The sequence below is a fragment of the Temnothorax longispinosus genome, chromosome 2 (genome assembly GCF_030848805.1).
Source record: "Temnothorax longispinosus isolate EJ_2023e chromosome 2, Tlon_JGU_v1, whole genome shotgun sequence".
Classification (NCBI taxonomy): domain Eukaryota; kingdom Metazoa; phylum Arthropoda; class Insecta; order Hymenoptera; family Formicidae; genus Temnothorax; species Temnothorax longispinosus.
In genome coordinates, this window is record NC_092359.1 from 18,001,677 (window position 1) to 18,489,263 (window position 487,587).

The 487,587-nt window shown below is 41.1% G+C and overlaps 37 protein-coding genes, 2 long non-coding RNA genes and 1 pseudogene across 79 annotated transcripts in view; 16 read left to right on the plus strand and 24 right to left on the minus strand.

Moving 5' to 3' along the window:
- The window catches only part of Sema5c (Semaphorin 5c), a 94,506-nt gene extending 86,689 nt beyond the window's left edge, over nt 1-7,817 (minus strand). Inside the window, exons 1-2 of the mRNA XM_071797991.1 lie at nt 7,679-7,817; nt 7,283-7,362 (exon numbers count right to left, since the gene is read on the minus strand). The gene's annotated coding sequence lies outside the window, so the exon portion shown is untranslated. The remainder of the gene's footprint in view (nt 1-7,282; nt 7,363-7,678) is intronic.
- A 1,544-nt stretch (nt 7,818-9,361) lies between these two features.
- LOC139825339 (uncharacterized) lies at nt 9,362-14,160 on the minus strand. Of its 2 annotated transcripts, XR_011735510.1 has the most exons (3): nt 14,000-14,160; nt 9,847-12,342; nt 9,362-9,708 (listed from the first exon to the last, which is right to left on the minus strand). It is a non-coding gene; the product is annotated as an uncharacterized lncRNA (long non-coding RNA). The 2 variants fall into 2 exon arrangements; XR_011735509.1 differs by lacking the exon at nt 14,000-14,160 and having other exon boundaries at nt 9,847-12,427.
- Nucleotides 12,904-16,915, plus strand: LOC139825337 (uncharacterized). The gene is made up of 3 exons (XM_071797992.1): nt 12,904-13,173; nt 13,695-13,876; nt 15,313-16,915. The coding sequence occupies exons 1-3, from the start codon at nt 13,124-13,126 to the stop codon at nt 15,591-15,593; spliced, it is 513 nt and encodes a 170-aa protein (XP_071654093.1). The 5' UTR covers nt 12,904-13,123; the 3' UTR covers nt 15,594-16,915.
- Nucleotides 16,916-25,384: 8,469 nt separating this feature from the next.
- LOC139808005 (trypsin-1) lies at nt 25,385-30,314 on the plus strand. The gene is made up of 8 exons (XM_071769581.1): nt 25,385-25,587; nt 26,282-26,418; nt 26,507-26,646; nt 26,712-26,803; nt 27,166-27,487; nt 28,148-28,392; nt 28,691-28,851; nt 29,072-30,314. The coding sequence occupies exons 1-8, from the start codon at nt 25,479-25,481 to the stop codon at nt 29,231-29,233; spliced, it is 1,368 nt and encodes a 455-aa protein (XP_071625682.1). The 5' UTR covers nt 25,385-25,478; the 3' UTR covers nt 29,234-30,314.
- Nucleotides 29,429-123,130, minus strand: LOC139808004 (atrial natriuretic peptide receptor 1). 3 transcript variants are annotated; one of them, XM_071769580.1, is made up of 23 exons: nt 122,532-123,130; nt 122,204-122,374; nt 121,606-121,780; nt 121,171-121,379; nt 83,884-83,998; nt 79,652-79,986; nt 78,404-78,495; nt 78,115-78,253; nt 77,651-77,732; nt 72,664-72,802; nt 71,654-71,731; nt 70,790-70,867; nt 70,474-70,578; nt 69,359-69,605; nt 68,764-68,922; nt 59,524-59,600; nt 59,184-59,275; nt 48,243-48,392; nt 45,751-45,943; nt 43,709-43,883; nt 42,330-42,428; nt 33,899-33,990; nt 29,429-32,088 (listed from the first exon to the last, which is right to left on the minus strand). In XM_071769580.1, exons 1-23 carry the CDS (start codon nt 122,746-122,748, stop codon nt 31,429-31,431), a joined length of 3,879 nt encoding a protein of 1,292 aa, XP_071625681.1. In that variant the 5' UTR covers nt 122,749-123,130; the 3' UTR covers nt 29,429-31,428. The 3 variants fall into 3 exon arrangements, with proteins under 3 accessions (XP_071625681.1, XP_071625678.1, XP_071625679.1); XM_071769577.1 differs by lacking the exons at nt 121,171-121,379; nt 121,606-121,780; nt 122,204-122,374; nt 122,532-123,130 and adding exons at nt 90,615-91,010; nt 104,675-106,080; nt 115,844-116,275; XM_071769578.1 differs by lacking the exons at nt 121,171-121,379; nt 121,606-121,780; nt 122,204-122,374; nt 122,532-123,130 and adding exons at nt 90,615-91,010; nt 104,675-106,217.
- A 2,082-nt stretch (nt 123,131-125,212) lies between these two features.
- Nucleotides 125,213-126,434, plus strand: LOC139808554 (nucleolar protein 16). Its single transcript, XM_071770663.1, has 3 exons — nt 125,213-125,415; nt 125,532-125,853; nt 125,928-126,434. The coding sequence occupies exons 1-3, from the start codon at nt 125,309-125,311 to the stop codon at nt 126,060-126,062; spliced, it is 564 nt and encodes a 187-aa protein (XP_071626764.1). The 5' UTR covers nt 125,213-125,308; the 3' UTR covers nt 126,063-126,434.
- Nucleotides 126,435-126,661: 227 nt separating this feature from the next.
- Nucleotides 126,662-133,521, minus strand: LOC139808552 (oxaloacetate tautomerase fahd2, mitochondrial). 2 transcript variants are annotated; one of them, XM_071770660.1, is made up of 7 exons: nt 133,227-133,521; nt 131,683-131,844; nt 131,021-131,056; nt 128,093-128,309; nt 127,328-127,662; nt 127,163-127,250; nt 126,662-127,072 (listed from the first exon to the last, which is right to left on the minus strand). In XM_071770660.1, exons 1-7 carry the CDS (start codon nt 133,373-133,375, stop codon nt 127,010-127,012), a joined length of 1,050 nt encoding a protein of 349 aa, XP_071626761.1. In that variant the 5' UTR covers nt 133,376-133,521; the 3' UTR covers nt 126,662-127,009. The 2 variants fall into 2 exon arrangements, with proteins under 2 accessions (XP_071626761.1, XP_071626762.1); XM_071770661.1 differs by lacking the exon at nt 131,021-131,056.
- A 646-nt stretch (nt 133,522-134,167) lies between these two features.
- Nucleotides 134,168-136,486, minus strand: LOC139808551 (F-box only protein 22-like). The gene is made up of 5 exons (XM_071770659.1): nt 136,210-136,486; nt 135,757-135,923; nt 135,190-135,526; nt 134,654-135,057; nt 134,168-134,574 (listed from the first exon to the last, which is right to left on the minus strand). Exons 1-5 carry the CDS (start codon nt 136,392-136,394, stop codon nt 134,483-134,485), a joined length of 1,185 nt encoding a protein of 394 aa, XP_071626760.1. The 5' UTR covers nt 136,395-136,486; the 3' UTR covers nt 134,168-134,482.
- A 2,083-nt stretch (nt 136,487-138,569) lies between these two features.
- Nucleotides 138,570-140,282, minus strand: Mrpl35 (mitochondrial ribosomal protein L35). Its single transcript, XM_071770665.1, has 4 exons — nt 140,135-140,282; nt 139,269-139,431; nt 139,006-139,149; nt 138,570-138,900 (listed from the first exon to the last, which is right to left on the minus strand). Exons 1-4 carry the CDS (start codon nt 140,163-140,165, stop codon nt 138,669-138,671), a joined length of 570 nt encoding a protein of 189 aa, XP_071626766.1. The 5' UTR covers nt 140,166-140,282; the 3' UTR covers nt 138,570-138,668.
- Nucleotides 140,222-173,092, plus strand: Mitofilin (inner membrane mitochondrial protein mitofilin). Of its 4 annotated transcripts, none has more exons than XM_071770656.1 (15): nt 140,222-140,354; nt 140,752-140,834; nt 141,246-141,314; nt 141,479-141,691; nt 141,771-141,814; nt 142,033-142,140; nt 142,219-142,426; nt 142,507-142,918; nt 143,076-143,210; nt 149,523-149,751; nt 163,653-163,811; nt 165,985-166,088; nt 166,466-166,653; nt 171,255-171,450; nt 171,919-173,092. In XM_071770656.1, the coding sequence occupies exons 1-15, from the start codon at nt 140,310-140,312 to the stop codon at nt 171,919-171,921; spliced, it is 2,196 nt and encodes a 731-aa protein (XP_071626757.1). In that variant the 5' UTR covers nt 140,222-140,309; the 3' UTR covers nt 171,922-173,092. The 4 variants fall into 4 exon arrangements, with proteins under 4 accessions (XP_071626757.1, XP_071626756.1, XP_071626759.1 ...); XM_071770655.1 differs by having other exon boundaries at nt 171,986-173,092; XM_071770657.1 differs by lacking the exon at nt 140,222-140,354 and adding an exon at nt 140,451-140,685 and having other exon boundaries at nt 171,986-173,092.
- An 8,130-nt stretch (nt 173,093-181,222) lies between these two features.
- LOC139808555 (uncharacterized) lies at nt 181,223-251,441 on the minus strand. The gene is made up of 4 exons (XM_071770664.1): nt 250,752-251,441; nt 214,240-214,367; nt 188,565-188,622; nt 181,223-187,425 (listed from the first exon to the last, which is right to left on the minus strand). Exons 1-4 carry the CDS (start codon nt 250,810-250,812, stop codon nt 187,286-187,288), a joined length of 387 nt encoding a protein of 128 aa, XP_071626765.1. The 5' UTR covers nt 250,813-251,441; the 3' UTR covers nt 181,223-187,285.
- Nucleotides 251,442-255,493: 4,052 nt separating this feature from the next.
- On the plus strand, nt 255,494-266,748 carry Snx27 (sorting nexin 27). Of its 2 annotated transcripts, none has more exons than XM_071769567.1 (7): nt 255,494-255,969; nt 260,966-261,103; nt 261,589-261,813; nt 262,030-262,340; nt 262,432-262,670; nt 262,750-263,031; nt 263,137-266,748. In XM_071769567.1, the coding sequence occupies exons 1-7, from the start codon at nt 255,590-255,592 to the stop codon at nt 263,203-263,205; spliced, it is 1,644 nt and encodes a 547-aa protein (XP_071625668.1). In that variant the 5' UTR covers nt 255,494-255,589; the 3' UTR covers nt 263,206-266,748. The 2 variants fall into 2 exon arrangements, with proteins under 2 accessions (XP_071625668.1, XP_071625669.1); XM_071769568.1 differs by lacking the exon at nt 255,494-255,969 and adding an exon at nt 260,267-260,876.
- A 19-nt stretch (nt 266,749-266,767) lies between these two features.
- On the minus strand, nt 266,768-267,601 carry LOC139808150 (uncharacterized; annotated as a pseudogene).
- On the plus strand, nt 267,553-281,229 carry LOC139807995 (myogenesis-regulating glycosidase). 5 transcript variants are annotated; one of them, XM_071769558.1, is made up of 10 exons: nt 267,553-267,709; nt 270,349-270,617; nt 270,995-271,510; nt 271,827-271,918; nt 273,820-274,025; nt 276,007-276,143; nt 277,538-277,756; nt 277,909-278,019; nt 278,480-279,475; nt 279,592-281,229. In XM_071769558.1, the coding sequence occupies exons 1-10, from the start codon at nt 267,665-267,667 to the stop codon at nt 280,496-280,498; spliced, it is 3,498 nt and encodes a 1,165-aa protein (XP_071625659.1). In that variant the 5' UTR covers nt 267,553-267,664; the 3' UTR covers nt 280,499-281,229. The 5 variants fall into 5 exon arrangements, with proteins under 5 accessions (XP_071625659.1, XP_071625660.1, XP_071625662.1 ...); XM_071769559.1 differs by having other exon boundaries at nt 271,833-271,918; XM_071769561.1 differs by lacking the exons at nt 267,553-267,709; nt 270,349-270,617 and having other exon boundaries at nt 271,370-271,510; nt 271,833-271,914.
- LOC139808001 (nucleoside diphosphate kinase homolog 5) lies at nt 271,538-276,929 on the minus strand. Its single transcript, XM_071769574.1, has 6 exons — nt 276,524-276,929; nt 273,061-273,320; nt 272,591-272,977; nt 272,375-272,513; nt 272,182-272,270; nt 271,538-272,095 (listed from the first exon to the last, which is right to left on the minus strand). Exons 1-6 carry the CDS (start codon nt 276,684-276,686, stop codon nt 271,985-271,987), a joined length of 1,149 nt encoding a protein of 382 aa, XP_071625675.1. The 5' UTR covers nt 276,687-276,929; the 3' UTR covers nt 271,538-271,984.
- Nucleotides 281,230-281,736: 507 nt separating the features above from the next.
- LOC139807994 (uncharacterized) lies at nt 281,737-328,805 on the minus strand. The gene is made up of 8 exons (XM_071769556.1): nt 328,664-328,805; nt 325,937-326,206; nt 302,758-302,856; nt 302,474-302,646; nt 302,199-302,356; nt 301,673-302,084; nt 287,893-301,525; nt 281,737-287,521 (listed from the first exon to the last, which is right to left on the minus strand). Exons 2-8 carry the CDS (start codon nt 326,202-326,204, stop codon nt 287,352-287,354), a joined length of 14,913 nt encoding a protein of 4,970 aa, XP_071625657.1. The 5' UTR covers nt 326,205-326,206; nt 328,664-328,805; the 3' UTR covers nt 281,737-287,351.
- Nucleotides 312,815-378,399, plus strand: LOC139807996 (atrial natriuretic peptide receptor 1). Of its 4 annotated transcripts, none has more exons than XM_071769563.1 (20): nt 312,815-313,780; nt 314,081-314,128; nt 368,733-368,901; nt 371,738-371,903; nt 372,264-372,338; nt 372,796-373,075; nt 373,289-373,398; nt 373,519-373,707; nt 373,867-374,087; nt 374,410-374,649; nt 374,857-374,983; nt 375,068-375,276; nt 375,456-375,612; nt 375,801-375,960; nt 376,038-376,198; nt 376,279-376,445; nt 376,652-376,798; nt 376,877-377,069; nt 377,225-377,498; nt 377,658-378,399. In XM_071769563.1, exons 1-20 carry the CDS (start codon nt 313,711-313,713, stop codon nt 377,939-377,941), a joined length of 3,447 nt encoding a protein of 1,148 aa, XP_071625664.1. In that variant the 5' UTR covers nt 312,815-313,710; the 3' UTR covers nt 377,942-378,399. The 4 variants fall into 4 exon arrangements, with proteins under 4 accessions (XP_071625664.1, XP_071625665.1, XP_071625666.1 ...); XM_071769564.1 differs by having other exon boundaries at nt 312,830-313,780; nt 375,456-375,606; XM_071769565.1 differs by lacking the exons at nt 312,815-313,780; nt 314,081-314,128 and adding an exon at nt 367,018-367,250.
- Ho (heme oxygenase) lies at nt 349,650-351,281 on the plus strand. Its single transcript, XM_071797978.1, has 3 exons — nt 349,650-349,969; nt 350,377-350,575; nt 350,755-351,281. Exons 1-3 carry the CDS (start codon nt 349,870-349,872, stop codon nt 351,212-351,214), a joined length of 759 nt encoding a protein of 252 aa, XP_071654079.1. The 5' UTR covers nt 349,650-349,869; the 3' UTR covers nt 351,215-351,281.
- On the minus strand, nt 352,326-355,200 carry Dcp2 (decapping protein 2). Its single transcript, XM_071797977.1, has 7 exons — nt 355,060-355,200; nt 354,875-354,981; nt 354,610-354,757; nt 353,827-354,474; nt 353,563-353,725; nt 353,200-353,470; nt 352,326-352,986 (listed from the first exon to the last, which is right to left on the minus strand). Exons 3-7 carry the CDS (start codon nt 354,651-354,653, stop codon nt 352,745-352,747), a joined length of 1,368 nt encoding a protein of 455 aa, XP_071654078.1. The 5' UTR covers nt 354,654-354,757; nt 354,875-354,981; nt 355,060-355,200; the 3' UTR covers nt 352,326-352,744.
- Nucleotides 355,250-356,614, minus strand: Pmvk (Phosphomevalonate kinase). Its single transcript, XM_071797979.1, has 4 exons — nt 356,280-356,614; nt 355,822-356,027; nt 355,587-355,736; nt 355,250-355,512 (listed from the first exon to the last, which is right to left on the minus strand). Exons 1-4 carry the CDS (start codon nt 356,414-356,416, stop codon nt 355,388-355,390), a joined length of 618 nt encoding a protein of 205 aa, XP_071654080.1. The 5' UTR covers nt 356,417-356,614; the 3' UTR covers nt 355,250-355,387.
- Nucleotides 356,610-357,710, minus strand: Rpl29 (ribosomal protein L29). Of its 2 annotated transcripts, none has more exons than XM_071797981.1 (4): nt 357,609-357,706; nt 357,315-357,370; nt 357,035-357,099; nt 356,610-356,796 (listed from the first exon to the last, which is right to left on the minus strand). In XM_071797981.1, the coding sequence occupies exons 2-4, from the start codon at nt 357,349-357,351 to the stop codon at nt 356,677-356,679; spliced, it is 222 nt and encodes a 73-aa protein (XP_071654082.1). In that variant the 5' UTR covers nt 357,352-357,370; nt 357,609-357,706; the 3' UTR covers nt 356,610-356,676. The 2 variants fall into 2 exon arrangements, with proteins under 2 accessions (XP_071654082.1, XP_071654081.1); XM_071797980.1 differs by having other exon boundaries at nt 356,611-356,796; nt 357,315-357,374; nt 357,614-357,710.
- Nucleotides 357,983-363,441, minus strand: LOC139825326 (calcium-independent phospholipase A2-gamma). Of its 4 annotated transcripts, none has more exons than XM_071797973.1 (9): nt 363,114-363,441; nt 361,010-361,430; nt 360,561-360,930; nt 360,254-360,466; nt 360,049-360,072; nt 359,723-359,931; nt 359,408-359,606; nt 358,973-359,173; nt 357,983-358,845 (listed from the first exon to the last, which is right to left on the minus strand). In XM_071797973.1, exons 1-9 carry the CDS (start codon nt 363,164-363,166, stop codon nt 358,592-358,594), a joined length of 1,944 nt encoding a protein of 647 aa, XP_071654074.1. In that variant the 5' UTR covers nt 363,167-363,441; the 3' UTR covers nt 357,983-358,591. The 4 variants fall into 4 exon arrangements, with proteins under 4 accessions (XP_071654074.1, XP_071654076.1, XP_071654077.1 ...); XM_071797975.1 differs by lacking the exon at nt 363,114-363,441 and adding an exon at nt 361,790-362,030; XM_071797976.1 differs by lacking the exon at nt 363,114-363,441 and adding an exon at nt 361,571-361,761.
- On the minus strand, nt 378,166-386,266 carry LOC139808000 (zinc finger TRAF-type-containing protein 1 homolog). Of its 3 annotated transcripts, none has more exons than XM_071769572.1 (7): nt 386,070-386,266; nt 383,476-383,759; nt 380,234-380,472; nt 379,714-379,925; nt 379,287-379,447; nt 378,910-379,112; nt 378,166-378,789 (listed from the first exon to the last, which is right to left on the minus strand). In XM_071769572.1, exons 2-7 carry the CDS (start codon nt 383,734-383,736, stop codon nt 378,762-378,764), a joined length of 1,104 nt encoding a protein of 367 aa, XP_071625673.1. In that variant the 5' UTR covers nt 383,737-383,759; nt 386,070-386,266; the 3' UTR covers nt 378,166-378,761. The 3 variants fall into 3 exon arrangements, with proteins under 3 accessions (XP_071625673.1, XP_071625672.1, XP_071625674.1); XM_071769571.1 differs by lacking the exon at nt 386,070-386,266 and adding an exon at nt 384,215-384,398; XM_071769573.1 differs by lacking the exon at nt 386,070-386,266 and adding an exon at nt 383,979-384,148.
- Nucleotides 384,291-386,832, plus strand: LOC139808151 (uncharacterized). The gene is made up of 3 exons (XM_071769811.1): nt 384,291-384,362; nt 384,637-384,755; nt 385,055-386,832. Exons 1-3 carry the CDS (start codon nt 384,291-384,293, stop codon nt 385,332-385,334), a joined length of 471 nt encoding a protein of 156 aa, XP_071625912.1. The 3' UTR covers nt 385,335-386,832.
- A 515-nt stretch (nt 386,833-387,347) lies between these two features.
- On the minus strand, nt 387,348-390,548 carry LOC139807999 (uncharacterized). Its single transcript, XM_071769569.1, has 8 exons — nt 390,414-390,548; nt 389,720-389,942; nt 389,275-389,411; nt 388,964-389,185; nt 388,559-388,741; nt 388,340-388,468; nt 388,070-388,271; nt 387,348-387,983 (listed from the first exon to the last, which is right to left on the minus strand). Exons 1-8 carry the CDS (start codon nt 390,540-390,542, stop codon nt 387,910-387,912), a joined length of 1,299 nt encoding a protein of 432 aa, XP_071625670.1. The 5' UTR covers nt 390,543-390,548; the 3' UTR covers nt 387,348-387,909.
- Nucleotides 390,413-396,865, minus strand: LOC139808002 (uncharacterized). 2 transcript variants are annotated; one of them, XM_071769575.1, is made up of 3 exons: nt 396,307-396,860; nt 395,991-396,178; nt 390,413-390,881 (listed from the first exon to the last, which is right to left on the minus strand). In XM_071769575.1, the coding sequence occupies exons 1-3, from the start codon at nt 396,417-396,419 to the stop codon at nt 390,832-390,834; spliced, it is 351 nt and encodes a 116-aa protein (XP_071625676.1). In that variant the 5' UTR covers nt 396,420-396,860; the 3' UTR covers nt 390,413-390,831. The 2 variants fall into 2 exon arrangements, with proteins under 2 accessions (XP_071625676.1, XP_071625677.1); XM_071769576.1 differs by lacking the exon at nt 390,413-390,881 and adding an exon at nt 395,121-395,806 and having other exon boundaries at nt 396,307-396,865.
- A 784-nt stretch (nt 396,866-397,649) lies between these two features.
- On the plus strand, nt 397,650-405,153 carry LOC139808003 (uncharacterized). The gene is made up of 3 exons (XR_011730771.1): nt 397,650-398,285; nt 398,423-400,511; nt 401,123-405,153. It is a non-coding gene; the product is annotated as an uncharacterized lncRNA (long non-coding RNA).
- A 734-nt stretch (nt 405,154-405,887) lies between these two features.
- LOC139807973 (endoplasmic reticulum metallopeptidase 1) lies at nt 405,888-413,674 on the minus strand. 2 transcript variants are annotated; one of them, XM_071769509.1, is made up of 14 exons: nt 413,293-413,674; nt 412,552-413,104; nt 412,341-412,468; nt 412,101-412,232; nt 411,897-412,017; nt 411,497-411,802; nt 411,147-411,380; nt 410,853-411,029; nt 410,536-410,720; nt 410,274-410,429; nt 409,974-410,179; nt 409,791-409,903; nt 409,369-409,544; nt 405,888-409,289 (listed from the first exon to the last, which is right to left on the minus strand). In XM_071769509.1, exons 1-14 carry the CDS (start codon nt 413,293-413,295, stop codon nt 409,125-409,127), a joined length of 2,655 nt encoding a protein of 884 aa, XP_071625610.1. In that variant the 5' UTR covers nt 413,296-413,674; the 3' UTR covers nt 405,888-409,124. The 2 variants fall into 2 exon arrangements, with proteins under 2 accessions (XP_071625610.1, XP_071625609.1); XM_071769508.1 differs by having other exon boundaries at nt 410,853-411,033; nt 411,151-411,380; nt 413,293-413,671.
- A 2,846-nt stretch (nt 413,675-416,520) lies between these two features.
- On the minus strand, nt 416,521-421,104 carry LOC139808454 (replication protein A 70 kDa DNA-binding subunit-like). Its single transcript, XM_071770467.1, has 13 exons — nt 420,636-421,104; nt 420,515-420,562; nt 419,828-420,027; nt 419,599-419,753; nt 419,398-419,488; nt 419,152-419,314; nt 418,854-419,058; nt 418,421-418,533; nt 418,187-418,353; nt 417,674-417,908; nt 417,498-417,581; nt 417,213-417,407; nt 416,521-417,005 (listed from the first exon to the last, which is right to left on the minus strand). The coding sequence occupies exons 1-13, from the start codon at nt 420,663-420,665 to the stop codon at nt 416,883-416,885; spliced, it is 1,809 nt and encodes a 602-aa protein (XP_071626568.1). The 5' UTR covers nt 420,666-421,104; the 3' UTR covers nt 416,521-416,882.
- Nucleotides 421,105-422,043: 939 nt separating this feature from the next.
- On the plus strand, nt 422,044-423,992 carry Ttc1 (Tetratricopeptide repeat domain 1). 2 transcript variants are annotated; one of them, XM_071770479.1, is made up of 5 exons: nt 422,044-422,070; nt 422,155-422,577; nt 422,754-422,930; nt 423,007-423,192; nt 423,718-423,992. In XM_071770479.1, exons 2-5 carry the CDS (start codon nt 422,278-422,280, stop codon nt 423,895-423,897), a joined length of 843 nt encoding a protein of 280 aa, XP_071626580.1. In that variant the 5' UTR covers nt 422,044-422,070; nt 422,155-422,277; the 3' UTR covers nt 423,898-423,992. The 2 variants fall into 2 exon arrangements, with proteins under 2 accessions (XP_071626580.1, XP_071626579.1); XM_071770478.1 differs by lacking the exon at nt 422,044-422,070 and having other exon boundaries at nt 422,081-422,577.
- A 1,335-nt stretch (nt 423,993-425,327) lies between these two features.
- LOC139808451 (probable sodium/potassium/calcium exchanger CG1090) lies at nt 425,328-438,796 on the plus strand. 2 transcript variants are annotated; one of them, XM_071770459.1, is made up of 9 exons: nt 425,345-426,049; nt 430,614-431,018; nt 431,722-431,953; nt 432,330-432,442; nt 432,707-432,882; nt 432,969-433,195; nt 433,274-433,594; nt 433,673-433,906; nt 433,994-438,796. In XM_071770459.1, exons 1-9 carry the CDS (start codon nt 426,029-426,031, stop codon nt 434,191-434,193), a joined length of 1,929 nt encoding a protein of 642 aa, XP_071626560.1. In that variant the 5' UTR covers nt 425,345-426,028; the 3' UTR covers nt 434,194-438,796. The 2 variants fall into 2 exon arrangements, with proteins under 2 accessions (XP_071626559.1, XP_071626560.1); XM_071770458.1 differs by having other exon boundaries at nt 425,328-426,049; nt 432,969-433,594.
- Nucleotides 438,797-438,948: 152 nt separating this feature from the next.
- Nucleotides 438,949-442,359, minus strand: LOC139808456 (uncharacterized). The gene is made up of 5 exons (XM_071770473.1): nt 441,656-442,359; nt 441,387-441,586; nt 440,594-440,933; nt 439,931-440,446; nt 438,949-439,488 (listed from the first exon to the last, which is right to left on the minus strand). The coding sequence occupies exons 1-5, from the start codon at nt 441,677-441,679 to the stop codon at nt 439,168-439,170; spliced, it is 1,401 nt and encodes a 466-aa protein (XP_071626574.1). The 5' UTR covers nt 441,680-442,359; the 3' UTR covers nt 438,949-439,167.
- Nucleotides 442,360-442,489: 130 nt separating this feature from the next.
- Nucleotides 442,490-452,914, minus strand: Htt (huntingtin). Of its 3 annotated transcripts, none has more exons than XM_071770457.1 (15): nt 452,506-452,914; nt 452,239-452,422; nt 451,802-452,080; nt 451,585-451,726; nt 450,938-451,513; nt 450,267-450,865; nt 449,874-450,187; nt 448,485-449,792; nt 444,373-448,408; nt 444,086-444,291; nt 443,800-443,974; nt 443,307-443,720; nt 443,052-443,212; nt 442,880-442,967; nt 442,490-442,812 (listed from the first exon to the last, which is right to left on the minus strand). In XM_071770457.1, the coding sequence occupies exons 1-15, from the start codon at nt 452,589-452,591 to the stop codon at nt 442,714-442,716; spliced, it is 8,667 nt and encodes a 2,888-aa protein (XP_071626558.1). In that variant the 5' UTR covers nt 452,592-452,914; the 3' UTR covers nt 442,490-442,713. The 3 variants fall into 3 exon arrangements, with proteins under 3 accessions (XP_071626558.1, XP_071626557.1, XP_071626556.1); XM_071770456.1 differs by having other exon boundaries at nt 452,239-452,419; nt 452,497-452,914; XM_071770455.1 differs by having other exon boundaries at nt 452,497-452,914.
- Nucleotides 452,915-453,077: 163 nt separating this feature from the next.
- LOC139808463 (U3 small nucleolar ribonucleoprotein protein IMP3) lies at nt 453,078-454,253 on the plus strand. Its single transcript, XM_071770485.1, has 4 exons — nt 453,078-453,363; nt 453,549-453,863; nt 453,945-454,017; nt 454,105-454,253. The coding sequence occupies exons 1-4, from the start codon at nt 453,227-453,229 to the stop codon at nt 454,126-454,128; spliced, it is 549 nt and encodes a 182-aa protein (XP_071626586.1). The 5' UTR covers nt 453,078-453,226; the 3' UTR covers nt 454,129-454,253.
- Nucleotides 454,254-454,485: 232 nt separating this feature from the next.
- Pgm1 (phosphoglucose mutase 1) lies at nt 454,486-469,334 on the minus strand. 4 transcript variants are annotated; one of them, XM_071770469.1, is made up of 8 exons: nt 469,025-469,334; nt 461,002-461,282; nt 460,124-460,562; nt 459,841-460,043; nt 459,568-459,769; nt 459,301-459,493; nt 459,021-459,204; nt 454,486-458,949 (listed from the first exon to the last, which is right to left on the minus strand). In XM_071770469.1, the coding sequence occupies exons 2-8, from the start codon at nt 461,251-461,253 to the stop codon at nt 458,725-458,727; spliced, it is 1,698 nt and encodes a 565-aa protein (XP_071626570.1). In that variant the 5' UTR covers nt 461,254-461,282; nt 469,025-469,334; the 3' UTR covers nt 454,486-458,724. The 4 variants fall into 4 exon arrangements, with proteins under 4 accessions (XP_071626570.1, XP_071626573.1, XP_071626571.1 ...); XM_071770472.1 differs by lacking the exon at nt 469,025-469,334 and adding an exon at nt 464,420-464,501; XM_071770470.1 differs by lacking the exon at nt 469,025-469,334 and adding an exon at nt 463,056-463,254.
- On the plus strand, nt 461,588-473,874 carry LOC139808452 (neutral amino acid transporter 9). 7 transcript variants are annotated; one of them, XM_071770460.1, is made up of 12 exons: nt 461,588-461,781; nt 465,180-465,362; nt 465,610-465,775; nt 466,261-466,391; nt 471,442-471,599; nt 471,677-471,841; nt 471,920-471,976; nt 472,075-472,125; nt 472,212-472,388; nt 472,521-472,723; nt 472,806-472,910; nt 473,014-473,874. In XM_071770460.1, the coding sequence occupies exons 1-12, from the start codon at nt 461,747-461,749 to the stop codon at nt 473,422-473,424; spliced, it is 1,842 nt and encodes a 613-aa protein (XP_071626561.1). In that variant the 5' UTR covers nt 461,588-461,746; the 3' UTR covers nt 473,425-473,874. The 7 variants fall into 7 exon arrangements, with proteins under 7 accessions (XP_071626561.1, XP_071626564.1, XP_071626566.1 ...); XM_071770465.1 differs by having other exon boundaries at nt 461,598-461,781; nt 465,218-465,362; XM_071770461.1 differs by lacking the exon at nt 461,588-461,781 and adding an exon at nt 464,428-465,043.
- Nucleotides 473,875-473,883: 9 nt separating this feature from the next.
- LOC139808462 (ATP synthase subunit C lysine N-methyltransferase) lies at nt 473,884-475,034 on the minus strand. The gene is made up of 4 exons (XM_071770484.1): nt 474,752-475,034; nt 474,483-474,655; nt 474,141-474,329; nt 473,884-474,080 (listed from the first exon to the last, which is right to left on the minus strand). The coding sequence occupies exons 1-4, from the start codon at nt 474,813-474,815 to the stop codon at nt 473,931-473,933; spliced, it is 576 nt and encodes a 191-aa protein (XP_071626585.1). The 5' UTR covers nt 474,816-475,034; the 3' UTR covers nt 473,884-473,930.
- Nucleotides 475,035-475,066: 32 nt separating this feature from the next.
- Rpe (ribulose-phosphate 3-epimerase) lies at nt 475,067-476,463 on the plus strand. 3 transcript variants are annotated; one of them, XM_071770480.1, is made up of 5 exons: nt 475,067-475,201; nt 475,295-475,581; nt 475,674-475,781; nt 475,851-476,072; nt 476,178-476,463. In XM_071770480.1, exons 2-5 carry the CDS (start codon nt 475,345-475,347, stop codon nt 476,295-476,297), a joined length of 687 nt encoding a protein of 228 aa, XP_071626581.1. In that variant the 5' UTR covers nt 475,067-475,201; nt 475,295-475,344; the 3' UTR covers nt 476,298-476,463. The 3 variants fall into 3 exon arrangements, with proteins under 3 accessions (XP_071626581.1, XP_071626583.1, XP_071626584.1); XM_071770482.1 differs by having other exon boundaries at nt 475,068-475,201; nt 475,298-475,581; XM_071770483.1 differs by having other exon boundaries at nt 475,072-475,201; nt 475,279-475,581.
- Nucleotides 476,338-477,952, minus strand: LOC139808458 (putative methyltransferase C9orf114). Its single transcript, XM_071770477.1, has one exon. The coding sequence runs from the start codon at nt 477,811-477,813 to the stop codon at nt 476,503-476,505; it is 1,311 nt and encodes a 436-aa protein (XP_071626578.1). The 5' UTR covers nt 477,814-477,952; the 3' UTR covers nt 476,338-476,502.
- LOC139808457 (uncharacterized) lies at nt 477,631-486,174 on the plus strand. 3 transcript variants are annotated; one of them, XM_071770475.1, is made up of 9 exons: nt 477,631-477,776; nt 481,007-481,170; nt 481,494-483,502; nt 483,802-484,090; nt 484,429-484,555; nt 484,786-484,916; nt 485,239-485,385; nt 485,457-485,633; nt 485,840-486,174. In XM_071770475.1, exons 3-9 carry the CDS (start codon nt 483,487-483,489, stop codon nt 485,952-485,954), a joined length of 1,002 nt encoding a protein of 333 aa, XP_071626576.1. In that variant the 5' UTR covers nt 477,631-477,776; nt 481,007-481,170; nt 481,494-483,486; the 3' UTR covers nt 485,955-486,174. The 3 variants fall into 3 exon arrangements, with proteins under 3 accessions (XP_071626576.1, XP_071626577.1, XP_071626575.1); XM_071770476.1 differs by lacking the exon at nt 477,631-477,776 and adding an exon at nt 479,132-480,307 and having other exon boundaries at nt 480,494-481,170; XM_071770474.1 differs by lacking the exon at nt 477,631-477,776 and having other exon boundaries at nt 479,132-481,170.
- Nucleotides 486,175-487,587: the final 1,413 nt, after the last annotated feature.

A 487,587-nucleotide genomic window follows, 5' to 3' on the forward strand; every position in this document is an offset into this window, starting at 1 on the left:
GAAGAACAAGAAGAAAAAAAGATAGGGAGCCGAGATAATTAAAGAATAAAAAAAATTGTTGTTATTTGCGTTAGAATGAATCTGTAGGGAAACAATGGGACAACGTATCATATCTCTTATTTCCGCTGTCTAAGGATGATAGAAGCTACAGAATATATAAAAATAAAAAAATGTAAGGGCCACTTCGACCAAGCTCCGATTAACTTAATCGTTGATTAGTTCATTGGAAATGACCAATCGCATTTGCTCATTAAGCAGATTGACAAATGCGATTGATCAATTCCAATGGACTAATCAACGATTAAGTTAATCGGAGTTTGGTCAAAGTGGCCCTAAAAAAATTAAATATATAATTTTAACATAAGAAGAAAAGAAGGAAATTATTGATGTTCGCGAATAAATCACTACGAAAATAAACTTCTCGCATTGTAGGCTAACAGCTTTCTTCGAGTTTTCTTCATTAAAAATTTATATGACATTTCACACATATATTTATAAATCTAATCTATATTATACATTTATATGGAAATATATTAACGAGCTGTGACATGAGTCGGACACTGGGATGCTATCGACATGCGATTTCTAGAGATCGAGGAAGCGACGCAAGTCGCACGTCCTTCATTAGTTTAAAAATCCTCATCGCTCGAAGTTACATTTGCACCGCGGGAGATCCCCGCGCGTAATAATCGTAAACAATTTCTAATATGTACATACGTGGGACACCGTTAGAAACTCGCCGCGGGTACGGACGTGTACCTGAAGTGCGTATACGCGCCGCAGAAGTAGCGTCGTCGTCGTCGTCGAGCAACAGAACGAAAGACCCCTTGAAGCGCGATTCAAGAGTACCGGCTAAAGAACCCAGCTCTCCTCGTCCTCTATGCGTGCTCTCGTAGTCGCGTCCCGTAGCCCGTATTAAGAGAGCCTCGCTTTATTAACGACGCTGGGAATTGACATCTGCTCGTTACGCAGAAGTCCGCGGCTTTGCTTCAATCGCCGCACACTAGAATCATGATTATGCGATTTTCTCGCGCGATTATACAAGACATTCTTGCATGTGCAAGATTCAGTTATCCCAATATACTTGATATTCAAACATCGAAGATAATGAAAATAGCGATATGCAATGGAACTGCGGTAGAAAGTAACGCTCGATATTTTTTATTCCGCCGAGAAATATCGCGCTCCTTACGAAATGGACTGTTATTAAATACTTGGTATTGTTTGGGCTACTGAAAGCACGTTCAGAAGTGTCTCGTGAGAAATGTCGAAATACTCTGAGTGGATTTTAGAAAGCGACACCTGCAGCGAATATCGATTGGAGTCACGGATTGCATATTCCAAATGAAATGAAATGAAATGCGTCTCTCATGCACTATATGCTTATGCGACAAATGCCGGATAATTAATTAAATGTGAGTGCCTCTCGGCGCACGAATTCATACATATTTCATACATAATGCAGCTGTATGTAAAGAGCTCTTAGAATAATAATATACATGCTAAACAATATATACGGAATAAAATTATGTAAAATTCTTAATTTATTTAAAAAAATATTTTTGTCTAAAAATAAAAAATAAAAAAAGAATACTTAGATAAGGAATAAAAATACAATAGTTACATTAATGAGAAGAAGCTGCCTCCCTCTTGCAGTTGTAAATGATTGAGTTCGAAATATTGAAATTAAGGACCGCAAAAATTCTCGAAAAACATAAAATGTTATTATAGCTTTTTTATTTCTGCATTCGTATATCCGTTACGCGGAAAATTATGTTTCTTAGTTAGACTCCGCGCTCAAGAAATCGTCGCCCTAGCTTCTTGCCGTCGGTAAACAGGAGCAAGATAAGCAACTAAGGGATAAGGGACCTGTCATCCGTGACGGAGTACGTCCCGTCCCAAGGCTCGCCTCAAGGACGATAACCCTCCGCGAACTTGAGTCGTCGGTTCAAACTGGACTCGATCGCGAGAGTAGGGAGGAGGAGGAGAAGAGAGAGAACTTCTCTCTTCCACCTTACATCTTTCTTCGTCCTCTTCTCGGATCTTGCCCTTATGCGTCTTATTTCGAGAACAGGATGATTACGCGTTTACGATCTAGGTTCCCCGCTACCTGCTCCCGCTCCGGTGAAGTCGAAGGTGAATATATATTATCGAGAGAGGCTCTCTCTCTCTCTCTCTGTCTCTCTCTCTGCGGAGGCACTTCAACGTAGCCGCTCTCGCGTGAGCTACCTCGAGAGGGGGAGGAGGGGGCACCGACGGGAGAGGAGGTTTCAAGGACGAAGAAGGAGAATCGAAGCCGGAGGAACGCTTTTACTATACGATTGCGTGGGGGGTCGATGCGCGCACGCACACATCTCGGCGCGGCTTGTACGGGGAACGTTCATAAAGAGAACGGCCGTGTTGTGCGAAGGAGCGGTTTCGGGTCGGCATAATCCGAATTCGAAACCTGTTTCTGCCCCATGGGTCAACAACAACATCCTCCTACATCCTGCTCTTCCCCCGTGAGATCCCTCCCCCCGAACCGCCCGCCCCTCGATCCGGCCTCGACCAGATGCACGAGGCACTTCCACCAGGAGTAATGCGTATAAACCCCGGTGTCAAGTGCTTGGTCGGTGGTTACGTTATTTTTTCCCCGGTTTTACGGCTCTATCCCGCTGGTCGGAAGCGACTCCAGCCTTTAGCGCGAGAAACGTTGCCACGAAGGTGTGAATGTACCGCGTGACTTGCAGATACATTTGCACTGGCTAAGAGCGTTCACCATGCTGTAATTCGGATGGGATGAGCTCCTCCCACGTTAAGAAAAAAAAATAAAAATAACTTTTCAAAATATTTTTTCTTTTTTTTTCTACCCTTCGAAGTAACGTGTACGCGATGGAAAGTGTTTTTTTTTATGAAAGTCACTCAGCTTTTAATGGCTAACAAAAAATATGAGGAAAAGCGCGCTTTATAGCTTACTTTAATCCGAAGGGAAAACGCGCGTACACATACGACTTTGCGGTTAAAATCCCGCGAGATTGAAAAGTGCAACGTTGAGCGCTATTGGTCTACTTTCTCTCCAGGCGTAAATTGCAATCACGTCCCGTGGGATGCGCCTGATACGCCTTCTTCGTGCCGCAGCTTGTTCCGCGACGAATCAATTAGGAGCTTCCAGGCGCGTAATTATTCGAATCCAAAGGAAACTCTGCGCGCAGAACGGCATTCGACAACCTTGTCTATATAGCGCTTCACGGGAGGCAGCGTAATTTCCGCGGCGGATACATTCAATTTGATATAGAGCACTAAACTGGGTTACATTAGACCGCTTTATTGCGGCTCTATAATGGCACGACGCGTTTTTTGCATCTGCATAATACTACGCGTTGATTGCTGACTGCCCGCGATCGATTGGGGAATATCGTTTTTATGCATTTCCTTTTCTCCCCAACTCGCTCGTTCGACTTCCTTGTAATCCAATTCTTGGCGTCTGAGAACGCGAGCTTTGGGAGGTTCTTGACGGAAAATTGCGCTTTGACAATCAAAGATAAGAGGATCAGATAGCTTCGATTTTGTTTACAATGCGTACAATTAGCGCCGCGAAATTATAAAAAGCTGATGTGAGGGACAAAGCGGTTTAAATGTCTCATCGAGTGTCATTCAAATAATGCGGGTCATTGTTCGCGTTGATCGTGCTTGCAATTTGCAAGTGGTAATAGTCGTGAGAAACGCTTTATCGCGTGAGTTTCTATAGTGTCAAAATTAATAAAATTGCCAACTATCTCAATTGCAAACAATATTATTGCCCAAATAAATTTAATAATTAATTTCTTTCAAATAAATAATTAATAACTAACGCCTCATAGAAATTCGCGAAAAATCAACAGAAAATAAAAGATGACATAAAAGAACGTCACTTAAAAAATTTCTTAATACAGAAAGGAAAGTAACGTGGTGTGTAATATATGTTTTTTATTTTAAAATTTTAAAACGTATTAATATATCATACGTGTAACGTGTAAAATATTTTACAGAAACGTCACAATGACGAGCAAAAGTACATATGACGGAAGATTATAGCGTGTAAATGTGCTATGCTCTTAAGAGTTGATACCTCTTATTTAATTACACTCGCTTAATGTACATAGATCCCGTTACGTAACTGTGACGTGAATAAAGACCTGGGACCGAATGGACAATTAGTACGTGAAATGGAGCACGTTGCAAGTGCGATTATCTCCAAGTCCTCTTTCGTGCCACTGCGTGCCAGTACATCTTGAAAAGCCGGCGGTTATTATTGCGCTTCCCGTATTAAGCGTCTCGCTTGTGAGAGATGACCTTACGGCCTCTTATCGGTAAACCGTACTCCGTCCTGACACGGGCACGTAACGAACGTCGACGAGCGTATAGCACGAAATCACGCTGCCGACGGTCCAACGTATAGATAAACTTTGCTGATGACTTTTGACAACAAACCACGATTTCACCTCATAATCTTGACGGCGATGATTTCACTGAGATTCTAATCCCTAACTCTGCCAGCTCCGGTAATAATTCCAAGTCCAATAATAGCCTACCGCACATAGGAGCAAAGCGGCGTGGCGATGCGGAAAATCGGAAAACGAGAAGTCCCGGATGAAGATAGCATACTAGTCACCGTATGAGATATCGCTTTAATAAACGATCGGCGCGCGATTCTTAAATAATTCTGGGAAGCCGACGTAATTGAATACAGACAGAGAGCGGTGTCATATTAATGTACAACAGTGCAGTCAAATTTGATTGAAAGTAATAGCTAGGCAGTACTGCAAAGTGATTAGATTAATCGCGAGGCCGATTCAGGAATATCGCGCATGTCGGAGACAGCTCTGTATAATGAAGATTAATATCCGCTAAGAGCCACGGCGCGAGATATTCCTCGAATCTATTAGCCTCCGCGAGACGCGGGTAGTGTCCGTTCGAGGGTTCGTGCCGGGGAAACGATGAAAAAAAAGAGAGAAACAACGAGGGGAGGAGAGGGAAATAATTACAGGGAAGGCCGCGTCCGCAAGGACGAAGACGGTGGAAAAAAGGAAGCCGATATAACAACGTTTTCGGTACCGCGGCGAAAGTAGCCCGAACGTGAAATCGAATCAGCACTGTTGAGGCGCCGACTCGTAATCCCCGAACAAAGGTCCGTCTGAGCCTCGCCAGCTCGACAAAATTTCGAAAACGCCCAACATACTTACGTTGAATTTATTTTAAAAGATAAGAGCGGGAAGGAGAAAGTTTTTTTTATCATTGTTACGATTTTCTCTAATTTTAGATCTCGATTTGAGGTCGAAAATCATAAAAAAGAAGATTTATAGACAATTTGATAAAAATTACACTCTGGACACTTATCTCTCTCTCATTTCACAATTTCTATTTTATATCACCAATAATCAGATATATCAAACGAAAAATACATATGTTTTAAGTGTATTTGTAGTTTTTGGTGTATCTTTTCACGAATAAATATTTCCATATTAACCAATTAATTCAACGTTACGAATCAAATACTCATAAAGTTTGTTAAAAGTTCTTTTTCTCAACAAATATGTAATGCAAATAGCATGAAATGAGAATGCGCACGTGTTGGCAAGATGATGCAGCTCGCAAGTCATGCGGGCCGCACACAACGAGGCTGCGAAGTAAAAATATCGATAGTGATGGATAGGTAAGTGATTAGAGTCCCCGTCATGGAAAGCAATTTTCTTAAAAATTTGTTTTACACGTCGAGCGAGGGTGAAAACGAATTTCGTTGCAGATTGATCGAACCGCAATTTTGCGAGTCATCATCTCGCGGCATTATTTGCGTGCATGCAGTAAAAGAGTAATAATTGTACGTGCAAAAAGTATATTGAAAGAATACATCAAGCGCAACACTCTTCAAGAGTGATTATTTAAATGTGCTCATCGAAGACTTTTACAAATTCAATGAATCGATGACGGAACTTCCTTTATATGCGCGTTACCATAGATTATCTCTTATGTCATTAATCACGATTTATCTCTGACTGTATCTCACCTTCATTTTTGTTAGCTATTTTTACAGAGTGAAATTATCGCACTTATTTATCGGACAATTACCACTTAGCGTTATCACAGCTACCACTTGATCGCGAATAAACGCGCAAACAATATAATTATAGCAAACACATAAAATTGGATGGAATTCAATTATCTGACACGTTAACTCTTTAAAGAAGACGGACCTACAAGCAATCTGGAGCATCCAGTATATTGCAACTTTACAACTCGAAGGAAGAAATAAGGTGGAAAAAAAGAAATAAACGCACGCGCGGCGAACGAAAAAGCTGACGTCCGTCCGAAATAAATCGCTCGTGCTTTTTCTTCTCCGTCAGATCCTCTTACGCTCAATCTTAATCGGCTTCGAGACGTGCAGCTCGTTACCCCGTGCGACCCATGACGTTTAGGGACGATTAGGGCGCAGCGAGCGTGCGACACGATTAAAAAAAGAGACACGTCTCGCGTAGCGATCCTGCCACGCAAGCTGGAGGATTGAAACCGGTATAATCTCGGTGATTGCAGATTCCGACGGTGCAGATGCGCAGGACTGATCTCTTATTCCCATCGATCGGAACATGACAACTGGGTCGTGGCAAAGTTGCGATTCCGAACGACGTAATCATATATAAACTATATAGATAGTGCGTTCAATCACCGTGTAATATTTTAACATCGTGCTATGAGGATTAATCGGAGAAAATCTCTTAATACGAAAATGTCGGGATCGCAACGGTTTTCAAGTTAAGAGCGATAAAAGTTGGCCATTCGTATCGAATTTCACGTTCACCGATCTATTATGCATTGATCTTTGCAGTTTAGGTGAAACCTTCGTTGTTGATTTTGCCTCTTAGTCTTTTATGTGCGACGTATGTTATATATTAATTAGCTGACGCTGACAAGTTGATTACTAATAGAAAAGTTACTCTTACACGCTTTTATTTAATCATATCGAGAATCATATGCATTAAAATTGCAGAGAGACTTTCTCCCTCGCATTCCAATTCCATATCATTTTAAATAAATTTTTAACATAAGCATGTTACATAATTATTTTCATCGCTGTTTTAATTACCGATAGTGAACCTCGAATCATAAACGACGTAATTGAAAACAGTATTCGCGCACCCGTTTTCTTAATATTCCTCTCTAATTCTTATGTAAATTCTCCGAATACGAAAACGCGTGCGATCCAAATAAAACGAGAATAAACAGTTAATTTCCCAAATGGCATAAAACGTATAAATGATGAATCACTCACCCATCGTTGTTCCGCCGATGCCGGAGAGATAATTTGACGCTCACTGTAGTACGGATACGCAGTAACTCATCCACGTTGATCTGTAAAATACAAATAGACCCAAATTATAACAGAGTCCGGAATAATTAATATTCCAAAAAATAATCTTGAGCGTATTAAACTTTTTATTTGTTTTTTTTTCATGAGATATTTAATACAAAATTTAATTTCTAAAAAAATTCTTTTTTTTTTAGTATTAACTTTAGATTTCGTAATATAGAAAAGTTTTCTTCTTTATTTTTTACATGTATCATTCAGATGTAAATGATTTAAATATTTAATTAAGAACCGATCAATTCTGTACAAAAAATATAAAAATATATAAATGTATATATGTATAGGTAACAAATTACTCACTCTTTGACTGCTCTGTCGATGCGGGATGCCACCCAGGCCTCCGCTTCCCCTTTTTTGTCCCGTTGTCGTTTCCTTGTAGCATTCACTCGCGGGAGCACGATTAATTACGCTCGAACTAATTTTATACGATCGTCGCGCGATATTTTGTGTGGCACTCCCACGTCTTATAAGTTAGCGGAACAAAATGAGCAGAATCGATTCTAATTAATATATTTATTTGTTGTTCATTTGTTGCTAAAAAGTTGCCAAAGAAAAAAATTTGTTGCTCTGTAAGTTTTCTTAAAAAACGATGTTCCGCTAGAAGAAGATTAAGTTAGCGTGACAATATACATATAATAACAAAATTACACATAACAATAACGTAAGAATTTGTTGCTAATTTGTTGCTCGCAAAATAAGTATAAATAACAGCGAAAAACTTCAGCGTGCGGACAGTTATAAGAGTAAAGTATCAGAAAAAAATTTGTTGCTTGTTTAAAGGTACTGGCGTATTGTCAGAATTTGTTGCTCTCGAAATATCCGAGTTCCGAATTTGTTGCTTGCAAAATAAGTATAAACAATCGCGGAAAACCTCAGCGTGCAGCTAGTTACAAGAGTAAAGTATTAAAAAAAAATTTGTTGCTCGTTTAAATTTGGTACTGGCGTATTGTCTGCATTTGTTGCTCTCGAAATATCCGAGTTCCGAATTTGTTGCTTGCAAAATAAGTACAAACAATAGCGAAAAATCTCAGCGTGCGGACAGTTATAAGAGTAAAGCAGTAAAGTATCAGAAAAAAATTTGTTGCTTGTTTAGGTACTGGCGTATTGTCTGAATTTGTTGCTCTCGAAATATCCGAGTTCCGAATTTGTTGCTTGCAAAATAAGTACAAACAATAGCAACAAATTCAGACAATACGCTAGTACCAAATTTAAACGAGCAATAAATTTTTTTCTAATACTTTACTCTTGTAACTAGCTGCACGCTGAGGTTTTCCGCTATTGTTATACTTATTTTGCAAGCAACAAATTTGGAACTTGGATATTTCAAGAGCAACAAATGCAGACAATACGCCAGTACCAAATTTAAACGAGCAACAAATTTTACAAAATTTACTCTTGTAACTAGCTGCACGCTGAGGTTTTTCGCTATTGTTCATATTTATTTTGCAAGCAACAAATTTGGAACTCGGAGATTTCAAGAGCAACAAATTCAGACAATACGCCAGTACCAAATTTAAACAAGCAACAAATTTTTTTCTAATACTTTACTCTTGTAACTAGTTGGACGCTGAGGTTTTCCGCTATTGTTTATATTTATTTTGCAAGCGACAAATTTGGAACTCGGATATTTCGAGAGCAACAAATTCAGACAATACGCCAGCACCAAATTTAAACAAGCAACAAATTTTTTTCTGATACTTTACTCTTATAACTGTCCGCACGCTGAAGTTTTTCGCTGTTATTTACACTTATTTTGCGAGCAACAAATTAGCAACAAATTCTTACGTTATTGTTATGTGTAATTCCGTTATTATATGTATATTGTCACGCTAACTTAATCTTCTTCTAGCGGAACATCGTTTTTTAAGAAAACTTACAGAGCAACAAATTTTTTTCTTTGGCAACTTTTTAGCAACAAATGAGCAACAAATAAATATATTAATTAGAATCGATTCTGCTCACTTTGTTCCGCTAACTTATAAGGTGGCACTCCCGTTAGTCGCAACGTGAATTTTATGAGACGAATGAATAATATGTTTCAGGATTACATATCCATTAGTACTAATCTGTTTTTAGCTCATCTATTTCAAGACACTAGTGACTAGATCTATCAAACGTTGTATTAATACACAAGTCGACACAAACGTCGTTTTATCAGTCTTGGCATTCAAGGAGTAACAAAGAGAGAACGAGACTTGTGTCGACTTATGTCGGTAAATGGAAAGCACCTAATGTGTATTCTTTCAGTTCTATTTATCTCAAATTAAAGTAAGGCACGATTCGACTGACCAACCCGATGCGCAGCAGCGGAGTTGTAAAAAACCGTTAACCTGTAAAATACAAATACGTGTAAATTAATTTGAATTTTTCATACATCTTTTCTCACACGGAAGCATCTAATAACGATGCAATTCCCAGAAAACGACCAATCCCATAACAAATAATAAATAAATAAGTAAGGTACTCACCCAAAGTGCGTTGCTCCGCCGTTGCACGATGCCCCCCAGGCCTCCTCCTCCTCTAAGGTTTCTTCGTTGCACACACGTATGTAGACACACGTATAATACACGGCACAACGCTCGCGACACTTTGTGCACGGCACTCCCGACCCGGTAATCGAACGCGTACTTACTTCATTTTTACGTCGCGATGATAACGTACGATCGTACCAAACTGTGATCTGTTCAACACTCACGACATCCCGCAAATTAATGCGACGCACGAAATGGACGGAGAGGATTTGAAAATCACGCGACCAACTTCACGCGCCAACCGCCGCGGCCCGACGCGACGCTGAGATCAGGCGACATACAGAGGCACGGTCAGGTTAGAAACTTAGGACGGCGTATATACGGACTATTTTGTGACGCAACAGATTAACGCTATACCCATACAAAGCAGAGAGAATCAAGGAAGAGCGAAGCGGATTTACCGGAAATCCGCCCTTTTCCGGCACTGTCGAGCGTACACAGACGTGGTCTCTGCTTTGGTGTGCGTTACCAGTACATTCCCTCCACCTCCACGTAAAACGGGGAGCACACACTTCTGCATAACGCATAATACGTAAGCATAAGAAAACTGATTGGTCTATTTCCTTATGCACATGTGTATATGGACCAATCAACTTTCTTATGCTTACGCATTATGCTTTGTGCAAAAGTGTATGCTCCCCGTTAAGGTCAATCCAGACAAACTTGCATAGCGCATAAACATAAGCATAAGAGATTTGATTGGTCCATATGCATGTGCATAAGGAAATAGACCAATCCGTTTCTTTATGTATATGGTTATGCATCTATGCAAGTTTGTCTGGATAGACCTTTAACGTACTAAACAGCGCGCTGTCCTTGTCATTCTTATGAAGTTTGTCGGAAAATGGCGGAACCAATCAGAGTAGGGAACACTATATATCCGCTGCATTATTCCTTGATTCTCTCTGGTATGTATATATACATACAGACATGCCCTTAGATTTGCCGATAGCGACAGATCTCGAAGGAATAACGCAAAAAGAGTAGAAATGCATGAAGCTACGATCCGCTCGGGAATCGTGACTCGCGACATTTCGCAATACAGAGTCATGGACGAACTCGAAAATCGCAATCACCACTAATTAACGCGTCATCCCCAGTGGCAATGTTACATCCGCTTCAGCGTATGCTTACGCGAACTGAATAACAAATCGCACACGTTCGCCATGCATTTCAAACATTTCAAATTCCGCGAAACTCATCGCGTGTTATTTACGGCTCGTGTATTATATTCTTATGCCCTCGATCCGAAAATAATTGCGTTTAAAATCGGCGAAATAATTATTCCATTCGTCAAACGGCGCGATGGAATAAATAATTTATAATTCCTCTCCCGTTCTGAATTCTATCTCAAATGATTGAATTGTGCGAGACACGCGCGTTGATAAACAGCCCGTCGCTTCGATGCGTTTACGAGACGCTAATTGCGGTAATTAATCAAGCGCGCGCGTTAAGAATTGTTAATTGTACGTGGGTGAGTGTCCACGGTTTCTCCTAGTACCCGTCGCGGCCGTGTTTCGGAGAGGTAATAACACTACGACCCACGGAGTGACCGTTGTCTACCGAGTACCGATACTACCGATTCGAGTCTCATTGTGCGGATGATAACACGCGGCGAGCTTGCGTAAACAAAACGCACCCCGCCCCGAAATAATTAGTCGAATCGAAGTCGATTTGACGTCGATGCGTCGGTTAACTTTTCAAAATATTCAACGTATTATAAAATACACATACACGATAACACGACTAATTTCCTTTCTTTACTTTTTATTTTTCAAATTGATTTCATCGAGTGTGCTATTATTCCTTTTGACGATAAATTAATTCTTTTTGACGATAAAAGTTTGAATAGTTGTTTAATTATTTCATTTAAAACAGAATTATACAATTAAATGTTTATGATTTATTTTCGTTTCCAAAAAAATATATAGAAAGAAAAAACGTTTACTTAATAAAAAAAGCTTTTTTTCCCACAATTTAATAATTCCCGCAAATTTTTATTACACACATTTTTCACTTTGTACCTTTTTTAATATTTAATTCAAGCTCACAGAAACAATGACATATTGGACGGCCAGATAATCGTGCAATACCTACGCATGAGATACGTGCTCGCGCGTGATTCGTTGACTGCCATCGTGGAAAAGTTATTCCTCGTGTGGCGAGAAGTGTAACGAGAGCTCGATATATCAAGCGGTCAAGTTACGCCGTCGTCTCGAGAAATTACAGTTGTCCAAAAGGGCATCGTGATAAATCTCACCGACGCATCTCTGTTTTCCGCACCGCGGTCGCCGAAGGCCGCGAAATTCGGGAGAAATTTGATACACACGATTTATCTCGACTCGACACCTCGCGTTATCCTTTTAGCATCCGTGTCTGATCGGAGCGATGATCGATGCGGCGGATCGGGAATCGGGACGATTAAAGAATTCTCTAAAAAAAATAAACGTCACACGTTGTGCCCTAATGGAAGAATGATGTCGCTTAACTTGAAAATAGTGATACGCACTTATTATATACGATGTAATATTAATATGCAAAATATATATTATGAGATATTTCATGTTAATAAAGCATCTATTAATACTCTTATTAGTAATCCATCACATAAAAGAAAACTGCACGTTGTATGATTATATTATATTAATAAAATATAATGTTAATAATGTATATAATATTAAAATGTAACGTTAAGAACTTGACAAAAATCAAAGGAATATAACAAAATTTTACAAATTATAAAGCACAATTTTTAAATTTCTTTTGACTTCCTAATAACGAAACTTTTTATCTCTTAATTTCCTCCGTCTTTTGTTATCAGCAACATATCGCTTATGACGTTATCCAATGATTCCACGGGGATTTTCTCCTTCCTTTAAAAACTTCACGTTTCCTTGGTCCCCGACTATCGAACGACCTATGAAAACGCGTACATGGCCACGGCATAGCGATAACATCGTTACCAGAGAATGTCTGTCTGTATATATAAGTGTAGAGGAACGGCGGGGCGCGACAGAACGTTAGCAGCGCTAGGTGCAATATAGCCGATCGTTGATCGCCGGTGCACGGACATTTGTGCGATATCCGCTTGTGTACGACGTGATCTAACCGGATTTTCCTTACGCGCTTACGGTTGCGGAGAAAAGCGCGACTCTACTTTCTCGCCTGACGTTTGTCTAACGGTCGGCGAAGATCCGGAGAATCTCGGACGAAAATGGCCACGAAAGTCTGCTACTTCGCGATGTTCGTTGCATTGTTGGCCAGGTCAGTTCTTCTCAGTGGAAATAGCTTATTATTTCTTTTCCTGGATATACAGTGAACATAAATTAAATACCGATTATGTAATCGCTGGTGCGATAATCGAGTCAGGTGCCTGTATCGAGATCTCGCCGCGAATCCAGACCGATTGAATAAGCGCGCACAAACATATACGAACAACTTAATTGCCGCGAGTATTCGCGACACACATTTGTCGAAGCAAATTGTGCGTTTGTTTGCTTGGTCTGCATTCAGCTTTAGCCATTAAAATTTTATTATGAATCGACAAAGTATTTTTAAGTTAAATGCGCTGCGACACTGTTTAGTGTCGCGACAGGACACATTTATAACTGATATCGTCATGTCGTCATGTGCGCATTTAGGTATTCACGGTCGGCGCGTATGAATCATCGTGTTGCATAGATGCGAACATATAGTTTACCATAATTGCGTATACGTGACCGAGCAAACAAATGAAGTGTATAATTATTGATCCCCGATAGTTCTCATGATTTTTTATGTTGCAGTGCTCATCCGGGGGCGAGTGCTCCGGATTGGATGAGAGAATTGAACGAACAAATCAGTGCTATGACTCGCAATATTGAACGGCAGACGCAAGAATTAACCCAACATGTGAATTCGCAAATAGAGAATTCATTGCGACCGGCGCTCGCAGAAGTCGACAAAGCAATTGCGAACCTACCGAAAGGTAATCGATCGTAAAATATTTTATAATGTTGACTGGCTGTTTATTTAATATAGGGATCATGTCTAGAGCATTAATATGTAATAAAAATTAAATCGCATTTAAAATAGCGTGACGCACACTTACCTGTATTTGATATCAATAGATAATCCAAAAGTTGAAAGAATTTTAAAAAGTAATTTTTGCATTGTTTATGCAACTAAAAAATATAATAGAAATCACAGCGATGTATCCGTGTGCACTGAAGCGCATCACGAAATTAAATAGATAACTTTGCACTATTTTATCTAATATATTTTTAAACGTCTGAGTCAAGATTTCCAATTGCAGTTATTTTTCTGTCGTTTCCTGTTTGGAAAATGCCGGAGCATCAATATCTTAATGTAATATGTAAAAATGCAGTCTCTTTCCTATCGCACGCGGAAGAGAGAGGTCGACACGTTTGCATAATAACGATATTCTTTATCGTTGCGAAAGATAGAGAGACGGAGATTCCAAAATCGCATCTCGTTCGCGACGCAGTCGACGTTCCTTTCACTATCGGCCGTGATACGAGAAGCAGACACTCAGCATTCTCTGCTAAGTCTCAAAACGGCCGATTATCCCTTTTGCATTCAATCGGTCCGTTAATTCGTTATCGACGTTTAATTCCGCGCGGAACGTTTACCTATGCAATTAGCACGTAGCTATATCCACGAGCGTATCGAATCGAATAGTGTTATTGGCGATTAGTATCGATAAAAATTTAATCGCCGTAATACCCGCTTGGAATCAAACATCTATGACATTGTAATTTAAAAGCAATTAATCAAGAATTTAATAGGATGTCATAGAGCTGCACTTGCTGGATCGAACAAAATTCTATTGTGATATTACATTATCATTGACGATTAACTAGATTATAGTTTGTTTAAAATAATGTCTGCTTGTAAATAAAATATCAAGTTTCTTCCAAATTTGATCACATTAAAGTAATTTCCGAAATTAAAAGATTAAAAAATGATGTTCTATTTTGCGTGACGATGACAATTCAACATCAGTTTTAAGAGTTTTGAGCTTCCTGAACGTGTAAACATATTTTACATCACACGTGCGTGGAAAGTGGCACATTACGCGCGTGACACGCGCGTAATGGGCCACTTTCCACGCACTTGTAATATAAAATAGGGTGTGTAACACGTGTGTTAAGTTGAAAATTGGACATGCGGGTGACTCGCCTCCGGCTCGTGCGTCCACTCCGCAAGTCCAATTTCCATCTTACAGCACTTGTTACACAAATAACTATTGATGACACGTATTGATAACAGTTATTGCAGTCTTATTTGATCTATCATTAATTATTTATTACGTAAACATTGCGTGACAAGCATCAGGTTATCGCATAATTAATGTTACATAAATAGTAAGAAAAATTAGCTCACAATAAAATTTGTTCGCAGATGCACAAGGACGTATAATAACAAGTGGAAGTGTAATAACAAATGGCGGCAAAATCACAAGATACAGCTATGTAAATGGTATGTCACAAACGATCGAGTCCGGTCATACGCCAGATGGAGAACCGTACGTGCGTCGGATTGAGGAAGAAAACGATGGGAAATATCTTTATCACAACGAGGTTTCTTTCAATCCAAGAACTAATGCCACCGATAAGATTCGCTGGAAGCTGAACCTCACCACTCCAGGTGCCATACCCGAAATCATCACAGACGAAAAGTAAAAACGATACATTCTCGTTTTTATGTTCTATATTATAGTATATAATTTGCATTGCTTAAACCTTATATAAAGGAATTAAGATAAGTTCATAATTGATTAGAAAAAAAGAAGATGAAGCTACAACTGTAAAGCTTTCGACAACAAAATAAATAACGAGAGAAATTATGAATCACGATAATCGCAGAATATTATTGAATTTTTGTTCGTTAGAATTTGATGGCAATGTCAGAAAAATGTGTTTTTCTCATCTATTCTCTTAAGAAGATACGTCGAAAAACGTTGATAAGCGTGTAGTTTGTACGCTTCGCGGAATATCGTTATCTGTCATGCAGAGAGGACGTAAACTGATCGTAAAATGCGACGGTAAAATCGTGAGTTATGCGGTGGGGAAAGTCACACCATTATCGAGTTACGCAAATCGACGAAACGCGAATACGGCTAATTTTTTATTATAATTCTGTAAGAGGAAATTTGAAATAACAAATTTCAATTAAAATATGCACTGGCATTATCGACTTTGCGGTATCAATATCGATATCCGTTCATTGTGGTTTCCTACTATGTATGTTCAGCTGAATAAGCACTCGTTGTGACAAAGAATTCTCCCACTTGTGTACTTTGGCTACATTGCGAATAAAGCCCTTCTCGATTAAAACGCTCGATAAAAACTCTTACCAATGTTTTTATGTACTATTCATTGTTGGTAAAACTGATTATTTGCTACTTAATAAAACTGATTTTAGCACATTAGTTTTTTTTTACTTTTCTTTCAAATAAACGCAATATTAATATTGTTTAAAAGTTATAATTACCATGTAAAACAACGACATAAATTTATGTTCTTTTTAATATCTACTCAACGTTTTATGCTGAAAAAGAATGTTTACTAAGGCTATTAACGACAGTTAACGTAAATGACTGAATATTTTATCACGCATTTTTATGAAAGAGTTGCAAGTGTTAAAGGACGGAATCGCGTCATGTATGTTTTTTAATATACAGACAGAAAACCTATCATTTAATCATAATAAAAACACGAAGTACCGAGAAGGGCGATCGTTTCAATTGAGCAAAGCAAAGAAAAGCGATGAATAAAAAAATGGGAATAAATTTGCACGCGAAAGAGGTTTGACCAATAAAGAATCATTTGTTACGATATACGACTACGAAATTTTCAGGGGAGGATATGGGTGGAGTACCGTTCGCGTTTCGACGCACATACAGAATATTTACACGTATGCGAAACAAACGCGACATACATATATATATTTTTCGCGCAATGGCGTCGAAGTTGTATCCAACAATAAAAATGTCGTTACCAAACGCGTAATTATATTTATAAATGCCATTATCAGTGAAAATGTGTAAAATTGTATACTTATATTATATTTATGTTTTTGATATTTTTACAGTCACCTGGCGAGAAATGCTTTCGGCATATAACTACAGCACTCATTAACATATTTATAGAATTTTATAATGTGCTCGTAAACGTCACTAAAGGCTGGAAAAACGCCGAATTATTCCCCTTCATGTTTCTCTATAAAGTAACACCATAAAGTAAGTTACGACGCAATTTTCACGACTTTGTTTTCATGTAAATGGATTTAGCGCTGAATTCATTTTCTTATAGGTAAACAAAAAAATATATATATACTTATATTATGAATTGCGAAGAATTAAAAGCAGGAAATTGTAAAAATTAAAAACAGAATTATGAAGAATAGCGAGCAGAAATGTATACTCTGAAGAGACGTTTTCTTCGTAAACATTGGATTATTTGAACACATGAATAAAAACGAAAGTAGCAGCGTTTTATCGTGCGTCGAATGCGAACTTTCGAGGCGATACGTACTTTCTTCCCTTTCATCATTCGTCTCTACGCCGTTGCCGATAGATTTACATACGCATACAAAAGGATACGTAATACGAGACTCCCTACGCGCTTCGGAAAAAGATACTCCCACGTGAGTTTCGGTGCGTGCGAGATCGGTCGGTTTTCGGTCTTTCTTTTTTAATGGATGTGGGATCATTGTCTACGCGTAACCACGACCACGAAACACGTGGGCGTAAAATGGTAAGGACTGTAGGGCTATCAGTTTTAGCCCTTGAAATTTTATTATTCTATAGTACTATAAAAACTTGAGTGAAACCGTAAATGTGCATTAATAGAGATGTACATATTTAATCGACCTCTTTGTGGCATTTTCTTTAAAGCAAACCGAAAAAGATAGCCGTGACAAAATAGACTGATAAATAAATTAGAATAAAAACTTGCAGATTTAAAAATGAAATTATTATATAATAATATGCAGATATAAAGTAGAAATTTTGAAGTGACGCAACTGTTTCTATTTTTACATTTTTTTCTTTAGAGGAATATAAAGCTATTTTATGTTATACATTTCTGAAATAAGAGATCTTCTGGCATATACAATCTTGTAAAAATTTATTTACTTTCTATAAAAAATTTAAATGCTATTTCAAAATATCAATTCAATTTTTCTTCTATTTTTAATGATTAACATGCAGTCTCTAGATAGAGATCTAAATAAATGATAAATTGTGCAATCAGAGCATTGTACCCAATCAATGGTGCGTTCAAATAATTTTCTCCCGAACGATTGGACGATTCGGACGCGTATCCTCGAGCGATGCACAATAATTATTCTTTTGCCTTGCACATCGGCGATACGTGTGCTTGCTGCGAGCGAGACGCGCGTTTTCCAAAGCGGAGCATCTATTTTCTCAATCGAACTGAATGCTCTCGAATAGCCGGCGAGCGAATAAAATGGGAATCGCGAGGCGCAGAAGACCATTCCTCGAATATAGTGAAGCTCGCGAAATACAAGCGGCGTGACTTCGTACTGCCTTTTTTATAACTCATTCGTAAAGTTGAGATTTTTCGCGGCAAGTCATTAAAATGCATGACTCTTGCGGAACGGGAAGCTCGGCGAGATGAGATCTCTACGACGGGAATGTCTCGTTAGAGACGCTAATTTGTCAGGACCGCTGACACGGGGATCCCGAAATGCGTCGTTACAGATGGTAATCGTCGGAAGGATGCAGGAGAGGTCCACCCGATGCGCGGTAGCGGAAGCGTCGAGACGGGAGAATGAGCAAGCATCGGAATTCTGAACAGGTATGCAATTCAAGGGAGAATATCTTTTTCTCTCGCATAGGAAAAGAGTTTCCTGGAACAGTGGCGTTTGAAATATGGATTCCATTGTCGATATATGGACGCCGTAAAAATTGCCGTCCCTTTGTTTATGTCTTTTTGAAATGCAATAAAATATACACGCTACTTTGTGTAATGGATTCAATAAAAACTTTTTCATTCTAATATCCACCCAGAAATATGATACAAGAAAATATTTTTAGCTTAATACCTATACGTATAATTTCTATTTTTATCTCAATATTTAACGCGTAATTGCAGATATATATAATTTGATAAAATAGCATCACTTGAATACAATCTTATAAATTGCGTTGCATGACGGAGTCACGCAGGAACTCAATATAGCAAAGTGATCTATTTTACTGACAGAATAACTTTCTACTTGCATTGACTTGAACATCACCTCTTCCTACGATTACGCGATAATAACCCGGTCGACGTCTTTATTCCACGAGACTTTTTACGTCGAAGTGCCGCGATAGCGGCGCTAATTACTACGGAGATACGGTAAGGATATTTATGTGTGTCTCCTCCTTTTCTCACTCGTACGCACACACGCGCCGTATTTGCCGTTACGAGTGCAAGGTGATCCGGCCTAAGAGGTAATAACAACGCGCGCGATCGCCCCCCCCTTTCTTCGTATCTTCGGTCCGGATGCGAATTCTTTTAGAAAATTTCACCGTCATCATATTAATTTCTACTTTATATGCCGATTGCAACGAGCTACGAACCGCGGTATGGGCGCGTGCCTCGTAACTCATCAGAAATTATGCAGCGCGGTGCCACTTCGACGTTTCGTTACTTTACGAGGGTGCAACCTCGGCGCTCCTCTTCGTCTCTCTCTTCCCCTTCTTTCTCTCCCTTTCGTTTCCTTTCATCCGCATTGAGCTTTTCGGATCACGCGCGAGTGGATTTCGAGGAGAACTGAGAAGATTGGATGAACTCGGGGAGATTGAAAGAAGACAGAATTTCGAGCGAATTTCGATTTCCAGTGCTGCAGATATGATATGTCGTATCAAATAATAAACGCGAATATCACATTTTTATGATTCCAACTTTCATATCTCGATGAGATGTCAAAATATTTATTTATCGGAATCATATCGCCTTCTTGGATAATGCTTAAAAGATGAAAAATTTAACGAAATCTTACACTCGTTTGTCCATAAAAGATAGAACGATTTCTCGTACAAGTGTTGTTTATTGTGAATCTGCTCGGGTTTATCGGCCGCGACATACGTTTGATAATGTCGCCACCGATATTTCTCCCGGCGCTTATTAGCGCCGTCGCTATTATCGGACACGCTCGGTCATATTTTTTGCGATTTTATCACCGTGCGCTCCTTTAAAGTAATTTAAACACCGTCCACGGAAAACACATGCGTGCACCGACAAAAATACGAGGTAATAACCGAATGCGGTTGCCGCCAGTCGAACGAAGTCTCTCGAACGATTCTCTCGCGGGTCCATGGAGTTTCACTCACATCGAGGGGCTACCAACTTAATTTCTACTTTATATACCAATTATGCCATCTCGAAGCGCACGACTACGCGACACGACGCGGCCGTTCGTAACTCGTCGCGAATTATGGTTGGCATTATCGCTTCGACGTCTCGTTAGTTTACGAGGCAGCGGTTCCTCTGCCCTCCCTGGTCAACTCCGATCACACTTTCCCGATTCGCCCGCGGCCGCTTGTGTGCGGCCGTTTCGTTTACCGTTCCAAAGCGTGACTAAGATGGTTTTGGTCATTAAGTAGCAATAAACGTGCTGCCACGGGCGTACGAGCTTGATCTTTAACTTAGAAAGCAATAAAAAGATTTATTCAGCTTATATAGCTTTAATATATAAAAAACTTCAAAATTAAAATTAATTAAAGCTCCATTATATATTTATAATTGTTATCTACAATTTTTATAGTTCAAGATTGTCGTCGGTTATCAGAAAAAGAGGTAATATTATGTGGATTAGTCGACCGCGCTTTGCTGCTAATCGCGTAGTAAAATAACTTCAGATTATAGAGAAAGATCCTTTCTACAATTTTTCTTGCAGCAGGAGAATTAAATCTAGTATTATACATTTCAAGCCGTGCATTCTGGCACATTTAATTCCGGGGTGAATGTAAAATATAGAACTTTCTAAAGCGTAAAAAGATCTTAAAATGGTAAACCACGGCATATCCGAGCATCGGAAGGCGAAAATAACGTAGGAGAAATTCGTGCAATATCCTACGCGGAAATGGATGGATCTGTGCGGGAAGGCACATTATTTTCTTTTTTCTGGCGAGCGATAATCTCTCTCGAGGGCGTCGTCACTTTCTACTAGATATTTCCTTATCTACGATGGCACAATGAAGCTATAAACTTCCAAGGTAGTAGAACATTCGCCGGGCGATTTTATGGCTTATGACTTTATTTCTTTATGACCTCTCATTTTCGGGGGACATTCTATATTTAAGCGACATTTCTTAGTTGCAGTGTATTCACCTCGCACCGTTCTTTTTATAAACTACCGCAGGTGAAGTCTATGGACGAAAATAATCCACGGCTATAAACGAGTTTGCCGAAAGTCATTTACGATTCGAGTCTTCGATTCGAAGGCGTAAGATTAGGATAAAGAAGAGCAATCATTTTCTTGCATAATTAATTTTTCTTGGGTTTATTGTGTACGAAATATATTCACCCTCTGCCGCCCTCTGGTACGTAGTCCTAATTGCATTTTTTATTATCCGTAATAACAGATCTCCTTAAAGCTAGTGTAAAAGTATTATAAAAATTAATTTTCTTTGAATAAATTTTCTGCTTTATACTATTTAATTAAAATATCACGGTAAACTGTTTATCTTTCTGTATTAAATTTTTTTGCAGCAATTTTTGTTGCAACGCAGGACGTTTTTTAATTAAAGTTAGGCAGCAATCATAGGCAACAATCATAATCGCAAACGATTATCGTTTCAGAACGCGTGACAGCGTTTCTTTTAGACAACTTAGAATGATCTCACGCCTTGTTAGCCGCCGCTTTTAGTTCAGCTTTAGTTACCATTAAAATTGAAAGAACGTGACAGGTAGAAACCCAAATCTCGTTAGCGCGTGCTTTCCTTTCTCGTTTATTATTCCATCTTTTATTCTGCCCTTTAATCTCCGAATGCGTGCGGCGATTCCTAGGAAGACTCCCTGCTATCTTTCGTGTTAACGAAGATATAGACCATTTCTGATTTCTCGTAAATTTAGGATGTATGCTCTTTATTCATGAACTGTATTTCATTTCATGATCGTCAGTAATTTGGTCCCTAAATACAAAATAACGTGTGATATGATTACGCGTACATATAAAAGTAGCAATTATCAAGTAATATGATATCTACACTTTATATAAATTGTAATTATTTCTCGACAGTCTGACAAATAATCACAAGTTTATTTATATGTAAGACATGTAAGTATAACATTTTTAAAATACTATAATAATACTATAATACTGTAATAATGTCGTATTATGTTATATTAATTGAATAATCGGTGCATAATGAAACGATAAAGTTATGCAAAGTCTTATATGTTTATCAGTCCCCGTCGAAAATATATCGCATAAAAAAGACAATTTTTAGTGGATAGATAGCGTGCAAAATATCTCGTGATTATGCGTGCCAGAGACGCGCGGAGCAGAAAAGGGATATGTACGGGGTACCTTAAATGGTAATGCCCCGGGCTTTTGCCCCCAAATCGCGATCTCTCCGGATTTCATTCTGTCTCTCTTTCCCTCTCGTTTTTCTTCCGTCACTCTCTGTCATTCTAGAAACACGCGCACACTTTGCGTCTCTTGTTTCTTCTTACGACGGTTATCAAGCAACGTATCTCACGATCGAATATCTTTGAAGAAAGGTCGTAAAGTTGATACGTGACGCCGAGGAATTAGATTGTCATCGCGCTAAGTTCCCTGTGTGTTATTTTAAACACATGTCCATTGGCACCTGTCTTAATTTGAGCGATCACAGTTGACTTAGTCATTTCTTGCTCGTAAATCATTGTCTCAATCTTTTCATTACCACTGTTTTTCTTCATCGGAGAATAACAACAGCACGTGCGATAGGTAATACGAGCAAGACAGATCCTAAAACTTCTTGACAAATCATATTACAAGCATTACTTTATATGCAAATACATCCATCTTCTTCCAAAATTGTGAGCACGAAGGCTTGCCGATACAACGTCAAATTAATCTTACTCACAAGCAGATTTAGGACGGAGATGTTGCGCCCTCAATCTTGTACGAAAGATCTCGAGGTGAAACGCGTCGGATGATGATAATTTCTTATCGACGCGTAAATTCAACGTTCGTGTAAATTCTCGTTTTCTTCTTTTTTTTTCAATCCTTTATAATTTCGCAAACGCACATTCCTCTAAAAACGTATTCAGTTTCGTGTACGTTCGCATAAGGAACGTTCTGAAAAACTCGCGCTGTTCTCCTTTCCATCGTAAAGTCATTTTGTGGCGAGTCAATTTTGCTTGCACGCGAACCTTACGTGATATCTCGTGAAACCCGGTATTTTATTTCTCTCACAAAGGATCATATTCGAGCAACAACGTCCTTTTTGGTGCAGCGCCCAAAGACGAATTCTGGGACGCAAATGATGGATTTACTGTTAAACGCACACAATGCGTTAAGCACCCGGAAAGACTTGGAGACTTGAGGACTCGATGTGTATACTTATTCTTTTGTACGGCTGAACATACAATGAACACGGAGAACGCACAAACGTTAAAGAACTGTATTATTAGACGCTTTATCATTCAACTGCGAAATGCGGACATTTCTCTGAGAGAATTACGAATTTAATTACATTTTTTCCCTCATTCGCGGACGAAATGCCTCGTCCGAGTTTTATGTCGTTAATTTGTCGCTGGCTATAATGCAGATAAATCTAATTCTACTTTTTCTTTAGAGTAGAGAGAATAATTAAATTTTACACAGACTACAGTAATTAAATTTTTCAACGTCTAATTCTGACTCTAGCTTGGCTCTCAAATTACTTTTTATATCCGTTTTATTTCGTTGAGTAAGAGATTCGCGGATCTTAATCCGAAAAAAGAAAAAGGAAAGAACGAGCATGACCCGTTATTGGCACAGTCGACTTCGAGTTACGTTTCATTCGGAGCGATCAATGACGCGTGCATAAATAGATAGCCGACATGCGTAAAATGCTGAGAAGCGCGTTTCTCTCACTCGCAACTGAATCGTGTCCCCTTCGGCGAAATGTTATGGATATCGGTTAAGAATCTTTAAAGTGCTCCGTATCTACCTTTAGAATGCTCCATTAAACAGAGGACACATCTAAATTTTATTTATATCTAAATAATACAATGCCGTAGATGTGCGTGGTAGAAGCACAATACAAGTAGATAAGAATCAGAACTACATTTACCGCTGAATTCGTGACACGAAAATAATTTTATCTAAATGTTAAATAGTGTCGATATGCGTCTAACTGTTCGCCTAATACTCCAAGGTACACAAATCGTTCGCTTCTCACGCGACTTTTATGTGTGTACTACACTCTCGTATGTCGATACGTACGTGCGTGCGTGCGTGCGTGCGTACGCCGCGTGGCACGGCGATGCCAATGGCCTGGACAGGTATGTGGGTGATGTCCGTTTTCTCGAGTATCGCATTTAGAGACGGAGACCGCGGGATTTGTCTGTCGGGTAAAGAGAGAGCCTCGTTCCTTTCATTCTCGCCCGCGACTCCCCTCGTCCATCCTCGGCCACGTTTCCGCTCCTCTCCGCTCTTCTCACGGGATGGACTCTCGCGTGGTCCCGCTATCCTTCACCAGCTCCCGGACCAGCAGCGGCGAGATTCCGTCGCGTCGCGGAGTCTGCGGCGTCAAGCGGTTTAATGAAACGTCGAACGGAATCGAATATTTCTCAAGTTATCGGCCGTCCATTACTTCTCGCTTTGACAAGCGTATGCGCCGCCGAGTATTCGCATGAATTAACCTTTGTCCGGACAGGTCGCGCGTAATTCTCCCGCCACGCTTCTCCACTTCCACGAAGTGACTCCTGATTCGCGGCCTTAGCCTTTGCGTCAATTATGCGGCGTTAATAGGTTCATTGAATGATCGGAGACTGGAGAAGCGATGTCGAATTGCCGCGTTGAATTGGCACAATGCAGCATGCATGAAGTACTTTTGTACTACAATAATCTGACGCGGCAAAAGTTCAATTAGACGTGAGATATCGCTTAACAATAGCAAACAAATTTAAAGAAATATGCATTGTTCAAGTTACAGCAAGCATTTTTTATTGAAACTTGCAAATTATTTAAAATATTTTTCTTGTATATATATGTTCTATTTTATTTCTCAAACATGAAATTATTTTTCCGTATATATTAATGCAGTACAAAATACTTAACTATAGCTACTCAAGTGGTAGCAGTAAAAATATAATAATAATTAATGTATCAACATTTTTCATTAAATTGTTCTTATACTTATGCACGTAAGAAACTTGCGCGTCACGCGAGCGCCTAATGGTAGATATCCAGCTTGAAAGAGCGTTTGCGTGGTTCCGTACAGTACAGGCGTGTATGTGTATATAAGTGACGGTTTTCCATATTTCGGAGTCATTGTCTGTTCCCTGGTTGTCGACTAAAAAGCCGCCGTTACGTTGCCGTGACTTGTCACATAACGAGAGTCGGTGCGCCGATATATGTTAATTAAAATGACGCGCATTAGTATCTATCGAATTGTGTTATTCTTTTTATTGTGCATCCTTCAATGCTGCCGATGTCTCCCCGTTGATTTTCAAAACACCACGGGTAAGCATTGTTTTATATTAAATAATCTTAGATTTTTACGTTATAAATATGCACTGCGAAAAAAAAATTACTTAGACTTTATTATAATAAAATTTAACTTGTTACTTTCAAATTTAAATTTGAACTTTGAACTAACTTGATTGTGTTTCCTACGAAATAAGTAATAACAGTGCAAGTCGATAAAAAAAATATTTGTTTTTATGTTTGGTTTAATTCAGGATAAACTATTACATTTTGGATAAAATATAGGAAAATATATTTTTATATGATGATTTAGATTATACGTCCGACATGTCCACGCGATCTGTTTTATAAACTATGACACAATCAGACTACTTTTGATAGATATTCATAGAGTTTGTGTCATATTACATGAGAATGCGCGCTTTTCTTGACCGCAATATTTTTCAACGTATACATTAAATGCAAACGCATCGAGCGTAATAAATCAAGAGTTGTAAAAGCAGATTGAAACGTATTTTTATGTTTCGCAAGTCTTCGAAAAGGCGTATTCTTTCAACGGAAATAGTCAAATCATATTACGATAATGTATCATCCAGACGTTCTATCTTTCAATGGTCCTCTCTAAATTTCGATACACGTTATACATGTGTTCACGCACACGCACACGCACACGGAAACGCGCACATGCATCGTGTTCACCGATGCATGTGGGACGTCCCATATTTCTTAGATTCGTCGATGGTTGGGAATCAGGAATGGCAGGCACGTCTTCATGCGGAACTGCTTCGATTTCCGGAAGACATTTCCCATTCGTACCTTCGCTACAAACGGCTTGTCGATCAAAAACTTACGATTTTATCCCCGAAGGTGCGTTATCGTAAACTTATCACATTCTCTATAGATTCGGACGGTATACTTAAAATAAGAATGCTATAATAGGATTTTTTTTTTCTAGAAAGCATATCAATCTTGCATCGCGCCGGGAAATCGAAGCGGCCATTGCAAGTTTTTCACTGGATGCCCTTTGGCGGTTTTTGATCAATCCCGCTCGTACTTTCCGCAATTTATGGGTTATATATGCATAATTGAGGAGAAGTAAGCTCACACATTATGTTTTCATGCATCAATTGTTTCTATTATTAATGTTTTCTTTGTCGCAGGTACGTCGGTGTGTGCTGTCCGGATAGCATGACAGCTCGATCGAAAAGGACATTCCACGATGATTTAGCCAGCAAGTTACCGGCGATAGCGAGTTTGTATAAATCTTAATTATTTATTTGAGATTAATATAATTTTGTTTAATTATATTATTTAGTTAAATTATTTACACATCACAAGATTATTTTCACATAATAGTAACGATCAAACAATAATTCTTTTTAATTAAATAAACCGTCATGATTGTAAGATATATATTTTTATATATTTATGCAAAATTTGTATTAAATATGCGCATAAACGTTTTTATCAGCTAACTTGACGCATCTTGATGAAAGTGCTATACACGTGCGCTTTCATGACAAGTACCGATGTTTCTCGCGGTACTCGCAGTATCAAGTGTCCGCTTAGCGAACGAGAGTGCCACGTGTATGTGTTCCAATTCTTCTCTCGCAGGTCTCGACAACGACGAGGAAGAATGGGACGAAACCCGCGGGAACGAGGACGAGAACGAACCATCTGCCAACGAGACAGTGCACGGCGATACGAATTTGGGGAAGGATGCGATGTCGGCCAAGCAAGAGACGAGGGAATCACGAAGACCCAGAGGGTGCGGTACAACCGGGAAAACGAAGACCAGAGTCGCGGGTGGCCAACCGGCTGACCCTAAAGAATGGCCGTGGATGGCGGCTCTTCTCAGACAAGGCGCGATTCAGTATTGCGGAGGTGTATTGATCACTGATAGACACGTGCTCACCGCCGCACATTGCGTTTACAGGTAAACCATCAAGTAACTATCTATCAGCTCTATTCTTCTGTGATATTCATTAAAGTTTTTAGTTTCTTCCTCATTAAAGTTTCATGAATATTTAAGTATGAAGAATGACCCTTGTAAAGACAAAAGTTCTTAATACCTTCGTATTAAGCTTATAATAGTTTCAAACTATTTTGTTACTATACAAGATATTAAATAAAAATTCTTTATTATCTCCATGTAATTTTTCCATATATGTAGATCAACAGAACTTCACGTTATCGTACCTTGTTTCAATGTAAAGTTTAAAATAGTTCAAAAAATCGCGGCTGCATTAAAAAAGAAGAATTGCGACAAGTGGTTACACAATAAAGAAAGAAACATATGCATATGATATTCACTTCGGAACACATGTGTACGTGCTCATACTTCAAAGTTTACGAGCAAAGGTTACGATGATGTGAACGGCATTTCAGACGCAATACATTCATATTCTTGCGGTCGTGGTTGAATTTATAATGTTTTCGGCGCGCCGGCACACATTTCTTCGTATCTTCGTTCAGAGGCTCTAACGCGCGATATACACGCTCGCTTTGTCCGTTTGTTGTAACCACGAAATGAACAGTTAGACTATGGGAATGAGTTACAGTTATCCCGCGCGTTTCCGCCGTCGTATTTTTACAGGTACAAACCACGCGACATTACGGTGAGACTCGGCGAATACGATTTTACCACGTCCGAGGAGACGCGGGCATTGGATTTCATGGTGTCGGAGATACGGATACACAGGGACTTTAAATTGAACACCTACGAGCACGACATCGCTATTATTAAAATTCATCGGCCTACAGTGTTTAACACCTACATCTGGCCCATTTGCCTTCCACCCGTTCAACAATCGTTCGAAAATAAAATTGCCATCGTTACCGGTTAGTACAAATAAATCTCAGCATATATATATCTATCATATTTTAAATACATCCCTAAAAATTAATAGCAAATGTTAACTTTTCCATTCAAGCTTGTCATTTATACACAAATAGTATGATAGATTATTTTTTTAACTGCCATAAAAATGACTACCGCTAAAAAAATGTTTTTAAATAGTAAGTGTAAACTTAATCACGAAAAAATTAATTTCTTTGACTTATCTGCTAAACGGCGAGATACGCGAAGTAAGTAAAAAGATGCAAGCTGTTCTATAAAAGTCGTGAACATTTTTATTAGGTTGGGGCACGCAATACTATGGAGGACCTACTAGTACAGTGCTGTTGGAAGCCACGGTGCCGGTGTGGCCTCAAGAAAGATGCGTTCGCAGCTTCACGCAACTGATCCCGAATACTACTCTGTGCGCCGGCGCTTATCAAGGGGGCCGCGACGCCTGTCAGGTGAGACAATAATTTATTCATTCCGAGCTCGATGTGACGTCGCGACGATGTGATGAAATGTTAAGTGCGCGTGGACTAGCCAGGAAGACTTCATCTTTAATGAACGCCGTCTTCCTAGTTGAAACTGTTAATAATTTAAGACAGCCTGAGGAACTGTCGAGAGAAGGACGGACCTAATTTAATTGCATTACCTGGTCGAACGAGCCGTTTCTTCTTTCAGGGTGACTCGGGCGGTCCGTTGCTGCATCAACTCGCCAACGGCAGGTGGGTCAACATCGGGATAGTATCTTGGGGGATTCGCTGCGGTGACCCTGGATATCCGGGGATATATACTCGTGTGAACTCTTACCTCGATTGGATATTCGCGAATGCCGTGTTTTGAGAGTCACGTAGCATCAGCCGCTCTCACGTGCCAAAGATTTTTTTCTACTTTTATACATTTGCAATTTTTTTCACTTACGTAAGGCGTGCATCCGGCTGATAAGGCGATCCTTCCGGCTCTGATTAGCGAGGCGACACACGTACAAAAACGAATTTATTAAATGGCCGCTCGACGCCAAGGCTAACTTAGACGATCTTGAAAACGATTAAACTTTATTTTCGGAATATTCATTGGTACATCGTTGAAAGAGAGATTGACACAGATAGAATTTCGCTCTTTACGATGCGCCACACCCCTCGTACCACCATACCACGCTTACAACAGGGCGACCGCAGAGTATCATCAGCTACCTGTACCGTTCGCCCATACATTAAACACGGGTATGCAATCGCGACCGCATATGCACATACCTGTCTCGTGTACATGTGTATGTGTGTATGAATACGCGCATGTGTGTGTGTTTTCGTGTGTGCATTCGCAGATATATGCACTTGCAATCGTTATTATTTCTCAGACACGTCACAGACTCGTTTTGCGAGAGGCCCAGCCCCCGTTTGCCACGAGTGACCCTAAACATCGACGTTACTACGGTAACTTTTGCTTTTGCAGCCATACATATATATATAATCTAATCTCATAAACATATACATGTACTTGCGTATACATATATATATATATATCTTTTTCTCTTTTGTATATTTATATATATATAACATCCTTACACGTGTACGAAATTTTGTGTTGCATGGGTCTCGCGACGCGTTGCGAACGGTCATATTTGTCATATCGAGCATGTAACGATAAACACTGTAGCCGAGCTATGTTTTCCATGATGCTTTCTCGTGATCCGTGATTTCGTAGTCGGAAGGGTACGAAAAATATTATTTTGCAATAAATAAAAACGTTATATTGGAAGAAGCTTACGCAAATATTTCTACAGAATATGTAACACGTTTTGGTCGGAGAAAATTTACCGTTCTATCTGTTACGATGAATCTCACGTCAACCTGTCAATCTCGATAAACTATTTCTCTCTTCCATTCTCAATAATCGCGATAATAAAGTAGACATGAGAAAAAGACGATTCAGTCAATCGCGATTCTTTTTTTGGTAAAATGGACCCTACGATCCTCACAAAGAGAGAGAGAGAGAGAGAGAGAGAGAGAGAGAGAGAGAGAGAGAATTTAAATTCGCTTGCGTTCGCGATCGGATTTTAATTAATTCGGCGTGTAAGGCTCGGCGGGAGTCAGGTATCGGCTGCGGCCAACTTCGAAAAACTTGCCGCTAATTGTAAGCTATAAATTGTAAGCCCGTTGCATTTTTACCTGCTTTTGCAAATGAATCGCATGAGGACGTACGCGCGTAAACGGGAAATGCGAGTGTTCTCGCTTTGGTATGAATAAATAAAATGCACACACACACGACCGGTATAATACTGCAGTGTCCATATACAGAAGGCTGTAAGTACCTTCGGCAAAAGTACATCGCGGCGTCGCCCCGGTCGTGTACCTCTCTATAATTAATTGCTCCTTCCTTTTTAGTTCTGGATTCGGATCATCCAATCAGACGATCCTCATTGTCTATCCTTATCGCGCGATTAACTCATACGCGATACTCGTATTTATTCTAAATTGCGTTAATCGGTAAACATTGGTTCCATAATACCTTGTAGGAAGAGATCACTTTCAGCGAACTTGGAGTCGGTCCCTTGTCAGCTATATCTATCGCAAATGCAAATAACAGTCAGGATTTATGGTACCAAAAGCAAACCTTTCACTAGTTAATTATCTAGAATCCTAATTTAACAGACACTTTCTAGAAATCAAGAAACGTCATCGTTGAAACTAACGTTAATTAATTCAAGAGAAGCACCTTTATCGTAAATCTGATAGAAGACAATTGTTGCCACGATATGTTCACAAATCACTTTGATTACTCCCGAAACGAAGAATCTAAATTTTAAAAGCTTTGGTAGATCAGGATGATGGATGAATCCTTCGCTTCCGTCGTCCTCACGTCCAAGTCCGTTCGTCCGGTTATCCAATTTTTTCTCGCATCAGTTTCGATCAGTTTCGACCAAAATCATGTTTCGTATCAGTGAATCCGAGCATTGATCGGCTTGGTTGCTCCACGATGTCCTTCGGAGGCTCGATAATTGGCAAGGCGGACGTCGCCGGGAGGACACCTTAGAAGAGCTAGACTCTGGGGACCGCGCCGGCGGGTAGCAGGAGCGGCGCATTGGGACCACTCTCGGTATGATTGGGCATACTCTCGGCTGTCGGGTATACCTGGTGCACGGAGTTGTTCGCACTCGGCGGTCCGCTCGCGCGGTTGCGGGACGGCGAGGAGTTGCCGATCGGCGTCGCGACGATGGTACGTGACGCGACCACCGATTTCGGCGCGCCGTTTCCAGTCACGCCGGCGAGACCGCAGGCAGGATTAATTGTCGTGGATCTCTGACCCTGAATCTGGTTCGTGGTCGACGATGGATTGGTCGGGACCGTTTGGCACCGCGATTGGGCGGTCATTAAACCCTGGTGCTGCGATTCCTGCGGTCTCTGTTGACCCGGATGTCCCTGCTGCCGCGCTGGCTCCTGACTCCTCGACTGAATCGATTGCTGGGTCGGATACGGCTGGTCCGACTGACCCTGAAACTTGTGCTGCTGCTGGCTGACGGAGGAGAGCGCCCGTTGCTCCTGTTGCTTTGGTTGCGTCATCTGAATTTGCGTGGTGACGGGAGATTGATCTATAGGAATCGATACTTGGCCGATCGTCGTCGTGGGATTTGCCTGTTGAATGTTGTTGTTCGTTGGTTTCTCGCCCATCAACCAATAAGTTGTCATCGGACCTTTACCCTGTGAATATTAGCGAAAACGAGAGATTATTTCAAGTTAAAACGATCTGATATTTTTCACTACGGCGTGTGATAAAATCTGCATAAGTATTTTATAAAATTATTCCGCACACAAAAGATATATTTTTCTAATATATATTCCTAGATTATTCATTGCGCGTAGTTAATAGTTAAAAAATAACTCGTTAATGTACAATAGCTCTCAAGTATCTGTTACAAACAAAATACGCGATAATTTATTCATAGAGATGAAAAACAATTAGCTATGGCAACGAAATTATCTTGTTCGTAGTTAGCCACGATGGATGGGGATTAAGAATCACAACAAGCGCGCAGTTCCAGAGATTTAATTAAGGTCGTTCTGCAGTGGAATTCAATAACAAAGGTGAAACTATTGTATCGCTTTGTTACACGATAATGATCAGCGAATGCGTTTAACTCAGGCACACTCGCGGAATATTCAAATAAGCGGCGGCATGCATTACAATGGCCCAGCCATATATATACGAAACACCTGAATTTTAATCCCGGTCGGTAGCCCCGGTACTACATATACGCGCGAATTGCCAAGCGTGTTTCACCGGCGTTATCTTACTAATTAACTGCAGCATACCGCCCGCCGAGTTTCGCGAGTGCGCGCGCGCCCGCTCGAGCTCGCTCGCGACCGCTGAACTTTGACCCGAATTGTACGGTAAACGTTCCAATCACTTCGCGGACGCCTTCGTCCGTCATTCGAGCAGATGTACTTAATCGACCGACGATTCGACGTTTACGATCGTGCGTTCGCGGGTAATGAAAACCGATCGGGTCGCAAATAATCGCAGATCTGTAATAGAAGTCGGTTGTTACGTTCACGTGGGGGATATTGACGATCCCCGCGATACTGTTGTGGTCCCGGGATTACGATGCGTCCCTGTCGCGTTATCTGTCGCGTCTTCTTTGTCACGCGAGCGACGGTGACGCACGGGACAAACTACTGTAATTTCAGCGACACCCAAAATCGACTGACCAGCGGGAATTGCTCTCTTCCGGGAAAACGGAGACAGATCGCACCTGCGGACAACGGGCGGCAGAAGCGATGCATGATGCGGTGGATGTGTATCACGCGAGAGAGCATAACGCGCTCGGTTATGGTAGAGCACCCCTGAATATGTAACGAGCGAAATGCGCATATGGAACCTAACCGCCGGACACGACTGCAATTTGCGACTCATGGCTCTCCGAAGTTGCAAATGCGATTCGTCGAAGTTAGGAAAGCCGAGTGTATCCCTTGTCGAAAGACCGTTGCTTACGCGTTGCACGTCGAAGTGAAATTGGTACCGATAACGTCAGAATTAAATTGGAAAGAAAGATCTCATCCCCTGACGTATTGCCAGCGAAAGTTGCGACGTTAATATAAAGAGATAATGCGAGATAAATTTATACTAAATACATTTAACAATAAATTAAAGAGATAATTTAAATAACCAGCAGACAAATAACTTCGAGTCACTTTGTCGTTGCAATGGGACGTTTTACTTATATCAGAATTCTTTGTTAAATTGCGAATGAGGATTGACTCGCAAAAGACTGTAATACAAGAATACATGGGGGCAAAATGATTTTCGCATTATATGTCGATCATTCTCTAATATCTCCGTCACGTAAGAGATCACTTGACAGTCTCATTCGATACGACTTACGAGGGTTCTTTCTTTTCGTTCTTCGAGAAAAGACAGTTGAGTTCGCGAGATAAAAGGCAAGGGAAGGTAGACAGGAGTGCGTCTCGATCACCGCGAAATTGAGGAAAAACCGCATATCAAGGGTCTTACCTTTAATACGACTTCTCCTCTGCAGACGAGTTCGAATGTACCAAAGGTATCCAGGATTTCCTTCGTCTTCGGGCTGACATGGATCTTCAAAGCTGTCGTAGAAAAAGAAAAACGAATTCTTTTACGTACGTCCTATAATCTTCCCGCAGCACTAATTTAGAACGGCGCTCCTTTAATATTAGTTATTATACGCAAAATGACCGGTTAAAGAATGCTGTGAGACAACGACTGCCTCGCTAAACGTTACCTTTGTGTCATGCATTAACTTTTACATAATTATCAAGACAGATTTGAACGTCTTTGAACGACGTTTATCCTACGCAAAGTGCATAGAAAATGTAAAATGATATCTCGCGAGTGACTGTCCTTAAAAATTAGTCGAATCAATCGTTTCAAATGTACTACATGTATTATTTTCAGTTGAATATATTTTATTTTTAGATATTTCATACTTTAAAGATAATATTGTACCTGATGTTATTTCGAGCCCATAAAATCAATTCCGGCGAGAGAACGCGGCGAGAGAACGCCCTTTTCCGTAAACCGCTTCAAATATTGAAATGTAACATTTAACGTCCGGCGGACATGACAACAAAATTTTTTAAAAATTGTTAAATTGAAATTCACGCAGAAGAGCGTTTCAAAGTAAGTGCACTTCATACGAATAAGCTCATCGCTTTGAACCAATCGCTTCCGGTGGTGGTGCACTATATGGACTAAATGTGGTTTTAACACGTTGTGTATGTGCCGCGATGTACCTTGATGTATCCGCGAATTCTATGTACCTTTGTTATTCGCGCAATTGCTCCCTTGTTATTTTCCATGCCATTAAATTACACCTACAGGGCATTAAAAAAATATATAACTATCTAATGCCAGATATTTTAAAGGATCGTTTTTCTTTATATTCAAAATGTTAATTGAGGAAGATTGATGATCGAGTTGTAAAAAATTGAGAAGAAAAATTTTTCCGAGAATAAAAATTTTTAAAAATAATTATAAATATAAAGTTTCTTTTTAATTCTTGCTTTTATTACTATTCGTTGCTATTCTCTATTTGAACGCAAATCAGATTTTAGCACGTACTTGCACGTGGACGAAACAACATATTTATTTTACCTGTCTACTAAAAATAACATTCGTCAAACTTTCAACTGACAAAAATACAATTTTACAACGCGCGATAAATGATTCGTTCGATAGATAGAAATATTTTTTATTTCGTTACGCGAGAGAAGCATAATGAATTATTCGCTCGGAAAAACCGCGTTGATAATTATGCAACGAAAATCGCGAAACGTCACTTTGAGAAAATGAGCTGTTGTCTTATGGCTCCCATTATTTTCGCAAACTGACGTGACCTTTACAAAAGTGCTCGATTTGTTTTAACGGTTCGACGAGCAGCGTCAAGGCGACGCGTAAGAAGGACCGGAGAATTTAAAGCCCTTTGACACGTAAACTCCGTATCTTGACTACCAATTAATTTCTTAGTGTCACCGGAGCTGCGGACGTTTGACATGGACTCGATGAAATTCGCAAGTTGTTCGGTGAACCGCCCGCGACCCTTTTTATGTCGGATGAGATGGATTGGAGACCTTGAAGTAGCTCGACATTGTCAATTTCCTCTTCGACATTCGTCGGGAGACACGAAGTATATTCGTGAGTTATTTAGAAAAATATAGAAGCTAAACTCGTCGTATTTATTTACAATTTATTATCTCTAATAATTATATAGTTTAAAGATAAAAGGTTGGAACGTTTAAAAAAAAAGTTTTGTATAAATTTTTATACAAATACGTAATAAGTGTACTAAAAAGTGATTTAATATGACAGCTGAAGGAAGACAGTAAGTTGCTTGAAAACAAACTGTTCATTCTTTCTCAGAAGTTTAGATTAAATGACTTGTGTAATTTTTCGAATAACTGTTTCAATTGTAACAAAACAAGAAACACGTGTAAGAAAGATGATAAAACTTGTTCAAACGCTTGAAAATTATGAAATGCCGTTGAAATAAGATGTAATGAGAAACGTGGGGAACAAAATCGACTTACGGCTCCGAGAGAATTTACGTGATCTAAACTAAACATGAACAAATCGGCGGTATCACATCTTCTCGAACCGGTATCGGTAGTACGGGAGAACTTTTAATGGAATTTAAACCGATAATAAAGTTACCGCACCGATCGGAACTTCCGTCGTCGTCGACTGGATGTGCAAGTTCGATTACAGCACGGCGGCCGCCGCGCCGGCCGCTCTGGAACGATCGCAAATATGCTAATCCGATATGCGCAATTTTCGTATGATCTACCCTATTTCTACGGCGCGGCAACTTGATTGCATTTTCTACGGGAAAAGAGAGTACGGGCGAGGCTATACGTGAGGATCAATAGCGAGCTAGTTTTTCATTTTAAATCAGTTACACAATATCATCGTAAACAATTAATTACGTTATACAATGTGTTTATTATTTCGTATACTAAATATTCTCTATCGCGTTAATGAGAGGGACGTTAATTGAGTATGCGTATTCAACGATATTCTGCGGCGATATATTACTCCTGAATAATAGATGTGTTGGTCTATAATCAATCAATTTAACGTCCGCTAAAATCTGATTAAAGCCGAAGATTTGACGCATGCATAAAATGCTGCAAGCGTTGAGAATCTAAATCTTGCGGGAATCCGATTGACGTTTCGTTTAATTAGAGAAGCTACAGAAAAAAATGCTTTTAATTAAATAAATGTTTTAACTTTTTTATATTTTTTGATTGAAATAAAATTAAATCTTATTTTTCAAATAAACATTTAATTTAATAATTCTCTTTAAATAGAATAATTAATCAATTATTCAATCTTTTATTATGAAAAAGGATTGAATAGCTTATGTGTCACAGTTATAATTTATTATTAGTAGTATATTATTTATGCATATATTTACGTTAATCAAAACAAAAATAAATTTCTAGTCAAATTTTGTAGTTATTCATAGAAATTTTTCCGCCAGGGTGGCAGGCGTTTTCAACACAATATGCATTGAAGAAGAAGAAGAAGAAGAAGAAATATAGTTGTTCATCAAGGTGGCACGAAGGCTTTGTGTAAGACACATCAAAAAGAAATTGACACGATGAGGCCAACGTGTCACTTAACCCTTTGGACCAACGGCTTAACGTCTCTGTCCGAAAGACGGAGCCCAGTTTGCTCCGCACAAGGGCCCTAATCTTGCACGGAGGGCGCAGCTTTCGGAAAAAACTTTCCATGACTCTGGTGAACTCAAACCTGGTTCCTCAGCTAAATTACGAGTCTGGCGCTCTACCACTAGACCACACTGCCGCCATATTTACGTTAATCAAATTACGATATATGTATAATCAAATTGAAATATAAATATACAACAATATAAATTCAAATAATAATATATTTGTATTTATATTTTATATGAAGCTCTCAATCCACAATGGAATTAATCTAACAATAAGCGAGGTTATCAACGAGAGAAAGATAAAGAACAAATGTGATAATAATCTCAATAAAATTAATTATGAAATATAAAGATTATAAAGAATAGAGAAGATCTAAACTAAATAACGCTCGGCATTGCGTTTACGCGAGATCGCCGCGTGTTATCATCCGCTCGGCGATATTCGAATCGTAACCGTCGCGCGTGCCGCGTCGCAGGCAACGCCGCGGTCGCGGGTCGCGGGTCGCTCTGTGCGTCTGACGTCATATATTTGATATGCGGGGGTGCCTAAGCTGCTTCGTCAGCCTACCCCCACTCCCCACCACTCATCGCCGAGATGCCGCGACGCTCGCGGCCCGCGACCAAATTAATGTTGGCATCCCTGCTTATCGAAGCGCGAACGCGGCAGGCGGCAGGTACCGGGGAGAAAGCACGAGCATTTCCTCAATTCCTCCCACGGACAGGTAACAGGTTTCAGCGTGCGCAATTAATCAATGATCGCGATTAAAGTCTCGTGAACGTATCGAGGCGGTAGCTATTTATCAAAGCGCTTGTTCAATCATATATATCATTCGAGATGGAATTCGGAGCGATGGAAAACAAGAGTAAATCCGTTTCGTCCGCGATGTTCGCGGAGAAAGGGAGGGAGGGAGGGAGAGAGGGTAATGATTATTTCATCGATTCCGATTGTAATTGTTTTCGATTCGAGGGTGTAAGAATAATGCACGAGCGTGTGTGTGTGTATGTGTATGTACGATCGTGGTGTGTGGGGCGTAATTCGGATAATGGAAAGCCGCGATATATCTCTCGCTCATATAAATGATACGCGTATCTCGCGAAATTTGAAGTGCTTGAATGAATCGAGAACGTGTACAATTTGTTATTCAAAGCGCGAAAGATACGTGCAAGTACACGTCGAAGCATAAACGAATGTGACGTTGCCGTAGAATGCGTAGAAGTTGACAACGGTCGGCGATTGTCGCGAAGTATGCGTCGCGTCGCGTCGCGTGCGACTAACGTCAAGACTGTCGGGAGTGCCGCGCCAAGTGTCGCGCGATTGCCGTATTTTGAAAATTAGTTCCGCGGGTAATTAATCGTGCTTCCGCGAGTGAACGCGTGTGAGTGCCACGAGGGAACGACGGGGAAGGAGCAGGAGCAGGAGGAGAGGAAAAGGAGGAGGCCTGAGTGGCATCCGGCATCGGCGGAGCAACCAAGGAGTAAGTAATTTGTTACCTATACATAAATATTTCTATACCTATTACTTGCACACAGTTAATCGGTTGTTAATTAAATATTTAAATCGTTTATATCTGAGTGATTTGTGTAAGAAATAAAGAACGAAACTTTGTTATAGTATGAAATTTTACGAAAGTTAATAGATACAAAAAAAGAATGTTTTTTAGAAATTATATTTATTCAATTTTATTATATATATTCAATAAATATTTTCTAGAAAAACGAATAAAAAGTTTAATACGCGCAAGAATTATTTTTTGAAATATTGGTTATTTCGTGCGTTGATATAATTTGGATTTATTTGTTTTTTTGCAGATCAACGTAGAGTTACAACTCCGCTGCTGCGCATCGTATCGGTGAGTGTTAAATTATCGTTTATTTTATGGCGAGAAAATAGAATTGCAAAAATTTTAGATAATATAATATCTTTCTCATATGTGGATACATTGCCTTGAAATGAATGGGTTTTGATAGATTAACACATCTATTTGGTATTTAATCCTGAAATATATATAACCGTATCAAAATCTATTACATTTGCAAGGCTGGATATGCAAAGCTCGTAAAATAGAGCACTACACTATTAACGGTGTATTATTGATCATTTTGATCTTATTAACACATTTTGGTACTCTATTATACTATGGAATATTAATTGCATGCATGATTTAAATTACTTGAAATTTATGAGAAATTTAATTTCGCTTTCATACAGATGAAGGGACGTTTCACTGTTAGAGTCCTTGATAAAGAGTATAGTGAACAGAGTAACAGGGTAAGAGAAAAATTGTTTCTGGCTTTAATAAAGATATCATTATCCCTTTTATATACTTTTTGCCAAGTAATCCATACGCAGGCAAGATTTTTAAAAGACACAATGGAGAACATAATGAGGATATCATATTTTAATTTTAGTATAAAGTACGTTTTAAAAGAAAATAAATTTTCAAGTGTATTGCTTATAGACAAGTAGAGTTAAAAAATAAGGAAGAGGAAAAAAGTTAGATAAAACTGTAACAAAGAAAAAGCTGACATTTTTGAAAATATAAAGTTTTTATTTAATTTTGTTTCTTTTATGGTATTCATATTTTACGACGATAATAAAGATTAGACGAACAAGATTATTTTTATTGCACATATTTTTGATATAAATTAATTTCTGCAAAATTCAGTAGGGAAGTATATAAAACTAATTTCTCCTCCTTTTCCTCTTTTCCTCTTAAATATTTTTTAAGATAAAATTTGAGGCTTGCGTTTATAGCCTCTTTTCAGGATTAAATACACAAATTGTGCAATAAAGTAATACAGCAGCAGAGAATCTTTTCAAAACGTATACGTCTAAGCATAAGGAAAAAATGAGATATTTTATGGTTATATTTTTTAACTAATTTGTTAAAGAGAAACGCGCAAATAATTATTAATCGTTTCATATAACGCGCCAATATTATTTCAATTTTTCATGGCCTATCTATTTCATTGATTGATATGTAAACTTGAAATATTTGAATCAAAGTAAAATGATATTTGATAAATATTTTATTGCGAAAATCTTTATATAAATTATTTTAAAATTGACTAATTATATCTCTCAGTTGTATTAAAATATTTGATGTTGGGAATAGTATGTTATAAATAATGTATCATATTAAAAATAAAATTTTAACAGCGTAGTTGATGAGATACTTATATCAACATAAAAATTTACTAAGACATACCTATACCGGAGACATAAAAAATTCATATTGATAGAAGTGATCGGCGCCGATGGCCCATTATTCTTTTCGGATCTGACGTCATTTCTTCTCATTGACAATTTCTACATTCTTCTATTTTTATAACAATATAATATGAAAGTGCACGGTATTATTTTGAAATAAAAATGTAGATATAGATTTGGTACGTGATTGTAGTTATAAAGAATTAACGATTAAAAATAATTTATTACGGATTAAAGGGCTTTATATAAATGTCAGGCTTTATATAAATATTGTGTCAAATTTTTCGTTTCTCAGTTAAATAATGCCAGTGAATCTCTAATTAAAGTGAAATCATTAAACTGTGTGATCTTAAAATGTGAAACTTTATCCTCATTTGATTCGCTTAATATTTCATCTGATACGCTTTTAATATAAGATTCAAATAACGATTATAAACACGAGTCATAAAGATGTTTCGAAAATAACTTTCTATAAACGTGACATTTGCAGTTTTATACGTCAACTCTCGGTGTACATACAAAATGCAGTGAAAACCATTTTACGATCTTGCTTTTAAATTTTTATTTAAACTGAAATTTGTGCGTGAAAATAATATGGTCCAGTAGTTATTCGTTGCAATTTTTAAACATTTAATATGTTAAATATCTTAATAATTAAACACATTATTAAAAATCTAAAATGTTAAGATTTTTTAAATTAAAATTGAAAGAGAGAGAGAGAGAGAAAGAGAGAGAGAGAGAGAGAGAGAGAGAGAGAGAGAGATTAAAATAAATTAAAAATTAAATATTATTTAGAATTGCTTTAGAAACGTTAATCTTTAGAAAGCTCTTTATTTTCTCCCTACAGTGAGGTTAACAATAGGATTACGAGTAAAGCATTATTTAATTGCTTTCCAAAACCACAGTCTTTAAAAAGTCTTCATCTTTTCTCTTCATTCTTTTATACCTTGAAAGTTTTTTTTATACCTTGAAAGCCTCTTAATATTTCGATTACGATAAAATTGATCGATCGATAGCATCAAAATAAAAATCTGAGTTTCCGAGATGTTTGTAATTGTAATTTAACAGCCCGTTACGATAATACAATTCGCGAGTAGTCGTTAAGGTATCACAATTTCGCTCTCAAACGTTCTCGTATCCAACATATCGACGTGTTAAAAGAACAAGAAGAGAAAAGAAAATTCGTGTAAAACCCCTTTCAGCGTAATCTATCACCCGGAAACTTTAACGTGCGTGATATAATTTTCGCGCGACGCACAAAACGAGCTACGAAGAAACTCGATAAACAGCCGCGTGGCGCCTTGCGGTGCGTCCTTGCCTCGCGCGAGCGACGCCCGGCACCTAAGTCCTTGCGAGGGAAAAACCACCCACGCAACATTAAACGATACACCGCATACTCGTGCGTGCCTCGTAAGCGTGTCACAGTAAACGAGATCCAGCGCGCAATCAATTCGTCGTTACGTGTCGTTCCGTCAAGCTGCGATCGAGATCGTTGTCAGCCATCAGTAAAAAAAAACTCTCGAAAATGATCGCGGTATACTCGGTAGTTATAAAGGAGATATTAAAAATGAAATGATTTTCATATGTCGAGGTCTCGTTAGACCTGTTGACATGTTAATGAAACTCCTGGGAATTATGAATAATTGAATTCAAAATCGATCCTTCTAGCGCTGTGTAGTCATTCCGTGATGTTTGATATCAAATAAGTTAATAACCCGTAAACACGCATCACGTTGTTAATCGCGGGAAATCGTTGCCGGAAAAGTTAACATGGTGTGATTAAGGGTAATCAATAGTTATGATTACGCTTGGTTGAAAACGAGTTAACCATAACGGTCTCTATGGAGACACTTGAAGCAGGGTCGATTTTCTCTTAAGCGGTGACCTTGCTCTCGTCGCCATACCTTTACTCCGGCCCCTTTAATTACCGCTCGTGTCTAACTTTCTACCTCCACATTTTCTCTGTTACATCCCCAACGTAAAACGTTTCTTTCTCCGAGAATGACTGAGCTGTTAATTACCTTCTCCGTTACTCTCCATCCTGGATGCTGTGTTGACCGTATCGCCGAACAGGCAGTATCTAGGCATCTTGAGACCTACCACGCCGGCCACGCATGGTCCTGCAAGCAAATGGTCCAGCACTATATACGCCGATGATTTTTTTAATCACCGTTTCTTTCTGAGAAAGATAATAGAAATAAATGACTTAATAATTGTAAAAATGTCTGAAACAATTCTTTTTTATTTTTAACAGAACCTAATTTTTCATACTCTCTTCTATTTTTCAAGAAGATTTTCTCTATATAAAAGAGATACTTTTTAGATGTCATTGAAATGTTTTATATCATTAAAATAATTTCATAAAAACATTTTCTCTTTTTTCTTCAACGTCGTTTTTAGTCTTTTTGATATTTAAAGGGTTAATTATTCACTTTTAATGATTATAAAAAAAATTTGACAAGCAATTATTTTCGCGAATTTGTTAATCATTCTTGTCAAGCGGTGCAGAAGCAACGTTGTATTCCGAGTCCATTTAAAAAGTAATTAACTTAACTAATTATAGCTAACCGCTCGACGTATATATCACGCTGAGCCATTTCTTTCTCGCGGAACTGGTGTAATCCAAGTTCTATGCGATCTTTTGAACGATGTCACTTCGGAGATACACGTGACACTTGTCACCGAGAAAAATTTTAGTGAGATAGAAGTGGGACGAGTTAGTGTCCGAGAAATGGAGATTCTCGTCACGTAATAGCCTAAAGACCGTCGTGTCATGAATTTAAAACTTAATTGAATCAGAACCGAAAACGATAACGACTTCAATCGAGAAATACAATCATTCATTCTCTCGTAACGGCAGACGGCTGCTGATTTTCCAACACTACCATTTCAAAATTGGTTCCGCTCGCATCGAATATCGTTTCGAATGGACGACATATTCTGTGAAAGTAAACTCGAGGAAAAATTCCCACTTGGAATTATTTTGAAATATTGTGCCGCGTTTTTTATTTAATTCGTGTTATTCGCGATATCAATTGAGTTGTTTGCGCATTCGACCTTTTGCTATAGGTATGCAATCGATTTGTAACACGAAAGGTAAACCCGATTTATAACGTCATTTTTTAACGCGTTGAACGCGCTATTCTCTTTAATCAGACGTTGAAAAGTTCACAAAGCAAAATATAAAAAATTTTTCTTTAGCGAAGTACAAGTAACATACGTAATAATAGGTTGCAATAAAAAAATGACACAATGTATGGAACTTGAAATTGGAAATTCTGAGACACATTGTAGGCCATACGCAATACGATCCTGGCATTAAGCCCGGAATCAAGTTGGGACTAATCTTATTTCGCTTTACGCGAGCGGGAAAAAAGCACAATATATAGTGTTGACTCACCAGAATGCATGCCAATACGAAGTTTTAATTGCTCGTGTGGTCTATGGCGAATACTGAATGTCAATACCGTATCCCTGAGGGCTAAACTCATCCTCGCAATTTCTCTAGCGTGATTCATGCCATTTCTCTCTGGTAATCCCGAGACGACCATGTAAGCATCCCCTATCGTTTCCACCTGAAAGAATTGAGAGAAATTCTGCTGAATGCATTGTTGATAAAAAGTAAATATCGTAAAAGACGGTATAAAAACATATTCGTGATGTAAAATTTATTTCTTTTACATATCTTTTGCATTCATTTAAAAAGTACAAGACCATTTTTACGTTAATTTTTCGTGTAAAAAATTGTCATGTTAAATTTATTCATTTCTATCCGTTATATTATATTACATCTTCTGTTTGAATTAAATAGAGTTAATTGCGAGAGAAAGGTGTCAGGCAAAAAAGAAAGTCTGCGGAAATAACGCCATTATATTTAACAAGGACACTAGGATCTTAAAAAGTTCGTAACACCGGAGTGAAGTAAGCGGAGTAAAAGTAAAATATATTTAATGTATAGAAGTATCACGAAACACGAATAAAGCTGCGGATGTGACGAACGAGAAAAAAACCATTTTATTTCCCGGAGTGCTAATTTGAAAAGCTCCGATAATTGCTCGATAAGATATTAATGGAAAATTAATTATAGTTTCCAACAAGGTTTATTTTTCAATGAACTGATAAACTCATTTAAATAAATCGCGGTAGCGATTGCTTTGAAACATATGAGAGAGTATGAATAGTAAGCGGAGGATTATATTTAATATTGATATTCAATATTCTAAAAAGCGACTAGCGAGAAAGAGAGAGAGAGAGAGAGAGAGAGAGAGAGAGAGAGAGAGAGAGAGAGAGAGAGAGAGTGAGTGTGTGTGTGTGTGAGAGAGTGAGAGAGAGAGAGAGAGAGAGAGAGAGAGAGAGAGAGAGAGAGAGAGAGAGAGAGAGAGAGAGAGAGAGAGAGAGAGAGAGAGAGAAGAGAACGTTCGAGGGAGAAAGGGAAAGTTTAATCTGTAATTAGAGTAAAGTAATGGAGTTCAGCGACTGTTGCGGGGGATAGATATATATAGTCAGAATAATCTATGCCTATGTATATACATATATATATATATATATATATAGGCTGCACCGAGCGGTGTTTTTTAGACTATAAAATTATAAAGACTTCTGAAACTAAAATACTGGCGTTTTATCGGTTGAACATTCCGTGCGGTTTCGAGTTCGCTTAATACAATTTTTATTCCTATTATATTAATTAAATAATCTAGTAAAAGTGTTCCTTTTGGTTCGGCAAGATGATTGTATTATCGCGAATTTGTCTCACGCGTGTGACAATTCGTGTCACATCCAACGCTTATATATATATACACACACATATATATACACCACTTTTATATAAGTCCACGCGCGGTAATCGTGTTATTTTCCTGGAAAATCGCTCTTCTAAGAAATCAAGGGCGATTTGTTCTCCGGAATTGCTATGTTTCTCTCATCCTCTTCTTGTTGTCGTTTCTTTCTCACGTTGGCATTAACGGGTCGAACAATTCGCGATAGGCTCCAAATAACGGCACGTGGAACATTTTGTAAATACAAAATCGAGGGGCTCGAACTTGATTCAATTGTGCTGGCTGTGCAATATGTTATCTCGAATGATCGTTTAACCCGAAGGCGGAACTTTTGGAAAAATGTGAGGAAGAGACAGGCAGAGAGAGTGATGAAGGCGAAGTTTCTTAATAGAAAAAGTCAGGTTCTCGCAAACAGAAAAACTTGTCGAAATGATGAACGCTTTGCTCGTCCAGCTTCGATAAAACTGCGCCGGAAGAAGAAAACTGCTTGGATATTGCGAGTGTGACGCCATCGGACGCGGATTGCGAGCGAAAGTATATCGCTATTTCGTGAGCCAACATCGTGACTGTCTCTCTCGTTAAAATATTCACCCCTTTCAGTCGAGGCTTTAAATCATCTTCATATTACGTCCCCGAGATGCACTTAAAACAGGTCGATGCTTACCTTGTAAACGTCGAAGTTCTCGATAATGGAGTCGAAACACGTGTAAAGGTCGTTCAGCAGATCGACCACCTGCAGAGGCGTGCTCTCGGCGGACAGACTCGTGAAGCCCACGATGTCGCTGAAGTAAATTGTCACTTGGTCGTACGTCTCGGCGATTACGCTTTGCCCGAGAATCAATTGCGACGCCACTGATCTGCTCGCAGGAACAAACAAACACGTGTCTTTTATAGATAGCGGAAAAAAGTTCAAGGAATACTAGTCTGGCAGAGACGATTCACACAATTATTTGAGCTTAGCGAATCCACAGTGCCGAGCTTGATATACATTACAGTCATTTACATTTATTCATTCATACGTTTTAGCGCAATAAATATTTGTGAATGAATAAAAAGTAAGATACAACTTAATTTACAAGTAATGAAGGATATAAGATGTGTTCCATATACGTGTTTTAATATAAATGGAGCAGAGACTCTACTTTATTTTTTATTTACATTTCTTAATTAAAAATGAAATAGACGATTTCAAGAGGAACGCAATGTAGCAAAATTTAACAAAATTTCTACATGTACAGGGAATTTGTATGCTCATGAATTTTCGACGTTTACTTCTTTGATGAACTTATGTAACCTTTTCATTAAAGGAAAAATATGGAGGCAATATTTTCCTTGGCAAACTTTTTTTGAACAGAATTATTTTCAACTTTTTTATCAGAAAATATTCGGCAAATTTTAAAATTGAATTTCTAGAAGTTAAAAACTATGCGCGATTATCTCATCGTTTAATCTCTAAATAGCAGTGAAGCATAGTGAAAAGAAACAGCTAAAAAAAAGTTTTATATGTGCTCTTGTACAAATATATAATTATATAAAATGTTGCGCTGAAAAAAACTAAATTTTCACGTAAAATTATGTACGGAAGTAAAAATTATTGCAGGGGTCAACAATAAAGTATTGTTTTATCGCGCATAGAAATGGTAATTATTTTGCAAAGATCATATGTGTCGGATATGAATTTAACATCATCGTCACGTATCGAGATATGATATCGATTAAACGTGACGCGATAGCGCACTAACTACATCACTGACGCTCGACAAAAGAGTTATCACTCGCGAGGGACGAACCGTGATAAAGTTTTCAAAGCTCTCAACAAATTTCCCTCGTATCTCGCGCTCCCTTTTATCTTCGTAAAGTTCATTAAGGTTCGCCTTACTTACTTGCTTGCTCGAAGTTACACGAGATATGTTAACCGCGCACGCTGTAATGAAGTAGTTTCGTTCAAATGAGCATTTTTGGTATACAATATACACTCTCTATGTATACAATCTTCTTTTTTTTTACCGAGATCTTATTCAAGTGTAATGGTTTCGATATTATCAAAACCATTTTCAATTGATTCTGTCACGAGCATATGTAATATTTTCAAGTAAACGTGGAAAATTTTGGAAATTACATCAATGAGCTACATGTGATGAATTTGCTCAGGTCTACAAATCATTTTGAAACTTCTTACGTTTTGCATTGCTCTAGTTGTCATATGCGATCTTAAATTAAGACAACTCAGTTTCTGTTAGATAATTAGATTGTAATTCTACAAATTATGCTTTCCAATGGCGCTCTTGTTCCGTTCCAATTTCTTATCGTTTCGTTGCTGTATGCGTTGAGCGTTTTCACTTTTTTCAGATCAATTTTAACTTTAAGGTTGACCAACTTTCGATATCTAATCTTCCGGTTTGTTGCGTGAACAAATCATTCGATTCGACTGATTTTCTATTTTTGTGTCACACCGTTCAATTTCACACCGTCTGTCGTACAAGATGATTCTTTCAACCGTTAATTTACGTCATGGTGAATTGTTGCATTTTGATATAAAAGCTATTTGATATATTTTGATCATTAGTACTTGCATTTGCATTAATTACAGATTAATGTTTATACATTCGGCAGGAAGAATTCTCGCGTACATTTATACATGCCCGACTAATTTATATTCGGTTAAATTAGCAATAAAGGCTATATTAATGATTTCGATAACAAGTCAGATGGGAAAATGGTACTGGTACGAAAGCAAACAAAAAGTTCATTAGAGCTGCAGTGAGGCAAATTCAAATTTTGTATGCGATTTAATTATTAAAATGAGTAAAAACTCATTCAAAAGCATTCCTTTAAACAAACAGTATCACAAAATCATTAATAATTATAGTAAAAACTTCTGAAAAAACTTAAACATATTATAAATCTATACTGTAATATATAAAACAGAATATATATGTAATGTATTTCAAATTTCATGTTACTTCGAGTTATGAATTGTATATCTGTCCAGATTTATCCGCGTCTAAGTAACTCAAGTATTTAAATATTTATAGCCCTTTGCGAAAGGCGAAAGATACTTCGAACGAATTCTCCGCAGCAGCTCGCGGCAAATGTAATGGCAATCTCGTTCTTTCTAAGAAAAGTCTGTTTTATTCGCGTACCGTGAAAACTTACTTTGGTAGTAACTGGTAGAGAAGTTCCTCGCATTTACGTTTCTCCTCGAGATAGTCGGCCGTGCGTTCCTCCACCAGGGTTTCTAAATTCGTGGCATACTGCTCCATACGGGATAGTAAATTGTCCAGGATATTGCTGCTCTCATAGTCTCTGAAACACAGAAAAAATATAATTCTTACCTAATTTTATATTTAACTTCGATATACAAAGCGAAGGAGGAAAATGGATCACAAAAAGTACTCGGGACCAGGGCGGAATAATAAGATATTAAATTGGCCGTGTCGCGCAATCGGATACCAATAGCCGGATATCAGTCGCAAACAATGAGAAGGAATTCTTCAATTTAATCCGCGTCGCGGGCTACATCAATATTGTTCGATCAGACGAGAAGCTACGAGAAGCTACGAGAAGCGTCTATAGGATACGTCGGATACGTAGAGGATAGGGTAAACCACAATCGAGACAGCGAGCCTTCGCAAAGGACAATTAATCCAATCTCCGCGATTGTGGTCAGTCAAACGTAATATCCACATCATGTAGGTATGAGGGACCGATATCCGAGAATTGTTTGATATCGTGATAATCGACTCTCGTGAAAGCCATAACCAAGATTAACCACTTCGTTGAAGATGTTATTGAAAATCAAGTTTTTCATCGATTATAAGTGATCTTTCGACGATGCTATTCATAAAAGAATAAACGGGTTGTGCACGCGCATGAAATGTTAGAATTATTTCATTTCCTTTAAGTAATAGACAAAAATATAATAGAAAATTATATTTTGTTTAAATTGAGAAAAATCTTCTGTTTAAATCTTGATTACGTATCACAATCGGTAGTCGTTTTGTATTTTTTCTATGTAATATTCCTATTTATTTCGATATACTTAACTTGCAATGCGACAAAAAATCCGTCTTATTCAAGGAAACTCTACGTTCCTTAGCGAAATGAAAATTACGCGGGAAAAGAAATATCTGTGTGGCCGCCTGCATTTTTTTTTTTTGTAGAAATAACATCTCAACTGAGGTGTATGCAGCTTCGCGCGGAATTAATGTTGCTTTTAAGTTCAGTATTCTCTTTGACGCAAAAGTACATCGCCCAGTACTCAGGAAATCAAACAAACAAAGTCCTTGCTTCACCTGAAGAGAAAATCGTAAGATATACAATAAAGGAATTTAGATTACACGACAAAAGTAGAAAATTCTGAAACAAGTTTAAAAATTATTCTTTAAAAAATGTACTAAATAAATGACAGTAGATAATAATAAAATAATTATAGTAATAGCAGATGTGACTTATGAGAAGTTATTGTTTTAGAAAAAGCCATGCGGTAATGGTGACAAAAATAACAATAATAGTTTCTATAATTTTCTTCATAAAATGTAACGAGGAGATTTCCACAATGTAAAATTGCTTAATGATGTGGAGATATGGTTCACTATATGGCTTTATTAACAAAAATACTGATTATTAGAGACCCGTGTCAGTCTGACATGTCAAGATTTCCTCACTTACTTTCCTCCCCTTAGAAGAATGAACGGAATGGCTTCCGATGACGAGGGTCTACTTCTTGGGTGATCAGGAAAGACTGACATAACACAACATGCATTCCAAGGATAATAGAAAGAGACGCGAAAAATATCGATATTCGGTTAGAGCACTACTTAGTTAGTCGACGTCAAACGTGAGCTATCGACATTTTGACCAAATTTCGCCAGAAAATATAACGGCATATCTTTTTGATACAAATTCGCGATAAGTTTACATACGTGAATACATTTCTTTCTGTGCTAAGAATTATATTATATGGAATAATCTGAAAATACTGAATTGACGAACTGCACGTTTGTTTTTCGAAGTGAATATGTATTTCCAAATAATGTGAAAACTAAAACGTGATTGTTCACTATTTAGCCAATTTTTGCAGTAATGAATATTATATTACATGTGTGAGCCATTCAGTTTCAAAGAATAAACACTATTTTGAGGAATTTATCTAAAATAATATGTCACATTACTTTATATTCATGGCTCACTGAAATTCATGATATTTTAAATCGTTTTAGAGATAAGAAGCTTATCGCGGAACTAAAAGTGAAGATACGCCGCGGAAAAGATCATGTCCGTTTTATAGCTTTTATCTTCGTTGTGAAAACTTTTGAAGGGGTGTATAAATCGGCTTTCTATCTGCCTAATAACGTGCGCTCCATTTACTGGAAATTAGCAGTTCGTCCAATATCGGAAGGTCGAAGAATACACATGAAAAGAACAGAAATCGATAAAGGATACCTTCGCGGTTTTATTCAATCTCGACAATTTCAGCAAAATATGATATTTTCACGGACAATGTAAATTAATTAGTAATGTAATTCGATTATAATTCTAGACAATTATTTTCCCAAACCAGATTGATTGATCTTGAATAATGAATTCGTAAAGTAATTGTTAGACACATATTATATTATTATTATATACATTTATATATTAAAAAAAGCCAAAATTTTTAGTTTGTAGATATGGTGAATTCTTTATTACTAATGACAAGGAAATTATATCTCTGCCGTTAAGATATAATTTATTTAGGGCAGACCGGGGCTATTCGTAACACTGCTGAAATTTTGTCGCGGGCCTAACTTTAAAATGCTTGTTGCTAGAAACCTGTAATATCAATCACAGATGTTTCTTAGTGTCCTCTAGGTACCAACGGAATGGCATTTGCGTGTCAACCATTTTTCTCTTTCAGTGACAGAAAGTTTGATTTTAAGTGATCAAAGTAAATTTTTTCAAATCCCAAAAATTTGTTTTCTCGCCGAATAAAATAATAAGAGATCCGAAACGGTAATAAGTTGTATTCAGTCACTCGACTTCACTAAGCATAATGCATGAGCAGATTTTATGGTATTCTTTCTTATCTATAAGTCACGGATCATGAATAAGGAAAAATCACGCCGGGGCATTTCGTGACATGAGCAATCGGGGCAACCCAAAACGCCACGAATAAGCGTTCAAAGAAAAAACCAATTCGCAGGGGCCGCGGACGCCTTCGAGAAGTGGTTTCCCGTAATCGAATGTGAGCAATGAAGGCAATTAATGGAACAGGCGTTACATACTTCCTCATAATTTTTTATACATATAATATGTAAATTCTGACAAATAATGGCTTTTTCAAAGTATAAAGTAGATAAAAATTGCAAAAACAAAAGAAATCTATATAGTTTGTTCAATCAGAGAAAATGTTACGCATTATCCCGTGGTTTGTCACGAATTACCCAGGCTTCGGGGCAATTCGTGACACATGACACAGCGATATATTTCTTGATATATTTCAAGACTCGTGAGAGAAAAACCTATATATTTTTTTTCTTTTAAACTAGAGAGATGGACGATTACATCGCACTAATAAAAATTTTTTAAACATTTATACGAAGCGAGAAAAAAATTCGAAACAAAAATGTGTCACGAATAGCCCCGGTCTCCCCTATATCTTATTTGAACGTATAAAAGTAAGCTCATGTTTATTCAGTGCAGTATAAAATTTATGGTACATAACGTGCATATACTTTATTAATAATTGCGGAACTAGAGGATTTAAACGTCGACGGGTTAATTTGTTGAACACGTTAATTATTCATATTGCTGAGCGCGCCGCTAATAAGCTTTTTGCTCGACTTCACACAAGCGGCGAAATTCGGCCTTGCACACAGAACTTTTCTGAGATTCTGAATAAATTCGCGAAATTTATGCAAGCACTTAATTTGTTAATATCTCCAGAATAATTGCGTATGCAAGATCTTTCTTTTTTCGTCTGACTTTTTTACCTTTCCTTTATTTTTGAAATTAAACTGAATTTAATTGTTTAACATTTACAACGATTTAACATTTGTCATTCAAAACAATCAACCTCTTACGAAAATATATATTTACAACGATGTATTGGAGAAACTGAAATAAACAATTGAATAGTATAATCTCATAAGATGACAGATGAAATGCATCTGAGCTATGATTAAATTTATTTTAAGATTTAAGAAGATTAGAATTTACGGTATAAGAGTATCATTTTGCTTTGCGAATTAATAAAAAAATTTAATGTGACTGTCACTGTGGATGGATAAAAAACAGAGAAAACCTTTAGCTTGCTTCGCTCGCAATTCGTGACAAAAATGATAAGCAAATTGTTTCACCGCGGTATAGTCGCGTAATTTATGAAGCGGAAAATTTTGCGAGGAATATTTACGAAGTGATATCTGGGCTTTGCATAAAATTTTTCTAACTAACTACATTACTGTAGACAAATATTTTGAATTGCGAACTAATAGCAATTAGGCTGAAATGTAAAAAATTCGAGGAGTAAGAGTTTTACAAGCGACTGCAAATTTGAACGCAATATTGTATTTTAAATGGTTAAAATAACATTTTATAATTTTTAAAACGGCAACAAAGAGAGAAATTTCTTTCTTTCTCAATGATTTTATTATATAACTATTCGGAGAACTTGCGTTTCACGTTGCCTCAACATCGAACTGGAAGCTTTTGCGGGCCTGTTTATGTAATTCTCTTACGAAATATCGAACGTAATTATCTCGTTCGATCTAATTCTCGACTTGCAGCGCGTAGCGCACGTGCGCGCTAACGTCAACGCCGGGCGTTGAAGCACATAGCAGAATACACGTGTACGTAGTTGTGAAGAGAGTCACGCCACATAATCGTCTTTCAAAGAGATGCTGTAACCGTGTTACGTTGGAGAGACGTTGACGCGCCGTGCTTCAAAATGAAATGGGATGTCATTATTCTAAAATAATTTTATGATAATGATACTCTCCATCAGTGGCATTCGGCAAAACTCTCTGTCGATATTAAAATACTTGTTAAAATATCAAAAACTAACTCCTAATGAATAAAACATTCTGTGAACAAAAAAAAAATAAATAAAACTTTGAACATTCAATCGACGGAGAGAAGATAAGATTTAGACAGAATATATATACTTATTAATATTAATAACATTTTTTCTTTACGAAAAAGATCGAAAGGATTAACGACGCTGTTAAAAATGAGCCAAATAAACTACGGAGAAATGTGTACCGTTGAAAATGTGCATTTCTGTTCACGAAAGTGAGTTCGATCGTCAACCGTGACGCTTTTGAAGTTATAACTTGTCGATAAAGTCGGCGCGAACAACGTGTGTTGCGCGACATATGGAAGGAACAAAGTGATGTTTAGCATTGTACAATAGCGAATAAAGTGTAGGCGCAGCGTGCATACGCGCTAATGAATTAAGATCTGTATCTAACCCAACTAGCTAGTTCAAACCACGAAATTGCATTAGCAGCATCATAATTGTCACGAAAGATAAATTGCGAAAAGCGAAGTCTACGAATTTACCGAAACATAATCGTGACTCATTTTATTCGGCCTCTAGACGTACAAATTACATTTCAATTAGTGAAAGATCTAATAAACACACAAAGATCTGCTAAGTAATCAGTCGTCTTTAAGCTTTAAGTAGTTTTTATAACGAAGTCAATGGACACTCGTTTTCGAGATGGCCTAATATTATTCCATTAGCAAAACGTTCGTATTGCGTATAGAGAAAATATTTTAGACTGATTCAAGAATATTTTGAGAATGAATTAAAAAAAAATTATCGAAAGAAGGTTTTGGTATTTTTTGATTCTCGCATTTTAAGCTTCGACTAAAACTTCTATTAACAAGTACTCGATTTTTTATTAATTAAGGAATAAAATTTTATTATTATTTGTATTCCGAAATTAATAATTCGTAAAAAATTTTTTCGGAGAAAATATGACAATGCAGAATTTAAAAAAAAATCTTGTTTGAGAAACTCAATTTTATGTTTGTCGGATGCATAATTTATCTGTAAAGTATTTTTATTTGGTCGAGAAAGAAATTCATATTACCTGGCATACCTGCGTAGCACGTACGCAATGAAATAAGAAAAATTAATTTCTGACTAATCGCGTACGGCTCAATATTCCATGTTATGAAATATCTTGGAAATCGATTTTATAGCTCGGGAAATAATAGAGGAGACGAGTTTATAGCGGGCCTTCTTTGTGAAAAGATATTAGATATTCCTCGCGCGCGAGCGCATTGCCTTCATAGAATATGATGTGATTTATAATGTAATATTGGCACGAGTCATGCATAAAAGCCCAAGACTTCTCACGCGGGAGTAAATCTTCGTCTTAGAGGATTAAAAGAAGTTATTAAAAACGCACGTGGCTTTACTCTAAAACAACGATATCAAGTGGCTCTTTGTAACCGTACTGTAATAGTGTCTTTATGACTATATACGTATATACGTACAAACTTAGCTAAATTACTTTGTATAATTTAATATACTTTATGTAATCTTTATGATGACAAGTATATGTGTGTGTGAAAGAAATTCCATTCAAATGCATAATAAATGACACCGCCTTTTTGCGTATTTCTTTCTACTTTTGCCACAAACACTATTTTCTCTTTACCCTGTGCAACCACTCTTCTAATTTTTTTTCATCTTCATTTATCTTTTAATATTGCTCTTTTCTCTCTCTGTTTTTCATCCATCCTTATCACTGTTAAGCTTTAAAATTAATTTCATTTTTTCACGAGAACCTTTTTCGTCTCTGTTTCCGTCTCTTCCATCTTTCGAGCCTTTGGGCCTTTCTGTCGCACTAGTAATTTAATAACTCGTGCAAATGAAAGCAAAGAGACACGAACATATTCCGCACCGAGCACAAAAAATATAATAATAAAAGCATATAGAGTACGCACACATACAGGGTCATCGCTGTCGCGAGATTCTTTGGCTTTGATAATAATTTTCGATGTACCAATCAAAGAAAACGTTTCGTCGCTAGATTTCTTATTTAATAGAATTTTTTTGGCTTTAATCTTCTAGCCGGACGGAAAAGGTACATAATGATTTCACAGAGCAACGACGGTCTCGAGAGAACTGTCCAATAGTAAAAATTCCGATAATCGACGATATATTATCTTCGCAAATTCAGCATCCGGCTGATGAACGTGCGAATCTCGACGACACTATCGTCCGCTTTAATCTGCCGCTGCCAATCGCACTATATTCGTTGCAGCATTGAGCACCAAAGCTGCTCAATGCTTCCCACGTGCTCCATGCACGTCCGATCGCCTTTATATCGGTATTCATTCGCGGTGCACAATGTCATACTTCAATCGAATACGTAGGGTTCGTTTTCGCGTTTCAAAAGCGAAACCATCGCGAAACAGAAATTCTCGTATAATATCACGCAAGCGTGATTCCACGTGGTGGAAAACTTTCCTGGAAAAGGCGCGCGTATAGAAATTCATAAAACGTTCTTGTTAAAAATACGAGTATTAAAAAATATTCTACGTTGAAAATTAAAAGGTATTCAAAATACATTCCGCAATTATTAATCCCAAAAAATGCACTCTATTTTCGAGCAGGCTCCACTTGGAATTAGTTTGCGCAACGTGTTTAGGTGTTGAAAATAGTTCTATATTGTTATTTAATATTCTGCTCGTGTATTGTGTGCGAAACAATGCGTTTACCGGCAGCGTAAATAAGATTTTATCACACATTGAAACATTTTGTGATATTATCCTTAACGTTTTCATTCGTTGGCATTAATTCGCGAAATTGAAGAATACAAAGTGTCGTGATCACTATAAGTCCTTATCATCATAACGTCTTATTTGCTGAAACCGCTTAACTTTGCAACAATCAACACGCTGAATATATGGTAATAATATGCATAATGCATAACAATGTGCATTTATTTATAGATCGTATAACACGTATATCTGCGTATATGTAATATTTTTCTGCAAATAGCTCTGACGTTAGTTAACAAAAAATGCAGGCGTGTCTTTGTGAAGTTGTATCTAGTTCGAAATATAGAGACATATACATGTGACGCAATGTAAAACTTTTGTCAGATATAGCCATTAAGTTTCTTATTTATAAATACGTCAATGACGGATTTAAAAATAGTCAGGATTAATAATGGAAAGACATCTTTTAAATAAAGATTGATAAAAATTGTCTTTAAGTTCGATAAAAACTTCAGATTGAAAATGTTCTTAGATTTTGAAACTTTTTTGCTTTAACGTCCTGTACATAGTCTCTTAGTAAATAGGCTTTAGGAAGTTTAAAGGGATTGTCAGTGTAGTGCGGTGTCAGTTGTATCTACGTATTTCTGAGAGTCCGTGATGTTGTTACAGCTTTAAAACTTTGATGAACAATACATATATCAAACGTAAGCCCGAATAGGACATGTTTAGATGTAATCCTAGCTGAATGACTCGACATTTCAAGTTACAGTTTAATTATAAAATTATAAATATAAAGTATTAAACAGTAAGTATGAGATTATACGACCGTGTAAGATATACAATCAAAGGGAGAAAACGCCGTAATCGGTCAGGACTGGATCTTGCTTGTCCGAATAATATATTAATTCTTGAGTGACTTTTTACGTACAATTTTTATGCCCTGGCAGACCACGCGCCGTTACTTTCGGACATAACGCAGTCTCAACCAAAGCCAGAACGATACAATTACACAATTAAATTGATATCAATTTAATTATATTAAATATACACAAGAAATTTGGAATAAACAAATATGCGAAAATTTGCTCTAGTGCGAAATTGCACTAATATATGCATCCCGTAATTTTCGCATATTTGTTTATTCCGGATTTCTTGTGTATATTTAATATAATTAAATTGATATCAATTTAATTGTGTGATTGTATCGTTCTGGCTTTGGTTGAGACTGCGTTATGTCCGAAAGTAACGGCGCGTGGTCTGCCAAAGCATAAGAATTGTATACGTAAAAAGTCACTCAAGAATTAATATATTATTCGGACAAGCAAGATCCAGACCTGATCGATTACGGCGTTTTCTCCATTTGATTAAAATAATAAATATATATAAAATAATAAATATATGTAAAATAATAAATTATGAATATTGTATATTAACTTTAATATTAAATATGTCACGTACATTAAAAGAATTAGATGTAAAATGTAAATGTGCTTGATGTGAATTATAGATCGCGTTCAATCGCGTTAAAAGTAAAATTGTTCGTAATTATTTTCCTAAAAAATACGAATAAAAATAGTACATTGTATACAATATTTACATGCATAGTACGTTTTATCTATATTAAAAATCAACAGTTTTAATAACGATGTTTGCGAATATGGCTCTCGAGTCCGCAAAATTCTCGCGAAAGTCAATAACCGGCCGCCACGTTCGGTCCAATTCACGATTCATATGGACGTTATCGTCGAAAATGAAAATAAAAATTGTCGAGTACTTCGATAAAACTACGTCAAAGTTAAATGAGATCGGAAGCTCTCGATCAAACGCGGCGACGAGCTGTCAATCGAAACAGCCGCGTCCGTCGAAGATATTGAACGAATGTCGATTGAATCGCTTTTCCTGTGAGATTGGAGAATTCTTATTTGACGTAGATTCCAGCGCGCAGCATGGAAGCGCGATGAGAGAAATTATGCCTATAGAAATTATGCAAAGCAGCGATCTCATTTTCTTGTGTCAAGCTCCCTAGCTCTCTCTTTTTCTTTCTTTCTCCTTCTCACTATTTTTAATTCACATTTTCTCGCAAGATCACCGTTGACTTTCACTAGACGATCGAAAATGTAAATCTCACCATCCCTTCTAGGTGATACGCTCGTTTTTAGAGTTTGTACCTCCTCCAGAAGAGATAATCTCGTGGATGATTCAGTCGCAAATTTGTATTTCCGAGAAAAGCCAGAGGCGCCTCTTTCAAGCGTAATTTTCCTTGAAGAAAAGGGCGAATGATTGCTTCGATGATCGATTGCCGGTGACACGGTTCTTTCAACTTTTTTTTCCGGCTTATTTCGCCCTCTCATCATCATCTTTTCAGCTTATTTCTCGATTTTCTGTTCCTCAACGGAACACGCTCAATCGCGTCCAGAAGCCGTTTTTTTCACGTGCAGTTATTGACCTACTGAATTACCGTGTGCCTGGATTCGACGATGTATTCTTTCTCGGGTGTGAGATGATGCACGATACCCGGAAGGTCGACAACTATGCCAATATCTAACCGGAGAGAGAAAGAGAGAAGGAGAGGAAAAGAGAGAGAGAAAAAAGGAGGTGACTGCCCGCCTTTACGATAGAAGAAAAAGAAATGCTCGTCGAGATATCGCGAGTTTTGCTCTCGGCGACGCTTTATGTCGGCTTTTACAATGGCCCGTACAATTTGCCGTACTGAATACGAACGACGCTGTTCCGCACCATATACCGGGGATCGCAGTCAGCCATTTCTCAATTCGTTTCGACCTGAATCTCACGTCTTTCTTCCGAGCCGAAGACGCGACCGCGTTAATGCCCCTGCAATTATATACGATCGTCATCGTTGATTCCGTCGACGTCGCGCGTCGTAGGAAATCGTCGTCGTTATATCGACATTTCCGACACCGACATCCTCGATATAAACGTAACGGCGAATCCGATGGAAAGTCCGACGAGACGGAAATAACGTTAGACGGGGACAATACCTCGATGACGCAGTTAATGCATTCTCCTGATAGTTCGCACGTTACCCCGAGTTTTACAGCTCCGCGCTCGCATTACATCCCGGCTCGAGCTTTATCGGTATTCTAGAGGACGAAATACGCAGGTTTTTTTCCCATCACAATCTCGATATCCGCGCTACGCGCTCACGCCTCAATGCGGGCTTTTAGCTTAATGAGAGAATGAGAATGGGTCATTAAAATTTGCTCGAGGTCCCGTTTTAAGTCCGCTGTCAAACTACATAACGTTTTCGACATCGACGTGGGCTTAATTCGTAATTAGAAACGCGCGACCCGTAGATTGCGATCCGTAAGTCGCATAATTACGTTAATAGCATAAAATTCTTAAAGATAAATTACTCACTTATTAATTTTACGAATCGTCTGCTTCAGCGCAGGAAAATCCGGTCGGTCCGCGGAATCTTGCGCCCAGCATCGTCTCATTAAAGTAGCTACCTATAAAACGAGATTTATCTTTTAAATTTATGCTCTTTCTCTCTGTAAAAATTCATTTTAAAAGAACGGGCTACTAATAACATATATGTTAATAATACATCAAGTAACATGAATATTTTATGGTGATATGCTGTTGATAATGCTATAATGAACGACGCATTGATTATCATGAGCAGATAAATCTCGCATAAATTAATATAAACGTAAATACGCGAGGGCATTTAAAATATTTGCCAGATGATATTTACCTCTTCTTCAACGGAAGCTTCGTCGATTACAGGCCTTAAGGGTGAACTGCCACCTCTTCTGACACCTTCTACTATTTCTGCAACAGAGACGAAGCGTGTTGCGTGGTATCAAAGTTCACAGGGCAATGTAAAAAAATCTTTTCATGAAAAGGAAATAAATAAAAAGAAAGAAAGTGCGCGGAAAATAATCCGCTTGTTGGGCGTAAAAATATCGATTGGGACGCGTGACTGTTATAGGACGTGATAACGTGTTAAAAGAATCAGTCGACGTAATACCGCGAGGTATTCCGCGATGTGGCAATTACTCAGAATTGGAGCGTCCGCATGCAATCGCGCGAAACTACGTTTATTCATGGCTCAGTGGAGTAGTCCGCGCTTACGTCAGACAGCGATGTCCGCTTAGCGCGAGGAACTTTCTCCTTCGTCTCCACCTACCATCGTGCTTCACTACTGTCCACGTATCATTTCAAAGAGCAGCCAGCTACAAATTTTCCGTTAACCGTTTGATCTTCACGAGTATAATGTCGTTCGTATCGATTTTGTAGCGCATCTAACCCGTATAAAAATTTTCCAATAAGATAGTATATTTACAGATTGACGTGGACATCTCGGGGCATCAACGAACCGTGAAATTGTAATACGTCTGTCTTATTGAGAATAATTTTTATTTCTGTCGAGAGAAAGAGAGAAAAACGAGTCGGCTCTGTGACTGTATTTAAACGTTATTCTCTTTGCTTATATAAGGCACAATTTATTTCTATCTTGCGACATAGGTTTCGTTTTACGAGGATTATACAATGTTTGAATGAGTGTAAGTTATAGAATATAACCTCGGGACACCTGACAGAATTGTCGACTAGATAAAATTTCAAAAATGGCATTTGCAGGCGTTTACATTTTACGTATATGGCATACGCCAAATTCACAGGTAAAAATCATGTCGGAACGGGATGGAGGTCAACTTACATAACACCTTACGTTCATGCCGGAAATCTGTCCCGGCTAACGCTGATATATTCGTTCTACAAAATCACGGAATTAATTAAATGGTTTTCTGGTGTAAACGTCATGAGCAACGTCACGAGAAACAAATTGAGGTAAAATGACAAAGGGATGTAAATGTATCAATAATAACCGAATTTAGTTTTCTGTTATAACTTGTACGTATAAAGAAGCGAAAATAGAGTTTTATCGTAACCATCGTAGTTACTTCTTTTTAAATAAAATCAGTCTTATTTAATCGTCGTGCTGTGAAATGAAATGCAAGCCAGTTTTCGCAATTAAAATACGATTGAAGCGATACGTTTATTGATAATAACGTTCAATTTACATCTTTGCTTTTTCTGTTTTAATTAATAAACTTCTCTTCAATCTTATTCTTTTTCTCATTCAGAATTTTATTTGAAATATTGATACGTGATGAGCAAAACTGAAATGATAGATATAACAAACAATAGACCTAAATGGAAATTACATGGAAAGATTCCAGTTTGGATGATGTTTCATAGCCCACGTGGCAAAGGAAATATTTGCCAGCACTTCACATGTAGGATCTTCAAATAGATTCTATAGTTTGATTCCTGTATTGTATATCATCATATATCATCGTGCGTTATGCTCCTTGAATTCTCGAAATGAAAAATTCCGCTAAATTAATGATATACAATTTCATGAAAAAGAAAGGAATAAACAAGAAAATTTAAAAAGAATAAAACTATTGTAATAAAAAATATTTTTTATAAACCAATAATTATATACGTAGTGTAAAAAATACATGAAAAGTACAAATAACATATATATAATTAACAACGAAAGAGCATCGAGTCGTAACTTGGTGTTAATGTTAATATATTTACATATAATTTAAATTAACAAACATTTCGGTCAACATATTGGACCATCCTCAGTGTCATACAATAAATGTCGCATTTTGTTAATGTTTGACATATCATTGTAAGAGAACACATATCCGATAATGCTGACTCGACAAATGATCGCACGACAAACCAAGCGAACCTCATGTATGTATAACAATTACTGTCTGGTTAGTTGGTTACACACCGATCTAATTTCATATAATCGTAATTTGCAGCATGACGCACACCGAAAACAACAAACCTTTGCGCTTAGTTTTTAATTTTAATTTTTTGAACGTGTAATTTCCGTTTTCTATGTTACTCTGATTTTAACAAAATGCGACATTTATTGTACGACACTGAGGATGGTCCAATATGTTGACCGAAATGTTTGTTAATTTAAATTATACGTGAATATATTAACACCTAGTTACGGCTCAATGCTCTTTCGTTGTTAATTGAAAAATCAATTAACAACGAAAGAGCATTGAGCCGTAACTAGGTGTTAATGTATATACATATATATATATAATTAATTATAATAGTAATAATGATAATGCATATCTCAAGTATTAAAAATCTTATAATGTGTGCGTGTGTGTATGTACGGGCGTATGTATGTCGAAAAGTACTAACAAATTAAATAAACAAGTAAACAATTAAATAAAACAAGTAAAATATATTGTTGTTTATTAGAAATAATGTAAAAGTTCCATGGAATTCAGTAAAAAAAAATTGCAAAAATGTGAGGCATTTTTTGGACTATTCTATATTCCAGTTACCTAGCGAGGCGTTGCATATTTTATAAAATTCCTCTCCGGCAACACGAAATCAACATCAATTTATAACATGTATTGTCTAAAATGTCTATCTCTTCTAATGAAATTCTGCGCACTCCGAAACGCGCAAATATGTCACAAAGTGCAACTAATTTTGTTCGAGGTTAATACCGGGTGTTATATTCCGACGGATCTCTATCCTCAGGAGCCGGATGATACGGCCGTATAAATGCGCTTATATGGGATAATTGATTGCGTATCGAATTCGACCGCGACTACAGAAAACCGAATCCGCTGTCGTGCGTCAAGGACAACGGACACGTACTGTGTCTGTAGATGTCTTCGAGGAACAGGCTGCAGGACTCGCAGTTGAGGGTGCAGTGAGGCCTGCGGACCTCGAGGAGAGGGCTGACGGCCCTTCTGGGACTGGTCCCGCCGTCGGGACTCGGCCCCGGCACCTGTGGCAGGGTCAGGCTGCTTGTGCTCGAAGCGTTACTTCTTTCCGCCATTTCGTCTTCGTCCTCGAAGAGCCTGGCCGTCGATCAAGGGAAAGCCAAACTGCCTCGCCGGACAGCCCTTGAAAATTTACCGTCGCGATATCGGATTTTTCTTCTTCGTCCTCTCTTCCTTTCCTTACTTCGTGTACGTACACTGCATGCATGTGTGCATGTAGTATACGTACGATGCTTCCGCCGAGTCGGCATACTCGATAAAAATTTTATTCATTCGATAAAAAGTATTTTATAATCCGCAAACATTTCCAAATTCAAGATAATCCTCCGCGCGAAATTTCGCGGTTGAATAGTCGGATGCGGTATATCATGCGGAAAGTTTGTTCGTGAATGCGTCTTGACAAATAAAAATTGTTGGAAAGTGTTCCCCGATCATTGTGACGTGTGATGAAAAGGGAAAATTTAAATAAAGATTAGAGGTCAGATAAAGAAAAAATTATTATGCTCTCCGGAGCACGTTACCGAGAGCAGATATAGAAAATGCAGGTAGATTTAAGTCATACATTTTCGTGATTTATGTATCATGATTTCAAACGGTAATTCTACTGAAAATTTGCATAAATAATATCTAGACCGCATAATTCTATATATATATTTTTAAAGATATTTAAGTTTAAGATATAAAATCTAACGCTGGAGTTTAAATTGTCGAAATACTGATACATAAATTTATGTCACGCTTCTCTGCATATAATTATGTTATGTTAACATGCATAGTAATATGTATTTTATTGTGTTTATCTTGAATCTAATAACAAGTATTTTATACCGAATTAATTTTCATTTGCCGTTTAGCATGCAAGAGAAAGTGTATGTACATGCAAGAGAAGTGTACTCGATGCATTGCGTAAACAGTATCTCTGCAAGCTGTTAAAACATTTATCTTTTAACCATTCTTCTTTCAAGTGTGTATTTACCTTATTTCGTTTAAAAACACGCGCGCGTATTTTGCAATGAGCTAAAATAATATTTATTAGGTATCAAACCGCTTTATTTGTTCAATTGCATTAAAACTTTAAATACTCAGTTATTATTATTATAATTGCTTATAGTTACACATTGGTATTTCCACGACTAGTTTCTGCAAATAATAATTGTTATAACAGTCAAATTAATCGATTAATTAAACAAAATTAAGTAAACGAAATTTTTATTTAAAAATTTTTATTAAAGTCACGTTTTTATAGAAAAGTATAGTTTTATTAAAATATGTATCTAACAATAATATCTAATGACGAACAAAAACTATCACAGCACTTGTATTTCTGAATAGAATCTCAATTTTGTGCTAAATCGATTTATATAGAAATTATATTACAGACCTAATGAATGAAGCTATTATCCGAAAGCTTTCCTCAGAGCGCTCGACATTGAAACGCGATGAGCGTTTTAAAGTTTAATTCGCGTGTAACGATATTATGGTCGATTTATTCGACGGAATTTCGTTGAAAAGTTACGTCTTGGTGGCCTTGGAATCTCGCGCTTGACTTCTTTCCTCTTCAACCTCTTTCCGTCATCTTTATCTGATCGTTTTACGTCCAACGACCCTGTTTTTGTTCGAGAGTTCACGAGTTCGTTTCGAATTTTCGCCGAGAGACGCAATTTCCGTGAATAGTATAGCCATTAGATCGAATTACACGTAATCTCCGTTTAATGACTTCCTGGTATTCATAGTTGGTTCTTATTTTAAGATCGTCTTAAGTAATGTCTTAAGATGCTATAATACAGCTTTGTGATTGGTTAATGGCATCTTAAGATCGTACTTAAGACGGACTTAAATATAAGATTCAACTATGAATACCGGCCTTATATATATTCAAGACTAAAAAAAAAAAACAACGTTAAATTGCCATCTTCACTTAAATGGAGCAGTAAGATAGAGAGCTACCGAAGGTTACCGTAGTAACTGAAAATCAATAAGAAACAACTGGTTTCCGGGAAGAAACTCAAAAAGTAACAAGCCACTTCATTAAAACACCAAGCGCAAATACCTATCTCCGCTACACGTAAAGCAAAAAACTTTCCGGGAATTACTCGGACGGACTATCCAATTCGCTTTAAGGTTTAAGTGATAATCCGCAGATCCTCTTTTGCCTCAGAGGAATTTCGCATTAGGGAAACACTCGCGCTTATATCGCCCTTTCCGGCCGGGTCCACCTTGGATCTTTGCTCCAATTCCACTGACCATTAGACTTTATCCTAATACATATGCCGGCTTTAACTTTACAACACCACTATCATTATACAACACGCCGTATTTTTTCATGGGACGCGCGAACCGCAAAATGTTCATGAAACGAGGGAATTGCTTCGTTCGTGTCGCCGTTTCGCCGGCCGCCGAAAAATGCCTTGCAAAATTAATGATCACAAGCCGCGAGCTCGTAACCTCGATCCCACCGTCGAGTAAATTAGCACAAATGCATTTCACCGTTATTCTCCAGGAAATAAAGTCGGGACGTTTCGCGAGTGAAATATTCATGGTGCAAGGAACTCGACATTAACGTGGATATCGATATTGGATGTGATCGTTATATAATGCACATTTATCTCTCGGTTTACCTCCCTCTGGGTTTATGCAACAGAAAATCTGAATATTAATATAGAACTCTATTGTATTAAAAATTAGTGTAAGTAGTGTAAAATTCAAAATAAAATTCTTATTGTTAGATATCTTCAATCAAATATTTTTTCTTGTGGAAATTGTTGTGATCCGTTTATTTCTAAGCCTGAAGCTAATGTCTCTCTTTAAAAATAAAAGTTGTATTTTCCTCTGGGAAATCCTAGGAAATACGTTCCCAGGACGTTCCCAGGATTTCCATCACGGCCGCATGCACGAGAAATGCGAAAGGAAAACTTCGGAAGTAAGAAGAAAAGCAAGAACAACATACAGAAACTGAACTACATTGTAATTTCGCACTGTTGCAAGCATGCAGCAACAGGACAATAAAACGACACGTCTGTCGCGACAAAAAAGCACTCGAGAGCGAGGTGTAAAAAATAAAAGTTTCGTTCGCGCGACGCTAAGAAATCGAGGTGGAAATAAAAGGTTGTATAGTAGAGCGAACGGCCGGTGAACTCGCGCAGGAAATGCAGCAGAAACGAGTCGTTTACGACGCTGTCTGATCGATTATGCGATCTATCACTTGTCGGATTACCATGCGCGCTACCTCTCGTCGAGTTTCTCGTAGAGTTTCTCTCGTCGGGCTGTCAGCAAATCGTACTCACTTTCACAGATCAAACCGCATCGTACGTATAGATGTGAAGTTAAATCCACTAGTGATTCAAGTAAACGAACGATCCGACTCGGGCTAATACTCGTAACTGATGCTGAACACACTTAATAAACCTTTGATCTGCGAGTTTACACTATCAGCGGTTTACTTTGCGTAACAGAGAGGACTACATTATCAAAAATTTGCTTTCAATGTCCGCGTCGTCAATTAAGAAATTATAATAAGACTATAAAAGGTTGAAAGCTTTTTAAAGAAAAATTAAGAATTTCCTTCAATAAGTTTTTTTCTAACTCCTTTGGAAATTTACTTTCTTTAGCAAGAGAGCTTTAATACAGACGGACTACATTCCGTCTATCGGGGGACCTCTATGGTTAGTGGCCTCTTTTCCTTTAACACGGTCACCGGGATTTATTTCCGCGCGCTGCTTTTCTCACGTTCCATGATGCAACAGTAATTGCTTCCGCTCGGCTGTAACGCGGATATTACGAAGGTGCGTCGACCCGGTGCGGCGGTCTTTTCGCCGCTCAGAATCGATACTGGCGCCGGTTAACCGGCGATTAAATAACGGCGGGTAAATCACGCGACGAGATCAAAAATTTTGCAAACAATCCAATAAATTTCGATGACACGTTCGTGCGATTGCACGTAACTTCCGAGAGAAAGAGTGGAAGAACACAGTGCATTGTGCACGCACGTTGTCGGGTATGCCGCTCGCCGAAAGATTTCTCTCTTCCGTTTTAGAACAACACCTACTTATTAGACCGTGGACACGGGCATACTTAAATGATGCCCGATGATTTCACGTGTCGCAGTCGAGAATATTTTTTCGCCGAAGAGACAAATGGATATATGGAGAGAAAGAGAGCGACGACGAGAAGAATCTCGGTGGAACGCGCGCGAGAGCCGTGTGCGTTCCAGGACGCGTGAGAGCTTCGACTGAGCTTTCGGACCTTGCTTCAGCATGCTCCTACGGAACTCGCGACACGTTCCATTCCGCGATCGATCCTCGCGGCCGGTCGTCGTGAGCTTGCGAGCTTGTGCGAAAACTCCGTTACCGATCGCGCGGGATATCGATTTTCCCGGAAATGTGGTGAGCTTCGGCGGTAAAGCTCGAGTCATTTTACTCCGACCAGGCGACCAGTATTACCGGGCGATCAGCATCTACTAATACTCGATACGGGTATACATGTCGGATACCCCTCGCATTTCCCTCCCTTCGAAGCCAGCAGTCGGATCAAGATGTCCTTGCAAGCTGCGTTATCAATCTTCGCTGATCATCAATATTTGATAAGATATCAATAAGATATTAATAAAAATATGTATTGAAGTCTTTTGATTAGATGTTTTATGAATTATTTAATTATTTATTTTATTGCACATATTAAAATTTTTGCGAGCGTAATAATAGATTTTCCAATTTTAGTAGTCAAATTCAATTTCAAGAAATAAACTTGCTCGAATAATAATCTATAATTTTATATTTAAAAAATTTAATATGTATATATATATATGAGACAATTGATATTTAAGTTTTGTTTTAACATGATTTAAACAATACGTACAACTTGCTCTGCAGCGACTGTTGGTAACAGATTAGCTAAACTCCAATAGGAGCTTGCAAGCTCGCTAGAATCCAAGGAGATTCCTTGAAAAGCTTTAGCAAGTAATGATATCCGGCGGCCGATAAAACGATGAGCGGAATTTCACTTATCAGCAGGCAAAAAGCCCCTTTAAAAAATTAATCGTAAAACTAATGATAATATAAAACGTACAAATAATTTAGTATTGCATTTTTGTTCTCATAAAAATTGTATTAGAATAGATTAAATGCCATTAAATTAAGAGCTTTTTAACAATGAATTTTCTCATATAATTGAAATATATTTGGAAAGAGGTATGCATTATTTTGATGTCCTTTTAACAAAATTGCAAAAATAGCAAGTAACTGAAATAGCTTCGCAATATAAAATACAATATCTGTAATTTCGCATTGAAAGATAATTTCTGCATATTTTTTGCGCATATCGAGTAAATTATGAATCGAGATCACGCTTTTCGTTAAAATCTATAAATTACCGTCAGCTAAATCGTAACATGTGAACCATCACAAATCGCGTCACGCGACGGTATGTTCGTGATCATATTCCAGAACGTGCATGCTCCGCCTTCAGAAACAAGGGCACAAAAAGTCAATATGCGGTGAAATGAGTCAGTGTGCAGTGAAATGAACGTAGTTATATAATACACGTGAGATACACGTGAGATTCAAGTTTCCGTTGGTCACTCTTTAAAATGCTAAACCAAAGCGCTCGCAGAAAGGACCGTACGATCATGTATCAGACAAAATGATCTGCAGTTTATTCTGTACCTATACAGTCATTCTATACGTCGTCTGATCTTCCGCGTTCATGATTAGCAAAATGCATTTAACGTTGTTTATCGATGGCGTTTTCTGCACTGTCATTGGAAAACAAAGTTCACGAAGAATAAAGAGTTTTAGCATTATTTTTCTCTTTATCATTATTTCGCTGGCATAGAAAAATGGACACCATTTTTATGAATTAAAACATTTACATACATTTTTCTATATACAATATTCTATATACATAAAATATTTTATATATTTTTCTTATATCTATATTACTAAAAATTTGCTTATCAAAATTATTTTGATCTTAGTTACAAATAACAGCCAACTGATCTTGTTGCTTCCGGTTAAATTAGCTACAATGCAAGTCATGCATATCGAAAAGAAATTATGCGCGTAACTAGAGGATCGTATTTATTCGCGCAATATGAAACACGATGAGAAGCAATTGCTTGGTATCCGCGATTATCTCAAGTGACGTTAAAGACTCACCCTTTGGAGAGAGTTCGTTATTGTCTCCCAAGTAGAATGGCCCTTGGCGCATCACGATCTCGTGAACGATTATAGCGAAGCTGTACACGTCGCCTTTCTGAGTGCCCTCGGGCAGTCGTATCTCCATCCTCAGCAGCTCCGGAGCTGTCCACAGCTGTTCTGCAAACACCAAATTTCCTGCTCTAAAAAAATCAAAGCGGGTCGAGCGGTTTAACGCGGCCTCTCTTTCTTTTTCCACGCGTTTGATCGTTATTGCAAACATAAATGACAAATATTTGAGAAGTAAAAACATCGTATGTAAAAAAAAATTTGTCGCATTTTATAAACTTCTGTTTGATAAAAATTATTGATTAAATAAACATTTTTCCCACGCGTTACTATTGATATACGTATATGTGCGCCGAAGAACTTGTCCAAATAGTTAAATCGCCAAACAGAAGTTTCGTACATTTACTCTGACTATCATCTCTATTTCTGTCCGCGTTTTTCCTTTCCAAGCGCTTGGAAAATATTTGGCATTGCAACTACGATCGTTGGAAAAATATCGCCGCGCGAGAACGCTTCACGGACGCATAATCGGTTTGCAGATACGTACTCCTCCAATAAGCGTAGCTGTTTTGGTCGCTGTCTTCATCCCCATCCGCGCTCCTTCTCAGCTCGTGTAAGCCGAAGTCGGCGATTTTCAGGACGAATCGTGAGTCGACGACGCAGTTCGAAGACTTGAGATTACCGTGACTCTTCACTTCCGACGCATGGAGATACGCCATGCCGCGCACGATATCGTGTATCAGGGATCCTCTGAACACGCGATCGAGCTTTAGCTGCTCGTTCTCTAGTATATCCTGTTCAACAACAAAGGTTTAAAGAATAGCACGCAGGGTCGATCCTTATGCAACTTTACATCTCGGTCAAACGTTCAAACACATTGTATGCTTTGCTTCAGTATATATTACTATTTACTATATATGCGTATGTCTCTCGATACTCAATATGTGTATACAGAATATTTTACATTTCACGCGGCTCCTTTGACATACTATCTCTTTGATCTACTGTATAAATTTCACTCGTGTTTAAAACTGCAATTCGTGCAAGGCAAACTAATAATTCAATCGAGTACTTAAAATTGCATTATGAGGCGGGACAGGTATCCAATAAAATAGAGCATCTTTTGTTTCGTATATAGGACGCCTGCAACGTTTATAGACAAATGCAATTAGCAGTCCACTACGTACACTTGCTCGTAGCGCACATTTGCTTCTCGAGTATTAACCCAGTCACATGTACACGTATGTTGCATCATTTCCAATATTATATATATGTACAATATACGATATTGTAGAGAGACATGTCTACATATGCAGAATGTTTCATATCTTATGTTTTAATCACAAATGTTGTGACCAAACTGATTGATTTTCTTTCAAGGAAATGTCAAAGAAGGCATTATTCTTTATCGTAATTTATCTATTTTTAATATTACATATGCTCTCTTTGAAACTAAGCTTTAAAATATCCTATTAAAATTAACTTGAGATTAACTGAATCAATCGGTTACACAATTATACAAGAAAAAGATTGCCATTAAAATTAAAATCATAAATTGTAGCAATATACAACTATCTCGCTTTAATTTGATGACACGCGGGACATAATTATTTCCTCGGTTGTTCATCAAAACTTTAAATCGGGACACGGAATGCAATTCACCTGGAGAGATCCTTTGGGGCAGTATTCGGTTAGGAGACAACAATGCGGCGGCTCGAGACAGGCACCGTAAAATCGTACAAGATGATCGTGCTGGAGGTCCTTCATCTGCGAAAGTCACCAACATCACCACTCATATTAAAGCCTGTTACATGCAATACCGGTCACTGAAGGAGAAATTACGCGAAGACAACTTATTGGGAATCGTTATTGAGAGAATTGCGTTTCTCGAAGTGTGTGCTCAGGAGTTGTATTTAATAAATTAAAATTGACAAGAAATAATTCATGAAGCTCGACATACGTTTGCGAAGTCACTCACCCGCTTTAGCTCCAGCAATAAAGGTCTTGAGATCTCCACTTTGTTCCTCGGTATCAGTTTTATAGCGACTTTTGAGTTCTGAAACGAATTGCGATTTCACGGTTGGAAACGGAAATATTGACTGACAATTCTTTGATTGTTGCCTCGTGAAAACCATATGCCTATGAAAAAGTGTATATATATACATACACACACCCACACCATTCTCTATCTTATAAAACGCGACGTGCAAAAATATAAATTGGATCAATGTTGAATACCGATGAGTTTCAATGGCCTTTTTGTTGTTCAGCAACAAATAAGCTTCACAAGAAATAATTCAAGCTATCAAAAGGACGATCGTAAGGATGCAAATCTTATATGAAATTTCCTAGAATCGCGCTCTTGCGATGAAATCATTAATAAATCAGTTCTCGCGCTACGTTTTCTATTCGGACGTACTTGTCGAGCGATTGTTTGACGTTTTATTGAAGCAATATCTCTATAAAAAAAAAAATAGAATGAATATTGATTGGCAGACGCAAACAACACAAGCCGTATTTCAACGTTCATAGAACATATATGTATATTTCGATTGTAGATAATACATATTGGCATTTAATCCTATTAATACCGAAGATTGCAACTCGGAAATAACTCGGAAATAAGTCAGAAATAGTATATTGTACAACTAGTGGGAAGACCACTTTTCCCACTAGTTGTACAATATACTATTTTCGCGATACCTACGCAAATGCACCATGATTTTTTTTTTTTTAGATTTTATTTAATATATTAGTATTATTAAAGTTATACTTTGTATGATTGACAACGTTATATACGTGTAATTTAAAAGTAAAGTAAAAACGAAACGTAGTCTCTAACCTTGTAAAATCCTGTCGGGACATTGTCGTTTCTATCAACTCCGTCTGGCAGACTTGCGTTATCCTCAGAATACATCGTCTGGAACAGAGATCGTCTCTTAAATAATAATGAATTAGAAGTGAGTTACGTAAGGCAGGGTATCTTAGGTTACTAAGAAATATTTCAGTAATAGATTCTTCGGCAAATTCAAAGTTGACCTTCCTGAAAACTTCAAATATTAAATGCCTTACAGTAATGAAACTTTTAACTAAAAGCAAACGCGAGTTTAAATATAGTTAAATAGAGTAAATTGTCATTATAGTGTTGAAACTTCATTTGGAAAAAGCTCTTCACTCACAATTGTTTAAAATCCGGAAAGTAGCTATTGATACCTCGACATTTCAATTATATACAGTTTAGCACAAATTGGTCAAAGACTCTGTCGTTAAATCCGATTTGTATTATCGTGCAAACAAATGTAAAATCAAGGCTAAGTGGCACTTATTTTTCTTCCGTTCTTTCTTCCATTTGTATTAAGAAATATAAGAAAAGAAGTACAGAGAACGAAATTTAAAAACGGCTTTCTCTTTTGCTTTTGCACCATAACGCTATACGTAAAGAAATGATAAGGAACGCGTCAACAGAATAACGTACAATGGAATAAAGTCTTCTTTATGGTTACTACTTCCGACGCTCCGGAAGTGGGTAAGCACTACTCGCGAAGTAGTACTTTCCACTATTATTCTCTTTCCTTTCTTCAGAGAGATCCTGCCTAAGGTACGAACACCATTCTCTCAGGAATAAAATTATTGGAATAAATAAACGTTATCGGAATGAGCACTCGAATGAAAATTCGATCGCCACCGCGACGTTTATTTTATCCACTGTAGCTCTTGTCACGACTAACGTTTATTACGTCCCTAATCCGCTTAAATTATATCCGCTTTTCGAAATAATCGAATTGCCGTTTCCGTAAACGAAGCGCGATGTATCTTATGCAACGCGAGAATCGTGTTTTCCGTCATATTTACCATTTGACTACCGCGAAACCCTTTCGCGATTAGGGAGTACATGGAGCCCCTTATTGTCTTCGCGCTAGGTATCACGATTACGTCGTCCCAATGCACCTTCCACGTCATGGAGGCAATTTCCGCTTCTAGTTTGAAGCGCCTGCAAAACAAACGACAATATTATCGGCGATCGACTCTCGCGGAGGAAAGTCACAGCCGAGGCGCGTTAAAAAAAGAAAAAATTTACGCAATATTATACGGCCGCGTGATAAACCACGCGCTTAAGCGTATGCGTCGTGGATTAATTCCGGACAATCGCATTATCTTTCTTTTCGACGACAAAGAGTATTGCGCGTTTTTCCTTCGTTGATTAACGAGATGCTTTTTATCAACGGCAATTATCATGCCGCGTATATAACGGAAATATTTTCGCGATGTCTCCATGCGCTACAAAGATGCAATTTGTCAACTCGGTAGACGTGCGCGTGCGTGTATCTGTACTGCTTGTACGTACATGTATGCTACCCGTTCGCCCGATAACTGCGAGGATGCATACGCGAACGTGTGCGAACATACGACTTAACAAGTTTGCAACCGGCGCCGCATCGGTGTGCGTACACGTTGAACAGCGCAAGAGGTAATTACGTGCTGGCGTATCTCATAACGCCTATCTGTTTCAGGCGGGATATTATTCCGCGCATAAAGGCTCCGTGCTTTCGAAATTTCCCGAACTAAATGAGTTCGATATATTCATCGAAAGTTCATCGTCAAACGTTCGTGGGGTGAATTGCGAACGACCAAAGCGCAATCCTGCAATCCTAGATATTTGTTGGGATTTACCGATACGTGTAGTTTAACCGAACTCGGTAGCATTGTAAACTCACTGCAAATTCTCGCGAATGGACGCATGGATTATTTTTGTATATCCGGTATTTTTGTGTAGCGTCGAATTGCGTATCCGGTAGCATTGAAATTCGATATTTTGCGTGCTGCCGGTGCGCAAGCATGTATCTGTGTATCAGTTTTTAGTACCCGGCAGTTATCTAATAATATGCGATACGCCGCTAAAAAATGTTATCGACAGTTTCCTTTTTCTCTATGGCTTTTATTAAAATTCCCTCAGATATTTAATTCTAAATTAGCGAATTATCAAGCCAACATACTCGTTGTTTAAACGACGATGAGTATGTTGGCTTTTTGTACGAAGTAATTTCGTCTGTGTGATTTCACAAATGTGTAATATTACAGATGTGTTTGACTTTCGAGGTGAGTTCTCGAGGTGAAACGCGTTTGCGGCGTTTGCGGCTCATCAAAAAGGTATCTTCCACGCAAAATAGAAGACAAGCACAAACTGCATAATTTGACTGATGACGCTTTGTACTTCGCCCGTTACCACCGTGTTACCGACATCTCGTAAATTATAAAATTATTTCAACACTTTCCCGTAAAATATGCGTAAATTAAACTGCTTTCAATAAAAAATGTGAATAATTTCACTCATGATTTTAATCCTTTAAGAAATAACTTTCGTTCAACAGACTTCGATAAAGATTTTATAAGATACCGGTAAATTTAATGTTCGACGATTGAAGCGATAAATATCTTGTTCGCGATAATAGTACACTCTATTAAGCAGAGAGATCGTAATGCGCGTTAAAGTAAGTTGTAAAACTGTGCAATTGCGCTATCGCATCCCTGATTAAAATCATGCGGAAATATACGACGTGTGCCAAGTTATAATGGCAAGACGATACGCAATAAACTCTGAAGAAGAGCCGGAGAGGTAGGACGGTGATAATAATTACCGAAAGCAGATCACCGTCAAATATACCAAGCTTAACGTTAAGCCAAGTATAGTACTTCTGTCTAAAACCGTTATTATCTCTTATAATTTTACGTTTACGATTGCATCGTAATATTGCACAAAACTTTTAAATTAAATTAAATCTGTTAAGCATTCGCATAAATACTTTTATATCAAGGTATTAAATTTCCTTTTCCAAGTATAAACGCTAAATCTAATCGGCATCGATGATCTATTGAAATTAATTGGGAATGTAATATATTTCAAAGAACAGAATATTTGTGTGGAAATAACTCCATTATATATAAAATGTTAAACGTTTCGTACTGTCAATATGTCGATTGTAAAGGCCTTGGCCTTGGTATTTGTTTTTTTGTAACGTATATAACGAGCCGTTATGGATACAAGGTCGCCGCGCTACCATTTGCCTGACGATATTCGAGCGAGCAGGTAACAGCGAATGGTCGCTCCATATATTGTCGCGTTAATTTCAGGAGACAATCGCGACAAGTACCAAAAGATACTGAATGCATTCTTTATGATGCATTCTTTATAATTATTATAATACAGATAAGGAATTACATGTTATTTTATGATATTTACAACGTTGTTGCGTGCCAATAATAAATAGTGCGTCTAATGCACTGTGTCCGTTTTTATCAACAAATCGCTGTCGATCGAGTAAGTGAACCCTGGACGTTCTTTGCGTTATGTCGCAAACGTTCGGCAGAGTCGTGTTAACAGTCGGATTAAAACTCCTTTTAAGAAAGAAAGACTTGTGTTAATAATTAATCCGCATGCGATCGTAATTTTACTCCATTTTCTTTAAATTTTAACTTTGGAAGTGCCGTGCAAACGCGTGATTATGATTATGCGCGTGTTTATCGCAAGTGTAGCATCGAGGAAATAAGGAGCTGACAACGACAAGAGAGGAGGAGGAGGAAATAGCAACATTAAGGTATAATTGATTTATATATCGCAAATATCATATATTCTCCTTTAGGATTGTTAATTATTATTATTTATTCTCATTATGCGCCGATTTTAGCCTCAACTTGTACAGTGTATCTATTTATTGATTGCTTCAACACCAGATAATATAGTACGGTAATAAGGCAGGCTTATAATTTTGCACACATATGTGGAATCGCACGTAATTAGAGGAGAGATGCCCGCCTTATATTAAATTTCAGTTGTTTGTATAATAATAAGTCCCAATTAAGATTCCTTCAGATGATCGCGACTAGCTATGGATAGATAGGAATGTCACGTGTCAGAGTAGGTAGGTAAAAATACGGATAGATAGAAATATGGATAAGTATATACGTAGAAATACGAATGGGTAGAAATGGGGAGGAAATAGTGATAAGAATATGGGTAGATAGAATACGAGGGATTATTATATAATTTAAAAATATGACATTAAATACACAATAAATTAAAAATATGTAATGTTAAAATTATAATAAAACTTTATAATATTTAATTATAACATTAAAATTATTTAATACTAATGCCATATATATTACACGAAAACGGCAGGACAAGTACGATAAGATAAAATTCATTAAATTAACTTAATAAATATCAACTTTAAAGATTTTTAGATAAGATTTAATAGCTTTTACTCTTAATTCAAAATTCCACGTTCTAAAATAATCGCTGATTGTTATTAATACAAATTTTATTAAGTGTGAAAAATCTGAATGCTGAACCAACAATGAAATATAAGCTTCTCACTTGTGAAGTTTAATTATTATTGATATTACAGACTCACAAATATATTTTATACAATTTTTGCGAAATTCAGTATTTGAAATATCGTCGTTTGTTATTAGTCAAAATATTTTAAATAATAAATCTGGTATCGTTCCTAATAAATTTCACAAATTTTATATCGCATTTCGCATATCGTATAATTAATCGTCATTGTTTGATATATTTACAGTTGCCAAAAAGAATCGTGAATTTTATTATACTTATTTCTTATATTAATTATTATACGTATTTTTGACGTCTTCGTGTAATCTGGTTTTAATAAAATGTCTCGAACGTGTAATTTATTTGTGTACTATATAATTCTGTGTATTGCATATTTTATAATAATGAAATGGATAAAATACAGAATTGTGGGTATACTTGTCTAAATTTACTTTGGGACTTAGGGTTATCGCAGCTGGATAGAAGGAAACAATTCGTTTAAGCTCTTGAAAATGTTCTCATGGCTGACAAACCGAAGAGACAAAGGCACTTGGCGAGCCGAGTGGTAGCGTAAAGTTGGACAGATGGTATTAAATCGATTAACTCGTAGCATCTGAGAAATTTCAGCACGGATAAGTGTCTCGTCTCGCTTCACTCGTTTCTTCTTTCTCCCCTTGTCTTACTCTTCTTCAACCGTACCGTACTTCAAAGAAGCCGAGAAGCTTCTCAGCTATACGTTCTCGATATGTATATGTGCACTTAGCGTGTGCTACTTGGGGTTATCGAGATTACCTCATCGTGGTGAAGCAAGCGAGGCAACGAGGTCTTTTAAATTTCTAATAGCGAATCTATGCCAATTAATGCGTGTCGGCGCGAATGTCGGCGAATATCTCTGAATATTTAAATGTGTACATTTCAAAAGCGTAAATTATTTGCAGTAGCTATTTTAGCGTCAGTTTCACTTATTGATTTAATTTGCCGATTAAACAAAGTGACGTCATCGGAAAAATTTAATTCATTGTTCTGGAATATTTCGGTGGGTTGATGCATTGTTGTAGATTGATACGCTACTCAATACGAAGCTTCGCGGCAAACGTAATAGGAAATAATATTCCCAGTAGAAAACAATTTTGTTAATCTTATCCATTTTAAATGGAAGAGAAAAAGAAAGAAAGAAAAAGAGAGCAGTTTCTAAACCATTATGTAATTTAAATCGAGAACGCGCAATTATCGGTGATAATTGAAGTTGAAACACACTGGTTTTTATTACATGAACATATACATCCATTTTATAAATATTTTTTCCCTTCGCAAAGTATGTTTATTTGGTTTAAATATTCCATCTCACTTTATCGTATTCGTCCTGTTTCTCAATATCCAAATCTTAATTTATCATAAGTAATACTTATTAGTATCTATATATATCGTCGTTAATACCGATAAATTTTCTCGCATAAAAGAAATATAATGTAAAGTGTTGCAGTAAAAACAATCTTGACTTACCGATAAATAAATACTGAACCGACGACGAGAACGACCACGATGGAGCTCAATACCATGGAGAGAATAGCGTATCCCGGAAGAGCTGTGTTGAACATTAGTAATTTAAATAAGAAAAAATATTGCACTTTGAGAGAGAGAGAGAGAGAGAGAGAGAGAGAGAGAGAGAAAGAGAGAGAGGTGGGGGGAGGGGAGAGAGTCAGATAATTTGATGCACTAGAAAAAACTACACAGAATTATGCCAACACAATTGCGAGAAGGAAAAATTTTATTTTAATGTTTTATTTCGTCCAGTTAAATATTAAACGTTTTTAGTAACCAAACATAATTAAAATTTATACAAATGTAGAAGTCTTTTTATTTCTCGTTGCGATTGCATATTTCTACCGTATATTGTATACCCAACTTTATATCGTATATTATTTATTTGTTATTATATTTAAATTAAAAAAGCATTACCCACTCACAATTATCGGGACATAACGACCCGTCGAATCCGCAAGTAGGCGTATCCGGGGGTGGTTCTAAACGGCCACCGGCCCAGTGAATTTGCTTCCCAGGGATATATTCCAATGTTTTATTCGCACCATAGTAATTGGCCACAATCTGCGAGAAATTATTTCACAAATAAGATGATAAGCGGATCACCATGCATGCAACGTCGCAAATTAAATTATTTTAATTGCGAGACTATATAGGTAAAATTGTATTTTACAATTAGGCATAGATAGTTATTAATCCTCGGAGATGTCTTACTTCGAATCTGGATGTTTCCGGGTCCATGTCCAGCAAAGAGTAATCCGCAATTCTGTCCCCATTCTCGTCGATGTTTACATCGCCGGTTATTCCTGGAATTGGTCATAATTATGCGAAAATAAAACGAGACATTGCATATTTATGATTACTCGGTGAGGTTTTAATCAAAGTTGAATATTACGGTCGCGGCAGGCGGTTGCGGAATTGTTAATTCTCGAAAAGCTTCATTTCAAACGCGGTGGTAAAATTTCACGTGGGCGATTGGTGCAATTCGAGATAACCGATATAGAAATCCAACGCGGGAATGCATGTAGGAGGGTACAGCGAGACAAGAACATATTGAAACACAAAGCAAACTGGCAATCTTGCATTCCGTTCGACGTTAGCTACGCCAGCTATAAAACTCTCTCAGAAAGCTCGAGAAACGAAGGTCGAGGTGAAAGAACGTACATAAAGGAATAAAAGATAGTCATACTTCAAAGATCCTCGCATGCAGATGAGACGTAAAGCCAGAGTAAAAAGCAATTGTTTGCATTCTTATAGGTATTGCAAGAGAAAATAACATAGACGCAGATTGACAGATATTTCAGATATGAATTTATTTACGTGCAAGCGCAAACATTTCCTTAGAGGATCGAAACTTGAAACGTATGCGTGACAAAAGTGAAAATATCATAAGCATTCGAATAATTTCAACAATTCGGAAAATTCGAGGAAACTAGAAAAAAAAGAATAAAAATGTAGCGTAAAATCGATAATGTGCAAATTGATTCCATTAGTTATAAAAGTTGGAAAATCGTGGCGGGTCAATAACAGATTTTTGCGAGTGATGATTAATTATCCGATTCACCGGATAATTAATTTAACTGCTCTGGCTACAAAGAATTTTTAATTAACAATGGCTGTAATTTGGCTGTCTGACGAAATCATTATTCATTCATTCTTTTCCACATTGCTGACCAATTTTTATTCTATAGATTTCAGTTCTATAGATCTGTTCTGTAGTTTTGTCGATTACGATTACAATGTTGATCCATAGGCTTAACACTGATGCAACAGATAAGGCATAACACATCACAATTTTCCATCAGGAGAAAATGCCTATAAAACCTTAAAGATTACGCGCGAGAAATCCCCCCATCGACTTATACCCGGCGTCGTTTTCGCTGAAGTCGCGCTAGATTGACCGACGCGAATGACTTTCGCTATAAATGTAAGCAACGATAAATGAGAGAAGCTGAAACTTACCCTTGAAACTCTTTCCCCACATTCTCCGGGTCAGATTACCGCCGTCTAGGTTGACCTCACCCGGCTTCTCCGGCAGACTCTCCTTAAGAGCAAGGGCGTAAAGCAGCACGGCGTCGTAAAACGCCGTCACGAAGGTGGAGACCGAGCTATTACCGAAGGTGAAGTCGTATTTGCTCTGAGCCAAGGATTTAACTTCGCGCGAAAAATTCAGGTACTCTAGGTTGTCCGGGGTGCGCGCTGTTACCGTTAACAAGGCCTGATAAGCCTTCCGAGCTTTCTCGTTCCTCTCGTCGGTATCGCCCTCGACTCTCCATGGCTCTTTGGAATCATTGTCGCTAAAATACATTCGTTCATTTGATATTTTGTAATAATATGTTTCTCGCAAATATATGTGTTGTTATGAGACAAAAAGATTCATCGAATCGTTGGATGATCAGATTTCAAAAACTTTAATTTTATGAAAACTTTAATGATATAAAAACTGTGCTGTTACATAGTAAGCATCTTTTGCTAATAAAGTATTACATTTAGTATTAAAGTATTACATTTAAAACTTTTAGAAAAGAATATAATTATCTTACAGAATTATTAGAATATTTAACGTTTCTATAATATATATTGAAGCCAATATGACGCACAAGTAAAAGCAGCTCGTAGTATAAATTCTGCTAAAAAAGGTTATATTGTAAAAAATATACAGTAGACCTTCATGACACGGATTTATATAACACCGATTTGTATAACATGATGGAAAAATTTTAGTATTTGTTTGTTTTAAAGTAAAATAAAAATATTTTACTATTACATCTTTAATATTTATTTTACATTTTTTATAATAAATCCTTATATCTTTTATAAATATGTTATATCGTTTATAAATTGTTTTTTATTTTTGAAACTTTTTTGCTTTAAAACTTTTTCATTAATTCAATTAAAATAAATTTATAAAAATAGTCTTTATATTGAGAATTATTTTAAAAAACATTAATTTTTACAATTACGTATATTTCATTTTCTCGAATATTACCTGAAATCGTTGATATTAAAGCGACGCATTATAAGCGACCCAATTAATTTATGTTTCGGTGAAACATCATTTAACTACACCGTGACCGAGCAGCTTTTCGCCTTCACACATACCAGAGATCATAACTTTCATTTTATGATGCTCGATCGTTACATTATAATTGGAACATATAAAAGCCACAAACACCTACCGTACGATAATGCGTGTAACACTCGAATTACAAGGCGCGAAAATTCTCGTGTAGAAAAATTCGTGATGCCCTGCGGCGAAACAACTGCAGGACACGTGATTAAATAAAGTGACGTTGGAATAACACGGCATCACCGTGAGCGTTTGCACCGACAACTCGCTTGTTCTTTTTTTATTTTTACATCTTGCACGTCTCTTTCAAGATTAAAGTAAGCGAATAAATCGGCACAGTTCGAAAGCAATCTCAAGTCTCGCCGGGAAGTTTTCTCCATTTGACATTCTGAAAATTCCTTAACTCTCGATTATCCAAGAAAGAATTGCCGAATACGTTCTCTAACAAACATGAATTTAGAAAATTTGATATTTTTTTGTCATCTGCGACGGACTATTGTAGGAAAACTTCATTCAAGCTTCAAGACTTCATCAGATTAATTCTAACTGGAATAACTGATGAATAAAAATTTCAATTACCGTTAAAGTCAACGCCAATAGTGCTGCTCAAACCACGAGATGGTCAGACTGCTTTTCATCTCGTGCACTTTTTAAATCTCACATGAAAATCTCGTTAAATCAGATTTTCATCGTTTTTTCGTTCCGGAAAAATTCACGAGATCGTGATTTCGTTAAATTCGAGCGAAAATTTTCGCTTATTGTATTTTTCCTTCCGAATTCTGTTTTCCCTTGTTTACTGGCACAATGGCGAAATTTATACATTCAATAGTTTTATACGGTTTACAACAGATTAACGATTGTGTCTATTCTGACTCGACTATAATCTAAACGAAGGGCTGCGGTTTGAGGTTTCCGATACGACGGATTGAATTCCACTCGACCCGAAATCGCATGATATCCTTTATTAACAAGAGCCATAGGAAAACAGAGAAGCGGAAATGCAACGAGATATCCAGTACAATAGTTTTGTTTTCCCAGAGAGTTCTCTGGGATAATATAGCCGGACGATCATAACCCTGCGATCTGTATCACTGGTATCGCTGAAATTCAAGATAATTCCGTTTTGATTTCGTCTGCAGATACACGACCATCGCCCGAATAAAATCATCAAGAAAACAAAATAACGTCCGAGAATGTGATCGTAAGGAACTTACGATCGCGAAGAATCACGTACTACGTTACGTTTACGACGTTCCCGGATTAGCAATTTCCCGGGACGAGGCTTTTCAAGGCCTCGTTAAACGGCGCGATTGTACGATATATGTACCTGTACTTTGTACAAACGGGAGATTTAATACCGTCCGACACGCTCACACTCGTCGGTCGAATTTCTCTCTAACGGGAGCGTCTTTTCGAAGTTAACGGTATAATATACAGCTGGATTGCTTTATTCTACGAAAGGATGAGTCGGATCGGTGAGTCGCATGTCAGGCAGTGAGGCAGTCTCTTTATGAATGCACTGGGCGATATTAATGCTCTCAATCGTATATATAGTAGGGACGTAAACGCAAGTTTATCTAAGCGAGCAAACTGCTTCGCGAGCCCACGCGAAACGACTGCGTCGACGATATGGCAAGGGATAAATTAGATTGAATTAGAACTTCAAAACTTGACCCCTGATAGTATAAAATAACTTCTTGCAAGCGAAACGGACAAAGTAAATGCAATTGTCTCGTCCTAACCATATTATGTTAGGTAACTAAGTTAATATTAGCGTATCCAGGTTCCAGATAACCGTACAAATTGCTTCTAGTTATTTAGATAGAGATAATTACTGATGAATATACTGACATTAATATAGTAAATCATATCTCATTAACAACGGAAAATATTTACATGAATTTATACAGAGAAGTTATATTTTCAAATTCTTAGTTTGCGCGGTGAATGAAAAAAGATTTTTTTCCTCTACGTAGGCGTAGAACGAACGTATATATGTACATATATTTTTCGTTTTATGGAAACATGTTCAATGTCGTCAGATCCCATTTTAATCTCTTTTTTACTTGCTTCTCGTCCTCCGTGACACTGAAGACCGACGAGACGTATTTCATGCCAATTTTCCTTTTATATGGAGCCAAGCCGTCCCGGGTACCGGGTACGACTCCACATTCATTCGTTTCAATTATAAACCGACTTTAGTGTCCGAGACACGTGCTATTGTACAAGCACCCCTGTTTATGCCCTAGTTTTTTGACATGCGACCCGTGTTCCCGCAGATTTCATGCGTTATTAGCTGATTTATGGGACAAGATATATCAAATGATATTTCACAACTGCGACAATAAATAGCGTAATATACAAAATTCTAATCAGTTTAGATTAGAAGAAAATGCCATTTGGCTTGAGCTGGATTTTGGTAGCCTAATAATACCTGTCACGGATTAAAGGAGGTTCTAGGTTCGAACTGTGGGGGGCTGAGGTGATATTTTTTACAATAAATTCTTTACAGTAATTTAAATAAGATGCTTATAAGCATCAAAAGTTAAATTGATTATTGATTTAAGTAGGGGGAGGGGGTTTACTGTTCCAACGAAAGCTGTGTTTTAAAGCCAACAAACAATCGACGCGTAGTTTACTATAGGAAATTTGTATACTTGGAAAAACAGATAAATGTTATTAGACTACCAAGATCCAGCTCGGACTGTAAATGGCATTTTCTTCTAAATTGATTGTATATCATGACGGTCGTGTTTCTCTCTCAACAAAATTTTAATTTTTAAACAGAATATTTCAGATGAGATATCTCGCATATCGAAAAGAGAAAGATTAAAAACGTGTTAGACGCAAAGATAAGTCCTGTTAATTCTTTCAAATAAGACAATTTTTCCTCGAAATTATCTTTCTCTACTTTGTGCTCTCTTTCAAAACGTACAAGGATTATCTTATGTTCTATCTTCTATCTCATTAAAATGTTCATGGTTATACGTTACATTTATATGGCCGTGCGTATACTTTTTATTCCGTACGAAATTTCCGTAATAGCGCTCTATTCAAGATACGCGACGACGAATAACACACGCAATTACTCTTAGTGGTAAAATTGCGAGTTTACTCCGCTTACCTGGAGGAGAGCTCTATGGAGAAGAACACGTACTCCCCTGAGTCCACCATCCCGAGCTCCTCGGCAGCCAGCAATATTTCCCGGATGGTCGTTGAATTAGCGCACATCACCACGACTGAAACATAAAGAAAAAACGATTTCTTGGGAGACATGTTGAGATCTATATAAATATTATCGCGGTCGAACCACTTTCCGATATGCACTCGATCCAATCGCATTTGCAGTTTGCTGCATGCGAATGTGGCACAAGTATATCCACTTAATTTTACATGAAGGTAGGCCCACGTATGTTAACGTATGCGCGAGAGATAGAATTTAAAAAAAAAATGAATAATCTATAGATGCATCGGTATAGATGACTGATCAAGATATATTCTTGCATCAACCGTTTTGCTAGCGAAGTTTTTATTGTATTCTTATCTCTTATTTTTATCGCATCTTGTCTCTTATTTTATTTAAAAATACATTCTGGGGCTTACACACATACACACATTTTCAAATATTTCCAAGGTTTAACTCACAGTCTTAAAAAATAGAGATTTTGTATCTGTGACGGTTCTTTTTTTCAAATTTTTTTTAAATACATAATCTCTATTTCTTAAATACGGATTTAAGATGGTTTATATATATGGAGAAATAAGTTCTTTAATTAATATAACTTTATATAATTGCAAAAATTAATATACATAGATTAAATGATTATTATTTGCCGATAAACTTGCGGGTGATTATCCATTGATGCACTTACATTTCATACAAATTCCAAAATTGCAAAACACTATCAGATCACAGCAGCAAGGTGAATAATACCGTCTGTAAAGTTCAACTTCAACGATGTTATAGAATCGTTGTCGTATATTGTGCTTCGACATCTTTATCCTAGTTCAATCCAGCTTAAACTCAGCGGATTTAACGCGAAATTCAGGGAGATGTATGTACATAGATAGACGGGGAAGACAAGGAAGTTTCGATTACCGTTTCTCTTTAAAGTAGAATACCATATACGTCGACACGTTTCACAGTCGCTTCTACATTGCTGTTTGACGTGCGAACGCTCTTGCACGTGAGTCTTCCCAAAGCGCGCGTCATCTTGTCAAATCTCGCACGCGCTTAAGATATTACGGAGAGATGAATATTCTTCGTGTTACGACGAGAGATATAAAATTTGACGTGAAAATCTTCTGTACATCACCGACGTTCGTCAGGCATTTTACCTGTACGTCGACAACGAACATGTAAAACTGCTCGAATTTCATAAAACGGGAAAATTGCGCACGCAAAAGAAACTTGTATTAAAAACGTATGAATTTCGTTAAACATTAGATAATTTAGCGCGAGCATGTTTGAAGTTAATAATTTCTTTTTTGCCATTATGAAATAAAAATATTACAGAAATTGCATTGTAGCTATATGAATTAAAAATAATTGCAATGTTTTTTCGCTTTGTCATTTCAGAGAACACTTTCACGCAACACAAAAATCTAAATAAAATCTGCGCTGAGCTTTATCCTCGGTTTTATTATACCGTTTGAATTTTTCGAAGAGAGGAAACGATTTCAGTTATGGCGCTTTCAGAAATTGACTTGCTCACATAAACGTCTAATATTATAGAAAACTGTTGTTCGTGAAATTGTTACAACGCTATAAAGTTATATATGTGTGTGTGTGTGTGTGTGTGTTGTATGTATAATGTATATACATTTTAATATATCTTGAAAAAGATTGCCTTTTACATTCGTTAGTAAAAACTATATAATTAATTATATGTTATATAATGTTATTATACGTATTATGCAAATAATGATAATGTTTATTTTATTCATATGATTTTAAGCACTTAAAAGAACGTATTTTTTATTTCACTGATTATTCCAAACAATTTTAACAGAAAATTAGTAATAATTTTATGTACTTCAGGTATTTACAATGAGTAACACATTTAAAAATCAGACGTGTTATTAAAAGAACTGGTCCTACGAAATCGTTTCGCAGATGTCTTGAGCCTCACGAGACATGTTTAAGCAAAATGCGCTTTCACAAAATAATCCGGGGCTGCTCGTATCGTTGCACCGCAACGCGCCAAGCCAGATATAAACGTTTATCCAAGCAAAGTCATAATCCCGCTTTTACGACAAGTCAAACACGCGCCATTAATCGGTGCAACTCTCGCATACGCCTCTAACTAACTTTGGATCAAGACACAATTCGGGACATTAACATTTTGAGAGTCTGTTCATTTTGTACTAATTAATGATAAAATGTTCTCTTAATCTGATTTTGTTAAATACAACTTCGTACATGTTATTTATTCGCGTACCTCGTACAAACCGACGTTGTAGAACATCGCGCTCTACTGTATTTACATGTTATTTTCGAAATAAAGCGAGCGAATGAGACGTATTGTCTCGTAATCGTAACGTCAGTAAGATGGGAAGCGTTGTCGTAGTTGCATTATTATGAGTCGATCCCACTCAGTTTCTCATTAGAGATTGCTCTTCATTTAACGCCACCGTAGCTACCACCGATGACGACGATTAACTAGAGTCATACGATACAAAGGGGTAAAGTTCGTTCCATTATATCATGAGCACAGACATCCCGCCGACGTAATGACATTGATATCGGTTAAAGTTTACGCGCCGCGCCGTTCCAACCGTATTTCTTCACCCCGCGACGCTTAAGGCGTTTCGATTAAATGCAGTTATGGAAAACTGCACTAGAATGGGGATATATACACGTAATTATGATTGTAGTAAGATGCGACGAATGATTTTAATATATTTCTAATATCTCTCGATAATGTATATATAAAATTATATGCTAAAATATCGTAACAGATGTCGATCGAAATTTTGTGACGCATTCTTTTGTACGTTTTCAAATTACGCTTATTCAGATTTTTAGGCATATTAATTCCGGAAAATTTTATTTCCTTGTCACACTCTCTTTTGTAATATAAAATAAAAGTTGCATGAGAAAAGAATTGACTGAATGAGTTACCAAAGAGAACTTAACTAGTTTATTATTAGAACTTGACCAGTTAGTTTTAATTAATTTCACAAATTATATCTTGCTGTCGAATAAAAATACGAGATCTCTTGTAGAAAAGAGAATCCTTGCATTCAAACTGATTATCAGCATCGCTGATATTTTTTCGAGCTTGGAAAATTTTCCTAAAATTTCCTTCCCTATTGGTAAATCGAGATACGCAAGTCTTGTTCAGTTTTTGTGAAAAAAATTACAACTACAAAGCATTTCGAGAGCATACTCGCAAAAGATTAAAGCGTGAAGTATTTTCATCTTCTTTCAAATCTTCGAGATCCGAATATTGATAAGTAGATCTAGATAGGTAAAGGCGAGGGTAAAGGACACCGTCTTTAATACAAGGCGAGGAAATTTGATTAAACAATCGCTGAGTCAGTCGCGATGAAAATCGACTTCAAAGTCATGTACAGAGGGCACAGAGAATATCGCGATAAACGATCGGTTCGACTCATCGAGAGCGTAACACCCTACATCGATTGAAAATTTGAACGCCGGTAAAAAGTAGTCGAGGCGTAAAACGAAAAGACGAGCCGAGCTCGGATCAGCCGCCGATGTGGGTAAAATGGATAGATCGATGTTATACGTCTGTATACCGGGAATAGCCTCATTATCACATAGATCGAATCTTCTTTTACTTCTCTTTTATATCTCGTCTTGCGCTCCCGTTACTTCGTAGACACACGTACCTGAGACAGCCGTTCGAATAGAGTTAAATGTAAACTCGTTGTGTAATTTCGTTTCCCGGCACGGTAATGTGATAATACTGACAACAGACACTTGCTTTGCAACACCTCTTTCGAGGAAATTTGATAAGAATTACAGTCAGAAACTTTCAAATAACGCTTTAGAAATTCGATCGTAAGTAAAACTTTATACATCTTGTATAAATTTAAAATATAACTGTAAGTAATTTATTAATTATAATAAAAGATAAAAGATATATTATTAGAGATAAAATAAGACCGAATAAACAAAGAGGATATTTTATGCGCTAATATAATGTTAGAAAAAATATAACTATTGTTGAATATTTTTTGGTATTTTTACATATAATAAACAATATATTATTAATACTCACGTCTATTTAGTAATATTAATTTATGTATTAAATATAAAATAATTTATCATAAAAAACTTTGAAAATATGCATAAATAGATCAAACATGCATTCAGAAAAACTGTGTGCATATGATTGCCAACACAAAATGTTTGATAAGTGTTCCATCTTGATATGAAATTGATAACACACATACACATTATATAAAATAAATATTTTTACTCCGCAATAAGCCGTAGCAGAAATGTATCTTGGATATCAATAACGCCAAGATTAAACGTTTTGCACAATATATCGAGATTAATATCCAACCCACATTAAGCATGAAGCAGATATCCCGTTATCAGCTTGCCTTATTGTTTCGGATATTATTTATAGCATAGACGTGAGAACTCGGCGAGACAGCGCGGGGTACTGAATCATCGTTCCTTTCGCGCGAGGCGGAGAATGAAAAATTCGATAAGAATCCGTTCTTCGACATACACACAGCGGAACTTTGAGAATTCCAATCAATCGACGATTTATGGCATTCGCTAGTAATTTAACGTAGATCGCGAGATCGGTGACGACACGGTGCGCCACGTCCTGTTAATGTCGACTTCTCGGAAATCGGATCGTGTCGGCGTCTCGATCGACTACGAATTCCTCGCGGCGTTGTTCTAAAAGTTCGTTTTTGCAATCAGACACGCGCGCGATTAAAATTCACGAGAACCATCAAGTAACTTGATGGCGTTACATATCTAACGACGGTGGATCTGGTGGACGGTGGATCTAAAAATCGATTAAGCAATAATTAATTTTTGGCAATAGCAAATTTATTTGAAAATTTAAGATCTGTAGAAAACATAATACGATTTAATTAGTTTTTTTATTTTACCTTCAACAAATTATTTTTTATATGCCCGTGTTTCAAAAAGTTTTATTTAAAATAGATTAAGAGATTAAGAGATTTCAATCTCTTAATTTATCTCACTTGAAATGTCATTGTTCCTTTTATGCGCTCTTCGTTATAGAATAATTTAAAAAAGCATCTTGAAAAAGTAAGAGGATACAATCTCTTTTATTCTTTATATTATGATTCAAAGTGTTATCCGGTATTTGGGTCAAAAATATTTGTGCTTTCCTGGAAGTGCCGCGCAGATAGCATCAAATCGAAGAGACATATTCCGCAGCTTGTTTCACTCCTATTGAGAATAAGTCTACCGTGAACTCTTTGTAATGCGATTTGAAGATTCGAGCATGTGGGGAGCGATGAGGAACAAGCGTGGAGACATTTTCAAGATGAAGCTCCGCTCGTACGAATCACCTGTGCGATATCGTGAGAGAGAATTGCTCGTCGCGAAATGTGACGTTCCGATAAAGTGCTCTGAAATTTATGACATAACTCGATCATTGCGGTATCACGCCCCGGGTACATCAAATTAATTAATTGCACGCGGAGACGTGCTCTCCGCTTCGTTACCCCGTGCGACGTATTCAATTTTCGCAATGCCTGTAAGATGATTAATTACATCGTAATCATGAGAAACGCGCGCAATGCGAATGCGTCGTTTTACTAAATACCGATGAAAGCTCCTCGGCCTTCCGAGGAGAGCTGATTGTGCGTTACCCACAGGGATGGAGTTGTTAATGGAAATTTATTTAACGTTCGGATAACGCATGTAAACCTAGTTGACGAGTTTGAAGTGTTAAACACGATCAACGAGTAAAAGGCAAGGGGCGCACTTGTAGAGGCAAACTTCGTAAACGATATCAATTAAATGATGGTGTCGAAGTTCACCGTCCGTAGACTATCAAGCCCGCGTTTCACAACGCGACGTCCTTTAGCAGTGTTAAACGTTAAACGCTAAACGTTACACGCCACGTCGGCTCTGATAAAAGCTGATTGATTTATGTAAAGTCTGAAAGCACAACACAAAATTATTTAGCGTGCGCAATTACGTTATGCGCTGAGTTAAATGAACGAACATATATTACGGAGAACTCGGAAATGCAGGTTTCTCTATATAAATTATAAAATAGGCAATGTAAAAGAGGAAAAAAGAGTTCGTCTGAAATATAATAAATCTTCTTTGCAAAAAGAAATCTTAAAAATCCTATTACAGTCTATTAATTTTTTAATTTTTTAGCAGGATTTATTCCATTAAAACTTTACATAAACTTTTTTTCTCTTCTACTTTCTATTCCGTAAATTGCAAAAAAAAACCACATCTATATTAATATTCCGAATATTTTCTAATAAACATGTGTTTTGTATGAGCATATGTGATGACTCTGAATATATTTTTAGAACATATGCACATTTTAATCATTTACACATTTTGTAGGAGAAGTTCCACACACATATTTTTATTTTTATTTTATAAATAAAATATATCACATGAACTTTTTGCCCAGTTCAAAATAGATTAGTTTGTCATAACTTTGTCACGCGTGCATGTTTGAATTAATCTACACAATAAAAAACGTTTTCATTTTTGCGAGCAAAAATACGTCACAAATGTCGAATTTCCGACACTTTCGTTGATATTTTGTATATACCGTTCTTCTGATGAATCAGAAGACTCCCGCGATTAGGAGGGCGAATGAATTAATGAGGGAACAATCATCGTGAATCGAGCGGACTTACTCCGTGCGGATTTCGAGACGAAGCTGAGCAGGTTTCTGTAATCCTCGGCGGTGGTGGTCTCCTGGTTGAAGCTCTTGTGCACCGGCGTTTGATTGAGCGCCGTGAATACGGCGCTCAGCGTGAAATGGCACTCGGAATTGCCTCTGCTGCTGGCCATCTCGTGATTGTGAAACAGCAGACCGCAGATTTTCCATCCGAAACGCCGTAGGATATGTCTGAACGCGTCGCCCACCAAACGATGGGAGCCCATCATCCTGGTTAACGTCGGGTAATGCTCGCCCTTGTGACGAAACGCCTCCGCCTGCGCGCCCGCCGTCAGCACGGGTATGCCCCATACCCCCGCGTATCTGGCCACGGGCGCGATCACGTAATCGCATACGGGACCCAGAAAAGCGTCTGTTGCGATCCGGAAAGAAGATTCGGGTAATAATAGATTTATCAAATTTTGCGCCGGTTTTGCTTAATCGGGAGGCCCATTGCGAGTGTGAAACATCACGAAAAGTTCGACGCTTTATTTAAAGCCGAGATTACCGTAAAATTCAATCTTTTATGTTTATTTAGCGTTAAACACCTTTCACGAATAAGCGCAGAAGAATCTGTCTTCTTCTGTCACAGAAGAAATAAACCACCCAAAAAATTATCAAAAATTCGATGCTTCGATTGAGACAAGTATTATAGTAATCATAATCGTAAAAATTCAGCTCTACAAGCTATTTATTCGTGATTTATTGTCGGCACACGCGAACCTGTTATTTTTCTGTGTCATACATAGTTTTAAGTAGTATAGAATTGAATCCATGCACTCTTGGCGCCAGGGATGATAGAAAACAAGGTAGAGCCACGTGCGCGAAATAGATAACACGAATCTGAATTTATGAATCCGAATATATTGGCTCCGCGTTATAATCCTATCACCGCCGCCTATATGATCTGATATACGTCGATAACAAGTATATTGTTTGTCGAAGGGACTTCGCTTGCAAGATGTACACTCCGCGTATGAGTATACACGGTTGATTAACGTATCGATTGATGGGCGCAATTAAATTAAGCCGGTACATTTCGTGTTCGCTCACATGGCTTATATACTCTCGAGGGGTACACTTATAGATCAGACCGCAACTGATTACGGAAACGTCGATGTACATCTTCCTCCGGGAGTATGCTTTTAACGATTATTAATATCGAATGTCTTCGTCACGACTGACACGTGACAGATGTATATGAAATGTTCCCGGCGGGATAAACGTCCGGAAAAATATTTCTTACTGCGTCAGCCGCATCGCACGCGAAGCCGGTAATTCCCCACGACGCTAAAGCTCGTTCGCCGCGTGTTCACGCATTCACATCGGCACACATGCATTTGTACACGCGTACAATATGTTTTTTAAATGCACGTGCAATTAAAATCTTGCTGACTGAGGCGATATCGCGAGTTGGCGAAGGGAGAACTTGACAAAACGTGATGCAACGTGAACGTGAGGATAATAGAACGACCAGCAGCTAATTAAATAGATTGTTACTCTCCCGCTGTGCAAAGAAACGCTTATTGTTCACGAGTTTTCGAACCAAAATTCCATTATTTTCTGCACAATGCTCTTGGCAATTATAGCAAGGGACATTCGCTTCGTACGAAACGTCGCGCGGGCAGGGAAATGGAGACAAAGAAATCTTTTTCAAATGATTACGAAAGTTTGCCCTTATTTGCGAAATAAATGCCACGAGAATAAATACGTATATGTCAGTGCATTTCGTTCACCGTTGTAATTAAAGTGTATCAGCTTTTACAAGCAACAGGCTTCCAATTGCGTTCGTTTCATTCACAGATTTACACGAACGCGCTAAGCCGCGCGACCTGAAATGCTTCTCGAAATCCTCGATTCTCGATTCCCGCGCGTTTACCCGCAAGCAATGCGCTTCCATGGAGCCGCAGTTCTAATTAGCAATCACGAGTGATATTGCGTCGATATCCAATTCCACATAAAGGCAAACATTACCGTGGAATAATCGTTCCGAACGACACGCGGTCCGCGTTTAAAACTCATTAATTCGCGCTAACGGCGACCGAATTCCCCCGCGGTGCGCCCAATTTAGGGCTTTCAATCTTCATCGATCGAAGCTACGTAATATGATAATAACTGCGTCAGGTTACCTAGCGTCATTGTGGCTGCAAATTCCAGCGTAAAGCGGTTACGTCCGATTAACGCCGCATGCATCCCCAATGTCGCTGCGGCACTGCATGTGGTCGCTTTTATCCGGCGAAACTGCCAAAGTTGCTGGAGTTTATGGATATATGCTACGAAGATTCCCGTGGGAAACTTATAAGCTCCATCATATCGTCAACGGATGGTGCATTAAGTCCCGCGTACCTTTTTTAATATCTATCCCCGCTTTCAGTAATATCTCGCCTAAGTTTAATTCACTTCCTTACACAATTTTTTTCACGATTAATTTCAATTTATTATCTTAACTCTAATTGGATTTTATGTAATTTAATTAAAGGCTTAATTTGAAAGATTTAATTAAAGGCTTAATTGAAGAGAATTAGCGTAAGTATGAAATTAGCGTAAAGTATGAAATTACATGATATCCAATGACAGAATTTTTCGTGAATTAAATTTCAAAATTACATGTCGACAAAATTATGCCAAAAATTTACGATAAATAATTGTTAAAGCCAAGTTGACTTATTATGTACTATTTTTATCAGAGTTATACTTTGTATATTTCTCGTCGACACGTTGCGTCCGTTGTAATATAAAGAAGTATACAAAAAGTGAAATATATATTTCTGTGTAAATCGTTGTTCAATATAGAACGCACTTTTTAGAAGCATATTTCGTTAAAACTTTTCTTTCGTCGGATGAATAAAAACTCGGCCCGCGCGAGGCTCTAAAATGTGAGAGCGTGAAAACGTGACTCGTAAATTCGGCCGAAAATTAAGCCGCAGATGACGAAGTGCATTCCCGATGGCGATGAGTTATTGCAGTCGCATGCCATATTTCGGTGTCCCGCAATATTTCGCGTGTAGAGATTATACAGACGCATAGTTTTGCACAAATAGACGAAGATCCTCGTGGATTTTATGACGCAAACGCGCGCTTGTTACAGCTCGTTCAACGAGTAAAAAGTGAATTTTACGGATATGATTTATTTATGCCGATTTGGAGAGGTCAGATAAAATCATGAATAATTCTAAATTGATCTTTGATAAAAACGGGCTGTTTACAGCAAGGGATTAAGCGGTGTAACGATACAAATCAGTAATAATAGAAATATTTACGTGAAATAATTTATAAAAGTGTATAATATGACATAAAATCATATACATGTTCGTGCCAAATTAATTTATTGTATCTAATATAAAATTATTAGTGCTTTTAGCAACCGTGAAAAAGTGTAGGTAATGGAATATATATAGGACTTTATTTAGATTGGGAATTTTCGCGAGTTCTTATTTCTTGAGATAAAAGAAATATGACTCATAGCACTCTCCAGACTTGACTCAGATATTCCGAGCTTCGCATAGACTATCTATTATAGGCAGATTTATCTCTCTTGGCAGGTTTTTTTTCGCCCTTTAGACTCGTCGAAAGGAGCAACAAGTGCTATGTTATATGAGGGTTTCTTATATATACCCCCATAAGTACGTGAATACGCGCCGTCAGCTTGATACACCCTTTACGCCAGGGATAACCGAAGACCCGTTTCGTCTACGAAAGTTAGCTTTCGGGGTAGAAGCTATTCTTATCACGTACTGCTGGCTTAGCGCGAAAAGTCAATTTCATTATTACTTGCTCGACGTCTACGTGGATTTTTGTCGAGTAAGAAATAATATCACGGATTATCACTTCGTAGTTATCGCCGGCTACTGCAATATACGCGGCCGCGTAATATAAAAAAATGTAGCTGCAGGGCTTATCTGGTGACATTTGCGCAATTTTGGATTAGCGTGCTGACAAACAATCTTCATTGTTTACGTACGAAATATTTCAACGGAAATGAAATTTTATTTAACTCGTAACATCTGTATCGTTTTATATACTGTAACTAGATGGAGAAATATCGCATATATACGCTTTGCCATAGTTATATTTCTATCATTCATTCGTATTTATATGATGTGTATACATATATAAATCGATATATAGGATATAACATAAGAACTTAATTTTTACGGACAAAACGCGAAGAAAAAGGAATTATATTTAAAGAAATTGCACTTGTTTTTCACCTTTTTAAACGAAATTGAAGAGATTTTGAGAATTATTATCGCGATTTGGTGTTATTGTCGCGATATCTCGGATTAAATTTACCGTCATGACTAATGAAAGATCGTTTCTATAATTCCAGTTAATAATTATGCACTCGCGCGATATTTTATTTTTAACTGCCTTCAAACGACATGAATTTGCGTTTCTTGCAATCTATACTGCGAATAATATCGTGAAAACGCAAGTCACCTTTATTAAGAAGGTATCTGCAATCATAAGGGGAAACTAGTTATCACTGACTTATCACCTTATGCCACGACAATTGCGAGTGAAAATAACAAGATAGTCATGAATTTCATCTCGTGTTAATACATAAACAAGACTAAAAAGTATTTGTAATTCATGAATCAAGAAAATTTCTTTGCCTAGCTATTTTTCTCTATAGAAGAAGCAACAAATAGCATACTAATAATATTTTATAGAATTTATTATGCATCTTGAGAAAAGTATACAGTAGACTTGAGTGGACTAAAAAAGAAATAACAAGCAGCTCTCACTTTTTTAGAAGAAAACAGTCAAAGAGATAAAATACACGAAGTTGTTGCGGTGAATAGTAAACGCCGAGAGAAACGTGCAATGAGAGACTGCGTCTCATTAAAAACTGAACTGCGTCTCCCGCAGTTGTCTCGTTTCAATACGCGATGTTTCTTCGCTCTCGATGAGCTCTCGGTAGCAAAAAAAATACACCTGTGACGCCACATGCCATTCAGATATTATACACGATCGCCCACAATCGCGGCAGAATAAGATCACAAACGTGTTTACCTTCAGAATTGGGATAAAAAGTTAGATAGAAAGTATGTTAGATTTTTGCGATATTCTGTTTTCCTTCATAACATACTTTTTGGTTTTCTATTTAATATTCGAGCGAGATAAAACGAGATATAAGAACCACGCGTATCCGAAATCACATTTGAAACGAAATTAGCATGAAAGTTTTCGCAATCTTATGTAACACGGAAAACTTCGACAGATGTGGGAAGAAGTTGCGATGCATCTAGTTAGAGTCTTGAGAGATTTGAATGGGTCAGAAAAGAGAGAACTTTTTTTTTCTTCTATTCTTCGCGACGCGGCGACGTCGAAACTACAAACTGATCCAGTCATCTCGCGAATACTGTGAAAAAAATTGCGATTCTGCTTAAAACAACAGAAACTGCAGTTAGATTGTTTTATTATTTGGACGGGTCCTGTTTTAAGGAAAGAGAGAAAATATTTCACAAATTTTAGTAACGAAAGATTTGAAAAGAAATAAAAATTAATATGTTGAGTGAATAAAAACGTATTCCAGTAAACCAACCAATGTCTATACTTATCACCTGTCTTCCATAATTTCATCGAAAACAAAAGTGCAGAGAATAATTTTCAAAGGTGCTTTTCCATCTGTATTAACAGGATTTTCATAGTCGATGGAGATGAGCGTGCATATAACGTATATGAATGGCTTGTTCACCGCAAGAGAGATTATGGACATCTACATAATATACAAGATATTCAGTAATACGTCTAGTACTCCCGACCAAAAGTATACAATAGCACCCTATTTTTGAGGTATATTCAAAACAGAGTATCACGTAGAGCACCCTTTTTTTTAGGTATGTTCAGAATAGAGTATCATGTATCTTCCAAACCAATAAAAATATTTTCCCTTCTATACGCTTCGCATAGATGGACGCAAACAAGGAAGGAAACCTCGCTTCGATCAACTTTAGTCTGCACCCGTTAGCAACGTAAACTTGTCACCTTTAAGATGTCGCGAAAACAGCGGTTATTATTTTTGCATAATAATAAACGTGTATATATTATTCGTAATAAAAACATATGTTAAATGTCTTCGCTCTTCGAGAAACAAAATCTCCGGAGCGTACGTAACGTCTCATGAATGCAGTCAAACTCGATGTTATAGTGTACGTGTAAGGTCAAGTACATAACGTAAAGCACGCGATTCTACCGTTATTTTGATGTATTTTTAAAAGATTTATGAGAATGATATATAATATTCATCATCTCTTATCATTCAACCTCTCTTGGGTACAATTAAATTTTATTTTAAATTCAAGAAAGATAAATCAGATGTTTAATGAGAAAACGTTCTTTAAATGATAGTTTATATAAAATTAAAAAACGCTTGGGAAACATTAAAGTACCAGAGTGTACAAATAAAATAAAACAGCAAAAAGTTTCCACCAACATTATTTTCGATATAACTGCATTAATCATATTTGAAATAAAAGTGTTTCCAACCTTGCAGAGAAATAAAAAACAAATGTTGATTGCATGAAATTAAACAGAGTAACGTACTTTAGTTAAGCGCGAAATATAAAAGTTTATATCACGGTTTTTCGAAATTCATACGATCATGTTGATCTCGAATAATAACGAAAATGTAGAAATGTAGAACGTGGCTCATCGAGAAAAATTTCCGGTACAAAAGAATCCTCGAGTACGCTTGTCATATGCATCGCGACGTCAAGATTATTATACTTGCGTAACGCAGAAATAAAATAGACATATCTCGGCTACGAAACATGCATACATAGCCAGATACTTTTATTCAGTTACGATTCAATTGCTTGCTTTAAATTCATCTACTTTCATCGATGCGACCTACATACGTATACTCGAACTTGCATTATGGAGGGAACCGCTCATCTTTAAATTCAATGAAAAATGAGATGTACTTTACAAATAGAAAATAATCATATTCAACATGAAATGGAAAAATTTCTCCCGTGAATTATTATCGCTGTCATTCTTGTTCGATTACCAACTACAAATGTGTTTACATCCTCCCTTTTTTCTTCCCGCGCTTGATCTCTGCACAAATTATACCGACGAATACCACACACGACTAGAATAAATCTATGCTTTATAAAATTTTAGCATATCTTTCACAGACAATTGATATTTTGTTGATATATTAAATATCTTATCTTACTTATCTTGCTTTTATTGTCAAAATTAATAAAAAAGATAATTATTCATCATTTTTAACATTATTAATATAAGAATTTACATTAAAAAAACATGAATATAAACTGTAAGCGTTTCGATTAATAGAAAGTCCAGCATTCTGTAACAGAATGCTTGATTAACAATCAAGGAGGAAAGGCTATCAGTTTCATTAAATTGAATTTTAATCGAATCGTTTGTAAGTCATGTTTATGTTTAAAATTCTTATATCGTGGCTTTAGAACCTCGTTGTAATGCTGTAAAAAGTAGGCCACCTCTGAGACTGGGTCTATCATCAGGTGGACATCAATCCGAAGCGTCGAGAACGCTAATGACTTCCGCCTGTTTCGATTAGATTGGATTTATTACTGCGCGGCGCATAAACACAGTAGTGCATCGCGACTACAGACGCAACAAACGCCTGGAATAACTTCGATGAAATGACACGAATTCACCTATCATGTAGGAAAATTATTTTCAGCGATGCAGTAAATTATATCGGGACGTATAATAAACCCGGAGGAATTTATTGCAGCGTAAAATTTTTGTTACGGTCAAAAAGAAAGTATAGTGTTATACGAGCAATCTCGCGAGAGAAACGTAAACAACCCGCAAAAATCGCAAGCGGTGACGTTTAGCAGAGTTGATCTTAATGACTGATCTCGCCAATTAATTATTATGACGTTCAAAATATAAAATTTTATGTTTTATATTGCAGAAGAGTATAACATAAATTTTTTGTTAATAATAAAATAAAAAAATAGTGTTTTTTTACCATGTGTCCCGTATTGTTTGCATTTGCGAGAGGGAAACGTTTGTTCAATTCTATTTAAATAAGCAACAACAATTCCATTATATAGAAAACCCGTTTATTCGGTGTTAAGACGATTTAAAAGCGGAAATTTTATGGAGCGGGCCTTCAGCCGAATAAACGTCGAACATTCCCTAGGGGAATATATATTTCCTCGCGTAAAACGAGGTATAAATAGAAGCAATAAAATATCGTGATTCAACAATGATGAACGGTCGGTTCAAAATTTTCGGATCGGTCAAAAACGATTTAAAACGTGCGTGAATATCGATGTATATTCAAGTTGCGCAGGTAGCTAAAGCCACACATTTTCCTTGCATACACGCGCGTTTAACGCCTCGCCGCGTAAAAAGAGAGATATATAACGCGACTGTAGATACGGAAATCGGAGTCACTCCGCCAGCAGTTCAAAAATAAGGCAAATAACGTTAATAAACCGCGCGGTACACGTGTACCAGATCTGTGCGGGAACGCTCGACGACAGAGAGCGCGTCCGCGTGGAATAAAACGCCAAGGAAGTAATTTCATCGGGAAATGCATACACGTCGTCGCCCATTGAGTTTGCCTATTAAACCATTCCTACTTCATCCTTTTTTTTCTCTTCTTCCCTCTCGTTCCTCGATTTTACCTCGACCCACTTGCTACCGTGCCGATTGAAATCGTTCGTTTTTCCCATTTAAACCGGCAATCGCGTTGATTAAAAGAGGAAGTACACGGGATAACCCTTACGCGAGATAGTGCCGACAGCCTCCGTTGCAAGAGTTTTCCCGCGTGGAAAAAGAGGCGATCAAAGTACTGAAACTTGTAATCCGATAGCCATGTACTATACAGTTTCGTATTAACTAACATTAACAAGCACACCGCTTGTGTCAATATAGCGTAATACGGCGAATATTATGAAAGTTCTAAGAGCGTGAAACATCAGCGTCACTGATGGACCCTTATCTACTCTCCATTTTCATAAAAATAAAGATAAAGTAACGGTAAAGTAATAATAAAATTGAATAAGCGCGTCTCGTTTTTATAGACGCCGATATTAACCGACGGCTGGTGATACCGTCAAATCGCACGACATGAATATTTATAAAGGAACGACATATTCGCGCGTCAGCAGTGGGTCGTGCTAATTCGCAGAAAGGAAAAACGAATAAAATACGCGCCTCGATTTATTCAGCGGGAGATTTCTTTCTCGCCAATTTGACGGAGCGATGCGAAATCTCGTTATTTTCGCGATAATCGCGCAATCTCTACGACCTCTACCGTGGCTCCGTCCATAAGAGGAATAGATAGGTAAGGGTGGGGAAAAAAGAGGGAAAAAAGAATGCATTTCCGAGAGCAATTTATGATGAGGCGGCGCCATTTTTGCGGCCGTTACAGCCCGGCGAAGTAAACTCCGGCGAGCGTCGTAAGAAAGTGAAGATGCGCTTACCGCACCTTCACGCGCGACCTTTTATCGCATACTTTATGCAGAACCTATCTGCACGCGTTACCCTTCTGTACGACACAAGCAAATTTTCTCGTCGAGAAACTCGGCGCGGATTGTTCCGACAGAGGTATCATAAATAATCATCATGAATTCATCATAAAGGTGAATTGCTCGCGAGCTGCGAACGCGACGCTTCGGAATGAGAGAGATCTTTGAGAACGAAGCTTCAAACGGAATATAGGACTGCCGGCAAAGCGCATTAAGCGCGAAACCGGTCGTTCCCGATGACCGAGACTGACATGATCAACAGGTGAATGACTAATTTAGTCTTTTATCGGTATCGCCGTATTATCGTCGCCGCCGCGACGCAAATAACGCGTTTTATAACATTTGTGGTTTAATTTGCATTATTTTACAACCGTGCGTTACAACGTGATGTTCTGAATTCCGCTGACGTCGCATTTTCGCGATTTTATTCGCGACAGCAATAAGCGAATTATAATATGAACATAATATGTTCTAAGTCGACTGGCAAATGCATTTAAGGGAGTTCCACTCTGTTGCATCTTCCCTATCGTTGAAATATCGTCGTGAGAAGAAAATAAATTCGCACTTGCACGTGCGTTTTTACGACCGAGATTACGACTCGACCGCGCGACGAAATAAGTAACTATACAAAAAGAGATGGAAGGGCTAAAAGATTAAATTCTCGTACCGCAATTGAAAAGTTCACAAATTAACGCTCGACGCAAAATCAACCTTTTTTCTTTATTAATGGATGAATCGTAATCAGCCTCCGTCGTTTCACGCTCCGGGAGATTTGAAATGCCAAATCAACGATAAGTTTCATTTAGCAATGTTTGTTAATAACTGTGCGTATTTTATTTAAGCAAATTTGTTCAAGAAAGTAAAGACGAGTTTAAAGTGCAAATTACAATGCATAATCTATGTGTATATTAAAGTATATACTGAAGTTTAAACGGTATTTAATCATATTAGGTTTCAAAGTATCCTATTTATTATTGCGTAAAGTGTCGCAAAGATCCTTCACTTTTAATGTTAATGGCGGAAGTTTTGATAAGTTGGAGTCAATTTCTCGTTGGGGGAACTTCTAGAAAGACCATTATTCACCACTATTTTATATTTACACTTAATTATTTCAGTAATTATACGTTAATTAAAATAGAAGAGTAAACGCATTCAGAATGCTTTGCATGCTTAATAACCCACTTCTCAATTTATTCAACTTAAGAAAAGCGATAGGATTAGGAAAGGCAAATGCTCTTTTCTGCGTATCATAGTTTTCGAATTTTTTAGCGATTTCTACGAACGCGAAAAAACTTACGACCGAGTTGATTTAACCGGGATGAATTGATAAGAATATATTTACACTCCAGTTTAGCTTCTGTCGGTGGATTGAGAATTAATCCGCTCGAATCTATTTCCCCATAATAATAAGATTCGTAATTGAAATCGAAGAAAGAATAGTAGATAACGTGCAAAATTTAAAATGAGTTTTCTAGCCAATTTCGCAAATCGATAGGAATGTCAATTACAATTAGTATTTTCATTAATTTCGTGCTGAAGGAGTGGGGAATCGTATTAAGGTCTTCCATAAGTATCCGTGTCGATGCAATTAAAACTGTAATGGACTATCAATCGAATATCGAACAGAAACGGCAGAAAATGTGCTCTCTTTCGTAAACATTCATAATGAATTCTCATTACCGGTGAACAAGTAATTATAGAGTTCTCCCATCGAAAGCATCGTTTGCGAAGACGATTCTTCTGACCAAGCTGTTCTCTTTTGATAAGTGGCAACGAATTATCTCGCTCTTGCTCGGCTCTCGATCTCTCACGGGAAAGATCGGCGCAGTTTTCTCGCCGGTCGCGGGCACGATTTCACCCATTAACGCGTAAACTCGTCCCGCGAACAGAGATAGGATATTTTTCATCGGCGATCCGCACGCACTCCTGAGAAAGTAAATGATTCGCTTACGAGCGAGGGCGTAAGGTCAATTCATCCGAAGAGAAGAGCGAGCCACCGGCACAACGGCACTAATTAAGCCGAATTAAAGCGATATTTAACGGAGTCTGGATGCGCGCGAACCGGAGGGTCGACGAAAAAAGACGCGGCTTTGGTTGACTGACCGGCGAGAGCCGTTTTGTCATCGTCATCGTCATCGTTGTTGTTTCCATCGTGTCGTCGCGGCTGGCAGCTCGTTTGCAGCTGCAAATTGACACGGACTGACGTCATCCCCTCATAAAAATAGGCGCGTTTCTGCCGAGGCGGTTTGCCGCGGCATTATGGCACGGCTCTAACTACGGGGCCCAATTAAAACATACGGCATCGGGCCCTCAGAGGAATATTGTCTCTGGTTAATCTAATTGGTACAATGACGCGAGCTCTAAGACACGATCCTCGGAATCCGCGGCGGCGATGCACCGCGAGGTCGATGCGCCTTTTCCACGACACGATCACTCCTACGTCTAATTAACACGTCGTTTAATTGCATTCGATCCTCTGCCCGTCGAGTTTACAACAAATTTATAACGAACGCGTCTCACGCGATGTCGATTGGATCTTCTCACAAAAACGCCAAGACTGCTTGACTCGTAGGAAGAAAATATTTACAGACGCAATTTCCTTTTTAAAACATATTTTTGCAATTTCAACGCTATACATTTATTTTCCAGTCACCAGAGGTTTCCTATCGTCTGTCTCGTATATCGTCGATATAATATTCGCAGCAAAATATTTTGAAATAGTCAAAAGCTTTATGGGAATATACAGGTAGATAGCAATATATTAAATAGCAATGTATTAAAAAATTTTTCAAAGTTTTTATTGAAGCTACATAAAGAGATTTTATCGAGATTCCCGTAGGTTATTGAGAAGAGATACAATTTAACCCATTTCTTTGGATGAAAATACTGTTCCTTCACATGCATATTATTCGTTATAAATGATGCAGAAATCATCTTTGCGTACACATATTACATCACGTTACATATGTTTATCCTACGTGATCCCCCTGCATTCGTTTCCGTTTAAATGTGAAATCGGCTTAAGCGCGATAAGGATGAAATCCGCTTGTTACACAAATCCGCGAGAACGCTTTTGGCGTAAAAGGAATATTCTTGACGTCACGTTGGCGGCCAACAGGTAGATTAATTATACTGCCGTACACGTCGATTTAATCCGCTTTTTGAAGTCGAAGAAAGAGGAAAAATGGCCCTAGAAGAGCGCGCAAATAGAAACGGAAGTCTAGGCGAGCGATTTATCGACATTTCCATTGAAAATTAATCCGTGCTGCGCACTCGAGGGTGCTTTATCTACATTTTCATCTCTCTTTCTCTCTGTCTCTTTCGCACTTTCTATCTCCACAATCGAGTATCGAATGTACCTCGTAACGAGTAAAGTACTCGAAACAAATATCCGACTGTGAAGAAGCGGCTTTATTGGGAATTAAAATTGTTAGCGATATATACGCCGACACAAACTTCTTAACGTATTCGCATTACGGAAGTCCGACGCTGCGAGAAATAATATAAAATTACGGTATACGGGTTACAGTAGCCATCTGGGCTTTAATAGCTGTTTCTACTATGTTTCGTGACCAGCTATACGTAAGGCGAGAGTACAAACAACTTTACGAATCACTTTTCTTGATGTATGGGCCTCCCGACTTTGCGCGTTTATCATACATGTAGCGCGCTACACTTCTTTTACCAACCGTCAGGCTTTTCATAAATTCTTAAATTCCAATTTATCTTCAAATTTTTTATTCTAGTTCTTAAGGAGTTAAACATGGCCATTTTTCAAATACTGGCTCTGAAAAGTTTTCTGATAATCAAAGGAAGTCGAAAAATATCAAGTGAGTAAAATGTACTTGTTAATTTACTAAATTTTCTATTCTAATTGCAATATTGAATATAACAATCACTGTAATGGGAAAACACATATAAACTTTCAAAAAATGTAAAAAAGGACTGGATTTTTTAACCTTTTTATGATGTATAAATATAATTAATTAAAAATATCTACTGTGAAAATAAAAGCGCGTAATTATAACGCAAGAAATGATAAGTATTGCACAAATATTTACAAAATTTTGCATTCAGTACTATATTAAATTAATTAGAGGTAGCAAACAAAGTTAATGAAATCCGATGTTTAAAGCTTAACAAATTTGACATTAAGTACTTGCTGAACGTAATCGAGAATCCCAGCGTGTTTAAAATGCTATCATTTGTAACATTCACCTCTTCAAATATTCCAATGCATGAATTGTCATTAATTTTTATACATCTCTGTGTTGGGTCAATTACATGCAAATACCATGTGCATCTATGAAACCTTTTAAATAATTGCCAAAGCAGTTGAAAGAATATCTAGCTTTACGTGCAAAAGAGTTTCCCGAGTTTTCTTCAATATAAAATTTCAAACTCGTATAGTCTGTCGGAACGCCGCGTCTCTCGATTACGTCGGAAAGAGATGAGGAGTGATGAAAAATAAAATAAAATAAAAGCAAAGACAAAGAGAATAGAGAAAAGGATGAAAGGAAAGGAGATGCGGAATATAAACGTATTGTGCGACCTGCTGTCTGATTGATGTAAAACTCGAATGCGGCCAGGGGCCCGTAAGTGCTGGAGCAGTGCGAGTCACGATGGTCCACCTTGATGTTCCATCCGTATAGAGGTCCCCTGGGTGAGCTGACGTATTTCACAGCCAGCAATACTGCCGGTAACACCCTCTTCAGGCTCTGCTCGTGGTGAGGATCGCCCGGCGCGATCACCGCCAGCTTTACCTCGTTTCTGGACTGCACCATTCGCATACCCCCGCCGATACATTCCCTGGAGCCACCAGCCGGCGTCGTCGTCGTCATTATCGTCCCCGTCGTCCCCGTCGTCCCCGTCGTTCCCGTCGTTCCCGTCGTCATTCCCGTCGTCATTCCCGTCCCCGTTGTCGTCGTCGCCGATGCTCTCGTCGGCGTCGTCATCAGGCCGATATCCGCGCAATGACCCGCGCACAAACTCGACAGGGTCAGCGTTAATCGCACTAAAACACCATTCGCGCACCACCGCTTTCTCGTCCGCGACGCCATCGCGTCCCCCTGGCGCACGTTACACTTTTATTTCGACGGGGCTATCTATCTAATTATTGCGCGTCGCGATGCATTTTCCGGATTACGGCCAGTTACGCGAGAGGAAGAATGAGTCACTCGCAACTGCTCGCGGGATTCAGATAACCGACCCCTCCGCATTTTAGTGTTACATCAAGTCTCACTTGGAATATCCCAACCGCAACGTATCTCACGGCAAAGTGGTTCCAGCGTTCGTCGCATTCAACGCGCTTGCCGTGATCCGCATTTTGTTGAATTTCTGACGCGATATGAAGACGTGAGAAGAATAAAAAGATCAGCGACGCGTATTTTTGAAGTTTTCGCTATGTTTTATTAAACACGTTTCCATATAGTGATATGCATCTCATTATTCTTCGTGATTTTGATGGACGTGTATTGTATTCTTGTTAGTCTTCATTTTTCGCCATTCTCATAATGTACACATATAAACACGTGTCTCTACGCACGGAAGAGCTTCTGAAGCTCTACGTGCATTAATGTCCTTATAAGAGAAGTGGCGTAGATAATCTCACTTCTCCTTTAAAGTGTTAGATATCGCCCCTCGCTTGGGAGGTTTCACTGCAGTTCCTCGTACAGTCCAATTTAACTTCGATGCAACGATAATCATTAGAAATCCCGAACATCATGACTCCGCACTAATTACGAAATACACACGTGCTCTTTAGGAGCCCGGCTGCGAAACGAGTCCAAAATTAAAAAGTGTGAGATGTCTTGATTAATCTCGTTACACCGCACGCATAATCGTTCTGCGCGTTAAGTGACATCACGCGCATTTACCTCTACGTTTTAAGTTCACAAAGAATTGTAAGATATCACCAATTTTGTTTAATCGTGTAAATTCTCAATTCTCGTTCTTTATCTGGAATAAACGACGTAATGCAAAGAGGATTTAGTAATATTAGCCTCAAAGATGCCCTTGGAGAACATGTAAATAAGTTTCCTTCCTCTCATGATAATATAACCGCCACGTGTTATCGCTACGTACACCGAAAAGCAAAAATGAGTATCTTTTTCGGTGTAGATAAGCGCACCATTTCTACCTTCCAGCCAATTGCGCGCCTAGAAATGCGCTCATCTACGCCTATTTACACCGAAAAGGAACTCGTTTTTGCTCCCCAGTGTACAATATCTTTTTAGTATTTTTCAGAATACATAAAAGAGATCGTAGCTGCAATTTCTCATAAAGAAGTTACGTTCCAATGATCTTAAACTCACTTTTCATCTATAATTCGTGTCAGAATTTGGGATGAAATTCTATTCACAATTTTATGTGACATGTAATACGAAAAATATTTTTAAAAGTCAGAATATACACCTATTGTTGCGTTTGCGCCAATCAGCTGCGTAGAATTGAGTCAGCTGAATTAAAAAATCAATATTAAAATTTTGAGCTTTTTCAAGTTTAAAATGAGATTGAATTAACGTGTCTTGATCAGTGATTTATTTATCCAATAACGAATAATTCTCGAGCGTGTGATAATATATTAAATATGTATTAAAATATATATACGTTAAAATATACCGCATGTGAAATTATAAATAGAATTCTATCCTGAAAGCTGACACAAATTTTAGATGATGTATGAGCTTTAATAAGAGTAGCTTTCAAAGTTGTTGGCACATACATTTATATTATATTATATTTCCTAATTAAATTAATTAACTTAAAATGTATACTTGTATCGCAGGATATTATTTCATCTTTAACCCGTCGTATTAATATTATAATTTCTAGTATTTAATTATGTGATGGATGAAACAAACGAAGAAATACATGTCGATATTCTTTCCGGATAAAAATAATATCAGAACAAAATCAAAGACTCTATATATTCTTCCGAAAAAACCAATATATCTAATTTAAAATTTCCATATAAACTCGCATCGTGTTATGCAGGACATCTATAAAATGAAACAGAGCTCGTAATATCTTATAAGAATTATTTCGCGTCCGTATCTGACCTCATCAAATTAACCCTCAAATTATTTAGTAAATTAATCCTTTCAGCTAATCCTTAATAGCTTCAACATGGCTACAAAGGAACCCGACATTGTACAAGTAGCTAAATAATATGGCACGTGAAGCGGGCCGCTTCATCAAAGTCTAAAACAGCAATTCATTCCGATGCTTCAAGTATTCGGGTGACTTTCTTATTTCAGAGCTGGAACATGCTGAAAGCCGTCGACAGACCTTTTACTACGCGGAAAAGTAATAGGGATAGGTATAGGTAGCGCGTCTTTTCTTCGCTCTGTCTGCATCTCTTGGTTTTTCGCGCCGGGCTTTCGGCATGCGCGCGCGAAAGAGAAGGAAAATGCGACATGGAACGCACCTTCTGAATTAGGGATGGAAGAATGATGTTATTACGCGAGGCAGACAGAGTCGGGCAAACGGGACGTACGTGACCGTGCACGTCAAAAGTTATCCGTGTCGCGATAGACGGCGCGTCATGTAACTTTTAACTCGCAACGGCGAGATGTAATCTAACTTTAACACGGGTGCTTTATAAAACAAACAACATGCGATTCACTCTTAGATTATTATTCTTTTATCTTGGATGACTTTGCAATTTTATACATAATTATGCTCTTTTAAAAGTTGCTCCCCCGTAGATTAATGGATATTGTTTATCATCAGCACTTATTTATCATCAAGTCCAAGTTACATCATCTTGCCGCAACAGTTAATTAAGGCTTGCAAGCAGTTAATTTACGAAATATGTGCGTTAAACATGAGTGCGAAATAAATCACAAGATCACGCCGTTAGTTTAATCGTATAACGCAAGGCGACAGTAAGGAAACGGATTTGCACCCTGCATAATTTAGTGGAGTTCTCGTATCCGTGTGGATGTGCGAGAATTAATGCTTGATTCGTTGCTACCAGGCACGTATTCGATCAATGTATACGTATATATTTTATGCATAGAGTCCGCGCGATAAAAATATACGAGCGTTCGCTAGATACGCTCTACGGGTGTGCCCGGGAGACATCCCGGATGACGCGGATTACGCGATTACGTACCAATAAGTCGCGAGAAAAATTCTCGTAATTATCCGTAACACTGTCGTTACAGTTTACACGCGAGCAACGTTCCGCAGTATCGACAACGCAATTTAGTCCGGATAACGCGTTACAATTTGCGCTACTGAAATTTTACATCGCGATAAAACAATCGTACAGTGCTTTCAATGTTCGTAACGAGCTTGCGCAATCACGCATTTTGTTGCAAATTTTGTCGGCATTGATCGATCTCGCGGAGATGGCATAGAGCGACTTTTGCTCGATTCATATTCACACTCTGTGATCAACGATAGGACGCGGAATCGTGTTGCTAGATGAAACTCACGAAGTTCCTGATATAGTCGATAATGGCTTCATTATGTAACCGGCGTCTTTGAAAATGAAAATTAATCACAGCAAACAAAAACCCGGATTCGACCCGGAATCCCCAAACTCAACTTCGTTCGAACTTAATTGTAAGGATAGCGTTCCAATGAAGGGAGCGTCAAACCTGATTCGTAAATTGAGGAACTTTGTAACGATAAGGGGAGATCTTAAAGCGATATGCAAAACACTGCTGTTTGTATATTTCACGGAGAAAATATTATTGAAAAAAGAAAACGTAAAAAGGACACAAGACCTGTCTTTGATAAAATATTGATCATTTTATATATTTTATCTGTCTCTATATACACTGAGACTTTTTTTTTACTAAAAATTTACTTGACCAATAAGCGGTTAAATAGGAAATATCCCGAAGGATAAAAGAATCTGATGGATTTAGGTCTTCAACGGAAATTAAATAAATTCGTTGAAACGAACCCTTTGTTCCGTATAATTTAGTACCTTATATTGAGAAAATCGTCAAAGTGAAAGGAGCATGTGCCTCACTTCGCAATAATTAAAATTCATATTAATATTCATAAACTTATGCAAAAGGATGATGTTGCAACAAGTGGTACTCTCAACGAGTTTTATCAAATCCTGTTCTTTGACGTTTCATCGATTTATAAAATATTACCGTTCTACCGAAGAACTTCCACAATTAAGGAGACTTATAATTAACTCTCGAAATATCTTTTACTGCGAGTAGTTTTAAAGAAAAAAGATAGAAACGTCCTAAAGAGGGAATATAAACCAAGGAGCGGCAAGAGAGATAAGTGAGTCGAATCCGCGAGGCAAAAGAGATAAGCTTCTGAAGGAAACGAAGACCAAAATTGTGGGCAGGAATAGGATATTCCAAAAGAATACCTTATTGTTGGGCAAAGAACAAAAGCTTCAAACTACGCAATTAACAAAATACGCAATTTTCGTTGCAAGAAGAAAACGCTATTGGTATTTCGAAGCAATTTTTATCTTCCGATTCGATAAAATTTCAGCTGTCGGAATTTGAAACTCATTAACAGAGTGAATTCGATATATATAAAGAATATATATAGATTTTTGATATGGTTAATGCGCGATTGCGTGCATCAATTATAATAAATATTACAAATATACTATACTAGCCTACGCTATCAATAATTCCCTTACGCATTTATCAGTAAATTAATGTGCAACGAACGAGCAATGTGTAATTAATATAAATAGCTTTGTATAATTTACATCATTCTACGAGCAATTCGGATTGGGCATCGTACAATTTACAAAACATCGCGATAAATATAATAATCACGTTACTGCATACGATAGCATAGCATATCAAAAACGAAAATGATCTACACGGTAATTGCATGTGATTTCGCAGACTGTAGTTATCCCCGTTATTACAGCGCCACGTTGTGCCATTAGTGAATTTGATTTTGTACCCCGAGACCAAATTTTCAGGTCACGACTTTACTTTGGGAGTAATTCCAGTTTTCAAATGGCACACTACTTGCGACTTTCGTGGAGCATCATTCTCGCATTCCGAGGGGCAAACTGCCGGAGCTGGCTTTGTCGAAGTTCAAACGGAGAGAAACGGTGGATTAACGATCACCCGGGAAATCGCATACGGGCGAGTTAATTAGCAGCCGCCGAGCAATGCGTCGTTTAATTAAATCACGGTTGATCTATTAAAGACCGTCGCCAGAACTCTCTCAGGTACCACCTTTCCCTCCGGGACGGCCGAATAAATATTACGATCATCATCGAGAAATTGTAATGACGATCGCGTCCGATGAAAACGCCCGCCCGGTATTTACCGTTGATGAATTTAATCGAAACCGCCGTCGCCCGCAAAGAAACGCGATCCGTCAAACGCGCTTAAACGAAATGCAATCGAGGTGCATCGCGTCGATGTCAATGTGACATTAATTACGAACCGCATAACGAAACGCGAGCCGCGATGCCGCGCGCGAAGACTACCCTATTGTATTGTACTTGTGACGCTACCTTGCTTTATACATTCGCTCGCGTGAACTTTATCCGCGCGATGTGAATATCAAATGTGCAAATCGTCAAAAGCTTTGTACGTTTCCTGAATGGCGTGCTCTACGCATTTGGAATGTGCATAGCACGGCGCAAAAAGAGCGACATATGTAATACACGCAGCTTTCGAAGAGCTTATCGCTCTCCATTCTATTTTATAGGGCTCTCCTTCACCGTTAATTACCGCCCGTCAATATTTATAGCCTCAAGTTCGATAAAAACTCACTCAGGAATTTAAAGCGTTTCAGTTATTATTTATATCCGAATCATGTAAGAAATTCATTACATCTCAATTTACTGCATTTATTTTTAATTACGAGATGAACGAGATTAATTAATTGGCACAAATATATCGCAAATAAAATTTAAAAAATGTCTTTCGCGCGTAAGTGATATGATCACTTTTTTTTAAGTACTCGTACAAGCACACGTCAATATTACTCGCGCGATATAGCCGAGCCATTAACCGTGACGCAATTTAGCGCAACTTAATGCACAGACGAAACGTATAACTGCGAAATATGCTCAAAAGCTGCTTTTAGCGCAGGCCGCATCGGCCGTATCATAAAGCACACTGAAAAATTTCCCGAAAAGTGCTTGGCGCTCGAGTTACGATGTCATAAAAAAAATTTCACGCGCGTCGACGACTTTATCCTCGTATTCCTCAACTTTGTGGCTCGTATCTATCGCGCTTGGATCTCGGCAACGAACGGGCTGACGGGACACCCCGCGAACGTACCATCATCTTTCATCGCGCGCTCGACGCGTTGTTACGCGAGGCAGACATTCAATGTCATACGAGCAAACTCCAGAAACTTTCGTAAATACGCGTTTCCGTCGCTACAACCCAAAGAGAAAAGTTCGGGGGATATGTGCATCCGTGAATTCTCCTGTTTCCGTGGATTTTCCTAACAGAAACTGATAACCAAATGTTCAATCGTATGCATACATGTCTGTTACGATGTCCTCGCACATCTTCTGGTTTACTACTTACAATAAAGTACTTACTTGTAAATATTTTGATGGAATTATAGATCGCTTTTATTTTTTATTTTATTTGCGTACTACTAGCTCTATATAATATTTTGATAAAAAGTTTCTAGAGTATAATAAAAATGTATATTTTTGTTAAAATTTAAATATTATATCTATGTAAATATGTTGACTGGGATAGAATAAGCTTTCTCTCTGACAAAAAGAGTATAACCTCGATATATAATATAGTATACATTCTGCAAAATCAAATTGGATAGGAAATGATTTTAGAGAAAAGAAAATATGCAAAATTCGAACTCTAGCGCCGGGTATATAACAGGATTAGCTAATAAACGTTATAATATAGGGAAAGAATAATAAGAAATTAGAGTGTGTGTATATATACATATGTATGTATTAAAATAACTAAATTCGCGTAAATTTAATTCAACATTCCGCAAAATGTCATGAATATGGAAATCGCGAGTAGTGCAGAAGAGAAATACATAGAATGATGAAGCTTGATATCAAAATAAATAACCAGGAAATGAAAACGCGTTTTTCAGTTTTTATCTCTTTCATTTAGTTTATATTAAAACAAATGTTGCAATTGATTTTTTTATTCACGATTACATTGCTAAAATAAAAGTTACAATTGATTTTTATTCAAAACAAGAATGTTAAAAATTGTTTCTCTTTTTATCTATTATTTCATTACTTTCGTTAGTGATGATTTATGAATGAAAAAGTTTTGTAAATAAGACAAATATAGTTGGTGATATTGAGTTGCAAATAAAAATTGCGCGAAGAATTTTGAATGTATTCTAATATTTTATGTGCTCCACGTCGTTTAAAACACGGAAGCAAAGACAAGAACTTGGTAAATGTAAAAAGTTAAATGACTTTCCCGCAGATACTAAATCATTTTTTATAGGCTTTTCGAGATAGGCTTGATCCTATCGCCGTGTCTCCAACTGGTTGTTGGTCTTCAGTTTTTTTGACACAAAACTTCTGATTCCCCCTTAAGAGATCCTGAATCAAATAAAACGAGGGTTATAAGAAATATGTGTATACACAGGCGAGAGAGAGAAATTCTCTCGGAATTCTTCTGAAAGACAAACGAATATTCGGCAGCCGCGAATAAACTCCACGCACTAAAAGAGAGCTACACTAATTAAAATATTAAGTTTAAGTAAAAGTATAAGATATTTTTTACACTCTATTTTTCTCTGAAAATGCAAGGAGACTAGAGAGATGGCTGAATTTTTTCTTATTTTTCTATCTCTCATTTTTCTTATTCAGCGATCGCAGTTATTTTTACCCGTGTCCCTCGTTTTCCAAGTTTGTCAAGTGCACAAAGTGTATAACAGCCTGCCATCGCGCCTTTTTCATATCCCGCGCGTGTACATGTGGACGTGTGCATTTTCATTCGGCACACGTACCTACTTCCGAACGAGAAATCGCACCGACGTTTACACATGTCCGCGCTCACTATATGATACGCAACGAATGCAATTCGGGATTTCTTCAATAACTATATACTCGGCGGCTGCTCGCAACGAGATGGAATACATATAACGAGATGGGTGTCACCGTAATACTGACATTTCGTTATTCTCGTTTTCGTAGCGTTTCGCGCAAGATAGACACAAAAACGAAAGACGTGACCATATACCCTGCAATGCAAAAAGCGACACTCTTGATTAAAGAAATGTTTTTGCATTTTCCTGCTTTTACCGTTCAGGTACCATTGACGTCACACAGTACCTCGAGGCCCGCATGAACCGGAATTCAACCAGAATATCGAATTGCTTACACGAACTGGCGACATCGCGATATATCAACTTTGTAGATACGCAACCTATGAAAAATTCCCTTAAGACGCGTTTAATAAGATTTATTGTGTAATCGATAACAAGAGAATTCTTAGAGTTTTCGGATTAGCGCGAGTAAGATCTGATTTGTTTAAGATTTAATGAGGAAGGTCGGAAAGTACGGCGTATCGCGCGAAGTTTAATCGTGTTTTCTCCTCAAGAATGACAAAGTTGGTAATTAATTGGATCACTGACAATCACATTTTGTGTACACATCCGAAAGTACAACAAGCTGTACTCAAAGCGCGGTCAAAATGGAAGTTCCAAATTACGTAATCATGCTTAATTTTCGAAAAGTACATTCCCTAATCTCTCCGCAAGGTAAAGCTAAACTACTGTATAGTCTTTACGGCGCCCCGTTGCATCGTAAATTCGTGAATTCATGTGAGACAGCATCTCGGTATCATCCATTCGCGATTCGTCGCGACTATAAAAAATGTATCTCGTCCAAAATATAAACAACATGCATGGAAATATATGCGAGAATCAGATTCAAAAACAAATTAATAAAATAGGTATAGATAAATCAGTGAAACTGTTTAATTCATTTAATTTCTATTATTTAAAGTGATGTATATGTAATAAGATTATCTATTTCTAATTATTATGTAATTATGTAAGCTAAAACAAGATGACTTGCTATTTGTTACAGTTGATCATTGTTAACTTTTCCTCAAACATTCCGCTTTTCTTACTAATTTTAAATAACACAATTTAAAAGTTTAAACCTTGGCTGCTAAATAAAGAAGTAAATTACTCAAGAATACTTATTTTAACACTTGTCTGCTCGACGAGTCATTTATATCTTACTGTACATATCACGAAAAAATTTACATTTTTATCTTAACACATATAATATGATAAAATATTATATAATATGATTAAATAAAACTGTGCTCTTATGGGTAATGTATTTAATAGCGCACTTTATGTTATATTATTATATGTGGTTATTTATATTCATAACTTTATATTAGACAGCAATTATCTTTCACAAGTGTTTTGCAAAATTACGATAACCGGTCATGGATGATCACTAATCAACGTGTTAATTGATTCTTCATCGATTGATATTTGCATTCGCTCTCATATTTGATACCCTGCATGTGGAGCCTTGGCGTTCAGTATCAATTTTGAATTAGGTATGCAATCTCGTTTTACTTATGAAAGTCACGAACTAACCCATCGCAAGGGCGAGATCAAACTGTTCTAAAGTTCTCTTTTTGCAACGAAGGGAGATCGCATAAAATTCGCATAACAAACGACCTCGACGGATCCGCATTGAAGAGATCGTTCGCGCTCCATCGCGACGGCGAAAAAAAGGTATTTCGGAGCGAAGTAAAGACTAGATCGGCCGTGTGTGTTGTGTACACGAATATATTTGCTTCCGTCGCCGATATATGTCAACGTCGAAAAAGCGAAATGCAAAAGACTCGAAATTTATTACCGTAGCAGCTGTTCTCCAGTCAATTTGCGCGGAGGGAACATTAGCACGACTCTTTATGACTCGCATCGCGCGCGATTGTCTCGCTCGTTCTCGCGTCGACGATTGATGTTCCAGAAAGAAAAAACAGGACAATTTGTATCGAACATCGTCACGATTTCTTGCCGAACATCAGTAGCCAAGGACGGTAGCAGCTAGTGTGCCGGTCGAAGTCGAAATCATGGACTGTTATTCTTTTCCGGGATGCGATAAAAGAGCTCGGAATTGATTGCAATAATTATATGTATCGCACGCGTATTTTTTTCTAATCTTATTATTTAATGACGTTTTCCACACATGTTATGTGTGGAAATAGAACTTGAAATTTTTCATAAATTTTTAATTAAGTGATACGAGACGCACCGAAAATAAAACTCTCTAATTTATAATTTCAATTTTGCGCGGATATAAAAACCACGCCAACTATTTAAAACGGATCTTACAATTTGTAGAATTTGGTCCATTCTTTCCGTCGTAACGCGTAATTTAAACCTTCAATTATCACGCACACAGAAAAGACTTGAATTTTCTGTTGTATAGGTGTATGTAATAATACCAAATGTACCTTTTCCACGAAATTCGAAATTAAATAGCGAAAAATACGTAGGTATTTTATTAGAATTAACACCAAGTTTCCTGGGAATTTCGCGAAATGCGCCAATCGTAAACGTGATTAGACTGATCAATTCGCACAAGGATCAAGTTCAGATCCTTTCCTATATAAACGGAAAAGAGTGTCTCGAATATCCAGTGGAGTAATGTCACGTGCTTTCCGGTCGAGAGAGCCGGCAGCAGAGAGACAGCTACACGCACGAACGAACAATTTCGAACTCGAGATGTCTCGGAGATCGCTCTTTACCGTAGACAGAGAAAAGACCTTACACGTCTTGCCGATGTTCTTTTTAATGGTGAGAGACACGCGCGTACCGGATATATCGCTAAGGAACGCTCGGCCGCGATACGACGTTGTCTAATCGTTCTTTCACTGACAGATCAACTTCCTCACTGTATCCAACTGTATTCGCGAGCAAGATCAATTGGATTCACCATTTCGCGGATTTTTCATTTGATTGCGTCACGGAGCACGTTGTCGCACGAGTGTGACATCTCTCGAAGATAGCCGGTTTCTGGCCTCGCGACCGAAATCGATCGACGCGCGATCAGGCTGATTTCCCGATCCCTCGTTACTCATACTTCAAAGTGGCTCATTGTTTCGCGGACCACCGCGAACTTAGGTATCGGCTCTGTTTCCCGCCGATCGCCGATCTCTCCGGCTCCTCAGTTCGCGCTCTTCTGGAGCAAGCTCGGAACGCGCGATTGAAACTGAGAGCGAACCGAAGGAAAGCACGGTGCTCCGGATCGCCCACCGAAGTCGACGATCGCTCCTCCTCCTCTCCGTTCTCATCTCCCCTCGCTCTCTGCCGCACTCTTCCTGCCTCCAGCTCTCTCTCTTTCTCTCTCTCTCTCCCTCTCTCTCTCTCTCTCTCCCTTCCACCCTTCGATCCCTCCGCCGCCCTCTCGTGCCTTTTCTCTCCTTATCCACCTCCCGATCTGTCTATCGGTCTATCTTCGCCGCCGGTCCTCCCTCTTTATCGCACCCCCACATCGCGCGGCCAGTTCGCTCCAGGCGAGCACGCCACTCCGAGATCGTGTAGGTGGATATTGCTGTGCGCCTCCACGAAGGAAGCACAACGAGGAAGTGGAACGCATGCGTCAATCCTTTCGAATACCCTCCGTGCACACCACACCTTTCATTTCGCATCGAATCGCCATGGAGTGCGTCCGGAGTGTTTAAAGGGCTTCAGGTCAAAAGTGATAATCGCAACTTTGGTTTTCGTCCTTTTAAAAAACGTTATGCAATTATCATACGCCTTCAATTTGTGAAACACTGTAGAGAGATCCGCAAATCCGCCAGAAGATATCTCGGGGAGAGATACCCCTTGACGAATTTAGTGTTATATTTCTCAACAGAATTGAATATTGTAAGCATTATGCGTGACGCAATATAAAATATTTTTAGTAGACCTGAAATACGAAATAGTGGCAAATAATATTTTATAAAATTTTACTATAAATTCTTTCAGATTTTTATTACGTTTTTCTCCTATAAAGTTAGCAAAAAGTGTCATGCTAAAAATTTATTTTTGCGTCAAGAATGTCATGGTCACTAAAAGAATGCAAATTTTATCTTGTAAACAGAAATCTAGCACTATAAGAAGCAGAGAAATTTGTTGAGTGCAAATATCTCCGACAAAAATCTATAATGGGACATCTTTCTATCGCATACTTTTGTATATAGATAACGTCACCCTACCTGCATGCCCGCAAATATTGGCGGAGAAATAGATTTCACAGTATCAAAAATCACATACGTGCCAATACCGAGTGGAATTTATCGATAAATCGAAGATTGCAATCATCAACTATATATGTTTCTTTTGATTATATATAAATCTCTATTATTCATCAATTTTCAAACGTATATGTAATATTATTAAAAAAATTAAGAGATAAAACACAAAGAGAGAAAGAGAGAGAGGTTATTTTTTAATATTTATTTTATTAAATCAAAAAGATTTTCTACTGATATTAGATGCAATAATCATACTTTTGAACTTTTCAAAAATATATAATAGTAGTGTGCTATGCAACTTTAAATACATGTATCATTAACATCTGATTATTAAGTCCATAATTATTTTCGGTTCTATTCTAGGCTCTTTCGTAATCGTCGTTTTGAGCGCGTGTTCTTGCTATATATCATAAGTCTCCTGTCAAGGTCAGCTTTCTGATCTTCGAAGTGAAAGAACTGTCGATCGTGTCATTTACGCAAGAGTTGCCTACGTAGTCCTTTTATCATTAAAAATAGATTTCCAACCGTGTGAAAGAAAGAGAGAGAGAAAGCGAGAAAAAGAGAAAGGAATTCGTCTGTCACACGATTTTAGGATACATTTATATAGATAACGGCAAATCAATACAGCAGTAATATTAAAAAATATTTAGTGTTATGGGGATGTGATGTAGATTTTTAAAAATATATTATTTTAAGCACAAGACATGTTAAAAATATTATTTATAGAATTTAACTATAGCATTATCTTGCTCGTGGTTGGATAATTTATGATTTTATTTGGATATTTGTATGCGCTTTCACTTTAACGCTTTAATTTAAGATCATATCATAAAAATGTTTCAAAAAATGTAGAAAAGATATAAAAAAATGTCTAAATAATTTCTGTTAAGAAAAAGTGATCTCCATTTTGATCGAGAAAATCATGAGTAATGAAAAGTAAGTAGGAAACTCAAAGTAATCCAAAGTAATCTTCTCGAATAAAAAATTCGCATTCGTTAATCGATAATCGATTCGTTAAAGATTTTTCTTAAGATTCCGTACCATTTCTTCTGACGAAAAAATGGTACGGAGTCGAAGAAAAACTTAAAAGCATTCGCTAATGGGCGGCTAATGTCTTTATTATGAGAGACGTCGCTCCCAACGATGGTTGCTTCCGAGCTTAATGCTCTCATGTCATCAACCTTGTTGCATATACCATAAAAAAGTACAATATTTATGTAACACGCGGAAAAGTGTCGTAAGTGCCTATTTGCATATTCTTTCAGGGCATATGTGTTACCACACGACACGTACACGTGAGCATATGCAAATAGGCACTTATGACCAATGCGTTTTATGCATAATGTATCGATGACATTCGCAAATATCACTCTGCTCTGCGTTTTGAGGATGACACGAGAGTGACATATCCAGAAAGTTCTTCAATTTTCAAACTCATTTTTATATACTCTTGTCAAGCAATTTGTACAAACAATTTTCTATATATTCTTGCACAAATTTTTTCATGATACAATAAAATTACGGATTGCAAAATTATGTTGTGATTTACTCAACTAGCACGCTTCTCGCGTAACAGTAATAAATTATTTGCTTTGCAAAAAAGTAAGAATGTTATAAAATGTGTGTAATAACTTTAGATTTAAAAGATTTTAAATGTGCATAATTGCCGTACGACATGCTCCTATAACATGTACTTCTTGAATGCACGGTTTGGAATTTTCCAAAGTTTTGCAAAATCGCATAAGTTATTGCCAACAATTTTTACCGATGTAAAAACGCTCTGATGAATTTTGTGTGATGAGACGACACATTCGACAGTTGATAAAACACTCGAGACTCATCGATTAATATTCATCAATACTGCAAACTTTGATCTTTTTCCTCGACACTTTGTTTACAGAACGTATCTTAATAAAATATATTTTATCCATTACCCATACAACGTGTGTGAAGTATTATTTATTGCAAGCTATTTTTATATTATTTTTTATATAAACTTATTTTTACATTATTTATTTTATTACGTGGTGTCACGTTGACGCACAAATAGGTCTAGTTATCATCGAAGGGATAATTCCGAGCGAAAATCCTTGTAACACTTTAAATAGCGATAATCTTGTAAGTTCATTAAGGAAATGTTTAAATATAGACGTTGTGACGTGTAAAGCCGTGTGAGAAGATATCAATAATAGAAATGTCCAAGCATGATAAGTTACGCGATAACGTACGAAATGAGATATGATAAGGCACGATTCGCCTAATGATTAAAAAGAGTTAAACAAAAAATTACGCAAATACTTTCTTATCCGTTAAAGATATTATAAACGAGCAATATTTCAACTGAAAGCTCCACTTATATTAATAGATTACATTTTCCGCATCTGATAATTGGATTTTCTTCCTAGTGCTTTCACATTGAATTTAGCTAGAATTTAGAATTGATAAAATCTATGTAATATAACAACGTTGTTCAACAGCAACGTAATTTTAAAAAACATAATTAATTTTATTTATATTGTACATACATTATTATACCATAGTATATATTATAGTAAATAGACTTAATACATATTTCAACTTTATAAATAGTAATTATATTTTTAAAATATATTTATTTTAATATATATACATATCATTCAAAAGCGTTTTATATCATCATGATATTTAACATTAAAAGAAGCGAATGAAATGAGAGAATCATAACTGTGGTGAAACCACTCGAAATGATTAATGCGCGGAATGTATCATCTTTCTCTCACGTCACTCGAAATATATTGATTATAATTAAATTTATTGCGAACGCTTAAAGCCTCCGCTAACATTATGGGACAATTCAAGAATATATACAGAAGCAATATATTTTTATCAAATTATTCAGTGTTGATTAGTAATTACTATACACTGTTTAAAAAATGCAATAAAATTCCTATAATATAGTACACATTTAGAAAGTTCCGACGATTAAAAGCAATCTTTTTTTGTCGCCAATGTAAGATACTGATAAGATCCATACATATTAATTTCAGATGTATTTGATCAAAGTACACTCGCAACAAAATTGACTGTTGAATTATAATCTTATAATTGTTAATTTTTTATTTATTGATTGCATATTAAACTTTATGCAACCATATGCTTTTTGAAAAGGATCGTAGGAAGATATTCTTATCATAGATTCGACATTTCAAGACAACGACGTTTATAATTAAATACTTGTTTACAGCACTTGAAGCGTCATTGTCTACGACTTGATCACTTAAACCCGTGGTATGCGATAAATATGGATAAATATGATGATTAATATCTTTTTAATCTGATTTTGATAGTGTGGTATTTCGTATGAGGAAGAATGACAGTGGAATATAATTATATCGTTAGATAAATAAATATATATATATATCGGTAATTAACCCTTTAGATATCTTGACGAAGTAATTTCTCGGAAAGCTCCTTATACTTTTTTATAACAATTTTATTCATAAATGATCTGAATGTTAAATCCAGCTATTTGTTAATTGACGTCTAAAGACGCAAAAGAAGCAACTTTTCCGCTTGTTACTTTTACTGATTAGTGATAATACCCTTGCATTTTTCATAAAATTTAATTTAACTTTTTTTTTTTAATTGTTTCGTACACTTTTCTTACTGTATAAAAGGAGATTTTATGTAGAATTTATTTTCCATTATTTATCTTAAAATATTTGTGCACGCAGACGTATAACTTAATTGGGTAAATATCGAACTTATTTTGAAATGGTTTTTTTCGACGTCTCAATGAATCATCTTTCCGATATAATATTTTCAAAAACTTGATTTAAGTGTTATATAATAATTAATGTAAAAAAAAGTCACTCACCACCGTACGAATTGCTAACGTGATCTCTCAAGGCCTCCGGATAATCATTGGGAGTCGTAGCTTCGACGTCGAAAGTGCCATAAGTAATATCATGCTCCTTCTTGATGAATTCAACCATTGACTTCATCATAAGCTGACACGTATGTCTACCACCGACTTGATTTTGCCCGTTTGTTGCATAAACGAGATGCACTTTTCGCCACTTGTAACTAATTCATAGGAAGGAAAAAGTAAAAGAAAATTTTGTTATAATCCTTCAACTTTTAGTTTTCTTATAATCGTCAAATAATCACATTTGTAATATAATTGTCTGTTTGTAATATAATTTGTTTAATATATCAACCTCTTTTTGAAGAAACACATAAAGACAAAATATTTATTACATCAATTTTTAATCGATAGATATTGCATAAACTTTGACTCATAAATACATACCGATTCATTATAGCGACAAAAAAATTGGCGATGTCCCTGAAGGCCAAACTTCCGATTCTTGTGGTCATGAAGTATTCATCTTTACATTCGACTTTTTTCTCGGTGAAATCGAAAGTAAAGCCTCCTGTGGTAATTAAAGGTGCTCCAAGAAATTTGACCACTCTGCCGACGACCGCTGAAAGAAAACTCTTAAATAATACCACAATAATGGAAACAGTATAAAAAATAAAAGAAGAACAGCTCAGAAGAAATATGCCATATGTTAAAAATATTTTATATTTTAAAAATATAAAAAAAATAAAAAAGGAGAATATAAAACATAAAAATTATTATAAAATCCGCTCTTGTAGTGCGGTTACAATTAAATCATTTTGACACAGAAATCTTTATGCGGAAGATTACGAAAATTTAATGTAATATATTAAAACAAATCTTATATATAATGAAACAGCTTACTCAGTTTTAACGGATGTAATTTATATGTGGATTAAAGCATAAACCGAGATGGTTTTAGAATCATTTATTTTCAGACTGCAGGCAATTGATATTTTACGAGGGGATTCGGTAGAATTCATTAAAATAATTTCAAGCGACGTACCGACGCAATAATCGCATGCCGGCCCAAGAAACAGGTGCACGCAATGCGAGTAGCTGTCGATCGCGCCGATTTGCGCGTACATCGCGTCGCAATGATCGTCTTGCGGCACGAACTTCAGCTTCAGCCAGTACGGTAACAGATTCCGCGATCTCGCTTCGTACTCCGCTAAATCTGTAAATGAGAAAGCCGATATGCTCTTCTGCACAGTGCACAGATTCGAACAAAGCTAAACTTGTGAGGGGTGGCGCGTGGCAAAATTTGATTTTATTCAACTCCTCGCGTTTGCCGGTCCCAGTTCGTCTGATGAGATGCTCGCAGTAGCTCTTACCGAGGACCGGGAGGACCTTAGGCAGAGAGATATCGTATCTTGGATCCGCCGGCAGGAGAACGGCGACCCTCAGCTCGCAAGAAACGACGCCGTCGCGGTTCGTGCTGCACAACGCCTCGCAGTCGCGATGCAATTGCACCTCGCGGCACGTGATTTTGCCCTCCGCCCGATGTATCAGCCATAGGATCGTCAGCATGACGATCCTGCGGGAACCCATGGGTGCGAACCAGAAGGCGATCTCGGTGTATCAGATCGAGTCCTTTGTCACGCCGGATCGGGAATCGCGTCGAAGCATCGTCGTCCCGATGTCACCGGCGATCACGACGATAAACGTCTTTATCATCGCGAGACGAGCTCACCATGTGCGAGATCCTGATTCATGAGAACACTATTTCGCCGTCTCGCGATCGCGCCGCGGTCCTTGCGATTCATTCGCGCCGACACGTTCACGTTACACTCTCGAGTTCCTGCCGGTTTGTCCGACCGCATCGGCAGCTGTTTCACTTGCCGCTTCTTCTGGTTCAGCGGAGAGTATCGCCAAGCGGATTATCCTCTAACGAATTACGCGAATGCATTACACGGCTGTGTTACTTTGTCTCGTACGTTCGGCTTTATTACAATGGAACTACGAACAATGCAGATTGGAGCAAGTGAGCGCGGAGCTCGATAGGATATTACTGAGAATAGATGTTTTGTAAAATGATCACTTTTCCCTTACGGAAAAATACAGTAGAAAGACTACGATAGTTGCGAAAAAAAGTATACGAAACTATAGTAAATATTGCAGTAATTGCTTTAGTTTCGTGTGCTTTTTTTCGCAACTATGCAACTTTTTCCATAAAGGTTCTCATTTTTAAAACCAGGAATAAATTTCAAAGTAAAAGTGAAAACTTTAAATTGGATTTAAATAAAAGGAAGAAATCCTTCTCGAATTTTTTGAGATTCCTTAAAAATTAAACTTCACCGAACGGACGTCAATTGTTTCTGATTTACTTACTTGTTGCACATTTCGTAAATAACGTATTTATGTAATGTCAACTGTAATCTACCGTTATCTATTATTTCGAGAACGCGTAGAACATCATCGAAGATTACAATAATTGTAATCGAGCCGCGTTTATCGGAGACGTGACGTATTAGTTTTAAAACTATTTAGATTCCATATCGCGGATATTTTTAAAGCGGTTATCGTACGCGACACCTCTCTCTCGCCGATCACTCCGGGAAATCTATCAGCGAACCTATACGCGCAATACGTGACCGCCGCGGCCGGGGAAAATATTTACGTGATGCGAGCTGCCACAATGAACACTACGCCGAATCTAGGTCCGACCAAACGAAGAAGATCCTTGCGTGACCCGTTCGCATTCGCGCCGGACGCGCATCGTCCCACGTTCCTTTGTTCGATCTCTCCCCCGAGCTTCGTCGAGCTTGATAAGCGGGGAGAAAGAAAGAAGAGCCCGCGGACGCTGCTCGACCGCGATCAACGAAAGAACACAATCAGAGGCGTACTATCAGACTAAATCGACTTAAAAAATGCGTGGAGGAGCAGATTCCGATTCCGATTTCGGGAGTATCTGGACGCGCGAGGGAAGGGGAGGGGGATGAGCGACAGGAAGAGAGGCAGACATCGCGATTCACATCGGGATCGCCGGAAATACACTGACACCTCACGATCACGCGGCTGCCTTGTTCCCGGTGACAAGCGGAGCACTTACATACACACGCGTCTTTATCACGGATATCACGCGTCGATTGATAGTAGTTATCGAAAACTCCGACGTGCACGGCTCGCTCGGCTCTGCCCCCTCCCACGCGAATCATTCAGGGGGGTTGTCGGGGTCTATATTCCATCTCGAGAGGATCGAGTTTCCGTCGAGGGTTCCGCCCCTCAATCGCGTCAAGCGCTGCCTCGCTCGGAGAATCGTCTCCGGTGGTTGGTCTTCTCCTCATATTGTGCTAGCTCTGCCATTTTCCCGTTTGACGTTTCTTCCCCTCGATAGATATTTCCCCGTTTCTTCATCCGGTTCTCGGGATTGAACTGTCAATTCGGTTCGTAATGATTTTCTGCTCGTGTTTGTCTGGGATTCATGATTATATGTATATAGATTGAAATTTACGATTGTCTGTTTCGGCTGTTTGATTTTTTTTCTTAAGCGTATAATAAAAGGGTAAAGTACGCTCTCTGTGTGTGTCTTTTTAAAGTTATTACTATAAAGAAAGAGAAAGAGTTTAATATTTTTTAACATAAAATGCGTTTATTACAATAGAGGGCGCCTATATCTTTTTCTAGTTTTTTGTATAATGAACTTATTCAATTTAGCGAGCAGAAAATACCGAAACATCGTCATATGTAAAAAAAAAAACGTTTCAAAAGACGCCTCGCTTATCGATCGCTATATACAAAAACACGACGCGAGTTCTTCATTCGAATTTTAACTCCATTTTAATTTAAACGCGCTAAACATTCGAACGCGCGTCACGGTTATTGATTGAAACAATTTAAAACTGTTTTGATCAACTATATTTTTTATTTTATTTTACCTTTAATTGCATACGAACACCAAAATGTCAGGTGCAATTTTGATTCACGACACGCTACCATTGCGAATGCGCGGTGTAGCGTCGTTTTCCGGAACTAGACGAATCACGTGCCCGATTTCTCTCTTTACACCACTTTACACGCCGCGGATCGGCAGATGTTTTTAGGAACGCGTTGTTGAGTTTAAATCGGCGGCTAGTATACACACGTGCGTTGAGAAAATATCTCAAATAAAATGAAAATAAAAAAAATCAGGAAGCTAAAGCGCAAGAAGAAGTTCAATCCAAATGTGAATCGAAAGAGGATGCGAGATAAGCTACGGAAACTACCGGAGATCCCATGGTAAATTTCCTAACCTAGAATTTGTGTAACTGATACCCAACATACTGCAAAAGCTTATTGTAACATACCATAATCGCTATTTAGTATTTATTTACTCTATTACGTTTGACTTTTAGTGATCAAATAAAGAAAGCATGGGAGAACAAGATGTCTACTCGTGTCAATTTGAAAAAGATGGGTTTGGCGTATGACCCAAACGAGGCAGTGCGAATTCCTAATGTAAAGCACGAGATGCTGGAGGAGGCCAAGAGGAAAGTTGCGGGAAACGAGGATTCGGAACACAAGAGCGAAAAGATGAAGGTGACCGCGGCAAAGAGTTACGTGGCGGAGAAGCTGGAAGCCGAGGCAAAAGCTCCTAGAGAGCGATTTCTCAAATTACCGAAGGGACAAGCGCAGTTTCTTACTTATTTAATAACGAAGTACGGCGAAGATTACAAGGTGAGATTTTCTGCAAGTAAAGTCATCATTATCCCCACAAGAAGTAGATGATTATCTGCGTGTTCTCTGTACAGACAATGTCGAGGGACAAGAAGAACCATGATCAATTAACTTGGAAGCAAATACGAGCTAAGGTGAAAATGTTTAAAGGAATTCCAGAACAGTATAACAAATTTGTTCAAAATAGCGATGTACAGGTAGAGTCCTAACGTGCATAAATGTATATTAGGATTTTGTTTGTATTTTAAAATTGAGATTAACGTATATATGAGTCAATGACTTAATATGTACTTTTATAATTCATGCTAATTTGGCATAAAAATGGGTCACATCATGATGGAAATCAAGCAAAGTTTGTTACATTTGACAAAATGTATTGGCAAATAACAAATAATAATTCCGAATATATATATTTGTTATTTCATCACTTTATATAAATATATGCTGATGCATTTCCTGTGATAGAACGTGTATTTGTAAACGGATTATATCACAAATACATGTTTTGCTGTATTTTGCATAATTGGATATGCGTATTAATGTTCGTGCCAATAAAATGTTATTTTATTTTACACTGACAATTTAGTAGTTTACATAAATTAAAGCTTACTGCACGCGAATAAATATTGCGATCGAAATATAATATTTCTCCCTTCGCGCGTTTTATTCAAATATTTTAAATTATCTTTTATATGATTTTATGAAAGATTTATTCGACAAAATAGAAAATCTAAGACATTCTATATAATTTGATATAAATTTTTTGCTATTAAACTTATGTAGGATGGTACGAGATAAAAACATGTGGTAGAAACAACTTGCTTTAATTATACAAGTACGTAAAATACGTGACACATAAAAAATTAGCGTTATCGATGTTGTTAGGCACCCTGTTTCCTGTTTGTGCCCTGAATGAAGAGGGGCGATGTTACCTCTGGCATAAACATTCGCAATCGCGCTGAAATTATTGGCATTATTCGAGAGTACCTATTCTTACATACGTATCCGAAATCCCTACAAATACAAATCAAAATACAAATCCTAGTTTGATTCAACGTCATCGCGGATGTCGATCCCTGAAGGAACGTAAGTCCAGTCTTATGAAAATCACGAAGTTCTGTTAACGCTTTCCGAAGGTATGCTCCGTCTTTTGGTCTCAGATCACTTTGTTTCTTAGACGTCCCAGACTCTCGATTTCGGTTTCAAGTACATCGCCACGCTGAAACACGCGATCGAGTGTAAAATACGCAGATTATACACACATGATGAAGAATATAATTTAATTTATTTATTAAATATAAGAACATACCTGCAAATATTCAGGTGGATTGCGTGTGAATCCTACACCAGCCGGCGTGCCGGTAAGAATCACGTCGCCTGGTAACAATGTCATAAATCTGAAATTTTTAATTAGCATCGTTATTGCGCGTATTCTCAATTACATCGTCGGCGTATCGTCGTGAAAAATACGAACTGCGAAAGATAGACGACTATTTCGTGAGGTTTGAAGATGAGCTCGCTGGTATTGCCGTCCTGTTTCAAATTGCCATTCACCCATGTCCTCACGGACAGATTGTTGATGTCGCATATCGCTTCCTTGGTGACCACGGCCGGGCCAAGAGGACAGAACGTGTCCATCGCTTTGCCAAGCAGGTATTGACCGCCGTTCCGCTTCGATTTCTGCCAGTCGCGCGCCGATATATCCTGCGCTACCGTATAACCGAAGATACAGTCCTCGACGTCGTCATTACTGAGGCCTTTGCATCTCTTGCCGATCACTATCGCCAGCTCGGCCTCCCAATCGACTTTCTGCAAATTTGAAAATCAATCATACTTTAATCCGGCTATACGACCGAGCGTGCGCGATTTCCGGAACGTACAAACATCACGTGCTGCATCCTAATTATTCAGAGTGTCAAGGACAAGCTACATAATGAATCAATGACGGTGTGTCGAACAATCGGACACGCGACCGCAATCCGGTATTCAAGCTACGGACCTCGCAAGAAACCGCTTGTAAAAAAAAAGCTGCCGCAATAAAGCGCAATGTTCACGGCCTGAAATGGATATAACGAAAACGAAAGCGGGGGGTCGTGACGTAAGACGTAATCCCGGCGAACTAAAAATACACAGTTCCAGATACAACACGGAATCGACGCGATCAGAGGACACCCCGCGCTTCGACCCGGCCGCAGCGTTTCCCTTCTCCTCCTCCTCCTCTCGTTCGCCGTCGACTTACGTCCGAGATCTTCGGCAGCAGGATGTTGTCGCGCGGCCCGATGATGTTGCTGGGAAATTTGCTAAAGACTACCGGACTCTCCGGAGTCGGTATACCTTGCTCCAGACAATGTCCGCTGTAGTTGAGGCCGATGCAGGCGAGCTTATCCATCCGCGTGACCGGCGCCAGAAAGTTCACGTCGACCTCGGGCGTGATGCTCCGTCCCTCGGCGACTATTCTGTAATCAATCGTGCTCCAGTCAGCGTCATTTGGATTAGGCTTCGGAATCATCCGTTCAAAGTTAATCAACTTGCACGCGAGGCCTGGTTAAGCACGTTTTTTTTCTTCCTACGGTGTGAGTGTCTATAAGCTTCGCGGTATTAAAGGAGGCAGAAGGAAGCAGACGGCGAAGAACAGGAAAAGAGGAAATTCGGCCTATATTCGCATGCAGAAATGCGTCCCGCATTTCCTGTTCCATGCGCAATCTTGTTAATTGATAATCACTGTAATCGCTGTCGATGAGTGACATGCGATTCCAGCGGTTCTGTGTACGCAACAAACGGGCTTTCATAGGAGATCCGACCTACGGTAATAAGCGTGTAATAACGCTATTAATTACTCCTATGTCTAAATCTCATCAATTACTGCTGGCGTTCGATATCTCGCCGATAATTCCGTGCTGCTAAATTGATGCGGGTGCACCGAGCATGATTTACATTTCTATTGTGTTCCGCCGTGCCGCCGTTTCCGGTTAATTGCACCACAACGTACACGCCCGTAGTTTTTACAAATGTTTTCCTCATTGATTTACGCTTCGCAAAGATAAGATTACGTAACAGAAAAACGTAACAGAGTTGCAGGCAAAGTCTTAAGTTGTCACGAAAGACGTGTAATATAAATTATCATTTAACTTGAATCTTTAAATTGGTGCGTCCTTTGTGCGTCAAAATTACCTTCACGACTTCTTTAAAGAGACATTCAATATTAATAAAGTATAACATGCTCATTCAAATAACTTTTATTATATATGGTATCACATTCTAAAAGAAGAAGAATGCTATTCTAATAAGTTCTGTTGATATAATTGCTTCTTCTCTTTTCTCAAAGGAATACCGCTCTTCTTCTTAAAATTGCAGAGGAAGGAACTAATTAATAATATAGAGGAACATGTGAAAACTGAATAATTTACAAATATAATTTACACTACTATTCTTATGATTTATTAGTAAATATCATACACAACTATCATACGATTATAACATACTGCAAGCAGTAATTTTTTATATAGCTTATTACATTATAACATGAAAAGTGTGCGAAACATTCGACCTTAACAGAAAAAAAAAATGTTATCTCTTCTACAAATAAAATAATGTTGCGTGGAGAAATGTTCATGCCTGTTTTTATGACCTGTGCCGAATTAACAGTAAACGAAAGCAACATTGCGTAAATGAATGTTCCGAAACTGGAAGCCTCAAAGGAATATAATTAAACGAATATTGTATTAGCGAATCAATTATCGTCGTTTTTACCACTTGTCCCAGTTTGCGGGGAATTGATAGAGTCAAACACGTCGTCTGACATGATTTATAAATTAAATTTGAAAGTAAAAATGAAAGTACATTTTGTATTTCCATTTACATTTTATATTTCCATTTACTTTTAAATTAATTGATCAATCGTGTCAGACGACGAACTGATAAATAAGGGCTCCTCCATTCACCGGAGCGTGCTGCTTTCACTTAAAAAATTTTAGTTGTCCCAAAGAAGCTTGAGAGTCCGCCAATTGGCAGCGGTACAAGGCGCCGTCTCAAGTTAGTATTAACAGTTGCGTCTGATCGAGAGTTAGTTGCAATGATAAGACTCAATTGTTGAATGTCGCGCGATGCGTGATGCAAAAATCCGATGTAAAAACGCGCTATACGAAAGCTTAAAAGTTCCCTCAATGACACGTATTTATTAGTATTTAAGCGGGACTGCAATCGATAGAGGTGGTGTTTGCCGAGACTTAGCCGAGATCGATAAAAGTCGAACAACAGAAAACATGCAATATATGTATGTGATGATTTATAAATGTCACGTGATGACGTGACGCATAGCAATCTTCCATTAATGATCGAAAATAATTCACGAGGCACTTATGTGTGATTACAAGTTCGTCACGCGACATGTCCGGCTTTTTTTGTCAATCGTTATGTTCAGAGACGAATGTACAGATCGGTAATGAGATATAATGTGTATCTTGAGTATATATATTTATAAATGACTGTTTCTCGTGTTTGGAAGGCCGTTTGTCCCGGAAATTCCAATTAATAATTTGGATCGCGAGCAGGATGTCCATCGCCAAGCCAAATTTTTGATAAGGCGATAATCTTGTTTGTACGATTAAAATTCCGTTACGCAATCATCATATGATTGATTACATCATAGCATGTATACTGCTCCTCTCTCGTGTTTCAAATAAGTCACTTTCACGTCTCTTCCGCCGAACATGAAATATCGCGCAGAGGATTGTAACATGAATTTATCTTTTTTTTTCGTTCGTCGAAAGAAGAAATTACTTTGCACGATTGCAAAGAATTGATTGAGTGCTTTGTATGTACCTACTTCATTTTTAACAACTTTCTGCAACTTTATTGGAAATATGCAACAATTCGGAATTTAGTAAAATACCCGTTAATAGCACGAATGGGAAATTCTAGACTGTTGGATAAACGTAATGTTGGATACAAAATCAATAAACTTGATAAGATATTGATAACAGTTGGAAAAAAGGAATTCGATTAACGAAGGTGCGGCTTCATATATCCTGGCGAAATGAGGATCAACGGCATCGTATATTATGTGCGTGGGCGAAGAACAAGTACAGATAACTAGCCGAAAGGGAAGAAAAAAGGGGGAATAACTACTTTATCACACGAATCGAATGCCGAAAGTGAAAGCACCAACCTCTCTACTGCCTTCCTTAGGTCGAAATCGTCGTCCCTGGCGAAACAAATTCACGTTGAGATCGGACACTTTCTTTTCTCGTATTACCCGTTAATATATATAATAGTAGATATTTCAAAAATGTATATCCCAAAATCAAAAAAGAAATAACTTGTAAAACAATACCAAGGTTAAACTTTTAATCATATATCACTCCAATCAAGAGACGAATTTAATTCCCAAGGTTCTTACAGTAGCATTACTATAATTGTGTTCTTTCTTTCTCGCACAACCTGTTATCATAATACTATATGTATATATCGGAATATATATTCCAGATAGGAAAAAAATAACTTGTAAAGTAATTCCGAGATCAAACTTCCAATCATATCAGTCCAATTTGACGTATTTAATTATCAAGTTTTCTGGTCACTATGATAAAAAAAACCGTAATAGAGAGTAATTACAAAATTGAAGAGTAGCATTACTGTTATGTTGTTGTTTATCTACTCCAAATTATTTCCAGTCATAATTTGTCCACATTTTAGTGACAAGAAGTAACTACGTCATCACGTTAGACGATATTGTAATGTACAATTGTAATCTCTCGCGCGAAAATATAACAGACTCCTCACTCCTCCGAGACTGTTTGAAGTCTCCGGCTGTTTAAGTCGCTCTCCTACCTCTTGGCCTTCTTGACAAGATCATCGCCGCCCTCCAGAAACTTTTTCAGCGTGTTCGGTATCCGCGAGTCGACCGCGGACACGGCGATGATATCACCCCCCTGCTTCAGCTGGACCCCGAGATGCTGCGGGCCTCCGCTTTTGCTTGTGAACTGTACGAACCTGGAAAAAATATATGCCGCGTTAATCGATTAGGATAAGTCAAGTCGCGAGAGCCGGTCGGGATAATTATCGTGCCACGTTACGTCACGTGTGACCAGACTTTCTAAATGTGGCGCGTCTTTGATCATTTCGCGCTCGCCGCGGAAGCGGAACCGCGACAAGCGGTGAAACGTAACGAAACAGGTATGAGAGAACGATGAATTAAATCACACGTTATCGAGAACTCAATAGGTAATTGTACATGACAGTCGAGAAATCAAAATAAGTTGAAATATATAGTTTTGCTCTCTAAGAAATAATTCTCGCAATATTCGTTTTTTTTTCCTTCCTTTTTTCCCTTAAATTTATTTCTTGTAAAATGGCAGGAAGAAATAGATAATGTACGTCTAAATGTCAATTTCGTAATACACGTGCGTCCATTAAGATAAAAACGACATGTTTTATTAGTGTTTTCCACGTTGCGTCTGTGTGTACGTGTGTGTGTGTTTTATTTTTACCAACGTAGATGAACTTTTAATTTCAATTTAACTTTTACTTTTAATCTTTTCTTAGTTCTGAAAATTAGACGAAAATAAAAAGTGAGTTAAATCGAAATTAAAGTTAATCTGTGCATTGATAGAAATGAACATTATATAGTCTTTCAAAATATAGCAATGAGTGACATTTCGAGATGCATTGCGTTGTGACTTGTAGTTCTCACGTTTCCGAGTCCTCTAAGAACCGTAATTATTGCTATCGCAAACTTACGACTTTGGAAAAAAAAAACGCAATTGATAAGGTAATTTTTTCCACGTGAAACTGCAGTTTTCATACCGCCAGACGTCTCTAATTATTTAGGAATAATTCCTGCGACGTTACCGATTTTCGTCCTTATTTATTCCCTTCTATACCCTTTCATTTAAGAATCAACCAATTATCATCCCGCGATCTTTATACGGGAGAAAGAAGATTTTCCGGTAGATCCCGGAGACGTAGCTTCAGATACGTTCTCTTTTAATAGAGACAGACGACGATGTGCGCGTGACTCCGGCAGACGTGGACGAACGGCCGAACCGTGAAATAGGACGAGCGTAGAGTATAATATTCACCATCTAATTTTCGTCTTTTAGAGAATCTAGAAATGTATCCAGTCAACAAAACGACTGAATAGCATTTCGAGATCCCTACGACGATCTCAAATGGAATCGGATTAGGAATTAGGAATACCGTTTTGAAATCGGAACAACGGTTTCTGGAGCATTGGGAATGTCGGGAGCGACAGCGACGAAATCGGGGGACGCTCGAAGGCTCGCCGATCACTCGAGGCCCGAAACATACCTTCCGCACGCCCGCCGCCGCCGTCTGGTTACGGCCCTGGATTCCACACTACTCACAGTACTCACCTCATATCGAGCGCGCGGCTGACGGAGAAGTTTCGGCTGCCGGCAATGCTGGCGACGGCGAAACACGCATTGCCCTCGCTCTTCCCGCACGCGTTACCGAACGCGACACACGCTCTACCGAGCAGTCGTAATTTTCCACGATAGGGCATTTTTCGACGAACGTTATCGCCGATAGAGGTAAGAGGGCGAGCGGGGAGCGAAACAGAGAGAAACCGACGCGATTCGAGGGGCACAAACGTCGTGAGAGACGAGACGCAACTGAGATCACCGAGAGGCCACGGCCACGCTCTTTCGAGTGTCGTGCGGCACGTAGGGGGTACGACCACGTGACCCCTTGATAAAAAGGCGAAAAGGCTGATCGATGTGACTTTGGACAGGTCGACGCGGAAAAGGGAGAAAAGAGGAAACTACGAGGAAATTGTTGAATTTAATGAGATACTCGCGAGATGTACGATAAGATATTACACAATATTATCTTATCTTGAAGCGATATCGATCATGCCAATAAATAACATCTGCGACAGGAAACGTGAATCGCACGTATTTGTTAGGCACACAAATTTTGTCAATTACCAGCATTCTTACTGCAATGCATGGGGGAGAAGGAAATTTGCGTGAAGAGATGTTTTATATGTTCGATGGTAATTAATGTTTTGTTGTTTATATATACCCAATAAGTAGCAGGATGACGTCCAAACACGTCTTGATAACGTATTGTTGACATTAAGACGTTATTTATACATCATTGTTGACGTCACTCTGTTTTACATGAATTGTAAAACAACTCAGTATCATGGATTATTTGCATTGCGTTTATTCTGATAGATGTATTTTACAATGCAGATCACACTGAATCGACGATTGGTCAATGCAATTCGCATTTAAAACAACCGCTTCAGAAAAGTAATAAACGCGGAAGAATAAAAAATGAAAAACACATGTGTAGTACGAACATAATATATTTGTCGTAAGTTATAACTTGTTTTCTTATTCGTCGGTAACATCACTTTTGGACTCGTACAAAACGCGCGTTCGCAGATTACATTTAAGAATAAGGTACAATGTAAAATTTGTGTATCCGGATTTATTGCTACGTTCGCTGTATGTTTTTTGTTCTGTGAATGTCGAGGCAATTGCTTTCAGGTCTTAACAAAGAAAAAGATGAGTGAATACAAGACCTAAAACTAGCAATGCACGAATGATAAAATATATTCGTAGCACACAGCACTCATATACATATATCTTCTCTCAAAACGTCAACCATACGTAATTATCAAAAACACAGTAGAGAATTCATTATACCAAGATTTAGATTTTTTACGTTTTTTACGTTCCTCTTTGCCATTTTCTATAACAAAAAAAGAATTATATATCGACCTATCGGGAGACGGTATTTTCACTAAGAAGGAAAGAAAAAGATTACTCACTTTCTTCGTTTACTTCATCAACGATAGTATTTTTTCCAAATTCGCCATAGCCAAAGCAACCTGCTAAGGGTACCTTGGGGAATAATCTTTTGAATATCGTTGATTCCACATTAGGTTCATGGTACATTGTAGTTCCGCGAGCTTTGCACGCAAACATAAATCCTATGGAATGTTTCTTTAACTTCACTTCATCCCTAAATAACTTTAATTTTGCTTCAGCTTGCTCCTTTGTGTTGCATTTCATGTCCAAAATCGTGGACCACGTCTGTATAGGACCAGTAATCAGGACAGCAACACAATATGCATCTATTTTATGCAACAATTTCTTTTTCGTTTTACATGTATGTCGCATGTAAATATCTTGCACCACACCACCCCATACAGAAACAATTTTATCTTCTTTCCTGGACATATGTGAAGAAAAATAAACATGTGTTATCAAATATTAGCAATTATTGTACAACAGTTGGACATACTTGATTACTGAACAGTAAATTTGAATATGTATTATTGCTTGGATTAAATATAAATTTTACCTTTTTTGCACGGCTGAGGCCCAATGTTTTGCTATTTTGTGACCATTGTAATTACAGAATAACATAAAACATGTAGATGTCTCGTGATTTGAAATAGATGTTTCATGTTCATCAATTGTACTTATTATCTCTTGATATAAATTAGCTGGTTTTTGTATACCACAATTCCCCACTTCAAACGATTTTATTCTCACGTTCGGGATTTGTGGTAAAAATGCACACACCATACTTGGAAATAGATTCATACGCTCCATTTCGTCATTATCCATAATAATACCTTCACTATATAACATTATAACCTCGCAATGATCAGGTAGCCAATCCTCTCTATAAAAAACTTAAAAAGAAATAAAAGATTGATTTCAACGATTCCATATTATTCTGACTTAAATGGGAATATAAATAAAAGAATTAGTATCAAAATAGTATTAATACATTCATATTTATTTCATACTTTTGTACATTACCTACTTTTTTACGTCAATAAATTAATTTACTTTTATAAAACTCCAAAATTTGTATCTGTACTTACTAAAGAAAATACAGTAAAAAAAAAAAAATATATACCTCCTGTATCACGTGACGCTTCATCAGGAATAAAAAAGAATCCTGTCGATGGTTTAATTCTTATATTATAAAGTTTATTAAAATAACTGTGCAGTGTGTTGTCATACTGTATGAAACAACAAGGACCTCTTGTACATTTCTCATTATTTGCAGCTTCTGACCAGGATCTGAAAAGAATAATTGATCCTCAAATTTATGCTTCGTTCAGCTTACAATGTCATGTACTTTTCGTAATACAGCAGATGGAATGATGTTAAATGTTACCATTAATAGTTCTATTATTAAACTTTTAAAGACAACAACATAAAACGCCACAAAGAGATCAATTGTAAGTCAAATCTTGTTCATGTCCATTCACATACACATGATATAGAAACGATACTATTCTGCTCGTATTAAATAAATGTTTAAGATTAAATCGAGCGCGGATCATTAATATTAGGCACGTTGTACCTGCAAACCATCGCGGCACTTCCTAAGTCCTTGGCCTTTAAATATTGAAAGATAATTCTCAGAATGTCGTAGGTTAGATAGATATTCGAATCCAATGTATTTCTATCATAGCTTTGTGTTGCGCCATCGTCTTTGGACACACCAGGTTTTTCCTTCCGAGTTTTCTTTCGCGCCGTGCCTTCCATCGCTTCTTTTCAATCGGTGAACCTACTTGTAAAATATCACAATACGTATCATAACACGATACATCACCGAACAGCCGAACTGAGCCGAACGAAAGTGGCGAAAGTGCAACGCCAACGCGGCCAACGCACATTGGGCGCGTTCAGCAGAACAAACCGCTCAGTAGCAATCGAACGTGATTGGCTCTTACTTTTAGAACCAACCAATCAACGCAGATTGTTGATAAGACGAGACCCAACAGTTGTGTCTGCTGAACGCGCCCATTGTAAACACAGCGCAGCGATTAACCAACAATTATTGTGACTGTTTATGATTATTGAAAAAAATCGAGACTATCTCAAAGCAATTGAAGTGACATGTCATAAATGTTCGACATATATCAAACACATACTCAAATTTTATCATCTAGATTTTATCTCTTTTCTTCTAGGAAATGAATATAAATAGCGTCATACATGCATATACATGTAATGTGATACACATGTAGGTATATGATAACACTGTTTTGTCATCCCTATACATGTAGGCAGTGTTTATTTTGATCAATTCTTTCGTTTTTTATCAAGAGATTACATACCGTTAGTAAGGTCAGAAAAATCGACGTTTCAATTTCTTTTTTATTTTTGATGGTGGATATTTGAAGAGTATTCTCTCAAATTTTCATTGAAAAATTAACAAAAATAACGAAGTTATAGCCAGGCACTAGAATGCGGTCGAATTGTCGAGTAGAAACTAGAAACTGGCGCGCAGGTATACGCTGCTAAGGAAAGGGTCGGCATTGTTTTGTTTTTGAAAGGGCCGGATTTTGCCTCTAACTTTTCCCGAGGGTTTACTACAGGGTATTTCAGAAGGTAAAAAACAAATTTTAGGGGATGGGGTTCACCTAGTTTTAAGCCTGTCAAAAGTAACTCCTTAAAATTGAAGAAGCATTACACACATCTTTTATAAGTATATAAAAGTTTATTAAGATAGCAAAAAAAATTCGGATTTTACAGGATAATCTTTGACATATATTTTACGTTTACGCGAGCGTTACTTCTGTAGTAACTTACGATAATTCACTCGTTTACGCGGAGTAAATTATCGTAAGTTACAAAATTCCGTTTAAGCGAAAAAAAAATCCGTTTACGCGAAGGAATTATCGTAAGTTACTACAGAAGTAACGCTCGCGTAAACGTAGTAATAGACACCTCGCTTGCTCCAAAATAATTCCAACCAATTAAGTGTACTCGAACAAAAAGTTAAACTATGTTTGGCATCGTTATAATACCCGGCTGAATGTACGATATTGACATTGACACATATGCTAATACTATCTGGGAACCTTTCGCATCCTGTTCCAGGCGATTCAACTCGACAGGTTGGATAATCGAGTCTTCCTTCCTGCAATTTAATTGGAAATTACCAAATGTTGACATATATAACTATGCGTTTCATAGAAATATTCTTCGTCTTCTCGTCGTGAGAGACGAGACGCAACTGAGATGAACTGAGATCACCAAGAGGCCACGGCCACGCTCTTTCGAGTGTCGTGCGGCACGTAGGGGGTACGACCACGTGACCCCTTGATAAAAAGGCGAAAAGGTTGATCGATGTGACTTTGGACAGGTCGACGCGGAAAAGGGAGAAAAGAGGAAACTACGAGGAAATTGTTGAATTTAATGAGATACTCGCGAGATGTACGATAAGATATTGCACAATATTATCTTATCTTGAAGCGATATATCGATCATGCCAATAAATAACACCTGCGACAGGAAACGTGAATCGCACGTATTGTTAGGCACACAAATTTTGTCAATTATCAGCATTCTTACTGCAATGCATGGGGGAGAAGGAAATTTGCGTGAAGAGATGTTTTATATGTTCGATGGTAATTAATGTTTTGTTGTTTATATATACCCAAGTAGCAGGATGACGTCCAAACACGTCTTGATAACGTATTGTTGACATTAAGACGTTATTTATACATCATTGACATCACTCTGTTATTTAGGATAATACTAATAATACTATATAATATTATCGACATACACTAATAAATACTAATTTTTATTTGACTGTTTAGAGAAGCCTCGATAATAAATCTGAAATGTGTATCTATATGTACAGAGATTATAAAGCATTTGATTGAGTAGTAAGTAATTAATACTTTAGTGAGAGAGAACACGGTCCACTTTAACAGCATCATCTTTAATACCCCTTAAATCAAAAAGCTTACAATTTAACAATTGTAACTTGAAAGCTTAGTCTAGCAATTAATAATTAGGTAAGAATTAAGGTAATGGGTTTTTCCGAGTGATCATAAACTCTTCGCGGTCGTGATACGGCTCGTACGGATCGTCGATGTAATAATGCCGTCTGCGCCAATACTTGGACGTCATCTTGTCCAGTAGCGTCGACTGCGTGGCATTGCAGAACACGTGTCGGCGCAGTCTCTTCTTCCTGGCGGTCGTCTTCGTCCACAACTTGTTATGTCGACCCGACCTCGTTCTGATCCAGATACCCCTGCAACATTTCGTTTGTCGCTCGAGAATCTTGGCTTCTACGATACAAGATCTTTCAAGATTATTATAATGCGCTTGATGTATCCTTGATGTATCCAGATATTACCAGTGCAAACGGTAGAAACGGTCTATAACCGTCTTCACAGTCTTCCGCTTTCCCGACGTTAGAGAGAACTTGATTAACGTTCTCACTGGCACGTTAGTAACAGGTTCGGCTGGCAAAGCCAGACGATTTTCCGTCGCTGCATGGCTGAAAGAATAACATTTACATTACTTTTACACAACAATTTGCATCTTATTATTTATCTCACTCACATAGAAATCAATATGTTCTACAAAATTACTTCTGCAATATTCTACTTTAATTACTTTAGTAATGTTTTATGTTGCACAGGTCCGACAGCTGCCCATTTCTGAACAGCGATTGATAGCGCTCCGAACTCTCTATGCTGTACAGACTTCAAAACGGGATTGCATCTTGAAGCAACGCAATTTACTACACTTTTACTGCTCGTCGCTCTCGCTGCAACTCCTGAAAGAACACGTACAGTACGTATACTTGCCAGATAAAAAATAACAAACAAGTAATAAGTAAAACTGAGTCGTTATGTAATCAATTACAGAGAAACACCTAAACATTTACGGTCCGGACTGGTATTTTATATACTTTTTCCAAACTTAGTGAACTGTGTGCCGATTTTGTGGGTCTTTAAAAATTACAAACTCGGGGAAGAATGTTTTACATCCGAAATATATGCGATCACGTATTATTTATTTATGTGAGTATCTCGAGCACGTACAACCGCGTAGAACGTTGGACTTTAGGGATTGCTCTTTACACTCGATTTCTTCGAATTAAAACATACAGAGTATTCAGGAGTCTCATCTACACCGGATTTAATTAGGAAAAAATGAACCGAACATGATCTCGCGGATAGAAAATTCACAATCGAGAAAATTTCACGAGACGGAGAACTCCAAGTGCACGTTCAAGCGCGCGCGCGCGCTCGCCCACGTTCTAATTCCGTGGCGTTCCCTCCGCCAGCGGCGTGTCATGGCGCTCGCGGAACAGCGAACCTAACCTCCCGACGTCGCGCGGCACTCCGTCGTTCGCGACGCGACGTGACGCGAGATCGGCCTGGTGTATCATGGTGCGACGCGGAGCTGACGCGTGACGGGACCTCGCAACGCGGTCGCCGATCGTGGGATCGGCCGTGGGGCACGCGTACACCCACCTCGCAGCGCCGCGCTCACGGCACGTAGCATTCTTCTTTTCGCGCAGTTCCACCCGATTCCGGTGTGTCGTGTGTCGCCCAGCCAGCTGTTTTCCTCCCCCTTCCGTGCCGCAGTTTCGTTTTTCGTTCCCCTTTTCCCGCAGTCCCGCTGGCTGCCCGACCGGCCGCTCGAAGGATGTTCCGAATTGGATTAAAATTTCCGTGCAACGGTCTGAATCGGGTACGTAGCCGCGTGCGAGAAGTTCGCGGGTGGGCGCCGTGCGATCGTCCGGGAAAGATCGCTCGCGTCGAAATACCGCGTGGAGCGACCGCGCGATGACATGATCGCGTACCGTGACGTCGTGTCCTCGCGACAGTGTCGCGCGACGATACCGCGCCGACCGACTCCACGCGCCGTCGGCGCGTCACCGGCGATCAACGACGAGCGTCGTGGGGTCGGACGAGCCGTGAATGCCGTGATGACGGTGACGGAGGATCCCGCGGGGTCTCCGACGTGAACGTCCGTCCGTCGCGGGCGACGTTTCCCGGCCCGCGCGCGCGTGACAAAGATGGCATGTTTTCAAGAGGGCTTACATAACTCCAGAAGTTCTGATCTCAACGTGGTTTAATCCTTTCAGGTAAAAAAACACGGCTCCAGACTACATCTGACTGCCAGGTACTACGAGTCGCGGGCGCGCATCAAGTACGAGCCAGATGGAAGGTGAGTCCTTCGGCCAAAATCCATCCGGGTCTCGACAGGTCTTATTGCTTGTCAGACGCTTGTCGTTATCCTGCGGAGATCGTCCTCGCGCCTCGTCAATTCCGGAACACGGTTGACATTGTGTTTTCAAACTGTTCATGTGTGATTTCGTGCGGTGAAATCGTAACGCGGTGAGGTTATGTCCGATCATGTGTTTTCCTAAGTCCTAAAATAAGAATGAGTAATTTTATGAATGACATCTGCTACATTCATGATTTTACCACTACTGTATCTGAATTCTGTTGAGTAATCATTGATCATGAGAGTTGTTAAGCGTTCGACAAGTAATATAACTTTACTTAATCTTTTGATATTATGTGCGTCTTGTATCTGTATGCGTAAAGAAATATAGTCTTGTATTTTTTTTTTCAGGCTATGCAGGGATGTCAGACTTATCTCCAGGTTTACTGGACTTAAGTATTCGACCGCACCGTCAAAAAGGTACAGAACATGAATCTTAAGAATATTTGGCACGTTGTTTATTAATGCATGCTCTTAATTTTTTTTGTGATTTTGTACACGCTGTATTGTATCACGAGAGAAGGAAAAAGAAAGTCAATTGTTTTATATAGATTTATTTTAATTGCTTGCGTTTTTTATAACAGCGAGAAAAGTCGGGGATCGGGGGCGCTGTTAACTCTAGGAGCTGTAACGATAGGTACCTTAGGAATACTAACGTATGCGAAACGAGATCCAGAGTTTCGAGCTACTATCGAAGGATGGATTCCTGGCACAGACAAAGCTATCCGAATTATCTTTCAAGAAGACTCCAGCTACTTTGACTTTGTGCTTACGTTCTTCGAAACGTTGAAGCAGACGTAAGAAAATAAGAATTATGTATAAAATTAATAGTTAATTATTGATGTCACTGAAATATGAATGTTTTTTTTTCTACAGGATATTAGGCCTGTTCATCAAGGAGGCATCAATACCAGAACCAGGTCAGACAAGAATACAGTGCGCAAAAGTTGTAGAATATATACGTGAGTCCCTCCATGCCTAATTCCTTAATTCCTTACTCATGCCTTCTTTCTCATACCTTTTCCTTTGTGATCTTGTTCCTTTCTTCGACACTTTTTAGAATTACATAGATTACATATTACATACTTAATTAGTAATGCTCCCACTAACATTTAACAATTGCATGTGTGTACTGTAGCGCCCAAGCCAGCTTTTAAACCATTGGTCGAGCAGAAAGAAGCGCCTATTAACAAGAGTCATACCGAAATTCGTGTTAGTAAAGACAAGGGTGAAAAAGTAGATGTTGGTACGTTTACATTATTTCTTGGAATCATTTTACACGAAATCTATGTGGAAGATAATTAAATAGTTCATATTTTTATAGTTGAAAAGCCAAAGTTGCCACCTAAAACTATACGCGATGAATTGATGCCGCAAAATCTTGTCGAGTTAGAAACATACTGTGGCGAAGCTGCCGCTAAAGCTATTGCGGCCTACCACAAGGCAGTGTGCGCGCTTCAGGAATACAATCAGGATGTTGTCAAAGTAGTTGAAAGTGCTGGCACTACGATAAGCGGAGTCGTTTGGCAAAGGTGATTGTCGTTATGCTTACGTAATCATTTCACACTTCACTTGTATATCGATTATGTAATCAGATTTGTCACGTTCGCAGGTTAAAGGATGCGACGGAAAAGAGAAAACAGACCATACAGCAGGCAGAGGAGCACGCAAAAGATGCGTTAGATTCTCTTAAACGCATGTACAATCTAATTGATGAACCTGTGCTTGAAGCGGCCGCTCACATTAAAACGGCCGCAAGGCGGAATATTAGAAAAATTATGGACGACGTGGATGAAGCCAAGAAAAAATATACCGAGGAGCTACAGAGTGGTAGCGTTGCGGAGCGTTACTGGAAGCAGGTTCAGACAGCGCGAGAGAACTTTAACGAAGAATTGCAAATACTGTTTCCCAATATAAATATTCATGATAAGAAGTTGTCTGTGAGCGAAGAAGCCTTCGATTTATTCGTTCTGCATATGTATCACAAAGTCAACAATTTGCAAAAGGAGCTGGAGAAATTAAGAGTGAGTTGTTAGCATTATTTATTTTAACGTCAACCTCGTAGCCTCGAAATTTATATTTCTGTAACGCTTTCGTGCTAAAACAACGTGATTTTCGCATAAAATAATATTGCGTCGATAATATCGTCACTATCTTCAGAGAAAAATTGTTCAATTACAGACAGTCAATGAAGCTAAAGTGAAAGCGGCATTGAGAACGACGGGTGAAGATGCAACTCAAGAAAAGCTGGACGCGCTAATAAGCCTCGCGGTTAACCAAGAAAGGCTTGAGCTTGAAGATAATCACGCGAAAAAGGTAGGAAGTATTTTCATTATATTTTCAATTTAAAACATGGATCGCGAGCACAGACCTTTATTTACAGAAAAATTAATTCTGAGAATAATAGAATTTTAAATTTATTAATCGTCATTTGCGAACGTAACGTGACGTGTTATCTCGTTGTATGCTGTCGAGCTTATGCCTCTTCGTTCGTACATTCTGCTGTGGAGAAACTAATTCTATAATTCTATGGTGTGCATACATATGTGACAAGAGAATATATTCAAGTATGATTCAGATGGCTTCAAAGCGCCTTGTTTGGCGTGCGAATAGCGCACCGGCCGATGTTGCATGCTTTTACACGCGCCATCCCTGTTCTCTTAGTGTACAAATACAGATAAATGCGAGCTTTAGCGCCGTTATTAATGTTGCCGTAGCGTTCAGAGACTTTGTACAGCCACGCGTTCACGTATAAAATCTAGCTCTGTTGCGGATATAGCCGCGCGAATTAAAGAGGGATGGTTATAAAATGATTTTCTCATTAAATCGTTCCGCGATAACAATCGTGTGAAACGCGAAAAATTTCTGAGATTTCTAAGGAAATGTTTTTCACGGTGAAAGGAAAAAATGATGGGGGAAGATGGAGGGAGGTAGTTAAAAACCGAGCGGTGGAAATGATGGTGCTTAATAATGCTTGTAAGACGAACGAATAGAGAGATAGAGCGGTGATAAAGCGGGCCTTCATTAAAGAGTGTCGGAAAATAACGGAATAAGAAAGTAACAACGGGTCACTTGAATCATAGCCGCTTAACATCACGTTTTACTACTTTTCAAGATTTCTCAAGTTGAATGGCTTCGCGCATAAGGTAATATCCGAACGTTGTTTCGTAAAGTTACATTTTAGAAGATTCTACCAGTGATGCGTTTTTTTTCGGCTTTAATAATTCTTTATCAAATGTCTTTCCTCCCGCGTTTAGTAAGAACGTGCCAACTTTGTGAGTCAAATCGAGACCGGATCGCTTTCCACGCGGTTGTATTCAGATCGGGGCACAGGTGCATCGGTATTTTGTTCGAATATGACGAATTTAAATCGGTGCAGGCATCGATGTGTAACGCCACATACGCGATATGTCCGAGCGTGTCGCGTCAGAGGATTGCTCGCAGCAACGCCAGTCCTCCTTGGTTCTTTTATTTATTTTCATTTGGCCGGGCGCCAATATTTCGACAGCAACGGGCGATATTATTCCCTTGGAGTATATACGACGTTTGTGTGCCATAGCCATACGTATGCTACCGGAGAGGTATCTGCTGAGGAACCATTGTGACTCACTGTCCTCATAGTTGTCCGACAGCTCTTTTCCGGGGACTCTCTTCTTTTATATCCCCGGTCTCTGTCTCCCGGAGCCGCACCGCCGAATATAAATCTTGTCGAATCGATCGGCGCGGCGGACTCGCACGACCTTTTGTTCTCGTTTTGAACGGGAACAGCGGTGTCCTCTAATTGCTATTTGTCTACGAGCTTCCGGTACTGCTCGTTAACGTCCGGTCGAATATTTTACCGTTAATGCGTCACGGACGGGCCGGGCGTATCGCTGACCGATATCCCTGCGTCATCCAATAAATTACATATATATGAGAAAGACAGCGGAATTAATTAAACGGTAATCATTGCATAAGTTGCCGCTAACAAACGATCGTTCGTCCCGCGACAGTTGATGCGAGCTGTCGGGGCAAATGCGACGAAAGTGTGTCATGTTATCGTCGTCGTCGCGAACTTTACGGTGCGTTTGCGTTGCTGCTCGTCGCGCAAAGAAGGATCTTCTCTCGCGTCATTTAATTAACACGTAGTTTCGCCTCGGAAAAACAACTCGTCGTCGTCTTCGTCAACGCGAGCGACTCCGAATGTTTTTGTCCTAATGCGTTGCAACGTTGCGAAAGCAGAGGTAAAGTCACGCTACAAATTGGCCAAACGAAACGGTCATCGGAAAAGCCATGGGTCAAATTTTTTTGAACGAGTTAGAGGAATTAGTTTTTTTTTTTTTTTTTCATGTATATATCCGATGCACGTGTTTATATATACATATCGTACATGAATGTAAAATATAAATCAGCCGAAACGACCACCGTTTATCAAATGTTTTATTTTTGTTTATACTCACAACAAATAAGTAAAGTTTTCCGTGAAGCCGTAGGGATACGTCCCAAGATCGTAGGGAGAGCTTGAAAAATTCATAGTTCCTTATCTGCTTTCACGGTTTGGGATTTCAGTCCAAGGCCCGGTCACGGAATATCTTGATGGCGGTACACCTAAAAGTTATTTACCGCGACGGACGTGAATTATCGATGAAACTTTTTGTCACGATTTGTTTTGTCTCGCGCACGGGCGAAGCTTACCATCGTCTGGAAACAAAATGCGAGCAGTGAAACTCGTTCGAACCATTTTCCGTACAGTTTTCGAAGCGCATCGCCGCGCGATACTCGTCAAAGTATCACCGATAATTTTAGCGCTTTTGCGCGAACAAATTAAAATTTACGATATTTAATAGAAATTCTTACAGAAGCTAATAAATTCCACAATAATAAGCGACAGTCCGTGAAAATCCCACGCTCTTTTCCGCATTGAGCTTATATTTTAATTTCTAGAAAAAAAAATATATATATTAATTTAAACTACAGAGAAGTCTGTTTTAGCAATGTTAATTAGTTCCTTTCATTTTAATTCGAATATTCTCTTTCTGTCTTTAATGTGCATGCACACGTTTATATCTGCGGGTAAGTCGTTTAGCCGCACTTTTCGGGCGCAAAGTGATGCACTCGTTCTTCGGAAACGATCTTTAGCGCACGTGCGCGACGTGGCGCCGATCGTATATCCGCTTTTACGACGGAAGCGCTCGCCGGTAGGAAAAATATTGCTAGACGTGTATAGGACGACTAACCAACCGCGCGAAAGAGCGAGCGTTTAAGCGTTCTTTCCTGTCTTTGTAAGTCGAAAAATTCCCACATTAACGCCATTGCGGTCGTACGTGCCGTACGATCACGGCATCTTCCCTGAATGTTTTTCTTCCCGATCCGGAGATCAATTTCCTGCTTTTTCGCTCGCGTCTTTTCCCATGAATCTCAGATACCTGTCTTATTCTGCAGACCAAGATTCTGGAATAATTTAAAGACGACGTTATCGGTATTCTGAATTTTCATTGAGTCTTCAATTGAATAATATGTATAGTGTCTAGAGACGTTCATTCTTTACGTCAATGACGAATTCTTCGAGAATTTTTACTTAAGGAAGATGTTGCCGTAAGGATTCATCTGTTGGAAATTTTCAATTCAGCGTAAAATCATGGTTATCAAATCACGAATTGAAATGAAGAAGAAGTAAAGTTCGATTGAATATGAACAATAAGATTATTCTTTCTTCGTTTAATTGCAGCTCAGAAGTTTAACGAAAAGCCTTTCATTTCCGACAGGAAACTATCGATTGGGAAACTATTTCACTTTTAAAATTGTTGGTTGACATTTGACATTTTATTTGAAGTCGAATGGGGAGACTAACTCACGTTGCAAAACAGGAAGAATATTTTCATTGGAGTCGGAAAGGCTGACAGAATCATTGTCGTAAAGTCTAATGTATTTCGTAACTGGGGAATACGCGTGAGATAATAAATACATTTCGCGCGAGCCTTTTCTCGTATGTATTACTTGCCATCAACGCAAAACAAAGATATGGAAGATATGTGATGAGGATGAACTATTCTCCGGTTTAGAGGATTTTTATAGACAAATAAAATTCTTTTGCTTCACCAGAGTTACATTGATTTACGATACGCGTAACTCTTGAAAATTCTTTATTACGGTCGTTTTACTCTTAAGAACGAAGAAGAGGAAATCAATCTCGATTTCATATTAAATAAGGGAAAAAAGGAGCGTTGCTGGTTTTTTTTTCCAATCATCAAGTGGGACGCCATCGCACGCGGGCGCGAATTGCGAGGCTCTCTGTCCGCGATATCTAGAAAGAGTTTTTTCCATCCGCAAACTTTCGATCGGTCGGCAAAGTCGGCGAGGCGCGACTCGCGCGAGTTAATAGCCCCAAATCCGTTTTCCTTTCTTTCGGGGAGGATCTCGCCCGTCGCATCCGTCGCCCGATCCCCAGGTAGATTGCCGTACAAATCGTCGTCATTAAATTAGTTACGCGCCCAGGAAAAACCGCCGCGATTTCGTTCGCTCGAATCCGTCTTCGTGAGAGATAAACGCGAGAACCGAGCGGAATTCGTTATCGTCAGCATTCGAGAACGAGGGGGGAAAAAAAGAGAAAGATAAACGTAATACACAGAGGGGTACGAGATATATAACTGCATTGTCCAACCGTAATGAAAACCTCTTTGCAATTTAAATCACAAGAGAAATGTGCGAATATTGTTATCATTTTCCCTTGACGGGACACTCGATTAAGTAGTACATGTATTAATAACAACACCTATAACAATCTTTCCGTTCTTTCCGATTCTTAATCTGAACAGAGAAAAATGTCAGAATAATTAGTAGAACGATAATTGCGACAAAGTAAATACTGTAATCCCATAATCGACGATAGACGGAGCAGAAACATCTGTCGCAGTATTTTGCAAGCGGAACAATTTTCGCGTGACTTCGCGTGAATATAAACGGCTCGTGTTTTTCCTCTACCGTATTTAATTAATCCGGCTTGGCGCAATTGCGGCATGCGACCGGTGTTAGTGAAGTGTTTTAGATTTGCCGAAACGGATTATAGAGCGTTGCGCTGGAGCCAGCTTAGCTCAGCCGAATGGAAAAGCCTCGTTGAAAAAAAATTTTTATTATCTATAAAATGTCAATTTTATGTCGATTAATTTCAGATAATTTACGTGAAAAAATAAATTTATAGTTAAGGGATATTCTATAATTAGGAAATAGTAATAAAAAAAGATTGTATAATTTCCTACTTTTATAAAATTTAAGATTTGTTGTCAAGGAACGAGTGTAACTTCTTTTAGCATTTAGATCGTTGCAGCATCGACGACAGCAACGTGAAAAATAGCCAGCCTTATAAGATTGCGGCTCATTTCCATTTGTCCTCGATTTCACCGCATTTTGCGCTTTTTGCGCAAAGACAACTGCAGTTATTCGTACATTACCGACATTGACTATCTCTAGAACTTCATCGATTTATCCTCGTAGGTCGCGAAACCTAAGATGCGGGTGAATAACGATCGAGAAGGCTCGCGTTCTATGGTATCGATAGAAATCCCTCTCGCACCCTTGAAACTCCCTCAAACGGGTCGGCAAAGTTGTCGGGTCAGCCGGGCGTTAATTATTGACACGGGTTCTCGGTACATAGAGATGCCAGATGGTGGCGGATGCCGGTGCATGTCCGCGGACCGTCCCAGAAACACGGGTCCGTAGACGTTGTATACGAAACACAACGTTGGCCAGGGAGTAAAAGGGTGAACCAAGTGAGGCGAAACGACGTCGGCAGACAGGAGATAGAGGATGTATCAGACTTTCGAAGCTTGGGTCGCTGCCCAATGAGGACGGTCCGGCTGATGCCTTAAGTGCGAATAATTCATCAAAGTCTCATTAGGCTAATGCCTTGAGGCTTGTATCTTGAACGGCATTATCGCGCCGAGGGTGGTGATTGCAGGAGACACAAGCTTCTCAGGGATTCTGATTTTTTTTTTTTTTTTTTTAAATACAAAAAAGACATTCTCAATGGTTACGAAGGAAAAATAACGAAGCAAGTTTTCGCTAAATTCTATCCCTTCCGATTAGAATTTTCTTTCTTAGCGTATTTTACGTATTTTGTACACCTTCAGTCCATTTCCAAATAAAAGGCGTTAAGTGGCGCAAATTATTTTTTTTTCACCGTGTTGTTCTCGTCTCTCTGTACCTTGCAACAATATCGCCGAGCTGTCGAGAGACACTGTTTGTTCTAGACTTTAAGGCACCGGCATGCAACGTCTTATCTAGTTTCCTGAAACTTTGGCTTATCTCTCACGTGACGTTCATTTTCTCTTATCTCGCGTGGATAGGAGATTGGAAAGGGCTGAGGAACGTGACGTTACGATTCCGCGATGCACTTATATTTAATAGAATGTAAAGAGTTTATATTAAAATATAACCAACATTAATATTAGGGAAGGCAAAAGAATATAAAAAAAATAACACGTAACATTTCTTATAAAAAATTTTTTATAGGTATATTATTTTATTTTTGCAACATAAAATACTTCTTTCTTTAATTATTTATCCAATATGGTAGAGATTATAAAACGAACGAATAAAGTATGCATATTGTCCATTATACTGTATTCACGAGTATCCGTCTTCGTGTTTCAGCTGCTGACGGAGCAGAAGAAGCTCGACGACGAGATGCGGCGGCAGCTGAAATTGCAGTCGGAGATACACGCCGATCATCTTCGAGAGGCACTTTCGGTCAAAGAGCAGGAAACGCAGAGGATGCTGCAACGCGCGCTTAGCGAACAAGCCGACACCAGCGCCATAAAGCACAAGACACAGCTCGCAGAGGTAGTTGGAAGGTCACGTGCTGTTACAGCGGCTCTCAAAGGTGAGTACGTATCCCTGTATACATCTTCTTGCTTCGAACCAGGAAGAAATCGTTTCCTCAACGTTTTCTCTTGTGCGAAGAAAGTGCAATCGCGTGATCGCGACTTATATCGACTTATAACGCGTAAAAAAATTCAATACCGATTTAAAATTGTGCGAAATGATTCAAAGTATAATTTAATTTAGTAAGATCAATCTCGCCAATAGTTTTGCGTATAAACTATACCTCGATAAGTCTCGTAAAAATTATCGCAGCCGACGTTTAGTACGTATCCATCTGTTTAGTAAGTAATAATGTTTAATGTCTATTGTGTCGTTCAGGGGACAAATCATCTTTCGGGGAGATGTTTTCGCCTTTTTCGTCTTCACCATTGTGCGTTACCGTGTCCGGGCGTTTAATTACACGGGCAAAAAACACGGGCCTGGTCTCTATAAAAGACTTCGCGCGCTCGCGTCTGCGTCGAGAGTGTCGGCGGACATTTTGAGACGCTTGTTCTCCTCCACTGTTTGTCTTTTCCCAATCTCTTTGTCCTTTCGACGGTAATGGACCTCTCATGGTCTCGAGTTGGACTGAGTCGGGTCGAGTTTCACCATCGAATGTGTAGCGTTTGCGCGATCAGTATTGTTTGCGACTTGCAATTCCCTGTCTTTCACCGAACCGGACATGTAACTTAGCCACGGATGTTTACAAAGGGGGGAAAGATACGATCCTGTAATTGTTCGCGAATGAAGGGTAATACTTAATAGGGTGGTCTCAAAATCGATGATACCACGTCTGACAAGAAGAAAAGTATAATAAGAATATATAAAAACTTAAAAATTCCAGCGAAAAAGATTTGAAAGAGGAGATCTGCATTTCTTCTAAAATACTGTTGGAAGTTTTCTGAAAATTACTTGTAAAGGCGCCGTTGAAAGTTATGCCGGTGATGTTTACCGAATGTCGAACGTTTGCCGGACGAAGTTTTCGGCGAATGGACGGAGTTTTATTATTTCGCGGCAAACTTTGTAATCCGCGTACAAGGCGCACAACACTCTGAGACGCGCCTGGCCGAAGATATCGCAGGATGTATTCGCCCTTTCTAGTTTTACTGGTAGCAGAGGGGCTACCGGAGTTTAATCCGGATTAACCCTGTTCGAGTTTAACACAGCGATGGCACCTCCAACGGTCCCCCTTATCGTCGCTGCCCGTACTCTCCTGTGTCCGACCAGTTGAGATTAATTCTCGATTAACAAATCTCGTATACACGACATGCACTCATCGCGCAACGCGCCGGCCGATAACTATCTTTAATTAGTTTCCATTCGAGTCATTTTCCGGTCACTGAATGGATTACGAACGCAACACGTTATCGATACGTCGCGCTCGCGCCCTCGATACGACTCGCTTGCGTTACATTATTGAAAATCGTTGCCACTCGTGGAGATGTACTTTTTTTGTCCGTTTTCAATGATCCCTTCTCCCCAAGAAAACCTACGTGTTTACTATCTGAACATTATTATCGATTATTCATAAAGAGTCCGTATTTAATCCCGCACATTTCTCGCCCATAAAGTGGGCGATATTTATTTTATCCCGCGCGTTACGTACATTAATTGTCGCGACACAAAGAGAGAACGAGAGAGCGGGGCTTTTAAATGAGGAAGGATTTTTTTTAATAGCATTTATTTCTCGTATTCGACAAACGGCGAGCATCGCATTCGTTCCGCGCGGAACGAATTTCGTTGGAATTCATTGCGGTTTCCGACAAACAGTTTACTCTCCAATGCGAAAATAACGGTAGCTTCCCCGCAAACTATTGTGATATTTTCATTGGACCGTTTCTCATCGAGTTTCTCGATTAAAACGTCCTAATTTCCCGGTGGTCTACCGATGCTTATAATTATTGTCCTAATTGCGAATTGTCTCTCGAAGTAGTGTCACCGAATTTGACCGACCGGGATATTTCTGGCTGGCGAAAGAGAGAGAGAGGGAGAGAGAGCACGGCTGTTCTCGCGGAGACGCTTTTCGCTCGTTAATTAACTTTGCCCAACAAGCGGACGGAAGTGTAGGTGGAGGTTTCCGGGAGGGAGAAGGGCGGAGAAAGAAACGCGTGGAATACGGTGCTCACCGCTGCATAATATCCATTATCCGGCGTGGAGTTCTGCGTTTAATTTGGTGAATTACGTCGTTTTACCGACGCGCTTTGCTACCGGAGACTACTCGGAGGCGGGCCGCGCGAGAACAGGAGCTACCAAAAGTTAATAAAATGCAAGTCCCTCGAAAGGTCGTAAGGTAAAGACGAGAATCTCGAGGGAAAAAAAGCGCGAGGTCCCGTGATTTATAAATCCGCATTGCGAGGGCGCGATGAAAATAAAGACATTATTGGTCTTTCGTAAGGATCTCGAGAGAAAAAAACGTGGCAAGGACGACGAGAGAGAAAAAAAGACACAGCTTTTCTCTTTTTCCTCTTTCACTGATCGCTCCCGCAATGGCGGTGGCACAGAAACGTATTTCATGAATAGAAATTAACAATAAAAAGATGGCATGAAAAGAGATGAGGAGGCGTCGAGGTGTAAACTTCTAGATTTCAACGTGGGCAATGTTGCAATGGGCAATGTTCGGTATCTCGCCGAGACGTAAAAGAGGCGGAAAAAGAGATTCCGTAGCTTCATAAAGTGACGATTTTCGTTCTGCAGGAAGTTTGAGAAATAACAATTTCATCATAAGTAAAATGGTAGCTTATATAATAGATAACTTATTTGCATAGATCTGGATTTTGTCCCGTGTCTACGTTTCCGGCTGCGGCAAATCTTGATCACCTATTTTATGATTATTTATTTATGCAAAGGTCAAAAGTTTTTTACATATGTAAAATAACGAGAAATTAGCGAGATGAGCGTATATTTTTTTAAGCAGCCTGGTCCTCCGGACGTAAAATTATCGCGAGTAATTAAATAACTTAAATAATTATATAATAAAAGTGCAAATTTAATATAGCTGTGCTTTTTTATCGTAGAATTTAAATACGGGAGAAAGACAGTCACGCAGGGTAGCTGGAAGGGCAATAAAGCTGATGGATGAGAGTAGAAAGCGAGGGAGATCGTAGGTCGCGGTTTTATCAGCTCGACAAACCGACTAACATATGCGACGTATGGCGTGTGTCCCAATTATAACTTCTGCCATACGTCTCTCGCGGGCGCTATTAAGGGTCAGTACACGGCTACCACGTCGAATGCCGGGTGGCGAGGAGAAAAAGCGCTACAGCCGCGCGGTCGGCTGTTCGCGTATCGAAAAACACGGCTGCATCTCGCACCTCCGTGGGCGTTTATTGTCTTTCGCGCTCGTGACGAGCTCGGCAATGAAGAAGATAATAACGTCGTAATTTACGGTAACGAGCGCGGAGGGAGAATGAAGCGCGAATTGCTCTCGCCCGAAGGGAGAAGTTGCGAGAAGTGCCTAATTTTCAGAATTTCTTTTTCGGATAAGATGCAGGAGGATCTCGCGAATGTGAGAGTGCAGCGTCTAATCTCGTTTGTCGTCGTGACAAAATAGGACTCGCGAAGCGAGTGCCGCGATACGCGGTGCATATTCATACTTAACTAATGCTACGTCGAGCTACTCGACGCGTGCGCGAGACACCGCCGCTCGCTCGCATCGGACGCGAATCCTTCAGGGAGATAGAGATACCGACGTTATCCCGACGTCGATGCGGTTTATGTTCTTCCTACCTTGGCAAGTTTCCACCCCCGCAAAATACGGGATAGATCACCGCTATCGTCGAATATTTCCGCCGCAATTACGTCGCGTTAAATTCATCCGCGTCGCCGGCTACGGGAGAAGAAGCCTGCGTGTGACGGTTACCATCCCGATCCGCCTCTCATCCGTCCTGAAGACAACTCCTCGGCGAAATCTCGCGAATAACAACGACGACGACGGATTCGTCCTTTACGATCCAGAGCGCGAGGACATTTTCAAATTCGAGGTATACACTTAACACGATTACGCAAGCTGCATTACGACAAGATTTACAATTCACGCGATGGAATCTCTTTCTTCGTGTCCTTTTTCTGTTACGATATCCCTCGCATTAGATTGAACCGGCGTTGCAGGAATTAAAATACTGTCTTGAAAAAGAACATCGACTGCTATTATAACATTGAATATTATGTAATAGCACGTATTTATTTTCCCCTGATGAATAAATTATTTTCGTGCTGCTGAGGAGATAGACGGGAGAACAAAAGAAGCATCGACTTTTCTCATTTAAATCAATTGATTCAAGAGTCGCTCATTATATCGTTTGCGCGGAAAAATTTAAAGGGAGGATAATAAATCTCTTAATTGACTATGAGAATCGTATTCCGTCGGAATTTACGGTGCCATGCTTTTATTGCTGAATCACTCGCGATTGTTTGCGCGGGGAATTAACTCTTTTCGCATGTATGGTATTTCGGATATAACTTTTCTTCGCGCTTGTAACAGATTCATGTTGTTCATAAATGTGAATTTAAGAATATCGAATCGTGAATATTGTGTCCATATATCGGGCTTCGCGGAGAAACGTGGCTCGCGAATCTGCAAAAAGGTATCCAATATCCGCGAGAGTCGACTTTTTTTTATACCGGCGGGGGTTGCGGACGTAGAATCGAACGTTTAATCACAAGCGCACGAGCATTTACGATTTAATATTTTCTCGGTCGCGCGTGAATGGCGCGACGAGAGTTGCAATTCCCTCGTAAATCAGACAGTACGTGCTCCTCGGTGTCGAACGTCTCAAAATTAATAGCGTGACAGCTGCGGGAGCGGGACGCATAAACGTGGAAACGCGTAAAAGTTTGGGACACGACGCAGGGTAGATATGAAAGTGGAATACTGATGGGAACGAACGTGTATATATACTATATATGTTTAGAAGAAAAAAGTATGTGGATGTGTGACCCAAAAACCGCCGATACATAATTTCGTGAGTCTTTATATATACCTTATATACCTAATATCAAAACTAATGACATCAAATATTTCACAAATATTCCTTCAAAGGTAAACCGGTAAATAATAGATAAATTTGCCTCTTTGGCCTTTATTTTTTTATATTTTGCTATAAATATTGATTTTCCTCTTATAAAGTTGAAGCCGGTCGTAAATATGTATTTGATCGAGATACATACTGATCGCGTCCGCGCGCGTTTTAATTAAATTCGCGTTTAAAATGCGTTCTCTTTTGTATATACGACGTCGCATGCTTTATCCCGCGCGATTTTCGCCCCGACGAAAATAGTTGAGCGAAATCGGGAGGGAACGAGGGAAGGGAGGAAATGGGAAAAAAATAAGAAAATAGATCGTCGAGCTGGTGGGTTCCCACGTCGACCCTTTCTTCTTGCCCTTCGTTCATGGCTGCAACGTCTACAACCCTCGCGCGGAAACACTTCGCGAGAAGAAAGGCACTCGTTTACGCGAGGCTCGAAGAACTAATATGGGTAATATTGAAGAAAAATTGCCCGCGGTCGAGAAGAAATATTACCGCCAGGCATTGATAAAGAGTCGCTCGTCAAATCGCAAAGTAATCATCATCGTTTCGAATCATCCAATTTACGACGCTGCAACATGTACGTAGCATGTTAAGCTGATATCAATTTCGTCGAAAAAAAAGCGTTTAAAAAATTAATTAAATAGAAGAATCCCTTGAAAATGTTTTACACAAATTAAACGTTCTATATCTTCCAAGGGTCGACTTTAATACTTCCGACAAACTGCACCGAATATATTTTGCTGCGAATTTCCTTCCTGCGTCAGCACCACGATGAAATTTGCAAATACCAAAAGGGTAGATCTGAAAGGCGCTCGTTTCCTCGACGTGATCTTTCGGTGCACAATGATCGCGGGATCCTCGCTTTTCCTGGCTTCCAACCCTGTGCTTTTTCTGCGCATTACTGTCGAGATACCGTGCCCGTCGGAATGCGGCTTAACCGTGTTCTTACGTCGCCGTTCGAAATGCAACGGGCAACTTTCCCCTGAGAGAGAAGCGCTCCTCCCTTATTTCTCTCTCGCGCCGTGTGGTTTCAGCGTCAGAAGACAAGGGCAAAAAGAAAAGCCAGCGGCGTTCTCTCCCAGCCGGGCACTCGAGTACCAGGGCTGTCGGCTCGTATTTCAACGAACCGCGCGGTGCTCCACTGGTGCCGGCTCGTGCCAGGAAACTGCACGACAGTAGAAATAAAGTCCTGGTGGAGTTTCTCGGTAACGACCACAAATAACGTCGACCGGTGGCGCGCGTCACCGGACTAGCGATACCGACATTTCTTTTCCCGCGATGGAAAAAACAACGCTGTAAATGAGAAAAGTCTTGGGGTAGGTAACGATTAGGTGGACGCTTGTATTGACTGTCGCGCTTTATCGAGTCGCCGAGTTGCTTAAACTCGCTTCGCGAATTTTGTAGAACGTCGATACAAAAAGGATGAACGCTTCTACTGCGCTAGCATCACGGCAATTAAAAGTTTTCTCGATTGTCCTAATTGATATAGTTACCCTTGTGGCGGACCAGTAAAAAGCTGAGAAGACGACAACGGGTAATTTATGGCGAAATTAAAAATAGAGAATTCCATCTATATTCAGTAAACTCGGGGGAGGGGGGATAGTCGGAAATAATTATGCATTATTTTCATCCATTAATTGAAAGTTAATTATGCGGTGCTCACGGAAACTGTATTTCGTAAATAGTTCTTTTATTAAGAATTTATCATCGTTTTGTAAGTACAATACGTAACGTATTATAATACTATTATATTCCAGATAGATATATGTGATAGTATATCGATTTTTAAATCCAAATGTTAATCACGCGACAAGATTTAATCCTAATTTAACGCCGGGTAAAGATAATTACCGTTTAAAATCGGAATTGTGAAATGGAAATTCGCGTGATGAGCTGTCATTGCTTTTTCGTCCACCGGAATTTTTACGGACGCTTAAATAATTTAGCCAGTCGACGGGCAGCCGGTCGACGAAACGAAATCAAAAACCATCTGCAGTACTGCAGTGCCAAATTGATCGTTCTCTATCGGCAGAGCTTGTTTCGTTCTTTTGACGGGCGCGAGTGTTCGGAATGACGTTTCTCATATGTGAGTGTTTTTCGGAGGATCGGTATTACAAAGTTGTACCCTTAGAATTTCGCAAAAGGGGAAACTGCACCGAAATAAAGGATATAATCGAGAAATATTAACGATATTGATTAATTTTGATTAGAATTTCGATTAAGGAAACAAGACAAGGTGATCGGAATCACGCTTTTGAAGTTTCGGGATTATGCGGATATATATATTTTTAGATTTTTTTTCATGCATGTGTCGTGTGTCAGTTCTCTCTCGATTTGTTTACGATTTAGTTACGATGCCACCGTCATCGCAATCCCCATATTACGCGTTTTGTCAAAGTACAAACGGACATGACGTTTGATTTCGTGACGTTGACGTAACGCGCTGTAACAGCTCGAATTGTGTTTCATCGCAATAAACACTAGTGCGCACGTATCTAACTATTTCCAAAACGAGCATGTCCGGATTGAGATACATCGACAGTCTGAGATAGTTAATTGCAATCGTATGCGAAAGTATATAAAAAAATATACTAAAAATCTACAGTAAGTAAAAGACAAACTTTTAACAGTTTTAGTTTAGAATTTAATTTTTCGCAATCTCTCTTCTTTCTAAATTTTTATTATTTCGTTGAAATATCTCCATGTGATTGAGCTTGCAAATTAAAATACTAATATATATTCAAACGCAAAATTGAGTGAAGCAGTGACTCTATTTTAATGCGACTAATAAAAGAGGCTCGTCAATCGTTGGCTCTCACGCAATAGATTTATTAATATTGTTTTTTTGTCGGGCGGTTGCTATATTCGCTCTCTAACCACGACTAATTTACGAACGGAACAATAAACCGTGCTGGCGGCATTTGCAGCGGCGATTAATTATCCTCGTAGCCGATGCGCGAATTTTTCTACCTGTTAGAGCTCTCGATTGCCCGATCCTCGAGCTATAGATTTTTTGTTCGTTTTTATAGAGCTTTGAACGAAAAGCAATCAATTATCCCGAGCGTGAGACCGTCGATGACGGGATTTTCGCGTTTTCACGTCAACGTCTGCACCATTCCAATCTATTCTTTTTGCAGAATTTTTTGTTCTACAACCTATTTTCTGGAAAATCCCCACATCTTAGGATTGAATTCCAAAATAATAAACTCGAGATACGATAAAATTATTTTATGTGTAAACTGGTTAAATAACATGGAAGTTAGATTTACGCGTTAAAAAATTAGCCCTTGACGTTAGGATACACATTGGGTCAATTTCAATCAGCTAGCATCGTAAACGTATAAAAGATTCTCAATTGAACGTACATCTCAATCGAACAAATCGAATTTGTGTGCATGTAAAATGCCATGAATAAGAGAAAGGAATAGACAACTTGATAAACGCAAGAACACTACATGGAATTAATGCACGACGAATTCGCTGTATCCTATAGACTCTAATAGGCCAATTAAATAGGCCTGGGAATTTAATTTCGGCAGAGTTTGCGGATGCTTGTTACCGATATGTTTTATCATTTTTATCTTGGTGGTGTCCAGAGTAGCGGCTGGATACGTCTTCTGACCGAAAAAACCGCTTAAAATAATTTGCTTAACTAATGAAATTTCCGGGGGTCACGCGCCGAGATAAGAGAGCGCGGCCACATATCGTAAATGCTTTAAACCGATGTCACCATATGCATATCACGCCCGGAGCAATCGGGTCGCCCTCGTTAGAAAGTTGCTTACTGCGGACGATCTTATTTTACGATTAATCTCGAGCCACAGCTCTCCACCGCTTGTCCGAGGGCCGGTATCTCTCGTGGGAGGAAAAGTTAGCCGCGCGTTTTACGCGATGTTTAGTCGGTGGGCCGATTTGCGGAGGCGCAGCCTTCGCAGCGTGACGCAATGTGTGTCGGCGGACAGGGGAAAAGCCTTTGGCGTGTCGGCACGACATTGGGGTTGTGCAATCCACCCTTTTGTCGTGCGTCGACCGCATCGTTACGCTCTCGTCAATCCGAGAGCGTTCGGAAAACAGGGTCACAGAAAGGATGAAGAGCAACAGAGGAGAAGAGGGAGAAGAGTGTGGGACGGGGAGGGCTCGCGCTATGAAAGCAGGGCATATAGAGCAGCCCTCGAAATTCGCGCAGCTTTCGGAGCGTAAAGTGTCACGTGGCCTGGCGCCGCTTAATTCCCTCCGAAACTGATTTAACCAGCGCTTCGCCTCGTGAAAGACGAGCCCGATGGGCCGGAAACGACAGAGAGCGCGGAGAGAAAAGGTCGCTCGTTCCAAATTCGCCCGAATGAACCGATAAGTACTGTCCGGCCACAAATTCTCGCAACAATAATGCCAGCATTTGAGTTTGCTCTTTATCGATTAACTGGAATTTAATCCTATGAAAGAGATAGAGGGGGAGAACATAAAAGAGAGAAACAGGCGGCGGCGGCAGTGTGTGACCTGGCGCGGTGCCATCAGATAACATACGAAATTTTTTGCGATAAACGGCGGCAGGCGTAGAAATAATTATTGGAAAATATACGAAACAAAGCGCGTAACTTGAGCGCTTTCTACTTGCCCTTGATTGGTAAGGGCAAGTAGAGTAGATGCATATCACGGGAAGGAAAGGCTAAATATATGTGTCGTTGCGTTATAACTAAATTTAATTTAATTCGTGTACATCAACATTCTCAGGATTAACATCCGTTTTATGCCATTCTTATTAATTATTAATGAATCACAAACAAAACTGGAAGTACGAAAATTGACACACGTACCGAAGTTACAAGATAAATAAACAGTTTACTCTGAAATCTCTATATACCAGTAACCAATATTTAGCGTGGTAATTAAAATTTAGAACGTCGATGGATTGAATCCCATCACTTGTAAGAGCAATTTATAAAATAAATGGTTCGAAAAGACACATTTTTAGACGTTTTTGGCTTAAGGCCTTCACACATAAAATCGCGTAAGGACGTAAAACGTAAGCGTAAGAAAATCGACCAATCCCAATCAAGTATTGTGCTGATCGTAACCCCAGTAGGGGAAAATACTTGATTGGGATTGATCGCTTACGTTTAACGTCCTTACGGCATTTTATGTGTGAAGGCCTTTACTATCATTATTTATTAATTTTTTCACTTTCTCACGCGATGCGCCCATCGATAAACGCGAAAAAAATTGTCCGCGGTCCGGTAATTACGATCTTCGCGAGTATCAGTGGAGACAATTAATTCTGACAGGCCGCAGAGCGGAACTTCGTCCGTCCGAGTGACGATACATCGCCGCCGGGGGGTACGCTTGGACAAACTAGTAATTATCCGGAATAATTGGACGCGTTCATTCGGGAGTCTGATAATTCCCGCGGATATATGGTGGATTTAACTTGGGCTCGGGAACTTTTCGCAACGACATTCGGTTCAGCCGCGGACGGCTTCGCTCCCACGTAAGTAATAACGCGATTTCGTCTGGCAAGGAAGGAACGGGCAGAAGGACCGACACGCGAGATGGAGTGGATCCGGCTTGAAACAGCCCTCCCGAGCCCTTCGACCTTCTCCGTTTTCCGCGTCGATGCTCACCGACCAGTTCGAGCGTGAGAATCGTTCGCTGAAAGTCCATGGCGCGGCAATATAAGCACGGAGGGAAAACGGAAGAAAAAGAGAGAGAGCTAGAAGGAAAGCAGATTCTGGGATATATGTCGCACGTCGCGCAATCGGTCTGTCATTTTGGCTTTACGGTCGCTTTAACTTACCATTAAAGTCGATGCGTTCCACCAATACAACTGGAGATTCGATATTGCGTGAGAGGAAAGGAAAGAGCGCCTTGTAGACATTAATTTATGATCAGTCGTTTATATGCGGGAAAATGTAAGTAGTGCTGTGCGAGAAAACGATGGTCTCTGAAATAATTTATCTTTACCATTTATGATCAAGCACTTTGCATTTTAGTAGCGATAAAGTTGATGAAACTCGACCGATGTATACAATGTGATGGTGGGCGTTGCGAGTTAAGCAGGATTTAAGTATTATATCAAATATTGAAAACGCGTAACTCATTTTATTATATATATACGTTTGCGTATTTACCTGTACGAAGATTATATTCCGCGAATAGGAAGATTCAAAAGTTAAATTGTTTTTTTTTGCTCAGATACATGTATTCATATTTTGACAGGCAACCGTGTAAAGATAGGATGGATGGGTCAATGTGGCATTATAGTGGATCCAACGGTATTGCCAATAAAACCGATGACTGACAAGCGGATATAAAACCGCGGACTTAATAACTGCCTGGATGTTACTGAATAATTAGTTTCCAGGGCACGGCGGGTGTATACCGTCCCGCGGACGGAATTTCGCCGTGGCCGAAACGTCGATACGACTTCTATTCGATTTTTGGCGAGAATTACCTATCGCGCTATCGACCCACTCGTAAAAGGAAATAGCGGCAGACGGTCGCGCGGTCTGTGTGTAATGCCACCGCCAATAAAGCGGCGGAGCCGGGCGGGCAATAAAGCAGAAATTGCACGACGGATTCGGTAATTCGTCCCGTATGCGAACCGGGGACTGGTCTGCGGTTGCGAATTTGCGAGGTTGCTTGCTTATGCGGCGAAATTGATAATACGGTCCATCCCTGGCGACCTCTCCGAGGCGTCGCGCGATAAAAATGCGCCCCGCGTAGGATTAGCTTAAAGAGCACCGGAATTTTATTGCCGTTGCGAGAAATGATATTGCCGCGGCCACGCGAATTGCGGATTCGGTTATTCGAGCCCGAGTAATTTAAAACGGGGGATAACCGGCGCGGCTTGCTGACTAAGCCTTCGCAAGGATTCCCCCTTTTTTCTCTTTTGCTGAACGTATTATGGATATTTTATGAAAAAGCACGATAATGATATTTGGGCGACAAAAGTGCGCCCCGTAACTCGCCGTGACGATAAAATTGCTGGGGAGGGTGGGACCCCTCTATCGCGGGAGATTAATCACGCGCGCGTCTGTGTCCTCGAAACGTTCGTGCTTTTAGAGCGATTGTCGTTATAAAGAATGATATTGCACTTATTACAGACCGTAATTTGCTTTCGCGCTTCTCTCTGAAACCCGAGAGCGTGAACCGACTGTAATTGCTTTGTTAATTTTGAGAGACGACGATAATGTTGGATTTTTTAAATCAAACGTTTGCAGTGAAATATAATAAAAATTATTTTATAAGTACAAGAATTGAAGCTTATCAAGTTTCGTCTAAATTAACGTTAATTCACATAATGCGGATGTTCGTACATGGCATACAAGTAAATAGAAATGTGATTTTCCCAGACCAGACCCTGAAATCTGGGAAAACGGGCTGAGAGAAACGGGAGAGAGCTGCACGGAAAATCTCTAATCGAGCAGGAGTAATTTTCTCTAGACAAGAGATCGCTCTGTAAACCCTATCCGGATTGATACACGTAATAAATCACGAGCTAGAAGCACCGAGATTCAGCTGAATCCTGTTCCTCTCGCCCGCCTTGACGGTGTTAACGGCCATGCCGAACATCTTTCCGATTTACAGTTCATCAATCGCCGGTCGACAGGTGGGATGCTCGTCATGCCGTCGATTAAATGCCGATTATGCCAGCACGATAATTTAACGATGATTCAATTTGTCGCGGTGAAATTAACAAATACAAAATCGCAAATATCGCGATTATATTACCATTTAATTGACCCGCGCCGAGTACGTATATTTTGAAACAATATTTTCACGCTCACGCAACGCGGCTCATGAAAATATTTACCACCGATGTAAACGATGTTTGAATACATTTTCAATTCGACCGTATTGATGGCAAAGTCCGTTTATCGCTCCGACTAGGCTGTTTATTTCTCCGTCATCGCCAGTTGGTTCCCGCGAATCTGTGCCGAACGGATGCGTCTGTAAAACGCGTTATCATCCTGCACAAGGTAATAAATAAATCGCTGAGTTGTATTCGTATGTGTACTACATTTTAATATTTTAACAAATGACATTAATTATACGTTATTTTGACGTCCAAGTTTTATCTTTGTTTACGAACGGGATTATGCATAACGCTGATCTCGCGCGGCCTTTTAGGACCCGAGCACGTGTCGGGAGAGCACGGTTCGACGAGCTTTCATAATTCACGTACATATCGGGATTTTCCCACGGCGAGCGCTGTTATTGAAAAATGTCGCCACGTCACGGAAGCGCGCGAAATGTTTGTCACTGTAACACGACACGAGATCCCCCGAGGATTTTCGAATGATCGGGGAACTTGGACGGATACGTATGGGTACAAATTAAATTACAATTGAATTTTACCGCTGGTCTCCCTTTCTTTAACAATTTCGCAGTAGATACTGACGAATCGCAATTTAATATTGGACTAATTAACGATATACGTATTGAGTTTTATTACGTATATTTCGCGGTAGATACTGACGAATCGCAATTTAATATTGGACTAATAACGATATACGTATTAAGTTTTTATTACGTATATTAACATAATACATATATCAAATAAATTGCTAAATCCCACTTTCATTTGGTATTTTTGCAATATTTAAATCTCTAGCGTATAATATTTTGTGTATACATCTCGGTAGCTATCTCTTTTAATAATTTACGATCATAAAAATGCAAAATTACGTTAGTGAAGAAAAACGAGCGCGATTTTCTTCATTAGCGCGAAGTTTTATCAGCATCATATAAACTTTCATCTCGGGTTATTAACAGGACTATTTAAATTTTTAATCGTCGAGAACGTAGTGTAAGTTCTCGATGTTTCTCTCGACTGCAACGAATTTTTATCAAGACGTTGAATTCAGTGCAGAAATTCAGTGAAATATTTTTGTTTCAGCTCGTATGGAGGAGGAGAAGGGTGCGTCGAATGTACAGATCCTTTGGGCAGCCTGTCAAGCCTTGGCTAGGACAGTGAAAGCCGCGCCGCCGGGTGCACCAAAGGATAAAGCAATTAAACCGCTGGAACCCGAAATTAAGGCCGTCTCCAAGGCAGCACGTATGTATTTTGATTAAATTTAACATTAGCCAAGCATTAAAAAAACAATTAATTAATTAATTACGAAATTAAAGATTTAAAGAAATTAAAGAAGACCATGCACCGAAATTTTAATTTATAAATTTTAACACATAAGTAACATAAATTTATTATGTAGAAATATGCGCCCTTCTGTTCCACGCGGATGATAATTTATTCGAAATTTTAGCATGTACATATATGCTAACTTAAGTACGTGCATTTGAGTGCACTTGCCTCCCAAACGAAGAAATAACGCGATGGGCTCCTAAAGTAATTCCGTATTACGGTGGGCTGCGGTTTGCGCCTGATACAAAATACGGCGAATAACTTCTAAAGTAGCGCAAGAAACTTAGAAATGCGGAACGGACTTTGCAGCTGTGGAGCGTCGCCGCATTTCTCGTGTACTGCAGTCGCCCATAATAATTATTATTTGCATTAATTGTGTACATTGTTATTATTATTACTGCGCGTTTTTCGCAAATGAATTTTGTTGATCTAACGCCGGGCTGAGTTAATTAACTTGACAGTGTAGAATCTCATGTTACGTTATTATTAACCTTGAAACATTAAATACACACGTGCATATTTGCAGAGTATGCGGCTAGTTGAATTAAATTAAAACTCAACGCACTTTTTCTTTTCTCAATGTAGCCTCTCTTTTTTTACTTTTTTTAAGCGAGCAATTTATCTAAATTCTAGTTTAATGTTTATTTATACATTTCCATTTATGTTATTCTACGCTCTGATATCGAAAAATATTATTTTTGTACGAGATAGTTATATTGTTTCATCCTTCACATTTTTTTCGGCGTGACATAGCGCTATTTCCAACGCGTTGGGACACGCTTTCAACAGCACTTTGCTGCACAACAATAGCATTCGAGCGTATATAAAAGCCGTGATTCACATATTTCATACCTCTTCTCTATACACGATACTTTTTCCATAAATATAATTTGTCATATATATTTATTATCTCTCTCTTACTCTTGTCTCTTTCCCCTATATACATGTATATATGCATATAGATCTTTGTATCTTGCTACTCACAAATCTCTCGATACTTGCAATCGTCAATTTGAAATACGAATATACCAAGATTCGTGATGTTGATTTTTACTGGCATTGATATGCCCTGCGTCAATCAAGCTTAATTTAAAGCTGCGAACACGAGGAAAGAGTATTATTCCAGCTTTTAGAGTATTATAGCAGCTTTTCCTCCATTCGGGAACGAGTTCCGCACGCGCTTTTAATCGGTCGCCCGCCGCCGCCGCCGCCGCGTTCCAGCAATTCGCGTTTCCCAGGGACCGCGTTCGTTTCGAACCGAGTATGAAAAGCTGGAACAATAGAGACGACGACGACGGGGTCTCTCCCTCAAATCGTGGTGCGTGTGTACGTGGGCCACACTACCGAGCGGATAAGAACGGAGCAAGAGCAAAACGCGGCGCGGAAGAGAGCACCGAAGATTTACGGGTTAATCGGAAGCGAGCGGGACCTTCATAAAGGCTGTACGGTGGGGCATTTCAAAAGAGTCTGTGTCGGCCTGATGGAGCGCCGCGCACATGTTCATTAATTATGCCCCTACCGGGCGAACATTCGCCCTTAATTGCGTCAAACGTCCATAAATTTTTTCCCAAGCGCTTTCACCGTTTTAATCTCCCACCGCGAAGTCACCTTCGTAATTTCAATTTTCGCTGAAACTCGCGGCCGACAATTGCACAACGAGAGGCGCCGTCCTGGTTACCGGCGTAAATATGCGATTATCCGATGCATAAAAACAACGTATACAATAAACTTATTATCGTATGTGCACCGTTATTCACAATAACTAAATGCCAACCGCAACTTGAAACATATATCCGTAGCGTGTTATAGGAATGTAAGCAATACATTCAACGACGGAAAAACGTAGCCAGATTGTTGTGGGTATGGTGGCCACAAAGCAAATTGGACTACAACGGATATTTAGTTATTGCGAATAACATACGTACGCTGATTAATTTTGCTTGTCGGAATTCTCGTAATGTCGACCGGACGAACAAATGAACGAACCAAAAATCAACGTCAATTGGTACTTCAATTAATTAAACAGGCGGCTGAAGAGCCGTCGTACATTCGCATCGATTCAATTTTCCATTTCCTTTGATTCTAGCGAAAGAGGATCCCCTAGTGCGCGCCGCTATCCAGAGCATTCCCGAGGAAGCGGCCAAGAGAGGCGTGTTCCCGGAGGATACCCTCCGCGAGAGGTTCCTCAAGGTAATTACCGTGCTTCTCACATTCCTTAAAATCAGGTTGCTCTTGCTCTTACGTGTTCTACTTTCGCGAGACGATCTTTGAGATCACTAGTACGCGATTTGAACCGACAAGCGAACGAACGTTGCGATTTTACGTTGCGTCTTATAATATAATAAACTATACTTTGTGCAATTTATTTTACTATACATTAGTTTATTTGTAGGTATATATCAAGTTCAATTAAATTTATTACGTTAGATAGATGTAATAAATTTTACACAGCCACATTATCATTTTCTAAAGTTTCCTTTTTCACTTACACATTTTTCATCAGCTCGCGGAATCTCTTTATGTAAATATCAATTTTTGAAAATGGCTCGCTCGTTGTGCATTACCAGGTAGAGAGCGTGGCGAGAAGATTAGCTATGGTGCCTGAAGGCGGCGCAGCCCTGCCTATATATCTTCTTAGTTATCTTCAAAGTTTCTTGATCATCAAAACGGCCAATTCAATTCCGAAAAGGGAGCTTGAAGACGAGCCAATCGACGTAGACTCGCTGAATACGTACGACATACTCCAGCGTGCCAGGTAAGAATTCTCGTAAATTGTTACAGATTCCCTCATATCTTTGTAAACGAAGCGGTCGAATGAATTTATTGCACGTAGAAACTCGCCGTAAACGAGGCGAAATACCTTCCCCAATGTCTGTTTTATGGCAAATTGATTATGTACATTCCCTGTTGCAAATTTCTCGAATTCCGTGAAAGTTTACGATACGAAAACGGTACGGGTTACGAAAGTAAACAACGACGGCGCAAAATTGTCGATGCTGGACACCGATAGAATTTATCGCGTCGCCGATTAAATGCACTTTTATTGTACTCGTAACTCGAGCAGCAATTTCCGCGTCACGCAAGGCCCTCCGTCTCCCTTTCTCTTGTTCGCTCGCTCACGTTTTGACCCTATAAATTATCCTTACGAGACCCTAAGGACTGGGTAGAGTGCAATATATCCAGCCGGCCATCAACGAGGCGGGAAAGACGAAAACACCTGCCGTAATACCCGCCACGTACACTTTGACAAAGAACACCGCCATTTACTACTCGTCAGGTTATCCCCGGCGAAATCCGCTGGCGAGCCGTTTTACCGACTTATCCCTTCGTTTTTCTCATGTCAGCGGCCCTTCGGTTTCCCTTATAGAAGACACCCTCGATTTATCCTGGGTAGCGCTAAATAAAGATAAGCATATGTGTATGCCCCGCAAAATATGTGTTGCAGCTCGCTTTAATTTATTTTTTCGAGGGAAAATATTACGTATCCCATAAAAGCATTATAATCGCGTTTTCATTAAAATCCACAGCGTTAAATATTTGTGCGAAAAAATGTAGCGTGCGAGAGCGCTGTAAATTTGTGAGAGAATTCGTCGTTAAAGTTTCATTCTGACGATAGAATTCCTTGTGCAACTGTGCAAAAACGGTTTTGGCACGTAATGACGGTATCCGATATTCGAACGGTCTCACGTACAAAAATCTGCGAGAATAGCGGCGCGTGTTTTCGTTCGTACAAAAAATTCATCACTCGATCGTGTCGCAGCTGAAGCGAAAGAATCGCAGGTGTTTGGGAAACACCACGTGCGGATGAGATTTTTAAAACGGCCGCCGCGATGCTACGTCACGGGATGCTGGAGAAGCAATCGGCCAGCATGTCTCACGTGCCACGAAAGGATAGTTTTACATACTTATTGTTAATAGTACTTGCTGGTACTCGTTGTGGCTCGCGAAATGTCGAGTGTCGACCGCGAAGAAAAATACACCCTGCGCGCCGATTTTCCCGGCGATTTATACTTCCCTTCTTCCCTTATCTATACGCGTCGTTACTCCTCGTGCCTGTTCCTACGAATTAAAAATACATTATTCAGCGTATCTCGCGAATGGATTGCGAAAGAGAGAGGGAAAATGTCAAGGTTCATCATTGATTCGAAAATTATGCGGGGCATAATTTTTGCGAAGTACGCCGCGCGAGGCGTGTGAGAGAAAAAAAATCGCAGTTTTTTGAATAGATCGTGCACGATCGTACTCTGCGAAATTAAATGTAACTCATTGAGTTAATTTGTTGGTTGAACACAACCAAAATTTGTCTTTGAAGTCTTTGAATGACTCGTAGCATTTTAGCATACGTAATTTCGTAATTTCACAGAGCGGAGCGCTTGCAGCGTGCTCTTTTAATCAAAGCTGTTCCGCAATGCAATTCGTGTTGTACTTTTCCCTCGCCGCTCGTAGAAGGCGTGAGCGGTGTCCTGATGAATACTTAATTATTCTATCAAGAATACTTTTTCTTCCAACTTGTGGGATTTCGCACAAAACAAGCCGGACAAGCATAACGCGTGCTTGCCTGCACCTGCACACGTTATACGAATGACACTCAGCGGCGTGAATAAATAATACGTTGCTGATGCGAGTGGCACACTTTATCAGCGGACTAAGTCTCAGGTCGATCTCTATGGTAGGTCCAAATATGTTACGCCGATATAAGTTGGCTTTTAGAATCGCCGATATTTGTGTTAGGTAACTCGCGCGACACGTTTGTCGTCCACGAACGAACCACGGGCGGACCGAAGCCCGGACGTGAGCCTCTTGAATTTTTAATTTCGGAGCGCACTGCAGTATGCACACGCTCTTTCAACGCCCATGGATAAAACTCCCGGGTTGTCGGGGGGAGAGGGGGTACGGTCGATATATCACGAGAATACATCCATAAAAGATTTCGCGGGTTTGAAAGGGGCACCATTGTCTTAGCTTTGCAGCAATAAATGAATATTTGATGATGCGTTCTAAAATTTAATTCCCAAACTTTCGTTCGATTAGTTGAGAACACGCGCGACTGTAGTTGCGTTATGAACGTAAGTAGGTCCGCATTCATTATTTTACAGTTAGCCCAGTTAGCCGCATTTTATTTCGAGCAACAAAAGTTGATCCTCTTTCTTAAATCGACGAATCAGGACGAGGGTAGAGATTTCTAAATGGATACAAGCAATGAACTTTGTTTGTCGAAAGATCTGACACAAATTGTTGATTATCTGTTAATTAAAATTAAAGGTGAAACTAAAAGGTTTCTCTTTTTACTTTGAAATAGATGGACAAGATTTTCTTAAATTGATAAAAGCTTTTAGTTCTCACATAAAAGATTTTTTATAAAAAAAATAGATATTAACGTTAAATAAACCGAAAAATTTGTAGATAAAATAAAGTACAGGTGGATTCTTCGTCTTGATGATTCTGTGATTTAATTATCACGAGAAGTCTATATTGCGCACCACAGTCAGAACGATCGATCGGCGTAAAGAAAACTGAGCTTATCCGCGATCTACAGCAAAGGAACACATAAAAACGAGGGATTTTCTTAATAGATCCGGAGGATCGCTCGCTCGTCTCACAATCAGTAAAGGCCAAGCAGAAAAGTTCCCGCGAAGCGATATCGCCGAATATGAAATCCGAAAGCAGCAAGAAACTTCAGTATCCGCGATCATTGCGCGTCCGTGCCCCGAATTAGGCCACATGGACTACGTAGTCCATGAGAGTCGATCTCAAGATACCGAAGGGACGAATAAACGTTCCACATCGCACCGTGCTACGCCGCGTCCTATTTCACGTAGTCGTTCTGTAGGATCTGTTGTAATGAGAAGATAGGCAGTGTAGTTTCCGACGTACGTTGGGTTTTCCGTGACGTTAGTTAATTCTTGGGTTTTTTTTTAAGCTGTGATCTTAACAGTAGACCGGTGTAGGATCGAGCATGATCCGATAATGGCCAATTAATTCTTAAATTAATAATGTGATGCTTATTAGCATCACTAATATTAAATTGATTATCAATTTAATAATGTAATATATTTTCAGCTTTTATAGTATTAAAAACTTCGTTTGAAGAATAATCGGCGCGTGGGTTTAAAGACATAAAGATGCGGAATATATAAAATTTATAGAAATTATTATTAAGCATAAAATGCCGATGGCCGACAATGTCAGTATTCATTTATTCATTTATTATGCATATTATACATAGGTCAATATTTGCTTAAAATTAGCAAATTGAAAAATATTGAAACGCGCATGTTTGGAACTAAGAACATAACGAGATTTAGATAATTTGTTTCAATTCGAGGATTAGTTAATTTAATATTTTTGGTCTTTTATAAATGGTCACTGCTCTTCAAGTCATTTTTATTGTTTTGCTCTAAATTTTATCAACAGAATATATAGTTATATTACGATTTAAGGAACGGCGATATTTTAATGCAACAAAAGAAAAAATGATTTTTAGTTGTATTGTCCGTTTATATAGAAATCCTTTCGCGCCATTTTGGGAACATTGGGTATTTTTTTCTTTCTGCCTTCCTAATCTACCGGGTAAGCCGGGATGCAACGTTAATCTCACTTTCCTTATCGGAAACGACTCGGTGTACTCTGTGCAAAGTTCTCAGCATATGTTCTATCCTGCATGCGGTTTTCTCTGGGAGACTCAGCGTTTCTACGCCGAGAGAAAAGCGACATCCGCTGGATATCACCAACTTAATTCTAAGCCGGTGAATAAACGTTTCGTCCCCCGAACAAACGAACGAACAAAGCTCGTAGGGAATGCCAGTTTAAATGTTCGGCCAGAGACGAAGTTTTTATAGCCGCAGCTTCTCTCTTTCTCCTAATCGGCGTTTCCTTTTGGAAGATCGCGTGATGGTCTGATAGTCTAGCTTTCGGTTGCCGGATGTCGCCAACTATTCCAACGTGAGTAGCAAACCATCGCGCAGCCCCTCCGGTGTTTCTCCGAAAACGAGAGAGGAAGAGAAGGAAGGGGGTGGAGGAGAAGAAGGAGAAGCGGGGTACGTTCCCGTCTGTTTCGAAACTCCGGAATGAAGTGGCCAGCAACCGGTTGTACTCGTGAATAACCATAGAGAAATCGGCCAACAAATCTTCCGCGCTGATTGCTTCCCACAAATTGCAGACCGTGGCCGCTCGCTGTTTGCGAGGCATTCGATTATATCAAATTAACAAATCGATATGAATTTATATCCAGAGGTATCATTACAATTTTTTAAACTGCGTCGCGCAAATAAAAATGCAAATGGAATTGTCTGACGACGAGAACCAACGTCATTTTGCTCCGGCTTTGAACATATCGCCCCTAACTGCTTGTTTCAGATATTGGTGCGATCGCGGCGACTTCAAAATGACCCTGAGGTACATGAATCTACTCAAAGGTGCGCCCAGAAGCATCGCCAGCGACTGGATGAACGAGGCTAGGATCCTGCTGGAGACGCAGCAGGCGATCGACACCCTGTTGGCGTACGCAGGTGCGACCGGCCTCCTGTATCTCGGCGCCGGTGATGCCGCCAAGGTCAGTGCACTAACAGTTACAACCTCTTAAACAAACAGTACGATTAGTGCGCTCTCACGATGGTCCAGCTGCGTTGAGAAATGCGTGTTTCCAGTAATTAATAGCTACAAGCCGCGGGATCTCTCTCAGTACCGGAAAACGATAGTTCGCTTATTAAACAATATATTTCCATGTAATACAGGTATTGCTTAATTTTTCTGTGATAGCAGTCGCAGCATGTACAAGATTAACTTATATATTTATTTGTCACTGAGAAATTTATTTATTGCATTATGTATCGCAATGAGCAGAGTATCTTTTTTTCAGCTAAATATTTTGTGATTCTCCAGAATGCATTTTTTGTTTTATATATATATATAGATTAATGTATATGGATTAATTCAGTTGACGCTATCGCTTCTTTTGATATGAAAAAGCATTCTCGATTATCAATGTAGAACTGTTCGATGTACATAAGAGCGTTTACAGTAATTGGAGGTGGATCCGTGACCGTCCCTTCACTTTCCTTTCGGTGTTGTCCGAATTGTTCCAGCAGAAGTAAAGCGGGGGCAGAGCGTAGGAAACTGTCCCGAACTACGAGACGGGGGCGTCCATAAAAGAACGGGGCGGGGGTGACGGAGGGGAACAGGGAGAGACGGAGTTAACCGACGGCAATGAAGAAAACGAAGGAATGAAGAACACAGAGATCGCTGCCAGCCTTGTATAGTCAACAATATCTTTTCTAGCAATTAAAAAATAGAAATACCGTGTGCCGGGAGAGGCGAATACACAGAGAGACGCTTTCCTTTTCCATCCTCACGATCGTTGCACGTAAAATGCACTTCTGCGCGCGTTAATATACCGCCTTCTAGACTCAATTTAAATTTTTCCGTGGGTTATCAAGTACACACGAAGGGAATTTTAAATATCTCGGATAGATCTTACCGCACGGAACAGTGATATGAAGTTGCGAAATATTTTATTCAATAATATTTTATTCAAATAAATATTTTATCCGATAAATTCGCTTTTCTCATCACGCCGAGTTTTCTATCCAGGAAAGAGTCCAAGATTTAACATTCCGCCGGAGCAACGGGATGTATGTTAAACATTTATTTTTACTCGCCGCTATTTCGTTCAACGACTCAAGTAACGACTCGAGACGGAGTAGAAGGTTACCGGACGCTGTGTAAATACCGGAGGCAATTTTGTTTTAAGGACGGCGGTATAAAAAGGCGTTTAAGTGCATCCTACGTTTATCGCAGCGCGTACACACGGATATTTAAATTATTATTTGTGATCGACACGTGCGACACGCGGTCAGGCACGTCTTGCACGCGTGTCGCACGAATCGGGATCGCCCGTTTTGTCGTGCTTGCATTTTCGACGATCACCCGCGCGTGTATTTGGCGAGCTCTCCTCGTCCTGATCCATCCATCCATCCAACCATCCATCCTGAGTTGAGTACCTTTTACTTTATAACCGGATATTACTCTCTCCCGCGCGCCGTACTCGTCGCTCGTATCGCATCGATCGCCGCGCGTGTCGCGTGTCGTTACCTCGTCTTTCGCCTCTCACTCGAAACCTCTTCGCGATTTCAGACGGGACGGGGAAGCGTGCTAGATATCATTGTAAAAATTGGAAATAAAGTTGTTTTTCGTGATGTAATGTGATATATTGATTGATCTAACGAGAACTCAATGTTCTCGAATTATGAGATGTTTTATTGTTTTGACCCTTCCAGACGACTAATTATCGTATTTTTAGAAAAGTGTGTAGAGTGTCTCAAACATTTTTAAAAACATTTTATTTATTTTAGAAACGTTTTAGTTTATTGAACAAATTCTTTGAATTTTTTTCTTTTTTTAAGAAAAGCAGCGATATTATTCTTCTGAAATAGCGAACGTAAATAAGAATAAAAGATGAGTATGTTCAACGTTTGATCGTAGACAATGGAGATTTCGCGGAAACCCCATGAATGGCCTTGAAATAATGACGGCGCCGTTTGCCAATGCGGCAACGTCGTTGGCCGGTATTAATTAGTCGTCTGGCGTTTTAAATAGATCATCATGTACTTACGACAATCCGGAGAAATATCTTCTTGGAATCAGAAATGAAATCCAAAGACAATGGACAATTTACTGTCTACAATCAGCCAATTTTCGTTGAGTAATGATGTTGAAAGTTGAAAGTGAATAATAAAATTTATTTCCTTTAAGTACTTTTTCAGCCGCGTTACAAATTATGCATCGAGTTAAAATTTGAAGTGCTTAATTTTGTATTTTTCAATTGTCATAATATGTCAGACTATAATGTGATAATTTATTTTAATTGCAAATTTGGCTCGAGTGTCAGAGTATTGTCAACGATGATTATTTACAAGTAAGTATATATATTTAATTTTCTTTAACAATACATTCAACAATTAGCTCTTAAACAGGAGAACAGCATTAATTAACAACAATAATAAATATTCCGACATGACCGAATTTCTGCGTTGCGTAAAACTTCTTGTCGCGAGGAATGCCAAGGATTTCGTTAGCCACGAACCACCGTGTGTTCTTATCGCGAAATATTCTGCATCTCTGCAGTAAGGTTGTCTTGCGCGTTAAATAATTCTGGGGAGAAATTGGCGAATGAGCACGGTTAATTGCGTTAACTAACGACATTAATGGCACACGTGGAAGAACACTCGGAGCTTGGTTACAATGTGCCGGGGTGAAACAAGGCAGAAACTGTGATACGGGGTCAGGTATGTGCGCTGAATACAGAGTGAGCGTAAAAAAACGTGGTAATCAATGGAACTAATTTGTATCCAGCATTTATTGAGAATTGTTTTTAATATAAATTTATATTTATATTATAATAAAAATTGTTACCAATAAAAATTATAAATATAAAGGGAAAAACGCGTGTTAATAAAATCGTACGTGTCTCTTCTGTGCATCATATGATACAAATTTTACCACGTTCTTTTTCTCTTTTTTGCGGATGCATAAAAATCTGCGGCTCGCAAACGCGATTTACTCGTGGGAGTATTATACGCGAATTTAGGATGCCCGGTGTGCCTCTGGGTCGTCGTGTCTACTCCTACTTAATGGAGCCACCGCGAGCGACGTATTTCCGTGTAAAACATAGCTTTGCGTTGTTTTGCCGCGGCAAATAAAGATCCCGAGGGGTCGGATAAAATACTACGGCGCGCGCAAAGACGGCGTGCATGGGGCCGCGCTAATTGGCGACGTTAATGACACTCGCGGCCGGTGCTCCGCTTTAATCTAATAACGGCAGTCCGCTCTGTAAAGGATAATCATCCCAGTTGTCCCTCGGGCAACGCCAATCTGTCGCGGCCGCGGAAAAAGTTTATGCCCGCAAAGCGGCGCGGCCGAATGCGGACATTTCACCGCGTGACCAAGCGGCTCAATTAAAGACGCTGCGCTGCTTTTTATACTGTAAAAAATTCATTCGGTATACGGAAATCGTGATTTGCATAGGTCCACATATCGCGCGCGCGGGCTTTGTTCAATAAAACGCCTCTCTACGGTCCGAAATCAATGACAATTTGTGGAAGAGAGATGAATAAATTAGCTATAGAAGCGAATATATAGGTTCTTTATATTTATATTACGACAGAGATGTGAATGATGAATTATTTCTACATGATTACAGATGTCGCAGAATCTTTTTTCTCGTTTTGTTTTCTGTTTTGCATTCTAGAAATTGGCTCTCGAGTTGCAGCGTCCGGGCGACGCTGTTTCCCGCTTTATCTCTGAAATCAAGCTGAACATTATACCGTCGTTGACGCGTTGACAGTTTAAAATCAATTTGCCATTCGCGTGCTTACGATAACGGCCACGCTCGTAATGCTCGAGTTCGACGTGAGTTTAAACCGCATCCGGATGCTGCCGACGCTCCGAACCACGTAACGTACCATCATCGACAACAATTGCGTTAACATTCATAACTGGTCGACGTCGATCCAGTCCGAATTAGGGATTCGCCCGGTGACCCGTGATGCCAGACTACAACGATGATTGTTTCGAACCGCTAGCATGCTTCGTCATGGCCGGAGAAATGCCGTAACGTGTATCACTATTTCGTGCGAAACTGTCGAAAGTGTATACCCTTCAGTATTCATCACACGTGACCTAATCGGCAGTGATCATTAATGATTCCGCACCTCTTGAATATAAAAAGTATATCAAATTGAAAAAAATATTTTTTATTGATCTTTATCTTTTTAGATTTGTTTCTAGAAACCTGTGCTTTTTTAAATATAAAGGGCCGGTATCACAGTCTCCGATTAACGTGATCCTCCGATTAAACTCACTCTTCGTCTCTTTCTAGGGGGACAGTTAGAAAGAGATGCAGAGTGAGTTTAATCGGAGGATCACGTTAATCGGAGACTGTGATACCGGCCCAAAATGTATCAACTTGCGCGTTTATTTTTCTCTCGAATAATAACGTCGCTTTTGATCGTAACGTTACAGTATCCGGTCCCTAAAACTATTAAACCGAGAAACATTCTCCGTGGCAGCCGATATTCCCGTCGGACGTAGGAATGCAACTACGACAAATCGAAATAACAACGGCGCAATTTCACGGTGGGTCGGCCGTTGTCGAGGCGCCGCGTCATATATCGTTCGTGGAATAATTACTATAGCGGAAGGACCGACGTCTCTCTCGCTGTCGAACGGACCGTCTGGAATTCCCGGATCGAACTCGCCGAGGCGAAGCGTCCATTCTGCGGATGCCAAGGTGAATGTACACACGACCGGGAGTACATCGGGGTGAGTACATGAACGCGCGCGCACGAGATCGCACCCCCTCTCGACGACCCCCGGGGGAGGTGCAGTTGCGGCGTGCGGGTCGGATGCAAGCGGCACCGGTCCGTAAAGTAATAAAGGAGTCGCGATATGCTGCGGAAATGCACACGCGCCACTGGGGCACGATCTCAGTGTATAATAGCACCGCAACGCGACAGCATGAAGGCGTGAAATACGCGTGGGAGAGGGTGTGTGGACATGTGGGTCGAAAATATCAGAGCTTTCCGACTCTAATAAAACCGAAAAATGGTCAAGTTTATACATAATTTTTCTTTATAATGATTAACATCATTACTAATCTTTAATTGATCTGGCAATGAGATATATATTATTATAAATGGAGATTAGCTCCGAATATAGCGTATCACGCTATTTCATCGTTAAAATCGAAAGATAGTCATTCTAAAGATAGTCGTTATCAACATTTAAACAAGGCTAGATATATCGTGCCATTAGTGAAAACTATTTTAATTATCGCATCTTTTTATCGTTTTTATCACAACTGGTCCAAAGTTCCCACGGCCGTCATTACCTTTAGCGTGAGATGTCCTCTTAATGGTCGATAGAATCTGAAACTTACATGAGTCGTTCTGCCGGCGTCGATGTGATTACGTTTCTATGTATAACCAACGCGATCGAAAGATCGGAGCCAAACGAATATCCGATAGTTTTATCGCGCGACGCATTTTCGCGAGGTGCATCCCTCCGCATCGAGAATTTCAAACGAACGGAAATGGCCCCTCCGACGAAATCTGCTTTCAGCAAAACTCACGGCTTTCGACAAATCGCGAAATCGTTTTCCGCTCCTTCCTGCACGCGTAAAACATTGAATCCGAACGATCGGCGTCCAATCGTAACCGACATTTGTCATTCAGCCGGAAGCCGTCATTAATTAGCCGTCGAGAGGTAGCGAAGCCGCGGCGCGCTAAACTAATTTGAATGTCGGTGTCGCGTTGAATATGAATGCCATGAATTATTCGACATTCTTCGCGATTATTAATCGACGGCACAAGTTTTTCGAACGCCGCGAGATTAATTAATCCCTTTTTGTTTCTGATAGCGCGCGGGGGAGGGAAAAGGCCGCGGGCAAAAAGGTTTCCGTGTCAAGCTGCTCCCGGCGTGAAAAAAAATAACGCTTACGATGCTGGTAGGTCGCCCGTTATACAAAGACACGCCATTTTTACCTTGCCGTCAGCATTTTGACATTTTACCGGTGATGCGCGCGGCGCAGCGACGGGCCCGCGATGTATGTGCACAAATTTTTATTTGTTTTACGCTGAAAAGTCAAAGGTGATTCTCGCACCTTGTCCCGGAGCGTTTACGAGACTTTTCAAGTGTCTGTGTTTTTTGCGCGAGCAGTTTTCCGCCAACGTGGTCGCGTTATTCGCTTCGAAAAGGGAGGCCTCGGAACGACACGCGTAAGATAATTGCAACGCTGACTTGAAATAACATTGTTTTACAACACGATGACGTATACATTCCCGGGATAGCGTGTCGGAGGCTCCTCGTATCCTCGTTGTTTCCCCCAATGTCTTCGCAATTCTCCTTTGTTACACCGCGGCTATAACGAAGTACAGCGAGGTACATAGTGCGATACCACAGATATGGTGCCACAGTTATTTTAGCTAACGACCTCGTAACGGCTTTGCGCCGTCACGATTCGTACACGAGCGAACGAGGAGCGCAGAGACATGCGAAATAAGTGTCCCAAATAAATTATCCCAATAACAGTAGACGTGTACGATTAGACGGCAAGGTAAATATTCTCAGGTTTTTTCGAGATTCACCGAGAACAATAAATTATGATTAAGAAGACGCGAAATCTCGACTCTGCCCATACGACAGACTGACCGTAGGATTCTCCGTCGCAATAAATTTCCGCGGCTTAAGATCAACGATCGCTTTACTCGGATTGGGCAGGGTGCTATCGTAATTTCCGCCGGTAGAGCGGAAATATTAGCATATTTATTGAACGTCAGTCGTCATCCTCGGTCGGATTTCGGTCTTCGACGTTAACGTCCCTGTCACGCGAAGATTTTCCTTCGACAAAATGGACACACTTTGCAAGGAACGTAATTGCTCTAGCGGTTCTGAAGGAAAATCTCGACCTCTCCGTATTGAAAGGCGATCCGTCACTTTGCACCGCCTGGCCCTCCCGCCTAATGGTTTTTTTTTTTTGTTTTTTTGGAAAGAAATGTCCTTCGAGCCGACATTTTGGCTACTGCGAAAAATGGTTATCTTCGCAGCCGCTACTTATTTTCACGATTTTTAACTCTACTATCCCGTTTGATCGAAAATTGGAAATTACAGAAATTAATTCCATCGACTGGCAATTTATTAATCTTTTTTTTTTTCTTATATCTTGCAGCTTTCAGTTTTATATTGATGATATGTATTTTATACAGAGAAAGAACAAAAAGGAAATTGGCTCGTAAATGATTATTAATTTCTATGGAGGGACTGGATGGTTTATCTCTTGAAACCTGCTCTTGCTCGATATTCGCGTATTTCCATCGCTATATATAACCCTCGGCTGTGAAATGCCTTTGATCTGTAAACGTTATGTGTGTGTGCTACATTTTTAATGTATCTTTTCATCAGTAGATTTTACTGAAATTTCACAATCTCAATGTACAAAGCTTTATCAAATCGCTTTAGCGACCTTATATAGCCGCAAAAAGGAGCGCGAACACTGCGACGTTGTGCTACATCATTAATATGAGCCGCTTATTTCTAAAGTGATATAAGTTTAGTTTTGAAACTGTGTGTAAACATCGAAGGGAGAGGGAAATGCTAATATATACAATATAGTGCATTGGTTTTGGCGAGAATTCTGAAACTTTAAAATTGAGTTTCTCCAACAGATAGTATGTAAATTTTCAATTTTGTTGACTTTAGGTTTTAGCGTCGAAAAATCTTTGAACGTTTTATTGCATTTGACTCGTTAACAGCGCATTACGAAATTGAAAAATTCGGCGCCGATTCGTAGCGTACACACTTAAATTGCCTTAAATATTCGTCAGCAAACATTTTCAATTTAAATGTAATTTTTAGAATTGCTTGTTAGTATGCATGTCGACTGAGGGGGAAAATGCTTACTTCAAGTACATTTTCACGAGCGCCACTGATAAGAAATGAAAAGAGGGAGCAGGAGAGGGACACAGAATGATAAATAATCAAAAATGATATTTTTTTCTATCTCTCGGCGAAGTTTTTAATTAACAAATTTACATTTGATCTACGATGGAAGCAAGTTTTTAATGAATATGCAGCACGAAAGGTTGGATCGAAGATTCACCTCATCGTACTCTTTTAGTATACGAAAACAATTTTTAATGTGCTTCGCGGGGACTGTTTAATGACGATAATGTTGCAATGAAAAAGATAAATCTTAGGACACTCATGGAATTGATTTTTTATTAACCGTAACTCATTAATTAATTAATTGTTCAAAATGAAGGAAACGGTGACAAATACTTAACCGCGTCATGTATTGCCGCAATATTTACGATCTTTATTTTCTGATCCCAGAAATCAGGCCGAAAAGCTTCCACAAGCTGCACCCTTCGAGAAAATGATTAATTCGTGGAGGAAACCGAAGGGGTCGAGATCGGCGTAATACGACGAATGGTTTATCCCTCGAATAATTCTTAGTGTCAGAGTTAAGTGTATTTGACTAGGACATCGATTAATCTCGGTTAAGTTGTTACTGCGTAGTGGAGAGATATGTGGTGAGCATAGACCACTTTATGAGGGTGACGATGACAAATCCAATTCAAAGGAGATTGCGGAATAGATGTATTCCATCACGTGAGTAGGATCATAATGAAGAAGATGGAAGTTAATTTGTGGAAGTTAACTTTGTCAAGTGATTAATCATAAATTTTGCATCCGGTAGCTGAATTAGGGCAAAAATTCTAAAAACGTTTATTTACCTTTAATAGGAATGATTAAGATTTTATTTATTAGAACGTCAGATTTCGCCGCGTTTGAGGACTTACCAAGATAGACGGCGTGTTTCGTTGTCAATTGTTAACGACACTTATTAAAGAATCGGTACGCTCTGTGAAATCGTTCATGACAACAGAGCGTACAAATTCTAAAATAAATAACGTAACACTGCTCTTGAGTCAGTGAAAGTTACCGTCGTGTATTCCACTTGGTCTCCGCTGAAAAAGACATTTTACAGTCACAGATCGGCTAGAAAAAGCCAAAGAGACGAGTTGTAACAATCAAATAATGACTTTTTTAAAATTCCTACCTTGGATTTATATATTCACATAATGGTTTTTTAATTCAAATAATTTTTTATGATAGGCTGCTCAAGAAAACGGTTAAAAATGTCTTACAAAGATAGGAAGTGATAATTTATAGATTACACATACGCACACACGCAGGAAGCGTGGAAGCACCGTCATGCACGTTACATCTTTTGTTGCGGGGAAAGCGTAACTTTCTCGCTACTTGATTCCCGGCGTGCGTAACTCTCACGCGCTAGGAAAGCCTTCCCCATAATTGTTCAAAAGCCTCGTCCTCACCCAGATGAATCGCGTCAGCCGGTTTCCACGAGTGGACGATCAATCATGTCCGAGGGACGTCGTGCTTTCGACGAGCACTTTGCCGCGCTTGAAAAATGTAACACGACGTCGATCGTAAATAATCGTCGCCCCCGATGGAATGGGGAAATACGTACGGCAATCCGTGTTAACCGTGGCACACGGGGGTGTTGGTGTCGAGAAAGGGAAGTCAAATGGAAATTGCATTAAGGCATCGTCTCTCGATCGCGACGTAGCGGGAATCGATGGCGGCCGGTATACCCTATATATATTCACTAAACGAGTTAAATTGATTGCCCCAACTATCGCAATATATACAATAAATTTATGCTTGCCGTATTTACTGCCTTCTCCAATTAAACGAGTGTTGTGCATTATAATAGGCTAATAAAAGAGCATTGGGACACGCGCATATTCGGAGTATAGTTTTTATTATTGCTGTGTGTGTCTAATATAAATGTACAACTCGTCATACATATGATTCTGCTTACGTAACTAAATAATATAATGTAATATAATATATATAATGTAATGCAATATGTGTGACGTAGTTTTATATAATATATCATATAATATATAACATATGTATGTATATATATATATGCATATATATATATGTATATGTATATATATATATATATATGTATATATATGTTTATATAACTCTAATAATTATCGCGCAAATCACTCGGCTTAACAATTATTATTAATTGTAATTTTATATTATGTAGTGCGCGCATTTGTATCCATTTTATGGTATTCCCTTCTCGATATCGTTGTGATCAAATTGATATATAATTGATGTGTCGTTCCACTTATACTGAATTATATTGTATAAATAATGATTGCAGCAATACTTTTTTATTAACTTGATATCGATTTAAACTAGCGGAAATGTTCGGCAATGTGAACGCAATTCACTGTAAAATGTATTTTATCTCTCATGAAAAGCCGAGTGATCCGACAGCGATATTTTCTCACGATCTTGTTGCCGACAGAAGCTGATGGAACTCGCAACGATTGAAGAGTTATTATCGAGCGTTCCCTTCGCGATATAGTAAAATCTTAAACGCTAAGAAATCATCTATGAATCGTTACAGTGTGAACGTCCAAGAGGTTCTGTGTTTTTCGACAGCGCGCGTCTGTGTGGCTTTTTTTCAATGATACGTTTTTCTATCTCTACAACATTTTTGGCGGGGAACGAGACTCGAAACGTTCGAAATACGAGAGCTCATTTCGAAAGATAATCTGGCAATTACCAGCCAATTTCGAATAACCCGGTATAATTACTGGCACTTGTCAAGATGTCTTTCCTGTGAGACGGGTTCTCGCCTCGGGACTCCGATTAATTTATAAACGGTAATTAAAGAATCACGTTTCTGTGTAGTGATTAAACTTGAATGCAGGTACAATGGAATAATGTATCGCTCGTTGCAAAGTATTTTCGAATGAAGCCCTAGTGAAAATTTAATTCGTAGCTGTAAGAATATAATATCGCGGGAATAATTGAGTTGAGAGACGGTCAGCGCGGGTGATGGTGATCGATCCTGGTGCTACCTTTATAAAAATATATAGACGAGGCTTAAGCAAGATGTATCGGCGTTAAATAGATTCTCGATCAGCGCGGCTAATGAGTTGAATTTGAGAACGACTTAAAGTCTCCCGATGTAATCCAGCGACGCGTAATCTGGCGTAATCCTCCCCGCCGAGACGTCTAATCGCACGTGGTTCGCGCAATTTCGCGATCGGAGCATTAATCGTCGTTGAGAAGGGCGATTATCGATCCCTATACGCTAATTAAACTAAGTCGATGCGGGCCGGCGCTCCGTCAACGATTAATCTCGAACCGCAGCCGCCGACGGCTACCTCCGGTACTGCTACACCTCCAACAATAACAATCGACGTTTAGATCGGCCGACGTTCGAGACGAGAAATAGATTAGCTTTAACGGTTATCCTAGAGACTCTTGTGTGATCTAACTTTAAAGATAAATCGTCTGCCCCTAAATTGCGAGAATAGATAGTTCGTCCCCGTTTGTAACGCGAATGTCCAAAAGACATCTTGAGGGATGAGAACTGAGAGACGTAGTCCCGTTATTCCGAATACCGAAACGGATTACTCATTATTCGTTATATATACGCGAATAAAAATATTTAATATTCGTTTGCGCGACGAACAATGACTATTCGTTACTCGCTACTCGCCTCGTTACGCGGATTGTATTTTACACATTCTGCGCCCGTCTCTGTCCGTTAATCCTTAATATATGACGTCTTTTGGATGTTCGCGTTGCCGGGATGCGATCGCTAAACCCTTCCTCCCTGCGAACAGACAACAGATTATACGCTACTCGTGATCGCCCTCGCTGCTTATCCGCTAAGATGAATATCTCGCTACTTTTTAGGAATTTTTTTTTTATTTTCTTGCCTACCTGCTCGTGATCCATTATGTTGATGTATGTACCGAGTGACACAAGAGGAACAGAATGAGGTTCCCTTCTTCGTTGCCGAGACGGAAGGACTGATTCTCGTAAAAGAAACTTTGAATATCGTCAATTTCAATGGCGGGAGGGGGGATACAAATCGAGAAGAACGGAACGATTCGATGCTCGGTCAAAAATCACAAGTGATTCTCTGACAGTGGATTAATTAAATAAAACGGACTTTCGCCCAATATGAAAATCGGGATACGATAAGCCGTCGTGTCCGCGTCACTCGGTGTATAGACGGTAGATTATCCGCGCGTTAATTACAATTTATAAGGCTACTTAAAGCGGTTACATAATAATCGACAACTCCGCTTGCTCGCATTCGCCTAATCGTTCGTAACTACTATATGTATAGTCGGTGTGATGCACAGTAGTTCATAATAGTAATGATAATTAGTAGCAATAGTAGTAATAATAATAATAGTAATAGTAGTAATAACATCATTATTGTTATCCTCACTGTTCCTCTGTTAAACGTTATCTGTATGTAGGTTATTCACGTTATTTATTTGTTCAATCCTCTTCTTTCTCTTTTTTTCTCTTTCCTTCTGTGTGTTGTCTTACGGCTTAGGAAGTGTCTTGCCGAGCGGCAGAAGCAACATTTCTGTTCGCGTTGTCGCTGCCGTCGACTCCGTTGCTCCATCAGCTCCCTTAACTCGGTCTTTAGTAACGTCGATGTCGTTGACAACGATTATGGTCCAATGTATCGATACCGGTTTTCGCGCGGAGAACGTCGCCACGTCGTTTTTTTTCCTTCCGCTCGAACTGTCGATGCTCTCGCGAATCGCTAAGCGGTTAAACGTTCGTCTCGAGTCGTCCCAAACAGACAGGATATGTCACCGTGTCTTTTTATGAAAATTGACTCAATCAGGTTGAAATTTTGATTAAGGTATCTCAATTGTGCATGCGATATTCTGTCGTATCGGTCTCGTCGAAACGACAAAACTGACTTATAGCTCTTGAAGAAAGATGTGTGATGTCCGTTTGGTATGCAAAAAAAACCATCTAATTCTTTGAAAATATCACAAACGTACAAGAATGTACAAGGAAAAGGAATTAATTTCTGATATGTGATCGTTTTATTGGAACAGCTTAATGCGTTTTCTCTGTAAGTAATCCAATTTCTGATTTATCAGTACTGATAAATTATTATTTATGTCCCCAGACACACAAGCGTCTCTTCCTTGTGCCTTCTGGAAAATATCGTTTATGTGCTTGAAATGGTAAAATATCTGCATGGACGATGCAAACGAGCTTGAATTTCTTATTGCGTGCTCTCTCTCTTTCTGATGTAATAAAGTTCATTATTCAAACGATAATCGGCTTTGCAGGAATAAAGGGCTAAAAATGGGATTGTGAAAGGTCGAGCTCTTTTTATCATCGTAGCGAATTTTTCTTCATAATAGAAGAGCTTTATATTGATACGATCGCAATACAATCCATAACACCGCTACAGCGTCAAAAAAAGATCATGAGGGTTTAACTGTTTTAAAAAGATGCCCATGAAAAAGCAATGTACCCGAACGATATTGGCATCCTGACACCTTCGGGCATCAATAACTCATTAAAGCGCACCGGGCAACATTAGTTGTCCCGGCTCTTTTCGCTACGCTACTTTTAGCTTCATTCTTTAAACATTCAAGACATTTTAAAAAATGTACCATAAATCAGACGAGTTGTGAACTACGCTTTTCAGAGATTTTTCAATATAAGTATGATTAATCATTCTTTATGGGATTACTTTTTGCCTATTCGGAAGTGTTTCAAGCATTTGAAATTTTTCAAATCTTTTTTTTGTGGACCGACTGTATTTTCGTCGACAATTTTATGTAAAATCTCAAGAAGTCGCGCTTTAATGGGTTAATAACAATTGCGAGACGGGCATTCTCGCGCGGTGTAGCTTAGAAAAGTGTAGTATTATGAAAAGCGCATGACACGCCGAAATATTTATGAAACTCGAACACATCACGTGACGTTCGTACGAAATATTGATACTATATCGGCTCCTGCACTCTTCGGTCGTCGCTTTTTCGGTCCGCCAGCCCGCCGGTCGTCCCGATACTCCCGATGTTATTAAACTCGCATGTACAAGGCCGGAGCAACGGCGGGTGAACGGAAGAAGCGACGGAAGAAGCGTCGATAAAACGCCCAACGAAAAATGGAACGCCGAAACTTTTTGAGTAAATTCAATTCGCCGTTGAAGGCTGACAGAACCGTCCCTCGATAGAGAGATGACCGACGAGAGCTCGGAGAAAAAAAACATGATACAAGGGTGCCTTGCATCTTTCCTTTTTTTGTTTATATTTTTTTTCATTAGAGAGAGTAGATTTTTCCACGAAAAAAATATTTTAAAAATCTTACTTTCTTCTTAGTACATTTTTTAAATTAAAAATCATGAAATTCTCGAAAATAAACCGGTTAATTTGTGGTAGCTGCGGAAAACCTCTGCCGCAAAAAAAACGCAGTCTGGTGAAGCAGCGGGGAAAAAGCTGATCACGCATCACGCGAGGGAAATCTCGCGCAAACGTGCGTCTGCAAAGTCGCATTGCATGAAAGCTACCGTGAAAGCGGATAAACGCGGCACGATGATGATGGGGGCAACTATTTTCAGTCTCTTTGTCGTCTTCGAATCGCGTGTTGCACGAGTGTTAAATATCATCGTTCAGATTATTTCCTTGTCGAGAAATCGCGTGCGAAATATCTCTAGAGTTTTCTTAGGCATTGAGCCAGATATTTTTGGAAAACTTCCGCACACAATCTTCTCGTTGCCATCTGGATGACAAAGAAAAATTCGTAACGAGTCGGTCATCGATAACAATGATTTTTATGCGAGATGTCGCCTCATCTGCCGTAGGCGAGATCTCAATTCGAGGAGCGAGACTTGCTAAATGAAATTTCAATCAAATCCGATCGAGGGAACTTTAAACGTCGAGGGTAGTCGATCTGTAAAAGTATGCGGAAACGTGCGAATTTAATAGAGCGAACGAAGGGGGGAAGTTGGCGCGATAACGCAACGGATTTAACGAGCCGATTTCTCCGCGTCACTTAACTCGGTCGACTTTAGCAAGTGCATTCAGCGTTTGCTAAATTGAGTCGGCCGTGATTGTACGACGTGGATACCGTCACGCGAAATGGGAGGGCGACGGACACGAATCGGTTATACGTGACATTTAATCAGAATGTAAATGTCTGGAAATAGTTCTGATATAACCTTTTATTAGTGTGCATTTCTTGTAATTTTTTTTCTTTTGAACAAAAAGTCCGTAAGATTTACTTGACAAGTTGATCTCTTTGAAAACGGAATAATTATACTCTTGACGTTAAATTTATTCTTTTCGGTATTATAGTTCCGAAAGAAAGGAAAATTGAAAAAATGTTTTAAGTGTTTGAAAAATGTATACAACAAGCACTTTGAAAATTGAATATTTGAATAGTAAATCTATTGTGCGAAGCAGTAGATGTACTTTAAGAGATATCAACTTTGAGGAAATGTTGCCTCGGCGTTTACTGATAAATCGATCGATCCGTCAGTTGGTAAAAGCAACAGAAATAACACATCAATGCCAACTTCCATAATAAATGATCACTGTGCGGTCAATGTGATAAAGTCAATAGAACGTTCTTTCGAGGGGCACAATGCGCATTTGCTGATTATCTCGAATTTCAACTTTATCTCGGTTAAACGGAGTAACTGATATCAGAAAGCAGAAAGCACGCGTCAATCGTCACGAGAGGGAGGATATGTTCGATTACAAACGGTAACGTGAGGTTTCATTCAGCTTTCTGACGAAAGGATTGAAGGACCAAAGGACGACTATCGACGTCTCCGTGATATCCGCACGTAGAAAGCCCCGATCGTTCGGCGCAGACGTCTAAGGTGCAAGATGCAACGTTCCCCTCCCACCTCCCGCCCCGTGCAAGTTTTTGTGATTTAAGTTTTGTGAAGGAAGGCCACGGCGCGGGTCCCACGTCTTGCCAGACGACACGTATTAGCCACGAAGGCTTCGGCACACCATGAGGACCGCCAGCGAGATCGCCAGGACGAAGTACGTGCTGCTCGACGCTGTCAACGACGGGCCGGAATTACAGCCGTCCTGCTGGCAGCAGTACGTCCCCCCGCTCCAGGCCTCTGAAACAGCCAATATGTCATTCAACAATTTGATTTGTCTATCAATGATGTCCCTGACGTTTCCAAATTTCATCGAAATCTTTTGTTTGAATATTTACTTCGCGTTACACGTGATTACTATCACAGAAAGACCAAATGATTCTTTCGTCTTAACTCGAAGCTAGAGTTCTAAAATTACCTTTTAATAATGTATTTCCATAACGTATTACATAACAAGCGATAAATCCCGAGAGAATCCCGAAATAATAATCCTTAAGAGAATGGACTCGGAATTTTCTCAGCTAGGTTTAATATCGACAAATCAAAAGAGGGAGGAAAGAAAAACAGCGAAGCGTGCCGTCGGACAAAGATTAATCGTGGCCCTTCCGTTTCGGTATATGACACAAAAAAGAGGGAGGAGATATGAGGGAGGCGCTGCCGAAGGGACGAGTGGTGGAGAAATACGACGAGCGAGGAAAGGAAAAGTATGAAGGCCTTCATCCGCAGCGGAACAATAAAACGACGCTGCCCGATAACACGGCCACTCGCCGTTCGTCCGTGGGACCTTTAAGCGCGCGCGAGATTCGTCCTCCATCCTCTCGGCGAGGTCCTCCTCTCGTACCTTCTCTCGAGCGGCGGATAGAGCGGATAGAAAAAGAGCGCGCGCGATGCGATGCGGGCCACACGCCACGACGAAATCCGAAATCGATGACGCGGCTCGGTCGATTCTCGCCCGAAAGAGAGGACAAGAGAGAGAGAGAGAGAGAGAGAGAGAGAAAGATGTTGTACGAGGCTCCCATTCGGCGCCACGTCCCGGATGTCGCCGTCCAACGGCTGCGGCGTTACTTCACCGCCTTTCGGATAACAAACGTCGACCCGAAGCAACCGATAACACGCGGTTGCACAAATTTTTTAGGACCCGCCGTTTTATCCACTGTAAATTTCGTCGATGGAACCGGGTGGCTACGAAATACCGGCCGACCGAGCGGTGCCAAGGAATTTACGAGCGGCCGCGTGGATTTAGTGTCGCAGATACTGCGCGGAAAAACATGCGAAACGGTTTCGCGAAAATAGATTGTAACGTTTACTTTCCTTTTTTTTACGACTATGGAATATGTCCCGCGCGATGCGCGGTGGCGGGCGAGAGTTGCCGCACTCACCTTTCTCCACGCACTCTTCCACGCAGTCTCGCACCGTCGATCCTTCGCTGACGTATTTCTGAAACAAACAAGATTAATCGTTAGATCAACACAAAACAAAGCCCGTCGTTGAGCGCCGGTAATTTGCAACGGCGGAAAACGACGAGAGTAATGATGAATGTCGTCGTGCAATTTGCGGTTTTTTTTTCACGCGCGACGCGCCACCGGAACGGCGAATATTTTATCCGCCGCGGAATGATACGCGCGTCCACGCGCCGCTCGCGCACACGGCCAATAAATCTGCCTCGGTTATCGAGTGAGAATCGGGACGAACGTTTCATCTGTCAATATTGTTTTGTACAATTCCCCAACGTGCCCCGTGGCCACGCGCAAAAATGGGGGGGGGGGGAAGGACGCGCCCCGCACAATTCGAAATTCTTTCCACGGGGAATGAAATATGATACTCGCGTCCGCGCCCGTAACGAGAACGGAAACGGGAGGTAGTACGATTTCGTGTTACACCATAAACGCGCGAAATGTATCGCGGTGTCATTCTTCGAGCGATCTCGCGCGGCCATTCCGATATTCCCGATCGTGAAACCCAATTTTGAAAATTCCGATGCGGAATATTCTGATTTCCGAGTGGTCATATGCGAGGCAGAGTTGCAGGACGAGCAGGAACGACAAGTACGCGGCTATGATCCTTCAGCAGGCCCTGATTGGTCAAACGGCAAGTCCCTCGAAGCCGGAGTACGTCATGTAGCGCCGGATGATCGATACTCGACCATTATAACGCCCCGAGGACGTCGTACATATTAAACCCTCCAACTCTGCCTCCCTTTCTCTCTCCTTCTCTCTCTTTCTCTCGCTTTCTCTCTTTTAGTTATTAAACTCCCTTTGCAGATTGCAAGAATTTCGCATTGACGATGCTCGCTATTGAAACGTTCTGACCGCCAAAACAGCGTGAGAATGAAAACGTTGATTGTCCGATACTTCTTTTCAGAGCTCGAACGGTATTCCTTTATTTCGTTCGTCTCTCTGAACTCGCATCCACAAAATCGGTCGGTATTTCTTTATTACGTCAGACGCATGTTGCTAGCACACGGACGAAAGTACTGACCGATTACAGCTTCACTTTGTGACGATCTTCCGGAGAGCGGACGTGTTCACTTGTCTGCGTAAAATTTTTAGCGCCACGGAAAATCCGGCGTTGATTAATCTGGCGCGAATTTTTGCAAACTGTGAATTCAACGAACAATAAATCCGTAATGAAGTCGTTCGAAGAACACTGCGAAGAAATTTATTTCGCAGCCGTGCGCCGAATTCAGAAATAATTATGATCTTCTTATTACAATCGGCGATATCGCGACGACTACAGGTGCACTGGGGACGAAATATTTTCGAAATAAAAAAATAGAAAAAAGATTAATATCCAACTCCGCTTGATTGCGGTTGAAATATGACTACACGTGGACGACATCATGAAAATAATGAGCGATGCTTACACGAGGACCGAACGAAGGGCGGGGAAACGGAATTAACGGGAGTGAGAACCGCCGTAATAAATGTTAAAATCACGAAACTGTATTTAGCCGCGCGCGTTTAATTGCGACAATTTAAACAGTGAGCAGAAATCATTTTACACGTTCGTCCCACCGCGAGTGGATTCGCGTGGGTGGACACGCGATCATCGATCGATTCTCATCACGCAATTTCGTTCCCGGCGGGACACGACAAACTGCTCGTCGGAAAGACCCGTAGTCAGCGCGTATAGAATTAATTTAGCCCTTAACTAGTCTGATGAGCTAGTCTTCCATAAGAAATGCATGTATTATTCCTGAGGGCCGGGTTTATTCCTAAGCGCCTCATCTGACGATTTCTTGCCCTCAGCTGAGATTACCACCGAGATGCATAATTAAACGGGACATATAATTAACGAAGAAAGTTATTTTATCATGGAAAAATTATATTCATACTCCTTTTGACACATTTAAGAACCATGATAGCTTCGAGCAACTTTAAAGGCGCCAAATCGATGACGATAAATAGATGGATAAAATACCTATATGACTTACATTGCGATTGGCTATTTATTTTTTTCTAACTCTCAGCCAATACGTTTCTTTAAATTATAATTTGTTTAGTAACATTTTTATGGCTCACTAAGTGAAATTTACGGAATAAGTTTTCGTCTCTGCGTCGGAAGAATCTTCATTTTTCCTCTCGTGAATATTTAATCTGGAAATGCAAGTAAAGTAGAAAAAAGGCGAGAGAGAAAAAAAGAGAGAGAGAGAGAAAAAAAACAGCGAAAAAAATGCTAAACGACAGAAGCAGGCGGCGTGCCGAAACGAAATGTCGGTCTTTAGAGGAGAAATTTGCGAAGTATTTTGCAAAAGCTGTTTTTATCGTTTTTTTTCTATGCGACATTATGTGGAGATAGATACATTGGTGGCGAAACACAATGGGATTGACTATGCGTTACTGATTTATTGCGTCTTTTTTATTTTCAAGCGATAAGCTTTATCGAGCACGGATTGCGACTTCTCGTAGCAAAATGCGCATTACAGCGCGGCAGCGAGAAATACCTGACTTCCAATCTCAAAAATGAAGGTCACCGATCGATTTCCTCTGTTCGTTAACGATAATAGCATATCCTGTGTTTGAGAGATTTAAAGAACAGGAATACATCCAACTCTCTTTTTACGCGTTTTTTTGCGCGTTTTTTACGCGATTCTTTTTAAGCGGTTTTTAAAAAAATATTTGTAATTTTTCGTATATATGTGCAGACCTTAATTTTAATAATGAATTAATAAAAATTTTTTAATCGGACACACATGTTCTTCATTTATCAGGTTAAAAAAGCAAGTAATATCCTAGACAGACTACATTTTTCAATCATTGTTGTAGCTTCAATCATATTTCAGCAGTTCGATTGTTATTGTCAATCATGATTCTCGATTATCATTCATAAAGTTGTTCGTTCACCGTTATATTCTCTTCAAACTCAGTCATGTAAACAACTTTCGGTACAAAACAGCGTGTGTGCATATTTTCCCTCTTTTATAAAGTTCTAGAAATCATGCACACACACACACACACACATGGCATATGCATCTTCAACCGAAGAGGGTATGCGTTTTAAGTTAGAAGCTTAAAGTTCTGTGCAATTGCTTCAGTTCGGTCTTTCTGATAGTACCTGATTTTTTTATGTAGCTTTTCCAAATAACGCAATTTCTCCTTACACAGAACTCTATCACGTAAAAAGAGAGTTGAGTGTATATTAAGTCCATAATCCGTAAGCTCCTCTTTAAAATCATTCGCTTTAAAATGTCTTTATAAAACGCTTTGTAAGTTATGGATTTAATCCATTTTTGCTCCGGATCCTTAATTTCATATTAGAATTATCAAGCTTAAGAGCGCGCACGCGAGAAAAAGAGAGAGAGAGAGAAGAAAATAAAAAAATTTGAACGTTAATTATTCATTAGTATTATTAGCGTTATAATTGGCATGAAAACAGTCGAGTATCGACAAAATACGTTTGCATTGAGTGTATAGCTGACTCTTAACTACCCATACTTCTCGTATATCGGAAAGAAGCTGTCCTCGAGCCTCGAGTAAAGATGCGAGCATCGATACCCGAGAGCCCCAAGACGTTGCCTATCACTATTCCTTATCGCTTCCTACCGGTTTCAAGTCGCAGCTTTAAGTGCTTCTCAGACGTTCTCAGACACTTGAAAAGCGATCGCACCCGCCTCGCCTCGCGTTGACGGCTGCTACTTGAAACCGGAAATTGAGAGTCGGCAATCGCATCGGCGGCCCGCCAGAGAACGGAGAGGATGTAGCTGGAAAAGTTCGTCGGAGCATCCGGTGTGTGCGAGGGGAACGAGAATTATTTTCCTGCTTATCTCGCGCTTACCTCGCGAACGAGTGCCGACGTAACGCCAACGCGAAGCGTCGCTTGACGAAAGAAATTCAATGAGAATGAGAATCGAATTTCTCAGAAGTACTCTGCCATGACATTTTGCGTCGAATTTTCGTTTAAAAGAAAATCGCTATAAATGAGAAAGGCAGAGGTATATAATGAATCGAGATATAATAAATTATTTATATGTGTTGAGGTAATTTATTGCGAATTTTAAATGTACAACAAGACTCGGGGAAAAAAGATTATAAATAATATTCTTCGAAGAAACGTATCTTATGACATTTTTGAGCTTTTTGAGCTTCTAAATTTTGGCAGTTTCAATATCTATAAAGCAACTATTTTTTACTACAACTGATCCGAAGCTATTTTTAAAATTAAAGTAAAAATCTAGCTTTAAAAGAAAGGACAGCGTTTTATTATTTTTTCTCAAAAGAGATGAAAAGGAAAGGAAATTAAACTTTAATTTATTGCAAAACAAATATGAAACTAAATTAAACGCAAAAACTGTTAGGTATATGAAATATCATAGTTAATTTTAAACAATTGATACTTAAACGTTGCTAAATTTTAAAACGTATTTTTCTCGAGATTCTCCTCACAAGTCGGGCTTATTCATATAAGGCTTTTGTAACGTCGAAGGCATTCGCAACTATTCTCTGTCGGTTGAAGTGAATCGACGATGCGGATGTCTCAAGTATCTACATAACTCCGGCGAGTTTCACTTATCCCGAAAGTGCGGAGTAACCGAATAATGGACGAGGCTAACGACACGCGACAAGAGTGCGAGCTACTTCGCACTGAGTAAATGCGAGTGCCGCCGTTGGAAATTTACTTATGGGATAAGGCGATAAGTACCGGCGCATTTGTGTCTTGGGTAACGAGCTGAGTGCTTCGCTGGCGCGAATTTATCGGCTTCATCGATCCGAGCTGTCATACATCAGACGACTATCTTGCCACTATCGTCGCTGTTTATAGCGAAATAAACGGTAAAACGTTTTTTTTTGCGACATAATTAAATTTATATTATTTTTTCACAGGTGTTTATATATATAATATATACTTTAATTGACCTCGCGCGTTGGTCCGTTTGCTTTTTTAATACGCAGATATATGCGTATCAATAAACGCGAAGTTATAGATTTAATTATTCATTATTTTCGGGCAATGTACACACAATGCCCGGAATAACAAATCCGATTTATACAACGAAATATTTAATCCTTCGACCTATAAGCCTTTATATACCTATAAATCTATATATAATATATTGTATATTTGTATATTTATACGCGTATAAACTGTTGTAAATTTTGGGTACAAAATGTTTCCCATTATACAGGTAGCAAGATTAATTTTATATTTCAAAGATTAATTTTCACAAAACGCGCATTATTCGCTTTGGGCGCGTTGGCAATTAGATTCATCTTCCGTAATCCTATATCAAATTCTCTTCCTTGATGAAATTTGCAACGACATTTATGTTTCGAGGCTTGTTAATCGGCATCAGAGCAAACAGACGCATCCGTAACGCGAGACTCGACCTACTTTCTGAACTATTTGTTAGAAAATCATCGTTCGCCTGACGACACGGCGGCCATAACGATGCAACATATTGTTACGTTATATTGCCGCGGATATTGCGTTCTTTTACCCGAGTTAGCGTCGAGGATTACGTGGCGTAACTCTTAAATAATAAATTATATTTAGTTACGCGCGTTATGACATTTCGGGAGAATGATGATACCGCCCAGCCACAAAACGGAGCACTTCCTTTCGCGGGCATGCCAAAGCGATAAAGGTGGTTTATCATCGCCGTTGTTATTAGTACGTCGCCATCACAACGACGCGACATAAACGCCGAGTTACGGTAGCTGTAACGATTCAAAATTACCGTGTAAACGATCCGATTCTGCGTGAATGCATGCATTCCACGTGTGCGTGATAAAAAAAAGTGATAAAAGCAAAATAACGATGCATGGAATTCAATTTGCTTTCACTTCCACACTAAAGGAGATCTCGAGACTCACAGAGATATGCATTTTTTAATTGCAGACATCGTAGGCTGATAAAAATATTTTCCTTTTAAACGTGTATAATTACTCATTTAAAATTATATTAGCAATTTCACATAATTCCATACGATATGGTCTACTTCCAAAGGATAGCTAACGATTAAGAGCGCCGATTTTCGAAATAGCGAACAACGATCGGAAACTAATGAAACACCGTGTCTCAAGTTGGATAATCATTGAGGAAGGGAGGAACGGAAATCGAGAATAGAATTATCTAGCGTGAAAGACGTAATAGGAGTTTAAGACAGCTTGGCAGACAGCTAGACGACGGGACTTTCGTGATGCTCAATGCTTAAACAGTTTAGTTGTGCTGAAAGCTTCATATGTTGCACGATATAATGCAGCACATTCAACAAATCCCTTGTACTTGTCAGTTATATGGATCAGTACGTTAATAACGGTATTAGAATACATTTCGCGTACAATTATCGAGACAAATTGAATGACATAATTCTGTCATTCCGAATATATCGGATTCCCAATAACACGAAGGAATTGTGTAACGATGCGAATAGAAAATATTTCTATTCGTTCACGGAAAAAAAATGAAACATTTGTGTCTCGACGGGCGTACTCGAAACGAAGCATTCGTTGTTTTTGGTTTTCATAAAGAGCGTCACGACTGTGGAGTGGAAACGCGATCGTAAAGAGCGTTGAATAAACTCGGAGAAAAACCCGTAAGCGAGTGATGTTGGTCCGATGGAAAAGAGCTCTGCAAGTAAGAAGAGAAGCGCGTTTTATCTGACGTGCAAAGAAGCGCGGAAGAGAAGACTTGAGAGGGAGAAAGAGATGGATAAGACGTACACAGCTTGTCGCGGCAGGCTCCGCGATTTTCTCTGACATGACGCCGCAAGCGCAGCACATAATGTGCCTCTAATAATAAAAATGTAAACTTGTAGAAAGAAAGGGAGAAAAAGAGAGAGGCAGGCGAGAGGGAGAGAAAGCAGCTATATAAGTATATAGACGAATCCTGGAATCTTTCCTCAGGCATTATTTTTTTTATGATTAAATATAGTTTCTATAAAATTTATATTAAACCGTTGAATTTTATCTTGTTAAATTAGGGACAACTTGAAAAGCTATCAGTCTCTCTCATAAAATTTCAATGCGACTGCTCGCCTCGCGATCAATTTTGAAAGACCGAAAAATCGAGGTGCGTCGCGCATCACACTTTTATATCTCGTAAATCGCAAATGTGTGTATCGTATTCTATCCAGATTCTCCATCAGCTGCACCGTCCATCAGCCATCAACGGAGATACCTATCACTTGCGAATGGGCACGCGCAGCGTTAACGACGCGAAATAACTAACTGGCGAAAAAAAGGCGGGTAAATAAAATCAATCGGCGACCCGATGAGTATAGCTGGGTATAGCGAGACGGCAATCGAACCCGTTCCGGACGGGCATGGTGAAAACGCGCGCGCGACGGCGGCGATATCAATCTGGCACGAGCCGGTCGATCCTTTTTTGCGCGCCGCGCCATCCTGGTTTTTTTTTTTTCTTTTCACCGCGACGGACGATAATGCGACCGCGTCGGAAACGCACGCGGCTCGACGAGCGTCGCTACCGCCGGGACAGTTTATCTCGTTTTCGCGTGTGACACGCCATAAAGTAGCGGAGAAGTGTGCTCGACGATGAATGCTCCGGCTAAACGACGGCGTTCAGCGATTCGTCATCGCGCCTCGTTTTTTGACTTTTCCGTGCCTCCCTTGCCGTCGCGGTACGCCCGAACCTCGTTCGCTAAATCACACGTACGTGTAACACACACGGAACCGGTTTTACGACTTGAATCGATCTCATTGGTGAGTTCGAGCGTTACCTCGTCGCGAGAAGTACGGCGTCCGGCTCTCTCTCGGGAGCGATTATAGCGCGCGAATTTTGTAGTAGCGGAAGCAATTGCAGCAAACGATGATGTTGCGCGTTACGAGTCATCGTAAGACGTCGCGATATCGGAGTTGAGTATACGATAATGTTGCCGCCAAGTTGAGCTTGTACTTCCAGTGACATTAAGTGATACATTAACGCATCGTCCCCTCGTGGAAACATAATGATAAAGTGTTGCAACGCCCGACGGTGCTTCAGAGCTAATAACAGCCAGACCCTTGGAGGGCTTGCTGTGTTTATATATAGATAATATCGTTGCTTAATAGCGGCAAGTCGTTAACCACCTTATCTTTCTTGCTTCCCCGCCTTACTCGCCGTGTTTTCTTTACAGGCGACAAGACGCGAACAATTTTCCTTAAAAGGGGCGCGCCGAACTGTGAAATTGTGATTCTAACGCGAAGAAAGGCGGTTATAATTGACACGCTAACCAGGAACCAGGTTTATCATGTCGATAATACGATCCACTGCAAGAATAGAGTTGTTTAAGCTTGCCCTATATATCCAAACCCAAGTAGCTTATTTGCAGCTTCATAAAAGTGTCATTTTTCGAAATTTGCTCGATTCGTTTGCAATATTGTCGATGAAAAGTTTCCTGCAGATAAAATCATTCGTTCGATCTCTTTGTACATGACTATTGATTACGGCAAGTCGGACAATAGCGCAATAGAACGATATTAATGAATTTACGATATTACGTTGAGATACGGCTATCACGTCGGACCGTTGGCGTCCGTAACTACTAGCAGCTGATTTAATCGCGGGCGCTTCTACTGCCGGCTTTGCCGGCTGACACTATACCACTGCGCTTCGCTTCGTCGCTCCACACTCGTTTTGGATCGATTCTTTTCGTACGATTATCTTTTAGATGTGCAAGTTATATATTTTTACTTCATACAAAATGGGACTCTTTGAGAATTACGTATTGAAAAAAAAATTACTGTGTTTATTATATTATTATAATAAAAATTATTATAATTAAAATTTGTTTTGTAAGATAACTAAAAATTTATTCAATAGTATTGTAATATTTTTTTCCGGGAATTGGAAAACAAAATCCACGAAGAAAAGCGTGACTCATGCACGTGCGCGACATTTAATATTTTATCTCAATGTATTTACATAAATTCACAATAATGGAATATAATGTGGCTAATGCTTTTATATGTGAACATTTTCGTGCTGTTTAAAAATACGCACAGAATCCACTCTATCCATGGCGAATTATAGTGACTTATAGGAGACGCGTATTGCGTTCGCATGTATCTTAATGCATGCAAAGTGCCATCGGGAAATTCAATACGACAAAGAGGAGGCCCGCGATATGCCTGGCGCCATAAGATAAGCAACTTTAAAGTGGCTCGCGAAGCATTATTGTGGGGATTTGCGTTCGTAATATCGATACGTACGCACGTATGTTTGCGCCAAATCACTTCCGCATGCGAATACAACAAATCTTAATAAATACGCGCATAAAAGGGGCAAACGATAATACAATTATTATTTTAAAGATATTCGATAGAAATACAATCTTTATTCGAGCAGAACTAATAAAATCGAATTGTTCTTCTCGAAAGAATAGCAAACTGGTACGTATATTTCTGTTCCTCGTTGAAATAATGTGGGGTTATAGACACGTTTCGCGGCTTCTCTTTTTTCCGCGGTGCGAGGTAACTGGCGTTCTGTTCTTGACAAGAACGACGAAAGTTGTTGCATCGTCGATTCACGAAAATGCGAATTTTCACGATGGCATTTGTTCGCCTGAAACAGTTAAGTCTCCTTTAGTTTTTCGCAAGTTTTTAGTGGACTCGCATTTCTCCGTTTCCGCGAAGTTGACGGTGGCACTTTGTCGCCGATTTCCTCCGGGATCTCGAGCTTTATAGACGCATGTAAATTCCCCGCCAACGGTGCTCCATTGGAGAATGTCATTTGCAAATTGTATCGCACAAAAATCATTCGTGTTATTGCCTGCGTCTTTCAAGCTCGATATATAGTCTATAAAGTCGGCCGAGAAAAGTTTTCTGAAGACCGCATCAAATGTAATATCACCAGATCGCTCATACTGCACGGACAAACTTTCTACATAAATCGCTTTTGACATAAAGTCGAACATGTTATGGTCATTCCTGCATGTGTAAATAATGTTATTGAAATTTTCTGTAAAAAATTTTTTTTTTAGCCTTACCATAAAATTGAACTTAAATATTTAGATAATTACTTTGTATATTTATATAGTCGCATTTCCGAAGCTTTACTTTTTTCGCATTATTATCAACGCGTAAATTTATAATAATTTTTTAACAATATATATCGAAATATTATTACATGATTGTGAAATTGCAGAAAGCCTGAACGGTTCGCTTCTATAAATTCATCAATGAGTCCTGACAGAAAGTTCAATTTCATCATATAATTTCATGCGTTTTAAAATGGACAAGGTAACTGACAGGCGTTTACGAAATTACTAATGCGATGTACAATTAATTACGTAATGTAGACGTGATTCCCGTTAAACGGGCCGTGAAATACTGGTTGGCAAACGATTTTCATTTTTGTCTGTATCCCGTTTAAAATTGGACATCCGGACAGTTGCTAATGGACGTATAATTTCGTTGCCTCGTAGGAATGGGAGGAAAAAAAAATTGCCGTCGGCAAAAGACAAAGGCATTTAAATATTCAGAAGTCATCTTGAATACCTAGACGAATGCCATTCTGTTCCGTGACAAATAAAATTTCTTCTTTGTGGAATAAAAAAATTGCTTGTCGAGATAAAAGATGAGGACGACGTGCGACGTATCGTTCGATGATGGCTGTGGGAAAAATAATTATGAATAATTAAGAATAGAAGTAAAATCCTGATAAAAATGCATGTCTTTATGCTTGACACATTGATTTATCATTTATTATTAATTTTTATAGCACAAATAATATTGATTTTTACTGTTTAATTGATTTTGCCTTTAATTTCTTGCACTATGTAATACTAACACTGACAAATTAATCACTAATAGCAAATTTTAATTGTTACATGCAAATAATTTTTAGCGAAATTGTATGATGAAAATTTGAATGATTCATTAATAATTTTATTTAAAAAAGAATTATTAAATTATTAAATCTAAATTTAAAAAGGGATATCAATTCTCGTTTTGATCAGAAAATTATAATTATAATATTTATGTATTATTATTGTATGTAAATGGCTAAAAAAGAGATGTTAGTTAAATTATAGTTAAAGTTATATAGGACCTCACCGAGAATGATCGATCTTCCGAAAAATAACTTGTCGTTAGTATGCAAAAACGAGATGGGAAGGGAATTTTCATCAAAACGGAATAAAGCTGATAACCAGCCTCCCACATTATTCTCTACTCTAATATAATAGACTGACATCCACCCCCTATTCTTATGAAACAACAGGAGCGGGAAACCAGGTTTTTGCGTAAAAGCGATACCCTAGAAGTGCCGTCTGAAACAGCTATTAATATTGTCGTGAACCCTGCTAATTTCCTGCCGTATCCGTTTCTCACCCTACATTAACCACATTCCCTTATGATGTTTAGCAACGTAGATTTCTCTTTTAAGAGGAGAAGGAAGACAGGCAAGACACGAAGAAATACGATGCTAAAAGAAGTTTATGCTTTTTCGCAGTCTCATGATATCGATTTAACCGAAATCTTTGAAAAGATCAAAATGCATTTTTGTTGATAACAAACAATTATCAAAAAACGCCAACTTTACTGAAACTATCGAACGGATTCAGTTAAGTGCGTTTTAAGCCTGCATCACAGTGCATCACTCCCCGCGCTTCATATATCACTTCCTTCACATTCCAGAATAAAAAGAAACCTTCCCTACATTTAGCATAATGGCACACTTAACTAGCGAGCTATTAATTTTCCCAACCGACTCGCGCGAGGTCACGCGATAAAAGATATAGGAGGTAAAGTTTCAGTCGAGACACATCTTTGACCTACGATCCTCTCGACGGCTGCAGGTTTCCTTCAAACACTCACCGCTCCATTTGACTTCTCTCTTCGAAGTTTTTCTTTCTGAAAAGACTTCTAACATCCTTTCTGCATTCAGTGACCTATCGCAGCATTTGTCAGCGCGGAAACACGCTCCGCGCCGTATTTTACTTCACTGTGCTTTAAACTCATTACAACAAGTCATTGGGGGGACTCCGCTTTCAAAGAGCTACAAAACGTTTAATTCTCTCGGTTCTTCTTAATGAACGGCACTGTTTCATGGTTGATAAATTAACAGTAAGAAATATACGAAGTCTGATTTTTCTCCCCCTCGTACTTTCAAGATATCGTATTTTATTTGAATATGTTCCTCTATTTCTAATTATATTAAATTATATGTTTCTCCATATTTTGCAGGCAATATATTTATTCCATTTTTCACTCTCAGATCGATAGATCCTTCGTTATCCGTAAACTGAGTTTTTCGTCATAATTAAAGACCGTGATCAATTTCGTAAATTATTATTTCGCATCTGTTATCGCAATTGTTAGAACGCAAATAGTATTAACGGCTCGGGCTGAGTTTTTCGATGAAGAGAGAACGCGATATTCGGCGCATTGCAGACGGCAAAGGAATAATGCACAGAAAAGATCTTTTGAAATATCACTACGAGATACCCCGACTCACGTTCCTTGATATTTCATCCGGCTCTAGTATCCGATAATGCATCTGCGGATTTCTGAGTATGCTTTGATACCACGCCAACCATGATGCTCATGACGGTTTTGCTGGTAATTGCACAATAGAATTTTTCCGTCGACTAAACAACGATTATTGCATAATTCCTATTGTTACCTCGTGACTGCGCCTTAAAAGTATGACATGCGTGATGAGTATTATAAAGAATGTATACAAGAATAGACAAAATTATATAATGGATATCTAACACGTACATATGCGGTAAGTGTAAAAATATACACGGAAATAATATATGTATATAGAATATCTCATCGCCCACGAAAGATCGTGAATGTCTTTATTTAACGTCTAACGAACAGGAAGGAATCCTCCGTCTCCCTGATACCTCACGCAGTTACTTAATTAATATCTAAAATGCCAGACGCATAATGAATCGACTTACAATTAGCTAGATAATTAAAGCCATGGAGGACGTTCGTGGGAGCCGAGTTGTCTCGATCGTAATGCCGCTATAAATATTCAAAACTTCAGACTGCCGCTGAGGCACATAAGCTCCTAAGGCCAGATTGCGTCCCGATAACACCGAGGCTTAATGCTGCGATAGCAGCAATTATGAGCGATCGATTGTAACAAAACGGAGCAGGGGCACCACCGTGAAGCACCGTTGCTTTATATAACGCAGTCTCGCCCTCAACGCTCCCGATGCGAAGTGTTAAATAGGACACACCGTTTTAATCAAATATTTGATCAGAGGATTTACAATCAAACGACGAGGGGCGTGAGTCGAATCGAGTACATTCGTTCCGTTTGCCTATCCCATCGAATACACCGCGACATCTCGATCGGGCACGTCGAGGCAGGGGAATGTTACCGTTCGGATTAATTTACGTTAAATCGGAGATTGATGGTTCCCTGGCGCGTAACACCAAAAGAAAACGTGAAGATTTAATTTATCTTGTTGACATCTAGGTATTTCAATTACTTTCGTTAATTAGGATCACTAACAAATTTAGTTTATTTTGTGGCTTACCTCGCGGTTTGCGAGAGTTTCGAGAAAAGCGAGATCACTAAGTTTAATTCCGTCACACGTTTGTCTCGTGACTTTTTCCGGGACAACAAATTGTTCTCTCTTGAGTAAGCAAGAAAGTAATCTTCACCATGATTGAAGGATGGATCTCAAAATTTTTATATTCACAGGCATATCTATAATCCTGTGAAACTTGTCCCGTTATTACTTCGATCACAATTAATAACAACATCTAAATCAATTTAATGTACTAAGGGTTCAGTTTTTAAAATGTGAGAATATTTACTGTATTTCATAGAGTATATTACTTTCCAAAATAGGGATAAATTTAATGTATGCATTGCAATTTTCGAAAAATTACATAGTTCTTAGGTAAATATATTCAAGAACGTTAATAGCTTAAGTCGCGATCGTTTAAAGTAGATATCAGAGACGACGTGCCCTATTAATTCTTCAATAAACACGAGACAAGAATAATAATTGAATTTTAAAAAGTTGCACGCCTATTCTTTCCTAAACAAGAGCATTCAGAGAAATGTCGATGCATTTCCGAGTATCAATATTTTACTTCACTCAAAAGTATCGGCTGACGTAAGACATATGCTTTTCGAAGACAGAATCGACGCGCTTTCTTCTCAAGATGTGTACCAGTAAAAGTGCCTTCGTATCCAATACCTTGAATACTTCTACTCACAAAATGAAGGAAACATCTGCAGTCGCATTTTGCGATTCAAAGCAGATCGAAATGTTCGATTCTTTATTTTCGGCAAAAAATACAATTTTGTTTGTGGCGTTTAATAATATCTTAAATGATACAACTATTTCGATGACAGAATGCCACATAATATCATCGTGATTGACGAATGGATTTCGCCTCACAGGCTACACGTTTTGCTCTTGACGCGGCGACATTGATTGGGATAGCTGACAGTCGCTTGTAAGTTCGAAAGTCTCTCTCTTTCTTTCTGTTCGAATTTATCGTGTCTGTTTTTACAACAGATAAACACATTACTCAGCGACCTACACGGACGCATTCGCGCGTGTATGTAAACCTTTCGTTTTACGACGCAGAACTGGCGTCTGATAAAGTGCGCACCTGGCTCATCACTTTATATATGTATCCATCGCGCTTTTATTAACCCTTTCAGCATAAAGATTTTATCCCTCGAGCTATGCAGCTCGTCGATCGCATCCGAAAGAATGTCTTTGCGGAAGATATCGATTAATCTCTCACCAGCGTCTTCTGGTACATCGACGTTCCACTACCATGATCGGGAAATCGAATTATAATTAAAAAAATACTATTATGCTGAAATAAAATGCTGTACAAAGTGGAATATAAATCCTACGTATCCTCTATGACAAAATTGATGATACATATTACGCGTACGTATTTCAGAGAACTCGTTTCGGCGTTTTACTTTATCGTTTTACTTTATCTATTCAAAATTCGTTACAGCAAGTTAGCAAAGTTGAAAGCAGGTGGAGGCTGATAAAATAATTTGCTCGCTTTAAGATGTCACGTTCCACGAGCGAAATTGTTTTCGTCGAGGGATAGGAGGCAGGCCGCATTAAAATGTCGAAGGTGTCTCGACGCCTTCGCAGTCTCATCGTCGCCGCGACGCGGCAGCGTATCGTTTCCGCGGCGGTTAAAATGCATCGAAGCGCATCGCCGATAAGCTGCGCGTCGGCAACCCTTTCAGAATGTCCACTTTGCGACACGCGGCGCGTGTTACATGTAGATATTGTGCGCGGATATTATTTTGAATTGCATGGATACGCGAATGCGTGCATCTTTATGCACGCGCAAAAGTAGGCGGCATGTCCGCCGCAGGATAAAGGGGATGTTTTATGTATAAGATGTCGTCGGGGGTGAAAGGCGAAACATCGCGGAAGGAAGGAAACGGCAACAGAAGTCAAGAAAGCGGCATCGCGTCCGAGGAAAACGGATTCGACGGTGCGCAAAGCCGCGAAAAAGCGGAACCAAGAGTGGGATTGTCGGATGTCGACGAGTTGTACAGAATAGATGTGGACGTAGCTTTTCTTTTCGAAGGATAACGATGTAATTGTGAAATAGAGTATACCTATTCTTAATCATATGTAGCAAATCGCATATTTTTAATAGATTGACTTTAACTTTTAATATATCTACGTATAATTAAATAATATCTAAATTTCATTTAGGAAAATATGAAAATCTACACAAATGGCTTTTGTGTAGATAATAAATAACTATTGAATAAATAACTATTGAAAAAGACGAAAGAAAGAGGCAGAGAGAAAACAGGTTTAAATCTTTGAAAAATTAGCCATTTTACAGAACATAGTGCTACCATTGCAATATGAAATGCCTCGCTTAAAGCATAAAAATTAAACCTTAAAAGTGAACAGAGAGAAAGAGAAAAAGGGAGAGAAATGTTCCTTGCCTTTTGATATTACTTTGTGAATCTCAAAATAACAATTCTATATTTTTCTGCTCAATGTATTCTATTATACTTTTACTTCAAGGTCTCGCCGCGGAAATTGGTTTCTAGAGAGAATCAGTCACATCCCCTCCTGTTAAGATATTGAAAATAGAAAAACGAATATTCGAGGATATTCTAATGCACTTTTATCCTCACAGTATCTGAAGAAGCGCATCGATTCTGCCTTCAAAAAATATATCTCATACCACCGATACTCTTGAGGGAAGTAAAATATTGATACTCGGAAACGTATCGATATTTTTTAATATTTTTATTTTATAAGAAATATACAACTTTAATATTCAATCATTCTTGACCTTCGTAGAAAAATTTATGAGACACGGAATCTGTTATCTACTTTAATAAATGATCGACAAATTAGCATTTTCGAATATGTTTATCTAGGAAGAATTATAAAATTTTTTGTGAGAATTGCAACATATACACACGCATACACACATGTAAAAAATTTACCCCTTTTTCTTAGAAAACTTTATAAATTTAAAACCAACCTCGACTTCAATCTGTGGTCTTGGCCAAAGTGCGACGCGCATAATTTATGTTTCACGTATCGTCCCTCATATTTTATGTCGCGAAACGGAGGGACGCAAAAGATTTCTTTCCCCCTCACCTTACCTAATACCAGCGAGTTCGCCAACCCGCGATATTTCACGGCTGTTATGCAGCCGCGTGTCATTTCAATTTCTGTCACGGTTGTTGCCCGCCGTTACATTTCGGCCGCGAGCCGGCCGAACAAGCGGGTCGCGCGTGTGATTTACAGCTTAATATCTACGGTCGCGGGCATCGTATGCAGCGAGGACTGCGTTTATTGTCGGTCGAGAATAATCAGGAGCGAGCATTAAGTCCGTACATTACATCTTAGCCGCACACATTCGCCGTATGAACCGCCATCTTTTTATATTTGGATTACATACATTTTCACACGCAAACGCGATATTTATCGCGCCAGGTGTAAGGCTCTTCTGCATCGCCGACGAGTTTTCGCGAATAGCAACTACCCTTCGACCCGGGTGTGCAAATTTTATTTCACCGCCAAGTTTACGATGTTTGTACCGCTATGCGCTTCCCGGCTTCTTTCTCCCGGCTGTTCTATCGCGGCAATTCCTTAAGAAACTGAATAATGAGCGAGCACACAAGCATTCAATTTAGCGAGGAATACCACCGACAGCGACGTAAGGATCTACTAGGTTGCCAGATTAATGGCGCCGTTGGGCGCGTATGCGAACGGAAAGGATTGCCTCTGTCGAAGTTCTATTTATTCTGGTGCGGAATTTTATTTGTTACTGCCTGTAGTTACGGAGAAAAAAAGTTGCGGATCTGTAAATGCCGGTTTCGCGAGCCGTCGGTTAATTTTAGCTTCAGTTACGAAAACAGGCCGGGAATCAGTTAAACTAAGGTTGAAGTTAACAGACGTTGATAAAGCTGGCTCTCTGATGGAACCGAAATAAGTTCCTATGTGGTGCGCGTGACATCTCATAATCCGCGATATATTTCTCCGACGTTAAGGAAACCGTACCGTGGAATTTTGCAGGCGCGTGATTTATATGCAATCTGAAAAAGCCTCTATATAAACAAACCACCATGTTGTACGCATATGCACAGCTGTTGGCACTTATATATAACGTTGACCTATGGCACTTACGCCACTATGATCGGTAACAGCTGTGATTCGGGCAATGGACGCGCTTTGCCCGTCCCGATGCGGCACGGCGGGACGAATTCGATCGTTTTCACCCTACACGACGCTATATCCTATATACCCGTTCATACCCTATAACGTGTCGTACACGGGCGCAGAAGTGCCGGGCTATCTGTTCCCTCGCGACAGTGATTTTTCCGAGCAAACGACAATTTCGGCCGCTTCGAAAATCATAAATTCCGATCGTGCCGCCCGCGCCACCGCCGTTCGAGAGCCGCCGACGAGGGGACGATATATCACGAGTCGAGGGGGATCGATGGGGGTTCCACGCCGGTTCCACGGTTCTTCCTCCTTCGCCTGTATTCGACTAGCGACGACGTAGAAGAAGCACCGCCCGTTTTCGCGGTGCAAACGAGCCGGACGAAAAAACGGAGCGCTATACGAACAACCGTGGAGAAAATCGAACAAAGTGCGCGCCGGTAATGTCGGCGGAGGAAAAATAAAGTCGGAAGCGCGATAGAGGGTAGGTAGGTAAAAATCGAAGGCTCCGCTGCGAGTAACGGTATACGAGGGTGAAAAATATCGTGCAAACGAGTTTCTTCCGTATTTGTAGAAGAAGAACGCCACGCCTGTTCGAGATTCGACACGCCGGGCAGGACTTCCGAATCAATTCTCTTTTACCCGTTAAAAATGGATAGATTGGATTTATGACTTGTAATAATATTTTCGTTCGTTCGTTCGCGTGATCCATCCACGATAGCCGGCCACAGGAACGCACACACGGCCCCGGCTATAGGAATGCAAAAGTGCATAGAAATGCGTTGCATAGAAATTTTATGCAAACAAGTTGCTCGCACTTTCGAATCGCGTTTTTTTTTCTCTCTTTTTATGGGATGATTTATGGTCTCGCTTTTTCTTCTCTTCAAGGCAACGTATCAGGGATATCATCGCAGCGGATAAAGAATTGAAATCGATTGCGCCGGGCGTGGATCGCAATTAAATCGGCAGAGGTTGAATTATAGATGCACGTATGCGTATGGGTATGCAATTCTGCCTGTCATCTCGCCGCGCGCGCTCAGTCACGTTCGATGCAGTTTAAGCGCGCAAACTGTTACATACTTCCGCGCAACGATTTATTGGCTCGAAAATGGCAGGCCGAATTGTTTCCTTCTTTTTTTTTTAACTCTTTTTTCGCGATAAAAACCAGCCAGCGCAGAGGCGCGTTATGAAAATCCGATGCGGCAAGCGCTGCGGTGGTCGTCGCTCAATTATCGCAGTAAAGTTTCAACCCTTTGCGTCAGAAATGTTAGCTAAATTGGACGCTCCTCTCATTACGTTATTTGTAATAATAAAATTGATAATAGCTACGACTGCAATTTTGCATTAAACGCAAAAATACTTTAATATAATTTAATTGTGTGTAATAATAATAACCAACACTCTAGGTTTTATCTCCTCTTTCGAAAGAGGGAGAGAGAACTGTGGAGCTTTTAGTCATATTTGATGTAAAGCAGGATGTAATTACGTTCGTGTGTAATACGTTGTAATTATTCCCAATTTGCTTCTCAAAGCTTACTTCACGTGTCGATTATATTACTCGGAGACTCGCCGGTGCACAAAATTGTGGGCAGCGAGCCATAGCGTTCGAGTGAATCGCGTTTAATGAAGCGAGCAAAAAAACGCGAGAGGAGTACAAGGCATAAAAGCGGCAATTTAGCATTAACAGTGCAAGAGTCACGTTTCCATCTATCTATTGCCGTGACGTCGAAATTAAATTCCGCGAAAGCGACTCGCGCTTAAAGAATAATCCGTTAAGACTCCGCGTGATTCCATCGTTTATCTTTATCTCGAGCAATTTATTCATAATATCCGAAAGCATTTCGATTCATCGAGTCCCGAGTTTGTAAAAGTCGCCGCGGGCGATACGTCGATATTAGCGCGCGAAAATCAGCGGCGCTCGTGAGGCCATCGAGTCGAGGAGACCCGTAAGGAACGGCCATGCCGAGATGATGAATCACGGGGAGAAACGACGATGTGGGGGGAGAAAAACGTACCCCATTTTCCGGCGGGGCGATCGCGGCCCGAAAAAAACCGGCCCGCGCCCGATCTCCTGACCGCGGAACTCCTGACCGTGCACGTCAGCTGTGCGTGCCACATTTCGAACGTTCACCGATTTATCATTCTGACCTTTGTCGGGATTTTACGTAGTAAGGGAATGTAGATGATTTGGAAAGGCATTTCCGCTTAACTTCCCGACGAGATTGGACAGCGACGTTGTGACTCGGAAATATTAGAAATACTTCTAAATTCCGTTTGTTCCTAATCGTTCAATTCGACGCTGTTGAAAATTTAGATTGTGATAGCTGATTATTTAGTTTACTTTGAAGTCGATTAAAGCAGAATCAATGGCTAATTTTGTTAACGAGGCTAATATGCTTTCGCAGCGACGCATAGAACGTTAAAGTGAAAAATCCAATGATTCATTGTCAAAGCCGTAAAAGTCCCAACTCAACGTTGATTAAAATCCCGCGGGTTTTGAAGAAAGTTGCGCACAAAGAAATATAAGGTCCACCTTTCTTTCTCTTTAATTCTCTTTAATGAGAAAACTCGACACGCAAACCACCCGGCGAAATCCACAAATAAGAGCTAATCAGAAATCAGTGATAAAGCTTTGAATGTTCGAGGGTATCCCGAAAGGGGTTGCTTATTCAAGAGTAGCGGGGTCTCTCTTCGCGAAGAATCGAAATTATTCTCGAACGGAAATTGCGGAAATCCCGGCGATCGTTTAGATCCAAGATAACATTTCGGCAATGGCATTATTCGGCACCTTAATTGAATACTATAAAGATACAAGATTACTGATTCGGCACGTACGTGCATGGCTGATAGAAAAATCCGAAGATTTTTGCGGAGTACAGCATCTCTGCTAAAGCAATTTTAAAAAACTAAATAATAAATAGAGTTTTTCGGTCGTAAATTTTCAGCATTGATAAAAATTCGCATACATCAGGAAGAAATATAACGTCTGGCATTTAACTCGCCTCTCGTATCGCGCGGAAATAGCGGCAATTATGAAAACGATCGCACTCCCCGTGATAAAGAAGATTCGTGAACGACCGTGACTTTTAAGTCGGCGAAAGATCGGTCGATCATAAATTCGCCCTGAAATCTTTATAGTCTTTCCTCGTCGTTTCTAGTCGAGGACAATAAAGATGATGCTTTTATATCGTCGAAAAATGAAAAATCGCGCAAGCTTTCCCGTCAACCTCGTTTCATTCGATTCCGCACGATTCTCGCAGATTCGCGATGGACGAATATTAAGCTTTCGCACTCTCAAACCGAAATATATGTACCGCCGCCATCCAATCTCTATGCAGATGCGAGACGAACACGCCGGATCGTGTGCGAGGTGAAAAAAGTGTGCCGTCGAACGGCAGATAAAGAGAGCAGCGATCCGATTTCGGTGGCAAAGCCAACCTGGGCTCAGTGAAAATTCCCGTATTCCTCCTCGCGGTTTCGGAGAAATCCACAAATTTATCCGCGCGGTACTTTCGACAGCGCTCTGGGGCGTGAGTGTCTTTGAAACAGAAAAATCTGAAGAAAATGGAAATATTGTTGCCGACTCTTCGGCAGAAAGAAACAATCTCGCGACGATCGTGAAGATATAACATGAAAACTGCTGGCAACTTTAGATTGTTTTGCTAACCAAACGAGACAAATACGGAACGCGTGTATTTTTAATCGAAATATGAACAGGGCGGCGATTATGTTACCGAGCAAGCTTGACGGTACAGAAATAATTTTATCGAGATATATCCATTTTGACATATTTATTATAGAAACGGCCGCGATATAAAACTGTTCATAAAAACGAACATAACACTTAGATATTCCGTACCAAGGCTTCTCATATAATATAAATAGTCTCATAATAGTACGTGACTCTGAAATCTGAGAAGTGTATCCGGCGTTAATAAGTAACGATGGCTGTGCAAACGCAAATGTCCTCCGTTATTTAAAAGAAGATTATTTTTACGACAAAAATTGCATTAGTATAGGTAAACTCGGGAGAGTTACCAAGAGTTAATAACTAACGCAGCTTTTTCATTATAAGACTGCGCAAATAGAATTTTTTAAAAATCCTCCAACAATTTTTCTTCGAAGTAACAAGACAGTTTTCACTAACAAGAAAGTCAGCTTAACAAGAAATATCACGATCTCAAATATTATTAAAACTTTCAACAAGAATATTTGACACTGAAAATTATGATAGGTCATTAAAATGATCCCGTAACTCTTGTTACCAATTGTTTTATAAATAATTACAAGTTTATTTTAAATACCTCGGTTTTTAGACAACCATTATTATACGTTGTATAAACCAAATTTACGCTGGAGTTTCAGAGCAACCGTTGTTTACTTTATTAAACGATCAGCAGGAAAGCTGTTATGTGAGAATCATTCTGTTGCTTCGCTTTCGCACGAATTTCAGATTTTATCCCGTGTACTCGTGTACCTGTTTTAATTCGATTCGAGATAATTACACGTCCATTGCACGTTAATGGGTCGCTGGGTGATGGCGATCGGTTTTTACCGACGTGATGGATCAAATAATTGAATTGAATTCAAAACATTAAAACGTGCCAAAAGTTTCGTCCATCAAATCGTTACAGATACCATCGGTTTTTGAGAAAAAAAAAATGGGCGAAAGAGAGAAAGAGTGAGAGAGAGAGAGAGAGAGAGAGAGAGAGAGAGAGAGAGAGAGAAGATATGCTTTCACCAGAGTGATGTACAGATGTAGGTCTGTCACAGCCGATAACGCAGCTAAATGTTAATTAATACGACGCGACATATGCAATTGGCACTAATTTGAAAACCAAATCGGAATGCCCGGCGGCGGTGCACTAAGGGGAAGCGACAGGAGCACGTGCGTAAATAATGCAGTGCCTGCAATGAATGCACCTCGGCGCGGGCGGCCCGGAGGCATCGAACTCCGCTTGGCCGCCGCAGATTGTCGGCTACCTCGAAATCGAGGAGACTTCGGAGGCCGACGGCCGCTATCGCGTGCACGGAGAGCATTCAGTTACAAATGATCGGCTCCCCACCTGTGCGAAGCTCTCGAATCCAGTACCGCCGAAAAATAATCGGTGAAACGTTGACCATTGAACGACGATCAACGTGCCGCTATTTGCAGTCATGAATCATGAACGACGTTGCGGATCTTTTTTTTTACACTCTTCTTTGCTTCATCGTCCTTTCGCGAAGAGCGAAAGCTTATGCAGTAACGAGGTTGAAAGAAAGGAGATTAAAATCAATTAGACATCGGGAATGATTTCCTTGATTGCGCATATACACACAATATACAAAGGGTATTGGTGTTCCAAAGAAATTCATATAAATATTTATTTGTAGAATAATAAATAGCCAAAGTAATTAATATATTTTGCGAATAAACATTAACGGGGAAAGCCTGGAAGCGTTAGGAAAACATGCGATTCTGAGATTATTTGTGTGGAAAAAATTGTAAATTTTATTCTATATTTATTTTATGAATGTTTTCTTATTTAAAAAAAATACATAGAAATAGTAAGAATTTTTTTATCAAAAAATAATGAAGAATATAAAAGATATGTTGTCAATTTTCCGTAAACACTTTTATTTTGCGATGACTGTTGTATGGAGCCGAATATTTTTCATTATTTTTTTATCAAAAAATTTTTATTATTTTTATAAAAAATATTTTTAAAAATAAGAAAACATTTATCTGAATAAAGTTGACAATTTAAAAAAAAAATCCCAGATATGCATGATTTCTTAACGCAAGGTATAGTCATGCCTTCTTAAATTCCTTATTAGCTGACAAATGACCACCCCATTTTCATTCTATTGAAACGGGATCGTGAAGGATGACTCGAATCGTTACTGATCGATTTCTTTGAACTCCGTGTTAATACTCCATCTGGATTCAGTGTGCGAGCTTTCATGTTCGCGACACGAAAACGAAATAAGTAAGAAGATAGAAAGGGATGTATCCTGAAAAGAAAAGCGAAGATAATGGAGAAAAGCCGGGGAATAAGAGCGAGGAAATTCATTGCGGATGAACACCGCCTCACTTAGCTTGACAAAGCAACGAGAGAACCTTCTGCCGTTATGCTGATTAGATCGTACCGTTTTATTAAGACGGCGGATGTAAACTTCGCGATTCATAGAGCCGCGAGAAAATGGCTTCCGTGCCGTTTCACCCCGAGACGAGTCGGAGAGTTTCCAATCGTTTCCCATTGTCGCAGACACAGACAGACTATCATCGACCTCAACTCCACCTCGCTTGCCGACTCCGTAGAACATTCGAAGTAAATTCCAAGAGATTTCAGGAGATTTTATTATGCGCAGAAATCTCATTTGCGTTCTAAACGTACGTTACATAGGCCATTGATCCCCTTATTCGAATCGCGAAGTAATATTGATCGTTCTTGTTCCAATAAATCCCTCCGGTTTATTCCTCGTTTTTGGTTTAGCCGGTTTTACTTTTCAATGTGACGCAGATGTTTTCCTCTCCTCGCCTGCATTTACTCCGAAAACAATATAATAAAATATTCAGGATAATAAGGACGGGCGAGAACTCTAACTAATTGTAAGAAGAAAAGCTGCGGTTTCTCTGAGCAAATTACAACGCGAAATTATATATATCGAGCACAGGTTCCGGCTTCATTTCCATCTGGAGCCGTTCATCGTTCTCTTTGTTGCGCGATGAGTGGGAAGGATCGAAAGATTTAATAATGAGGTTTACCTCTCGTCGAGGGGAGAGCAGAACTCGACCATGCATCACAGGAGACAGGTAAGTTCTCGGTAATACAGAGCTTGGGCTATTCCATAAATTATTTCAATGCACCGAGAGGAAAAGCGCAAACATTCGCAATATATAGTTAATGGAGAAATGGGTACACACGAATCAGTTACGTACATTACGCATATTTCACCTAGATTCGCATTAATGAATTAAAACTGTATCGCTTTAAACTAGTAGAGATATAAAACAAATCCATTGCGGATATATGCGTTCGAGTAAACAAGTATATAGCGCTAAATTCAGTAATTAAATATTTAAAATATTTGAATATTACCAATTAATATTCCAATATTTTATAATAAATAATTTATCATCTAAGCGATACGACTCTTCGAACACTGTTAAATTCGTAGTGTCAAATTGTACTCAATTTGAGTCAGTTTTAACCATATCTATAGGTCGCCACTACTCTTACTCGATATGTCGTTTATTCAATTAAAACAATGTTAGTTTAACTAAACCAATGGAGTTGAAATAATATTGTTTTGTGTTAAAATAATAAATTTCGACACTCATGTTAGTTAACAATAACAAAATATTATTTAAATCAAGGTATATTGGTTTAAATTTCACCCTTAATAAATATTTAACAGTAAATATTTATAAATTTAGCTTCAAGTACCACGGGGAACGCGAATTACTCTTCTAAATTTAAGAAATTCTTTTAGTAGCACGACGATATCGTGCGGTATATATATACCGAACTTCTTCGCGGTAGACGAGGAGAAACTGAAAGGTTTTCTGGCGAACGGACGTGCAAGCTTGCAGAAGACTCTCGAGCCAATTTGCGCGGACTCATCTCATAAATCCGACATCGGCGAGCTCGCCGAGAGGTAAATAACGTCGTTATAGGCGATCCTGGAAGAGTGTCAAGTGATCGTTGGCGCCGCATCAACGCCTATTTTCGCGAAAGAAATATTTATCTTTTCACGGAACACTCGAATTCAGCGAGCTCTTCCGCTTCCAGCTGCGCGGGTGTTTCGACAACGTTGCAATTTTGAACCGTAGAACGTACCGTAGAATATAATTTTTATTTTCCTGGCAGCGTTCCGTAAGATCGCGTCGGTGATCGTAATCACATCCATATGAAATATTTCGCGTCGTTTCGTTCGGTAAACGAAATGAAAATTAATATGTATGTTGTACTTACGATACACCATTTGTCCTCGTGTGGGCACTCCATCAGCATGTGTGCGGTGTGATTAATGCACGGTGTAATGCTGCCAACTCCGTCGTTGTACTGTCCACATTTGTAACATCTAATACCATGCGCGACACCTGCGACATACATATAACGTTTTAATCGTCAAGCGAAACCGCACGGGAGGCGCGCCGCTGCAGCAAGAATAATCCGAAATAGAGAGCTGAGCGACGAGCAATCTACAATACAAATCGCGCGAAGCACGAAAATCCATTTTCCCGGACTCTTCATATTCGCCGCCCGTATCCGGGCGAAAATAATTTCGCGACGGCTAAAAACGCAACGGATCCGCAATTGGTTCCTCGACGCGACACTCACGATTCGATTCTTAATCCTCGCGTGCGCTCGCGCGCGCGAGCGTGCTATAGAATCCGAAAATTGATAGAACTCATAAAACGCTTAATCGCGCCTCGTAAACGCGAAAACTCGGGCGTTCTGCCCAGCGCCGCATATTCCATCCCCGAAGCGCGAGTAATAGCGCTACGGGCTCGTTTTGCGAACTTGGTCGAGTTTCATAATGCGAGCGACGCGCGAGGGAAAGTTTTACCGTGCTTTTTCGCGCCGGACCGATCGAACTCTTTTTCGCCGGCGAGTATAATGCGCGTCCGTAAAATCGGGGATTTATGAGGCGGCGCTAAGCGCCACCGTCGATTCCAGATGAGGCGCTACCAAGAGGTAGCGGGAGACTCGCCGCTCCCAGATTAAACTCCCTCATTTCTCACGACGAGAAAAAAGAGGGAGGGAGAGATGAAGAACAGACGAAACAACGCGAGACTTTAAAGCGCATATTAAATGCGGTCCGCCGAATTCAAGTGCATTTCTTATAAATTGCCAATTTATTCAATTTTCAAAAAATTTATATATACACATACATTTATTTATTATTTAAAATGATTGACGAGTATAAAACTTTAATGTCGCATGCTAATGAGAATTTTTCAATAATCGATAAACTCGCTCGGCGAACTTGGCGGACCTGTTTAATTACTTCCACCGTTGACGAAATAAAACTTGCGGCAGTTTCGCGTCGAGCGTTTTTATAAAAGGCGGAAAGGCAAGGAGGGCATAATTAAGAAAGGTAATAAAGCGTTTTATAAGTATCCGCCACAAATTCACGGTGGGTCCTTCACCGAACTTCAACAGTTCCTAACGCAGTCTGTGAAAGAGGAAAGGACTCGCAAGTGTACGGTCCCCTTGAGAGGTGAACCACCGTGGAACCTCGTTAGAACTTTATGAACTTGCGAGTTCATCCAGGCCGATGTTTCACAACACCGCCCGCCGCGATGTCGACTCGGTCCTTTCGACAAAGTATTAAGATCGTCCGTTTGCACACATTTATACCTCATGCTGCATTAAATTGGAACTGCAAGATAGACGGGAAAACGTCGAGACAGTCAGGTAAAGAGATATATAACTCGGATAAATCTTATCTGTGCTGTATCTTATCGCAGAACCGTGTACCTTTAAGAATAACGAGATTTTATATCAAACGTCCCGACCTGTAAACAGGAAGTCGCACAAACGTAAAAAGAAAATTGCGTTCCTTTCTCGCGACCTTATTTCTTTTATTGGTCCACGTCTCGTGCGGCGATGTAAAATATACAATATACGGACCTCTGGAGCGTGTGAATTTTAAAATCAGATTGCATAAGTTAGGCCGCAAAAATAAACCGATATCAAGGAGCAAATCGATCCGCGACGATGATATTACACGCGAAAGTCTAAATCGCCCAAGCGCCCGCTTGTCAAGAACCTCTTTGCCCTGCAGTGTTTTCCTATCCGCAATAAAATATTTTTTGCCGTATCTTGACTGAGCATCCTTACGCCGGAATCGACTCAATAAAGGAGGCAACTTTTCCAATTTTCTACGAGTCGACCGTTTGGAATTCGATACACCAATCTAGCAAATCCTTAACTCGATTATATGCCAACCGCTTCCCTTTATAATCTCCTAGAAATCGCTTTACTAGTACTCTCCTTCCATATATCAATAGACAATGGACGTTCAAGACATATAATTCAGCAATTAATAATGCCTACGTAATACAATTCAACAGTACTATAGAGCAACTGGAATAATAACTTCACGAGGAAATACACGCTCAGTCCTCCTCATCGCGGACCTAAATTGCACGGTCAACGTTAAACAGAGTCGAAATTACAGCGGTGATATAAACCTAAATAAACCAGTTCCGGTGGAGTTTCGCTTCTGTGAGATTGGCGGATCTCTCCTCTCGCGGTACGGAAATAGATAGGATCCTGAAACGGAATCCGCTTCGCGGGCGAGGACTCGGGGGGTTGTTTCGCTCAATATTGCGGACACGCGCGCGGGCGTGTGTGGTACAGAGAGACATATCCGCGCCCCGGCGTTTCCTCTCGCGGCCGGGCCGCGGGGCGCGCGTTTCGGCGGCACGACGGAGACGCGACACGTAAATTCGACCCCGTTTTCGGGGGCGGAGGAAGAAAAATATTGGTAGTAAATTTCACCGAGACGGACGTGCCGCCCTGTATCTTTTCGCTCGCTCCCGCCATCCGCATGATTTATCTCGCCGCTCATTTTTTCGGTGATGCATCGCGCGCGCGCGCGCGACGCGACGCGCGATAGAACTGCACCCGCATTCTCGCCGGATACGGCGCGCAGTCGGCGCAGTATTGATAGCGCGGCCAACGTGCCGAGAGATGTATTTTTCCTGTTGTCATTATTTCGACGGGGGGGGGGGAGAAGAGGCGAGAGGTACGTGACCGATATGATCGGCCAGTTGCCGAAACCGCGTTCGATACTCTGGAGATTGAAAACAGTCGTCCTATGCAATTTCACAGACCTCGAAGAATTAATTGTCTTTATATAACGGTACTTAAAAGTTCGCGGTTTTCTTCAATATTTTTCATATATAATAACTAATTAACTGAGAGAAAGAGAGAATGGAGAAAAAATGGCTGAAGGCTAATTAAACAAAATGAAAGTTAATTTTTTATCATTTTTGGACACGAAGGACACGTTTTATATAACACTGGCAGTATGTCTCAATTAAAGAGGGATAATTGGAGCAAAATGAAAATTAATTTTACCATTTTTGGACACGAAGGACACGTTTTATATAATACTGACAGTATGTCTCTCAATTAAATCAAGTCAAAAGTTATGACATTGTCGCAGGCATATAGCAGCATAATTTTCATGCAACGTGTCAATTATCACGACATTACTTTATCATTAACCATCATTATGAACCATAGAATGTTTAAGCAATATACGCAAATTTATTCGGCTTTATTATGCAAACTAAAAGATGGTTGATGTGCAACGATGCGATAAGATAAACCATCTATGTCCCTCTGCTCTGTAACTTTGATATTCTCCCGCAAATATTTGCTTTCGATCAGTCATAATGGAGTCTGCACCGACATGCAGCTTTACTTTGCTATGGAATGTGTAATGTGCAATAGTTTCATCGCAAATTCGCCTGATTTCCTAAGATTTGGTCATAAGTACTCTGAAAAAATATTCTGTAAACATCAAGAACATCAAATGTATTTCAATATTTCTAATATTTGATTTTACAAAATTTATAGCTACATTAATTATAATGTAATAGCTAATTTTGTAAAATCAAATATTAGAGAAATACTAAAATACATTAATTATAATATTTTGTTGTAATTATAACTATCACATTGATTAACTCGAAAATAATGGCGATTAAAACTACAAGATAAATTATCTTATGTAAGTGGTTGCATCAAATATTCGCTCCGTCAATGGAATGCAGCCATTGTTTCGAAAACAATTTAAACTTCGTCGCCCCGAGTAAGCTCAAGCGACCATCGAAGAAGAACTCGAACCGACGAGAGTAAAATCCCTGATGAAGTCCGTGAGGATTTCGTTCGCGAAGAACGACGAACGCGAGTTAATCGTTGCTCCTGCAATGCCGATATGAAATAAGCACATCACAGTTCCGAAAGTAGAAGTTAATAGTTTTCTTCTCAAAATTATCGTAATCATCCATGAAATGTTCCTAACTTCCTGCATTATTAATCTTTTAATTAATTATACTGACGTTAAATAAAAACTTCTTTTCATGTAAGAGTTAAATACTAAGTTCTTATGTTGAATATTAGGAAAATTTTGATCATTTTTATTATATGTACGGGAAAAAATGATTCCAGTTAGTTAAATAATTTTACTCGTGGCGCGACTTCTGTAGAGTAAACGAACCGAAATTATTTTCCATGTTACATTCTGGTACAATAAAAATGCGACATACTTTCGTGGATCATGCCGTTCAGATGACAACTTCAAAGAAGAAAACTTGCGGATCTTTTACGAGAAAGGAAATTCGCTATTCGCGAAGAATCGAAACTAGTGGAGAGTAACGTTGTTACGCGAGCGGAAAGATTTCGTCGTCGCAAAGGTATCCGAACGGAAATGTCGATCGGCTCGATGCCGCAATCGGCTTTGTGGCAGAGGCAACTTGCATCGAACGATGCCATCACGTAAAAGTACGTTTGAGAGAAAAGTTAGCCTCTCTCCGGCCACAAAAGTCGCCGGTGTATTAACGCGCGGAATGAAACCGGGTTATTATCCCGACCGAAGAATGAAAGTAATTTCAGAAGTAAGTTTCGGGACGGAACGTCTTCCGCGGAAATATTCGCGCCCGTTATAACATAGAGGCCAGTCTCGACGGAAATGCAGAGAGGCGGGATAGCGAGCGCTCGTCAACTCGAGAAATAATCCTCGAGATGTGATTTTACAAGTGTCTCTCGAGACTCGGATTCTTTAATGAAAAGTCGCTGTAAGTAGGCATTTATATAATTAATGGCATTTAAAGTCGACGGTATTATGAGGGAACGAGAAATGACAATTATTACCGAAATTTTCATTCGAAAGTGAACGAGCGACGGCCCGTGGGCTTTAATGAAGACGAACTGCCGTTATTTCTTCATTACAACTACGTCTGCCGAGTTAGTTGTGCCCGCGGCTTCGTATCCCACCGCGCACCGTAAGGAAGTCCAAAGAATTCCGAAACTGTTGGGCTCCGAGCGAGGCATCTAAGTACTCCCGACTCTTGGAATTTCCCTACCGAGAGCAAAAGCCCGTCTCAGACGTCGTCGGTGTGGTGTGATGCTTTAGGCATCCCGCTTGCATCTCGACACGATGGAATTTCCTCTTTCGACCGATCGATCGGGGATTTGTAGCATCCAATTTCCGTTATCGATCAACACACATTCTGCCTATAATAATTATATTATTTAACTGATTCATAAAATATGTATAAATCCAAAGCATATCATAAATCGCAATTTGAACACAATATCGCGAATTGCAGAATTAATTCGACTGATAAAATATCATATTTGTCAAGATGAGTTGCAATTTATATACTATTTAATTACTTATTGAATTTATAGTTTACAGATTTACTTTCAAAAAGCACCAAAACCGAAGGTCGAAACGTAGTAACGATTAGGGGAGACCGGGGCTAAGCCGACACTATTTTTTCAAAGACAATTTTAATATTTAATTAAAATTTTTAGGCAAATTCAATGATATATATTTAAAGAGTGTTTCTTCAGGTACAAAATTGATTCAGGAAGTTTTGCTGTACGTCGCTTGTTTTGCCGCCAGGAAAGGAAAAGTGACGCGAAGACAAATTTTCGAATTGAAAAATGACGGGGCGAACTCGACACCCCGCCGGGGCAAACTCAACACTTTGTTTGATCGACACAATTTGATCTGGAACTTATTTTTTTATTGTTTAAAAATAAAAATACATTGTTTATCAAATGAAAAGACATTGTGTATTAGAAACAAAAAGTCGGAATAAAGTAAACAATTATTTAAAATAATGAGAAAAAAAAGATTAAACTTTTAATTATCTTTTTCTAAACTGTCTGAAAAACAATTTATACACGTAAACTCGCGATCACATTCGCACACATTCGTCATGAGCCATACGGTTGCATAAGATGCATTGTTTGTTATTAGAAGCTAATGAAATGTTTTCCGAACACACGCAACAGATGTTCCTTAAATCGTCATCGGAATCGGACGAAACAGTGACCTTTTTTGCGATAATGTCACTTTAGGTTAGTGTCGTCTTTGCCCCGGTGGCGTCGCGGTCGTGTCGACTTAGCCCCGAACGTCGTTTTTTACTTTTGTTACTTCAAAAATATATAAATTTTGAAAGTATGCAAAAATTATTATCGGATTCGTATAAAGCATCAAATTTCCCATCAAAATCACTTAGCGGTAGATTCGCAAGAGTAAAGCTCGATGAAAGAGTAGACATTTTCGAGAGATCAGAAAAATTACTTTTCACTATCAAAAACACTTATGTTGCGTTAAAAATTACACTATAACTCAGAATGTTACCAAATTCCGTTGATAATACTAGCACATAAAGACGCATTTACAGTAGCAAAGGCAAGTTTCTACGATAGATTTAAATTGGCAAAAAGCCTAGTGTCAAGTTCGCCCCGCTGTCGGCTTAGCCCCGGTCTCCCCTATATTTAATAAATGTGGCCAGTTGGGTCGAACAAAAATCACTATTGTTGATACAATATCTGTATAGATCCAGAGTTTTGTATAAAAAAAAAAGGTTCAAAATATCTATGCACGGCCCTTTTATTGTAAAAAAACAGTCAGTGTGATACTGCATACATCCAAACTGCAAACGCTTTTGAGGACAGAGATATTTTTAATTAAAAATATAAATTAAAGATAGTCCGACAAAAGTACATCGAAGTGTTATATTTCCAGGCGCGGTATTATTTTCAAATTGCAGATCAATAAACAAGGCATAGCGTAATCAAGTTGACCGCGTGAATTATGTGGCACTGTGATTCACGGACGCGACAATGGTAACAGCATACGATTTCGAAGCCGTCGCGAGGAAGTTCCACAAGCGGGACGTAAATGATCAGCGAGCGGAGAAACGGCGTCATTTCACGGGCAGTTGAGCCAATCGGGCATTCAGTGGTGCCCCGATTCGACGTTGGTAGAAACGAGAAGATACCCGCGCAAGATATGCTCGTCGTTGGCAGACGCATTTCCATCGATGGAAATCGTCTTCGAGTCGCAAATAAATCCTAATATACGGCTACCGGAAATCTTTGGAAAAATTCTTTTATCGTTTGTGGGTTTACATTTTAATCACACTTATAAATCCGATTTCGATTACGACGTTCTGGAAGACCCGGCACAAAATTCACGTTGACAGTTTTACAAGTATTACATAAGAAACCAACGACGTGAATAACCGCGAATAATTATCTTAAAAATCATCGCTCATAACCGTGCCTTTTCTTATTCCTCTCCCTCTTTTTAATTACATGACGATTATTAAATATATTTAAGTTAAATACCTTGATGTTATCATAATCCATCAAAGCCAAATCTATTTCAATATTCGAAATCAATAATCTCAACGGTGATGTCACCGACAATAACCTTAAAGGCAGTGACCTTTCGACCAAAACCGCCGAGACGTCGGTCGGTCCTTGTACGCAAACAAGTCGATGAAGTGGTCCTTAGTGGCCCTGAAGCTTTTACGTGACGACGTCTAACTTGACCCATGTCAACCAATCGTATTAAGAGCCCTCCTCTTCTTCGAATTCGTCCTTCGAGGATTTCTCGTCGCGGACTTTCGAAATGTGCCAATGTCTGATTACTCCCACCTTCCTCAAGAAGGAGGAAATAGGTAATTTTGCAAATCAAAATGGATAATTAGCTGACTGAGCATTCGCCACAAGAAATCCTCGAAGTGTCGCCACGTCTCGCTGAAGAAACGTCGTCGGGGTTGAAGAGGGACGAGGACGTCCCGACCGAGGTAGATCCGTGACTAATCTGAATCTCTGGAACCCACCCCCGGAGCCGCATGTGAATGCGCCCAGCAGCCACTTCAATATCCCGCGGGCTTGCCGAGGCAACCTCTTCCTACCCTTCTCGCCAAGAGGCCCCTCGCGCCGCCGTGTCACCTCATTTTTCTTGCACCCCTAGTCTCGCGCGCTTGAATAGCTGCGGTTATTAATAACCGACCGCGATGCGCTGTTCTCTTCAAGTATTAATGTGTTATTTACTTATTTGTATACGAGAACCGCGCGGAAGGGTCGCGCGGATCTTCGAACATTTAAGAAAAAGACAGTTCGAATTTTAACAAAATGCAGAGTTCGGAACATTTAGAAAATTTTGCGTAGAGAATAGAAAAATGGAATAAACTGCGAAGGAGGAAAGAGGTCTCTTATCGTTGCCAGTTCTAATTTGTTTATTAGTCAAGAAGGTTTCGCAGAATACAGTAATGTTGAAACTCATTTATCGGAATCTTTTTGTAAGATATACAGTTTTCTCTGAAATTTTCAAGAATTGAAAATAAATCCGTTAAATCCGTCCGCGTTATCTCGACGAACGCACCGAGTAAACGGTATGTTTAAATCTGTAAATGTTGAATGCGATGCACTCGAGCGGTATCAAGTTTGCATCCAAGCGATATAAGATTAGCTGCGTCCGAGGCGCCGTAAGCTTATCAGGGGTTGGGAAAGCAAGAGCACCCATGCATAAAGCAACAAGGTTGCTCCGGGATGACGTTGCGAGAAAATGGTCGAGCGGTGGACTGTCTTTTCAGAAAACCTTGGAATTGCGAACTGCGTCATTTCCACAAAAGTAATACAATTCTTTCCAGCCGTTAATAATGCACATTATGTATCAGACGTCGGTCGACCAGACTGAGACGTTTTTCACTTCGACCCTGTCTGACTGACCACGGAAATAATCCACTGGTTTAATGTCTGACCATACTCGGCCTTGTATCACTTCGCACCTGATAATACAATTGTTATATCGAGGTAATCGCCGTTAAAGTTTTTCACACAATGATATTTCCTCGTGGCAAATCACCGGGTGTCTGTAGATATTAATTCTAATAGGCAACGCATTATATTTCGCACTCATTTACGGAACACATACGTTTGTCGCGTGACGCCGGCACCGCGATACGAATCGTCCCCGAGGGCAAAACGCGACTCTCGTACCCGTCTTTGTCCCGTTTGCGCTCGTACCGTTCGCATAACACCGTGGCACCGCAATGACCACTATGCAGAGGTGCTATGCGACCTCCCTCCGCGCCGCCGACGATCGGGATGCACTCGCGTGCGCGTGCAATGCGACGATACACGCCGGACACCGTCTGTCCTCTTCTCACGTGAAATTCCACGCGGGAAGTATGTTTACAGACCCAGGTTATCGCCGTTATTATACTTCGTGACAATGTCGCTCGCGTGCTCCCCAGTCGTTTATTAACGCTTTCTTCATTGAATTCCGTATAGCCAATAATCTGGTCAATCTTCTTTTCCTACTTTCTCGCGACAATGTCGGTCGTATAAATGGAACAATTGATTTGCGTGCATCACGAGTGCGAAAATTTGTTAAAACTCGTAAGAATTCAAAGATTCCATTCCAATCATCGCCTTTAATGACAACACGTGTTTAATTTGGCTTCAAATTTACAACTAATATGTAACTAATTTTATATTCATGGAATGTCACATCAAATTGCGGTTTCGCAGGGAGGATGCCTCCGCGTATAGAAATTGTCGTGAAATTCGTTTGATCGAAATGATGGATAATCGTGTACCTTATAGATACGTGAAACGCGTCGTAAAATATTCATAAGGCAAACATGTGTAAAATAATATTTGCACGGTTAAGTATCATTTGTCATCTCTTTCTCTCGAAAAATCGCGGTTTCGTGACACATCGTCGCCCCGAGCGCTTCAGCTTTTATCCCTCTTATTTTCTCACATTATTTTTTCCATCACGGAAATAACAATTATTCCCGTGATATTACATTGAAATTATTCAGTCGGCGGCACACCAATATCAATCCTCATCGACAGCAATTATTTCGCTCGGGCGATTAACGGAACAAAAAGAGAACGGATTAAATCAATCGGACACGATCTCCCGAAGATCTCGAACCGGAAATCCACGCCAAATAAAAGCATCGTTGAGATAACTAACGGGACGCTACGGATTGCTCGGGCCGGGCCTCGCCCAGTCGGGAGGGACGGAGAGAGAGAGAGAGAGAGAGAGTTTGACGAAGCTGGGGTGGATTTCGGGGTAGGTCGAGGCCTCGGCTGGGTTGGGCAAACCGACCTAGATAAGTGAATAGTGAATGCACTCGGCGCACCAGGCGCGCTTCTAGACTCCGTACTGCATGTGTGTTCCTCCGTGCCAAAACGCCCTCTCTCACGCCTTCTGCCATCGGCTCGCGGCACGGATAACGTGATTTCGGAATACGAGTCGTTGGCACGATCGCTCAAAGCGCGTATGACGGCGGAGGAAAAATTATGTGCGTAAAATTGCACGTTAAAGAACGACGAGTGCGAGAGAAAACTTAAATTGAACTTAAATTGACGCGAATAAACAAAGATTTTAATTATTGCAACGCGAACAAGTTGTTATAATAACAGATTTATTATTGTAACACGTACGTAGTACGGTTTGCACAACTATACTGTTGCACTCTTTCAACTGAACGTTACAAATGAACATCGCGATTTGCTTAAAAATACTCCGGCAAATGAAATACAGCACGGTTGAAATGAAAGCTTCAACTGTCGGGCGGGGTCTTCTTTGCGAGTAATGGAAATGGATACGTTGAAAATCGCGGCGATCGCCGACGGCCAAGATAATCTTCCCGAGATTCAGTCAGCGACGGTAAATTAAGCACGGCTGGAAAAGATAAATGGTGTGAGGCAACCCCGGGAGATAAACTACCGAAAGGCTCGAATGGAGGAAATTTATTATGCGGATATAGAAATACAATTGAAAACGCGTGGCGGCGATAAAAAGATGCACGTCGATGGAGCATGACGGACTCTGTAATGCACTTCCGAAAAACTCGTCGCGCATCGTTTTCAATTACGGCAAATGACGTTGCCTTAATCAGATCCCGAATCACGTTTTATCGAACGATCAAACAATTCTCTCGCACATACGCGCTCGAAATTTTCCAACGCAATAAACTCGGCGCGATTCCGACTCGCAAAAAAATCGTTTAACTGTTTTACGGCGATGCAACGTTTCACTCCTGCCTAACGGAATACAATTTGTACATTCGCTAAAATTACCGCGGCACCCCCAAAAGCTCCCTACTTTCGCGGAGTGCGCGGACTTACACGTGAATCGCCCGCGCGCGTTACTCGCTTTCAAACATTTCACTCTCAGCAATTTCGATTGTACGGGTTCGGCAAGATCATCCGAGGCTGTAGAGGTGCCCTAGGGATTGCAGCGCGACCGGTGGCGAAATCCGTTTGATCTCCGATCCCGGCGAGAGAGATGCGCCGGGCGTATTCACGGGGGCGGAATCGGGGATCGCGAAACCCCGAGAAAACGTGAGCCGGAACTCCGGTCCGGGTTGGGCATAATCAAATCTGGTTGGTTGCATCTCGCGAACATTCGCGTCGGAGGAAGTTTCAGCTCGGGCTGAACGCCCGAGTTCTATCCCTTCCTCCTTTCTCACTCTGTTTCTCTCCCTCCTTCCTCGATGTCCGCGATTCAAAGTGTCAGATGGGAGGATATCATGGATGCGATGCGCAATAAAGTATACGAGAGAAACCCGGCGCAACTTTCCCCGGCAACTGCACCGCGACGGACGGCGAAGAAACAAATCGCGACCTGACGTTTATCTTCCGCGTCAGCTTGTCACGCGCGCCGTATTACATGGTATCATCTTCCACGGTAGACAGAGTCTTTAGAGAAATATTCTGAATCTCCCTTGGCGCGTAAGCTTGACCCTCCTCGCAGTCCAAGATATTCCAAGAGAGGATCCATGAAAAATATTTAACCCGTTCGCTGTCGGCGTACGTCTGAAGGGAACGACCGCGAAGGAGAAAATTACATCTCCTTACGCGATTTGTTATAAGGCCACGTAGGCGGAACTATCTTCCGGCCGTCCATTTCTAAGGATAGCGAGATGTGAATTTTAATCCCGACATTTATTACAACGTATGCAACGTTGTCACAAACGATATATTATAGAAATTGAGACGTCTCAGACTCGTTGGAGAGCGTTAATTGGTCTAGGAATAATAGACGAGGATGTATTTTACGTTTTCTTGTAAACCGATGAAAGAACTTTGTTCGGACATCCACGGCCAGCTGCGGTTCTACTAGCTACCGGGGGCAATTAAGAACAGTCGATAATTAACCGAGTAACTCCCGTCGGAGATCTTTCACGCACGAGGAGGAGAGATGCGGCTGGAAGCAATTCCAAAGTACCGCGTTCATTAGAGTCGCCCTTCGCTGGAAATCCTTTGAGAGTTGTCCGTCTCTTCCTCGATTAACTCTCGTTTAGTTAATTAATCGCGAATTTAACCACCGAATATTAATGCTCTTTTATTGACGCCGCGTTTTCTCTGTAATCGACTATGCTACTCGACGAGAGAATATTGTCACATATAGATATGTATAAGAATTATTTGACATCATTTAGAATCTGCGAGAAAATCTGTTCTTTCTATCTATAAAAATTTAACATTATTCCTAATTATAGTTAATTATCTGTTATATATAATTTACAAAAATTTAATAAAATCGGGACTATATTTTAGAACTGCAATGTAAGAAAAGATTTTGCTTCGAGTCGATCGCTATAAGTTAAATTAGCGAACATGAGACTTGATGAATTTTCAAGCTCGTAATTATAGGATGACATCTCTTGCGATCACTGAGATTTAATCTGAGAATATCGGAAATCCGACAATAAAGGCACGTGTCTGTAATCAGTTTGTAGGATTAACTCGTTTTTCAGTTAGGGTAATTTGTATACCGTGTACTTCAAGTATGCGGTTTTCTCGTTTCCTTTAGCTGCGCTTCGTAGCATTTCCAACGAAATTTATTAATGGCAATAGAGGAACAACTTTCCCTCGCGACGTGAGACGCAGGCTCAGCTCGCGTTTACGTTATTAATGGAAAGTTATAGCGTCTTCGTGCCATGTGAGCGGCGGTCGAGAAACGGAATGACAGAGTGCAGAGATGCAGAAGCGGCCCGAAATTCGTTTCGCGCGCTCGTATTTCGTGAAAAACGTCACATTCGTTGCGAAAAATTCTGTTTGTCAGGCAATTCCGGACGAAAAAAAAAGACTTTATTTGATGAAAATTGCAAAACGGGACCGTTTCGCCTACCTTTTCCAACGTACATACGTTTTTAACGTATTTATTCTGTCCGAAATTTCATCCTGGAGTTAAGTGCGAATACACCTGCAGTTATTGATCTAAACAACGTATAGGATAAGAAAAGAAAACATCTGTATAACCGGACGTTTTAAAAATGTACTTGAGGCAAGACTTGAGGCATTATTCAGCAGGAATATGCTGCGTGAAAAAGTTAGAATTACTGCTACGCACTTCTGAAATGCACGAGACATTCATTACTGTGCAATGTAAAAAGCTTGGTTAGCATACATAATCCAATGAAGCGAGTGCTTTTAACTACTCATTCCGTTTTACAAAAAAATGAAAGAAACTCCTCTCGAATAAAAAAGTTACCAACACGCAGCACAAAATTTTACATACAAAAGTAATTGTTATAATTTTACATTATGGCAAGAATTAAACACTCTACGTATAAATTACTGAAATACTTGAATAGATGTTAATATTAAATTAATAATAAAATTATTATTAGTAACAGAATTTAATTTTCACAATTTGAGTATAAGATTGAATCCCGTCTCAAACATATTTGCTAGTAAAAATGTATTAACGAAATATTTATTGTTCTCGGGCTTTTAACCGCTTCACGATTTAATAAAGGGCGTATACAAGTCGATATTGCAAATCTCCATTGGAGATCTCCAGGAATCAGACATGGTAAATTACTCGATGTGAAAAGCTTCAAGTTCTTTAACTGCACTTCCTTAGAAACTAACGGAAGTCCGGAGTTGTGCCGGAGGAAAATAGTATCTCGAAAAAAACCTTTAGCGAGACCGAGGATCATCTCGTCGAAGACGAAATTCCGAAGATCTTTCAGTTGGCGATGCCAACGAGAATTTCATCGAGAAAACACAGTGCTGAAGGAAGTTGCTTCCCGAAAATATCAAGAAGTATTTCCAGGAAGATCAAATCTTGGATGAAAAAAGCTCCTTCTTACTAGCGATGCCGAAAAGGATGCCTTCTCGTCACAAAAATGATTGAATGTTTAATGTGCGATATGTCGAAATTATATTGTACAATGTGTATAATCTACGTGCGCAACACATGTATATGAAGAGAAGTTACCACGCTCGGACACGAGTAATAGGACTGAGGAGGATGTTGATGAAATATGAAATTCGCTTGGAATATAGAAGGACGATTTCAGAGCTACGTCGATCTTTATCTCCGCGATTTTCATAGAGATCGTTATATCGCCGATATATGGCGTTTATAGCGGGCGACGGTTGCGCGCGTCGTCAACATTTCCATTTCCATTTTTCAGGAGTGCGCGAAAACGGCAAGGGTAGGCTGCAGAAGAAGGCGGCGAGAGAGAGAAGAAACAACAGAGAAAGGAGAGAGTAGACGGGGATAGACAGATTAGCTCTTTACCGCGGCACGATTTAATCTCTGCTCGCCGCAGGCCTCTCAAAACCGCCCTCCGAAATCCTCTTCCACCTCGGTCCTATACCATTCTCACATCCCTTGGTCTCTCCGCCACCTCTCTTCTCGACCCTTTACACAATTCCTGCGGCGGAACTACGACGTGCCAACTGCTCCGTTTGAAAGTTCGTCTCTCATCGGTCTCGGAGAACATCGGAGACCGAGACGTTTACGAACGATTCTCCTCGCCTTCTTGCGGGGTGATTGATATCGAGAGGTAGACGCGTGGCTTTGGATCTCGAGCGCTGCGGCGCAAAAAAATCCTCGGGCGACGTGCATTCACTCGAACGCTTCGGGACTCGTGAAATCACTCAAGTCGAAGTGATTTTTAGTCCCGCAGTTGTTGTAACGTCGATTATGTATTATTCACGATAGAAGACGGATGATAAAGATGAGGATCTTTCTGGTTTGTGCAATATTAACAAACTGCAAACGTGTATGAACTCCCGAACCTTCTACTTTTCTGATAAAAGATGCATTTCGCGGATATAACACTGAAATGCTCCGAAAATATTAAACTATCTCCTTGTCTCTTTCCTTTCTTCTATTAAAAAATACGACACATATCGTGTGATGACACAAAATGTCGTCCGAATCTTGCATGAAAACATATATAACTTTCTACTCCAAATTATTTTCGTAGAGACGATGACTTGCTGTTGTTTTATATTTCGCGAGTTATTAAAATGGTTCGTCTTCTGTACCCTCTACCTTCTTTCTATTTTTTCTTACTTTACATTTTCCTGCATCTACTTTTAATAATAATTACAAAACTGAAATACATCGTAATCTCACACAAATGTATTTATATCAAGAACGTAGTATTTTATATATAACTTGACATACAGAATATATGTATAATACAGATCATGCAATTATAAAGAAAGAGTTATAAATATAACATCCACCTGCCAAGAGGGTAAAATGCGTGAAGAAAAGAGCAGAATGTCGCTAGCATATGACGCGCGCAAAAGATAGATTGACTGGTCTTTGAAGACGAGGTCGACGTTGCATCGTCTGTCGGGGAAGGAGCAGCGAAGCGAGCGAGATCGAAGTTGACATTGTCTGTTCGCTCGGATCAGGTTCCACGATTGCGCTCGCATACGTCAGAAGGAAACTCTCAAGACTAATGAAAAATGAGTCGAACGGTCGAGAAAGCCGTGTCCATTCTTCTCGCGGCCCCGACCCTGTCTAACGTTGCGCGCCCGTCGCGTCGGGTAGGAGCTTCCGCGGAGTATTTGCTGGAAAGTATCACTGGTAAACGACTGGGCGAAGATCGATGATTCGGTGGCGATGTTTTTCCGACCCGCGTGTAACGTCGCGAAATAACGTCCGCGTAATCAATTACGACGTCTCAAAAGTCGCGACTTCGTCGTAATGAAAACAGCCGTTTTGCTTCGTTACTCAACGTAGTCGCCTATAGTCGGGTTCTATCGCTTCGAATTACAACGAATAGTGCAAAACGAGAGCAATGATAAAAATGAAGATCGATAATGCGAAACGACCCGGACCCGCATTACCGTTCTTTATTTTTAGCCTTGCTCTGGTTTTGCACTATTCGAATAGTTTTGCAAATCTGATTGTGCAAAAATGATCGTTGTGCAAAAACGGAGACCGAGAATCGTCTTAATCGATCGACGCTCTTGTAACAAGAACAGAATCGTAATCAAGTTTGCAAAAAGGAAGAAGCTCGATCTCGTGCTTTCTCGTGATGTTTTCGACTAATTGGCGTGCCAATACGATGTGTTTGCCATGCTCGAAACTTGAAACCGGTAGGAGGCATCGTGGCCGTAATATCGGTGATTTGGAGGCGTCTTAGGCACCCGGGTCACGTTTCACGGAAAAGGGACGCTGCGAGGAATGCCAAGTGACTGATAAATCGGCTCGGAAAATACCGGAAGAGCCTATATTCCTTTACTAATTCTCACTGCTCGAATCACGGGGAATCCCCGTTGTCGGCAGCACGGGCTTGTAATTAGTCTGCTCTAAACCAAACGCGATCGATCAAGCGGACTCCCGCACTGACAGCGCGAACCAAGAAGGATTGTCCACGAATATTGGTGGCGATACGTATTTCGGGCATCGCCTCTGCAGAAGAGAAATGGTCGTGAGGCACGTGAGAATGCCGGCAACGATGATAGTCTACTTCTGTTGCAGGTATAAATCATTAATTAAATTTCTGATCGATCGTTGGGAGCAGATTGCATCGTGCACCACCACGATCGTCTCCTCCGCCGCAAAATAACGCTCGAGATATTTTGCGAGTAGCTCACCGAACATATTTCCGTTCAGCTGTATTCATGTACCTTTTATCGCGTCAAGTGCTATATATGTCATACAAGCAAAAAAATTTCAAGAACCTCATATACTTTTCCTGTTCCTCTTACATATTAGACAGAGTGTTAAAAATAGATTTATAATTTATAAGATAGATAAGTTGAATAAATAAATATTTAATAAATACAGATCGAAAAGTCAATCCTGTCAGAATAATTTATTTGCGTGGAATCATAGTCTCTTTTTTTAAATAAATCTCTCGTCTTTTTAAAAGATAAGTTTATCGAAAACTTAATGCTTTACGAGATAAATATTTTTATTTTCTATCAGAATATATTGAGATAAAATTCTTCAGATATATGTATGTACAAATTATTTCGTTAGGTATTAATATTTCGATTATATATACATTTTGTAGACAATGGTAATTTCCGTAATTGAGAAACTCGGAGTTAACTTTCGCTTGCGCCCGCCGAATCCGAAAGTTGGGGACGAGACCGTCCGTGTGTTGCGGTGTCACGGCACGTCGGAGGGAAGCGTCGACACAGTTCATCGTCGGTATTGTGCCGGTAAGTCTGCCTGCACCCGTGTACCTGCGTACGGAAGTTGCCTGGTACGGCCTGGTGGGTAGGTTGCCGAGTGTATTCCCAGCAAGCCACCAGTGTCTCGCACGAGCATTGTCGGCGGCGCGAATAACAATGCTGAATGCACGTCAGATTCTGACACTCGCAGCCGTCAAATGTGCACTGTGTAGCTAATGACGACTGACTGCATCCAAACCCGATCGAATTAGACTGTGAAAATCTCCAGTGCGGCACGATAGAATTAGATCGCATTGCGCAATCGAGACAATCAATCACAGACCCAATAAAGATTGATGCAAAATCGGAAAAGAATCGCTGTTCTCTTTTTTTGACGTGAGTCTCATTAAGGATACGCTCTATCGTACTTTAAGAGGAAAGGGAGCTACACTTAATATATGCACATAAATCTTTTTCTCGGTATATACATAGCGAAATGAAATGATCGATCGTTTTGCTACCGCGTCGTGATACATTCATTACTTTAAAAGCCAGGAAGGTATCCCATTCGCTTGAATAAACAGGAGTAGGTACGGAAGAAAGAGAGAGTATCTCACGCGATATCTATAGTCTTGAGGTTGACAATCGGCGAAATATTACAACCGTTTCTACTTGAAGTGTCAAACGGATGATGCACGCGCCTTTTCATCGCGGCGACAATCCCCCTTTCTCATTCCCATTCGACGTAACGTAAAATACACCACGTATCCTCCACGTACCGTCGTCATTTTCCCGCCGGCTATTTACGCTCGGCCATTGTTTGAGGCTGCTGCCGCGGGATTAATTTCCCGGCGCGCGGCGGAAGGGACACCGAACAAGCGGCGGGTCGAGGGGCACAATGGATTAATTCGAGATTGTCTTATTACACTGGGGAACTTACGTCCGTAACGCGGCCCTCGCGAATGTCCGACCCGGCTCTCATCCGTACCTCGGATTAATTGCATTTCTTTTTCGTTTACGACCTGGACGAGAAAGTGAATACGTCGTATCGCTGTCAAACAGCGTCCGCTACATTTCCCGCGTTGGCGAAGATAATATTCAGATAATATCCACAGATAACATTGAGATAATATTCAGATAAACAGCGCTTCCTAACGTTGCCTCATTCCGGCAAACGTGTCTGGCTATAATAGCACCCGTCTTCTCCAACGAAGGAAGGAATGCGATTACATCGGAGAAGCCGTGTAGCCTGCGGTTGACACTTGCGAGTGCTTTCCGCCGTTTCGGAAAGCACAAAGGGACACGCGGTCCCTTCGCGAATCCCCGCGTCGCATCCCGAATTTAGAAGACGTCGTTTGTTCCCGCGAAGTGACGTAGAAGTATCGTCGTGGAGGAAGGAGCTTTCGGATGTCGCGTCCTGAGATGTGCAGAATACCGGCACCCAGCTATTCAGCATCTCGCGGAATGTACCGGGGGATCGGGACACCCTGTATTCGGTAGCGAGATGGGGGGGGGGCTCTCTCAGTGTATCACGTCTTGCTCGAATATTTCCGTAATGATGTACGAGCGAGATACCACGCGAGAGAGGAGCGCACACCGAGAGACAGCACTTAGAAAGCTATTCGCCTAACACCCACGATATACTTCTCGGCGCGCCGCGCACTGAGAATATTCTTCTTCGTGGTAGATCCTGCAGGAGATCCCTCTATTCGAAACTGTCACTTTGAATATTCTCCGAGTACTCCCTTCGTAGCTCCCGTACGGTATACACTTAAACGAGATGTAAAATACGAGCAAATGTGTGGTAACGAACCGGACTGAGAGAAAGCGCACTGGAAATTCCTGTAACAAAGAATTCCGAGTTTCCGTTATAAAGGCGCGAGAGAAACACGCACGACGAAGTTCGCGTTCCTGCATATCCTGCAAATGAATATACGTACGCGTACATTCGCAAAACGCATAGCACGAGCAAAAAAAAAAAGAAATTACTGCCGCGAGGCAATCACGTCGCACCCCGCGGCTTTGAATTCTGGGAAGGGGGGCCGAATTAATAAAGGGGCGGATGTGCCCGCAACTCTAATATCTCGTCTGGTATCACAGTCAGGTCTAAATTCCCACCTTTCTCAAGCACTTTTTTTGCGCTTTTCTCGCCGATCCTCTCGCTGGTTTTCCCTTAGCGTCGCCCGTCGCTCCAAACGCGCATTTCCGCTATCATTGCCGTCGCACAGCACTCGGGGCAATAAAAGTAAGCGTACAAACGCGCAACTTTCCCCGATGACTGCGTTCGAAGCGTCGGAAAATTCGGAAACACGCTATCTCGCCGATACTGTCGTAAAGACGGAAGGGATATCGTATTCGCGACAAAATGGAACGTGGACGGCTTCGACTTACATGCATGTTTGCGCTCGCGCAGACAAATTCGTGCCAACTCCCATCGCCGAGAGAAGGAAATTTAAATTTTCGACGGTATGCATTATCCGTTTGCGTCGTTCAAGTAATAACGTATATATAGGATATCCCGGATTCCTCTTTCCATTCGTGTATCTACCCTCTTACGTGTGGATTCTGTGGCTATTATAGATTAATATTTGCTCGACTGAAGTGACGAGGTACCGTTACTTTCTTGAGTTATGAGTGTGCCGCGGAAATTTATCGCGAAATGCCACGATAAATTTCTGTAGGCTTTTATCGGAAAGCCCTCAGCAGATTTTCGAATACAGTGCGATTTACAGAAACGCCGATATATGATGTAAAAAAAAATATCGTTCCACGAATACGTACACGTCCGGTTACCGCTCGGATGAATTATTGCGAAACTTTCCTGAAATTAACAAATAGCCCGCAATAGTGTTGGGAGTTTTCAAAAGGAAGGGAAAAGACATATTTAAGCTTGTATATATATACGAAGCAAAAGACCATTAAAATGTCTGAACGTTGAGCCCCGTATAAAGTCGGCGCATTTATCATCTCGCTCAAACTTCACCCAATTCTCGCGCGAAATCCCGCACGCTATATTTCGCGGGGGATCGTTAAGGATGGCCCCGGGTGCACGGATCAACTTTTAAACGCGATCACATAGAGCCCGCTGATGCACCCCCCCGAGATTATTAACAAGCGGGCGCGCGCGCGGGGGGAGGAGTGACATAAATAGATTAATCGGAGCAAAACTTCGCGACTACTCTCGTCCCGCACATTTATAGCGGCATTTTACAGGCCCACGACACCCCCGGGTGCAAGCACGACCGTGAATCACGCCGCACGACAACGACGGCGTGTCGTACAAGAAAACACTTCATCGTCGACCTCGTCGTTGAATCTCGCTCCTCGTCGCTTTTAATTGCGCTATAATTGCCGACCGCTACGAAGTCACCGTCGCGTTTAACTCGTCGCAACGCGAAAATTATGGCATGTTTTTTCCCTCCTCGTCGTCGAACTTCGACCTTGCAGTGGCCAAACAAGCCGTTTTGAGTGACCGAGAAGATAATCGATTTCCAGATTTTGCAATTAAAACATATAGATATTTGTGTGTTTTTTGCAACAAAATCGTCTATATATAGTGTACAATATACATACATATAATATATAAAGTGTAAAACATTGAAAAACATTTCTACAAAAATTAATTATTTTTCTGGAGTAACGCTTAGTTCCCCAATTCCGATCAAGATTATCCCGTTTCGAAGTTTTCGGGAAGATAGCCGTCAAATTTTGACGAGGTTTTGTACTTAACGATGGTGAGCATGAACAGGCAGATAAGTTCATCCATCGAGTGGGCTAACTTCGCTAATTTTCGGCGGACAAAAGGGGAAACTTAGGGCGACATAGGTGGGAATAGCCGGGAAGTGGACCGGATTGTCGATGTTGCTCGCCGGAAATTCAGGCCGTATACCAGTTCCGTACCAGATGTCATTGCACCTGACAGCCGTGTTCGATTATAATTATGCCAATTTAATAAGCCGATCCTGCGAGGTAGAAATCAAACCGACGCGACGCGCGACGTCGCTTGTCACGTCGCGCGAATTTGAAAGTTATTTATTAATGTATGAAGTCAGGAGAGCGTCGAGAAGAGTTCTCGTGCAAGATTTATCAAGCTTGGTGCCATTTCTTTACGGCTGAAATATCTGAGGAAAGGACGTAGATATTAATTAATTACTGGAAAAAAGTTCTCAGATCAAAGATCATTTGAGAATTCATTATTTAGTTTCGTACTTCATACATGTCCAACGCAATATCTCTTTTTACATCACAGAAATATTATCCTGATTAAAAATAAATTATTTAAGATTAGATTAGTTTTCGCTCTTTTACAGGGAACACGATACGGGAGGTCGGTAACTTTCGGGGAAATTTCACAGGATGAATATCAGGTAACGCGGAAGCTGTCAAGGGTAAAGCAGAGGAAAAACAGGGCAAAAGTGGTTGTACGGATTTTCACATTTCATATAGAGGGGAAAAAAGAGAGTAAGAGGGAAGGTTTTATTTTACAGATTTACGCGCTTTCCTCGGAACATTTGAGTGTTAAAACACTCGAGTGCCAGTAGTTAGCCTAACTACTATGTCTAACTACTTGTCAGGGCTTTCTTGGAAAATCTAAAGAATAGACGGTATAGAAACTAAATAATGAGACGAGTAGAGCTTTCATTATCTCGTGAGGGTGCTGCCGATGCTGGGAGACAGATGAAAACAACAACGGATACACAAATGATTTCTAAGCTTCAAAGGGAATCGTAATTAGACAAATTACAGAAATCACTTTTAATCGCGTAAATATTACTTATTTAAAGACAACGTCTCTATTTATTTAAAAACGTTCAATTTACATTCACTGAATTTATTTTCTTTTGTTACTCGCTTATGACGATCCGCTTGAACTGTATTTCTATTACTGTACTTCTATTAAATGGAAGCGGAGTCCTTGTTCTCACCGGTGTAATATTAATAAATCTTTGCCTACGGCAGCCATACAGTCAGAACGAATAATAAGTTAAATTGCTTTTGATTAACTTCGCTCGGGATTTACGTGCACGTCCCGCATAAAGCTTGACACGTATTTGTCGCGGCACGTAAAATCTCCATCACAAGAACTCATTCGCCGCGGCCATCTGGGTCAACGGATATAATTGCTTTTGTCTCTTCGAGTATTTGAGCGGCTGACGTTAATCCGGGACGTACCCCCGGCCGTGTGTCTGTCCACGACGTAATAAGACTTATTCCGGAGACTCGACCGTGCGTCGCTTTTTCATCAGCGAGGACGGTCGCAAGAAAATTCCCCGCCGTCTTTCCGCGACGTCTGGTCGCCAGAAGTTCCTCAAACACGAATCCTGAATCCGAAATCAATCGCGCGTCCGCGCCATCCCGCTGTCTCGGATTTAGAATGCGTGACGAATTTTCGAAATGTCTTTCTGTAATCCACCCTTTTAAATCCACGATTGTTCGCAACATTGTAATGTGTGATTTGTACCAATGTATCATTAGAAACTTTACGTCAACGTGTTATATTTTATACAGGTATTTGGAGCTTAGTGTTAGATTCAAAAGAGCACGTGATAGATGTCTTATATTTCCCGCGCTCTAGCTCGACGATAGTGAGAGAATTGGCGGGTGGAGAAGCTAATTAACCGGATGAGAAGCAGATTTCTTCGTGTTACGCGGATGTGCGAGAACAGACTTTTCACGGACTGGACGAGTAGAATTGATCGCGATGAAAAAACGAAAGGACAACGACGTCGGAAAGGCGCTGCGCAGGGGAGCAGATCGCCTTAAGGCATTCCGATTGTATCGAGAAATGGAATATAGGATACGTGATAACTGGAGGCATTGCTGTTGACAGAGTACGAAAATGTAGTTGCATACACATGAGCAACATGTTCGATGGCGACGCTCGCGACAGCGCGACTGCGACGAAATCCAAAATTCTTATGTCGAAATTCGTTCTAGTCAATTATAATTGCTATCCAAAAACTTATCGCAGATATCGACAATAACGCGAAACACGAAACGTCGCGCATTCAGTGAGAAATAAACAAAGTTCCCAAGCTGCTGTTCAACGAGTGGTTGTTTAACGAGAGTTGTAATAACACATAATTTTTTACCGCGAGACCAGTGCGAGATATTCTGCTCTTTTTTCGGATAATCTTAACACGGATTACGTACCCGGAGGCTGTGATTAACGGCATCATCTCGGTTTTGTAAACGCCATCTGTTCTTCGGTGGTCTCCGTTTAACGTCAGATATTCGCGACGGCCGTGGAATTTCTTCGGGCAGCCTCATTAATTCCCGGTTCGCCTTTCTTTTTCCACGGCTGGACACGGAAACTTGGAATGAAAGGATGCTCTTTCATTCGCCGCACGTAAAAGACGGGATTCGCAAAAAATCCGCGTGAAATAAGTTGTACCACAGTTATGAGAAAGTTTACCGCGATTCTTCACACCGTTCTTAAAAAATTGTCATTTAATATTTTTCCTCCGTGAGTCACGGATCTCATTAGAGATTCTCGTTGCTCGAAACATCTCCGTCATGGTCGAAAATCAGTTCGGAAATGGAGATGCAAGGCTCTTTTTTACTCGCTAATTCAAATGAAATTTCATTCGTCTTGGAATTATCGATAGATGTAATAACCGATGAAAAAAAATATATTATATAAATCCCTACGCGCTATCGACTCATCGTTCTGTTTGACTGTCTCTTCGTTCTTTTCAATCGCGCATGAATAAAACTTTCTCTCGTCGGATAGCGGGCGAACGCGATCGCGGGATCGACGAGTCCCATCGCGACGAGATACCGTTGACAGAAAGAAGTCCCCACTGTCCGGGGATTAAAGACCGGCACCGCCGTTTAATTTCCGCTCCATCAAAACATGCGGCGAGGGTCGAAAAGAGAGACCGAGAGACCGAGAGGGGAGGAGGAATCGTTAATGAGTCCTCCCAGCCGAATGTAACGAAAGTGCGCGGCTTTTGAATTGCAGATTTCTTCGCCGGTGGATCGTGAACGAACTGTGACGATCCCCCCGGTTTAAAGTCGCCCGGGGGAAAAATATCACAGACCGCCACGCGAGATTACAGACGCGAGACGATTTATCAGATTGTTTTACGTTACTCGCAGCGAGAACATTACTCCACCGAGACTTCGAGACGAGAGACTTCGTCGTGATTGAATCTTAAGTCGTGTGTGGACAATTCTTTCCGAACAAACTTGCTCTCTTGATGATAAAAGAGGAAAACCTACTGTATTATTCGATAATCCGTTGTTACATTTACGAAATATGTTTAATTTAGCGATCTCAGATGATCTGCGTGGATTCATCACATGTCGCGTGTTTGCGACGCTATCGCAGCATCTGACGCGTATATGAAAAACACCAATGCCATCGACAATGCATATAGGCGCTTCTTATCCCGATCTTGCCGAGCCATAAATAGGCGCGGTGGCATCGATTAATCGATTCAGGCTCTCTTTCTCTCTTTCTCTTTATTTCTTTTTCAATTTATCTTTTTACCACGCTGAAGCTTCCGAGTTCTGAGCTGTCAGAAGTCAGAACGCGGTTTCGTGTAGTTTTCGTCTCGAGACAACATGTCCCGCCCCGAAAAAAAGAGCGTCGTCGACGCGTCGAGGTCGCCGAGATGTCAAGGTTCACTTTCGTTGAAGCGTTAGATAATGTCACGATGGCCGTGTCGCTTTCACGCGTGACACTCGCGAGAACTTTAGCGGCATCGTCGGATAAGGGAAGACCGCGGAAAAAACCGTCCGCACAAAGGATATTATTGACGCAAAGGATATTATTCGCGAGCTCGCTGGAAATTGCGACAGGAAAGTGGGAAGACAGATCTGTCCCTCGTCCTTACGCGTAGGCACTTGGAGAAGCATCTGCATGGACAATATTGATGACCGATATCGATGAGCGCGCGCGGTTTCTCGAACGGTTCAGAAGGACGGTTTTCATCGTCGGAGAATAGCCGTCGATGAGAATAGCGCGGCGAGAAGACCGGAGTTGATGGAAAATGTTAGGAATTTAATTCAGCTTACATACGCGAATATCCATTTTATTCGGGAAATCCAAAAAAAAAAAGGAGGGGAAAAAACGAAAAAGGCGATACCGTACAAAAGCGCGCCGGATCTATCATACATATACGTGTATCACACACGTATCGTTTTGTTTAACTTTGGTATTCATTGAAATTTCCACCGTGGAAAGTGATGGTTCACGGCGCGCGGCACGCATCGAGGATTTATGAGCAAACGGGTCAAACCCCACAACACACAACGCTCCAGATGATGCTAGGGTGAGAAAAGGGCTGGAAGAAACCATTGGCCACAAAGACGTTATTAATACGAGCTCGCATGCAAGCGCGCGCAACCATGTAATTCAAACTGGAAATTACTCGGAGCTACTCCGACCCTCCCCATTCCGCACGGCACAAGTCGCACCTTTCGAACGAATGTCCAATGTCCAATGTCATGTCTCATTACGGAAAAATAAACAACTTGATCTCACGTGTCAAATTATAATTGGCGATCCTGTATTTTACAAACGTATAACGAGATGCAAATAAAAAATTAAGAGTGCATTAAAATTCAATAAAATTCAATATCTGCACGAAATATCTTCGTGCTATCGGTATAACGTAAAATGAGGAGAATTCGAGGTAAGGTACATTGTGACACAATGTTCGTTATTTCAATTTATAATTCGATCTGTTCGACTTGTTCACTTGCATGATCAGCCAGGCGGTCTTCATGGAAGATTAAACGAGCGAGTATCAACCAGCGGATTGACATTCCAGCAGGTTCATGCGCTGACATTTTAATTAATTATCGTAGAGCAGTCGCGCAGAGGAGAGAGAGAAAGAGAGAGAGAGAGAGAGAGAGAGAGAGAGAGAGAGAGAGAGAGAGAGAGAGAGAGCAGAGAGCTGTCGGAATCAAAGATCTCGGTAGTTCACAAAGGCCACGAGAGCGAGAACGGTGGCTCGATTGCCCGGTCGTGATTGCAAGTGCATTTTTATCTGGAGAATAACGGAGTAATCTGCGCTGGCATTTCGTGAAAACGCTTTATTAGAATTTCGCAGCGCCGCGCCGTTCCGACAAGTCATTCCAAGTGCCCCCTCGTCTCGCGCGCACGAAACGTTTTAGCCAGTGTTAAATAAATCAAGCGCAAAATAATCTCTCGCATTTTATCTAATGCCCTTACTGTTCGTGCCGCAAGTAAGTATATCTGCGGGCGAGCGCGCACGCCTGTTTTCTCGAGAAAGACATTTTCGTAGATCCCCCGTTAGGTTCGGTTTACGGTAAAAATATCGCGAGCGAGACCTCGAAAATTCAAGACACGATTTACCGTGACGGCCGCTTCTATCAATATTTATCCATGGAAGCTTTTATGCATGGGCGGCTGTCCCAGATAAATCTAAAAGAAGTAAAGCGACCGGGATCGACCTCCATTGAGGATCTCTTCCGCGAAATCGTGCCGCATCATCCGTTTTGCGACCGCGTGGATTCGAGGGTCATTCCGTATAGTGTTGTGTCACACGTTCGCCGTTCTCCTCGCGTCGACGGCGATCGGAAAAGCGCCCCTTTTTTCTCTCCGTCGCGACACGGAGTTCGAATGTGTAAGGGCCAGCGCACAAACATTGCCGTAACGTCTTACGCCTTACGTGAGAATATTGCGTTACGCGACACGCAAGCCAATCTTACGGCAACGCACAAAGAAGAACGTAACGTAATTAGTCTTATCTTACGTTACATTACGCTTTTCTTCGTGCGTTGCCGTTAAGATTGGCTTGCGTGTCGCGTAACGCAAGATTCTCACGTAAGGCGTAAGACGCTACGGCAATGTTCGTGCGCTGGCTCTAAGAAATCAAATGAAACCGGCATCCGGGACGGCGATCGTTAACATTCACGAGCGAGTACGGCTCGTAAATCATTTTGACAAATGCGCCGGTCGCCGGACGATAAATCGCGGGGGAATTTTTAATCCGCGAAACGAGCGGAAGAAAGGATTAGGTAGGCGGAGAGAGAAATGCGCGGGCGGAAGGTAGGTAGCGAAGAAAATGGAGTTCCCCGAAGTGGGAATAGCCCCCGGCCGAAAATAAGTTTTCACGGAGCAGCGTGATGCGCGAAGGGGTGGATAGAATGAGTCATATACGATTATATTCGCTGCCCGTTTTTTTCCCTTCCTTTTCAACGTCTCTCGCTTCCGTTGTTGAATAAGAGACTCGCAGGGAATAACATTCATACATCAAATATACCTTTGTGTTTTAATTATCCGTATTATTTATAAGTTGCATTAATTTATGAATAAATCGCAAATTGCGTATAAAATTATATGAAATATAAATTATGTAAATTTTCTCCGCTGAATATTCTCGAGCTGCGACCCATCGCGAATTCCGATCACGGGGAAATAAGCGATACTCATCAAAACCCACTTATGTATGTTCAAAATAACGGGCAAAATTAATTCTGCTAATAAATCTCGCGGGGATTGATAAATAAATAAATGTTAAACGTTCGCGGCCGCATGCGCGATATGCAGCCGAGCAGCAACGTACATAGCTAACGATGCCGCTTGATTGAATTATTACGTGAGTCATGCAACGTCCTACGGCCCGTGCGAGACAGAAAACCAATATAAAATGTACGTCAAAACAGACGAGGTTGACGGTGGCGCGATAGAAATTAACTTACAAGAATTTGCGGCACGAAAGACGAGGAACGTCGTAACTTATTGCACTCCCCCGCGGGCTCTATATAAATTAAGACCTTTACCTTCGCGAAGTGCATATACGCTTTCATGAAGCTTATTCACCTATAACGCGGCAAACGTGCCGGCACACGTTTCTTCCCTCGACACCGGCATCACGGAAATATCAAATTCTTCAAGAAACATGACGTGTACTAACGCCCGCGTAATCAAAGAGTAAATCCTTACATTACGCTAAGTATAGCCTGCGAAACGGCGTCTGGTATATATATAATAAAAAGTTCGCGAAAGTATTTCTTCGATATTCACGAAGTTTCACCAACAAAATCGAAATCTAACGTGGCAAGTGTATAGTGACTCTTGATCTTGTATCTTAATGCGAAAAAAATTTCGATCATTCCTTATATTTCTTAATGTATTTGAGATTCATCGAAGTTGAACGCAGTAGAAGCTGTTACGCGTTTAATGGGCAATTAGCCCATTTATATTTGTATAAATATTCTATTGTTAAAAACTAGGAAAAAACCGCAAAACTAGAAACGAGTCCCACATCGAAAAAAACTCGCGTCTTTAATCGAAAAATCTGTTGTGCAACGTCGGGAAGCGACAGCCGGGGCCATTATTTTTCAATTTTACGCCGCTTCGACGTGCAAAACAGCGTCTTACGGTGTTGACAAGTAGGACGGCGTTGTTGCGGGGAAAAATGGCTGCCCCGGGAGAAGACGCGACAACAAAAAGATCGTCGCGCCGTGTGGTTCCGCAAGACGGCGAGAAGTATCTGAAAATTCTCGCCCGGAAGTTTTATCAAGTTTTCGTCCCGCTGGAAGCGGATTCGTGGGACGAAGACGAAAGCGGAGTCCGCGGGCGAGGGCGGCGATGCGATCGAGGTTGAAAAGGGTCACCACGAGAATGCTGCTCTTTCATTGCAAACCCTCCCCCTCGAACGCATCGCGGGGCTCCGCCGTGCCTTCGTTAATACGTGCGCTGCGAGCGACGCGATGAATTATTGTCGTCCACCTTCTGCGCGATCCCGGATCTCCTATCGCTGTGGGGTCACGTCCCCGAGATATCTCTGCAATAATTTCGCGGGGTCTCAAGATATTACGTGTCAGTGTAAATAGCTTTTGCATTTGAGATAAGAGCGACGAACGAAGGCCGAATTCCGAGACTCCGGGATGTTAAGATTTATCTTAATATTTAAATCTCGATGATACATTTCTCTCATTACGCTCCGCATCGTAATTGTCTTCTAGTCTTCTTGCCGTTTGTGCTATGAAAGGAATGCCAAGCTCTTAACATTTAATTTCCGTAATATACCTCTCTTGATTTATTACGCTTTACATATGTATCTTAAAATGTCTAATCTCCCTTTGCTCTTAACCTTTGTGTTTTAATTATCATATTTGGCAATAATAATGCCATTCGTGATCGAAGCGAGCTACAGTTATATTTTTACAAAATCGATATCACGAAGCTGCTACTTAAGCTTCCCTATAATCAATCAAATCAGGTGTCTTCAACACTCTCGCAATCGCTACCTCTGAGACATCGGCAAAATACGGCTCATTATCCAAGCATTACTGGATTTAGCTGCACGATATTAAAGTCTCATTAAGCGGCACATGGCCACCAAGAGGACAGCTCGAGAGAGTGAGATCGGAAAAGAGAGAGGAAGAGACAGAGAGAGAGAGAGAGACAGAGAGGGAGAGAGAGAGGGGATAAATGGTGCGAAAATGGCAAACGCAGATGTCGGAAGCTTTATCAGGACTTTCGTACGCACGCCGGAGTTTTCGGAGCTCGTGAGTTCAATATCCAAAATTAAGCGGAAATTACTTAAGCTAATAGGTCAGTATCGAGCCATTACCGTGACGTAAAGCCGAAACTACGTGTTTGATTTTCCGTGCTTCAGTTTCGTCCGTCCAGCCGTTCCGCTTGCGGGGAAACGTCTTCGAATCGTATAATGTAAATTATTTCATCAACAGCTGTGCTTGTTCGGTTAAGAGGATTTTGAAGAACACTATTCCGAGGTAAATGCAAAACAAGTGAGAAAAGTTTGCCTCTCGATATTTCGTATGCTCGATACTGTATGACAGTGGTCTACATTTGAACTAGGTCGCGGGCGTTCCAGGCGGAATTGAACTCTTCGTCTCGATGCATTACTTCCGGCTTGCCGGTGAAGTTTTAAGACGTATACGATTTGTCGATACGTCAGCGGGGGCTATACTTTTTAACGCGCGGTTGATTCATACGAAATATTCGCCGCAACACATTTCGCGAGGATTAATAAATTTTTAAAGTTTTATGTAACTGGCTCGATGCGTTTTATCGAATTTAATGTGGCAATTTTTAACGCGCCCATTTGAAAGCTAAATATTTTAAATACCTTAAATAAATATTAGAATCAAAAGCCTTGCGATCCAAGCTTAGGTCTTTGACAGCCTTATATTAGTTACTGTGTATACATATATGTCTATATATATACATAGGGTTCAAACCCTGGCTAAGGTAATATTTTTCGCAATAAATTTTCTTTACAGTTATTAGATAATTAAATCGAGTCGATTTAATTCCGGGGAGGGAAGGGTTTTTAATTCCAACAATTACTGTGTTTTAAGTCCGACAAGTAATCGGCGCGCAGTATGTTGGAAAAATTATATGTATATACATATATAGACATATATGTATACAGTAACTAATATAAGGCTGTCAAAGACCTAAGCTTGGATCGCAAGGCTTTTGATTCTAATTGATTGTATATCGTTACGATCCTATTTCTCTTATTATTAAATAAATATGTTAAATAAATATAAGTTATAGCAACATTTGGCCGTGTACATGACAATATTATCTTTTTATATTTATTTCTTATGGTATAGAGATATTATGAGATCGACGTTAAATTAGTCGATTATTATTAGGCTCGCTGTGTTGGATATGTTGGCTACATTAGCTACATACATCAGATGCATGTTCTTACGTCACCGTGAACTGACGGGCGTCATCGACAGGATTACAATAGCAAACACGTATGATGATAAAATGCATATATAACCGCGATCGAACCTGTTATTCTACGTGAGCTAACAAAGTGTCACGAAAATAGATGACGATATATGAATATCGAGGGCTCGACAAACTCATGATTATGGAAGACCTTTGGGAGCGCTGGGCCCCTCGTACCCGCCAAATAGTCGAGCTAAATTTATACTGGCCAACGTGGATGAGCTCATTTAAATGCTTCCTCTAAAAGCCATCACGCTCTCTCTGTGTGTGCGCAAAATGACTGCGTCTCTAACTCGTGAATGGAAGGACTGAAGGGACATTCAATCACGCTCGTAAACGGTCGTTTTCTGCATTCGCTTGACTTCCACGATCTTTCGTGACTGATCCGTCGCGTTGTACCATCCGCAATGGCGACACGATGCATTCCTAGACTCAGCTCGAATTCGCGATTTATTTATTTCTTCTATTAACAGCGGAGACTATTCTCCAAGATTGACGCTGCTTCTTTTCAGTCGCTCGTAAAGAAGATGTCTTGTTCTCTTAGATAAACGGCAGCAGTACAAGCGAGCGAGCATTTGCTTGTGGACGGAAATGAACGCAATTCATTTGATGCTCAAAAACAAGCGATGGAAAACGCCGAGAGATATTTTCTCTCAACAAAATTCCACACATCGGTAATCGGGTCTAGATTTACTTCGACTGTTTGCATTCACGAATTGATAAACCGACGTATCGCCGTTGAATTATGAGGCAACTTCGAGGCTCGCGGTGATGATAAGTCATGTCGTCGACTATCCGATAGCCAGCCGTAGGATCGTAGCTATATGCATGGCGATGATGTTCTAATTTCACCGAACAGTGGTCCCGATTTCCCTCGCCAACAACGAGGCTGACGTTCGGTGCATTCCGTCCGTCGAAGGATTAACGGCTGTCACAGATCCGACGTCGGTCCCAACTGCTGATCTTCTCCGGGAAGAGACCGGAGGATTCGCGGTTTTCGCCGGTTAGAACTTCGCGAGTCGTAAAACGCAAATATAGCTTGAAGAGATGGGAGGACGCGGTGGCGCTCGCCACAGAGTTACTTAACATCGAACTTGCGCGATAACGCGGAACGGTTACGTCCGGGAGGGAAGAGAGTGTTTATCCGCGTTGTCGGGAAAATATCGAAAAAGGTAAGAAAGTGGTATCTACGTTTATTCCGAATGACGGTCTCATTGTCAGTGGACGCGTCATCCTGCCGATTCTTCTTGTTTTTCCTCCGGCGACGTCAATCTGACGAACGAGTGGCTGTAAACGCTCTCGAAAATAAGATTGATACAAAGCCGTAAACATAAAGGAATAATAAGAATTATGAGACAGAAAGAGAGAGAGAGAGAGAGAGAGAGAGAGAGAGAAAGAGAGAGAGAGAGAAAGAGAGAGAGAAAGAAAGAAAGAAAGAAAGAAGGAGGGCAGAAAACCGCGCGATGACATTATCAGGGAAATGTTTTCAAGAAGACAACCACCGCTTCTTCTCCTTTGTCCGCGCTTTCGCTGCATCTAGAGACGCGACGGGGGTGGTATTAGCAAACGCCTCGCAAACAATGTTAACGTTTACAACAGGAAACAGCGTTTCATCCAGCCGCCTACGTTGCGTAGCAAGAGTTTAATAAATGTGGATACAATGCGAGCCGATATTCATTATTCGTTGCGTCGAGAATATTTCTCCATTGATCTCCAACGATATAACTCCAATAAATTTTCGGTTTCATCGATTTCAAAGCGTTACGTTAAGCGCTTGTCTAAAGACGTCATTTTCTCGTAATCGAAATTTCGACAAGGCAATCGCGAAATCGTCGAGGCTGACCTTGTAATCATTATCGAACGGATGAACGCGAACAGTAGGAGGATGCATGGACCGCGAGAAATCATTATCGAACGGATGAACGCGATCCGCGGAGGATGCATGGACTGCGAGAAATCACGACGCGCGCGATATGGCAACGGCAATGAGTCAGATTATGCAGCTGCTTCCCGGCCGGACTCGATAAGGGTAATGTATGGCGTGATAGGCATTAACGTACATCGCAATAATTTCATGACTTCCGCGATCAATTCTCGACGAGGGACTCGTGAACGTCGAGATATCGGATCGTGCGAACGGGGGAGAGGTGGACGGTCGAAATTTCGGCCCAAGTCGGGGACTCGTTACAGCTTACAAATTGAGGTCATTGTCGACGCGCGCGGTTTTCCATTTTCTTATCTTTTTTTTCTTTGGTTTCACTTTACACCGACCTTCGATGCGCCATGTACCTTCTCGTCAGGATTAACAGCGTCGAACGCGCGGCACAAAAGAAACGGGTCGCGGCAATTCGGTCAAATGTATCTTTCCCCCCCGACCTATTTTTTCGAGGCTCCGTGTTTTTGACTTCGAGATACGCGACTATCCAACATGGACATTTCGATTGCTTGCAACGGTACGCGATACCGAAGGGACACAAAGTTTCCAAAGGCGCGTAATAGTAAACATCGCGAGCGAAACCCCGGCCCACATCGACATTTTATCAGATACAAACGTATCCCAGTTTTGCCGGGGTTTCCTATATATGCACCGCCTTTCTGGGACTCGAAAAAGCTACGCTCGAACGGGCGCGTATTCGAGATCTATCGACGGTCGTGTAATAACACAGAGAGACTCGTGCGTCAGGGGATGAAAAATATAGTACTGTACTGATATTCAAGCGCTTCACTCCGAAGAGAGGAAGATAGAGTACGCGTAAGAATTATCCTATCTAAATACAAGCGGAAGTAAACAATTGTGTCGCGGCGGGAGTGGCTCCCGGGACGGCAATTGCGAGCGCTGGTGAGGATTAGAATCGGATTTAGCGGCGCCCTTTTGTAATCCTTCAACGCGCGGATGCTCGAAGCAATAAAGCGACGGTTGCGCACCTTGTATACTTACGGCACCATATCGCTTTACTGTTCCAAATGAATAGGGTGGGCTTCTGGGCGCGGGTGACACTCCGGATTACCCAGCTTCCCGGGACGGAAGTTCGCGCGCGCGAGAGAGAGAGAGAGAGTACAGCGACTCCATATTCATCGCTCTATTAAATGATGTGCCCGCGCAAAAACGGGCCTCCATTACGTGATTGCCTCCAAGAGGCTCGATTCATTCAGATCGTGATTAACAGCTTGCCTATTCTATCGCGATCGGTCACATTTGTTTTTCTTTGCTCATATAATCTCGAAATAAAATTTGAAGTTAATTGAAGAGAAAGGCTATAGGCAGTAGGCATATTACCTTAAACCTTAGTTAATTTTAATTAATTTCCTTCGTCGCGATAATAGTCTTAACGTTGCGTATCATCAGTTGGACTTGAAAATTCCCGCTTCTTCAGAAATGTAGAAAGTTCTGCGTAAACACGCCTAATCTACGCTGACCTTTATCAAGCAGGAAGAAACTACAACGCGGCGTTTTGTGCAATCTCAAAAGATCCGACTTCCCTCGCACTGCAATCCAACAGCATAATTATGTTGACCTTTAAGATAGATTTCATCGTTGGATCTCATATGCCGCAAGCAGATGTAATACTTGGGAAAAGTCAGTTCATCAGCAAGATTACACTATTACTGCGGAATTGGGCCGCTAGATACCGGATGTATATACATATAGCGCAGAACGTCCTTCCCGAAATCCCAATTTCATTCGAGGGGCGAGGGGGAGAGGGAAGCTATAATCTGCGCAAAACGCCCATCGATATATGCATGTAACTGTGTGCGCATAATCGTCCGGTACAGGACATTGCAGATTGACGACAGGGGAAATATGAGTGTCCAAATGTGTATCTCCATCAATAATTAAACCCATTTTAGAATAATTCTTGATTACTGCAGCAACTCAAAAATATATAACCGTCGACCATTTATCGCGAATATTATCGCGAACGCGACTCGCAACTTTTTTATCACATCGCTTATGACGGCAGACAGTTTCGCCGAGTTGAAAAACATATTTCGCAATCGACGTAAAGTCGTAAAAACTTCTTACTTACATGCGTAATAATCATGCATATCTACATGGCAACCTATATCTTCCGCTAGCAAACAGTTCTCTCGGCCCGCATTCCCCCACGGAATTCACGGTGGTATCGCTTACGGTGAGGCGTTGGGCAGTCGAAAATTAAATTAGTCGCGATCGCCAGCGTCCGGCCGTGCGTTGATTTCAGATACGAATATTCGATGTCGCTCGTTATCGAGCAAGCCGAGTCGTGTCGATAAGTGTCGACACAATTTCGTTCTTGGCAAATTCGCCCCCTTAACGAACCGTCGCCATTGTTCTCGTTAAAATGTCGTGTAACAGGAAACTGTGTAACCCCGAGGAAGCCACCGCCTTAACTATCCAGTGGACACACAGAATGTCCAAGAAAACTATATGTATTACAAACGGAAACGTGTCCCGATTGTGTCATTAACTAAAAAACAGTCTTCAATTATTAATTAAATAGAAAAGAGGAGAAAAGAAGAATCTTCTCATCTGGATTGGAGGCAACTAAATTTATTCGCGAGACAGTTTTTATGACGTTTTTATATCTTTCGCGATAATTAATATTTAAAAAATCGATCTCTCAATTGCGCGAGCACTTATTGCACTTACATAAAAAACCGTATAGCATTACTAAACGGCAAGTAACATGCGATACGTAAAATCGCGTTAATTGTACACTTGCCGACTTTTAATTAAGCAATCTCTTGATAACTCCGCGAAATGACGATTAGTTGCTATTGATATAATGTCTTTTATTTTATCGAACAGTTAACATGTAACAACAAGAGGTACAAACTGGGAGCTTGACGTTATTCTCGACAATATTGTTGTTTTTACTGCTTGCAATTCTACGAAACCGTTGGTACCGAAAAGCTGTTGAACATTTTAAGACATCATAAACCTGATTCTTCATTCTTTGGCTGCGGTCCACTTGACGCTACAAATGCTTCGAAGCATTCCTCTTCTCTTTCCTTTCAATGAAGAAAGAAGGAGAAGAAGAACGTTTCAAAGCATTTGTAGCGTCAAGTGGACCGCAGACTTTGTTCCCCACTGGTATCTAATAAATACATTGCATATGCATCACGATTCCTGAAGAAATTCAGAGCACGCAGTTTCGGGCACCCCTCCACCCCCCAAACTTTCATAAACGCAGCACACCCTAACACATTTTCAAACCCGCAAATCAACCCGCGCATATGGTTTTGTTGTAACGTTAATTCCGCGGGGATCTTCGTCGAAATTGATTTCCCCGTGGATTATATCTCGTTTCTTTAAAAACGGAACGATTTTTTATTCTGACGCAACACTCACCGATGCAGACGACGAGCGCCACGGCGAGAATCGGCGGGAAAGCTCTCGAGGACGAAAGCATGCTGCGGCTCTCAGCGAAAGAACGGGACGAGGATAAGCCACCCACGGCAGGGACGAAGAGTCACTCAGCCACTTTAGAGCGTCCACGCGGAGACCGAACGTCGGACTGACGGCGCCAACCGGAAGGGGCGGGACCGAAAGACAGCGAAGACGGTGAACCCGCGCGCGAAAAACGAAGGACGAAAGGAAAAAGGCACTGCGTGCACCGCGACCCGCTCGTTGATCACTGGTAATCCCGCGGATACGTGGTCCACACCCTCGATTAGCACCGAGGATCGATCTCGATCCCCCACTGGATACGGATCTGGGACGCGAACGATTTGCCTCTTCCTCTTCCAAGATATTCCTCAACAATGTTGCCCTCGCGTAAACAATCGGCGCGGCACATCCGCGCTCTCCTCGCTTTGCTCCTTTTTTTTTTTGCCCCCCTCTTTCGGTGCCCCCGCGCGATATTAATCGACAGCGAGCGCGCGGTCGCGGGTGGTACCCCCGATTCCGGGGTGGGTGAGGCAAGTGGGGGCGGAAGGGTGGCTTTTTACAGGGAGACGCGTCCTACCACCGGTACGTCTGTTGCGGCGCCAACATCGGACTGACTTTCTCTACGTTACGGCCGCTCTGCAGCAGTGGCGGCGCGCCGCGCCGTTCCGCGCCGGACCGCGTCGTCGCGCGGGGTACAACCTGCGTCACGTGTGCGCCCGTGGGCGTGCTCCGGATGCAGCGGATCCGCCGACGCCGATGCGAGGGAACTGGAGAACGCGTTCGCGGACCCCCCGGCGAAGCGGATGGACCCTCAGGTCAGGAGAGTCGGCTCGACGCGACGCGACGCGTGTCGCGCGATCAGTCTTTACTTACTATATATTCACAGAAACTTCTCAACATCACGGCGACGAGCAACGTATCACCGTCGTTTTCTGTGATGTATCGTCACTGTCACTTGACTCCTGAAACATTCGGATCGGTGTTCGACTTCGATTCGGATGCGAAAATTCCTTTCGTAGCAGCGCTCTACATTCCAACTTGCAGCGGTTTTATAGTGCTGAAAGGATGAAGTGTTTAATCGAATCGCTTTATTTTTTCAGTAATCAGTGAAAGCGTTATTCTCACCGAAGAAATCCGGCTTATGAGGAAAATCAACTTTTTGAGAAAAACCCATTTAAAGTTTAGCAATATAATGCTTTGGGATTTATAGGACTTTAGTCAGACTTTAGTCCAAGATACTGGCAACGCTGAATGCGTATGCGGTGCAAATTAAATTTGTATTTGTCTTACAATAAATTTAAAGTTTAATATTCTTTCCTTTGTTTATCTCTTCTAAATAAACAGAGAAATTAAATGAGAAAAGTAATGTAATATAAGAGATATATAAGAGAAAATAATATAAAATCCTCTTTCTCTAAAACTCGACTTCTCAATTTTAAAAATAACGACCTCGGACTAGATTTAGTGTAAAATAAATGGTTGGTAGATATTAGAATTGTCAAAACGCGTAAAAAGTCCAAAAATTTATAAGTCAGAGAACAGGTATATATCTTTCAACAAAGATACTGGTAAATAAAATAATAAAAGTTCAATCAATATTCTGTATCGATCAATATTCTGGCGCGATTTATCGAGACAGACATCATGTTGCTCATCGTTACTTGCCTCTGGACAAGAGTTTTAATGAAATAACTCATTATTGTTACTTTCATCGCGGGAACAATAAAGCTCGTAGCAAGCCGATACACAATTAGAAAATTTATTCATTGAAGTACGATAAAAATTTTTTAATTAAGAGAAACACTCGCGTCTCGAAAAAACACTCAACTTTCCGTTTTCAAAGAGGTCCACTCCGAGAAATGTTTGCCCGGAACAGAATTACACGACGCCATAAATACAAACTACGGCGCGAAATAAAGAAGGTCGGCGGGGGAAAAACTATGGAAACGACTTCCTGGGGTAAATTATATTCTTCCGTACGAGAGGACGCATCTCGTCCGCTGTCCTTCAACTGAAGCTGTAAACGCGTTTCGCGTTCCTCATCACGCACCGCAGCGCGTACGACGGTTTACATATATCGAGTTATTGCAGTATGTATTCGTCCCGTATAGTTATCGGGCAGTGTATACAATGTGTGCGCGTGCATATAATGCGGCAGCAACATAGTGCCATGTGGCATCAATCATAGGATTTCCTGCAGGTGAAAGGCCAGTCAGTTGCCTCTGCGCGAATTCGCACCCACCCCTTCTCCCGTCTTTCTGTCTCTCTCTCTCTCTCTCTCTCTCTCTCTCTCTCTCTCTCTCTCTCTCTCTCTCTCTCTCTCTCTCTCTCTCTCTTTCACCCCCGCTTTCTATCTCTCGTTGTTTTCCAGATTCAACCGTCCCTATCGAAATTCGGCAGGTTTTGAGTCTTGAAAAAAACGGAAATGGAGAATGACAAGTATAACGGAAATGACAAGAAAGAGAGATTGGATTTTTATTCAAATACAGTATAATATATTTGTGAGGAAAAAAAAATTTTTTGAATAAGAGAATATCTATGGAAGGTTTGCATGAATAAAAAGTAAAAAGTTTATGTGAATCAAATATTGTGTCAACAATATTAATTTATTAAATCTTATTATTAATTTTCGAGAGAAGTGATAATTTTTTAAGCTGCAAAAAATATACTTAAACAATAGATGTATATAATTTTTATTACATTTGTATATATTATTTATATACGCAGAGAATAAAAGCGAGTCATTTTTAAAAAGTGCAAACGCTCATATTACTTCTCCATGGCATATCACGTTATTTCGATTGCATATACACGAACGTATAACGTTCCATCGTAAAAAATATAATACTGCAGTGTCATTAATATCGTTTTGACTGTTCCATCAAAAATTTTTCAGTTTTAAAATTTTACGAGCGATTTGGCTTATCTCCGAGTTACCTCCCTAATGCTGCGACACTAAAACAGCGGTAAAAGCTAGTTCTCCCTTAATTATTAATTAATATTAACTCTAGATAGCGGGCGACGGTTAATGGGTGTACTGTGCATCTATAGATAAAATGTTAAGTAGGCGATGAACAAGGATAGACAATCGCGGGCTGAAAAATATAAAAAGGAGTGGCTTTTATTTTTAAGCAAGTTTTAATGCAGAAATACAGCGGCTGTAATTTTATACATACGATTGCCAAAGTAGAAAATACTAGAATCTTTATAAACAAGATTCTTTAAAATACTTCTTTATAATATTTTAGTAGGTCGCGTATATGTGCATACGTATTGCACCAAATGAGGACATATGGCGTCTTTAAAGCGCCAAACGTGCGTCGCGCGACAATTCTCTTTCGTAACTCGCTAGGTAATTATAAATGACAGCGAATAAAAAAGCAACGTTCATGCGTACAAATGCAGGGTTAAATCCTTCATTTATGTATAAAATTCACTTATATACACGTTTGTAGTGGAAATTAAATTTTGTGGACACACGCGTACGATCGAAATTAATTAAGGTACCTCTCACGGTTTGTATAAGCTTCACATTGTTCTGCGGAATATTTATATTGTTTAAACACGCGTTGTGAAATCGCTGATACGTTATTTCGCTCGTAAACAGGTATTTAAGACAACCGAGTAACATATATTTAAGATCTCAGGTTCAAAAGAGCAAAATTTGCTTTTTACTTTGTAGGTCGTGATGTATAACTTCACCGGAATATCGGCGCCTCTTAATAATACATAGCGGCGGAGAGTGATTCTTTGATCAGCGATAGTCGGGCAATATAATTTATCAATAATTCGTTAATGAGCTACTGTTCGAGATCTATTATTCATCTTTATATCCAGAGAAAAAAATAAAGTAAATCTCAAATAAGAAAATATTTTATCGTCAATAAATAAGAGAGATCAAAGCATGATTGCAGAAGCATTTTTAACGTGCGTATATCTTGCTTTTAAAAAATGAAAACGTTAATCACCATTAATATTTTACTGCGTCATCTGCGTCGAAAAATAAAAAAATTAGTTTTTCGTTCGACGCTTTGTCGCACGGAATTATTCGCAAGTGAGAGACACCGAAGCTGATGGCAGCACGTTCTCGATCTTCAGCAACCAGCAATGATTAGTGTCCGCAACAACCAAGACTCCCTCTGTCGGTTTCAGCTGCGCTACCGACAGAGGCAGCGAAGATCAATGACCGCAAAAGATGAAAGGCGGCACGCCGCCGGTTAAAGGTCTCGCAACGACTCCGTATGAGTGACGACACCTAGGCTCACTTGCTCAGGAGCGTTGCGATATTGTTGGGGAAAATCGGAAAAATTCGAGAAATTTTATTTCCATTGAAGAGCATAAGAGAATTCCAATCAACTACTGGAAGATTATGATTTCCTCCGCTTTTTATTAGAAGCAAAATTATTTCTGCTTCTCTTTGAACATCGAGAGACCTATTTTAGCAGATTCATCGCTAAGACCCTATTACTTAAAAAATCAAAGATCACATCCATTGTTCCTTGCAACAATTCAAGGAAATTAAATAAACGTTACTTTACGCTTTAATTTATGCTTCTTCTTTTTTTCTTTCAATCATTATTACTTTTGCGTGAAACGTCTCTAGAATCGATAGTCGCAAATATCGACGTTCCGCTCGTGATTCGAATATCGTTCACCCAGGACTTTTCGCCATGGCATCGATACCGGCTTCGACGCCTCACCGCCAACATCGATACCCTTTCCACTTCGACTATCATCCCTAGGTCCAAGTGACAACGAGAGCGATGATAGCGTATGGTAGCAGCCCGCAGCCGTCGTGAATGGGCGGCCAGAGTGGGCCAGAGTGCAACATGGCGGACTGCGAGTCGGAGGTGCACCGCTTGCCAGCCGTGAATCAGGACGGCAGTGCGAGGAACGTAGCGGCGACCGTGACAATGGTGAACAACAACGCGCGCGTGCCGCAGCATCCGCCGGCCGCCGGGCCGGACAAGGACCCGGTCGGCCAGGGGCCGCGGTGCGTGACCATCTACAAAACGGAGACGGGCTTCGGGTTCAACGTACGCGGCCAGGTCAGCGAGGGTGGACAGTTGCGGAGCATCAACGGCGAATTGTACGCGCCCCTGCAGCACGTCAGCGCGGTGCTACCGCGGGGCGCCGCCGAGAAGGCCGGCGTCCGCAAGGGCGACCGTATCCTGGAAGTGTGAGTAAAGGGATCAGGTCCCTTCCACCCGCGTTCCCGACCCGCGCGCTCGCCTCTCGGTGAACACCATCAGTAGAAGCAAATTCCGACGTGAACCGCCCTGACCGAAAACGCGACGCGGCTCCGGTTCTGCGTCAAATTGCGCTGGAATTCGAACCGGAGCGATTCACAACTGGAACCCCGAGGAATTAAACGCGAGGCGCGTCTGCAATGAGAGACGCGTTGGTCTGGAGTACGCGTTTCGGAGTACTCGGAGTAGAGACGGGATGTTTTGGATATACTTACTCGCGAGTACCAAGGTGTACCGCGAATCCTGTTAAATGGCTGTTAAATGAAAAACTTGCAAATTGGATGATGCAGGAAATAAGGATGTACAGATCAACGCGCTCCAATATCCGAAATCAACCAAAGTCTTTTTGCAGTCTGTTACAAGTTATTAGAAATTACTGTTGAAGATTCAACTTTATAGTTTTATAGTTAATATTTATGAAATTAGTGCTTGCTTTGATCTGTACAGCACCGTATTTGTGCTTGTCGTCGCATATGGTGACAATAAGAAGAAACGAATGTTAGATACGTGGCAGATTTTTCTTCGCAAGGAGAATAACGTAATCCGAGATGCAAGTTTTTCATATCGAACATAGAAATGTTTCAATAGACAACGACAGAAATGATAAGTTAATTCTGATATTCTATAGATGCTATTTAATGCCTCTAAAGATAATTTATTATCTTTTATGACGCATAATATTTCTTCCTTTTCAAGAAAAAATTACGTTACTTTAATTTGATTTATAACCCTAATAATTAACTGGTTCTAAAAAGAAAAGGAAAAAGAAATGTGTATTAAGAAGAATAAAACTTTAATAGAACTTTAATATTCTAAAAGTCTATAAAGGATTAATGATTCTCAATAATAATTTTAATTCGTAGTCAAGCTTAAATATCAAGAGAACTCGAGATTTGCAAACAAATTGCAAACAGCTGTTAAGATTGTGCAGTTTAAATATTTTCCTTTCGAAAGTCTCAATAAATGCGTCTGCAACCCACGCGTTACTCTTGTAAGGATATCTAAATGTCTTTCAACTTATGAAACACGATTAGGAATGGATCTGGATCTTTGTTTTCCCACTTGACAATCAGGATTTCGATGTTTCGCTCACGCGATCAATGCTACTAAAAGCTACGTACAGTCGACAGTCCGGGTTTAAGGTACTTCATGGGGATACATTAAACGTTCTCTAACCGTATGCATATTCATCGAGGATCAACTCGCTTGGCAACTAGCCTGGTATCATATATGGCTCCTCAAGGATTACAGCTCTGATCATCGCACACGTAAAGGCAGATTTAGATAATCTTCTGATGTACTTGGAAATCCTGCGGGGCCCGATACCAGCAACCTCGCTTAAGTTAACAACGTAAATTATCTTCCTTATCTTTTTTTAAAAGTAAAACTAGGCTGACTAACTGGCGTTAAGAATTTTATCGCGCATTAGGAATATCGGCGAATGGTCGACATTTTCTTTTTATCGTGGGGCTTATCAGAAAATACAGGGGCGTCGCAAAGATACAGATTACACATTGCGCGTACAACTTTTCGACGGGATAATCATTGGAGAAGACTAATCGCGCTAACTGGCGGCGATAAAATCCGAGCGGACCAGTACACATACACGTGAGCGTATATCCGCTTTGCAAATTCTGATGTAAGAACGATAAATACAAACGTGCACGATGCGTGACGAATACGTTCAATCTGTTTGACGTCTCGTTCGCGAAGCCTAACAAACGCGACAGTTGCAAAATCTGTCGTGCCCGCGAGCTTCAGACCGGTTACCGGTCGTAGAGACTGGTTAACCGATTATTTCAACGAATTTCTCGCTATTCGTTAACCGGTTAGCTATCACCGGTGAACCGATCCTTCCAGGGGGAAGAGAAATACGCGAGGTATACCCTCGAGTCTCAATCCCACCAGTTTATCCTCGGTTTAATCCGACAAATAATAAATAGACACGCATGCTTCGGAGTTTATTCCCTCGGCTCGCTTTAACGTCGAAAAGATCGCGACGCTTAATATGATAAACGCGACGTGCGAACATCTTTATCGTCGCGAATTAACTGTTAGTTAACCGAAACTGTCTAAACTCGCTAGGTGCATTTACACTTTCCGTCGGCGGGGTCGTTAGCGCCATTGAATTTGCATAACCCGATCATTACCGCCTGTGTGCCCGGTAACCGTGTTCCGTTTAATTAAATGTTAATTTGCTTAAAACATTACCGCTTTATCCCGGACCAACTTATTTGCACATGGAGTTTTATTTCATGTTGTACACGTATGTACGTACATCTCGCAGTGGCCCATATTTGGTAGATTCGATTGCTACGACGCTACAGGTGAACGCTTGGGTGAACGCGAAGATAAAGCTATACGCAGAAAATCGATGATACACCATATCAATCTCGAGAAATATGCTTGTTTTAGGTATGACGCAGATCTCCCGATGGCCACTCAGACTAAAAGGGCTGCGCGCGCCGTATCTTTATTTCGATAACAACGGAATCGACTTACGATTAATGAAATTGAGAGAGGAACGTAACGATATACCGGCTTGATACCACTGACGTATCGAGAGTCTCGCACTTATAATAGTCGCGACAATAAGCTCATTTGTTTATCACGGCGCAGATCGGCGGAGATGGAATCTGTTTACGATCCTCTCGCAGAGGTCCAAGGTTCCCATAAACTCCGCGCGGTTCAAGGTTCACGGACGCGTGCTGTCTTGCGAGGGACCCAGCAATTTCAGCAATGTCGTTTCTCATCCTCCTCAAAATCGAAAGGAGATTCTCTCCCCGCCCCCCTTCCCCCCCGCGGCTCTTGGCGACGACTCACCGACGCCTGAGGGAGGCAAATTGGTGAACGTCTCGCCGATTCTCTCTCCGTTATATTCTCTTCTCTTCCCGTTAATCACGTATATTATCGCGTAAAAGTGATTGAGACTCTCGCTTTCACTCGTCCAATTTTGCGGCTTCTGTCGTCTACCACAGCCGGCTTTTGCTGCTCGCAACGAGCTTAAAGAATTTTTTAAATTGAATGGCACGTTCCGAAACTTCGGCCAATGTTCTTTCGATCTTCATTTCATTATTTTATATTTTTCATATTTTTCATATAATTTGTATATTTCATATTATATTTCGATTTTACGTTCCCTAACGTCGCTTGCAAGAGTTTTAATATTAACCTCAGGCTACGTGCTTCCTCGTTAGCTATGCATATATTCTATATATGACTTCTTTTACGTTACCTTCTCATGTTAATGTCCTTAAAAGGCTTACTCCTCGTATGGTTTCCACAAAAGTTGTTTCACGCGGTGCATTACGCAGCTTCTCCGCTGGAAATGTGCTTCTTGATCATCGAGGAAATAATACTCGGCAATAAGAACAACTGTCCCAATCTAAAGTTATAAATTAAACAATGGATACATCATAGCGTTAACTGAGATCGCTGGACTCGAAGATTTGACGATGACTCTCGTTTTAACGAGCGACGATAAGTGAATATTGCATAAAAGGTGCCGCTCTCGCTGCATCCATCCGATAAAGCGAACAGTCATTCATTCGGAATTGCGTCAATCATTAAGCTCTATTAGGGAGGGGGGGGGTCTCATTAACTTAGGCGCGAATTATTACGTCTTCCACGCTTTATTATCTCGGTCGGGCCGCAATTAGCGGACCCGGCCCGTGCTTCGCGAATTAATTTCGGATAGCCACCACGGTCACGGTGCATTTGTAATCCGCTCGCGGAGAAAGGAAGTGATGCGCGAAGAAACTTATCGCTAGACAATGACACGCACTCGAATGCTTATAAATACCGCACGTCTGTGTGCTCGCGAGAGCCCACACACTCGCCCATCAGAACGCATTATCTTTTAGCAGATTAGCACACACAGTGTCGTATTCTTGACCGATCGCCCGATCTAATTTCGTCAGCCGGCGAAAAATATCATATTTTTCGGTATCACGTTCGGCGCTTTGATACGCGCGCTGCTGAGAAGAAACTTATATTTCACAGGTTCATCGGTATTCATACCTGATGCTGATCGTTACCTCACGTAATTCCTCAAGTACGACAACCTCGAGCTGCGATCAAATTCGAGAAAGTCGCTCTCCCGAAAGTATTTAATATACGTAGCGATTAAATCATATATCACGTACAAAAATATGTCAAAATTTGTACGTTTCAAAATTTTATTGAATCAGGCAATGCGTGTAAGACGCGATAAGCGGGGCGATCGACGAGGACCGGAGGTCCAGATAACGTCTTGCAACGGATCCCACCCGGTACAACGCGATAGCGAAAATGTATAAAGTGTGCGACGCGTCTTTCCTCGCACGCATACGTGCGAAATCCGTGACGGCGACATTCGACGACCTCCGGGGAGAGCCGTGCCTCCGTGTGCGGACCAATCGCGACGGTCCTTTCACCGGTCGGAATTCGAAACTCGTGTTAAAAAGGCCGATTACCGGGTATACCTATTCCCTTTCGACTGGCTGAGACTCGCGGTCGAGAGCCGACAACGCACGGGAGAGAGATTGGACCGGATCGCGACCTCGTCGAAGGACCGCCTGTCGCTCCCTTTCGTCGCGGAGGGTCGTCGAAGATCGGATATGCGCCGTGCGGAATTGCAAAAATCGCCCCGCAGATTGTCGTTCATCCGCGAATCTCTCGATCGTGCTCCGTGAACCCTACGACGCGGCTTAGCTCGTGATTAGCACGCAATAGCGCCGATAAGAGCGTGCCACTTGGCGTGAAATATGTTGACGTGTTACATGACCGCGCTGCAATGCGAGTGGATCGAGAATCGCAGGCGGTGGAATTCCCCCGGTGCGCCGCGCTCGCAATTGAGGTCGGTTCAAGTTGTGAATCGCGCGTATTACGGTGTATCGGTGGCGAGAGAGACGTGAGGGGGATAATAATGACAGAATCTATTTGCAGGAACAACGTCAACGTCGAAGGCGCCACTCACAAGCAGGTGGTTGATCTGATCAAGTCGGGCGGCGATGTCCTCACTCTGACCGTCATCTCCGTGACGCCGCAGGAAGCGGAGAGACTGGAGCCCTGCGAGGATATGAGGTAATACACTGTTAAATTCGAATTGTCTTCATTTTTAACTAATTCCTATACATCGCCATTGATCCTACTCAATATATCGTTAATTTAAAACAATGTTAATTTAACTAAGCCAGTGAAGTTAAAATAATACTGTTTAGTGTTAAAATAATAAGTTTCGACACACATGATAGTTAAAAACAACAAAATGTTATATAACTCAAGGGATTGGTTTAAATTTCATCCTTTAATATTTAACAGCGTTGAACATCACGCTATTTAGATGTGAGATGAGAAACTTTGCGATTTATCTGCTTGACATATTTTTCGACAATATTGCTGGTATCGTCGCGATTATCCCGCCGATAAGACGTTTGAAATAATAGCAACCTTGATGATTCTAATAACTGGCGATCTCACAATCTATCTAGATTGATCGATTAAAGCATATACACACATGCGTGCGCGCATCAACGTACAAGTATTAAGTGCGTCATATTTTTGTTTAGCTACGCATCGGTGGACTACAGCGAGAAGCGATCTCTGCCCATCAGCGTGCCGGATTATCACGTCCGCGAGAGGAAACACGAGCGCTTCGTAGTCTTCAACGTCCACATGGCCGGCAGGCACTTGTGCTCGCGCCGATATCGAGAATTCGCGGCGTTACATATGGCGCTGAAGAAGGAGTTCATAGGCTTCAATTTCCCGAAGTTACCGGGAAAATGGCCATTCCAGTAATGTCCTCACGCTTATAATTTCCCACGCCGCGCGTATAGATTGCGTTCAACCGCGGAATGAATGAGTCCATTCAGCATCGTGGCGCGCCTTATAATCGAACGTTACAGATCTTAAAGTACTTACTCGCGTTTTACAAGTTTCTCTTCGCGAAAAACGAGATACATCATTTGCGCGTATCTCGGAGAATAAGAATTCCTTCGTTCACGTTGCAGATTGAGCGAGCAGCAGCTTGACGCGAGGAGACGCGGTCTGGAGCAGTATTTGGAGAAGGTTTGCGCGGTGCGCGTGATAGCCGAGAGCGATGCCATGCAGGAATTTCTGACGGATCGACTGGAGGAGGACGGTGATCAGGGTCCGGCGGTTGATCTCAAGGTTCTGCTACCTGATCGCGAAGTCGTCACCGTCACCGTGCCCAAGGCGGCGTCGGTGAAAGACGTCTACGACGCGGTTTGCTGCCGAGTCGGCTTAGATGCGGAAACCGCGAAGTACTTTTACCTGTTCGAGATCGTCGAGTACAATTTCGGTACGCGTCAGAATCTCGTTCGTCACTTCTTGCAAATTCTGAATAAATTTACCGAGCTTATCTGCGACTTAACACTGCCATTGTGTTGCAGAGAGAAAGCTGCAACCTCACGAACATCCGCATACTTTGTACATTCAGAATTATTCGACCGCCAGCGCGACGTGTCTAGCGATAAGGAGGTGGCTCTTCAATATAAATAGGTCTCTGAGTGAGCAGGCATTGACTTGGATATTTTGGCAGACGATCGACGAAGTGAACAGGGGTCACATCACCGCGGGAGAACGATTGTATCAGTTGAAAGCTCTGCAGGATGCGTCGAGAAAGCACGAGGTTTGTACTGAATGAAGGCAAATCGATCTTCGACCGCGCGTTTATCGTTGCGTTTACGCGAGATCTTGTCTCTGCCCAGTATCTGAAATTAGCGAGGGAGCTCAGCGGATACGGCGACATCGTGTTTCCGCATTGCGCGTGCGACTCGAGGAAGGAGGGCCACGTGGTGCCGGCGGTGGGCATGGCGGCCTTCAAGTTGCACGCCGCGAAGGAGGACGGTACCCTGGAGTCGCAGGTAGTCGAGTTCCAATGGAGCACCATCGCTCGGTGGGAGGTGGACGAGGACGGGATGGCGTTCTGCTTTCAATACACGCGCCAGGATAATCGTCCACCCCGTTGGCTTAAGGTCTTCACCCCCTATGTAAGTACTCGCCGATTCTTTCGCGAACCGACTCGCAACTGCAACATGCGTATAATCTCATGCAAGCCCGCCGCTCGATCAATTACCCTAATGTTGTGCTTACAGTATACGTTCCTCTCGGATTGCTTCGATCGAATAGCCGAGGAAGCGAAGTGGGACGACCCAGGGGAATGACGTAACGTACGACGCTAAAACGTATCCTGTGTGTAACGTTGAGGATCCTTTCACGGGATATCTCGTCTCTCCGTAGTCGAAATTTTTTCTTACTAGGATTAGGGCTGTCTTTAGAAAAAACGGTACCGAGTTAGCATAGCACCTGTAGCATATCAAATTTTCCATCTGTTGGCTTGGCCGTGCATTACCGATACTGCGCACCGAGAAAGCGTTCGCCCACCGTTATCGTCGAAACGAGTCAAACGCGCATACGCGAATGTAGATAGATCCCGGTGAAAAAAATGCTTCAAACCAGTGAAACAAAAATTCGACGGATTACCGCGGCGCTCGCGAGTAATCTGATCGAAAAACGAAATGTGATGTATAAATTTAAACCCGGATTTATATTGTATGCCATGCTCGCGTCCATGACCTGGTGAGAGAACCTTGACGGCAGCTCGAGTCAGCGCGCAAAAGAATAAATCTGGTTTTTACGTATATATCGAATATAGCTGGGACTTTTGTTTCGTCGATGAAACACGTGCCGTTTCTCCTTCTGTTACGATGAACAAAATCGCTCACGCGATGACATATAAGAGAATTACATTAGTGTACAGATATACGTAGACTGTCGTAGACTATTATTATACCACGGGGATACGGTCGCGTCCGCCTAGAAACCACCTATCCTTCCGGCCTATGAATTATTATATGTATACAGCACGCAACTCGTTTTCCGGCGAGAAAATCGATCGTCTTACGTAAAACGTTCCTTCTCTCGCTCGCCTAATAGACTCGAAACTCTCTTTCGTTGGATCTGGTTATTGATCGTGCGTTCACGACAGAAACGGTACCCTGTGCATTTTCTAATGTGCAATATTTTATAAATCAATAATAATTTGTCAATTCGTTGCGCAGGATATTTTAAAACGAGAGCCACCGCTTTTTCGCACGTTTGTAAGGGATCTCAATAGTATCGGCAGCGCGTTCAATTTATCGCTGTGGTAAGTTTCATTCATATTTTTTACGATCGAGAGTTTGTAAGATTAGAAGCCAGAAGACTGCGAGAGTCCGGGAGAAAAGATGAAATAGATACATATCATATTCATCGATGACTTCATTATAAGCAGGCACGAATTCTTATTTTTCTTTTTTCTTTTTAAACTATCCTGCGTAACAAACGGATTCCTAACACACGCGTGGCTACGGCTGGTACCACGTGTCCCGTAATCGATATGTAAAATATCGATCAGTCCTCTAAACGTTTTGTTAATTCATTAGTATGTATAGAGTATTAGCGTCAATAAAAAGTAGAGCAAACTGTACATATTAATATTACAAATATATACTTTTTGAGAAGAAACTCAGTTGTATATGTGTGTGTGTGTATGTGTGTATGCGTGCGTTTTGATAAGATCGATAATTACTTGCTCCGCAAGATTAATAATGGGTGTCTCGCGTAGTGCTAAAAACACAAAACGATCTGATTATTACGCAAAACTGCGAACTGCGCGTGAATCGCAAAAGTGAATCGAAGGATCGTAATAAGAGTCGAGAACTATTTTTAAATCGACGTTCTCGCGATTGAGAAACTTTATCTCGGGCTACCCCCCCCCCCCCCTCATCTCTCGATTATGTAAGCGTGAACGAGATTTAGCAAAGGAGGAAGAGGCGTTAAAAACTCGGAACAATAATGTAATGAGGTCGCGTGGTAACGGTTTCCTCTATTACTTTATAAGAAGGAGAAAAATAATACTCATTAATAATATTAAAAGAGATATTGATAATAACAGCAAGTAAGAAACATATAAAGATAACGTTTAGCACTACTTTGCGCGTAGCGGGATTTTGCAAAAGGCCGTAATACGCGTTCGGCATAGTAGATATCCACGGTAGGAAGCGAATATCCGGAGCTCAGTTCTCTCTTGCACATTATGCTCATATGATCTGACGTTCGTTTTCCCTCTCTTCTTCTTTTCCTTCTTTCTTTTTTTCCGTTCCTACGTACGCATCCTGCCTTCTCGTAGCGCTTAAAATTCACTCGTTCTAAACACGTCGCTTACTTAACTGCGAGTTTCAGCAGATAATAAATAAAAAGATAGATATATTATTACCGTTAACGTTTTTAAACTTTATTCATGGAGTATCGAGCGCGTGCGACGAATGGGAAATGTATGTGGCAATGTAAAATCCGAATGGTGAGAGAAAAATAAAAAATAAATAAATATTATATATATATATATGCTCGCGAGAGAGCATAGTTATGATACTGTTAATGATAATAGAAATATAGAGCATAATATAGCGTAATTATAATCGAACGCGCGAGTATCCGAGTGAACACACATACAAGACGATCGATATACGATGTGATATATTCGCGCGTGCACCTAGATATCCGGTCGAGCGAACAAGACGGTTACAATAATGGTTTCTATTGTTTTGTCGATAAATAGATAGTGAGAGAGGGAGAGAAAGGTTTTGTGAGAAAATTATGCAAAGTGATCTATGAATTGTAGTTAGCAATGTACGTGCGTCCGGAAATGTTATTATAAACGGTAATAAATGAACTGAACAAACCTTCGGGTTATCACCTAACATTTAATTTAGAATTTACAAACGACAAAATTTTTTCGTGATGTAATTCTGTTCAATGTGTCTAATGATACTTCCGCACGATCTGATCTGCCTGATCGGACCCGATATCACTGAGATACGAGAAACCCGAAGGTCTCATTGGTTATTATATTACCGGCAACAGAAAGATTCTCTCGAAGTAACGCGTCGAGACCTTTAGTGGTTTCGTTGCCCGATGAAGTAGTCGGACGAATAATTTTTAGATCGGAAAAGAATGTCTGTGGCACCGGAGCAGCCACGTATTTGGAGAATGGCAATAATATATTTATAAAGAAACTGGGTGGTTAATTGGTAGAGTTTATTGGTAGCGAGTATTTTTTGAGAAAATCAGTGCAGGGTGAGCGCAGAGATACGTCCAAGTTAAATTTGAGACTTCTGATGCGAAAGATCTGAAGATAGTCGGATTAATGATATTTTGTACAGTTTTGTAAAATTATCTTTATCTGGCAGTATTTTTATTACAATTCGGTCATTGCCTTACGACAGTCCTAGTGTCGTAGGTCGTACGAATGTGTCGAAAATTGTCTTTCATTTCAAGCTGTTCGATAAAAAATTTTGTTTATTTTGTGTTTGTCGTTTTTTTTTTGCGAAATGTCTCTCACTAGGAAATCAATCGATTTGTTTGTTAATCTCGTTAATTAGCGTGCTAACGAGCCTGTCAAACGCAGAATGACGAATTAGATAGTATAATTTAATTATTGTTATTACAAGACCATATCATTACGGTTAACTCTTTAGGCGTTAATTAAAATATTCTGTATAATCATAGTACGTAATAACAAATGCTCCAATTTACCGTGTAACATCAGTTTCGCGAAACGTTTGCTGTAAAACTAGTATTTCGAATTAGCGAGAGAGAGGTATTATTCAATTTCTTTATGAGCCATCTTATTGAGAAGCGTATAATAAAAAGCAGAAGAAATAGAACTCTTGTTTGTGCCTTTTTTTAATGGAGTGTCCTTCGCCTATTATTATTATAATTACGCGTTATAGATAAAATAACGCGATAAACACAATCTATGCAATACAATTGTTTTTACGTAACGCGTTATCTGAAATGTATCTGATAACGTGAAGCGAATTCGCATACACGCAAGCAAACAATATCGAAATGAAATAATGCGACGGCTTTCCCAGTGCCGCAACATATATTTGTCCTGAAAATGAGGACCGTCCCAGGTGGAATCTTGAAAATTTTCGCAAAACAGAGAATTTTCAATGAGATCGCCGTGAGACCACCTTTTCCTCATTAATTCGCCGCGTTTCCAGACTTAAAACCAAACGATCTTGATTCGCGAACAAATTAACAATAGGCTTACATATACAAGCACCAGTTCACGAATGCCGTGCGGAGGGATTACAAACTCGTTGGAAATATTCCAGCGGAATGCGGCCGCGCTGCCCAGCGGAGAAGGATAACGCACGATGTTCCCCATTATAATTACTGCAATACTATCTCGGTTTAAAGTCCCCGATCGTAAAGTATGTAAGCACAAACAAGCTCGAAGCGAGTCATGTACTCGCGGCTACGCAAGATTACCGTGTTCGCGATCACCAGTGTACAAAGTGGATGTACACATTCTACGTAATATACCTTTGTAACTGGCTGTATGCAGGCTCTCGCGTGTGCACGCGACCTCGTATACGCGATACCGATACATGCAAGACGGTCTAAGAAGATATCGCTAAGTGGCCGCCGATATACGGAACGACAGATCAGTTTAAGACCACCTGCTCCGGAAGGTGGAACTCCTTTGTAGAGAAATCGTTTATCGCGGATTTAATCCAATCGCCGGCTTGACGCTAAGAACAGCTGAGAAGGTCTTGTTGTAGTCTGAAAGAAATGGATCGCGTTAAAAGAAAGCGAAAGAAGGCTGGTGGTGAAAAGGTATAGCTTTACCGTTTATAAGTCGAATTTTATACGTGAATTAAATTCCTTAAAAATATCTAATTAATATTCTAAATATTAAAATCTAAATTATTTTTTTTACCTTTTTTAACATTTCTTAAGATATTCAAGTATAGTATAAGAAATTTGAGAGCTCCTTTATTGTTTTCATCTACGTTATTATAATAATTTATATAATTCTATTCTGTATAATTAGAGTGACAACGTTTCTCGTGATTTCTGAAATGCTGTCAGTTTATATTTATATTCAAAATTTATAAAATTATAATTATAAGTTAAAGACAAGTATATTATAATATTTGCGTGAGCTATTATCTTAACAAACGCAGGATGCTTACAAAAGATTAAAATCTTTTTTTATTTGAAAACGTCCGCCTTATCGATGACGTTTCTCAAGATAACAGTTGAAGAAAATTGACAATGTTAAATTATATTGGTACGTTCTAGCTAATATTACGTTGCAAATCTAATTATTACAGTTTAAAAATAAGGTCAAATATATTATATAGAGCAATATAATAGCCTGATTATAATTTTAAATTACAGACCATAGCTCTGACAGATTAATTGTTTCACATCTGTAATTAACTTTTTACACCTATATAGGAGCTATATGTATAGCTTCTGTAATTCACTTTATTTGTTTATTTTACGCTCATTCTGTTACAAGAAAAGCCAACTATACACGGAGAGAATTTTTTGTTATATTTTACCCTTAAATTTACTACAAACTTGGGACAACTTGACAACCAAGGAATTTTTAAAATGTACAAAAGACATTTTACAAACAACGTGATAAAACTTACCAAGTAGATTGGTAAATTTTGAAAAATTATTGAAATATTTTAGATATATTTTAGTAAAATTAATCAAACATATTTTATATTTTAATGTAATAGATATTAATATTTTTTATTATGGTATAGATATTAATCAGAATAGCTCGCATAAAATTCTTGGTGGTACATGTTGTCCCACAACTACCATAATTTCAGGGTAAATTTTAAGAGAAAATTCTCTCCGTGTAGTAACAGAAACTTTATAACAAGTTACTTTATTGCCGCTGTTTATTTCCAATGTATACAGTTTGTATTAACTTATTTTAATATCAACTTCTAATTTTATCGAAGGTTTTTTTTATATTTGTTATCAAAGTCTAAAGATTTATTCTTGTTACAAAGCGAGATACGACATAAAAATGATTTAATAAATGATTTATTAATATACCTGACAATAACTTCATTTGCGAAATGCTGCATTATTATCTAATCACATGCTGACGCTGACCTGAATTCTTAAGAAATCTCACGATTCTTCGGACACAATTCCATTATTTTACTGAGATGATCGACACAGTTTCATCGTTGTTCTAATATGCTGAAATAACAAGGAAAAATGCGTATCTGGCTAAAAATTCCGATAATCAAGGAAAATTATTCCTTCAAATTTGTACCGAAAAATAGCATTAGTTTTAAACGTTGCTATTTCAAACGTTTGCTTCGCAAAGAACAATAGTTTTACGCACGGTACTTGAAACGAATCGCGACAATTCGAATGTGCATGGATTTGCATCAAAGTAGATCGACGCTGCAAAAATTTTCCTGTTCCGTAACGCTCTGATGGATAATACTTCACGCTTTAACTAGCTCTTCTTGTTAGTCGTGACATAACAATCACATAAACAATCACTCGTTATGGATTTACGTGTCATTACGTAATGGAACTAGCAGAAACAAATCGAACTGTCAAACCGTTCCACGTGATTCACCTGTCTCGTCTATTCGGCAAATCGGTAAATGCCGAAGACTAAAAGACGTTAAACTTCTTTGAAAAATTAGCATTGTTCTAGGTGGAACATAGAACTCGTAATGATATCCCGATGACGTCGTCATGACTTTATTCATCACTTAAAAGTTATCCGGACATGTCCAGGTAATTGTTAAATGATGAATAAAGTCACGATAACGTCATCATGATGTCATTACGAGTTCTATGTTCCTAGGATGTTGCCGACAAATGATTCACGTTCAGTAGCAAAAAGGCCGATGAGCTATTATAGTATAACATTATTGCGCTAGGATAAGCACGCGCCATCATTGATTCAAACTTACAGACGCTAAAAATGATCCATCAATTCGATCGGCGAATCGGTTGAAAACTATTGATTTACCGATTAGGTATTCATCCTACACTGTATTTTATTCGGAAAAACTCGTTACTCGCATAAATTTATAGTTTTATTTGGCAAGAAATTTTTTATCTTATCCTGTTTTTACCAAGTCGCTGAAATTTCAATTAATTAATTTATTACTCCGAAAGAATCGGATCTTTTTTTTCCGCGAAGAAGATCGCTCGGGAGAATTTTCGAATTTCTCCCGTCGACGTATCTTTCCCACGAGTGCGCTTTTATAATTGAGAGTCAGCCTCGTCCCGATCGGAATCAGACGCAAAGAGCGAGAGAGAGAAAGAGAGAGCGCGCGTCCACCGCGGATAACTTTAACGAGACTTAACGAGTCCACTCACACAGACGGCTCCAGCGATCGCCGTTCTCGCGTACCGCCCCTCCCACGCTGCCCAGATCTCTGTGATCATCATCTCGTCTCTGTTCTACGACGCAGAAAGTGCTGCTATCCATCGTCGATCCTTGGGACGTGAAGGTGGCCAGTGTTGATCCGATCGGACTGGCCGAACGACGGGGCGTCTCCCTGTCCGTCTTACCCTCTAATCAGGACGAGGGTGCCAGCCCGGCCTTAGGCAGGTCCCTCAAGATACCGTCACCCTGGTACAAACCTGGTACCGGCTCTTCCGATCACGTCAGCTCCGCCAAATCCGAGAAATCGCCGTTGATCAATCCCATCTGGCTGGATCCTCGGTACCCATCACGAAGGTATCCTCAATTTCCTATCAATATGCTAATAATAAATAAACATTACGATATATAAAGTTGTATTTAAATATAAATTATTATCATTCGCTTGATATATAAATGAAATTTTGTATCATTAAAACTAATTGGTGAGAACAAAATGAGTCTCTTTTCTCTTTTTTCTTTTAAATCTCGCACTTTTAAAGTAAATTCTATATAATCTTTATAATTACATATTAATATTTATTAATTAGACAAATTTCTTACAATGATCATGAACGTGATGGAAAATTATAGCATATCAATACTTAATAAGCATAAATTAACATAAATATTAACATAAATCGAAGTCATCGTTATTACACATGTTAATTTTTTAATGACGTCACGTCTCGAAGGTCGCCCGTCAACGGAACTGACGATTCCCCGTCACCGAATCCATCCAAGGAAAGATCGCGAGATAACGGACAGAGAACCGGCGAGACAAGGCACGGCGACGAGGCGGGCGAGGTCGACAATGAATTAATCAAGGCTCCGCAGGAAATTAGCCGCGACGGTTTCGATGATGTGGACGGTACAGCGGCGGTGCGAGTGCGTTTCGAGATCGACGGAGCGGAGCCGAAGCGGAATGGAGTGCGATGTGAGAACGGACGGGATGTCGTCGACGGTGCGCCGCGAGTGTTGACGAAAAATCAGAGCGCGAACGATAATTCGAGGCCCGAGCAACGCGAACGGCGACCGATCGCGGGCGGAGTGAATGCGGAAAAGAGGCAGGAAAGTACCTCGCGGCGAACGGACCGTGACGTGGAGGTCGGGAAGAACGAGGAAGACGCGAATGGCGAACGGGACTATTCTCGGATAAGCGGAGAGAAGCCAGCGATTATCGAAATCGTTCAGTGCTTGGTGGAGTCCAGGTAATTATATACTGGAAATAAAATGTGTGCGTCGCGCGAGTAATATACTTTATTGCCACGTCTTCGTTTTCTCTCCCTCTCTCACTGTGTTCTGACTAAAACGATATACAGATAAGATAAAACGAATTCTCTCTGAAAAGAAGAGTTTATTTAGCTCTTCAAAGTTGTAGAACAGTATTAAATAATTTTTACGAATATTTAATATTCTTTTAAATTTAATCATCCAACAAAAGACAAGGAAAAAATATAAAAATTTAGCAACACGAGTTTTACTTCGCACGGCAGAACTTTGAAATTTCTTTTTTTATGTTTCGAGGTACAGTCCACAAACCACCGCGGCGGAGAGGAGAGCCAAAAGGATGCCATCATGTCGTCGTCAAGAAACTTCGAAGGAAATAGATCCAGTGGGTAAGACGGGTATTGCATGTTAAAGTGTAGAACAGGTCGATGGTTCACGAGATGATTCAGAGAGAATTATGTCGGAATTAAAGCGAGATCTTCCGGTAGTTTAGGCTTATTAGGGTTGTTCAGGATCAGCCAGTGTGCCAACCATAATACAGGATCGGCCGGTCTGTGCTTGCAACACTGTAGAGAGAAATTTGTTTAGAATTAATTAAATAGGATTGAGACAAAATATACATGTAACTTTTTATTGGCAAGGATTACTTTACCAAAGTTAGACCTTCGACTAGAACCGGGTTAATAGTATCCCACAAAAAATCTTCAGCCGTCTCGTCTCTCAGCAAGGGCTCAGTTATAACTGAGAAAAAAACAAAAAGAGACTTCTAGTTTGATATCGAAATAACTACTAAATGTTAAGAAAATTAAGTATTGTGGAGAAATATAAAACAAAGAGAAATCTACATTCGGGGAAGAAAAAGTGGATCTCTTTCTCGGCCCGTTCGCGACCGCAGCTGCCGTGGACAGCGTTCTTTATGTTGTCTCCTTTACGACCATATCTCGCTCGGATGCTGTCAGGAAAATACAAACGCGCTTCGGCCACCTGAGAAGCGATTCTTAAAATAAATCTCGATTAAAAGGAAAATTGTTTCTTAAAATATTATTCGAGGATTCTAATACCGTGGTTGGTCCTATGAGCCTCTTCCATTCTTCAACAGCGTTCTCCTTTGCTAATACGAACGCTATAATGGATCCTGATGACATGTACGCCACCAGATGAGGGAAACTCAGTTCGCCGAAGCGATTGCTGTAGAACTCCGCGACCTGTTCGGGTGTCAGCTGCAACCAACGGGTCTGGCAAATCTCAAATCCTTCCGCGTATATTCGACGCTCGATCTCCTTTCTGTAAACCACCGCTTCCGGCTTTATTATGGCCAACGTGTACTCGATGTCCGATTCCTTTTCAACGATCTCCTTAACTCTGTCGGTCTCGAAACAGACCGGTGATAATTTAAGGCCCTCTTCTTCGCCAGAATAATCGTATTCCGTGGGACAAACGAATTTATACTGCAATTATCAACGCAATTATTCGTTCGCGACATCCCTACAAACAATTTAATCTTCGAAGACGTTTCTAATCGATAACCTACCGTCCTGCTTGATTCACTAGAGGATTCCGTATCTGTCGACGAGATTTTCGCAGAATCGCATGTGGTATCGCTGCTACTGGACTGCACAGAATCGATCGGCATCCGATCGGAGCCGATGGGAATTGTATGCTCAAGGATGTCCCTTCCAGGACGATACGGTACAGGACATTTCGAAAAAAGAGTTACAGTTTCGACTTTCCCAACCGTCTTGTCGTCTTGCTTTTGCGAACAGTCACACATTTTTATCTCGCCGAACACTTCTTTCAAGATTATTATATTATGTCCGTTTTCATTCAAAAGAGATTTGATTGCAGACACAATTTAATCTAATTTTTCTATTTATGTCATTTATATTTGCGACGATTATGAAAGGTTATATCAGGCTAGATTTTTGATATTTATTTGTTCTGCCGTCGTAATAAAAGTACCAACTTTTTTTTTTATTAACTCTAGTGATCTTCTTGATCTCCGATCGGTGCCGCCGCTTCAATTATCGCGATGTTTTCTTATGACAGTTTGCTCTGCGATAAGTTAGCATATAGGAACGTACCCACTTGCGTAGGTTCGTTTTTAACGCTAATATTGCGCGAATATTTATACACCGATAATGACTTCGAATTATGCAAATTTAGAGATTAATAATTATATTGTTGTCAATTGCTTAACATTATTTCCGCAAAATTGCCCCACAACCTGCTTTAACGCGTGCTTAAGTACTTGTCATTTTTATTCAATTATTCCTCTCGATTTGGTTTTCAGACTTTCCAGGCAAGCCGAATGATAATGCCAATGCTGTTATCAACGCAGTTAAACAAGAAACTAATCGAGAAACCGCCAATGAGACGAACACGGTGAAAGTATTGCCGGAAGTGACAGCATTACGCGCCACGAATATAAGGAAGACCAGCATATCTATGCCCAGCAACCTCAACGAGATGGACGATCTTCGGATAGACAGACAAAACGTAAGTTGATTTTATATTAACTAATCGCACCGGCATTATAATTACCATCGCAGTAATTTGCATGCAAAAGTTCCTATATATGTCATAATACATGTCATAAATAGAGTCCGAGAGATCTGTCATTAAAACAGACGTCGAGGAGTCTTTGACGTCTCGTATAAACTTATGTAAATATTAGAAGAGGATGACGCAGAATGTACTGACGGAAATATTCGTCAGGTGTCAAAAAAAAAGAGTAATATACGCTCGCCCGAAAGACTGAAGAAGGTTCCGAAAGTCGAACAACAACATTCCGCGTATTTCGCACCCACTGAATCAATATATATATGTTAGTCTCTCTAATGACGGGAATAACATCATATCGTAGCTGTCGATTTCGCGCGTTTGTGAAAAGAAGTTCCACCGTGGTCAGTTTGATTTCGGGTGATTGATACGTACGCCACGATAGTTTTTCACTAAGGAAATAATTCGATCCGATCTGTATCTTCGAGTTATCCTTGGAAACCCTTGTTTAACAATAATCAGTGATTGTTATATAAAGGTACGTGTTAACTTCATCGTCGGGTGAAGCGTTTTACATCGCGTTATACATTGCACGAAAGAAGCGGAGAAGCGCGAAAGGGGCGGAAAAGTAAACGATGAGTGGTATGGATCGGTATGAGTGGTGCGAGATGGATGTCAAGGATCACAGACACAGTTTGACGTATTCCTTGGAGAATGCCTTGGCTGGCGTTAAGAAACACAAGCTGAACATCATTCACGAGGTGCGGTTAAAATTGCAATTTGCAGAACAAAATTGTGTGATGTGACAGATTCTTATAAGCATTTTGAAAACTCTGATTTAAGAGGAGAAATACATATCGCAGCAATTAAAGAAAAAAATTTATATGAAAATTATGCGAACTTTCTATATTAAAAATAAAGAACGTATAACTCTCTCTTATAATCTTCAATTTCAGAAAAACCGGACAGATCCAAATTTTTATCTGTTAATCATCGTTCAATACAATATTCATGCTCGCGTGTCAGTTTAGAAAAAAAAAACGAGATTTCTCAGCAATATGTTACGTAACGTTTATCGTTTGCAATATCCTGCAATACACTTACCTACAAAAAACAAGCAGTTCTCACAAGGACATTCAATACGAACGATACCTTATCTCATACGATATTATTTTAGATTTGACACGTTTTTGACTGCATTTTTTTTATTTACTGCAAAAAGGAAAAATCTCTCAAATTCGTGAAGCTTTTTAATAATTTAATTTTTAGTTTCAGATTAAAAAAACATCAGCAATTTTTAATTGAACTGTGTAACGTATAAATATTTGTATTCAAGGAACATTGCCATACGATGTAATTAGCGTAACGCTAATGTTTTTAGAGCGAAGGTCGAAAAACGTGCTCGACGTTTTACTATAGAGAGACGGTGATATTGCCAAAAAATTCCATTTCATATTTGCTAAATTTTCCACTTGATATACGAGGTGCAATAAACGTTGCTGATAAGGAGTGCATTTCTGAATAGCGGTCGTTGTACTTGGTTTTATTTATCAACCAACATCTCGCAATTTGTACGACATTGTTACGAATATTCCATGTGTTTTCTTTTACAATTTTTCAATATTTATTTGAGAAAAAGAACTTTAAAGGCGAGAAGCATGAAAAAAATGTAACATCGAATAAAATATTTATTAATTAATAGTAGCGACGTCTTATCGATGTCGCCTGATATTTTCTCGCGGATCGAATGTCAATAAAAAATAACGTGACATGCTTGATTTGCACATTTCGTGCAAATCAAGCATGTCAAAGCGCAGTGTTGCTTTCGAAACATTAACAATCGATATAGAGCGCAGATGAGCCTTGCTATTTGATCGGTAAAGATCGTATACAGACTTGATCGACGATTTGTTTCATTGCACAGGTGCCGGCGCGGTTTAGGCACGCTTATTCACACTTGAATTCCGAAATGTTGCAGGGTACTGCCTCGAAATTTAGGAGGGCGGAGAGCGAGACCAGCAGCAGCGTGACTTTCAGTAACAGCGGCTCGACACCGAATGGAAGTCCTCTAGGGTCCGAAACTGAAGAGGAAGCGAATGACGAAGAGTTGGCCAAGTGAGTGTCAGACTCGGCGATCGATTAAGATTAAGAGACGAATCGGAGAAGAAAAGAAGATGTAAAAACCACAGTGACTCTGTGTGTCCTAGCTCGCGATTCATAAATTTGTACAAATTAGAAATAACACCATTTAGCTTCGGTTAATTTAGTGTCAAAATTTCAATTTGTTTAATAGCGATTAAAATTTCGTCAGCCTAAGTCCTAAGCGGTTAATTGACTTCAGTCGATTCCTCGCAGATGTAATTCGTGTGAAATCCAAGTGATGTTTTTCTACGATCTTTTGTGTCAATTCTTAACTCAACGAATGATAATAGCGTGGGACAACATATATTACATGCCCGTCGTGTTTGCCATTCCAATATTGAGCTGGTTCTCACCTGTGTTAACCCGTTTCAACCGCTTAATAAATCTATAAATGCCCGATACCATCGGGCTTGAGACCGGAGGAGAACGGCTCTCCGTGTAGCTTACTCGCAGGAGACGGATACCTCGCCTGCAATTTTCTCTCGACGTTATGCGCTCTAAATGCGCAATTTGCATTGTAACACCCCACTAGACGCATACACGAGGTACTGTTTATCGTTCTCGCTTGCGGTCGCGTTCCGACTGAGCAGATGAAACGACCGTATCTATCTCTGACCGTGTTCACGGTCATCGTAAGCATCGTCAACGTCGGGGCCCGACCTTCCTTCATATCGCTTCAGGGTTATCGCGCTATAAGAGTTGGCTCCTGTAACCGCAAGTTTCGGTCAACAGTCACCGCTCGATCGCAATTACGGCTTCCTCGCTTTTTCGTACATGTATAATTGTTCAAAATTTTCTACCAGTCTCCTGACTTTTTTGCGTCAAATATATGAGTGCACGTTGAATCTTTAAGATCTTACGTTTCTGTTTGTGATTGTGGTTTCCGCATCAAAAAAATGATGTAGTTCAAAGGATTGAAGTATAGATAGTAAAACCAGTTAAAATATTAGCTAGAATATCAATTTACCGAGATATTAGTTTATTAATTTATCCATTGAAATATCAATATATACTAAGACTACGAGATGATTCCCAGATATGATATCGGTAGCGCCGTATCGTTACAAAGGTACAATGATGTATATCGGTATCTTCCGAAATGTTAAACAGAGAAACTGTTTATTTATTTAAGTCTACTTTAGATAATCTGTAATTATCGCATCAAGATATAAAATTCTATTTATATAATTTTATACGTTGTATGTTATAATATATGTTTTAATATATATTTATGTATATATGTATGTTTTTATTCTTCGATGTTTTTCATGTTACGTGGCAAAATAGATTTTTATCTTAAATTCTGACACACACACAAATTAGGTCGTCTAAAGTGGGCTTTACATAATCCAGTGATGATTTTTCAGAGTGCCGTTGCAAGCTCCACCGCGAAGAAAAGGCAGAATAGTGTCGCCCTCGGTTAACGAAAAAATGGGGAACGATACTACGGAACTTTCGGGTGTGCAGAGCGCGACTTCCACGATAACCAGCGTGAATAGCATTAGCAGTCTTCTGAAGGAGAAACTACAGTTATCATTACCGCAGGCGTTACGTAGCAGTGCAAGACGTCAGAATGCTGACTATAGGTAAGGCGATCAAAAGAAACTTTAATTAAATAATGAACAAAAATTAAATAATGAACATATTGAAATCTAATAGAAATTATTACGTCGATGGCTCATAATTACAGTAATTGTTTAAAGGCCATCTAATTTTTTAAGAAATTAACTTTCCGCAGGCTTAAAGCATTTGTTGGTATCCTGTTCCTTTGCATCGTCTTTCTCGTGGGATTCGCTCACATTTACTACACTCAGCACGTCTTGCAACGAGCTTATTTTGAGAAATTTAGGTGAGTACTCGCCGTTGCGATCGACAAAACGTTATTAAAATTATTTCGCGTATGTATTGATGCATTATTCAAGGGATGGTATTTCGATAGTCGGCGGCATCGCTTGTCGTCTACTCTGAAATAACTTTCGGTCGTTTGCCCCTGCCAGGAAGCGCCTAATGGAATACATTAAGGCTCGTTTATCGTGCTGATCTCGTGCTAGTCTCAAAATGCGTATTCAATTGGTAACCCAACGTGCACGCTTAGCTTTTCAGGGGCTGCATTATCTTAGAATCGTGGGAGGGAGATCTCGATACCGATTATCCAATATTTTACGCAACAATTTTTCTTCATCAGTGTACATGTAGTCGAGCTTGATAAATATTTCCTACAATTTCCGCTTTATTATATCTCGTGAAGACCACGAGAAGCTTTCTCTATTTAACAATTATTTATTGATTTTCTTTAATTTTCTTTTTAGATTCAATAAAAACGAAAGGGTGATGAGAGTCTACAGCAGCACCGGGGCGGAGATTATCGCTGCTCGGCTTGGCGAGGGTATCCCATCGAACACGGGGGTGTATCCTTGCCTCCCCCATCATCAGCGACAGGACTCGGTCTGCCTCGAGTGGCTGCAACAGACGCGGCTTTACCTCGAGCATACGAAGCGCGAGGGTATGCACTGCTACCACGTCACCTGGCAGAGCCTGAGCCCTTACTACAATCCCAAGGACTGCTTCGACTGGTCCTCGAAAAGGGGTCATTGGTACGGCGCCGGTCAAATTCAAAACATGGTGTATCCGTTGGAACGCGGCCGCCTGGAGCTGAGCCCCTTCATCACGGGCGACGTGAGGAAACATCCCTTCGGCAACGTGCTAAAGAGATACTTCCTCAATTCGAAGGGCGCTACGATCCTGGTGGATCCCGAGACGCCGCTTTACGTTTCCATTAACGCCAATCGTACCAGCGACTTTTGCCTGCAGGCAAAACACGACGCCTTTGCCTACATCAATCACTTGACCCCGCTACCTCAGCTTAACTACACTATCTGCGCGACCGACAATATGAAGAGTCTGCATTCCTCGATGGCGGAGAAGTCCCTGTGGGACGGTCTGAAGCCCGATGAGCTGCACGCCGTTCATTCTCTGCTGTCCGAGCCGGTTTGGCAGATCTCGCCCACCAATGAGGCAGCTATTTACAATTATACGGAAGACGTAATCGCGTTGGGATTCCTTCGCCAAGGGCACGTTTTGCTGAGCGAGGAATGGCAGCCCAGCCCGGGTGATTTCGTCCTAGACGAAGAACGATTCCCCTCTATGGAGGAGACTATCAACATCATTCATCGCAGAGGATTTAGGATAGTTTTCACTATCCAGCCGTTTATCTCTACGGAATCCATCAACTTCAAGGACGCTGTCGCTAACAGATTATTGATCTCCGAAAGGGGAAGCGATCCTAGAATTCCGGCATTGACAAGGTTCTTAATCAAGATATTTCTCAATATAAATTACTATACGAATTGTCACATCTTATAATGGGTAATATAATCTGACCGTGGAAAATATTTTAAAAAGGATTTATATTTAATTTCAGGTACAAGCAAATTAACAGCGCCGGCGTGCTCGACATCACGACCAACAAGACTTTGCCCTGGCTGCAAACAAAGCTCGAGAGTCTGATCATGAAATATCATGTAGACTCGTTCTATCTCGACTTGGGCACCGCCCAGGATATGCCGCACTACTACAAGTGCGAGCAGCCACTGACCAATCCCGACCATTACAAGACCATCTTCACCCGCTCGATACTGAGCACCATACCCGTGATCGGTGTCTCCAGCGCCATTTCCAGGCCACGGGCACCCGTCTTCGTGTCCCTGCCTCCCTTCCCGTCGTCTTGGAAGGCCATCAAGACCGTCATTCCAACTGTCCTCAGCTACGGTATGATCGGCTATCCGTTTATCATGCCAGGAGCGGTGGGTGGCGACGTGGCACTTCCGATGTCGGACAACAATCCGGATAACGACTACGAGGTAGATCTGCCGGACAAGGAGCTCTACATCCGCTGGCTGCAGCTGTCCACCTTCTTGCCCGTGATCCGTTTCACCCATCTGCCGAGCAAGTACTCGGACGAGTCGGTCCTGGAGATCGCTAAAAGATTAACTACCTTGCGACAGAAAACGGTCACGCCGTTACTGAAGAAGTACGCGAACGAGACTCTGGACACCGGTCTGCCTATCATCAGGCCACTCTGGATGCTGGATCCGGCCGACCCGGCGTGCCACGTGGTGGTCGATGAATTTTCCGTGGGCGAGGAGTTGATCGTGGCGCCGGTGCTCTATTCCGGCAGCAGGCAGCGGGAGGTCTATCTGCCGGCTGGGGTCTGGAGGGACGGCATCGATGGGAGTTTGAGGAAGGGCTCGAGATGGATACACAATTACAGAGTAGCCGAGGATAAGGTCGCGTATTTCGTCAAGATGCCGGACAACACGAGATTCTGAGGGACGCGACGTCGCTTCGCCGTTTCGCGTCGCGACATCGTGTCACGGTGCTGCTGAGGAATCTCTGGAGATCGATGGATTTTGAAACGACGATCATTCGGATGTGATCCCGCTTCGTGCGACGACACGGTTCGCTCGTATGCCAAATGAATCATCACGAGGAACGTGTGGTGCGATCGATTTGTCAGCACGACGAATACCGACTGCTTCTCTACGAATTTTTATCGAGCCTTTATTGATATGCAAGATGAACTTGTTTTTCGGTAAATTCCGAAAATGCAGAATCGTGCATTAGCAAATACATGTCACTGCGTTTGACGAGGACTTTGCAAACGCGATATTCAATGTGTTAAATGAATATATCTAAAAAAAACTGCGATTACAATAATTAAATATCCAACATCGTGATCTTTGACGGAGAGTGCAGAGCAGGATTGTTACGTAGGGATAAATACTTAACGGCATGTAAAGCTATGAGAGATTTACACGTGCATTAGTCGAGCGTGCTATTCAATATTCAACGAACATATCGAGAAGATTTGATTTACAATAAAAGTACCCAATATGTTACTGTATTATTCTACGGATATTGAGATTATTGTACCATCAGTATCAGTACCACATTACAGCGCATATCATAGACCAAATATCGATACACATATCGAACGAGTAAGAAACAAGTGTAGATTTAACTTAAGCTATATCAATTATATTTATTTTATCTAACACAACATGATTTTATACCTCTACCAATTCTTTAGTGAGCTACTGGCGAAACTGGTTTATATTATTTTTTTTACATATTTTTTAGTGATATGAAGAAAAAAAATAAAGAAGTGAGTACAATTGACGAGAATGCATCTGAATGCAGTTTTGCAGGGCGCACGGGGCTGTTTATTTTTTCTTTCTTTTTGTCATTATTACAAACTTACACGACATGTGAAACGAAACACAGTGAGCATGCAAAAGCGGGATACGAAACCGGGATGCGATTGCCGACTGATTTAACTTACGATGCTGCAGCCACGAAAAGATGTGTCTCACGTCACGATTGTCGCGACTCGAACATAGGGGTGTATCATCACATCATTTTCGCGTGTCTGCAGCATCCATTTCCGAAAATGCAGCGGGATCCCGTCCGGTCTTGATCCTTGTGCAAAAACATCTCGAACAGGCGGCTGATCTACGGTCGATCGACGAGGAGAAAATCAAGACGCGTGAGGCACACAGGCGACAAATTCTAAGGTATAGTGTATATTTATTATATTATCATTTTTATCATATAGCGTAACATCGTTATTTCTATAATAATAATAATAATAATAATCATAGCACCATGAACACTCCACAGTAAGTTTTTTTTTCTTGTTTTTTTTTTCTCTTTTAATTCGTTATTCGAAAAGAACGCGACGCGCCGACGGGTGAGAACCGCGATCGTGTAATCGTGTAAGGAACTCGAAATATCAGGGAACATCCGAGAGTGACGTCCATGGTACATCCCGAGCGTCCTCGGGACGATCCTTGGATATCTGTCCGAGGTCTTCATCGATATTGCGCTGTTCGGAAACGCGAAAGTCTCGCCATCACTCTCGTTGCGCATCAACGAGACTCTCGACCGGTTGGACGATTTTCTTCCCTTTTATTTTCTCACTGACTAGAGCTGTTCGTGGAATATCCGAGAAAATTTTATAGCGGAGGAAAGGCGCATATCTTTTGATTTTATCAATTCGTGCCGTTCGTCCAGCTCGTGGAATAAGAAGCGATCGAGGGGGGAAAAAGGCGCGAGCAAAACGTCGAGAAGGGCGTTACTTTCCTCCATTGCCCGGGATGCCCAACAATTTTTCTCTTCTAATTAAGAATATTATTATTGATTGTTCTTCGAAGAAATTACCGATGTCACTGTTCTCACACCCGTCGAGCATTGCGATTTTTTGGGGGGTTCGTACAGGTGTTGAGGCTCACATTTTTCACATCTCGCTCTTTCTCGCTTTCTCTCTCTCTCTCTCTCTTTCTCGCTCTTTCTCACTATCTCTCTTTCTCACGCGCTCTCTCTCTCTCTCTCTCTCTCTCTCTCTTTTATACTTCCTTTCTTACGTACTTTGTTCATATATTATATAGATATCTATATATATAATATATATTTTTTTTCTTCCCTCATATTTCCCGCTAATCTGTTTCGGTGAAAGCTCGTTCCTAATCATTTATTTGTTACTTTTTTTTATTATTTTTATACTTTTTATTTAAATTACTCCAATAAATTCATCGTTTATTTAATCTATCCTGCGCGCATCATCATCGATCGACAATAGCTTCTCATTTAATAGTTTATTAATTTATTTTGTTTTTCGTTAAATTGAATTTCATAATTTTAACATCCTACCTAGATAACTGGTCATTATATTACTTGTCAATAAATAATACGTAAATACATAGGTACACATACTTCATCGTCATCATCTCTCTCTCTCTCCCTCCCTTTCTCTCTCTCTTTTACTTTTCTCCTCATCTCTCTGTCTACTTCTCTTTTAAATACTTTCCTCTTGCACGTCAACTCGCTATCATACGTATGAGGGTATTGATAAATATAAAAACTCTATTCATGTATATGATAGAAAGAGAACGATGACGATGATGATAATGACCCTCTCTCGTGAACGTAATCGTAATATTAATAATATTAATAGTAATCGCAGTAATAATAGTAGCACAATAATATATTAATCGCAATGATAACAAGCATAATAGTCATTAAAAAATAATCGGTGTGGTAATAATCGTATTTATATAACAATATCGATCGTTCTCGCCTCTCTTTTTCTCAATGTCAATTACGTCACTCACTCTTTCTCTCTCTTACGTTTTTTTTGCTTATTACAAAATTCTCTCGCTTGCTCGTCCTCTCTTTCGCCATTCGGTGAGATAAAATCTTGGTCGCGCACGACTCCGCCGAAAGCAAAACGAGACACTGTTAAGTCTCTCGCTTCCCTGACAACTGATTTTCGAATAAACGCGCCTCTGCGTTCGGTGAACGCGAATAAAAAAAAACATGATCACGAACGCAAGCGAGAAATGAACAATAAATATAATCGAACGAATGACAGATGAGCACGTGAGCGATACCGTATATGTACCGTGTATGCGTGTGGCAAAAATAAATCTCGCGTAAAATCGGAACGGAAAAAATCGTGTGTAACTTACAGGCGGTAAAAAACTTACGCACTAATCTATAGAAACCGGACCCGAGGGCCACTCTATCGCTTCTCGTTTTGCAGCGACAAGACAAAATCGCTTTTATCACCGTCTCCCCCGTATATATCACCGTACCTCAATATATCGTCATCAACGATCGGTCTAATCGAGCACCATCGTTTTCGTGTAGGCACGAATGTGTCTCGTATAGAGGAGAGCTTTCTCCGACTTTCATTCGGCGAAATCCGCTTGCGGTCATTGAGATATCATGCTTCAACCGGGCAACACAATTATGCGAAAGACGTTCTGATCTTTTAAGCGTTCTCATTTTTCAAACGTCACTCAGGATTTTCTCAATTTCCATGATAAAGTCACAGGATGTCTATTGTAGACACGAAAGGTCTATCATGCTTTGTGATATTAATTTCGTCAAAATATTACTTTCGTCGGTGGATCTCGCGAGAATGGTGAGTAAAGATGTCCTCTATAAGTTACAGTTCGATATCGCGCTTAATCGCACTTGTCTCTCTGTTACCTCTCGTATATCGATTCTCCTTCCGCGGCCTATATGTGTTCTCTCGTAATTCACGGATAACGATGAATTACTTCTACGTACGCGTTTTCGGTACGTCCTTAAATCGCAGCTGCGGTCATTCTCGCGTCGAGTCGAAACCGCGACGCGTTTTGATTTCGATTCGAATTGAATTGATTCAAGGCGATACATCGACTTGACATTATCATCGGCATGCGACAATTGCGATCTAGGGGTACGCATGCAGGGTCGGCACTAGATGGGCTTCTTTAAGGTACAATTATAAGAACGTTAAGAGTCAAGATATTTGGTACGACTCGGTCTCTCTTAGAAAAGATGGGGCACCACCCAGACAGCATAAGTGTCTAAAAGTCGTAAAAAACGTCCGAAAGAACTTGATTTTTCCGGAAGTCCTTTACGTAATACGTACGTCATGTACGTATATTTTGGATCTTTGTGCTGTTTGAGCAGAATTTAACCGTACCACCATTGACCTCACGAAGACTCGCTGATAAACGTGTACCTTTCTGCATCAGGAAGTCACGGCAAACAGCTTTCCACGTTTCTACCGGTAAGATAATAATGAATGGAAGGCCTGTCATCGGTTTGCTAAAAACATTCATGTCCCATTTAGAGTCTCAAAAATAAGCGCGATGTTCGGCACCACTCCCTCTCCGTGTTATCAGATCGTTGTCCGTCGTTGTAGTCGTCACCATCAGTTTTGTCAGTTCGTCACGCATTGGCTTAAAACGCCTAGCTAAGAAAAAGTTAAGTACAAAAAGTTTTCATCGATCTTAATCAACCCTACCCCCCCCTCCCCCGAATGCATTCTCGCTGATTTCAAGATCAAGCCAGCGACGAACCGCAAAATTCATCTGCGAAAACGGATATATTTATTCATAACGATCGGTTTTTTTTTTTTTCAGACGTTACTTTGATACTTCGGAAAACAGCGATCGGCCAAATGTTTCTCACGCCGCTGAGATTGTCTACTAGCGCGACAGATAGAACTTTGTTCGATTTGTCATTACGAGGACGATGTGACTTCTTGCGGCGGAGATTTTAGTCCGTTTCTTTTGACGCGCTCTCCTTTTTTTACGACAATTTTTCCTTCACGCCATCGAGTTTTTTTTTTTGTAATCATCATTCTTCCTTTAAAGAATTGTATTTTTGACAGATTATTTTTCACACCCGACAATTCCCTCCTGTAGAAAATTCCTAGAAATTTTTAGATGTCTTCAGGTATTTCCTCGAATTGCTTCCCTGCAATATCTGATCGTGAGATAAGTTGAAAAATTGCTTGTGCGACGTTATAATGATTCGATCACTGTAAGACACCTTCCACTATCGCTTTCGACGTATCCGACATTCGTTTCCGCCGGAATAGCGATGCAATACGATGGCCAGGTGCGAACAAGACGATTTCATTTCTCTCACGAGGACGACGTCATCGTCCACCACGCGAATCTCGCGAGCATAATATCATCTGTAAAAGATTCTCGGTGCTACGACCGCCTGTTTTCCGGAAGTATCGTTCGGGAAAAGAAAGGCTTCTACGAAGGCAATTTAAACAAACGATCGGACTGTTTATCCGTCGGATGGACGTTTTGAGACATGTCATCATCGCCCTGCACTCTCCTCGCGGCAACGAAACGCTCTTCGGACCTCTTTTGATATATCATCCTCGTCGGACTCCTCGGCTAGCGCGGGCCGCGTCGTCCGCCGACGGACGACGCGGCGACGGAATCTGTCAAAAGCTCGCAATCATCCACTCCTCCGCCCGCGCGTATCTCTATGCCCTACGATATAGAAACACGACACACAGATAAATTCCTACTCTAGTACTTCTCGATGGAATTTAGCTCCGTTTTACCCTATGCACGAATAGACATTTACGACGAGAAAGGGGACCGTTATTAGTCACGTAACAACGAAGGAATAATATTTCGCGGGTGAAACGTAAATCGTTCTCCGTAAATCGTGCAACACGTCCTTACGTGTCCCATTGAAGGACGATCCACCGGCGACACGAACGATGGAATCCGTCCCTCGACACGCGCGCGTCTATCGAACGCGCGTCCCTTTCACAATGTATGCCTTCCCGCGTAAGTTGAACTGCGGTACTTCTCTTCTCTCATTTTTTTTCTTTTTTTTTCTTTAAACTGATACACTAAGTACTACGCGGTGCTCTTGAAGCGGCAGCTGTGTCAGAGATATTGAAAGTCTTAATTTGATCTGCTGATCGAGGAGAGGATGCGGGCGAGGAGGTCTCGCATCGATTGTTCGACGATCCGTGTTCGACGGATTTTAAATTAGAATTTCCTAAGATCAATTTGTAATTTTCAGTTAACTGGCGTAACAAATTGTTACCGGACCGCGGCGCTTATGGACCGTCGTCGTTTCGCGATCGATCGTCGCTCGTGCAACCATCGTCTCTCTTTGTTTTAGCTTCATCTTCGCAAAAACGTTCTCGATTTGAGCAGTGATCGATAAGTATTGTAGGCGGTATCAGCGCGCTACGGGCCGCGAACGGTGCAGAATGTGAAAATATAAACATCCGATGGACGTCGACTGTTATCAGCGCAAACCCTCAATCGAACGTGGAATTCTCCCTATCGATAATCTCGGCTTCTTAGAAGTAAATAATTAATTTATACCTTGTATCTCCGTGCAGGAAAAGAAACCCTCGCGATCTTTTCCCTCCTCTCTTCCCTTCTTCTCGTCGCCCGCACCGTCTCCTCGCGAAGGAATAAGGAGAACGTTTCTAACTTAGATTTAAACAATCCCAATTTTTGAGACCTGAGCGCGATCGAAAGTCGGTCTCGCTTCCTCGGGACTGTCTCTACATTGTTTGACAGAATTACTACGATCCTGCTAGGCCGCGGAGCTACGACCGCGAGGGAATCTCGAAAATTCAAAATGTTGTTCGTCTTCGGGTCTCCTAGAAGGGGGGGGGTCAGGAATCACCTGACGGGACGGTAGGTCGGTCTGAGCTCTCTCTTTTTATCTTCTTATTTTTTTTTCTTTTTTTTCCCTCTACGAAATGGGAAATGGGTTCGGAAGCGCGAAATGATCACGCGCTCCGGACGCCGCTCAGAACTCGACTATTACGGCTGAGCAGGCTGCCAATCCCTAGAACTCGAGCCTGTAGGCGCTGCAACTAGTCTCGTGATCTTGGAGATTGATAGTGCATCGGGACGCGGACGGCGACAGGTCTATGTGATTCGCCGCGAGCGCTTCCTCGTTATCGGCGACCCAGTAGCCCAAAGTGTCGGTGTCGTAGGTCGGAATCATGGTTACCTCTGATAACAAAGGATAAAGTTACATCGGAGTTAGAACACGTTGCACGATTAGCATGGATATTACCCGCATTCAAATATCAATATCGTTACGCTTTAATCGTGATTGAGTTTTAATAAAATATCGAGGAGAAATAATTAGAAAAATAATAATTAATAATATTTTTTGGGATCAAGTTATAAATTATCGGCCGTCAAGAAAAAAATATAATAAATAATTGATAATATTGATTGCAGTTGTAGAATTTGAGTTACATGACGTATTTTTTTTTTATCTTAAGTAGGAATAATGTACAAATACAACAATATTTGCAATAATTTATCATGAAAATATGTAGATCTGTAATTTCTTAGTATAATTTTAATAAACTTACCGAGATCCTTGTCCTCCCAAGTCTTTTTAGCTTCCAGCAGAGCGTCGTAGACTTCTCGACTGGGCTCGGTGCCGCTGAAGACGTAGTATCTCGCTCGCACTCTTTTAAAGAATTCCAGAGAAGTATAGTACGAATTTCCGTGATGGGGCACATATGCCAGATCCATGTAAACCGGCTGAACCTTGTTCTTCGAGTCCTTCACCTTCTTTTCGTTCTTACCAGGGCTTTCCGAGCGCTTCTTGTTCTTGATGTTTTCCGACTGGATCTTCTTCGCTTGCTTCCGCTCTTTTTTCGGTGTACTAGGTGCTCCCTTGTTCGACACTTCGTTGGCCACCGGTGCGGGCGAGGGTAGCCTTAGAGGTTCTCCCCAATTTTTTACAACGTCGAAATTCAGAGTATCAGAGGTTGTCTCGCTTGAGCACGATGGAGATTGAGCAGGATTCTTCAGATTAAACTTTCTGGGCGGTTTAGGGGACGGCAGACCGAGAGGAGGTCCCCATCCCTCTAAAGGATCTTTCTTCGAGTCACCTTTCGAGTCATCCTTAGCGTCATCCCGGAACAGAGACGACGGATGATCTTTCTCGTCGGCCGCTTCATGTCGCACATTACCGTTCGTGTATCTGGGCGCTATCCCGCTGCTGAAGGCCCCTCCGGCCTCCTTCATCTCTTTGCGCTCCATCAGAGCCTTATCGAAGTCGAGGTCGGCCTCGTCGACGTACCGCTTTGCGTCCGGCTTCTCGCCGTAAGCGCCGGCAGGCTCCTTCTCGACCGTAAATCGGCTGTGAACGGGATCGCCGCTCTTCTGTATACCAGTCTCGCCGTGGAAGGTCTTCATCGCGGAAATCTCGGGCGGCACCGCTGGCAGCTCGCCGTAGAAACTACTACTCATCGCAGCTGTTGAGAACTCGACCTGTTTCGATGAATGTCCGACTTGCGAGGTCGAGGAGAAAGGTGAGCCGGGTGGCTCGTCATCGGAAAAGGTATGTCGCTCCTCGCTGCTACCCCACGGGTGTGTCATGGCCTTGCTACGCACGCTGCTGTGCTCGCTCGGTGGACTAGCCGGACCGCGATCCTTTTCGCTAGTTACGTCGTCGGAGCCTGGACTGTCGCTACGCTGCAACTCCGAGGACTTAATGCTACCGATGATGCTGCTGATCGCGCTCTCCGCGGCATCTTTGCTCGGCAGACGTTCGTCTACCTTCACGTCGGTCTTCTCGGCCAGCACAACCGTCTCGCCTTTCTCATTCGTCGTCTCCGTGACCTCCCTGGTGGTCGTCACTATTTCACCTTCGTCGGACACCGTCTTCGTGGTCGTAACGATAGTTCGGATCATCTCGCCTGATCTAAATCCTTCCGGTGTGTCCGTCGACGATCGACCGTCGGATCTTCTGTCGGGCGTTGATCTACCCGATACGTGAGGCTGAATCGCGGCTCCTTCTCTGACCAATGGCGACATAGGAATCTCCGGCGTAGACTTGCCGCTAAAGACGATGTCCTTGGGCAGCGATATGTCTGGCGAGGACTTGCCCGAATAACTCTTGTCGTCAGATATAAGTTCTCGTATTAAAGGAGACACTGGGTGTTCGAATTTGTCCGCGTCTAAGTGTTCCTTCACCGCAGACTCGAGTTTATCGTCATGTTTGGGATCAGGTGTTGATTTACCGGAATCGTAGAAGGCTTTTACATCGGGTGTCGCAGTGCCCGATGTCACAGTCGTAATCGTTTCTTTGATAACCTTCTCCGCAGGTTTGGTGGTTTCCGTCAATTTTTCCAATAATTCGTCGCTGGCCAAAGTGTCCGTGCTCTCCTTGACATCTTTCTTTGTGATAACCTTGCCATCCGGACCAGTGATCGTGGTTACAGTTGTCACGATTCGCTGCACGTCGGCGCTGGTCGTTGCGTCAGATGCATCTTCGTCACTCACAACCTTGTAAGTTGTACCCGAGGTGAGATCTCTGTAAATTTTCGAAGGATCAGTCTGCGCCAATTCGGCATCCGGTAATTCTTCTGTCACGATCGTTCGCGTCGTTCTCGTCGTAATTGTCTTTACATATTCATTGGAATCTTCTTTTGAGTCATCCGTCTCTTCCTCGGGGACGACGATCTCACGTCTGATCACCTTTGTGATAATTTCGGGCTCGTCTTGCTCAATAATTTCCCGTTTGACGACTTTAGTGACCACTTCCGGTTCGTCTTGCTCCACGATTTCCCGCTTGATGATCTTGGTAATCGCTTCGGGCTCATCTTGTTGGATACTTGATCGTTTAACTTCTTTAGCTATTTCTTGTGATTCGATTCCCTTCGTGACATCAGTTGCCGATTCCGCTGTATGATCAGCAGATGTAATTTTTGGCTCCCCGCTCTCGTCGATATCATGTTTCTTCGTCGCCGAAATTCCTGCAGTCTCTTCGTCTTTATCGACGGTTTCCGCGATCTTGCTTTCTCTCAAAATCGTGACACTTTCCGCGGGTTGCACATCCTTCGTGTCTTTCACGTCCGTCCTCGTTATGTGAGTCGTGGTCAGAGTAGGCTCCGGTAACTTTCCGGGCGCTTTGCCGGTTGATTCGATTCCGGACGCGGAAGTCGCGTCATGTGCAAATTCCGGGGTTGATTTTCCAGACAGCGTGGTTATATGCGTCGTTCGCATCTCCGTCATACCGCCGGCGAAGGCCTTGTGGAACTGGCTATCGTAATCCGTCGGATAATCAGGCTTGTCTAACTGTCGCTCACCCGATTCCGGATACATCCCCATTCTGTACTCGACCGAAGACTTCCTGGCATCGCGCGGCAACTCATAATCTGCCGTTTCTTCAAAGTGATACACTGCCTTATCGTAATCCTCGTCCGGTTCTTCCTCTTGATAAATTTCCACATCGATCACAGATTCTCTCGGAAGCTTCCTCTTCAGTATGATCTCCTCAAGGATCTCTAAGATGACGTATCTGGGTAGAGAAGTCTTAACGATTATCTCCTCGAGTATCGCCTCCGTGATCTTCTTTCCTTTCTTTATATATTCCTCGTCCAAGAGCGTCTCGATTTCCATTCGCTTTTCTTCCGATATCAGGATTTCCTCGTCTATGTGCGGTTCCGATCGAGCCGGACTATCCTGGGTCGATTTGTCGGAAGGGATGGGCTCCGGACTCAAGCTGGGGCTAGCAGAAAGCCCCGCTTTCGAGTCCCTGCCAAATCGATCGCTCCCTACAGGAGATATCTTACTATCCGGACTTTCGCTTCTCACAGTGTCACCTGGCTTTTCTTTTTTTTCAAAAATATCCAGACTCTTTTCTCCGGGTCTCTCTAAGTCGCCTTCGATTACGGTGTTCCTGGGTGTCTTCGTCTTCACAATGATCTCTTCAATAATTGTAATGAGAATGTATCGTGGCACGGATTTAAAAATAATCAATTCTTCCAAGGCTTCCGGCGTGATTTTCTTTTTCTTCGCAATAAACTCTTCAATAATGTACTCTTCTACCTCCGCTCTTTCCTGCGGTGCTAGCCATTCCGCTTCCGGTTCTCTTCCGTATTGAGATTCGGAGGCTTCGTCGTCTACGAAGTCAAAGACTGCGCTCCTGGGTACGTTTTCCCGGCTAATGATGTCTTCTATTATCTCCATCACTGTAAACTGGGGCACCGAATACATCATAACCAATCTCTCGATCACTGTCAAGCTGATCTTTCGTTTTCTCACAATGAATTCATCTAAAATGTACTTCTCAATCTCAGCCTTTTTCTCGGCTGTCACTTTAACGACGTCTTCCTCTTCGTCGTCCAATTTCTCTATCTTGCTCGGCTGCCCGACGTCCGATTCTTTAAAATCGGCAAATCGTTTCTCGCGAATCTTCTGCATTTTTTTCTCGATTGAGTCGGGGGAAGTTATAGGACTCTTGCTTTCTTTCTTACATTCGTCCTTCCCGTCAAGTGGTTTACCCATATCGAAATGCGAGACAAAAGCGTCCTTTTCTGCTTGAGGAAGCAGCTGTTCATCGACAAAACTGGCTGTTCTAGATCTGCCGGCCGGTGTTTTCTCGCCAACATCGAAGACACTGTGCGAACGCGATCTATCCTTCGGAGTTTTGTCCACTGGCGAACTAGCTCGCGACGATTTAGCAGATTCGTCTTTCGGCACCTTTCCGGCTTCCAAACTCGGCGAAATTAATCGTTCTCCCTTCGCTTCCGGTGTTTGCGAAATCTTGATGTCAGTATCATCGAGCCTCTCGCTGGCAACACTCGACGATCTAGATTTTTCCTTTTGATCGTGCTTGTCGTCGGCTGAACTCGGTGACTTTGAGACATCGGACGGCGATTTCGGCTCCGTCTTGTCACTAATGATGCTTAACGATCTTGCCTTCTCGACAAAATCCAACTCGCCGATTATGCCGGATATTTTTAATCCGTCGATATCTATTTTCTCCATTGATTGCTTATCGTCCATCGACTTATCAAAAACAATGCTTGGGGACACCGGTCTGTCGTGTATTTCGTAATGTTCTTCGACGCTAGCCTTGTCATCGGACTTATCGCTAGCAACACTGGGAGATTTGCTTCGATCAACAGGTGGTTCTAATTTATCAGAGACGGTAGGCGATGTCGATTTTCCCAATAATTCCGCTTTCTCACTCGCGACGCTTGACGATCTGGATTTATCGGCTGGTGGTTCCATTAAGTCTTTCAGATCTGGTTTTTCCTCCGTAACACTGGTCGCTCTCGAGCCATCGGCAGATTTCTTCTCGTCAGACTTTTCACTTGCCACGCTCGGAGACTTGCTCCTGTCGTGCGGCTCTTCTGTTTTGTGAGGAATTACGGGAGATATCGGTTTTTCGATCGGTTCTTTTTGGTCACTCATCGCGCTTATCACACTAGGCGATCTGGACTTGTCAGCCAATGGTTCCAATACGTCTTTCAAGTCCGCCGCATCTCCAGCGATACTCGACGGTTTAGAGCTAACGGCTGACTTCGCTCCTTCGCTGGCCATGCTCGGCGATTTGCTTCTATCGAGTTCTTCCTTTTTATCCGGGATTGTAGGCGATTTCACTTTTTCCATTGGTTCCTTGTGATCAGATGTAATACTCGCGATACTAGGTGACTTAGATTTATCCATCGACGATCGTTCTGTAATGTCTGTTAGATCACTGCTCGGCGATTTCGATTGTTCTTCGAGTTCCTTCAGATCACTCGTAGCACTCATCGCGGTGGGTGATTTTAATTTTTCATCAGGTCGCTCCGTGACGTCCTTCAAGTCCGGCTTCTCTCCAGTTACGCTTGGCGACTTTGAGCGATCTGCAGGTTCCGCGACATCTTTCAAATCTATTTTTTCTCCTGCGATGCTCGGAGACTTGGAGCGGTCAACTGGTTCCTTTTGCTCGCTCGTGACACTTATAACGCTCGGCGATCTTGACTTATCAACCGATTGTTCGGTAACAGTCTTCAAGTCTGGTTTTTCATCAGCGACACTCGGTGACTTCAAATGAGCTGGTTCTTTAGGTTCGTCAATACCGCTCGTCACACTCGATGATCGCGATTTGTCTGATGGAGGTTGCATTATATCTTTCAGATCCGATTTATCTTCGTCAAGCTTCGGAGATTTCAACACGTCCTTTGGTACTTCGGCTTTGTCGTCGGGTGATTTTGCTACTGCGGAGTGTTCCAGTTTGTCATCCTTAACGCTTGCGACACTAGGCGATCGGGTTCTCTCGACTGGCAAATCCATATCTTTGAGATCTATTTTTTCTACAGAAACGCTTGGTGATCTAGAATGGTCACTTACTTTCTTGCTATCTGATTTATCACTAGCTATACTGGGAGATCTATCTTTATCATGTGATTCTTCAGTCTTATCAATAGCTTTAGGCGAATCTGGCCTATCAAAAATAGGGGACTTTGGTTTCTCTAAATAACGCTCTGTCACATCTTGAAGATCCGGCTTCTCCGCGGCTATGCTCGGCGACTTCGAACGTTCGGCCTCCTTCCTCTCGTCGGATTTATCGCTGATCGCGCTTGGAGATCTAGCTTCGTCAATTGGTCCCTTTTCATGTTCACTCTCGAAAATAGGCAACTTCTCACTTATCGTTTCTTTCTCAATGACACTAGGCGATTTCGGCTTATCAATTTCTTTCTCGTCTTTATCACTTAGAACACTAGCAGACTTATCGAGAGATTTAATATCCTGCTCGGATTTCTCACTAGCAATACTCGCAGATCTAGATTTATCCACCGGTTCCTTCTCTTCTGGCTTCTGTAGTTGTTTAACGTCTGTGGCAATTTTGGATTCAGGTAATTTTTTAATTGCTTCTTCGACAGCAACGTCTTCTTCGGTAATGGGTGCCTTCGCAAAGTACATTTCAGATTTATCTGTGGGTGACTTTGAGAAAATCGTCTCGGCTGGTGAAATATCCTCTGAGTGGAATGATTCGGGTGTCTTCGGAACACCAATTGTTCCTTCTTTCTTGGGTTCTGGAAGCACCTTCTCGATTGGAAGTTTTGGTTTTTCGGCTGTTTCTATCGGAGATTTTTGCGTTGTCATATCAAGAGGCGATCCTGGTTTTTGTACATCTTCACGTTTCACTTCAAGCGGGGAAGGAGATCGTGATTTCTCGATTTTTTCAACAGGAGAACCAGGTTTCTCGATCTTATCTTTAGCCGGAGATTTCAATTCCTTTGTCTCTCCTACATCCTTAACAGGAGATTTCGGTTCTTCTCGTTCCTCCTTAGGCGACTTCGGTATATCTTTTTCGGCAATTTTATCCTTCAAGTCTTCTTTCTCCACGGGAGATTTCGGCTTTGCAATATCTTCTAATTTTTCTGGCACCTTTGGCTTACGCGATTCCAATTTTTCCAAACTGTCTTCAAGATCCTGCGAATCACGAGGACCAACGGGTGATTTTTCCAAACTATCTTCCGGACTAATCCTATCCTTACCTTCTGGCGCAGATTTTTCGGAAATGCTATCCTTCTCGGGAGTACTCACGCCCGAATGCGAATCCTTATCTAAAAGTAAAGAATCTTTATCCGGTGTGGATTTAGCGGATACATCCTTAAGAGAATCATCCGGAGTGACGGCCTTCGTGAAGATTATGCTGCCGGTTGGACAGATCTCAGTTTCTTCTCTGCCATCCTCGCTACATGATGTAACCAGCATCCTTTTGACAGTGCCATCGTCAATTTTTGAAGGTACGTGTGCTGGTAATGTTGGTTGTGCGAAGCCTTCAGCAACTTTTTCAGGATGCACAGTATCTTTCAATATTTCGCCTTTAATTGGACTTGTTGGTTTTGATTTATCATCCTTTGCTTCAAGTTGCGGTTCCTCGACTTTTTCTTTGGCCACGGGCTCAATCTCTTTCATGCCAAGCTTCTCGTCAATTGCCTTCGGGCTTGGTGTAGTTGATTTAGAAATAGCTTCTGGCATGTCAATTGATGGTCGTTTATCGGAGAAGTCTTTGGATGTTTTCCTACCTGATTCTTCGATCAAAGGCTTTTCTGCTTTGTCAGAGACTGTTGGTATCGATTTTGCAGTAGTCTCTTTCAGAAGAATGTCATCTGTCTTTTCTTTAGCCTCGTCTAAATATTTTTCTGTGGTATCGACGATTTCCGATATCTCGGGCGTTTCCCGTTTTTCAGGTTCTCGTTTATCAGCTGGTTTAATATCTTTCGCGATCTGAGGTTCTTCTATTCCCACCTTCCCTTTGGTTTCTTGCACGAATTTCTCGTCCGCCTCGATAACTTCGCTCGTGGTATCTTCTGCGGCTTCTTCAGTGTCCTCTTTCTCTTTCATCTCGTCCGCTTTCTCGGGAGACGTGACTGGTACATCGCGTACTTTATATTCCTGTTCGACTGCTTCGAAATCGTCAATCACGTCTTTCTCGTGCTCCTTCGTAACTATAGACGAAAGTTCTGGGATCGTTTTCTTCTTCGCGTCAGCTGCATCGGAAATCTTTCTAGGTATACTGACAAATCCATCCACTTCCTCCTCCTCCTCCTCCTCGACATCCTCCTCTTCAGACATGGCCGATAATTCCTCTTCAGTACTTTCTTGTTCGAGCTCTTCTTTTTTGTCTTCTTTCAACTCAATTGGAGTTTTTTTCTCAGCCAGTATTTGCGATTCTGGGATTACTTCCTCCTTGATACGCGATAATTCTTCCTCGGTTACGTTAAGTACTGCATGTCTCGGCATCTTTCTCTTAATGATAATTTCTTCGATAATCGCGATAATGATTCTCTTAGGCACCTTCTTTTTACCACAGATTTCTTCAAGTTTTGTAACGTTAATGTTATCCCCTTTGGTAATGTATTCGTTAACAATATATTCTTCGACTTCCGCTCTTTTTTGCGAAGTTATCGGTTCTTCCATTTTCGGGATTTCCACGCTAGGCGCCTCAACGACTGATTTTTCTTTCCCCTCCTCGGGTGTCTTTTTGGATATTGCTGATAATTCTTTCTCCGTAACGTCGAGTAACATGTTCCTGGGAATCTTTCTTTTAATAACAATTTCTTCGATAATTTCGATAAGAATTTGCTTGGGCACGGTCTTCTGAGCAGAAATTTCGTCGATTGTCGATGCGGTAATCTTTTTCCCCTTAATAATGTACTCATTGACGATGAATTCCTCAACCACTGTTCGTTTCTGAGGCATAATCGGTTCTCTTTCTGTAGATGGAGCAACCTCAGCGACAGATTCTCGTTTCGCAGTTATGTCTATTTTCGGTGTTATCTGCTCCTCTGCCGATTGTTCTGGCGATTCTTCCGGCGATTCCTCTTTAATTATTTCCGATAATACTTCTTCAGGAATATCCAGTATCATATGCCTGGCACTCTTTCTCTTAACAATGATCTCTTCAATAATTTCGATAACAATCTTCTTAGGCACAACTTTCTTAATCGAGATTTCCTCGACGACTTCTATAGTAATTCGCTTTCCTTTGACGATGTATTCGTTAACGATGTATTCCTCGATCTCCATTCTCTTTTCAGGTGTGATAGATTCCTTTGGCTTCAGAATCTCGAGATCGTCCACCACGCTTTCCTTGGGAAGTCCCTTCTTCACGATGATCTCTTCAATAATATAAATCACGCGTTCCCTCGGGATGCGTTTCACCACGGTGATGTATTCGATCACTTCGATGGTAATCTTCTTCTTTTTCGTAATAATTAATTCCTCAATTACTTCTTCAACGGGCGCGTCCCTGCTGAGAACTTGTTTAATATCCTCCGGCAACTTGGGAGGTTCCCGAAAGCCGATCTCCAGTCCTTCAGCGTATATCTTGTCCCCGACGAATTTCGGCGAAGTCGGCGTAGAACCGGGAGTCACCATTACTATCTCCGCCTTTCCCGGCGAAACCTTTTGCTCGAAGCCGATCACGGGCTCCTCTATTTCCTCGAGCTTCTCCTCGAAAGATGGCCGTTTCGCAACTTTCTTCACGCATATGCCCTCGATACCAGCCTGCATCACGTCCACTCGAGACGTATCGTCGTCCGTTGGTTTTTTATGTTGATCGCAAATATGCTGATCGTCTTTTAACATTTCCGTACAAATCTTTTGCGCGTCCCGCTTATCCCTCGTTACATCCTTCGCAGGCGACGTTACTGTATCGTCTTTTTCCTTCACCACTTTTATGCAGGGTTCTTCCTTTACCTCGATAGCGCCAGGTTTCTCATGTGGCGCCAGAAGTTTTCCAGGCTTCTCGATAAGTTCTTCGTAAGCCGGAAATACTTCTGTAACACCGACTTTCTTCGGTATCGCAATATCCTCATGAGCGAGTTTAAGTTCCTTTTCTCCAAATTTAGCGATCTTTTCCGGAGATATTTTTTCACTTGGTACAGAAGGTTTTCTTTCCATCGAAATTGGAGAGATTTCTTCCTTCGATGGTTTTCTATCTGCCGAAATTGGTGAGATCTCTTCTTTCTTAGGGGCTTGATCGAATATCGCTTCGCCGGGAAGAAAATCATCTTCTCTGAGAACCTCGGCGACTTTCTTTACGATTTCTATGACATCCTTGGGTTTATCTTCGAGCTCGATGCCGGCAACGCCAGCAAGAACTTCTCCGACATCCCTGACGGCTTCTTTCATATCTCTGTATGGCCCTTCTATCTCCTCTTCGTATTCATTTTCGAATTCTTCATCTTTTGGTATGTCAAACTTGACCTTTTCCGGTTCTTTTACATCGGCCAAGTGACTCACGATGTGTGGCTTTATCTCTTCCAACTTTTCGGCCACCCCTTCCAAGGTATCCTTTACCGCATCCTTCAAGGCAGATGGCACTTCATGTACTTCGGCTATCTCTTCCTTAATTTTATCCTCCAAAGATTCCAATGAATCTCTTAAACTATCTTTTACAGTTTTGAATTTTTTCGAAGCTTCCTCTAATAGTGCCTTTACCTCTTCTACATCTTCTCCGATGTCCTCTTCTTTCAAAAGTTCAATTTCCTTCGCAATTTCCTTGTCTTTAATTGGTTTCGCCGGTGAAACGGCACGTGGTGATACGTCCTTCGCAAGGACTAATTCCTCAATTTTGTCTTCTACTTTTTTAATCTCATCCAATTTATCAGTCGGGAGTTTCTCTTCAATATCTGGCACACTTTGCCTCTGTGTGTCTAGTATCTCCCCCTGGATAAACGCCGCGGTTTCCTTGATAGCGGCCACTTTCACGTCAGCAATCGTGGGTTTCGCCTCTTCGAACGTGTCATGTTTGTCAACGGGCTTACCGATTTTAGGGAACATCTTTTCCATATCGACTTCTTCTTTACCGATTTTAGGGAACATCTTCTCCATATCGACTTCCTCTAAAAGCGTCTTCTCTGGCACTTTCGGTTCTTTCGGAGAACTCGATTTCGAAGATTTTTCGTCAGAATCCTTCTCGGAATCTTTCTTCTTCTTAGTCAATTTATCAATACCTTTTTCAAATTTATCCGCTACCTTCCCGAAGAAGCTGAAGACACCCTTTTGCTCCTTTGCGGTCGGCGTAGGTGGTTCTTTACCCTCCTGAGCAGTCGGCGATGGCTTTTCCTCTTTCCCCTTCTCGAAATCTTCCATTCTGTAAAGTTTAGGATCGACCTCTTCGTGAACCGGAAGATCGGCAACTTCGTCGGGTGTTTTAACGATGTCTCTTTGCAAATTGTGCATTGCCTGACGAACATCAAATACCTTGACTTCCGGCTTGGCAGGCGCAGGAACAGTTTCCGGAACGACTTCTTTCTTCAGCTTATCAGGAGCGTCCTTCTCTTTTACCTCTTCAATAACATGTTTCTCGTCAATATCCTCTTTTATTTCATCTAACGGTATTCGCTCGTCTTCAGGCAAAGTCGGAGCGGTTGTAGTTGCCCCTGATTCTATCGTCGAGATTCGCTCCTGAGACTCTTCCATCTTTTCGAGAATATTATTCTCCTTCTGATCAACGTCCGGCTTCATGTCCGTATCGGTCGTTTTTTTCTCCGATGAATCCAATTTGTCCGGACTTAGACTGGATGGCTCCTTCGTGATTTCCTCGCTGTCTTTCTTACCGGAGTCGTCCTTCTCTTCGGCTTTTTGTACGATTTCAGCTGCGGAAGCTATTATCTCCTTCACTTCTTCCTGTAACTGTTCCTTATGCTCCGAGGATAATCCAGCGATTTCTTTCTCCTTTTTATCCACGATCTTTTCTACCTTCTTTTCGGGGCTGTCGTCCTTTCCCTTCTCCTCAGGTTCCTCCTTCTCGCCCTTTTCCTTCATCGCCTCTACGTCTTTCAGCGTCTTTGCCTTTTCCGACTGAGTTTCGTCGAGAACGTGCTTTTGTTCGCCCTCGCCGCTCTGAGCAGAATCTTCGGTGTAAACCTCTTCTTTCTCCACGATGAGATACTCGTCCTCCTCAGTTAATTCTTGACTCTCCTTTCTAGAACCTTCCTTCTTAGGTACGTCCTCAATCTCGGCGGTGACATCCTCCTCCGTGATATCCTCCTCTTTTTTATCCGTGGCCTCAGCCGTGATTTCGTCATCTCCCTCGAAACGATCGTCCTTTCGGGTCTCCCCGATCCTTTCCGCTTTTTGTAAAACAGCTTCAATTTCTTCCACCACCTCTCGCTCTTCCTTGAGATCTGCCAGCACTTTACTTTCTATAGAATCTAGTGATATATCTTCAGATTGTTCGACTAAGCTCTTATCGATCGGTTTTGCGGCATCTAGTTCTATGCCAGACGGGGTGGAGACCGTGGACGAATCGGTGGTGCCTTTGTCGCCCTTCACTTTGCGAATAACGCCGTCTTTTTCGGACTTTACAGAAGCGGTTGGAGTACTGCGGGTAGATTTTGCCGGGCTGCCCGGCATACGGGCTTTGTTAGGACTGACCGGTTTCGCGCGACGGCTGATCGGCTTCCTGTCTATCGGCTTAGGTTTCGCGGATACCTTGACGGCGGGCGCCGCGGTATCCTTCACGGCGGACTTCTCGACCTCAGACTTCTTTTGTTCCACGACTTTCCTATTGTTGGCCTCCTTGGCGCTCTTAGCTGGAAGACTTGGAGCGACCTTGGCCGCCAGTTTTGCCTTCGGCACAGCCTTCGATATCTCGGTCTTTGTCGCAGCGCCGTTCAGAGTCTTCTTCGGGGTAGTCGGAGAGGACTTCACGGCGTCTCTTTTCTCCGCGCCGGACGAGAGGGCTTTGGCTTTCCTCTCGCTCATCTTTGATTTCAGGGTTACGTCGCTCTTCTTTAATTCGACCTTCACCGCGGCCTTGCTTTCTCTCGGTTCTTTCTTCTTTGGTTCGGGTTTAGGTTTCGGTTCTTTAGGTTCTTTAGATTCCTTAGCCTTCTCGGACTCCGGTTTGATTAAATCAGTCTTTTTCACGTCATCCTCTCGTTTTTCAAGCTTTTCCACTTTAGCTGGTTCTTTTTTCGGTATATTCTTCACCTCTTTCAATTCCTTTTCGATCTTCTTACTCTCCTTTGCCTCGGTCTCGAGCTTCTTGTTCTCCACGACTTTCTTTGTTTTTATTTCGATCTTAGGTTTGGTCGGTATAATCGGCGTCGATTGAGGGGTACTCTTGGGTGCAGTCGTGTCGTCCGCGGTTTTGATGGATTTGGGTTCCGATGGCTCTCTTTTCTCTTTCCTCTTGGACTCCTTCTCGATAAGACTGAATTTCGGCTTGGCCGGCTTATCTCTGAGCGTCGCCAGAGACACTGACGGCGACAGGGTCTTCGCCGAACATACCGGATGCTTCAAGAAGTCAAGCTGTTTCAGTCGTTCGAAACCTTCGAAGATCTTGTGTTGCGGCGTGCTGCCGGGAAAGAGAATCCGCGTAATATTGTCCTCGGGATTGGCTGGCTGCCAAACCAAAAGCGCGCATATCGACACGAGATTCTGGATCGGAAATGTGAGATTATTCGAATCCTTCTTGTGAGAGCCTGCGAACAGCTTTGAGTCCGACGAGTGCCACTTGGCCAGGAACTCGCGCACCTCGCGACTGTCCTTGCTCGGACTGAGCACGTACATGTCCAGCGTGCCGTGGCCCACCTTGTGATATAGATTGATCGGCTCAGGATCTCTGTAGCAAGGATGGGCACGGAGATTTATGTGACGAAGATTCACCACCATCTCTTGGCCAATGTCAGTGAGGTTGAGCACGAGCGGATCGATGTCCTTATCGCCATCAGGTGAATTTGATTGTCTTCTTTCCTGCATTGTATATATTTTTATTGATGAGAAAATAGCGAGAATATAGCAAAATGTTAGCGATTATTAGGGAGAATTTGAATTATTATTGTAAATATATTGAGAAACTTTAAAAAAAAAAAGATAAGTACTATAACAGTGACTACTTACGACTAAGTTACAGAAGAAATGGCCGATCTGAGGGTAGACGTGCATCTCCTTCTTCTTGCGAAGAACGCTGAACATGCCGCCGATGTTACTATTATTTATCCTAGTGACTAGAACAGCATCCAATCGATCCAGATGTCTAGTAAAATCCCAGAAGCATGCTTTCCTGGCAAAGCCGCCGTCGACGAGCATGTTGAAGCCGTTTATACCGAAAAGCGCGGCGTCACCTTGCCCACCGGGGAAGACGTATAAGGTCGGATGGCTAAATCTAATATTTCCAACGACGTCGGACGATTCCATGAGCTGGTCCAGTGTTTGCGGCACGAGGTACTGCCCGATGTAATTCGTAAAACTCGTGATGGTCGGTACGCCGGCTGTGAGAACGTCGTCGGGGTTCACTCTGACTCTGCAAGATCTGCAGAGATGAAGGTCATGAAGTATTCGAGAAAAAAAATAGCTTCCGCTGTGCGACGCAAGTCAAAATTGTTTGTATAGAAAAAATGTACGAGAGAGGGAGAGAGATATGCACCTGCAACAAACTTCCTTCGATAATCGACTTGTCGTCCAATCGCCGACACCCGCGCAATGTATATCTACGGTAACGCTATTCTCATAGGCACGAAGGACTCTTTGCACCTCATGTTCACTGAACGCATCCAGAAAGTCTGCGAGACTGAAGGTTCCATCCTGAACAAGAGGAATTGATTTCTACCTCAAGATACTTCGCATTTCGCGCGACTATTAATTAACGTCACGTTTCACAGCTATTAATCGATCGAATATATTCCGTCGAGGTGTAAGTACCTGCAGTATCCAGGAACCATTGCCACCGAATGTGTATCCAGCGTGTATGATGTGCCGATGTTTCGTGAAGCTCGCAAGGAGATTGCGAATACATTGTAACAATGTATTCGTTTGCGGGTGAATGAGAACTTCCGTTACGAGATTCTCGGTGGCATATTGGATCAACCTTTCGCCTGAAAATTTCATTTCGTCACTCACTAATAAATTGCATGACATAAATGATTAATTATACGTAATATAACGTAAAACAAATTAAATCGAAGCATGTTTGTGACAATAATTACCGTTTCTGGCTTCCTCGCCTTCAGGGGCTTGCGCTACTAAGGCCAATAATTCCTTCTCGAGATCTACGTGACAACTGTCTTTATCCCATGATAGAAAACCTGCAACAATCCAAGAGAAAAACGTTGATTGCTGAGTACAGCTGAACTTTCGAACAGGATCTGCTTCATACATGTTAAGCAGATACCGATATCGGAAAACTTATGGAATGGAATTCTGCATATAAATCACTACTTTTCTTCAAGATCGGGTATAACTTTGGGTATTCCGACAACATGAACTTGGCCAAGCTTTTCCGAGCCTGGCCCTGATATTTTGAATGGAAAGTAGGTTGTTCTTGTTTTTATCATCGCTATATATGCACGTTAAGTTAGAGAAGTTCAGCTCTCCGAAATCGCTCCAAGCGGATATCTATAATATATCTCGAAAATAAACAACGGGGAAAGTACGTAATCTAAAGACTACGCGATTGTCGTTCAGCTCTAAAATTCTTCTAAAGAAGACTTTTTAAACGTTGCTCAAGAAAGATATTTTAAATATTGCTTAAAGCTTTTTTAAATATTGCCCGAGTGTATATGACGTTTATAGGTCAATAGTATGATGAGGTAGTAGGTCATAACTGCGTATAAATGTGCAAGACTGCAGCGGTTTGGCTTCATAGAACAAGGGGTAGTTCAGCCACCGAGAGTGATGTAAGGTTAAGGTTAAGCTATTAGAGACTGTCAAAACCAGTTATAGGTTGATTGATGAGAAAAATAATTTATGGTATCGCATTATAAGCACAACACAATTTTCTTTAATGTTTGTCAACAAACATAAAGTGTATCTGACGCTGATTGAAATAGATAAGAGAAATAATATATGTTCATGTATCATGTTCGTGCTGATTTACAATTATAATTAGATGATTTCATGTTACGTTTAAAATTAAATGAAAGCCATTTGTATTAAAATTAATTAATTATTTCAGGCAGCTCAAAGAGAAAAATTTATATTATGAGATAAAATTATTAACACAATAACGGGTAAAGGTTGCACAATTGTTTATTTATAATTTACCAACATAATTAAAATGCTAATAAATGCTTTGCTTAGAATTTTAAATTACTATACGAATATGAAAGATCAATTACGAATTACATTACGCACAGTTAATGTAAGAGAAGAAAAGAGAAAGTGCATCTCAAAACTTAATTGAATAATTAGGATGAATGAATCAGCAGTCGCAGTTTGTCATGAGGGGTTGCTTGGGGCGGTCGTTTTATGACGTCACCAACACCGCACCCCGTCACGTGGTTCCTTACCAGCTGGCAATCGATCGTCGCACATCCTGTACCCACCCTCCATTGCCAACTTTAACGCAGAGATACTCTACTTTTAACATTGTGCAAAAAATTTCCGACGCCCTCTCTCGACATTCCTTTCAGATCAATTTTAAAATAATAAAGGAATTCAACGGCAAAAAGAAATTTAAAAAGTTAGAAATAAAAGAAGTTATTCTTAATATAATTATTATATCAGTATGCTTTATAAAAAATATATATTGAATACGTTAAACATGTTTATTAAATTACAAGATATTAGTGTAAAAGCGTCTACATCTCTAGGATTAATTTTCTGCAATTTCTGTAAATTGATTTTATCGCTCAATATTTCACGATTCAATCCAAGTGCGAGGCTTTTCTTAGACCTCCTTCCGCAGGCGGAAGTGTTGAAAAAATTCCACTCGGCATCTCGTATGGAATTAAAGGATTGATGATGCAGCACAATGGAACGTAACTTCGTTGCCAAGGGAGTTCGGACTTTCTCTCTCTCGCGTAATTCTATACCGGCGTGTACTGTACACAGACAAGTCTGGTTCGAGACGTTGCCTGGCAACGACGTAGTATCAATCAATGCCGAGGATAGAGAGGAGCCGGAGGAAATTAACGAAAAAGAAGGAAAAAGAAGAAGAAACGAGCAGAAGGCGTTAGAGCCGGTGCGAATTCCGCGCGGCTTCCTCGCTGCCTCCAATTTTATCCCGCAATAAGTAAATACGTGTTGCATACTTTCCAGTAAACGTGGGCGCTATTATTAGCCGCTCGACTAACGAAATGTATATCGCATTTTCGCGAAATTACGCTCGAAATATGCGCGAAATATGCGCGAAATATGAATTATGTCAACATGGACAGATCGCCAAAACGGGAACTCATTAATTGATTGATCAGTTACATTCCATTAAGCTTTCTGTGTGTTTCTGCTGTTACCGCTTTTAAGCAGTCAAATCTTCAATTGATTAAGTAGTAGTAGATTAATGTTAAAAGAAAAAAAATGGTTTACGCAATAAATGGAGAAGATTGGCACGTCCATTATATTGAGTCTTATCTGACAGCGAAAAGTTACGTTGTCAGAGTGGAACCTATCGAGCATGCTCGACATGTCAAACTGATCGGAAGCCCCAAAGCTGATACGAGAGAAGCCGTTTCTTAATGCTCACAGCTGGGTGGCGTTACTTAATTCTCTCTGACCCCCACAGGTTTTGACTGCAATGTCAGTACCAGAAACATCATGACAAAGCCCAAAAATTTACATAGGGCGAGTCTTCTCATTCAGAAACGTTCAGTCGTATTTGACTCTACTTTATCATGTAAAATGCATCGAACAAGGCTCGAGAACAATTTTTTTTTTAATACAGATTTCAATTCTACGAGCATGCAAAAATAATCTTCGTATTTATTATATAGGATAAATGAATCCATCAAAATTGCAATTTTAATTCATGATTGATAATTCGTAAGGCGCAATTTTATGAACTGTTATTGATCAATTGATATCCAAACGAGTGAAAGTTGCAAATATAAATAAAACATAAAACACGTTTCAGATAAAGATTTAAATTTTTATCTAATAATCTGTCGATTAATATTGATAAAGCAATACAGATAAGCCTCTTTTTATGTCTGTTTATTACCGGAATAAAGCTTCTAATTGGTATCAATGTGACATATTACAGCATTACCGCATTGGCTGCTGATTTACTATTTTAATGAATCTGATCGCACAAAACGGGCGGCGTTAACTTGTCGATGACTATATACAATGTCTAGTCCTGGTAATCATTTAGTCAATTAACGGAATCAAAATACCATTAATTAAACCGTGCGGTTATCACGAGAATATGGCGTAAATCTATTGCTCGATAATTTGTTAAGTACTGATTAACAAAAATAGAAATAACAACAGAAAGAGGAACACTAATACTGAACAAATTAATTTTTGGGTATTCCAGAAATTTCTCTTTCAATTTCCCAGACTCGTTTCCGGCTACGTTCGTTCTTGTGGATCAATAATTTATTTTATTAGCAGCAACGCCGGAGATAAATCGGTCTGCAATTGCAGTCAAAGGCAGCTTGGCCGTTAATTAAAACAAATGTTTTAATTAAATTGCTCACGGGCTTTGCATCGCGAATTCCCGTTTGACGGGATGAATCATCGCGCCAATCGAAGAAACTGCGCGGAATCCGAAATTCGGAATCATAGTAAACCGTGCGCAAAAAAAAACACGAAAAAATTCGGCTGCGAATTTCAATAAATAAAGCGGAATAACGTTGGAACGTTAAAATGTCTCGAACAGAATGATATCTGTCGGTGTCGAGTGGACGAAAAATGGCGCTAGATAATCCGTCAACGATTTATCTTGCAAATACTAAAGAGCGCGTTCGTTCTATCGAAAATCCCCCCGGCTTTAATCGCGAGAACAATATTTCGTCATCGCGTCACGAATACGTGGATACGTGTGAACGTGCATGTACGTACACGGAACACATTCCCGTGGAACAGACCGCGGACGTCGACGTATCTAGCGTATTCCGCGGTTTCCTGCTTTGGAGCATGACGTTCTGACACGTCGCCTGTATCACACGCACAATGGGGATGTGTATCTAAATAGGCGATCGTCGTGTGTGAAAAGTGTAGGAGGACTATTCACGATCAACCGCGGTAGCACATATACGGAGCGCGCGCGCCGCAATATATTACATTTACAAAAAGGGGAAAAAATCCAAGGCCAGCTTTATCCAACAAGGTTTCCTCTCCGTACGGATAATTCGATCGTCCTCCCTGACCTATAATATTTCTACGTCGAGCGATATTGTTTTTTTTCCTCTTTTCAAACTGACGTCGGAAAAATAAAAATGTGCGAACGTTATATTGTTAGATGTAATTCGATGTAACCCGTCGCTCGAGAAATTACAGTTCTCGTCCCCATAATCTCGCGCGACACGTAGAAGAAATATTTGACACTCGATGTCCCTATGGATTAGCAGCTTAAGCTAAGTATAGACAAAACTGCGCGGTTTCCTCGCGGAGTAGCTCCCTGCCTCGCGCATCCCTTAGAGCACTCGCATTTCTCGATTTGCACATTTGACTTTTCCCTTTTTTTTTCTTCAGTCGACGACGGATGCTGGGAATGCTGGGTTTGTCCCGACTATGTTTAGAAATGTTTTCTCGTTGTCCTGCCTGCAACGCGCCTACGTGTCACGATGCGTGTAGTAAGTACACGTGCGACATAAAGTATCGCTTTAGCAGCCGAGAAAAGAGATCATTACGCATAACTATACGCATATTGTATATCGATCAATAGAACTTTTTTTTTTTAAATTGTATCGTGAAAATCTAAGATAAGGAATAGAAGTTACACGCTTTTGTGCGTTCAACTGTACCATAATAATTGTAATATCGAATATCCACTATAAATGTAAATATGTTTCAAAGTTCCAATATCTTGAAAATATCGGCTAAGCTGAAATATAAGCGGACGTAAAGCCTTTGTAATGTAAGAGGGTCAAAAAGATTCTAAGAAAATGTAGCTCTCGTTTAATCTCTCTTTCAGGAAGAAATGTCAAAGAGGAGATCGATGATGACCCGTTATTTCGACTCGTATTTCAACATACGCGTTTCATTGTATAGATATTACGTGCACATAATTCCACAAACGAATAATTGCTTTGAAAAGAACAAAGATAAATAATATAATATTACCAATCTCTTTTCATCGCGATAATTTCATTTTTATGTACATGTATGTATAATGTAATATTTTTTTTATTTAATATGATAGAATAATGCGATACTTACAATTATATAATACGAGTCAATTTTATCGATTAGATAAATCTATGCGATTGCGTGTAAGTTCCGTGTACTATGAGGGTCTGAGGGTCTTTGATCGAGTGCGGAGTTTGACAGGCCGAAAGTAGATCCGGGAGGAGAAGGAGGAGGGGGAGAGAGAAAAATAGTAGCGGATATTCAGAAATGCAGTGCACGACCTCGGCAGAGGGAGCATAGAGATCGACCTAGCTTACACACTCGTTGCTATTTATATTTCCAAGACAAGGGCGAAGACCTGGATCAAGGATTGAGAGTGGAAGTGACAGAGGCGATTTTTTTTTCTCTGAAAGGTCGTCGTATATAAAAGAGAAGACGTAATGGAGGAGACATCTTATCGAAAGAGATTACACTCGCTGAAAATTATGAAGTACCATAAACTTTTTAAATTGAAGATATCTTACTTTACTTGTTACACTTTCTATTTTCTTCGTTTTATTCTGTCTTATTTTCTCGCGCATTATTGTAAAGCTGAAGTAAATAAATTCAATTCTATTTTCTCGCGCATTATATTGTGAAATGTTAGGAATGTAAGTTACAATTATTTATGACACTTTTTGCGATATCCCGTGCATATATATTGCGCAGATGAAAAACAAAGCAGTCGGTAGAATTGAAATAACAAACGAGCTAAATGTAGCTGCAGGGATATGACGAGTGTGCGGGGAATCACTATATTCTCCATCTCTGCCAATATTTTACGCAATACCGTGCGCACGTGATATATGAAATATTTTCAAATATTTTTATTATCATATTTGATAACTCGGAGAAAAACATATTTGCATTCTGTTTGACCTTTTACATTACCGCAGTTTCACCTTTCGTAACTTATAAAACATTTTCTATCGAGCGCACCGGGCACAGAAGTAAATTTTAATTAACGGTACGATCGAGCGGGAGAGAAAATATAACGAAAGACGCGAGAAATATCGAGATCATTTGCGTTGTCAAATGAAATGATAATATTCGCGCGAGGAAATATCTTGTGGAACGCAAATACGAACACCTGGACAACTCGAAACGTATCCAGCGCATTTAGTCAAATTACAGAGATCGAGCCATATTTGCGACGTGACACCGATTTATCTCGCGTTGCATTATTCAGCAGGAATTGCCGTTCATCGGGATAAGCGGTCGCGGCGCAAATGCGCCGGTACGCCAATTGGACCGGCGCATAAACCAAACTGATAAAGCGCGTACTTTGCGTCGACGATTTAACGCGCGCGACGATTACACGTCGCGCGTTGCCAGCACCGGCCGTCACATTTCTTCGCCGATCTTCGCTGGTCGGCGCGGCGTGTCTTCGAAATTGAATACGATGACTCACGGGCGGGGTCAAAGCACGTGGATTTTCATAATTGCGCCGAGCAGTTGGTGTGGCAACTGGGCAAGCTCGCTCGTCTAGACGCGTACAACGGGATATGTGTGTATCGCTATGCCTGAGAGAGAAGAAAAGAGAGAGAGCAAGAGAGAGGAATACCAGGGAGAGACTCGCCCACCGTTTGGATTATGCGTCTCTCATTGCGGAACTCGCCCGCGAATACCAATCCATTCCCTCTCCTCTCGCAGCCTCTACCTTTCAAATATACCTACTTAGCGGCCGACTCGAGAGACGCACGAAAAATTCCGGCGGGATGATTAATGAAGGAAGCGGAAGAGAGTCGAAGCGCGTTGGCGTTGGCGTTTTCTTGCAGCGAATGTGACGGAGATCGTGTGCATTTATTACGGCCGATAGGAACGGCCGGAAACGCGTCTGTGAGGAGCGCGAACGCGAGAACGCAACATCATTCCGCGAATAGAACCTCCCCTCGGTCGTTTTCCACGTGAGTTTTAGGACAATGACGGCATTTTTTTTACGACGTTGTCGTTCCCTCGAGAAACGTTAAGTTCGACATCAGGTCCAGATAGGAATATTTACGTTGGAAACATTCTCACGAGACGTCGCATCGAATCCATTGAATTTATCGGAGTCTGAACGGATGCAGGCAACCGTAACGGAGATGTCTTGGTGCGAAGTACAAACGTACTCCCCCGTCGCGGAATCGCCTTCAGATATTTGCTCGCTGATGTATGCCGAGTTCATTTCGCGCGAAGTCAACGCTGTCGGGGAGCCAGGGTAGAGGCGACGGGGGCGGAGAGATGAATGTGCGATGAACCGTGATTCCCAGGTAACGTGACCCGTTTGTAGTTCAAGCGTGTCTGAATTGCTTTGGCTTCACGAGGCCTGCACTTGTCTGCGCTTGTTAGAACACAACCACGTGCGGATCGCTCGTGTACGCACGTACGCACTGTTGCTCGCGATTAAACTTTACTGCCTCGCCGCAATCAAGGACTAGAGTTCTAATAACATGAAATTTCGCTGAGTTCAATATTTTGTACGAAAATAATTTAATAATTGAATAATATGTAAATATATAAAGAGAATATTTTAATAGCTGCTGTTTGTCGATACGAATAATCATTGTTAAAGTTTTCGGATAATCAAATTGGAGTCTGAATTCTACCGTTCTGTAGCAGAATTGTTCTGAAACGTCCAAATATCTGGAGAAATATAGATATCGAAGTTTGTATGCGCTCTTGTAATTTGTGAATTTCAAGGAGAGTCATCAGGCAAATAAAAGTTTTAGAGATAGATTAATATAATAATAATAAATCGTCATTAAAGAAAGCAGAAAAAGAGAAATTAGATAAAAATCTAAATTTAAGAAAATGTTATTCCAACATGGAAATAAATTTCTATATTTGATTAATCGCGGGACATAAGCGGTATCGCGGTTTGCGATTGAAAATTATCGTGCGCGATTACAATTAAGAGATCGTAAATCAATCGTGAGCGTTTTCCTGTTATCTTTCCGGCACTTATTGACACCGGCACGTACGCGTATTAGTCTCGGGGTCAGGTTCAAGAACGAGGTAGTCGGGAGAGGTGAAGACTCGCGGCTGACTCGTGGAGCGCGATATAGTGAGAGGAGCGAACTGGCGTGGCGAATGCCACGATAAAATTAGACACACTATATTCAGTTACATGCACGCACGCACGCCGAAAGTGTAAAACGGTCGTTGTCGGCCAAATGCGCCTCGCTCTCTTATCTCGCGAAATAATGACCGGGTGCTCCCCGTACGACACCGCGAAATAAAAATCGAAAAACGTGAATCTGAGGGCGAGAGCTAGCTTGAAACAGATGGGATAACAAAATTTAATTTCGCTCTCGAGTCGGCTGATTGCGTTTTAACGAACATTGCAGAGGTTTAATTTATATAACGCATAATATTCCTTTAATTTGTAATTTCGAATTTTGTTGCAATTTATGAATGTATAGGTGTAACACAGAGGTGGAGAATTTAACGTAATAATTTTGTCTGGGCGCATTATTAGATTATATTACATGACAGTTTTCCGACATGCATCTCCTGTCTGGCTTCTCCGTAAACGTTAATTAACGCGGTCATGTATTAGGGTCGCGGATAATTATCATTGTACAAGCCACTTCATAAATTATGCGGCCGTGGTGCAGTCGGGCTCTCAATTCTTCGAGCAGCTGGGTAGGTGGAAAACCTCGTTTGTGTTTTCGCTTTATGAGTAGTGGCGTACCGTTAAAATACCAGTCCTTCCATACCCTTAACCCATTTACTGCGTATCATAAATTTCGGGAAATTTCATGCCTGGTTAATTTACATTGACGTAATATCTACAAGAAACTTGGCCTCTTATATATACGTTTCTCCCGACAAACTTGGATAAAATTAATCTTGAAACATAATATACATAGCTAATTAATCAATCTTGAGAGTCAATTTGATTCTCGTAACGTCGCGGTCGCATCATCGCTAATCGCGATTTGATTGGGAAACTCAGACGAAGTTTGTAATAATAATTGATTTTTGAGAAAAGTTCGCATATAATAGAAGATACCAAACTCCCTCAAAATTCACCCGAAAAACTTTAATCGCGACAAGTATTTCGCGCGATTTATTTTCTTGACGTACAAATACTATACAAATCAGAAATTATATTATTAACGATTGTTTCAATCTATACAGAAAATGACTCCTTCAACAGGAAATATCTCCTTCAACAACGTTCGAGTTCATTGTATCGCGCATCACGTTTTAAGCTTTCGATTTAAATGTAATTTTAATTCTTCGAAACTCCGATAATGCTGGATAATATGCGAATCATTCAATCGAGCATAACGAGAAGCCGCATTATAGGCATCGCGTATCGAAAATTCATTTGTAACGCAATGGAATGTTCAGCGAATACTCGTTTCGTGATATTTTAAATTAAATGATTTGAATAAAGCCGTTTGGGAGTGGGGTGGGGGGGGAGTTGTTTTCACCCGACGCGGCGCGTACAGACCGCGTCCGTATTGTTTGTCGCGCGGCGAGCGTCGAGGCGGCAGTAGTAGCGCGCATCGCTCCGTGCGTTACTCCCCAACTCCTCTCTTCTCAAGACGTTCCTTCAGAATAATTAGCAATTATTATCAACGAGATCGATCGATTAATCCCACGATTCGTATCAAGACGATTCGTGTCTGTCGAAAGACACTTCGCGCGATTTGATCGTAAAATGCAATAAATATCCGGACGTCGCGTAGAAAGGGAGATAATAAATTATTGTTTCATTTGGCGCATTTATCTCTCTGACGTTTCGAATACGCGCTCTGAATTTTCCCCACGGTTTAAATGCGATTCTCTCTGTTTTCGAATTTTAAGCGCGGAGCAATGCGCGGAATTTCGCGCCGGATCGGGAAATTCGCGTGATGAAAAGCCGTGATATATCAATCGTATATAAAATAATTCGAATATTGCATGAGATTGGCGCGTGTTTGAAATACACGGCGGCGCGATATTAAATTTCAATTAGCCGCGAACTTCGCGCGTTACCGGAGCGAAGTTGCCGTATTTGAATCTCCCGACCACTGGTCAACCGTCGCGAGCGGCGAGCGGGCGGAGAGCGGGCCGTCGCCGCGTCGGGCGGCGTCGCGACGCGGTTTTAATCGGTGAGTGACACTCGCGATTAACTTCGTACCGCGATATTCGTCCACCGTGCGTAACGGAATTCGCCAGCGGCATGTCGTCGGCAGCCCGCTGCGAACGCGTGTATCGCGGGATTCGGTCGAAAACGGAGTCGCGTGAACGACCGACGCCGGCGAAGCGACGGCCGTCGGATCGCTCGGATCTCATCTCGCGGGTAGTATCCGTCTTCGATCTTACACTGGCGTGTTTATTCATGTACGCTCACGATACGGTGGCGCGATCGCTCCGAAACGCGAGCGTGTCTCACATTATCCGGAGTCGCGGAAAGCGGACAAAAGATACAGGTTAGAATGGGGGTGACGCGGCGGACGGCGTCAGGCGCGTGAAGTTGGCCGCGCGACGCCGTTCTTCTTCCCGTCGACACCTCGGGCACCCTGAGTTTCGGCCATTAATCGCGCGATCGATATGCGTTCCCGCGTTGTTCTTTCGTCTCGGTGTGACAAAGCGCCGCGTCGCGAGTGATTAAAATTGGGGGTGCCGTGCAAAGTGCCGGGCGACCGTCGTATTCAGCTAATTAGTGTGTGCGCGAAGCGTTCTTCCCGTCGGCATCTGAGTTTCGGCCACTGATACGCGTTTCCGCGTTGTTTTCTCGTCTCGATGTATTTTTATTGAAGTGCGCGTCGCGAACGATTAAAGTCGGGAGTGTCGTGCAAAGTGCCGTATTCGGACGTACTGTCGTATTCAGTTAATTAGTGCGCGCGCGCGATTTTAATTACTCGTTTGTCGCGAGTGCGTTGTGCGAGTGCCACGAGGAAACGACGGGGATGGAGTTGATGGAGCGGGAGAGGAGGAGGAGGCCTGGGAGGCATCGGGCGACGGCGGAGCAACCACAGGGTGAGCATCATCTTATCATCCATTTTGTTATGCTGGATTTAGATTTGAATTATTTGTAGAAATAGTCAGAGATTCTTGTATATCTATGAAATGAGAACGCTATGCTTGAGAGAGAAAATCGCAAAAATTATACAACCATTTTAGTGAACATTTTATTATTTTATATTACTTATATCATTTTAGTAAATATCCATCTAAGAGACGAATAACAATTTAGACGCGTTCGATAATTATTATACAACGTATTAATTATTTTCGCGGCGCTACTATATAATTCAAATATATCTCTCTATTTTCCAGATCGACGTTGCGACGTTTACTACAACTCCGCTGCTGCGCGTCGTACCGGTGAGTCGAATTATCTTTCATTTCAATTGGGGACGATATTTATGTGCGATATAATTTGCAAGATTTGCCAAATCTCCGGCTGACTTGCCGATACCCGGCATCGTGCGACTCCAACTTTCTCGCTGTTCCCCACGTGTGCGTCCCCTCGATCATTCATGTCGACAATTATGCCTGCTTATCTCGCGTATATAATACATATGTGCGTGTACGCATGAATACATATATCTATTACCGTGTCGAGGAACACATAAAACGTTCATATAAGTACGCCGATCCGATCCGGCGCACTGCCGCGCGAGCTTACGCGTGTGCGTTCACACACGCACGTACTTTCGCACTTCTCTCCTACCACGCAGCCATCTCCTCTATCGCGCCATTACGTTCCGCGTATATTTCCTCTGGACCGCGTTTAATAAAAACGCAAAACGCACCTTTGCGACGCGCGCGGGATATCGATTCGGGCATTTCGACACTTGGATATTTCGCGCCCGCTCGCTCTCGTAATGAGAGCGAGAGCAAACCGTCCGGCGCTTACTCCGGAAAACTCCGATTTACCCGCGCGAATATTATGTCACTTATCCGCACGTACATACACCACGCTCGCAATCGATGGGACAGCGCAAAGTGCGCGCTAACCCTTTCGCTATCCCGAGCGTGCAACATGTTTAACCGTCTAGAATCGAGAGAGAAAGAGAGATACGATCGATCAAGGTTTTCCTCGACGCGACGGTTCGCGATGTAATATTTCACGTTAACTTACGTGGAAGTCAACGTCGCGACCGATTTTCGTCACTCGGTATTTAATTAATTATCCTACACAAATTACAAGCGTAAAACGCGCGAGAGTTCGTTTTCTCGAGTCTTTGACAAAATATCTGCAAACTTTTAGCACCGTTATGTGTTAATTCCACGATGTAATATTTCTCCAACATTATTTACGCGCAAAGAGAGATAGAAACGAGCTACGTACAATGATATCGTGTGAAATTAAATGTCTTGTACGTGTTTGAATAATTTTACCGTCGCGAGAGACGAAGTAGAAACGGGCGTGTCCGACGAGACGATTCCTGCCTCGGTTTTGCTGCTTATTTACAAATGAGCGAGAGAGAGAGAGAGAGAATGAGAGAGAAAGCAGAAGGGCATCGTCGAGGTGATGCAAAAGTGAGCTGTCGAGCTCGAAATAAACGCATGAATGAATTCGCGTCTCGCCTTCTTTCCGCTTGACCAAATCTACTCGATGTGGGTGCTCATGAGTCAAACAGGACTTGCCGGCCGGCTGGCTAGTCAGCACGTTTGCACATTGTGCTCGCGGCATAACAAGCGACTCGCACACGCGGTTAACAAACAAACAAACAAACGTGCGGACGAGAGAGGGGGAGGGGGAGAAAACGTAGCCGCCGGTGCACACCGTGCACACGCGGAAATTTCCGATGGGGAACCCCGCACGTGCGGGAACGGTCGGTCGTTAAGCCCGCGCCCACGCATCCGAAATCGAATTACGGACAGTTGTCGTTCCATCGTGCGCCGTTCAGCGCGGCGAGGTAGACAGACGGTATTGTTCGTTGATCGAACACGCGCGCCAGCGGAATTTAGAATGGAACCGCGCGCGGAACCGAAAGTTAGATATCGTGTTATCGCGATATTAAAATGCATTATTCATTTCCGCGACTCCGACAGCGAGTCGTCCTCCGTACAAAGCGTTACAAAGTCGCTAATGCCGGACGACGTGCATCGCGAGCGCACTCGTGCGAGACGTATCTCTTCGTACAGTTCGTACGAAGAGCGAAACGCGATCGTCGAGTATTTGCCATTGTTGCCTCGTTCTCCCTGTAGCGCGATACTCACCTCGAGATAAAATCACGCGGAGCACGGTGCCGAGAGAGAGGGTGGGAGGAGAGAAACTCTCGGCGGTACACGCCGTTCGCGTGTCGTAAAGTGTGAACAAAGTGGAAAGCGATTATGATAGAATCTCGGTAGAAACGCCAAGCGACGAGTCTACGTTAGGGATTCTTTATTAACTCGTCGCGTTTAGCGACAAAATGTCAGACTACACTTTGTCCGAGATCGAGCAAAGTTATTACAAAGTTATTACAACGGGTATTTCAAAGTAATGATATTACGAAATTTTAGCATACAATTTTAACATATTTTTTTCTCTCTTTCTCTGATATAGATGTTATTGGTACGATAGAAATCGATGTCTGAATGCGTCTCACGTTACGCGATTTTTCAACCGTGTGGAAGATTAGTATGGCTTTTTCAATCCCTCGCAAATGATACCGAAAAAAAAGCGATACATTCAATACCACTACGTCACTCGATATCATATATGAAATCAATATGAGCGGAAAGACATTTCCAGGATAATTTCTTCTTCTATACAAGCTCGGGACCAACTTTGCAGCTGAATATATAAATTTATTTATATCAATATTTCAAAATTCCGTGACGGCGAGCACAAATTGAATGTGAAGCGAATTTTTCTTTTTTTTTTTATCTCCTGGATGTTCGCCGAGCCATGAGAATCACCCGCCCAATCGCGATATGAGTGCATTCGCGTCATGAATCTAATTGAATGAACGTAGGGAGCAGGATTTTATCCTCGTATTTATTTTGTGAAACCATATGAACGTGAATACAACGCATCATGTGCGTGAATACGACGTAATACGGTATATAATACGGTGTGGTACAATGTTGTTATAATAGTGTTAGATAATATCAGGTGGAAAATAAAGCGTTATATAGTATTAAATAATATTAGAGACGGGGTATATAATGTAATCTACATAATGCAGCATTGAGAAATTTTTCTATATAATGTTAGCCTTGTCGATATATACTAAAAATACATCCCATACGTAATGACATTATATCGAGTGTTCTTGAATAACGGTCTCAAAGCTTTATCACATTTTTCTCAATTAAGACTTATCGGGAATTCCCTTTTTTTAAATAAAAGCGGTGTCAAAATTTTTATTGGATAAAAGGCATCCGGCATATATATTTCGGCGAAAGACGAATTCATCCCCCCCAGGGCGCGATCCGCTAATAAATCCGGTAACTGCATCTGACAGCCGACTGTGTGGTAATTCTTAGCGACGATGACTCTATTAACGTCTCGCCGAATTGTCCCGACGCGGAATTTAGGTCAGTAATATAATCGCCCAATAATCCGGTGAAAGACAATTTTATCGGCGATATTTCCCCGATATCACGTCTTCGTGGTGTCCTCGCAAAGATTTCGTCACTGACTCCACGTCCACCTTTTTGCCATTTTACGAACTGTCACGATGATAATTGTCGGAAAATATTAAACCGTCGCTAAAGGGATTAACGTTAGCATTTTCCTCGTCGTTTTTCGCGAGATAGGACAGTTTCGCAGTTTGCCCAGCGCGAATGAGCGTGACCCGTTTCCGCCTCCGCAGGATGCGAAATTATAACTTTTAATCCTCATTAGGAACCCGAGACAGGGATACACACCCCACACTCCAATTATTCCTTGACCCGTGAACGACGACCTTGCTGGCCGCTGCTCATTGAATACGCGATGCTTTTATCTCATCTCATTTCATCTCGTCGTTCTCCGGGCTCTACAGTGTGTCAATGTACTAAATTATACCTTGTATATATTACCAGTACAATTACTTATTTTCCGTTTTGACTGTTTCGTTAATTAAAAAAAAAGAAATTACAAAGTAAAATTTGCAAGTTTCTTGTGCTGGAAAAGTTGCAATAATGATAATTCAAATACCGCTCTTCCTCCGTTAACAAATTTAAGGTTGCCTTATCTTTTTAAACTTCTTTCTTTAATTGCAACTTCATCGCGAGCGCACGATCCATTCCATCGATTTACATCTTCCATAATTATTTCTCTCCCACTCGCCCCAGTTTCATTCATTTCTCAAGTTTTCCTATGCATCCGGCGCACGATGCGCATTTCTTTGTTCTTCCACTCTCTTCCTCCCTCTCTCTTTCCGCGCTTTTACGTACGGATGCTAACGCTCGCGCTTCGATCGCGCGTGGCGAGGAAGACGAAATGACATCGTTATTTCGGCTCGGCGACAGTTTTCACTCAGAACCGGAGTGGATGGATTATTGATCGAAGTTCTGGGACTGCGGGGATGTGGCCGTAGGCAGGTACCAACATGCGCATGCCGCATCAACCTACAGCTACACTCTCGCCCTCTCTCGTTCACCCTCACCGTCGTCGTTGCCCTGTTCCTTTTTGCAACCTTCTTACCCTCTCGTCCTTTCACCGTCTCACCTTCCTTTTCCTGCCCTCCTCTCACGTGTCCCCCTATTTTTTTCCCTTCGCAACCCTTCGCTCCGATCATTATTCTGCCTTTTGTCTCTCTCTTCCTCTCTCGCTCTCTCTTTCTTTCTGTTTGTTACACCCCCGTTGTCCCCTTTTTTCCTCAAAACGTTATTTACCTTCTTTCCTCTTCTCTTGTTTTCACTCTCGATTTCAGCTTCGCTATCTTTTATTAAGGTATATCGAAAATCTATCTTTCCTTCTGATTTTCTATCAGTTTTCTCTACGCGTACTTCCATTATCTTTGTAGGTATATACGGCGCGATAGTAATTATATCGTTGCCGCAGTGGAGCGTTTATGCCAAATAAAAAAAGTTGTTCAATCCATATCGCTCTTTCATATCTGCTCATATCTTAGTTGCTTCACGTCCTTTCTTCTCCGTGCCTCTTTTCTTCGACCATTGTTCACTTTTCCTCCGGCATCGCATCATCATATTTCTTGGTTTCCCACATGCGATGCATTGTGCCTTTTCAAGCCTCTTTTACGAAACTTTAATAGCATCGTGTTCCATCGTGTGGGAGAATAAAATGTCACATTGAAATACCTGTCGAGATTGTTTCATTAACGACAGATATAAATTTCATTCTGTTGCAATCTACGATCTTCTCTTTATATGCGACAGACGTGGAATGCAAAAATGAATTTGTATTGAATAAAATACCAACGCGACGTAGCGCGCTGTTTTATATTTTATACGCTAATTTCGTTTTCCATTAATAGCGCGCAAACTTCACGCAAAGTTCCAACTATTGTTGAAATTTATCTGGCACGTTAATTCTACGAGTTTCGATGACGGTGAATAATTCGAGTTCTTCTTTCTCCAGTTCATATCGTTAATCCTTCGCGTTAACTTTAATATCGCAAATATATCATATGGAAAGTATTAATTGCATGTAAAATAATCTCTTTAATAGAGAGAGACTCTTAACGCGCTATTTATGAATGTCGTTAAAAATTCCTTTAATTTCGCGAACGCCCAGTTTATCGTGCACGAAATGACTGTACAGTGCATGAGCAAATTATATTCGATTACGCTGATTAGTATACATGATTCAACACATTTATAGTACAGAAGCCACATAGCATCGATTTTCCTAACGGTACTTTGCTGTCGGAAATAAATTGTATTTAAAACGAGATTTAAAAATATACGAAAATATTTATGAAGCCCAAAATAGGAATTAAAAATTGCACCGGCAATTGTAGGATATTTCACACAGTAGCGAAAAAAAGTTTTACAATTTAATTGTGCGCTTATCGTGATTTCAGAATAAATATGGATTTATTTTTTCGCGATGTGTAACAAAATTATGTCCTCTCTTCTGTATATTATAATTTTAGCAACTTATTGTTTTATTAAGTTTATTTCGTAATTCCATATATAGATGATAAGAAAATCCATTAACTTTACCTAACATAATAGCACGTGTAACTTATTTATTACATAAGCGCAATGTACGTAATTAAGTGTAGAAATTATTATTATTACGGAAACTATTTACATAATATACTGTAAGCCAAGCAATTTAGCTAAGAACAGTACACGACTGAAACTAATTTCGCATTGTTTCATATCCATATGTCGAGGGCTCCCTCCGAATCAATATATCTTCTATACATACGCATGTGATTCCCAGATAAACTCGTAAACGTTAATATTTACGTAGAACCTCATGAGCTTTTAATTAAAACGTTTGCGAACGGCAAGTTTTGATTTGCAGTTCGAGGGACACATTCGTTAAGGGATAGGTATTTACCGAATCGCTGCGGCGATGCGCTATATAGATACATGACCGATCACTCTATTTCAGAAGGCCGATAATTCAAACATTGTCGAGTGCTATGTAACACATACAAGAGTCGTACGGGCCGGGATACTTGTTTGCGTGTGTACACTTGCATGCATGTGCTCGTCACCACACACGCGATCAATCGGCGCGGCGTTCGAACTTTCGGTATATAGATACACCGGTAATTACATAGATACTTAAAGGCGTCGACCCGAATCTATATCTACAACGAAAATACGCGATTGATCGTGCGCGATTGATGTGCAAAAAATACACTCCGTAGTCCGTATATTCACCCCGGCTAAATCGGTGTCGGGGCGATCGAAACTGCGATTTTTCCGCGAACTCAATTTCAAAAAAGCATATCTCATACGTATCACGGTTCTAACAATAAGTGGAGCTCATCTGTGCATGAGTCTACCGCCTAAATTTTATCAATATTATCTTATACCCGAGAGGATTGACCGTATTTTTATATTTATGGTGAGCTATCACCATATGTGTATTCATTTGACGTTCATAATAGATACTAATTCCCTAATAAAATATGCACCTCAGTGACGCGACGTGCGTCACGCACGACATAGAGACGAGTTGCGTGCGTGCGTGCGAAGTTTCGCGTGACACAATCGTGAAGTTCCACGAAATATTCGGACCCCTCAATTCGCATTGCTATCGTCATAAATAACGAATTCGCCATCGATTGGCGAAATTATAATTGAATTCAGCGCGCGCTTGCTCGACGAAGGATATAGCCTCCGTTGCAGAAAGAATAGCTTTTTAACACGGATAAATATATTTCTGTTAGAAAATTACAAATGTGTAGGAAACAGAGAGAATAGCATACATACACATGTGGTCTGTGAATCACTTTTTGCCTTTTATATTATATTAAAGTAAATTTTTTATTAAGATGAGATGCTTACGTAAGAAAATTCATTATTAATTTGCGTAATCTTCACGACTGCTTTGTTAATGGACTTTTTTGCGATTGATATATGCCAGGTTATATATAAAACTATATCAATAGCCAGAGAAAAAGCCGTCGCTAAAAGAAATCGTGCATAACGCTGAGCCTTCATAACGATATGGTCAACGGCTTCGAGGACACGTTCTTGCCCATTTTCAGTATCAACAAATTCAAGGCAATCCAGATTTAGATCGCAATTAGCGGTAGTGGTAACTAATAAACATTTTGTTCATTAGATATTTATGTGTATCCATGCGTAAAATTATCGTCGAAGTTTTTATAAAATTTAGGTAAGCGCAGGATGACTTCTGGTATCAAAAGGCGTATATAGAAATATTTGTATTTTCCTTTTCAACAAATTTTAAGAATATCAGAATTGTATAAGAAAAATACATGAAAACTGATTGTGAGTAGGTATATCTCAATAGAAAAGCAAAAGTGCGTTTTATCGCTTTATTTTGAGCACAGTCTGATATCTATTTCTGCTATCCGCCATGACTAATGCCGATCTGAGGAGCGATAAGAAAGAATATAAGGGAACGCCGTGGCGTCTCTTGATTTGTTCATAGAACGAATTCTTGCTCGCGAAGAAAGAGACTGACTAAGAGGCAACGCGACATCAGGGGGCCGCATATCGTCCTCGAAGATCGGCGAAAGGAGAGGTTCCCCGAAATGCATGTCGTAGCTCTATAAATACAAACAGACATTTAAGGCCTATAACCCCCGTCCGTGGAGCAGAGAATAGACGTACAACGCGAGGTGGTGTGCACACGTGTGCGCACTTTTGTGCGCAAGTATGAACAAGGATCGATCGAGAAGATCCCGCGAGAACGCGATACTCTGAGAGACAGAATATATGGCTTAACATATAACGTATGCGTGTAGAAAATCGCGATTATCTCTCGTTTAATCGTATGGGATATCTCGGAATTAGATAAAATCAAGAAATAAAAAAATTTTTCGAGATTCTAAGACGACCTGCGTATATAGATATCATAGAAATGTCGTAATACTAACTTTTATTAGAGGAGCACTCATGTTTAAATAATATTTTTATTATTTAAAAACAATTATTTTATCAAGGAAATTCATTGCTCTACTAAAAAATTTGGTTATATATGTTAAATCGTGATATGTGACGTCTTTTAAATCGCGATAATGAGGGGTTGGTAAAATTATTGGTATATACTCGTCAGAATCTGTCGATACCCTTCCGATAGATAGTCCCGTAAACATGGCCATTTATTAACTATAAATAGAACGAATGTGTAGCATCACGCTATCAACAAAGTATAAAAATATCAACAGGGTGCACATGCAGCAGGTACGGTAAATGTATTACGTTTAACCCTTGATATCGCAATCGAAGAGATATTTAGTAGAATTTAATTAAAAAGAGAACAATGGAAAGCCGTGGAAAGCTGTGTAGGATTTGCATAGAATTATCTTCTTATTATTCACATTTATAACATTTTTTTAATACGAGTACTGAATCATCGGACGAGCGAGAAGGTCCTTTCAGACTGCAGGCGAACCGTTTGTCCGTTGAAAATAAATTGCTATTATTATTTCCGCATGCACGACACGTGGACCTTGTGATTCACGCTCAATAGCGGCCGGGACTAAATGGAATACGCGTCGCAAAGGATAATACCGGACGGAAAATATCCCTTTCAAAAAGCCACGCCGTTCCTAACGCGATCTAATACCGCGCTGTGTCACGCTATATATCCCGCGATATATTCCTGCGATCCGCGAACTTTGTGAGCGCGCAAAAACGGTCGCAATTTGCCTTTGAAAGGCTCGCTGGGGCGTACAAAATTTTCCTCCTTCATCGAAAACGGATCCTCAGGACCTTCAGGCCTTTGCCGAAGAAACGGAACAACCCATAAGGACATCGTAAAGCGGTAGCGACTGCAAAAGCCTTGTTTTACGGTATGTTACTCCGAATCATTAAATTCGTAAGCGGTATAAATCCGTAAAGGTAAAAGTTCGAGCTTGCGTAAATTCGTACTCGCCTTTGTGCCCGCAAAGCTCCTTGAACGTGCAATTAAAATCTCGTCAAGGAGCGAGAAAACTCGCAATAGATAAACGTAGGTTAGTAAGAAAACAAATTAGAAATATGCTCGCGCGACGAGATCTCAACGAGCTTGAACCAGAGGATTCGTAAGAGCGTGCGCGCGCGTTTTTGAGTGTATTTAAGGACTCGGCGAAGCCGCGAGCACGCGGTAACGCCCGCAACATGCGGCAAATGGCGCGGCAAATGTCTCGCAGGCTCGAAATCTACCGCTAAATTTACGCGAAGAAGGAGAGGAGGTCCACACGGAGGTCTGCACGAACCACGAAGAGCTCCTGCACTTCTTAGCGAAGAAAAGAGCAAACCGTGCCGAAGCTCGAAGCGCGGGGGAATGTTTTTGCGCGCGGCTATTTTCCCGCGTAAGTCTAAAGTAAAGCGAATCTTGATGATCGTCCGCGACTGTACAAGTAATCTTGAAGATGTATGTGCCAACTTCGAGACATGAAGAAATTGGAAGGATTCGAAGAAGACAGGAACAGAAGTAGATATTTCTGGATGTGGCAATAATGATCATTATTATAAGAATAATAATTTAATAATTAATTTATAGAATTAGATACAGAATTAGAATGAATAAATCTAATAGTTATGTATTGCAAGGTTTGGAAGTGACGTTAGTGCTAACGTTAAACTCCGTACACAGTTTCTCCGTTTGTTATTCATATATATTTACGGAACAACGATAAACCGCGCACTTTATGCTTATAGAATGGAACATTTTAATACATAATCGGAGTATGTAATATTTAATCGCAGTAGGTTAAATGTAGGATGCATGAATGTAGTTTGCTATTAACGTCACAAGTTACGGCGCGCACGTACACATACGTATACACAGCGGCGCTATTATCAGACGACATTTCGCGAAATCATCGTCGCAAATGCAAACGACCACGGATGAGGAGGACTATAGAATTTGCGCGCAAAAGGATTGAAAAATCAGCAGATAAACGTTAAACGAGAAGTTGACGAGCGCGACGTTAAAAATCATCGCTGGCGCAATGCGGAAAACACGAATACGGGCTCCGTGCGTCGGCTTCCCTCTCTCTCTCTTTCCCCTCCTCTCTTTAAAAAACGCAGTGTTGGTATATTAATTTTGTCCTTACTCCGGAAAAAGGCAATATATTACGGAATTCCGTTATCCCAACTGCGGAACGTGTTGTATCAGCACATTAAGACGTGCATGAACAGAAATACTTAAGTGATGTTCTGGGGAACTAAAGATCCTAATTAATGAATTAACACGTAATATAATAAAAGACTCATATATGTAATATCGATATAATAAGTCTTTTATTAACTGATCCTTTGATCATTATGAAATCCATCTCATTGAAATTCCAGAACATCCTGCACTCATCTTTATCACGAAGACATAGAGCATGGATACATTTCTTTTTATTGATCCTTTTATGCTTCCTTTTTACTGCTTCTAATTAAATATGTGGACCACGTTGGCATCGCTAATGATGAACTCCAAGCACATATTCGCATATAGCGATTGTAACGACAATTTCGTGACGATAATGGCAATATCGGTCAAGCCGATTAAGATACATAATATTGTCCCCTCTTATTTCCGAGAGAACGCTCGGAAAAATTGTTATTGTAGAAAACATATTTTTGCTATAAATATAAGAATGTATAAAAAGGACATTTTATAAGCGTCTTTTCCTCGAAATTACGTAGGTTGTAGGCGTTTTTATGAAAATAAACGACTTCTCTCGACGTAAAACATTGCGTTTTGCTCGATGCGAGTGGGAAAAAACGAAATTCTACCGTATCGATCATTCGAAGTGCATTACTGCCGCATGATTACGAAGCGAACAAATGTTCGCCATAAAAGCCAATTAATATCATAGTATTAATACCATTTACGAACCTTTCTCGCGCGATTGAAAGAAGCTTTACCGGCGCCGCCGGTCTTCATGCGCGCCTGTGGGGAAAACATAGATAGAACGCGGATGAATTAGCGACTCGCGATATCGAGCATGTAGACGATTAGGAGTAAACGCGCGATGTCGATTGCCTTCTCGCGCAAGAGAGAGAGAGAGAGAATGAGAATAAGAATGCGTGTGTCCGTTTTACCGTCCGCCTAGCAACTATCCGTCCGTCAACTCGAGTCTGTCCGATAACTCGGAAGGAATGTAATCGGAAGAGGACGCGAGCACCGTTAGAGACAGGCACAGTCGTGCAGGCGTCCAGGAAACGAGCAATATGACGGATATGTGCGATCTTAACCCGGAAACGCGACGTCGCGATACGACCGCCGAAACGGAGGATTATAATCGCGAACGGCAATTGTAAGGTGCACTCTCACAATCAGTCAAGCTCAGCATGCCATGTTACAGTGGACTGTTGTGTCCGATACGTGATCAGACTTCGATATTCTCACGCGGATATAATAATTATGACAATGAACACGTGTATCAGCTATAATCGTACGCATATATGTGGATTAATGCGTGCCGTTCTGATAACGCGTAAGGATCACGCGTGGGACTCGCCGTCCTTTCCACACAGAGAGGTAAAGGGGGTCTTTTCCATTATATGTCCCCGCACTGTGTAACTCATATCTTTTTCTGTTACTAATGATAGCAAAAAGCATTTACGGCAGTTGCGAAACTCGATCTCATGAAACAAGCGAGATCTCACCTTTCGCGAGGCGGTTCAGGATGAGGTCCTTGTGTTGTGCGGTGTGAGGCTCAGGAAGCACCACCAGAAGGTAGCAACCGCTCAGGGGCGACGGCGGCGGATGTTGTTGCGGTTGCTGTTGCTGTTGAACGGCCGCCTGCACCACCGGCACGGTGGTGCCGGCGATCGGCGTGCTCGGGGATGCAGTCTGCTCGACATTTGTCGTCGTGGCACTCTCCCCTCCTCCTCCCCCTCCTCCACCCTCCCCGGTGGGGTCCATGGTACTCATTGCTGCAACATTATATTATCATATATAGATTTTTCGAGTAAAATAATCCTTTTTCTGTATTAATTTTCTGCACGCTATTTATTAACCGACGTGTCTTTCATCAACGGCGGACCAATGATTGATTTTATAAGAATTTTTTTTAATTAGAAATAAATTTAGATATGACAATCTTAACAGAACTTTTGAACACGCGACATGACAATAATAGTCTGCTGATCGCTGACAAATTAAGCGAGAAGTTATTCAACCATTAAACTGTTTCGCTACTTTCTCATTTAAATCTAATCAGTCTTTTAAGCGCCGCTACTTAGTCTTCTTTTCATGACGGGGGACCATTAAGCCTTCAATCACTGACGCGATGTACTCGGCTTTTAAATCTTAAATAACCAAGATCGTAATACTTAGCATAAGCGGAAGGAAAATTACGTTATCACGGTGAGCTCCGCGTGAAGGAATTACAAAATAAAAAGTAACTTTAATATCTTCGTGAAAGTAAAATTTCATATCTCGTTAAGGCAAAGCGCCGGCTTAACGTTATCACGGCTACGACTACTCTTTATTAGTGTAGTACGCTACACGCATGGTGCTAATTGCAATTAACGCGTCCAACGCGGTCAGCCCACGACAAAGAACGAAAGCTCCCAGCCGAACGATTCATGTTCCCGCTATCGCTCTGCCTCATATTATTCGTTAAATCTACTTCTGTCGCGCCATCGTATACCGTTCTGTCCGACAAATGGCTCATGCGGATGCTCCATCTGCACCGCCGCGCCGCGCGCCGCACGAGAGATGAGAGATGAAACGGACTCGGGGCCGAAATAGAAGTGGCAAGGGTCGAGGAGAAGCGTATAACGCCGAGGGGGTTGGCGGTACACAAAGCGCCGCTCTGCCTCCTGCCTTGCTCCTCTTCCTCAAATCGAAACGCGGCCGCAATTCCTTCTCCGTACAAACGGCATAGTCTCGAGATATTACCCTTTAATAATCGCTTTATGGTCGACGAACGTACACACCGGGGGGGAAACTTTACGATGGACGATCAATCGTTGAAAACTCTCGGCGAACTTCCCCGGCGAAAGTCGCGACGAGACAATGGGGAATTCATTAAGCGATCTCGGCCGTTTTGCAAACCTGCGCGACTTACAAATTTTAGAAGGAGACACTGATTCCACTCAAGTCAATCTCTAGAAATCCGCAACAATGCTTATTGTTAGTAGAAACTTTTAAACAATTCTCGACAAGAATAATTCTCGGAATTTACTTCTAAACGAGATTCGAATAGTTGATTCATCTGACATCTACAACAATTTTCATAAGAATCTATGTCACGTCGTCCTAAATTTGGAGATATCTATACGTACGAGAATTCGAGTGGAAATGGAGTGTTATACTAGCCGGTCGCCCAATCGGTCGAAGATCTCAAGGCAAAGGCTGCACACCAGAGCGCGGCCCTGCGCACTTTTCCGCAGCTAACAATATAAGCCGAACGTCGATGAGATTCCCGTCGAAACCCTACGAGAGGTCGAGCTTTGTCCGTCGAAAGGGAAATCGGTTTTCCGGGAAAAGGGGGGGAGTCCGAGAAGCCTCGCGCATTTTCACCGTGGAATTCGCGGAATTTCCAACGCTTGGCGATCGCGGCCGATCGCGCAGCTGAGGATCGTCGGGGAACGATCCCGAGGAGATTGCTACCCTCTCGACGAGTCGGCGCCGTGGTCGCACCGCACGCACGCACGTCGACGAAGCCGGCATTGCGCAGGATTTACACGAGCCCTCCGTGCGGCGCTATCATATCCTGCCGGGCGCAATGCGCAGGACAGGCATGATGCCGGGTGTCCCGCACACAGTCCTTAGATCATTGATCCAAATTCGACTGGAGTCCAACGAGGGGAACAGCCGACCGAATCGCGATCGATCTGCACGAAACGTACGACGGCCGGTCACGGGGGGGGACGATATCTGCTGTTAGACATTGATGGATAGCACTCTCGACAAGTTCCCTGTCTTTCTATTCGCTTATCTCTAACGAAACGATCGGAGAAGATCGAATTACGATATTCTATTACTGAAAGTGATAAAGATGACCGGCGAACAAGAGTCGATGGCATCCCGGCGAAACTCTCAGGACGAGACCACCCCACCACGTTCCGTGCACTGCAGTGCAACCCCTTAGTAACAGATCGCCCCCTCTCGCGAGGCGCCTGACGGCAGCGGCGGCGACGGCGGCGGTGTGCCGACCGATAAAATCCATACGTCATATGGCAGGCGAGGAAATCGTCAGCGCGAATTTCGTCAGAGTTGCATACACCGCAACCGTCTATCCGTCCGTCCGTCCGTCCGTCCGTCCGCTGTCGGTGCCGCCGTGACCCGATTAAATGGTGGGTCGCCGACACGTAACGGATTTCGATCGGTTCGAGAGCCTGGCGAGCCCTCGACCAAGTTTCCAATAGTAGTAGCGCACTCACCTGGTTACTCGTTACACTCCCTCCCCAGCAATATTCCTGGGTACCACGAGCCGGAGTAGCCTCGACGACTGGATTCCAGATTCCGGAAGTATCCTGGAGGGCTGGCTACCGGTCGCGGTAATAGGCGAGCAATGACGATCGCCCTTGACTGACGGGACGTCCTTCGGAGGAAAGGAGAGAGTCACGCGTACGTCAGAGACTGTCCGTCTCCGAGCTGTTCGTCCCTTCGTCCGCTTTCTCGAGACCCCGATGGGAGATGGAGCAGGGGGCACACCTCTCTCGTTCCCTTCACGCACCGCGAAAAGTACTGTACGGACGCAGAGATCGGAGCGATTGAGAACGGATGAATTAAAGCGAGCGGTGGGGTAACGTAGAGAGAAGTAACGGGCAAGGAGAGAGTATAGGACGATGGATAGAAATAGGACAGGGGAAAAGAAGACAGTCACAGGTAGAACGGAAAGAAGAGAGCGGTGAGGAATGACAGGCAACTCGTGTGTAGCACAATGACGTACGTTTAACGTTATACGTGTCTCTGTGTGCCGGAGCGAGTACACGGCGGTGCCACGACGCTGGGCGTCGCGAAGACGACGGGGTTGCGAGCGGACGGGGCGAGCGAGAGACCGAACGAGAGAGAGGAGTGACCGGGGGAAAGAGAGAACTACGCGAAAACCGGCGTAGGGAGATCGACGGACGGGTTCCGACGACGGTTGAAACGACGTTTCGTTGCCCGATGCGGAAGCCTCTCCGTCGAAGGTGCACGTCGGCACGTCGTACGGACGCGAAATCCTCCTCTCCTCTCGACGGGCTGTTCCCCGCTGTCGACGGCGACGGCGACGAGAGCGAGGGCGACGACGACGATTCTCACTGTGCGGCCTCTCGGTTATCAAAGCTCGGCAGCAACACTCGCGTTGCGGGCTGCCGGCTCTCTGACGGGAGAACTCGCGGCGCTGCGGCCCCCTGCGTCGACGGCGGCGGCGGCGGCGGCGGTGACGGTGGCGGTGGAGAACCCTCTCACCCCCCCTGTCGCGACGCACCTACCGACATCCCCACTAGTCGTGCGGCGCGATTGGTCGTCCGCGCAGCCGGGCCTACCGCCGTTGCCGTCGTCGCGCCGGTCTATACGCCGTCAGGGACGATCACCACGTATAGAACGCTTCTGGGTATATTGTACGTGACCGGAGTTTGTCTGGGTGTCGCACGAACCGAGTAGCGAGGGGGAGGCCGTCGCGCGAGGAGGCCCTGGAGGGAAGGAATACACACGACCGTCGAATTCGCCGGTAGAAACCGGCGAAAGGGCTAGACGTAACGGAAATGACGTAACGACCGTCAGATCGGAGTATCCCCGAAGCGATCGTAAGAGCTGGGTTTTCCACCTTCGACGGAGGTCGCCCGCCGAGAAGGATAGAGATAACGAGGATCGGGACCTACGTGCGCTCGGTACACACACGCACGGAATCGGCCGACTCGCACGTTGGGGATGACATGCCGGCGAGGATCAATCGACGAACCGGGCGTGCCCGGCATTGTAATATTCGCGGATATTGTAACGCCTTGAAAGTTGGCTTAGCATGATGGTAATGGAGTTAGGGGCGAGTGATAGATAGGGGCAATTAGCGGTCGTCGTTTTGGTTCCGTATTCACGATTAGAACGCGGCTGAATAAGATTATCCCGCGATTATCCTCCGCAGATTCCGCCGGGATTTGTACAAACTGAATTATTGCGTCTAATACCAGATATTTATATTCCTGAATGCAATTCTATTAGTTGATGAGTTACGAAATTAGCTGAAATGATCGTTACATGGCCAAACTGGCGTGACCTTGCTCGATTGCGGGGGATGGCATCTAACAGAACGAATGCACTTAATGACAAGTGGAAACTGGGTGATGCATTACCTCAATAGATTCTCGGACAAAAACAGGTTTTTAGTTTCAGCCATTTTGCTTTCGTAAAGCTAGTAATTTATCAATCAACGTGGCACCTTTTGCAAGCTGTACAACGAGGGGAACATGAAGTATGACTAAATGCAACGTACAACAATAGTGGGAAATGTAAATGTACGCCTATTATGTATTAAGGATAAAAAATGTAGGATAAACAATCTATTTTTAAAACCTACACACATACTTTCTGATTTTGTTACCTTATATGGTCATTAAGATATTATTTTATTACATAAATAATTATAAATATCTAGTATCATAGACAATCATATTAATAAATCAATATTTCTAATAAAAATCTTAAACTATAAATAAATTTCTTTCGAAAGTTTGTCGCAATATCAATGACTCAATGGTTTTATGAGATATTTATGACTTTATTTATCTAACTTTTTTTCTATATTTTTATGGATATAAATGGGATCACTCGTTCGCCCGCCTGATGCTGGTTAAATTCACGAATTTATCGGTTCCAGAAGAAATATCTCTTTCCCCGCAGGGATGACTGATCCACACAGTCATTTGGGCTTAGCGAACCCACGGACCTGAGCTCAATACGCTGCGGATCCTCTCACATATTTACACATCATATACACCTATATACATTTACACATGTCGTAAACGAATCCCATAAACATTTTCGGAAATAAAATGAAAGCAACATATAAATCTAATCTAAAAAGAACAAGATTAAGACTCATATCGTTTTATATTGAAGCAGGATAACGAAAGTTAAAACTTATCTGTATCTATATATCCTTTTTAAACAATTTCTTTTTCTTTCTCTCTCTCTTTCTATCTGTCAGAAACATAGCAGAAAGTCGATATTCTTTGTGTTAGTATGTGCCGGGTGACAAGATGGTGACTGTCGGGATGCGGGAAAAGTATAGAGAAAATCGACGGAAGGGGTGAGTCGGGGCTGCCATTCTCGTATTCGAAGAATTTCCTTCCTCCTGACTCCATACGACAGCCAGAATAATGTATCTGGAAAGTGTTGCTGCCGCACGGGCGAAACTTCGGTAAGCGGATTCGTGAGTTCCGCTTTTCACGAGCGAGACTCGCGCCGCCCTGAACCCGGACGTCGATAAGAGCTCGTGCGAAGAAGAAAAGTATCACTTCTCAAACTTTGTCTCTGCGTTTCTCTCATATTATAATATTAAATTTAAAAATTATTGCCTTCACGTTCACGCTTCTTGTCCCCTGATCTCCTTTCGTCCGATGAGTGCCGCGTGTTCCGAATTCTAGATTTCGCTTCCCGATAAATTACCGTTCAGGTAGCACGTCGTAAATGTGTCGATAGAAATCGGAGCAGATCGTGGATGAACGATGAGTAAAAGCGAGTCGTAACCTGCGATAATTAATCACACGTTCGCGTTGGTTAACTAATGAAAAATTTTGCGATACACCCGAGTTCGCTAAATAGCGTATCGAACGTGTAACATCGACAGATCCATGATTCTCTACGTGACGGTGCAGTATCGATTTCGAAAGGAGACAAGTTCTCTCGTCCGATGCAAGTTTAATGCTCCAGCCTTAATGGCGCACGGTTGTTTATCGCGAGCAGGTCGGCGATCATGGGTGTGCAGAAACGACGGCAGTTAAATATCAAGGGACGGTTCGATAACGGTACGAGAAAACGCGAGATATGAGTCCGTTATAAAAAGGCGATTTATCGCAGTCATGCTCATTTGTCGCATTGCGGTGAGGAACGTACATTGTGCGATCCTTCGAGACTCGCCGGAATTCTCGCACCCAAAGGCATTCTCTGACGGAATCTCTTAATGAACCAGGCACGCACGCGTCAACTTCAACGCTTTGAAAAGCGCTCGAGTGTGCGATGAAACAAAAAAACATCATCTCGTTACTAATACTCGTAAAGATATAATACCGCAATATTGCCCGTAATAACACGTCAGTAGGCTAAACAACGAGAATAATTTTACATACAGATTTTACATGCTCCGTGTCTCTTCCTGTTTAATTATCTCAAAGATTCCGCTAGTTAATTTAAATTTCTCAAATAGTTCCTAACGCTATTAACTATTTCCTTTTGATCTCAGTGTGTCTTCGTATCTGTAATATATTTTCAATTTTACGCAATTTTCGTAAAAGGACCTCTTTTATTTGATCTGCGCCCGCAAGCGCGAGATAACTTATAATTTACTAACTGAAAATTTTTTTCGACGTGATGTGCGAGCAAAACCTAATGTCTAAGTGCCTCGCAGGAATTTTTGAGCAGCTTTGCAGGGACGAAAACGTGACTACGCTACTAATGCTATCTATTCAGGAACGTTCATAATACTTCCCGACGCGACCGAAACATCGCATGGTTCGCCAAAGGCATTCTAACATAACGACAATGTCTGAGATCGTAGTGAAGCCACCGTGCATAATTGAATCTAATAGCTCTTCAATTATCTCGCGCTATGTTCTTCTTCAATACAATTCTGTGATGTACGAAATGCAACCGCGTGACGTTTAATTTAAATTTGCATGGTATCGTGTGTGACTGCGCGGAATTACGTAATAATGGAAATAAAAAATAAAAAATATGAAACAGGATGCACAAATAAAACAATATATTGAGCGCAATTAAAAAATATATAGAGGCATTAAATGAGAAATGAGATTTTTATCTATTTGTGTCACGATCGAAGAAAAGCTAATTATTTTTAGTCTGTCTGTCCTATAATTATATATATACGTATATATATATATATATATATATATATATATATATATATATATTTCGCACGGCTTGACATTTTCACTAAGAAAAGAACGTATTATTAAAGCGGAAAATTTATGTGCTACTAAAGAAAACAGAGACAATTGTATCTTCCGACGCGTCGCCGTCTGCGCTTATTGGAAAACTCGTTTTCGCCGCCTGCTTAAAACGCAAAGTTGAATTTATGCAATTTCGAGAATGGTCGACCTCTGATGTTAAAGCCATCCATTAAACTCCTCTTTAGCATTTAAGTTTCGAGTAATACGCGCGCGATGCTCGCAGCCGCTTGAGCACGTGTCGCGCCTTTAAAGGGGGATTGATACATTTTTTATCGGGTCGTACGATCGGTAGCATGCTCTTACTCTATCCTATAGATAGAACTACGACAGATATACCTTTAATCTTTTTCCCAGAAATATGATCCGGTAAGTCGCGCATTATGTACGCGAGATCGAGAACGCGAGTGAGATTGAGAACGCGAACGAGATCGAAATTAGCATCTCCAAATTCGGAGATGCACCAAGCGTAACTATACTTTAATAAGGCCCGCTTCGAGCGGCGATGAGATTACATAATCTATGCACGCATTGCGGAAGTTTACCCTTAGCTCTTCGAAGTTTGTCGAACTAAAATAATTGGAGACGGAGTCGAGACTCTTGAAAAGAGAATCTGCGACGTAGTACTTGTCACTTGTTCACAATTTCGAACCCATTGTAATTTATTCAATGATATAATTAGTCGAAATTATACATTCTCTCGTTTGAACGAAAATCCACGAATTAAATATGATAATTATTAATTAAATATTTATCGATCCCTTTTTGATTAGCCATCAAGACTCGACGTGAACGATATTTGAGCCGAAAGGCGATAAAAGAGCGACGGTGCAGGTCACGTACACGCGCAATCTATGCGTTTTACTAATTACGTCTGTGCTACCCGGTTAACTGTACTTTTGGACGGTAGCAACACGGTAGCGATAGCGGTTTGCAAGAGATTGCAATTCTGCAACGAGGGACGAGAGGAGATCTCCGGAACGAATGCAGTTTGCATCTGCTTTTCTGCTATCTCTCCCTATCCGTCCTCCTCCGAGTCTGTACGAATCCCAACGCGATACATTTGCATACATCGCACTGCTCTGACACCGATGTGACGCGACTCACGATTAAGAGGTTCCCCGCGACGTGCGATCGCGGTTGCCGATTCATCGATCCGTCGAATAGTTTCGATTCCGCACTGCATCTCACGATTCTCAATGCCGTAATACGAAGTTGTGTTGCAAATATGCGAAACCTCATGCAAATTAATAGATATTTTCAGTCATAGATTTTATAAAAATTTATTGCTCTGAGGCTTCAACTATTTGCACTCGTATTTGCAGGAAATTGTATTCGTTTCAACGTAGATTCTCTAATAAATCTCTTTTTTTAGTCAGTTCTCTTACTTCTTAATGTGACAACAGAAAGCAGATGATAATTTATAATTTGTAATAGTTAGCGCAAATGTATGGCATATTGTTTTGTTGTCTTTTTATATCGTTCACGGTATAACTCGTAAAGTTTTACGAAAAGAATTTTATAATAATTGTTGTATCAATTGTGATATACTCGTACACATACACATAAATTTCACTGATTATATAGATCCAAAAAATAATATTTAAAAATTATTCTTTATGTCGTTTACCAAGAAAGAAATGCAGAAATTCGTGCCTTGAATTTTCCTTGAATTTCCCCGAGCATGTTCCAGGCAATCTCACTTTGCAGATGAGATTCTCGGCTTAAGCATAGCTCCCGCGATATCATACTTCTTAAGATATCCCGGCAGTAACGGTCGCTTACAAGATGAAGTAGTAGTCGGGGCGTAGGACGCGCTTTTTACAGCCCTGGTTATACTGCGCGGTGCTAGTATTGACCGGCGCCCCTTACTAACCGTGTTGAGAACATCAGAAACCGAAGTATAGCAACCCCCCTTTGCGCCTTTCTCCTCTTCCGAGAAGCTCGATCTTCCTTCGCGCGCCGCATCCCCTTAACTCTTACGTCCAATACTTACTTGCGTCTACGCACCTGCGTTCTCCAACTGCAATTCGGTGCCTTAGTTTGACGGAATATCTTGCGATTAATCGATACTGAACGTCAGAAAGCATCGGCTTCTCTTCCCCCCTCCCCCGTTACCTTATGCTAAAAATTGAAATTATTTTTGCTTAACGAAAAACTCCAGACACTATAATAAATCTCTAAATCCCTCGAGAGATAAGGGATTCCGAAGTTCTTCTCCTCGGAAATAATGAACTTGCGAGTGTCGTCGCTTTAATTGAATTTTAATTCGAGATCGAATTACCCCGGTATCCGGTGATGAAAATTAAAAATATGCGAGAACGAAGATAGCGCCGAGAGAAAAAATCTCGCTCGGGGAAAAAGGTATTTTGGTTCTCCGCCGGGAATAAAGAGACAGTGATCTGTATTATTAATTTGTAGCACGTTGATCGTACCTGCATGTCGCATGCAAGGAATACTATTGCAGCGAGACCGCTGCATCCGCGACGCATCCGCGAAATTGATTGCAGCGGAAGGCGGACCACCGCTCTCGCCGACAAAGTAACGACGGGCGCCGTTAACGACATCGATTTCGCGAGCTAATCAGAGCAGATGATTTTAATTAATACCCGATAATGAACGAATCCCCTCCCGCGGGGTGTATCTGCATATAAGCTTTCCGTCTTGCGCGGGGGCAAACACGGGAGGCGCGAAACGAGTCGGCGTGCTCGTTGCGCACCGAAATTTATCGCGATCGCGTGATTACAGGGGCGAGCCAGGCGTTAATTGCGCGCACCGAATATCCCGTAATTTCCAGTCCACCGACGAGCTGCGTTACGTCGGGCGTTACACGGAAAAAAAAGGATCAACCCGATTCTTCGGCGGGAGGGAAAAAAACGTGCAAAATCGATTCGCGCGCATCGGGTGCAACGCTCTCGCGTGCTCTCGATGCCGCGATTTATTTCTTCCCGTGTCATTTTTTTCCCTCGCCGGTTTCGTACGAGACGGAGCGTCGCCGGTAATCTCCTACGCGCTCGCGTGTACCTATACTATACCTACCTACCGCGGAATTCCTCCGCGATTTCCGTCGCTCGGCAATCCGAATCCGTATGGTGCACCAAGTGCAGCAGAGGTTGCTGTAGGGAACAACGACGAGATCGCATCGCGCTTATCATGCGCGACTTCTGGGCGAATTAATTCGCGGATTAGCGTAACCGCCCGAGCGAGTCCGCTCAATAATTATATCGCTTACACCTGGCGGCAACCATTATACCAGTTTCCGGCATGTATTTCTGGAGTATATATATTTTCAGCGCGTAATAATCTCTCGCACAATCTCGTTGCTCTTATTATTAAGCTGATTGCCCGCACCGCGTCGCCCAATCGGATATGAAATTTCGCCGATAATCAGCGAGAGTCCGGGCAGCTATTCAAGTTGGATGTCAGATTTTATGCGGATTTGAGTAATTGACGTGAAAGCTTGTCGGTTAACCCACATCGACGCTATTGTCCTTGTGTAATCAAAAACTGACCGAAATCTTTATGCAAATCACAGGATACTCGCTTCTCTATATTTCGAGCGTAATTTTGATCCTGTAAGTACGTTTTCTTTCTACTCTTTCTAGCGACGTTTAATAATTTCCAACGTAGCGCGGATAAGCGTCAGGGAGGATAATCTCTAGGAGAAGTTATCGCTCCGGGTGTCGCCTCGCTAATCTCGGTGCTAATTGCGACACGATTGCGGCACTACGATGCCCGCTGTCAGGGGCAGTAGGACGGCTCGGTCGTCGGACAAAAGCCGCGTTAAGCTCGGTAGGCTGTGCTGCATTCGTATGATACAGGTCTACCTAGGTATTATCAAGTAGAAACGGAAAATAGGGCACTTCCGGTAACAATTAATCGCCACTAATAGGCTTACTTATAACGACACCGCGATTTGAGAACGCACCTGAGCACACAATTTAACGCCCACGACATTATTCTGACGTTGCTTAGAAATTTCACGACGGAGAATCAATATAGTTCCCATTGCTCGGTGCGATCAGACGCACGAATCACGTTTCAAGACTTGTTCCCGCGCGTGGATTTTCTCAAGGCACTCGAGACGCGGGAAGGAAAAGAGAGACGCAATTAAAATCCTAATTAAAGGAGTCCGTGAACGACGGCCGCCTGGCGAGGCGTAGCGAGACACGAGAGCAGCTTCACCGTTCGGCAGTTCGCCGTTCGGTAATACGTGTATATGTATATATGCTTATTGAGAGCGCGACGGAGAGGTATTATATTTGCATGGCAAAGTCATTATCGCGCAGCTTGAAACGCTCCTCCGCTTCGCGTCTCGCGCCGCAGACGCCTCGAAGTCACCGGGCGACGCGATACCTCCATTAGTCGACTCACCCTTCCTTCCTTTTCTCCTTTCGCCTTCTCCTCGCGCTTCTTCGACTCTGTGATTTAACTCGCTTTGCGATAAGACGCGTTCGCAGGTGCGCTGTGCAACAAGCCGATTATATTCCGCGAACAATTTGTTTCGGTTCGCAATCGAATTCTCAAAATAAACGCGATGACATCGTGTATAAGATGTTCCCAGCAAGCGTATGTCAATAACGATATCAGGAAAAATGTATCGACATCACGGACCGTTTGGGAAAATGTATATCAATATTGATATCGGGATATTTCAAGACAGATATACCAATACCAATTTGAGAGCCCCAGATCGAATACAGTTACAAGCAAAATATCAAAGTTAAGATGTTTTAGGAAAGACACCGCAATTTAAATAAACAATTGTTAACCAATTGGCGAGTTGCGTTTAAATGTTTCTCGCTTTCCGTGTTATTTTTTGTTCGTCGAGTTTTCCCCGACTGCGATTAACTAACTTACAAACTTTCGTAGCTGCTAATCTAATATTCGCAGCTGGAAAATAGAAAATGTCTATTCCACTGATTAAAATGTATGTACGGCAGAGTACAAAGTTATCGGCTTGCGCAGCGCGTTTAAGTGTTAAATGCGGCTATTCATCTGAGCTTTTAATCCCTTATTCGTGTTACACGAGTATTCGGCGTTAATAAACTCGCGCGGAATCAAACTCGGGCGTGTTTCGGGTGTTAAGCGCGAGAGACACGTGAATCGACTACCGGATACGAGCGGTTCGAGCAATTTGTAGTAAATAAGATAGAAAATCGAAAATTCATGTTTTTCCACGCAGAATATAAAATATTCAGGCAACGTTGACAAGGCCGGCAATAAAAATATCGCGCCGCGTTGAATTACAGCGTCGACCGGGCAAAAATGTGCGTCGAGGCATGATGAGAATAAAAAAAAATAACGGGCTTACAGGGGAATAAAAAATTACTGAACGATTCACAACGTAACGAATGCCGTAAATTTGTGTCACGGGTATTTTAATGCTCGCGTTACATAAATATAACACGACGAGGTAAATCATAAACGTAGCAGCTTTCCGCAGGAAACTTGGAAAATATTTTCCATCGATCACCGTGAGATTTCAAAAAATTAATCGCGAAAGGATTGATTCGGGCAATGAATCGACAGAAATATCGCGGCGCAAGACAAGAACTGCCAGGAACCAAACGGGCGCAGGGACGAGGATTTATCGAAGAGGGCAGAGGCTGGGCGTTTACGAGGCGCCACGACGACGGCGCCTCATCGATCTGACCAGCCAAATACCGCAGCCACTTACGATATACGACTGTGTGCCACCGTCACAGAGGATCTACATATCCGCAGAGAGAACGAGAGAGGATACGCAGAAAGAGACCTGCCAGTCATTTACTGCGAAAAAGAAAAACATACCACACGCGAAACCCCTGCGACGCGTATACGTTTTGATATCCACGCGCGGTTAAATCCTTTAAAGCCGCGGGAGGTCGATCTGTCAATTGTTAAACGGCGAAGACAGACGGGTCTCGCCACACACTCGTATATCGCTTTTATATACCGATAATTATCAAAATGCTCGGGCAAACCCTTCAGCTGCTTTTCACTTCTGAAATTGAGATGTGAAACGCGATTACACACATCGCGTGACGAAAGTGTATTAACACGTATCTTCGAACTCGACGCCATTATTAAATTTATTAAATTTATTATTAAGTTTATTATCTCGTTAAATTTGTATTATTTATTACTCCGAGCGCTTTAGTAACATCCTGTATACTCGGACCGCACCCGTCCTTTTATTTCGAGGTAAAAGGATGTCGTTTTTAAACATGAAATACCTATACACGCGGTATCGGTTAAACTGACATATCGATCGCACTTGTCCAGCGTGCCGAAATGCATCGAGAGTGTCATGCAGCCGCAATCGCGTGTGTTTCGTTAGGACGTTCGATGAAAAATGAAAAAATAGCCGGCACATTCGCGTGATTCGCATAACATTACGGAAAGAAATCTGAACACGATAAGCATATTGTAATGAGACGTAGGAATTAAAATATAAAAAAATCAGGATAAAATTTATTTTCCAGGAAGATATCATGATGCTGAGCTGAAATAAATTCTCCTGATATGAGTTAATAATTACGTTTATAATGAATAATAATTTGTTTAAACAAATAATAAATTTGTGTCCCATTTTCAGGGAACTTATATAAACGTAATTATTATTTATATCAGGAGAGTTTATTTCAGCTCAGGATCATATCTCCCTGGAAAATATATATCTGCAATATAAATGTCATCTTACCTATCTTCGAAGATCAATTATGGATGATTATAATAAATATAAATTATCTACGTGATCCAAAGTTATTTTTGTAACTGTGAAGTAACGTTCTGTTCGTACTTATTTATACGCGACTTTTCGACGTCGCGAAAGTGGTGTGTTCAGTATGAGAACCGCAGCTCAGCTCAGACGGTTTGAAGGATACCCGGCAATCCACCAACGCCCGTTTACGTTCTCCTGTTAGATTGCTTTACTTGATGGAAACTTGGGCACTCTCCATGATCCCCCGCGCGAAGAAACCGGCGCGCGCCTCCTCTTTGTCCCGCGCATCCTTATTGAGATTTAATTGCGAGACCCGGGCATACCGATCAGTTTCGACGTGTGCCATATGACACGGAGCATCTCGTGAGGGATCACTTATCCCGCTGGAATCTTGCCCCCCCCCCCCTCTCGCGTTCTCCAAAGCGCAGTGGTTGGCATACAATCCAAATTCGTCTCGAACGAATTTTCTCTTTTTTTTTTTTCATCGGTCGCATTACGGCGATAACAATGTTATACGCCCGCCTTATCGCGGCGATTTTGACACAAGACCTATAATAACGCTTATCTAATCGCCGTGTACCGTGATGTGTACCGTACTCTCGATAATCGCAAATTCCACTCTATGTTGAAGCCAGAACTTCACAGAGAAGGATTTACACGATGATTTAATTGCACCGATCATTTTCACGCGTAATTCGAAATTAAAGCGTTTTAAGAACGGTTAAGTCCGGAGAATACGCGTTTTTTTATTCTCGTCGGGCGATTGCACGCAATTGCGTCCTGTGTCTCGATTTTCTTAGATGTATTCGCAAAGGCTTGTAGAATGCGACGACTTCTGCGAGGTGTGCGTACGTTAGATAACGCAATTCGCGTCAATACGCCCAGATATGTCACTGTCGCGGAACGCCAACGTACTCGGGGAACCACTGCCGGTATAGCAAGGCGGAATCAGGCGCGCGCCAACTCGTTCTTATGACCGCCGGATCCCGAGCAAGCTGATATTGCTCAACAGGTTATTCCCTACGTGGCTTTCCAGACGCGTCGTCTCGTTGACGTCACTTATCTAGTCACCACGACGACGGTTCTCAAGCTATAATACTCCTCGTTATAGACCGCCTCGTTAGACGTCGCCAGGACGGTTCGATCACAGAGTGAGCTATTATCTTCTCAAACGTGGTTCTTTCGGATCACGTTTGTATCATTCCCCGCTGTCACGTCACTCTTTTTCGTTGTCTTTCGATAAGTCCCGAAAATTTTCGGTTAATCCGCAAAAACGAGGCGTATGAGAGGTACTGCGCCAATGAAGTGACCACGTTTATGCTCGCCTAATAATATCTCGGCGTTGTCGAACATTGCGCACATCCCTCGGATTCATCCGCGCGCGCATATCACGTTGAAACTCCTCGCCGCCTCAAGCGCGTCTGATCATATTCTTTCTGTATCTACTGCACTGCGACTGTCAAAGACGCTCTAGGCAGCGCGACCGCCCGGAACGAAGTTTTCGTAACGAGAAATTAATTGTGCTATGAAGGAATATGCTATATGAAATAATACTGTTCATCTTGCTCCTAATTCGGAAAGTTATTAGATAATTAGCAAATAGATCAATTATCTACGTGAGTCCTATGTATATTCTCAAATTAGCGATAAGCGTGACGAACGAATGAAACAAACTCTCTTTGTTTCTGGGAAGGCAGTCCAGCTTTCCCATAGACAACAGCTCGATACCTAATCAACCGTGAATTATAGCCGAGACCGAGTAATCTGCGAACGAATCACGTAGAAAAAAACCACGGGGGAGATCTCGGGGGAGATTCCATGATAACGCCTCCGCGTTCCCCCCCCCCCCATATATGGTTTTTTTCTACGCGATTCGTTCGCGAATCTTGTCTCGAAAGTTCGATTGGCATATGACTCAACTCAAAATCGGGCCGACGAACGGGATTTCGGCGTACGGTACTTCACCGGGATTCGATACGCCGCGCCGGCGCGCGTTCGTGGGAAGACGACGCGCAGCACCGCGAATTTGCGAATCACTTCCTCGCCGGAGATGCTGCCTTGCTACGCGGTTCGCCAATTCGAAGGCCTGACGGTATTTCCGAGCCCTTCCTTCGTATGCACGCGTCGTCCGCGCGCATACACGCGGACGTTGACGCGCCGCGGCCGCGCCGCGCCGCGCCGCGCCGCGCCGATATGCTATCGCGAAGACGATGACGACGACGAGAACGGTTGCGCGACCACCGATTAAGAAGTAGAAATGATCTGCATATATGCACAATGTGCGACAGTGATGAGGAGCGTTTTATGGGCTCGCATCGACCGATTAGCCAAAAACTTCCTTATGCAAGACAACGACGTTTATGTCTGGCGCTTTCACCTCGTTATTATGTGCATACTTGGTATTAGAATAGAATAATTTCTATCGCTTAGTCGACCTTTGCGGGTTTACTTTTACGTAAATCTCATTTTTCGTTGTTATCTAAAAGTAATAATTCTACGTAACGATAACAGACGTGGAAAAACATTGGCTAAAAATATTCTATTTTTAGCGAAAGAGAGAAAGATTAATAATTATTAATGTGCGCTCGATAATAGACGTGTCCCGCCTTCGATTTCTAAGAGAATGAATCCTGTGAGGACGATATCGATTGAACGAAAGGCGCTTTAACGCTGACTATACACGTACGCGGCACGTGCGAGCAAACGCGGTATGCGCATTGCGTCTCGCGGTAAGAAGGCGTGCGGATAATGCGAATTTGCGAATCACTTCCTCGCCGGAGATGCTGCCTTGCTACGCGGTTCGCCAATTCGAAGGCCTGACGGTATTCCCGTGCCCTTCCTTCGCATGTCGTGTATACATACGTGCGAATATCGTGCCGCGCTGATATCTTATCGCGAGGATAGCGACGTGGACGATCGCCGCCTTCGCGATAAAATATATCTTCGGCTAAGGGGTAGACGCGGTTTACGGTCTGGCATCGTACATACATGCGATGTGCGAGAATAATGCGCGAGGAGCGTAGGTACGCTTCAGTCGATCGGATCAGACATGGCCAAGAACTTCCTCCGCGCGAGACACGGCCCGCACGTCTGGCGCCTCCGTCTCATTATTATAACTATAGTCGGCGTAAGAATAGAACTGGTTTTTACTGCTTGGTTGACCTTTACCACCACGTAAATGTCGCGCTTTTGTTATTAGCTAAAAAAAAGTAATAATTTCTATACAACAAATAACAGCTCTTCGAAATGTCAAGTATAAGAATTCTGTTTTTAGTGAGAGAGAAAGAGAGAGAGAGAGAAAACATATTTAATGCGCTCTGTTGTTATTCCCGCGATTGAGTTGCAGTGGCATCTGCGAAGATGTTGTTATCGATTGAAACGCTTATTCAACGTCGACCATACGCGGAGTCGCCGAGCTCAAGCTGCGCGCTACTAATTAACGGGTGTGCGTCGCTAATGACGACGTGAGACGTGTGTGATGCAGCGCGTCAGTTGAGAGCGTGGTGTCACGCGACGCGCACGGTAAGTTTGCTCATCAGGAGAGCAGATTCGCGCGGAGGGCTTGGAGGCGGTGGTTCCCTTATCGTTCACTCTCCCTCTCTCCCTCTCTCTCTTTCTCTTTCTCTTTCTCTTTTTATCCCCCACGGCGACGACGTTAGATAACCGCAATGGCGTAATAATGGCGTATTCCCTCTCGCGGACCCATTACTGTTGAGAACAATAACAAGAAATCATCAATGTAACGAAAATGATACGAATGAGAAGAACGAAACTGATGGAAATAAGACACGGTAATTTCGTAAGAAGGAAACTAAATCCAAATATCTCTACCATTTCTTTAGACATATGGATATTAATATTAATCTTGTGTACCTCGCCATCCTTTGTTTCTCTTTAAACGTAACACGCACTGGTGTGCGCGTTTATTTGTTGCACGACAATCATGATCTCAATGATGATTAAGACGCGTATTCTACGCGATGCAATTTCCATTCCCGAGGAATACAAATATTCTACATAATAATTTAATTTTTTGTCATTGTTGTATTAACGTTTGTTAAAAGCCTATCTCATAATAGGGGACTTTCCTCTACTACTGAATGTGATAAACAGACATTAGATAGTATTTTAGGGATAGCGAAATAGCCGGCGAGGCGTTGCGCGAGGCGGCGCCGGCGCGAAAAATTCTTGCCGTGCAGCATATATCGCGCTTCCGAGACGATCGCGAGATTCTCACGTTACGGTGACAAAGGTGTGTACTTTTTATTAATGCCGATCTCTGATGGCCCTGTTTTCGCAATACAACGACTTCTCAGTGAATCTGATCTCCTAGTGACGTCGACTGGGTAACTTCAGTCAAGTGTGACCATCTTGTATAACGTAGCCGCGCTTAGAATAACGAGCCGCGGGGACCATCGCGAAAGCGCGAGCCATTCTTACGTCGTTTCGCGAATCTCGAAGCGACTCACGTAGAATGCAGCTGCAAAGTTACACGACATCGAGTGCGACATTCGCGACGACCGCAATTTGCCAAATGCACTTGCCGAGCAATCGTCGCTCGCGATTCTCGAGCATTTATTTTGCAAGACAGAAACAGTATCTTCAGGTGCTATATAAGTTCCCTCTAATTAACGCACACACAAGATTTAGTATATAAATATAAAGTGTTATATATTTATATAACGTTGTTCGATGTAACAGCAAGAAACAGCAGGTCAATTATGATTTTGTTTTTTTCATGTAATCTAAATAATATATTTAATAAATATTGTATGTTGTATATACATATATATTCTATATTTTTATGTAAGCGAAATATTACATATCTGTATTTTAATTAAATTTAATTCGACGTTTTTTATAATCATAAAATAATTTTTTATTTTATATTTTATTACATATGCACACATGCGCACATTGCGTACGATATAATACCCAATAAAATATATATCTATCGTAATAATTTCATAAACGATTAGAATTCTATAACTCGATTCGATGTTTTTTACATGACGTCTGTCTGGATATTTCGTTAAATCTACCAAAATTACAAGCTTTTCCCTGAAAAATTTTATATATCGAAGCAGGAGAACAGAAACTCACTAAAGTCGCGTGACATCGATCCAAATAATTTCGCGGCTGTGACCTCCCCGTTAAAAAAAAAGGGGAGAGAATTCCATAATTAATTACAAATAAAATATTGTCTAAATTCATGTCTCCTCATCGCGAGGCATTGCGGCTCATAACAAACTCTAAAAAAAATAGACAAAGGTATTAGGGCCAATATGTTAATTTATATTCGCGTTTGATTAACGTTGCATATTAAATCAAAGTTATACATATCCGCGCGTTTAACATTCCTAATGCAGTATCCGCGAGAATCGCGGAATAACCGATGCGTGAGAAAATATTATTACAAATAATATTTCAGACCAAACGTGGTCTTCGTTGTGATTTTCACGACGACTCGTTGCGATAACCCGCGTAAATTCGCGAGGGTGAACCGCGTCGGTTCCTGGAAGATCCCGGCCGGGCATCCTGGCCGATCCCGGCGCAAATTGACGGTTATTTCCTCAAGCCGCATCTAGACTCGTTCTACGACGCACAACGGCTATAATAAGAGTAACGCGGTGTTAATAACGGACTCGGTAAAAAGCCGATTGACAATCAAGTGACAATACATTTCGTCGGCGATCAGGCCGGCATGCCGTCGGCGGAGCTCCATCGGCCACGCGGCCGCCGAGGGATTCGCAGCAGTCGGCACAACTTCGGAGCTACGAGGTAACAGGATAACATAAAACGCCCTTCTCCTCTCTCGCCCTGGCCGGCCCTGCCGACGAACGACTCCCACCTCCCACCTCCGAGCGAAGGTACATATCTCTCCTCCCCCGCCGTGTAATATAATTTATATCGCGCGTCATGAGCGCAACGAGAACTCGGTAAAACCGGGCAGATGGGCCGACGGGCGCAGAGGAAGCGGTTTCGCGAGAAAAGTAATTCATTGTGAGATAACAAATTAAGAGCAAGATAATATAATGAAGGCTGTAAAAGGAAATTTAGACGTGAGATGAGGGAGATGTTAGCAGAATCTTAATTTCAGGCTTAATTATACTCGTAGCTCGTTGAAGACTTTGTAAAGATGACGCGATCTCTTCCCTCGACATTCCTGCCGAGATAAATGATTCTCGATTTCACGAGAATGACGCTGTGGGTACTCCCTGTTGATTCTAGACCGTAATTTGAATTTCGGTATCTCAGTTTCATCGGGGTTCGGCTTAAGCCGAATGAATAATGCATCTTTGCGCTCGTGGACTAGCTCGCGACAGTTCGCGATGCCGAAAGGGCGTAACGTAGGAGTGTCCACAGAAAGATCGGCGGTACCGAAGAGTACCGGCCGTGCCGCAATGGATTTCGCGCGCATCTCGTTACTTAAGGAGGAAGCGGCCGCCGCGAAACCGCGTACCGGTCTGGGTGGAGTTTCCCGCGGCGTTGTACCGCCTTTGACAAATACTTGGAAACAGGGTAGCAGCAGCAGAACCTGGGGAAAGAGAGAGGGTGAATCGCCGTTGGGAAGCGGGGGATCGCGCAGTGACGGACTCGACGAGTCTCAATTATAATTAGCATGTCAATGATAAATCTCATTTAAGTTTTGCTCAAATCTCGTTTGAGCTTGCCATTCGAGAAGCGTCTTAAAAGTTTTATACTTAAAATTATATTAAATCTGACTTGTACTAATTATGTTGTATATTCGATATTTTTAACTTAAACTATTTTTATTTCTCAATATAACGTATGTCCTAATAAAACGTATAATAAGTCTTTAGTAACAGAAACAACCTCAGAGGAATCTCTTTTTGCAACTCACGTATTTTATGTACTTCGAGATATAAAAACTTAAAATATGCCGAAAAGATTATTCCCATATCTCGATTTTCTTCATATAATCGTATTTAATTCCATTGATATTAAACAAAACATTGCTATAAATACATGATGAAATTTTTTTGAAATTTACGTAAATAATTTTTATGTATCTTGAGGCAAGAAATCATAAAATCTGTTAAAAATCTGTTTTTTATATAACTGTGCTTGAGAATAAAGATTTATCTTTACTGATGCTAATCATATCTGCTTTATATATAAAATTCATAAAGCAATGATTTTTTTTACTTTTGTTTAGGCATTAATAAAACACAATATGTTATATATTATATATTGTTATATAATCTTACGTATTAATATACGAATTATAAAGAAGAGAATAATTTCTATATCTTGTGCGAACGATGAAACGTCTGAATTTAAAATGTAATTGCATAAATGTCCGTCTGAATTTAAAATGTAATTGCATAAATGTCAAGAGAGAGCAGTAATATCCTCAAGCAGATTCAATTTCTACATCTCGAAATACACAAAATACGAATTTTAAAAATAGATCATTCCTATATATCGAAGACTTACGAGAATTAATTAATAATTCACCAAAATATTTTGTACAATTGTAATTTCTAAGATTTATCAAATTTACTTTTAATTTTGATATCTCTTTAAAGCGCTTACACGGGTATACGAGACACGTCGAGCCGTCACTGTGGAGGCAGCGGGAAGAGAAGGAGTGCGCCCATTTCCTTTCCACCGAGGTGCGCTCATCGAGCGCGAGTCGCCACGTGTCCGGTCTGATCCCGCTCGGGCATGTTCCCCTGCGAACGCAAGACTCGAGTGTGACCCGGCCTGGGGACATGGGCACGTCCTCGGCGAAGGTCAACGGACTCCTCCGTTGCTCCACCGCGCCGTCCGCGGGGCGTGCGTGGGTGTGCACATGTGCGTGCGTACGTATATACGCGTACGAGCGGTACGTGGCCGTGCATGCGCGGGTCCGCGTCGCGTCGCCCTCCCCCCACCCCACCCCCTCCCCCGGTTAGCCCCGGTATCGACACGACCCACGTCATATTGCGGGCGAACGCGGGCGTCGAGGGGATGCCGACCAACGCGCGAGTCATGCTCCCCTGCTACGTTGCGCGACAGCTCGACATCTTGCGGTCCGCGCGGATTCCTTGCCGCGCGACGACGCGCGACGAGGTGACCGCGGAATGTACGCGCGCACACTCGCCCCGGAATACGAGACGCGCCGCGGCGAAGATGCCGAAGATGCGTCTCGTCGGAAGCTGGATGCTCGTTTTCCAAAGGAGCGATTTGCCATGTTTTACTTTCTTCCGCATTTCTCTTCGCATGGCACCCTTCCGCACGTAAAATACAATCAGTCGCGCCGATTCGAAGAAGAGAGAGAGAGAGAGAAATAGGACAGAAATTTGCAGGACGATTGAAATTTAAAGCTTGGAAGAGATAAATTTTATCGCGCGTACGCGATTAATCAGGCATTGATTGATCGATGATTTTGAGATTCACTTCGTTTCGATATAAAATGTATTAAAATTACAGGGAATAATTTTGCAAAGACGCAAAAAATGAATGGCTGGATCTAAAAGTAGCAAGAGTTGAATTGGAAAGTCGGTTATTCTTCTTTTACGTCAATTTATGTAATTTATTAATTCCATACATCTATTTTCTATGATTACATCATGAGACTCACGAGTTATTTTTCCACCATTAAATATTCCGTTTAATTGTATTTCAAATGTGAAGCAAAAGATACGTGAACCTATTTTTCCCTCCTTTTTAATTACCCTGATATATATATCATAATTTAAAGAATTCTCAGGCTAATTCGTACCGAGTGTTTGCAAAATTACGAAATTGTAAAATTCTTGATGCTTTAGCCTTAGCGATATTTATTGTTAAACACTGACTTTTCGCGGCTATTTTGACTCTCTTAATTTTTAAACTTCATTAAAATACTGACTTCACGCGTTTTTCATAAAATAACGTAATTTTAAACATGTTATAGCTATAAAATAGTAAATAATAAAAAATCCGCTCTTATCTAGAAATCTTCTTAAAAGAATCTTCTTCAGTTTTTTTTTAATGCAAAGTAATTTATCTGCTATTTTGTAAATAGCTGATATTAATATTATAAACACTCGTGTTTTTTTCTTATACAAGAGGAAACCGAAGAGGAAACTGATTTTTTCGATGCAGCGTTCGGAATGTATTTTAGGATCTTCTCTTATCGAGCTATTTGATCAATTAGATCCGATTTCTGGTCCAAAATAGGCTATATTTATTTTTTGTTCGACTTCTTATTTTCCTTATTTTACAAAAAATATTTTTGCTCGAATTTTCCTTGACCGAATTACCGAACCGAATCCTCGACTCGATTGAACGGATTAGCGAATCGTTAGCTTCGCAATTTTTCGATCTCTCCGCGCTTCGGAACGAGATTTTCAGAAATCGAATCGATCAACCGCGTAAAATAAAATAAAAATATGAAAAATCGAAGGAACAGCTGATCCGTGTGCCTCGGTACTAAAATTAGCGACAGGAAGGCGGCGTCGTTAATTAGCCCGGCGTGGGAGCGGCTCGAACGAGGCCACGGTTTCGCGCCGACGGACAAAATCGACATCTCGCGGCGACCTCGAGGCGGCCACGTGACCGCGTCACGTCAGTGCGCAGGGGCGGCCGGGGATGGTCGTCGACGTTCGCGGGCGCAGTGTTTTCACGACGATAATTTTCACGTGACAGGCCGCGGGTTAGTGCGCGGGAACCCGGCGGTATGACGGTGTGAGACCCATCGAGCACCACGCACGTCTCTCTCGACGCACGTTAAACGCATCTGCTCCGACGCTCGCCCCGTTTACGCGCGCCCCGTTCCGAAATGCCGGATAAGGAGGAGAATTTTTGCAAGAAAATGGCAAAAGCCACCCGGGGGATACACGCGATCAGCGATGCCCTGGTGAACGCGAAACTGGCATTCGGTAAGGACCGCGAGACCCCGCCGGGAACTCCGGAGATATCGTAGATATCGAGGGAATCCCACCTGGAGTTCTCGGTACAAACTGCGCACTCGATTGCGTACTATGGCCAAAACAAAGATTTTTCCGCGAGACAACAAAAGCTGATAAACAACGCTTTGTTCTTTCACTTTTATACATAGTGACCATTGTTTTGTGCCTTCAGTGGTCATTGTTAATTTTCTATAAGTCTTCTATTACTTGGCAAATATATTAATAGCATACGAATAATAAGTCCTGTGACTCAACATTAAGTGCTCTATATATCTAAATGCTATCTCGCAACAAAGAAAATCTAGTTCAATGATCGCCACAATGTGACGACTATAATGCTCAGCTTTGTATCGTATAGTCTTGTGCGCTACAACTAGGGTTTCTCGACGATTCCGTATGGGCTGATGGGCTTCTGGTTTTCTACGAGGTCTTTCGCTACCTGGAGGGTGCGATGATTAGATTAAGGAACACCAAAATTGGATTACTTCCGCTCAGCGAGCTGCAACGTACGGAGGCTTTCGAGCGCGATCTTGACCACTACTTGGGAAAGGACTGGAGGAAAAACTATAGTCCTAGGTACATGCTGTGTGCATACAACAGTAGCGTACGACAGTATTGTGAAAATAAAATCGCTTTATGTTATGTCTCCTTCGCTTACAATGAGTAATACAGATATCAGTCTTTGAGTACAAGTAGTAAGTTGGTAATTATTACCAAAGAGAAATCTTAAACTTAAAATGTTTTACGAACTTCAGGGACAGCGTCGCCAAATATCTGATGCGCTTGAGAGAAGTGGAGGACACGGATCCCACTCTACTAATGGCGTATATATATCACCTTTACATGGGTCTCCTCAGCGGCGGTATCCTTCTCCGGAAAAAGCGGCAGTTCGTGCAAAAGATCTCGCCCTTTAAAGCGCAACCGTCGAACGACGGTAGCAACGTCACGGACTTTGGACAGAACAGTATATTTCAGTTGAAGCGCGACTTGCGCGAATCGATGAACAGAATCGCGGAGACGCTGGACGAGGACACGAAAAATAAACTTATCGAAGAAAGTAAAATAGTCTTTGAATTGAATAACGAAATTATCAAAAGTGTGCAGACGGGCAGTCACGTTTTTGAAAAAATATTCTATTTTATCGGCCCAGTCTTACTGGTACTCTTTGTCCTGATTATCGTCCTCAATATCCTATACAAATACATTATACGTTAATAAACGTTAATTTAATTAACGCTAGTTTAACGTCAATTTACTTAAAAAAAAAAAGTAAAATATACAATAGACTTTCGCTCGGCCAAAAAGTGCTGATATCAAAATCGAAATGTATAATATCGTTACTTATGCGCTATAATCTCGCCTTTATATAGTTATAAATATGGATTATTACTATTATTTGTACATGATTTAAGGATGTCCTGTTTCATACAGTTTACCATCATGTCGAAAATATTGGATTACCAAGATTTGGTAAGATCGACAAATTTTATCTATTGTGTTTCAAATCAAGCAAAAAAAAATTTAGAATGCTTTTAAAATCTTGCAATTTGCCTAAAGCTTCCACAAAAAAGAGCCGACATAATATTTCTCTTTGATAGATCTTCCTCTATAATCAGTTTCTTTCCATAACAGCAAATTCGAAATGTCGAATTTGCATTGAATTTATCGTTATCATCATGTTAAGCAAGCCTGGTCAACTTGAAGCTCCATTGCCACGATACTTCTCCCTTCCCATCCACTCCCCGTGAATGAAAAGGGAGAAGTGTCTTGGCTCCGGAGCTCGAAGTAGACCAGGCCTGATATAAAGGGTCTGTTTTCTATTGCTGCATTAGCCGCACTAGTCTGAGAAGTGTACGTATACATTGGGTCTGTTTTCTATTGCTGAACTGGCTACATAGTTCAGAGTTTATCTTTCCTTCCAATGTGGAGTAAAAAAGATAGAAGTCTGAACTAGTACAACCAGTTCAGCAATAGAAAACAGACCCATTGAAGCGTGAGAAACGTACATACGAGATTCACGCTTTAGTGTATAGGCCTGTTCGTTTTCGCTGCACTTCTGAACTACTACAATAAGTTAGAATGAAAGAAAATATATTTGTTTCATTGGGTCTGTTTTCTATTGCTGAACTGGCTGCACTAGTTCAGAGTTTATCTTTTTTACTCCACATTGGAAGGAAAAAGATGAACTCTAAATTAGTGCAGCCAGTTCAGCAATAGAAAACAAATCTATTCTAACTTATTGCACTAGTTCAGAAGTGCAGCGAAAACAAACAGGCCTTATGTACAGGTCTTGAACTAGTGCAGCCAGTGCAGCAACAGAAAACAGACCCAAAGGATGCATTCGCAGAGCGCGTTATTAGCACTATTGCGTCATTCTATCCTTGTTTTACATTTAATGAGCGACAAAGATAGAATGCGATAATGCTAATAATGCGCTCTGCAAACGCGCAAATTATGAACGCCCAAAATTGTGCCAGCTGTCATATATACAATATACACAACAATAAAAATGCATGTACTTCGAGAGCTTTCAACTAAAACTTAAGTTAAACTTAAATTTATCGATATTATCTAAATATCGATCAACAATGTACGAGAATGTACGAACAGATAGTTACGTTTTAAACGCGCACAATTGACCAGCAAAGATAAGAGATGGTTAATATGATGGAATAACTCTCAAATCGATATCTGCACTTTCCCTATTTTGGTAATCCATTCTTCCGAGTTGTTGTATATACGTAGCTACTTTAGAACTTTTAGTATCGCCTGGATATCGTAACTAAAATTATCCCAAATCTTTGTGCGAAATTCAAAGGTAGGATTATTTGGTTTGCCCATGTAATTCTTCGTTAAAGGCGACGGACTGTCCAGACTTACGAAGGGGGGCGGCGGAATGGTTTTAAAATCTTTTTGCAATTTGCGCGCAGCTTCTCCGAACAGCAGCGACTTAATGTTTCCCTCCGGCAGACTTTTCTTGCGAGAATCTGAAAGAGAGAAATCAATTCCGATATAGTAAATCCGATATCACAATAATATCGGATTATTATTGAAAAAAATATATATATATATTAAAAAATAAACATTATTACTATAATTTAGATATCTCGTTAAATATATTATTTGTGACAAGCGAGATCTGAAAATTAAATAGAAATTAAATAGAAGTAAGATTTAGATTATAAGTAAACTTAGCGTACCTTTGGCTTCTTTTTCAAATGGTTGCGCCTTGTAAGTAAAATCATTATATTTGATTGACTGAATCGCAGGATCAATTAAAAATGAACACGGTTGAGCAGGGCTGTCTATCAAGTGTTTAACTGTAGGTGATCGATCCTCTTCCTGATCTCCGAATAGGTTTCGTTTAAATGCCGTTTTCAACGCATCTTTCTTGCTGTCATTTACACCACGGCGACTGCGTGCCGGGGAAGTGTTCGATTGACGGCCAATCTTGAAATCAGGAACCTCGCTCTGTAAACGGAGCACGTGACAATGCATATGAAAGTATAGATTATAACAGAAATAAAAGTTAAACAGAATAAAAAAAAATACAAGATATCTACTTGTGGCGGGCAAGTAGAAAAGTGATGGAAAAGCGGCTGCTGTTGCCGTTTGTTCTTTGAAACCGTCTCGACATCTCCCAACGATTTATGCCTTTGTCTTCGTACAGTTGCAATGGCGTTTCTCTCACGTTGCTGTTTCTCTTGAATCCACCGCTTTATCCGCCTGGACAAAAGAGCGACGTCGACATACACACACACACACACACATGTAACAGAATTTTTCATTAAATATATGGATTTTGTAGAAAATGTTCAAATAATTACTTGACGAACGGCACCACCATGAAAAATGCATTTGGCCCAACGCCGATTTTCACTTTGGGTGTCATATCTTTCTTTGTGTTGGGCAAATCCGCTACGGCGAACCACTCGACGTTCTTTATCTCCTTCCGCGTTTTCGGTTGAAACTTCGTATCCTTTTGCACACCCGAAATAATGTACAGTCTCACTGTCTGATCGTTTATTACAGATTCAATGTACTCGTTTTTATCTATCAGGTTGGATATGTCAAAACCGGTCTCCTCCAACACCTCTCGAATGGCGCAAAGAAACGGCTCCTCATCCTCGTTGACCTTTCCCTTAGGAAAGCCCCAGCTGTTCTTCGCCCAGTAGCTTTGCACGAGCAGCACCTTGGTCATATCCTCGTTCAGCACAATTGCCCCAAACGTCGGCACGTTCTGCTTGTACTCTCGCCATTGTTCGAGCACAGCGTCAACATGCTGCACGTGCGGTTTCAAGAATGGTATGTGCTGAAATATGTGAGTGGCGAACTCCTTCATGCCGCACGACCTCAGCTTAGGATTCTCCTCCGTGCAGTAGAAGTCGAGATAAAACCAATGCGCCAATTCGATTTGAAAGCAAATTCGCACCAAATCCTTCCTCTCTTCCTCGGGCACATTGATAATGAATCGACTGCAAGATAAAATACGTTAGATCCATTGTGTAAATATGACGAAACTGATGCTAAGAAGACACAAATATACATGCGATTCGACTATTTCCTATCAAATATCTTATTCTTATTATATTATTTCGATGGAAACCGACCTGCTAAGATCGTCAAGAATACCAGATGGAATTTTGTGCTCCATTATTCCATTCGACGGTTTCTGATCGTCGACCGGCCTTGATGCTATTGACAATCGTGCGTGAACGCCAGCAAAGAATACGCTGTATAAAAATCGGCCCCAAAAATCTAGCGTAAAAAAAAATCAGGATCAGTGAAATTAATCGAGATACAAATTTGTGCAAGCGCAACACGTGATCGTGGCAAACGATAATACGCTAAACAGTTACTTGAATAATTACTCACGTTGACCTGTTCTATAGGTCGTGGCACATTCGCCGATATATATCTCGTCTGGATTGGAATTACTTTAAAGCGGACAACGCAACGTATACACTGGATCCACAATTATCCTGCAAAATCGATAAATATCATTTACGTAATACTTGAAGCTTAAATAACTTCAAAAACTATGCTTTTTCGGAACTAACCTAGCGGCACCAGTACCGCGCACGCAGAAGCCATATTGGCATTTAATCTACCACGAGGCTCGCACCGCGCGTCCTTCTTTTATTATTATTTTTTTCGTCCTGACTTTTGCGTCGTTCCGAAGCATTTCGAAACGTTCGCACATCGCGTACGTTACTGCGAGGAAATAAACAAAATCTTGTCGAGCGACACTTTTCATATTATACAAGAATGTTATATTGCATAAAAGATTGTAGTACATGACGTATTGCTTTCTTTTTTTCCAAGGAAAGAACAAAGAGAAATTGCGAATTTATTTATTGCACGTTTGACAGGATAGAAAGAGCTTTGCTAGCTGACGAGGCCCAACAACTGTCGCAGCATAGCTTCCACGTCGCTGTCATCATCGTTCTCCAGCACCACGTCCCAGTTATCTACATCGTCCAAGTCGCACTCCGTTTCTGAATCATCTATACCTGCGGCGATTAAATTCGGTCCTGGTAAACCCTCGAAAGTGCTGGATTCTCTCTGGCGCTATAACATTTGTTACCTGGCGTGTAGACCCAGCCACGTTTCTGTCTGACTTCCTCGGGGCAAACTATCCGTACGGTTCTACAGGCGTCTCCAAAGTTTTCTATGAACCATTTGACGTCTGTTTTTCGTCTGACGTCGCTTATTATCCACACCGACTTGTCCCGCGCTGGAAAATACGTGCGTTTAGACACGTTTACGTAGAAATTAAACCAGTCATGATGTTTCATAAAGAGCTCTTTGGCTCGCAGTACCGTTACACATGTCAATAGCGGCGCGACAGAAGTAGCCGTAGTCCTTCCTCCTCATATCCTCACCCCACTTGACCATTTCCAGACGATACTTTTCCTTGTATTCCCCATGTCCCAGTAATTGATCGATGTCGAGACCCAGAGATTTCGCCCAGTGTGATTTTATGGGTCCCGATAAGCGTATAATCGTGCCCCTTTGCGAGCCAATCCTGTAAATTGCGTAAACCAAGTGCTGTTTCAGAATGAAAAGATTATATTAATAATATATATTACTTAAGAGAAACATGGACTATATATCCAAGTAAATAACAATCGATTCCTCAATTATCAAACACAGAAATGTATTTTTAATACAGCTTTGTATCGTCTTATCCTTATGTTAATTTTATGTCAATTTTCTGCTGAGTAACGCCACTTGCGTTACTTTATCTACGAATAATGACAAAATATCGTTGTGGTACCTGTTGTACAAGATATCGGTGATATAGTCCTTTCCAGATTTCCTCTTGCCGCTAAATAAGAAAATCCTCGCCGGTTTCGTCGAACTACTCGCGATTTTCGTGACATCGCGCGCGTCCAGCGTCCGATCTGTGGCCATATTGGCCCATATTAACGTATAACTGTACGAGTCGTAAGTGGCATAAATTATTTAAAAAAAGCGCCGAAACGATGAAATATCAAGTCTGTATGGAACTGTACTTATCACCTACTTTCCACTCCACTTTTAAAGAAATTCACTGTTGATCTATCGAACTACATACGAAATTACGAAACTAAAGAGAGGGTGAAACTGATTTTTTAACCACAAGTGTTTTTTTTTCCAATTTATTTTGACAGAGTCATTAATTTACGCTGAAATTATTTCTTATTCTTAGCTTCACGAAGGGCCTTTCGTTGCTCTGCCCTCTTCAACTGGGCCTTCGGTTTCAGGTTATGTTTCTTCGCGAAGCGTTGGTTCCTCAAGAACTTGAGATCCATCTGAAAAGTGCGTGCAAAAGATAAATGTAGGATTTTATGATACGTGTGAGAATGGACATCACGAAAATCTTTAAATTATTTTAAAACACTAAAGACACACGTAGAGGATATTATTTACTAAATGACGTTTCCTCTTGCACAATATTTTACATATCTTTTTCTTTTGCTACGTTTAAAGGCCACGAAACAAAATAGAGGAATGAATAAAAGCACAATAAAATATATCGATAAAACTTACGCCGAGTGTGCTTTCGTGCCTGTATCTCTTTGGCTTTTTAATGCCATTTCGATGCGCCTTCCTGTCTGAAAGTGATACAAGAATCAACAGTTTAGCCAGTGATAATTTAAATGTTAGATTTATCTAAAGAGTTTTACATTAAATATTTTACTACATTTAATATATACAATTTGATATTTTATAATGCTATCTCAAAAGCATTAAAATTATGTGAAACATCTATGTTTATAAAGATACAACTCTCTAGATTTTCTGATAATTTATTGTAAAATATACTTACTCTGGTTATGATTTGTGTGATTCTTGGACTTGGCCATCTTCTGGATTTACTTATTCCTACCTGTAATAATATTTCATTATTTCAAAACACTGCTGTAAATATAGTAGTTGAGATTGAGGTTAGGAATCGTGAAGGAAAAACTATCATCTCTCAAGTATTCATGCATAATACACGTGAGAAAGTACAATGATTTTGTTTAGTAATAAGTAAAAAAAGTTGCGATTCTTTAAGTATATCTCGATTTTAGCAGATTAAATGGATTTTAACAGAGAAAATAATAAAACTTTGAAAAACCGTACGCAAGCTTTCGGAAACGGAAGCGGGAAGAAACGTGGTCGAACGTGAACGTGATGAAAATGGACCATGTAGCGACACTAGCGCCAAACGACTCTCACAACAATCCTTTATGATTTGAAAATTTGAACAAGACTGTTTATACATTTTGTTAGAATAATACCATTTAAAATAATATAGATACAATATTTTAAAAAATAATAAAAAAGGCAAAGAGAGATATTTTAGAAAAAATATTCAAACTCTTTAAAAAAATGTGTATTTAAAATACCAAGTATGTTAAAGTTTTTCTCAACTCTTCTGGAATAAAATTATTCTAAGCAATTCAATTCTTATATTAATTAATTTCAATTTTTATTTAATTTTTTACACACTTAAAATGTGATGTTTTTATTGAAAATTTTGCATACATGCATACATATATTTATAGTGAAGAAAAATATATGAAATACTCAATATATACTTAACACATTCACAAGTTATTTTGATATGAAGATACATTTTGCTCTCTTGTCGACTTAAAAATATACAATTTTACACTATTGCCAGAATAATGTACACGACAAAATATAGAATTATACTGATTAATCTTAAGCGTGTTCATGTACTACAAAGTATATCACAGCCAAATGCTAATACTAATAATGATTCTACATTAATCTAAAATAAACTTCTCATTTATATAGATGTCGAATCATTATCTTATTAGAACTAATTACTTTAAATAAAAGTTTAACTAGTTACAAAAAAAAACTAATATAAACGAGCATAATACAAAACATAGCAACACATTTTAAAATATGTCTATTGCACTGTTCTATTGTACTATTCAAAAGCATTATTGAGAAGGTATTATTTGAAAAGTTTTAGCTTGATGTCACAACATGTGAAAGGTACAAAAGATTGTACTATAAATATCCGTGTGATTTTTGCAAACGCAAATCGCACTACGGAATGCATATCGATATTTGAAGTATCGCTCTTTATAAACCGAATAATTGTCTTTGCAACACAATCCAATCCGTGACTTTTTGCTGGATCCGTCGTTTTTCCAATAGAGCCGTAGCAGCCTTTTGAAATTTCTCTTCGTTTCGACGTACGTACATCCTTGCATCCTGTTCCATCAGACTGATCTTTTCGGGTCGGATTTCCACCATCGATAACATTTCCGTTAAATAAGGGTTAAATCTGAAGTAAACGTGATCGGGTAACAGATCGTTGAGCATCGTATGTACAGCTGAAAAACCGAGATTAATGTTACAAAAAACCAATCAATTTTACCAATTACATCTTTCCTTAATTTATTTCCAAATAGCAGCAATGCAATTAATTAGATCGCTTTTGTTATATCATATTAGTATTACCCTCTGTATCGGTGGCGCTATCCAGAATTTTGTAAAACTTCTCTCTCCAGCTCGAGAGTGCTATCGCTGGAGATTCGCTTTCGCTGATGCGATATGGGATTCGACCTGTTCCGAATGATATGACGCATTGGATCGGATTATTCGGCCACAGCTGTTTGGCTTCGTGTATCGCCACGGCGCACGGGTTATTTACCAGAATACCTGAAGCAATATAATCGTTCTCGATGACATTGCGAAAATTTTTATTCGATTTTTATACGGTTTAGGGCCGGTTTTTCCAACCTGTTAGGTAAACTAACTAATAGTTAAATCATATGTCTAACTTTATCTAATTTGAAGGAAAAACAAAGACGCATATATGCTTTAACTATTAGTTAGTTTACCAACACGTTGGAACAACCGGCCCTTACTCGCCGGAATAGTCGCGTAGCTTACCGCCGTCCTGATGAAGATAATCGCCGTATTTATATTCCTCAAAGTAACTCGGTGCAGCAGCTGACGCTCTCACAGCTTCCCACAATTTGTACTTGTGAGACCCCATGTACTGGCTCTCCACTCCGTGCGGAAACGTGTAATTTCTAAACACGTAAGCCATAACGTGCTCGTGATTTACCACGGCGGATATTGCTGCAAACTAAAAATGCAGACACAGTTGAACGCCTCTCTACATTCAAATTACCTCGCCTGTACAAGTCATGCATTATGCATTTTATTTCGCTCGACGTTTAATATATATTAAAATCTACACACCTTCGGTGCATTTGGATCGCGCGTGGTCTTAATAAGAATCTTGTCGCCCAAATGCTCCGCTAATAATTTTTCCCACAACGCGGTATCGTAATACGCGTGACTCCAGACTAGACTGCTCGTGCCTTTTATAGCACTCTGCGTGAATACCCTGGTGCTCAGTTCCTTGTACAATGACGAAACTTCATCCAATGACTTTCTCTTGTGTCCTCCTGCAATAGCGAGTGAACAATAAAGCTTGCGATAAACGGTAACTTCACAAGACATTCTTTTTACATGCGGAACCATCCACATGCGAAACATACTGTAAATCCACGTAAAAAGTTTACCTTCCAAAACGTCCTTTGGCAATACTGCATATAGATGACATACAAATTAATTTGGACGCACACAACAAACTTGTTACAAACGAAAAATTAGTAACTCTTTATATTATAAAAATTAATAACTCTTTCTAATGTTATCTTGTAATAATTAATGATTATTAAGAGACTAATAAATGAATATTTCTAGACTCCTACATTAAGCAATTACCTAATACAGCAGCGAGAATGGCTCCTGTGCTCACGCCGCATATATAATCAAACATTTCGTAAGTCTTCTTCCCCGTGAGTTCCTCCAATTTCTTCAGCATCTCTATAACCAATACTCCGCGAATGCCGCCGCCGTCGATCGACAGGATTCTGATACCCCGACCAGGTAGAGGATCGATGTAACCCATTACAGCCAGCGCTTCTCTAATAGATGCTGCAAGAATCACGTTGAAGTAACCATAAGTAACCGTTGTCAATGGTAGAAGGTGGTCGCATCGTCATTCAACATTTATTTTTCTCTTGTATACCTTTAATTTGTTCATCCTTCGTCTTTTGACGAGTCCTCAATAAGATTCGAATCGCTCCCTCTTTAATCGCATAATGTCTTGCCTCTGGATACTGATCGACGTGCAACAACAAATCCTCCAGTCTGCGCAACTTCGAGGCATTTGACTCGGCCGACGCGATGCTGTTCAAGACGTGACGCGTGCGGGAGACGATGCTGTGCTTCGGAATATTGCTGTGGATGTTCACCTTCCACTTCGGTATGACGACGGCACTTGGCGTAGCTTTGGGAGATAACTTGGGGAACAACGTGGAGAAAATTTGCAGCATTGTTACGCCATCCTTCGATTCCGCTTTGTCGGGGATGCCTGGCTGTCCTGGCTCACGAGTTTGCTGCGCAGAGAAATTTAACTCTTCGCACAAAAAGCACAGTAAATACTATTATTGCCTCGTCCAGTTTACAAATAATTACCTGTTGTGTTTTCGGTTGCGCGGCTCTTGGATCGGGATCGGCGACCGACTCTGCTTGCTCGGACACTAACGTTAGCTTCACGTTCTCCGGATCATTGCCGTCTTTGTGCTTTGCGCTCGAGGTCTTGTCGGTATCGGTGGTGTTGACAGATCCCGAAGACGATCCCAATTTTCGTATCGTCTCGAGCTGCGAATAGGTTAATTTCTGCAGGCTATCCAGCCAATCCTTGGTGATAACAAGCTGTTGATTCTTCTCGTAGTTGGCCTTGTTCAGATAGTCTTTCAATTGCGATATAAGCTTCCACTGATTCTGCATGGACATTGTGATGGTCTTTAAATCATTTATAGAGCGTAAAAATCTGTCTGTGGCGCTCGTTACATTTCCACCGGCGTCCTTGCCAGCCGCGCTATCCGTAAGTTGCCTGTAATCAAAAGACACTCTTTTTTTTCTGCATTTCTGACAAGTACAATCGCATACTGATCTTATCTTTCCGCATTTGCAAAACGTGAATGCACAAATTGTTGCAAACTCATAGAAATAAATTTTAAAGTGATTTCGAACCCAAACTCCGATCAACTTGATTGGCAGAATCGCCGATCAAAAGCAGAGGTCATTTAACGGCACAACCGTCTCTTTGATATCTTTTTATGTCAAACAGCAAAATGTTTAATAATTCTAGCGGCGAGGTGGTACAGGTACGATTTGATAAAATTAATCGGAGTTTGGTCGAGATAATTCACTCTCGGAAATAAATAGAAGCACCGAAGTCGAAAGTATAACCTCTTTATTGTTCGAGAACGTTCACGTTCAGGTAACGCGCATGTTCCTCGTCTCCTTCCATCTTGCGATCGCAATTATTATACGCGCGCGTAGCTTCTACGAGACTGAGAACTGAATTCACTGAATATCGATTCGGATTCGGAGTGCCGCGACAACGAAGGAAAACGGAATTCCGTCGCCGCTCGACGCGCCGTCGCCGACGTATTTTCCACAGCTGTCAAAGTCAGCTGATCGCGCGAGAGATCGAATTGGATCGAACGAGAAGACGTCTGTCCTTTAAGCCCTTATCAGACCACGGATCGGGATTGAGATTGGATTGAAATTTGACCATTCAGAGCAAAGTTCACTAAACCTGATATCAGCCCTTCTTTATTCTGATTGATTAAATTTCAATCCAATCTCAATCCCAATCCGCAGTCTACTGATATACGGGTTTTAGGGCCTGTTCGTTTTAGCTCAACTTCTCTCACAGTCTTTTCTCCTTTTCGCTCCAACGTGAAAAGGAAAAGAGGAAAGACGAACCGTGCAACAAGCTCAGCTAAAACAAAACAGGCCTCTTCTCTCGAGTTGTCTAACCTGACCCGTGGCTCATTCGCCTGCGTCTGTGCGCATTTATATGACTTTCTTTTCTTTTTTTTTCCCCAGAAGATTGCTAATTCAATTATCGTGCCGACATTTCGATAACGTCATGGAGGATCATTACTGGCGGATAGCAGATACCGTTAAATGACTCAGCAGCTATTTAAGTCGACAATGCATTTCCGTGCAACGGCTTTTCGTTCGCTAGATGAAATTACAACTGGCGATGACGCACGCGATCAAAGTAGTTTAGGCTGATTTCGATTAGTTTCAATTAAATTAATCGGATTAAGTTTCCATTTCCACCAATATGTAGATTAACTTTATTCTCGATTTAGCTTTACTTTTTCATCATTTCCTTTAGACGATGATAAAGAGTAGGCTAAACCGAGATTCAAGTTTAATCCGCATTGATTGAAATGGACATAATCAACAGTATTGTTTCCAGCAAAATTTCGAGCTATATGATTCGTTGTCTCCATTTAAATTTCTTTCCCACGTCAACAAATAAAAAAATATATTCTGTCCATAAAAAAAATAGGTAAGGCGTTACTCGACGAATCAGTCATATAATTTCGGTGGAAGTCATTTTAGAATTGTTTCAACGAAATTAATTTTATTTAGGCAAAAAAATTTAGGGTTAATTTTACGCTCGTTCCTCAACAAATCAATTTCTTTATATACACTTGTCACACAATCTATACGTTCTGTTCTTTATTGTAAATCAAAGCGTGATCTCACTCACCTAGTTAACACAATGCACTTTCGGCAGCGCGTCGCGTGTCTATTAAAAGACATCGTGAGGATCGCAGCAGATCAATATATCGACCCGCGCCACTCTCTATCTCCTCTTCCTCGGAGATGTTTCAATCAAACGCCAACAAATCAATTCGTTCAACTTTCCTCTCCGCGAATGTTTCGAAAGAGGATCGAAATTGACAGTTTCGATTACCAAAACTGTCAAGAAAATCAATGAATTGAATTGAACTCAATCAATCTTCGCGATGACAGAAGAAGAAAGAGAAATATATGATCGTGTTCCGCCGCAGCGTCCGTCTAGAACTTTCGCGCTGATACTAAACGCAACTCGGCGCCGTTTCAATTCTTATACGAGTGCAACACGTGACGTCCCGGCGAGTTTGCCAGCTCGCCTCGTAAATAAAGATCGTACGACGCCGGCGGGGCCAACCAGAGGTGGTCGCGCGACACCTTCGTTTACCACGGTGCAACGACATTTGGGCGAAGACGAAGGGCGGAGGGTGAAGAGAGAAGTCGACAGGTTCTCGGAAGCTTGAGTCAAGAGACGATCTCATCACGATATGTTTGTTTACGTCCGGTCTTCCGTACGCGTCCAATATCGCGGTTATCCCGCGGCATGCGCTTCCCTCACGCAAGACGACCAAGCGCGATGTAAACATTGAGGCACGTGCATCCGCTGTCATGTGCGCGATTTCGACAGCTTCCTGCTTCGTCCACAACTCTCGCGAATTAACTTCGTATCTCGTCCGACTTCAGCGACGTGCGATCTGATTATTATACTATAATTATTATGGTAGATTATTTGCGCATCGACATTTGCGCGTTGACTCTAACGCCCTTGTTTTCCCGTCCGATGATTCATTTCAGATCAATCGTATCAATAGCACAATAGCGTATCAATAGCGATACTAAGTAATGCCAAAATATGCGAGCGTCGCATTTTATCGCTCTCTTGAACAACATATGGCCGGTATTCATAGTCGGTTCTTATATTAAAGACCATCTTAAGTACAATCTTAACCAATCACAGAGCCGTATTAGCATCTTAAGATATTACTTAAGACGGTCTTGAAATAAGATCTGATTATGAATACCGGCCATAAGAAACGTTGCTGCAATGATTACTAAATATAAATAAGAAGCAAAGTCGTGCGATTAATTTCACTCCACACTCCTGTCTTCATTTATGAAAAAATAATTTGGTATGAATGAAAGATTGTTCCAGTTTTCCGAAATTTTCTCGATTTTACTTCCAACATTTAATATCGTGTCAATAATATTACATCAGGTTGCATAATAATTTTTCGAAAATACGATATTAGGATAGGCATTGAAATAATTACGAGACTTTCAATTTTCTTCATTTATTTAGCAGCAGCGAAAAATGCTTTACAAATAAATATTGAAATACGTACTTATCGCATTCCCTTAATCTTTAACCCTTAAATGAGCGATTTTTGTAGCATTCTGAGTATTTTTTAAATAAATAATAAGCCTTCCTATCCAGAAGGAAAAGAAGGCCAGAGAAAGCCCTTCACAGATATGCAAATAAGCCACGCATTTTCAGTTCGAACTTCATAAAAGAGATTATATTACATAATATATCGAGATATATTACATAATATATCGAGAAGTTGTTTTGCATATATGCAAAGCACTTAAGGATTAAGACAATTCCGCTTATAAGAGAAAACTTACAGAAACGAGTTAATAAACGGCTACCAAAATTCCTGAGAAAAAGGGTTACGTACTAAAATAACAGTTGCGCGCTTCTAAAAAACAACAAACAGGTGTATATAGTATATAAAGTTAAATGCGATTGTTTATCACGATTGTTTATCACGTTTATTTCGTCTAACATAAGTCGCCTGATCGCCGCGACAAATAAGTACTTGTGCGCACGTCGTTTTTCGAACGAACAAACACGTCTCTCCGGAAGACCATGATTTGGCTCGCACGTGGATCGGGTGATGTTACGACGTCATGCCGTAAATCGAGAAAGGCTAACTCGCTACACAAGGAAGTCATCCCGATTGGCTCGTGCCCAGATGACCTTGCTGGCTGACTGGCCGAGTCGCGGAGGCTCGATCGTCGTATCACGCCATTTTTCTTTCACATAAAATTGGCTCGCTACGGACTCCGTTAAGCCGTAATGACGCATCCATTCACGTACGGATTACACGTCCGTCTCGATGAGGACGGAACCAGGATTTCCGGGTGCGCGATTGCGTATCGTATCGTTCCCTCGAATCATTGATATTTATGATATTGTACCGGAGATGCTTTATTCCAGAAATTACGCAATTATAACAAAAATAAACGATAATTATTATAAGACGTACAATAATGATATTAGATGAATGATAAAGATATTAATAATGATATTGTCACTGGCCATTGCTATAAGATCGTAATTTCGTATCTGGAATATCTCTCTGTTATCATTTAATGATTTATATATAATCAATACTTTGCCGACCGTCCGCGTAGATAATATATCTGTTTCATGATCCATTATTAAACGGCTAAATGGATAAATCCACTGGCGAGTCTGTCCCAGGGGAATGTGTTTTAATATTAAAACACTCCTTTTTCAAATTAAAAAAATCAGTTTTGCTGCATCTGCTTTAAAAATCCAGGGAAAAAATGCATGAAGTGTTAAAGCAAAATCAGAAGTTTCACCACGTCCTCGTCGTTAATCTTGAAGTAAAAGCTAAGCGTGATACTAAGAATAAGAAAAATATCCAACTAAATTTTGCCGACAAACACCTTCCATTATCAGGATCCGTTAGTGGATAGACCTATCTGTTTTGCGTCACATTCTTCTATGATTCTTAATTATAGTTTGTTGTAATAAAAGAAATTATAAGGAGAAGAAGAAGAATATTTTCAAAATCAATGCAGGTCATAAAAATTGTGCGGTGCTTTATTCAGGGCGAAACTCGTACGATTTACAGTAAAGTGTTAATAGTTCTATTATTTTTTTTTTTTTAGAATTTTCCTCTGGCGAAAGAGATCCCGAGGATCACAGACACTCCTAAATCAGTCCGGCTACAATTTTACGTTTATCCTCACTGTCGAACACGCTATAGAAGTCCTATAATAGAACCTCGCGTGTACGCTATACCCGACAGAAAATCCCTCGGGAGGTTTAACGCTACGCGCCACAATGCACTTCATTCTGCTGAAAGGCTCATCCACCGGTAGCCGCGCTATCTGGAATCGATGTACTTTCGACGCGGATTCTCGCATCTTGGATTTCCCAGGCATGCGTGCTTGTACAGGGTGCTTCAGATCAGATCCGCCCGAGCCGCCCTTAGCGTACAGATCATATGCGGTTGCGCTAGTAGGGAAAAAATCACTTCCAGCCCCGAGAAATCCGTAAAACGGATCCGCGACAGCCTGCATATCACGCGTATACAATCGGCACAATTGCCGTCGGACATTGGAAATCCGATCGAGGCTCAGATTCGCTGCATATTTATTTTCGCGAGAATTGGCACGAGATCCTCTTTCACGCGTTCACCGGAGAGCGAAATCTTGGTCTTCCTCTCCGGAGGAAGAAATATTGGAAGAGATTTTTCTTTTGTTTGAAAGGTGATTGATTTCGAAACCTCGGTTGATCTACGGGCAAAAATCCACCTCCCCCGCGACTTCGGGGTCAAAAAGCGTCGGGAACGAGATTCGAGAATCGCGATAATTTACTTATTTTCATCCCGCGATTCGTATCTACGCGTACGAAGCATAATTAGCGCGTGCCGTGACATTTTTTCCCCTTTTTTCCCTCTTTTTTTCCTACTCGCGGACACCTCCGAGGGGCGCGTCGGATTGCGCATTGCCACGGCTCCGTGGGACTGTATCAACCCCTATATAAGGCTGAATCCTTCCCCGCGAAAGTTTAGACGTGGCTCAGCGGGCGGTCCGACGTGTGATCGTTCCCTTTTCCGTTTTCTTTTTTTATTTTCACGACACACACGTGACCACCACCCTGCGTGTGCGGGGATCCCAGCCCTTCTCTCCCCGCGATTCGAGAGAATAACCCTTCGCCTCGTTATGTTCGCGAAGACGAGGTCGTTCGTGCTGTCGGTTATTGTTGCTTCGCAAGTGTCGTGGCTCGTGAGTGGTAAGACGTTTGCTTATTCACAAAGATGTTTTTCCTTTTTCGTCGGAATGTACTTTCTTATTGCGCAAAGTGCCCCTGAATCCCACAATTTTCGAACGAGATCAGATCAATTTTTATCTGATTAATTTTATTTAACTTAACACGAGATATACGCGCACACATATTACTTTCTTTTATTATAATAATTTTCTTTTAATTAATACGCGCTCGCATTGTTTTTTCTCTGCTGTTGTAAAGTATTATAATATACTATGTCTGGTGCGTAAAAGAAAAAAAACGGATAATTTTCTCTGGAATAAAATTATTTAAGTGCTAGTATATAAGATCCACTTTTAATGCATTTATAAATATATATAAACGAATTTTAATATCCCTGTTGGATGATAATAAGGTACATTTCAAGAAATACACACACCTATTGGTAAAATCTTGCTTTTAAAGAACATCCACGTCCATCGATTTTCTTTTATCAAAAGTTTACCGACATGCTGTTCAATATAAGTGATGATAAATGTTTCAATATGCAACTTACGTATCAATCCCTATATAAGGCTGAATCCTTCCCCGCGAAAGTTTAGACGTGGCTCAGCGGGCGGTCTGACGTTTTTCGTTTTCTTTTTTGTTTTCACGACACACACGTGTATCAACGTTTTATTTTACCACTTAATAAATACAATTGTTAACTCTTAAATGTGCAATTTCGTAAGCATTCTGAATATTTTTTCAATAAATAGTGACCTTCTGGGTCTTCTCATTCAGAAAAGAAAGAAGGCCCTTTACAGATGTGCAAAGCCGCGCGTTTTCAGTTCGAACTTCATAAGGGAGATTACACACGGAGAATCGAAAATTCGCTTTGCATATATGCAAAGCTGCGCACTTAAGGGTCAAGCGTGTTTTGCGCGACTTTATCGATCTGCAGTTCATTTGAAATTTCTATATGTTTCGATGGCGGGAATATGAGCTCATTGGATATGCATGGCTTGTAGTTCAGTATTCTATGTCCCCTCTCGGCTTTTCTGCCGTGTGTAATCGCGCGTATGAATAAAACGAATGTATTTTCTGTGTGATTTCTTCAACAAATAGCGACACGTCGGCAGCATTTCTTCTGCGTAGTTGCGCAAATTAAGGCCCCGGCGTTTCAATTTGCAAATTCGAATCCCAAGTTATTCCTGCACAGTCGCAGCTTTTCAATTACAAAAGTTATTTTGATTTATTGTGAAATATTTTATTCGAGTTAAAGCGTCTGTAATTTTACATATTTCAAGCGATACCTATGAGCAGCTTTTGGAATAATTGCTGGAATTTTTTTAAGCAACATATCTCTTGCAAATATCGCAGAGATAATTATTCTCGGCTTTGTTCGTCCTCGATTTCAAGCCCGTGTTCAAACACAGCATTATTTTCGATTAAGCGTTCAAAATGCTTGTCGATATCCACACTCGTGACACGATGGAATCTCACGTCCTTTGATCCGCTTCGCAGTGGATTACGGAAATCCTCTGCGGGTGTATAACGTGGGCGTACTCATGGCATCCCATCTCGACAGCCCGTTTGATCTTGAGCGATGTGGCCCGGCGGTCGACCTGGCTTTGGAAGAAGTCAACGAATTCCTGAATGTTCACAACGTGCAGCTGCGCAAAGTTCAAGGAAGGTAACTTTGTGCCCAATATTACTGTCGGCAAACGTAGGGAGGAGGATCGTCCATCATTTTAGACGCCGTATCAATCAAAACTGACGAAACAGCGAGGACAATTATCAAATTCGTCCGTCGAGTCAATTTAACAATCGCCGACGTCTAATCTTTTCAATGCACGATAACGAAAAACATGTACCGGATGAAAGACGCGTAAGGGTGTCTCGCAATCGTAATTCTCCCTCATGTCCCTTTAATGGACCGGCCGTTCGTAATGCGTGCTCCTGTCATTTTCGCTTGGTGATTTTTTTATTTTTTTTTGCCGTTTCGGTCGTTGCGACAACGGGTGGAAAGAAATGCCGTCGAAGGAGGAAAAAGTACGTGATAAAAATATTCGAGATTACGAGTATGTCTAGAGGTAGTCACGTACAATGACTGTGATGTCATAAACGTAAATAAAAGACATTCCTTCGCATCGGATGAGAGACGTCATTACTTTCTGCACCGTGATACGCGAATCTTATATTATTTCCCGCCGAGTTACATTTTGCGCGCGTTATAATTCGTTTCGCTGCTCACGTGCACCCCTTTTGCGTCATTACATTGATACAATTGAACAGGCATTTGCATGGAAAGATGCGCTCGTGATATATAAACCGTACAACCCTCTCGAGAGATCGGCGGCAAAGAAAAAAAAAACGACGAATTATCTACGACAGAAAATTATTTTTACGTACGACATTCGCTATATATCGATCCATTTTCTCTCCTCCATACACGGTCGTATGAAAAATGTATTCATATGCATACACGGAGTATGTACCGCCGCGCCTATGTCTACGTTACGTGGTTTAATATTATATCTGTTTCACGGGGATTACACACTGAGGTTGTAATCACTCTTTTAGCGATGGCATCGAGATATATCTTTATAACGGCAGTACTTATAATTAATTGCGTTGTAAAATAACCTTCTAATGAATTAATCCCCGACGAAAATTCCAACAATTCGTTAATAATTATACGTATCTGTTGAGCGCGAATTACACGTTGTTGTAATCATCATTTTAATAGCGGCATCGAGACGTCCTTGTAACGGCATTTAATTAACCGCGACGTAAAATGGCCGTTCTTCTAATGAATTTATCCCTGACAAAAATTCCAATAATTCGTTAATAATTGCATTATCCACTGAGCGTGAATCACGCTGTAATCGCCGTTTCAGTACTAGCACCAAAGTCCCGCGTCTTTATAACAGCATTTAATTAACTGCGATGTAAAACTATTTTTGTAATTAATTAATTCCTGATGAAAATGATTTATTGACAATTACAGATGTTACGCGGGTGTTACAATCACTGTTGCAATTCTTATTTCCATGAATTAACCTCCGACGAAAATTCCAACATTTATTTTGATTTATTGACAGTTTCGTATGCGAGCGTTGTGGAAATTAAATTCTTTTCTATCGCGAACCGAGATTCCCCAACCATCCGCATTGTCATTGTAAACATTTGCCGGAGAAACCGCGGCATTTCTGCGCGCCGCGCCGCATTCTCAACATTTTCAATTAGCGCAGATCGATCTCGGGGAATTCAATCATTGGCCATTCATCGGGCACAATTAATGCGCCATTATCTCGAGTTGTTGCTCGCGGCGACGCGTCCCGTTCCCTATACGCGACGAATGCACCGTGATTATTGTTGCTATTCGTCGCTAATTGCGCGTACGCGGAATATTCGCACCGAAATGCGCATTTCGCCCCCTCAAGGACGCGGTACGTGCGTCACGTGCAACTGCACACGAGAGAGAGAGAGAGGGTGAGGACGTTCGGCTTATCCCTCTCGCTATCCACCCCCAGTAATCCAATCGTATTGTGTTTGCGTTTTAATACGTGATACATGCGATCCATCATATAGTCCACTTTATGCGTCTTCACTGATTGATATTAACCATGTACGCGTACATTTTCCATTATCAATGCAGGATAGGATTGTACATTTCTACGTTAACGCGGGAATTGGACTGCTGTAACCGCTGAATTCGAAAAATAAACACAGGGCTTTTTCGTTTAACGATTAAATAGCAACGTGAACATTCACGTGTGTATTAATATTAAAAACTCATATTATTGACTACATCTACATATTCTACATACAAAGGGATCAAGAAATATTGAAGTTATTGATTTTTTTTAAATTAAATGAAATCTCTTATCCAGCCCTTAGTAAACTGAAATAAAAGAAATATCAAATCTTTTTCTTTTCTTTATATTTATAATTACCTGTTTGCATAGCAAAGGTTTTAAAATTTGTCGATATAAGAAAATAATACACTTTTCCGAAACTTGCAACATTAAAATTTCACAGGCAAGACAATTTTTTTATCTTGTCAATAAAAAAGAATTAAATATTTCAAAAATCTCTTGGATCACTTCGTGACCAAATATAGAATGTATGTCAAATTTGAAGTAATCTGGTTGAAAAACTTTTTAGTTATATCAGAATCATTGTTTTGAGAAGACCATGATTACAGTGTACTCATTAATCTAATTTATTTCCTAATTTGTAATAAAATAAAAATAATATTTAGAAAATGAGTAATACGTGTACATAAATTTTCAGAAAATTTTATTTTTTCCAACTTTTACAATGGTCTAATTTCTACACAGCCAGGATTTCTTTCTAATATAATAGTTATGCTTATAACTGTACTAAAAGACTGAGACAATCATTTGCGTATTTGACAATAAATCGAGACCAAATCAATTCAAATCAACGTTGATTTGAACTGATCGCGATACTTAACAGACGGTCGGATGTTGAACGACAAATGTTCGGTTCGAATTTCTCAGTTATCCGACCTGCAGCGGGGCGAGAGCACCCGGTTTAGCGGCGGACATGCATTTCCGGGACAATGTGATCGCATTCGTCGGGCCAGCCTGCGCCTTCGCCCTGGAACCGGTGGCACGTCTCGCGGCCTACTGGAACAGCCCAATTATCACTGGCATGGGTGATCAAGTGAGTCGCACTTGCTTTTGCGCTGTAGGTACACGTGTCAGCATCTAATTATTAACTCCACACCGTACATTTCGTCCGCGCGATTAATTTACCATAAACGTTACATTTGCCGTAACCTCGGCATTTGACATTAATTAATCTCGCAACGATGGTCCTTGAAGACCACCCGAGTAGAGGGATGCCGTAACTGTAAATTCGTGAATGTGTGTTAAATTAGATCAATCTCCCATCTCGCATCCCTATTTTCTAATGTCCCATTTTGATGTCGCATCGTACATTTTGATATTATTACTCCGTATTGTGTCAACGTTAATATTAAATTATATGTGAAACGTGATTATCACTTTCTTGCGAACCAAGCCTCCCTCGGAGGGCGAACTGTCAGTCACGTCCGGTATCCTTGGAAGGATCCATAAGTGGAAGAATGAAACGTCGGTAAGAAGCGAAAGAGTCTCATAGAATCTTTTCCTTTCTTTCCAATTGCTGCGAATGTTAAGCATTTATGATAGTTGACGTTGCTTGTCTGACATTTTAATTTTTTTAAATATAGCATCATTAATATCTTAATTAGCTGCTCGCTAATTACGACGGAGGACAGTCTGAGAGAGATAAATACTCTTGCATAATAATGTCACCTTACCCTCTCTCGTAAAACTCATTAAGCTCAGAATAACTATGTACGTCACAAGTTTCTCGTAATAATTATCACCATATCCCACCTAATTACTTGAATGATATCTGATATATTATCATAAATTATTTACTTTTCTTAACATATTGCTTTGACAAAAGATGAAGTCTCACGGTAGAGTCCAGATATTTTTTTCTCGTAGCCGATCTTTTCAACGACAGGATCTTTCGCGCTAATGTATCCTTCACCTTCTTCTCGAAGGGAATTTTCAAAGACAAAAGCAAGTACCCCACTTTAACGAGGATGTCGTACTGCCAGTGCCGTTTGCGGCTCGTCTTCGCCAGCGTGTTCAAGGAGTTCGGTTGGTCCCACGTCGCGCTGATACTGGACAGGTCGGACCTGTTCTCGTTGACGGTAGGGAAGAATCTGGAGTACGGTCTGCGCAAAAACGGACTCCTGAAATTCGTGAGGGAGCTGGACGGGAATTCCGAGGACGAGTCGTATCACCTTTATCTGCGCGACGCGAGTATGTACGCGAGAAGTGAGTGATCGCTCTTGTCTTACGTTTGCAGAGTGTTCCGGAAGACTTGACATAAATTCTCTCTCGGAAGAAATTGACTCTGAATTTATTAAAATTATAAATAGATACATCTTTATTTTGTAATTGTCATTAAAACGGATTCTAGGAAAATTGCGATTCAGAAACGCTTCAGAAACGTTCTTAATGACGATTAAAATAACAATTTGTTAACAGTCGTGATACTCAGCGTTCGTGGAACGCTGGTCAGAAGATTTATGCTGGCCGCGCACGATTTGGGCATGACGAGAGGGGACTGGGCTTTCCTCGACGTTGAGATATTTCACGTAAGGACATAAAAAATGAAAAAATAATATCGTAAACCCGTCATACATCAACGTGACAGCAAAACTGTATCACGCGTGACACTTCTCCATCAATATAAAAGCGATCAAATAATTTTCAAGGGTTCCTACTGGGGCGATCACGACTGGGAGGTCGGGGACGAGGACGATGCCAATGCCAGGAAGGCTTACGAGGCTCTGCTGAGGGTGTCTCTCCTTCAGCCGACCAGTCCGCGATTTCAGGATTTCGCTGAGAACGTCAGGCAACGCGCGCAAACTAATTACAATTACACATTTCCGGAGGGTGAAGAGGTGAGGTCCAAATTAAAATAAGATTTCTCTAAATTTAGTCTTGAGAGCACAATGACATTCCGAAACTCGAAAGTCGCGATTTTTCGAGGGTTCAAGGGCAATTAATAAATCAATAAAATTGATCCTCAAGGTGAAATGAACTTCTCGCTTTTTGCACAGGTGAATTTCTTCGTCGGAGCATTTTACGACGGTGTTTACTTGTTAGGGATCGCGCTGAATGAGACCCTGGCCGAAGGTGGCGATATCAGAGACGGCATATCTATAACGAGGCGAATGTGGGACCGAGACTTCATAGGGATTACGGGTCACGTCAGGATAGACGACAACGGAGATCGTGACGCGGATTACAGCATCCTTGATTTAGATCCCATTACCGGAAGGTCACTTGAAATTTATGTATTCCGTTCGACGCGGCTTTAACGTTGGCGGTCGAGAAGCAAATTGCGAATTTATAATGAGTAGACGCCTAGGAAACTAGACATTTTTTTCTAAATTAGATAAAGATATCGTAGATTATCTTGTTGTATCGAGGATGAGAGTAGTTCTCTTCAACATTAGAGAAAATAAAAGAAATTCTATAAAAATACGATGCGAAAGGAGGATCAATTCAGCCGATCTAAAATATTATTAACATTATATGTTAATAAAATATCACATAAATCGTCAAAGATGAGTTGAAAGATATTGACAGGTGTTTTGCAGGTTCGAAGTGGTCGCTCATTATTTGGGACTAAATCGAGAATACAGTCCTATGACTGGCAAAAAGATCCACTGGCCGGGAGGAAGGGAAGGACCCCCGCCAGATATTCCGGAGTGCGGGTTTTTGGGAAATGATCCGGATTGCACATCGAGGAGAGAAGCTTACACGTTTGTAGCTTACACGGGCATAGCGCTCGCCGTGTTTTTGCTCGCTGCTATTACAGCCGCGTGTCTTTTGTACAGGTACGTACGACGCGATTCGTCAAACTTTAAATTTGATCCGAGTTTTGTATAAACACAAACAGTAAGTAAGTATATGTAAAATAAAAGAAATGAGAGAAAATATTAAAAGCACCGATATAAAGACATGAATATAAAATTATTTAGTAATAATTAATTTGCGAGGAATATAAAATTATACTAATCGACACGTGAAATTTTTTTGCACAGGCATTTGCGTCTGTCCGCTGATCTCAATAACATGTCCTGGCGCGTAAGACCCGAGGAATTGCTTCTGGAAGTTGGGAAACAGTTCTCGTCGAAGATAAATCTGCACCAAGCGATGTCCGACGCAAATGTGAGCGATAAATTAGGATTACGCACAACGTGCATGGGGAGCGCGACAAGAGATTACTTGATTTGATTTATTATTTAATCGTAGAATTATGGGTTGGAACAGAGGATACGTCGCGGTTCGCAGATCAGTTGCGAATCTCTGCCGCCTACGACGGTCTTTACCACTATCGGGATATACAAGGGCGAGAGGGTAGCCATCAAGAAGATCACGAAGAAGAAAGTGGTCGACGTGACGAAGAAATTGCTCTGGGAAATCAAGCAGGTCAGGGACGTTACGTCGGAGAACACCGTGAGGTATTTAAAAATTTTTTCCCCCGTGTTTCATTTCGTAAACAATTAGAGGATGACCGTTCGCAAGATCTCTTCGATAGCATAATGTATTCAGCATCAGCATCAGCGTAACATCGCTGACGCAACTTCAAGCTGCCATTGCAGTTTCTTGTCGTTTATTAATAAATTGAATTGCTCGCTAGATTTATCGGAGCGTGCCTCTGTTCGCCGTCGCCGACTGTTTTAATTCTTACCGAATACTGTCCCCGAGGATCGTTGAAGGATGTTCTTGAGAACGAGGCGATCAAGCTGGATTGGAATTTTCGGATGTCCCTAATCCACGATATCGCCAAGGTAGAGGCAGGTGCAGAAGTTGTGTTTCTCCTAGGTTCTTAAATACATTTTCGATACATTTAAACCATTTTTATATAACTTTTTAACTTTATATAACTTAATTATGTCTATAATCAATTAATGTAATATTAATTGGTGTATCACGCATCTGCAAAGCGTGACGCGAAAACGACAAAGAGATTGCTTCCTCGCAGGGAATGTCTTATCTTCACGCCAGCGAGGTCTCCGCTCACGGAAAATTACGATCGTGTAATTGCCTGATCGACGGTCGCTTCGTATTAAAAATCTCGGACTTCGGCCTCAAAACTCTCACCACGCCCTCCGACTTGATTATAGACGAGAGCTATTACACCAGTGAGTTGCATAAAGAGAAAATAAATCGATATATTAAAGGTGGGGCATCAATATGACGTTTCGTCTACATTTTCAAGAATTGCTTTGGATCGCCCCGGAACTCTTGCCATTAACGGTGACACCCGGTAGCGCGGCGACGCAGAAGGGCGACGTTTATAGCTTCGCGATTATTCTGGAGGAGATAGTGGTCCGCGGTGGCCCGTACGAGGTAGCCAGGACCTTTATGACGGCGCAAGAGGTGCGATCCGTTTCATTCCTGTCTTTTTAATTCTAATTTTAGCGCGATTTCTTTATCACTCCGGTGTCTTTGCTGCAAAGATCGTAACCAGGGTATCAGCGTCGGAGAATCCTCCCTTGAGGCCGGAAGTCACGCCGAAGGATTGTCCGCCGGACATACTGTCGTTGATGGAAAGGTGCTGGACCGAGGTTCCCGACGAACGGCCTAGCTTCCACGCGATTCGCGGCACGATACGAGGAATCATGAAGTATATTTTTATTTAAAATTTTATAATTAATCATGGCACACAGGCGACTCATTCGCATCACGTCGTGCTTCGATATATATTTTTCATATATTTATATTATATCTTGATATCCTACGACCCCGAATCGACCATCGCAATAAATACAGAAATTATATAATAAACGTAAGATATAAATACGCTACAAAAGAATTGCGTTCACGTTTCAGGGGATATTGCGAGAATTTAATGGACGATCTTCTACGGCGGATGGAGCAATACGCCAATAATCTGGAGGCGCTCGTTGAGGAAAAGACCGAGCAGTTGAGCCTAGAGAAGCGTCGCAGCGAGGAACTGCTGTACCAAGTGCTCCCGAGGTATCAGAATCATTCACCGTTCACTTTATTGAGCTCTTCGGCTTTTCGCCCTTTTTTAATAGAGCGAATTTTTTAAAGGCAGGTCGCCGGTCAGCTGATGGCCGGAGAAATGGTGCAACCGGAGCAGTTCGAGTGCGTCACCATCTACTTTAGCGATATTGTCGGTTTCACGGCGCTATGCGCGCAGAGCACGCCTATGGAGGTCGTGGATTTTCTGAATGATTTGTACAGTACCTTTGACAGTATTATCGGATTCTACGATGTTTACAAGGTAGACGTATAACAAAAAAAAACAAGTAAGCGCGCGTAAATGATTCGTTTCAGGAGAAAGAAGCGCATTTGCGCCAAAGTTGCTTAAACTCTAACGACAGACGCTGGGACGACTTTGAGAAAGGAAATTATCTTGAAATTGAGACTGATTCGCAGGTGGAGACTATAGGAGATGCGTATATGGTAGCGTCTGGTCTTCCGGAGAGAAACGGCGACGAACATGCCAGAGAGATTGGACTGATGGCCCTGGCGATACTGGATGCCGTCAGATCGTTCACCATAATGCACAAGCAAAACACACAACTGAGCGTGCGGATCGGCGTGCACAGCGGTCCGGTTTGCGCCGGGGTGGTGGGTCAAAAGATGCCGCACTATTGTCTCTTCGGCGACACCGTGAACACGGCGTCTCGAATGGAATCTTCCGGTCTTCGTAAGATAAATCCTACATTAGAGCAACAAGGACAATTGAAAAAAACTCACAAAAATTCTGAGTCTTAAAAATTGAATTTCTGTCGTTTGAATTTCACAAGATAAAGTAACTAGGATTAAGTAACTAATTATAATTATTTAATTATAATTTGTCTCGCAGCTTTGAGAATACACGTCTCCGAGGCGACGAAGAATATCTTGGACAAGTTTAGGACGTTCGACCTTGAGCTCAGAGGCGAGGTGGAGTTGAAGGGAAAGGGTAGGGTAACATCTTACTGGTTGACCGGTTGTTCGGAGCCCGACTCCAGGTTGGCCGTGCCGAGGTATCGCAGGCTCAGTAGCAGCCAACCCGAGAACAATTTGAATCCACTAATCTTTCCGCCAAATAACACGAACGGCCCGAAACCAAGTAACAATACCTTCATCAACTTGGCGGAATTATAATGATTAACATTTAGGGTATACGGCAACCTTTTAGGTTGCAACGAGAAGGAATTTCCAATGTGCCACACGCGTCACTTGAGGTATAAAAATGTGCGCAAAAAAATTAGGGATCCATAAAAATTACCGTAGAGGCGCTACTTTTTTTCGATGCCGTTCTTCGATGTGTAAAAATGACTTAACGCTACGTCAGTATGAATTGGATGTATAATAAAATAGTTTTAGTCTTATATTACAATTACACCTTTTATTCGGAATTTTACATCGATAGCGTCTTATTTATTTAAATAAAGGAAAAACGATAGGCTCTTCGTGGACAAGGGTATGTGTATTAAATTAATATCATCTAAGCGATACTGATCATTTAAATTTACCTTGGAGGGGGTACAAGCACATTGCACAAAATTGGTACGTACATTAATACAATAATTTATCATCTAACAATGATCTACATAAAACTACTCTCTAGTCTTTAGTTTCTTCTTTTTTTCCTTTTAATGTAAAAGTGTTTGATGTAAAAGAGAAATATAAATCCATTCAAACTAATTTTTCCAATACTTATACAGTACTGTGCTTTTTGTGTATGTCACATCGTCTTAATTTTATACATATGTATTTTCAACATGTATTTTTAAAACATTACAATATTAGCATTCTCAGATTCTCCTTCGTTATCGTTATCATTACCATGATCAATATCGCTACTGTAAACGATTATAAATCTCTGTGATCTCTATATTTTTATTTGTCATTATATCTAGAAGGTCTTGTCAATCGATTCCATTTGTGACAAAATCTTGACAATAGATATTATCGTTGTAAGCTACTTAGACGCCAGGAACATTATTAGTCTGCAAACGAAAAATTACACGTTGTACATATAAGTTACACTCATCGTGTATTATATTGTAATAAAGTAACTGCAGTAGAGAGAGAGAGAGCTCTATCGCGTTCTAAAATCGGTCCTTTACCTAAAACTGATGGCTTTAGCAGCAAGAAGTCTATTACACTCCGCCGTGTCCGGTAGCGGCAATGTAAAATATGGGCTCTCGTTTTCCTGCTCGGTGAACTCGAATCTGTGAATTCTCGGATGGACTTTCATATCGCCAAACGGGCCTTTCAAGATCAAGTAATAAACTGGTAGCGGATAAGTGGTTTTTGTCTTTAGTATCAGCTACGAAACATATATTTTCATACTTAGATCGCAGTGTGTACATCGTACATCGGATTTATATTTCAATAATCTCTTTTACTCTTAGCTCGCGTACATGTGCACGTATATGAATGACATATGTTGCCATACTTAAAGCTCTTTCTGAAATTAGTAAGGACATGCGGTTTTTCGTACTTGGTAAGTTATATCTCGCTCTGAACTTTGAGTAGGATCGCGTTGATTGCTATTGATCCTGGCCTTCACTACCCACTGATTGTTGAAAGCGCCAAATCGTGAGGTTTCGTAAAATAGTTTATGAATAAACTCGTCAGTACGATACGGCTTCATCTGTAAGTCTACAAATGATAAAAATTTTACAGATAATTGATAAATCCTTCGAGCGTCGTCTGTAGCTATGAAAGAAAGAGAAGATACAATAGAAAGACAAGACAAGAGAGCTAAAGTTAACATCGTGACCCAAAAGAATCATTTATACAATTGTAATCTGTCCGTTGCTGCGAGGAAAAAAAATCATATGGCATACATTTTCTCTCTAGTAATCTATAGATTATTTTAATATGTCTGCCTAACGTTATAACAATGCTTAACAATTGATACAGACCGTTGAACGTGATTTTCTCGTAGGACAAAAGATCAAAGACATTGTCATAGAGCCTACGTTCTTCCAAGGTGCGGGCATCGATCTCGCGCAGAGCCTCCATCACGTCCGCACCCGTACGATGAGGATGAGCGCAGTGACCCTCGTGTTCCGGGATCTCGTGATTCGGACCTCGCCACGGACAACCGATTCTACTATATTTGCAACTAGATATCCTGTACAAGTAATTAGATATTGGATGAGCACACACATAAATACAAAGTCGTATAACAAGGAGAGCATGGTGGATTGTGAGAAAACTCTAAGGCTTTAAAACATATATTTCTAATCTGCGATGCATATTAAATTTTAGGAAATTTTAGGGACGTTATGTTTGTGTGCACACAAATAATTGCCTTCTACTACTATTTGCGCAGTCCACCTGTAATTACATTGTAAAGAGATCAGTTGCATTAGTTGAGAGATGACAATGAAAAAAAAACCCCGGACATGTGAGATTATAAGTTTTGCCTTACGGATTTACCTTTCCTCGCACATAGCCTCCTCATGGTGCTCTAAGGAATTTCGCGGGAACTCCTTCGCGCAATATTGACATTCGGCAGGTAACTCAGACACGGCTTTTTCAACTGCCAGATTTCGTGACGCGGTGGTTTTGCTGATTTCGATTCTGCAGTTGGGGCATGTTGCCATCTCGTCCCGCAGCCTGGCATCTGCGAGGACATGAGTGAAGCAACCAGCACACATCAAGTGTCCATTAGCACACTGTGAACATCATTGCAGCATGTATTATTAACGTTCTTGTGTTTTGTTAAATTTTCTTTTTTATTTTTTTACATATATAAGAGAAGGCTAAACACCTAGTTCTCAAACACGTACGTTATACGTTTACAAATGAATGAATTATTTAAGATGTATGCAACTCTCTAAATCACAAATTTCAACGACTTTTCGTGAGAAACATCATAGCCGACGTTATTAATTCAATGTATGTACATATTAACAACAAAGATATTTATTTTCTGTTTTATCACAACGTTTTGTTACGCAAAGCGTTCGCTCTCCGTTTCGCATTATCCGTTGCGCACTACAGAACCCCCAGAAACCCAAATAGAGAACCAAAAAAATTAATGCCATGTATATTACCATCACTTTGACGTTTAAACCTGAAACACAAAATCGTACGGATACTCATTAATCACAGATATACTTATCGAGATCTGTTTTAAATTATCACGAGTAGTCTCTAAGGAATTACTTTTAACGGTACCAATATATATATCGATGATACAGACGGGAAGAAACGAGGATGATGACACGTGGGACAAGTGAAAAGGGGGTGTTTTATGCGAAATAACTAACTAATAACCTTTAAGAATATTTATTTTTATCTTGCACTATACAGTTTGTACAGATCTTTTTTTGTTTTGTTTCTGTTATTCGCTTTCTCTCCCTCACTCTCACTCTCTCGCTGTTGACTATAACTGGGCATCGGTTTCGCATTTAATCTAACAATAGGCCCTAACAAAAGGCCCTTATATTCTCATTGTGCTCCGAATATTGTCCCTGCCACTCGATAGTCTCTTATAGTAAACATAGTGTTTCGTAAGGTTCAAGTATCATTATATATTATACACTAAACAACTACAGAGATCTAGAATCTTAAGTACTTCACTATTTTATCTAAACCGATTTAATAGAGAACACTAAGTGAACACGTGGTCACCGACCCCGTTATATTCCGTGATAGCTATAGAAACAAACATCGTTCTTTATAAATGCGATGGGTTCTGTGTAAAAGAAAAAGGGGGGGCGGGGGCAGGGTGCGGGGGGACGTTTGTAGAGACTTACAACTGAAAGAATACAATGGATAAGTCTTTGTGTCACAAATGAAAGCGTCTACGTGCGTCTCTGCACAGGAAACTTTACACTATGAGTTTACACACATATTATCCGTTTTAACATTAAGAATAATCAAGATAGGCGCGATACAACCTCACTGGTTACAATAGTTATTATAAATCCCTTTACGCCGTGTATCTCGCGGTATGTCAATACTCAAAAGAAAGGTATATCGAGATGAAAAAAAAAAATCAAAAATTAACGGGACCGACGGGATTTCTCTGGGGGAATATCTACAAACGGTTTACCGTGTAATCCCTCTTGCGATCAACACGTTTCTAAACGAGTATGAGTAACTGCATGCATACACACAAGTCCAGAATGCTGCTTCGCACTCTGTCTAAGGTAGGTACCTGTTTAGGGATATTCCGAGGTATTCCTTGTATCTCTCCAGTAGTTGAAATTATATGAACACCGCGTTTCATTATTCGCAGTTACAAAACAAAAGGTCAGATAAGTATAAACAACTGCGGAAGTGTTAACAGATGCGCCACATGGAAAGTTCTGCGTGTAACTTTTTATATAGTATCAGGAAAGAGTGTTCTCTTTCTTCAATAATAAAAATCAAACACCTGGTTTCTCAAAGCAAAGATATGCGCATACGCGTCGTCTTACGGTTTTTTAATGTATCAAGTCGATCTGTAATATTGCAAAGGAAAAAACTCTTCTCGTATATCATATATACAAGTTTGCCACACAGAGATCCGCTGATTGGATACACCAGCAGACACATATCGTTTCCTTTAGTATAAAGAAAAAAATATAAAGTCACCTACCTGCGGAAAACTTAACATGTCTCGTCTTGTCTCGATAGACAAACTCATTATTCGACCTGTGTATAAAGCTCAGTTTATGAGAGACAGGGGGACTATACGATTATTGTTACCATCATACTTGCTACCATGTATTTCGGCGTATATTTTAAAAAAACATTATCGACACTAGGTAGAGATGAGAAACATAAGGGGGGAGGTCCAGCTTGGTACTGAGATGCGTTACATCACGACTCATATCTGCATTGCCGTAACAAAATAGAAAAAAAAAGTGCAACTATTTGACAGAGATGATTCGTTAGTCACATCTAGATCCCACGAGCTTGAAAGAAAAGGGAAAAGCGAAAGATGGAAACGGAGAGAGAGAGAAAGAGAAAGAATTTTTAGTAGAGGGATAAAGTTGAGGAGAAGATGCAAGATGCAGAGAGCCAGAGAGTCCGCTGTGAACAATAAGGAAGCAAAAGCGCGAAGTTCCGTTTTTTTTTTTATCATAGCGCACAAACTTTCTCTCAGAATTAAAGGCGTAGGTCGTACGTTTCTATACGAGATATCCGCAGCTTTTGATCGACTCGGTCGCCCTTCTTCCAACGCGGGATGAATGGGATGCAACCGTTGCAACCTGGTCGACGTTACCGAAAGAGAGAGGCTTCTAGGTAAGCGGTCTTGCGCCTGGCGAGTGTCTCGCGGAAGGTATCCACGACAAACGACCTGGACCAACTGGACTCATACTCGTCTTCGTCAGGGAAGCGAGATTGACGCGCGACCGTCTCGCTTACGCATCTCTAGGCTCTGAAACTCCGAAACGGCCTCCGAACGGAACGGGTCGATGGACCTGGGGTAGGCCATCGTGGGAAGGGGGGAAGGTGGTGGTCGCATGTCGCGATTGTCCGCCGCGTCGCGAATCGCGAATCCCGGGACGATCGTCGAATTTGAGGATACACACGGGCCAGGTTTTTATTTATCTTCCCAATAACGCGAGACCACGAGAGCTCCGGGGTGCTCCGTTACCGCCAGGCCTCCCGCGGAGGAGGTGGAGGAGGAGAGGAAGGTGTGAGAGGTAGGAGGAGGGGTAGAGGGGGGGGGCCCGACCTACCTGATAGACGGCCGCGCGAGGCAGATCGAGGCATACTGCGCAGCAGAGGATGCCACCCAGACGGTGCTCAAGTTTCTGCTCGGTTTTTGCGGCGTCCTCGGCGCGCGTCGTCCTGCGCCGCTTCTTGTCGGGCTCGTGGAAGTCCTCGGGCTTGTCGTGCTCCTCGCGCAGCGGGGCCGCGACGGCGGTGGCCGCCGCGGTCGCGGCTACCTGCTCCGCGACGCCGCTCGACGATGCAGGCTCGTTGCTCGGGTCCGCCATGTTGCTTGTTTTGGAGTTTTCCCCTGAACGAACGCGAGAAATGCGCAGATGTAAAGAGACGCCGTTCCTCAACCTCTCCCTCTCCCTCGCGCGTTCTCTCGCTCTCTTTTTCTCTCTTTCTCACTCTCTCTCTCTCTCTCGCCCTGACCTGACGTAATGCAACGCGCGCACTAGTGTCCGGTCCTCTCACACACACTCTTTCTCTCTCTCTTTCTCTTCCCCGCCGACCCTTTTTTCCTCACCCTTTCGGAGCGCACTCCGAAACTCCGAACCCGCGCGGCTCGCGGCGCCCGGAACTCTAGCGTGCTCAGCCGGATGCTGACATACCGCCGGAAGCTAACAATTTTTGGAGTAGCCCTAATATAAGTACGAATAACCTCACACATATAAACATGCATATACATGTGTGTACATATTTATATGCATATGCATGTGTATATAGCGTTCAAAATTAATTTAGCAAGTAGTGGATAAAAACCTTCGTCACCCTTCCGTACACTTCCCAGCCGTGCTTTCATACGCACGTTCCACGCGATCGCATAATTTTCGTGGAGATGGATACTGCTCCGAACTGCTTCCGAACGAGGTTATGTCACGCGAAACCTCTCCGCGACCAAGGACCTGAAGTTTGACGCACGTCGCACATCCGCAGTATCCGCAGAAAGGACTAAGGTGGAGGGGGGGGGGGAGGAACAATCGATTCTCAGGAGTGGAAGGAAGGTCTATCGATCGATCGATCGAGCGTCGCGACGATCGCGGCGAGGGACGCGGCGCGGGCGGCGGGGAATGCGGTAGTCGCGTCGCGTGCGCAACGTAGCTCCGAGCAGCTCCGGAACGAAGCGGGGACGGCGGGAATCCGCGGGGATCGATCGATCGCGAGCGAGGAGCGGTGGGCTGTAGAAGCGGGGGAAAGGTGGAGGGTGGAGGGCGTACGCCGCACGTTGGCGGGGGTCAGTGATCGAGAACGCCACGCTGCTTTGTTTATGCGCGTCGTGGGATTTAAAGCTGGGATTTAAAACGACGGCGAAGGGAAAGGGCCTGGCACTTGGCAGAAGACTTCGAGGACGGAAAACTCTCCGTTTTGAAAAACTCGAACGCCTCGGAGGACAAATCGTGAAATATATGTTTTATAATAAATGGATGTATGTACATGATAAATAAATAAATATATATATATATATATCTTTATTTATCAATGGATATATATATATATATATATATATATATGCATATATATTTATTCAGTTATTTATTATAGCATAAAAACATGCATATTCGACGTATTTTTAGTTCAGTAATTAATTCCTGATTAATTCCTAGTTCGTGCCTCGGAAAGCAAAAGGAGAACAATTTTCGAAAGCGTGGGGAACGTAAACAAGATGAGTATATTGAGTACATCACTCTGCAGCAACCCTTTCCCCTCTCCACCTCCGGACAGGAAACGGAGCGATAAACCAAAAGGAGTCGGAGCGATCGTACATCCACGCGTATATACACGCGCACAAAAACCGCATACCGTGCATATCTCAGGACGGCGTAATTGGATTCGAATAGCGGTCATCGGAGTTAGAAGAATGGAATCTCAATTCGCGCAATAAAATCGCGCCTCGATCGATTGGACTCGGAGCTATCGGAAGCGCGCGATCGTCGGGGTCACTGATCGAGCGGACGCGCCGCCGCCGCCGCTTTGTTTACGTCGATCGAAACGCGTACTTTCCGCGACGACGATCCCCTTCCCTTCCCGATTTCTCTTCGTTGATTCACTTTGGCTAATTGGTTCACGCTCCTAATCAGGCGATATCGATCTCGCACGGCTACCCACAAAAGATAACGATTATTCCAACGCTTCGTGCCAACTCACGACTCGTGACTCATTTCGAAAAAAAAATCATTACTTAATTTTGTCAGCATCAAAATGCTGATGTTCTAACGAGATGAAAAAAAAATAGGCAAAATTCTGCCGATAAATGGCATGGATGAACCAGCTATTTTATCTTTCTTTATTACCCAACGGCATGACCTTCGAGCTTGGCTTCCCGGACGTTATATAGTAATGCGTAGTTCGGTCGGAACAAAGCGACTGCTAGACGCCCGCGGTTAATATTCAATTCGTCGCTAAAAACGATCCGCGTAAAATTCAAATCAATTCCGAGGTGTATCGAAGAATTTTCTGTTCACAATTACATTTTAAGTGTAACAAATTTCGAATTATACAAAAATTACGAGACGTATAAACGACCTAAATAAAGAAGTCGGAGGCTCGCGTACACATTGGATAAAATTGCGCGTATAAAATGCGCGTCGATGTCAGCTGGACGCGATCTCGTACTTACTCGTAGGCACTCCCTCGTATTTGGGCGCCGAACTCTCGCGTGGCCAGTCGATCGGCGATCGGATCGCGCTCCAGGAATCCAGTCGCGACCGAATTGTCCGCGCGTGAGACGAGGCTTGAACTACGGGGACATGCCGCAGCTGCTGCACCAGATGCACAGCACGGATATACGAGGCCCGACCAATCGCGGGAGGCTCAGAGGCACGCGAGCGGGGCACGCCGAGATACACACGCTGATCTCGGGAGCCACGAGGGCGTCGGGAAAAGCTGTGCCCCTCGAATAGACGGGCGTGAGAGATAGACGCGAATCGACAAAAGAAAAGTCACGCCTTAAACAGTTCCCTAAAACAAAAATAAAATTAACATCCAGATCTCTCATTCGATTCCTAAATTGAAAGCTTAAAGAAATGGAAAACTGATAGCAGAGGAGACACATAGAACTTGGCGAATATCGAAAATATAACATAAAATGAATTTATATAAATCGTGATCAGCTTCTTCGTAAACCTGTCGGACTTGTATGCTCGATGATACGCTGAGGATACAAGAAATAACATTAACTTCGTCAAATACCTTCCTTCTTTTTTTTTTTTATTAATTCATTTCGGTATTGTCGTAGCCGATTTATATCGCACACTCGCATGTAATTATCTTCTTAAGTTCATAAATGCACTAGCCAAAAAACTTTTTAAAAAATTGACCTACATTCAACGATTTCTCGCACGCTATTGAGATACATTTGTCTAGATTTTTTTATGATTGTGCGAAATAATTACATGCGAATACTGCCTAATTCTCGTGTACACTCGCTGTCTATAGTTACATAAAGGGTTCGATGAAAAACAATTCATTCGCGTGTACCAAAGAGCCGAGAAACTTTCGGAAAGCTCATTGCTTCGGTTTGTCCCTTTTTCGCAAACGTCACCCTCGATGCGTACAAAAATAACGCTCGTTCTTTGTTAGAAAAAAATTTGATCAAGCTACTACAATACTATCTACAACGGTGCAAGTTACTCGCTGTAGAAAGACTAACATTTTTAACCGTCACATTTAACTGTACATCCAACTTGTATGGTGCACGTGTTGCTGAACTGAAAAAATTGGAAACATATACCGCCAGTGTCTTGGTGCGTCAGTCGCGCGAACCAAACTTAATTAATTTTGCAATTAGAATCGTGCAATCGTTACTTCTCTATCATTTTATCACACTGTTTGTTATTTGTTAAATAATATTGTGTTGTATTTACATACATCCTGAATCACGGTATTTATGTATGAGTTTCTTTGCAATCCGAAGAGTCTTCTATTGTTTCGTCAGAAAATGTACAATATAGCGTAAACGACGCTACAAAATGTAGAAGAGTAGAAAACTTTCGGTATACGTTGCCGTTACTTAAATATAAACGTTCTCCTAAACGTTGTACAACCGAGAATGCGTTTCGAGACGGCTGTCGACTTTGTACTTTCCATAGTATTTCTGAAATATCTTTCTCGCTACGTCGTGATTAGTGTTATTAGGAAATTGACGTATCTAATCTAGTCGAATACAGAACGTTCGTCTCACTACCTAAATAATGTTTATACGCTTTAAGTTATTGCTCGGCGTTAAGTAGCTTCTTTCAGGCCACGGCACGCTCACGATAATCTTTTCTCAACGCAATCGCACGCCAAAGTGGGTTACTGACTCCACCAAAAACGCGTGCGATACCATAAATAGTATCTTCCTATGTACATGTGTAACGTGTACTTAATTTATTAGTATTTACAAATACACAGCTTCTCAGATTGCGACTTTCGTCCATGAAAGTCTCTTCTCAAGCCCGAGTTTCCTCCAGGTTCGTTCACTTTTCGCCGAAACTGTGCTTCCGCCACATTTGCAATCTATCATTCTTTCTCTGAGCAATATCACCTACATCTGCAAACGATATAGGGACAATTATAAATCTCTACAACTGGAAATTTTGCATATCGAGAGATCCTAAGTACGTGGCTTTACCACACCTGTCGCACCACGATCCGTCTCCGTTGTTATATCGCCGTTTAACGGTTCCGATAGCTTAATCTTGCTGACCTGCTGTTGATTCTGCATCTCGGACACAGTCGCGAACATTATGCTGGTAGAGTTTTTCAGCCCGTTATACGATTGTTCCAATTGCTTGAACTTGCCAATTAGTTCCACGTCGGTTGTGCGTATCTCGTTCATCTGTATTAATTAGATATTAACGATTATATCAAAATGCCGATCAATAGAATCTCGTATTCGATACGCACCTTCTCTGTCAATTGCTGAATCGATGCTAGAACGGAAGCCTGCTCGGACATTTTAACACACTCTCCTTGCAATGACATCATTGTTGTGTTAATAGCCGCCGTCGCTTCTTGAAGCGAAACTAAGTTTCTCTGCAACGATAAAGAAACGAGACGTGACTATTTAATACTTCAAATGTTATTACAAAATCTATACGCCATATATCGCTACACCATACTTACGCGATCTTTGTTTTGATCATCGGCGACCCATTGTAATTTGCTCGATAAGGTCTCGTTAACATGCGTTAAATTATTCATTAAATGCAATATTGTGAGGTTCAGTTTGTCAGTCTTAACTTGCGCTTCGTCGGTGCTCAGTATTTGAGGCTTTTGAGTAACGTTCGACAATTCTACCAGGGTGTGCTACAAGAACGTTATAAATTTATTAATAATTCTTTCATCTATTTTCATCTATTCATTGAATCATGGATATATTATGGATATAAAGTTATTTGTGAATTATATATATATATATAACTAATATATATGTATATTAGTTACATATATTACATAATTTATAACTTATTTTACACAACATCGTACGACGAATGTTGAACAAATCAAACTATATCGATTCGTATTTACCTTAATACTGCTGATGTTTTGTTGCATGGTGGTCTGTGCATCCTGCACCCTCATGTTCGTCTCTTTCAGAGTTTTCACCGTGGCCCCGAGATCCCTTATTTGACTGCCAAATGTTGCTACGCTAGTTGACAGCTCGTCCAAGCGTTTCGGCAAATTGGCCATTTCGGGCGCGGCTTGGAAGTACTCCTGCACTTTATGCAAATCTTGTTGAATGTGTGCCAGCTGTAAAAGTATCGATCCGGAAGGTCGTGAGTCATCTCGCGCCACAGTATTGCAGTATCGAATTATCGATGTTACTTGTGCGGTTTTACCTGTACCGTGAAATTATTTATCTGCTGCTTGAGATCAGACAGCCTGGAGAAAATTATGGTTTGGTTATTCTGCAGATCTCTCGACAATGAATGGCATTTCTGCAGAGCGTCCGGGACACCCTCGCTGCCCGCTATCACTATAACATAATACAAGAAATTAAGTACAAAAATGCGAAAAAAATTAACAAAATCACGCGGTATTATAACGAATTCTAAATTCTGAAAGGTTCTAATTAAAAATATTTGCAGAAATCGGTTTTCTAACGCATTAAACCTTTAGATATAAAACAACATTTAAATATAAAAACAATTTTTGTACATTTACAACGGTATTCAGGTTCGTGCTTATTTGTTCGCATTTTCGAATTAGGTACAAATAATATTCGCTCTTTATTAACTTGATTTGACCGCTTAATGCCGGACTTCGCGGATGTTCGACCAATACCTTGGTCTAACTCGGTTCGCAGGGCGGTAAGCTGTTGACGAACATCGATGAACAACCATATCAGGCTCGCGGTCGCTAATACGGAGGCACATGCCAAAAAGGCGTTGCAGGCCTTAAGAAACCCGGGACAAGCGCGACTCCTCCTTCCCCTGCACTTGCGTCCATTTCTGGTGGAAACGTTCCAGTATTCCGAACGATCGTCGCTGCTGTCCGTCAATAATTCCTACAACAAAAAAAACGTAAGAGAAAGCAGCTATAATTCCAATTAATCAGCAGTGACAAAATAGCGATGTAATCCTCATTTGTATTACAGTCATAATTTTTTCTCATAACTCATGTATCATTTCTTATCTTCCTTCTTGACATAATTTTGTTTCGTCGTTTTCAGGCACATTAGTGGAATACTTCCAATCGACGAGTCATTATCCACGTTTATGACTTTTATCTCGTTTTTGGAGAACAAATGCAAGCATCGACACACAAATAAATTCGAGAGGATTTTGTCTTCGTGTTTGCTCCCAGAATCATCTCTAAACCGGTGCCAAATGTATTTTTCATTATCTATACGTTATGTACTCGGAAGAGAGTCTTGCTACCCATTATTTACTTATTTTTCACCGACTTGCAGACTCAAGGATCGTTATTCCTCGCGGGAAGGAGACCGACGTCGAAAATTAATTGGTCTTAAAATCACCTGCGAACTGCGTTTCCCGGAGCTCCGGCGAGAGATAGCGTGCGCCGGTGCCAGGGCGTCGAGCTCCTTCCGCTTCTTCATCTTCTTCGTCGGCTGACGAAGCGGCACCGTCACCGCCACCGAGTCCATCTCAAGTAAGACCGCGCCGCCTATTTTTCAAGGGTTTTCCTCGGCGGGCCGCCTCCCGATTAACACACTTCACTCTCGACGTTCCCCGACGGGCACCGCACGATCGCCGCGAGCTCGCAGAATCGCTCCGCAATCGCGCGCGATCATCTCTCGGTTATCAGCGAACAACTCTGCTCGACCGCCGCCGGCGCTCACACTCGCGGGAGAAGCTTGCGCGATTTCTCGATATGCGAGCCCGGATGGTGCGGCTGCTCGGAAATTAATCGGCCACGAAAACCTTCACTTCAGTCTACATTTTCGTCCGACGCTTCCTCGTGTTTTCAGGATTTGGTTGGTGCACTTTAATCAAGTCACACGGCTCTCGTTAAACGTGTCTCGTATCTATGCACACTCGTTAATTAATTGCATTCCTAAAATTAATTGCACTTCGCGGATAAATTTCTTGTATTTCGAATAATTGTGTAATAATGAAATGAATGGAACGATGTTGTGCGGCCGAAGTTGGTGTGTTGCGATCAACGTCTACGTGAAGTGTCAGAGAGGATAATAATTAAATTTGAAGGCTGATTAGCACAAACATCGTAAAAAAATATAGCCGATGTAAAACACATTAATATAAAAGAGATGTCAATAGATGCCTTCAGAATTTCTCAGGCAATTTCGTCTGATTAGGAAATTAATTCCGAATTAATGTTAAATACACTGTTGAGCAAATTGCTAGATAAGAACAAAATATTTTAATGTTTAATATTATGCAAAGAACATAAAGATAACCGCTGGATCGTGAAAGATTACAGCATTAATTATTACACGAAAGATTACACGATTAATACTAATCTTAATCAATGTTTCTCGACAACCCTATCATTAGCTTTCCATCTCACTGACATTTCCAGATTAATTCATTAGATGTCGATCTTTTAATCGAGTAATTTCAATAAATCCAGATACCTAACGGGGGACCACTCCTTTACGATAGTTGCCTATCTGAAGAGCCAGTTTCAAGTCGATTAAAGTTTAATTAACGATTTGTTATCGTAATGAAACAATGATCGCAATACACGATAAATAATACATGTCACTGCAGACAAATCGACTGCACAACCAGACGCGCTCTTACATCACAATTTCACAAAAAAACAGGAGAGGAACCGGTTCGAAGTAGGAACTGGAAGAGAAGAAAAGGACCGCGTTGTCACCTGATTGCGTCGTGAAAGTCGGAGGATCGTTGTTATTTTACGGTTCGGACTTGGAGAAACCGTGTGGAGAACTTTGCGTGCCGAACGTTGCAACGACACATTCGTCACTGAGGCAAGAGACTCTTATCAGCCGGCCGGCACCTGGCCAACCGCGTTTGCTGTTCGCACACGCACGCACGTACATACGTACGTACGTACGCACGCACCGATCGAAAGGCCGGCTCTGAATTGAAAGCACGTGATACGCAACGACATACGGTGACTATTACGCCTCAAATGAAAGAACGTCCGCGTCGAAATTGCTCGAGAAAAAGGCAGAGAGCCGACTGATAAGAGCAATCGTTGCCGTGGCGTTAATCCCTCCCAAGACTCCTCTTTGTATTTACTGCTCGTAGACTCGTTCGATAAACGCGATAACAACGGATGCGAGATGTGTCTTAAATGTTTTGTCGCGCCAATGATGTTTTGTTCGTGATAATCTGATACGATAGAGGTGTAATTTGAGCATAATTTGTTGATTCTGGCCAAGGTAATTCGATGATCCACTTTAACAATAAAGGAGTCACATTTCACTTCGCGAGCGAAGACCTGGAATCACTCATTTCGTTTTCTGCTTTAAACAGAGCTATGCAAAGCAGACGCGGAAGGAAAAAGGAATGTGCGGCGTCGATATTAATTTTTGATAATAAAATCGATTGGATAAGAGCAAGTCCGATGAGCTATTAATATTGTATGTCTTCTTTATGTCAGTCGTAATTGGACTTTTTGGCTCGCAATTGACTGAGTAAAATCTACGTGTGATGATAAGTATTATCACGACATTTAACCCGTCAACATCTCAGTTGATATTACTATTATATGTTATTATTGAAATGATGAAACTATTATGGCCGCTACGAAACGTCGAAAGTTTATTCGCTCAACAATTCTGTCGTTTGGAATCCCTTAAATATCTGTCCTTATTTCAACGCGATTTAAAATCTAATTTTCAAGGGTTTCTAGCGCGACGTTAATTCGATGCGACTCGGTAGTCTGGATGGAAACGCGTCGCGACACGATTACGCTAGCGGCCCTGAATTCGATAAGATACCGATGTGCAAGGAAAAAAAAGAGGACTTTGTCGTTCGTGCTAGTTTCGAGTTTCGAGGTGTATTATGTTATTCATTGGGCTACCGATAAAGTAAATTTTCCAAACTAAAAAGTATCAGCTCAAGTTATTGAGAGAGGACCGTTGCAAAACAAGATAGAAATGTCTGGAAAATTGATTTTATACAACTGCACGATATAAAATTTTTATGTACGGCGACTTTGGAGTTTCGGCGTATTTACGATGTGTACAGAAAGGCAAATATGCCGATTATGCGTATCTCGCGAGTCGACGTACCAAACAAGCGTGATTTCGCGTGTATAACGATAAGTAAGACAACTCGATTACTGTATAATAATCGATTCCACTTAATCGCTACAACCGAGTTCCCCTCTCCTGCCGGTATGTAATTAAATCACGTGATTGCGCACGTTATCGCGGGCGAATCTTCCGCGGCGTCACGTATTTTCGAATTCTCTTCGTGCGCGTTGCGTGTAGCTCGAAGAATGCATCGCGAGGTTGCGTTAACGCGCAGCGACGAAGAAGAGGTGGAAGTAGCTACGTATATCGGCGTTAACGACGAACATTAGATGTCTCGCTAATTAAACGGATGTTGTTTGGCCATCCGTCCTCGGGCCGATATACGCAGAACTTTTGTGCGTAATAGCTGACTAATCCTGTCGATTAATATTTAATAACGTCGATGAAGCATCAGCCCTTCTTCGTCGGCGCTTCTTACATAAAAAAAACCACAGTCGACTGCTTCAAAAAGGTACACACTGAGAATTTCTAATACGTGTGTTACAATTCTTAATTTTAGATAAATAAAGATACAGGTCTCGACTATTAAGCATATTAAGTGAAGCGACAAGCGAAAAGAAGCGGCTGTTACAACATACTAAGTACGCTCATTAAATATCAAGGAGAGAGGAACGCGAAGCCGCGGAAGCGACGTCGACTCGATACCGGGGTTTCCGCACGCGGGTGTCTACTCAAATATTTATTGCATTTGCGTCAGCAGGAAGGTAGAGTAGGTACTCGCGTGCTCGACTCGCGTGTGCGACTCGTACCGACGATATGTCTCGCCTTCCGCGTTAATCAGGGGAAACATCTCTCTTCAGGTGAATAGAAAAAAAGAAGTAGAAAAAGGAAATAGAGTGAATTTTCTCGCGGTCGGCACCAAGTGTGTCCGATCCTGTTCGCGTTGACGCGATCCCCTGACGAATAAATCCGACGAAAGTCGGGGGGGCCGCCTCTCCGTAGATTTCAAATGCAAATCTATGTAAATGCCAGGGACGATTTTACGCTCCTCGTAGACTCCTCGTAGCGTGCAAATCAATTTTGTCGTCACTCGCTTTCCGCATTATCTAATTTATCGCCTCCGTATTTATTTTATCCGCATTTGTGCTCCGTGTCCTTAATTCTGCCTATTAGTATTTTCTACGTTTTTAAAAATTCTTTTTCTCCATTACCTGGAAAATTAATATCCTAAATTAATCTCATTCAGACATCAAAAATATTTTTGCAATCGTTTTTCTTTTTTTACTTTCGATTTCCATATATATTTTATTTGTGGATGTTTTTCATGTTTTATCTGCGAGACACCTCCATTTTCAATATGAAATATTAATCCTCAGAATTATATTATATCACATTGATTTTATTCATACTTAAGTATCTTCGATCGTTTTTTTTTTCCTAACTTATCCGAAATTAAGTAGGTATCCCTCTAACATTCACATTCCACCGCATTCGCGGTCCACATTTGACAATCGAACGAGGACGCGACGCTCCTCGAAATTCAAGCAGGAGGAAGAAGAGGAACAGGAAGAGTGAGTGGCGAGCTTTCACACAGCGAACATGCAGAACTTGACCTACGAGGGGGATGAATTATAGAAGCGATTCTAATCGATTACCGCGCGGCGGACGGAAACGGGCGGACGGCGGCGGCGGCGGCGTCGTCTCGCTTTTCCTCAGGGCTAGAGAACCCTCGAAGAACGAACCGCGGATCGGGAAACAGGGAGGGGGGAAGGGGGACCACAACACGACGGTGCCCCAGGATGATAACACTCACGAAGCCGTCGACGAAACTCCGCGGTATCGCGAAGCGGCGGCGTCGCGACGCGGCACTCTCTCTCTCTCGCCAGCTGCGCCGTCGTCCGATATCGACTCGCCGAGGGTTGGTGGGCGACTGAAGCGAAGCCCCGCGCTTGGAGGGGTTTTCCTGATAAGAACCGTCACGGCACATAGGGAATTTCGAACGTCGCGAGCAACGCGAATTTGATAAGGCTGCGAATTGGATTCGATTATTCTTATCACGAACGTATTTAAATACTCCGGAACAATTCCACTCGGGGTAGTTAAAAGAGAAGGATGAATTAGTAGCGATTATGTATTTCCATTTCCATTTTTAGAGATATAAAAAATGATACTCTCACCCTACTGTTATTACTTATTACTGGTAGGCTTCATAACAACAGTATTGTTGCCTCAACAATTGCATGTACTTCTTTATCTCTCTCACATTCTGACATTCTACATAATATTTAATCTCTTGTAGTTTTCCATTGTTGCGCATTGCAATTTTATTATTAATATTATTATAATTGATAAAGCAGTAATGATAATGGATTCCATATCGGGGAAGCATTTGTAGAAAATAATTACATACTAGGTACTTGAAAATTGAAAAGTAAATAATTGCAAGTAAGCGCATTTAATTAACGTTGAATCAGTGTATATAATAAAGATCTCTTCTTTAATCAGATTTATATTAAGCATTCGGAAAATACAGTAGAAGTACGTAATACATAAATACACGTCGATTATGTGATAATTTTAACGAGTACTGTCATCCTTAATTTATGTAACAGTCATCAAAATGTTTGTCCATTACAATCTTCAAAATACACACGAATTGTTCGCAATTAATCGTTTGCAAGCATATAAATTTCATCGACGCAAACAATTAACGATACCTAGAAACATGGTTTAAAGTTTCCAAGGGAGGGAGAGATATGACAAAAGGTAATGAAACGTAAATCAACGTACGCATATCGGAGGCAAACAAATTTAATTAGAACCTTTCCTTGCTTAATTCCAACAGCTAATCGCTCTTACCAAGAAGTAGAAAAAAAGTTATATACCAGAGATAGGGTTTACCTGACTTTATAGACGTATCCATTTTCTTAATCTCGCCGTACAGTATAGCCGCCAGCCAAGACAAAGCGATCAGCCAAAACGTAATTAATACCGCCGCCAACCACAAGGATATGATCCGCATATCCGACTTGTTGCATCCGCAGGAGTCGCTGTGCCGGCTCCTGGACAACATCCGTGATCTGTGCCGTCTGCAATTGAAAAATACCCGCCCGTCGCGACGCTAGTAATTAAGGATGCCATCCGTAAGCGATAATCTCATTAGCCAAATAAATCCACCGAGACTGGTTGCGGGACAAATAAATTAAGTAATTACTACCGCTTGACTTTCTTCTTCTTCTGGGGCGCGAGGATCAGGTCGGTGCTGTCGGAATCGCTCTCCGACAGCAGATCGAGCAGGTTGATGGTCTCCTTCGGGTTCGGCTTCTCCATCCTCGCCGGGGGATGCTTGCGTCGCGTGTCACGAGTCCCCGTGACCGTCGGACGGCCGTGGCCGAGCGCAACGTGACATCATAACCTCCGCGACTTATTATCGCGCCGCGCGCGAACGAGCGTCCCGATAGAATTGTCCTCTTCTTCTTCTTCTTACCGAGCAGACGAGCGTACCTTCGATCGGGCCACACTTCGGCGCAAGTTCTACATGCCGTGCTAATTCCTTGTCGTATTTCGCGAGTCAGAACGAAGCGAAATGCAGTTCACGTACTCGCACTTGTCACAACATAACCTATAAAATAAATCTGTTCCCTTTTACATTCACATCTGTTTCCTTTCACATGTGCACTTTCTGCACTTTTCTCGAGTTTTTCTTTCCTTCCCTTTCCTTTGTTTTATACTCTCTTTAGTCTCTTTATTTTCTCTTTCTGTCTCTCTCTCTCTCAGTCTCAATACTCTCAATGCAGAAAGTGCAACTGCGCAGCTGAAAATAAGCGACAGCCGAACGACATCTGTCGGAGGGGCTGTTCCGTCGAATTATTCGAATCTGAAAATCATATTTGTTAACAGTAGATATATTTTGAGAAATTCTAAGATTTTGTCTTTAGGTACTTTCTATGTTTTTTTTTTTTTATCTTTTCTCTTTCTTTCCCCAACGCGTCGTTATTGCCTTTCAAAAATGTAACATAGTGCTGCTATCTTCTTCACTCCGAAGAAAGGAATTGGTCGAACAATCGCGAGGAGCAGGAATTTCCTTTCGCGAAATTTCCCGGCGAAAAGCGTAAATATTCTGAAAATAAAATGCAAACAAAAAAAAGATTACTTAAACAATTAACGACGACGAGAAGGTTCTCATCAGATATATATAGCGAAACGTGTCACATTTATGAAATATGTAAACTCGTAGTGCGCAAAAACACTCGAGAGCCCCCGGGTCTCTTTTGTCCTCATTGCGCTCGCAATGAGATTATTTAGCGCCGAGAAAATATATTTGCACTTCTCTTGGATTCCTTTATGCCTCATTAGATTCAAATATTTGCGAAAACGTCGCGTTGGCGTGCCGTCATCTGGCCGTTTGGTTGGCTGGATGTGACACAGCCGAATTTCAAACAGCATCAGCTATGCCGACATCTTGCCTTCTAGACGTCCAGTTAAAGAAGAAGAGAAAAATCGGGGGGAAAAAAATGTATTAAATTGCGTGACTGCAAATGTGCTTATAATTCGCGCAGAATTTTATTACATGCCGCGTATTTTCGGAAAGCAATAATTAACATATTCAAATGAGAAAAAAGACGTTTTATTTGCACATTCGCGACTGTCGAAATTATATTAAAAGATCGAGTATTAGCAGGAGTAAATAAATAAGAGTCTGGACAGGATTCCCGACAGTCTTAATGCTAATTTGTACTTACTCGATCGACGATGACCAGTTGTTCCATTGGAACGGTCCGTTCACCAATCCTATTGTGTTTGACAAAAAAGAAACGTAATCGCGCGTGACACTGGAAGAGATTGAGAGAACCAAAACTGCTTGACAACGATATCACGTACAATTCCGAACTCACAATAAGGAATTTCAATTTGCAGTGAATTTCACAGATTATTTTTTCGTTGTACACTTTCAGGCGCAGCCGAAAAGTTCGTGCGAGATAAGACCAAAGTAGTGCGAAAAGGGCTGAACGGAAATTACCGGAAGAAATTACCGCGCGATTCGAACGTTACGGAATTCTGCTACGTGCAGCATTGATTGCCGTTTGTGGTGCAAACTTTTTAATAAGACGCGCACGATGACTGTGTGCTCCTGAATTTATAACTCCGGCTTTCCAGGAAGTTCTCGAACTGGAGAACACATCGTTAAGAAAACTAGTAAGTGTCTGAGAAGCCGGAGACTCAAATTATTTGTTTCCCGTCAGTCTTTGAAATTTCACTGGCGGACTTGGCGCCTTGGATGTTTGTGATCGAGCTGTTTCCTAAACACTTATCATTTTCCTAATTCCATACAGATAGGGAGGATAGAATTTCGAAGATAAACAGCGAGACAGTCGGGACAGTCGACGTTCACAACTATATAGAGATACCGCGATGAGGAATTCAATAGCGATAACGGCGGGGCATCCGGGGGTCCACTCGGACGCACGAACGCCGAAGGCACCAGCACCTGCACACAAAGCCGAAGGCTTCTCGCCGAAGAACTGGTAGCGTGGGCGTCGATACCTTCGAGGAGACATGAACGTAAGGACGTGGCGTGTACCTGTCTACACCAGGAGCGGCCTTTAAGGAGGGGGTTCGAACTCTTGCGCCGTCCCAGCACCATTGGTCTCGAGGTGTTTAGGGGCCGGAGCTTCTCTCTTCACGCCGTTCTCCATCGCGGATCATCACTTTCCGTCGCCTCGTCGGGGGCCAGAAGGCGTTAATGAATCCCGCTACAGTCTCGTGCACCCGCGACATTCCTAGAAATCCTCGAGATTGACGCGATCGTTCGCGCAGTTATAATCAGTAACGTCAATCTTTTACTTGTCTCGATGTCTCGTAGGTATATCGTTGATGAAAGAATTCAAGTAAATCTCTATCAGAAATTACATTGCGTAAGATAATTAATCTCTTTTACAATTCACGTTAATCATTTATTCGTCCAATCGAAAAGAAAAGACTTGTTTAACGAATACAAAATCGATTAATTATAATATTATTGAAAATTTTCATTCGGATTAAGACCATTGGAGGGTGGTTTGCAGCCCGTGCGTAATGCAACACTTCCGCCAAGGCGATAATTTTGGTGTCTTCAACCGGAAGCGTGTCCGAAACGCGCTTTTCGATGGACTTCGCCGGAACGAGCGTCCCACTCGCGCGCGTAAAACGCCGCTCACGTTCGCGGGATCTTAATGCTCTTCGTGACTTCCGGTATCGGGGCGGACTCGCGGCGACCGCCGGAGTCACGTGTGTCGCCGTCGGTGACCGGATATGGCGAAGAAACGGACGGCCAAATCGGCACGGCTGGGGCGTCTCTCCTCATGCGAATCACGCGTAACCCGTGTACCAAATACCGAGCACCGGCCGGTGACATCATACCCATTGTGTACATATGCGAGCGTTCGCGTTCGCGGCTTATTTTGCCGCGCATCTTCACCTAGAACGTCGTCATTATCATTCCACCATGGTGGCATCACGAACGAAGGGATATTGAAACCGGTATATGGTTTCGAATTTCGACGCTTCAGACACGCGAATGCCACACGCTCGCTCGCGACGCTGGCCGGCGCAGAGAGTCGCCGTTTTCTTTATCAAATTCAGCTCGCGTCGTTTCGCAAAAACCGCAAAATTCGCCAGAATCATTAATCGCGCGATTTCAATCTTCGGTAAATTATTTGAAAGATTGATGCTCCGCGGGACGCGAATGTAGGACGCGAGATTGATCGGAGAACGATCACCGATTCTTGGTGGAAGCCAACAAGAATCGTAAATTCTGTTTTCTTTCACTTTTCCTTCCGAGGCGAACTTCTTTCCCTCTTAGTCCCTCGAACATATAGGAAAATTCCTCGTCTCTGACATCGGCCTGCGGTATCGAGTCATTGCATCGCGCATTGATCATTCCTCGCGCATCGCGATCAGGAATGCGACGAATTTACATCGCGGCGCATCTCTTACGACGTATCTCTCGCTTTTTTTTACGTAACGGCGAGTTGGAATATCCGAAATTTCCGTTTATCTTGATCCTTCGGGTGTTGCGGGATGCGGCTGAATTTGGTCCCGATCTCCAAGATTCAACCGGAGGCTCGACTTAACGACTCGATTTCGCGACGAAACCTCGCGCGGCTTTCCGACGGCGAGGCGACACGAGAAAAATGTTTTTTCGTGGGAAATGAAATATCGTGACGCCTTCCTCTGACAGGTACACGCTCGTCTGAGACTCGTTTCTCAGGTAGCGAAGGTACCGCACGTTATCGAACAGCTGTATAAACTTGGCGTCCTGCAGAAGGTTTAGGTCTAGCGCGCGCACTACAGCCGCACGACGCATACCTGCATACGCAACTCCAATCGCGCTTAAGAGACACGTTTTATCGGCGCGTGACGAGACACCGAGTCTGGGTGAAGGTGCGCTCATATTCTATCCATATTCGAAGTTTATTTCAAAACGGCGATATTTTACTGTTAAATTCATAGTTTAAAATTATACCTAATTTGAGTCATTTAATTTATTCCTATAAGTCGCCACTGCTCCTACTCAATGTGTCATTAATTTAACTAAACCAATGGAATTAAAATAATATTGTTTTGTGTTAAAATAATAAATTTCGACCCACATGGTAGTTAAACATACATAACAAAATGTTATTTAACTCAGAGTATTGATTTAAATTTCATCTTTTAATATTTAACGGTGTATGCGATCGGCTATTGCAATTAACTGTAAAACTGTATGCTGAAACGAAATTTCATGGATGTTAAATTACCATAGATATTAGCGCAGACGTATTTCTGTTTTCAGGGTAGACATACCATTGCAGGAAGAAGTTCAATGAAATTTTCTTTCTCCAGAGATGAAGAGTAAATTCGTACAAATTCTTCCTGAATCGTTGTAATTTTGATCAACATTTAAATCTCGAGTCTTTTATTGTCTACGTCGATTTTATTACTTATCTTTAGTACTTCCTCTTGTCTACGTCGGTTTTATCACTTATCTTTATTACTTCCTCTTTTCTCAGGCCAAATATCGAAACTGGAAGACTCACCTCGCGGGTGTCGCGTCACCGGAACGAGAACTGCCTCGAGAGATCTTCGAGGAGGAAGATCTGTGCCTCGCGACACGTAATCCTCCAAGAAGATACTACAGTTTTGGAAATAAACTCTTCGATCGTCGATCTAAGTAACTTCGTCGTTCGGCAGACGATTTAGCAGACACGCCGAGGATCCGTCGCGGTGTTCCATCGCGGAGAAAGTCATCAACAATGACGACGGCTGCCATCGTCTTCGACCACCACCACCACCACCACCACTACCACCACCGTTCTCGCCATCGCATCGCCGCCGTTGTCGTCGTCGTCATTTGGCGTTGTATTCACCGGGACGGAAGAAGAGAAGAGAAGAGGAGGGAAGGAAAGGAGGGAAAAAAGCGTCGCTGGAGAAACAATTAATTCGTACGCGAAACACGTACGCGCGGACACGCACACGCGAACGACCGCCGCGATGGAACGCGCCTACGCGCGTTCTCCACCTTCTCCATCCGGTGTACGGAATATTCGGCTGCCAATCACGGCGGCCGCGGATATAAATATAAATGCCCCGGGGTGTATTCTTTTTCTGCCGGTACGGGTCGTTTAATTAGAAAAATTCGCCGATAGGTTTTTCGCAAGTCCGGCCGCAGCCGGCGGGTGCGAGATGAAACGAGGAAACGTCGACGAGCGTTTGGGGACGGCTTTCGGGCGTATTTTTAGGCTGCGGGAGGCGTTTTACGCGGTCATTTCGCGCGTATTGCTCGCGAGCGTCGTTAAATCTTTATCGCCTCTCGTAGGCGCGCGACGCGCCGCGGGAAACGATAAAGATTAAACGGAAACAATCGGAACAGGTTGTTTCCAACTGCGAACAGCGGCGCGAACATACCAAGAAGACAAGGTGGAAATGGGGAGTAGCTGGTGGTCTCGAAAGCGAGACTTCCCAAAGTCGCTACACTGTTAATTTCATAGTTAAATTATACTCAATTTGAATCATTTTTAACCATTTCCATAAGTCCCACTGTTTCTACTCAATATGTTAATTTAACTAAAACAATGTTAATTTAACTAAACTAATGGTGTTAAAATAATAAATTTCGGCACACATGATGGTTAAAAATAACGAAATGTTATTTAATTCAAGGTATTGATTTAAATTTCATCCTTTAATATTTAACAGTTCACGACGACTTTTGCAAATATACAGATATAAAAAGCCAATTTCTCCGACAAATGTAATGGACACTGTAGGAGTTATTACATCTTACCCTGATGAAAAAATTTCTCTATTTCTATTTCGGATTTATGAAAAATTCTGAAAAAATATGTAAAATTTCTTAGATGCTTTCAGAAATAATTGGATGAGGATTTTCAGAATATTTCAATATCTGTGTGTATGAAAATTTCTGATAAATTGCGCGGATTCTCACATTTATTCAGTGTTCTACAAAAATCAGGAATAATCAGAAATATTTCATTATTATTTTGCCTGAATTTTTCTTAAAAACATTTCAATTCATGTAAAAAAATCTGAAAAATTCTGACAAAGTCTTAAAATTTTTACAGAAACTCCAATTAATAATATAAAAAGTTCTGAGATATTTTTCCACCAGGGTAATGGTGTGTAATCAGTTAATAGCGAGAGAAAAAAGATGGATTCGGAATCGCTTTTCCAGATTCGTCATTTCCCACAGCGGAACAATGCGCAACATTGACGGGCGAGGAGGAACGGCGTATAGCAGGGCAGAGATCTCGGTAGAAGTAGGCCGTGCAAATGAGGTGGACTCTGTGGAACGCGTTTTACTATAACCGAGGCAACCAGCCGCGTGTTAATTGCAGAACAAGCGGCTACAGTTTTGTAGGGCGCGACGGACGCATCGACGCGGAGGTTCGAACGCGAGCGGAGAACACATATATACGAAAGGACAAAGGGAGATCTCGCGATGATCGGGAACTTAGAATCGGGAACGAGGACATCGCGCGAGAGACGTCCCAGTCGCCAGTTGATAACTCCGTTGGGTGACTTCTCTTCATATAGATATGTTGCGCACGTAGATTATACACATTGTATATGGGGTTTACAGTTTAACACCGATTTCGAACGGTTCCCCGCTTGTTAGGCGTCGTCTTAGGGGTATCCGCGTGGCTCTAGGTGACCCGATCAGTTAATTTTCTCCCGATTTTCTCCCCCGTGATCGACGTCGATCGGTTGCTCGGACGGAAAGGTACGTCCTGGCCGGCCGTTATTAGCGCGCTAATAATTAACGGGGGCGGTAATTAACTCCAGTTGAGACTTAAGTGATAACACGACACACCTGCGGTCAACAAGTCGTTTTACAGGGCGCTCATAATTGCGCGGTGTCTCTAATTAGCGAAACGCCGACGGAAAAACTTCCACGCCGCCTCGATCGGCTCCTCCGCGTTTCCTCTGCGAGGTCCACGGCGTATCTCCTGGGGATAGAATACAGGAATCTCACTCTGTTCATATTATGACGAAATTAAATCCAAATTAAACAGTCCGACGGGAAGAACGCCGCCTCTTCGTTGGACGGGACGCCGCACCGTGATCGAGGAAAACATCGCGAAAATTACGAAGTCACTCCGCGATTTACGTGAGTCATTTTATGGACCTCTAGAAACGATTCGTAGAACGACACCTCGTCCGAGATCAAACGTGCGGATTAACGAAGAGATTATCGGACCAATTTTGATCGCTATAGATACCAATTAGCGACTTGGTCCTCCTCGAGCACCACACCCCGAGCGCGGCGGTACCAATTGACACCTCCGCGTTTAATTCGCGCACGCGAATCGGTCGCGATAAGCCGACGCGGCTCGCGCAACAAGACGCAAGCCGGGCGCGAGTGCGCTTATGTAACATTTTTATCGTTTTTGCCGGAACATTCAAAACGACGGGCCTCGCGACAGCTTGTCGCCTCAGCGGGGGATCATTTCTATCGCCGAGATCGAGAGTCGCCTCTCTGAGATTCCCAACTCGAGTCCCGCGATCGCGGCGAATCAATTAGATGTTATAACTAGACAAAACTCGCAATTGCAAAGGATTGAAAGAGAGTTTGTTCGCATCTCAAGGCGAATTCCTTTTTACTCTTTTCTTCTAATCGCGGGAGAGACTCGGTATTGAAAAAGTCTCTCCTTTATCGCGACGGTACCACGCCCGAGGCTCCGCGGCTTATCGCGATCGGGCACAACATGGGGAAATCAAACGTCCCGTGATACCGCAATAACACTGTCGGCATATGTTTGTAAATCCGCACAAACGCCCGATACTCCTCGGGATCTGACAAGGAATGCGTTCGAGTCGATCGAGAACGGCCGGTTTTCTGCGAAAACAGTGGACGAGAATGGATCCCAAGTGGAAGCCGTGTTTTAACGCTACAAATACGTCCTGAGTTATGAATACTTGATTGTTTTGAAAGAGAAAGAAAGATTTCACGTAGAGAGAACAGTTTTACTTACCCGAGGATCTGAAGCTCGATTTTTTTTTAGGGCACACATTCGCGAATTTCTCGAATTAATCTGTCGGAACGTTCCTCCTGCTCGCGAGTAATATTCCTCTAGATAATATTCATCTAATTCGACCTATACCACACCTTGCGAGACCCGTGATTTTTGAGAACCCACGTCTCTCCCGCCGGCAACGCACACGGGTCGCAAATCGCGACGCGCAATCACAATCGTGTGCCGAGCACGACGCGCGACGCGGAGATCAGTGCGACGGCACGACGGCCGCGGATCGTTTTAACTATATAGGAAATCGTTCTCGCCTTACAGGATGCCGGTGCGTCAATATTGACACATTTCTTACGAAACGCGAGAGAACCGGGCTTTCGCCCGTCCTCTATCTCCGGTCCTCCTCTATCTGATTGTGAGGAATGCCGAAAAACCCCGGTGCACAGACTCCCGACGAATGAATTCTTCCCTCACAATTCTTCGATAAGATGTCTCGAAAACGTATTGATAATTATAATTAAGTAGAATATATATATATATATATATATATATATATATATATATATATATATATATATATAGATATGCACATTTAATATGATACGTTTGAATAATACGCTTGAGCATAATATTATACGCATTTGAATATTGACATTTAAATATTTAAACATGTTAAATATCAATAATAATAATTTATTTATTAAATATGATTTATTTAAACATCAGTGAGGACATTATAATTTGATGATTAAATATTAATAATTAGCATATATAATTATTAACGTTAATACGTTAATACACACGTATTAATTTACGTCGATTATTAAATCATATTCAATTCTTTCTTTTGAATTCTGGACATAGAAAGGATAAATACGTCGTCTTCTCTCTTTGATCGTTTTGATATCCTATGTGTGATCTACGTTACGCGAATGAAACTCGTGAAATAACGTCATCGTCGTAACAAACGTGTAAGAGTGCCGTTCAGAAAACAGGAAATTGATTCGGCGAACAAAAGATTCGTTGGACAACGAAGACAATTCCGTATTGATGAAACGCAAAAAGTCGCGTAACAGTAACGGACACCGATGACGCTCAGTTTGTGTAATAAAATCGTGAAACGAAACAACGGGTATTAATACATCAGTATAGACAGTTTTAGCTCGTATGATTGATGCATTAATTTATCAATACTTAACGGCTCCTATTAGTGACGGATTTACTTATTGTCGTCGCTACGGAGAATCTAATAAAACCTGATGAAGGAAAATGAAGAAAACGGTTGGCGTAATTCTCCAATTTAATTCTTTATTTCCTCTTTCACATATAGTCTCTTAATCATGTAACAACAACTGCCAAGTAACAATGTCGCAATATATGTATATTGACAATTTAATATAACGCAAGCAGGAACATACGCCTGTGTATAAATAAATTGGTGGGATGGGGGGGGGGCGAAAAACAATATATATTACTATCAATATGCTGCACCGCTTATCGAACGCTTAAAAATTCCTCGAATTGAATCCCGCGACACGCGGGTCATTCGTGGTCATTTTATCGCTAGTGTGTCGCCCTGCACGCATTATAACGGAAACAAAGTTATTAGGCAACTACAATTGTACACTTGTCACGCAATGGATGGATCCTTTTCCTTTGGCCGGTTACTCGGCGTAAAACGAAGTTATCGCAGTACGGATATCTGTATGATTCAGGATACGAAGCAAAAAAAGAAAAACGCCTTTCCAAACGCGTTTCGAAGAACGATTGCACGTCCGTTAATCTAGGATCCTCGCTCGTTTCGACGAGCGAGGAACGAGGTGAGAAACTTCGTTTTACTCCTAACAATAAAATAAAGACCCTGTTAACAAGCGCGCTACATCTCTCGCGTTAATAGTGATAATAGCGTAATGGTGATTACCATAGCGATCGCTTAAGAAATTACGGAATATATAAAAATATCTTTATAAAGATATAAAGATACGTGGACGTATTAAAAGAAGAAAACAAAACAAAGCGAATGAATAATTCGGTCATTTTGAGCCTATAACAAATGACATAGATATTAAAAGTGGTCAAGTATTATTGTATAACTTTGTTCACGAGAATTAAGTAGAATCGCAATCGTAATTTGTGCAATAGAAATTAACGTTATCATTGGCTTAACGTTAAACGCAATTTGCTTGTACTGCAGGCAAATTAACGAACAATTAGATGAGCCACAGCCTAATACGGATAATTAGTTATTAATTACATAAATTAAAACATAAAAACATATAATAAGAGAAACAACTTGAACCGCGATACAAAAATATATTACGTAAACGTTTGTCCAATATCCTTTATATTAAAAATGTTTAATCTTTGTTAAAATCACATATTTTGCTACTGCCTCTCTCTTTTCGCTACTATAATATATTCAATAATATATTATATAAAACTATTATTTTTTTATTTAATAAATCACGTTGTACTATTTATCACTAATATAACTTCCTACCCGCGAAAAATTTCGCTGAAGTCTCACAATATAACTATATTAATATACTATTTTGTCAAGCATCGTAAAGTGAACAATTCGTTAAGTTTGTTAAGTTACGTGAAGTAACTTACGGCGTAGGCGTATATTAAGCTATCCGCGATATGTCTATGGGACTCATAGAAAAAAAACTTCATTACGTAAGCGGTATTCTCTATTATTTCTAATTATTAAATCGAAACTGTACGTTCGGCTAATGAACTTTAGTTTAAGATAACTTTTTGTGTTCACTAAATGACGAAGGTGCTCGGTTGTTGGAAAAAAGTTGATATTAAAAGTTGCGAATTGTAAAAGAGATAGAGAAGAGGAACTGTCTTAAGATTATGTGTTAGAAGAATTGGAATAATAATTAATTCTTAATTGTCATGTGCGATAGATGCCTTTATAGTAAAGTTTTAGTAAAGTATCGTTAGTGAATTGTGCGTTATCGTGAAATAGATAGTGTGCATTAACAGACATGTAATTTGTCAAAAATATTTTTAACGAAAGAAAAGAAATATTTTTAGTGAGTGAGAGGAAATTGAAAAATTAAGGATTTAAAGACAGACTTGATACCTTCATTATAGTAAAGAGATAGTAAAGAGATGGTAAAAAAGAGATATGGGCGCGTGAATATGAACTACTAAAAATTAACTCGTACCAGAAATCTATGTCAAGTCTCCAACTTCTTTGATATGCTATTAAAAATGAATTTTTTTTTTCTTAAAACTAAGGAAAAGAGGAATGGTTCGTAGATTGTGATTACGAGGAATACAAATATCGAGCTCTCCTGCTGATATTTATCAAGACTACTCAAATTGATTGCAAAACGAAATACTCAAACTTAAGAAATGGAATTAAACATATTAAGCATATCCTGCATACGTATGTGCGTATTTATATACGTGTATATTTGAAATTCGTTCCCTTTGTCCTATTATATAGTACTCGAAATATAAAATTTCTTTAAAATGCGTATTTGATTATCTTGTACTTCGAGCAACATTTGTTCGTCGTGATATCTAAAGTACGTAAATGTAAAGTACTATTCGCGCGTGCTGTCATTTATACTGCCTATTTATACCGTCTATTATGAAGGAAGTTTGACGTGTTCGTGGACGAATCTGTACTTTGTACCGAACAGCAGATATAGACGATTGAATCATAGGTAAACTCTTGCACTTATGCATGCTACAAGGTATTAAAGCACAAAATAGTCTACAAATGTTTTAGACAGCACTTGCGCAATTTTTGTAGAACGTGTTCAATAATACGCACTAATGTGCGCGCACTAATCATGCGATCATTGATCTAGTCATCTCGTTTGAGATGGCAATTTGAACTACTACTGATATTTTGACCAGTAAATTTGAAGCGTACTAAGAGAGCGTACGTAATGCAATCACAGTTTGTCATATAATTCGAGTTTTAAATTTTAATGATATACGTCCCCTTTTATGGGTATCTATTCCTCGTGAAACGTATAAAATCGAAAGACAATGCATGGAATCAGTCTAAAGCTTATGATATGCAATATTATCGTACGCTCCTACGAAAAATAATCGTAGTTATCACCTTTGAAAGCGCCCAGGCAAATATATTTTATATTATCTCTCTCTATATATATATATGATTTTAAGATATCTCTTTATGATTTAAATCTGAATCAACGTCTTAGGCTAGTTCGACTCGTGGTCTCTATTAACGATAATATGCAAGTAAAAAATTCATATATAAACTCGGAATGAGAACGTCTTTCTTCGTTCCATTCTCCAACGCATTTAAACATTTTTCGATACCTCTTCTCAAATCGTAATATTCTAGGAAGTGTTGAAGGCCAAGTCTAAGTATTCAAGCGATATTACATCGCCATGGCATTAGGTTTCGTACTCCAAAAGCATAGTACCGTTTTATTAGGCTGCTTAGTTAATTCGCGAGAGACGACCCGGACAATATTGCTTTATGTTCTAGTCACGTTTACCGCATTCAATTGTCCTGCTGTCCTCGTTACAACTCCCATAACTTATACGACGCTGTCCAGGGAGCGACGACAGTCCACGACGGGAACTGTGCTAAAAATTTCTTAAATCTCAGAGATCTTTGGTGTTCGCCATGTAGGAAGTGTCCGGCCAATGCGATAGACAAGCATGGTCCTTTTTGCACCGCAGACACCTGAACACACAAATTCATAATGCAAAAGTCTGCATAACACGGTGGGACAAAGAGAAGCACGTGTCTCTTGCAAACTTACATTCAGTTCGATAGAAAATGTATATGGCACGCAATCTGAGGCACATGCGTAATAAATAAAATAAGTCTCTCTGTCGTTCCACATTGGACCTTGCAATGGTTTCTTATCGAGTACAGACCATTTTTCTAAATGTACACCTTTGTACGGAGATAAAATTATACCTATGTGGTCGGGACCTAAACAGTTCAAAGGGTAATATTTGATCTTTATTTCGCGAAGACGCGTAAAATTTAAATTACTTAGGGCCGGTTGTTCCAACCTGTTGGTAAACTGACTAATAGTTAAATCATATATATATATATATATATATATATATATGTCTTTGTTTATCTTTTACATTAGACAAAGATAGACATATTTAACTATTAGTCAGCTTACCAACAGGTTGGAACAACCGGCCCTTAAACTTATTAATATCTTACCTGTAACGTTAAAGGTGTAATTAACGATGTGCTGTTTCGCAGTCTTCGAAATTACCTCGAGATTTGTTGGAATATTTATGAGCGGAGCGGGACCGGGTATCCAGGTAGTTTTCCTGTAAAAAAGAGTCTCCTCAGTTCGTGCGTTTATATTCGAAATAATGTGCTACTGATTCCGATATGTACCACAAGAAAGTTGTGACCGGCAATAAATATGGGAAACCACAGTATAATTCCTTCTCGCAATCCCTGACTGTTGGCGTCGCGGCAGCTACTTCAGGTACTACTGATTCTAATGTCTGAGGACTATTCATATCTAAATCCACTAACCAGTATCCCGTACCGGAATACCTATCACTACCATCTGCATTGTAATACTGGCGTTGACTATGCTGTAAATCAAAAATGCAATGAACATACAAGCCTACTACATTATCTTCTATCGAACAAACATTTTCGGGAGACAAGAAAAGATAACTATGTTACCGCGATCATAAATCGTTGTGGAGCAGGCGACAACGGATCACCACTGTAAGGGAATCCAAGTGGTGTTAGAATTAACACAGCAATAGCGATTAAGAAAATTCCAACAATCACACTTATAATTCGTTCTGCGTTCTTTATTACAAGCACTATTGGCAACTGAAAAAATTGTTATATTTTATAACAGACATCAAGAGAAGTTTGTACAACATTAAAAGGTTTAAATTACGTCGTGCGAATAGAATTAAAGCTATTAATATTTTACCGTGAAGCAAATTAGCTGGCAGAATAATATCGACAGCATGTTAGCTATTACAACTTCGGAATTAATACTGCCACCGGATCGTCCCATTATTGGGATGAAGAGATAGAGAGCACCGAGCGATAAATAAAACGACTGTATATAAGACAAACTCAACGATCCCAATTGGTAACAAAGCCATTTCCAGTCTACAAAATTCATAAAAATACATTCAGTCGAGTGATTAGAATACTTTTAAAATAATTGACACAGAAGGTTATCCAGTGTTAGCATATAAAAAAAAAGTGATTCATAAAGAACAATGTTGTGACTGTCCTCACCTCTCAATTTGCTGAAGAAACTGTGTCGCACGATATTTCCAACTGCCGGGAATAAGACCCAGTGTAGCGGTATGAAGCCCGAGCGTAATCCAAATAACACGCACACGAAGAGAATCGACATCCATATCAAGGAATACGCGTCGCAGTACATATGATACAAAATCCATGCAGAGCCAACTTCCTACAATCGTAGATTAATTACTTATACGCTGCAAATCCGTTGGTGATATCCAAAACGATATCCGCAAGTATTACTTGAGAATTGAAATTGTTGCGCAGCATATTTCTATTCACTTGCCTTTTTCTGCCTCGATCCAACTTGCAGAACCACGATCATCGACACAAAAATGGTTGGGCAAACATACAAGAAAAATAGCCACGCCGGTCTCGCGTACCAACTCATCACCTTTCCCAGCTTGGTCAGAACCAGGGCGATTAACGTGCAAGCAAACATAGATGCCAACCACGAGACCATAATCACCCCGATGCAAATCAGCACATGTCTCATGTACATCCATTTCTTAATATCTGTATCCGATAACGCAGAATTCGATTGTATTACTCAGATTTGTTCGAGAAAACGAGAACCGATTTTTCAGGTCTACTGGCGCAGCCGGATCTAAATAATAATTATATATTCTTACTTCTACGTGCACTCTGCATATTCAAATGGATAGAGTACCCAGCTATAATTATACTGGCGATATTAACTGTACTGGCAATGTACTGTGGCCATCTAATAACGAATGCGCCTAAGAAGTCGAAGAACACGAGACTACCACGTGTCTCTTGCGCATCCGGGTCCGATAAGTCGTCTCCGAATACTATTCCTTGTGTCAAAGCGAGAATATTATCGCCGGTTCTTTGCAAAGCTCCCAGCGGTATCTGATCGACGTTATCAAACTTAGTGTGGTACACGTAACCGTTTTTCGACCAAGCAAAGTCCAGGCCTGTGTGAAATTTTACAAATACGTTAGTGAAGATTTTCCATAGCGATAAGTTATCGGGACACAACTATATCACAATCTACAAATCTTTACGAACCAGAAATGTTTCCGAAGTCTCTAAATATTCGAAAATCCGTGTCACCAGGGACGATACCGCTCTCAAATATTTCTTGAGCCAACGATGATGCATAAGGATACGGTACGGATTTGGCGTACACCTAAGAAACACACCATAATAAGAAATTGATTTTAATGTCCAAAAAAATATTAGTAGAAAAAATCATAGCGCGATAATATATACCTCGAGAATCCAAGGATTGTGAGGTCCAGCTTGGAACAATAATTCACGTCCACCGGCACCGCATGCCTCTAGATTTATGAACGTTCGCACGTCCTTTGCCCAAGGGTGCTGCGTTATGAAGCCATGGGACGCCTAGAAAGTAAATTGCGTGTGGAACACGTTATCACAGAATTAATCAATAAGCTCCGGAACTAATCAATAAAACCAGAAGCATCGAGATAAGATATCAAATTAATATACCTGCAATATGTTTTCCTCCGCCCCATTGAACAAGAATACAATGCTGTGCTTCAATATTTTCGGGCTTTGAGTTATTATCCGTAAAATCTCTAGCATTACAGCGCAACCGGCGCCGTCGTCAGAACCGCCTGAAATATTTCGCATAAACGATAATTATGCATGCAAATGAGGTGCGTCGCGTATTAGACACAATACTTAACACGCTCTTTACCTGGACTTTCTAAAAACGAATCGAAATGACAATTAAGCAGCAAGCTGTGCATTGTAGGCCTGCGAGGTCCAACTTTGACAATGACGTTCTGTACATTTCTGTAGACATTGGTCATGCCGTCGAGAAACTTAAGCGGAAACGCGCCGCTGTGCTTTGTAATGTTAAGAAGGATCTTATGATTCTCGTGCGCCGTTCTCATCGCATTGTCGATCGTTGTCGTTAGAAATCTAACAGCTAGGACCTCGTTCTCGTAGCTGCCGGCGATGCGGGGCCCGATCGACGTGAGATTCACCACGTGATTGCGGGCTCGCTCGGCGACGAATCTCCCCGGGTGCAGTCCCTCCGTGTCGATGGTAACCGGGTCGGGCAGATTCCTCTCCAGGACGATTATGGCGAAGGACACGAAGAGGAAATACGTGAGAACGAAGAGGAGATGCTGAGTATCGTTTGGCAGTACATCTTGCTTCCTCGAGGCGATTCTGTTCTCGTAAGGTAACTCGGCCGACGACGTTCTCTTCGTGTGCTGTCTCAGTCTCACTCCGTCTTTCTGAAACTGAAACGCGCGATAATCGCGGCGAATGTTTAATGTTTACATAATAAGCGTCTGGCATTTGCACAACAGCCCGGTTTTCTTGAACGCATTACAGATTAGAGCGGGGATCGGGGGGATTGGGAGAGGGAGGGAGAAAGAAAAAAAAAAGGAAAATAGAACGGCGGTCGCCCGGGCAAAAGAGGACTCACCATTTTACCGATGCGAAGGCCTGCTAATGACAGAAAAAAGGCACTTTATAACCGCCGGAGTCCGCGAGCGGGCTGTCGCGTCAACGGGGACACCACCGGCGTTGCGTTGCTCGGTCGCGGTCTCGCTCGCCGCATCAGGGAAACGTTTCAGCGCGCGTCGCACCGCATCGGGGCATATACCGCTGACCGCACACACAGCACACTAGGCCAGCAGCCAGACCCAGGCCGCCCGATCGTGATCCTCGCGTTCGCGCGGCAGAAACTGGAGCGACGTGGCGCGTCGTACGCGCGTGTATATATAGCAGCATCCCCTCTCTTTCTCTCTCTGTCCTCATCTACCTCGATTTCTCTTTCTTCCCTCCGTTGGCACTCGATTCCTTCTGTCCTCCTCTCCCTCCTTCGTCGTTTTATTGATTGCTATTCTTAAGTGGCTCGGTCGGCCTAGGTGTGAAACCTCAACATTGCGATATCTTCTTTTTTTTTCCTTTCTACCTCGGAGACCGGAAACCCCGGGAAAATGAATAAAATTTTAATTGTTCCAGTTTCAGTCGATCCCTTTCGTGTTTTATGCCATCTTAAGTTTCCGTCTCTCTTTCTCCTTTCTCCCTCGATCGTCTCCTTAATTCGCGCCGTCAAGTTCGATTCGACACGATCGATCAATCAATTTCTCATCGCGCCTGAAATATTTACTCGGGCAAATAACTCGGCCGCGGCGGCGTCGTGGCGCGGCGGCACGTACACCGCGTATACACGCCTAGATATTTCGCCCCGCGGATGTTTGATGTTTGCCGAAAGAAAGAGAGGCGGCCCCCTTTCTCCTTCACTCTCCGCGCGCGCCCTTCGGACCGGACAATTTTTTGCAATATCTTAAAGCGCCGCGATTTATCGGGCGCTATATCTGCGCCGCGGCCTTGCTCGACGTGCTACACCTTCGGCCGATATCGCGCATCATATTATCATTAATCAGTTTAATTTATACAGTTACGACATACATACATATACGGCACCGCGGCGACTTACGACGCTCGTTGCGAATTGTTGCGAATTGAGCGCGGCAATATCCCAGCCTACGCGCTCGCCGATTTTTTATCCCGCCGATCGGAAAAACAACGCGCCCCCCACGTACGGCAGTTCGTTCCTCGATTGTTAGCAACTCATGTACGGTCTCGCATCTTGAAAATCCGGATGAGTAAAATTATTCAGGAACGAGCGACAAAAACGAGGAAGTAAAAGAGTTGAATAAAATTGAGTTTGTTAACAATAACGCAAATATATACAGGTCAAGCGAGAATTCTGCATCTCGCCTTTTATATTACTCTTTAATATGTAGAGTATTTGTATAGATAGATATAAAGATACGCGTTGCAGAAATTACGTAAAAATATCATGCCGCGAGACAAGAGATAAGAGGTGTAATATCAGGAATCAAGATAGACATAAGCGAGAGATAAGCCAGTGTAAAAAGCTTTATATTTATCTTTTAAGCTTAAGTACGTAAGAAAAGGTCAATTGCAGTCAAAATTCGAGTAGAATGAGAATGTTGGTTTAAAATAAAATCTAATTTATTTACAATATGGAATATTAAAAACAATTGAATGCTTCGACTGTACGTAGGCTGTGTTCCTTTATTCACTGCCAGTGCTGAAAATCTATAGTGTATGTGACGTAAACTATAGATTTTCAGCACTGGCAGTGAATAATAAAAGAACACAGGGTTATAGTTTTCTTCGGCAACAACAATTTAATTATTTAATATGAAAGGAGAATAAGAATAATACTTTTTTATTCAATTCTTTAATAAGAAGAATGACTTTATTCTTATTCGATTCTTTGATACAGTTCTCTTTGTCAATTTAAAACTGCAAATGACAATCGCAGTAATTGAATCACTGATATATGCCTCAGGGTGGAGACTCCTTTTTAAATACTGGCGGTATCACGATAAGACGCTGGTACCTTTCGTTTGGCTTAGTTTCACTTGTTTTATCTCGCACATTGTATCGCGAGCGCGGAAGTACTGGGGATTATAATTACATTCAGAAGGGTGCAGATTTGTACAAAACCGAATAATGTACGACTTCGTGTGCGCGTATTGTACAGGGGATGGACAGAATAATATGAACACCTCTGGGATGAAATGCACTACTTTTTTATTAATAAGAAATTATAATTTCTTATTATTAAAAAAAGGAGTGCATTTCCCAGATATTCACATTATAATTTATTATTTGTCTTTTATACAAATTTTACCCTTGTTTAGAATAAGGTCTTACAATAGTCATCTTGAATAATCACATCAGATACCGATGAAATGTTGTACTAGCAGAACATATTTTAATTGATTATATAAGTGATGTTAGCAAGATGAAGAAAGCTTCTTATTTTTCAAAATTGTCTTTTTTAAAATTTTAACGATTTTCAACGTAACTGACTGATTTAAAATATCATCGTGTTATTGTTGTATAGCATATTGCACTGGTGACTATTTAAGCATTGCATGACCTTATTCCAAACAAGGATAAAATCTCTATTAAAGACCAACAATGGGCCAATCTCTTATTAATAAAATAAGTAATGCATTTCCCAGGTGTTCACATTATTCTGTCTAATAATTTACATGCTTAACGTAACAATGTTACTTTCAAATTCAAGAAATGCTTTGCTAAAAATTTACTCGTGTGTGCACACACAGAGTGGATGCAAAGAGATGAGACAATGTACCTGCGTGAAAGAATTCTATGACATAAAAGGAATATATTCTTTCAGCAAACGCAGCAAATTGTGATCGTAATACATTGTAGGTAAGGAAGCTACGAAGCTCGACTGCAAAGAGCTAGCACAAAGCCTTCGAGGGGCAGAGCATGCCATGGCGTTTCCGCGGGAAAGGTTACGCGCGGGTGGGCATCTTGGCTGCAGTTTTATGCACCTTACCGAGCACCAGTCGAACGATCTCAACAGCGTGCCAAGATATCTTTCTGATAAGGATCCGCTTTGCGTAACAATAATCTTATCGCACCTTGTGTCGAGAACACATGTGCATTCACAACGCGACAAAAATGATGCATTTCACATTACAATCTAGGTAGTCATTACTGTTGTACGGAATAATTCTGAAGAGACTCTGTAAGAATCTTAGGATCTAAAGAGAAAGCTGAGGCAACGACAGTAGTGAAACATATTTTCCAATCATATTAGTTACTGATCGATTAATAAAAACGCGAACATCAATGTGTGAATCAGAAATTTATTTTACAAAAATCATGCTGCAGGCACAATAAATGTGATATTATAATCATAATATAAAAAAAATTATAAATATCCATGCGGAAAGTAACGATAATCGATTAATGTGATTTTTTTTTTAATATGTGATTAATATAATTTTAATTTTATCTTGCGTGCTACATTCGGTTTTCTTCTTTTACATTGAAGAATACTTAATCGAATTTCATTGAATAATAGAAACGATCTAAATAAAAGACACTTGGAAAAAATATCGAAACGATCATAATACTTCAATGAAACGTACAAACTTATAAGCTTTAATCATCTTCTTGAACTTCTTTTTAACAAAACGTATGAAATCTTATTTAGTTGGACTCCAATTTCTCGATGTGTACCAACTTGGAGACTTTGTCTATCAGATGTGCTAGGTAAGTCTTGTAATTTAGCGGCGCGACTGACGTACAGACGTGTTTTATTCTCATCTCATCCTGGAAAACGTAGAAATTGTTAGAAAATGTATTAATATATTATCTTCTAATATACATATGTGAAAAAATATATAATACCACTGAATATATAAGATTAACTTAGAATATGACTATACAATGGTAAAAAATAGACTGCTATGAAAATTAGAAAAGAAAATTATGGAAAAAATTTTATTAATATGATAAAATGTACACTCTATCGATTACCTGAAAAAATTCTGATTTCGCCCTTAAACTGAATAAGAACCTCTTGAAATTCACTTCGTCGAATTTCTGCATATAAGCGTCGTTATCGTTCTCCTTTAATTCCCCCAACTCTTGCGCCGACATGCCGAATATTTTCTCAGCATCTTCGCTGAAGGCAGTTATCCAGCGACTGCCTGTTGCGTCTACTACACTCATCTGAGAATTGTTACAACAATAAACTGAACAGATATCAGAAGATACTTTCAATATAAATAAATAAGAAAGATGCGAAGACAATATACATACACTTGCCAGCAAGCGATACGTGAAATTTGGATAGTCCTTGTTACACTTCTCGCATCTAAATACTCCGGTAGATTGATCGATTAACTGAAATTAAATTCAAGTTTTACAGTAACTCGTATTTTTTGAAATAGCTTGGAAATATTTTAAAAATTCTATTCGTGTCGCGTACTATTCACCTTCTTCTTGCAACCATCTACGGGACACGCCTTGTAGATGGCATTTTCCACGCGAATCATGTTAACGATCGCCACCACTGTAAATGAATCTGGGAGATTCATTTTTTCCCCCAATCGAGCTTCGGTCGCCTCCTGGAAAGTGCACAACGGCGCGTTGAAGTCACCACTTCCACCTGCTCTAGACAATGATTTAGCGTTCTCCGAATGGCCGACTGCAGTGTACCATCCGCGCAATCTGAAATATGTATCATATAAATGTTATACTGTGTTTTTATGTAATTATATTGTATTTCCAAAATTATATATTCACAACAGCATATTTTCAAAGAAATTTAGAAACGCCAATCTAAATAACAATAAATTCTAATGAAAGACATAATTAAGAAATTAATTAACGTTAAAAATTACATAAAGAGCAAACGTAAAATGAGGTTATTTCTCTCAATTACAAATAAATTTTAATTATAATTACAAAGTTAGAATTGCCTTAATTCAGAATCAGATTGAATATACCTGTGTGCTTCAGGAAGATCAGGATCCTTTTCAAGTACGGAGGAATTTATAAGGGATAAATTTTTTCCACCATTAAATTCGCCGACACGCGCTCCTTTAATGGATAAGATCGGATTATTAGAACCATCAAAGTCCTCGGCTTGCTTTCCCCACAGTGTAACGCACACCTAACAGACAATTTTGTTTATTCACCCGTAACAGCAAAATGTTAAAATCTGTCAATAAACTGCTCACCATTGTGCCGCTGTCATCAACGATATTAACATCTCTCTTCAAGAGCTCTCGGCCGGTAGTTCGTTGCATAATATGTTGTACATCGTTGAAAGTTGTAACGACGCCCAAGACATCTATTACAAATGAATCATTATACCCATAATTTTCAAATTAATCCAATTATATATTTACCAAATCTTATTTTATATCATATTTCAAATTTTCAAATTGTTATTTATTATCGTATACAGTAAAACTTTAATGCAGGGCGATTTGCAATTGATACTTAGAGATAACATTTAATTGCCATTTAGTTTAGAGATAAGATTATAACAAGAAATAAATGTTGTCAATTGATATAGATAAAATTATCGAGGATACACATTAACGATGAAAAAAATCATTTGATTAACGTAACCAATGTTTAAGATTTAATTAGCTTTTATTACTGTACCTATTAAGACATTTTTTTCTTTGTTTTCTACTTGACTTATGGGACAGAAGTTAAACTGCAACGTCGGGATGTCATCACTGTTTTCGTGGCAAGGGACGATCTCTGTATCGCCGGTCATCGTCATCTCGTAATCGTTTTTCAACATATTAAACTGTTTGTTCGCTGCCTTCAGTGTGCACCGCGAGATATAATACACATTTCCAGGCTGTATAAATAAAAACACTCGACAACTTAATCCTTCATGGAGAAAAAGTTTCATATACCCATCGTTGATTTCAGTCATATGACGCGTACATACCTCTATCATGTCATAGAACTTTTCGCATAGATCTCTGAATGCGGTACATCGAATTTCGCCGCTTTCATCGATCAGATCCATGGAAAAAAGCTTGCCTTCTCCGCGGGAGTTGCTCCATGTTCTGATTGGAGACTTATTAGTCACACGAACTTTGATCACCCATCTAAATACAATTTTATCATTGTCCCTCCATCTTCAATGTCGTGTATTTTTAAATATATTTTATACAGAATAGAATTCTCTTACCTGTTTTGGTAAGGACTTAATGCAGCGATTGGTGTAGTAGATATATCAGAAGAGGCATAATGATTTGAAGAACTTCTTTTGGCTACACCATCTATTAGCAAAACAGATTTTAAAAGATCCATTCAAAAAAATATTACAAAAACACAAGTTAATTGGTAATTTATTCTAGACACAATTGGCGCAAGCCAACGATATACTCACTAGTTGGAAAAGGAGAACTTGCAGCTGTGGATGTAGATGTGGATTCAGCATCTGACTTAATGTCTATATTAGTTGGATTGCCTATCTTGTCCTTAACTTCACTGCCAGAAATCAACACCTCGATATCCAATATCACCATCGACACAATCGCGCGTCTGATAGAAAAAAATATGCTTGACATTTGAATTATTTACTTATTTTAATGCAATAAGTAAGGTGTAAATAATACTTTTCTTTGCCACCGTTGTTCACTGAACTCAAGTGATAGTTTAATATTCTGCAGATTGCATTCTCGGTCAAAATTTCATTCGTGATAAGATTATTTAATTGAGATGCCAACATGATGAACCAGCTGAACCTCCGTCCATCGGATACTAGCAATCTGTAGCGATCGGTAGCGACACCATCCTTATTAACGTTTTTGTAACCCTGTAAAATTATTACACAATTAGGAAAACATTCACTGAAAATTACAAAGTAGAATCCTTGTTTTGCACATCCAAAGCATCAGTCCTGTGCAACATGATAATTTTTTATTACAATTAAAATAATGTTTGATTGACAATTGAAATCAAGATTGAAATATTTCTAATGTGATAGACATATATATCACACGAGTCATGACGCATATACATCGAGATATAACAATCACTTAAAGTTAGATAAAAATCTGCATAAAAATGACAGAAGCAATTGTCCTGACTCTGCTGAGTAGACCTTGTTCTGTAAAAAAAGTCACGCTTTCGAGATAAATAATTTTGATGCGCGACTTACGAGGATGTGACAGATCAGAGGTGGGATTTCGACAGTTTCGGTATTGTTGCGCAGCTTTTTTTACCATATATAGTACCTGCGCAACGATACCGAAACTGTCGTTAAGAAGTTACAAAATCCTGCTACTGAATTCTATACTCACCAATATTTGGAGCACCGGCTTCTCGACGTTCGTGCCCCGCATGATTCTCTGAAACAATAAAATGTCGATTGTTACACATCAATACAACGCAATAACAATATAATGCTTTCAACAGATTTACCTCCAACGCTCCTTCCGTTAAATTGTACATGACTGCGGTTTATTATCAGCGTGGTGAGAAAAGTCCTACCGATTATTGCTTATCCAACAAAAAAAAAGGCCGACAATGTCGATATTGTAAGGACCGTCAGGGATTGTGAGGGTTAAAGGATAACTCGATTGAACGCAAGTCCCTTTATTATAATGAGGCACGCTACGTCCACGTGGCTCGGTTTGGCTCGGTTACGAAAATACCAAAAATCTGAGTGGAAACTACTGCTGATACTGCAGACCACGTCCGAACAGGTCCGCACACGTTCTGCGAAGTGATGATACAATCCCAGGTAGCATTAATGTCTAAAAGACATCATAAAGATGTCTTTAAGATGCCAGAAATCTTAAAGATGTCTTTATGATGTCTTTTAGACATTAATTGCTACCTGGGATGATTCTGACTCTCTCGTCTCACGGTTTGAACTTTTGAACAGGGATGAGAGACTAGGGTAGGGAGTGTCTCCCTCGCACGACTCACTCAACCAATCACAGCTCGTTTGCCACAGCCAATCCTCACGCTTCATTACAACCAATCACCGCTCGTGGGGTCGCTAGGCGCGAGTGTATCTGCACGAGCGCCTCGCAGGCGAGCGCGGGAAATTTAAACACGGCCTACGTCCTTAGGCTGCGTTCGGGGAGCGCGCTATCAGCGCTATTTGCTTATTCTATCCTTGTTTTACACCTGATAAGCGATAAAGATAGAACGATGCAATAGCGCTAATAGCGCGCTCCCCGAACGCAGCCGTAGTCGACGTTTACAATATCGTATTTTTTAGGTTACCTGCTACAAACTCACGGAACTCGCAACTCGCAACTATATCTAGGCCTTTACTCGCAACTCGCCCGTGATGCCCGTTGATTTGGCTATACCAGACACCATTGAGTCACAAGTATAACCAGTAGTCCGACTCTGTCAATTGTTTTGGTTCCGCGCCGATCCGATCTACGCATCGACATTTTATTGGAATAATACATTATAACGATGTGAAAAGTGTTTTTAGCAAATGCCAAAAACACTTTTGTGTTTAAAAGCGATTTTAATGATCATTCTATCAAGATGAAATATGTTTATATTTATATCACGTTCTCGTCATTAAAAAAGTAATTGTTGTGCTGTTTTATGTAAAGCAAATCTTCGCGAATTTCGGTGCGCACTTCGTAAAATTATAAAACTGCCGTATACCTAGATTTTTCTGTAAAAATACAAGCTTCGCGCTTTGTAGCCGAACTTTTTGTATCTTTCATATTTTTCCGCCTTTTCCTCAAGTGCAGAAAGTGCAGTTTCGCGAGGAACGGAAGGCAGCCGAGCGAAGTTGGCTGAAGATTGAACGACAGACGCGATCTATCGTTCGTAGCGGGAGACATTTCGCGACAAACGTCAGGTCGAGCGCGCGCGCACGTGTGTATGTATGCATTCATTTTCTGTTTCCTCTCGCTCTCGGTGCAAACGTGCAAATTTCAGATTGTTTTCGTCGCACAGCTGATAGCTGATGTGCGCGGTGCGCGCGGACAACACGCGTATCAACACGTCGCCAACTCGCCATCTCATTTCCGTTGAGATTGGTTGGGATTTCATGCCGTTCGTTTAACGCCCCCCGCGACACCGAACGATGGCGAGTGCGAATGACAGATCGCCGAAGCTCCAGCCCAACGAGGAGGTCGTAGAGGAGCTCACCCGAGATCTAGAAGGTTCCTGTATCCAATCAGATGGCGACCGAGCGGCAGATTGCTCTTCCAAGAAGAACGCGCGATCGAAGGGCACGGTCGGGGGCAACGCGTGGGACATCGTGGACGAGGAACGCAACGAGGATGATGACAACGCACAAGACGCGGATTCCCCCCCTTCGGAGGACGTGGACGAGGTGCTCCTTAAGGACAGAGACCTGTTACTGACGGAAAGCGAGCAAGAGGTGTGTCCACAATGTTTTTGAAATAAGACCTCTCTTCTGCAATTTTCTATTGTCCAGATTTCACACCCCAGTTAAAAAAGTTACCGTTATATTAATCTGAAAACAATTATGTACAGAGATTTACTCAACATTCTGTGAAAAAATTTCCATGCATTGTAATCTGTCTACTTTTGCAGGCATTGAAAGGGGAAGCAGAGAATCTAAAGCAGGTGGGCAATGACCTTTTCAAAAGCGGCGAATACGTACAGGCGATATCGCGGTACACGCAGGGATTGCAGACTTGTCCTTTAGTGTATAGCAAAGAAAGATCTATATTGTACGCGAATAGGGCGGCGGCGAAAGCAAAGTGTCAGGTGATTGTCGAAGACCCAAGATTACGGATAAGATATTGGTGCGTTTATGCCTTACTAAGTTGGTCATTGTTTCCAGACAGAGAAGGATTCGGCGATATCGGATTGTACCAAAGCCATCGAATTAAATTCAAGTTACGTAAAGGCGTATATAAGAAGAGCACAGTTGTACGAAGAGACAGAGAAGCTGGATGAGGCGTTAGAGGACTTCAAGAAAGTATTGACATTCGATTCTAGTCACACGGAAGCTAATCACGCTGTCAGGGTAATGCGTAATGTGCAATTATTGCTTATGTAAAGTGTGACTTTCTGAGGAAACTTGGCAGAACAAAGATCAACTTTTTCGAGAAAACGTGTTTAAAATTTTGGAACATTCAAGTATCATAAAAAAAAGAATAAATAGTATTTTATAAAACAGTTTGGTTTAATTCATCTTTGTTTCACAACGAATAAATTAAATCAAGAGACACGGTAGTGTCTCGCGCCAAGTATACGCGGAGCGAGACCGACCGTGACTCTTACGCGACGCAACGGGTTGCGAGTGCTCGAGATGTTTTGTATTATACGAGATAGGTAAATGTCCTATCTCTAAAGCTTGATTTCTTCTTCAATTTTAAAAACAGCAACCTTGAACCAGTTTTAGTAATAAATAGTTTATATAGATATTAGAATTGCCAAAATTTAAAAATCCAAGTTTTGTCAGGTCAGGTTTCTTCTAAAAGGATCATGTATACAAAATGCAGGACTTTATTTTTACAATTTATTTACATCACAATTGCTTGTCTTTCAGAGGTTACCTCCGTTAATCGAGGAGAGAAACGAGAAGCTGAAGACAGAAATGTTGGGCAAACTGAAGGATCTAGGGAACATGGTTTTGAAACCCTTTGGCCTTTCCACAAACAACTTCGAGCTGGAGAAGGATCCCAACAGTGGTGGTTATTCCGTAAAGTTTCATCAGAACCCCATGTAACAAGCTAGTTATGTTTCTTATTTATAAAAAAAAAAACTGGATAAAATGTGTCCTTTTTACCTGTAAGAAATTAAGATATATTTATATATTCTACACGTACATATTCAAATCCTATTATGGATTTCATCCCCAGCTTCTACAATTAAATATAGATATTAATGAAATGTCGACGAGAGAAAGTACAAATCGTCCAAATTGAGAAACAAATCTCATCAGATTTTACGTACAAAGTCACTTCGACGGCTCATCGCGCGAGGCAAGCTACACCTCGAAATATATCTCTGTTCGAATTAACCGAGGCTTCAACGAGCAACGTATATCGCAAGTCGCAATGTCGGATATTCCGCTATATTTGGCGCCGATGCTAGACCGGATATAGCTTATGGTTCAATAATACTAAGCTATATCGCGATAGCCGATAATTTTAGCCGCGCTCTTTTCCGCGAAGCGGTTGAACGATCTCGGGGGGGCAACGAACGACCTCGCGCGCAGATTACGGGAAATTATTATTCGATCTCGATTGACAGTTTTAAAACGTAAAATTACATAATTATAATAATATCGGAATTAAAACGGCGGAGGTGAAAATACTCAATCGATATTTTCTTTTGACTTTAAAGGCCGGTATTCATAGTATTCTTATATTTAAGACCGTCTTGAATACGATCTTAAAATGTTATGAACCAATCACAGAGCCGGCATTAGCGTCTTAAGACATTACTTAAGACGGTCTTGAAATAAGAACCGACTATGAATACCGGTCAAAGAATGTTTATAAGGAATATTTAGTACGTCGAAATTGCAGCAACATTTACATATCGATACCTAAAAAGTAACGTTAGTTCCCTACTTTCCTGCCCCCTCTCCCCAGTGAGCAAGTGCAACGAACGATCAGGAGGGATGGATCGGTGACGTATCATCGGCGTGATCGGCGACGCGCAAGCGTCTCGACGTCATCGTCGGCGGAGGCGCCGGTACATCGTCGGAGCGGACGGGGGGCTGAGCGAGAAGAGGGGGACGAAAGCGTGCGCGTGGGTGCGCAAGGCCATCGCGGCGCCGCGGGTCAAAATCGGGGGCGCCATTCCCCGAATTCTCTTCCTCGGGGCGCCAATGAGTCATGTCCGAATAACATATCGTGTCATCGCGATACGTAATAACGAACATAATTAAGATCAAGTTAAATCAGCGAAATCGAGGAGCGTAAACATTTATCCGCGCGTCCCGGCGCGTTTAAAAATATATATTGATAAAAAAGACGGTATAAAAATCGATCGATGAGAGATCGTGATATTTAATCGCGCGGGGGCGGCGAGCGGCCACCCCGGGCGAGCGCCGATACCGTAAAGGGACGGGGGGGCAGAGGGGGACCAAGAACGCGGCGCCGCGGCGTGTCGTCCGCGCGTCACGAGCCGGAGGAGGGGTGCGCGAGGGCGGGAGGGAGAGAAAGAGGGAGAGGAGTAGCTCGGCAAGGGAGGGCGAGAGATATACGTGACACACACACGCGCGGATGGCCGTGCACCGTGACGACGCCGAGGCCAGGCCACGACGGCGACAGTGAGGGAGCGAGGGGGAGACGGCAGAGCAGCCGAGTCGCAGCCGCGGGGCGTAAATATACGTGTGCGTGTGCGCGCGCGGCAACCGGGGTGCCCCGGTTGATCCGCGGTGTGGGACACGCGCGCGATCCGTACGCGGGACACGAGGTACATCGACGAAGGAACATCGCCGTGACGACGACGACGAGGACGAAGACGGCGGCGGCGGCGGGCAGCTTTTCGCGTCCGAATCGATAATTCGAGCGCGATCGTGGGCAGCGTGGCGGACGAGGGAGTCCCCCGAACGCGAGAAGGACTCCGGAGTACTCCGGACGAGCGAGACGCGGGCCCACCCTCTCTCGCTCCTCCTCTTCTCCTTCTCCTCGTCTCTCCGTGGGATACGCGATTACGTGACGAAGTGATAAGAGAGCTCGCGGCGGGAGCGGGCGCGCACCGTCGCCACCCTCGTTTACGTTATCGGCGCCGCGCAACCTATATCCGGCGGCACCGCACACACCGGCGGCGGTACACCCGAGGGTCTTCCGGCTGGAGAGAAAGAGCGGTGGTGCTCGCGATACACGTACGGGCGAACGGCGACGATGATGCACGGCGATAAAGGGGTAAGCCGGACGATGGAGCGCGCGGATTCCCGCCCGTCGGGAGTTCGGGAGTCCGCGATGGAAATCGGGTCACCGGTTCGCTGTCAGGCTCGTTATCGAAGCGACAGCGAGTATCCTGGATAGCGATATCCTTTCGTTTGGTCCCCTCGATCCCGTCTCGGCATATATCGCGAACCCCACAGTCCCCACACGGTGCGACGATCGCGAGAAATTTAAGGACGGACTTTCGGAAAGATCCGGAGAGACGCGCTTCCTCGCGGCAGGTTTCTTGGCGAACGAGGATTTCCGGCTCGCTAACGAGAGAATACCGCCCTTATGGTTTTCGCGTCGAAAATAGGGCGGCTGCATTTTGCAAGCGCGTAAATTGTTTGTACTGCGAGTGCAAGGATAATGTAACTAGGATGACGAACAAGATATCTGTTCTTCGTGGATCTTTTCGGGTTCAAGTTATCCGATAAAAAAATGCAAAAGGGTGACAAGGCGATGTGCGAGTCTTGATTTGTTGTTTGCTTTAGTTAGCAAGATCTTATTTATGATTTAAAAATCTCTATTATTAAACACATCGCTAATAAGGCTTGGACAGTGAGAACTATGACGAAATATTAATTCGTTTCGTTTCGCTTTTAAACAGAAAAAAACATTTTACATAGGGCAATATTTATATTTGTAAACAAGATTTCAAAGAATCGCTAATTCCGCAACACGGATTACGTCTTCGGCGTTAATAAAAGTAAAAAGAAAGTCTCTCGAGTCACAATAAACGCGTTTCAAGTTTTCCCATTTCTCTCTCTCTCTCTCTCTCTCTCTCCCTCGCGCGCGCGCGCGCGTGCCATTCGATCGTGAAAATTTCCGTCTTATGAGAAACTGTAATGTCTGTATAGCGCGCGAATCTCCCGCAAATAGCACGTACAAACATTTATAATAGTAAAGACCGATAGCGCAACTTCCACGCGAGAGAACGGCCGCAAAGGCGAAGACTTTCAATGTTGGAACAACGTCGTGTCTCCTCGACGCCAACGTTCTGTGTATCGCGTCCAATTAGGGACCTTTGTAAAGGGATACGTGTGCCGTGAAAACATCGTTAATTAACGCGTTTTCTGAGAGTCTCGTCTATAAGGATATCGATTCCTTCGCGGATCATACACGTGCGCGTCTTCACAAAGAAAGGCAGGAGGGTCGCAGCTTTCATCTCGACCAGATATTTTTATACGTAAAAGAGAGGGATTTTTATTGTGCAAAAAAGAGAGAGAGAGATAGAGGAGTTATTATTGAACCTTTATATATATATTTCCTTTTGTGCGTGGAGGTTACTATTTCGTTAAAACGTACATCAGTTCTTCTACGGGAGGCTTTTATTTCAATCGGAAATTTTTATTGCGCGCGGAAGTTGCTTCTCGTAATAAAAGAATAAGCTCGATTTGGAATTGAATGCGCCTGCCTGTCGTAATTAATATCAATGGTAACCGACTTTGTCGGGCACTCGACTATTGACGGACGCTGCAACATTATTGACACGGCCGTCGGAACACGGACGCGGCTTTATCGCGATTACGATTATTTACGGAGCGCGATGCAATTATTTCCACGCGCGGCTATTTATCACATGAATTTCCAGCGCAAATTGATAATCGGCGCAAAATGTTAATCGCGTAAACGGTTCGCACCCCCCCCCCTCCTCCCCTCTCGTCGGGCGGGGAGAGAAAAAGAATTTATTTAATGGCTTATTTTCTTTCGCACACTCGAGAGAAAAGCTCATTAAACGCCACTTTGGCGTTTAATCTGATTTCGAAAGTTATATTTACAGCGTGGTCGTTCGATTGCGCGGATCGCATTACGAAAATTGCTCGTCATTCCACTCTATACATACGGGGGTGTGTCGAAAAGAGCCGAGCCCGAAGGGTCGAGAACTTTCCAGCGAGGTCTTATTGTTAGAGCGGCAAACGAGCGACCCGAAAAACGAAGCTCATCGACAATTTAAATAAGCCCTCGATAAAATATTATACGTTTCGAGGATCGATCGCGTAGTAAAATAAATGTCGCTAGACCGATGACAATTAAACCCCTTCGCTCTGTCCAGTCCCCATTACCCTCCGGGGAAAAAGGGCTCGGCCCTTTCGATACCGCGCGGATGGGACACCCCGTATATATGTGGACGCGTATTAATTTCGCCGACGGCAATTAGACAATCCGATACCGCGCTCGAGCGCGCCGTCCTCACTTTTACCCCCTCTCCCCATGAATCCCTTCATTAGTTGCATGTACGCATTTACGGAATTACACGTGCCGCGCGCTGTCGCGCCCCCGACATCTCCCCCTCGCCTCACCCTCAGATTCGTATTCAGCCACACCGGATTTCCGTGTATGTAACGCGCGTGTCTTTGATCTCTGATGAATCGCGGCCCGTCGCGATTGCGTAACGCGGCGAATTATGCCTCGTATGCGCCGCGGCACGCCGATGGAAATCGTCCCCGGGGGCCCTCTCGGAGAGCTCACCGGGGGACTCCGGGGACGCGGTTCTAATTACGGCTCCGCGGAAAATGATGTATCGGGCTGTTATATCGCGTATTTCATTGCGAGTATTTCTCTCTCGCGAGAGAATTAATGTCCGTGTTTATTAATCACGTCGCGAGTATATCGAGAGCCCGCGCGATAAAATCACGGGATGGGAAAACGCGGTATGTAAACACGCGCGATATTTCATATTTACACGGCGATTCTCTTTTAATAAACGCGTCCGAGAGGCGGGGGGGGGGGAGATGATCGTATCGCGGATATGTCGGGAATTTGTTTCACGAGCGATCGAAACGGAGAACCCCCGCGGGCGATGCTTTTCTTAGAGGGGTATAGTTTACGCATGCGAGAGAGGGTATCATCGATTTATTCAGCCGCGTTGTAGTATTTGATAACAGTACGCGCGCACACGCACACACACACACGGCAGTTTTGTTACTTAGAGGCGCCGTATGTGTATAATGTGTACACAAACGCACACACATGCCTAAACGGTGGGTGCCGTGTCATATGTCACCCACGTATATGTGCGTGTGTGACGCCCACGCCGCGCCGCAAATCCCCCTCGAGCTGGGGCACGCGACCCACGCGACATCGATAATCGTAATTCCCGGTCTACGATAGGTGTTTTAAGCCCTAAGCGTTAAGAAATTGTTGAATCACAGTCGAATTTGAGGAGAATAATTGACTGTGATTGGTCAATTTCTTAGGGCTTAGGGCTTAAAACACCTATTGTAGACTGGGACTAAAGGGCCTGAGCAGAATAGCTGACTTATAATTTTAAGACAGAGTTTTATGTTCTAAATCTTTATTTTTAGTAACGCACAATACTGTCTTGTGTCTCTCAAGTCTTGTAAATGTTGACACTTTGTACACACGTTTAAGACTTGAGAGACACAAGACATTGTGCGTTACTATAAAAACAAAGATTTAAAGCACAAGACATTGTCTTAAAATTATAAGTCAGCTATTCTGCTCAGGCCCTAAGGGCCTAAGCAGAATGGCTGTCTTGGCAGTGTTTTACACTAAAAACATGTGTAAAACATGTGTGTAAAACACTGCCAAGACAGCCTGGACTGCCATTCTCCTTAGGCCCTAAGTGCCCATCTACAATAGGTTAAGCCCTAAGCCCTAAGAAATTGACCAATCACAGTCAATTATTCTCCTCAAATTCAATTGTGATTGAACACTTTCTTAAGGCTTAGGGCTTAAAACACCTATTGTAGACTGGGACTAATGAAATAATATGCGGCACAGGTGGAACTGTGTTTCTAAACACGGCCGCGGCCAGATCGGGCTGGCTTGAAAACAAGCCACTTAAAGAGGGACGTCGATATAAGCCGAGCCGGGGACTCCGGGAAGGAGGGTGAGCGATGTAAAGACCTCCCCGGCGAAGGTACGAAACGCGGGATAAAGCCGATAGGGCGCTTTCTTTCGCGACGGGGGTTGCCGTTCTCCACGCGACGGGACATCGCGTCGCCGAAGGTCGTTCGTGTCCTCGCGCGAGCTAACTCGATGTGACGCGGAATAAAAACTTACGACCGATACGATCTCTAAATTGCCCCTCATATCGGCGTTTATGTAGGGCTCGTTTTTTCTCTAATTAGCTCGAAGAGACCTCAGCCCCTCATAACTGCGTGTGTAAGGGGAAAAGAAATATGAAAAGAAAAAGAAGCGGAATCGATAGGGGAACGATGATGGTCCAGATTGCGCCTGGATCGCTCCAATTTAAGATTGTTTGTTACCAAAATACACGACCGGCGAAAGTATGAAAGTAAAGGGGAGAGACGCACTGTTAAATATTAAAGGATGAAATTAAAATCAGTAGCTTGAATTAAATAACATTTTGTTATTTTCAACTACCACGTGTGTTGAAATTTATTATTTTGACACAAAACCAGTATTATTTTAATTTCATTGGTTTAGTTAAATTGACGAGCATATTGAGTGGCAGGAACAGTGGCTTATAGGAATGCTTAAAAATTATTCAAATTGAATACAATTTGACACTGCGAATTTAACAGTGCGCTAATCTACGACCAATTCATTCCAGTTGCAGGCAGTGAGATGCAGGCCGCGAAATCTGCAGGCGCGCCGCAGGAGGTGGCCTCTGCGACTGGGCCTCTTCCTGATCTACGTCCTCGTGCAGTACGTCTCGAAAGCGCCTACGTCGGCCGAGACGACGACGGTGCTGTCAACGAGCACCGCACAGTGGATGTCGGAACCGCCGGTGTCTACGAACGACACTTCCATGGAGGAGGAAATGATACAGCAAACGACGACGGTCAAAACGACGAGGAGGACGAGCCATCCGGAGGGATCCAAAACTGAGGCGCCGTTGAAGGGACACGGACGCGCGAAAGCCAACGCGTCGAACGGGTCCGCGAAGACCAAGGAGTCCGAGAAGAAGAGTACCGAGACCCCACCGCCGAGGCACGGTCGAAACGACACCACCACGGTGAGTGCTCCCGCAGGCCTCCCGGTCGCGATACAGCCGGACAGTCAAGTAGAGAACGTGGATTCTGCGAAGCTATACAGATCTTGTTGGCGAAAGAAACTCATAGATTTGATATATAAGACTTGCTGTGCGCAATACGCTTTATTGCATTTCTATCGACAGCACGCCGAAATATTGTACACTACAATTGTCAACAAAATGCGACGGTAGATTAATCGCAGAAGTCGAAAGACTTTGTGACATAATTTCGTTGCGTTACGCTTGCCAAGCTCTGTGAAGCTATCATGGGTGCAATCCGATGCTAATCTTCCGTGATCTCCACTCGATTTCGATAATTCGCTTACTGGCGGTTTGTACATTCCGACGGAGACACCCTGTATATCTCGTGGCGCAGATGGATGGTAACGTCTTGAGAAAACAAGATTAGAAGCTGTCGCCCGGATCAGAATCCAGATACGCGATACACGGTGCGTGATGCAGGATTGCATAACACCTGCGTCAGGCGTGATACTGCATATGATTGCGGATTAACGTGCCGACATTACGATGGCTTTATCCGCGAAGATACATCTCGATCGTTCGAAAGAATTATAAAGACATGATCAATCTGTATTAATAATATAATGAATGATACTGTTAAGTGATGAAGATTAATAACAAATGTTTCTTGTTTTTTAATCTTTTTTCGCCACGAATGGCCCAGGCCACCCCAACCACCCAGATGACTACGAGGTATCCGTATCCCACGGTGAGACCGCGAAGGACCAACTGTTCGGCGCCCGCCATAGAGCAATTTCCGCGACCGTTGATGGGGCCCGAGGCCAGAAAACACGGCGGTCTCATAATACACGTCCTGGCCGCTGTCTACACTTTCCTGGGCCTCGCGATTGTCTGCGACGATTACTTCGTCTCGAGCTTGGACAGGATCTGCGAAGGTGAGGCGAGTGAAAATCCCTTGCGGCGAACGTGTTGAAATCAATAATACCACTGACTCTGGTTACGGCATTACGCGTAGATAGTTTTGCATAAGAGGATCGTATTTCATCGCGCGGATCTGCCGCGAGATTTGTTATTAAGAGACGGTCATCTCGATTCTGCCTTTTTACCGTGAATGAAGGTCGCTTTTGGATTCCCGATGCGTTCGACGCGTTCTCGAGACAGAGACGTTGTTTTGCAAATTTATTTTAAATGTATTAATTGAAAACAAAGGGACTTAGAGCCATGACTGGATGGCTTTGTTTTCAATTAATTTATTAATAGGTTGAGCCTCTTTTTTAAACATATTAATATATTACCTCTTTCTTTTTTCAGAATTGAGACTGTCTCCCGACGTCGCCGGTGCCACTTTCATGGCGGCCGGCTCTTCCGCGCCCGAATTGGCGACGGTCATCATCGGCGTGTTCTTCGCCAAGGACGATATCGGAGTGAGTATCGTGCTCGCAATCGCGGTCGTCTAATCGCGCCTCGTACGCTGCGCTGCGTTTATTAAACATCCTGAATCGTGAATCATATAAATTACCTTATGTAACCCGATGTGCGAGTAAATTTTATTTTGTTTTTCCTTAATTGTGAAGGGAACCACTCTCGCGTTATCGCGTTACGTGGATCTAGCTCGGCAGCGAGCCGGACGTCCTCGTTGACTAACGGTGCAGAGTTCGGCAATTAAATCTTTCTTCGTCGCGTTTCAGGTCAGCGGCGTTATCGGCAGCGCCGTTTTCAATATAATGTTCGTTATATCGATCTGCGGCCTATGCACTGCGACGGCCTCCAAGTTGAACTGGTGGCCTCTCTGCCGAGACTGTTTTTTCTACGCCATCTCGATCCTCGTGATGCTCGGCGTGATTTACAACGACTCCATATCCTGGTGAGCATCGTTACACACTTGCATGCGTCCGATCGCAGATGGAAACCGACGCGGAATCTCACAGACGAAATAAAAATGCCTTTCAGGATGGAGTCTCTCTTCATGTTATTCATGTACGCGGTCTATTGTGTGGCGCTCTCGTTCAATGTTAAGTTGGAACGTTGGGCGAAATCGTACAATATTCCGTTCCTGCCGAAAGACGACGAACCCGCCGAGGAGAGCGCCCTGGTTAGCTACAGATCCTTACAGGAGGATCGATTATCTTATACCGGTCCCAACTCGCCGGTCACCGAGCAAATGAAGAATCAGGAAGGTAATCAAATAATCTTGTCAATTCATATCTTTTGTGTATTCTCTAGAAATCTGAATGCATTGTTCATCTCTCTTCCAGGAAACGGCATTCAAGAAACGATCGAGCAACAGCCACACCAGCAGCAGCAACAGCACCCGCCAGCACCGAGGCAGCCCGATTATTACAAAGCGAAGGAGCCCAATCCCAACGAAGTGTCGCCTCTCGTGATGCCGACGGACGGTAGCAAGTGGACCATGTTTACCTGGGGCCTTGTGTATCCTATCCATTTCATGTGCCGGGCGACAATGCCGGACTGCCGGCAAGAAAAGTGGCGGAGCTGGTATCCCTTCACGTTCTGCATATCGATGATCTGGATCAGTTTCTACAGTTACATAATGGTGTGGATGATCACGATCATAGGTAACGTTATCGTTCGAACCGCGAGCGGCTATTTTTTTTTTTGAGTGCAGTCGTTTTAGCAAAGTGGCCGACTTACAGGCAGCACTCTGGGCATTCCCGACACTGTGATGGGGTTGACTTTTGTTGCCGCCGGTGTGAGCGTGCCAGACGCTCTTTCCTCGCTGGCGGTCATCAAGGAGGGTCTGGGAGATATGGCGGTCAGTAACGCCGTGGGCAGCAACGTCTTCGACATCCTAGTATGCCTCGGTCTTCCGTGGTTCATACAGACCGCTATGATACAGCCTGGCTCGCACGTAAACGTCACCAGCAGAGGTACGCGGATTTATCTATCTATTTTTTAAATCTCTTTATCTACAGAACGTACATATTTGTATTCTATATACATCTCGTTCTTATCAGGTTTGACATATTCCACCGTTTCCCTGCTATCGACAGTGCTATTCCTAGTGGTGGCGACACACCTGAACGGCTGGAAGCTTGACCGACGATACGGCATGGTCCTGATGGTCTGGTACTTGATATTCATCATGTTCGCGTCGCTCTATGAGCTCAACGTCTTCGGCGAGATGAATCCGCCAGTATGCCCCAGCAAGTTCTAATGCAAAGACGCCTCGTTCGTTTCCGACCTTTGCTTTGCTCAACGCGGAACGATCGTCCGGAGCAAGAGTTTCCGGCCGATTGGCTCGCGAACGATGACGCACGCACGGTCGTAAATCGTCGTAAAACGCTCAGCGACCTCGTTCGAACGTCCCTTTCCTCCCTTCTTCTTCTTCTTCCTACTCGATAACGAAGAGACAGCGAGAGACAGAAGAGCTTAGAAGGTAGCTGGGTAGCTGCATGTCGGAAAGAAGCACGATTTTTAGCTTGCTGTGAAATTGTTGAAGCGACCGTTCGAGATTTTAGGTAAGAGCAAAGAGCTTGTCGTTGAGCTTTCTTTCTTTTTAGGCTGTTGTAGAAAATCTAGACAATATGTGCTCGCGCGTGAGTACACAGGCATTGTATCCTATTGGTGCTACCGAAAGTGACAAAAGAGTATTTTGCTTGCTTCCGTTCGACTAACGAGTCCCCGATCAATTTTCCACAATTCGGGTGAAAGTACAGGAAGTTTATGAATTTTTCCAAGCACCTAAGTTTTCGGACAGACAATACGAATACTAGTATTAAATTGTAATTACCGTTCGATGACGTATTCGCGGCAATATCGCGACAGTTTACTAAAATCAGAAATCGGTCATTAAAAACGATCGTCGCAAAGTTCCAAGCTTCAATCTCAACTCTTAGTCGCAGACCTCGTTGTACGTCGCGCGAGACTTGTTCGAATTGATATAGAAAAGAAGATGTGATACGTTTTATATATCAGCCATATTGCGCAAATGCCTGAGTACCATGGAAGGGGAATGCGTCTTGACAATTGATCGTTTTATATCCTAAACATTAGAGTAAAAAGATCCAGAGTAGAGGTGTGGCTTGTTAGAATAGATCTTAGGAGCGTCATATCTGCAGCTAAATGTTAAGACTGTTAACGGTGCTGTGCGAATCGTCGGAAATCGATATCACTGCGGAGCTGTTACGAACGTGAAAATATTTGACGAGAGCGGGCGAGAGAATTCTCTCTCTAGGACTGTTGTCGCAACGTTACGCGCGATCCTTATATTATCCGACACGATGGATATAACACACCTACTTGTATATTTTTTAAATATATTTTCTATCGCGATATCGGAGCGCGACGTACTGCGTAAAATGTGAGATAAGAGGAAATATCTTCGCGCGCTTCTTAAGACGCGAGAGGTAGACTATACGCAAGGTGATTATGACATATTTAATTCGGGTTTCGTTAAAAATGTACTTTTGCCGCCATCCAAGTAACCGGAAGAGACGAGACTTCGCGAGATCAAAGGAGATCCCTCGTTAGCGTGAGTGTAAACGTAAAATCACCTTTTTTTCCAAAAGAGCAGCAAAAAGAAAAGGAAAGGGAAAGAAAAATGTCTTGAAGCGCCACGCGAAGAAAGAACCGAGCGAATTATCCCTCCCGAGTGACCGGGAGTAAATTCACATTCCTCGACGCGCGCGGAAAAATCGCGAGAACGAATGGAGCAAGCGAAATTTCATTTCCGCGACCAAAGGAGACGGTGGAAGGAAGGGGGAGGGAGCGAGAGAATTCGGTTCTCCACGAGGACGAACGAGCGCTGAAAGTGACAATAATTAACGCAGCCTTATCCGAATGAAAGTATCTACAACCAGCACTATTATACTGCGCGTTCCTTGAGACCGATTCGCGAAAAGGGTCACTTGTAAAATCGCTAGACGGGCAAGAGGAACCACCACCCACGGTAACAATCGGCGTACCTCCGCTTCCGGGATCCTTTGATCTTTCGAGCGCGCCGGAATCGGCATCGATGACGAGCCGACGGAATTCCCGCAGGAATCGCAAGAGATGAGGCTGCATCGAAAAAAATAAAAATCGAATATTATAGCAATATATAAATTAAAGTGTCAATAATATTAAATATATACGGTGGAGATGTTAAAGGTGAAAATATCGCCTAAGATATTAAAATTCATTTGAATGACAAAACGGAAAACTTAGGTCAATATGAATGAATAGTCAATAAAAAAAAAATTCTCTTTCGTATATGTTCATATTTGAGAATCCTGCGAGCAAACATTCTGTCGATGCAGCTCGTTGGGGTTGCATCCTTAATCGGCTGTTTGCTTAATCGGGATTAAACGATCGCAGGTAATGAAATCTGTAAGAAATCGCAAGGATCGCGCAGACGCTTTAGTGTGATTATATAAATTTAGCATACATATAATATACATATATAATATATATAATATAATGCGAAGAAGCTTAGATCGTAATGACTATTGACCGTTCAACGTGTTTGTTCACTACGTTTGTCCGTTATTGTTAGCGCGTTAGAGCGATTTATGCATATAAATACTATTATTATAATATGTAATAATATATACTATATTCGCGATGCGTTCGGTGCCGATGGCGAAGTGACTGGGCTGTACTTCGAGGCCCCTTTATTTGACTCCGAGACGAGACCGGAAGTGTAGCCAGAACTCTACGAGCGTCTCGGCGTCGGACGCATCGACGCACGGCTTCCAGGATTTAGGAAGCGCCGACCGACAGTAAAAAAAAAGGCGCCTTAGATCTTCATTAAAAGCGGACCAGTCTCGCCGTCGATTTCGCGGGTTCCGTACCGCGGCGTCGGTCGCATAATTCGAGGGGGGGTACCCAGCGAACCTGGTGAACGAGCTTCGCGCGCACACGGAGAAGCGAGAGGGAGGATCGTCAGGGGTGCGCTTTAGGAATTTCTTTGGCCTCCGTGTGCCCGGAGGCGTACTATGTAGTTATACTCTTGGGTTTCGCGAACGGCTAGCGGTGACACAAAATTCACGGGGAAATCTTTAGGAGGTGAAAACACCTGGCGTCGCGCCAGGGCCCCTGACGTGGAGAGCAGCCGCGCGAGGACCCCGCGGGTCCGCACCTCGAGCATCAACGAATGAAAAAACGTTAAGGACTTATTGTTAGAGTTTGCTAGGGGGAGTCTACCCGTCTAATTTCCGGCGACTTTCTTTTCTACCGTGCAGCCCGAAACCGTCGGCCCGAAAAACGCTCGACGATCGCTCGGGGAACCGGTGTGTCGTTTAGAGTCAATTCACCTGTGGCAATTATTAGTAGTAATTAGAAGAGCGCGGGGGCGACTTGGAGGACGGGAAGAAGGGGGGGGGCGCGCGCGCGCGCGTTTCCTCCCCCTGTGTCCCGCTTCTCGGGACGCGTCCGAACGTCGATCAATTCGAGGGTGTCCTTAATAGCGTGTAATCGAAGTCAATAACGTACCTTTTTAGACGTTTCTCTCTTATAATTGTAATTCCCGTGAATCGCGCCCGTCCTCTAATACGATGTTCCCCATTACCTCCAGCGGTTCCCGGAGGATCGCACGCGGGGAGGCCGACGACGATATATTTATCTTTACACACAGACACGTACACACACATCGAGTACACTTGTACAAAACGCAGCGGGCAGGATAACGTCGGGCGACGTTAACGATATAGGCATATACCGGGATATAATACGTAGATTTTATATCACGATATTGTGTACTTAGAAGACTATATATATATATATTGCCGATATATACATTATTACCTGATTAATTAAGTTTATACGGCCGTTTCTCCTCTACCCGCAGTATTATCCCAGTCTTCGTCGCGTATATACGTTCGAATACGTTCGTACCTGTTAAATCGCGAAGGAGAGAACCCACCCATCCTCCCCCCCCCCATCGTACGATAAGTTGTCTCTCAGATGAGTTATTTCTTCTCCGTGATCTTACTCGACGCCTCGCTTTTCGCATTTCGATCCTGCCTCTCTTCTTTGCAGTCGGGACGCAAGCGGCAGACGCAGCCGGCCGATGGCAGCTTCGAAAGTATATTCATAATTATAACGAGACACATAATTATATAGGCACATAAGACATATTTAAAGAAAAAAAAAAGAACTGTATACAGTATGAAGAAAGTAGATGTACAACGAATACAACGATATCGGCTGCCGCTGTGATATAGACTCGCTATTTTGCCCATACCGCTTTTCAGCCGTCGAGGGAAGTTTCCTGATTTCCTTATCCCTTTCCGCGCTGTTCACGCGTTGTCGTACAAAGTGCAAAAAAAAAAAAAAAACGTTACCGGGATCTCTCCGACCTGTGTCTCTTTCCGTCGTTATTCAAGTTTCCAGAACTATATCCTAACGCGTCAATATATATCTAGTCATAGCTTATTACAACGTTGTGTAAATAATTGTTCTACCAGTGTCGCATATATAAATATATATATAAGTATTATATATATTTATATATTTAAATATACATATATATAATACACACACAACATACACATACAAAGACAACTATATATACATATATATGTATGTATATTGAGAGTATACGTACGTAGTGAACGCAGAGGGAGATAGAGAGAGCCTAAAGTACATATATATCTATATATATGTTATACATAATAAATTTATGCGCCACCTTTCGCAAGGAAAGCTATGTACCGAATGGAAACGATTTAATATTACACATACCTTGTTTAGCTTGAAAGCGAGAGGAAGGTAGACTAGTTATGTACTCTAATGTACTTAAAACGTTTCAACAATAAAGCTATTGCTACCAATTAAAATCTCCGATCCGAAGGGAACGGCTAGCCATGGTTTTAACTCTGAAAATTATGAGTGAGCAATAACGCCGGATTTTATGAATTGCGTTGGTATTTTTATCAAATTTCATACGTTTAAATTAATTCACATGCGCTCGTATAGACATTTTAATATACTTCTGCACCTTTAACGGCGCAACGATATTCGCCCTTTCCCGATTATTTCGTCCCAGCATTCTATAAACACCCACGATACATAAAAAAATATATATATATATGTATAAAATATAATATATGTCATTTTTGTGCATAATCGACGAAATCGTGGGTCCTCGGAATTTGTGATGGTGCTTAGATGGACTTGAACAAAGCATGCGTGCGGGTTATCGGCATGCTCAAGAATCCGTAGTTTTCTGCTCCAATTGATGCTGCAACTGTTGACGTTCCTCGTCGCGCGGCATATCGCGGCTCGACAGTGGCTGCAGCTTAGGCGGGCAATTGTCCAAAGTTGACTCGAGAGCGTAAAGTTTGTCGAGTTGCTGCCGAATGTGATTCAGACATTCCAAACGTACGAATCGCCTGCTCGTGTCCACTGAGTCTCTACGGATCGTCAGACCGTTGAGCAATAACTGCCAGCCGTTCTCCTGCAGTTCGCGAGTTATCTTCTCGACGGTCTCTTGCTCCGTTTGTTCCTGCTGCTGCACAGGCGCGTCGTTCTGACAACAGAAAACATTTATCGCACCGATGCAGGCATATTCGATCGTCGTAATATCTTCTTGGTAAAATTAAGAGAAAAGGATATGCAGAAGGTGAAGCGAAAAACCAAAGTTAGAAATTAAATCGTATAAAAAATCAACTTCTTAAAAAAATTATCTTTATAAAATATCTTTACAAAATATTTTTATAAAATATCTTTATAAAATATCGTTAAAAAATTATCGGCATTGATATTTATAAAAAAATTTGTCACATTCATTATATTTTCTCCTAAAATCAATCTATCTATTTTTCTTACGTTTTGTTTCCGAATTTTATATTTGGGAATTTTCCTCACTCTGCATATCTTTCTCGATATAAACGAGTAAAAGATAAGTACATGTACTACGCGTATGTGCAAGATTGACGAATAAGTTAAGATGCGTATCGTTAAATACGTACTTTCGCGTTGTCCATGGTACCGAGCATACGGTCGATCGATTCCAAAAGGCGAGTTTTCGCGGTGTGGAGATCGAGCTTCGTTTGATGGGCGGGTCCATCAAGTGCGGATTCCTTCGTGGGTCCATTAATTGACTGTTCGATCAGCGCGGATGACTTGCTCGCTGCGCAACGAGAGGCAACGTCCCCGGGCTTTCTCGATCTCGTCGTTCTCGCAACGTCGGGTCTCCGTCTCCGGGTTTCGAGTCTCTTGTCGTCCTCGCTCATCGTCACCGTCGCCTCGCCGTCGCCTCGCTTCAGCCTCTCCAGGTCCTCGAGGCCCAGAACGAGCTTCCTCATCTCCTGGGACTCGACGTCGCTCTCGTTTCTCACCTCCGCGATGTACTCGCCGTCCCCTATGCCGACGTAGCGACGCCTCCGTCCGGGATCCGGCACGCGCGACTTCCTCGACTGGAGAACGTGCGGGGTATACTTCATCGACGCCTCGCTCTCGGAGCATTCCTGCTCGTCTGGCGATCTCTAGAAGATATCAGCTAAATTTGAAAACGATCGAGACGACGAAATATCCCCTTCGGTCATTTTTTATAATAAATCATACTCTTCCTTTTTTCTGGAATTATATGTAGACTACGAATAATTATTTATCAAAGAGTGAGTGTTACACACCTCAGGCTGTCTGCAACGGTTGTGTTTCTTCAGCGAACTCTTGACAGGTACAGTGTACTTGGAGCAAACTGCGATATCTTCGTTGGTCAGTTCCGAGTTCGCGGCGTCTCCCTTCATCTTGAACAGATGTCTGTCGTGCTCGATTCTTCGCTGATGGCGGGCCTGCGGCGGTCTTCTGGGATAACAAAAATGAACATCCGCTTGACACTCGTGCCGGCATAGCTTCTGCGTCAAAGGACTGCTCTGCGACTTTTTAATAGCCGAACTGATCGGCTCCGCGAAGACGCGTTCGCATCGATTTATCATCGCTTCCACGTTTTCCGAAGTTCTTGAAGGCAACCTCGTACCCAATTAGAAAGAGTTATTCATTCTCTCATTGAAAATTTATAATTGGAGAAAGCACTGTTTTCTTTCAATTAATAAAGCTTAATTATTTTTGCAATTAATCTACAACAATAGAATTAAAAACCCTTAAAGCCATGATGATTGCAACGTTAAAAATGAGTGCAGATTCTTGAATAATAAAAAGGAATGTATTTTTTCCACTCAGAAAAGTTCATTCGGGGTCACTGTCTAATGAGAAAAGATATAAAGACCAAAATATCGAGGACACTAAATAAAGAAATCTACCTCGTGCGTGAAGAACAAAATTGCAGAGGTAAGAGAAGAAAAAAATTAAGTTTTATCGCACGCCTTAAGTCTGCATAGATTTTATGTCAAATTTATAGTTGATCACTAATTTACAGCTATTCTTTATTAATCAGCCGAGCACCAGAAGAGGGAATATCTTCACCTTAGTCTTCCAGGTGAAGAAAATCTTCGCCTCTCAGGCGGGCAGTGACACGAGGGACAATGCTTCTCATAATTCCTCGTTCTCCTCTTGCGCATCGCGATACTGCGCGGCACGTCCTCGCGTTCATTTTGTCCACAATTAAAGCAGAACTCACCGTGACGATACGATCCGGGCATTCTCTTGTACAGCTCCATAGTTTCCTGAAATAAAAGTTGTGGTCGAGACCGAGGTGCGAGAACTGTCGGAAACTTGAGCCTCTTAAAACTTACCGTATCGGCCGTATTCAGTGGCATAATCCGAGCTCCGCCAAGGACTCTTGCGTCCGATGACACCGAAATTCCACCGGGAAAGCTCGAACTGGACTCGTAATACCATCACCAGCACATAATTTCCATTTCTCGAAGATCGTATAATAAATTCCGCTTCCTCGATTACTAATATCTTCGCGAGTTTAAAATTGCGAGCGCAAAGAAATGTAAAAAAAAGTATATAGCTCATACGAAAGATTGTATATCACACACGTGACACATAGAAAAAAAGAAACGAACGCGTTTCGATGCGAATGTGTTTTGATTCGGGTTCATCACAAAAATTTGAGATCCGAGGAAATTTAATGCTGGGGGTGGAATATTGAATCCATTTGGAAAAGCGGAACGCCGTATTTATTAATTATTGCACGTGCTAAAGCTCTACAAATAATCAATTAAAATTCGTTGCCTTTAAAATATTAACATACGCTGCGACATGTCGCATTAATTCTATACAAACGATTGGTTTATTGCATTGATAAAAATATCACAGAGCTAAAAAACCGCAATTTAAATAATACTTCTATATGTGCATCTGTCGCGTGTATTTTCGATTATAATGGATAACATAAAACGTGCGCGATTAATTTTCGACAGAAACTCGTGACCAAGAAAATAACGATCCGTTGCAGAAAAAAAGCAGTATTATTTATAAGAGAAATCATTCCAAAAAGTACCTCGTTTGAAATTTGAAATCAACAAGTACCTTCTTTCAATTCGACGATATGCAAAACGTGATGCTTCTGTGGATGATTGTCGAAAAGGATGTATCATGTGAACATTTATACAACACGATTTTTGCTTAAAAAATACTGTTTATTGCAAAACAAGTTGCATATCTCTCTTTTGACGGGACATAATGTAAAATAAATATCATCATACATACAAATGTACACGCGTGACGTAGCGCGCCAACGCACCAGTGATTGTACATCGATTTTTTTTTACAGTCTGAGTTTAATATTCTATACGATAGGATTTCTCTTCTCTTTTGAGTATCTCCTGACTACGGCACTTATCTAAAAGGAGGCTAGAATATCACTAAACGGAGTTCCAGGTTCCTTCGCGGCAGCCTCGAAAGTCTCGACGAATGCTTTCTTTTGAGATTCCTTGGGTAGCTGAAATCGATAGAACATTAAATAAAATAGATGCCCAAAGTAGATAAATAACGTTTAAGTAATCTACCTTGTGGTAAAAATCCGAAGCCGCTATACACAATATTTTCTTGTCTTCATATTCGTATTTTCCTATCCTTGACTGGACATACGGAAATCTACCATGTTATAGCTAAGGAATCGTGTTACTACCCTACTTCCCTATAGAAAATTATAAAGTTACGTCGGCGAGAAAAGGATACAAAGCTCTCAACCAATGATTTGTTGACGCGCTTATAAAGAAACAGGATAAGCACCAAGTCGACATTGCCATCGGTAAGCTTTGAATGAAATTCGGTAAACTGAAGACCACCCAATCTTGAAGGAGCTCCATTTCCGTGCAGGTACACGCTTTCTCACAGACCTGGCGCAAAATCAGAGGATCATACATTCGCATTCGCTTTTATCTCGCAGTACGATCGCGCTATAATTCGAGATCTTCGATCAAATTTACGAACTTTGAAGACAACGGCCGAGAGTAATCTCGGATGCGGCTGCTGCGGGGACAGGAATTCCCCTATGACTTTGGTGAGGATCTCCGACGGCGGGAAGAAGTCTCCGAGCAGGCAGGACAGAACTGTGCACAGCACCTCCACTTCCATGGAATGTCCCTTGCGGATCTTGTCGAATATCGCGGAGGTACGCTCGATAGATCGGACCAGCGTCTCCGGTTCCACATCCGGCAACGGTTCCTCGACGCCAGGCTGATTCAATCGATCAGCCGCCTCCGTGTACATGCACGTCAGCAGAAGTTGCAACGCCGGTAACGCAAGCAGGGGGCTGGGTTGCTTCAGCCGGTCCATCGCGACTTTCACGATCTGCTCGGCGACCTTGCCGACGACGCTCTTCGTTGCCACAAGCCTCTCAAGACCCTATCAAAACAAATTGATACTCTCCGTACATTTGCGTTACTTATACATTAATCAAAAGGCGAGGAATGCCGTGACATACCTGCAGTAGAGTTTGATGTAAACCGTATGAAATATTTTGGGATGTGACTAGAGAGAGGACTAATTCCAACACGGCCGGCGCTTCCGTGTCCGGCGGTGTATCTTCCGCATGCTCCAACAGGAAGAACACCAGAGCCCACATTACACCCTGATGCTCCTCGCTCTGACTTAGAATGCTGCGTCGAAACGACAACGAATTAGGCCACAAAATAGTATCGGACAAATTAATAGATGTGTTCAATATTTTCTCAGCAAATACAGTTAAATTAGACCTCATCTCGAATTACCTATTCGAATCCTGCGAGTCAATGTGCTTCTGTATGTATTCAATGGCTAGGGGATGTATAATATTCATCGTCTCCTCGCATTTGGCCAGCACTGCACTTTGTAGGAGGTATAAAGAACCGTGAAGCGCGGATACTCTGGAAGCTAGGAATACCGACTTCAAATTAACATCCACTATACGCTTCACTTTATCCAACGTGTCCAAGTCCTGCGAATATAATGTTAGTTAAAAACAAGAAATATCTTTCTATAGTAATCTTCTATAGTAAATGAAATTTCTTGCGCGTACCAAAGGCGTTAGAACGGCGGCGGCTTTACACACAGAGACGGCCAGGTATTGATGCAAGATCGCATTTTCCGTTGGATGAACCCTCGAAACTTCCAGGCACACGTCCAGCATCCACTGGTACTGCGATCTCTCGAGGAAGAGTTCCGAGATCGCTAGAATCGACTTGACGATTTCCGTCAGCAGCTGTACGGGCGTGTTAGCCTGCGGTGACGTCCAGATGGTGTAGTGCTCGATCAGAAAGCGCAAGCAGGAGTCTAGATCGAGGGAGGCCGACATCAGCGCGTCGTTCCGTCTGTTCTTCAAGTCGAGAACGGAAGCGTTCAACTTGTCCTCGTATAGATTGCACAGGGACCACAAATAAGAGACCGACAGTTGGCTGTACATATATCTGTCTAAAACCGCGGTTCTCTCTACGTTGCCCCGCTGGAATATGTGGTCCAATTTCAAGCCATTTTTATTATCCGCGTCGTTCATGTATTCATACTTCCATAGGAGCAGCTCCTGTACCGCAAACAGCTTCTGGGAGCTGGTCTTATGCACGGAAAGCTGGGGATCTCTCGGATGGTGGATCAGGGTGCTGGCGCCGGGATTGCCGGGACACGGTAGCAGCAGGGTTTCCAGCAATAATCTCGTTATCGCTTGAATCGCCAGGCTGCTCGCTTGGATCAAAGCCGCGATCTCGTCCGAGGGCGTGTTCTCGTTTTGCAGGAAGTTAAGCACGCTCAGATACGCCATCCAGATCTCCTCGAACTGCGACCTGGACGTCCAACCCAGTAGATTTACCCGGTAGATAAACTGCTCCAAGACGTCCACCTCCTGCAGCAGATTGGATTCGGACGACATCAGTGGAAAGTAGCACTTGGTGGGACCCGAGCCGACGATATGACAGCCCCGTTTCCACACCAACGGAGGCGTCAAGATGTAAGAATTTACTAATGCCTGGCGACTTATGCTGATAACCAGTGATTTTATCGTGTTAAACAGATACGGTGGTATGTTCCTCGTGGTGCCATCCGCCTGACACTTCTCGAGCCAGGCCACTATCGACGCCATTTGAATGCACGCCCGGGCGTAGTCCTTCGTATCCTCGTCCTGGAGAGCCGGCTCCAGCGCTTGGCAATCCATAGTCGGCAAGGGGTCCACCGTCGTCAGAATACTCTCCACGACTCTCGTCAGAGAGATCGCCGCGGAACAAACCCAAGTGTGACGCGCGTTCTTCTCACCGAAAATTTTACTTGGAGCGGCGTGCCGCAGAATTTCGGCCGCGCAACTCAGCGTGAGCTCCATGTCGTGCGGCCGCAATCTATGAGTACCTTTCCTGTCCGAATAGATCATCCAATGCGCCAGTTCGAGGCACAGGATAGAGAACTTTGCGATATCCTCTTCGAATTTCATGTCAATCTTCGCCACGTTATATTTGGCCAGTTTCGGTAACGTCTTCATGTAAATCTTGACAGTTGGGATTATCGTGAAGAGGATCTCCCAATACAGAGCGTCGCTCAGCAGCTCGGAGAATCTCGTAGCGTACTTCAGTTCCTTTCCGCTGCTGTTATCCGCCTCCGGATTGTAAATTTGATGTGGTTTCGGCACGAACTCGCAGATATAATGAATATGCTCCAACAAACACTGCTTGGCAGCGACGTACAGAGGGCTAGCATCGAAATCAAAATCCTTCTCGCTCTGCGCTTTTCCAAATTCCAACTTTTGGCACTTCTCAACGGTGAGTCGAGCTCCCAATATCACGCAGTGCTTCAAGATCTTCAGATTGAACTCTTTACAAGAGAGAATACTTAGGCAATCGTCTAAGTCCAGATCCTTCAATAGTTGCGCTAATTCCATGGGATTGTTGCCGGCGCTCGCGTGGCAGCATCGCAGTCTTACTTGAGACAGGAACCAATTCCGATCCAACTGAATGCTCTTCACGGTGGATGGGTTGAACGGTCTGCATTGGTCGAGCTCCAACGGTGACAGATCGTAATATTGTACAGCCAACTTGTTCAGTAGGCTGACCAAGCCGCCGTGCTTCCTCGCCAGCTTGGTGGTCTGCAAGATGTCCATGATCTTCACGATGTCGTCCTTCGATAACTGGTCCTTTACATCCTCCGCGCTGGTGGTCAACAGTATCTCTACTCGGCGACTGGCGATCTTCGCTGCCATTCTCGACAGAGCGAGATATTTGGTGGACAATAGCCGCGGTATCAGGGTCATTATAACCGCGCCGCTTTGCGAGTGATGCGCGCCCTCGATACACTGCAGCAGGCGCTTTATGAAACTGGGCTGCGACAAATCCGTGCACTTCGTCGCCACGGCTTGCACCAACAGCCCGCTTGCCGACGGATTCCTGTGTATCGCCGTGGTCAACAGATCCCTCACCGGAGATTCGACGGCGACGTTTATCGCCTCCTCTATATGATTCACCAACAGCCACGTTAGCGGTTCTACGTCGTTGAGATTCTCGCATATGTAATCACAGAATAATATAATCCCGCCTCTTCTAATAATTTGAATGTTTGTACTAGTATTGATGCAATCGCGCATCTTCCTCTCGTTCGTCCGGACATCGGACTTGTTGGTGCCCAATACCTTCGACCAGAAGGACATCTCGTTATATCCTAACAGGATCATCAAATACGCCCATTGGCACGTCACCGTCGGGCACACATTCCCGATACTGAGCATCAAGTAGTTCAAGTCGTCAATGAGCAACTTCTCCTCATCGGACACGTTGCGCCCCTGAATCATCTGCATCGTTGCATTCGCCACTTTGCAATGACTGCCGGACTCGAACATATGAATGCACAATTGCAGGAAGAACGCGAACTGATGGACGAGGTAATTGTCGTCCGCCGTGTAATCGGAGAAATCGACAAAGGGATCCGCGGACTTGTGATTTATCAGACCGAGCAGACTGAACACCTTCGTGCTTATCAGATTGATCACCTTGAATATAAATCTGGCTAATACCTGCTCAGGCGGCATTTGGCGCGACTGGACGCTCGAGGCGTTCAACGGATCCGCACATTCGCGGGAGGAAGAGCTCCGAAGTGGCGAGCACAGATGCGACACGTCCGATACGCATACGCTTAGGTCCGAGAGACGCGCCAGCATCGCCTCTTCCTTCGCGCAGGAGATCAACGAGAGCAGCACGACGTTGATCATGCCTAACCAGCGCTGCAGTTTGAGGATTGGAGCGGTCGCGGATATTGACGCGGTGAACAGTATCTTCAGGAGCGGATCCACCGGCCGGAAGACTGTGGGCGAGATTGCCGCGAATAGTTTCACCAACGCGACGTGAGCCTTCTCGGATTCTACTCTGAGCTTCCCGGCGGCCAGTATTGGAAGCACAGTGTCCATTGTTAGTCTGGACCATCTTCGCCATTTCTCCTCGCCATTACCGTCCCCGCTAAATCTGGACTCGGCCAAACATAGCGCCAAGAGTTCGACTACCTCGTGATATTCCACCAAACGCAGCAGCATGGCTATTAGCACGTCCCTCGTTGTTTCCAACTCCCGTTGCTCGACCACGCTCGAGCTTCCATTACGAATAAGAAAGATATCCTCGATGACGGGCGCGAGCGCGGGTATACAGTGCGAGATTGCCGGCTGTCCGCTCGCCATCAGACCGTCGCATAACTGAATTATCTTCGGCACGCCTATTATCACCTTGGAATGATTCTTCTCGTACGACAGGTGCACCAAGAAATTGAACATTCTCGGCAACAGATCCTCGGTTTGTTGTACGTGGCCCTCCTCGATAAATTCAAACTGTTTTAACACGAATCCGATGAATATTTTGTCGGAGTCCAGCAGACAATAATTGACCTTCAGTTGGACCAGCTGACTCAGCAGCATCAGAACCTGGCACTGCAGCGCGATGTTACTCGTAACAGTGTACTGCTTCAGAGACTTTATAACCATCGGTTCGAAGAGCCGGATAAAAGACGCGACGGACGTCTTCTGATCCGAGGATCGCGCCAAGGTCTTAAACACCGACGAAAATTTACGGTCGCTTTTTCTGCGCAGCAATCCTATCCACCTGGAAGCGAAAGAGAAGACATCAACGTGTCAACTTGCGTGCGGTACAACTATCGAAGTGTCGGGATAATACTTACCCGTTATCCGGCTCATTTTCGCCTCTGCAATTATTCCCAATGCATTTGATCGTGTTCGCCATTTGTCTGGCGGGGTGTTGAAAGCACTGATTATAAAAACCCCTGGCATCATCTTGCAGCGTACCGCATCGTTCCACATTCTTCTGCACGTCCAGCTCGCTCCACTGCGCGCACACGTTCGTGCCGAACAAGCATTTCAGCAGTTGCTGCACACATTGAACCGTTGCTGTTGGCGACAATACGACGGTGGTTTTTAGGTAACATAATACCTCTTCCGCTATTCTACCTGCATCGTTGACGGACGCGATTTCAAGGATCTGCGAGAGAACGTCCAGCGTCGCGTTCAGCAGGGAAATATACATCTCGCTGGCCTCGTGCTGCAGAGTGACCGAATAATTGGAATGCGCCGCCTTCAGAATATCATATATCCTCATATAATGCGGCATGCCGATGAACGTTCCCGTTTGCTCCTTCCCGCTCTTCAAGACGCCGATCTTTTCTCCCTTCTCCTTCGATTTTTGCTCCGACATGATTTTCTTCCTGGGCGACAACGTTTGCGTGGACAAGGACGGCAACACGGGCTTGGCGCTTGCCTGCATTAGCTGCACCTCGTCGATGACGTGAACGAAGATATTGAGAACTCTCGTGATGTGCGTCATCAGTAGTTCCATGTATCTGTCCTTACACATGTTCCAAAGTTTCATCGGATCACTGCCGGTCTTAAAGTTGCAGACGGCTAACCCGGAAGTCAGATTGCCAGCGAGGAGGATCAAGTGTCGATGCGTGGACAAATCTAAGCTAATGGTCGACGACGTTAATAGCGGTAATGCCAGTGACAAGAGACCGCTGCACATCGGGGAGGAAACCATCTCATTCACGAAACTAAAGTCATTAGTGTCCGATCGGTCGCTGTTCTTCTTAGATTTTTTCAGTAACGTCTTTGGTAGGATACAGTCCCATCCTCTGACGTAAATCGTAGTAGGATAAGCCTCGCTCAAACAGAAGAGGGTCTCGCAACATCCGTATATTAGATACTTCGACGAATGCACCGTCAGTATCTCCGTTAGGATATTAACTATACGGGATAGAGAGTATTCCAGACTAGAATCGTAATTCGTCCCGTTATAATAATTCAGAAATACAAAGGGCTTGATGGACGTGTTCACGAACGGCTTATGTTTATCTTGGTACGACGACAGTTCCGAGATACTTGACGTTACCGCGCTTAAATACTGTTGAGTGTATTGCGTGGCCTTCCTCGTAATGGTATCCTCTTGAGGGTGTCGGAAATATAAACGCGGAATACTCCTGAATTAACAAAAAGAAACGTGAAACGATATTGTGAATCGAGTAAATAATTAATTGTACATCTAGAAATGTGTATCTTACTTAACAATCGCGTCTGATGCGGCGTGTCTCACCCTTTGATCTTGATCACCTAATAACGCTATTATAACGTCGATAAAGTGTTCTTGGAATAACGATTGCCCCGTTATGTGCTCTATTGTAATATACGATAACTTGCTCAACAAGTCCGCTAATTTTACTTTCACGAGAAAATATGGATTTTTCATAAGTTTTGGCAACGCAGTTAAGATGGTAAGACCGTGTTCATTGTTGATGGAATCTAGTAACTCTGGCAAGCAGAGGTTCAACGCGTCCAACGTTTGACGGCAAGTGGTCGCGGAATCATCGTTCAAGCCCTGTACATTCGACAGAAACAGATGGTAAGTTAAAAACTCTCGAGACTGGTGTCGTCCTTTATAAAACGTATAGACTCACTTTTAAAAGTAACTTTATCATGTCTTCCAACAATATATTTCCATGCCCTTGTCGAGCTAGAGATTCCGTCTCAAAGTTGCGAAAGGACCCGCCGTACTGAACAAATACAGACTTTAAAAAGATTCCAACCACCACCGCTACATTACCTCTGATCTGAGGATCTGGGTGATTGGCAAATAGCAAAATGTCTGCAATCAATTGGTTTGTCTCATTGCAGCTTGATTCTTTGGCCACAGTCATGGTAAACAGGTGCGGATAAAGTTTGAGAATGTAACCCACGCATGTCAGAGCGAGAGACTTTACGCTAACGCGAAATAACTTGTCCGATACTAATTGCCCGGGTTTGCCCGCCAACAAAAAGGACGACACCAAGTAACGGCAGCAAAACTTAACGGGCATATCCGAGTCGGTAAAACTCCCGACATCAGCTTCGTACAACGCGAAATCCAGAGAGGATTTCTTAGGGGAAGCGAACGAGAAAGTAGTCTCTTCGGAGTAATCTTCCTCCTTCGAGTGTTCACTTTGCAGGCTTGGATACGGCGCTTTTTCGGACTTTTCGATCTCGCTTTCGGCATCGCTACCTTCTTCCGCAATCTCGTCTAAAAAAACATTGAAAGCTAATAAAATGTAAAATTGTTACGCGAGTTGTGAGTTTACGTGCTCATTCTTACTGTCAGTGGTTGTTTCAATTTTCAGATGACAATAACTCTCCAACATCTTTTCTTTCGTCTCCGTCACGTCGCTCGTACACTCGATCTGCGTTTGTGGATTACACGTCTCTGGCAATGTCGTTTCCGTATCTGCGATCCACTCTGCATTTGGAGTAATTTCCGGAATATCAGGCTCGTGCAAGTTTAAGATGGAATCCGAATTTCCGCCATGGGCAGTACTCGCGCTGGAAATGCTCATGTGACCCAGCGATGGAATGCATGCGTTTTGATTAGACATTATTCTGCTTTGCGTTATACCCTTCGAAGACAATAAAACAGACACCAACGGCTTTGGCGGCATTTTCAGGAGTTGCGCCAAAGTCTCTAAAGCTGCATTTATGACATTATGATCAGAATGCCATTTTGTATAGTGCAAACACAATTCATAAATGTGTAACAAGTTATCTATCTGTTGTGTCTCGCTGTCTTCGGGCTCCGAGGGTTTACATATGTAAGGTAAAATCACTCTCAGGCATCCAAAGACGCCGATAACAGTTGAGGAATGATCGTCGGCGTTTCTTCCTGACGTTATTATATCTAGATAAGGTAAATATCATTAATAAATGAACGTTTCTGCATTATGCAGCGCGTAATTATTTAGCGCGTACCTAACGTATAATCCATCACATAATTTAAAAAGAACTGTGGCTTCCTGCAATTTATGCACGTTGTCAGAATCATATTAGCTGCCGCCCTACGAAAAGCTGCTTGAGGAGAAGAGATATTTTCAAAGAACGCCCTCAGTAAATTCTGAAACAAGATTTAATGTTCTCCCAAGCTCATGGAAGTAGCTCCGGTATAATCATACAACGTCGAGACTCTTACCTTGACATCCTTGTCTGTCATAAATGGCCCTAATACTTTGAAAATTAATGGTAACGACTGCGATAATGTTTCAATCACAGTATCCTCCGACCGATGTGCGATGATCACTATGCACGGGATCAGATTTGCCACGTAAGCTTTACCCCTCGAAGGGCGTATCATGTGACTCAGCAGGCCAAATCTCCAAAGCGCAGCCCTCAGTATGCGTGCAGGTCCGTTTCTCTTTATCTCATTGTAAAGCTCTATCTGGATCTTAACGACGTTACTGTCGACCATCGCCTGGCAAAGAACGTATCAATGATATATCTATCTGCCCAATAGATCGCTCTTAAGTGTTTAATTTCTCCGCATATGCTCGCTTTCGTGCTTCGTCCATGAACATCTACAATCTCCGGTTTAATAACAGGTACAAAATGGGAAGGCGCAAAGTGTCGTACCCTTATAATCTTGTTGAGAGACTCGTCCGCGACCATCCTGACGTCGGATTCCTCATCGTTGCAGAGTGCCAGCAGCGTTTCGATGGTGGCACTTAGAATCTGTGGGAACTTGGGGTTCTGCCTGACAGTCGGCGAGCATATCCCCTCGACGATGATCGCGCAACAGGAGACCTTCTCCTTCCTACTGTTCAAAATCGAAAACTCATGTTTAAGGAACGATCTCTCTCACGTCGCCGGAGATGATGTGTTTATACATACCGCTCATACCTCGAGCCGGGATCCGACGGAGCATCCGACTCCCGTAGAGCATTGAGCGTCTCCACAGCCTTCAGCACCCCGTTCAGGTGAGCCATGCCGGATCCTGGAACGGACCTTTCCCGGCTTCTTCGAGGCGGCCGCCTCAAATCACCGTGCGACCGGTGAATGACATCCTGCCGCTCCTGGCCGCTGGTCTATGACAGATCGTGACACGGGCACACATCGCAAATACCGCGGACTACATCACTACGTGCTCTGGCTGATCAGGCTGATGACCATCATCATAAACCATGAAGAGGTATGAAGTGCAGACTGCTGCGAGCTCCGTTTACGTGCTATAGAAAGAACAAGGAAGCTCCGACGGGTTTGCCCTCTCTCTCCTTAACCTTTACCTCGGCGAGAAAGAGGACGGGAGAGGTCACGTATTCATGAATATATTAATACATATATACGTCAAAATAGACGGCATATAAAATTATATTGTAAATAGACTCAGAAATCCGTGATGCGAATTATAGATCGTCGGTCTGTACCTCGTGTAAAATCGGCCGCGCATGCGCAGGATCTCCCGCGATCTGGGTCATCTGGATCCCGACCCACTCCACGTGTTTGTTTGCTTGTCAAAAACAAATCATCGGGTGCCAGCTCCGGGACTCCGGGGATCTGAAGATTTCCCTTTAAATAAAGTTGGGATTGCTCTGCGAGGAGGCTTCCGCGGTGATCGATCACGATGGTGCGAAAACTGAAGTATCACGAGCAGAAGCTGCTGAAGAAGGTGGACTTCTTGTCGTGGCAGGCCGACCACAATCTCCACGAGGTTAAGATCCTGAAGCGTTATTGCATTCAGAAAAGATCGGACTATACGGTGTACGTGGGATTGTTATTTATAAATATATCTCATGACGTAATGTAAATTCTAAAATTCAAAACATAAAAAAATATCTAGTAGCATACAGTAGAATATAAATTATATAAAATACTATCAATGTAATAAAAATAAATACAATAAAAATGTAATGTGAATGTATTAATATTTATCGAAATGATTGCAGATACAACAAACTGTCACGGGACATACGGGAGTTGGGTAGGAAGATTAAGGAAGTCGAGCCTGACCATCCCTTCCGCATCGAGCAGAGCGCAGTGCTGCTGGAGAAGCTGTACATGATGGGCCTGATCTCCACGAAATGGGACCTGTCGCAGACCCAGAAGGTAACCGCCAGTTGCTTCTGCAGACGGAGACTCCCGGTCGTTATGGTGCGCAACAAGATGAGCCAGACGATACCGATGGCGACGAAATTGATAGAGCAGGGCCATGTCCGAGTCGGGGTGGAAGTCGTGAAAGACCCTGCGTTCTTGGTAACAAGGTAAACATTTTGTACTCCACTCGCGCATCACGCAAATATTAGAGAAACGAATGAAACTAATGTCGATCGTATGTTTTACAGAAATTTAGAGGACTTTGTGACATGGGTAGACACATCTGCTATTAAGAAACACGTATTGGAGTACAACAATGAGGTGAGAATTCCTGTTAGCTCTTCTTATATGTTATTATAATTAAATTATAATTTGGTAATTATATATATACGTATTTTTGTTTTACAGAGAGATGACTTTGATATAGTATAATCTACACGTCGCGTCGATTAAATGCTCTTGCTAGTAAAATTCTACGTTTTTTATAAAAAAAAAGAGAAATTTATTTGTACAGCAATATATATAAATCTATTAATAAAGAGACTAATTATTCTTCATTTTTTGTTCGTAAACGTATTGATTGTATATAGACGTATCTCAAGGAATATTGGTTTCAACATGAGCTTAAACCGCTTACAGCATCGTCTTTGTTCGTAAAAAGGAAGGTTTTCTTTTTTCGTAATCGTTGTGTCAAAGATTAAGAGGTTGTTTTCTTATCGTTATCAGGATTTTTACAAAAGGATACGGATACACACATGCTTTACCTTGAAATAATAAAGTACGCATAGATTCGTTGTAATGAGATAAAGTTTATTAAAAGTCGGATTAGTCGTCACCACTTTGTACGAGTTTCTTGAACATAATAATCGCTTAAACGTAAACGCTCGAAGAACGCGTTCGCGTAGTCGTAAACGCGAAGGGTCTTCGCTACTTCGGTTTAACGCAGATGCGACACATCCGACTCACGATTTTTATTTATAACCAGGAATTTTACAAACTGTTTAAAAACTACCGGCTATACAACAGTATCAAGAGACACGGGAGTGTCTCACGCCAAGTTGTAATAACTGAGATAAAAAACCGATCGAACTAATCGGATTTATAATGTAGTTTTACTATTTAGTCTTCGCATTTCGGTGTTCAGTCTTTGCTTATAATACGAAGATACCGCGTTTAAGATATATGTAAAATTGAAAATCAAGATGGTCACATCTAGCGCTAGTCGGCAAAAAGGAGCAACAATAATATGCATTTTTACACAATTCGCTGACACTAGAGATAAGATTCGATTAATTGATAAACGGAACACATGTCTCAGAATTGATATGGCGGTATCAGGAACACTTCAGAATCAGCATTTAGGAGACGCGGTGTCGTCGAACGACGAAAAAAAAACGATGGAGCATCGATGAATCATACCACGTGCATTCCGAGCAGCCACTCATTCATATACTTATAATGATAATTAGTATTTATTATGATTATGATACAAATGTTACATGTTAATATCTTTATAGTAATCGGCAGTCTCTGTGCTGGTCTCTTTGACATCGCCGCCGCGTTAAGTAATCGTTTATTACGTTATAGAGAGCACACTCGGAGCATCCCCGCTATTTTTTTTCCTCTTTCTTCCCTTTTTCTTTCTCCCTCGCACTTTTCTAGAACGTAATCGACAGATCAAACGGGGGCGTGTGTCGGCTCAGGTCCCTAAGTATCTCCTCCCTCCCTCTCCTTCTCCTCCTCCACCGTCAACTATTTACATAATTGCCTTGCGAAATCTCTCCGTATAACACGCTGCATTTATTCACGGAAGGAAAAGAAAAACGGAAAAACGTTTACGTTTGCTTTTGCTCCGAATTCTTATCTATCTTCGCGGCGTATCCGCCAAACCGGCCTCGTGAAATTTTTATTCAATTTGTTCGAAATGAAACGTGAGTCGTGATCGCACGTTTTTTTATCTTTTGCAGTACAAAACGCGCTTACGTGATATTTCCGATGTATAGAAGGCTCGCAGTGAAATATCGTACAAAAGAAAGAAGCAAAGACGAAGCGAAAAGAAAAAACGAAAGGGAAACAAGTAATACAATACATTTGCGCGGCTGTTAATTATCAATAGTCGAGACATCCATTAACTCGCAATCCATTACTCGCGAGATACAATAATGTGCCTCTCATACCTATCGAACATGTGATACTCGTATTACTATCTATTGTTCAATTCTTCTTACGTGGAGATATACTGTTACATACAGAATTTCGCACCGACTGGCTATTCGCGACTTTGTTCCCTCGTCGAAAGAAAAATTCAATTCTTTCTTTTCTGATCGTCCTACTGTTCTTTGTACAAGTTCGTTAACGTATTCTATTCTATCGATTAATCTTAACGAGATACTCAGTGAATTACGTTGTCCGTACAACCTTGAAACGAAACATATCGTGCAACAAAATGCAGATATATGAATTTTTCCCCCGTAACAGTTGCATCACAACTGTATGTATTTCACAAAGATACATACTACTTATTTGACGACTCTGTAAGACGCTGAGTATCGCGCTAAACTCGAATTTGCAAACCTACATCGCTATATCTGGGGTCTGCCCAAATTCTGAGAAACGGTGACAAGGTCTTGCTGGCTATTTCTCAGGTTTTGGTGAGTTCACCAAATTTAAGCATCCATGCTTCTTTCGATATTCGAATATCAGAACTGAGCTGTTTAGAGAAGGCAAAGTGTTTAACAAAGTATATATATTTTTTTAGAAAAATCGAGCATGATTACGGAATGACGTAACGGGAATAAGTAAAATGCGATTTGGAGTAAACTGTATTCGCATTTAAATGCGATTCGCAGCAGCGAAGAGAATTGTGAATCACAATGAAAATGACCAGCTTAGGTGTGGTATTAATAAACGTATGAGAATTTCAGAAAGACAAATGGATGACTGCTTTGATGGAAAAGAAAGATTCTTACAGTTGTGTGTACACTACTATCTACAAAAACTTCAATGTACTTTCTCTTTTTTAATTTTAATATCCTCTTCGTATTATGCTCGTGTTGCAATAAATAGTATAAATTTTACATAGGCAGTTTTACATATGCTACTGTACAAGACGAAGTGCAAAAAGACTTATACTTTCCCCACTCCAATTGAAATATAAATTTATCGATGTAAATAAATCTACAGCGTTAGGCTCAAATGTAATTTTCATACAATAAATCTGACACTGAAAAGGAAATTCCGAAATATATTATTAGAATTTGAAAATAGCGTCACCACCCAGCAGTGACGTTTTCTTTAAGATGACTTAATTTATTAATAAAATGTTTATCTCATAAACCAGGATAAATTAAAGCCGCTTATCATTATCCATTACGCTACATTTATTTCACAGGACCAGTCATTCCATCCTCGGATAAAAAAATCTAGTAATTTCTTTGGCAAATAAATCTCTTATGTCTCTGCCTGGATCGTAGTAGCATTGGGCTATAAATGCAGACAGAGTAATAAGGTCATTTTGATGAACGTTGGAAAAACTGGTCCTTCAAGACAATATCGAATTTACGCTTTTGTTAATCCTCCAATATTATGCTATCTGATATTGAGTTCCAGTCCTCTTATGCCCTTGACATATTGCGGTTAATAAAATTATCTACGAGTAACTAAATAATTCTCCCTCTCCCCACAGTGTTATCAATCTGATCGGGTTAAACATTTAATTGTATTAATTAAATTAATTTCTCTAGAGCGTCAAATCAAGCATTAGATAGTATTTTCACTGTAAAAGTCTGTAAAAATTCATGGATGAAAATGAATGAAAATTTAGAGAACGAATATCAAATGTGAATCGCGGATAGACATAAGCTTTGGAAGATTGACAATGTACCCATTTTTTTTCCATTCAAAGTCGTGATTTTTACAAATTATATTTTTACATACCGGAATGCACGTGGTGACATTCATTACATATCATTGCAATTTTATCGTTGCGAAATAAATACGATAATAATGAAAGCTTCTTATCAACTTTAGTGTCAGCTGGTATTGGTAAAAAGACGCATATCATCGGAGCAACGTATAGACAACGTGATTTTTAATGATAGATAAGTACAAGACATTTTTTGTGCTCAGTTTCTCCTGGAATATATCTACGTATTCTGTCCTTGGGTTTCGTAAAGCGTATATGCGCGCGTTTATCTATAGCATAAGTAACGTTTACTATAGACAATGCGCGCATATGCGCTTTACGAAACCCAGGGCGTATTCGATACAATAAACTGCATTTCTCTTTTATTATAATGCTGTAGTAACGATTATTGCATATCAACAATATCATTATAACATAATGTTATGTCACGAAACATTTTCCCAAAGAAGATTTTTACAGCACAAGTAGAATGTCTACATGTACCAGATATATCCATATTGTAATACGCACAATAAGCATAGTTTTATAATGCCTATTAAAACTCATATAAATATATGAGCAATATAGATAAATTATCAATAAAATTTCTACTGAATAATCAGAGATTATGACAAAAAATCACCTCTTACAATACCAATATTCTTCACACACTCAAAAATTGAAGATTTAAATAAGTTTAAATTGTATCCTCTTACGATTGACTTGAAATGGAGAGATGTAAAGAGAATACAAGCAATAACATCTACGTTAAATATCTAGTAGAGATCCTAATAGATCCTAAAAATTTTTTTTCTCACAATTGCTACTTGGATATGCATATTGAATAGTTCTCGTCCAATACGCACAGTATGTATATCTGGATGGAATTGTAAAACGGTAACGCTTTATAAAAATGGAAAATTTCTTCATTGGCGCCAGTAACAATTATTATGCTATTGCTTCGTGATTTTGATAATGAAATTGGACGAACCTCTAGAATCCAAATGAATTTATATCCTCAACCAGACCTTTGCCTTATAAACCTCTTTGGATAAATGAGAGATAAAGTTGAATGAGAGATAAGTCCCGCGACGAAAGAGCGCGAGTACGTAACGAGCGAACTCTTATGTAATCACAGTAGGCGCGTCGCGACCAGTATGCTGACGAAGTTCGGTTAATTCTAACGCGATATTAATTAATGGTTTTAAGACCAGTTGTGCGTCTTTCACGAAAATAGCCGGATCATTCTCGTAACTATCGATATACATACGGATAGTGGCACCAGAACTTCCCGTTCCGGATAAGCGGAATATTATCCGGGAGCCATCCGCAAACAATATCCGTAATCCCTAATGCACAAAATATTGTAACTAGCTTGAAGATACGAGATTACTAATATTAATACGATCGTAGAGCGTACCTGTTTCGTAGCTTTGCTACCATCGACAGGATCCGTATAGGAGTAATTGTCCGCCTGCTTAACAACATACTCTTTACCTTCGCGCTGCAGCTTTCTGCCGATAAAATCTGGCTTCTGAATCAGGGCTTCGATACTCTGCATCATTTTATCCGCGCTCGCGGAATCGCAATTTTCATAATCGTACCTATATGATCAACAATACATCCACAAATTTAGAAGCGTTGAATCAAAACACATTTAAATATGTATTCGAAAATAACAGACGAGTATGTATGTGCACCTAGTAAAGAAATTTCTTCCATAAACTTTCCAGTGATCCAATAAAATATCCTCCACGGATTTTCCTCGTCCCGCAATTACATTGAGCCACGCCAGGCATGCCCAGATTCCATCTTTTTCGCGGATATGATCGGAACCGGTGCCGAAACTTTCCTCTCCGCATATCGACAGATCTCCAACATCCATAAGGTTTCCTATAAGTTATATTAAACAAGCATTGTAAAAAATAATAACTTTTAATACAATAAAAGTAAAAATTCTGCATTACCAAAGTATTTCCATCCAGTAGGAACCTCGAAGAATTTTACCCCGTCTTTAGCGGCGACTCTATCAACAGCTGCAGCCGTTGGCATTGATCTAGCATATCCTTTAACGCCAGTCTTTTGGAAATACGGAATTAATTTTAGATTAGCAGCTAATACCGCTAAGGAATCGGAAGGAGTGACGAAAAAGGCTTTCTTGCCCAAGATCTGTAAGTGTGCAAGCACAATTTAACGAAACAATTTCCTATCTGGACCAATTTTCGATGGATTTTACTCACCATATTTCTGTCTCCGTCCCCATCGAAAGCTGCACCAAAGTCGTACGGTCCTTCCTTCATAGCATTCACTAAATCTTTGGCATAAGTTAAATTTGGATCGGGGTGTAAACCACCGAAATCTTCTAACGGCTTTATATTCACTAAGCATGTGTCATCGACGCCTAATTCGGTGCTAAATATTCGCTTCACGTACGGCCCCGTAACTGAAAATTATTGAGAGCTCCTATTACGATATGTGTCTGGGTAATAAAAGATGCCAAATACAAATTATATAATGCCTAACCTCCATTCATTGAGTTTATGAGAACCTTAAACGCTGGCTTATCCGCATTGCCTTGCAACAATTTTCTAATACTCGCAAAATCAAAAATCTCCTTCATAAGCTCCACATAATCGTTCACAGAATCAATTATATCGACGATAAATGGTCTGCCATCGACTTCAACAGAGGTACTCTGTACTTTATCAATATCTACCCCAATGTCAGGAATAATTTTGTAAGATTGGAGCGTTTTGGTGAGCTCGTAGATTTTGTTCGTCACGTTATCCGGAGCAGGGCCGCCGTTGTCGCAATTAAATTTAATGCCAAAGTCGGCATCGGGACCACCAGGATTGTGCGACGCAGTTAAGACAATCCCACCTTGCGTTTTATACTTTCGTATTATAGTCGACACTGCTGGCGTCGAGAGAATGCCATTTTGACCAACTATTAACTTCCCTACCTAAAAAAGAAAAATTTGTAACATATCTTCTTAATCTCTGCATATCATAATCTTTCTTACAGTAGCTTTTAATCAATTATATGTCATGTGATATTAATTTAATAAATGTGGTCAGTTGGGTCAATTAAAAGCTATCTGCGTTAATTATTTACTGACAAAGCAAAAGTCATTGTTTCTGCTCTCTCACACAGTTGTCTGTAGATAATCTCTTACAAAAGAATTACCCAATTGCATTACTTTTCTGAGTAAAAACGTCGATTCTATCAAATGAATAATACACCATGTGTAAAGAATCATAGATCAGTCAACTTTCTGACATAAAATCTCAAGTATAAAACTATTAAACTCTAATTGCTCCCGTTAAACAATTATTTCTCAGTCTCACAGTGCAACGGTTCTTCGTCTACGTCAATCTGTATGGTGGATCAATCAGCCTCACCCCGTTTGCCGCGGCGATCCGGATGATCTTCGCCACCGCCTCCCTCCCGTAAAACCGTCCGTCGCCGCCGACGACGAGGGTGCAGCCGGTCAGCTGATCGCCCAGGGCGTGCAGTATCGCCTGCACGAAGTTCTCCGTGTAGTGCTCCTGCTGGAAGACCTTGACGGCCTTCCGCAGGCCCGAGGTGCCCGGCTTCTGGCCCTCGTACACCCGGGTGCTCACCGTCAGGCTCGTCACCGACGTCGCGGTCATGCTCGCACGGTGGTGATTCCACGGGCGCGCTGCAACCGACAGAAAGGAGATAAAAAAACGATAAGACAAGGCGCCGAACGCTGGTTGAGGTTAATCCGTTGGCCGCGACCGGTGAGGGAATAAACCGAACGAGGAGCGTGGAGCGTACAGTACACTCGCGACGGCCGCCCGATAACTGCCGGCGGCGGGCCGAACTCCGCCTGTCAATGACACGCAAGGGCACGGGCGCCCGGTCGCCGCCATCTTGGGAGATCGCGCGCGCCAGCTGTCGCGACGGCGCGGGCAGCCTCGCGCGCACGTGCACGATCAAAATCACATGGGGCCAACGGAGCTGTGTCGTGCCCACGGTCTTGTATGTAAGACCGTGGTCGTGCCTGTGGTGCCTGTCGTTGACACCTAAGCCGGTCGGATACCTCGGCAGAAAAGGAGGAAAACGACCGCCAAGGGTCGATTACTGATAATTATTTTGATAATTAACTGTACATCGATAACCATGGATAGCCCTACGACCGTCCGGATATTGCTAAGGTATTTATTTTTAAGTAATTTATTTTAATCGACACCGGATATATCTCTTCTAATACCTCCTCTAACGAGTGGACCCGGTTTTGCGACCAATTTTTGGATTCTTGAGTTTAACACCTACAAGTTCTATTTGTTGTTTACTTTCTAAGACCGATTGTTATTTTGTAAATTAAAATAACAGTCGAGTTTTTTTTAAGAAAGCCATTTGGTATTTTCTTTTCATGAATTGAGCCAGAAAGTATTATGTGAAATTAGTAAATAAACTGTTACAGAAATATTGTGCATAAAAACCTATTCTCAAACGATTGGGATAATGTGTTGAAGTAATTTAACCGTCGCTAAACATGCATTAAAGGCCAATTCCTTTTAGTGACACAAGTCGACACAAGTATCATTCTGTCTATTCATTGAATGCCAAGAAGGATAGAACGATGTTTGTGTCGACTTGTGTCACTAAAAGGAATTGGCCCTAAATTGTGTCTTCCTCAAAAGATAAATATTTCATCAAGTCAGATTTCTTCGGAGAGAATCATAATTCTTTCGATAGTAATCTCTATATTGCAAATGTATAAAAAAGATAGAAAATATAAAATTCTTGGCTAAGTAAAAACTTTTCTTTTAAACAATAATAAGCGAAACAGGACCAATATGAGTTTCACAATTAATTAGAGATGTCCTTTTCGGTCGGGCTGGCCATGATAACTATAATAATAATATTTGTGTGAATTTTGTACTTGTTTTAATTCAATAAACTGCGCGCCGATTACTTGTCAGTTTTAAAATACAGATTTTTGTCTGAACAGTAAATTCTCATATTTAAATCGATTTAACTTTTGATGCTAATAAGCATCCTATTTAAATCATCGTGAAGAATTTATTGTGAAAAATATCCCCCAGATAGAATTTGAACCTCCCTACAATTCGTGACGGGAGTCTTTATCAATTCGATTGAGGCACACGTGATGGTATTATTTATCGCGATAACCGGTAAATAAGGAGAATATCTTGTTTCAGGCGACATGTGAATAAACAATAAGTGAAATATAGGACTGATATGAATCTTACACTTTTAAAGATGCTATTTTTGGAAAAAAAGACTGTTTTTTCCATAATAAGAAAAAAAACAAAGATTTTTATTTATTCGATTTTAAATGAAAAATGAAATCCTTTTTCGACTGATTAAATTATCTTTATATTAATAAATACTATCTATGTGTTAATTGATAGAGCTATTCTTGAAAAGAGAATCATGCTCGTACAATATGAAATTAATGTACTGTATACGATATTTACTCCAGTTTTCGAGTCGCGCACCAAGCTTCTTAAACCCGAATTTGCACAAACAGCAGATAGATCTCGCGAATGGCTGAATAGGCAGAACGACGGCGACGAACGTTCGCATATCGCCTATGCGTAATGATGCAGATAACAGTTTCATAGATAAATGACGCGTGGATTGACAACGCGGAAGCTAAACGGGAATAAGATAGGGATGGGCGCGTGACAATTTTTCGTCCGCAAATATACCGCGCGAAAATACCATGGTATTTACTCTCTCGTCGCGTTCGACAAAGCGGAAGACGAGACCGCGCAGACGACTCGCGCTGAACAATTCGCGTGACAGTTCGCCGTATCCGAGCTGAAATCAAGCCGTTTAAGAAGTCGATGGAAGTGATCACAGTGGGGGAAAAAAATCAGAAATTTAACTCGCCTGTTTGACGTCAGCATATTATACTTTACATTACTTTGAATTGAGATAGCAGATGTACCGAGCGGGCGTCTTACATACGCGTCGCTAAGAGATAATAAGTGGATATATAGGGTCGCGCGAGTTCGACGTCTGACGTGGTAGTAAAGTAATAAAAGGAAGATTCAGCGTTCAACTGCTGCGAAAGGGAAGCCTGTATTTCGCGGGAGGATATTATTAACTTTTCATAATAAAAATCTCTTTCTGAAAGCTTCGCTTTTCCCTCCCGAGACTTTGGGGTTTCCCGCCACGCGGGAAAAACGCGATTACGATTGACGGAAATTGAAATGGATGAGAGAGGTCATTCATGGGACTATTTCGCATCATCACTGAGAGAAGCGTGACAGGAGAATGCGTGATCAACGAAACGAGCACAATTACGCTCGTAAACACTCGGGCCGACTCGCGTCGATAAATTCTCGGATTATCTTGATGATAGACTGGTTTCTTCCTAGATTGCTGCAATTCTATATTTGTAACTTTTGTAACGCAAATAGAAGAAAAATAAACGCACCATCGTGGCAAACGTGCCATTTTCGCCCCCGAGAGGATCTAACAATAAGCTGAGGTCCGACTTCGTCGGGTATTGGAAGATGGCGAGATGGAGAGAGAGAGTCTCTCTCTCTCTCTCGCGGAAACCGCGGATGTCCTGGGGGAGGCCGCGAGGGTATCGGTGTCGAGAGAAGGGCGGAAGAAAGAGCGGAATCTCCGCGAAGTCACGCGATCGTCGCGACCGATCGGGTCGGCCAGCGGTTTTTAGCCGCGCTCGTCCGACGGACGCGCGCGGCACGATCGTGATCGTTGAAAAACACGCTGGCTGGAGGGAGGCGTGTTCAAGTCAAGGATACACTACCGCCAATACAAAGTCCGCGAGTTTATAAAACGGGGACGTACCTACTCCAAAACCCAGTTTTCCAGACGAGGGCGCACGATCGGTATAGCCGCGGTGGTCCCGCGGGAGCGAAGTGGTCCCACCCGATCCCCCGATCGCCGGTCGCGTAACTCGTATATACGTCAAAATACGTCACGAGGCCGGACCAGGTCCGTTCGGTCGCGTTAGAGGGGAAAGAAAAAGAAGCAGAAGAAGTAGCAGAGAAGAAGATAGTGAGTTGGACATTCTTTCAGTTTCACGCGCGACGACGAATGTCGCGCTGATACCGAATTATCGTTACCGCTTAAACTCGATAACTTTTCGCGCGATCCCGCCGGTCAATCGGTTAATTTGGACCGGAGGTCCGAAAGAAGATACTTTTATCATCCCGATAAGACCGCGGTACGTGTCGCTGGGAGCAGTTATTGAATCCGCTATCTGCCGCTCGCACCTCGTGGGGTGATACGCGTTCGGCGTGTTTGACGTATTTCATAGCTTCACGTAAAAAAAAAAAGAAAAAAAGAAGGAAGGGAAAGAAAAAAAATAGGCGATGACGGGAGAGGAGATCTCATTGAGCATGATTATATAGCTTAATGCGACGTAGAACGCTCGTCGTTCACACTTCGTGCTTCCTAAAGCAAGTACTCGTAAGTATCCTTATCCTTCCGTGTGTCTCCGATCTCGATTCGCTGCTCCGAAAAGCCACCGCGTTCGAGGAGGCCAGGGTCTTGAACGGAAGAACAGACTTTCTTTCATTACAGCGATATCTTTTTTTTTTGTCAGTTTCAGAGACATTATGTATAAGTCGCGTATTTACCCAGGCAGCGACTCCTCGCTGACACGGGACAGCGGTTCCGAGAGCACGCCGTTACTCTCGTCGGAATCCCGCACGAGCCCGGAACCGGCGATATTCGGCGATTCGGAAACGAGCGACTTAGATCCGAGCCCAGCCGGCTGCTCTTTCATGTAAGATGTCGATGAGACGCATCTGCGAGATGTATCATATTATATATTTCATATAATTTATTTCATATAATTGGTATATATATAATTAATTAATAACGTAATTCATAACGTACGTAATTATAGATATGATAGTGACATATACCAATCGTATATATATATATATTACTTATAGAGAGATCTATGTTATCTACGTCATTCTACGTGGGTTTTTCTTACATATCTTACATATCTCCTATTTTCTATCTAGATACGGGAGCGTAGACACCGCCAGTTACAACACGATTCTAGCCCTACCGAAGAGGCCATTCTCTTCGACGCGGGATAGTGAATTATTCGTTTCCACAATGGCGAGTCCACTTTGCATAGTGAATCTCGACTACGAAAGAAATTACGAGTCGCACAACGTTGACTTGGTAAGAATAACAATTGTATGTATGTGTATGCGTGTGTTTCTTTTCTTCAAAGAAATCTGCTATAAAAATCAGCTTTTCGAGGAAAATGCGTTCAAAGTTTAGCAAAATTTCACGCAACAGTTTTTTACTCAATTTAGCATTGCACATTTGTTTTTATAATAAGTATAAAGTTCAATTTTTCCTTTCTTCTTTATTTCTTCACGAAAATTATATAAGATCCGTTTATTTAAAGCTCGACTTCTACATCGATGTTAGAAATAACGATGTTGGATCAGTTTTAATGGAAAAAAAAATAGTTTGATATCAGAACTGCTAAAATCTAAAATCTTCCAAAAATTCGTCACGGTAATAAATTCGAACGTAACAAAATGCAATAAGAATATTAGTGTACATTCGTCTCGATGACCGGTAAATGCGCTAATGCTAATGTAAATCCGATCTCTTCAATTTTATGCATCACTTTATTCATTTTATTTTTTTATCAGACGAACGAAAATTCCAACGCGAAGAAAGCGCACGAGATAGATTTTAATCCTGGATCCCTGCAGTTTCAACCCGATATCGTGCAAGCCGCCTGCAAGGATCTCGAACCGAAGCAGAATTCGCTGGTAACCATGTGAGTGTCTTCTGATAAGATAGCTAACTAAGTAATGTTATGTGGTGAAACAACGGGGAAAATTTTTCGAATTTTTCGCTCACATGGGCACAGTGCGCTCTTAATGGACGGCCCCTTAAAATCAATGAGTCACCGATCGATACTCTTGCCCTAAATACCCTTCCGCAAGCCGAGCGGAGATAGCGCATTCAACAGTGCACAGATTCAACAGATTACGGAAGAAATCATAGAATTTATCTATCGTTTGTGTCTGCCCTCTCCCCTTCCTCAGAGATTAAAACACCTGATTCTACAACTCTTAACGACAGTTTTGTTATCGTTATGTATTGTCGTTGCGCAGTTCTTTTTACCTTATACCTGCGCAACGACAATAATAATAATAACAGAATGGAGGTTACAGAAATCGTAATCAAGCTTTGAATCATCGGCGCATTCTTTCGTTGATCCGTTAGTTAACATACACCTTCAAATTACGATACACTGTTAAATATTAAATGAAATTTAAATCAACACCTTGAATTAAATAATGTTTCGTTATTTTTAACTGTCATGTGTGTGTCGAAATTTATTATTTTAACACAAAACAGTATTATTTCAGCACTCTATTGGTTTAGTTAAATTAACGGCATATTGAGGAGCAGTGGCGATCTATAGGAATTATTAAAAACGACTGAAAAAATAAGTATAACTTACTACGAATTCAACATTTAACAGTGTATGTAAAACATTTAACATTCCTAATATTGAAATTAATTTCTGCGAAAGTTGTATTATTATTAAGGCTCCTGGTCCCTGAGCCGAGAACTCTGCGTTGACGGTGGCGACGTACCGTCGCGGCAGAAATCAGAACTCTCTCCAATGGAGAATTCTGTCCTTTGTGACATGTTGACAACCTATTTTGTTGTGCATGCTATTTCTTTATTATTCGCTCTGTGCTTGTGCTCTAACGTTTAACATATTCGTGAAAGTCGTAAAATTGGCCGAAAAGTAAGATTTGCATGCGGAAGGAACGTTTTCACCTCCTTTCGATAGTCGTTAAACGGCTGTTTTTCCCGTATGTTTAGGCTTCGTTTTATGGCTGTTTGTTTATCGTCGAGAGAAAAGGGTAGTTTTCGGCCAATTTCGGAAGTGTTCTGAAACGATCTATAGTGATGTTTTATTGAAATGTCTTTTTATTTGAAAATGGCATGCACAACAAAATTGGGTGTTTTCCTCGCCTCGATAGTAATAATCCAATATGGCCGCGGTGACTACCCAGGAGCCTTAATACACAACTTTCCCAGAAATTAATATTACTAATTCCTGATTAATCTATCGAATCAATGGAACATTCAACGTTCAACAAATAACATCCGATGCAGAGATATAATTTCTCCAGTAGCAAGTTTCAATGCTTATTTCATCTCTCTGCATTTCGCGACGAAACTTTATAGGAGAGACAAAAGATTTCACGTGGGGTGCTCGCACTGCTCGCGCCGATTCGAGGGGGAGATTTCACTTCCTCGCCCCCGTCTCGGCGTCGCGGTTGACTTTACAGCGGACGCCGCACACGGTGCACGCAAAGGGAGAACGGGGTGACAAAGGGGAGGGCGGGGGGGAGGAGACGAGGACGAGGGGTAGAGAAGTAAAAAAGCGGAGATCGATGGCGACGCGCTTAGCGTTATCAACGCCGCCGGTGAAAAGTATACTTGTTTATAATTGTAATGTAAATGTTATTCAACGGCGGCGATGTTTTCGCGTCTCGTCGCGTCCTGCGGCTGGGCACGGGGTGAATCTCTCTCTCTCTCTCTATCTGCTCTCGCACGCGTATCACGCGGTCTCGTTTATCTCCCGCTGATGGCTGATGGCAACCGGCCCGAAACTTGCATCAGCGCATCTCTGAATTGATTCTTCCTCGTCATCACGACCGATACCCTCGCAACGGCGGCGGCGGCGGCGGCAGCGCGCGCGGCGTTAGGGGGCGAGAAATCGTGTATCAAGTATCAACAACTATATTTCAGAGACGCTATCGCGCCCAAGTAATCTCGCGCGTCGCGCACCAAAAAGAGCGTTCGTTATTTAAAGATAAAACACGGCATGAGAATAATTGTTGCATATAAAACGCGACAATTGATTGACGGCGCTGGAAAATAACGCGGGGGGGATCTGAAAGAAACGATTAAACGTGGACTCGATCCGCGCGCGAGGTTTTTCTCTCGCGTCGTCGACCCGCGGTCGACCGTGGGAAAGAAGCGGCGCGAAAAGGGTGTCCCCCCTCCCTCTCTTTCCCGCGGTGAAAATCACCGGAGAAATGCACTGGCGTCGCTTCTTTTTATAGCCGTAGATAAGAGGGAGACGATCGATGTCGTAACTGTTTTCTCTCAATTATCAGTTAACGTAAACAGATCTCGTGACGCGCTCGCGAAACCGGCGGGTCAATCGGCGCTTCGTAATCGAATTCGCGCGCGCGCGCGCGGGCGGCCGCTCGCGCACACACCAGCACACACACGCACACGGCGCGCCGTCGTCTACATGTGACTGATATAACCTAAATACGTGATCGTGCGTCCGACATCGTGCGTGGCTCGGCGACGCCGACGACGCGCCTTTAACGGAGCGCGAGCGTAAGGAGATGACGTTTTTGACAGACTCACCGTCATAGCCGCGACGACCTCGCGGGCCTGCCCGTGGACGGGATCGTCGTGCATCGCGTCCTCCTCAGACGCCGACGAAGAGCCTCTTCCTCGCGGTGCGACTACAACTCGCGGCCTCCCGTTCCCGCGTCAGGAAAACGAGCGAGACCCGGCCCGCGCGGCTGTCCGCTCCGCTCCCGACACGTTACACGTTTCGCGCCCGGTCCTTAAACCTCGCGGCCGAGATTAGAGATGCCGGGGGACGCGGCCGCTCGTTTCCGAGACGCGGGAACGAAGGTGCGCGAGAATCCGCGCCTCGCGCCGGAGCGTCTGGAGCGCGGCGCGACGGGTGACGGGACGCCCGAAGGGGTTACCGCTCTGTCTGTTGCCCGGGCAACAGACGACCGCCCCGAGAAGGTGAATGCCCTTAGCCGGCAACCCGCCGCCCGCCGCCGCCTGCCGCCACCGATGCCGCCGGATGGGCGCGCGCACCGGAGCTGCGCTCCTCGCGGGCAATGGAGCAATCGCGATCATCGCGATATTCGATTATTTGGCCGCGTTCAGCAGACACAACTGTTGAGTTCGTCTTATCAACACTCTGCGTTGATTGGTTGGATCTAAAAGTAAGAGCCAATCACGTTCGACTGCTACTGAGCGGCTTGGTCTGCTGAACGCGCCCATCGCGACGCAACGGATCAGGGATTTTCAGATTTTGGCGTCGACGATATGCTTGCAATTAGAATCGGGAATGGAATTAAATTAAATTTTCCTTAGATGTTAAATACCTTTTTGTCCGCTATCACGCGCGATCTATGATTTTTGTAACGTAAATTTTATTATACTTGATAAAAACGATATAAGAAAGTCAAAGGACTAAATATGGGCAATATATATGTATACAATGAGCGTTTGCTTATTTTATTTTAATCCTTATACCTTGCGGCTTAGAGGATGACTCCTGGTTTATATTTTACATTTTCCTTTCTATTTCTATTTTACATCTCCATAAAGCAAAACGGAGCTAATTTAATGTAAGTAAAGTCTAAAATCTGTGTCTATATAAAACAGAACAAAATTAATATCATAAAATAGAAATCAAATGAGTTTACTTTATTTTACCGGATATAAAGTTGTAGATCGTGCATGATAGCATAGAATTGCATGATATATGTAGAACGTTTAAATAGAACATTTTTGTTCTCGTTTATTCCTTAACTTTTTCTGCTTTGTTTGCGATAAGATGTGACCTGTTTTCTGAAAAAGATAAGCGGAAGGAAAAACGGAAACTTTAAAGATGACGCGGCAAAACTTAGCTTAGAGATATAAAAATGCAACGAGCATTAATCGTTACTTCCGACGGGTCTAAAATTAATATTCTGTATCTCCATACGAGAGAGAGCCGGCGCCTATATTTTCGATGAACGATAGAATTGGGTCTCTGTCCGGCTCGCTCCGGACGGGTAAACAGAAAAATTACAACGAGAAGAGAGACAGATATATAGAGTTTGTGAAATCGGATGTTTGGCCCACGTTCGAAAGTGCGCGTCTTGACCGCCGAAAATAGTTTTTCTACGAGAATATTACAAACTTAATTAATTCTTATATTTTAGATTTTTGATATGGAATACAATACTGGGATCGTCGTTACTGACGATGCCATGGGGAATTACGATGGCCGAAAGTAAGCGCGCTTATCTAGCGGTCGCGAAAGAGGCGCATAATTACTAATTACGTACGCATAATTACACGTGATTCCGCCAAGTGGCCTTTACAATGACATCCACGCATCAAGTTCAGCAGTATAGAATAAAGATACACGCAATTGCCCTTGATCCACATGCCGTGTAGTATATACGACTGCTTATGATACGACCATGGGATTCGTATTAGATAACCGTGGTGATAGAAACACGATGATAATGCGCATTCTGATGCGCAACCGAGTGTCTTTTCTTCGGAAGACAGATAGGGGGGGGGGGGGAGGTATCTTTTTACGAGTCCGAACGCGATGTGCGAAGTGTCGATTATCGGAGAAATGTTTGCGTACACGAACGTAACGTAATGTTACACATTATTCAAGAGGAAATTGCTGATAAGCTGTATATAGAGGATATCCGAGCTGACTCGCATATTTATTATAAATAGATTAGAAGTTTCTCGACGACCTCGATCGCCGCTTTTCTTCTCTGATATTTCGTAAATTCGAGAATCAGAATTATGAAATAGATATTCAACGTGGAATTACGTATATCATGCATATATACATATATATAATTTTATGTATATATAATTTCACGTTAAATTTCTTTTATACGTCTGATTTTTGAATAAAAATTACATTAGAATCGATCTGTCGAAAAATACATAATCTCCTGTAAGATTATCATATTTTTTTTTCTACGAGAATATTACAAACTTAATTAATTCTTATATTTTAGATTTTCGATATGGAATACAATACTGGGATCGTCGTTACTGACGATGCCATGGGGAATTACGATGGCCGGATTCTTTCCTGGAATCATCCTCAACCTGCTGATGAGCGGTTTGTGCCTGTACACCGCTTACCGTCTCGTAGCTGCACACGCTTATCACGGTAAAAGAATCTTTCATCGCAAAATTTCTATCGCAACGTGCGACGTAATTAATAATACTGCGATGAATTACATATAGGTGGTGGAGCAAATGTAGAAGTCTTAGACTTGTGCCGAATATACATCGGCAAATGGGCGGAACAAATCGCTAGAATCTTTAGTATTGCCGTACTGTTGGGCGCAACCATAGCTTACTGGATATTGATGGCTAACTTCCTGTACAATAGCGTCAATTTTATTTATGGTAAATATTCTTGTTCCAAACAAGACGCGAACAAAGATCCTTGCGGAATTATCTTGGAATACGGTATTCATTTTCCAGATAGCACAGCTGGCTGGTCGACGTATTCTGCATCTGCGAACATTTCGTATAAAGAAGGTACATAATACATGTAATAAGTACAAAATCTCAACTTATTCCAAACGCAAACAAAATCCTTGTGGAATCATCTTGGAACACGGTTATTCATTTTCCAGGTAACATAGCTGGCTGGCCGACATACTCTGAGAACATTTCGCATAAAGAAGGTACATATACATATATAAATACAAAATCTTAACTTATTCCTCAAGAATAACGTGTTTCCAGTTTGGTTTTATCGCTTGGATTACAGTTTTGTGCCCGAAAGAGATCCGAGACAATAGCACCGTTCTGACTCGCGAGAAAACGTTTGATATGCTGGGACCAGCCTGGGATTTGCACAATACGGTGCCTGTGTTTCTGGCTCTACTGATATTTCCCCTTTTAAATTTTAACAGCACGACATTTTTCACGAAATTTAACTCTCTCGGTGAGTATACATATACGTTAGTCACCTTTATATTTAATATACCATTCGAATGTTCTCTTAATAATATCTTATCATGCAACTCTAATTAAAAATCTGTCGTTATGAGATATAAGTTTTTAATATATCTTACAGGAACGGTGTCAGTCATGTATCTAGTTGTTTTCGTTGTGATAAAATCGGCATCGTGGGGCGTCAACATGGACCAAGCCGAATGGGCAATAAGTTGGGTAATACGGCCCACATTTCCGGCGCTTACCGGAATGCTAGCAATGTCGTTCTTCATCCACAACATTGTAGTCAACATAATGCATAATAATCGCGATCAAGAAAAGAATGTTAGTTCCTTTAAATGCATTTTTTTTTTACTCCATTTGTACCTTTTGTGGAGATTAAATAGAAAAACGATTTTATTTTTAGGGGAGGGATTTAACCATAGCCTATCTCCTCGTCACGTTAACTTATATCATCGTTGGAGTATCGTTTTTCATGTGTTTCCCACTGCCTAAATCGTGCATAGAAGATGTAAGTACGCACAATATTTTTATGCGGAAACGATAAAATATTTAATATAACGTGATATAAAAATTTCTCTATTTTCTAAACTGTGGATCTTGTTTCATTTCAGAATCTACTGAATAATTTTCAAAAATGGGATGGCCTCACGCTAGGTGCTCGTATACTGCTACTTTTCCAATTGGTGACTGTCTATCCTTTGCTCGCGTACATGCTACGTATCCAGTTACTTTCGTGGATATACAAAGGAGCGTCTAATAGAGCCTTAGTGCTCTTCATTAATCTCATATTGGTTTCTATATGTATCATCTTCGCGACATTTGTACCCTACATTGGGACCATTGTCAGGTATACCGGCGCTTTAAGTGGACTTATCTATGTTTTCACTTTCCCGTGTTTACTGCATTTGTCCATTTTGAAAAAAGAAGGAAAGCTAGGCGTGTGTTCGGTATTATTCCACTTAGCAATACCGGTTATCGGATTTTTAAATCTCATGGCTCAGTTCTTCATCATAGATCGTTGAGCACATTGTTTTAAATCTTATAGACTGTGCGACTACATTTATATTTGATATTAATTATTTATGAATGCAATTGTGTATATCACTATGAACTTTAAGAAAATTCTGTAGTGTTCGAAAATTGTACTAAAAATAGGTAGATTTAAATAGGTAAAGAAGTGTTGGGCACAAAATACAGTTTTTATTGCATTTGAGCAGTCGATTATAACAGAAATTCATAAGTTGAATTGAAAAATGTATTAAAGTTCAAGATAGCACAATAGAAATTATGTATTAAGTCAGCTGTTTTATAAAACGTAATAAATAACATAATTTATTTAATTCCTCGCGACACATTAATCTAAGAGAGATAGATTTATTTTCTTACTGTGAATATATAAAGACGCATCAATGTCGACTCTACTTTATGTACTTCAATAAACACATGTAGTATTAAATGTACAATTATTTTTATATTTCTTATAGTATAATTTATTCAATCTAAATATCTATCCTCGTTACCTCAAAATTCATCTCTGAGGTATTTTGTAAACCCAAACGGTGTCAACTCCATGTCCAATCGTCGCAACGGGACGCGTGTTAGGAAGAGGAAATCTGCATGCGATTACGAGAGAATCTCTACGCAACTCGGTATTGAACTTCTTTTCGATATCTCCCATCTGTAAAAGACTTGTTTTCTCTCTCAGAATGTCACGACAAATATTGATAAGAGAACTTACCATTTGATCTACACCAAATATAACGACGTTGTCATAGTTTCCTAGATGATGTTTCCATAAATCCTGCTTAAGAAACGCAGTCTCGCTCGACAGACCGTTGATCAGCGCCTGAAGCCTCGAATACCATACCAGCCAGGTATTTAACTCGATACCGTGGGCCTTAAAGCCACGCTTTGCTGCCGCGAGAACCTATTTACAATTAAATTATCTCAATCGCCGTCGTGTCGGAAGGGTGGAAAAATTTGTCCCCGCGCGCAATCTCTGTTTTGCATTCACGGCGTGAAAACAAAAATGTTTTTTCCACGCGTGACTCCGTCACCTCGCGATTATCCATATACTCACAATACGTCCGTCGCCGCTGCCGAGATCGATCAGGGAGCCGGAGCGGCCGTTCAACGCTCGAATAACATTCTTTATTTGTTGACGCGTGGCCGGCACGTACGGCAAACATATCTTGCGAAACGCGGGACTCAGAAATGGAAAACACACGACGCTGATCGCTGTCGCAATCCCGCCTGGCGGCAAAAGAAAACCAGCGCCTGTTATTAACGTCTCAGCGATCAATATATTAATTTCAATAATAAAAACAATATCAATATGTACCAACGAACCTGTAGCTGCAATAAAGAATAAGCCGATCTTCGACGACTTTCGTGTCTCGATAGGAAGCTCCATTTCGATCAGCCTCACTAATGTAACTCTTTTTTTACATTATGAGACATTTAGACTTGAAGGCGCTCTATAAATGCCAAACGTGTATGTATACATACAAGCTTGAAATCATAGGCTCTACGTTGACACTCGAAACTTCATGTTTCCCAGACAATCGTCTGCCTCTTGCACATCGTCCTCGTTCCACGGGGACCACGGGCACCGGGCACTGCCGGGCACACGGGTAGGTTTCCACGTGCTAAGCAGAAATCGAAACTAACCTGACCCGCGCCAACCTGGCCAACCATGCTTACGTTGAGCAATATAGGCAGAGACCTCTGTTTCTGACTGCCATGTGACAGCAGACCGCTCTCAGGTTTCTCTCTGATATAGGTTATCGCGCCAGATACGTGAGTTTTCACTTGCGCAATACACCGCGCTGAATATTTTTAATCTATTTGCGCGCAGAACGACGCGTGTGTTTAAGCGCATTTTTTCCATAGCAGAAACATTCTCATCCGTACACCTGTTGACGCCGCGCGTTCCGGACGGCATGGCGAAGAGTTTGAGCGCGAAAATCGGCCCGTCGATCCTGAACGCCGACCTGGCGCAGCTTCACGAAGAGTCGCAAAAGTTGCTGGACAATGGTGCGGACTACTTGCACTTGGACGTGATGGACGGTCACTTTGTTCCCAACCTTACGTTCGGTCATCCGATTGTGAAATGTCTTCGTGGTAAAATTAAGGATGCCTTTTTCGAGACGCATATGATGGTGTCCAAGCCGGAGCAGGTACGAACGCAATTGTTTTCCGACAGACAAGAGAGAATTTTTACATTTATAATTAAATTAACAATTTAATTGAAATAAATAAATAATTACAGTGGATCGAGCCCATGGCCGACGCCGGTGTAGATCAGTATACGTTCCACGTGGAGCCGGTGGAGGACGTTCCTCTAGTTTGCAGGAAAGTGAGGGAAGCGGGAATGAAGGTGGGCATTTGCTACACAAAAATTAATACCTGTTAACTTTTAATTAACGATATGAATTTTTAAAAACAGGTTGGTGTGGCACTCAAGCCAGGAACACCCGTGGACGTGGTGACGGACTACGCGGACCTGGCGGACATGATCCTAGTGATGACCGTGGAGCCTGGTTTCGGTGGGCAAAAGTTCATGGAGCCGATGTTAAAGAAAGTGGCGTGGTTAAGGGAGAATTATCCTGGATTAGACATTGAAGTCGACGGCGGGGTTGGACCAGCCACGATTGAAGCTTGTGCAAAGGTATAATTTGTCACAGATTACTGCACGTATAAATTCTGTTAAAAACCCGGCTCGCGTTGCAAAGATAAGTTATCAATCGTTTTTCACGTTGACGTCACTTTTCAGGCTGGTGCTAATATGATCGTATCTGGCACGGCTGTCATAGGTTCTGCCGATCAAGCCAAAGTAATGACGACTCTCAGAGACACGGTAAATTGTTATTTGGACCACGATCGTTCAACGTAGCGACGACAACCGAGGATATTGTAAATACACAAAGCATTCCTGAGATGAACTCTTGCGATAGACACATTTTATATATACAATATACAAAAATATATATGTACAAAGATCTGTATTTTTGATACAGTGATGGTTAACGTGATAAAATACAACATGACTTTAGAGGAAACATGAAGTATTTAGCTCATTTTTACCAATCGCAATGCTGCTATTTTTTTAAAGATTCGTTTGCGATTTCTTTCGCCACTAATTTAGTCCTCAATTCGGCTAGAGTCAGGAGAATAGCTTCTTCCGTTCTAATCGTTCGTGATCCTTGCTGCGGGCACACGTTGACGTATTTATGAAAGACCAGCGATGGATCGTCAACATTTAAATGCGGATCCACGTCGACGGCGGCTTCCAGTCCGGCGAGGCCTCCGAATACTACAAGACAGTGGCGATACTCCAAGCTCTTTGCTCCTATCTCGTCGATCGATGTTCCCTTATCGGACGTTCCGATCGTCAGGTCGTATCCTTCCTTGTACTGACAATTTGTCAGCACCTCTGTCAGATTCTTCGCCAGTTTGACAGTGTAGCCCCAGTAGACGCCGGTTTCTGCGCGTGGCACGTTAGGCGGCACAATGATACCCCTCAGTTTCTTCCGGTTCGGCTGCTCCGGCGGTATCTTCACCGTCACCCTTAGCCCCGGCTTCAGCACCTTGTCCACGTAAATCTCGTTCAACAGTCCCACGTTCACCTGGGAGCCCCTGCCGACCTTTATGGGCTTATTGGTGACTATACCCTCCCGATACGGGAACTCGTCCTCCTGTCGCAGATGATGCGGCGCGTCCAGCGGGTTCAGCAGGCCCGCGTACTGCAAATCCTTGTGGAGCGGAAAGAAGTACTTTCTCAGGTACTGCGGGCACTCGAGGTACTGCAGTATCCTGGCCAGCTGCAGACAACCGAGCCTGGCCTCGCCCAGCGCGTCGTCCTTCCTGATCTTCCGCTTCTCGTCCTCCGTGATCTCGCCCTTGTCGTCGAACACCACGATCTCGTCCACCTGGTAGATGCACGCGGCGCGCGCGATCTGTCCCGCCAGGTAGGTGCGCAGCTCCGGGGATTGCGCGTTGTCGAGGATCGACCCGGGTACCGCTACGGTGACGGTGCGGAGGTCCCTCTGCTCGTATCTCGCACCACCTTCCGCGTGTTCCTGCGCCTCGTTCTTCGACACCTTCTCGAGTTCGTCCTTCTTCGCCTTCTTCGTCAATTTCTCCTCCCTCCACTGTTTCCGTAGTTCCTTCCGTTTACGGTTGTACTCTCTCCAGTTTTTCACCTCGGGCTTCGCCGCCGACATTGTTTCGGTTCGAAGCTCGCGCTTGATCTCGCGCGACCGGCAACGCTCCCAGCCAGGAGTCGAGCTATCAGGACGACCTAACCTCCAAAGCGCTCTGACGGACGTACGACGCACGTGGACGGATACAACAAGTGTGTAGGATGAAAAAGGTAAGAAAATGTAAGAAAAGGTAAGAAAATAGCACATCTGTGTTAATAGACAGAACCTCGAAAAGTTGGAAGACAGAGGAGGGGCGCGTTCAGCAGAACAAACCGTTAGTAGCGATCGAACGTGATTGGCTCTTACTTTTAGACCGAGCAAATCAGCGTGGCGTGTTGATAAGACGACACTCAACAGTTGTGTCTGCTGAACGCGGCCAATATATTATACGCGCGGAGAATCATTATGGCTACCGTGAGGAAGTCGTTTTCCTTAATGTATGTACAACGTAAGCGTTTTAGAATTTTATACACGTTTGCGATTACATAGCGTTACTCTGAGAAAATTATAATTTTTAACGTAGCTTAATATTTGTAACATCTTTAGATACTTTTAGATAGCTGTAATTTATTCATTATACTTAGGCTGTCTAATCGATGCTAAATATCGATCAACATTTTCATTTCTTAACTGCTTTATAAATCTAAGAAATAAATATTCCTATGTATATGATCCAATTATCATTTTCATACGATATAAAACTTTGTAAAATTTTTTCTTTTTTATTCTTACAGATATCTATAGAGATACTGGAAACTTCTGCAAAAAAAAGAGATCTTATTATTCGTAGAATTGTATTAATGTATAATGGAATATAATAGCATGGTAAGAAAACAAAAAGAGATATGTAAGTATATATATATATATATATATGTATATATACTTGGAGTTAAAAAATCATTTAATTTGAAATTTATTGGAGATATAGGCTTGTAGTTCTGTCCATTTTTAATATAGGAGAGTAATATATATTACTCTCAATGTTATTTTTAAATATATAATATATAGTCACTTTTGATGGGCGGCAGTGTGGTCTAGTGGTAGAGCGCCAGACTCGTAATCTGAGGAACCAGGTTCGAGTCCACTAGGAGCCATGAAGCATGGAAATGTTTTTTCCGATAGCTGCGCCTCTCCGTGCAAGATAGGCTCTTGTGCGGAGAAAACTGGGCTCCGTCTTTCAGAAAGAGACGTTAAGCCGTTGGTCCAAAGGGTTAAAGTGAGAGGAGAAGAATAATATTGGTAGTAGATTGCGAACCCTGCGGGGATATGCAATAAATTACGAATTAGTCACTTGATGACGGTTATTCCACTCGCGTGTGATGTTAGCCAAATAAGATTCTGTAGCTCTGATATTAATGTTTCTAATTAATTTTAGAAAATCCTCTTTCGACAAGTCATAAATTGATTCGAGTGGCAGTTCACTGAAACGATCTAAAATATTTATATCTGCGACGAGATATGATGAAGAAGAGCTTATTCGTCTTTTGAATCTATTGGATCTAAGCGTTCTGTTCGAACAGAATGCTTAGATCCAACAACAGATTCAAAAGACGAAAGATGAGCTCTTCTTCATCATATCTCGTCACAGATATAAATATTTTTTAATGATGTATCCAATCGATGAAATCCTATAAAATTATTATGACTCTATTTCGGTTGCACAATGAAGATTATTCATAAAACTCGATACAATTTCAATATACATTTGTTTATTAAAAACTTGCGTTTTATATTAAGAATTTTGATATAATAAATTCGTTACACACAAAAAAAAACAATGTTTTGTACGCTCAAAGAGTGACTTTTTTTCTGTAAACACCAGCCAAGAATTAGAATCTTCTCACCTGCAGCAAAATCGACGAAATGTGATCATAATTGATAGTGTGTTCCGTTTGGTCGTGTTCTCGATAGTCCGCGGATCAGAGCGCAGCAAAATATAGACTCTTGTCCATCAGTTTTTGTTTCTGAACTTTGAAGCGCTTTTTTTTAAGAATCAACGTCACTGTTTCGTGTGGTTTTCCGCTGTTTCCCTCTTTGCTGTTACTTTCCATTGTCAAAACCGCACGTGTTATTAATTAGGATATGCATTTAAATATGCTCGCCGATGTAAACGCAGAAACAATTAACTGTAAGATTTAGAATAGCGTCGGTTAGGTTGCGAGTCGATGTACACAAAAATAAATAAGCGAGGACTATTGAAAATTAGACTGGGTAGGGGAAAGTCTTCGCCTTTAGAATTTGAGATGGAGAAAAGTAATATCTCCAGACCAAGAAAATCATCCAGCAATCACGTTAAAAGAATCGACACATAATTTTAATTCTTAATCTTTCACTTAATATCTTATTCGAACATGTATATTAGAAATGCAACAAAGTTTAAGTTTGCTTAAAATATATTTTAGATTGAAGTTATAGCTAAGACGTTATAGGTCGTGAAAAGGATGTCGAGAAACCTATTTAAAAAGGGATATTATTATTCTGGAGGATAACACAGACACTGAATCAAATATACAGAATTCCATAAGATTGCCCTTTTTGCTATGTCGTGGCACTCGCAGCTGTATGGACGCAGTGCACGCTATCATTGGTCGTATGTTTGATTGCTTGGTAATTGCACTACCAGCTAACGAGGACGACTTAAGCTGGCTGATTCCAATTATAATTATGGCAACTGACAAAGAGAATCAACCGATACTTTCTGGTGAAATTCAAATGGAATACACAGTGCCAGAATTACCGGTTATAGATACAATTACAGTTAAATTTCACACTCCAGACCTGAGAAAGATATTATCAGCGTACGAATGTTAACGTTTAGAATTATACAGAAACATCCAGTATTGCTTGTAGCACATATTTTATACCGCTATTTATTAATTATTTGCAGCATTATCGAAGATCGAGATGACAGAGTTAACATATCTCTTGATTATGAATACATAGAAATGTTTTATGAAGTCTTGCACAAGCAAATGTTAATGCTAGGAGGTTTGCAGTTAGGATTATGTACGCTGCATAGGATTAATCTATCTGGAATAACAATAACGGAGAATAAAATGAGTTTTTACATTATCTTTATTTTTTCTGATTTTATATCGAAATCGTCTTAGAATCTTATAAGTTGATAACACGTTCGTATAGTCCGTAATGTCTTTTTATTTTTAGATGAAAGTAATAAACATAGAAATTATGAATAATATATTGTTCAGCGACAAGGCTCTTGATATATTCCATACAGTGCATATTGATATATAAATCTTTTCTTATTTTAATGTCTTATGATATAAATAACACATGGTGTGTTTTGTAATAAAACGCAATTCTCGTGAACTTTATGACAAGATTACATATATGCAAACGTATTATGTCGTTGTCTCATAACAAGTGATTTTGCTCTAAGATCGAAGGTTCATCGAGCAACCACTGAAACCGGCACCACCGCCGATCGTGACAATTCACAAATCCAGCGGATACAGCGGCTACAGTTCCACGACCACTCAAGGCCAATCAAGCTCCACTTCTTCATACAATGGCAAACACAATTCCACTTCTTTTTCATATAAGGTATGCGGAATGATATAAAATAATAATTATTAATCAAATCTTATATATTAAAGAAAATATAATGTGTCACGTTTTCCTCCTTTTATATTCTATTACAATTTTAGTAATAGCAGTTTAAGTAAGTAATAGTAAGTTAATTATGTTATAATTTATTATAGTCCTTATTATAATTTAAATAAATAATTTAAATAAATAATTTAAATAAGTATATATTTAAATAAGTATTATAATTTAAATAAGTAAATAATATTTCTCTAGCTCCTTTCCACCGCTTCGTTAAGTAACGACCAAACTGTTGCTAATAATGTCACGAATTTTTTTAGTGACTTGGTTGAAGCAAGGCGATCCCCGAGACAAGCAGCAGATATCACTTCAGCTCGGACGGCAGCACGTCCTTCGAGTTTGGCATCAAGACGTGCACGGCCAGCGACGTCGGCCAATATTTAGCGCGTGCGATCGGCCAGAAGGGTGAGACGAACTCGGCGTTCGCCCTCAACGTCGTCAGTCCCGGCGAGCTGTGAAATCGATCTTGATACCGGGTTACACGCTTACACGTCGATTATCATCGCGGTCGACGACCGAATCGGAACATCTCTAATACATTCTTCGCGTAGAATACGTTTCTGGATCACTTCGTGAATATTAAAGGGTACGCGTACACCTCGATGAATGGGATCTACTGTTTGTCTGAGAATAGGTTCTCCAAGAAGAGTGTTTCTTCCCCGCTCTCGTACGCGCTCTGTTCGTGGACGCCGTATAACGATCTCCGAGCGATCGTTACCGCGTCTTCCACACTCTGGCCTTTCTGCTTTCGCGAAAATTAATCGGAATGCATGCGATGCGAGCGAAGAGTCGAGCCGGAGCAGCTCGGCCGCGGCGAATATTTTTTAGAGTACATGACGTCCCTGTACAGAAAGGAAGAGAGAACTGGAAGACTAATATTAATCTCTCTTTCTCTCTCGCGTATTCTGTATGTAAATTATTCTGGAACGCTGTATTTTCTTCCTGTGTGTTTGTCATAATGTCGCATGATCCGCGCGAATCTAGCATCAGAAAAAAAAAGAGAAAGAGATAAACGGATATCATGTAGGGTGTCGACGCCCGCGAACGTGATTTTTCCGGCGAGACTGCCAGCATTCTCGAACATCCGAACATACTTTTTAATATCACCATCTAAATCTTAGATCGAGTTTGCAAGTATTTTTACGCGATACTGTCGCAATGTGCCATCCTATTCCATATTAATGGTACGCACTGTCGTGTTTTACTTGTTTGAAGACTGCTTCCGTCAGAAAATTTACGATAAAATAAAACGTATAATTAAAAATGAACCTGTTGCGAGTTATTACACCGTCCTATCTTATTAGTAGATTACAAGTGTAATTTCTATTAACTTTTTCCATACTTATCCCCGAGTTAGCGTTTGCATTTGTATCGAGTATCTCGATGAGAAAGGGAATATATAGTGTATACTTTTGTATATTTGATAATTAGAATAATCAGTATAAACATAGAGGATATATTAATGTAATATTGTATAACTTTAATATGAAAATCATGGAATGCTATATATAAATTCAGTGCTAAAGCAGTCGTACACCATATATAAAAGAATTTTTTAGTAGAAAAATATTTCATTGTGTTAGAAACAAAATATCCAGAATATAAACTCAATCCCAAGACTTCCATTGGAAATCGCAATACTAATCATTTCTTGAAGGCAAAGAAACTTTCAAGTAATAACGATAAATTAGTTTCAAAACAAAGCCTGATCTTTGGAGATTGAATTTAAGGGCCTTGCATTTTTTTTCATAAAAAGTGCAATTGCAACGAAGAGAAAGCCACGGTACATACAGCACTGCCTTTCCTAAAAGGCTCGATTCAAGCTTTGTGGTTTAACAAAAAATTTTTTAATATCTACATTTTTTCTGTTTTATTAAACCACAATGATGTGTCTCATGCATGTTAAACCGCGTACGATTTAATTAGATCTGACGTAAAAGGAAGATGAAACAGTTTCCATCTTTCCATGCAACATGCAATAAAAAAAAAAAAAAAAAAAACGAAGGTGCCAAGGATGCTCGAGGTATGTCGGGTATGTGATGTTTATTGAGCTAAATTCGCGTTTAATTGCGCAAGTCTGACACGTTTGAATTGCGCAATTTGACACCTCACCAATTTCTCAACCTCGATTCATCATTGCGACTCGATTCAAATCCACTTAGCTTTACTACGAAGTGTCCACTTGGTAAGTTATCGGGACTTTGAAGCGTCGTTGATTGAGAGTCAGAAGTGCAGTGCGACAAAACTAGTGGAATGCCGAAAACCGAACGTAAGTATCCGAATGTATAATAATCTTATCAAAATATAATATTCCGAAAGTTTTAATTTCATGGAACGTTCTTATAATCAATTTTTACGTATCGCGCGTTGAAGAGACACGAATTCTTCACAGAAGTCTTTTTTTCGGTATCTGCATGATATGATTGTAAAGATTTATGATGAAATGAGATACTTGTAACGGTAAAATTATATTATTCGATAAAAGTAAAGTGACGATAAAAAATATGTTTATATAAAATAATATTTACAAAACGATTTTATAATGATAATAGATTTGAAACTTCTTAGATCTTGACGAGGATGACAGACTTCCCTTTTTGGACAAAGGCATAAATGGAATTGTTGATCTTCCGTATGTGTACGTCGAAGATCCGATTCGAAGAGTTCAATACCACAGCTTGATGCTTAAGGGCGTCGCAAATCAATTAAGAAAGTGGCCGAACGATCTTTTCAGCTCGTTCATGGCAGCGTGCCTTGTCATTAGCGGTTTTGTTCTTCTCGTCTTTGTCTCGGCGATATTTTGTTCCTCTTGTCTTTGTCACGGCGATATTTCATCCATAGGGAGCGATAATTGCTGGTAAATAATCACTAATAATTTAATCAATTAACGCTTTCAAGAGAATAAAGATTGGCAATATTAAATGAAGAAATAGAGCTTTATTTTAATAAAATGTATACAGAAGGTGAATAAAAGTAACTTAATTGATGTTTCTGCAGATATTTAATTAATTGATCTTTATAATTCACGCCTATCGTTTTCAAGGTTTAATTAACCGTTTTAATTTATGTAAAGGTGCTTTTTAATACTTTTTACATTTTGTACAAATATATACTTAAAAACAAAATAATTTGATTCTTTTTTCAAATTGGAAAATATATAAATTATTAAAATTTGTCCATTCATCTTCAATTTAGCGAATTGAAGATTTCCGAGGATAAATGTTCCTTTAATGTCTATTTCGTGAAGGAAGCTGCACAGGTCTGGTCCGGGAAAGAATTCTGTTATATCGAGGCTGCAGCGAGAGAACAACCCAATCTGAATGTATGTTAAAAATCTTTAATCTTATTTATATTTTATTTATAAGAAATTTTTTCATAAAAAGATTTTTAATAAAACGTAATTTTTTAAATATAAGTATTTAAGAATTATCATATTTAATCTTAACTTTTGAACAAAACATAGACTTCATCATCTTATTTTTTCTCTTTTTCTTTCAAAGATAACAAAAAAAACGATGTTAATTAAGGATAATCACAGTCAATCTTTTGTAGATACACTTAATTAATTTGATGCGTGCTTCCGGTATACCGAACACATCGGAAGTTTATCTTAAAATGGCACTGGCGAACCAAAATGCCAATATTCACATTGCCGACTTAGCAATCGACGAATTTTTCAGCAAGTAATAATTATAAGATTATTACATAACATGAATGATACATGAACTTTCTTGTTTTATTTTTCTGCTTTAATACACATATATTTAATAATTCTGGAACTGCTTTGCAGCTCTTGATAGAGTTAGCAAATAATGGAAAAATATTTTTCTCTAAAGAACTTGAAACATATGATTTCAATATTATTACATATTTATACGTATAATATAAGCATATCCCACATTATCGCTTCGCGAATTCTTTAGTCCATTTAAAAATGCATTTCTTTTTGTTTACTTTAATTTTCCAATCAAATTACATTCTAATAGCATTAATTATATGCGTTAGGACGGAATTGTCGAGTATTGCGAAAAATTTAAGTAACGAATTGTTGCTGATGGCGGCGAAAGCGTATCTGCTTTGGAACTTCCCCGGAGTCGCAATGCATCCCAGCGCATATTGTAATTTGTCAAGCATCAATAAATCTCGGTGGAAGTAAGTGAATAGATAAACACGAGTAGAGATAAATTAACATAATTTTCAATGCTTCTATCTTATTTCTGTAGTAAAGTGGAAAAACGTGATTGCACGCCCGACAAATTGATTACGATCGACCCAACGATCGACTTGCAAGCGACAGACGTGCATTGTCAAGCATTTCTAGGATTTTTACTTCGGGAAATATCCAAGAATGCAACGCAAATTTTTGGTTTGAAGGATGCATTGGATAGATTTTGTCCGAGGTATACATACGCACACATACGGCCGGTATTCATAGTCGATTCTTATTTTTAAGACCGTCTTAAGTACAATCTTAAGACGTCATGAACCAATCACAGAGCCGTATTAGCATCTTAAGACATTACTTAAGACAGTCTTGAAATAAGAACCGACTATGAATACCGATACACGCAGAATGTCGCCATTTGTAAACTCTTGTTTTTTTTAGGATTGATGATTGTCCCGAAGTACGAGTGCTTGATTTAAAATCGCGATGCTCGGTCAACGCTTTCGATTGCCCTACTGTATATACGTCCGGAAAACCTTGGGAACTTACGATATAATCCAAAAATTTATTTATAAAGCCACCCGTTGAAGAAATGGCACCTGATCTTTATCGTATAAAATTTTATATAATGTGACCTAAAATATAATGCATAAGAAACAAAAAATTTAATTTAAAAAACCTGCAATGAATACATTTTCATGATGTATAAGAAAAAATGAGAAGATTACTGAATTAAAAAGTCATATATATGTAGTTTGGAAATAAACTTTTTTTAAAATTAAGAAACAACAAGGATATGATTTGTGAAAAGATTTATGACAAAAATGTGTATATAATATAAGAATACGAAATTCGGAGAATAATCAGAAATTCATATACAATTGTTCATCGATTTCCATTTCTCTGACGCTCCATTGATCATCGTCATCTTAGTGTGTTTTGAAGTATCGATGCTCGTAGAGCCACATCACACTCAGCCACGTCCAGATTTCTGCCACTAAATATAAAAAATTCAACGTTTATATAATAAAAACGTTTATTACGTAAAAGCAAATAAAAAGTATGAATAAACTATATGAAATAAATAATAGATAAATAGGATAAATCTCAAATATATGATACACGTTTTTTTTTATAGAATATCTTTTAAATTTAAATCAATTTTCAATGTAATGTATTTTAGAAAAATCCTATTCTAACAGAAATTATTTCTATGAACATTTTGATTAGTACAGAAGATATATAGTTCAGTTTTATTGTGACTAGAGATATACATGAATATATCCCACTTTTGCCCGTATTAATTTATTCATGTTATCTTTCTCGAATCCGTAAAAGAAATAAAAAGAGAGATAAAGATATTTACAGATTAGTAAAAGGAGTCCCGCGGCATAAATTAATGCGGTTTCTATCCGAAGATATTCGAAGAGATACCAAATCGTTATGACCACGTCGCAAAAATCGCATACCAGCTCGGCCAAAAAGATGCCTATAAAAGGCAAACTAAATTGCGGCCGCTTCTGAAATTTATAATAATCGAGATACATGAATGATAAATGCGAAAAAGCGTAGAAAAGAACGTAAAATTATGTTTATCACTTAGCAATAATCCTGTTTACCATAATAATGGAATAAACGAGCATGCCAGCCACAACGGCAGATATTATGGAGTGCGAGACGGAATAGCCGAAACTAAATGTCACGACGGTTTTTCTCGAGGGGAAACGAAGGATCTGCCCATTCTGTAAAACATTGTACTCCGTTGATCCGTAATAGCACAAGGTCAATATCGATAACGCCAACGACATTGCTCTGACTATCTTGAAACCTTCATTTTCAAAGAAGGTTTCTTTTCCCAGCGATTTCTCAACTTTCTCAATTATTTCGGAACGAGTAGAACTAGTAGTACTAGTAGAACTAGTAGTAAACAGACGAGGTGATATTTTAGCTTCGATTAGCTGCAAATAAAAAGGAATAAAGTCGTGCGGAAATTAAAAAACTCGTCTTTCGAGAAATTGAATAATACGGAGGTATATTGAATTCATATTTGTGAGAAATACAAAGAACTTATATATATATTTTTATTTGTAAAAATAACTGTATATTTTTTGTATATTTATACTCTCATCTAGACTGTGGAACAACAGCGTGATGCAGCTGAAAAATAAATATCACGTATTAAATTTAAT

Excerpts from the sequence above, each read along its gene's own strand:
- LOC139808002 (XM_071769575.1), bottom strand. The coding sequence starts at position 396,419 with ATGGAGAAGCCGAACCCGAAGGAGACCATCAACCTGCTCGATCTGCTG. Across the intron at positions 396,179-396,306 it reads AAGAAGAAGAAAGTCAAGCG|ACGGCACAGATCACGGATGT; the intron begins GTAGTAATTACT and ends TTTCAATTGCAG. Across the intron at positions 390,882-395,990 it reads GGATACGTCTATAAAGTCAG|TGCACCAACCAAATCCTGAA; the intron begins GTAAACCCTATC and ends ACTTGATTAAAG.
- LOC139807999 (XM_071769569.1), bottom strand. The coding sequence starts at position 390,542 with ATGGACTCGGTGGCGGTGACGGTGCCGCTTCGTCAGCCGACGAAGAAG. Across the intron at positions 389,412-389,719 it reads GCGAACCGAGTTAGACCAAG|TGATAGCGGGCAGCGAGGGT; the intron begins GTATTGGTCGAA and ends ATTATGTTATAG. Across the intron at positions 388,272-388,339 it reads TTCAGCAATTGACAGAGAAG|ATGAACGAGATACGCACAAC; the intron begins GTGCGTATCGAA and ends TAATTAATACAG.
- Pmvk (XM_071797979.1), bottom strand. The coding sequence starts at position 356,416 with ATGGCCACAGATCGGACGCTGGACGCGCGCGATGTCACGAAAATCGCG. Across the intron at positions 355,737-355,821 it reads CGCTATTGACATGTGTAACG|CGCGGGACAAGTCGGTGTGG; the intron begins GTACTGCGAGCC and ends CGTATTTTCCAG. Across the intron at positions 355,513-355,586 it reads TGGCTGGGTCTACACGCCAG|GTATAGATGATTCAGAAACG; the intron begins GTAACAAATGTT and ends TAATCGCCGCAG.
- Mrpl35 (XM_071770665.1), bottom strand. The coding sequence starts at position 140,165 with ATGCTACGTGCCGTGAGCGCGGCGCTGCGAG. Across the intron at positions 139,432-140,134 it reads CGTGAGCGCGGCGCTGCGAG|GAGTTGCAGCGAGAGCGACG; the intron begins GTGGGTGTACGC and ends GTGTTCTTTCAG. Across the intron at positions 139,150-139,268 it reads CAACATAAAACATTACTAAA|CCATGCAGCGACGGAAAATC; the intron begins GTAATTAAAGTA and ends TTATTCTTTCAG.
- LOC139808005 (XM_071769581.1), top strand. The coding sequence starts at position 25,479 with ATGTTAATTAAAATGACGCGCATTAGTATCTATCGAATTGTGTTATTC. Across the intron at positions 25,588-26,281 it reads TGATTTTCAAAACACCACGG|ATTCGTCGATGGTTGGGAAT; the intron begins GTAAGCATTGTT and ends CATATTTCTTAG. Across the intron at positions 26,804-27,165 it reads CAAGTTACCGGCGATAGCGA|GTCTCGACAACGACGAGGAA; the intron begins GTTTGTATAAAT and ends CTTCTCTCGCAG.
- LOC139808457 (XM_071770475.1), top strand. Across the intron at positions 484,917-485,238 it reads ATCGACGAATTTTTCAGCAA|GACGGAATTGTCGAGTATTG; the intron begins GTAATAATTATA and ends TATATGCGTTAG. Across the intron at positions 485,386-485,456 it reads ATCAATAAATCTCGGTGGAA|TAAAGTGGAAAAACGTGATT; the intron begins GTAAGTGAATAG and ends TTATTTCTGTAG.
- LOC139808456 (XM_071770473.1), bottom strand. The coding sequence starts at position 441,679 with ATGCCACTGAATACGGCCGATACG. Across the intron at positions 441,587-441,655 it reads CACTGAATACGGCCGATACG|GAAACTATGGAGCTGTACAA; the intron begins GTAAGTTTTAAG and ends CTTTTATTTCAG. Across the intron at positions 440,447-440,593 it reads ACCGTTGCAGACAGCCTGAG|AGATCGCCAGACGAGCAGGA; the intron begins GTGTGTAACACT and ends GATATCTTCTAG.
- LOC139808451 (XM_071770458.1), top strand. The coding sequence starts at position 426,029 with ATGATGCACGGCGATAAAGGG. Across the intron at positions 432,883-432,968 it reads TACAACGACTCCATATCCTG|GATGGAGTCTCTCTTCATGT; the intron begins GTGAGCATCGTT and ends AATGCCTTTCAG. Across the intron at positions 433,595-433,672 it reads GTGGATGATCACGATCATAG|GCAGCACTCTGGGCATTCCC; the intron begins GTAACGTTATCG and ends GCCGACTTACAG.
- Snx27 (XM_071769567.1), top strand. The coding sequence starts at position 255,590 with ATGGGCGGCCAGAGTGGGCCAGAGTGCAACATGGCGGACTGCGAGTCG. Across the intron at positions 255,970-260,965 it reads GGCGACCGTATCCTGGAAGT|GAACAACGTCAACGTCGAAG; the intron begins GTGAGTAAAGGG and ends ATCTATTTGCAG. Across the intron at positions 262,341-262,431 it reads GATCGTCGAGTACAATTTCG|AGAGAAAGCTGCAACCTCAC; the intron begins GTACGCGTCAGA and ends ATTGTGTTGCAG.
- Dcp2 (XM_071797977.1), bottom strand. The coding sequence starts at position 354,653 with ATGGAGCACAAAATTCCATCTGGTATTCTTGACGATCTTAGCAG. Across the intron at positions 354,475-354,609 it reads ATTCTTGACGATCTTAGCAG|TCGATTCATTATCAATGTGC; the intron begins GTCGGTTTCCAT and ends TTTATCTTGCAG. Across the intron at positions 352,987-353,199 it reads ATTTGAAAAAGAAGCCAAAG|ATTCTCGCAAGAAAAGTCTG; the intron begins GTACGCTAAGTT and ends TCTCTCTTTCAG.
- LOC139808458 (XM_071770477.1), bottom strand. The coding sequence starts at position 477,813 with ATGTGCTATTTTCTTACCTTTTCTTACATTTTCTTACCTTTTTCATCC.
- Ho (XM_071797978.1), top strand. The coding sequence starts at position 349,870 with ATGCCGGATAAGGAGGAGAATTTTTGCAAGAAAATGGCAAAAGCCACC. Across the intron at positions 349,970-350,376 it reads GAACGCGAAACTGGCATTCG|GGTTTCTCGACGATTCCGTA; the intron begins GTAAGGACCGCG and ends CGCTACAACTAG. Across the intron at positions 350,576-350,754 it reads AGGAAAAACTATAGTCCTAG|GGACAGCGTCGCCAAATATC; the intron begins GTACATGCTGTG and ends TACGAACTTCAG.
- LOC139808454 (XM_071770467.1), bottom strand. The coding sequence starts at position 420,665 with ATGTACAATTTAACGGAAGGAGCGTTGGAG. Across the intron at positions 420,563-420,635 it reads TAACGGAAGGAGCGTTGGAG|AGAATCATGCGGGGCACGAA; the intron begins GTAAATCTGTTG and ends TTATTGTTTCAG. Across the intron at positions 417,006-417,212 it reads CGAAATCAGAATTTTTTCAG|GATGAGATGAGAATAAAACA; the intron begins GTAATCGATAGA and ends TACGTTTTCCAG.
- LOC139808555 (XM_071770664.1), bottom strand. The coding sequence starts at position 250,812 with ATGCTTTCGTCCTCGAGAGCTTTCCCGCCGATTCTCGCCGTGGCGCTC. Across the intron at positions 188,623-214,239 it reads ACGAGGACAAATGGTGTATC|AAATACGTCAGCGAAGGATC; the intron begins GTAAGTACAACA and ends TGTTTGTTTCAG. Across the intron at positions 187,426-188,564 it reads GGAAGAGTGCGTGGAGAAAG|AGGCCTGGAGCGGGGGGACG; the intron begins GTGAGTGCGGCA and ends TGGCTGTTTCAG.
- Htt (XM_071770455.1), bottom strand. The coding sequence starts at position 452,591 with ATGGCTCACCTGAACGGGGTGCTGAAGGCTGTGGAGACGCTCAATGCT. Across the intron at positions 452,081-452,238 it reads CTCTCAACAAGATTATAAGG|GCGATGGTCGACAGTAACGT; the intron begins GTACGACACTTT and ends GTTCTTTGCCAG. Across the intron at positions 443,213-443,306 it reads TCTCGGCCGTTGTCTTCAAA|GTCTGTGAGAAAGCGTGTAC; the intron begins GTTCGTAAATTT and ends ATTTTGCGCCAG.
- LOC139808151 (XM_071769811.1), top strand. The coding sequence starts at position 384,291 with ATGGATACTGCTCCGAACTGCTTCCGAACGAGGTTATGTCACGCGAAA. Across the intron at positions 384,363-384,636 it reads TCCGCGACCAAGGACCTGAA|AAGCGGGGGAAAGGTGGAGG; the intron begins GTTTGACGCACG and ends GGTGGGCTGTAG. Across the intron at positions 384,756-385,054 it reads TTAAAGCTGGGATTTAAAAC|AGTTCGTGCCTCGGAAAGCA; the intron begins GACGGCGAAGGG and ends TGATTAATTCCT.
- LOC139808000 (XM_071769571.1), bottom strand. The coding sequence starts at position 384,254 with ATGAAAGCACGGCTGGGAAGTGTACGGAAGGGTGACGAAG. Across the intron at positions 383,760-384,214 it reads TGTACGGAAGGGTGACGAAG|GGGAAAACTCCAAAACAAGC; the intron begins GTTTTTATCCAC and ends GCGTTCGTTCAG. Across the intron at positions 380,473-383,475 it reads CTCGCGCGGCCGTCTATCAG|TGTGCTAATGGACACTTGAT; the intron begins GTAGGTCGGGCC and ends TGATGTTCACAG.
- LOC139808452 (XM_071770460.1), top strand. The coding sequence starts at position 461,747 with ATGGATAGCCCTACGACCGTCCGGATATTGCTAAG. Across the intron at positions 465,363-465,609 it reads CCAGCCGGCTGCTCTTTCAT|ATACGGGAGCGTAGACACCG; the intron begins GTAAGATGTCGA and ends TTTTCTATCTAG. Across the intron at positions 466,392-471,441 it reads CAGAATTCGCTGGTAACCAT|ATTTTCGATATGGAATACAA; the intron begins GTGAGTGTCTTC and ends CTTATATTTTAG.
- LOC139808001 (XM_071769574.1), bottom strand. The coding sequence starts at position 276,686 with ATGCAAATTGCGCATTTAGAGCGCATAACGTCGAGAGAAAATTGCAGG. Across the intron at positions 272,978-273,060 it reads CTAGTGAATCAAGCAGGACG|TATAAATTCGTTTGTCCCAC; the intron begins GTAGGTTATCGA and ends TGATAATTGCAG. Across the intron at positions 272,514-272,590 it reads GGCTCATAGGACCAACCACG|GTGGCCGAAGCGCGTTTGTA; the intron begins GTATTAGAATCC and ends ATCGCTTCTCAG.
- LOC139808552 (XM_071770660.1), bottom strand. The coding sequence starts at position 133,375 with ATGCCCTATCGTGGAAAATTACGACTGCTCGGTAGAGCGTGTGTCGCG. Across the intron at positions 131,057-131,682 it reads CTTGTCAAGAAGGCCAAGAG|GGACGACGATTTCGACCTAA; the intron begins GTAGGAGAGCGA and ends TTGTTTCGCCAG. Across the intron at positions 127,251-127,327 it reads ATAGTCGTCTATCTTTCGCA|ATTTATGACATTGTTACCAG; the intron begins GTTCGTATTTTT and ends TAAAAATTTCAG.
- LOC139808463 (XM_071770485.1), top strand. The coding sequence starts at position 453,227 with ATGGTGCGAAAACTGAAGTATCACGAGCAGAAGCTGCTGAAGAAGGTG. Across the intron at positions 453,364-453,548 it reads AAAAGATCGGACTATACGGT|ATACAACAAACTGTCACGGG; the intron begins GTACGTGGGATT and ends AAATGATTGCAG. Across the intron at positions 454,018-454,104 it reads TATTGGAGTACAACAATGAG|AGAGATGACTTTGATATAGT; the intron begins GTGAGAATTCCT and ends TTTGTTTTACAG.
- LOC139825337 (XM_071797992.1), top strand. The coding sequence starts at position 13,124 with ATGGCCACGAAAGTCTGCTACTTCGCGATGTTCGTTGCATTGTTGGCC. Across the intron at positions 13,174-13,694 it reads TTCGTTGCATTGTTGGCCAG|TGCTCATCCGGGGGCGAGTG; the intron begins GTCAGTTCTTCT and ends TTTATGTTGCAG. Across the intron at positions 13,877-15,312 it reads AATTGCGAACCTACCGAAAG|ATGCACAAGGACGTATAATA; the intron begins GTAATCGATCGT and ends ATTTGTTCGCAG.
- LOC139807994 (XM_071769556.1), bottom strand. The coding sequence starts at position 326,204 with ATGAGTACCATGGACCCCACCGGGGAGGGTGGAGGAGGGGGAGGAGGA. Across the intron at positions 302,647-302,757 it reads AGGCGAGGAAGCCAGAAACG|GCGAAAGGTTGATCCAATAT; the intron begins GTAATTATTGTC and ends TGAAATTTTCAG. Across the intron at positions 301,526-301,672 it reads ATTTCTTCTGTAACTTAGTC|GAAAGAAGACAATCAAATTC; the intron begins GTAAGTAGTCAC and ends TATACAATGCAG.
- LOC139808462 (XM_071770484.1), bottom strand. The coding sequence starts at position 474,815 with ATGGAGCTTCCTATCGAGACACGAAAGTCGTCGAAGATCGGCTTATTC. Across the intron at positions 474,330-474,482 it reads GCAGCGGCGACGGACGTATT|GTTCTCGCGGCAGCAAAGCG; the intron begins GTGAGTATATGG and ends AATTGTAAATAG. Across the intron at positions 474,081-474,140 it reads TATTTGGTGTAGATCAAATG|ATGGGAGATATCGAAAAGAA; the intron begins GTAAGTTCTCTT and ends AGTCTTTTACAG.
- LOC139808554 (XM_071770663.1), top strand. The coding sequence starts at position 125,309 with ATGAAAATAAAAAAAATCAGGAAGCTAAAGCGCAAGAAGAAGTTCAAT. Across the intron at positions 125,416-125,531 it reads AAACTACCGGAGATCCCATG|TGATCAAATAAAGAAAGCAT; the intron begins GTAAATTTCCTA and ends TTTGACTTTTAG. Across the intron at positions 125,854-125,927 it reads AGTACGGCGAAGATTACAAG|ACAATGTCGAGGGACAAGAA; the intron begins GTGAGATTTTCT and ends TTCTCTGTACAG.
- Mitofilin (XM_071770655.1), top strand. The coding sequence starts at position 140,310 with ATGTTCCGAATTGGATTAAAATTTCCGTGCAACGGTCTGAATCGG. Across the intron at positions 142,141-142,218 it reads GGGTGAAAAAGTAGATGTTG|TTGAAAAGCCAAAGTTGCCA; the intron begins GTACGTTTACAT and ends ATATTTTTATAG. Across the intron at positions 166,089-166,465 it reads TCCGCGAGAGGTTCCTCAAG|GTAGAGAGCGTGGCGAGAAG; the intron begins GTAATTACCGTG and ends GTGCATTACCAG.
- Ttc1 (XM_071770479.1), top strand. The coding sequence starts at position 422,278 with ATGGCGAGTGCGAATGACAGATCGCCGAAGCTCCAGCCCAACGAGGAG. Across the intron at positions 422,931-423,006 it reads CGGCGAAAGCAAAGTGTCAG|ACAGAGAAGGATTCGGCGAT; the intron begins GTGATTGTCGAA and ends CATTGTTTCCAG. Across the intron at positions 423,193-423,717 it reads AAGCTAATCACGCTGTCAGG|AGGTTACCTCCGTTAATCGA; the intron begins GTAATGCGTAAT and ends CTTGTCTTTCAG.
- LOC139808004 (XM_071769577.1), bottom strand. The coding sequence starts at position 105,182 with ATGGCGTCGCGGACGAGAAAGCGGTGGTGCGCGAATGGTGTTTTAGTG. Across the intron at positions 83,999-90,614 it reads CGTCTCGAAATCCGCACGGA|TCGTGGTGATGTGCGCTAAT; the intron begins GTAAGTCCGCTC and ends TTTATGTTTCAG. Across the intron at positions 77,733-78,114 it reads GTCGTTATGTCCCGATAATT|CTCTTCCGGGATACGCTATT; the intron begins GTGAGTGGGTAA and ends TGTTCAACACAG.
- Pgm1 (XM_071770469.1), bottom strand. The coding sequence starts at position 461,253 with ATGACCGCGACGTCGGTGACGAGCCTGACGGTGAGCACCCGGGTGTAC. Across the intron at positions 459,770-459,840 it reads GGGACGGAGACAGAAATATG|ATCTTGGGCAAGAAAGCCTT; the intron begins GTGAGTAAAATC and ends GCACACTTACAG. Across the intron at positions 459,205-459,300 it reads GGAAGAAATTTCTTTACTAG|GTACGATTATGAAAATTGCG; the intron begins GTGCACATACAT and ends TTGATCATATAG.
- LOC139807995 (XM_071769558.1), top strand. The coding sequence starts at position 267,665 with ATGGATCGCGTTAAAAGAAAGCGAAAGAAGGCTGGTGGTGAAAAG. Across the intron at positions 271,919-273,819 it reads GAAGGAAATAGATCCAGTGG|ACTTTCCAGGCAAGCCGAAT; the intron begins GTAAGACGGGTA and ends TTTGGTTTTCAG. Across the intron at positions 278,020-278,479 it reads GCTTATTTTGAGAAATTTAG|ATTCAATAAAAACGAAAGGG; the intron begins GTGAGTACTCGC and ends TTTTCTTTTTAG.
- Rpe (XM_071770480.1), top strand. The coding sequence starts at position 475,345 with ATGGCGAAGAGTTTGAGCGCGAAAATCGGCCCGTCGATCCTGAACGCC. Across the intron at positions 475,782-475,850 it reads TGAGGGAAGCGGGAATGAAG|GTTGGTGTGGCACTCAAGCC; the intron begins GTGGGCATTTGC and ends TTTTAAAAACAG. Across the intron at positions 476,073-476,177 it reads CGATTGAAGCTTGTGCAAAG|GCTGGTGCTAATATGATCGT; the intron begins GTATAATTTGTC and ends GTCACTTTTCAG.
- LOC139807996 (XM_071769563.1), top strand. The coding sequence starts at position 313,711 with ATGGAGTTGATGGAGCGGGAGAGGAGGAGGAGGCCTGGGAGGCATCGG. Across the intron at positions 313,781-314,080 it reads GACGGCGGAGCAACCACAGG|ATCGACGTTGCGACGTTTAC; the intron begins GTGAGCATCATC and ends TCTATTTTCCAG. Across the intron at positions 373,076-373,288 it reads CGCGAGTATGTACGCGAGAA|TCGTGATACTCAGCGTTCGT; the intron begins GTGAGTGATCGC and ends ATTTGTTAACAG.
- LOC139807973 (XM_071769509.1), bottom strand. Across the intron at positions 412,233-412,340 it reads CGGAGGAAAACATATTGCAG|GCGTCCCATGGCTTCATAAC; the intron begins GTATATTAATTT and ends TTTACTTTCTAG. Across the intron at positions 412,018-412,100 it reads ACAATCCTTGGATTCTCGAG|GTGTACGCCAAATCCGTACC; the intron begins GTATATATTATC and ends TGTGTTTCTTAG.
- Rpl29 (XM_071797981.1), bottom strand. The coding sequence starts at position 357,351 with ATGGCCAAGTCCAAGAATCACACAAATCATAACCAGA. Across the intron at positions 357,100-357,314 it reads TCACACAAATCATAACCAGA|ACAGGAAGGCGCATCGAAAT; the intron begins GTAAGTATATTT and ends TATCACTTTCAG. Across the intron at positions 356,797-357,034 it reads GGCACGAAAGCACACTCGGC|ATGGATCTCAAGTTCTTGAG; the intron begins GTAAGTTTTATC and ends CGCACTTTTCAG.
- LOC139825326 (XM_071797973.1), bottom strand. The coding sequence starts at position 363,166 with ATGTCTTTTAATAGACACGCGACGCGCTGCCGAAAGTGCATTGTGTTA. Across the intron at positions 360,931-361,009 it reads CGCAACCGAAAACACAACAG|CAAACTCGTGAGCCAGGACA; the intron begins GTAATTATTTGT and ends TTCTCTGCGCAG. Across the intron at positions 358,846-358,972 it reads TAGCGCCACCGATACAGAGG|CTGTACATACGATGCTCAAC; the intron begins GTAATACTAATA and ends TCGGTTTTTCAG.
- LOC139808551 (XM_071770659.1), bottom strand. The coding sequence starts at position 136,394 with ATGGAAGGCACGGCGCGAAAGAAAACTCGGAAGGAAAAACCTGGTGTG. Across the intron at positions 135,527-135,756 it reads AGCGTCACGTGATACAGGAG|TTTTTTATAGAGAGGATTGG; the intron begins GTATATATTTTT and ends TTTCTTTTTAAG. Across the intron at positions 135,058-135,189 it reads GCCTCAGCCGTGCAAAAAAG|GAAAGAAGATAAAATTGTTT; the intron begins GTAAAATTTATA and ends ACATATGTCCAG.